At 41.5% G+C, this 453,223-nt stretch overlaps 10 protein-coding genes across 14 annotated transcripts; 7 read left to right on the top strand and 3 right to left on the bottom strand.

Annotated features, from left to right (window-relative positions):
- Positions 1-642: 642 nt before the first annotated feature.
- LOC125887104 (E3 ubiquitin-protein ligase TRIM39-like) lies at positions 643-14,972 on the bottom strand. Of its 3 annotated transcripts, XM_049573639.1 has the most exons (3): positions 14,845-14,965; positions 6,948-7,606; positions 643-3,566 (listed from the first exon to the last, which is right to left on the bottom strand). In XM_049573639.1, the coding sequence occupies exons 2-3, from the start codon at positions 7,602-7,604 to the stop codon at positions 2,682-2,684; spliced, it is 1,542 nt and encodes a 513-aa protein (XP_049429596.1). In that variant the 5' UTR covers positions 7,605-7,606; positions 14,845-14,965; the 3' UTR covers positions 643-2,681. The 3 variants fall into 3 exon arrangements, with proteins under 3 accessions (XP_049429596.1, XP_049429595.1, XP_049429594.1); XM_049573638.1 differs by lacking the exon at positions 643-3,566 and having other exon boundaries at positions 5,330-7,606; XM_049573637.1 differs by lacking the exons at positions 643-3,566; positions 6,948-7,606 and adding an exon at positions 9,443-12,542 and having other exon boundaries at positions 14,845-14,972.
- A 1,279-nt stretch (positions 14,973-16,251) lies between these two features.
- On the top strand, positions 16,252-60,551 carry slc7a10b (solute carrier family 7 member 10b). The gene is made up of 11 exons (XM_049574146.1): positions 16,252-16,489; positions 28,100-28,304; positions 29,996-30,147; positions 36,003-36,128; positions 36,214-36,367; positions 38,968-39,091; positions 41,103-41,206; positions 41,295-41,391; positions 53,450-53,599; positions 54,084-54,261; positions 56,355-60,551. Exons 1-11 carry the CDS (start codon positions 16,336-16,338, stop codon positions 56,483-56,485), a joined length of 1,575 nt encoding a protein of 524 aa, XP_049430103.1. The 5' UTR covers positions 16,252-16,335; the 3' UTR covers positions 56,486-60,551.
- On the top strand, positions 44,499-52,171 carry LOC125887385 (zinc-binding protein A33-like). Of its 2 annotated transcripts, none has more exons than XM_049574149.1 (2): positions 44,499-44,686; positions 49,185-52,171. In XM_049574149.1, the coding sequence occupies exon 2, from the start codon at positions 49,262-49,264 to the stop codon at positions 50,651-50,653; it is 1,392 nt and encodes a 463-aa protein (XP_049430106.1). In that variant the 5' UTR covers positions 44,499-44,686; positions 49,185-49,261; the 3' UTR covers positions 50,654-52,171. The 2 variants fall into 2 exon arrangements, with proteins under 2 accessions (XP_049430106.1, XP_049430105.1); XM_049574148.1 differs by lacking the exon at positions 44,499-44,686 and adding an exon at positions 46,747-47,292 and having other exon boundaries at positions 48,964-52,171.
- LOC125887383 (nuclear factor 7, ovary-like) lies at positions 44,684-46,730 on the top strand. The gene has a single exon (XM_049574147.1). It carries the CDS (start codon positions 44,764-44,766, stop codon positions 46,156-46,158), a length of 1,395 nt encoding a protein of 464 aa, XP_049430104.1. The 5' UTR covers positions 44,684-44,763; the 3' UTR covers positions 46,159-46,730.
- A 5,783-nt stretch (positions 60,552-66,334) lies between the features above and the next one.
- dus2 (dihydrouridine synthase 2) lies at positions 66,335-83,935 on the top strand. Its single transcript, XM_049574917.1, has 16 exons — positions 66,335-66,422; positions 67,900-68,036; positions 68,128-68,173; positions 69,612-69,703; positions 69,792-69,835; positions 71,396-71,456; positions 71,531-71,578; positions 72,594-72,659; positions 73,054-73,124; positions 73,365-73,451; positions 74,063-74,231; positions 76,012-76,133; positions 76,258-76,398; positions 77,626-77,713; positions 79,859-79,932; positions 80,044-83,935. The coding sequence occupies exons 2-16, from the start codon at positions 67,914-67,916 to the stop codon at positions 80,309-80,311; spliced, it is 1,500 nt and encodes a 499-aa protein (XP_049430874.1). The 5' UTR covers positions 66,335-66,422; positions 67,900-67,913; the 3' UTR covers positions 80,312-83,935.
- Positions 83,936-84,474: 539 nt separating this feature from the next.
- Positions 84,475-113,636, top strand: LOC125887738 (nuclear factor of activated T-cells, cytoplasmic 3-like). Its single transcript, XM_049574777.1, has 10 exons — positions 84,475-84,853; positions 92,219-92,906; positions 93,530-93,928; positions 95,347-95,509; positions 98,746-98,945; positions 101,155-101,327; positions 101,638-101,778; positions 101,881-101,936; positions 109,159-109,924; positions 112,909-113,636. Exons 1-10 carry the CDS (start codon positions 84,781-84,783, stop codon positions 113,043-113,045), a joined length of 2,796 nt encoding a protein of 931 aa, XP_049430734.1. The 5' UTR covers positions 84,475-84,780; the 3' UTR covers positions 113,046-113,636.
- A 1,372-nt stretch (positions 113,637-115,008) lies between these two features.
- On the bottom strand, positions 115,009-117,885 carry pdcd2l (programmed cell death 2-like). 2 transcript variants are annotated; one of them, XM_049574183.1, is made up of 2 exons: positions 117,229-117,885; positions 115,009-116,324 (listed from the first exon to the last, which is right to left on the bottom strand). In XM_049574183.1, exons 1-2 carry the CDS (start codon positions 117,704-117,706, stop codon positions 115,720-115,722), a joined length of 1,083 nt encoding a protein of 360 aa, XP_049430140.1. In that variant the 5' UTR covers positions 117,707-117,885; the 3' UTR covers positions 115,009-115,719. The 2 variants fall into 2 exon arrangements, with proteins under 2 accessions (XP_049430140.1, XP_049430139.1); XM_049574182.1 differs by having other exon boundaries at positions 115,009-116,327; positions 117,229-117,884.
- Positions 117,886-118,183: 298 nt separating this feature from the next.
- Positions 118,184-131,432, top strand: amfra (autocrine motility factor receptor a). Its single transcript, XM_049575182.1, has 13 exons — positions 118,184-118,867; positions 119,630-119,722; positions 120,104-120,268; positions 121,482-121,634; positions 122,285-122,325; positions 122,417-122,549; positions 124,096-124,229; positions 124,526-124,636; positions 125,177-125,376; positions 126,203-126,306; positions 126,418-126,555; positions 127,083-127,324; positions 130,078-131,432. The coding sequence occupies exons 1-13, from the start codon at positions 118,610-118,612 to the stop codon at positions 130,226-130,228; spliced, it is 1,923 nt and encodes a 640-aa protein (XP_049431139.1). The 5' UTR covers positions 118,184-118,609; the 3' UTR covers positions 130,229-131,432.
- A 45,706-nt stretch (positions 131,433-177,138) lies between these two features.
- Positions 177,139-430,826, bottom strand: immp2l (inner mitochondrial membrane peptidase subunit 2). Its single transcript, XM_049575278.1, has 6 exons — positions 430,785-430,826; positions 403,635-403,772; positions 391,811-391,914; positions 206,699-206,764; positions 188,178-188,280; positions 177,139-178,440 (listed from the first exon to the last, which is right to left on the bottom strand). Exons 2-6 carry the CDS (start codon positions 403,767-403,769, stop codon positions 178,315-178,317), a joined length of 534 nt encoding a protein of 177 aa, XP_049431235.1. The 5' UTR covers positions 403,770-403,772; positions 430,785-430,826; the 3' UTR covers positions 177,139-178,314.
- On the top strand, positions 209,788-242,359 carry lrrn3a (leucine rich repeat neuronal 3a). The gene is made up of 2 exons (XM_049575273.1): positions 209,788-210,114; positions 239,447-242,359. Exon 2 carries the CDS (start codon positions 239,811-239,813, stop codon positions 241,911-241,913), a length of 2,103 nt encoding a protein of 700 aa, XP_049431230.1. The 5' UTR covers positions 209,788-210,114; positions 239,447-239,810; the 3' UTR covers positions 241,914-242,359.
- Positions 430,827-453,223: the final 22,397 nt, after the last annotated feature.

The following is a 453,223-nucleotide window of genomic DNA, read 5'->3' as shown; positions in this document are numbered from 1 at the left end:
AGCTGCCCCTTGTGTCCAGCTCAGCTACAATACAACAGAGCATCTCATTAGGTAGGCCTTTTTCTTTCTTTCTTTCTTTCTTTCTTTCTTTCTTTCTTTCTCAATAAATAAATAAATAGATAACTAAATAAAAGGAATATGTTAGATAAACACAATGACATTCTCTACAACTGTCATTTCAGATACCCACATCGTCATCTTAGATAGTCAGAATAAACATCGTAGATATCTGCAATTGCACTCTTACTGGGAATAATTCCACTTTTAGATATCTATAAACCAGTTGTTCTAGTCATGGTTTAATTTTAGATATTAAGAAAATCCAGATATCCATAATGCGATTATGAACATCCAAAATATTATTTTTAATTTTGAGTAGTATAAATGTCATTTTGGATATCCACAATTATCATTATGACAGGAAAATGCAAATGCACATATCTACAATTAAAATCATGACTAGTAACAATTGGATTATAAAATGTTCACTCCGACTATCTAAAATCACATTGTGGATATCTGAAATGACAATAAATAAATAAATAAAATAATAATAAGGACGATGATGGTGATGATCATAGAATAATAATGATAATGATAATAATAGTTATTATTATAATAAACTTTATTCATAGAGCACCTTTAATACAAGAAATGCAGCACAAAGTGTTTTACAATAAGGGCAGTATGAGCACTGAGTGCTTCACATGAAAACAGACATAATGGACATAAAACAGACAAACCAGGCATCTCAATATAAAAGGACATTTAAAACAGTTTAAAACATGGATGAACTGATTAATAAAATCATAGAGTTGTAAAACTATAGTTCATAAATGATTTTAAAAGAGTTGCAGCAGCGTGAAACATAAATTTAGTTCAGTTTGGTTTATTTGGTTTGTAAGAGGACTGCGTGCAATGACAATCATTTAAGAGAAATCAAAAACAGTTACAGCAGATTAAGCAACACGTTAATTTCTATCCGTAGTCCTAAACATAACAACTAGACACAACAAATAAAAATAAAATTCAAGATGCAGTGCAGACTGCAGTTAATCCATGTGCCTGACATAACAGAAGCAGCTGCATAGAACAAAATACATGCATGCATGATTAAAAAAATGTCAAAGTGTAGATATTTGAAAATGTAGTTTGTAGAAATTTAGTTTAAGTTTATGAATTCCTGTATTCTTGTCATTAGTTTCATTATCAGACTGTCGATCATGGGATTATGAGGCAGTGAGCCCCTGGGCAGAGATATGCAAAAGGCCCCACCATGTCTCCAACACAGGAGCACGGCACACAGACTTTACGGTTGTTTAGCCTCTTTCTTTGTTGTTTTTGTCTCTTTAGCCCCATTTCCATCAAACACTTTCACTATAGTACCTTTGGAACCAACAGTAACCCTAAAGACCTAGACCCTTGCATTTCCACTGCAAACAGTGCTCTTAATTGTGGGTGGGGTTGTTGTCGCTCACTGCTCCGTCCAGCACTCACTGTATTTCCTCATTACCAGTCTGACACAGTCTGCACCTCGTGCGCAGGAATGACTCTCCGCCATGCTTTTTTTTTTCTCTGAGTGAGGATTAGAATACAGTACGTGCAGTTCACATAATCTGGCAAAAAATAATTTATATAAATACTCATTACTAAAAGTGTGTGTCATATAGAAACTAAAGTGATGGTCAAAGTTGTCACAGTGAAATTTAAGGTGTGCTGATGGATTCACGTCATCAACTCATGCATTGAGCAACATTACAAGTAAACATTCCACCTTAAAAGTTGCCTGCAGTCGGCCCAGTGAATGAAGTTATTTTTTCTCAGACTCCAGCTGCTGTGAGAGGCAGCAAAACATCCTTTCATTTTATAGTTACAGTTTACTAATAAAACTCTCCACAGTATGAACAGTGGTTACATGAGCCTCAAAACCAGACACAACTCAGCCCTGAGCAGAGTGACCGTCCTCTACTGACCAATCAGACTGCAGTGTTCACAGCTCCACCTTTTAGTACCAGATCTGTGTGCTAGGTACCCCAACAGAGGGGGGACCAAACATGGGGACGGTACAGAACGGTTCTATTGGTACCATCCACAACTTTTCACTGTGGAAAGAGAAAAAAAGCATACTGAACTGAACTGAACCGTACTGCTTAGTGGAAACGAGGCTTTTATAGTCATTATGATTCTTTACGTCTCTTTGTAGTCATTTTTGTGGGTGGACATTTTGTTTTACCTTTTGGGGCTGTCTTGCCCTTTTTTATTTGTGTCTTTTTGCAGTTCCTTTGCATCTCTTTGTGGTCTTTTTGTGTCTCCTGGTAGGCCTGTTCAGTGACCTGTCTGTGCTGGTGATAGTTATTTATGAAGAGCATGTGTCAGGCTGCAGTTTGTTATGAACTAGACCAGAGGGCTGGTGTAAATTTATGAAGCGGTAACCTGCACAGCTGAAAAATGAAGCTGATGCAGAAGTGGCAAAAACTGCAGTTCCTCTAATGGCCACTTGAGGCTGACTCCAGAAGTGAGTCGATCCCCATAGACCCCCATGTTAAAATGCCCAACTTTACAGCAGAAATAAACATGTTTACAGCCTGGTACAAAAAACAGTTTTGGTCTCTGTAGCTAATTTCAACATTCCATTTACATTTTATTAAGGTTTAAAATGGATGTTAAAATGGTTGTTCTATTCAGTGATTGACAGCAGAGATGATCAGAGGGGCAGAGTTTTTACCACCATAATTAAGACTGGGGCGGAGGAATGGGTAGAGTTTCTCACTGAAGCAGCAGCCAGTAAAGGAGTAGATAAGAGCTGCAGAATCAACATCATAAAAGGAGACCAGACCCTCCTCATAATCCACAAATACTCCCACCTTCTTAGGCCGAGATTTCAGAGAGAGGCTGACATCAGGGCCAGCGCAAGCACAGTACTCATTTTCATTCCTCAAAGATATCGTCCAGTAACCTTTCTGAGGGCTCACTGTGATATATCCTTTCCTCTTGATTGACCCTCTGGCCACTCCTAAAGTCCACTCAGCCTTCCCTTCAACCTGAACCTCGAAGTAAAATCTCCCTGAAGTGAAACTCTGCTTTGCTAGGACATTAACACAAGAATCAAATCTCTCTGGGTTGTCTGGGAGAGTCACCTGTACGCCACCATCATGTACTTGTTTTTTATCATCAGACAGGATGAGGTTGGGATGTGCTGTGTCAGGGTCAAGTGTCACATTCACGGCATACTGCTGGACCCTCTTCAGCTCGGATCCAACAAGCAACTGATTCAGAGCTCTCCTCACAGTCCCCTCGTGTGACAGTGGACAGACATTGACTTCTGTCCAGTCTTTCACTGGTAGAGCAGTGCCCAGGGACAGAGGGTTTTGGAGGAGAAAGTGGTTCTCAGACTTTAAGAGCTGCTGCTGCACCTTAGCGCTTCTCTTCCGCAGCTCAAAGACTTCCTGTTCCAGCTCTTCGATGAAGCCTTCAGCCTGTTCCTCTGTCTTTCTCTGCTTCTCTTTGATCGTGTTGATGAGCTCGGCCTGGCTTCTCTCAACAGACTCCTTCAGAGCAGTGAAGACCTGAACACCATCTGCTATCTCTCTGTCTGCACCTTCCTCACTGAGCTCCACTGAGTGTTTGATCTCCTCAATCTTCAGTTGTCTCGTCTGGATCATCTGCTGAATTTCCACCTCTTGTTCTTTCAGACGACTAACTATCTTGTAGTCTACAACCAGCATGAGTATTAAACACATCAGAAACACCAGGCAGAAGATCAGAAGCTTCAGTGCGGGTCCTAAATTGATGTGAAGAGGAGCTTCTCCTTCTTGTTTTGACCGGGCAGCCATCTCAGAGATGAAACTTTTGACTTGAAGTGTGGACAAAAAAAATGGCAATTACAACATTCCTGATTAGTCATAAAGACATCATGTGATGTTAACTGGAACATCAGGAAGCCACTTTGAATCATTTATTTTGCCATTCCATTTAAAAGCATGACATAAAAACAATAAAACATCCTGTCTGAGTCGAGCTTAAGTTTTTCGTTGATGTTGGTTAAAACACAATAAATATTATCAACTATACTCACCGGTGTTTGCAGAGATTCAGCTGTGTTCTTATGAAAAGCCTTATTGAGTCAACTTGTCTCAGTGTTGCTCCGCCTCCCTCTGCTCTGTGAGGTTTTGTTGCTTTACAGGTTCAACCTGATGAGTGACGTTCTTTTGCACAAGGTGAATCTAGTCTGGAGCAACACATTGAGTACTTTTAATGGCACAGTGTGGTTACTTGAATCTTTTTTTAAAACTTATTTCTATTGTCATTATACTGGAGATAGTAGGCTTTAACAGTCAAACCCACAACAATCTCAAAATCAATTCACTGTTAAACTTTATTTACCTTTTCACATCACATGTAACCCATTACTCTTTGGAGCATTGTAGCTTTCATGTTTTTGTTATTGACTTAAAAACTGACCCAGATTTCATACAGAAGACTGAAATTAATAAACTTGTTTAAATGCAGCCGTCTGCTGTCAGGCACACTTAAAATGTACAAAAACTGAAATGGCTTTAAAGAAAATTGAAATATATACAGCAGAGGGCTTCAGTTTCTGCCGCAAAAAACAAAATTTAACCAAGGAAAACTTTCCTGTAAACCTTAAACTGCAGAATGTAAGACATATGATTTTTCCGAACATGCTCCATTGATTTTAAGATCCTTTTATTGGTTTGAAAAGCTCTTAATGGTCTTAGTCCTACCTATTTGTCAGATTTGCTTTTATTGTATGAACCCTCTAGAACTCTCAGGTCTTCTGTTAGAGGCCTTTTAAGCATCCCCAATGTTAGAACAAAAACCCATGGTGAGACTGCTGTCTACATTAAAACAGAGTGAACATGAAATAAACAATGAACCACCTCATTATTCATTCATTCATTTTCTGTAACTGCTTATCCTGTGAGGGGTCGTGAGGTGGCTGGAGCCTATCCCAGCTGACATTGAGTGAGAGGCAGGGTACACCCTGGACAGGTCACCAGACTATCACAGGGCTGACACATAGAGACAGACAACCATTCACACTCACATTCACACCTATGGACAATTTAGAGTCACCAATTAACCTCCATGTGTTTGGACTGTGGGAGGAAGCTGGAGCACCTGGAGGAAACCCACACTGACACAAGGAGAACATGCTAACTCTGCACAGAAGGGCTCCCCCATCCTAGGTTCGAACCAGGAACCCTCAAAATACTAACACATGAACATCAGTAGAGTCCAAATTGACACACCCAGAGAAAAAATGGTTAAATAATTTTATTAAATCAGAGTCTTTAAATGTGCACATATTTGCCAGATGTCTCCAAAATTAACGACTGCAGCGCTGTCTATCATGCAGTCTCCAGGTTATCCACAGGAATTCACAAGACACTAAAGGTAGACCCAAAGTGCACCTGCTGCAGTAACAGTAGTCTCGCTTAACACTGCCATCTTGTGGCCAAAATTAGAAACAGCAGTTGTAACTCTTGCAGCCTCCATCAGACCTACTGAACATATCTCTTACCTAACAAAAACAATTTTTACACTTAAAGGTTCAGTGTGTAAAATTAAGTGGGGATTTGGTGACCTATTGTGGTAAGAAGTGCAGATTGCAACCAGCTGAAAGTGCTTTTTGTTCAGCAGGTTTTAATTGGGAGCTAAATTTTCCACAGAGGTCTCTTCCTCTCCTGAATAAACAGACCAGGTGATTTAATCTGGTAAAAACACTGAATGAAGTGATTATAATATGATTTAATAGTCTTGAAGGCAGGTAATGCAGTTATACTTCAGTTAGACCACACTGGATAATACAGATCAACATGGTAAAATTGGTGTGTTATAAGTACTAAATAACATTGTGATGCATCAAAGAAATATTGACAAAAAAATAGAAAACATCTGGAAAAAAAACCAATGTATCCACCTTACACCCCCAGTATATATACATTTATCACATTAAATGTTAATGAATCTGTCAAAGGGTTGTTCTACTCAGTGTGACTGACAGGAGAGATGATCATCGGGGCATAGTTTTTATTCATAAATGGGAACGATTTGAAGACAAAATTACAAGGACTAAAGAATGGGTAGAGTTTCTCAGTGAAGCAGCAGCCAGTAAAGGAGTAGATGAGAGCTGCAGAATTAACGTCATAAAAGGAGACCACACCCTCCTCATAATCCACAAACACCCCCACCTTCTCAGGCTGAGACTTCAGAGAGAGACTGACATTATGGCCAGCATGAGCGTAGTACTGAATCTCATTCAACAAAGATATCGTCCAGTAGCCTTTCTGAGGACTCAGCATGATTTCTCCCTTCCTCTTGATTGACTCTCTGGCCACTCCTAAATCCCAGTCAGTCTTTCTTTTAACCTGAACCTCAAAGTAAAATCTTCCTGAGGAGAAACTCTGCTTTGCTAGGACATTAAAACAAGTATCAAATCTCTTAGGATTTTTTGGGGGACTCTTCAACACATCACCATGTTTAACTTGTTTCCCATCATCAGAAATGATGAGCCAGCCATGTGCTGTATCAGGATCAAGTGTCACATCCACTGCATACTGCTGGACCCTCTTCAGCTCAGCCTTAAACAGGTCTGTTATCACTTCATGAAGTGTCTCCTCCAGCTGATTCACAGCTCTCCTCACTGTCCCCTTAAATGTAGTTGGTCGAACATTGACATCTGTCCAGTTCTTGGTGGGTGGAGCAGTGTTATGGAGCGTGTAGCTTTGGATGAGGTGGAGGTGGTCTTCAGAGTTTGAGAGCTGCTCCAACTCAGTGCTCCTCTTCTTCAGCTCAGAGATTTCCTGTTCCAGCTCTTTAATAAAGCCTTCAGCCTGTTCCTCTGTCTTTCTCTGCTTCTCTTTGATCGTGTTGATGAGTTCGGCCTGGATTCTCTCAACAGACTCCTTCAGAGCAGTGAAGACCTGAACACCATCTGCTATCTCTCTGTCTGCATCTTCCTTACTGAGCTTCACTGAGCGTTTGATCTCCTCAATCTTCAGTTGTGTCTTCTGGATCATCTGCTGAGTTTCAGCCTCTGTCTTCTCCAGCTCAGCCTTCTTTCGTTCATATTCTTCCTTCAGAGGAACAACATCATGTTTCTTGTGGGCTGAAACAGTGCAGAGCATGCAGACACACAACTGGTCGGTCTTACAGAACAGCTCCAGCTGTTTATCGTGCTCTCTACACATCCTGTCTTCCAGGTTCTCCACAGGGTCGATCAGCTGATGTGTTTTCAGGCCTGACATCGTCAGATGAGGCTCCAGGTGAGTCTCACAGGGAACTTCTGGTTTGGAAACTTGTTGCTCTGAGCTGCTGCTGCTGCTGGCTTTCTGTTGAGCTGACTGTCTGAACTGAGCAGCCATCTCAGAGATGAAAGTGTTGACCTGCAGCTCAGGTTTTGTGTGGAAAAGCTTTTTACAGTTGGGACACTGATAGGGGACATTAACGTTCCAGTGTTCAGTGATGCAGGTTTTACAGAAGTTGTGTCCACATGGTATGGTGACTGGATCAGTGAACACTTCCAGACAGACGGAGCACAGGAACTGATCTTCAGTCAGCAGACAGCTGGCAGCAGACATATCTGAGGACAAAAAGTGTGAGAAAACAAAAATGTGATTACATATCTTTTGATCAATGGTTTCATAAAATTAACCTAAGATCAGTGGAGTGTATTCATTCTGTTGTTAAATTGCACCTGAGGGCCAAACTTACTGAGAAAATGGTGCAACACAAATATGAGCTGTGGCTGTCTATGAGTTTGCGGCTGCAATCTGCGTAAGTTCAGCCTGTGATTGACTAAGACAGCTCATTATGCGGTCAGGGACTATGCTGTCTGTGAAAGAGAGCTCAGAAATGGAGTTCAGCAGTGGTATTTCTACGAGATCACCAGGCTCAGATTAATCATGTTAACCTGAGGATTTTCATTCCAAAACATGTACTTTGGCAGTCAAGGCAAAATTTACTATTTCTCAAAATATTACACAAAGTAGGACTAACACCTTGTAGATGTCTGCGTTTGCAAAACAGTCAAGTTGCACTCGCAGTTTACATCCATATCTGTGAAAACGAGGATGCTTCACTCACACCTTCAGCGCGGCAGCACAGAAGATCTACACAATCAGCACAGTTTCAAGATTAGAGTCAACAGTTCGGTGTCTGACCAAATGTCTCCCCTTCTGTTCCTGATATAAGGTGTTGCGTAATGGCCAGAAAAGAGTTATGATGTCACAGAGAAGTTGACCTTTGACCTTTTGGATATAAAATGTCATCACTTCATTGTTTTATCCATTTAGACATTTGTGTGAAATATTGTCATATTTAGCGCATGAATTCTTGAGTTATGGCCAATGATGGTTTGTGAGGTCATAGTGACCTTGACCTTTGACCTTCAACCACCACATTCTAATCAGTTAATTTGACTTTGTGCCAGATTTGAGGAAATTCTCTCAAGGCCTTCTTGAGATACTGTATTGCGTTCAAGACAATGTGACAGATGCAAGGTCACAATGACCTTTGACTTTTGACCATAAAAATGTAATCAGTTAATCACTGCAGTTAAAGGATTACAGAACAACAGCAATATGAGTTTTTTTGTCCTGTTGAATTTAAAATGTGAATCTACAAAGTAATCAGCATCTCAAACTGTTAGATAGATGTAGTGGAGTAAAAAGTATGATATTTCCCTATTAAAAAGTAAAACGCCTCCAAAAACATAAATCTTAAAGTCTGGCAATCTGATTTTTTGTACTTTTGTATTTCAATAAATGTACTTTGTTCATTCCTGTCCCTGCCAATCTGTTCTGACTGACCATTTCAGTTTCTATCTGTTTCACACACTACAGTCTGTGATCCATCATAGTAAGTAACCCCTCTGCACTTCCCTTCTGCTCTTCAAAGTGTTGAGCACCTTTTCTTTGTCTCACACGTTTCTCATGGATTATATCAGAAGGAGGAAATTAACGTGTCTCTGTGATTCTCCTTTTTAAGGGTAGCTAAAGTTCAATACTTTACAACAAAAGTCTTCTTAAGTTAAAATTAAATTTCTGATTTTAGAATAACCTCAAAAACTATAAAACACACACTAAAAAACTTGTCAGTCACATTAGACAGAGCACCAGTCAGATTTAGATTTCGTAGTTCTCCTGTATTTGTGTAATCTGCTTCACCATCAGACTGATTTATTCAGAGCATGTCCTCATGTAGCCACAGGCTGCAGTTTGTTATGAACTCCACTAGAGGGCGACCTCAGATCTCACTTATTCTTGACACACTGGGAGCACTGGTTTTGTGCTCATATCAGCTGAACACAACAACACAACAACAACAACTCAAACCTGATCTGGTCATTAGAAACACCATCAAATATTTTTCAGCTTTGATATACAAAAGAAAAAACTTCATCAGACACAATTAACACTTAATTTTGCATTTGTTTATTTACAATGAGAGAAAAGAAAATGATTTTCGTTTGATTCATAAACTGCTCTTCAGTCATTTGAGCAACACTTCTTATACAGTCTATGATTATACGTCTATTGAACATGATTATGTCTTTTATTCATGATTACATTATTTTCTGATCATTTAATATTGTTGAAGGCAGATAATGCAGTTATTAGTATAAATTAGACTTCATTGGATAATATGTATTAATGTGGTAAAATTGGTGTGTTATAGTATCAAGTTACAACGTAGTACATCAAAGAAATATTAACAGATATGTAGGTAACATCTGAGAAAAAAAAAGCATCCACCCTACATCCCGAGTATATATATACACTCACTGGCCGCTTTATTAGGTACACCTTCTAGTACCAGGTTGGACCCCCTTTGCCTTCAGAACTGCCTTAATTCTAGGTGTCATAGACTCAACAAGGTGCTGGAAACATTCCTCAGAGATTTCTGTCCATATTGACATGATGACATCACACAGTTGATGCAGATTTGTCGGCTGCACATCCATGATGAGAATCTCCCGTTCCACCACATCTCAAAGGTGCTCTATTGGACTGAGATCTGGTGACTGTGGAGGCCATTGGAGTACAGTGAACTCATTGTCATGTTTGAGATGATGTGAGCTTTGTGACATGGTGCGTTATCCTGCTGGAAGTAGCCATCAGAAGATGGGTACACTGTGGTCATAAAGGGATGGACACGGTCAACAACAATACTCAGGTAGGCTGTGGTGTTTAAACCATGCTCAGTTGGTACTAAGAAAATCTCCCCCACACCATTACACCACCAGCAGCAGCCTGAACCGTTGATACAAGGCAGGATGGATCCATGCTTTCATGTTGTTTACACCAAATTCTGACCCTACCATCTGAATGTGGCAGCAGAAATCCAGACTCATCAGACCAGGCAACGTTTTTCCAGTCTTCTCTTGTCCAGTTTTGGTGAGCCTGTGTGAACTGTAGCCTCAGTTTCCTGTTGTTAGCTGACAGGAGTGGCACCTGGTGTGGTCTTCTGCTGGCATCAACAAGGCACTTTCACCCAGAGAACTGCTGCTCACTGGATATTTTCTCTTTTTGGGACCATCCTCTGTAAACCCTAGAGATGGTTGCGTGTGAAAATCCCAGTAAATACTCAGACCAGCCCGTCTGGCACCAACAACGACGGCACATTCAAAGTCACTTAAATCACCTTTCTTCCTCATTCTGATGCTCGTTTGAACTTCAACAGGTTGTCTTGACCATGTTTACATGCCTAAATGCATTGAGTTGGTGCCACGTGATTGGCTGATTAGCTATTTGCGTTAAGAGGTGTACCTAATAAAGTGGAGGAAGAATTTACATTTGTGACATTAAATGTTAGTGAATCTGTCTGTTGAAAATCAAATGGTTGTTCTACTCAGTGTGACTGACAGGAGAGATGATCATTGGGGCAGTGTTTTTATCCATATACTGGAAGAATGATCGGTAGATGACATAAGAAGGACAGAAAAGTGGGTAGAGTTTCTCAGTGAAGGAACAGCCAGTAAAAGCATGAATGAGAGCTGCAGAATCAACATCATAAAAGGAGGCCAGACCCTCCTCATAATCCACAAACACTCCCACCTTTTCAGGCTGAGACTTCAGAGAGAGACTGACTTTAAAATCATCATCCTCAGCACAGTACACATTTTCAGTCCTCTTAGAAATCGTCCAGTAACCATTCTGTGATAACAGTGTGATCTCTCCCTTTCTGTTGACTGACTCTCTGGCCACTCCTAAAGTCCAGTGAGTCTTCCCTTTAACCTGAACCTCAAAGTAAAATCTTCCTGAGGAGAAACTCTGCTCTGCTAACACAGCAAAAAAAGAATCAAATCTCTCTGGATTGTCTGGGAGATCCTTCTTTATATAACCATGTTTAACTTGTTTCCCATCATCAGAAATGATGAGCCAGCCATGTGCTGTATCAGGATCAAGTGTCACATCCACTGCATACTGCTGGATCCTCTTCAGCTCAGCCTTAAACAGGTTCGTTATCTCTTCATTAAGTGTCTCCTCCAGCTGATTCACAGCTCTCCTCACTGTCCCCTTAAATGTAGTTGGTCGAACATTGACTTCTGTCCAGTCCTTGGTGGGTGGAGCGGTGCTCAAGGACAAGAAGCTTCGGAGGAAGTGAAGGTGGTCTTCAGAGTGTGAGAGCTGCTCCACCTCAGCGCTTCTCTTCTTCAGCTCAGAGATTTCCTGTTCCAGTTCTTTGATGAAGCCTTCAGCCTGTTCCTCTGTCTTTCTCTGCTTCTCTTTGATCGTGTTGATGAGCTCGGCCTGGATTCTCTCAACAGACTCCTTCAGAGCAGTGAAGACCTGAACGCCATCTGCTATCTCTCTGTCTGCACCTCTCTGACTGAGATTCACTGAGCGTTTGATCTCCTCAATCTTCAGTTGTCTCTTCTGGATCATCTGCTGAATTTCGGATTCCAGCTCGAGTTTCTTTCCTTCATATCCTTCCTTCAGAGGAACAACATCATGTGTCTTGTGATCCAAAACAGTGCAGAGCATGCAGACGCACATGTGGTCATCCTTACAGAACATTTCCAGAAGTTTATCATGCTCTCTACACATCCTGTCTTCCAGGTTCTCCACAGGGTCGATCAGCTTATGTTTTTTCAGCCGTGGCATCGTCAGATGAGGCTCCAGGTGACTCTCACAGTAGGAGACCAGACACACCAGGCAGGACTTCAGTGCCTTCAGTTTGGTTCCAGTGCAGACGTCACAGAGACCTTCTGCTGGTTTGGAAACTTGTTGCTCTGAGCTGCTGCTGCTGCTGGCTTTCTGTTGAGCTGACTGTCTGAACTGAGCAGCCATCTCAGAGATGAAAGTGTTGACATGAAGCTCTGGTCTTGTGTTGAAAAGCTTGTTACAGTTGGGACACTGACACGGGGCATTAACGTTCCAGTGTTCAGTGATGCAGGTTTTACAGAAGTTGTGTCCACATGGTATGGTGACTGGATCAGTGAACACATCCAGACAGATGGAGCACAGGAACTGATGTTCAGTCAGCAGACAGCTGGCAGCAGCCATGTCTACACTCTGAGGACAAAAAGTGTGAGAAAACAAAACTAAAATCACATATCTTTTGATTATTTACCTTTTTAAAAAGGCATAACATACTTAACTTCAACAAGTGAAGTTAAGGCATTTATTACTACTTAATGTGATGTATTTAGCCAGTATTTGTCTTAACATCTTATCAGTGTAACGGCAGCAACAGAAAGGGATCAGACCCCCGCTACAACCGTGTTGTCTTCTTCTGAAAACTGTGGAAAACATCCACACTGGGGACAACATGTTTGGCTCTCTAGTTAGCATGCTGCTCTTGCTCTTAATTCTCTTCGCTGTGGTTATTGGCAGTGTAGGTGTTATGCCAATTAAAGCAATGAAAGCAAGTTGGCTCTGTGTTATCGGCTCTATTTATCATCTTTAATCTTATTATTAATAATAAATAATACCGTAAAAATTAAATTAAAAAATGCCCAGTCTCTTTTACTAGCCTGGTGTGGCTACACATTTTGACAAATGAAGGCCTGTCTAAATTAGAGGCCTGGTCCGGTTGCCAAGCAGTTCATTTTTATAGAAGCTCTTTGGATGTAACCAGATTGTTGACACTTAGCTGTTTAGATCGCACATACAAATATAAACGTTGAAACTTTGTCAATATGGAGATGCTACACATAGTTCATTCGGTTGATTTAATCTTATTAAAACCATGAGCACCAGAGAAGACCCTAATTCATTCAGATTTACAGGCACAAAAAACTCCCTTCCTCTGAAGCTGTCATAAAGTCAGAATATGTGTCCATTCCTTGATAACCCATTAATTTATTTCTATTTCTTTAGTCCACAAGGGTCCATCAATTAAAGGAATCATGTTTTTCACAAAATAATCCAAGTTATGAATATTATTTTATCAGGAGAAAGTGGTGTTGTATCGGGTATGTACACCAGGTACGTATGCCAGGTGCCGTAAAACAAGTGTCATAACATAACATATACTTCTGTGAAAGCCTAATCTTTATACAAGTAATATTCATACTGATTCAGATAAACAAATTATTTTGTAGTATTTCCCATCTTTGCTGAGTAACACTTTTGTGTAAAAGGAATTAGAGGCCTGTCCCATATAGACACCTGTCCCAAATAAAGGCCTGTTGAGTTCAGTGCAAATAATAGCCCAGGCTGCTAATATAAGTTTTACGGTAATATTAATTTCCATATTCCCACACATCTATCAGCCCAATATATATCGTGCATCCCATTATGAAAGAATAATAAACTCATGGGATGTCTTCAGGATTGTGGTGATAACATCCCAGGCTGCTTGTTGTTAATATCAGAATTTAAATCTGCAAATTCATCACTGAATTCAATTTCAAACCCCCCAAAACAAAATGTGATCCCTCCATTACTGTTGCATCACACATTAAATAATAATACTCTGAGCTTGCTGCTTATAGTATTGTGATTATTGTGAACATATAGAGTCAGATTATCAGCTGGACAAAGAGGAGGAAGAGGAGGTACAGAGAGCTTCAGAGAGCAGACAGTCAGACACATATGCAGAAGAAAAGATGGAGGCTGCTGCTCTGGACTGCAGGAAATTATATATAAAATGATTTCCCTCCACAACCGCCACGGCCACCGATGGACCTCAGTTATCTCAGGATCTCAGGTTTTGACTTCATACCAGTTGTTGAAAGTAAATATGATCAGCTGTATTGATCCACAAAGACAAACAAAACTAGGCACAACCTCTCCCCCTCCCTCTGTGTCTCCCTCTTTTCCCTCTGGATTTCTGTCCATCTCATCATATCTTTTATCATTTCAACTCAGCTCCTCACAACTGACACACAAATGGGCCTTAATGTTCAATAACGAGCCATTGAGTACAATAACATGAACATTTAACTGTGTAAACTGTGATATAGCTGTACATAGATGTGCAACCCCACCCTGACTGATCCAAACTGTTAAACTGATTATATTTTAAGGATTCATACTGTAAACCTGACTTTGGCACTGTTTATATAACCTTTTATATTTAAGGCACTCTTCCCACTTAAGTTCACGCTATTGCCACAGCTGCACAGTAATTACCCTCGGTATAAGCAACGTTTTGTCTGATCTTATCTTAAAACACCAGTTTTATGCCTTCATGAGCTGTACAGGATGAAATCTGTTACACTGTGTATACTGGGCAATCTAACGGGAATCTCAGCTGGGCCGTTAGCTTTTAGCACGACACGTTTATCTGGTATTGTTGTTTTTAATTCTGTGTTTATATGAGCGAGGATTCACTTGATCGCATCTTGTGTCTGTAGGTCAGTGAACTCACCAGTGTGCGTTGTTGAGAAAACCCTCTGGGTTCAGTTGAATGTTTCTTTGGAGAGATATAAAGAGACTTGTTTCGGCTGCAGCTCTGCTTTAGCTCAGAGGAACTTTAAGTTTCATTTCAGGAAATATGACGATGCAGCCCACTGCTGCTCCGCCTCTCAGTGCAGCTCAATTTTTTGTTTCTTCTTCCTGTTTCTACAGTGAAAGTATATGAATTGTATTTCAACTCACTGTTATTATTCATATGTATATATATATATATATATATATTATTTTGCACCTTACTTTTCTGTTGTTTTTTAATATTTTAATATTTAGAACCTTACTGTTTTCTAGTTTTTGGTTGTTGTTGTTGTTGTTGTTGTTGTTGTTGTTTTCTTTTTTCATATTTTGCACCTCTCTGTCTGTTTTCCATTTTTTTTTAATATTTTAGTCTTAGTCTATATCTAAAACTATCTTAGTTTTCTAGGTTTTTAAAAATAAATAAATAAATAAATAAATAAATATTTTGCACCTTACTGTTATCTAGGGTTTTCTTAAAAAAAAAAAAAAAAAAAATTTAGCACCTTACTTTTCTCGAGTTGTTTTTTAATATCTTCATATTTAGAACCTTACTGTTTTCTAGTTGTTGTTTTTTTTTAGTTTTTTTTATACATATTTTGCACCTCTCTGTCTGTTATCCATTTTTTTATATCTTGTGCCTTAGTGTTATCTATTTTTTATTTTAAATGTTATGCACTTTACTGTTATTTAGGTGTTTTTTTTTTTTTTAAATATTTTGCATTTACTGTTATCTAGTTTTTAAAAAATATTTTGCACCTTAGTGTTATCTATTTTTTATATTTTGCACCTCGCTGTCATCTAGTTTTTAAATATATTTTTCACCTTACTGATACCTTGTTTTGCACCTTACTGTTATCTAGTTCTTTTAAATATTTTTTTTTATTATTTTACACTTTACTATTGTCTTTTTTTTCATATTTTGCACCTTTTACCTTTTTTTCAAAAAATGTTTTTGTTATTTATATTTCAATATTTTTGCACCGTACTATTCTCTAGTTTTTGCAAATACAAATACAATTATTGTAGTATTATTTATAGTTTGTATTATTTATGTTTCTCATAAATTTGTGGTATCATTCGGACTTTGTTTGTTTGTTTATTTGTTTGTTTGTTTTTCCACCACTGCTTTTGAGTTCCGCAGAAGAGTTTTCTCTGACTTCATCTAAAGGACTGAAGCTGAAACAGAAACACTCCACCTGGAGGAGGTAGCCTGACAGCAGCATCACGGTTCCTCCCGGTGTCCCTGAACGCCTCATGGTGAGTCCAGGGTATTTAACATTCTACCCTGGACAGCGGCAGGTTGTTGCGCAAGCGCAGCCCATTCAGTCTGCATGAATACGGAGCGAGGAGAGGACAGGAGCACTGGGAGTACTGGGACTGGGAGGACACAGTGGACTGGACGGACCGGACCGGACCCGGGCAGGCGGACATGGATGGACAGAACGGCAGCAGCAGCATCTGCTCCCGGCCGCACGGCACCGTGACGGACGGCAAGAAGAAGAAGGAGAAGAAGAAGAAAATCCCCGACAGAGTGACTCTGAAGAAGGAGATCGGGCTGCTGAGCGCCTGCACCATCATCATAGGTGAGGCAGGAAAACAAGAGAGCTGCTGCCACTTGGGATCAGCTCTGCTCTTTACTTTATCACTGCACAACTTTACAAAAACTACTCAGAGCCGTCTGACTGTGTTTCTGCAGGGCTGATACTTTACAAACAACTGTTAGAATAAAGCTGAAATCCTCTGTGGCCCCTAAACTGATCATAGTTTGGTAGCACTGGTCATAAGAAAATGAGGGACTCCATGTTTGTTTGCATGTGTGTTCACATCAAACTGAGTTGTAAGTGCTTACGTGGCTGAAATATATGAAGTGCAGGAGCAGGCTGCTGGTCAGGCAGAAGGACATTGTGTGATGGAGCAGAAGGGACAGCAGGGAGCTTTAAACACACCTAAGCACAGTAAATACAGGAGCATCATCCAGGCTGGATGGAGGTGGAGGTGGAGGGCCTGCAGGGAGTCAGGCTGCATGCAGAGGGCCGGCTGCACCACCACCACTCTGATGATCACTGCTAGTATGAATATTACCAGCTGGCCCTGCAGGAGGGTGATGGAGATATGTCAGCAGTGAGTCGGCTGTCTGGCGCTCAGCCACAAAACTCACTGTTTTACTCCAGATTTTTATAAATATGACTTAAAATACACAAACCAGGACTTCCATGTGTTCATGATGAAGATGATAAAATCCTTCACAACAAAGGTCAGATGCTGGTTGAAAGCAAACTGGAGCTCAGACACTCTGAATGTGCTCAAACCTTTAAGGGGTGTGAGTGTAAGCGTTTTGGTGTACTGTGGTGTGTGTATCGTAGTGTGTGGATTGTGGTTTATGTATTTTAATTCAATGGTTATAGTGCACTGTGGTTGTTAATGTATGATGTTTTAAAGTGTGCACTTTTAACAACATTTTAGGTCTCCGTGTAAAAGCCCAGTGAAGGACAAGAGTTGAAAAAGTAGCAACAGCTGTAAACTCTCTGTGCAACACATCAGTCCCGTACTCTGTACTGGATATTGGAACTATGTTAAATTGCATCATCCCTACAAAAAACAACAACAACAAAAAAAACATTTAAGGTGAAAATTATGAAGATTAAAAATTCAGATTTTGCTCAGGGCACCCAGAGGCTCCAGGTTCACTGGCCTTGTTGTAATAAAAACATGAAATGAAATGGAATAGAATAAAATAAACTTAAATAAAATAAAATAAAATAAAATTAAATTAAATTAAATTAAATTAAATTAAATTAATAAAATAAAATGAAATTAAAAATATAATAATAATAAAATATATTTTGAATGATTTTTATTTGTCATGCACACTTACATCTACAGTGACATAGTAACAAAATAAAGTACATGTTATTTAACTACTCAGTCCAGAAACAGAATTCTCTGCCTGGCAAAAAAAAAACAGCCACTAAAAAAGGTTCCCTTTCTGCAACAAAACTCAAATTTTTCATGATCATCCAAGCAAAAGAAATCAACATAGACAGAAGTCATCAATTTTCACCTAAATTACACACCAAACACGTTCTGTCCTCCTCTGTGGTGGTGTTAAACCCTCCAGTCCCTGATACTAATGGTAACGTTCCTGAGTGCAACTGTGCACACAGGCATCTTATGCTTCACGTAAGGTTCCACACTGTAGTTATTCTTTATGAGACAATAAGTTCTATGATCTGCATGATAAATTGTTCAAATTAAACAATGATTTTAACTGACTAACGACAGGGGGAAGTGTCCCAGTGAAATATCTTTTTAGTGAGTCTCTGATCCAACATCTTCACCAGTCTTTGGAGGTTCCCATCCCGTATCTCAACTAATGGCCATACTGAAGTAAATGTATGGACACCCAGGAAGGATCGAATTACTTTTTAATGCATCGTGTTACAACTTGTATGTTCTCAAAACCCCAAACACCAGAAGCATAGCAAACACCCAGTGCACACAGTGTGGAAGATCCACTCATTTTTGCCTTACAGAGCCCCCCTTAGTGTCTCACAAGGCCCTGGACTCCCAGTGGCCACTAAGAGGCTGTCCACACCAACGCAGGTATTTATAAAACTGTGACTCTTTGCTCACAGTTTGGCCTTTCATCCACACGTAACCGCAGTTTTGGGCCCCTGTAACCAGAGTTATTTGTAACCGGAGTCCAGGGTGAACTTTTTTGAAAAGTCTGGTGTCAGCAGTCATGTGTGGACAGGATCCATTGTATGACATCACCGTGTGCGACATAAACAGAAAACAGCTGTGTTATTACCCGATCCAGTGTGTGCGAGAGACGATTTGAGGATGGACCTAAACAAAATACTGCTGCTATTTAGCAGCATATCAGCACTTTGTGGCTGTATCATACAACCAAAGACGGTGGTAGTAATCTAGTATCTTTGATACAACTAACGTTGCTCTTTTTCCGGTAATGACGTTTTACTGCCTTCTGACTGGCTACAATGGCCTTACAGTTAGGAGTCATATCGCCATCTACTGCTTTGGCATGTATATTACATTGCTTGATAGTGGAATTTGCGGCGTCATGTGGACGGAGGTATTTTTATTACACCGCTCATATGGAAGCAGATTTTTTAAAAACTGGAGGCCAAAAAAGTTCAGTTTTAAAAATACCTGTGCTCGTGTGGACTAGGCCTAAAGCCAAAGATACACGGTGTGTTAGTTAGTCAAATAGCCGATCAGCCAATAACATGGCAGCAATGCATTGAGTCATGTAGACATGGTCAAGATGACCATGCTGAGGTTCAAACGGAGCATCAGAATGGGGAAGAAAGGTGATTTAAGTGACTTTGAACGTGCCGTCGTTGTTGGTGCCAGACGGGCTGGTCTGAGTATTTACTGGGATTTTCACACGCAGCCATCTCTAGGGTTTACAGAGGATGGTCCCAAAAAGAGGAAATATCCAGTGAGCAGCAGTTCTCTGGGTGGAAATGCCTTGTTGATGCCAGCAGAAGACCACACCAGGTGCCACTCCTGTCAGCTAACAACAGGAAACTGAGGCTACAGTTCACACAGGCTCACCAAAACTGGACAATAGAAGATTGGAAAAACGTTGCCTGGTCTGATGAGTCTGGATTTCTGCTGCCACATTCAGATGGTAGGGTCAGAATTTGGTGTAAACAACATGAAAGCATGGATCCATCCTGCCTTGTATCAGCGCTTCAGGCTGCTGCTGGTGGTGTAATGGTGTGGGGGAGATTTTCTTAGTACCAACTGAGCATGGTTTAAACACCACAGCCTACCTGAGTATTGTTGCTGAGCGTGTCCATCCCTTTATGACCACAGTGTACCCATCTTCTGATGGCTACTTCCAGCAGGATAACGCACCATGTCACAAAGCTCACATCATCTCAAACATGACAATAAGTTCACTGTACTCCAATGGCCTCCACAGTCACCAGATCTCAGTCCAATAGAGCACCTTTGGGATGTGGTGGAACGGGAGATTCTCATCATGGATGTGCAGCCGACAAATCTGCATCAACTGTGTGATGCAGCAGTGTTGTAAGTGGAGTTATTTGATTATGACATACAATTATGTCATAATCAAATAACTCCACTTACAACACTGCTCTCACTTTGCACAGAAAGTTTTTTCATTCGATCTGATGGAGAGGGTTGTGATGGAGCTGCTGTACAGACTGTGAATTTACTATTTACTGTCATCTTTCAGTTGTTTATAGACACAAAATTATTATTATTTTTTTGATACCATGAGAGGACGCGAGGATTCAGGGTGGAGCTGATGTGATGTATGGAAACAGCAACCGTAACTGTGAAGGCATTTAGCAGCGAGGACTGCAGATTGCAACCAGCTGAAACTTCCCCTGGTGAGGACTCCGTCAGTTGTCATTGATCAGGAGGTTTTTAACAGGAGCTGAATTATCCACAGAGGTCTCTTCCTCTCCAAAACAAACAGACCTGGTGATTTAAACCAGTAAAAACACTGAATAAAGCAGTTTCAGGTTACAAATCTGTGTTTTTCCAGTGGTGTTTGGCATGTCGCAGACAGGCTGCCAGCCAATCATCTGCTAATATGTGCTCGCCTTTTTTCCTTAATTGCTTAAGATCCAGAGGTTCAGAAGATTTAACTAGGAGCCAGATTATCTGCAGAGGTCTCTTCCTCTCCAAAACAATTGGACTGTGTGATTAAAACCAGCGACATGGCGATCTCCATAGTCAAGGACCTATGTAGATATAAACGACTCATTCTAAGGTAACAAAAGCACAACAATTCTTATTTTTATGTGATTATACACTAAAGAAAACAAACTTGTTAGATTGTATTTCATTCCTGCAAAGATATCCCCCTAAATTCAACACACTGGGCCTTTAAGTTTGATTGGCCCGGACATCTGTGTCGTTGACAGGTGCTGATGTATTTACCTGTTGGTAAATGACAGATGGTCTTTTATGTAACCGTCCAACACTTCAGTTCATATGAAGATTCCTCCAAAACAGTCTCAGCTGTGCATTGAGCTTAAAGGATAAGTATGACTTCCTGTCTATGTCTGTGACGGTTACATTATCATATCTGATCTCAGACAATAGTAAAAATAGTAGTAAGAAGAGGTAAAATAATTGGTGTAAAACAGAAATAGATACAAATATAAAGATATTATTAATATAATATTGTTGTTTACATGGATAAATATGGATGTGACTGCCAGGTAGCATCAGGCATGATCTTTAGTTTACCTGAGTAGCCTACGCCACAACCGGATTACAGGTGGAAAAGAGTCTTGTCTAAATTTGTATTTTATCTTCTCTATCTGTATAAATTGCATTAAATGTTTTAATATTAAAAATGACTACAGCCCTTAAAATCACATTAATTGTCTCTCAATCAACAAATTGATTAATGAAGTAATTGTTTCAGCTGTTTAATCTATAACTGAGCATCGTATTTTATAAACTCTTAACATGTTTTGTAGAGAGGAATCTTAGTTTGTACAGTAACTAGTAACTTAGACGGATAAATGTAGTGAAGTCAGTACAATTTGTACTGAAGCACATTACTTGGATGAACACACATAGTTACTTTCAACCTTTGTAACTAAAGATGTAATATCTGTAAAAACACAAACACATAGTTTGTTTTTAACAAACAAACAGGAAGAAATGCTGCATCGGCTGGGGACTATTTTCAGTGGTGGATTCAGCCACATTTGGTGCTTTAGTGTAGTGGTGCCCAACTGGTGGGTCGCGGTCCAAAAGTGGGACGCTAGTCCATTCTGAATGGACCGCAAGTGACGTGTGTCAAGATTGTAAAAATACACTTGATTTTTGAAGTACAGTGAATTTACAGCACAGAGCTTTTATTGTGAAGTGCAGTTTCCTGCTGTAGATTGTGTGAATATCAGACAGCTGCTTAACAGAGACAGTAAACTAGTTCTACGACATGGTGAAACGCATGTATGACGCTGAATATATTAAACTGTGTGGACCTTGAGCTAATGACTAAGGAGAAATCTGGACCCTGAGGCTGGACCAGTTGGGAACCACTGGCCCACTGAGTATTTGTGGCTGCAGGACGGTGTATGTGGGACTGAGTCAAGATAGCGTGTGTGTTCAATGTAATGAACGATGTCACCCAACGACACAGTGTGGCTCACTGAGGCTCAAAGTTCAGACTGATGGAAGTTGATCCAAATCTGGGATCTGTGAGTTTAGCCTCATAAACTGAATGTTGGATGAACAGAGGATAAACCGATACTGACTTCCTAGATGGTGGTGAGGATGTAGGAAGTGAAAGCTGTCTCTAATCCATTTAACAATTTTGTTTTCAGGGCCGAGTTGTTCAGAAGTAATCTGATTGGATTTCAGCTGCAGAGGTGGGAAAAAAGCGTTCTAAAACCAGATTAGATCATGTAATGCAGTCCTAATTTTGATCTACATTAATCCTTCAGTTTGTGTTGTTCAAAACTTTTTTTGTAGGATTGGGATACACTTGATCCAGAAAATCTGATCTCAATGGAAGGCTGGATTCAGGGTGGATTCCAGGAACAAAATGTAATAAAACTTTCAAATTGTTAAAATATATATACATTTATTTATATCGTGCAAAAAAAAAAAAAAAAAAAAGGATGTTGTCCCCCTAAAAAAAAAAAAAATCCTGAAAATAGCTGTCAAAATAAAACAAGAATGAGTAATTAGTTATAATCTCGAAGATCTTACTTGTTCTCTTTGGTGGCACCTATGGCGATGAGTGGTAAGTGCAGTGTATTTGTTGGCAAACTGTCTGTATAGTGATCTGATATGTAGATTTAGAGCGCTGGTTATCTGGATTTGGTAATGTTGAAAAGTTTGTATGTGGATCAATTTGAGTCGATGCAATTTTGCTTAAAAAAAAAAAAAAAAAACTCACTGATCCTGGACAGCAAAACATGGGACTTCCAAATCCAGATGATTTTGATCCAGATTCAATTTTTGACATCTGGGCCCTGATGTGTGGGGAGCATAAGAGACTGACAGGGCTGCTGGTGTGACTGTTGGGGTGGGTTATCCTCCAAATGCAGAGCTGGCTGATCGATCAAGAGCAAAGTGTTTGATGAGACACTGAACCTCAAAATTAGTCCCGATGGTCAGATGAGCACCTTCCATGGTAGTAGTAGTAGAGATTGGTGTGTCACTGAGTGTGTGAATGAGAGGAAAAATGTAAAGCAGCAGGGGGACAGATGACTGCAGGATCCTACTTAAGGGACAGTTCACCCCATAATCAAAAACACATAATTTTCCTCTTACCTACAGTGCTTTTTATCCGTCTAGATAGTGTTGAGATATCAGCCGATGAGATGTCTTTCCAGTGTAATGGAACTAGATGGCACTCAACTTGTTGTGCTCAAAGCACCAAAAATTACATTTGAAAATCTCAACAGTAATGTCTCTTTCCAGAAATATTAACCCAATTACTCTAGATAAGGCACAGACCTTGTTGTGAGCAAGCAACAACCTCCAAGGCTGACAATGAAGGTAACACCAAAGTGCCACTGCAGTTCCTCTAATGGCCACATGAGGCTGACTCCAGTAGCGAGTCAATCCCCAGAGACCCTCATGTAAACATGTTTAAAGCTTGATACAAATAACAGTTTTGGTCTCTATAGCTAATTTCAACATTCATGACAACTGTACAGAGGATGTGTTTATATACTCACCTGTTTACATTTTATTAAGGCTTAAAGTTACACATAATTACTGAAACGGGTGTGGTATGGACCCAAATACAGTACACAGGCGCTCAGGAACAGTTGGTAGTGACCTTTATTTATTTTCACCAAACAAGGAACGGAGCAGATAGAACAAACACAGAATAAAGTTCGTTCTTCGGGCTGAAAGCCCACACGGTCTCTGGGGCTCAGACGAGGGGAAGAGACGCGGCCAGAGTCGGCCGTGGAACCGAGGGGAAGCTCCTTAGCCCCCGGCTCCAAACAGTTCAGTTCTCTTTTGGTGTGAGGGGAAGAGAAGTAGCTTACTTCAGCCGATGACGACGAGGAGGAAGCTCCGTGGCCCGAAGAGCCGGCTGCACGTGCAGAGGTGCCGATGGGGAGAGAGCAGAGGAGTGGTCGGAGGCAGGCGGGAGGGGTTGTAGCCAGATGAGCAGTCCGCGAAGGCAGAGGCACCGATGGGGAACAGGCAGGGGGATAGACGAGGCCAGGCGGAGGAGTCGTTACCAGCCGAGCAGTCAGATATCAGAAACGCTGAGGCAGAGCACGAGGTCAGGGACAGAAGGCAGGTGAGTTTACCGGGAGGCAGACGAGGAGAGCAGGTCGGGAACAGGCGGAGTCGGCACCGGGAGATCAGACAGGAGATGAATGCTGGAAAGTCTCACATGACACTGAAGAACAATCTGGCAACGAGTGAGAGTGCTGGAGAGGCTTATATGCAGGGCTGATTATGATGAGCTGCAGCTGTGTAGGCAGGTGAGCAGAGTTGGGCTGATAAGGTGGGCGTGGCTGGCAGGTAGAGTGGAGCCAGGAGAGTGGAAAATCACTGCAGCAGAGTGACAGGAGGGGAATGAGAGACAGGGACTGTGACAGTTACGGGCAGGTCCGTTTTAACCCACTGTCTGTGAGGCATCACTACAGCTCCACCCTCTCCTCCAAATACAGTCATTTCTGGCTCCAAAAACAACAAGATGGCAACAGCCAAAATGCCAACTTGTAGCTTCACATCAAAATTCCACAAAACAGTGGGTGATGTCACCGTAGCTAGCTAATATACTTTTTCTTCTTTTGCACTATGAATGAATTGTATTTCATGTCTTCATCTGCTGTTGGGCCATCACAATTAGAGTATGCATGTATAATGTGATGTTAATTCCACTACAGAAGAGACCTGATGATTACTAAACTTAGAAATGTTGGTTTCAGTTATCGGTCGAATGAGTTGTTATGTACGCATGTTGTAAATCCAATATCGTGCATCCCTTCAGTCTATGGTTGTGAGCAGTTTGTCTTCTTTCTGCTCAACTACAGCCGCCAACCGTACCACCTTGCAGATGGAAGTGTGCATCTCAGGCCCCCAGGAAGTGTGCGGGGCTTTGAGGCCAATTTTCGTAGTGGCCAAACAGTGTAATTACAACGTCATGTAATGCCCTTCAGCCAAGAAAGACTTTTTCCCATAGACTTACATGAGGAACAAAAAGATGTCTGCAAATGAGTGGATACATTTTTTTAGCTTCAGAATCCCTGCAAAATGACAATCGAGATTTAATCCATTCAGTTCCAATGACAATTTAGGCATTTTATCCTCCATTCAAGTTAACCGATCCCTAAACTGCAAGTAGCTAGCTCAGTTGGTGGAAGTCTCGCATGCGCCTCCTCTATGGGTCACACAATGCGGAAGCAGTGCTGATCTTTTGGGTAATTTTATATGGGGCAGTTGAACCATTTTGGCTTCATGTGCCACTGAGCAAGTTTTATAGAAATGTACAAGGCCCTGCCTCCAATGCTGTATCCAGGTCTCTTTATCCATCCATGGTGCATCTACTAGTAGCTCCCTTAGGGCCCGTCCCAATACCCCCCCTTGGCCCTACCCCTACATTTGTGCGTTCCCGTGAGGGGTAGTGGTGTCCTAATTCCTTTTTGTGTGTAGGGGTAGGGGGCGTACCAAGGAGTAGTGGGTATGAAACTAGCCCTTCGGAGCGAGCGATATCTGATGCTGATTTGCCAGTGAGGGGTAGACGTCGCCATGGCTACCACCGAGCAAGAGATGTGGGAAAAAGTTCATACATAGCCAACGTTACCGTCGTCAGGTTGCTTGTTAGCTAGCTAGCTAGCTCGCACTATCTGGCGTCTGTCATCTGTCCTGTTCTGCAAAATTGTTGGATTTTTCACATTACGATAGCACGCCAGCTAGTATAACTATGCTGCCTCATAATGTTAGCTGGTAGCTAGCAGAAGTCCCCTGTCGTCTGTCGTTCATCAAATGAAGCATGATGAATAATGCAAACGCGATCAGTAGGATGAACTCAAATGGAGACTCCATTGTAGATGCCGGTTGGAAATGTAGATGACTCGCAGCTTCCTGTTTAAAATAGTTATGTATGCATGAACATAACCAACGTGGTGACGTAGCGAGTGGTGTCCCAATTCCTAGGGAAAGATTTCAACCCCAACCCCTAGTTGCTTCATTTCGAAGGCCAAGCGGTAGTGGGCAATGGCTAGGGGTAGGGCCAAGGGCTAAGGGGTAGTGGACAAGGGGGGTATTGGGATTGGGCCTTAGTACCACTGAGCTAGCTAATGTTATAGCTCAGCCGAGGAGGACGCCAGTAATGTTCACATCTCTCATTGTCAGGAGCATGAACCTCTCTTCCATGAGTAGATGCCCGCTTCCTTCTGTGCAGTGATACAGTTGGTGGGCGTAGCTTGGTAAAATGAAAATAGCTCCTACTGAAAGGTCTGTGGATTATCTTGAGTAACCAGGTCATGATTTCTGGAAAGAGACATTGCTGTTGGGTTTTTCAGACATATTTTTTTGGTGTTTTGAGCACCAAAGGCTGAGTGCCATCTCGTTCCATTATCCTGGAGAGAAGGCAGACATCTCTACAGCTGATGTTGACAACTCGCTCTAAAACAATCTAGATTTATAAATAGCACTACAGGTAAGAGGAGATACATGTATTTTTGATTTGGGGTGAACTGTCCCTTTAAAGGCTTTTTAGCACTTGCACGTCACAGTGACCCTCATGAGGTCTGACCCTGGTTTTTAGCTCAGGTTTTGGCTAACTGGACCAGAGCTCCCTCTCAGCCAAGGCGTTGTTTCTTGCTCAAGGCGGACATTTTTGTCAAAATCCTTCTCCAGGACAAGAGAAAGGTCCTGTGTGCAGAATGCTGAAGCACCTTTCCATTCAGAGTGAGTGAGCAAGCTGGCTGCTCGACACACTGAACCAGGCTCAGCATCAAGAGTCATTTTGTGCCTCTAGATTAAACTGAGCTGCAGTTTTTGTCGACATTCATCTCCACAGCATCAGTCTGTGTTTTTCCTTCCTGTGTGTCACTTTAAGGAAGCTGCAGGATTGGAGGGATGCAGAAGGTGAGTCGGTCACTTCCCACCTCTGCAGCCTGGAGTGGATAATTTATGTCTGGTTATGTAATGGATGTCTGTGCCACTTGGCTGCCTTCTGCCGTGCTACTGGTAGCGCTGTAGTCTGAATGTGTCGGATCTGCTGGTACTCTACACTGCATACTGAGGCTCTGGGCAGGAGGGATTGTCCCAGCCTGAGTGATGGCCTTTACCTCCTTCTCTAACTCACTCTGTTATAGAGCTCTTTGTGTTTTAATGCCCTCTGTATAAACTCAGAGGGGGACAGTTTGGATCGTGTGACTGAGGTTGCTCAAGAGTCTCAACGGGGTCACTGGTGTTTTTAAGGTGCAGCAGCGGAAATGTTGGAGATGTGCTGTGCGGACATGCATATGTAAACGATATGTTCCCCATATGTGTGAAAATATTTGCAGTGGATGTGCAAATTTAAGTTCATGGGCTAGATTGATGTTTATTTATCTACTTAAGCATTTTCTACATTTTCATCCCCATCTCTGTCATGTTGCATATTTATGCCAGAAAATTACACACAGAGGTGAGGCAAAGTCTGTGTTTAGCAAGTCAGAGGTAGTCGTCAAGTTTTGAAGTAGTTTTGCACCCTTTAGGCTCATTTATACTCCCTTTATGTATGAAAATTGTAGCATCTGTTTCAAATGTAAACGATATCGTGAAAATCTCATACCGTTGCACCTTACTACAGACAAAAGGGACATTCCTAGCTACGTTTTATGATTTGCAATTTTGTTTTTGCACAACAACTTTCAGGCATTGAAATGAGCAATTTTATACTTTGTTACACACTTGTGACTACTAAGAATAAATCCACTGTCTTTGTGTAAGGACAGAATTTTTTTTCCCAAAACTACTTAGTGTTCAAAGACAATGCTTAGTTTCTTTAATACTTGTCAGGTCCTACTGATCCCAAATAGCTGGGAGAAATTAAAAATGCATACCAAACAAAAGCTCTGGTTTCAGGTGGTCTTTTTCTTTGTATGTACAGTACATCGAAAGCAACAAAAAAATGAGTTAAATTCCTCGTATGTGCACACACCAGGCTCACAAAGCTGATTGATTCTTCCTCCTCTCCTCAGGGAACATCATCGGCTCCGGGATCTTCATCTCTCCAAAGGGAGTCCTGGAGCACTCGGGCTCAGTGGGTCTGGCGTTGGTGGTTTGGGTACTGGGAGGCTGCATCGCTGCCTTGGGCTCCCTCTGCTACGCTGAACTGGGCGTCACCATCCCCAAATCTGGAGGAGACTACTCCTATGTCACGGAGATATTCGGTGGTCTGATGGGGTGAGTGAAGATACTCTGCTGCAGTGTAAAGTGGGGCGGTGTAGAGGACATAGAGTGTGTCAGTTTGGACTCTACTCAGGTCATTCACCCTGTTTTCTGTCTGCTCGATGAATGACGTTAACTCTCAGTTAGTAACTGTGCATTGTGGGAATGTTTGAGTGTACTACAGAAGATAAAGTGTGACACTTTTCACCAGACATGTGTTGAACACTTTGTTATACCGAACACACTATGTAGTGAAATGTAAAGTAGATGGTAAACGCTATCAGAGACGGTTCATGTGAACTGCCCACTGGTGTGCTTTTCATGACTTTGAAAATTGTTACATATACTGAAATTTTGTTTAACTTCAAAGTCCAGGAAGAACTGCTTTTTATGCCTCCACACCAGCGATAGCTGAGGCTGGAGGCTATTGCTGTTTTTGGGTTGTCGGTGCGTCTGTGGGTCCGTACTTCTGTCCCATCCTTGTGAACACGACATCTCAAGAACACCTCGAGGGAATTTCTTCAAATTTGGCACAAATGTCCATGTGAACGATGAACTGATTAGTTTTTGGTGGTCATAGTTCAAAGGGTTAAGGTCACTGTGACCTTGCCTGTCTTGTTGTCATTAACGAGATATCTCAAGAAAACCCCAATGGATATTCTTCAAATTTATCAAACATTCACTTTGACTCGAGGATGAACTGATTGAATTTTGGTGGTCAAAGGTCAAGGTCACTATCACCTTGCTTCTGTCTCACTCTCATGAAGGCAATACCTCAAGAACAGCTTGAGGGAATTTCTAAAATTTAGCACAAAAGTCCATTTGGAATAAACTGATTAGAATTTTGTGTGTCAGAGGTCAAAGGTCAAGGTCAGTGTGACCTCACAAATTATGTTTTTGGCCATAACTCAAGTATTCACATGCTAATTATAACAAAACTTCACACAAATGTCTAACAGGATAAAAATAATGAAGTGATGACATTCTATATCCAAAAGGTCAAAGGTCAGCTTCACTGTGACATCACAATGTTCAGCATAAAACACTTATCTGGCTGTTATTCAAGGTGATATCCCAGGAACAGAAGGGGAAGTATTTGGTCAGATACTGAATTGGTGACTCTAATCGTGGGTGTCCACCTTGAAACTGTGCTGATTGTATAGATCTTCTGTGCTGCTGGGTGGAAGATGTTTTCACAGACATGAATATAAACTGTAACTGCAACTTCACTGGTCCGTGAAGGCATAAAACCTACTGGGGTAGCTTTTTGCCCATGGACCAATAACGTTTTTCTTATGCTGTATTAAGGCATCATAATTTATTTGGTGATTATATCTCACAATATGAATCTGAATCTTTCAAGTTATTAAATAAATGTAGTGCAGTAAAATAGAAATACTCAAGTAAAGTATAAGTACCTCAAAACTGTACTAGAACAAATGTACTTAGTTACTTTCTACCACTGCTTTTATACTACCCTCGGACAAAGCAATTCTAGCTACCTGGGTAAAAGTGGAAAACCCTTTAAAAGTATTTAAGAGAAGCAAATAACATCATAACGCTCCACTGAAAACAGGACACTACTATAAATATTATCACTTAGAATCGTCGTAAATGTAACGTGTATTCATGTTTAATGCTGAATTATACAGCGTGCCGTTACCGTACTTGGACACACCAGTCACTGAAGTCTTTCTCTTATTCAGGTTTCTGCTGTTGTGGAGCGCCGTCCTCATCATGTATCCGACCACGCTGGCCGTCATCGCCCTCACGTTCTCCAGCTACGTCCTGCAGCCCGTCTTCCCAAATTGTGTTCCTCCATACATGGCAACACGGATGCTGTCCGCCACCTGTCTCTGTAAGTGACACCTGTACCATCTGCACTGTATTGCCTATTTCTCATTTTAATGTTTTTCAGAAACATATTTCAGTGCAGGGCGGCACAGTGGTGCAGTGGTTAGCACTGTTGCCCCACAGCAATGGGGTTCCTGGATGGGGGGGCCCCTCTGTGCTGAGTTTGCATGTTCTCCCCATGTCAGCGTGGGTTTTCTCTGGGTACTCCGGCTTCCTCCCACAGTCCAAAGACATGCAGGTTAATAGGTGACTCTAAATTGTCTGTAGGTGTGAATGTGAGTGTGAATGGTTGTCTGTCTCTAGAGCCCCTTTTACACCGCCAGATTTTCCGTGAATGTTGGGCCGTTTTGCTGGCAAGCTGCGAGCATTTAGATACACAGAGCCGGATTGGCGAGTTGATCCGAGGCGCCCAATTTTCTGCCTCGTAGGGTACACATATTGCCAGAACCTTTTTAGTTTAAAAAGACAGAGGCGGCCCTCTGCAACAGGAAACAGCTGATAGCAGGAATTAGTGAGCAGCTAGTAGCAAGAGGGAAACACAGACCTGACAGACACTGTAAAGATGAGCAACTGGGGAGACAAGGAATTGCGCGCCCTCCTTGTCCTCGCAAACGAAGAGGCCATTAACCGTCCGATGACGGGGACGGTGAAGGACGGGCCGACTTATGAGAGAATCGCTGAAGGACTGACCAGCCGCGGCTTCCCTCCCACGTCACTGTTTACGTCACACGCTGAGCTACACGTTTTGTTACTTTACAACAGTAGGTAGGCGGCATTTTGCTGCATTCTCTGATTTTGTTTTTATACTGCCAATGCTGAAAAAAGACTGATTGGGCTTTCCTGCAAATTTGCACAATTCCTACTACAAGCCACAGCCTTCTTCTGTTTTCTCTGGTCATGTAGCGCCAATGTCCGACTATCTTTCCAGCAGTGAAATACTTATTTTAACATAAATGCAATAATAGTATAAATAAGAAATAAAACAGGGCCGTTAATGAGGAGACACTCATTCAGGGGGAGGCTGCATGAGCAAAATGCAGATGTTAGGAGGACACAACAGCTGCTGCTCTATTTGTGATTCAGCTTGGTGCATGTTGCTGCTGACTGGCTCACACTATACTTGCATCATTCATGAAGGATGACGTATTGTCCATGTTGTGGTTGCTGCGTTGCTGCTGGTGGATCCTGATCTTTCCTCTCTAATGCTGATCATAATCCAGCTCATCAATAAACTACAGGTCCATTCCTTTGTGTGTCAGAGGGGAAATGTCTCTTATGTAACTCCTGGCTGAAGGCTTTTAAAAACCTTTTTTAATGGCTGCAGTAAAAAAATGCACAGCATCCCCCGAGGAGCGAGGAGGGGAGGGCTAGAAGACGGGATGAGGGAGAATGTTTGGTTTCTGTAGTTTGGAAAATAAAAGCTGTTTTTAGCTCATGAAGAAATCCAGAAACTGACAGGCCTGCTGTGTCTGCTTAGAGTTGGATGATAGCTGTTTGGGTTTAATGATCAATTAATGACCTTAGTAGGGCTGACCATGACGAAGAATTTTCTTATAGGCGTATAGACCAGTAGTCATCATTTAGGGTCATTAGTCAACTAGTCACCCGCATGTTTACGATATTAATTCAATTATTAAATGATATATTTTGGTGGTTTGAGTTGAAGGTGTGAGAAAGAACAGTATCAGTAACGTTGTTAACACTGTGCTACATTACAGAGAAATACAAAACCGTACTAATGAACCTTCATTAATATAGGCCTATATTTTATCTCCAAGTGCACGTCACACACTGAGCGAGCCGCCTGTTAATGACGCTGTGGGCTAATGGGCATGTAGCTACTTCCATGTTTCAGATGATACGTCATGTTTGTAGTCGACCAATGAAGATGAGTTTACATATCACCTTGGGTTCGTCCTTCACCTTCTCAAAATGATCCCACACTTTGGATTTCCTGCCCGACATGTTATTAACTAGCCTGTGGAATAACCGCAGGTACCAGCCCTGGAAATTAGGGGCCGTACACATGCTGCGTCTTGAATACATGAGGTCGGGCTCTCGGTGCTACTCTTGTGCCTTTATTGTGCCAGCTTTCAGGAGCACGTTGGCAGTGGCAGGTTGCATATGAGGTTGGTAGGCAAAATGAACAAGCATCGTATAGCCTATTTACCTGAAATCCTGAGTGCAGAGCTGATCTTCTTCCAGGAGCTGTTTTTAAGTGTGTAGGCCTATCGTCTGTGGGACAGATGTAAAGCTCTGGGTAGCCCTGCACTAACATGATCAACTTTTACGTATTTATCAGACTGAATATTTACAGAAGAAGGGAAAGATATCTGTCGGCTGTGATTGGTTTGACTCCTGTCTAAGTGTCGACCGTGGCCACTTCCTGTGTCTGACCTTTCAAAGGTTTATTTTAACAAGTTGCAGCTCCCTTTTTTTTGCGACTAAGCGACCAGAGAAATCTATCCAACTAATGACCTTTCTGGTCGACTATCGTTTGGTCAACCATTAGGGGGCAGCCCTAGACCTCAGAAAGGTGTGACAGTCAGTGTTTCAGACTGCGGCTGCAACTAATGATAATTTCCATTTTAAATGAATCTGCTCTTTACTTGTCGATAGAATGTGTGGAAATAGTAAAACATGCCTTGTGTAGTTTCTCAGAGCCCAGGATGATGTCTTCAGTGGTATGTTTTATTGGACCAACAGGCCAAAAATCCCAAACTACTCTTCTCATTATCATGCATGACAATGAAAAGCACCAGTCTCTTACATTTAAAGACACACTATGCAGGATTTCCCTTAAAAAACAATATATAGACTAAGTAATCCCTGTCAATCATTATCGGCTCTGTATCTGCAGAAAACCTGCCCTCTGACTGTATTTTCCTTTTTTATTTCTTATTTGGGTTTGTTCAGGATGCTTTTGGCTGTCAGCCTTTAGGTAGAGGTGTGTAGCCCCCAGCCAATAGCAGCGCGAGGTCGTGACTCTACTGTATAAAAACATAGTGACCAGGGGTCCATTTATAAAACAATACGTAGGATCGATATTAAAAATGGATGGATGGATGAAAGCCAAAATTGGGGTGCACCAAAAAGTCTTAGACAATTTCTACAATCAGGTTCCACCTCACCATCTGCGTCACTAATTTCCTGTCTCCAACTGTTTGTAAGCATAGGTCGAAGTGTCCCCATCAAGTCTGTTTTTGTAGATCACAGCTTCTGCGTGGAAAGTGACGTACGCCTCTTTGAGGCCTCGTTATATGCTGACACAGTGTCTGTAAATGAGACCCCAGGATACAGCGCTGTCTTCGCCAGTCTCTGTTCTGTGGATTTGAGCTGCAGGTCTGTGTGTCTGTTTGATAGAGGGCCACACATGCACACACACACACACACACACACACACACGCGCACACAGAGCAGATAAGCAGGGTACAGGGTACAAAGTCTAGCAATGCAGCAGCTTCCTGCAGGTTGTGCAGAGGTGTTTATTTGTGCTTTAGAACTTAACCGCTGTGAAACAATCAATTTTTTTTTTTTTTTTACATTTCTCATTCTCTCTTTTGTTCTGGTTAATGCTGCTCCATCTCACCATTCACTCTCTAGTTCACTTTACCATCGCTGCTTTCTCACGTTGCATGCCCACGGTGTGCGACTGCATGCAACCAGGAATTTGCTCCCATTCATTGCGTATTGGAAGCGCCTGATTTTCTGCACAAAGCACGCTGGGATACCTGCAATGCAGACCAAGGTAGTAGCGTGACGAGAGGGTGGGGCAATTTGAAAAATTCAGATGGTGCTCACATCAAGACAGCCAATTCAGTTGCAGCCAGAAGCGACCAGCAGTGCAGGGCAGACGCGATTTTAGGCGAATAGGTTGCGGGGCTTCACCGTAAGTTTCATTGGGCCGAGGAGGAGTGGCTAAGTCTGATATTGTGTTTACAAACAGTAAGCAATAAATCCTGCATAGTGTGCCTTTAAGAAGCATGACACCAGCAAATGTTTTTGCTTAAGAAAAAAGAGCCCAGTCTTCAGAAGAACCCGAAGAAAGTGTTCATCGCTGCTTTTCCTGTCGGGATAGTGACACAAAAAACAATTGTTTCTTACCGAGACATCGCTGTTTTTCCAGCCAAGATTCTGCCCCCAAAACTGGATATTTAAAGCCCAAACGTGATCTTTAACCCACCATAACTTAACCACAGTGTTGGCAAAACATAAAGTTTCAATGCATCCACTACATAACGTGCAATCTGTAGTCTGCAGAAACGTACAATAACATCATTTTTCTCTGGCAACTGAGTTTACTAAAACCATTATTTGATGATCAGAATTGTTACCAACTAATTTTCAGTTCATTGACTCATCAATTAATTGACAAATTGTTGCAGCTCCATTTCAGATTCAATGATCCAACAAGCGCCTGAGATATGCTGGTGCTTTGTACAAGATGTACAGTAGGATTTGAACAGACAGCAAAGGGCTCAAAGGTGACAGACTCTTCGTTGCATGTTAATATTTAGTGGAAGCTTTTAATATAAAAAGGAAAAAGTAGATGATTGCATTACCATCAGCAAAACCTGAAGTAACTGCAGATGTCGAGAGCATCCCGCTGAGTTTTAGGGGACGTGAAAGCAGCAGAGAGCTTCTTCACTCCTCAAAAATTTAAATGTTCCCATCAAAAATTGATTGTGTAAAGAAAAAGAAATGCTGCATGAGGACTTTAAGGACTGCCAGTGCGAGAAGTGGCAGGACAGGCCAAGCAGACTTCATTCAGGACCACAGCCCTGAGCTGACTTCACATTTGTGGACCTGTCAGTGCTGCCTAATTGCTTGGTGTCTTGCCTGAGAGTACCTGCACTGAACACCATTAATCCACACGGCCTCTTTGTCTTATCAATGAGTAAATAACGTCTGGCCTGAAATCCCGTCTGCGGGGTGAAACGGCGGGGCTTCAGCGTGTGATTCCTCGCCTCTGACGCCATCATTCACACTTGTTTTTGGAGCTGGATGCTGAAACGTGAGCTCTGCCCGGCCTCCTCGGAGTGGTGGGGGGCCACGTTTTGTTTGCTCTTCGCAACGGAAGTGGTTTGTTTTGTGGGGCTGACAGCTCGTCTTTGTGCCGGGGAGCGAGGCCACCATGAGAGGGAGCGGGGCAAAGCCGGTGACAGTGATGGACGAGGTGAAACAATCATGCCCTCCCTCGCTCGCCCGTTTCCCACATTCCTGCCTCCCATGGCAACTGGCTGCTGCCGCCCACCGCCGGCAAGAGCACCAGCACCGCTTCGCCAGTGTGGTGACTGTACTGCTGCTGATGTATTTAAAGGAGCACTTCACCAACTGTAGCGTGTCAAAGTCAGTTTTCTTGTCCAGGCCAAGTTTTGGGCTGGTCTGCATGAACTTTGCAAGTATGATGACATAACCTTCATGATGTCATACTATTGTGATGTCATCAGAGTTACCTCAGCTTGGGCTTGGAGACAAAAATAGTAATAAATAAACACAAATTTATAACAGAAAGTTCCAAACTGGAGGCATGGCGGTTGGAAGATGTTGGCGTTTACCAGAGTCTAATGAGAAGATGATGCTGAGTGGCATGATGGGAAATGTAGGATCTATGTAAAAGTAAATATCTTGAGCTTGAGGAATAGATACAGTCAGTATTTATGGGAACGCCGCAAAATTTCCCATCCTTTTACACAGAGGGAGAAAACCATGCTGAAGGGTTGCTGTGTGGCTTTCTGAATGTCAAATATACTTAAAAATCCAGAATTAAACAATATGTTTTGAACCTGGGCCCAATCCAGACTGAAATAACTCAACGACTTTTTGATGGACTGTTTGATGTTCCTGTTCTCTGCTCAGTGCTGCTGACCTGGGTGAACTGCTCCAGTGTTCGTATGGCCACCAGGATCCAGGACGTCTTCACGGTGGGGAAGCTGATGGCTCTGGGCCTCATTATCGTGGTCGGCCTGGTCCAGATCTGCAATGGTAACGTCCTCAGTGTTCAGGCTCAAGCTTCACTGTTCCTTGAAGTGAATAAAGAAATCACTCATATGTGTGATTTATGTTGCAGGGAACTACGAGGCGCTGACTCCTCAGGTGGCCTTCTCCCTCGACAGGACGCCATCGGTGGGTCAGATCGCTCTGGCCTTCCTGCAGGCCTCCTTCGCCTTCAGCGGATGGAACTTCCTCAACTACGTCACGGAGGAAGTGGTTGAACCCAGACGGTGAATATTTAAGCTTCTCATCATCATCCAGTGCTGCAAATGTTCAGCTTTCATCTCAGCTTGTTTCTTTGTTTGCTTGTTCAGATTGTTGGCGACATTTTGGGCTTTTTCAGTGCCAGTTAAATCTTTTTTAAAGGAATAGTTTGACATGGTGGAAAATCTGTTCAGTTGCTTTTACTACTCTGATATCTGTTCATTAATTAAATATTCATTTGGCACCAGCAGCTGGTTAGCTTTGCTTTGCAAAAAGACTGGAAACAGAGCGACAGAGCTAGTCTGGCTCCTCCCACCAGCCCCTCTGAAGCGCTCAGATTAACATGTTATATGGTGTTTTTTTGATTGGTACAAAAACAAAAGTATATAATCATAATCTGACATTTTACGAGGCATTGTGTACAGGACTGTTTCCTGGCTTGTTTTAAAATGAATAGTCTTTTTTTACACCACATTCTTTGAGCAGATTAAACAAACTAATCACTGTCAAACTATTTCTTTATATCTGTCTTTAGTCGTTACATCTACGCTTTTCTGTTGAGTGATGTTCCATGTTGTTAGAGCTCATAATTCTCAGTTTGGTACCAGATTTAAACTCAAATTATTTTGTTACAATTAAGGTGAAAATCAGACTGTAAGGCTAAATCCAGTACACCCATTGTTCCTACCAGTTAGTCCTTACCCCTCTGTTTTGCGTGTTCACATCTAGGATAAGGGCGTCCTGATTATTGTGACAGAGGGATAGGCTGAAATGTTCGGGCTGCATGGCCACCAAAAATGATGGGTTTTTTTTTAGAGACACTCTCCATATCAAATATTTTGAGAATTTTTGGGCTTGATTGCTGCACAAACAACTAAAGAAACCCACAAATCTCTGTTCCTTGTTCATAAAGATTTAAAAATTGTGATGACCACCTTATTATCTTAGTTTAATCTCATTTCAGTGTAATATCAGTCCCTCCAGGATATTGCAATGTTGCAATGGCAACATCACGAAATTCAGCCAGTCTCTATGTATTCTGCAGAACCTTGCAATTTTGTCCAGTCCCCGCAACTTAACCTCAAATTTGACTTTTTAAAACAGGTAAAATCTAATTTAACTGTAGAGCTGCATATAGCCTATTGATTCCCTCAGCCCCTCTCTGTCTCTGTTTATCATGAGACTGCTGCTGCAGGACCACAGCTCTGTGCCTGAGTCAGAGTGATACACACAAGCCCCTTTTACACTGCCAGATTTTCGGCGAATGTTGGGCCATTTTGCCGGCAAGTTGCGAGCGTTTAGACACACAGAGCCGGATTGGCGAGTTGATCCGACGTGCCCAATTTTTCCGCCTCGTAGGGTAGTCATATTGGCGGAACCTTTTTAGTTTAAACAGAACGTGGCGGCCTTCTGCAACGGGAGGGGTTGTTGATGACTTGTGGGAGGAGCTGTTGATGATGCTGCATGTGTGAGCCACTGGTGGTGGATAAACAAGAAACAGCTGATAGCAGGAATGAGCAGCTAGTAGCAAGAGGGAAACACAAACCTGACAGACACTTTAAACATGAGCAACTGGGGAGACAAGGAATTGCGCGCCCTCCTTGTCCTCGCAAACGAAGAGGCCATTAACTGTGAGATGACGGGGACGGTGAAGGACGGGCCGACTTATGAGAGAATCACCGAAGGACTGACCAGCCATGGCTTCCCTCCCACGTCACTGTTTACATCACACGCTGAGCTACACGTTTTGTTACTTGCTCACTCCCCCCATTGCCCCGAAAAAGGCACATTCTGTATAAACAAAAGTAGGTAGGCGGCATTTTGCTGCACTCCCCGATTTTGTTTTTATACTGCCAATGCTGAAAGAAGACTGATTGGGCTTTCCTGCAAATTTGCACAATTCCTATCTAAAAAGGGCTATAGTGGCAGGGCTAACTGTTAGCATCACACAGCTAACAATACCAAACAGTTATAAACAGGTTTAATGACAGAGTCGGGCCGTTTTGGTGTCGGTGTGATATTAAGGGCTCAGTGTTGGATGTTGACCGCTGCTGCGGGGCCCAAGCGTCAGTAGTAATGAGATCATGTGGTGCTGTGTTAGCACAACATAATCACTGAATGCCCATAACACTAAGCTTCGAATCTGAGACACCATCACTCTATTTTAGCAAATTCCCCTTGCCCCCTCAATTTTATTGAAAAAAAAAACCATTAAAACATTAAAACATTATTAAAAAACATTATTAAACATTATTAAATGCATCTCAATTTTTCAGAGAATGAAACCCTGGAGTATTAACAATTCTTGTGTATTAACTTTAGTAAAGGGAATCTGGTGCATAATCATTGGCTCATTTGCATTTTCGCCCCGGTGTACTTTTCACATTTATAACCAAGAGTTACAAAAGAGAACCAGGTGTACTGCTCATGACTTCCTGCAGCAGGAAAAGTAATTAGTAATCAGAGAGATTTGTGTCAGCTGGTATTTTCCGCTCACACCGGCTGTGTGCTGCTGACACTTTCTCCTTTTTATGATTGTGTTAATCCAACTTTCATGCATGTTTGATTGCTTTATGTTTTTTGGTTTTGACTGTATCATCTGTGCATGGTGTGTGACCTCGGTCAGGAATCTACCTCGTGCCATCTACATCTCCATACCATTGGTGACCTTTGTGTACACGCTCACCAACATCGCCTACTTCTCCTCCATGTCGCCCGAGGAGCTGCTGTCATCCAATGCCGTGGCTGTAGTGAGTAACGTGGCTGAATGACGATCAGTGGCAACATGGTCACAATCATGATTTATCTTTGATGAATTTAGGTCAAAATGCAAAGTGAGCGAACACAAGATAATCTAAATCAAATCAATGTTAGGAGTGACCACCCTTTGCCTTCAAAGCAGCATCAGTTCTTCTAGGTACACTTGCACAAAGTCAGGGATTTTGTAGGATCACATTCAGGTGTATGATTAACCAATTATACCAAACAGGTGCTAATGATCATCAGTTTCATATGTAGGTTGAAACACAGTCATTAACTGAAACAGAAACAGCTGTGTAGGAGGCTTGAAACTGGGTGGGGAACAGCCAGACTCTGCTATCAAGGTGAGGCTGTGTCACAGGTCATACACCATGACAAGACTGAGCACAGCAACAAGACACAAGGTGGCTACACAGCATCAGCAGGGTCTCTCCCAGGCAAAGATTTCAAAGCAGGGGGTTTCAACATATGCTGTTAAAGCTCTTTTGAAGAAGCACAAAGAAACAGGTCCCACGCAGTGGACGGTTAAAGAAACTTAGTGCAGCAGATTCTAAATCGGAAGATGTCCAGCAGTGCCATCAGCTCAGAACTAGCAGAAACCAAAACTCATCTACTGTCTGGAGAAGTCTGGCCAGAAGTGGTCTTCATGGAACAGCAATGTGCACATCTTGGCCAGGGAGGAAAGATGGTTTGAAAGAGGAGTAAGAGAAGCAATCTATGTCAAGCTGGAACGACCATCGTTAAACAGAGGGGGTGGCTTATGACACTACTTATCCCCCACCTACAATGCAGTCTTGGGATCCCTCCCCAGATGACTTCACACCCATTCACCCCTGGTCCCACCTGACCCGGATGACTCACATGGTGGCCAGGTGGGTCAACGACTAACCTTAACGACTCATGTGACCCCTAAGACTCTGCAAAGGTTCCCACCCACACAGGGTTTATAGCCTGCAATGTCGTACCAGTCATTTAGAACTTCTTGGATGAGAGGTGAAACGTCTTCAAGAAACGCAAGCAAGTCCAGTTGCCTACGATATAGCACTTACGGTCTTCATGGAAGAATTGCTGCCAAAAAGCCATACCTCTGATGTGGAAACTCAACTATACACGAAAACACAGGAACTGGGGTGCAGAAAAATGGCAGCAGGCACTCTGGACTGATGAGTCAAAATTTGAAATATTTTTAGCAGAGGGCAATTTGTTTGCCAAAGGCTGGAGAGCAGTACAATAATGAGTGTCTGCAGGCAACAGTGAAACATAGTGGAGGTTTGTTGCAATTTTGGGGCTGCATTTCTGCAAATGGAGGATTGCTTTGGTCAGGAGTAACGGTGTCCTTAATGCTGAGAAATAGAGGCAGATACTTATCCATCATGCAGTACCATCAGGGAGGTGTCTGATTTGCCCCACATTTATTCTACAGCAGGACATCAACCCCAAATATACAGCCAATGTCATTAGGAGCTATCTTCAGCGTAAAGAAGAACAAGGAGTCCTGTAAGTGATGGTCAACTCCCCCAGAGCCTGGATCTCAACATCATCCAGTCTGTCTGGGATGACATGAAGAGACAGAAGGATTTGAGGCAGCCTACAGCCACAGAAGGTCTGTGGTTAGGTCTCCAAGATGTTTTGAACAACCTACCTGCCGAGTTCCTTCAGAAACTGAGTGCAAGTATGCAGAGAAGAACTGATGCTGTTTCAAAGGCAAAGGGTGGTCACACCAAATATTGATTTGATGTAGATTTTTTCTCTGTTCGCTCACTTTGCATTTTCTAAATTGATAAAAATAAACAATTACATTTTATATTTTTGAAAGTTTTCTTACTTTGCAGCATTTTCAGTGTCTTGACACTTCATAGCCGTCCCTCAACACCAGTGTGGCTAAAAGCATGCAGTTTTAAAACTAGACACTAAACAGGAGAGAAAAACACGACCCGTCATGTTGAAGTGTTAATCAGTCCTGTACACATCAGTGATTCTGTCTGTCGTTCTGCCATTCAGACATTCGGAGAGAAGCTGCTGGGAATGTTCTCCGTCATCATGCCGATCTCCGTGGCTCTGTCCACCTTCGGAGGAATCAACGGCTACCTGTTCACCTCCTCCAGGTGAGGCCTGCTGGTCCGCCTGCTCCTTTATGCTCCTACACTGCTTTGACATGGCTGCTGATCGGCCACCTGATGTTTGTCCCTGCAGGTTGTGTTTCTCCGGAGCCAGAGAGGGTCACCTGCCCAGCCTGCTGGCCATGATCCATTATAAGAACTGCACACCCATCCCTGCCCTGCTGGTCTGCGTACGTACAACCTCACATCAATGATACACTGATCTCAGCTGTTTTGCTTCTGCTAGATGATGCATCTGTCTGTGAACACTTTTTTTTTATCTTGTCTCTGTTGTTCATGTACGTAAGGGTTGATTTGACTGTCACAAAGATATTTAAAAAAACGTACTAATAGAAATTTGGAGGACAGACTTGCTATTGGTGAAGAAAAAGTTGGTTTCATTTCCTCCTGACACCCTGCATCCTCATATGAGGACATCACATTTTGGGTTTACTTGACCTTATACTTCATACTCAGGGGTGGAAGTAACGAATTACAAATACTCACGTTACTGTAATTAAGTAGATTTTTTGGGTACTTGTACTTTTATGAGTATTTTTTTCAAGTGTGTAATTTTACTCATACTTGAGTACAATTTACACCATGTAATCTATTTTGCTACTTTTAAAATCATAAGTTGCTACCGGGTATGCCCACAATTTGAATTAATATTCAAACCTTTCATCTGCATCTTTGTAGCCAATAAGGCTGTCCGATCGCCACCGCGCCAATTAATCTATGACAGTCATTTAATACTCACAGGCCTACATTCAGCAGGCCTATATTTTGTGCTGGAGTGACGCTATGTTATATAAAACATTAACCATGAAAATTAACCATGTCATGTTAGCTTGTCGGTAAGGGGCGGTAAATAGTGTGCTAAATTCAGGCTAACGTTTAGCATGGACAACAGGGCACAAGCAAGGGGTCCCTTGTTCTCTTACTTCAAGATACCTGAAGGAAAATGTTTTCGTATGATAAGCGTTACCCCTTTACAGACACATCCACTTCACTCTAATCCCCTGCAGTTTTTTGCAAAACCGTGGGGGGGGGGGGATGACATGCAGCAAAGGGCCACAGGCTGGAGTCGAAGCCGGGCCGCTGCGGCGACAGCCTTGTACATGGTACGCCTGCTCTACCACTAAGCCACCGACGCCCCAATTTCGCTTATTCTATTTTATTATTCCTGCATATTGGGGTCCTTAAACAGTATTACAGTTGGATAAATTGGGGCTGACTGGAAAGCTGTGACTCTTGTGGAGTCAGTGAGCCCCTTGTATTCATGTGTGTGCCATGTGTTTACACTCTTGTCTCATATTAGTCATATTATTGCAGTAATTTCACTGTATAAGGTGAGCTGTTTTTGATATTTTATACAGGTGAATTGAATCGAATGCCTGCTATTGACGACACAATAAAACATCAATCGGTTAAAAGTAATTAATACTCTGAGTAGTTTTTGAGAAGAGTACTTTGTACTTTTACTTAAAGGGGCAATAAGCGAAATTGTTTCACCGCTAGGTTCGCTGTTGTGCACTGTAGAGCAAAACAAAGTGTGTCATGAGCCACCCCTCCCTCTACCTCTGCTCTCCACCCCCCCCCCCCCACTCGCCTCGTCTGTGCCGGCGAGTACCGCAGCACCTCCACGGACTATCACATCCAGACGATCCCGGTGGCTCCGCTTCACTCGGCTTCACTCAGCTGCCCGATATACCTGCTGCTTCTTCCCACATTAACCTGAATAACAAACCAGGGCTTGGTGCTCCGGTTGGATCCAAACAGAGAGCCGCTAGCTGGGAAGCTAGCGGAGGCTAACTGGCTGTGTTAGCAGCTGAGTGAAGTGGAGCCTGAGGAGGAAGCACTGGTTAGCCCCCACTTTCACTGCAGGCAGATTCACTCACCACAGGGGCGAGGAAATAAAACCTAAACAGCCAGCTTATTTTAGCAGTTAGCAATGTCTTTCACTCACTCTCGGTCTCTGCTGTGTTTAGCTTTATTTTAGCTAGAATATTTAGATTCACATGAACGCGCAGCCGGACCGGCTTGTAAACAATGGGCTGGAGATAAACACAGAGAGAGGGTGTGTGAGGTCATGCTATACTCCAGATGAAATTACACCTCTAGTTCTTCACATAGCAATTTTTTAATTCCTTCAGTCTAGAAATGATGAATTTCGCTTATTGCGCCTTTAAGTATTTTTTAAACACCAATACTTTTACTTGTAATTGAGTACAATTTAAGCAGTGTAACAGTACTTGTACTTGAGTACAAATTTTCAGTACTCTTTCTGTTAATACTACTGAGACCTGTTGTCCTCGTCCGTGGACACTTGTTTCTGCCATCTCGTGGCAGTAAGACCACAATACACTAATCCATGTAAAAGATGGCAGCCATCTCTGCCAAGTCAGTCTGCAGCCGATCCCGACACAAAAGTGGACAAGGTCCAAAACCTGATCAGATGTCATGGATGAAACTTGTTTATTTATGATTAATAATGTTTGTAGTTTAATATGACAACAAATGTGAACAATTTTAGCAACAGTAACAAGCTAAGACACTGTTAATTTGGAAGTACTCGTTTGAAGACATTGGGACTTAATAATTGTTGACAGTGTTTTATTTTTTATAGTTATATTGTCCTTCTGATCGTAAATAGGTAGGAGACATTAAAAATGCATTTTTCTTTGGTACTTTTGTGATATACACACATGCAGTGATGATTTCTGGGTAATATGTTTGTTGGTCTTATACAATGTCAAGTCTGTGATTATTTGACGAGATGATAAGATTATACGGTTGCAAATTCAGGCACATAACCAGTAACTAGTGTTCACTAGGGCCCGTTGTAACGACCTCACTCCACTGCGAAGCCTCCTCTGTGTGTTTGAATGGTCTGTGATGCTTTTAGGTCATAGAGAGTCCTCTTTACAAATAAATTTTATTTAGTGTGAAGGGTTTGTTTTGTACATGGAGAACAAAACACTGTACAGTGGTTATTGTTGTCATGGTCACAGTGCTTGTCTCTGTTGTACCGGGTGTATATGAGGCCTGAGGTTCAGATTCATGATGTTCTTGGAGATGAAAAACTCAGGATTTCTTAGTTTGAAGAAAAAAGTGATTTTAGTTTGCAGGCTGAGATTATTTGGTAGAATTTAATTTTGAATAATTTATTGTGTGAATGCAGTACGTACATACATACAAAGACAGAAGTAGTGTACAGTACCTAATGAAGCTCCGCCCATCAGATGACTCACCCGAGACAAACCAGGAAACAGGAAGGTATTCTGCCTCACTGAAACAGACACACACACACACACACACACTGAGAGACGGACGATAGGATTAACCTTCAAACCAAAACAACCACTTCCTCTGAGAGAGTTCAGCTACAGGAGGTAATACTGGGAATACTGGAATATGACCACTTCAACCAGCTGCTGACTGCACACACTGAACCAGAGTTTTACAAGAAAACAAAGACTCAAAGTGAAAGTAACTTTGAGGGAACGGGGAGAGGCTGAGCTGTCTGTGCCTGCTGTGTGTCAGCTTCACTCAGAGACTAAATGGCTTCAAGATTAGAGGAAGATTTCTGCTGTTCTGTCTGTCAGGACATCTTTAAAGATCCTGTCATCCTGTCATGTAGCCACAGCTTCTGTAAAGACTGTCTGCAGAGCTGGTGGAGAGAGAAACAAACACGGGAGTGTCCAGTTTGTAAGAGAAGACATTCACAGGAAATACTACCTCCTAACTTTGCTTTAAAGAACCTTTGTGAGAGTTTCTTACAGGAGAGAGATCAGAGAGCTTCAGAGGCTCTCTGCACTCTGCACTCTGAGAAACTCAAACTCTTCTGTCTGGACCATCAGCAGCCAGTGTGTGTCATCTGCAGAGATTCAGATAAACACACCAACCACAGATTCAAACCCATCGATGAAGCTGCACCACAACACAGGAAGAAACTTGAGGAAACTCTGGAGCCCTTAAAGAAGAAGTTAAAGGATTTTGAACAGGTTAAAGTGAAGTGTGATCAAACAGCAGAACACATTCAGGTCCAGGCCCGACGCACAGAGAGGCAGATTAAGGAGCAGTTTAAGGAGCTTCACCAGTTTCTAGAGGAGGAAGAGGAGGCCAGGGTGGCTGCACTGAGGGAGGAAGAGGAGCAGAAGAGTCAGATGATGAAGGAGAAGATGGAGGCTCTGAGCAGAGAGATAGCAGCTCTTTCAGACACAGTCAGAGCCACAGAGGACGAGCTGAGAGCTGCAGACGTCTCATTCCTGCTCAACTACAAGGCTGCAGTGGACAGAGTCCAGCAGCGCCCCCTGCTGGATGATCCACAGCTGCCCTCAGGAGCTCTGATAGACGAGGCCAAACACCTGGGCAACCTGACCTTCAACATCTGGAACAAGATGAAGGACGTGGTCTCCTACACTCCTGTGATTCTGGACCCAAACACTGCTCATCCAGAACTCATCCTGTCTGAAGATCTGACCAGTGTGAGACAAGGAGAGGAGAGACAGCAGCTTCCTGATAATCCAGAGAGGATTGATGACTTTCCCTGTGTCCTGGGCTCTGAGGGCTTTAACTCAGGGACTCACAGCTGGGATGTCAAGGTTGGAGACAGTAAATGTTGGTCACTGGGTGTGTTAGCAGAGTCTGTCCAGAGGAAGGAATACATACAGTCTGGATTATGGACAATATGGTTCCGTCACGGTGAATACAGAGCGTCCTCCCCGCCAGATCGACTAGCTCTCCCATTGAAGAAGAAGCTCCAGAGGATCAGAGTGAATCTGGACTTTACGAGACAAAAGCTGTCGTTCTCTGATCCTGATACTAACACACACATACACACCTTCACACACACTTTCACTGAGAGGCTGTTTCCATTCATTGTCAGTGTGAGTAAAGTCCCTCTGAAGATTTTACCAGTGAAGGTCTCTGTGACTGTAGAACAACAGAAATAGATGGTGGTCATGATGGCGGTGATGATGATGATGATGGACATCAATCAGTTCATGTTTATTTCAAGACAAACTGAATTTCCTTCACTGACACTTGGAGGAACATGTGACTGTGTTGTCCTGATGATGTTGGTTGTCATGGTGATGAGGATGACAGCTACTGTATAAAATGGTGCTCTGGCCTAAACAAAAGGAGAATATAGATGAAGCTGGAAACCTGGTCTCGCTGTAGAGCTTTAGTTCTGACTGTAAAACTAACAAAGACACTTTCGTCTAAATTTGAATGTGATGTTTGCGTGATGATATAATTTATGTTCCACACTACTGTTGACAAGTTTGTAATCACCTGCCACTAAAGCTTGATGTGGTCCAGTCAGATGAGTGTGAGGACTCAGGGGCGTAAATATGGACAGTGCAGGCAGGGTGGTTGCACTGGGGCCCATGGGCTGAGGGGGCCCATGGGCTGAGGGGGCCCATGGAGAGTGTGGGACCTCCAAGAATATGTGGAGGCAGAAAATGAGCCCTTGCAAGTAATTCAGATTGCCACCTTAGAAATAAGCCTGTAATCAAGAACTCACATTCAATAAAGAATTAAAAAAACTTTTCTTTGGTACTTTTGTATTATACACATATGCAGTGATGATATCTGGGTAATAAGATTATACAGTATACGGCGAATTCAGGCACATAACCAGTAACTAGTGTTCACTAGGGCCCGTTGTAACGACCTCACTCCGCTGCGAGGACTCCTCTGTATGTTTGAATGGTCTGTGATGCTTTTAGGTCGTAGAGAGTCCTCTTTACAGATAGATTTTATTTAGTGTGAAGGGTTTGTTTTGTACATGGAGAACAAAACGCTGTACAGTGGTTATTGTCGTCATGGTCACAGTGCTTGTCTCTGTTGTACCGGGTGTATATGAGGCCTGAGGTTCAGATTCATGATGTTCTTGGAGATGAAAAACTTTGGTCTTGAAGAAAAAGTGATTTAAAATTACATGCTGAGATTAATTGATAGAATTTAATTTAGGATCATTCCTTGTGTGAATGCAGTACACACAGACAAAAACAGAAGTAGTGTACAGTACCTGATGAAGCTCCGCCCATCAGCTGACTCACCTGAGACAAACCAGGAAACAGGTTGTGCCTCACTGAGGCCGGGGTGGAGGCGGGTGCGAAGGTTCTGCCTGAAATGATGGCTGACAGCAGAGAAGAGAGAGCATATTCAGAATTTTTCAGTGGCATCCTGATTAGTGTTGTGTCGTTCGTGAACGAATCGTTCAAAAGAACGAATCTGTTGAGTGAATGTACTGAACTGAATCACTTCCAGAACTGATTTGTTCATTTCTCAGTTCAGTTGAGCTCAGCAGCCAGTGTGCAGGCTGGGAGTGGAACTGCCAATTCGGTCCGTGCGAACGATGAATCACTCGTGAGTCGCAAGGCAGCCGGGGTACAGGGAGGGACTGCCTACTGCGTGACGAATCACTCGGTGAACGAATCACTCGGTGAACGACGTAACCCGATCCTTGAGTGACTCAAATCATTTCTTCTCAGCGATACACTTTCACAGGGACCATTTTCTCCAAGCTAACAACTAATGTAGCCAGGAGTCAAGCCACATGAACACAATCACACACCTCCCCATTGTTTTAACAGACTTAGTTTCCAGATAAACAAACTTAAAACGTTAGGCTGGCCAGTAATGAGACTCACAAGTGCAGGGCAGACGCAGCAGCAGCAACGGAGAGAGACGGACTACGCAGTACACAGTCAGGGCTCCTCCCACCAAGCACTGAATGATTTGGTGAACAAATCTTTTGAACGAATCTTTTTAATGAACTGATTCTAGTGATTTTGTAACATCTAAAGAACTGCTTTGCCCATCACTTATCCTGATTGGCTGAGAGAGATCGTGGCAAAGTGTGATTGGATAACTAGAAGAGTGAACACCCATAGTCAGGTGATTAGAGGAAGCAGTGGGAGTGGGATGGAGAGAGTTATAAATGAATGAGCATAAGAAAGGTCTTCCTGATCGAACTTACGCTGAGCTTAATTTCTATAGCACATTCCAGCAACAAAGCGATTCACAGTGCTCTACATAAAACATCAAAATCACCAAAACAAAGTGCAAAAGAAACACATTATAAAAGGACATTGATTAGAGAACTGGAGAATAGAAAATACAAAGTTAAAATCTACTAAGACAGGTATAAAATACAAGAATAGAAGTTACAGTTAAGTTAAAATCAATAAAAGTGTGAATAATAAACCATTACAGTGCAATGCAAGAAATGAGTCCTACATTTTCTCTGCTGATATTCACATGCCACATTTTGTGTCCTGTGTCCATCTGTAGTGCTATGACTCCCCCACAGGGGTCACTAAAGGTCAGCTGGTCCTAAAACTGCACTTTTATTGGTGAAAGTCAACATGCATGTAATGTCATATTTCAATATTACTTTTAATTTATTTAAAGTGGCACTCAGTGATGACTTTGGAGGTTTTTGTTTTGCTCATGGAGAACAAAACGCTGTACAGTGCTTATTGTTGTCATGGTCACAGTTCTTGTCTCTGTTGTACCGGGTGCATATGGGGCCTGAGGTTCAGATTCATGATGTTCTTGGAGAGGAAAAACTTTGTTCTTGAAGAAAAAAGTGATTTCAAATTACATGCTGAGATTATTTGATAGAATTTAATTTTGGATCATTCCTTGTGTGAATGCAGTACATACAGACAAAAACAGAAGTAGTGTACAGTACCTGATGAAGCTCCGCCCATCAGCTGACTCACCTGAGACAAACCAGGAAACAGGTTGTGCCTCACTGACACAGAGACACACACACACACACACACACACACACACACACACTGAGAGACGGACGATAGGATTAAACTTCAGACCAAAACAACCACTTCCACTGAGAGAGGTCAGCTACAGGAGGTAATACTGGGAATACTGGAATATGACCACTTCAACCAGCTGCTGACTGCACACACTGAACCAGAGTTTTACAAGAAAACAAAGACTCAAGGTGAAAGTAACTTTGAGGGAACGGGGAGTGGCTGAGCTGTCTGTGCCTGCTGTGTGTCAGCTTCACTCAGAGACTAAATGGCTTCAAGATTAGAGGAAGATTTCTGCTGTTCTGTCTGTCAGGACATCTTTAAAGACCCTGTCATCCTGTCATGTAGCCACAGCTTCTGTAAAGACTGTCTGCAGAGCTGGTGGAGAGAGAGACCAACACGGGAGTGTCCAGTTTGTAAGAGAAGACATTCAAAGGAAATACTACCTCCTAACTTTGCTTTAAAGAACCTGTGTGAGAGTTTCTTACAGGAGAGAGATCAGAGAGCTTCAGAGGCTCTCTGCAGTCTGCACTCTGAGAAACTCAAACTCTTCTGTCTGGACCATCAGCAGCCGGTGTATGTCATCTGCAGAGATTCAGATAAACACACCAACCACAGATTCAAACCCATCGATGAAGCTGCACGACAACACAGGAAGAAACTTGAGGAAACTCTAGAGTCTTTAAAGAAGAAGTTAAAGGATTTTGAACAGGTTAAAGTGAAGTGTGATCAAACAGCAGAACACATTCAGGTCCAGGCCCGACGCACAGAGAGGCAGATTAAGGAGCAGTTTAAGAAGCTTCACCAGTTTCTAGAGGAGGAAGAGGAGGCCAGGGTGACTGCACTGAGGGAGGAAGAGGAGCAGAAGAGTCAGATGATGAAGGAGAAGATGGAGGCTCTGAGCAGAGAGATAGCAGCTCTTTCAGACACAGTCAGAGCCACAGAGGACGAGCTGAGAGCTGAAGACGTCTCATTCCTGCTCAACTACAAGGCTGCAGTGGACAGAGTCCAGCAGCGCCCCCTGCTGGATGATCCACAGCTGCCCTCAGGAGCTCTGATAGATGAGACCAAACACCTGGGCAACCTGACCTTCAACATCTGGAACAAGATGAAGGACGTGGTCTCCTACACTCCTGTGATTCTGGACCCAAACACTGCTGGTACAAGACTCATCCTGTCTGAAGATCTGACCAGTGTGAGACAAGGAGAGAAACAGCAGCTTCCTGATAATCCAGAGAGGTTTGATGGTCACTACTGGTCTGTCCTGGGCTCTGAGGGCTTTAACTCAGGGACTCACAGCTGGGATGTCGAAGTTGGAGACAGTACATACTGGTCACTGGGTGTGTCAGCAGAGTCTGCCCAGAGGAAGGGACCCATACAGTCTGGATTATGGAGAATATGGTTCTCTGTAGGTGAATACTCAGCGTTCTTCCCATCAGACCCACCCACTGATCTTCAAGTGCAGAAGAAGCTAAAGAGGATCAGAGTGATTTTGGACCAGGAGAGAGGAAAGCTGTCGTTCTCTGATCCTGATAGGAACACACGCATACACACCTTCACACACCCTTTCACTGAGAGGATGTTTCCATACTTCAACATTATGGATAAACTGAAGATTTTACCAGTGAAGGTCTCTGTGACTGTAGAACAAAAGAAATAGAGGATGATGATGAACATTAATCAATTTGCATGTATTTCAAGATGTACTGGGTTTTTTTTAATCTCATGCTCGTGTATCATGTGAGTATGTTGCTCTTATGATGTTAGTTGTCATGGTGATGTGGATGACATGTTGGTAGAGAATAACAACAAATAAGAAACAACCATCCGTGATTAGAAGAGAAACCTTTGTTCTTTGGGGCCACATACGATTAGATTATTGATCACACCTGTAAAGTTAATGTGTATTTGAACACTAGCTAAACTTGATCCTAATTGATCTGAAGTGTTAAAGAGACTTCATTGTACATTATCTGTCTGTTGTATTCCATCCTGTGTTTCTGTGTGGCTGCACTCAGCAGCTAGAAGTTTTTGTGACTGTTGCTTTGCACATCAGGTCTCAGTCACACAGTCGAGGAAACCTGCTGTTTGTTATCTCCTGTTGATGTGGTCCAATCAGACGCGTGAGACGACTCCTCTGTATGTCTGAATGGTCTCCGAAGCTTTTAGGTTGTAGAAAGTTCTGTCTACAAATAGATGTTATTAAGTCATTAAATCCACACTGATGCGTAGCCATGGCAACATCAAGAGAGGACAATAAAATGTGTTTATTTTTTTTAGTTGTATATTGTCCACTGGACTCGCTGTAGTTTTTACTCCTCATTGGTTCCAGCGCACTGGTTGACATAACTTGACAACTGCCTGACAACAGAGTTAGTCCCACCTGACGTAATGATTGGCTTATCGTAGTCCTCTCATGAAGCTCATTGGTTATTTGTAGATTTAACCAAGAAACCAGACTGTGTATTTAAAAGGAAACTCCCTGTTGTGTTCCACAGGTGCACTGCCTTTTAATATGGTGGGGTGTAATTCATTTCCATTCAAAGGGGCTCAACTGGTATGGGAAACATACGTTTACATTGCTAAAGCTAGTGTAAAAAATGTCCGGGCAGCAAGTTAAGATCTACCAGAATTTGGTTTAAATACATGTCACTGCTGATTGGGTAACACCTCACCAAACGAGGGAAAACCTACCTCAAAGCTTGTTACACACTGTTTCAAGGAAACATTCAATCTGGAAACTGTTGCAAAACTGTGCACACTATTTTCAGATTGAACACCCCCCCACTGTTTGATGTCACGATGCCGGACGAATCAGTCAACTTGTAGGTGTACGAACAAAATTAATCATATAGACATGTAGTATTCTGCTTCCTCGTGTGTATTAGACCTCATTGTACCTGAAGTAAACCTTGGTGTCCTTGGAGAGTTTTCATTTGTGTGTGAGAAGCTTGCTTTGTAGCTGTTCTCATGACAGTTATCTGTTAACTGGAGTCCTTCCATTTGCCTCCCTTTTCCTGTGCACGTCTAAGTTTTAATTATATTATGTGACGGAACCTGTGATTCTTTGTCAGACCTGCAGAGGACACTCCCGGTGTCAGAGCTCTGACCTCTCAGCTGAAATAGATTGACTCTGTTATAACCCTTATTATTCTGTTTTATCACTTTATTAAATAACACAAAAGACACCTTGATTGTTTCACTCCTTATTTGTCCACTTCTGCCACAACAGGAGGATAGTTATTGTTGTGAAAAGAAAGAAAAACATAAATATAACAGCTGGTTACAAAGTTTTGGTAACACTTTACTTGACGGTATCTACATAAGGGTGACATGACACAGTCATGATCCTGTCATAAACATTATGTACATGTCATAAACATTTATGACTGCTGTCATTAAGTGTCATTCGGTTTTTGTAATGACAAGTTGACATTATTTGGGTTGTCTTGATTATGACAACTTGACATTGATCAAAGTGACATTACCAGAAGATGTCTTTGTCATAACAACTTGACATTAACAAGAAATTCACCTCTTTTTGTGTTTATGACAAGTTGACATAATGATTATTATTGTTATGACAAAGACAACTTCTGGTGATGTCATCCTGGTTAATGTCAAGTTGTCATAATCAAGACAACCCAAATAATGTCAACTTGTCATTACAAAAACCAAATGACACTTAATGACAGCAGTCATAAACGTTTATGACATGTACATAATGTTCATGACAAGTTCATGACAGTGTCATGTCATAGTTATGACAATGTCATGTCACCCTTATGTAGATACCTTCAAGTAAAGCGTTACAAGTTTTCAGCAGCAGTGTATGTTGTTATTACCTCCGCCAAGGAGGTTATGTTTTTGCCAGCTTTTGTCTGTTTGTTTGCACAATAACTCAAAAAGTTATGAACGGATTTTGATGAAATTTTCAGGAAAGGTTGATAATGGGACAAGGAACAGATGATAATTTTGGTGGTGATCGGTTGAAGTGAAGTGGATAAAATAATAAAATGTCGGGAAATCCGAGCTGCTTGGTGGAGGTCTGCGCTCTCCGAGTGCTTTTCTAGTTTAAAAATGTTCCTTTTCCCCAAATATGCTTTAGTGTTTAACCTGTCATATATTAAATATCCCACATTTCCTCTGCTGATATTCACACACCACATTTTGTGAGTGCGTCCTGTGTCCATCTGTAGTGCTATGATTCCCCTACAGGGGTCACTAAAGGTCATCTGGTCCTGAAACTGCACTTGTATTGTTGAAATTCAACATGCACGTAATCCCATATTTCAGTTATTTTCAACTTATTTTAAGTGGCACTCAGTGGTGACTTTGGAGGTTTTCCTGGTACATCAAACTGGTAAGAGACCACAGGGTACACCTAGAACAGATTGGTGCAGGTCGGTTCCCCTTTAGTATTCATTACATCATCCGGCCTTGCTGTGTTTTTCAGTGTGCCGCCACCATCGTCATCCTCTGCATCGGAGAGACACACAACCTGATCAACTACGTGTCCTTCATCAACTATCTGTCGTACGGCGTCACCATCGCAGGCCTGCTGTACTACCGCTGGAAGAAACCCAACCTGTACCGACCCATCAAGGTACCAGCACTTCTTTGTACCACGTAACTAAGTACATTTACTCTAGTACTGTGCGAAAGCACAAATCTGAGGTACTCATGTCACTTTCTACTTCTACTCGACTCCATCTCAGAGGGTAATATTGTACTTTTACTGCACTACATTTATCTGCTTCAGTTACTAGTTATTTTACAAGTTGAAATTATGCACAAAGCATATGAAGAGTTGATAATACAAATAAAATATATACAAATAATCACCAGTTATCCATAATTTCGTGATTATATTTACATACTTTTACTCAAATAATATTTTCTGTCCAGGACTCTGACTTGAGTATTTTTACAGTGTGGTATTAATACTTTTACTTAAGTAACAGACGTCACTACTACTACCACCCCTGCTTTTATCTCACCATGTCACCACCACGTGCACCTCATTACCATTATAGATTATTATAAATCCATGAATGATTGTAAACTTAAATCTCGTGTGTTTCCTTCAGGTGAACCTGCTGGTTCCTGTGTGCTACCTGATGTTCTGGGCGCTGCTGCTGGGTTTCAGTCTTTACTCAGAGCCGGTGGTTTGCGGCGTGGGTTTAGTCATCATGCTCACCGGGGTACCTGTCTACTTCCTGGGCGTCCACTGGAAAGAAAAACCAAAGTGCATCTACAACTTCATCGGTGAGTTCCTTAAAGGAGGTCTGATTGGAGGTTTGGACTCTGTCTGTTGTAGCCAGTGGTGGAAAGTAACTGAGTACATTTAGTCAAAGTACTGTACTTAAAGGGGAACACCACCTAAATTAAGAATTCTAATGTTATTTCCATGGCCTGGGAAAGCTAAATCAATATATGTGAACATGAGATCCTCTCTCTCAAAGCCAGAAACCAGAGAAGGAGATCTCTAACTTGTGATGTCATCAAGTGTAAAGTCTGGAGCTGCTCCATCAACATTTAATGGGTGCCTGATTTTGTGGACTCACAGAATGTTGAGGGTTTTTTTTTTTATACCCAAATGAGCTTTATTCTATTGTAGTGTTCTCAGTTCTGAAACAGAAAATGTACCCATATACGCAGAACACTCTCCTGCATGCTCTCAGTGTCATCTAGACCAGTGGTTCCCAACTGGTCCACCCCTGGGGTCCAGATCTCTCCTTAGGCATTAGTTCAAGGTCCACACAGTTTTATACATTCTGCATCATACTTGCTTTTTGTTATGTTGTTGAGCTAGTTTGCTTTCACTGTTAAGTGGCTGTCCAGCAGTCAGTCACTCAACAGCAGGAAACAGCACTTCAAAATAAAAGCTCAGTGCTGGAAATTCACTGTACTCTAATATAAAGTGTGTTTCTTACAAATTTGAGAATGGGCCTGTGACCCACTTTTGGACCAGGACCCACCAGTTGGGAACCACTGCACTAGAATATAGCAATAGATAGAATATAGCAACTGCAGACTTTATACCCTATGACATCACAAATTGAAGTTTTACCGCTCTGGTTTTTGGATTTGGGAGAGAGTGGCTCACTTTCACTGATACTTCTGCACTGTTTTAGACCAGAGGATAACATGTATACATTTTTAAAATCACCGTAGTTCCCCTTTAGGTGTAATTTACTTGTATGTTACTCGAGTATTTCAATTTGATGGTACTTTATATGTCTACTCTTCTACATTATGGAGGCAAATATTGGCCAATAAATATATGTAAATATAGACCTATGTAAATGCAGGTTCATTCGTATGGGTTTGTATTTCTCTGTAATGTAGCACAGTGTTAACAATGTTACTGATACTATTCTTTCTCACACCTTCAACTCAAACCATTGTGTTGCCCCGCCCAAAACATGTAATTTAATAATTAAATTTATATCATAAAAATGTGGGCAACTAGTCGACTAATGGCCCTAAATGATGACTATTGGTCGACTAGTACAAGGTATCTACATAAAGATGACATGACACTGTCATAACTATGACATGACACGGTCATGAACCTGTCATAAACATTATGTACATGTCATAAATGTTTATGACTGCTGTCATTGTCATTCGGTTTGTAATGACAAGTTGACATTGTTTGGGTTGTCTTGATTATGACAACTTGACATTAACCAGGATGACATTACCAGAAGATGTCTTTGTCATAACAACTTGACATTAACATGATATGCACCTCTTTTTGTGTTTATGACAACTTGACATAATGATTGATACAAAGACATCTTCTGGTAATGTCATCCTGGTTAATGTCAAGTTGTCATAATAAGGACATCCCAAACAAATTTAATGTCAACTTGTCATGACAAAGACAACTTCTGGTAATGTCACTCTTATTAATGTCAAGTTGTCATAATCAAGACAACCCAAACAATGTCAACTTGTTACAAAAACCAAATGACACTTAATGACAGCAGTCATAAATGTTTATGACATGTACATAATGTTTATGACAAGTTCATGACTGTGTCATGTCATAGTTATGACAGTGTCATGTCACCCTTATGTAGATACCTTAAAGTAAATTGTTACTGAAAATCCTTAGTCGGGGGCAGCCCTAATTTTAAGATACCTTAAGGACCACAAGCTGAGTGCCATCTAGTTCTAGATATTGGAGAAAAGGCAGACATCTCTACAGCTGATATCTCCAACACTCAAAAAAAATGTGTTTTTTATTTTGGGATGAACTGTCCCTTTAAATAAAAGATATGAGTACTTCCTCCACCACTGGTTGTAGCTAATACATAATAATAATATATCTAACTCTTGTTTTCCTGCAGAGAGGGCGACGTACGTGGGCCAGAGGTTGTGTTTCGTGGTCTTTCCTCAGATCGACCCCATTGAGACCGCCAACCCTTCAGAATGGACTGACCGCTCATCAGGCAGGAGCAGTTTGTCTGCCAATTCTTAAAACTTTTTTGTCCCTGAATATATGAAGTTCTTTTGTTTTTGCCTCCTTGTTTTTATTCCGTCACTGTGTAAGTCCGGACACTTCTTCCAGGTTTGGGAGCTTCCCGTCTGACCTTTGACCCTCTGAGACTCTGGTTTCCCTGCAGTCGAGTGGAAACACCCGCTCTTCTGCGCGGGCTTCTTGCACTTTTTATTTTCCTCTCTTTTCTACTAAGTCGTCAAGTTACAACAACCTAATGCCAACAGTGTCACGCTGTTGAAAATGACTTTTATTCCCGTATTGGACCCATTTGTTCCCTTTTTTTCTGTAACATGACAGAACTCTGAGCGACTGGCGGCTCTTTCTTCTGAATGTTGCTGCTGTTATATCGTGCCTTAAGGCCTTTTCACACCAAGTCCCAAACAAATCATCAGTATTCTGAAAACAGTAAAACAAAATTATCTCAGAGAAGATCTGAAATTGAGTGAAGCCTCAAACTAAAACACAACAGTCTTCATGTATTGTTATTCTTTTCATCTGCTGCGTAACTGTGTTTTCGTAATTGCCCCCTGATATACATATATCTGCGATTTCACTGGTCTCATATCCTGTTCTATTGGAAGAAGAGGTTGAGAGAATATTTTAGGCATTTAATCAGTAGAGATGATTCATCATAACATCGTCCTTAAAGGTAACCGAAGAGAAAACCAGAACTTTGGGTTGCAGAGCGTCGTTCCTGTGGGCTACAGTAACACTAAACCCCTGCGCTTGCCTGAGAAGGACTAAATGCACAAACCCACTATTTTTTAAATATTCCACAGAGAGAGGGACTCTCACTGCAGCCTGTTCTATCTTGTTCTAAAAATGTGGTTCCCGGTTCCTTTGTTTCAAAGCCACTAGGTTTTTTGAATCAGTTTTTGGTTAGATGCCTGAATTAAGGTCTGTGTTTAACACAAGCTGGAGAGACTTTCAAGTTTTGTTCCACGACATAAAATACATCAGTAAATACCCCACAATGTTGAAGCTTCTATGTAAGTTAAAAAAGGAGGTTGCTAACAAGTGGTTAAATGAGACTACAGATCATCGTCATGTCGACCAAGGCTTTACAGGCTTATTGTGGTGGGGCCGTTAAGTCATGTGACTGTGGCGTAGTTTGTTTATAGCCTAATGCTAGCTTTTCACCTCCTGCAATTGCATTTAAGCTTTGAAAATCCTAAAAGTGGCCTCAATTTGTCTTGCTGGACAAAATGTGCCAGTATCATAAACTTCTGTTTACCACAGAGCTTATTTGCTGTCTGTGTGTCCCATTCTTGTGAATGAGATATTTTAAGAACACCTGAGGGAATTTCTACAACTTTGGCACAAACATCCACTTGGATTCAACGATGAACAGATGACATTTTAGTGTCACAGGTTAAAGATCAAGGTCACTGTGACCTAGTTTGTGTCACTCTTGTGAAATCAAACCTGTAGGGATTTTTTTTTTAATTTGGCACAAATGTCCACTTGAACTCAAGGATGAAGTAGTTACATTTTCATGGTCAAAAGTCAAAGGTCACTGTGACCTTGCATTTGTCTCATTCTCATGAACGAGATATCTCAAGAAGGCCTCGCAAGAATTTTCTCAAATTTAACACAAACGTCCACTTGGACTCAAGAATTAACTGAGTTTGGTGGTCGAAGGTCAAAGATCAAGGTCACTGTTACCCAGTTTGCGTCATTCTTTTGAATGCAGTATCTCAAAAACACATTAAGGGAGTTTTTTTTCTTTCTTTTTTTTACTTTGGCACAAACGTCCCATTGAACTCAAGGATGATCTGGTTAAAATTTGGTGGTCACTGGTCAAGGTCTGTGTGACCCCATTTGTCACATTCTCGTGAATGAACAATCACAAGAACACCTTCAGGGAATTTCTTTGAATTTGGCACAAACGTCCACTTGAACTCAAGGACAAACTGATTAGGACTTGGTGGCTGATAGAATACAATAATAAAGTGATGACATTTTATATCCAATAGGTCAAAGGTCAGCTACACTGTGATGTCATAATGTTCCTCAAAGCACTTTCATGACCATTAGTCAACGTCATATCTCAGGAACAGAAGGGGAGACATTTGGTCATATACTGAATTGGTGACACTAATCTCGGGTGTCCACCTTGAAATTGTGCGTCTGTGCCGCCAGGATGAAGATGTGTGTGAAGCATCCATGTGTCTTTGTGGAAACATCCATGTTTGAAACACTGCCAACTGTCCTGGCTTCATTTGAGTCAGATGTAAACTGAACTTAGCTGGAGTCATTCAACCACGAGGCAGTAACTGTAGTGTTTAAAAAATGTATTTTCATGGAAATGTCAGACTTGGTGTGAAAAGACCTTTAATGGAAAAAATGTATATTCGGATGTTTATTAACTGATTCACTATATTAGATTTTAATATATTTTGTGAGTGCCTTTTGCTTTGTGTATTGAATTTGTTTATTTGAGAAGCACTTTGGTCTTCCACCGTCTGTCTCTTTGTCGTTCAGTCTGAACTCCTCTCATTTGTAAAACCGGATGGCGCTGGATTCATTTTGCACAAAGCACCATCACATCCCTGAGACCAAGGGCAAGCTCGAGTTTATTAATCTATCATTAACATAGTAGTTGTGTTCACTTTACCCGCTGCTGCGCTCACATCAGTCCACATGATTTACTGTAGCAATGCTCACAAATCTCTGCAGCAAAGTCAGATTTTAAAATGTTGTGGCAGCTTCCGTTATGTTTATTGAGTCATGATAATGAAACATGTGACTGAAACAGTATTGGCCCTTTTTACAAATATAATTCATCCTGTTCCACCTCTTCTTGTAGGGAATTAATCACTGTGCTCAGGTTGGCTCTGTAAACAGCACAAAGCCAACTTTCAGTAACTCCTGACTCTGTGTGCTCACTTATTATGTGATGATTTAATACGACACATAACAATGTGAAGTGATATATCTTTCTGTTTTTTGTTGTCAGACAAAAAAAAACTGTGATTTATCCTAAATTTAGCCAGTTAGCATCTTTAGACTCTCGATTAAATCATAATTTTCTGACTGAGCAGTTTTTTTTACACATAAAAACAGAGAGCTGTTTGTTGTTTCAAACACCATAATGCAAAATATTATAATCAAAAGCAGAGTTTATTTTTGCACAAATATTCAAGCAGATAAAGCGGAAGTATTTTGGCGATACGTATGTGTAAAAAGTGAAACAAGCTGTGTCCCAGTGCCACAAACAGTACTGTGTGCCACATGCACCATATACTAATCTCCATACACTGTTTTGCAGTCAGTATTCAAGAAACCATGCATGTTATATGAATAGGAATTCAGAGGTAGAAGAAGTACTCAGACATATTACTTAAAGGAATAGTTCGGATATTTTTTTTTTTAGCCATCTAAAAATATCAATATCAGTTTACCTGTGCACTATCTTGAGAGTATTTTCACTTCATAATCTTTCAGTCAGCCAGCCCTTTCTTCCCAACACATTCTCACTCTGACCTCATCACATATTGACGTTCGGTCGTAGACTTTCCACGTCCACATACGATGTGCAAGGTACCCTGGGTTTGTTGGTTGTTGACGTTCTGGGACACTGTGTCAAGTTCAGCCTGTTACATGTCTTCTTTCAAGATACACTTCCGTTTGTCGGTACAACATTACGAATTGACGATTTTTTCCTTCAACAGTTATTTTACATATGGTTACGTTTAACCAACACACATAGTTGGGTTAAGGCAACAAAAGCACGTGGTTAGGTTTAGGAAAAAAGAACAGGATTTGGCTTCAGAATCTTGTGGGACACGAACACCGCCTCTCTCAGGTGAAAGTCAGTGTTTGTTGGACCCATCCACCTCCCCTCCCGCCCACCCCACTTGCACTTTGGTCCACCTTAACTTTTGTCCTTGTCCTACTGCACTTCCCCCTGACACTGGCGGGTGCTGTGAAACTACAACGGCAACTGGCCGCATATCATGCCGACGTTAAAGGATGGCTTTTTCCATTGGTTTCTTATGCAGCAAGCCACTGCCCAAGCGCCAGATTTCAACGACTTCGGAGTGAGACCGGACAGGGAAGCCGTTAACAGCCTCAGTTCCTGTCAAAGCCGCCAGGCTCCATTGACAAAAACAGTAATTTTAGCTTGCTAAATATGTGAGCTGCTGTTCTACCACTGCCTCAGTCAGTTAGTTTGCTTGTGTTATTATGTGACTTTGGTGAATCTGAACTAAATGCCAAAGTTATACAATAACACAAACTAACAAACTAATGGAGGCAGCAGTAGAACAGCAGCTTCCATGTTTAGTGAGCTAAAATCACTGTCTGGCAGCTTTGACAGGAACTGAAGCCATCAACAGCTCCTCTGTCGGAAAGGGTTGTCTGACGTGAAGGTGAAGCAGTCAAGATAGTCTCAATGTAGCATACACTTAATCTGATGCTGATTGTTTTAGGTGGGACGTTTTTTAAGATGGCTAAAATATGTTTCACTGCTGACCCCATTGACAGCAGTGGATTGTTTAGCTTCCGTGTCAGACTCCCATCTGCTTCTCCAAACTGAGGACGTGCCGACTGACATCTACTGTATGTAGTACACTGTGGATAAGCACCTCATACAACACTACTTCAAAAAATCTGAACTATCCCTTTAAGTAAAGCTACATAAATATCAGCATCAATATATACTCAAAGCACCAAAACTAAAAGTACTTATTATGCGTACTATCCCATTTCACAATGATATGTATTATATATATATAATTATTAATGGTCATGACTTTAATGTTGCAGCTGGTAAGAGGGGAGCTCATTTTAATGACTTTACACTGTATGTAAATTAATTTGCAGCTGTGGTTAGTACCTTCACTTCCTTTGTGCATTGCATTTTGAGACAGTAGCAAACATCAACAGCACACTAAAAACAAACATTTCTCAGTGTGCACTCTGATCATTCTAAGTACTCCTAATCTCTGCGGTACAGAACTGGGACACAGCTTTATTAATTCAATCCCGTGTGTATAACTGTTTATATTTTACTGTGCATTCCTTCTGTATGTTTCACCTGCTTCTGTTTGAATGTAGAGACCAGCTGACTCTGATAATATTTCTGTATTGTAATATTTAGTTTCAGTATTGAAGTTACAGTAGACGTCCCTTTCCAACAGCTGCCATTTACTTACAGAGGAATTCCACTAATCTTTACAGATGATTTTAAGTATTGGGTTTTAACAAAGAAATATGTTTGATGCATTCATGGGGCTCAAAAAATGTGTTTAAAACTATACAGAACAACTGTATGTTGTCAGGGGTCAGTTGCACAAAACACCTTAAGTTACGATTTTCCTTAAAATCCATGTCAGGGCTTTCTTAAAATAAAATCAGTAGCACAAAACACATCTTTTCCTTCAGGTTTCCTTAAACTGTTCACTTAAGTATGTACGGTTTTCTTCTTATCTTGGTCTTATACTTAAGGAATCCCTTAAAGTTAGTGAAACCATTGCACAAAAGACTATAGGTGTCACAAGTTTAAGCACAAGCAAACAAATGGTTACCATGGAAACTGCAGTATTTTTTTCCAATGCAGCAAATGCCTTAACATTTTTACTTAACTAAGGAAACCTTCTAAGGGAATCTGTGCAATACCCTTAAGTAAGTTCCCCAGTTTAGGAAAAATTAAGTCTTAAGTGTCATACTTGAGGAGAAATCTTAAGGTGTTTTGTGCAACTGGCCCCAGAGACCTCTGCCAAACTCCATTCAGAAAAGTTGCAGTTTAAAAGTTGCTTGCTTGTCGATTAGAAAACAGAACTGATGGAATTAATGTTTTTAAAAATCTTTATGGCTCTGTTGTTATTTCGGCACCCTTTTGATTTGTTAATTGCGATTCAATGTTAATCAGATCTTTGATGAGAAATGAAATCTGCAGCCTTTGACCAAGCATGCACTGTCCTATAGTTATCAGCAAAGCCCAGAGAGTGGCTTCCCCAGTGGCTCATATTCTCACTCAGTCCAGTATTTGCTGTTTTAGGATGTCTGCTCTCTCAGATAGCAGCAACAGACATCTTAAATGGCCTTATGCAAACTCATCTAACTTCACAGACTACAAAGGGGGATTCATTCTGTTGGTAAATAACATGTAAAAAGGTGAAATCCAGGAGAACCACAGCACAGGATGTGAGGCAGCTGTTGTCTTCACATACAGACACTTTTACACTGTAAATTATTTGTAAAGCATCAAGTGTTTACAATGGGGTCATTACACGGAGTGTTAACTTGGATGTACTTTAGAGCACTTTTTGTAAAAATGAGTAAAATAACTATAGCGGCACAATAAATGGAGAATGAACATGTGTACTGTTTTACTACGTATAAATTTGACTGACTTGTACTTGCACTTGATTTTTTTCTTCCCGTGCTACTTTATATTTGTACTCCATTACATTTGTCTTACGCACAAAGAGCTTATAACAGTTGATGTCTTATTTTAAATAAAACTCCCCAGTAGAGCTGTGAGACGATCGAACTTGACTATCAAAAGCGGGGGTGTCAAACATACGGCCCAGGGGCCAGAACCGGCCCGCCAAAGGGTCCAATCTGGCCCACTGGATGACTTTGTGTGCCTCATAGTGATGTACTGGTGAAGGCTGAGAGGTGTCAACAGTGAGGAGGGACTTCATGTAAAATGCTGCCTCAGAAGCTTTTCACCAGAACACAGCTCTCTGAAACAACACTGAATACTTCCTGTGGTCAGATTTAAACATACTGAACATTGTGGAAAATATCATCAACCAGCAGCTTCAGTACAAAAGAATCTGTGTCAGACTATCACACGCAAGTGAATTACATTTAAAGTCAATGTGATTCATTTTTGTGTCATATGCTTATTCTCAAGAGTTGAAAAATCTGAACTTCGCTGACCTATTTGTGCTGTGATAGCCAATCAGCAATGAGATCCTCCAGGGACGTATGACATCGAGGACGTACCGGCAGAAGTTCAGTCATTGATTCAGCACTTTCCACACAAATGATGCGAGTTATTCGCACATATAAAGTGAGTCAGCACAAAATATTCTAGCGCATCATGTTGGCAAAGGGAAACCTTTGAGGGGGTTGTAATTTAAAGGTCATTATGTAATGGTTTTACTGGTCTGGCCCACTTGAGATCAGTGTGTGCTGATCTGAAATGAGTCTGACACCCCTGATCTACAGGATGTAAAAGTCATTTTACTATATAATGACTCTGTGTGTGTGTGTGTGTGTGTGTGTGTGTGTGTGTGTGTCTGCTCCATGTTTTTCTCCTCACTGACTTGGTCAATCCATGTGAAATTTGGCACAGTGGTAGAGGGTCATGGGAGGATGCCAATGAAACAATATTACATCAATTGGCCAAAGGGGGGCGCTATAGCAACCCATTGAAATGTCAAACTTTGAATGGGCATATCTCATGCCCCGTATGTCGTAGAGACATGAAACTTTGCACAGAGATGCCTCTCCTCACGAGGAACACATTTGCCTCAAGAACCCATAACTTCCGGTTATATAGATTTTCCACCATTTTGAATTTTTTGAAAAACACTTCAAATGGATCTCTTCCTAGGAAGTTTGAGCGATCTGCATGAAACTGGGTGAACATAATCTAGGGAGCAATATCTAAAGTTCCCTCTTGGCAAAAGTTGGAAAACTTACTAAAACTGAGCTTCTATAAGGCAATGAATATTGCGGAGGGCGTGGCTCATCACATAAAGGTGTAGAACATCTCAAGGGTTTCACCCATCACCACGCAACTTTGTAGGCATATGACCACACATAATCTGAGGGGACCCCTCCATTATTGACCCCATCAAACAAAATGGGGGCGCTAGAGAGCTCATTTCTTATCTAGGCCTAACCGCCATATCGATTTTTACTGAAAGGTGACTGGAGAATTTTTTTTAAAAGATTTTTTTGGGGCATTTTTGCTTTTAATCGATAGGACAGCTTAAGTGTGAAGGGGGAGAGAGAGGAGGAATGACATGCAGCAAAGGGCCACAGGCTGGAGTTGAACCCGGGCCGCTGTGGCAACAGCCCTGTACATGGGGCGTCCTCTCTATCTACTAAGCCACCGACGCCCCAGTGACTGGAGAAATTTAACTCTAAAATATGCCGAGGGAAGCTCAGGTGAAGTTTTAGAGTCCTCACATCACTTGCGGAGATCCAAGGGGAGAGGAGGTAGCAACACAACTCCATCTAATGGAGGCTTACGGCGCCCCAGATTCAAATGTCCAAAAACACATAATTGAAACCACAAAATATCTCCATGCAACTGCACATACGTGAATGCGGTGCGCAGAGAGGCAGTCAGAGCTACAGGCTACAATGAGGCTAAAAACAGAGTTCAAATTACGTTTTTCCAAACAACTTTTTATGTCGGGGCTTCAGGACACTTGGATCACTACGGACGAGCAGTATGGAGATATTTTGTTTGAATCTCGGGCACTGTCAGCCTCCATTAGGTGGAGTTGTGCTGCTACCTCCTCTCCCCTTGGATCTCCGCAAGTGTTGTGAGGACTCTGAAACTTCACCTGAGCCTCTCTCGGCATATGGGTGAGTAGATAATGGCTGAATTTTCATATTTGGGTGCACTATCCCTTTAACTTATTACAACTACCCTTTTAACATTCATTGTTTTAGCCAACTCATACACACAAATTTTACAGAGCAAAAAGAAACTGACTGAAGCTAAGTATATTTACAGTATATAGGCCTATTGTCTGACCAAATATCCCAAACACACATTTCATGTACACTCTGGTGTTCATACTTCAGTTTTATATTTGTTAATCATCTTATGTTTTAATATTTTTTTAATCTATGATGTGTATTACACACTTTCATTTCTGTTTCTAACCCATTCCGTAAATTTACGTACTGAATCTTTGTTTTACATTACACAATTTAAGATAAGATAAGATAAGATAAGATAAGATAAGATACACCTTTATTTATCCCACAATTGAGAAATTCCATTAAATTTACATTTAATGTCACATATTTGTGAGTTCCAAAATGATTTCCCTCTTGGTGAATTTTTTTTTCTTTTTTTTTTTTTTTTTAGAAGAAAAACATTGTCTTATATGTTAATTAGTACATTTTGAATATATAATATATATCCCATTTATGAGTAACACAGGTTCTATTGTAAGTGTATCTATATGGTTCTTTATTAAGTGGCATAAACCTGTGGGCATCAGCCACGGATCTAAATTATCTCTAAGTCACAGAAAAAACTTTCACAGCTTAATAAATGTCCTCTACTATTAAATACATCAGTTACAAGTTTGTATGTAGTATTTTTTTTTTTAATTTAAATATAACAAAACAATAACATATTACACAATACATGAGAGCTGTTTCACACGTACAAAAAACAAAAAGTCAAAGAATAAATAAATTTACAATATACATTTCCAAGATCTCAGATAAACCTTTAGATTAAATAAAAATTAAATAATAAATAACAAAATAAATAAATAATAATAACGCATCACTCATTCAGTATCGTTATGTCAACACATAAATGTATTTGACAATCTCTATAATCATTAATTTCATTAAATGTCAGGGAGTTCATAGTTATCTAAAAATTGTGTATTCTTTCTATTCTTAACCAGTGCTAGGGATTTATGAAGTGAATTAAATTCAACAAAAAATGAGAAAAGGTTGGTTTAGAGGCTGAAAATGTTAGCTTATATAAGTAAAATTATAATTTATATATATTTTATAATTTTATATAATAAATGAAAAATAGTTTGTATGTAGTGCCGATCTACAGAAGCAGGATCTACTACGTCACGATGACGTACAAGTCCAAACAGGAAGTTTAAACAGCACGCTTCATGTTTAAGCCCACATGATCACACGTTACAGCTGCTGTCGTCAGTATTGCACATCGTAAATGCCGGTGAGTTTGTTTAATGTAAAGTATAACAGTATACAGGGAACCATTTGTATTAACACAAGCGCAGAAACCACATTAAAGCCTATTTTATGTGACGTTGTGTTGAAACCGTGTGCTAATGCAGCAGCTAGAATGTTAGCACTAGCATAGCTCTCATCGATGCTTTCCACCAAACTCCATTCAGGAAAGTCACACTTTAAAGGTTACTCGCTTTCCGGTTAGTTCACAGACCTGATAGAGATAAGGTTATATCTTTTTACAAATCATTATCACTCTATTGTTATTTTGGCATACTTTTGATTCAGCAATTGCAATTGAATTAAAATAAACTCTTAATTGATTTGGCTCTTCCCGCTGGAGAAAGTCAGATTTCGACTATTGCGAAAATTAGGCCCATCTTGACCCGAAAAGATGCAGAAAAATTGGTCCACGCTTGTGTTACCTTTCGGCTGGATGACTGTAACGTTAACTCCCTATTATCAGGTAGCTCTAATAAGTCTTTAAAAACTCTCCAGCTAATTCTCTGCACTGGCTCCCTGTAAAATCCAGAATTTAAAATCCTACTGTTAACTTATAAAGCTCTAAATGGTCAAGCTCCGTCATATCTTAGAGAGCTCATAGTGCCATATTATCCCACCAGAACACTGCGCTCTGAGAACGCAGGGTTACTCGTGGTCCCTAAAGTCTCCAAAAGTAGATCAGGAGCCAGAGCCTTCAGCTATCAGGCTCCTCTCCTGTGGAATCATCTTCCTGTTACGGTCCTTGAGGCAGACACCGTCTCCACATTTAAGACTAGACTTAAGACTTTCCTCTTTGATAAAGCTTATAGTTAGGGCTGGCTCAGGCTTGCCCTGTACCAGCCCCTAGTTAGGCTGACTTAGGCCTAGTCTGTTGATCTGTTCTGTACGACATCTATTGCACGTCTGTCCGTCCTGGAAGAGGGATCCCTCCTCAGTTGCTCTTCCTGAGGTTTCTACCATTTTTATTCCCCATTAAAGGTTTATTTTGGGGAGTTTTTCCTTATCCGCTGCGAGGGTCCAAAGGACAGAGGGGTGTTGTATGCTGTAAAGCCCTGTGAGGCAAATTGTGATTTCCGATATTGGGCTTTAGAAATAAAATTGAAAATCGAATTGAATAAATTTGCCGACCTGTAGGAGTAGCTAGCACCTATTAAAAGTTAATATTATGTAATAACGTGTGGCATTGTGTGCTAATTATTTGCTGAATTAAAGATTAAATGACACACATCTAGGTTTTACTGTTAGAGTCTCCCGTTGTCGTGTGTTTAATGTGCAGTTTGCCTCGAACCGAAACTGCATTAAATCAACTGGTTTCTAACAGGAGTTTGGCGTCATGTGTCTGGCGTGAGGAAACAAGGCTTATCGCGGCTAAATGAACCAAAGCAGTTGATACTTTGTAACTCAGTGATCATAGATTGAAGTGTCTGAGTGACTGTTGTCTCCTCTGTGTTGTTTGCAAGACGACTGAGCTGCCATGATGGCAGGAGGCCGGCTGAGCTTCAGTAAAATCACCGCCCTGGCTCCGATGGTCCGGGTGGGGACTCTGCCCATGAGGCTGCTGGCTCTGGACTACGGAGCTGATGTGGTTTACTGCGAGGTGAGGATGGAGGCTTTGGCAGGGAAATAAATCAGAAATCAGTGTTTATATGTGTGTTAATGTTTTGGTAACTCTGTTCTGTCTGTTTCAGGAGTTGATCGACATCAAAATGGCCCAGTGTCAGAGAGTGGTGAACGGTGAGAGTCTCCTTTATACCACAGTCTGGTACCTGATTATCCACACTGACTGACACAAGACAGCTTTAGAAAAGTATTAGCATCAAGACATATTTAAAGTACCAAAAGTAAACGCAAAAAGCAAATCAGTCAATCACACGGCAGCAACTCAATGTATTCAGGCACGTAGACATGGTCAAGACGACTTGCTGAAGTTCAAACGGAGCATCAGAATGGGGAAGAAAGGTGATTTTAAGTGACTCTGAACGTGGCATGGCTGTTGGTGCCAGACGCGCAACACATCTCTAAGGTTTACAGAGGATGGTCCCAAAAACAGCCAAAATGCCTTGTTGATGCCAGAGGTCAGAGGAGAATGGCCAGACTGGTTCAAGATGATAGAAAGGCAACAGGAAGTCAAATAACCACTGGTTCCAACCAAGGTCTGCAGCAGACCATCTCTGAACCAACAACACCTTGTCCAACCTTGAAGCAGATGGGCTACAGCAGCAGAAGACCACACCAGGTGCCACTCCTGTCAGCTAACAACAGGAAACTGAGGCTACAGTTCACACAGGCTCACCAAAACTGGACAATAGAAGATTGGAAAAACCACATTCAGATGGAAAGCATGGATCCATCCTGCTTTGTATCAGCGCTTCAGGCTGCTGCTGGTGGTGTAATGGTGTGGGGGATATTTTCTTAGTACCAACTGAGCATGTTTTAAACACCACAGCCTACCTGAGTATTGTTGCTGAGCGTGTCCATCCCTTTATGACCACAGTGTACCCATCTTCTGATGGCTACTTCCAGCAGGATAACGCACCATGTCACAAAGCTCACATCATCTCAAACATGACGATGAGTTCACTGTACTCCAATGGCCTCCACAGTCACCAGATCTCAGTCCAATAGAGCACCTTTGGGATGTGGTGGAACGGGAGATTCTCATCATGGATGTGCAGCCGACAAATCTGCAGCAACTGTGTGATGTCATCATGTCAGTATGGACCAAAATCTCTGAGGAATGTTTCCAGCACCTTGCTGAATCTATGACACCAAGAATTAAAAAAAGGGTCCGACCCGGTACTGGAAAGGTGTACCTAATAAAGTGGCCAATGGATGTATATCAGTATACAAACATACACAAGACAAATTAACGTTAAAATAAACAAATTAAATTCATGTAAAAATGTAGAGACAAATAAAAAAGTTACTTCTGCAGCTAGTAATCAGCAATGTCCAACTTCATCCCACCACATAGTCAACATAAAGTGAAGCAGCAGAGGACCAAAGCAATCATCTCCAAATTCAACTGTATTTTAACCCCCCTTGCTTTTTTCTTTTTTTTTGCATTTTATAGTAGCATTATTGGAGGTAACCTGGGAACAACCACTGCTTCACTATAACTGTTGTGCATGTGACAAATAAACACTCAAACATATCTTTTTGTGTTCGTCAGAGGTGCTGGAGACGGTGGATTTTGTCGCCCCAGATGATCGAGTGATGTTCAGGACCTGTGAGAGGGAGAAGGACAGAGTCGTCTTCCAGATGGTGAGACAGAAAGCAGAAATATTAACTGTCAGTTTGCAGCAGATTCACAGTCAGAGTTGTGACTTTTGTCTTCTTCTTTTGTTTGTAGGGGACTGCTGACCCGGACAGAGCGCTGACAGTGGCCCGGCTCGTGTGAGTCCACAGCTCCTTCTCTGAACCTCAAACTGTTTTAATTCACAAGTTAAAGCTTCAAACACAACTTCAACATAGTGGCAGCTGTTGCTCCATCTCAGTTTAAAACATGCACAGAACAAAATGTGGAGTAATTTGCAATCAGGGAAATTCCCTGGAGGGTGATCCACACATTCATTTATTTGTGGCAGCTTCCATTGATAAAACATCTGCTGCCATGTTTTTATTTTCCCTTGTGGCAGCTGGACTGTTTCAGTAGGAGCGCTGCTGTAATAAATATACCGTTTGGTTATCTATTGCTCCTCATCCTCTAAGCTCAGAGCGTACACTGGGCACAGACGGAGCAGCTGAATATCAGTTTGCAGCCTTCTTCCTCCTTTTTTGTCTACAAATACATCAGATTGTTGGGAGTCTGTGTCCCACCTCCATGCTACATGCTACATGCTAATATGTCTAATATATTGTATGCTCTTTATCGTGAACTGTTTTTGCAGTTGGTATTTAAGAAATCGGTGCACTTAAGTGTTGTGTACAAAATAAAGTAGCTACAGTTGAATTCAACTTAAAGGTCCAGTGTGTAAGATTTAGGGGGCTTTAGTGGCACCTAGTGGTGAGGATCCCAGATTGCAACCAGCTGAAACTTCTTCTGCTTAGAATTCCTTCAGTGTTCATTGTTCAGGAGGTTTTTACTGGAAGCCAAATTATCCGCTGGAGTCTCTTCCTCACCAGAACAAACAGACCAGGCGATTTAGGTCCCGTTTATACGACAACGATTTCAACTGAAAACGGTGAACTTTAGTTGCGTTTTGGCTGATCGTTTACAGGACAGCGGCGTTTTGGGTGCCTGAAAACACAACGTTTTGAAAACGGGTTCCAGAGTGCAATTTTTTGGAAACGGCACCGTCAATATGCAGTTCCTCTGAAAACGGAGACTTTTCGCACATGCACGTTACGGTTCCAGTCACTAGGCATGTGCGAGAAAGTCAGCCATCACAACAACAATGGCGGACGCCTGAGCTCTGCTTGTGCTGCTCACCCTGTTGAATTTATCAACGCTTCATCCCCATCATAGTGTAGATTTAATGTAGCAACTCCACCTCGTCGTCCGTCCAGACAAACATTCGTGCGGTTGCCATTTTGTTTGTTTATACATCGCTGCGCTGTAGAAGGAAGCGTAAGTGTCACACCGTCAATTACTAGCCTGGCATGTATACTACAGCGTTTTTGTGCACGGCGATTGTTACCAAAACGTTGTCGTCTAAACGCGAAACTTTTTTCAAAGCGAAAATGAGAAACGATTCTGTTTTCGGTGGATCGTTTTCGTGTAAACATGGCCTTAATCTGGTAAAAACACTGAATAAAGTAGTTTCACATTACGATATGAATATGAATATGTACTCACTTAGAAAAAAAAACACTAGAGTCTAGAGTCAAATACAATAAAACCCCAGAGATACAAATTTTAAAAGAGGAGAAATATGACAAAAATGCACTCTTTAAAATACACTGAATAACCTGAAGTAGTGGATTTTGTTGACCCTGGCCTATTTTGTCCTGTAGGGAGAAGGATGTGGCCGCTATCGATGTGAATATGGGCTGTCCAAAAGAATACTCCACTAAGGTGAGTGGCCTCTCAGTAACCAACCTGCTGCTGCTTTGACCTCTGACCTCTTGCTGACCTCTGACCTCTTGCAGGGCGGGATGGGAGCTGCTCTTCTGTCAGATCCCGACAAGATCGAGGCGGTGAGTTCTTCAGCCGGACAACATGTCTCTGACAAACTGTATGTCTCATAGCTTTAACGTCATTCAGCTGAGTGGACGGATGAACCTGCTCTGACACTGTCTGAGGGAGTGCAAATAAAACAATATACAAACAGTAAAGATCCCCAATATGTGCAAAAAACAGCTGTACACAGTGCCAGAAATGTAAACAGATTTTTAATTATGTGAAGAAAACTTTAAAGGGACGGTGCACCCAAAAATGAAAATTCAGCCATTATCTACTCACCCATATGCCGAGGGAGGCTCAGGTGAAGTTTTAGAGTCCTCACAACACTTGCGGAGATCCAAGGGGAGAGGAGGTAGCAACACAACTCCACCTAATGGAGGCTGACGGCGCCCCAGATTCAAACGTCCAAAAACACATAATTGAAACCACAAAATATCTCCATACTGCTCGTCCGTAGTGATCCAAGTGTCCTGAAGCCCTGACATAAAAAGTTGTTTGGAAAAACGTCATTTGAACTCTGTTTTTAGCCCCATTGTAGCCTGTAGCTCTAACTGCCTCTCTGTGGACTGCGCTCACGTGTGCGCACTTGCGCGCGAAACCAGCGAAAGCCAGTGAACCCACATGAACGCGGTGCCCATGTCTCACGGTCTCGCGCAAGCGCACACGTGAGCACGGTGCCCAGAGAGGCAGTCAGAGCTACAGGCTACAATGAGGCTAAAAACAGAGTTCAAATGACGTTTTTCCAAACAACTTTTTATGTCAGGGCTTCAGGACACTTGGATCACTACGGACGAGCAGTATGGAGATATTTTGTGGTTTCAATTATGTGTTTCTGGACGTTTGAATCTGGGGCGCCGTCAGCCTCCATTAGGTGGAGTTGTGTTACTACCCCCTCTCCCCTTGGATCTCCGCAAGGGATGTGAGGACTCTGAAACTTCACCTGAGCCTCCATCGGCATATGGGTGAGTAGATAATGGCTGAATATTCATTTTTGGGTGCACTATCCCTTTAATTATCTTTTGTCTGTAGATCCTCAAGAAGCTCGTTGCAGGAGTTTCCATACCGGTCACGTGTAAAATCCGAATCCTTCCATCGGTAAGATGTGAAAATTTTATTATTATCAATTTATGATTATTTTCTGTTTCTGTTTTTTTCCCTTTGGTTTCCTAAATCAGATACTTTGAATATTTCTGTTCTGTTATATTGATGCTTTTCTTCTTTTCTTCAATTATATTTCTGTTAACAGAGATAAAAACAGTTTCATTCAGATAGCACACGTATTATTAATGTTTCAAACAAAGCAGAATGAAACAATTCACATTTCTGTTTAAGCCCCATCTACACGTATACAGATGTTTTTGTAAACGAATATTTTCCCATAACTGTTGGTTATGTTTCTTGTTTTTTTACTATAACCTATCAGCTGTTTAAATTGTGGAAGTCTTGAAGTGCCCCCTGTAACATGTTTTGTGTAATTCACTGGTTCCAGTTGGAGGAGACGGTCAGTCTCGTCGAGAGGATCGAGAAGACGGGCGTCGCTGCTATTGCTGTTCACGGCAGGTAAACTGGTTGGAGATGATGTGATAACCACATTTGATGTATTTTAAATATTAGCTTCATATCGTTATGTGACTTTTGGAATGAATGTACATACGTAGTTTTATGTATTTTTGTAATTGATATGGCTCTTCATGCGCTCATGCAGTTCTTGTTCCTAGTTGGCCTGAGTGTTGCCTGCTTCTTTCATGTCGTATGATGTGTTCACTTGCAACACGTCCCTGTTTCTCTGCTGTTGTCCAGGTTCAAGGAGGAGCGTCCCCGTCACCCCATCCACTGTGATTACATTCAGGCTGTCGCTCAGGCTGTTTCCATCCCTGTTATTGCCAAGTAAGCCTCAACACCTACTGATCCTTTTGTTATAAGAGATAAACTCAACATGCAGAGACTTGAAAATAGTTTGGGACGGATGATCCAACACAGTAAAGAATTTATCACGGGTCGTTTCTCTTGTCTTCATCTGGTTTTATACCTCAGTTTGCAGGGACTGTTGTGAAGAGCCAACTAGATGACTAAATTTAACAGACATGTCTATCAGGCCTGGAGGAGAGATCCCTCCTGTGTTGTTCTGGATGTTTTTCTTTAATGCAAACTGAAAAATCAAAGAGTAGAGTGTTTGCTTTGCGCAGGTTGCAAAGTCTTCTGAGGCAGATTAGTGATTTTGGGGGATGAAAACTGGAATCTGTAAAGTAAATAAAGCTGTCAGACAAATGTAGGGCAGTAAAAAGTACAACATTTACCTCTGAGATGGAGTGGAGTGAAAAGTACCTTGACTTTATACTTAAGTACAGTATTTGGGGAAATGCCCTTAGTTACATTCCACAGCTGTTTTATGATTTCAGGTCTCAGCAGCTTTGTTTCCTTGACACACTGAAATACAGATAGAAAATCTTGTTTGTTATAAGTCATTAAATCCAGTGTGTGTCCCGTCTCTCCTGCAGCGGAGGTTCTCTGGATCTGGTGAAGACTCACTCTGACATCGAGGAGTTCAGGAAGGCGACGGGCGCCTCGTCGGTCATGTTGGCTCGTGCCGCCATGTGGAACGCTTCAGTGTTCAGGAGTAAGGGACTACTTCCTGTGGAGACGGTCATGGAGGAGTACCTCAAATATGTGAGTTTCTGTATAGACAGAGATATTTTAGGATATACTCAGATATATTCCTCTGTGTCGACGACATCCATGGCCGGAGGCATTATTTTTTTCAGTTGTCGATCTGTCCATTCGTCCCATTCTTGTGAACACAATATCTCAAGAATGCTTTGAGGGAATTTTTCCAAATTTGGCACAAACGTCCACTTGGACTCAGTAGCCTCTTTTACACTGCCAGATTTTCGGCGAATGTAGGGCCGTTTTGCCGGCAAGCTGCGAGTGTTTAGGTAAACAGAGCCGGATTGGCGAGTTGATCCGACGTGCCCAATTTTCCGCCTCGTAGGGTAGACATATTGGCGGAACCTTTTTGGTTTAAAAAGAACGAGGCACCCTTCCGCCACATGAGGGGCTGTTGAAGACTTGTGGGAGGAGCTGTTGATGACGCCACACGTGTGAGCCACTGGCAGTGGACTAACAGGAAACAGCTGATAGCAGGAATGAGCAGCTAGTAGCAAGAGAGAAACACAAACCTGACAGACACTGTAAAGATGAGCAACTGGGGAGACAAGGAATCGCGCGCCCTCCTTGTCCTCGCAAACGAAGAGGCCATTAACCGTCAGATGACGGGGACGGTGAAGAACGGGCCGACTTACGAGAGAATAGCCGAAGGACTGACCAGCCGCTGCTTCCCTCCCACGTCACTGTTTACGTCACACACTGAGCTACACGTTTTGTTACTTGCTCACGCCCCCCATTGCCCCGAAAAAGGTGCATTCTGTATAACAAAAGTAGGTAGGCGGCATTTTGCTGCACTCCCCGATTTTGTTTTTATACTGCCAATGCTGAAAGAAGACTGATTGGGCTTTCCTGTTAATTTGCACAATTCCTGTTTAAAAAGGTCTAGTGATGAACTGATTAGAATTTGGTGGTTGAAGGTCAAAGGTCAAGGTCACATGTTTTTTGCCAATAACATGAAATAGAACAGAGAACATAATAGAACATCTATGGTTGGTTAGATGGCGGTGCACATAGATGCAGTGGTTCAGTGCTTTCCCTTTTGGTGCCTCACATGGCTGTTTATGTGCTTAACATGTTGTTACTCGTTCCGACGACATGCTACTGGGCAAACAACTTCTACAACCAACACAATCTCGTAAAGACAGGATTACAGAGTGAGCAGTGTGTTACAGCTGCGTTCCTCCACTCTCACAAGATACTGACAGACATAGCCAGGACCTGAGGCTCAGGAATTCTTACACTAATTATGAATTTCACACAAATGTCTGATAGGATAAAATGATGAAATGATGAAGTGATGAAATTCTGTATCCAAAGGTCAACTTCAGTGTGACATCTTAACGTTTTCTAGCCATTATTCACAGTTTTATCTCAGGAAGAGAAAAGGGGGGAGACATTTGGTCAGATACTGAACTGGTGACACTAATCTTGGGTGTCCACCTTCAAACATGCTGATTGTATAGATCCTCTGTGCTGCTGGGGGAAGATGAGTGTGAAGCATCAATGATTTCACAGACATGGATGTAAACTGTAACGGTATCTTGACTGATCCGTGGAGGAGTATAACCACGAGGCAGTAATTCCAGTTTGTTGCTGTGCAGATGTTTTAGCTGAAGTACCAGGACGATAACAGAAAATATTTCTGTAGTTATTTTTTGGTTGGAAGTTCCCAGTTGAAACCTCTGACTTCCCTTCTACATTGTCAACTTCTCTGAAAAACCAGTGGAGGAACTGGGACACAGACCAACTAAACATACTTGTTACTGGTTGTCTTGTGTTTCAGGCGATCCGGTACGACAATCATGTCTTCAACACAAAATACTGTCTGTGCCAGATGCTGAGAGATAAGGTGGAGTCTCCTCAGGGGAAGCAGTTGCATGCGTCTCAGACCAACGCAGAAATCAGGTACAGGACTTTTTCTTCTTTAATTTTAATCTCCTGCCTGTTATAAACCAGAGGTGACATGGCTGCCTGCTGGTGTCTGATGTCAGGTATCACTGATGTGACGTGACGTGGTGTTGTGTTGCAGCGAGGTGTACGGGCTGCAGGAGTTTTACCAGCAGACCGAGGAGCAGCTGCAGGCCAGGAGGGATGCCTCGCAGAGCAGCAGCCAGCCGGACCGACTCGTGATGGACGGAGACGTCGCCACCATGGCCATCAAGTTTGAGAGGTCAGTTATTGCAGTCTTTAAAATAAAAGCAGTTTAAAAAATAGGCCTCCGTTGAACATCTTGATATATGTAAGGTCTATGAAACTAAATGTATAAAACTAAAAGTGCTCTACGATAAAACGACACAAAACACAAGGAGAGTGAAATAATCAAAACTTCTAAAAATGTCACCATAGTAAGAGATAAAATAAGGAAGACCAAAGCTAAAATCAAGATAATTAATCAAAAATCAAAAAGATAGCAATAAAATATACAGCTCAGATGAACTCAGGATATGTTTCCAACAGAAGGATGTTTTTAGGAGAGACTTAACCAAAGTCAGTGACTCAGAGAGACTTATATCCTCGGGCAGGTCGTGCCAGAGCCTCGGGGCCCCGATGGCAAAAGCTCTGTCCCCTTTAGTCTTCAGTCTGGACTCTGAGACAAGCAGAAGACCTCTGCCTGAGGATGTCAAGCTAGGCAGAGGTTCATAAGGAACTAACAGGTCTGAAATGTAATCTGGAGTCATGAAGAGCCTTTAAAATAAGCAATAAGATTTTAAAGTCAATCCCAAAACAAACAGGGAGCTAATGCTAAGAGGCTAAAACTTCTGTATCTGTAAAAGTTAAAACAGATCTTATTTTAGTTTGTTTCTGAGGTGATAAAAACATGATTGAACAAGCTCAGTGACATGTTGTTCAAAACATAATTACTATGGAACATGATGCCAAGATTTCTTGCATCAGGCTTTATGTGCTGTGACAGGTGACCAGTAGATGGCAGTATTTGTTTGGTGATGTGCTGTGTGACCCAGTTACAAGGATTTCTGTTTTATTATAACTGAGCTGAAGAAAATCAAACAACATTTTTACATCACATAGACAGTCCTGTAGAGAACACAGCATGCTGAGGTCAGCTGTGGAGACTGTCTCATGTATGAATTCTGCTAATTAAACATATTTGTCATTCTCCTTTACACATGCAGCTCACGTAATATCAAGTCTTTCTTTGTTATATAGGCAACAATAACAGTGGAGCAGTCGTTCTCAGGCTCCTTGGAATAAAATATAATGCCGTGATAGTGTGATAAAATGCACATTTACATTTAGTATGTATATATCATGCTATGTTCACATTCATCTGAAAGTACAACTGAAGCTAGCAGGACTTCACAATATGTGATATTCCAGTGAATATTTGTGGAGGGTATTTTTCATATTCTGATCTGACTTGTATTTGTGCTTTCAGGAGAGAGTATCCTCCTCAGATCACTCCCAAGATGTTCCTGCTGGAGTGGAGCCGCAAGGAGAAGCTGGAGCAGCCGCAGTATGAGACGGTGAGAAACTCAGAGTCATGAAAATCTGCTCTGAAACTGACACCGGTGTTTTACTAGAGCTGATACTGGGCTCTGCAGTCTGATAGAAGTTACTTTGGTTTGTAGATCTGATTGATAACTGCTCCGGTTGTCTGAAGCAAGAATTTAAAGGTGTACTCTGCAGGATTGTCAGACACTGTTTGTAAATATGTTGCCAGCAAAAGTGAAAGTAAAAGCCGGCCACAGATTCACTCTTGTTTTGCATTCCACCTCGCTATATTTGCATTTCATCAGTGCTGTGTTTCTTGGATGCCTGCCGGTTACGGCCTGGCACCAGGTCGCTACATTAATATAAAGCTCGATCTCACCTGAGCACTGTGGGGGTACACGCCCATAAACGTCCCAAAAACAGAAAATAAGAAGAAACTAATAAAATCCAGGCAGAGGGCGGAGTCTCTGCAGATAAATACACCTCCACACACTGAGAGTGATTGTGAAGGATTACTGCTGTTTGAGTTATAACATTGTTTGTCAGGAAAATCTTGCGTATTATATGGTGTCGTGTTGCTCCAGTGTGTGATTTTAGACAGTATGCCGACATCATGGAACCAACAGAGGCATGACGGATGTGATATTTAAAGGGATGGTGCACCCAAAAATGAAAATTCAGCCATTATCTACTCACCCATATGCCGATGGAGGCTCTGGTGAAGTTTTAGAGTCCTCTCAACACTTGCGGAGATCCGAGGGGGGAGTGGGTAGCAGCACAACTCCACCTAATGGAGGCTGACGGCGCCCCAGATGAAAACATCCAAAAACACATAATTGAAACCACAAAATATCTCCATACTGCTCGTCCATAGTGATCCAAGTGTCCTGAAGCCCCGACATAAAAAGTTGTTTGGAAAAACGTCATTTGAACTCTGTTTTTAGCCTCATTGTAGCCTGTAGCTCTGACTGCCTCTCTGGGCAGTGAGCTCACTTGTGTGCAGTTGCATGGAGAAGTTTTAGACTCTAAAACTTCACCAGAGCCTCCCTCGGCATGAGGGTGAGTAGATAATGGCTGAATTTTCATTTTTGGGTGCACTATCCCTTTAACACAACAGCATCGGCCTCTAGTGTGACATATAACATACATGTTGGCAGTGCTTTATAAACAACAACAATGGCATAACAATGATTTATGGTCCCTGTTATATGGCGGCTGGTCTTGTCCTCTGCGTGGAGAGTAAGGAGCTCCGTGAGTTAGCTGCTAACTGCTTCTTGCTGCTTTTTAAATCTCCTGGTGCTGGGTCGCACACATAACACATCGTCAAAATGTCACACCCATCCCATCCATGGTCCCTTTCTTGCTGACTGTCCCTTTTAGATAGACATTGATTCGGTGCTGTTACTACCTCTGCTATCAGCTTAAAGGCAAGACAACGCTGCCCCCCCCATTCCACGATTGTACCATTTATACAGAACATTGAGACGGAATAACGGCCCAAAATTCCTGCCTTGACCAGGCAGTGTAAAAGGTGCTAAAGTCTGCCGCGATATGATTTTGATTCAGTTCAATTCAGGGGCCTGCAGTCAACATGAGACGATATCAGTAAATAATTGTCTTTTTCTTGGCTGCTTGACATTGTCTGCCTGGCGCTAAGTCGCTAGCATTGTTTGAATGTTTAGGAAATAGGTGTGCTTGGACAGGAATGATGACACAGATGTGCCGGGGGAATTTCAAAATAAGGGCGTATCTTAAAGATGACTATGAATTGTTTTTTTTTTTTTTTTTTCACTTTGTGTAGATAATATTAAATTGTTGAATCGCAGTGTGGATTTAGATTGATCTAACGTTCGTTACTCCCCTGGTACTATGAGACATGTTTGATATTTATGATTAATAATAAGAGAGACTCCGATCAAGTTGGTAACATTAGGATTATGTCTGTAAACTCACATGACAGGATCATTTGGACATGTTTTCTGTTCAGACCAGCCTCCAATCAAAAACATGTTTGTCTGGAGAAGTGAGTCAGACAAAGACTTTACCTGACTGCATATTACAGTGGGACCACACGAGTTACATCTGGAAAGAAAAATGTCCCTTCAGGCTCTGCAGAGATCTGCAGTTTGACACACTGCTGTCAGAGCTGCTGTGAACAGTGTGTGCTGTGTTTTCAGGTGCAGCGCTCTCGGGATCGAGCCTTTCAGTCGACTGTGACTGTAGCAGAGAAGAAATACAGATCTTCACTGTGGTCAGTACACAAACACACACTCACAGAAACAACATGATATTACAGCAGAGTAACAGTGTTGTTAACCCAGGGTCAGAGGCCTCTCATGTTAAATTCTCTTACCGTTTTTAGGGAGAAGTCGAAGAAATTTGCCGAACAAGCGGCCGCCATCGTGTGCCTGCGAGCTCTTGGAATACCAGAGGGTCGCATTAGTGAAGAAGACTCCGGCCTGGTCTGCAAGAGGAAGAGGGAGAGGAAGATGAACGGCACCACAGAGGAGGAAGGGAGCAAGAAGCGACATCTGGTGGATGATATCCAACAAGAAACAGACAACTCAAAGACTGCTGCAGTGGCCAACGGTGACCATCACAAACCGGACACGCCTCCAGAACAACCGTAGAGTTCATGAACAGTTAAAAACAGATGAGAAGCTTCTGTGACCACTGACGGACGTTTGAGTGAACTGGAAAAAAAAATCAAGGGATTTTAAAAAGCAACTTTATTTGTTTATTTCTCTGCACCAAAAAGCTCCTCAGTTCATTTTTGACCTGCGTCGTCTTCGGTCCATACGTTTATGATAATCCTAAAAAATGAACTTTAGGTTTTTTTTGCTCTCAAACTCAAACAGCAGCTGCTCGACTGAATTTTCCATCCTTTAAGTGATTATGCTGAGAAACTTTATCAAAATAAGAAACACACCAAGCAGGGGATAGTTTAACTTTTAGCAGTGAATTGCGACCAGAGAATACCAGCAGCTAATCAGTAAACAGAGGCCCTTGTAACAACGGCGGCATCATGCTGTTACAGCGTGTGATTTTAGACAACATGATGACGTCGTACAAGCATAAGAGGCGTGACGGGCTTAACATTCAACACAACAGCATCAGCCTCTAGTGCGACAAATAACATACGTGTTGGCAGTGTTTTATAAATAATAACATTTATAACAACAATTATTTACTGTCCCTGTTATATGGTGGCTGATCTTGTCCTCTGCCCACAGAGTAAGGAGCTCCTGGACATCATCGTTCTCCTAAATTGTGGACATATTCAGCCACTGTAATCGTTTGAGTTAGCTGCTAACTGCTATCACCTACTTTTAAGGGGCTGTACACATGCCACGTCTTTCACCGCCTGGAAAATGCGGAATCAGGCACTGAGGGCTACTCTTGTGCCTACTCTGCGCGCTCTTTCAGGGCTCAGAGGCAAGGTGTGTCTGCGGTTGCTAAGCGACCATGACAAGCACCATATCATAGGCTACTTACCTGAAATCCGGAGTGCAGGAACACGCCTGGTCTCAGAAAAAAATGTAATTATTATCACGATGTGTTTTCAGCGTGAATGTCTCAAAATAATGAGAAGCTTTTGAGACAGTTTCACATGAATGACTCACAGGATCTAATTTTTTTTCATCGCATTGGCAGAAATGTTCAAACTGGGATCTGCCCAGTGCATATTACAGTCTTCCACTTGGTCTGATGGGAGAGACTCGGCATTCTTCACACTTCCTGATTTTTTTTATTTTAAGAATAAAAGCGTTGTTTTTTATTGCTGGTAACTGAGATGTGGATTTGCAGCCAGCAGGAGGCAGAGTTGAACCTTCACCCTTTCAGATATTTCAGAAATTAATTTTAGCCTTGGTGCCTTAACAGAAGAACTTTTATTTTTAAATCCTGATTTTGGATGGACCTTCAACTCATCATGTGTTTCTTGATTTCATCCTTTAGTCTCTGCTGTACACGACTGAATATCGTCTTAAGTTTAACTGGATTTGTCGTCAGTACGGTTCACTGAAGTAGAAAATATGGTGCCATAAATTTCAGTTTGTACCCACCTCTGGGTCTTATCTGTAAAAGCGTTCACTTGAAAAACCCTCCACCTCCTGCAGACACTGTTGGTTTCATGCTGTGTTATAATATCTGATAGTGTAGCTGCAGTCTGATGGAGTTAACGTCTTAACTCAGTATATTAAAACCACACGTAAGAGACAAACTGTTGCATTCAGGTGACGTGTTCCTTCATTCTGATGAACAAAACCAGCCTGAGCACAGCAATAAAATGATTAAATGACAGGTATTTTAATAATAATTATTAATTAATTTTAATTTAATGCAGCCTTTGATCTGATGCAGTGGTGGAATATAACTAAGTCCATTTTAAGTGCTGTACTTAAGTATACATTTGAGGTACTTGTACTTTATTTATTTTCTTTGCATGCCATATTATACTTGCCCACTAGAGGGAAATATTGTGCTTCATTACATTTATGTGACAGCTTTAATTTCTTTATAAATTATGACGTTACATACAAAACATCCAAAGAGTGTCTAAAATATTAATTAAAATACAAGTACAGCTGAAACAGTTAGTGCATTAATCAATTAGTCGACAGAAAAATGCTTTTCTTCTTCTTCTTCTTCTTCTTAGTAGTAGTAGTAGTAGTAGTAGTAGTAGTAGTAGTAGTAGTAGTAGTAGTAGTAATAGTAATAGTAATAATCTAATAAAGCCATATACAATAGTGTCACAGTCACAGTGGACATTTTATACTTTAAATACTTTAACTACATTTTATTAATTATAGTTACATACCTGTATGGAAGTAACATTTTAATGCAGTACTTTTACTTGTAACGGAGTATTTCTACAGTGTAGTATGAGTACTTTTACCCCAGTAAAGGATCCCGACCTTTCCTCCACCATCAGTCTTCAATTAAAGTCTTCAAGTCCTGAACTGAACCTGAGAGACGGAGACACCCAGCTACTGACGTCATCACCGAGCTGGCTAATGGTACTTTCAAGGACACTGGGAGATTTGATAATGATTATGTATTTGAGCGCGCAGAAAAACAACACAGGCTGTTAACGGGTATCAGATGCTTATATTCAATGCGTTTTTAAAGACCTTTTAAAAATGTTTCTTTTAACCAAATTGAAAGCAGATTTTTGAATAAATCTTGTTTTTTTTATTGAAGCTTTGGAGGGAAGTATAGAGGTAAATAGACCAAGTGTGTATATATGTGGTGCTGTGCAGAGGTATGTTTTCTAATAATAATAATAATAATAATAATAATAATATGGCTATTTGAGTGGCATAGGTTAATCTACATTTTACCAACAGGAAAATGCAAATATACAGTACAAAGATGGTATTCACTGGGAGGTTTAAAGAAATGCTGAACTACAATATTCCAGTCATTGGTAGCTGTGTTGTAATTCTGTCTGTGTGGACATTTGTCATTTGTCCATCAGTTTACTCAAAACTAAAAGGAAAAAAAGTTAAATGCCTGAGGAAAGTAATGTTTTTGTCACTATTATAAACCAAAAAGGGGGAAAAAGCAGAAAGTTTGCAGAAATGTGGACTTTGTTGCAGAAGAGCTGGCCTCATTATGAAAAAGCTACATAAATGAAATTACATAAAATATTTGTGGCATTTCAGATGGCACAAATTTAAATTTGGGATTATTAAATGACTTTTAAGGCCTAATATTTATAAAATTGGATTGAAGACACCTGTAACAAAGCTGTACTGCAACGCTGTGACCCTGAAACACAATTCATCAAGAAAACAATAAATGAATAAGTACAAAAACAGAAATAAATCTACCAGTTTCACTACCCATATCATGAAAACGTGAATTATTAAGAATTTAAAAATACAACATTTGGGAGAGGAATTGAGAAATTGAAAATATTCGAAGAAAGCTTGGTTATAACATATATTAGGAATTTAAGTTTGACACTTCAAGTTCTTCATTCTTATCATACACACAAGAATAACAGAAACAGTTGATGGTGATGAAAATCTTAGGGACTGTTCTTTACTTATCAGAGGAGGAGGTGGCTGGGGTGTGACTTCTGACAACTTGCCATAAATCAGTTATTACATTTTTAGAACGTATCCTTTGATGTTTGAAAGTTAAAAGTTGAAGATGAAATTGTGGAGTTGAAACCCCCCTCCCTGCGGATTTTCACTCTCATCATTCACGCTGGTTAGTTTGTGCAAATGGTTTATTTTTGGCCAAATATTAAATGTGACAAAGAATAAAGTGGTTTTGATGGAATATCACTATTTTAAGCTCTGACCTGGTATGTGTTTTTTGTCTGACGGATGCATTTGAAAATTAGAAAATCTAACAATAATTTGTGTTTTTACAGTTTTCTGATGATAAAATTGTAATTTTGGTGATTTTTAAAGTAAACACTGGTGGTAAAATACATAAAAATATAACCATTTGAATTAGTATGCCCCTCCCCTGTGCCAAAACAAATAATAAATAAATAACTTACATATATATTTTTACCATACCTCCCTCTTTTTTGCACCACCCCCTTCCCCCCTAATAAGTAACGAACAGTCCCTTAAGTCTCCTCCAACACTGCTCATTACACATGTACAAGAATGTTAAGATAAAGTGACAGTACATGCGCCGTGTCTGTTTTAAGGCCCAAATACACAGATTGCTGATTTATAATTCATAAACAACAGCAGTTTTTCTAAACTGTGCTCCTGGGTGGTTTCTGTAGTTTCCAAACTCCGCTGTGAGTGTGTAGTTTACGGGGAGCCCATGAACGCAGCGCAGGGATCAACCTGGAGGAGAGTAAAACTCGCTGCAGCCGAACAGAAACACGAACACAACAAGTTTCCGCCATAATGGGACTTTTCTGTCTTTACTACAGAGTGCAGAGGCGTTTCTACTGATCGTGTCGATGTCGGTTAACAACTTTTAGTCGACGTGTTTGTTGGCGCCGCAGTTTGAAACGGAGTTCTGCTTTCGGTCGGATGGAAGTGAGTGAGACAGGTCAGTTTTAAAAGACAGACAGGTCGGTTTAACGGCGGTTTAAGAGGACATTCAGCGTGTCTCCGGTTCAATGTCCACGGTAAACTGCGCCGAGGAGCTGGACTTCAGACTGATCTTTGAGGAGGACGGCAGACAAACGGCAGGTAACGTGTCATTTTGGCGACGTTAGTTAGCAATTTGTCAACTGGATGAAGCTAACGAGCACTAGCGGCAGTTACACCGGAAGTTAAGCGCTGCGGCCTTCAAAATAAAACACTCGACATGTGAACAGCAGGAAACAGATTAGATCTACCAGTGGTGGAGGAACTATTCAAATCATTTACGTCATTGAAATATTAATGCCACACTAAAAAACCTCTGTTACAAATAAACGTCCAGCATCGTAAATAATTCAGTAATGTTAAGTTAAAGTATTAAAGTAATAAAGTAAAGTTATAGGGCTGCAACTGATGATTGTGTTCGATACTGATCAATCTGTAGATTATTATCTTGATTAGTCTTGGTTTTACTAACATAAAAAAAATAGTGACAAAGGTCTGTTACAACATCCTTGAGCCTAAAATGACTCCACCAAATGGTTTCTTTTGTTTTGATAATTGATGAATTGGTTTTGGTAATTTTTTAAGAAAAAAAAAAGTAAAAATTCTCTGAATCCAGCTTCTTGTATTTTCTTGTCTCTTTACTCCTATGTGACCGTAAACTAAACATTTGTGGGTCGTGCATAAAACAAGACACTTGAGGCCGTCGTCTTGGGCTTTGGGAAATGCTGATCAACATTTTTCACCGTTGTCTGACATTTCATAAACCAACCAAACAACCAACTGATTAATTGAGAAAAGAATCCACATAGTCAACAATGAAAATAAACGTTATTTGCAGTGCTTTGATCGATTGTTTGGTCTTGAGAAAGGACGTCACAATGACCCAGAGTCCAAAATGACACCTTTATTCACAGCGTTTCTTTTGTCCAACCAACAGGCCAAAATTAAAACTGTGAAGTGTTTCTTTTTCTTTTACATGAAAAATGACTTAAATCCTCAAAGTGGCTGTCAATTAATTATCTGTCAATCAACCAATTGATTAATGGTAAGTCGTTGGGGCTGTACTTGTATGAACTGCTGGGGAGTAACATTTCATGACTTCTATGTGTTATGTGTTTGGAAAAATCTTAATTTATAAAGTAACTAGAGCTGTCCAATAAATGTAGTGCAGTAAAAAGCTCAGTATTTCTGTCTGAAAGTTAGTGGAATTAGTGTATGAAGTAGGAGGAAATGGAAATACTCAAGTAAAGTACAAGTACCTCCATTCAACTTATAACCTAATTTTACAGAGCACAAGTACTGAGACAACAAAATGCACTTTAGCGTCTAATCAGAGGGGCAGAAAACAGAAAACGTGACGATTAATACACAGAATAAATAGTAATGTATAGAATAAATAGTAAGGGTATATAAATATTGAAAATATAAACAGTAAATAGGCAAAATGTATTGTGCAGACCAGTTATGACAATAGTGAGTGAGAATGTGTGCAGAATAAACAGCTGTAAGCATGTTATTAATAAGTGTTTACAGATCAGATGCATACAGTATAGACAGTGGTATAAATATAAATACACTACAGGTTAGATATACACAGTGTGGACAGTGGTATAAATATATATATGGCTATGTGAGTGCATTTATAGTGCAGCTAACTGTACAGTAGTGTAGCAGTGATGATCCAGCAGCCAGAGGCAGAGACAGTGCATCATCACATTTACACTTAAATAGAGGCATAGAGTAGGAATTAAAGAAGCAATTATAATGGCAGCAAGTTGTGTCGATCTACAAATGTAAGTATGTAGAAAATATTTAAAAGTTTACATTTTGTGAGTCACTAAGATGATATTGTTTGCCTTCTTCTATAGTTAGAAATTACCAGTTATATTTAAAATTCCTAATTAATGGCATCAAACTGTTGTAGTTTTATAAACTATCTATATGGGGTGTATTTTTTTTTTAATCTGTGTCTGTGTGCCGGATTAGGACTGTAATTAATGTGATTAATTTTCTTCTGACTGACAATTTGATGAATCAGCTTATAGTTTCAGCTCCGTGCTGCATTATTTCCATAAAATCTGTTAAATAACACACTCACTTTTTGCTCCACATTGATCCCTGTAGAATGTTATTGTTGGACACGCAGGATTTTACTTTGAAAGTTGTAACAGGAAGTTGTGTTGTCAGACTTTAGTGGATGTGACACATCCAGCTGTCTGCTGTTAAATTTAGGCGACTTTTTAAATGTAGACCAGAAGGTGCAGAAATCTTCCTCGTTTGAACCTGCTGAAAGCTACAGAGACTCTTTGCAGTGTATTGATCAGTATTATTGATCAGTCTGCTGTAGTTTAATGTATTGATCAGAAGGCTGGTGGACAATTTGCTGTTATTATGTGGGATCAGCTAATCATATGCTGTCTGAACTCACAAACGCAGTCACATTTAGGATTTAAGCTTTTATGTTTTAGGCAATTATATATTGTGATACAATGATATGAAGAATAACTTATTAATAATACTCACTATGAGTAGTTTTAAGTCTTTTAAAGGCACGCTCTTGAGTAATTTGTATTTTACACATACAAGAGAAATAGAGGAATATCACTTACAGAATAGGGACAGGGCTGCTGCTAATGATAATTTATTTTTTGCAGATTATGTTTCCAGTTGATTGACAAATAATTTCATATACAAATGTCAGAGAATAGTGATAAATTCACAGTCTCCCATCGCCCAGGGTGACATCTCTAAATGTGCTATTTTTCTCCAGCTGTCAGACCCAAACTTACAAATTCCCATCTGAGAAGTTGGAAATGATTTGTCGATAAATCAATTTGTTGGTCAATAATCGATAAATCATTTAGGTTATTTATCAGCAACAAACAATAAGAGTAAGTATTGGATACATTAAAATATTGACCTGACGATGAGGCTAGATGAAAAGTCAGCAGATCACAAACGTTATTACAGTTCATCCTGAGGGGAACATGAATGTCTGAACTAAATTTGATTTCGATCAGTAGCCTAATAGTTGTTGAGATGTTGAGATCGACCACCAATGGCTAAAAATGGCAAAAAATCCTGACTTTCAGCTTCTTTATTCAGGAGAAAATAGCTGCTTTTCTTTGCTTCTGTAGTTGAAATCAGCATCTTTTCAGCATTTAAAAAGCCTTACGTGATGAATATGAATAAATACGATAACAAAACAGGAGTTATTGTTTTGGTCCCCCCAACACCACAGACAGCATGGTCAACCACTGAGGACCCCTCACGTCATACGTTCATACCCATGCCAGGAATCTTGGTCTCATTTTTGACTCTGCTCTCAAGTTTGACAAACAAATCAACTCTGTGCTGAAAGGCTGTTATTTCCAACTACAAAACATTGCAAAACACAATCCATCATCTCTTACAATGACATGAAAACTGACATCTCCTCAAGGCTGGACTATTGCAACTCTCTGTACCGGGGTGTCGGCCAGTCATCATGGTACCAGACAAAGAGACAGCATTACACCAGTGCTAGCATCCCTGCACTGGCTACCTATGAAATACAGGATTGATTTTAAGATTCTTTTATTTGTTTTTAAAGCCATACATGGGCTGGGACGCCAGTATATTGCTGAACTTGATCTGTCTGTAAACATGTTGCTTTGAGGGGCTGAATGACATGAAATCTGTTGGTCGTGCTCCAAAGCACCTACAACCCTACAACCCAGACATGAGTTAGCATTTTAGCACCCCAGTTCCCTTTTCACCTTTTTTTCTACGGCATAAAATACATCAGTAAATACCCCTCTTGTGAATTTTGAAGGCTTTACGTGTCTTAAAAAAGATGGTTGCCAACAAGTGGCTAAATGAGACTACTGAACGTGGCTTTACAGGCTGGTTGTGGTGTGTTTGTGAAGTGTGTTTGAAGCATCGTGCAACTGTCTTTTTAGTTTGTGGTGGTTAAATGTCTCATAACAGTATTTTACCCTGTTTGATAAACTGCTGAGTTTAGTGTCAGTGTGGTGATGAAGTACCTCTCTTCATGTCTGAACTTGACGGCCATTTATCAACATTTTCTGACATTTTATAGCCAAAAAATAATGAATAATTAATGCTGATAGTAATCATCAGATTAAACAGTAATGAAAATAAGGTTTGTTTTAGCCATGGATGAAGAACACAGACAGAAAACACTGATTTTAGGCTTTCTTTGTGCTGGTTTTGTCCACATGAAGCAGAGGTAAGATGAATATTTTGGCTGTTTAATGGAGGTGTCAAATTGGGGTGCAACCAATGATTACTTTCATTATCCCTTTACCTGCCCATTAATGTTCTGATTTATGGGTTTGCTGATAAATTGCAATTAAACAGTGAAGCAATTTCCCAGAGCCCAAAGGTGACGTTTTTAAATAGTTTGTTTTATCTGACCAACAGTCCAAAAATCCAAAGCTGTGCAGTTTATTATCATTTATTATAAACTGAACACACTAAGAAGCATCAAACCAGCAAATGTTTGGCTTTTTTGCTAAAAAAAAATACTTTTATTTGATGGTCTAATCAATGGACTAATCATTGCAGCTCTGCCTAAAATCCCTCCCAAATCCTGTGACATCAACCAGAAAATGAAAAAGATGGACTGCTGGAGCTGAAGAAATACTGAGGGAATCTGTAGGTGATGAAATAAAGACCCTTGTTATGAAGTTATGAAGAAAAAAAACAACTGGTAGATTGATTGATGGATGGATTAATTGGAGGATTGATGGATGGTAGATACAGCATAGTATCACGATATTTTTGTGTGGCAATATCGTATTGTCATACAGTGCCAAATATCTTTTTTTTTATTATGTTAATTATTAAAATTACAACACGAATTCATTAATCGATTGGTTTTTTTCAGTCCACAACCTACATTTTACTGCTGCTGCAAAAAATGGCTGAAGTGAGATGAACAGACTGAAAACTTTTTCTTATTAAATTCAACAGATTTTGACAACTTTTTCCTTTGGGGACAGAATTTACAATTTGAAAAGAAAAGGTAATTAAATTGCAATATATCACAATATATTTTATCGCAATACTCAGCACATCGCAACATATTTAAAATCTCAATTATATTGTATAGTGACTCAAGTATCGTGATAATATCGTATCGTGGATCCCCTGATGATTCCCACCCTTGATGAATGGATGGATGGCTGGATGGATGATGGGTGGATGATGGATGGTTGGATCAGTTGGTGGTTGTGTTTCAGGCTCTGTACAGACAGACATTGTGCTGCCCCGCCTGTCTGTCAGCAGGTTTTACTTCCTGGTTTTCTAACTGCTCCGTGGCACCCACCTGGCTGCGGGCATCGTACCCCCCCCCTCTCTCTTTCTGCCCCTGTTGTTGCATCACGTCACAGTTATCTCTCCCCGGGACCCTGAGGGTTATTTGCAGAGAAGTGGAGCTGTCTGTTGAAGCAGATCACAGTTGCCACTTTGACGCCTTCTTTGCATGTAGCCTGAGATGTGTTTGTTAGTGCGAGAAAGAGTGGTATTAATAGTAGGGTTGTGGTGAGGAGTGTGTGCAGCTGTGTGAATGAATTTACTGAAGTGTTGAACATAGTAAGTCCAGCGCCTGAACTATTGGCTGCAGCCGTGGTGTCACCCTACAGCTCACAGTATAAGTGCAGACCACTACAGTTTTAAATTACGTCGATAACAGGTGGAGTTAAGAGAATAAACATGGGAAGGAGTCTGCAGCTAACATTATCATTATCAGTCAAGCTACAACTAAAGATTTTTGCCATTATTAACAGTCCAAGTTTAAAGAGATTTAATGCACAGTGATATAAAACAAATAAAAGCAGTGAATTCACACATTTAAGAACCCAATCATATTAAGCATTTTGCTGATAATATCAAGTTATATTCTGTCAGTATACTAATGATCAAATCAACACGTAATTTCTGTGCAAAATGTATTAACTTGATAATAAAAGTGCACAAACAAACGCTGCAGTTTTCACAGTCATCACACAATATAACTGCAGTATAAGAAGAAGAAGGTATAGTTTATCGATCCCCGAGGGAAGATTCACACATGCACATATATATGCATTAAATGAAAAAGATGTCAGTGCGAGGGCGCTGCCTTGGACAGGTCCCCTGAACAGTTGGGGGTTTGGTGCCTTGCTCAAGGGCACTTTGGCAGTGCCCAGGAGACTGACTGGCACCTCTCCACCTACTAGTCCATGTTCCTTATTTGAGTTGAGTCTGAGTTGGTAAAGTGGGTTGGCCATTAATCACAAGGTTGGTGGTTGGATCCCTGAGCTCTTCCCATCCGCCAAATGTTTGGCATCACAAGTTACCAGAGCCCGATGTGGTGCCTTAAAATGGCTTATATTCATTTAAAAACCCGAATTAATTCAACAGTGAGAAATTATAGAGAGACAGATCAGAAGGCAGAAACTGATGCAGCAGATGTTGGCCATATTTAACTTGTCTGTGAAAGACTATGAAGTCATTGGGTATCTTAAGTAGAGTTTGTTCATTGGTCCATTGTTCCTGTATTCTGACTTTTTACCATAGCTTAATTACCTTCATATTATGTATTGTAATACTGCTTGGGCCACCACATGTCCCACTTATTTCAGTAAAATGTTCCTAATTCAAGAGAAGTTATTGAGATTTCATCTTTTTCTCTCTCTAAAAAATATCAGCTTATATCAGTTTTTAATGTGAACATAAACCAGACTTGTGTATTCATGTATGAATATGTACATCTCACTCATGATTTGCTGAGCGTTTTCCAGAACTTTTTTAAGTCTTCCTCAAACATTCACTCATACTCCACAAGACACTCTGAGGATCTTTATTTTCCACATTGTCTGACTTCTCTTAATCAATATTCACTGAAATACAGAGGACCATCTCTTTGGAACAACCTTCTTCCATCTCTACAATCATCATCTACATTATCATTATTCAAAAAGCATCTGAGAAGGACTCTAACTTGCAAAGATTCTCAACAGTTTATTGATTGATTTGTAATTTGTTCATGTTTGTTGTTGTAAATTGCACATCAAAAAAAATCATAAGCCATTTTTGTCTTCTATCCTCTCCTGCACAGTGTTTTAACTTTTAATTTCTTTTTCCTGTATTTTCTATACATGTGTATGCAGATAGTCTAAACTAAACAATAGCCACACATTAGATATCTTGAATTTGCTGTGTGAATTAGTGCCTGAAGTTTTCAGATGTCAGCAGAGGATGTGGTTATTTCAAGCACCTTGGCTATGAAACACTGTGGGAAACCCTGCAATGTTGATTCAACAGTTTATGACCCTGCTGGTTGTATCCACATGATGGATAAGTATTTAATGTCAGATGCAGAACTGAGGCCGCTGTGACATGGCAGTAAAAAACAGCCGTGTTTGCAATGCAAACGATAACGTCTGATTTACATGTTGGGTCATCTCTTCCATCTCTCAGGTCCAGATCTCAATGTGAGGACGCCTCCCACCTCCACTCAGGCTCTGGCTGAGCAGCTCATCAACCAGGAGCTGCAAAGTCATCCTGCATGTTTCCCCTATCAGCATGTTGACTACCAACCCCAGGGGCACCAGTACCAGGCCCAGGGGAACCCCAGAACCTTTGACTGCCCGAGTATCCAGATCACCTCCATTGCTCCGAACAATCATGTGGAGCTGGGCAGTAGCCAGGAAGCTTTGGCGGTGGGCGGGGCAGAGGGGGGTTACCCTGAGCCGTCCTGGTCCAGAGGCCAACTCTACCTGCCTCTGGACCCCTGCTACCGGGACCCAGCGCTCTGCCCAAGCCCCTGCAGCAGCCTGTCCTCCAGGAGCTGGATATCTGACCTCTCCTCCTGCGAGTCCTTCTCCCACATCTACGACGATGTAGACGGGGAGCTTCGCGATGCTGCCCGCCTCGCCCTGGGGTCCCCTCAGGGGTCACCTCTGGGGTCCCCAGGCTGTGGGGGAGGGGCCTTTGGCGTGGAGCTATGGCAACAACAATACCAACATCCCTCAGCCTTTAGTCCAGCGCTGTCTCCCCATCAGTCACCTCGCCAGTCACCTCGCCAGTCACCCCGCCAGTCACCCTGCCCCTCCCCTCGCACCAGTGTCACAGAGGACAACTGGCTGAACCGCCGGCCCACCTCCAGGTACATGTCATCAGGGTTCACAGATGTCTCATTAGTAACATTATTTATTTATTTATTTAGGGAGTCTCATTGGGATCAAGATTTGTTTTTCAAGACCCTGTGGACCTTTTTCTCCCTGGGTTTTGCCTCTCAGGCTACCCACTGACATCATTGTGTTTGAACCTACGCCCATATGCACCCAGCATACAAAAACAACACACACAAAGCCAGACAGCCAACAAAAAGCTTTAAAATCTGATTAAATGAATCTAGTTTGAGGGCAGTGCAGCCTGAAAACCACTTCTACCATGCTTGGTGTGTACATACGAAACATGTGAATAGTTATTGGGCGATGTTTTTGTTGTTATATTTTTGAAATGTGATAAAGATACGACAGCAGAGCTTTAAAGAGTAATATCATGAGACAGTTATTCCCTCTTGTCAGTAAGGAAGTCTATCCAGCAGAGAGAGTTTTTTTTTAAATTTGTCATTAGTTTAGACAAACAAACAGCTTTTTTAAATTTAAGACAAGAAACCTAGTTTCCTTTGTGTGTGTGTGGGGGGGGGGGGGTCAAATGTATGAATCTTGATTCAACCCTGACACTTGTAAAATCCCTCAAATTCCGACCACACTTCTTTCTCAGGCCATCATCCAGACCGACGTCCCCGTGCGGGAAGAGACGCCACTCCAGCAATGACCCCCGCGCCCGCTCACCCTCCCCTCACCACTCCCCCAGCCCCACGCCAGGCGCCTCTCCACGGGGCAGCGTGACAGATGAAACCTGGGTGGGAAGCCCCGCCACTGCCCTGGGGCCCCTCCTGATGTCTGGATACCAGGAGCTGGACGTCCCCTCCAAGACCAGGAGGACGTCGGGGACCCAGCTTGGCCTCCTGGCCGGTCAAGGAGACCCCGGGTTGGAGCAATTTTTGGATTCTCCTGGGGAGGAGGGACGTGAACAGGACGGCCTGGCTGATCTCTTCCTTCAGGTGCCCTCCCACTTCAGCTGGAACAAACCCAAACCTGGGAACCCTCCTCTGTTCAGGTGGGCACTATGATAATACAGGTGTTGCTACTTTTAAACGTGCTAGTTCTCTGAACATTAGGCAGCATTCCTTTGTGTACTTTTATCTTGTTTTTAATGCTTAAATGTAAATGTAAAATGCTTAAATGAGTCAGATAAGGAGGTTGACACCACTCTCATATCCACTCTCATATACATTGGTTAACTTAGCTTAGCACAAAGACCGGAAACGGGGAAACAGCTAGCCTGGCCCTGTCCGAAGTGGGCTTGTGCTGATTGGTGATAGGATTGTATATCTGTGATTGAAGGGATGATTGGCAAATACTTTTTCTTACGTCAATATTTAGATGATTTTTTAACTAATTTACTATCACTAAGACGTTTTCAAAACAGTCTGCACCCTACTGTGCATTTAGAGATGTTTCTGGTGGAGCAGCATGTCGTCCTGCTGAGATCCATTAAAAAAACATGAGTGACGGGTAAATTTTAATCACTCAATTACAAACCATTTTTTCATCTTGTTTCCACAGATCTGACACTCTTTTTTCTGATTGCCTGTGCACCAAATTTTGTTCTGCGTCCATAAGAGTATTTAACGCTATGGATTGTGATATTAAAATTAAGTTAATAATGTTAAAGAGAACATAATGCTGTGATATTGTTGCGCCAAGCACAGAAACACAGGCATTTAAAAGGGAGCCACTGTTTTAATATAGTAGATATTGCTAGTGAATAGATTGCTTTAATATTTAGATATTTTCAATCAAATGTTCACACTCTTTTTTAAACGTTACACACATAATTTTAACTTCAATGTAACTCCCTCCACCCCTTCCTGTTCCTGCCACGCCTTGGCGAGTCAACTGCCTATCAGTAATAGTGAGTAACCACGATTATAGGACATGAAAATAGAAACACTTGCCCAACCCATAGTCCAAAGTCACAGGTAACAAAATCCCCCTACCAGCACTTCTAAACCTCACTGAATAACAGATTTTATCTCGTTTGCTTAATTCGTATAAAAACAGAAGTGAAACGACAATTTACAGTTTTACTTCCGTTATGTGATGACTATTTCTTAGCTGCACTTGTTGCCTGGCAAATGATCTGCCGTGTTATTTAGTGAGTTTTACAGGTATTGGTAGCTGCATGTTTGATCTTTGGACAAAGTCGGGCTCTTTATGCTAAGCTAACAGGCTTTTACTGTACAGACATTAGATTGATATCGACCTTCTCATCAAAGTCAAGCATATTTCCCATGGTGTCTTGCTTTCAACTTCCTCTGACTTGGACAATGTTTCATTTCCTATTTCAATCCTCAAGAAGCTTTTTTTGGGATCCCTTAAACTCCCTTCAGAGAGCCACCACTTTGAGGGATAGTGTAAGCTCTGGTGTCATGCAATGATTGATCAGTGTGTGTCTGTTGTCTCTGCCTTCAGGACCTCGTCGCCCCCTCCTCTGGACTGGCCTCTGCCTAACCAGTTTGACCAGTGTGAGCTAAAAGTGGAGGTCCAGCCTAGGTCCTACCACAGGGCGCATTACGAGACGGAGGGCAGCAGAGGGTCCATTAAGGCAGCTACCACAGGACATCCTGTCATCAAGGTAAGTCCTTATTTCTTCTTCACACTTAATTTGTGCATGATTTAAAAGGATGTTTTGATCCTGCAAAAAGTTGCTTATGTAACTTACAAATAAATTCCATTTAATTCTGACTTCTGTGGTCAGGTCTCTGAGGGAGAGGTTTAAATATCAACGGAGCTTCCTGGGAAAATGATGGTAAACTCACAGGTCATTTATTTGGGAAACACATGACTTGTGACGTTAACACAAACATTAAAGTGCAAGACATGATGTCAAGAAATGTTCTGATGGAGGCATTCATGGCAGCAGGACCATTAAAGGTCACATTTCAAGATATTGAATGCTTACACAAAGAATAAGCAATCCCTTAACCAAACCTTAAAGGGACAGTTCACCCCAAAATAATAAAAAAAAACAACAATTTTTTTTTGTCTTACTGTGTAGGGCTGTTTATCAGTCTAGATAGCTTTGTTTGTATTGAGATATCGGCTGTAGAGATATCTGCCTTCTCTCCAGTATAACAGAACTAGATGACACTCAGCTTGTGGTGCTCAAAGAGCCAGAAAATACATTTGAAAAACTCAACAGCAATGTCTCTTTGCAGAAATCATGACCCAGTGACTCCAGATAATCCACAGACCTTGTTGTGAGCAGTTTGATATAGAAACAATTTTCTTTCTACCGAACTACACCGGCCAACTGTATCAAGACGTAGAAGGAAGCGTACATCTCCTGCTAGCTCACGTAGCACCACTAAGCTAGCTAACGTTACAGCTTAGCCAAGAAGGACGTCATTTATGTTTGCAAGACGCATCCATGAGTAGATGCACACTTCCTTCTGTGCGGTGATACGGTTTGTGGGTGTAGTTTGGTGCAAAGAAAATAGCTCCTACATGAAACAGCTCCCAATAACCACTGTGGATTATGTTGAGTAATTGGGTCATGCTTTCTGGAAAGAGACATTGCTGCTGAGTTTTTTAAATGCCCAGTGCCATGAAGTTTCGTTATACTGGAGAGAAGGCAGACATCTCTACGGCCGGTATCAATTGCTCGTTTTAAGTTAATCATCAAGAAAATCTGCCAAACAGTCTCTGGTCCCAGCTCCTGCAATAGGAGGGTTTTCTACTTTCCTCTGTTTTATATTACTGTGAACTGATTGTGTTTTTGGGTTTAGACAACCATTTACTGATCCACCAGTGGTGTATCAGAGAGCAGCTGAGGTTGTGTTTTGCTGGTGGATCCTGGCAGGCAGGCCGAGGCAAGTAAATCTCCATCAAGGCCTCGTATGTAACGGACACCAGCAGGGCTATTCTGGGTGTCACATTCTCAGGCTGCTGCCGAAGCCAGATGAGCTTCCTGCTGCAACATGTGTAAAAACTCACAGTAAGAGCTGCTGGGTCACACAGGAAACAGAAAATCATGCTGGTGCCTGCAGGGTGAGGATCAAACCTTATTTTACACAGTGATTAAAAAAAAAAAATCCTACCATAAGAATCAATTTTTCACACATTTTTATATTTATTTCTTTGTGTTGTGTCTTTTATTATTTATTTTTGTATGTTTAATTTATTTACTTTTCAATTTTAAAAACTTTCAAAAGCTACTTTAGTTTATTTTTTAATTTTTCTTTAATTTATTTACTTTTATTTGGTTATTATTATTTATTATACAACAATATTTCTTGGTCTCAGCCATTTGCACTTCCAAGTCTGAGGCCATAGTTCTCTGCAGAAAATCGTTGGATTGTCCCCTCTGGGTTGGGAGAGAGTTACTGCCTCAAGTGAAGGAGTTGAAGTATCTCAGGGTCTTGTTCACGAGTGAGGGTAAAATGGAGTGTGAGATGGATCTGTGGTTTGGTGCTGTGTCTGCATCTATATGCTGCGCTGGACCGTCTAGGTGAAGAGGGAGCTGAGCTGGAAGGTGAATCTTTCGATTTACTTGTCCATCTACGTCCCAACTCTCACCTGTGGTCATGAGCTCTGGGTAGTGACCTACAGAATGAGATTGCGGATACAAGCAGCTGAAATGAGTTTCCTCCGTGCGGTGGCTGGGCTCAGCCTGATAGGGTGATAGGGTGAGGAGCACAGACATCCAGAGGGAGCTCAGAGTAGAGCTGCTGCTTCTTTGCATCCAAATGGGTCAGTTGAGGTGGTTTGGGCATCTAATAAGGATCCTCCTGGGTGCCTCCCAGGTGTTCTGGACACGTCCCACTGGTAGGAGGCCCTGGGGCAGACTCAGAACAAGCTGGAGAGATAACACATCTCATCTGGCCTAGGAACGCCTCAGGGTCCCCCAGGAGGAGCTGGAAAGCGTTGCTGAGGAGAGGGGTGCTTTGCTTGGCCTGCTGCCCCCATGGCCCCAGATAAGCAGATGAAAATAAATGGATGGATTTATTGGTCTTATAAATTAGCTGGGGAGCTTTTTAAATAGCAAACGCAAATACATATTCTTTACATTTCTTGATGTAAATAAATCTTTGCCTATTAAGGATGCAGGCAGCCCCGAGACAATAAGTCGTCTTTTTTATTTGTAGTTATTGCGTCATCATGAAACTAGTCAGGGGCAAAAGCACAAATCAACAGTGGTGTCAAAAATAAAAGTTCTACCTTGTAATTATAGCATCACATGAGGCTAACCAGCATGGACTATTTAAAAGTACAGTGAGACATATTAGGAAATAGCTTAATTTCTTTCTCGCTTGTAAAGATTAATTACATGTGTGTGGTCAGTATGAAGCTGTCGTCAGGATGTGGTTAGCTTAGCCTTGCATAAAGATTGGAAACGGGACACAGCTAGTTTGTAAAAATAAAAACACCTAACACCTGTCAAGCTCATGAATTAACACTTTAAATCTCGTGTTGAATTCATACAAAAACAGTTAAATAGATCCAGCAAATCACTCCCTGTGAAACAACTAACATTTGTTTTTACATTTCTGTGTTCTGCTTCCAGTTTTAACGTTCAGACATGCTACCCACATTCTAGCTCTAGCTCCATACTTAGCACAGACATGACAATGATATTGATTCACGAATCAGGCCAGAATATACTGCCAAACTTGCATCCACTTCACTCTGAGTTCAGTCAGAATTGGGCATCTGACATTTGAATTGTGTCACTCTTTCTGTAACTTTTTACACATGTGGACAGAATATGAACATACTCCATCCTTAGGTCTTAACAAGTCTAAGTGACATGACCGTTAAGTAGTTTAGGAGCTGTTCATCAAATGTGTATCGTTGAATTTTTGTCTTCAGTTGATTGGATACAGCGATCAGCCGCTCAGCCTGCAGCTGTTCATTGGCACCGCGGACGACCGCTACCTTCGCCCTCATTCCTTCTACCAGGTCCATCGAGTGACGGGGAAGACGGTTACCACCACCTGCCAGGAGAAAATTATTGGTGGCACAAAAGTCCTGGAGATCCCTCTTCTTCCAGAAAACAGCATGTCTGCCAGGTAACGGGGAAAAGCATAAGAACTAGATTTAGTGTCAGAGTTGACTTTTAAGACATTTAAATCTCTGACGTCTATTTCTGTCAGTGTTCTCTAACTCAAATAATGGTTTTAGTAACAGTAGCAGTATTAACAGAAGTAGCAGTAGTTGAGGTAGTGGCACGAACAGAACTGAGCTTTTCTGACCGAAGCAGCTTTGAGCACATTTCAAAATTGCTCTTTATTGCCAAATCCTTGGAAAAAAAAAAGTTGTTTTAACACTGTTGTTAGAGGAGATTAAACACAGTAACACTTTTTGAAAAGTTTTTAAGAATTACTAATTCTTAAAAGAAAGGGTCCACATAATGTTGAACTTTACATTTAAATGCTACTGCTGTCTTTGCTCATGTTTGTTGCCTTGAGCCTTCAGAGCTGCTTCACACGCTTTAACTTGCCTGATAGGGACTTTGATAATGGGCAGGAAATTGTTGATGTTATTGATAATATTCAGTTGTGGGGTACCACAGGGCTTGATTCTTGGCCCAATCTGGTTTTCATCATAAATACTACCACAGACATCTTTTTTCATCTTTTTTTGTATCTCAACAATATGTACAGGCTGACTGAATAGTTTTCAGATTAAATTTATTTATATTTTAGATTGTTGTCATTCCACTTTGCTAAGGAATTAAAATTAACCCTGAGAAGCAGCTGTGAAGGTTAAAGGGCTAATGGTAAATGACGTAAGTTGTAATTGTAGGGTAGTAGTGTCAGCAGCAGCAGCAGCAGCAGCAGCAGCTATAGTTGTAATCTCAATAAGGTTTTTGTGGTAGAAGTACCAGCAGTAGTAGCAGTAGTACTAATAGAATCAGAATGTGATAGTAGTCCATTAGTGGTAGCATTAGTAATGTTGGTATTAGAACTAAAAATACATAGTGGTGGTAGTATTTTTATGTTTAGTTTCTGCAGAGTTCACGCTTATCCTTAAAAAGACTCAAAAATTCATTGAGCTCCCAAAAAGCTTTAATCGGTATTACAATGTCTTAAATCAATCTTCTAAAAGTTTCAAAAATGCTAAGTTATGGGGTTTCTTATTAATCTTTTCTTCTGATGTTACTTTGTAAAATGTCAAAGTAATTTGTAACGTCTTTCGTAACATTGTTTTTTAAAAATAATTTACTACTCTACTCACTAAGCTAATGACTACCCCAAAGATGGGATTTTCCAAGCAGTGGATAAACTGTCTGGATGTAGAAATTTAGTGAAAATCCATTTTAAGACGTCACCTTAGGTTCTGGGAGATTTTACAGCATTTTTCACTATTTCCTGACATTTGAATGACGAAATGATTAATTGAGAAAATATCGGGGAGACTAATTGACAATGAAAATAAACCTTAGTTGCAGCAAAGTGGCAAACCCCTTGGGCTGAAAAGTGATGCCAACACAGGCGTTCCAAAAATTGCAGTTCTTTGAGCAGCCGCTTGAGGCTGGCTCCAGAATCCAGTCAGCCCGCATAGACCCCCATATTTAAATGCCCAACGTTACAGCAAAAATTAATAAGTTTACATGCTGGTACAAAAACAGTTTCTACAGCTAATTTCCCTCTTCGTGACAAATGTATGGGGGAACTCACCAGTTTACATTTTATGAAGAATTAAAGTCACGTATAATTAAGGGCGGGCCACTTTGAATGACAGGCTGTCTCTCTCCTCCACAACTCCAGCCTCTCACCCAAATATGGTCACTTCTGGCTCCAAAAAACCAACATGGCTATGATCAAAATGCCAGATTTAAGTCTTCAGAATGGGATTTAACAAACCGATAGTTGTTGTCCATGCCAGCTATGTCCATTATTTTTTACAGTCTACGGTTGAAGCCATCTACCAAAAAACTGGACGTTTTAGCATGCAGGCCAAGCTGGCAACTGATGAGATTATTCCAGCCACAGTGAGACTGCTTATCTCCGCCGGTTCTGCGGTTCTTCCGTGCAGCTTGTTTTTCCTGTTTGTTTTGTTTCATCGCTTGCACCATACATTTGCATTATCGCCCTTCACAGTCAGCAGGAATGTGAGTCACCTCTGTATCCTTGTACACGTCAGTGCAGTACGAGATACAAACAAAAGATGGGCTCACTCATATAAACCTTCTTCTGCAACCCTGCTGGTGGTTAACACTCTATATGACACGTTGATAGTAGTAGATAAAGCATGATGTCTTTTTTTTCCCCACAGCATTGACTGTGCCGGCATTCTGAAGCTGCGAAACGCTGACATTGAGCTGAAGAAAGGAGAGATGGATATCGGGAGGAAGAACACGAGGGTGCGAGTTGTGTTCAGGGTCGCCGTCCCTCAGCCGGACGGTCGGATGCTGTGGCTGCAGACGACTTCTAATCCTGTAGAGTGTTGTGAGTTACCTGTAATAATAATATTACATTTAACAAAGAGCAAGAGACAGAAAGGTTTTCTTTTTTAATTCGAAACCAGATTCTAATCGAATAAGCAGAGGAGGAAATTCAGGGGATGTGAGGTTTTGCTTCATGCTTGTGCAAACTTTTGGCAAGCACAGATCATAATCAGTGAGGGTTTTTTTTTTTTTTTTTTTACACAGCTGAGTTAACGTTTCTTCTGTCTCAGAGAATATGCTTCTGCTGTCATGTAACGAAGAAACCACAGATGCATTTAGATACCAAAACAAAAACTGTGGGTTTTTTTTAGCCCAGCGCTCGGGCCAGGAGCTTCCTCAGGTGGAGAGCTTCAGTCCAGCCAGCTGTTCTGTGGACGGAGGAGAGGAGCTGCTCATCACTGGATCCAACATCAACTCACAGTCCAGGGTCGTTTTCATGGAGAAAGGGCCTGGTGAGATCAGTTCACTTCCATTCACTGCACATTAAATATGTTTACATGTGATTTTATTAAAAGTCCTGCTGCCTGAATGACACAAGTGTTGTATCTCTTCAGATGGAAGATCACTGTGGGAAATTGACGCCAGAGTTGTGCCTGATAAAAGCAGTGGAGTAAGTGGAAAAATTATTTTTAAAATAGATTAAACATTAAAATGTGTTTAACACTTGAAGATACCAGTGTTTATTATGGAAGAATATAAAGGCTTAACGTGAGAGGGAAAAACAAGAGGAGGAAAATTTGTTTTATTTTTTTGCATTTGACAATATCAACCAATTATCATTTAGTCATCACATGGAAATTATACAAAGTACAACTTCTGTGAAATGTGATCGCATCAGCTGCTTTAACTTATGCACTGTGATTTTTTGCGTCTTCTGACGATGTTGGCTGCTGCTTCATAATTGGCCTTGTTTCCGGATGGTTCAGATAACCCATGGTTTGTGGTTATGGAATGATTATATGTCCACACATCCCCACCTCAACATGACGATCTGAAAAACCAAAATAAAATACTTCAAAAAAAACAAAACAAAACCAAAAAACAAGACGATCCGCATGGTCAATGTTCCTGAACACAACAGTGCAGATTTCCACAGCAGGACCAGCCGACACACCAGTCCATATTCACCGTAAAACACACACCTCCTCTCCTGCTCTCACCACAGTCCTCTGCTCTGTCTGATCACAGCATAGCAAAAGAATCACTGGGTTGAGTGGCGCTGTCCGGGCTTTTAGCCAAGTTCCGGTGAATTAAACGATATTCAGTTCCTGTTGGAAACTGATGCAACATGAAGGAAGCCCAGTTTATTTCCAACGCCTGTTCAGTGGCTAGCAGGAAGCTAGTTCAGCTTGTGTCCATTCCTCTCCATCTTTTTCTAGATGTTTACTGATGTTAATAATTGAAAACATCAACCTGGCTAGCTAACTGGAAGTCAGCCAAAGGAAAGTTTACAGACTGTAGAGTCTTCCTGATGTTGACCTGCAGACACACGCCACCACCGTCCAAATCCAACCACAAAAAGCACCACCAGCACCTGCAAAAACAGACATAAGAGCCTAAATTTAGCATCAGTTTGGCAGAGCTGACAGAGAGACATGTGTGAGTGTCTGACTGAGAGTCGAAATGTCAAGAATAAAGTCAAACTTTTAGTGTCAGTGCCAGGCGTAAGAAAAAATAAATCAGTGGAAGATTTATGCTTTTGCATTTCAAGAATAAAGTCCAAATGTTAAGAGTAAAGTTGAAACACTGACTCAAGAATAAAGATGAAATGTCAAGAATAAAGTCAGCTCCTTTGGTCAGATCTGGTCTGATCAGATTGTGTCTTGTGGTACAACATTTCCTCTCTATATTGCACACGTGTAGTTTGCACAAATGTAGCCATCTCTCCAAGGTTTGTGCGGTTTCTCTTTCTGAACGAACACATCTGAAGTGCAATTTCGAAAAGGAGGCAGCCATCTGCACTCAGCTGGCAGTTTAATTGTTCTCCTCCTGATTCATTTTTACTTTTGGCTGGCACTGACACTGAAGTTCGATTTTATTCTCAACATTTCAGCTTTATAAATTTATTCTTGTAATGCAAAATTAGGAAAAAAAATTCTTCCTCTTCTTATTTTTTTCCTTATCTATGGTGCTGATAATCTTCTGTAGTTCACATATAACATTAATATGATAATTAAAAAAAGAAAAAAGTTTTTTTGTGATTCCTGTGACAAAATTGTGATGTGGGGGATACACGACATATGAGGATAATAAAGTATCACATTTGTCAGACATGAAATATATAACTCTAAAATGTAAAAGATAAATTTAAAAACATCATCATACATTTCTGTGGTTTAACAGGGAAGACAGGTTATGAGCAACACTTGTTCCCAGTCCTCTGGCTGCAGCATTTGTTACCAGACTGGGAGTAAATATAATTTGGCAAAAAAAAAATCTGAAATAATTACAGAACTGAAAAGGATTTTTTCCCCATAAATACTTTGACTTTAGTGCACTCTGTCTGTGCTTGTTTCGTCATCCCTCCCGATCTGTCCCACAGCAACAGGATACTGATGTTACAGTTACGTGTTCAACCAGCCAGCTAACATGTGAAAAACAAAAACCCAGAGTCTTTCTCCAGAGGAGGCAGGGGAAATAACAGTTACCCATCATGTGTGTTTGTTCACAACATCCAAGTGTATGATCTAATTAAAGCCGTACCGTTATTTTGGTCGTAATACCACAGAGAGAAATATTTCCCTCAGGAGATGGTGGAGACCAAACAGCTTAAAGTGGAGATAGAGAGGTAAACTTATAACTGTTACACCTGGAGTGACATCAGGGAGAGTCACATAGTGTTTCCTAAGCCAGCTACATCACAGACACAAAACAGCTGTCAAGACTGGACACCTGTCAGTGGGTACGTTTACATGCACACTAATATATAAACGTTTGGATTTTCTGAATTACTCTGACTGTAGTCCGTGCCACCTCTCCAATTTTTCCTTAAATTCTTAGATGTACTTGTGAGACCTCCACCTCCTCCTGTCCTCCTGCATTTGTCACCATGGAGGGCTTGGCTTGAGCAATGTGTTTTTTGGTTCCATTTTTGTGCCAGACATTTCCTTTTAATTTTAGTTACTGCATGTTCCACTGCTGACACGGCATTTATAGCATCACAAATATTTTTCCGTTGCTGGGTTTTTGATTTTCCTATAACGCCAGCTCTGACTCTGGAAAAAAAAAAATCACATGTTTACTTTTAAGTTGATTTAACAGGATGGTGATGTCACTTCTGCAGAAGTTCTGCTTCCTCTTACAGCCTTTTTTGGTGGCATCTTTAAAATTGTTGGGCATGTGTGAGAGTGTTTGCACAGCACCTGCCCTTTTAGATGTTCAGCGGGTGTTACTTATGCTTAAAAACAATCAGCCACATGCCTCTAATTTAGAATCCAGTTGGTTTCATCATCCACCACATCTGGGTAAGAGCAGATTTAGATGGTTAAGAACAGTCAACATCATCAGCTCAACCAAAACAGGCAAAGGATATTTAAGTTTTCCATGGTAGCTATCGGCAGCTATCCCCAGTTTCCAAAGAGTATCAGTGTAAGTTCTTTGCAGTTACTATTTCCAGTAGTGGCAATGGCGGACAGTGGAACAACTGAAGTGGGAAACAAAAAGCAGTACATCCTGTGTCCGGCTCTGAGAAAAAGAAAAGTGATCGGGTCGTCTTTGTGGTGGCAGCACTAACAATAATACCACTTGGAAATGCTGACGGGCAGGGAAAGTTGTCTGTTTCCACTTTAAATTAGAGTGGACACAAACAGTGGGAAATTTACTCAAGTACTGTACTAGAGTATAATTTCAAGGTACTTGTACTTTACTTGAGTATTGTCAGTGTGCTTCTTTATACTTCACTACATTTATTTAACAGATGTGGTTACTTTTCTGATAGTCTGAGTGGGCGGAAGTTCGCTGCATAGATCAGCCTCTCATTGGGCGGAACGAGCCACCTGCTGAAGTCCCGCCCTACCACCTCCGGTTGCAGTTTTCAACACGTCCTTTACTAACTTTTGCAGTGTTTGATCTTTTGGGGATGTAGCCATTTTTCTGCCATGGTTTGCGTCCTGTAGGCGATATTTTTGTGGGAGTGTTACACCAAAACCTGTTTCCCCGCGGCAATATTTTTGCAAGCGCACCGTTGCTGTGGCACCGCCCAGAACGATTGTGATTGGTTGAAAGAAATACAAGCAGCCGGGGCGTTTTTTTCTCCAATCTTAAAGTGAGAGTCGGCCCAGCCGGACCTTTCTTTTCTTGAGAAAGGTCTGGTGAGCGAGACTACTTTTCCTCATACCCTCATACCCTCATACAACATTTAATAACTGGTATGTAACACACTATAATGTGGTTGTAAGGAGCTTTAAACACATTTGAATTGTTTATTAATGTGCAGTATTGGTCAGAAATGACTAACGTAAAACTTCATTTAATAGTCCGGGCTATTATTTGCTTAAATCATTGTGTTTCGGTGGCTTAGTGGTAGAGCAGGCGCCCCGTGTACAAGGCTGTTGCCGCGGCGGCCCGAGTTCGACTCCAGCCCGTGGCCCTTTGCTGCATGTCTCTCCCTCTCTCTCTCCCCCTTTCACACTTATCTGTCCTATCCATTAAAGGCTGAAAATGCCCCAAAAAATATCTTAAAAAACCCCAAACAAAAACAAAAAAAAACCACTGAATCAACAGGTCTATATTTTTGACAGGCCTTTAAATCCTTTCACACAAAACTGTTGCTCAGCAAAGATGGGAAATAAAATCAAAAGTATGTATTTGAACCAGTATTAATATTACTTGTTTAAAATTTCATTCAGTTATTCATTCATTTCATTTGATCTAGCGCTGACAGATGGCACTCAGCATACTGACACAGCACCACTTTCTCCTGTTAAAACAATACTCACAACTTGAATTAATTTTATTGAAAAGCCCTTTTGATTATTTTGATCTGAGGATAACTATGGACCAAAGGAATATGAATAACTAACTGGGTAATTGAGGAATGGACACATGATTTTTTTTTTTTTTTTTTCCATCGAAAGAGCTTCTGAAATGAACTGCTTGGCAACGAGACCAGGCGTCTAGTTGAGACAGGCGTTAATTTGTCAAAATGTGTGGCCAAACCAGGCCAGTAAAAGGGACTTGGCTTTTGATTGAAGTTTCACAGTAGTTGTATTGGTACTTTTATAAGTAAAGGATGTGGATAGTTTTTTCGCTGCTGCCACCAGGATGAAAAATGTTGCTCCAGGTCTACTCGATGTTTAATTAGGCAACTGTTTGCTCACATGTTTGCCCCAACAACAAGGGAACGACAGGTGTTGTGTCTTTATCAAATTATTGTGGAGTTCTTTTGGCCTCAAGTGGCCAAAAATTAATTATTGCAGCTTTAATGCAGCTTTGTTTACTTACACTTGTACTGTGTGTTATGTGTTATGTAATGAGCCGAGGGAGTCGAGGAGGCTCACTGTGCACTCTGGATCAAACTTCCCCATTTTAAAGGGTCGACCTTGCAGAAATTCACTCTAGTTTTTGGAGCATTTAAACATCACTTAAGATGGTGACGAGGATTCCATTGAGAGGAAGTCAATGAGAGCTTTTTGAAACCACAAAGTGTCTGGGTGTTTAGAGAGTAGGATGATTCAGGAGTCACCATGACATCATTGATTATAGTTCGTTGGTGAAGGGTTTCCTTGGAAGAGAGTGAGACTCTTTGATTCTTTTTGTTTCATTTCCTTCAAAGTAATGGAAAATGCTTTAATGTTACATTTTGTCCATGAATGTCTTGTTCTCCTTTTGTAATCGAGCAGATGTTGCAATGCCACAAATTACGCTTTTGTTTGTTTGTATGTTGAAATCAACACTTCTGGCTTCCTCAGAAACATTTTGATGATGCATCTTCATTGTTGCATAGAATTGCAGTGGGGTGAGGGGTGTAGCCTGCTTTGGGTATCCAGTATAAATTTGTCATCAGCTTAAAAAGAGTACTGGTATTTAAATGAAGTGTGTAAAGTGTGTAGGATTTAGGGGGAAATATTGGCGAAAATGCAATATAATATACTACAATGTTTTCTTTAGTGTTTAATCACCTGGAAAATAAGAATTGTCGTGTTTTTGGTAACCTTAGCATGAGCTGCTTATATTGACATAGGGAGCGGGTCCTCGTCTACAGAGATCGGCACGTTAATTTTTTGTTTATTTAACCCATATTTAACCAGGTATGTCTCTTTTCAGGGAAGACCTGGCCAAGACAGCAGCATACAAAAAAGTTACAGCCAAACAACACAGTTCACGTAGTTGTAACTCTTTCTGAAGGTTATTCCAAGTGAGAGGAGCAGAGCACATAAAAGCTTTCTTTCCCAGCTCAGTCCGTGCACGAGGAACAGACAACAAAACTAAGTCTTGAGATCTCAGACAGCAGCTACAGTCAGATCTCTGTTCAGTCAAAGTACAAATGTACGAAGGAAGTTTACCAAGTATGGCTCTATAAATGAACAAATACCAAGACTGAGCCTACGATAGGTCAAAGATGGCCCACCAGCCCTGGAATAAAGCGTACAGTGGTGAGTGAGAGGTTTACAATTTGTAACAAATCTCAGTGCACTATGATATGAAATATCTAATGTGCAAACAATGTGCAGATGCTTTCATGTTCAACACATCACCATAATCCAGAACCAGTAAAAACGTAGCAGCAACCAGTCTTTTTCTGGCCTCAAACAAGAAACGTGACTTGTTTCTGAAGTAAAACCCAAACTTCAGCCTCAGCTTTTTAAAAAGATTACCAAACTGAGGTTGATAACTGCCATGTTTCTATAGTAGCCCAGAATAGACTAACCAAACACGGGCTCTAGATATGGCTATTCACTCAGTGAGCAGCATTTTATTCAGTGCTTTTACCGGTTTAGTCACCTCGTTTGTTTGTTTTGGAGAGGAAGAGACCTCTGCAGATAATTTGGCTCCCGGTAAAAAACTCATACCTTACCAAAACAGTATGCACATTATGCAGTACACTGATGTATGTATTGTCTAGTTTATTTATTTTGAGATTTATTTAATAGTCACATTTATTTCATAGGCATATTTATTTATTTACTTAATACTGACTTAAATGGCATTCAATATTCCAGAAGTGCTGCAGTGTGTCTGTAACATGGTCTGCTAGGTTCTGCTTTTTTGCTTTGTTTTCTGTAGTATTTAATCTAGTGCAGTCAGGACCACTTTAGTCAAAGAAAACTTAATTTCAATTTGCAGTATTATACTTGGCGATATGGCTCTGTTCTGGGGCCTCTCTGCCTTTCTGAGGCCTACGCAGAAACCTGAGGCGGAGGGAGCACACTTCCCTGCCCTTCCATGTGCCTACATGGAAAGCCTAAGGCAGAGAGAGCAGTACAAAGACCCCGGGAACAGAGCAGCATCAATGACAAACAGAAATGCCATTGATAAGTCAGACACAGCTTGAAAAGGAGGAGCTGGGGTGGAGGTGGGTTGCAAAGCAGCTTGCAGAGGAAGCAGCAACAGTAGGCAGGCCAGAGCCGTTTAAATAGGGCGCCCTGAATGAGATTCAACAATTGGTTGCATAGAAAGGAATCATGAGATCTACCAGCTGACTCCCTTCCATCAGTTGATTGGGCTGTCTGAGATCAGCTGATGTAGCCAGGATGTAAGCTGAACTTGACATCGTGCCCTGCCTGAACTAATGCTGTGCTCATTAAGAAAAATCCTCTGAGGCATGTTGTGATTTGTGATATTTGGCTTTATAAATGAAATTGAATTGACTTCTGCATGCTCCTGTGTTTCAGTTCAGCATCGTGGTGGAGGTTCCTCCCTACGATAAGAAGACGACAGATCCAGTCCAAGTCCAGTTCTACGTCTCAAACGGGAAGAGAAAAAGAAGTCTAACACAGACCTTCACCTACCTGCCTGGAGTCAGACGTCACCTCCTTGCGGCTATAGTCAAACAGGAGCCCTGGGAGACAGGACACATCTCCCACAATCCACCTGGCTTCCATCAGCTGCCCTCCCGTGACCGAGTGCTCGGCCCGGACGTGGTTTACTACGATTCCTGCGACATCCCAGTGCATTGTGGTCCTCCTTCCCAGAGCGTGCCTCATCTTCATCACCCCCCTCCCTCGTCTGTCCCCCTTCAGACCTCCTTAATGTTTCCTCACTCCTCCTCCTTCCCTCCTCCGGCCTCCTCCTCCTCCTCCTCCTCCTCCTCAGTCCCCCTTCAGACCTTGATTCCTCTTCAGACCTTCACCCTCCCTCCTCAGATCTCCTCCCTCCCTCCCCAGTCTTCCTCAATCCCTCCTCAAATCTCCGCGCTGCCTCCCCAGGCCTCCTCGCTGCCCCTTCAGACCTACTCCATCCCCCCTCCCACCTCCTCCGGTGGACCTCAGAGGGAACACTCCCCATCTCTGACCACCAGAAGAGCCTTTGTGACCCCTGCTGACCCCCAGAAGGACTCTCTGCTCTCAAGGCCAGGAGAGGCGCTGAGCATCAAGCAGGAGCCAGAGGACCAGCAGAATCTGGGATCCTTGGGCCTCCAGGAGATCACGTTGGATGACGGTATGAAGTATTCATTAACTAACAATCACTGTATGCTTGAGAAGTGGCTCTGAAAAGTTTGTAGCCTGCTAGCAACCACCACCGATGATAACAGAAAGATGACACGCGGCCAGACGCTGATATCTGTAGCAAGCTTATGTAACATAAAGCTAATTTAAAACTGGTATTCATGGCAGAGTCTCTCGTTGTCTAAGTTAATCAAACAAACACACTGTAGGACAGTTTACAGGAGGCTACTGTGTGTGATAATTTTCCAATCAGACTTAAATGCACCATCTGCAAATGTAATACCCACAGCACATTTATGGTAAATTAAAACAATGTATGACCATAATTTGCTTGATTTTATTTCAGGACCTTTTAAGTGACATTTAAAGAGCAGGACTTTTACCTCAACATCTAAAAAAATAAAAGTTTTCCACTAAATTTTACTTAGTTTTGATGCGGACACCTTTACATCACAAGCTGTACCTGTAAACCTAACACACCCTGAACGCCACGTGAGATGGTTTTGTTCATCCATCTGTGGCAAACTTTTACTAACACATATTAAGAGAAATCAGACTTGTGACCTCTGTTCCTGAGCTTCAGATTCAGATCTCATATAATCCAAATGTTCGCTGTGTATTCGCTGTTAATTTCTGCTGTGCAGCTGTGTGAGGTGTGTGTATGTGTCCGTCTGTCCACACTGGCTCTGTGATGTTGGTTATTTATATGTCGGGGCCCCTGTGTGTGTGTGTGTGTGTGTGAATACTGTGCTTCTCTCTGATCTGGGTTAATAATAGCTGTGTCTGCCTGTTGCTGCTCTGAATGATGCAGATGGGGGTTAAATTTGTTGCTGCGCCGCAGTTGGCGGATAGCAGCTGTCGTCAGCCCCCCCACCCACCCACCCTTCCCGCCTTTCAGCTTGACTTTGACCCCGGCAGCCTGATCTGATGCTGCTGGACAAACGGCTTCACACACTGAGGCTGCTCAGATTGAAACACCTGTAAAACCACAGTAATGATTATCACTGCTTGTGCTGGACAGTAGGTCCAGGTGCTTGATGCTGGAGGGGAGGGGAGGCAGGACGGTGGCAGCTTCTGTAGAGGTTTATGTGGTGAGGGAGTTTGAATTGAATCTAAATGTATTTTCACAGTCTGGATCCGTGCATGCAGATGAAGTTTTATGTAACGTGCAGCATGTTGTTGTGTTGGTTTTGCTTCATGAGCGTCAGGTTTCACAGCAGTGCTATGTATAGACTGAACGGAGCAGAGATGGAGCCATTTGCTGCCGTACAAACACACTCAGCAGAGCAGCTTTATTGCTGCTACAAGTAATAATAAACTCACTCATTTCTCACCTGCACTGAGAGCCCGGCCTGCACAGCATGGCTCACAAACCAAAGTGCTGCTTTATGGTGTTGAATCAATTTGTAGTAATTAGTGGATGAGTTAGTAATTACAAGAACGTGTTGCTAAAGTTAGTTTATCTCTTTTACACACAAACCTCTCGAGGTAAATTTAAAGCGTCATCACGGCTCGTCTGTAGTGAAGGACTACAGTAAATGAATGTTTAAAGCTACAGCTGCTCCCTCCTGTGGCTGAGCTGCAGAACAAACCCCAGTTTTCTTTTCCTGCATCAGCTCACAGCATGTTGTTTAATATAATTTCTGATGGTGATCTGAGCAAAAAACATCTTTCATATTATTTTCTGTGGAATATGTGTGTCTATGACACGAAGGATGAAACATGAACATCTAAATGATTTGTGGATTAAAACACTCAAGTGAGCAGTTGCTTATCAGTTACTTTGTTTTTTCCTAATTAAACATTCATTTTGTAAAATGTCAAGTGCTTCGCAAAGTTCCAGAATCCAAAATGATGGCTTTTAAAGTGTTTGTTTAGTTTGACCAACATTTGTAAAACAATTTTTGCAGTATTGTCTCAACCATAAATTCTCATTTAAAAGGTTTTTTAAACGCCTCTACACCAGTGAGAGTCGTGTCCGTCCGTCTGTCCCATTCCCATGAACGCAATATCTCAAGAACACCTGGAGGGAATTTGGCACAAACGTCCACATGGACTCAAGAATTAATTGATTAGATGTTGGTGGTCGAAGGTCAAAGGTCACTGTGACCTCACAAAACATGAAGGAACATCTGGATGTTTTTGGCCATAACTTCATTTAATTAATTTTAATTTATTTTTTTTTAACTTTCTGAAACTTAAAGAATTCCTACACTAATTATGGCAAAATTTCGCACAGATGTGTAATAGGATGAAATGATGACATCAGAGGTCAAAGGTCAACTTCACTGTGACATCATAATGTTTTTTCTTGCCATGATTCAGTGTTACATCTAGGAAGAGGAGACATTTGGTCAGATACTGAATTGGTGATAATAATCTTTGGTGTCCATCTTGAAACTGTGCTGATTGTATAGATCTTCTGTGTTTTCGGGTTTAAGATGTGTGTGAAGCATCAGTGTTTTCACAGACATGGATGTAAACTGTAACTGCAACATGAACGGTTCACGGAGGCATACAACTGCAAGTCAAGATATGCCACGGTGGTGCAGTGGTTAGCATCATTGTCTCACAACAAGAGGGGGGAGCCCCTCTGTGCGGTTTGCATGTTCTCCCTGTGTCAGCGCGGGTTTCCTCCAGGTGCTCCAGCTTCCTCTCACAGTCCAAACACATGCAGGGTAATTGGTGACTCTAAATTGTCCGTAGGTGTGAATGGTTGTCTGTCTCTGTGTGTCATGTCCATATCTGGTCTGTTTGTTTTGGAGAGCTGAAGACCTCTGTGGAAAACTCAGCTCCTGATAAAAACCTCCTGAAAAACAAACACTGAGAGAATACTAACCAGAAGAAGTTTTAGCTCCCTAAACCTGACACACTGTTCCTTTTAAAAATTGTTAACAGATGTTGTACAAACTTAAAAAAAATCTTTACTGCTAAAGGTTATAAATAATTGTGTCTCTGTCTTTTCTGTTTTTGTAGTGAATGAGATCATCGACAGGGACATCGGCAGTCTGAGCAGCAGTGCCCAGCCCGACCAGTTTGACCAGTACCACCAGTATGACTGGGAGCACAAGTCCAGTGATGCTGCCTTACCGTTCTGCGGAGGCCCTCAGTAGTTGCACTGCTCCCTCAGGAGGTGACTGCAGCGCTTCTTTCTTTTGGGACAAAAACAAACCGACGGTCATGTTAGCACAAAGTGCACCAAGCTGACCTTCAAGTGCCTGAAAACCACTCAGCAGCCTCCGACGAGTCGGCATGCTCGTCTCATCAGGGTACCACATCAGATTACTGTTTCCTCGTCTGTCTCAGGAATTTTAGTGCCGGCTCGTACCTCGCTGACACACCAAAGATGTTTTTAGCTTTCCACAACCGAACGGTAGAATACGACAACAAAAGGGCTGTAATTCAACTTTTACATAATCAGAACAGTCAGTGATGTCATCGCAGAAGCTGAAGAAAATCCTGTCATTATTTATTGGCTCATTAATTAAGAAATCTATTTTTGATACTCTGGATCTGATCCAGTAAAAATACGTCCTTCAGCTGATCATTTACATTTTTATAGCTTGGTTTTGCTCTCTGTACGGTTTACATTTCCTTCTCTGAATAACGTTAATGCTGTTCAACCTGAACTGTTTTGGTGTGAAGCTTAAGACACTGAATTATAGAGATGTATCATAAGGTTGAAGTAAAAAGAAAAGAAAATACTGGCTGCTCTGTGTTTTGATAAATGTGATGAGTGTGGGTTTTAAAACACTTTATTCTGGGTCTCGATGCAGGATTTTAGAACCACAGTCTCCTCGTGTTCAGTACAGAAGCCGAGGACGGCGTGCTTACAATTATGTTTTTATATCTTCTTCTATCTCAAGATCACAGGGTAATTATTTTGTTAGAGAAAACAAAGGCGTGTCCTCTTATTAGGATACTTTAAATGTTTATCAGAGATCAGAAGTGTCCAGCCAGCATGCATAGATGCCGTCTAGACGACTGACAATGTCAGATCAAAGAGCACACATTATTATAATCAGTTATGAATCCTCCCTGAGCAAACTGGTGCAGTTTCTTTCAAAAACATGGGAGAAAAAGGGGAATGAGCAGCTTGGTAAGAAATGTCCCACAAATTGAAAAAAAAAAAGAAAAAAATTAGATTTAGAAAATTATTTTTTAAAAGCTGGGTGAAAAAAAATATTTTTATAGTTATCATTATTATATATTTTTTAATTATGTTACAGAATTATTATAATTTAAGCTCTTTTCCGGGTTATATCCTTGTTTTTTAATTTTTACGTTTTTCTTAAACAAAATTTCATGTTTTCATTTTTCTCTTTCTCTCTCTTTTTTTTTTAAATTATTTCCTGTTTTTTTGTGTTTTTTTTAAAAACAAATTTTCTTGTTTTTGTTTATCTTTTCACTAATTTCTTTTTTTTAAGATTTTTTGGGGCGGCATTTTGCTTTTAATGGACAGGACAGCCAAGTGTGAAAGGGGGGAGAGAGAGAGGGGATGACATGCAGCAAAGGGCCACAGGCTGGACTCGAATTCGGGCCACCAACACCCCATCTTTTCACTAATTTCTTGCTCATTTTTGGGGTAATTTCTTCTTTTATTGCTTATTGCTCTCTTCCCATGTTTTTGAAAGAAACCTAGACAGTTTGCGCTCGGTTTCAAAGGGTTAATCATGATCACAATTTTTGCTTTCCACAGTTAAATGAACATTAACGACTGAGATACTGACGCCTCCTGAATTGCCAGCCTCCACTTTTGAAGAGCTGTGTATTTCAGATTTATGAGAACAAATCATATGTGCATGAGACTTGTGTGTGTGCTGCACAGCAACACAACTAACTTGTTCATCCACCTGAATCTGCAGTACAACGAATACATGAAGGCCAAGAGGAATAACGACACTAACGTTACCTCACTGAATCCCTGTCTTTACCCAGCGTCAACTCAGACATCAGTGACAGCGACTTAATAATCAATATGATCATTATAAAGGTGGTGTTCGATTTTGGCCACAATCCTGCAGCGCTGTAGTAATTTTTAAGGCTGAAATCAAGTTTGATCCAATGACAAATGACACTTATTTTCAAGTCCTCCATATTTATTTTGTCATCTTCAGAGAATACAAGTCATTTTCTCATGAAAAGTGATCGCTGTCTCGAGAAATAGACGTAATTTAACCAGGTATCTTCTGTAAACCAGCTTTGTTATCACAACAGAACAGCAGTGATGACCGCACATTTCCAACATATCATGCAGCAGCACAATTAAGGCACTAGTGACTCTTGGTTCTCAGAGCAATAACATTTCATTACAGCGAGGTCAGAGGTCACAGCAGGTGATATCAGCTAGCTGCAGTAACAATATTAAAGGGTAAATCCACACTAAATCAGACAGGGAGAATGCAGCTGCTGCACAGCTCTACGCAAGTTTTAAAGCCATGCTATAAACACTCAGTATGTGTTCACCTTATAACTGCACCTCACCTCTGTGTGGTGGCAAGAAGATGCCAATGTTCTATTTTACGTTAACTGTTGGGGCCTGTGACACACCATCAGCAGCTCTTTTTGATTTTATGCCTTATTTGGATTCGTTCTCTTAGAGGTGAAGTATTTTCTGAGCTGCGTTCACTGTGGAAAGACCTACTGTAAACTGCAGCAGGAAACAGCAGCATCTGGCTGTAGGCCACACAATCCAGTTGAAATCCTGTGTAAACTCATCTGTTCATTTTTTAAATACTTTTCTGATTTGATGAATGAATCACAGCAACTCATCTTGAACCTGTCCCGTTATTTAAAGAGCAGCTGGTCTGGGTCTGCCTGAACGAAGCAGAACTCCTCCACAGCTGATCCTGATCCTGCCGTCCAGCAGCTGTTTGTGCACGTATAAACCAGCACCGTCCCAAACTCCAGCTCTGCCTCAGCGCTGCCGCCCTCCCTCCGCAGCAGGCTGACCAGAGCCGGCATCAGCTGCAGCTCAAACGTCCTGGATCCCCCACAGGAGCCGCACGCCGACACCACCTGAGCCATGTTGGCCGGCGGCTCAGTGATGAAGAGTGGTTTCCCGCTGCGGCAGTACCGCAGGATCTGCTGAGGACAGAGCGAGATCTTCTTCATGAACCTGGAGAAGACAGCATCTCCGTGTCTGGCACGTGTCTTCTCGTACTTCTCCTCCCCGCCGCCGCCCTCACTGTCCTCCAGCTCTCCTACAGCCACGCCCTCTCTCCTCTCATACTCCCTCAGCAGCTGCTGAGCGTGCCGCAGGTCGTCTTCCTCTCCACCAAGATCTGATTCCTCCTCCACACTGATGAAGAATGAGCGGAGGACAGGAACATCCTCCTGTGTCTCCCCAAGATTTAGATACTGAAGCCGACTGCTGACGTCCATCTCAGCGGCTGCTGCGCAAAAAGATAAAGTAAAGATTAAATTAAGAAAAGTTTCTCTGAAAGCTCTTAAAAATCACAGTTTCTCTTTGGTCTTAGAAAAAAGCAAACTCAGCTGGGGTCCATGGGAGCAGCTGCACTTTCAGATATTTTAGAAACAGTGACATCTTGTGTTAATTAACAATGTGCTTTCCAATTGGGCTGCACCAAATGCAAAAGATCATATCGCTATTATTTCTGACAGATATCATGATTTCAATTTGAGTAGCAGTTTTATTAGGATACTTTTTGCATTTTATTTTCACTGAAAAAACAAAAATGATGATGCTGTGATATTTGCTGGGAGCTGTGATAGAGTTGTCTCAGTATTTGTGTGAGCAGATCGACAATATATTTAATTAGTTTACAAATAAATGAAAAACACTTCTAACACTTCCTAACATTTAAAACATTTGATCAGATATTTGTGAATCCGCTTTTTATTTGTGAATCTCGCAGTTTTTACAATTTCATTTCTGAAATTTGTTTGTGTATTTGCAGGTTTGATTTAAACAGACTGAACGCTGATTTACACAGATTGTATTTCTCCTCACAAAAAATAAAATTGAGACAAATCTATCTCTGCAGCAGGTTAATGGAAGTAATCGTTAGTTGCAGCCCTTAAATGTGGTGAAGTAAAAAGTACCGTATTTTCCTCTGAATAGTGGAATAGAATAACGTGGCAGAGAATGGAAATACTCGAGAGTACAAGTATATCAAACGTGTACTTAAGTGCAATACTTGCTCATATGTGTTTACTAAAAATAATTATAATAACATTTATTGTGTTTTCCAGATGTAGGAAAACAATAATTGTTTGCAACTGCTTGCTGACATTGTAAGTTAATTTAAGTATATTTATATTGTTCAGCCCTACCCTGTGCTTCAGGAGCTGCTGCCTCCTCTTGAACCTGGCTGATCTTCTTCACACCTCCTCCCCATCCATCCTCCTCCTCCTCCTCCATCCCCCAGTCATCAGCGGTGTCACACCAGTCAGTGGCCGACGGAGGAGCCTCCTGAGCCGGGACAGGCCGGCTGGCTGCCGCCGCCTCCTCCAGACACTGAGAGCGGAGCACCTTCCAACTGTCTGACCTGCCGCTGCACTCGGCACCTGGGCACGCGAACAGGTGGAGGTTTCTGTGGTAGGGTGAAGCCTCCAGAGGGCAGTACACCTGAACCACGTGTAATAACGGGGCTCCGCAGCGACTGCAGCGGGGAGACTGCCGGGAGATGACCGGGGACCAGTCCGGGTGACCCCCAACTTTGTTGGTCAGATAAGAGGACCGGTGTCTCTTAGAGTCGAGCTCCCCATCACACAGACCGATCAGAGTTACCTCCTGAGTGGCTGAAGACATCGCTCACATGTTGAAAACACCGACCGGAAGTGAATGTTGGGGTCTGGGGTCCGTCATCAAAATATTGCCGCCGGCCGGGTGGCAGTTTGAGTCATTAAATACATCGGTGTGAATAAAATTGAAGCAAGCAGTAAAATGGCCACTTCACATTTAATTATACACGCAATAAGACTGTAAAATGTGGATTTTATTCGTTAAATTCGTGACATCTAGACTGAGAAGAGTTCCCACCGGAACTTGAAATTCCGGTTAGTTAAAGTAACGGACAAAACAGCGATGTGATATCCGTTTATTAAGATTGTATTCACGAAATATAACAATTAAAATGTAATGCATCGATATTCATTGCACTATTCAGCATTATATAAGAATAAACCTGCGTATAAGTGCTCAAATATAATTAAACTATCTATTTTAAAAGCTTTCATTTTGTTTTCAGATTTATTTCGAAAAACAACGGAAACGGAAGTGTTCTGTTTTGTTGCTTCCGGTATTTAAATCTGAGTTTGTCGACCTGCTCCTGTTTGACTGAGAGGCGCAATGCTAGCTGGACTAGCACTGTTTAACGTTTTTTAAAGCCACTCCAAAAGCCAAAAAATCACACGAAATGTTAAGATAGTGCCAACCGCGTTAAAAAAAAAAACGAATAAAACTGCTCGTTAAATTCAAAATATATCATCTTGTTTACAAACTAGCTAAAATGAGCTAACGTCTATGGATGCTAGGCTAGCTGGCTAACAAGCTAGCTAACGTTACTACTCAAAGTAACGTTAGCTTTGAATGTCCACAGCTGAGTGAATGGAAACGAGGTCACAGCAGAATGTGAGAGCTGTGAATGAAGCGTGTTTGTCGTGTTATGTAACAGTATAAATCTCCGTGATCAGTGTTAGCTCGGCCACCATCATGCCTTTCTTGTTCCTGGAGCGGTTCCCCTGGCCCAGTTTGCAGACGTACACGGCGCTGAGTGCTGCCCTGCTGGCCGGGACCGTCCTGACCGTCTGCTCCCTCGAGTCCAGCCCGGAGAAGACCCACAGCCAGCCGGTCCACAGCTCCAGGGTCAGCCGCTACATCAGGGATGGTGTGCAGTACCTGAGTGCAGGGTATGGAGATGTGGCTGCAGATGTTCTGGTGCACCTGCTGACTGACAGTGTCTCTGTTTGGGTGAGTGCATTCACTAACAAGCAGAGTTTAGTCAATTACATTCACTCATGTAGGTTTTTTACTTGATTATTCAGATTTTATGCAACTTAATACTCACTAATAAGATATTTAAATGGGACATCCTCCGTGGTCATCACTGAGCTAATGAGTTGGAATCCTTATTTTATTTGAAAAACTTGTCATTTATTTTCCAGAACAGGCTACTCTGTGATGCCAAGGAAATGAGGAGCAAAACTTTTCTCATGTATAGACAAAAAAATGTCTGTTGATATATTGTGTAAACTAAAATTACAAACTTATTGTGTCATAAAGATCAGCCACAATGTGGAACCATATGTGAAGTTAAATTTAAATGAATGACAAAGATCTCTATGTTCCCAGTTACGCTCAGGAGCATTACCTTTAGCCTTAGTGACCAGTAGGTTTATTGCTGTTTCAGAGCAGGACAGACTACGAAGACATAAGGGATGTACTTGTCAGTAAAATGACCTCTTTAAATGTTGATTTCTTTTGGTTGGATGAGCATGAAATACTTGAATTATGTTATAGGAGGGGAACTTTGTTGTTATTTGTTTGCTGAGCCAGGAATAGAAGGCACAGTATGCATCATCATAAAGCTGAAAACAGGTCTGCAGCTCATTTCTTTTCCCTGATGGTATGCCCTCTTGCTTCTGATTATTTTAACCTGTTTCAGGTTTGATCATGTCATCACTCTGAGCTCTCTTCAAGAGGTGACTTATTATTCTGTCTTTATGTGTGCAGGTGATGGTCAACACAGCCTGCTGTGTCCTGCTGCTGATCGCTAAACTCATCCAGTGTGTTGTGTTCGGGCCGCTCCGCGTCAGTGAAAAACAGGTCAGTGCTTCTGTTTGTGCTGTTTGCTGTTAACTGCACATTAATATTACATTCAGCTCCAGATTTTTGTTGGATGACCTGGTCTGTGATTTGGCTTTGAAAGGGAGAAGCTGCTCAGTTTTGAGCTTGTAAATTAACCCAGATAGAAACTCTAAAGTCTGGTGAAATAGTAATGTGTAAGCAAAGAAATTAAAATGGAAATAAAAAGAAAATATCAACTAAATCTGTAAACAGTGCTTCCCAATTCATCTGAATTAAGTAAATATATGGTCAAATCCAAATAAAGGTTGCTGTAAAAAAAAAAAAAAGAGAGAGAGAGAGAAGTATTCAGAATGGGTCTTTTTTTAAAATCACAAACCTGCGTTTTGTTTTCTCCTGCAGCACTTGAAGGACAAGTTCTGGAACTTCGTCTTCTACAAGTTCATCTTTGTATTTGGCGTCCTGAACGTCCAGACGGTGGAGGAGGTGGTGATGTGGTGGCTCTGGTTTGCCGTCCTGGTCTTCCTCCATCTCCTGGTTCAGCTCTGCAAGGACCGCTTTGAATATGTAATGCTCACTAAATCATACGTGTCTCTTTCTCATGATCACAGTGTTTGTAATTTTAAATGATTGTCATGTAAAACATATTGGAAAAAAAAATCAAAATGTGCAGTTTTGTCAAGATTGTGATGTTAAGAAATAGAAGTCTCCATCAGAAACATGTCACCTTATTGATTTATGTACTTTACAAAGAAGAAGAACTACTTTATTAATTCCCTTGGATAAATTTAGTTGTTTCAATTTGTTGTAGTTTTACAAGTTTTTATATACCATATATATTTTATTGGTGGAGATAGCAGCTGTTTTCAAACTCTATTTGACCATAAAGGTTGTAGTTCAAAAATATTACAAGCAGCGAGCCCCTGTAGCATCTCCTAAAATCTTCAGTGGTCAGTGATTAACCTGTTAATTAGAGTTGATTATGAGTCGCTACAGAGAAAACAAGGTACAGATGATATAGTTGTTCTTGGAGCCTTATCAGTTCTGGAGCTAAAACTGTAAAGTTTGTCCTCAGGGTGGCGCCAGAGGAAAGGTCATGACAAAATGAATTTTCGAACGGAGGATAAATTTAAAGCTCAGCAGTCAGTAAATCAAAAGTGCTCCTTCTGTTGGTGTGCAAATGGAAAATCTGCACCATGAATTAGTGAACCAAACTACAGTTATGATTTAAGCAGTGTTTAAGAGTGTTTGGTTGGTTTGCTGTAAGCATAGAAGCAGAGAAGTCTTGTCACTGAGCCCAGTTGGTGTTGAGAGAACTAAATCAGTCGCTGTCCTGAAGAGTAAAGACAGCAGAATAGCATATAGCAGAGAAACAGAAATGCTAACACATCATATACAACTCAAACATAAGGTAAATTATGAATAAAAATTTAAAATCATAAAAATATTTAGGACTTAGCTCCTGAATTAATCTGCGCTCATGTCACCTTTTCCTCACAGAGTTTAGTCGTGTTTACACTGCTGAACTTTGTGCTTTTAACTTATGATTAATGTATATAAAATGTAGTTTGATTAACAAATTCATTAATGAAGTAGAACTGAATTAAAAAAAGAAAATATATTTTTCCAAATTAATGTAAACTGATTGTTAATATAGTCAGCAATAAATTGTGACAGTTACTCCACAATTAAGTTGTATAACACCAAAACAAACTGACTAACATGGTCGTCCATTAGTTAATCTTTCTGTGTGTGTGTGTGTGTGTGTGTGTGTGTCCAGCTGTCCTTCTCTCCAACCACTCACCTGTCCAGCCATGCGCGGGTGCTGCTGCTGTTGGTGGTGCTGCTGTTGTGCTGCGGTGGTCTGGCGACTCTCTGTAGCCGCCTGGCTCGTAGTCAAGGACGCCACAACGCCGCGTTCATGGCTGCTGAGGTGAGAAACTCCCTGACACACCATCGTCACAGGATATCTGCAGGTCTCCCCAAAACAAGCTGAGAATGTTTCACAGCAAATGAACCTGAATTTAAGACATTTGATGGAGGATGTTTCTTAAACCAGTCTGCAGATTTCTTAAATGAATTCAGGACATTCTGTATCCAGTTTTCTTTAACTTTTAATTTCCTGTCGGGCCTGATGGTTTTCATTTTTGGATATTGGTGATAACTAGCATTAGGAGCAATATTTTTATTTTTTTTAAATATATTTTTATTGTTATTTTAATTTTTTAAATTTCTGCTATTTTATTTTTTATTTCTCATTGTGTGTGTTTGTATATTGTCATTTATGTCTTTTTAAAATGTACTAAAGAAAGTGTAAAAATAAATGAATAAACTGATAAACTTTTATCAGATGCGTTCAATGAGAAGGCTTTATTTATTTATTTATTTATTTATTTAACTCTTACATCTATAACATTCCAGGCTGCATTAGAGGATCTTAATTTAATTTCATTTAATTTGGACATTTGGTTTTCATATATCTCATAGATTTACTTTTCATTTGTATACATAGTCTGATAGTTTTCAGTTGTTGCATTAATTTTGATGAATAAAGTTTAAGCTGACCTTCTGTCTGTGTTCCAGTGTATGTTGGTGACTGTCAGGACGACACACGTCATGTTTCGGTAAGTGAAATAAAGATTTTCACACTTCCTGTTTGCTCATCAGACTGTTTGTTTCATCTGATGTACCTGATGTTGTTTTCCGTACCTGCAGGTACTCCCTCCACCCGTGGAACGTGAACCAGGACAGCAGCAGGGAGAATAAGTCCTCCTACGTTTACTACACAGACCTGCTGATGGAGCTGCTGCTGCTGGGCCTTGACCTGCTGCATCACATCCACATGCTGGTCAGTGCGAGGGAACTAAATTTTATTTTCTCATTATTCAGCTGGATGAGTTTTATCGTCAGGTCAGGTTCAGTTTTCTGTTCTGATTTTCTTTAGTGTGTTGTTACTTTAGGGGTGTATCTCATCTTTTATGTCAGACAGACGAAGTTAACGGTTTTAATTTTTGGTCAGTCACACTCCCATGTTTTTAAAGGTTAACATTACACATTAGTCTGGTAGACAATCCCCCAATTACCAATAATGTCATCATTGATTATTCGGTTTTCTTTTTTTTAGTCTATTTCAGTTGTTTCTGACATAGATCTAAATCACTGATGTACTGTTGTAGTTTATTATTTTAAGTAAGATGAAGTACTGAGGACAAAGTCCCTAAATACATGAAGAGAAGTGGTTCAGTCACAAGTTCTGTGTTTATCTGACAGTATTGTAAAGTGTGTGAGCAGCAAAGTCACAGTGACTGCAGCAGAGAGCAGATATTTCTAAAGGTGTCATTGTTATTCGCCAATAATGCTGCATATTTTTTAACATTTTTTCCACATTAGTGAAGCTGCTTCTGCCTCTCTTTTTTTAAAGTGCCAAATTATTTGGTAGTTTAAAAAAAAAAACATTTTTACCTTATTTATATTATTTATTGCTGCTGTTATTTTGTATATATGAATATAATATAAGAAAAAATAAATCACCTTTCAATCAAATTTATACATTTATGTATTTTTTATCTAAAATTTCTTATATTTTTGTAATTTAGTTAGATATAGACAGAATAAGTAGTTATTTTTAATGTATATTTTTTTGATTATTTAATAAAATAAATTGACCCAGTTGATCACCTTCTCAATCAAGTCTCTATCCACACTATGTCTCACTGCATAGAGACCCCGTCTCATGCAACAACACTTCAAACCAATGAGAAAAACTCCGAACTCAAACCGTTAAATGAGACTTAAACTACCTGTGAAATTAAAACATGAAGTCTTCTGGAAGGTCTCAGAGAGTTTCCAGCAGCAAGGCAGAGACTCAAACTAAGTCCTCAGATTTAAATGTACAAATATGGCAGAACTGAAAATAGTTCCAGACAGAAAACTGTTGAAATAAAAGTGAATTTATGTTGCCACAGAGCAGGTTTGGTTTTGGGTCTTATGGTAAAAGTGAAGCATCGTTACCCGCGCACTGCTGACACTGTTACTAAGTTAATTAAGTTTTTTAATTAACCAACCAATTACAAAACTGAATTTAAGGGTCCGGTGCAGGAAATAGGGGCATCTGTTGGCAGAAATGGTATGCAATATTCATGACTGTGTTTTCATTAGTGAATACTCACCTAAAAATAAGAATCGTTATTAGAATGAACTGTTTATATCTACATATGGAGCAGGTCATGGTCTGGGCTGTGCAACATTTTGGAAAAGATTAGGTTGGTTGCAAATCTGCAAACCTCACAGCTGAAAATCACTGAACCCTGCACACTGGACCTTGAACATTTTGTTAACCAGAGTAATCTCTATCTGTCTCTGTCATGTGAATTCCTTCTCTGTGTCTCTCCCAGCTCTTCAGTAACATCTGGCTGTCCATGGCGAGTCTGGTGATCTTCATGCAGCTTCGTTTCCTCGTTCAGGAGGTTCAGAAGAGAATCCGCCGCCACCAGAACTACCTGCGAGTCCTGCGCAACATGGAGACCCGGTCAGTACTGCAGCGGTGTCACAGCATCAGACTATCAATGTGTCAGACAATCACAGTCAGATTATTAGTGCTGGAGATGCATCGATCCAGCTGCTCACTCTGTACAGATTCTCATACTTCAGTTCAATACCAGTGCTCTCTTTTTCCCAAAATTTAAAATCCGTATATGTCAATGTGCTGTTGGAAAGAGGCCAGAGAATGCTACATACATCGACAAAAAAAGAACCTGTATGTATGTGATTTTAAATCTGTCTATCATGTAAAAGAAGCACACTGTATGTTTCATTGTTTTCCAGGTTTCCTGTGGCGTCTGCAGATGAACTGGCAGCCAATAACGATGACTGTGCGATCTGCTGGGATGTGATGAGTTCAGCTCGGAAACTTCCCTGCGGTCACCTCTTCCACAGGTCAGTACGAGCAGCAGTGGAGGAAGTACTCAGATCTTTTACTTTAGTTAATTTAACAATAACACCATGTAGGTGTGTCTAGGTTGCACTCGAAAGTGTGTGTAAAATCACAAGTAGAAGTTCTGCATTCAAAACCTAACTGAAGTAAAAGTACAAAAGTGTTTGCTTGAAAATATATACTTAAGTATATCATTAATATATAAATACTGCAGGGTAGCTTGTGATTTCCCCGTGGGATTAATGTTTTCAAAAATATTGATTTATCGATTCATATCAATTCTGAATAAGGGATGCGTACATCTAAATGTGCTACAGGGAAACATTATGATGACAAGTTTAAATAATGGAAAAAATAAATGTGCCTTAGGAGTCATTACAATAATGAGATACAGTAAATAACTGTTGAACATAATGATGAGATATAATGAAGGAAAATTGAATTTACTTTCATGCGTGAATCACTGAGATGTGACTTTTACTGACAGGCGAACGTTTTAATAAACACTGATTGTTTAACGCTGAGTGTTTGTGTGTCCTCAGCTTGTGTCTGCGCTCCTGGCTTGAACAGGACACGTCATGTCCAACATGCCGGATGTCTCTGAACATCGGTGAAGAGGGAGGAGGAGGACGTGTGGAGAGGGAAACCAGGGAGGCTGCCGCTGCTGACAACGTGGCTGCTGTTCCTGGAGCCGACGCTCGGCCGCACCTCAACCAGCTCAACCACTTCTTCCACTTCGATGGTGAGACAGTGAACGACACATCTGGTGACTTTTATCAGTTCCTCTTCTCGTCCATTGTCTTTTATATTGTCTGTAGTCAGACTAACAGCTCTGTGATGTTCTTAGAAAACAAAATTGTTAGATTGGTGAAAAGAAATGCTCAACTTCCAGTGTGACAGCATGTTAAAGGCATAGTTCAGTGCTCCACTAATTGAATCTATGACAGTAAAGGGAAATATTTGTACGGTAAATATGAAACTGAAGCCAGCAGATGATTAGCTTAGCATAAAGACTGATGGCAGCGGGAACAGCTAGGGCAGCATGGCTCTGTCCCAAGTTAAAAAATAAACATACAACACCTGCAAAGCTCAGTAATGTATCCATATCTCGTGTTTATTTTTCTGCGCACAAACAGAAATGTAAAAAATAACGAGAGTTTTGTGTACAATGACATCTCTGACTTAGATATGTGTGGCATTGATCTTCTCATCTAACTCTGAGCCAGAAAATGTTTTTGATGTCACTCAAAAGATAGCGAGTATCTGACTATCACTATCCTCATTCATATTTTAAGAGGCTACAAATTATATTTAGCCAGAAAATAAACCTTAAAAGCTGCAAATCAGAACAGAAGTACAGAGAGTTGTTGCATAGAGATGACACACCGTCTCATCTAGTTGCATTGCTGTGAAGTGGACATCCATATTTGAATCATTGTGGACTGTGATGACACATATGAGTCTGGACAGACATAGATGGAAACTGTAGCTGCAGCTTGGAGGAGGAACACAACCACGAGGCAGTAAGTTTAGTTTTTCTCTGACCTTTGACCTTGCTGTGTTCCCAGGTTCTCGCATTGCCAGCTGGTTGCCCAGTTTCTCAGTGGAAGTTATGGCCACCACCAACTTTCTGGGCATTGCACCGGCCAACCCGTCGCAGATCAACACCATGGTGAGTTCACAGAGGACAAGCTGGCGTCCTGCAGCATTACCAGAGAATCTAATCTCTCCTGCTGAGAGTGGAACAGGTCACTGAGGTCAGGAGTGTCTGTCTGTGTCTCAGGCTCAGCAGATCCAGGAGATGTTTCCTCAGGTTCCTCTCCAGCTGATCCTGCAGGACCTGGAGATCACTCGATCCCTCGAGGTCACCACCGACAACATCCTGGAGGGACGAGTCCAGACCGCCGCCGCCCCGCCACTGGTCAGTCTCAGTCAAAGTCTCATTGAGTTCTTTATTCATCATATACATAACGGTTACACAGAATCAGTTCATAGCAATGAAAATCGTAAGTCTTAGGTTCCCTCCAATAATTCTCATTAATATATATGAAAAAGAAAAAGATCATGCACATAAAAACAATATTAAAATCTAAACATAAAAAAATGCCAGTGAAAATAAAGGATAACACATAACCTAATTAAAATATGAAATAAAGTAAATTTGATTGTAATTGCAAAAATATTAAACTGTATCGTACGATGGCCCTGAGAGCTCAGTGCAAATTAAGAAACCACAAATCTATACAGAAACGTGCTGCAAGTAACATGTATTTGTTTATTTCTAAACGCTTTGCAGGTTTCCTTACATCAATGTTTTCTTAATTTGCCATAGCATTTACCTTGAAAAATCTTGAATAGTACAGAAGGTTGTTTAATTTTTAATATCGGACGTAAACCAGCCGCGTTTCCGCAAACAACCATGTTTGAAACAGTTTCCTCTCTCGTCAGGTCTTTGAGCAGCAGGTCATACAGGTGACTCCTCCACCTGAGGACGAGGCCGCAGCCAGCAGCGAGTCAGAGCAGGGCGGCGGTGATGAGACGGAGGAGGAAGATGAGGAGGAGAAGCAGATTTCTGTGGAGGAGAAGATGGATGATGATGATGACGTGGAGGTTCGGTTTTCTTCATCGGCGGAGCAGCGACAGAAGCTTCTGCTGCAGAGGAGGGAGCAGCTGCTGCAGCGAGCACGCAGGTACCGAAGAGTCACCTTTACTGCTCCCTGAACATGAGAGGGGAGTGACTTCAGCTTTCATAGTACTTCTGCACAGTATCTTGAATACAGATTTAAGTATTGGGACTTAAAAAACATTTCATCTTTTTTGATGAACATAATTTGCCTCGGACACAAAAAGAAATTCTAGCAAGGACTGATGATTTGTTAACGTAGTTTTAAACCTCTGAGGTGAATATGCTTCTGTCGCTCAGTCGGCTTTGAGGGTTAACATAGTGCTCCTCTCTGCACCAACAGCTCCTCTCGTTTGCCATTTAGGAGTTTTCCAAGTTTTGTAACTTCGCCTCAGCTGCTAATTATCTCCAACATTGATGAATCTCTGAGCTGTGGCTTCATTAGTGAAACCACAGCGGTGACATTTTGTGTTTTAGCCCATTTACTACAAATCACCTGCAATTTGCATGCTGGGAGGGTTTTTTTTATATCAGGAGCAGTTGTTAGGTTTCTCTTCTTCCTAGCAGGCAGCTGTTGGCTTCAGTTCACATCAGTTCGTTGTTAAAATCAACTCACAGAGACTCTGCAGATAGATAATCCATCACAGTGAACGTCCTGCTCAGTTCGATCTGACCATAGTTTTATGTTTGCAGGCAGTGTCATTAAATCTCACCTCAAAATCCATTTTTATAGATCTGCCTTCCTGCTTTTACCTTTTATTTCTTCTTATTTTATTCACTCTGTCGTCCCCTTTTTACGGTCTTACGTCTCTATTTGTCATAATATTATGTCAGTATATATTACATGTATATTAGTTTTATTTTCTTATGGATATTTTTATGGTTATCCATAAACCAACAATGTGTTTTATTTTCTTTCCCCTCACCTGCCAAATTAAATTGTTATATTTTTATTAATATTACATGGTAAGAGTAAAATGGAGTGGATTGTTTTGCCTCGACACACAAAACTTTAATTCAGATGCCAAACATTGTCGTTAAAATCAAACCCAGAAGACAGAGTGATGGTGGACGTAGGGCAAATTAAATCTGGATTTTTATGTCACTGAAAAGCAAACTGCCTGACTGCTAAATCTTAAGTGATGGATTTTAAAGTTGCTCCATCTTTAAATATTTTTTAAAAACAATCTGTGTTTACAGGTAATTCAGCAGAAGATAGTGATCTCTGACAAAAAATAAAACTGAGATGATGGTCACTGTGTCTGGTAACGAATCAAGGAAGTTTCTAAATAAAGTTCATTTTCAGCTCAATATTTGAGCTTCGAGAGTCATGAAACTTTATTCTATCAATCTGTTATAGTTATTACGTAGATTTATAGATTAATTAAATTGACAAATATCAGTAAGAACCAAAATGTGAAACCAGCTGCTGCCTGTGCATTAGGAAACTGTCAAATCTAAATTTCTGTTTAATGATTGGTCAGAGCGTACTGTAAAATCTGAAACAGCTTTATATTAGAAAATACTTTTAAATCATATTTTAGTAAGAAGCCTTTTCCTACATGCTGCTTTTTTAATTTGCTGTTGATACAAAATCCAGTGGTTCCCAACTGATGGGTCACGGTCCAAAAGTGGGTCAAGTTTGTAAAAAAACACACTTTATATTATAGTGAATTTCTGGTACAGAGCTTTTATTTATTATATTTTATTTTATTTTTATTTTATTATAAGTGCTGTTTCCTGCTGTAGAGTGAGTGATTAACAAGTGACAGCCACTTAACAGAGACAGCAAACTAGCTCAACGACATGGTCAAACCCAAATGTGATGCTTAGTGTATCAAACTGAGTGGACCTTTAACCAGTGACTGGACCCCGTGGCTGGACCAGTTGGAAACCACTGCATTAATCCATCAGTACAACAGAGTCACGTTACACTCGCCACTCCTCTCAAATCAGTTTCTCTTCAGCAGTTAATCTAACTCCAGTCTGTTCAACGTTGCTGTTATTTTGAACAGTGTCAACACTTCCTGCACAGATGTTTCACATTAAAAGCCTTTCAGTGCCTCAAAGGCAACGACTGCATCCAAATGTTCGGACTTCACCACATTTGCGCCTTAGTACGTACGAGTGAAGTCCACAAGGGCTCAGTCCGCAAGTCCAGAGGGTGGACATTTGGATTCAGTCAGTAAAAGCTACCTTTTCTGGTCAGCTTTTAATTTGAAATGTCAGCCCTTACAGGACGTTGCGATAATAACAAATTCGACCAATCCCCCATGAAATCTGGGTGACTTTGAAATTTTGTCCAATCACTGCAACTCGTCAGCAAATTTGACCAATAATGGTCGTTTCCCACATGTTTCACCATCATTTCCCCCGCATAACGTCCTCAGACTCACTGTCTTGTTTCTGGTTGCGACGATGCAGACGTGCGACACGAACCTCTCGCATTTACCAACAAAAATGACTGCTAAAGACTGTTCAAGGCAATTCACTTATGTTCTGCACGAGGAGCAGCAGCTGTAAATCAGGCTGCAACAATCTCAATGTGAAACCCTGGAGGCACTGAAATCTGTGCAGAACGTGTTGAGCTGTGTTGATGGTAGCTTCACAATGATCAGCAAAAAAGACAAAGTAGAACAGATTAAAACTAATCAGTGAATGAAAAGTATCTGATCGAAAGAGGGAGTGGTGAATATAAAATGACAAGCCACTTATTATTTAATTATCTAAATTATGTGCAATTTTAAGTCAAAAGGTAAATACATGTAAATATAAAGCAGCTGATGGTCCTTTACCTGTAAACTTTACTTTCGTCTGCAGGGACTATCTGACCAGGAACACCAGCTCCAACAACCCTGACTCCTCCCTGGACAGCAACACTTTGACCTCTGACCCCGTCAACCTGCGACGAGAAACATTAGCATCAGCAGCAGAACGGCGTCTGCAGAGACAGTCTGACTCCGCCCTCTGAGACCAGACAGGAAATGGGGTAGTTTAACTGGTGAGGAAGTTTTTAATCGTCTGTGACTGCGTTTTTATACCTGAACTACAAGGAACTTTCATCAACTGGTGCGAGGACCCTACTGAAATGCAAGGAATTATTGTTATTTATGCAAATGAATCACATTTTTGAGGGACTGAAGATGCTTGAAAACTCACAGAACTTTGCACACGCATCAGAACTGGTGAGGAACTTGATATTTTATGGGTCTCATGCTCAGGTGAGACAAAATGGCTTGATAGCGCCCCCCTACAATAAGTTTTTTTCAGTGAAGAAGAAATTTGGCACTTGTAACATCCTAAGACTGAAAAAAAGTCAGCTACTTCAAATTTAATGTATAATTTTAGTGTATTTCTGGCCACTTTCAGGCGCTGCACTTTAACAAACTCCTCCTAATCAGATCAACTTCAGATTTGGTCGATACAATCTTAAGACCTTTGTGATGTAAAGTTGTAAAGAAGTTTGACTTTTCATGGAATGATGCTGGCATGGCGTGGCGGCCATTTTGCTTGTTTTGCCATGAAACAAGAAATTGATGTAACTTGAGTTACATTGTCCATCTGCCCCAAATTTCACGGCCTGAGCACATCTGTAAATCACCAATGAAATACCAAAACTAAAATAGTAAAAACCAACTTTGGGTCAAATTAACTGCGCCACCTTCTGGTAACCGTAAGTCAGCCTTGTGTGACAAACATTCTATTTACATTCAATTTACATTGTGCGCTCCACACTTGATAAACAGCAACTGGTGTGTTTGTTGCATGATCTCTAGCTCAGCCTAGTGGACACAGAAAGTGATGCAGAATTTGCAATCCAGTATTTCCAGTGCCATGCACTGAAAAGACGTCTAAACAGTGTTTGACAGTTGTGTAAATTCACAGCTGTGTGAACCAGCGTCTTGCCAACACCTGCAACATGCAGGAAGGTGCAAGGTACCGTTCAGCGCTGTTTGCAGCTTTAATTTTGTGTTGATTTTTGGCGGCCCCTGCTGGCAGAAGTCATAGTGTTTCCATGGGCACCACCGCATCATGTTGTAAAGGTCTTGATGTGGGGAAGCGCGTGAATTTGTTTTTGAAGCAAGTGAAAGAAAGATGCAACTGACTTTGAATGCTGTTTTTCTTTTTTAAAGGTCGACGCCACCTGCGTTTTTTTTTTTTCAGTTTTTTTTTTTCAAATGGAAACACTGAGTTAGCCATTAGCAGAAAGCGATGACGAGAGAGCTGCTGATAATAATAATAACTGAAAGGGTTTGCTCTGATTGTTTTACGTGGTCTTGCCAGGCACTTATCCATTTTCAGTGTATGACACAGAGTAATTGGTGGTCAGCACACACCCAGTTTGGAGAAGTGGTCAGAGAACCCAATCTGTTATCGATGCCTTCTTCAAAGCCAGCAGACTCCTTTGAATAAAACAGTAATTTTACCTCACCGAACACAGCAGTCGCTGGTCGACCGCTGCCTCCATCAGCTAGTTTGATAATATGTGAGTTTTGAATCTGAACTAATGTGGCGTCCACACACAGCAGTAGCGTCCATGCTGGTCAGGGGTTAAGCACAAGAGCTAATTTTTGACATCCATAACACACAATACTGTGGGAGTAGGGGATTTATATGTAGCAACGTCATCGTGCAGAAACCTGTCAGGTCACATGGGGAATCATTTTCAGAAGGGCTGAGGAAAATAGCGTTTTACTGCTAAAACATACGTAGTTTAAATAACTATTGTTGAAAGAGCGACTAATGTTGACTTGTGTTTTCGCCCATCACTGTTCATATTAGCTTTTTTTGTTCTTCAGTCAATTCTTTTCTTTTTCTTTGATGATCCTGCCTCAGTATCATCGGCCATTACCACAAAAAAATAACATCAAGAATAAATTCTACAAAGAAAAATCTAACGTACGACTTACTGCCAATCTTCACCTGAGAAAATGCAAACATAGGCTCTTTAGTGTGATTTGGTGTGGAACCTGACCGGCACAGGTATTAGGAACAACTATACAGAAACAGCTGTTGGTCTTTTTTGCTTATGTAACTCGTGTACAAGCATCAGTATTAAACTGAGACTGTTTCATAACCAGTTAAAAACCTCTTGTGTCTGATTCCCCCTCTGCTGATGCCAAGAGGTGATTACACTTTTATTAAATGACAACTTAGAATCCTCCAGGTTCTGTTTCCACAGCAAAAGCTGCACGTTTAATGAGCGAGGCTGCTGTTCAGACCGTCCTCCAGTAAAGAAATTGATCTCTGAAGACAGGAAGCTGCACAGATCGGATCAGATCAGCATTAACTTCAAATCTGAGATTTTGAGATAAACTCCAAGTTCAATAACAACATCCTGCTTTATTTTCCTCTAAATTAATCTCTCTGCGTCCTCTAAGGTGGATCCATCCTAATATCCTAATGTTTCAAATATCTGGACAGACTGATAACAGTGTTATTGATCAGCTGATGTTCAACTTTCAACAAGGTTTTTTCAAAATTCCCTACAGGTGTTTGTGCTGATGTAAATGATGTTTAAAAGAAAAGTGCTGGGACTGATAGAAAATGTGTTTTTGTGTTCTAAAATGTTACACTGTTTAACTGTGTTTTGTTTTGTCACAGCAAAAATGTTCATGTTTTTTTGTCATTTTCTTTAAAACAAAAAAAAACATGTTAAATTGTAAAAATATACAAGAGTCTTTTACACAGTTTCACATCACATACTGGAAATTAATATTCTCAATTAACAACAATGACATTATTTGTTTATTTAAGAGGTTGACTTTTCCTTTAATCTTATTATTTAATTGTTAATTATATTTAATGCCTGGTTTTAAAACGACAAGTAGTATTTGATCATTTCAGATGACTCACGATGAATTAAGTGTAGAATTTGTCTTTCAGTGGGGTATGTTAGTTTTAACATTTGAAATTGTATTATTTATTTTGTTAGAATAACTCTGCATGAAGATTTTGTGTCTTCTCAAATGTTCACACTGGTTGTAATGATCTGCACTTTGTTCCTGTTTACAGATTGTATATGTACTTTTGCATTTTGTACAAGTGTTTAAAATGAAAAAAAAAAAAGTTGCACTGTTTTACAGCTTGACTGTATGAGCTCATACCAATAAATTTGTATTCAAAGACAATAAAAAAAACTGTCTCCTCTTCTTTTAGGTGATTTTTAACATCTGTCATACAGTGACTATTATGTTATATTAAATGGGTTAGAGGGTTTGGGGACAGTTTCACGACATACTATACTATGACTTTTTGCATTTTTTCAACATACTATACTATGACTTTTTTTGCATTTTTTTCGACATACTATACTATGACTTTTTTTGCATTTTTGCGACATACTATACTATGATGTTTTTTTGCATTTTTTCAATAAAGTGTACTATGACTTTTTTTCATTTTTACGACATACTATACTATGACTTTTTTTTCATTTTTGCGACGTACTATACTATGACCTTTTTTGCAATTTGTCGACCTACTATACTAAGACCTTTTTTTGCATTTTTTCAACAAAATGTACCATGACTTTTTTTTTTTTTTTTTTACAATTTTACAACATACTATACTATGACTTTTTTTTTTGCATTTTTGCGACATACTATACTATGACCTTTTTTTGCATTGTTTTCGACATACTATACTATGACTTTTTTTTCATTTTTGCGACGTACTATACTATGACCTTTTTTGCAATTTGTCGACATACTATACTAAGACCTTTTTTTGCATTTTTTCAACAAATTGTACCATGACTTTTTTTTTTTTTTTTTTACAATTTTACAACATACTATACTATGACTTTTTTCATTTTTGCGACATACTATACTATGACTTTTTTTTGCATTTTTGCGACATACTATACTATGACTTTTTTTTCATTTTTGCGACATACTATACTATGACTTTTTTTTGCATTTTTGCGACATACTATACTATGACTTTTTTTTCATTTTTGCGACATACTATACTATGACTTTTTTTTCATTTTTGCGACATACTATACTATGACGTTTTTTGCATTTTTGCGACATACTATACTATGACCTTTTTTTGCATTGTTTTCGACATACTATACTATGACTTTTTTTTCATTTTTGTGACATACTATACTATGACGTTTTTTGCATTTTTGCGACATACTATACTATGACGTTTTTTGCATTTTTTCAACAAACTGTACTATGACTTTTTTTCATTTTTGCGACATACTATACTATGACCTTTTTTGCAATTTGTCGACATGCTATACTAAGACCTTTTTTTGCATTTTTTCAACAAATTGTACCATGACTTTTTTTTTTTTTTTTTACAATTTTACAACATACTATACTATGACTTTTTTTTCATTTTTGCAACATACTATACTGACTTTTTTTGCAATTTTTCGGCATACTATACTATGACTTTTTTTTTGCAATTTTACAACATACTATACTATGACTTTTTTTGCATTTTTGCGACATACTATACTATGACTTTTTTTGCAATTTTATGACATACTATACTATGACTTTTATTTGCATTGTTTTTTGACATACTATACTATGACTTTTTTTGCATTTTTTCGACATACTATACTATGACTTTTTTTGCAATTTTATGACATACTATACTATGACTTTTATTTTTGCATTTTTTCGACGTACTATACTATGACTTTTTTTTGCATTTTTTCGACATACTATACTATGACTTTTTTTTGCAATTTTATGACATACTATACTATGACTTTTATTTTTGCATTTTTTCGACGTACTATACTATGACTTTTTTTGCATTTTTTCGACATACTATACTATGACTTTTTTTGCATTTTTTCGACATACTATACTATGACTTTTTTTGCAATTTTATGACGTACTATACTATGACTTTTATTTTTTCATTTTTTCGACGTACTATACTATGACTTTTTTTGCAATTTTATGACATACTATACTATGACTTTTTTTTTGCATTTTTTCGACGTACTATACTATGACTTTTTTTTGGAATTTTACAACATACTATACTATGACTTTTTTTTTGACATACTATACTATGACCTTTTTTGCAATTTTTCGACATACTATACTGACCTTTTTTTCATTTTTACGACATACTATACTATGACTTTTTTTGCATTTTTTTGGACATACTATACTATGACCTTTTTTGCAATTTTTCGACATACTATACTGACCTTTTTTTCATTTTTACGACATACTATGCTATGACCTTTTTTTTGCATTTTTTTGGACATACTATACTATGACATTTTTTGCAATTTTTCGACATACTATACTGACCTTTTTTCATTTTTACGACATACTATACTATGACTTTTTTGCATTTTTTTGGACATACTATACTATGACCTTTTTTGCAATTTGTCGACATACTATACTATGACTTTTTTTCATTTTTTCGACATACTATACTATGACTTTTTTGCATTTTTTCAACAAATTGTACTATGACTTTTTTTTTGCAATTTTACGACATACTATACTATGACTTTGTTTTGCATTTTTTTGACATACTATATTATGACTTTTTTTTTGCAATTTATAACATACTATACCGACTTTTCTTGTGCAATTTTACGACACTATACTATGACTTTATTTTTCCAATGTTATACTATAGTATAGTATGACCTTCTTTACAATTTTACAACATACTATATTAAATTTAATCGTCTGGTTATAGTCATTAGAGAATAATCGGCAATCAGCCAAAAGTTGGCCGATTGACGCCGATGTTAACACTTATATTTTCATATTTTCATCACTAATAAAATGCAGGGAATATGGTGTTTTACTTAGAAATGATGTCCTTGTGTTACTTTTTGCACTATAACCTACCTCTGTTAAATTGGCAATAATAAGAAGAACTCTGAACATACATGTGAATGTCTTAATTCATAGAGACTTTGCATGATTATTTTATTTCCCAGCGGTTTACTGCCTTTTTGCACATCATATTTTTGATTTATTTTGTGTTCAAATTGTTCATATTCTGCTTGTTCCACACAATTTCTGATAATAAAAGTATTTGAAAATAGTAAAATGTTCTTCCTTCAATTTTTATCTTTGTAACGAGTGTTTGATCTACACTGAACAAAAATATAAACGCACCACTTTTGTTTTTGCTCCCATTTTTCATGAGCTAAACTCAAAGATCTAAAACATTTTCTATCCACACTAAAGACCATTTCCTCACAAATATTGTTCACAAATCTGTCTAAATCTGTGTTAGTGAGCACTTCTCCTTTGCTGAGATAATCCATCCCACCTCACAGGTGTGGCATATCAAGATGCTGATTAGACAGCATGATTATTGCACAGGTGTGCCTTAGGCTGGCCACAATAAAAGGCCACTCTGAAATGTTCAGTTTTATCACACAGCACAATGCAACAGATGTCGCAAGTTTTGAGGGAGCGTGCAATTGGCATGCTGATTGCAGGAATGTCCACCAGAGCTGTTGCCTGTGAATTGAATGTTCATTTCGCTACCATAAGCTGTCTCCAAAGGCGTTTCAGACAGTTTGGCAGTACATCCAACCGGCCTCACAACCACAGACCACGTGTAACCACACCAGCCCAGGACCTCCAAATCCAGCATGTTCATCTCCAAGATCGTCTGAGACCAGCCACCCGGACGGCTGCTGCAACAATCGGTTTGCATAACCAAAGAATTTCTGCACAAACTGTCAGAAACCGTCTCAGGGAAGCTCATCTGCATGCTCATTTTATCGGGTCTCGACCTGACTGCAGTTCGTTGTCGTAACCAACTTGAGTGGGCAAATGCTCACATTCGATGGCGTCTGGCATGTTGGAGAGGTGTTCTCTTCACGGATGAATCCCAGTTTTCACTGTTCAGGGCAGATGGCAGACAGCGTGTGTGGCGTTGTGTGGGTAAGCGGTTTGCTGATGTCAACGCTGTGGATCGAGTGGCCCATGGTGGCGGTGGGGTTATGACTATGACGTATGTTATGGACAACGAACACAGGTGCATTTTATTGATGGCATTTTGAATGTACAGAGATATCGTGACGATCCTGAGGCCCATTGTTGCGCCATTCATCCACGACCATCACCTCATGTTGCAGCATGATAATGCACGGCCCCATGTTGTAAGGATCTGCACACAGTTCCTGGAAGCTGAAAACATCCCAGTTCTTGCATGGCCAGCATACTCACTGGACATGTCACCCATTGAGCAAGTTTGGGATGCTCTGGATTAAATTTAAGCGACAGCATGTTCCAGTTCCTGCCAATATCCAGCAACTTCGGCAATCAGCCATTGAAGAGGAGTGGACCAACATTCCACAGGCCACAATCAACAACCTGATCAACTCTATGTGAAGGAGATGCGTTGCACTGTGTGAGGCAAATGGTGGTCACACCAGATACTGACTGGTTTTCTGAACCCCCCCCCCGAATAAATCAAAACTGAACATTTCAGAGTGGCCTTTTATTGTGGCCAGCCTAAGGCACACCTGTGCAATATTCATGCTGTCTAATCAGCATCTTGATATGCCACACCTGTGAGGTGGGATGGATTATCTCGGCAAAGGAGAAGTGCTCACTAACACAGATTTAGACAGATTTGTGAACAATATTTGTGAGGAAATGGTCTTTAGTGTGGATAGAAAATGTTTTAGATCTTTGAGTTCAGCTCATGAAAAATGGGAGCAAAAACAAAAGTGGTGCGTTTATATTTTTGTTCAGTGTATATTTAAGTAATCAAAAGCAGGTATTTTGGGGTTTTTTAAATTGAAAAATGTAAAAATTTAATTGGCCGTTATATCGGTTATCAGATTTTTTTATTCCATAATATTGGAATCGGCATCGGCCCCAAAAAATCCATATCAATCAGGCCCTATACTATAGTATGACTTGTTTTTTACGACATACTACACTATGACTCTTCTTTGCATCTTATGACATGCTATACTATGACTTTTCTTTGCATTTTTTCGACAGACTATACTATGACTTTTTTAAAATTATTTCAACATATTATACTATAACTTCTTTTTTAAAAATTCAGAGTATAGTATATTGTAATAAAATGTTTAGTATAGTATGTCATTAAGTGGAAAAAAAAGTCATAGTTTGTAGTAAAAAGTCACAGTATAGCATGTCAAAAACATGTCTTAAACAAACGTCATACAAAAACATGTCGTAAAAACAAGTCATGGTATACTAAGTCGTAAAAATGTAAAAAGAAAAGTCATGAGACGAGACTTTTTATGGTATTTTCTGACACACTCAAGCATGACCATTTCAGTGACAGTTTTAAGAAAATTTTAAGACACACTAAATAATGATTTCTCTTTAACGGCATTCAGTACTTAGTATTTTCTTTATTTCAAATTTCATGGCATACTATACTTTAACTTTTTTTACATGCTACACTATGATTTTGTATGGCACTGTCATGAAAACTTTACTATGACTTTTTAAATTCTTTTTGACAAACTATATCTTTTTTATGATATTTTTTAACTACCTACGTCATCATGGCGTAAAATCTTTTAAGACATATTATAGTATGACTTTTTTATGGCTTTTTCATTGCATATTATACAATAACTTTTGTTATACCTTTTCTTTGGCATTCACTGTGACTTTTTGTTTTACGAACATTTTTTATATATACTATACTATGATTTATTTTTACTTTTTTGATTATTACATATTATACCGTGATTTTTTAATGAAAATTTTATGGCGTACTATACTATGACTTTTAAATACTTTTTTTGTGATGTACTTAATTAGGGTTTTTAATGACATTTTTATGATACCCTGAGTAATTTTCCAGAATAAACTCCTGCTGTGTGAACCAGCAGCTAATTAGCTGCAGCACTGATGACACTCTGAGTGGTGACCCCATTACTGGACCCACAGTAGAGGTGTGAAACTCTCCTCTACTGTCTGACCTGGAGCTCATGCGCCAACACCCCACCCCTGGACACATCCTGCTCTGTCAGTTTATAACATGAAGATTTATATCAGGCTAAAGGAGGGCTTACCTTAACTGTGTCCCTGGAAATATGTCCCATATTCAGCACGTCTCCCTGTGAGGCTGAGGAGGAAGAAAAACTCATTAAGACACAAACTATTAAACACACTGCATATATGGACTTCAGGTAGATCTTTGTGAAGTTTTGTAGGTCATAACTTAACATCCCCAACATGACAGTTAGATGTCATAATATAAAAAAATCATCTTTAGATTTTGTCCTTTTAATACTGTACTTCCAGTGGTGGGAGATAAGTACGTACATTTACTAAAGTATAGGTATTTGTACCTTACTAAGGTATTTCCTGTTTCTTCTACTTTATATTTCTACTTCACTACAACTTAGGAGATGTTTACTTTTACTCCACTAGGTTTCTTTTACCTACTTGTAACTTTACAGATTCAAATTAATTACTACAAAATATAACCAACATATATATTATGATCTATTATCACAGATAAAAACATTATGGATCCCGTGAAGGCCACGCTTACAGCCATACAATAAAAGGTTCAACAATAAATTCAGCTGAACCAGAAGTCACCCTGACTGAGATCATTCTTTTTCTTTCTTTACTTTTCTAAAGGGTTTGTTAACCAGCAGAGTAAAAAGTACCAATAGCACTGTGTAAAATGACTCCATTACTTAACATATATTTTTTAATTGTCACAGGTTTTTTTTCCAGATGTTTTACTCAAAGTGATCATATTGTTGATGATGAAGATAATGAGGGTGTTTGTTGTGATGCCCTGTAACTCCTGCAGCTCTACTCTCTTCACATAAAAACAATAAAAATAAATTTCAGCCTTTAATGAGTCATCTTTGACATTTTTGTAGTTGAGTGATTTCCCCTTCTCCTTTTCATAAAGTCAACTAAAGTTTCATGTCACTTTCTTTCCCCCGTCATTATGAAGTTGAATGCATGTCCTCCAGCCAGCAGGGGGCAGTCACACTTCACTGTTGTCCTCAACTCATGTTTTCTGTTGAAACTTGCTGCTGAAATCATGATATTCATCTGCACGCAGATTTTTCAGTGTCTGTCACACAGAGGCCTCTTTCAGATTACCATCGCTACAGGCAACTCAACATTATAATTTCTAATTACTGTCATTATTACAGACGCTTCAGGCGGAAAAAAAGTCTTATCTTGTTCATGTGTGGTTCTCACATGGTCATAAACCACAGAGAAAGTCGAGGCTTTTATTCTGACTAACAGCATGATTAATGGAACAGTGAATTAAGTCTTCAGAGGCTCCTGATGATGAAATGTTTGGTACAATAATGTTCCTTATATCAAAGATTTATCATCATGCAACATATTTAACAGGCAGAAGCCATAGCTTTGTATATGCAACAGTGTAATCCTGGTTTCACATTAATGCATGAGTATTAATATTCTAATAACAGTATCACAGTCAAAGGGGACATTTTCATACTTTTAAAACATTTTCCTGATTATATTTGCATACTTTTACTGGAGTAACATTTTCACTGCAGGACTTCTACCTGGAGCGGAGCGTCTACAGAGTGGTTTGAGTGCTTTTTCTTAAATAAAGGAGCCGAATACTTCCACTGCTGCTTATTTGGTACTAACAATTACATACATATACATTGGTTATTTTTGTATAACAAAGTAAAAAGGTAACAACATTGGTATTTTTTAGAAAAGTCTTTGGTAGAGGTTTGTCTATATGAGGAAGCTGACTGTCTGTTTTCTCAATTGCAGTTGCACTGACACCAGTGTTTCCAGTTTTATTCCTGTCTATGTTCTAAAGGTTTTAATGAAGGGGGTTTATTTGTATATCATTCATACCCCGATAGAACAATTTATGCCTAAAACATGCTGAATTTTTTTTTTCTTTATTGGCTACTGACTGTATTTTCTGATTTATGGAGTGATAAAATGACATATCCAAACTTGGCTTTAGTCAATGTTCAGATTGTTATTCTGGAAAGTTTTACAAAAAGTGCAAATTTAAATAAATAATGCCTCGTTTGCATATTTAAACATTAAGTGTCAGAAAACCTGTAATACACACAAAAATAAAAAATAATTGTCTCATGTAATCAACTGGCAAAGTTTCATAAGCCCCTTTTACACCGCCAGATTTTCCGTGAATGTTGGGCCGATTTGCCGGCAAGCTGCGAGTGTTTAGACACACAGAGCCGGATTGACGAGTTGATCCGAGGTGCCCAATTTTCCGCCTCGTAGGGTAGTCATATTGGTGTAACCCTTTTAGTTTAAACAGACCACGGGAGGGGCTGTTGAAGACTTGTGGGAGGAGCTGTTGATGACACCGCACACGTGACCCACTGGCGGTGAATAAACAGGAAACAGCTGATAGCAGGAATTAGCGAGCAGCTAGTAGCAAGAGGGAAACACAAACCTGACAGACACTGTAAAGATGAGCAACTGGGGAGACAAGGAATTGCGCGCCCTCCTTGTCCTCGCAAATGAAGAGGCCATTAACCGTCAGATGACGGGGACGGTGAAGGACAGGCCAACTTACAAGAGAATTGCCGACGTCACACGCTGAGTTACACGTTTTGTTACTTGCTCACGCCCCCCATTGCCCCGAAAAAGGTGCATCAACAGTAGGTAAGCGGCATTTTGCCGCACTCCCCGATTTTGTTTTTATACTGCCAATGCTGAAAAAAGACTGATTGGGCTTTCCTGCAAATTTGCACAATTCCTGTTTAAAAAGGGCTGTAGTGATATCTCTTAGTTAGAATTTAGAATTTTACCCTAGTAAGGTTTTTTTCTCTAATTTTTTTTTTCTAAAACATTTACAGTTTTATTCCTGTCTATATTCTGAAGGTTTTTAAATAGGGGTTTAATCATACATTATTCATAGCTGAAATTACAGCACATTTTATTCCTAAAAACATGCCAAAATTTTTAGTTGTTTTTTTAAATAGCTACTGGCTGTATTTTCTAATTTATGGAGTGTAAAAACTTTTGGCTCTAATTTGACAACAAAGTGAAACAAGAATTTTGAACCTGATTTTATTCTAGTTCAGATTTTTGTTCTGGAAATGTATGAAAATTAGTGCATATTTAATTATAAAATGTCTCACTGCACATTTAAAACATAATTTCAGAAAACTCGTGATACAAAAAAAATGTCTTTCATGGTGATATCTGTTAGTTAAAATGTTTACCTGTAGTTAACATCACTGTATGATGGTGTCACTGTTTCAGGTCGTGGAAGACTTCAGGTTTGAGTTTTCCCATGCTCACCTACTTATGATGCTGAGTGGAACTTTACTGACCAGCAAGTCCAGATCTCTGCAGAGTTTATCAGACTCCAGGTAGTCAGCTTCAGAGGTAGAAAGGCCCAGATAAAGTGGAGACTCCTTGATCTGTGTTACTCAGAGAGATTAGAGGTTCAGTCATGTTGTCTTTGCCCTGGACTCAGTTGTTTCAGATGTGAAACGGTCCATATAAAACTCAGTTTGCTCTGTCTCCTCTCAGTCTGGGATTCTTAACTCACGCAGCAGCTTTTTAGGATTCAGCCTGACGCTGGGCAGCGAGGTTCAAAGTAAAGGCCTGCGAGTGTTTGAAGGGAATTAAATAAACTGAAGACATTTAGACAGAAAGTATTCTCTAAAGCAGTGCAGATGCACATTTGTGGAAGGATTTACTTTGAATAAATTTGCAATGTATTTCACACAGACTGTTTGTTTGCAGCAGTGAAAAACAGCCCAGTTCTTGGCATACTGTGTCTGAAAGTGGTTTCATAAAGTAAACTTTATCTTTAAGCTTAAATAAAATGTCTCAAAAGCTAAAAAAAAATATGCAGAAACCTGCAGTTTAACTTCTGTGTTTCAGAGTTTGTGCTGCATTGAAAACTGTTTTAAAAGCAGCTTTTACGTTTTAATACACAGAATTCATTGCTACAGTGTCAAATGGTCAAAAGTCAAACTTTTAATGTTCTGCAGTCTTGCTGTGGTGTACTCCTCTACAGCTGACCTGTTGTTGTGTCTAGATATTGTCACTTATATTAACAACACTTACAGTTTACAGGGGAATATCTAGCAGGACAGAGAGATGATGGACTTATATACAGGAGTACTGTGTAAGATTTAGGGGGATTTGGTGGGATCCTGCAGTGAGGATTGCACACAGGTGAAACTTCTCTTGGTGTGAATTCCCTCAGTGTTTATTGTTCAGGAGGTTTTTAGTGGGAGCTGAATTTTCTACAGAGGTCTCTTCCTCCCTTAAACACACGGACAAAGCAATTAAAACCACTAAAACACTAAATAAACCAGTGTCACTTTAGAAATCTGTGTTTCTCCAATGCTGTTTGGTATGTCAAAGGCAGGCCTCTAGCTTAGCGCCTGCTGATAATGTAAGATTCAGACGTTCAGGAAGTTTTCAGCGGGAGACGAATAATCCGCAGAGGCCTCTTCCTCTCCAGAACAAACACACCCAGTGATTTGAACAGTTAAAAACATCCATAAAGAAATTTCACATTACAAATCAGTGTTTTTCCGACGCTGCTTATGACAGATGGGCTTCTAACTACGGTGGCCAACACGAAAATGCGGATGTTCTGTCTGTCCTGACGAGCTCCATAAGCAAGGATATATACATATATTCATTGATTATCACTAAAGAAACACACTTATTGTACTCAACCAATAAAAGTCCCCACATCCTACTCTACTGAGTGCAGATGGCTGTATGCTTGATGTGATGCACCTGTTGGGGTGGGTGTGGCTTAAGCAGCTGAGGGGGAAGTGGGTGATGCAGAAGGGGGGAGGCATGTCAGATAATATTTTTTTTTATCTTATTTATTTTACAGCAGATTTTAAAAGAAATATGCCTTGTAAACCTGGTCATGGGTGGGTTTGGAAGGCATGTTTTTTTTTTTTTAATTGCCAAAATTACAGGATTTATCACAGCCAGAAACTGTAAAAACAGAAATTATTGTTGGATTTTTACATTTCTGACGGTCCTTGGACACATCATGTTCGATGAACTCTTCCATCAGAAAAAAAAACAACAACATCTGAGCTTAGAATAGTGATATTTTATCAAAATCACTTTATTCTCCACCTCATTTAAAATTTGGCCAAAAATAAACCATTTGCACAAACTAACCAACATACACAACAAGAGTGAAAATCTAAGGGGCTTTTTTTCAGGATTTCATCTTCAACTTTTAACTTTCAAACATCAAAGGGTACGTTTGAAAAATCTAATTACTAATTCATGGTAGAGCGAGGGTCACGCATTTTCTGCTAGTCCCTCCCAAGGAAAAATCTTCTAGGGAGGTGTAAATAAATAAATAAATAAGTGAGGTCACAAACCAGCCAGATAATTATGATTAAAGAACAGTCCCCTACTGGAGCTGGATATCAACAGTGACGAAAAAGTACTTAAATATATTTCTATAAAAAGTATAAGTTGTAATACTACAGTGTAGAAATACTCTGTTACAGGTAAAAGTACAGAAGTATCAGCATCAAAATAAAGTAAAGTAAAAGTACTGATTACGCATTAAGGCCCATTTTAGAAGAATAGATATATATCATATCAGCAGCTGGTAAAGGTGGAGCTAATTTGAATTACTTTAAACTCTATTGGGTATTGTATCTCAATCTGCAGTGATACATTATGATCTCTTAGTTGATTTGAATTTTGTGTTAAAAATCAGAATCTGCAAAGTAACTAAAGCTGTAAATTACACGTAGTGAAGTAAAAAGTACAATATTTGTGGTAGAGTAGAAGTATTAAGTTGTATGAAATGGAAATACTCAAGTAAAGTACCTCAGAACTGTATTTGTAAGAACAGAACTTGAGTAAATATACTCAGCTACTCTCCATCACTGGTAGCAGGTTAGCTGTGCAGCATAGGTTTCCATGGTGATCTACCTGGTTACCATGGTAATCTGCCGTGATTACCATACCACAGCTGGATAACCCACTAATTTCTCTCTCATGGTTCAGACTGTAGAAGTGAAGGAGAAGCAGCCATGTTGGAAAAGTGACAACAAACAAAAGACATGTTTTCTTTACCGACGTTATAATTCAGGGTTTTATTGCACAAACACTTCAGCACGACTTTCTGAGAGAAACTTTTTTTTCTTCTACAGAGTCTAGACTTCCTGTCTAACGTGTCTGGTACACATTACATCAGCTTATGAAATTAAAACGTCTCTGCAGTCCATGAAGGGCAGGATGATGCAGATCCTTCACCTTCCTTTAAAAAGATTGTATGATGAAACCATTGATCATCTCTTTACTGTAGAGAGTCAGATCAAAACACCGAGATCAAAACATTTTGGAGAAGAAGCTGGAGAGAGTGGAGCTACAAGATGAGACCAAAGACGAACAGAATGAAAGATTAAAGAAAAGAAATAATAATAATCAATAATTTAATATCAGCTGACTCATATAGAGGAACGCTGTACCACTGATAGGTACTACTGAGAGGAGTGAAAATAGTAATATTTTCAGTAGTAATACTGCCATGCCTCAGTAGTTATAGCAGCAGTACTGAGAGTAGTGGTAGTATTTTAGTGGTAACACAACTGTAGGCCTGAGAGTGAGGATAGAAGTATTTCAGTAGTAGTTCCACTAATAAGACTAGTGTAGGCCTCAGTAGTAGTAGTAGTAGTAGTAGTATTTCCAGTGGTAATATTAGTGCAGGCCTCAGTAGTGACACCACAAGGTAGTAGTATCTTTATTAGTAATACTACCGTGCCTCAGTAGTTACAACCGTAGGTCTCAGTGTGAGGGTAGAAGCATTTTCAGTGGTTATGCTAATGTAGGCCTCAGTAGTAAAAGTAGTATTAGTATATTCAGTAGTAATACTACCATAGGCCTCATCAGTAATAAAAGTAGTATTTCAGCAGTAATACCAGTGTAGGCCTCAGTAGTAGTGGTAGTCATATTTCCAGAAGTATTACTGATGTAGGCCTCAGTAGTAGTAGTAGTAGTAGTATTTCCAGGAGTATTACTAGTGTAGGACTCAGTAGTAGAAGTAGTATTTTCAGTGTTAATGATAGTGTACGCCTTAGTAATAGTAGTTGTAGTATTTCCAGTAGTAATACTAATGTAGGCCTTATTAGTAGTATTTCTAGCAACATTACTAGTGTAGGCCTCAGCAGTAGAAATAGTAGTTGTAGTATTTGCAGTAGTAATACTAATGTAGGCCTGAGTAGTTGTAGTATTTCCAGCAGTAAAACTAAGGTAGGCCTCAGTAGTTGTAGTATTTCCAGCAACATTACTAGTGTAGGCCTCAGCAGTAGAAGCAGTAGTTGTAGTATTTCCAGTAGTAATACTAATGTAGGCCTCAGTAGTTGTAGTATTTCCAGTAGTAATACTAATGTAGGCCTCAGTAGTTGTAGTATTTCCAGTAGTAATACTAAGGTAGGCCTCGGTAGTTGTAGTATTTCCAGTAGTAATACTAAGGTAGGCCTCAGTAATAGTAGTATTTCCAGCAGTATTATTAGTGTAGGCCTCAGCAGTAGAAGTAGTAGCAGTTGTAGTACTTCCAGTAGTAATATTAGGGTAGGCCTCAGTAACAGTAGTATTTCCAGTTGTAATACTAGTATACACCTTGTAATAGAAGCAGTCTTGTCAGTAGTAATACTACAGTAGGTCTGAGTAGTTACAGTAATGAGGGTATACGAATTTTAAGTAGTAATACTACTGAGTAGTCCTCAGTAGTAGTAGTAGTAGTAGTAGTAGTAGTATATTCGGTGGGGCCTTGATAGTGATAATAGCAGTAGTGAAAGTAGTTTTAGTCATAGTCTACCATATACGTCAGTACTAGAAATAGCTCTACAATATACTTACGTAGTAGCAGTTGTAGTAGTATATTTCATAGTAATACTACTATAGGCTTTAGTAGTGATAATGGTAGTAGAAGTAGTAGTAGTAGTGAAATTAGTAGTCTACCACATACAGTACCTCAGTAATAAATGTAATAGTCCTACCATAGACCTCAGTTGTAGCACTGTTAGTAGTGGTATTCTGTTTCAGCTGTGATAGTAGTAGTAGTGGTAGTATTTTCAGTAGTACATCCTACTGTAGGCATCCGTAGTAATTGTAGTGAAAAAAGTACTAGTATCGGTAGTAGTCGTAGTACTTTAAGTCGTGATAATTTCAATACTGCACTCCTCTTCAGCTGTGACTCAGCGTTACAGCAACTAACTGACAATGTGACACTTTTTTTCCCAGAGTATTCCTGTAAGCTTCAGTCCTGTGGTTTACAGTCCATAAAGTTTATACAGTAAAAATACTGAGACATCAGGAGGTCTCTGTGGTGAAACTGTCTGATGAAGTCTTCAGCTCATACTTTCTTACCGTTTAAATCTGTGACCTCGGCAGAGTGTGAGCCTGTTCTCAACCTTCTGAGCTGCAGACTTTCTCCCATCTTAGTGGAAGCTCATCGCTCTGAGTGCCTTCTGTTCCATCAGAGTCTGTTTTGTCTTTTTCAAGGGTTGGAGGGCATCTCCTCCGTCAGATCAGCACCGTCAGTGTCTGCCTGAAGCTTAAAAATCCTTAAGAAATACCTCACATCTCTCCCTCCCTCTTCACTTCCTCTAATTAACCGTGGAGCACAGAGCATCAGCATCCAATCTACCCCTACCTTAAACCTGCAATAACTGGAAACACGCTGTGAACACAACATTAACATATCATCACCTTTTAAGCTGATATGTTGAACTTGTTATCAAACAGTTTTTATTTCCACATCCAGCAGCTGCAGAGCAACATGATGGTTCATTAGAAGTCCTCCATATGAATGTCAGTCCAATAGTCTCTCTCTTTTAGCTCCGTTTTTGGTCTTCACCATCTCCTGAGGGAAATATCTGTCTCTTTAGCTGCTAAAACGAGTGAACCAGAACAGTGAAGTTGTGGCCGAACAGATGAACAATGATTTGAAACTCATTATAAAGCTTTGTAAAGCCCAGAACTTGAGATTCAACTGTTCACTTTCTGAAGGTTCATCTCTACCAGGGACACCACTGTTATGATACAAAATATTGATTAAAGTCACTTTCAAGGAACAAGAGTAAAAGTGGTGCTGGCAGCCTGTAGAGACTGTAGTGTTTACTGCAAGTTTCCCACACAGCACACCTGCTAGAATGTGATTGGACGTCACTATTCAGCTGGTAGCCAAGCAAATGAACAAATGCCACTTCCTGGGATTCAACCTTACGCTACGTGGGATATAACAAGTCCTCATGACAGCGACCATCATGTTTGTTCTAAAGGCCTCATTATAATTATAACAATTTTCTTGACAAGAGTATAAAGTGCTTCAAAAACAAAACAGCATATTAAAAAGACGAACAACACACAGATTATAAAACACTAGGGGAATGAATAAAGTAAAGAAACATAAAATGGCAAGAGTGGGATGATACTCTTTTCTATAAAAGAAGGTTTTAACAATGTCTGTCAGGTCTCTTCTTTATTGAACTGATGACATGTAGTCCAGGCATCTTCAAACAGCGGCCCACAGTCCAGACCCTAACCAAGTGACAGTTCTACCTGGACTTGAGACCAATTTGTGATATATTAAATAAAGCTCAGCGGAAGTTCAATCAGGAAGACTTTCTTTGTGCTCAATCATTCACAGTTCTCTCCCTCCCACTGCTTCCTCTAATCAGCTGACCATGGGTGTTCACTCTGCTAGTTATCCAATCACACTTTGCCACAAATTTAAAATCTGCTCTCTTCTCTGCTGCTGTCAGTTGTCATTTTTGCCAGAATTGTCACACCTCCTCCACCCCCTTCACCTGCAACCGTCATATCCAGAGTCCAGGACGAGCTCACCAAAGGCTCATTCCTCTACTCATCCGCACCTCTCCATTTTCCTCTCATCTCATCTTCACCACCTCTACCACCACCAGTGTCAAGATCCCGGGGAGGTCCCTTATTCAACTATGGCTTCATCACCCTCCTTGTAAATACACCATCTCTCTGGGGTCTAATCGCCAAAGACATTTCACATTTTTCATTCTTATGAGCACATGTTAAGAAATATTCTTTTACTATAAAAAATGAGCCTCTTCTGATTGATATGCTGCAATTGTATGTTTCCACAAACAATGGTCATGTTATATTTGTACATTATTATGTAGCAGATGTTGAAACTCTTGACGTTTCATCAACACTGTGGTTAACATGTGGTTTGGTTTAAGCACCACTTGGTTATGGTTTGGAAAAACATGTTTTGGCTAAAAATACCCAGTTTTGCTAACCTAGAAATCCAGATGCCCCGCCCCCAGCAAATTTGAATTTGCTCTGCACTGGCCCCAACGAGCAGAGCCTGTTGAATCGCCATCGGACCAATCAGATCAGTCTATCTAACAGAGGCAGGCTCTGGGCGGGCATAACATGATGAGGACAGCGTTACGCTGTAGGAGTCGAAAAGTAAACAGCCAAGATGGCAGCTGCCGAAGGACCGCGTCCATTTAATTGACCTATGGCTAAGTCCCGCCCTCAAACACGATGAGCCAATCACAGTGCGTATAGCCATTCCCATACACTCGGACATTCTCTGCCTGGACGTCCATTGAAATGCATTACAGAAAGTCAGTTTTGTTCGGTTTTATGAGCTTTTTCGGAGATTTGAAGTTTAAAAATGGTCAAACGGTGTGCATGGGGTACATGCAACTCTGACACAAGGTATCCTGAGAGGCTGGGCGACCAGGTGTATTTTTTACACTTTAAACCACATCTCGACCGAGAAAAGTGTCTCCTTTGGATAAAGTTGTGTGGTAACGTTAGACCACAACATCAACTCAACGTGAATAAGATTAACAATGATGTCTACATCTGTTCTAAGGTAAGTCAACATTGTAGCCTGGTTCCAGACCATAGACCCCGCCCACTCAACTGAGTAGGCTTGCATCTCTGGTCTGGCATACTGCAATGAATTTGCGATTTATCTCGTCCAAACAATGGACGGACCAATGAACGCCGGGGGTGGGGGCGGGTCTAGCGATTAGCCAATCAGCGCCACACTGATGTCAAGCTGTACGCTGCTGGGTAATTGGTGAGGATAGCATCAATGGCGACTGCTACAGATCCTACAGACCACATTAACGATGCTATCGAGGTATGTCGCCACTACTTGCATTAATGGAGGACCAAATTAAGGAAGCTGCTAAACTGGATTTAAGGCGATACAGCTGGGCGTGCACGACGACGGAGACATTTTAAACGGGCAATGCTCGCTTGTTTTCGGCACCCCCGAGGCATGGATACTAATGACGTCAGATTCTGGGTGAGTCGCTGATCTCTACTGATTGGTTAGGGAAAAGTCAAATTCCCTCCCCCTTGTAAATCGCCTTCAATGGAAGCCATGTCAGACTGAAGGTTCTGGGAGCTTCAGTCTGACACTCAGGCTATCAACATTGTGTTTGAGGCAACATATTGTCACTTTGCTGGAAAGAAATATAAAGTTATCTTTAACATCTCTAGCTAACGTTAGCTAAAGTTAGCCTAACGTTAGCTCCTAGCTGCATTGTTCATCATGTCACCTTGTTTGCTGGGAGTTCATTAGCCTATTTTGTTCTAGTTTTGTACTTTGGTGATGGTACATCATTGTTAGCTGTTGTCCAAAGGGCTCTAGTTAAGCTAACGTTAACTTCTGGAGCTTAGCTTCATTAACTTATCTGTAATGGCAGAGATAACAAAGGTTGGCAAACGTTATGCTGAATGATTCAGTGTAAATACTGTAGCACCAAACTAACGGAGAGACACTCTTGGTAAAGATGGTAAAAAGGCCGTTATCCTTTTCTCATATTCTGAGCCAAAAACCTTAACTTCAGTGGCACTTTAACTTGTTGTCTTTGATGGCGACGGCAACGAGATGCGGTTCACAAGCGTACACTGTGACCTGTAAATTTTGGCTTGTAATTTAAGCTTTTCATCGACCTCAACAATAAAATGATGAATATATCCCTCCAATGCATAGTTTAGGCCCTTTTGGTTACTTCTCAATGACATCTGATCGTTATGTCTCCAAAAATCATCAACTGCCTCCTGTGAAATGTCGTGTACTGTGACACCTGCCATAGCGCCGGGCACTGAATGTTGATAGTTTGTCCGAGTGAGTGGAGGGGGGCTTAGCCATAGATCAGTTTTGCGTTGGAAGAAACGTTAAGCCAACTACACTTATCTTTTTACTTGAGAAAGGAATAGAAGACTGCCCTAGAAGCCTTCATTTCCAGGAAGGACGTTTTTGCTGTTTTGCCGACAGGATACGGCAAAAGCATAATATATCAGTTGGCCCCAATGGGACTTAGTGCAATGAATGCGTCACCTTGTTTTTTGCTCTGATTGGCTATTGTGCTATCCAATTGCGGCATTTAATATGCCTCACTTAGTGCTGTCCCGTGGGTAGGAAGGGTGTATCAGTGAGGGCCAGACTCAAAATCTTTCTAGATTTGAGTCTGGATTTCCAGGCTACAGTTTTGCCACAATTTCCACTGATAATGTCACCAGAAAACACCCTCTTTTATTGTTTGTTGGTCTTGAATAACAATTTGCAGTTTGGCAGATGTTTTGCCTATCCCACACCACGAACCATCATATCCACCACCTGTTGACAAAGATATACTACCTCACTTTAGAGACATTGATATGATACGTATGAAACCCACAAATGTAAGTGTCCGTGATTTGCAGAAATGTACAATGTCAACATTTTCTTCTGGCAACTGGGTTGAGAAGCTTGACTCAACTGAGCCCATCAGAATGATTGTTATCCGTGTGTAGCCATCTGCTACAGAGAACAACAGAGAGTCATGAGAGAGAGAGAGAGATGACAGCTTGAAGCAACTGACCTGCTAATTTCTGGCTACAGATTGTACTACACCATGACCATGCTTAGATTGACTTACAGCTATGAGTCATCTCACTCCCCTGTGAACATGATTAAAACCAAGTACCGGTTCAGACTCATCAATGAGCCACTACACATGTGCTTGAGAACAGCACTAACTCCTTTCAAGCCATGACTCAAACTACTGGCAGGGCAGTCACATTTTTCACTCTGGGAGAGTAAAAATAAAAAATAAAAAAGGAAAGGGGTTGCTCAAAGCCCTGCCTGCACTCTTTCCTAAAAAAAGGCATTTGATAGCAAGAGAGTTCCAGTATCTCGGAGTCTTGTTCATGAATGAGGGTAGAATGGAGTGTGAGATGGATCGGCAGTTTGGTGTGGCGTCTGCAGTGATACAGGTGCTACGCCAGACCACTGTGGTGAAGAGAGAGCTGAGCCAGAGGGCAAAGCTTTCGATTTACTGGTCCATCTACGTACAGACCCCCTGTGGTCATAAACTCTGGGTAGTGATCAAAAGGATGAGATCATGGACACAAATGGCCAAAATGAGTTTCCTCCGTGGGGTGGCTGGGCTCAGCCTTAGAGATAGGGTGAGGAGCTCGGACATCTGGAGAAAGCTCGGAGCAGAGCTGCTGCTCCTTCACATCGAAAGGGGTCAATTGAGGTGGTTCGGGCATCTGATCAGGATCCTCCTGAGTTCCTCCTGTTAGAGGTGTTCCGGGCACGTCCCACTGGTAGGAGGCCCGGGGCAGACCCAGAACACGCTGGAGGGATTACATATCTCATCTGGCCTAGGAACGCCTCGGAGTTCCTCAGGAGGAGCTGAAAAGCGTTGCTGGGGAGAGGGACGTCTGGGGTGCTTCGCTTGGCCTGCTGCCCCCACGACCCAGCCCCGGGTAAACGGGTGAAAATGGATGGATTGATGGAAGGCACTTGTTATTCATTTTACTTGAATCGTAGGCCTTAGGTTTGTTGTGCTGGGATGATTTTTTTAAATGGTGAAGATAACTTTTGTTTTCCATACAAGTACATCACAAGTTAAATGTGTCTTTATGTTAAGGTACTTTGAAAATATACCATAAATACAGCTTAAATTACATGGTAATGCACCTTGCTGATTTTATTTGATAGACGTAGATGTTATTTAGACATCATGAGTTTCAGATATTTGCTGGGAGGACATTTCAGTAACTAGATGTCTTTAAATTTTTACTGAATACCCCTCATGTAGTCTGTTTATAGTCATGTTAATAAAGGCTTTTCACTTATTTACAGCTTCAGATGGTTCTCAGTAGAATAAACATGAAGTTTTGGTGTTAAGAGGATAAGAGAATAAAGTGAAACAGCAGATGCAAAGTGAATGTTTGAGTGATTCTACACTCTGTCTTCATTTCCACCTGCAGCTTGTCTCTACATGCCGGCATCTCGGTGGCAGACGCCCTGAGGGAAACACAAACATGATATGAAACGTGTCAGCCAACACCACACAGCGCATTTGTTAATTACCCTATATAACCCTCCACAAATTGCCTGTTGTTGCCACTGGTGCTGAAGATAGCCCAGGTCGGAGTGATGTTCCCTCAGCAGGACAGGGAGAGGGGGGCGGCGTGTTGTATTACTGAACGTCTGAACGCTGAGCCGCTTATCAGCTCGACCACGCCATCAGTCTCTCAGCAGGACTTTGAGCTGCTGAATTGAGTTTTTTAATTGGTTCTGCTGCGTACCAGGAGCCTCTGCAGGAGCAGCCATGTTGGCTTCATTTTGAAAAACAGCCTGCTGGGGACTCGCCATGTTGATACTGTTGACACCCAGCTGAGAGGTTCGGTCTGTCAATAGTGGGGTCTGTTCAGCTGCCACAGGTTTGGTTTGGGGGCAGAGTAATAAAGGAGAGTGCTGTTGTGCAGTGACAGTCTGGCTGGGATTTATTATTAACTGGGGATTAATATTAATATTTCATTATAATATTTCAAATATTTCAATTATTATGCAGTGTTGAGCAAAAGATGCAGAGGTTTGGAGCAGCTCTATAGCTTAACACCCTCAGTGAATATTGTGTGTGCAGCCAAATCAATCTAAAACTTACTCCTTTTACTTTATACTTTGTAATGATAATATTACTGCTGCCATGACTACAACTTGTAGTACTTCGATTGATAACATTTCTTACAGGTTTGCACAAGTATCTGCCCAGTCACCTGAAAAAAGTTTGCATTATACATTTCTGCAAACCACGAATACTTTATATTTTAACCTTTTATACATATCATATCATGCTTCCAAAGTGACGTATATGAGATGACTTTGACTTCAAAAAGTGGAGTGTATGGTGGATGGTGTGCCACCTATGCCAAATGCCTGCCAGGCTGCAGACCACTGTTCAAAACCAACAAACAACAAAACCAGTTGTAATTACGCGAGTCGTTGCTGTGGTTCCAGTGGCTCTTTAGGCTCCAAGCATGTTTTGTAGAGACCCGTCATTGTGTTTCCTGCAAGAATAGAGCCATGAAAAGGGGAGGTGTTTTTTTTATTCACCAAGACATCGCTGAGTTTCCAGCCAGGACTGTACCCTTCAAATCAGATATTTTCACACAAGTATTTTCCTAATCATAACCAAGCGTTTTTTGTTCATGTGCCTAGCCACAGGTTAACCGCAGCATTGTTGGTGGCAACCTTCCGGGCCGAAAATTAAGCCAACATCAAAGTGCCAAAACTGCAGTTCCTCTAATGGCCACTTGAGGCTGGCTCCGGAGGCGAGTCAATCCCCAACTTTACAGCAGAAATAAACATGTTTACAGCCTGGTACAAAAAACAGTTTTGGTCTAATTGCTAATCCCTTTACATTTTAAAGTATGTAGGCTTAAAGTTACACACATTTAAAGGCAGGACTACTTTGAGTGACAGGCTGTCTGCTGATAGTGTCCTTGGCTTTTCAATCAGATCCACCAGGCTTCAAAACACGAGTCCACAAACCAATGGTTGACGCCATGGTAGCGATGTCCACTATTTTTACAGTGTATAGTTTCAAAGTGTCCGCGACATAATAACGTGCAAATGTCACATATCCGGAGTTTGCAGGAATGTACAATGCAAACTTTTTTTCTGGTGGCTGGGTTGAAAGTTCAGCCCATTAACAACCAGTAACACTTTACAATTGTTTGTCAACCAGGGCTGCCCCTTCAAAGTCAGAGATTCAAATTGTCAGCCGGAGACCCCTCAGTCAACTGAGCAGTTTTCTTTTTGCTAGTCATTGCGCTGTGCAGTGTACTTACAGTACAAGGACGTTTTGGTTCCCAGGTTTCGCTGTGGAGTGAGCGCTCTTGACTTTCACACTACTCTTTGGTACAGTCAGCTGTGGATGTGATGCTTGGAGTGCTGAATTTACAGCTCACAGGTACTTAATATGAAACATTGTTTGGCCTTTGAGGAAAAATAGTGAGTGCTGCACTGGGTAAAGACTGGGCAAAGAGTCACTTGGAGATAAAAAAACACTGACAGGCCAGCTCACTCAGTGTAAAGTCCATGGTACAGGCAGTCCAAAAATGCATCGGAGACTCTCTGACTGTAGTTAAAAATCCTTTATTAATTTTACTTTTTACTCCACTACATTTATTTGACTACTTTAGTTACTAGTTACCACCCATATTCTGATTAACTATACAAAATATAATTAACAGATTAATTATATCATTATATTATGACTTTATTGGTTATTTACAACATATATATAAATAAATTACAACACGCTTCACCTTTACCAGCTGCAAAATTAAAGTTATGTAAACATTAAAACATCAGTAAACCAATAACATATTATTTATTACTCTGTAACTGGCCATTTTGCAAAATGAGTACTTTTAATTTTGGTACTTTAAGTACAATTTAATGCAAATACTTTTGTACTTTTGCTTCAGTAAAATTTTAATTGCAGGACTTTTACTTATAACAGTATTTCTGCAATGTGCTGATGCTACTTTTACTTAAGCTTTTACTTAATCTGAGGACTTCCTCCACTACTGGAGTGTAAAAATTTCAGAGCTAATCCTGTGTAAATGCTCCGGCCCTGAGCCCTGTCTATCGAGCTGCTCCTTCCTTTACAGCCAATAAAATCCAACATCAAACTCATAAAATGAATTAAAACCAGTAAAACATGAGAGCAGAAGGAGCCACATCAAGGCGGATCTCACCAGTAAAATCAGCAGGATAAATACATCTCATTGTGTAACAGTAAGTCAATAGAAATGAATTTTCAGATGAGGAGGATTCTGCTGGTCTCAGCTCCTCATGCAGGTCATGTCCCGGGGTCGTGACAGTAAAAGCTCGTTTTCAGCTTCTAACAAATCTTACAAAGTGCTGCCTATTATCGAACTCCTCTTTCATCTGCGCTGCTGCCTCTGCGACCTCCAGCTCTGCTCCCCTTCCTCATCCCTCTTCATCCTCTGAAGGGCTCAGCTGAGGGGCCCCGGGCTAAACTCTCCGACTTCCTGTGTGTGTGTGTGTGTCCCACTTGTCAGATGATGGTAGATATCAGAATCCATAATGAAGACGGAGAATGCCTCCCAGAGGACGAGCTGGTTCAAGAGCCGCTGACCTGCATCTCTAAGCAGCAGCTCGGCTGCTGTCACCACACCTTCGAGTAATGATACTTCATGAATTGGTAATCTCTGAGGAGGCCGGGAACCCGAGGAAACTCTGAGGCCTCGGAACAAACAACACAGAGTCTCCTTCTGGCAGACGGACACCATGAGGTCCATCACTCCTTCTAAATTACATGTATTGATATTGATGTTTTTGCAAATAAATTTTTACTCATTTCAAGTGAATGGACTCTTGTTTCTGCTTCAGAGGCTTTTTCTAACGGCAAGAAATATCTTAACAACACTATTATTATGATGTTTCATTTTATGTATTCTTATGTTATCAAGATACTTAATAAATTAAGTATTCTTGTATATTCAGCAATTTCCTTTGGGTTAAATTGACAGGACCCCAGGTGCAGGCTGTGCAAAGATGCTCCATAATTGCAGGGTGTAAGATGCAGGCAGGAAGAGTGTACATGGAACGCTGTAACCAAGTGGCTGGCATAGTGTACAGGAACATCTGCACTGAGTATGGGCTGAAAGTTCCAAGGTCACAATGGAGGACACCTCCTGAGGTGGTTGAGAATGACCAAGCTAAGATCCTGTGGGACTTCCAGATCCAGACTGACAAACAGGGGTTGGCTAACCAACTGGACATCGTGTTCATGGACAAACAACAGAAGGCAGTGGTGATAGATGTAGCAATCCTGAGCGACAGTGACATCAGGAAGAGGGAACTCGATAAGCTCGAAAAATACCAAGGGCTCCTCCTCTAGCCCTTGATATTTTTGGAACCTATTTTGTATATGATAGGTCAGACTGTCTTTATCAGCCACGCTGTGCTCCATGGATGGTAAACAGGAAAAAGTGACTCTTTTCTCTCCATTTACTGTCATTATGTAAAAACAAAGCTGGGCCCAAAATTACAGTAAAAGCTCCTAAACAACATGGAGCCTTTTAACGGTTTAAAATATGCAACAAAACTCTTTTTTTTTCAGACAGAACAGCACAGTGCTCTTTGTCTCCATTGGTTTAGGCTATATGCTATGACTTTGTGAACTGCTTTTGCCATGCAGTGAGACTGAATGGAAACTGAAAAATACCCTGATTGTTGAGCACAGGACAGGAACAATGGATAGACAATATAAAATGACTGGATGCAGAAGGGTTAAATTGACTCATGGCTAGTTTTGGAGGAGTCTTTGGCGTCCTCATTCACTAATTCACGACTGTCTGTTGGGATTTCTGACATTTATGAATCAGCATCATATCGTCACACAACTGTAATTTTCATTTCGGTAGAATACAATGCATTGCATCGTGGGATTGTTAGCAGAAAGTACTGCACAATAATGTCATAGAGCGGTTAAGTGGCAGGTGCTATTTTGGTCGCCCCCGCTTCCGGAAGTCCCACTCATTTCTCCTATAGACAAAGTTATGTGACTCACAGCTGGAGCACGCCTACGGCTTGAATCGGCATGACACTCGTGGTTGAATCATCTGTTTAAAATCTGAATAACTGTTGGAAAAAATCTGGCTGTCAAATAAAGGTTGAAAGTAACGGCTGTTCATAAAAACAGTGTTGAGAAAACTGACAATACATTATCTTAAGCCCATTCAGACCAAAGATTTGCAACGAGATGAGCTGAAACAGGAAACTACAGAAATGAGCCATTCTGCAATGTCTTAAAAGACGGTGTATCATCTCCATGCAACAACTTTCTGTGCCTCTGCTCTGTTTGCAGCTTTTCAGGCTTATTTTGTGGCTGAATATAATTTGTAGCTTCTTAAAACATGAATGAGGATAGTGATAGTGAGATACTGGCTACAGGTGCATTTGTAGTAGTGATTAAAATCTATGCTTGTAGCCCTGCTAGTTCCCCCTCGCTATTTCTTGCCATTGGCCACCAAATTGACCCTTCTACTAAATGGCCAATTTTGATTAGTTGGTTGATTAGCTACCTGTTGTTGACCTGACGCTACATTATCTTAGCTAATGAATGAACACCAAAGTCATATTGGAGTGTAAGTAAAGCATGATTTCATTAGCATTAATTCCCTTTAAAAAAACCCCAATGAATTTAGTCAAAGTCAGTTTTATGAAAGTGTATGCTCTTTTATAAGTTAACACCAAAGGTAATGTTGAACAGGATTGAACCCAATTGATCCAATTAGCTTGCACGTTGACATGCTGGTGACATGACACCGGTTCAATGCCCTAGTGGTAGAGTGTCCACCCTGAGACTGGGAGGTTGTGGGTTCGAGCCCCAGCTTCCCTCAAGGGATGGGTCAAATGCGTAGAACAAATTTCAAACACTCAGGTGTGTGATAATCAGTGGAACTTAAACGTAACTTTTTTTAACTACTTGGAGTTGTGGTTAGCTTAGCATGGCTAATTTTTATGTTAGCTTTGTGTCCTGTTAGCTGAGTTGGGAGAACCAGTTGATCCAGTCGACTCATAGAGCGTGGATACCCGACCTGAGCCTGACAAGACCAGATGGGACCTGTCAAGACCCAGCAGGACAAGGTTTGAACAAATATTTGCAGATGATGTTCAGGTTCAGGTCCAGTTCGGCCTACTTGACATGGTGCTCCGAGCTTGTTTTAGTTAACATTTAGCCTAGTGTTACAATGAATAAAACTAATTGCCCTACTGTCTGTGTAGCCTTCTTATTAATCAGCACTGGGGTTCGTTACAGCAACTCACAAATGCAACACAAAGGCTACTTAAAGGTTTACTTTGCAGGATTGTTGGTTCTTGTTTGGCACACTTGCCAGAGAAAGTGAATATAAAAGCCAACCCCAGATTTGCTCTTGTTTAGTGTTTTGCCACGCTTTATTTGCATTAATTTGGGGCTGTGTCTTATGGGTGCCTGCTGCTTATGGTCTGCCGTCTGGTTCTTACCAAGCAGTAATCTCCAGAGCTGAAAAATGAAGCCAACACAGATGTACCAACAACTGTTGTTCCTTAAATGGCTACTTGAGGCTGGCTCTGGGAGCCAGTCAATCCTCATAGACCCCCATGTTAAAATGCCCAACTTTACAGCAGAAATAAACATGTTTACAGCCTGGTACAAAAAAACAGTTTTGGTCTCTATAGCTAATGTAACCCTTCTTGACAACTGTACGGGGGGTGAATTTTTATATAACTCACTTGTTTACATTTTGGGGCTTAAAACTGAAGCCGACACAATAGTGCCAAAAACTGCAGTTCCTCTAATGGCCACTTGAGGTTCGCTTCGGAAACCAGTCGATCCCCATAGACCCCCATGTTAAAATTCCCAACATTACAGCAGAAATAAACATGTTCAGAGCCTGGTGCAAAAATGGTTTAGGTCTTTATACCTAATTTCAACATAATGACAACTGTACAGGGGAGTGAATTTTTATATTACTCGTGTTTACATTTTTCTAAGGCTTAAAGTTATATGTAAGGGTGAGTCACTTTGAGTGACAGGCCGTTTGCTGACAGTGTCCTTGACTTCTCAGTCAGATCTAGCCTTGCGTCACCAGGCTCTTCACGTACGGGGAAGAGCCTGGTTTCCATTCACTCTGAATTTTGTCTGGATTCTGGTTCTGGTCTAGAGAGCGGATCCGGAATTCACCAAATTCACCAAAGTAAAAGTGTTCACCAAAGTAAAACTTTAAATTCAGGCACACCATCGATTTACAATAAAAGAAAAAGGTTAACTTAATGGCTTGGGCTTTTCTTGGAAATGATATTCTTTAAATTAAAAAGTTTCACCGCATTTTTATTAGCTTGGTGCTTTTATTTTGACAGACAGGCGCATCCATCAAATTCCATCCTATCTCTCTCGCCCTGGTTCCTGTTCCTTACCAAAACGTCCACTAAACGGCCCCAGACTAGTCAGATCCACCCCTTGCTCTTCCACAGCTCCACCCTCTCACCCAAATTTGGTCACTACTGGCTCCAAAAAACCAAACCAATGGCGATGGCTGAAATACTGAACTCGAGGCTTTAAAATGGGAGCCCACAAACCAATGGGAGACATCACGGTAGCTAGGCCCATTATTTTTACAGTCTATGGTTGCTACCTTTTTATGAATCCTTGACTTCACCTGAGCACTGTGCACACGCCCATGAACAAACAAAAAAAATCTGCAGAGTCTCTGCAGAAAAACAGACTGCTGCACACTTCTAGTGGGTCATGAGTGATGGTTGAGAGAGATTACATTCGTATGAGGCTATACTTTGTGTTTTAGGAAAACCTTATATCTTCAAGCTTTTCTTTTCTTTCAGCTTACAGTAACTGCGCTGGGTTTGGGTCGTTTCAGGCATAAAAAAACAGAATGCTTGTCGTGTTCGGTTACAACTCTCTGGACACAGGTTCGGACAGAAATATGCTGCACTCTAGTTCCTAGTGTCCTGTTGGCCATTTTACTGCATGTACTTCAGCTAGACCTTACATAACTCTTAACAGTATACTTTAGAAACTGCTACTTGTTCCACTGGGCGAGCTGAGGTAGGCTAATCTCACTGATCGCAGACATGGAGACATCAGCATGAAAGAGTTTGTCAGATTACAGATATGCGTGAAAAATTGTAAGACTGCACATATACTGAAACGTCTCTTTCTATCAGCAATTTTGAGACATTTTATCCTCTAATTTTGCACTGAAATAGCCTGTCATTATTTCATCAAGACTGAAACCATGTTTAACAGAACAATATCTGATTAAATTAGTACTGGAAATAATGAAGATTAGGATTTTAAGTTTGGAAAGTCTAGAGCAACCTCAAAAAAATGTTTACAAGCATTAATGCTCTGGAGCCAGTGTATCATTAAAGTGCTTGGGTCCGTCTCTTATGCCATTAATCAACAACAGACGGGAGAGGTCAGTCACATTTTCCTGACTGTGTTGAGCAGAGGTCAAAATGACATCTCATTTAAGACGAGCACCCGAGGCACTCGTGTTTGAACCTCCCCACTGTGAGGGGAGATAAATGAGAGTAACCAGGCCTGGAAGAGGCTTTCTATTCCCCAGACAGTTTGCTCAAGGGCAACAGCCGCTCACCGACACCTTGAATGCGATCAGGACTGTTTCATGGTGAGAAGTAAGGAGGTGGAGAGGGCTGAATCATCGCAGGGAGATAAAGCTGGAAACATCGCTGCCACCTGCAAATGTCAGGTGTCACATTCTGGGGACAAATATGGGAGATGCACACATTTATGTGCCAGTTATGATATATTTAATTACGAAGCTAAGATATGTATTTCATTATCTCCCTGCAATATTATATTATGGCTTACATCTTATGAAGGATGTGTAAGAAGACTTTATGTAATTAGAGGGGATTTATTCAAGGCGAGCGTTGTGCAGATATGGATCTCTGGCCCCTAATTCAACATGGATGGTAATACTGGCACTTTAATGTTATTACTAGAGGCTTTAAAGTCCAATAAGGGGCAATTTTTCCTCTCTTTCATTTGCTTTATCTAACCAGACGGTGACATCTGGAGATAATGAACTTTAATTTCTGTCACAGCCGGAGGGGGAAAAAAAAGAAGAAAAAAAAAACTTTATCACAGAACTTGTTTTAAATATTTTATTTTTCAACACCATTTTCAAATTATTCGAGAAGAGCTCATCAGTTGTTATCTCTCTAAACCAATATTTTTTTCATTGTTGAAGCATAATGTGCTGATCCGCTGGAGAGAAAAGAATTGGCCATGGTGCTGTCTGAGGAGCTCACAGGGATGAAACGTATCAAAGCAGCACGTATAGCAGCTTAGAAACTGCCGGAAGCTCATGGAGAGACAACGCAGCGCTCTAATCACTCTAATACACTCGGTTACATCATGCCTGACTGCTGCTGCTGGGTGTGGGAACCTTTCAACCTCCCCTTTAACTCAGCTGTGGCAAACAGCGCCCGTTTGGCTGTCCTCATCTATCATGACCCATGACCCCAAACTTAACAATCATCTGGAGTTTGGCTCAAAGCTTTTTCACTCCTCTGCTACCAAGAAAAACATATGCAAAGTAGCCAATTATAAGTTGCTGCAGCTGAAGCCCATAGTGACATAAACCAGCGTTTTGTTTTTGAAATTCGAGTGTAATTCCATGTAAACTGAGGAGTTTAAAACTTGCTTTCTGCAGTGTGTTTCATTAACAAATTCCTGCACATGGGGTAACCCCTAATGTCCACTGGACGTGCTGCAATCAGGATGAGCTACAGCTCTGTCACATGGAGTTTGTCAAAGTTTGTTTTCAAGTGTGAGTCGGACTTACTGTAGCATCTTGTGGCCAATAGTACAACTGCAGGTGTTTTCTGCTCTCTGCAGCGCTGGAATGTTGGCACAACCTTAAACATCTACAGTAGTAAAATGCAAAATACACATATTCACGCAGCATTGATATTAATCCAAAAACATAATATATAATAGACTGACAACACAGACTGGTAACATTCTACTGCACAATGACTTCTTTCTCTTTTGCTACTCTAAGTACATTTTATAGAAAATACTTAAACACTCATACTTGTTGTGAGGTATTTTCACAGTGTTGTTTTAGTACTTTTACTGAACTAAATCTGAATTCTTCTTTCTTTACTGCTCTCTGCAGTAATGATCCATTATTGTTGCACAATGAGGCGAAGAAGTTGCTGCAGTCAAAGCCTTACTCAGACAAGCACCACAAAGGTAAGATTTATAATTTATATGACCTGTTTTCAGTATTTATTTATTTTTTGGTTTTGCAAGAGACTCAACTCGCTCTTCTATGGTTGTCCATCATAGTACATGGTACTTTTTTCTTGGTACCACCTCAGTCTAGGTTCTAAGCAAGCTGAGCCAATACTAGCAGGTGGAATTAAAAACACTGCAGACCACTGACTGGTCAGACCAATTCGTCATTTGTGCAACACAGGACCAAGTGGCAACCTCCAGGGCTAAAAACTAAAGCCATCAAAAAGCCAAAAACTGTAGTTCCACTAATGGCCACTTGAGGCTGACTCTGTGATCCCCCTGACTTTTGATCCCCATAGATCTCCATGTTAAAACTCCCAACTTTACAGCACAAATAAACATATAGCCTGGTACAAAACGGTTTTGATCTCTATAGATCTTTAATTTCAACATTCAAGACAACTGCACAGGGGTGAATTTTTATACAACTCAACCCTTTACATTTTATTAAGGCTTAAGTTATGCATAATTAAGGCTGACGTTGACGCTGATGCTGGGTGACGTTGCAGTAACTACATCCATAATTTTTTTCAGTCTATGCACAGAACATCCTGCACAAACCCACTGTTTTGAAATAGCCATCAATGTCATCAATTGTTCCAATCAGTCACCTCAGATTTTTAAAAATGTCAGCCTGTAAGAATACAGTGCACATTACATATACTGCACTGCACAACTGACAAAGGGCAGACTTACCAAAAAAGTCCATCCATGATAGAAAACCATAAAATAGACTGCCCTTGTATAGTGCCTTTCTGGTCTTCAGGCCACTCAAGATGGTTTTACACTACGTCACATTCACCCATTCACACACATTCACACACTGGTGGCCGAGGCTACCATACAAGGTGCCTCCTGCTTATCAATAACCATTCACATGCTCTCACACACCAATGGAACAGCCAGTGGAAGCAATTTGGGGTTCAGTATCTTGCCCTAGGATGCTTCAACATGTAGAGTGGAGGAGCTGAAGACTGAACCACCAATCCTCTGAGTGGTGGACAACCTGCTCAACAGCAGCCCCAGAACCACAATCAAATCTGTCTCAGCTAAAATGAAAAGGCTGCGCCCCTTATGATGCCTTGTTGTGCTTCTGTTTGCGCGTTTAATAAAGACTGACTTATTTGTCATTTAAAAAGCAAAACATACCTAATAATTAGTTACAAAGCACTAAAATCAGGGTAAATTTGCAAAAACAATGAAGCATATTGTGTTGTTGGGCCACCCTGTAATCACTGCAGGGGAAATTCCTTCACCATCACAGCCCTCTTACTATCTACAGTGGGAAACACAATAGAAAACAGCTGGTGCCAATGGTGAGTTGAGTCCAGTAGAGCCTTACCATGCAGTGGAAATGTGGTATAAGTGGTTGGTTTTACAAATTTACATATGGTTAACTGCCCCACCTTGGCGAGAGAGTGGTGCATAGCTGCTGCTCAGAGCTGTCCTGTAGTACCTAAAAGGATTGTCTCCCATGCAGTAGATGAGACACGAACTGGGCTAGTATCCAGGAGAAAGCGTATATTTCAGTGATCTAAAGCATCAGTGGTAAACGTCAGGTTTTGGTATCTGTCTCAGAGAATCAAAGAATGAGGGCTTCTTTACAGAGCCGCCAATAAATCATACAGGGAGAAATGCATCAGGGATGAGAAAACACAGACTCCAGTTTCAACAACCACAGAGACCAGAATGACATAAAGCTCAGTCAGGTTGGAGCAGCTCTCACTTTTAACTACACCACTAAAACTTTCTGTTTGTTTTACTGTCTCACAAACTCACAGCTGAATCCTCCGTGTTTGCTCTCCTTCTCTGGGCATTGTTCGAAAGCACTCTTGGAAAAATGAGAACTCTTAAACTGAAGAGGAGAAAGACGAGGCAGGCTGAGGTAAAGAAGGTTTCATGAGGAAGTAAATTAAACTTTTTAAATAATTTCCAGTCAGGTTCTACTAAACCTCCTGGAGGAAAAACAATTACAGAACTTGAATTGTTAAGAACTAAACAAAAACTTTGTCATAAGTTATTGTTCTAATCTTGTTGTGGAGGTTTTGGTAATTTAAGAGTCTACCGAAATCTGCTGCGTCAGCCTGAATAATAGGCTTTAATTAGTAAACAGTGGAAATCTTCTCTTTATTGTCGCTGATGGTTTGTTAAGTTGCTTTTGTTTTAAAGCATTTCGTAAGTGCTAAGCAATTATTGTAATCATTAAGAAGGTAATGACATAGCACTGCAATTAAAAAAAAAAGTGGTGTAACCCGTCAGAACATGGAAAGGTCATCAGCAGCTCCCTCGCTGAGTTAATCTAATCCAGGCGTTTAAGCACATGCAGTGTGTTTGGCCTCACCCTGACACTGAACTAATGAGTCATTGCAAAGAGCTTCTCACCCGATAACAGACTCAGAGATGTGAACAGTAAAGCCCTCTTTGACTGAAGTGTACACCAGAACCAGATGAATAATTAATTATACATTTATTTGCAAAGAAGAAACAACGTCAAAACACTGTTATGAAGTAAAAACAGCAGACCGTGTTGCTGCCTGTCACTGTAGCGCCTCTTGAACAGAGCTACACTTTGACAGTTGTTCATCTTTTCTACTGTGCTGGTAATCAGTACTGCATTACTTAGTGTTTCAGTAATGTCATTACCCTTTTTCAATAACAAGGAATTACAATTTTAAATTTGGTAATTACATTACAACCCAGTCTCTTCTGATGCCTGGTCAGTGGCCCTCAGCATCAGATACCGATGCACTGATTCACCCATTAGCTTCCGTATAAAGCCTTTTAGGGCCATCGTCACAATGACTTCACTTTATTAGCCGGCAGCAAGACACGACTCTCCACCACAGGGCTGTAGGCTACATAGAAGTCTTAAAATGTGGTCTTGTTGTGTTATTGGGAGCCAGAATAGAAGGAGTCATGGCTCGAAACCAGCCGCCACTGCCCGTCAACAAAAACAAAGACAACTGTAGTTAAATGTGATAAGACCAAAGAACTGGACGGAGACCATCATCATCATCATGCTCACATGTGCAGCGCACACTTCGTATCAGGTTAGGGAAAAAGTATTTCCTGTTGTAGGGATGTATAACGTTATGTGTGTTAAGGGTTATCATGTCCACCTCATCAGAAATTGGGGAGGGATTAAGAGGACAAAATACGTGTTGTTTACCCGAGCCAAAAACATTGATTTCAGTAGTATGCATTAGGGATGGGCAAACGATCAAAATTCATTTTTCGATCATCAAAAAAATTAACGATCAATTATCGATTACTTGATAAGCGAGTATTTCAAAAGAGAGAACACAAAAGAGTGCAGTGCAGACTGTCGCCGCAATAGAGTGCAGCTGCCCCAGTTTTGAGCTTCAACCCCCCAGGCCAAAGAGGAAGAATGGCGCGCGTGCGCAGTTCACCCGTGGGTGTTTACAACTGTTGCCAGCCAGAGTTACAGGCTTCAGTTTTCACCAAAACCTCCGACTTTCTATGGCGTAGTGTTTTCAGAGGCCTCAAGGGACGCCGCCGAGGCTTTGGAGAGCGATGAGAGCCTCCGTCTGTTTCTGATTTTTTGCCTGGCATAGGTCTGGCGAGGGTCTCGTAGGCCTGTCGAGCCGCCATGCTCGCCGGGCGGAAGGGTCTCGATGGCATGGCAACTCGCCGGGCGGGGGGGTCTCGTTGGCACGGCGGCTCGCCGGACCTATGCCAGGCATTGTAGGGGAAACACTGCGACTATCAATCAAAATTATTTGTGATCGCTCAAAAGCCTTAACAATCAATCATCGATAATCGAAAATTGATGCCCATCCCTAGTGTACATTTATACACCAAAACTGGCTCAGAAATTGAGAGAGTCACAGAGTACAAATATCCTGGCATCTGGCTAGATGAGGATTTCTCATTCAAATATCATACTAATGAACTTATTTTAAAGTTGCGAAAAAAATTGGCTTTCTGTCCAGAAACAAATCTTGTTTCCCAGTGTTCTCAAGAAGAGTAATAATTGAAGCAGTGTTTATGTCTGTTATGGATTATGGTGATATTATCTATAGGCATGCTGCTGCCTCAACTTTGAAGCGTCTGGAATTGGTCTATCATTCAGCCCTTAGATTTGTTACTGGTTTTAAATATGATACTCACCACTGTGTTCTTTATGAAAAAGTTGGTTGGCCCTCTCTTGAGGAAAGGCGCAAGAGGCACTGGCTTTTATATATTTTCAAGGCCTTTCTAGGCAAATTACCACCGTATATTGCAAATTTGTTGGAGTGGAACTCAGGCACTTACATGACCCGTTCAGCTGAATTGCTGCTACTCAAAGTTCCTCGAGTCTGTACAAGTACGGGTAAGACTGCCTTTTGTTATGATGCCCCTAGCTCTTGGAACGCACTACAACACATCCTGAAATTAGACACACTCCCTTCACTCACAGAGTTTAGGACCTTAATCATAGATAATTGTGGTTCTATTTGTAATTGTTTCAGATGACTGTCTTTCTTGTTAAATGTATATTGTGTGTAATCACTGTCAATATTTTAATGGCTTGTCAACTCGACGGCATTGAAAATGAGGGTGACCTCAGTGTCTCTCGAGAATAAATAAAGGTTATACATACAGGAATATTGGATTTCTCTGGAATGCTAACTTTTTAGCACATTAGCTAACATTAGCTTCAACAGCAAAACAAACTGAAGGAAACCGTTCAAGTGTCGTCCTCCTTTGTAAGATTGGCTTCCTGTGACATCATCCATCTACTGAGTGAGAGCATACGGGTTGGCCAGTCTGGTCCCGTTGGTCAGTGTTTACTTATTCAAGTAACACTCACAGTCCTAGAGAGTAAGTGACCTGACATGGTGTGTTCATAAACTCAGTCTGATGCTCTACACTAAAATGAGTTAGCATCGATCTAGTTCCCTCGTCAAAAACACCAATGGGATTTTTCCACCAGATCTTGGATTATAGCAGAAAATAAGCTCCGTGGCAAATGAACATTTATGATACTTACACGTTTTGTTCAGCAAGATAACCTTCACAAGTGGACAAAAGTCCACTCAAACCCCCCCCAAAAAGTCAGTATTTGGAAGTGAAGGCAAGGCAAGGCAAGTTTATTTGTAGAGCACAATTCATACACAAAGTAATTCAGAGTGCTTTACAGAACAAGAAAATGCATTAAAATCACAATACAAAATAAAAACATAAATAATCATTATAAAATGAACTTTAAAAGAGAAGAGTGCAGATAAGATCCTTTCAGTCATATGCACAGTGAAATAGAGCTGTTTTGAGCCTAGATTTGAACATTGTCAGAGTAGAGGCCTGTCTCACATCTTCAGAAAGACTGTTCCAGATTTTAGCTGCATAAAACTGGAATCCTGATTCCCCATGTTTAGTCCTGACTCTGGGCACCAGCAGGAGGCCGGTCCCTGAGGTCCTCAGAGTCCGAGATGGTTCATATGGCACTGACATGTCAGAGATGTACTTTGGTGCTAGGCCGTGGAGAGACTTGTACACAAGCAGAGCTGCTTTAAAGTCTATTCTCTGAGCCACAGGAAGCCAGTGTAGAGACCTGAGCACAGGACTAATGTGCTCGTACTTCCTGGTTCTGGTCAGGACCTGAGCAGCAGCATTCTGGATGTACTGCAGCTGTTTTACGGCCCGTTTGGAGAGGCCAGTGAGCAGGCCGTTACAGTAGTCTAACCTACTAGAGACAAATGCATGGATCAGTCTCTCCAAGTCAGGTTTAGACACTATACCTTTGATTTTGGCAATGTTTTTTAGATGGTACAAAGCTGCTGATGTTATTGATTTGATGTGGCTGTTAAAGTTCAAGTCTGAGTCCATTATTACCCTGAGATTTCTAACCTGATTTGTAGGTTTTAGAGAGAGAGACTGGAGGTGACTGCTGACACTTCCTCTTTGTTTCAGTGGACCAAATACGATGACTTCAGTCTTGTCTGAATTTAGCTGGAGAAAGTTGTTTTGCATCCACACACTGACCTGTTGGATGCAGTGACAGAGTGAATCCACTGGTCCATATTGACCTGCTGTCAGTGTGACATAGATCTGAGTGTCGTCTGCATAATTGTGGTAGGACACATTATTACTTTGTATTAACTGGCCTAAAGGCAGCATGTAGAGATTGAACAGAAGGGGTCCCAGGACTGACCCTTGGGGCACCCCACAGGTCAAGGCCATGTGGTCTGAGACACAGTTACCAATTTCAACAAAGTACTTCCTGTCTTCTAGATAGGACTTCAACCAATTTAGGGCAGTGCCAGAGATGCCCACCCAGTCCTCTAGTCTCTGTGAAAGGATCTCATGATCGACAGTGTCAAACGCAGCACTCAGATCTAGCAGGACTAAAACTGAGACTTTGCCTGCGTCGGTGTTCAGGCGGATGTCATTTGTCACCTTAATAAGAGCGGTCTCAGTGCAGTGAAAATGTGTTGCAAATAAGCCTATAATTACTAATGCCAGAAACACTTCGTTACTCCACCTATAGTGCAGGGTGGGAGATGTGCAGAGGTGGGGAGATGAAACTCCTGGTAACTCCAATGTTGTCGTGTTCACATGTTGCGTCCTCTTATAGCTGGTTTGCTAACTTTGGTCAATGGTTACCAGACATTGAGGTCACAACTTGTGATGTACTGCTGCGTTAGGCCATTGACCTTGGCTAAGGATAAAGTTGCAGAACATCTGGTTTATTTTCTTGGAAAGATACAGTAGTTCTTTCTTTGTTGTTGTTTGTTATGTGATTTAGTGTGTTTTCTTTATTGACCTTTGTGTCTTTTGTTTTTAACTGGTGCTCGGAGAAACGCACAAGAATTCCAATGTACCTGTACTGTGATGCACTTGTGCAAATGGCAATAAACTCTACTGTATTCTATTCTAGTTGTTAATATTGATAAAACACTGACATTTCAGAGAATATGATAGGTTGTGTGTTAAATGTCCCTGTTATGTGTCATGTGTCAGGTTTGGGGCACAGGTGAAGCTGAGTTTGTTTCAGATGTGATTTATTATGAAATATTCATCTGCCTCAGACTGTGCATTGATATTTGTTGTGTTGCAGGATGTTATGGGAACTGTGAAGGAAGCAGTATCAGGAGGGTTGAGTCAGGTATGTCTGAAAGGTGCAGATACTGGCCATGCCTGATTCTCGTTTTAGTCCTGCCCTGAACCAAAGTAGAATGTATCCAATGAAAATTTGACACTGAGGTGTGTGGACAGAATAACAGCAATACTGTTTCTGGAGACATGCTGCTGTTGAATTTTTTATATTTCATTTTCAGTGCTGTGAGCTGCACAAACAAAAGCCAGTTCATTAGAATTGGTGGAAATGTCAAAGACAGATATCTCACAATCTGGAGAAATAAAACCCCAAACTACCTGCATGACCACAGGGTGATACAGGTGATCTGAAGCTTTAAAAGGATTTGAACCAGGTAACAACTGTAAACACTGTGAGGGGGTAAGTTTAACAAAAGGAGAGCTTCTTTCTGATTTCAAAGCACCAGCAGCACCAGCAGTACACAGTAAGTGGAGTAAACTTACATAGCGTCTTTGTACCTCAACGGACAAAGCACTTTACAATTGGCCTCCCATTAATACACTAATGACGGCGGAGCTGCCATACAAGGTGTTGGCCTGCCCACTGGGATCACCTTGGGGTTCGGTGTACAAGGACACTTCGACCTACGGACACTTCGACCTATGGACAGGAGGAGCAAGGGACTGAAACTTTGAAATCAAAATTAGAGATGCACCTTTTTCTCATTAACTGTAAGCACCACTTATCAGAAACAAGTTAATTTTATTGTTGGATGGTGTGACTTGCTGCAATATTGAGAGAAATACATTTTAGTGTAATGTCAAAGAAGCTGATAAATACAGATACAAATTCGGCATTAAACCTCATTTAAAACTCTAAAATGTTCAGTTTTATCACACCGCACAATGCCACAGATGTCACAAGTTTTGAGGGAGCGTGCAATTGGCATGCTGACTGCAGGAATGTCCACCAGAGCTGTTGCCCGTGAATTGAATGTTCATTTCTCTACCATAAGCCGTCTCCAAAGGCGTTTCAGACAATTTGGCAGTACATCCAACCGGCCTCACAACCGCAGACCACGTGTAACCACACCAGCCCAGGACCTCCACATCCAGCATGTTCACCTCCAAGATCGTCTGAGACCAGCCACCCGGACGACTGCTGCAACAATCGGTTTGCATAACCAAAGAATTTCTGCACAAACTGTCAGAAACCGTCTCAGGGAAGCTCATCTGCATGCTCGTCGTCCTCATCGGGGTCTCGACCTGACTGCAGTTCGTCGTCGTAACCGACTCAAATGCTCACATTCGATGGCGTCTGGCATGTTGGAGAGGTGTTCTCTTCACGGATGAATCCCGGTTTTCACTGTTCAGGGCAGATGGCAGACAGCATGTGTGGCGTCGTGTGGGTGAGCGGTTTGCTGATGTCAACGTTGTTGATCAAGTGGCCCATGGTGGCGGTGGGGTTATGGTACGGGCAGGCGTATGTTATGGACAACGAACACAGGTGCATTTTATTGATGGCATTTTGAATGCGCAGAGATACAGTGACGAGATCCTGAGGCCCATTGTTGTGCCATTCATCCACGACCATCACTTCATGTTGCAGCATGATAATGCACGGCCCCATGTTGCAAGGATCTGCACACAGTTCCTGGAAGCTGAAAACATCCCAGTTCTTGCATGGCCAGCATACTCACCGGACATGTCACCCATTGAGCATGTTTGGGATGCTCTGGATCGGCGTATACGACAGCGTGTTCCAGTTCCTGCCAATATCCAGCAACTTCGCGCAGCCATTGAAGAGGAGTGGACCAACATTCCACAGGCCACAATCAACAGCCTGATCAACTCTATGCGAAGGAGATGTGTTGCACTGTGTGAGGCAAATGGTGGTCACACCAGATACTGACTGGTTTTCTAACCCCCCCAGACCCCCCCAATAAATCAAAACTGAACATTTCAGAGTGGCCTTTTATTGTAGCCAGCCTAAGGCACACCTGTGCAATATTCATGCTGTCTAATCAGCATCTTGATATGCCACACCTGTGAGGTGGGATGGATTATCTCGGCAAAGGAGAAGTGCTCACTAACACAGATTTAGACAGATTTGTGAACAGTGTTTGAGGGAAAATGGTCTTTTGTGTATATAGAAAATGTTTTAGATCTTTGACTTCAGCTCATGAAAAATGGGAGCAAAAACAAAAGTGTTGCATTTATATTTTTGTTCAGTGTACTAGCATTTAGCACTGTTGTGCTAATATGTGTGTCATTTCATGCTGCATTTCCATTGGTTGGTTAGTAGACGTAGGTCGTAACAGCAGTCACACAGTGTCAGAATTTTATCCCATGCTGTCTTTGATTGCAAGACTGAGACATAGGCCATCCTTGAACCTCTCACTGTGCAACATAGGACCACAGTTTTAGAGCAATGAAAAAAGATATTGCCATGTTTCTTTCACATTGGTCATCTTTGGTCCGAGCCAGTCCAAAATCTCACAGTGTAGTCCAGGCTTCAGGGTTACTTTTTAATATTCTCCTACCATGTTTTTAAAAAAGTTTTCATCTTAACTTTGCTCTTACTTTTATCATGTCATTTTGTTTTAGTTTTGCCTTCTTACAACTAGTGTTTTTATTGTATTACATCATGTTTTATTGTTTTACGCATCTTTTACTTCTTTAATCTTGTAAACCTGTGTTGAGGCTGATTATAACCCATCTGCTGCAACTGGAAAGCACTTTGGTTCAACTCCTGTTGTTTTTTAATGTGCTATATATAAATAAAAGTGATTTGACTTGAAACACAAACCCTGTGGATGACCTGCGGTACCACAGAGCCACAGCTGCCCAGTAAAATATCTCTGTCAAACAGCTTTATACCAGTCTTTATCTCAGGTAAATATTTTTGTCTGTCTTTAAACTTGAGCCACTGCTCCTGGACAGATTATGTAGGATGTTGTGCTTTGACATCAGCAGGTTGATTCGTAGTCAGACAAGCATCAGGTTGATGCTATTTCCCCCCAGAGCTTAGCAAAGGACCTTCGACCAGTGGAGGTTAATTTCTATAGCTCTCCTACACGCATCAGCCAAGTACTGTTTAATATCTATTACAGGGCTGGATGAAACACCTTCATCCATGGGGCTCCGGGGCTCAGCTACTCACAGGCAAGGTAAAGGCCCAAAGTGCAGTACTGACCCTGCACAGAGCTCCGATTAGCATAATTGCATTTCAAACTGGTCAAGATTGCGGTGCGAGAGGAGCAATCAAACAGTCAAATGAGCCATGGAGCAGTTAGAGACGGCTCCAAGATTTCATTAGGGATCCAGGAAAACCTGGTGCAGGGCAGTAATGGGGCAAACTGTTGTAATATGCATGACCACATGACATTGGTATGAGGATAAATTTCTCCCCCCGATGATTGGTTTGATTCATTCTCCCAAAGACACACAAGCAGCGATCATCTCGTGTTGCTTTAGAGGTGTCTTCGGACTAATGGGGGGCAGGGAGGGCTGTCACTTTAATACTGACTTACGGGAGATGAAGCATCAGTAAAATGGCCGCATCAGCAATAAGACAATCAGAATGAGGTGGTTTGTCCTTGAGAATGAATGTCATATTGACATGTGGTTGAATATATGATCCCATTATCTCTGGATTTATCGCTCTGACAGAAATAAAAAATCTCCTTTCTAAAGATTTAACGCACAGAGCGACACGGAGAGACAACAAATATCAGTCAGGTGATAAATTCGGCATTAAACCTCATTTAAAACCTCATTTCCGCAGCAACTATACCATGAAATGTTATGATCTTCCTAACTGAGGAAACCATTGGTGACTCAACCCTTTCACCTGATGACCAATCGCAAAGCTCTGATCAGCTGTTCACACACGGTAGACTACATACAGAATTTGACCTTTAACATTCTCACAATTCATAGCAAGCTTTGAAAAAATCTGTCATTGACTTCACATATTGGTAGGCAAAAGCTGCTTCAGATTTCTAGCAGGCAACTTATTTTGTTGGCTTAAATAAGTGTTGCTGCTGGCAAATTTTATCAGCTCTTGATAGCGAGTAAGTTAAGTTACCTTTAGTTCCATGAGCTGGTTGCCGAAAATTTTCATGGCTAGTAATACAAAGCAGACAAAGACTACTTACCCATTTGTGGTGCTAAATATTAATGAGGCCTTAGCCCCTGACTGGTGAGACGCAATGTCACGCTGTCACAAAATGTCCGTCTTCGCCCAAGCAGTGCTCAAACATGGATCCAAATTATTCTGTACTGAGTTTGAAAAAGAGACTGAGTAAGTAAGAGATACAAAGAAGTAACCAGCTTAAGTTTTCTTTTCTCCATGCTGCTGTCTCATAGTGCTGTCTACTGTTTGCGTGTCCTCCAGCCTGTCCGTGGCGTCAATGTGATACACCAAAAAAACAAACAAACAAAAAAAAACCAACAACATCCATTCATCACGCTTTAGCTTGCAACGTTGGTTTTAGACAAACAGCTTGAGAGGCCATGCCTAGTTATGGTTGCTATGCTCTGATTGTACAATTGCTGTTTTGGAGATCTTTAGGGAATAAAATTAACCAGATGCATAAACCCAGAGAACGCTGCTTCTTCCGGAAAAATTTACAGTGCCATTGCCTCAACCTTCTTGTTAAAGCTATAGTGTGTAACTTCTACATGTCCGTAAATGTCCGTTTCACCCAAGCCACTACTAGAGGAGATGACACAATGCAGATTAAGACGATCGGCTCCTCTAACATCTCGTGGTATTTTTCAATATATATCATTTTTAGTTTGCGTGTTGACTGGCGACATTCCCGCGCTGGCGCACAGGAAATGCTTCCTCACAACAACAGGGGGGGAGCGGAGAGTGTCATAGCAAGAGGTAGAGCGCAGGTAGAAAGAGAAAGCAACATGGCGGAGAAGCGGCTGAGACACGGTTCAGAAGTGGATCCTACGACAAAGAAAAAGCCTGGACGTTCGGCTGAAGGTCTATTAGCAAAGAAAGAAAGTGAACGACGGAGAAGGCAAACAAGGATTTGTATTGGCGTTGCTTTTCCTCGGTGCAGAGCCCTGAAGGAAGAAATTGGGCTGAGGGCAGACACGGATGTTGCCTTGCTGCTGTTGGATAAGTAAGTGACTTGGTTTATAATTATATTACGAGTAGTATGTGTTGCTGATATATGTACTGGACCTAGTACTTTATTATTTACTTGGAAATGGTGCTATGAACGTAATGTAATGTAGAGAAGCCGTCTCTAAATAGGGGAGGTGGCCTGAGACACCACCTATCCTCCATTTACAATGCGGCCCTTGCTGCTGTACCTAAGAGACTGAACAACAAAGACTGCCCGAAACTAACCTCAAGTGGCTCAAAGAAACACAACGACAGTCGTTCACTGGTAACCACACATTATGCCTAACGACTGTCACTCACCAGTGGCCCCACTCACTCCTAACGACTGTCGTTCACTAGTGTGACTCACCTGACCCAAACAATGGTCCGGTGAAACTCCACTAACGAAGTATTGTCTTATGAGGGTGGTGGGTGTACACCTCCACAGAGGTTAAAAACCTGAGTCTTACTCCACTGTTTGTCAGACTAGTGAGGACTAGTCAGACCGATGCGTTGAGAACTGATGAAGCCGCTTGGATAAGAGGCGAAACGTCTTCTAGACAAAATCAAAGTCCAGTTGCCTACGATTTAATTGTTGCCAAAATGTAATGTAATGTTAGTAGCCTGGTGTTCGCCACGTTGTGTAGCATTGTGTACACGGTGTGAAGTGAGTGTTACTCTGTGTACACGGTGTGTGGCGAGTGTTACTCTGTGTACATGGTGTGAAGTGAGTGTTACTCTGTGTACGGTGTGTGGCAAGTGTTACTCTGTGTACATGGAAGTGCCGCCGGCTTATTAGTTGTAATAACGCATTATCCACTGGGAGGCGACAGAAGTTACGCACTATAGCTTTAACCTTATCGTTTCTATCCCAGTTAAATTGAAAAAAAAAAAAAAAAAGCCTTTCTAATGCCAGGTAGTTAAAAGACGTCATGTTTCATTCAGAACTAGGAAAATCTCATTTAAAAAAGCAGAGTGACTAATTTTACCCCCATTAAGATGGGTATGAGTAATTACTTTCCTTTAATATTGAAATTCCCCTGGCAGTCCTTCATTTTATTATTTCATAATTTAAACGTATTGTAGCCTGTTCGGTCAGCGAGTTGGTTTCAGGCAGAAATAATTTTTGCTCTACAATAGGGTCTTCTTCCTGTATGCTGGGAACCTTTGGGAAATTCAATAAAGAGAATTAGATAAAAAAAACAACAACAAAAAAACGAATTTGCAGCCGGACTCTGTGTCTGTTAACTGATGGAGGAAGCATGGGTCGGCATGCGGCTTTCTTCCTGTTGGTGTGCAGATCCTGCGCGTCTAAACAAGGCCATATCTCACCACGGCAACGCCGGTATCCTAGCAGCGGCAGCCGGCAGCGTTTGTTGGCACGGAAACAGAGCAGAAGCTTAGAGACACACACACAGAGTCAGAGTGATGAGTCTTTCCAGCTCTCTGTAAATAAGGTAAATGCAGGATGTAAAGAACCATGAGATGTGCAAACACAAGCTTTATAACCCAGGGTGGCTATTTGTCAGTCAGAGCTGACTAGTATAACAGGTCAGGTTTTAATTCACAACGCATAGACAACCATTTTGCTCTGCAGGGTGCAGTTTATTAACCTCAGACATAAACCATAAACCTTAAATGTCAGATTCAATTGGCACAGACATACACATCACATTTGAGTGAATTAATTATGCAGATGTGAGCCCGCTGTTGTGCGCTGCCTCTGAGGGAGGGTTGAGTACACCTGCATTTAGCCCCACTTGTGCTTTCCAGGGTCCCATTACGCCGTGACACAGCTGTTAGCATCGCAGAATCAACAGCTACAATTGAGAGCTCCATTTGGCTGAATTTACCACAAGTGCTCCCTCGATTTGATTTATGCAAATCAGCAATGCGCCTCTTTAAAGACGGAGCTTTTCAGCTGTTTGAGAAGCGGGCAGGAGTCAGCTGGCTGTTTTGTCTTGTGTGGTTTCCCTCTAATTAAGACTTCAGATAACCTGGTTGATGTGGGTGACTAAATGCTCATTTCTCCTCTCAGAGCATTTTAATAAAGGAGGGAATATTCATGGGATCTGTGTGAACTCTCAGCAGCTCTCCGCTCAGAGGTGACAACACCAGCAACACAAACAAAAGCACAGTGAAAATAGATTTTTAGATAATGACACAGACACTGTCGTCTCCCATCCTACTGGAAAGTAATTGAATTCTGTTATCCTCAAGTGCACTCCAGAGGTCATGAGCATGAAGGCTGTGCTGACAGAAAACACATGAAAGAAGCTTTGCTATGGCAACGTCTGTAAAGGGAAATACCGCTTAATTTTTCAGTCTATATGTAGTTATAAAAAATGTTTTCACTGGACGGTGTATCAGAATCTATTAGCATGCACCCAAAGGTGCAACATCAGCTAACTTGAGCTGCAGAAAACAAAGTTGTGAAGCTAAAGATGTGCGTTTGTGGGGTGACAGCCTTTCTTTAAGGAAGAATTGTTTATGTCTCTGGAAACGACTGGACTGTGGCAAAATTAACAAAACACAAAATCAATATACAGTCTAACAGTTTACATAACGACTCATGACTCACTCAGTGACTCAACAGGAGCATCTGTTTTCTCCTGTGTTTAACATTCTAGGAAAAATAGCAGTGATACAGTGTGAGGTTTGAATGCATTCGTACAGCTGTGAACAACTCTGTCTTTCCAAACATTAACGGACGCCTCGTTTCAGTTTAGATGATATTACCAGAGCTATAAAAATCTGTGTTTGTGTGTCTTCACCCCTCCTCTTCCTCAGTGTCCAGCGGTCCTCGGTTTGGGGGCAGAGACGGCTTGATTCGCTGCCAACGATTTGGTGGCCAGATGATGTGGGAGGCGCGACCGTGAAGCAGCCCCACAGACACCTGGGAAAAAACAACAACAACTAAAAACATAACTCAAGGCAGAATTTCAGAGACGATGTACAATGAGGCATCTTGATATAAGAACATAACACAACATGGAGATGACTAACAGTGTGTCAACCATTATTTTCAGCCCAGTATCCCTCAGGCCCCGTGTCCACCAAAGCGTTATTTCCCAGCTGAAAACGCCAACCGCTCCTCAGGAAACGCCAGGCTGGGAGCGCTTCACTGCGCTTTGGAGGCGCAGTGTTTTTTCAGCTGAGACGCCTTGGTTGCATCTGGTTGCTATGATACAGAATGTCTACAAAAGTAAAAATGTCAGCGCAAGGTAGAGGACTTGCTCTGGATGAAGGGGAGGCTGAAGCACGTAGGGAGAGAAGACGGAGCCACTCATCTATGAGGGTTCATGAGAGCAAAGACATATTAATATTTATACAGTACATGAGCATATTTCTCTTCCATTGTTGTTATTGTTGCTCCAGGGTATCTGCAGGTTTCAGTAAGTTAAATTTAAGACTTTTTAAGACATTTTTAATGCCACCTTGAATGGAATTTAAGACCGAAAAAACTATAAATATAAGAGATGGTTGGGGGATCCCGCTGTATTATATATAACCAGTGCTTAATTTGTAAAATTAGAAGTAGGGGAACACTTTTGGCCTCTGAGAGAGCAGTGTACCCCCACTCCCAAAAGTGGAGGAACACTTTTTTTAAGCGGCACCCGAGCCGCCTCACTGCGCAACTCCGAATGGAATGGTTGTGACATCTAGTATTGTCATGGTACCAAAATTGGGACCCACGGTACGATACCAGTGAAAGTATCACGGTTCTGAGTAGTATCAGGATACCACAGCAGAAATGAGGCAGATGTGCCTTTTGTCATTTATAAAAAGATAAATCACTTTTCTATAATACATCAATGATATTTCAATGGAATAAATTACTTACTGACTTATTTATACTTCAAAAACAGCATCAATAAGTGATTAACATAGGGGGGATCAAAATAAAATAAATAAATGAAATAAAAATCAACCAGCCACCCTCCTCCCCTTCACAAGTAAAGAACAGTCCCTAAAGTGCGGTGAGGTTTGTGGGCCGTGAACGGCCACAAACAGAGAAATGTGAACGGCTCGTTTCTCCTCTGACACACCACATACCTGTGTGCCGCCACGGCTCAGCTGTCCAGGTACTACTGGGCAGTCATGACACCAACAAAAGAGGAAATTAGGCTGCTGGATCTGGAGTCGACTTCTCTGTCGCCGGTTATCCGTTATTTTGTGCCACGGAGCCGCCGTAGGCTATTTGGCTGCCGTATTCCTGTCTGTGACCCCCGTTCAATCCACAACCAGCAGGATTCGCCTTTCGTTTCTGCTGCTGGTTGAAATCTGGACTCGCACAGCGTGCTGAATGATTTATTTTGCTGGCACAAAACTATTTTTAGTCACAAATGCGAGTAAAATGCTCGCACGTAGAGCTTTGTGGAAAACAACTCACTGCCGACAAGTAAAAAGACATAAATATGTCACTGCTCAAAGATACTCACATGTCTGGAAAACAAACCACTACAGAAGGATAGTATTAGTATAATTATCTGACAAATACTAACATATACATATACTTAAATTGCAACAGGCAGAGGAACATGTCTGAATCCAGCTAAAGGTAAACACAGACCTTCATTTCTCCTTTCCGTTACGTTGTCGGATAATTATACTAACAATCTGAGCCTATCTGTGTGAAAAAAAAGCACTTTTAGTGGATGTATGTTGACGTTGTTTGACGCTGTCTGAGTGCCCTATTATTTAATATAGCGCACACTCACGAGCTGCAGGCAGGTCAGCCCTAGCTTCGTACTGGAGAAATGTCAAATACTGAACATCCTATCACTCATTTAGACAAAAGTAGATCGGAAAATAGGGCCCAGGTTGAAAAAAACATTAGTTCCCCTTTAAAGTTCTTTTAAAATTTTCATTATGGATGTTTACAAAAAGGACACTTTCACTATTGTTCTACAACAAACTGTCATACCAGTGAGTTTGTCACTAAAGTGTATTAAAGCAAATAAAAAATATGTCAGAGGAGAAAAATGTTTGTGCCAGACATCTTTTCTAGTATTAGTTAAAAAGAGTCACACTGAGTATTGGGTCCTCAGAGTGGTTTTTAGTACATGTACTAACTTGTAACCTTATTAAATGAGTATTGTGTTTTAAAATGATTAGCCCATCTGCTCTTAATAATTTTATTGGAGCTACAAAAAAAAAAACAGAACTGAATATGAGGAAGAGCTTCGCTGTCTGTGGAGAAAAGCTTATTTTGGGAGGATTTTAGACCGTTTGATTTACATTCATGCTCAGGTCCACAGTCTTGCAGACATCAACAGCAGAGATAATTAAAACTGGCAAGCTGACAGCTGAAGATCTGGTTGTCTGACATCTTCCTCGCTGCATCAATTAGAGCTGCTTTGCATAAGGTCGAACACACACACACGCCAGCAAATGTCAAATGCTTTTTAATGACGTCTGTTATCTCTTAAAAGCTGCCGTCTATATTAAAAATAACACCGTGCTGCGTTCATCTCCGTCTTCAGAGTAACCTTTAGACAGCCAGTGCGCTCCGGCTCATGAGCCGACACAAAGCCGGACGCAGACAGACCAGGACGCGTTTGATTTGACTTCTCGGGTGTCCGGAAGGCTGAGGAGGGGCTGAAGACTGAACGAGCCTCCACATCAACAACAACTGCAGGTCGAGATCTAGTTTAATAACATGAAGTAATGAAGCAGCTGATTAATATTCATCTGCTGCAGCTGAGGAGCAGGTCAGTGGGCTGTTATCTGCTCAGGCAGGCAGCGAGATATTAAAAAAAATTAGTGAATCAAACTTAATTTATTATGCACATTTCAAACAACTGCTAACCTAGAAATGTGAAACCAGCTCAAGAACCAGATCTTAAAGCTGTGAGTGCTGACAGAGGATGTCTGGGTCAGCAGCAGTGGTGTAGTGGAGGGTATACGCAGGTATACCCAACTCTTTTTCTGACCGTTTACAGTATACCCACCTATCTGCCCAAAATTCATTGGAATATATACAAGAGTAATTCCGCCTCCTCCTTGGTAGCCAAACCATCTACCTTGTAGTATGCCCACCTTATCAACTACCACTACACCACGCCAGGTGTTGCCAAAGAGCCCTCTAGAGGTGTGATGTGCCTATCACGGAAACACCAGTAAAGGAGGGTACCCATCTGATGACCCCAATGAAGAGTACGACAGGGAGGACATGACTGGTTCCATTTGGTTTTGTTTGTATTATAAGTTCTTTTGTTTTGGCCACATTCACTCCCAGTTCACTTGCCTGACTGGAGGCCTGAAAAACAGTGACCTTGCTAAAGTTAGCCTCTTCAAACATGGCTTTATCCTTCAGTAGAAGACCAACCAGATCATCCAACCAGCCAGAGCCACATCACCCACATATTTAAACAGCTTGATGTTATTGCAGTGGGTCATTCCACATGAAGAATAATGGTGCATTTGTTTTGTACTTGGAGGTCAGAAGTCGGAAGTGGGAATGACGTCACCTCCGAGTTGACGACAGTTTTTGCATTCTAGTTGACATCGGTGGACAAGTCGGAAAAAAACATGGACGCCCGCAAGAAAGCCTTTGTTGCCCTACAGCTTCAAAACCATCATGCACTCCAACTGATGAACGCCGCAGATGAGGCTGACCTGATGTAAAACAAATAAGATAAAATTGCAAAAAACAGTACTTTAGCAGAGTGTTTTCTCACTATGTATGTGACCGGCAGCCATCTTGAATTCGTACGTCGGGGTTGATGCGGTTGTTCCGAGTTTCCGAGTTGGAAATCCGATCTCAGGGTGCGTTCAAGTTTAAACTTCCATAACTGGGAACTGGGAATTTCCGACCTCTGAATACAAAACGAACGCACCATATGACACGCTCACTGATGTCGTCACGGTTCGCACCTCAGATCAAAGAAAACCTGCTGTTTTTTGGTTTCAGCTGAGGACTAACTTTTCAGGTTCTGAATTTTTGGTGGAAATGTTCTAAAATGTTCAATGTTAATTGCAGGAACCTGAACGTAACCTGATCCAAGCTGATGAAAAAGGGAATATCAGTGGTTCCTGCTGTGGTTCAGCTATCCTTCAACTGCTTCGTCATCTTCTTTGGTTTGTTACTGTTAATCCCTCTGTAGCTTAACTTTTCCCTCTTCAGCTTTCTCTTACTGGTTCCTTGGTTAGTTTGTTTTTGGTGCATTGGTTATTTGGTTGCGTTTCTGACCTTTTTTTTTTTTTTTTAACTTGTTGAGTTCCTTAGTTGATTCCTGAGTTCATAGTTCTTCTCTCTTCTTTCTCTCTTTGGTCCATTGGTTCCTTCCTTCCTGTGTTCATGTCCATATCAGGATGAGTGCAGAGCTCTTAGAGGCAGAAGTCTCAGCAGCTGGCTGACTTACTGGTATCGATCAACCCCCTCCATCAACCCCCTGCAGATGTATTGTGGTCATTTCATGCTTTGGGCTCAGTAAAAATCTTATTTATTGCACCTTTAAACATTTTAATAGGCCATACTTCCCACAGCATGAGATCGACTGACATGAAACCTTGTCTGCGTATTGCTTTCAGAGTTTTCCGCCATTTCACATATTTTTCAAAGTTTTGAATTTTTTGTCTCAACTACAAAAACTTAAGGAAAAGTAAAAAAGGCAAAACTCCACATAGAGTCACGCTACATACTGTATGTAGAGATTGTGGGTGTTTGTTTTGAGCTATCTCTGATCGACCCATAGGCTGAGAGCATCATTTGTGGGAGCTGATGTGTCTCTGAGTGAAAAGACTGTGTGGTGGGTGGCAGTGAACACTGCAGGCTACATTCAAAAAGAATATATTATTCAAATGAGACCTCCTCGCTGGATGGGGGATATGTCCTGAATATACCCCATTGATTTAGCAGTTTTATTCATGTTCCTCCTGGTATGAATATTTGGCAGTGACGTTAAACTGTCGGATGTGAGTGCGTAGTGTGACATGAGGTTTTTCTCCCATTAAAAGAAACACAGTGCTGTGGAGGCCCGGCGAGATGCTGCCACAGTTTCAGCCATTCAGTGAGAAAAAGAGATTATGTGATTTTGTGAAGTGCGTGATGGTGATGTCTGTTAGGAGGGATGGAAGCTGACAGCCGCTCTTCAGCCCCACTGGGAAGTAAAGTCCAAAATACCGGGAGAGTGATAGAGACAGAGAGACATTTACACCACCTGTAAAAAGTGTCATATGATTCTCTGCCAACATGTAGCACAATTAACATGTAGGCGTAAAATGGGGAAAATGTGGTCTCAGACACTTTAAAGGGGAACTAATGTTTTTTTCAACCTGGGCCCTATTTTCCGATCTACTTTTGTCTAAATGAGTGATAGGATGTTCAGTATTTGACATTTCTCCAGTACGAAGCTAGGGCTGACCTGCCTGCAGCCCGTGAGCGTGCGCTATATTAAATAATGGGGCACTTGTCAACATACGTCCATTAAAAGTGCATTTTTTTCACACAGATAGGCTCGGATTGTTAGTATAATTATCTGACAACATAATGGAAAGGAGAAATGAACGTCTGTGTTTACCTTTAGCTGGATTCAGACATGTTCCTCTGCCTGTTGCTGCTCCCTCTCTCTCCTTGTCCGCTCTTTAGTTTCAATGAGCTCTGCGTCCGTGTACGTCCGTGTACTCCGTGTTCAGATAAATACGGGCTGTCATCAAATTCAAATGGCTCATCCAGATCCAGTTGGTCAAAATCGGGTAAAAATTCAGCCATGACTACTCCAAACAGAGTAACTCCTCGCATTTGTAAGTTTGTAAGACAGTTCAGCGTTAACTTCCTGCAACAAGTCAAATCTCACGTGACGTGAGATTTCAGAGCCAGACTTTCACTCTCTGAGTGAGTGTTTTGACTTGCCACAACGAACATGTCTGAATTTTTACCATATTTTGACCAACTGGATCTGGATGAGCCATTTGAATTTGATGACCGCCCGTATTTATTTGAACACAGAGTACACGGACGTACACAGACGTACACGGACGCAGAGCTCATTGAAACTGAAGAGCGGACGAGGAGAGAGAGGGAGCAGCAACAGGCAGAGGAACATGTCTGAATCCAGCTAAAGGTAAACACAGACGTTCATTTCTCCTTTCTGTTATGTTGTCGGATAATTATACTAACAATCCGAGCCTATCTGTGTGAAAAAAAGCCACCAAATGTCCGTGTTTCAAAGTGACCCTTTTTTATGTATGGAAAGTGGAGGTTTATTACTGAGACATTGCTGATTTTCCAGCGAGGATTGTGCCCTCAAGACCGTGCATTTTAAGCACAAAAGGTTCTCTTCCTGACAGTGATGGAGTGCTTTTTGTGCTTAAACCTAACTACATATACCAACATTTTACTGGTGACTACGTTGGGATGCCTGCACAGATGTGCTGGAGGCAGAAAGTAAAGCAGTTTATGCTTCATCCTTTAAAACTACTTGGTTATCAGTTACATTAAGCTGATTATTTGTGAGTTCAACTAGTGCTTTACCTACACACTGTGATAACTGAAATGTGTGTGTTATTTTTCCAGTACATAAACAAAAATCTATTAACGCTGTTTATGTGTTGGTAATTTCAGCCTTTTTATTGTGAAAATTAATTAAATGTTATATTAGCTCAAGCTTTATTGACCTTCACTGAAGCTGAATGTTATTAAATAAATGTTACATGAGAACACAAAAGATAATTGTCTTCCTGTCTGGTGTAACTACAGGCTGCTGTTGCTGCCTTCACAGAGAAACGTCTCAGGAGGAAACTATAAATCCAGAGGAGCTCTGCTGAGCTGTTGGTCCGTGTGTTCTGGGTTTCAGATCTGAGGGGATTTCCTCTGAGCTCCTCAGCTAGATTCCTTTCAGCTGGAGATCGGGGCCTTCTGTCTGGCCTGTAATGTGCCGTCCATAACAAACAACACTTTTGCTGCTGGAAATTTCATACCGCTCAGCCTGAGAGGGTCGAACTACAAACAGCAAGCAGAGAGGAGGAGTCAGTGTGAGGATGTTAATACTCTGTCTGCATCAGAGAAACCTGAAGTGCAGCGTTAATGAAATCTTAATGTTTGGAGGTAAAACTGTAGCATCTGTCAGGATGGACCAACAGAAACATCCATATCTGTAAACACACTTGTCCTCTACACAGACTTCAACTGAAATACTTGAGTATTACTGAAGAATTTTTACTCTGGTACAGGTGCATTCACTGAAGAATCAGAATACTTCTTCCACTGCTGCATACAGTGAATAATCTGTCATTTCAGTTTCCTTCCTTCCTTGCTCTAGTCTGAAGGAGATGCAGGTAAACCCAGCTCAACATCAGATTGGACAGATAAAACCCTGACCTATGACATAAAATGCACACACACACACACCATTTATCCATGGATTTTCACTAAGCTCCATGTTCTTTTTCCGCCTAAAAACATGGTTTTCCATCAGAGTTGAATGGAGCGGTTTAAGGGTGTACCGCCTGACAGTAGTTATTATTGACATCTTGGTGTTAAAGCAACTGTTCGTCTGCTAACTGTATCACAGCGCAGCAGGAAGCGTGTATCTACTCATGGACAAAAAGCCTGTGCTCGTGACAGTGCAAGGTGCAAACATTAATGGTGTTCTCCCCCTCTGAGCTGTTAGCTAGCTCAGTAGGTGAGCTAGCAGTACAGTAGATGCATGTTTCCTTCTGATATGGTTGGTGGGTGTAGTTCAGTAGAAAGACAATAGTTCCTACATGAAACTGCTCACAACAAAGTCCGTGGATTATCTTGAGTAACTGGGTTATGATTTCTGGAATGAGACATTGAAGTTGAGCTTTTCAAATGTATTTTTTGGCACTTTGAGCACCACAAGCTGAGTGCCATTATATCGGAGAGAAAGCAGACATCTCTGCGGCTGATATCTCCAACACTCTGCAACTCACACCAAAACTATCTAGTTTGATAAACAGCAGCACAGGTAGCTTAAAGTCCCTTTCCTGCTGCACAAAATATACACTAACACCCACAAACATCTGGCTTTTTCATGTAATGGAAAGGGTTACAATCAGCATTCATTCCTGGGTCAAATAACTCCGTTAGTTACGGTTATTTATCAGCTCCAGCTACAATTGGCTTCCATCGGCAGCGTTGGATACACGACACTTGTGGATGCGCTAATTTTAGCCCTTTTGCTGGGGTGATGCAATGACACGCCACCACAAAATCCAATCTGTCTCCATTTAAACAGCACTAGAACATTGTTCCAAATTAGTTTGCAATGAGTTTGGCAAAGAGACTGAATAAGTAACATTTTCACTGGCCTCCATGCTGCTTTCTGCTGTTTACTAACTAATGTTTCCTGGTGCGTCCGTGACATCAAACAGGACACACCAGAAAGAAAAACAAAAAACTCTCAGGCAATGGGAGCTTATCGCACATTTTTAGCAGGTTTTCCAGTGTTTTAAAAACACACACCAGGGTTCCCATGGTCATGGAAAACCTGGAAAAGTCTCATTTTCTAGGCCTGGAAAAGACATAGATATAGGAAAAGTAATGGTATTGTTGTTGTGTGTGATGAAATTAATTGTTGCAGTAATCTTCTGGAGCGTTCCATGTCCACTTTCACAGCTTTTGCCTACCTTATTATTTTGCAGTTGTCTTTTACACTTGCACCTGGGAATGGGTTTCTAATTAAATGCATTAAGAATAGTTCCATTTTCCCTCATGCATGAAAGTCAATGCCAGATTGATGTACAGTGAGTGTTTGTATACCTGTGCTCGTAGTTTGCAGTATTTGAAGTGAATATGAACATAACTGGGCGGCACGGCGACGCTGTGGTTAGCATTGTTGCCTCACAGCAAGAGTGTTCATGGTTCGTACCCAGGGTGGGGGGCTCGAATCCCAGGGTGTATGGAGTTTGCATGTTCTCCCCGTGTCAGTGTGGGTTTTCTCCGGGTACTCCAGCTTCCCCCCACAGTCCAAAGACATGCAGGTTAATTGGTGACTCTAAATTGTCCGTAGGTGTGAATGTGAATGAGATCAGCCCTGTGATAGTCTGGCGACCTGTCCAGGGTTGCTGATTAATTTTTATACAATAATAAACATTTGATGTAAAGTATAATGTACAGTTCTGTTTGTTTTATACGATGTGAATGGTTTGGGAATTATTTTTTTTTATGGGTCCTTTAAAAGTCATGGAAAAGTTTTGAAATTTTGTCCATGAAAATGTGTGGGAACCCTGATGTGCTCATTTTGTTGGGTATAGGGGGAAATATGTATTTTTGATTTGGGGTGACTGTCTCTTTAAATATTTGCGAGACTTTGCTTATGCTGTCTTTGAAAACATGGCATTTTGGGACAAAATTACAAACTTTAAATCCCCCCAAAAATAAACACAGTCTCATATAGTGAGATGTTTTTGAGACCATTACTTTGAGTCTCCACAAGGTCAGTCACTATGGTAACACTGTTGGATGCGGGGATGTGCTCACAGTTTAGTTGCAATGTCAAGTCACGATTATTTTATTATTTATTTTGTTGTGTAACTATGCAGCGGTTCTGTATCTGTGCTTCAGCCTCATGAGAGAAAAAAGTAATCAAACTGTTATATTTATGAAAACTTTGGGGATGTGCTGTGTGGATAGTCTGAGAGGTGATCTGTGTGTTGAGTTCATACCGGTCCGAAGCTGTTGCTGTCCAGACTGTGGCCGTGATGATCCCCCTCGATCCAGAAGTGACCGTCAGGGACTCGAACATACCGGTTCTTGTAGCCCAGAGTCCTGATGAGAGGAGAAATAAAAAATAAGATTAGGTTTTTAATCAGGCCTCTGCAAGAAAAACCCCTGGAGGCAGTGAAATCTAATGATATTAAAGCAGCTGAGAGTTTTTGTTTAAAGATGCCTGATTTTGTTTTAGTGCCATTAGCGCACCCAAACACCAACATGTCCTCTCAGCTCACTGAGTGTTGACTTTCACAATATCAATAATGAGCTGGAAGACAATTTGGAGGAATCCTCGAGTCGTGTTGTCTTTAAAAACACATACAGACACTTTTATTGTGTTTTAACGAGCAGCTCTGTGAGGCAGTAAGTGCTTACATCGGCGCAATGCTCACACAATCTTAACATGTTTAGCAGGTCTTATGCTTACCATCTGCGTCACAAACAAAGCGAGCTGATGCATTGATGTGGGCGTGTTTTATTGTTGAGAAAGCAGCTTTTAATATTAACAGTTTCTGCAAAACAAACAGAAACATAACAGTTAAAGGAAATGGTGAAACTGAGCTGAAGTGAGAAACAGATTCTGACTTGAATAATTGCTTCATTACGTCTGATAATATCAAGATTTGGGGGGAAAATTGCGGTTAAGGTCCTGGCTGATGGCGGATCAGATCTCTGGGACAATTATCTCTTTCATTTCATTATCGTTAATCGTCAGCCTCTAAATCATCCCTGAGGCGTCACTTCCCGCCGCCGCCTTATCGCTCAAACAACAGATCTGATCCGAGGACACATTCAGACTAATAAGGGTGGAGGTGGAGGGGGCGATAGCGGTGGTGTTCGTCTCATGCTGTAGCTGCTTCAATCAGGTCGTCATGTTTATGAGGAGAAGGTCCAACGCCCTTCATCATCCCTCCGGACTGTTATGGGCCTGTTCCAGCCCTGATTTATCATTTAGAGGGGGAACATTGTGAGTTATAGCCTCAGTGACTTTTTAAATGGAAATTTGTCTGTGATTCTTAATGCGTGTGTGAGTGTGTGAGTGTGTGAGTGTGTGTGTGTGCGCAGGTCGGTCCAGGAGGCCGGCTGACCGAAGAGGCCTTGGATACATAAATATTGATTCAGCCACAGCAGCTGAATTTACTGACTCACAAAAAAACAAGCTGGGACCTTTTTGCAGGAATAAAAAAAGGTTACAGCCTATATGACACCAATTCTCTGCTACGTTTGAGAAAGAACAACTGTGAAATCTTTACAGAACCAAGGACGATTGACTTCACTGTATTTAGCCTTTTATTTAACCAGGTTTGGTCTGTAGAGATGGAGAGTCTGAGCAGAACAGCCGCAGGGAGAGAACCCTCTCTCGTACGGTCACATCATCAATCTGTGCTTTTTAAATTCATCTCAGCATCTCATTTTTTTAGATGAACCTTTTCTCCATTAACTGCCTGGCATACTTGTACCTTAATTATGTGCCAGGACTCCTTTCAGTAAACTCCAGTGAGGTGACGATACCTCAACACTGAAATTAAGAGGAGGAACTGTGGATCGACCCCGGTCACTTCCTTCATCATTCTTTACTCGAATATCTGTGATGCCTCTGAGCAGAATTGAAGCGTTTCAATAAAACCTATTTGGTGCTTGGAGAAATCGCACGTCAGTGCTGCATTACAGAATTTAAAACCGCAGTCAGTGGGCAAAGAAACGAAGAGTTATGCCAGTCATTTCCTTGAATAATTGTCTTTTACCCCGATGATTTCTAAACAGATTTATGGGCATTAAATCTGGATGGACATCAGAGATAATGATATCATCAGGAAGTGGAAGTCACACTGAATGGTATCACTATGTGTTTGAAGATCTGACTGACTCTTAGAAGGAGTGTGACTTTTGACTCAGATGCAGCTCACACATCTGCCTGAACAAAGACAGGCAGACAATCCATTCAACTGGTTTTACTTCACATTCAGTGTGGTTGAACTTTGACCTTTAACAGTGCTGGATGAAGGATTCAGATCTTTTACCTCAGTAAAAGCAGTAATACCACATTTTAAGAACACTGTTTCAAGTAAATGTCCTGCATTCAAAATCTAAGTAGAAACGTATTAGCATCAAAATATAAAGTAATAAAAGTAAAAGTACTCATCATGCAGGATGGCCATTTTCAGAGTCGTCACTTTTCCAACAGCATTTGTACAGCTCAACAAGGCTATTTTTTTAGTGACCTGTAGCTCTTTCAACAGCTTTTGTGCCATTGAACATGAGCATTTTTTGGCGACTCGTTGCCGCATTTCCAGTAGCTTTGTGCTGTTGAACATGGGTGCTTTTTAGTGATGTGTGATCACTTTTCCAGCAGCTTCTGTGCAGTTGAACAAGGTTTTCTTTAAGCAACAAGTTGCTGCTTCTCCAGCAGCTTCTGTGCAGTTGAACAAGGTTGTCTTTAAGCAACAAGTTGCTGCTTCTCCACCAGCTTTTGTGCAGTTGAACTTAGTCACCTGTTGCTGCTTTTACTGCAGTTTATGTGTTGTTGGACATGGCCGTTAATTAGCTATTTGTTGCTGCTTTTCCAGCAGCTTTTGTGCCACTGAACATGAGTATTTTTTGGAGACTCGTTGCCGCATTTCCAGCAGCTTTTGTGCAGTTAAACATGGGTGATTTTTAGTAATGCATGATCACTTTTTCAGCAGCTTTTGTGCTGTTGAATGTTGTGTTTTTTTAGCCACCTGTTGTCCATTTTGCAGCAGATTATGTGCAGGTGAACGTGGACGTCCTTTAGCAACAAGTCACCGATTTTCCAGCAGCTTTTGTGCAGTTAAACATGGGTGCTTTTTAGTAATGCATGATCACTTACCCAGCAGTTTTTGTGCAGTTGAACATGGGTGTCTTTTAGCAACAAGTCACCACCTTTCCATCAGCTTCTCTGCTGTTGAATGTGGGTGTCTTTTAGCAACAAGTTGTTGCTGCTTTTCCAGCAGCTTTTATACCGATCAACATGGGTGCTTTTTAGTAATGCATGATCCCTTTTCCAGTAGCTTTTGTGCCATTGAACATGGGTGTCTCTAAGCAACAAGTTGCTGCTTTTCCAGCAGCTTTTGTGCAGTTGAACGTGTGTTTTTCATTCACGTGTTGTTGCTTTTACTGCAGCTTATGTGTTGTTGAATGTGGTCATTTATTATCTATGTGTTGCTGCTTTTCCAGCAGCTTTTGTGCAGTTGCACGTGGATATCTTATAGCAACAAGTCACCGCTTTTCCAGCAGCTTTTGTGCAGTTGCACGTGGATAGCTTATAGCAACAAGTCACCACTTTTCCAGCAGCTTTTGTGCCTTTGAACGTGAGCATTATTTTAGCCACCTGTTGTAGTTTTTCCAGCAGTTTTTGTGCAGTTGAACATGGGTGCCTTTTAGCAAAAAGTCACCACCTTTCCATCAGCTTCTCTGCTGTTGAATGTGGGTGTCTTTTAGCAACACGTTGTTGCTGCTTTTCCAGCAGCTTTTATACCGATGAACATGGGTGCTTTTTAGTAATGTGCGATCACTTTTCCAGCAGCTTTTGTGCTGTTAAATGTTGTTTTTTTTAGCCACCTGCTGTCCCTTTTGCAGCAGCTTATGTGCAGTTAAACGTGAGTGCCCTTTAGCAACAAGTCACTGCTTTTCGAGCAGCTTTTATACTGTTGAACATGGGTGCTTTTTAGTAATGTGTGATCACTTTTAAGTAGCTTTTGTGCCATTGAACATGGCTGTCTTTAAGCAACAAGTTGCTGTTTTTCCAGCAGCTTTTGTGCAGTTGAACGTGAGTGTTTATCAGTCACCTGTTGCTGTTTTTCCAGCAGCTTTTGTGCAGTTGAACGTGAGTGTTCATCAGTCACCTGTTGCTGTTTTTCCAGCAGCTTTTGTGCAGTTGAACGTGAGTGTTTATCAGTCACCTGTTGCTGCTTTTCCAGCAGCTTATGTGTTGTTGAACGTGGCTGTTTATTATCTATGTGTTACTGCTTTTCCAGCAGCTTTTGTGTCTTTGAATGTGGCTGTGTTTTAGCAACAAGTTGTTGCTGCTTTTCCAGCAGCTTATCTGTAGTCGAAAGTGGGAATTTTTCAGCCACCTTTTGCCAATTTTCCAGCAGCTTTTGTGCCGCCGAACATGGGTATTTAAGGTAACACATTATATTTTCCTGTGGTTTTTGTTACATGTTAACCACAGTGTTATTAAAAATGTACATTTTCAACACATCCACTACATAACAACGTACAAATGTAACATATCATCGGTTTGCAGAAACGACTGGGTTGGTTTTGAAATGTAGAGTACATTGTTTTGTGGGGAAGGGACTGAATTTGGGAGAGGAAACTTTTATCAACCTATGGGATGCCACAAGACTCAGTTTTCAAAAGTGGTGACAGATTTTGTTTGTAAGGAAAGAGTACAAACTGTCGTATAGATTTAATAGTGAAGAGTTACTGATTATTTTTTACTTTTAAAAACAACTGGGTTGATTCATCTGGAGTCCAGTCACTATTCTGTCTTGGATTTTGTTTTTATCAACGCGTGTTTGAAAGTCTTCCAGTGAGTCCTCAAACTGACCTGAGCCGGACAGACAGCGTTATTGTTACTGAGGGTTTAACCCAGAAATAGCAGACACACTCATCCATTCCTGGACACAGCAGACACACTCATACACACCGAAATAACAAGAGAACACATGGTGACACTGCTGATGCTTCAAAGAGCTTCCAGATGCTACAAATGGCTCATCACTGTCTGAACAGTGTGTTTTAACTGAATCTGGAGACACACCCCACCCCGACCCCCGAGAACACACACCTGATTTAATCAGTGTTAACGGCAGCTGATGAATGTTGCAGAGGAGGTTGATAGGAGTTTAATGAGGCAGGCTCTACACACACTGGATTAAGACGGTTAAACCTGCTCTGACCTGTATGTGTGTGTGTGTGTGTGTTGACTGATTTATGCTCATAAAGTCTGCAGCTGGTCATCATGTATTTGGACTGAAGCTGTCAATTGCCAAACTTTTCCGTTTGTTTTCGGCTTGATTTTCCTGCTGACAGAGAGACGATGTGTCTTCAGTATCGCCTCTTACATCACCTGACAGTCATAGCTCAGTTTAATTGGATGGAAATATGTGGAATGAGACATTTACAGTTGACTGGATTTCATCATGCATAAAGTCCAGCGTAGCTCAGAGAGTTGATGTAAAGTATCAACACTACCAGGGTCAGAGGTTCACTTCTGTCTGGATTCACTTTTTCTAAAAATACAGAATGTACTATTATTATTTAATAAGTATTTAAATAATTAACTGATCATTTAAGTAATTTAATACGCAAAAAGACACTTGCTGGCTACAGGTTTTTTTTTTTTGGTTTGTTTTCTATCATGGTAAACAGAGTATCTTTGGGTCAAACACAACAAGATGATGCCATTGCCTTGGATTCTTAGATCATGTTTCACTTCATTTTGGTGTTTTATTGGATTGAAAGATCAAAAGAATAATCAATCATAAAAAAATGACATTTCTTTAGCACTGGGAAGTCAAAATTTTGCAAGTTCCCAGTTAAAATTTTTAACTAGAAGTCAGATTTCTGACTTGGAAAGTTGGAATACCCTCACCAACGCCCACCTCAAAATCCAAGATGGCTGCTCTGCACATCAACAGTAGTGAAAGCCGCAGTAATGTACTGTTTATTAGCACTTGTGTCTCATTAAAACAGTCGTATACACAGTCCTGTCCAACTTCTATCTGGGGACATATTGCTACAACGTTTGTATGCACAAAATACAGCAATAAGTGTTGTTATTACCTGATATCACTAGAACTGCTAGAACTGACATTATTCTGATTTTCATTTTTTTTCTTTTTGAGTACCCAGGGTAAATCTGTTGTGCAGACGGGAAATTCAGCATTCCAAAACAAGACATCACAGTAATACAGAATTAAAGGACATTAAGGGCTCGTCCCAATGCCCCCCCTTAGCCCTACCCCTTGGCCCTACCCCTACATTTGCGCGTTCCCACAAGGGGTAATGGTGTCCCAATTCGTTTTTGCGTGTAGGGGTAGGGGGCATAACGAGGGGTCGTGGGTATGAAACTAGCCCTTCGGAGCGAGGGATTTCAGATGCTGACTTGCCAGCATGGGGTAGACGTCGCCATGGCTACCACCGAGCAAGAGACGGGGAAAAAAGTTCATACATAGCTAACGTTACCGTCGTCAGGTTGCTTGTTAGCTAGCTAGCTAGCTAGCTCGCACTATCTGGCGTCTGTCATCTGTCCTGTTCTGCAAAATTGTCAGATTTTTCACATTACGATAGCACGCCAGCTAGTATAACTATGCTGCCTCCTAATGTTAGCTGGTAGCTAGCTAGCAGAAGTCCCCTGTCGTCTGTCGTTCAGTAAACGAAGCATGATGAATGCGGCAAACACGATCAGTAGGATGAACTCAACTGGAGACTCCATTGTAGATGCCGGTTGGAAATGTAGATGACTCGCAGCTTCCTGTTTAAAATAGTTACGTATGTGTGAACGTAACCAACGCAGTGACGTAGTGAGTGGTGTCCCAATTCCTAGGGAAAGATTTCAACCCCTACCCCTCGTTGCTTCATTTTGAGGGCTAAGGGGTAGTGGACAAGGGGGGGTATTGGGATTGGGCCTAAAACTGTCAACCACCTAAATTTGCACCACCCTCACAAGCATATCTACTGTGGTAACAGTTCTCTTAGTTCTCCTGGGACTAGACTAAACAAAAGACATTAGGCTGCGCATGCGAGCATTTATGATGATTGCCTCTGTCAAGTCCTTTTCATCTTATTGCATTAACCATAGTTGTCTTGGTTCTGGTGTTGATGGGAAGTGGTGGCTGGTATGCAAAATATCTAAGTTTTGAGAGAGTCATGTTTTGCCTCCAGCTAACAAAATGGCGTCATTGTGACATCAGCCCTAAAAGGGTCTATTGGCTGTTTGTACAAATGACCTATGTGGCTGTTTTTGGGGGAGGACAATGTTGAGTAAAAACAATTACAGCCACAGTAATCTGTTTCTCACTGGTCCTCCTGTGATTGAAATCCCTCCTGGTGCAACGTCCTTATATTTGAAAGCGAATCTTTGTTTTGTTTTTTGTTTTTTCATCAGCTCATTTTGAAATTTGACATCTACAAGATGGAAACATGTTCACACTAAGATATAAAGGGCTATCTGGGAACCAATATGAGGCCAGAGAAAATTAAAGCCACCAGGAAGCCAAGAGCTCATCAAATGTGCTGCTGTAATGTGAGCTACATCTGCTTGATGCTGAGATTTTTGGCCTCTATCTGTTTACATTCCTACAAACCAAGCCATTAAAAGCATGCCGAATTATCTGTTAGCGGCTCCTGTTTGCAGTGTACCCACGGATGTACAGACAGTCATCACTGGAAACTTTGATACTGAAAGAAACTTAAAAACATGATGATACTGATGAAGGTCTGCAGCGTCTTTATTCTGTGATTTCTGAGCAGTTTTACAGACATTTACTGTGGCTGGACATCAGAGATAATGATATCCTCAGGAAGTGGAAGTTACACTAAATGATAACAATGTGTGTTTGACATCTCTGTGTTAAAATATGAGTTATGAATCCTTGAGGGAGTATGATTTTTGACTGAGATTCATCTCACACATATCATCGCCTCTTCAACTCTCCACACCCCTCTAGGGAGGCTTTTGTTTTTCTCTCCTGGTTTGCTGAATGTCCATTCTGTGCCAATCCATCAAGCAGATGTTGAGATATTTTTAAGGATAAGTGAAAACTTGCTGGTGGCGCTAGATTAAAACGTCTGAGGATCACCACATTCATTAGGATTCATCCTGTGGGGAGAGAATATCTGCACCAGTCCAATAGATTCCCATCAGACATTTCAGTCTGGAGCAAAGTGGTGGACTAAAACACCGAAACAGACGTCAGGAAAAGTTGTGAAACTTTCTGGAGATAAATCCAAAATCAGCTGACCATTTGCAGATGACATTGTACTGGGAGGATCACTAAATTAGGCAGTGTTATTAAAGCTGGCAGCAAATTCGCCATTCTGGCTGAGAGAAGACGCCAAATTCAATTTTAGTTGCCAGGTTTTGGCAATTTTGATAAAAGCCTCCACAAAATGGGAGGCCATGTCTAATATGTGTTTACTGGCTGAATTCAGATTAAGTTAATTTCCAAAATACCGATGAAGTCTTCTTTTCGCTTCTCTTTGTGTGAATGTGAGGATTTTAAACTTTCCTCCATTAGTTTGTGTTTGTGTCTGTGTTTAGAGTCGGAGTGACTTTTCGTGTCAGTGGTGGTTGCCTCCTGCTGGAAGGGGACCTGTATAATGGTTTAACAGACAAATAAACTTTATTTATGAGTCACCATTAGTTCATTGCAGCTTCTTCCGCACCGCGCCACAGTTAACACTCCCACTTAGTTTCCTCCGGCCTGACAGCGACGACGGGAGATTTATGTGTGGTATGAGCCTCTCTGTTTGGAGATGAATCTGTAAAAGAATCCTCCCTCTGCGGCTGACGGTTATGTGGCAGGCAGACGGTCTGGCCTGCGCGGCCGAATTAAAACCTGAGCTGTGATTTATGTCGGCCTGGCCTGTGTAAGACAACACAGGCTGACTGCCAGCGTCGTCAGCGCCGCCTCCGCCAGGGAGCCCATCACAGGCCTGTTAATTATTCATCCCCTCCCCAGCCGGTGACCTGTAATTTGCACGGTGGCGCCCGACACAAACAGCTGCCGGGATGAATCACATGATGATGGCGTGTTATGATACTGTGAACACGCCTGTGCGGGTCTGGTGCCCTGCCACTTCCTCTCAGCCTCCCCCGCGCTGCTGCAGGGTCCCACTGTGGAGATCTGATGTGTTTGCTGGTTCACTGGGTGGTGTGTGCTGTCTGTCACAACCACTGTGTTCCCTCTGTGTGTCACTTAGCGGGAAGATCTGTTTTGATGCATCATGTCGAGCTGCATGCATGATTATTAACATCTGCATGACTTGTCGCAAAGGACATCAGTATATTACCCTGAGAGACCTGAAGTGTACTTCATTATTCAAGGCTCCAGACATGTTTTAAAACAAATACGACATACTCTTCTCTGAATAACAGTTTGTGTCTGAGATGCTTTCTCCACACATCAAGAAAAACGTATAAAAGTACATCTTCTTTGAAAAATTCAGAATCTATACGTGGACAAATATTGTCCATTTCAAAGGTTTAGCTGCTCGAATCAAGGTGTCTTGTTCTTCCCTGAAAAGTCTATTCTCAGTGTTTTGTTGACCTGGAGGCTTTAAGTTTCCATTTCACGCTGTTTAAGCTGCTCACTGAACCATGATTGGCTCCCAGAGAAGTTATGATGTCACAAGATCCTGCAGGTATGTCCAGGTGTCAAACTGAGACTCAAGATCAACTCAGAAAAACTGTCCTCCTTCAGCAGACAAAGTGACAATAACCAAAACACAGTTCTGAGTGGAGAGAATCTTTGAAAACCATTATGTTTAACTTTGAATGGCAGAGACCATATTTTTGGACATTAAAGCTGTGAGTGTGGGACTTCTACATGAGTTCACAAAATGCTGGCCAAGCCTATCATGACCAAGGAAAGCTCTCTGTATGTCTTAGGGCTCATTTATGCTCCCTTTACGTACGAAAATGTATACGTCCGTTTCAAGCGATGTTACCGTCACTGCCCACATACTTCCATGCGTCCTTTACGTTGGCATGGATGTTAACCAATATATCCACCAGGAGGCAGCCCAGTGTCAAAAGTTTATGACAACAACAAACTCAAAAACAAACATGGCGACTGTGGAGGAGATATTGATAATGTACCTCTTGCATAAAAGACAAAAACAGAGGCAGCGTTGTAGGAGGCGGTGGTCGGTGAGGCCGTTAAATACATCGCGACTGGAGGACGGAGAATTCTTTTTGCTAGTACTGCCGATGAAAGAAATTGAATTGTTATTTCTTCTTCGTGTCTCACTAGAGCTATGCATCAGGTAGTGACAGCAACACTGCCCCCATGGTTCACGGTGGTACTGCTCCATTTGGCCCGTATCCGTAAGCTTTATGGAAACATGCAGAAATATGGACGAAATGAACGCAGAGCACGGACAGAAGGCTCCGTCTGTATCCGGATCCGTATTTAACGTTGAGCATAAATGAGCCCTTAGAGTTTTGGTGTCGGGTGTCTGTGGAGAATTTACTGTTTTCGCAAACTGGACTTACGTGTTTTTACATCAACCAAACAGGGCTAAAGGGCGTTGAAAGGGGTCGCAGACCATAGTGATGGAGCAGCACCCTGTTCTGAGTCTAACAAACAAAACTGGTTGTTTTTTACCGAGACATTACTGCATTTTCGGCAGCTTTTCGGCAACCAAATGTGGCTGTTTTGTAGCGACCCATCCCTGTCTTTCCAGGGGGATAGTGCCACAAAAAGTGGATATTATTTTTACTGAGAAATCGCTGCGTTTTTAGTGGGAATGTGCCCCCAAAACTGTGTTTTTTTGAGACACAACACGATCTTTTCCTAATCATAGCCAAATGATTTTGATGCCTACGTCTAACCGCATTTTAACCACAACATTCTGGCGTTCAATAACACAACAAGACGACATTTTAAAGGGATAGTGCACCCAAAAATGAAAATTCAGCCATTATCTACTTACCCATATGCCGATGGAGACTCACATGCCTTGTGGAGATCCAAGGGGAGAGGAGGTAGCAACTCAACTCCACCTAATGCGCACACATTAGCGCAGTGTGCAGAGAGGCAGTTAGAGCTACAGGCTACAATGAGGCTAAAAACAGAGTTCAAATGACGTTTTTCCAAACACCTTTTTACGTCGGGGCTTCAGGACAATTGGATCACTACGGACGAGCAGTATGGAGATATTTTGTGGTTTCCATTATGTGTTTTTGGACGTTTGAATCTGGGTTGCCGTCAGCCTCCATTAGGTGGAGTTGTGTTGCTACCTCCTCTCCCCTTGGATCTCCGCAAGTGATGTGAGGACTCTGAAACTTCACCTGAGCCTCCCTCGGCATATGGGTGAGTAGATAATGGCTGAATTTTCATTTTTGGGTGCACTGTCCCTTTAAGACTCCTATGTTGCCTACAGCCCTGCAGTGCCAAGTCCTGTTTTGCCTCCAGCTAATAAAATGACGTCATCATGACGCTGACCCTAAAAGGATCTTTACCTACTCCCAAATTTGAGGAAACTCCCTCAAAAACCTTTTTGAAATATTGCATTTACGAGAATGAGATGGATGCAAGATCACAGTGACCTTTGACCATCAAAGTCTAATCTGTTTATCAGATGTACAGTCAGACTTATGGATGTTTGGACAGACAACCTGACATACAGACAGACGTGTGCACAGATGTATGAACAGACGGAGCGACGGACGGATGGATAACTCGAAAATACAATGCCTCTGGCCACAGCTATCGCCTGTGCGGAAGAATAAAAATGTGTAAAATGATAAAGGGATTTTCAGCCTGAATAGATTTTCCCAACAGTAGGAGAAAGAATAGCTCGCTCTTCACACGGTGTCAGGAGTTAAACAACCTTCAAAAGGGTCAGAGAGGACCCTTGTGGCAGGTTCTGGGTGATGAGTCACTCTTTAAAAATAAATGAGAATAAGGTGTTAATGAAATCCAAGACTTCAGAGGGAATTTGACCTTGTCTTCTTTACAAGTACAACACAGAGCAAAGTCTGATGTGAAACGTACAGAAATGTGTTCAGAAACTTGTGACTGAACCTGTGACTAATAATCACATGACCTAGATTATATATGTAGTCAGCGCCTTCATCTGATTATATAATACCATGATGAGACAGAAACAATTCAGTCATCAGTCACAAGTTTAATTTTGCAGAGTTTGTGCCAAACTTTTGTGTTCAGATTAAAAGGTAAAAATGAGAGAGTCTGCTAGAATGCTAATTGGACAGAGAGACAGACCAGGGACACGATGGTCTGTGTAATGAATAAAACCTGTCCAACAATCAGACGGTGAGTCTGGAGAAGTTGCTGTATCAGAGCCAGCAGCCCGGCCCGCTCTGTTCTCCTGCTGCGTCTCATTATCTGAACTGTGGAGCTCATTTCCTCACGAGAACGCAGTGTAACAGGGCTGAGAGCAACTCCTGCCTCTTTCTGAAGGAAACACACACACACACGGTCCCTGCTAAATCCAGTGCACTCACACTAAGAATAAAAATAGCTTTCTGCAACCTAACCTTAATGTGTTCTTAATGCTTGTTCAAATGCAATTCAAGACCAATTTCAAGCCGACATTAAGCTTGAAAAGTTAAAATACTCCAGTGAAGTTGGCTTCAGAGCACTCACACTGATCTCACACAGGGGAAATAACAAAAAGGTTCATTTTAAGGAACACACTCAGCACTGAAGTACTACGTTGCATGGTGTAAGACCACTTATTATGAGAGTGCATTGCATTTACAAAAGAAAAATTATAGACAGGGTACCTTATCTCATAATTATGAGAAAAGCTTAATAATCAGGTGTCGCTACAGGTTAAGACAGCGGGCAATGATGGCGCTATTACATTTAATTTGCTTTCAGTTCCTTCTCAGTATGAGACGCTGGAAAGTTTTATGTTACTAAATGTGGATCTAATATTCGTATGTCACAACACAATCGACAGGAAAAATCTCGGCATTGTACATTTCTGCAAACCACAGATACATTTGAACATTATTATGTAGTGAATATGTTGAAGGCTGTCAACATCACTGTGGTTAAACAAGTGGCAACCTCCGGAGCTGAAAAATGAAGCTAACGTAGACATGCCAAAAACTGCAGTTCCTCTAATGGCCTCTTGAGGCTGACTCGAACAGTGAGTCAATCCCTATAGACCCCCATGTTAAACTGCCCAACTTTACAGCAGAAATAAACATGTTTACAGCCTGGTACAAAAAACAGTTTTGGTCTCTATGGCATTCATGACAACTGCACAGGGGGTGTATTTTTATATAACTCACCTGTTTCTTTATTAATCAAATAAAGTAGATTACAACTGATGATTGACATATGACTGTTTTTGTAGTATTTTCTTTTGCAGGACCATTTTATTGACAAAGGGTGTAACTCACCAGTTTCCTCACGATAACTAGGACTGTCATGAAAACCGATAATTCAGTACCAAGTCGATGGCAACACGAAAAAAGTACATCGGTACCTGTTTTTTTTTCGGTATCGTAAGTACTGGATACAACTTTGCCCTCAGCGGGCTGTGTTGATTCCTGTCGGAACTAACGGAGGCAGTATACGCAAGTCAGTCTGTGCTGAGGACAAGCGCCGAAAAACATTGTCTTTGCTAGAAACAATGGCTTCTACAAGTGCTAGAGCTTAGATCGGGTCCAAAAAATCCGGTATCGAGAGTCGTATCGAGAATCGTGGAAATTCACTGGTATTGTTATCGACTACTGAAATACTGGTGTTGTGACAAGCCTACACAATACAATACTATATCGATTCTATAACAACCATACAATATTTGCCGATATCACAAAGTCTGCCACTGTACAAGTTTGATTCAATGTGATTCAGGGGCCTGCGATTGATATGACACGGTACTATCTGCCCATTTAAAGGAGCTATATGTAAGAAATCTAAAGCAAATAGTCATAAAATCATCCTAATATGTCACAGAGACTAAGGAATAATGTTCATATAACATACTGATCTCACCGACAACAATAGTACAGCCAGAATATTTGCATTTAAAAAACACAGTCTGCAAATCATGTTTATGTTTTGAATTTGTGTTTTGGCCTGTTGCGCCACCCACCGCCGTCTACCAGTCACGCAGTCAGCAGAGTCTCAGCATCAGTTACAGTTACGACTGAGCTACAGCAGCACGGCAAGCAGCATTAGCAGCGTCCCGGTACATTGCATTAGCAGCTGTATCCCGGCAGCAGCGTTAGCAGCAGAGAAGCCGGACTTGCTCGAACGGTCCGCTGGAAAACCAAAGATCAAGGACGCGGCGACACGGCCCTGCCACGGCAGCCGCCCATGGGCAAACAAACCAGTCTCCAGTGTGCCGCTGTCCAGCAACCTCGAATCTGTAGGGGAGGGGGGGTGGACACGACTCGCGGCAGTATTTTGAGTGCAGTAACCGTTTTGGCCACATTCTTACATACAGCGCCTTTAACACAGTCTGTTACAGAAGATGCTGCCACCCTCTCTCTTTTCTGCTTTTGGCCATAAAAGATAAAAACAACACATGAATATAAGTGTGGTAAAAATTTACTTTAAACTCACTCCACTATCACAGATACAACAGCACATGGGATAAGTTAACCTTCTGGAAGATATCTTCATTTTAACTCAAGCGATCATCTTCAGGTCTATCTGGCTTAAAGCCCTGAAAGCAAACTTCTCCCAACAGCCATAAAACAACAACATTATTTAACAAAAGTATCAAATTCAGCTCAGTAATAACTGTCAAGATTCATAGAAAAAACAATTGTTTTTTGCTAGTCATCAATTATTAGCTTTAGCATGTTTACATGACATAAATTAGCCTAGCAGCTAGCAAACTTGTTTTCTCTACTCATAGCCTAAAAGATGACATGCACTGTTGTTATTTTTCTGACGCACCGTTGGTTAAAGTCACTGCATCTCCCAACAGCACAGAACTGTTGAATTTCAGCCTACATGCACGTTTTTCAGTCCAACATCGTTGAAACAGCAGCTGATGTTGCTGTAGTGAGAAGTTAGCGGAGTGAGACGCCCGTCCAGGCAGGTAACGTGACGTTGTGTTTTATCTCGTAATGCCGTTGTTTACATACAGCATGTGTGCTGTCTGTTGACCTGTATTTTCTCCAAAATCCAAAATATTTCCACACTGAGGATTTTTTCCCCGAATAAATAACGTTACCCTCATCTTCTTTCTCTTAGCCGCTTGCCATCTCACTGCGTCTGTTTGACTGTGACATAGACTTTCAAAATAAAAGCATGTCCTAAAGGTGATGATATGGATCGATGTTTTCACTTCACATCGATGACACTGCATCGTTGATCATTTAATCAATACATTGATCAGATGGATGGATTGTTACACCCCTCGTAGTGACAGTGCTCACTTCCCCATGAGCAAATGTTCCACCAAAATAAGTTCTATCTGACACTGTTTAGCACGAGCATCGTCACTGCATCCTGGGCTTAGTGCTCAAGAAGATTGGGATTGGTTTAAAGAAACACAAACAAGCCAGTCCTCTAGATGATGGTTTCACTTTCTTATTAAAGTCATATAGAGGCATCTGTATTAAAATGAGATTGTTTTAAAAGGAGTTATGAGTCTTTGTACCTTCTTTAACAGTGTGTCAGATTTTTAGAGCAGCTTGATAGTATTAGGCCTCACAGTGTGACATCACCTCTCATTAGTGTCCCGTAAGAAGTGTTTGTTGTAATTCTGTCTGTGTTTCAGAGTCTGACTGCAGCCCAGTTGTTTCCAGTTTGAAGCTAATAAAAAAAACTAAATAAAAAAAAGGACATCAGCTCGACTTTGAGTTGAAACAACTGCCACAGTGCTTGCAGCAGTTTGACATGTTGGTTTCATTGTGCGCTGCACCAAAAATCCTTTTTGTAATTTGTTCACCCACCTGGCAAACACAACACACGGTGGCGGCAGTGGTTAGTCACTTCAAATCTGCTTTTGTCATCAGTGGGAGCCTGTTTGTTCAGCCATGCAGAGGAACCGCAGTTATTAATGGGACAGAGTCATGCTTATTGTACACGACAACTGCTGAAAGTCACCTCAAAAACAAGAGAAACAACAGCTGAAGACAGTGAGCTGTGTGCAAAGATCTGCTCGGACCAGAATAGGCAGCAGCCGTGACTCCCACTGAGGTGTCCTGGAGGTTGGACGAGCTTACTGGATCACATAATTACTGAAGTCGTTATTTAAAAGAGTGCAGCACTGATCTTTGCTCTCCTATGACACAGTCAGACTCACAATGGACATTAAAAAGGATCAAAGTATAAAAGTGAATGCAACAGAACCTGAGAAAAGGGGTTCATATCACATACTACTCACTAGGTATGATGTAAAATTGAATCGTAGTTCATTCTGACCATGTAGTATGGGGATTTGTGTAAGAAATTTAAGTAAGAAATGCCCGGATGTAAAGTACATGAGTAAAAAGCCTCGAGCCATGAGCTTCCTGGGAATAAACAACCGCCTTAAAAGTGATTAAAGGTTTTGTTTGTGACATTCAGAACATTAAAAAAGCAGCAAACCACTATTTGCTAAATTAATCAAACCGAAAAATGGCCAAACCCAGGAGACATTGCAATAGTAATGTTTCATAGTTTTTAATGGCCCTAATAACCTTCTGAATCATATTTTAGTAGTATATATTTAGAAGTATACCTTCGTGGATTTAGTGGAACATGCTCTTTTTCAAGGTCAAAAGCAAAGTTTCTACATTTTACAGTGACATGGTCAGGGTGAAATAGTGTGAATATTGGAAGGTCTGCTGTATGTACACCTGTCCAACACATTTGTTGGACAAAAAAAGATAAACATGACTTATAGGGGTTTGCCTTATTCAAGGGCAAATATAGCAAATTTTTAATTTAATGAGAGTTCTTCTTTGAACACAGGCATATTTTCAAGATGGCTATCACTCATAAGGACCCATTCTCCATCCAACACATTGTTGGAGGGCCCACTCTCTTTATGGGCCCCAGTGCAACTACACTGTCTGCACTATCTATATTTACACCCCTGACTCTCAGTGTGCGGCAGTATCTGCAGAGAATCTGCCCTTGCCTGGATTTTCTTATTTTCTTCAGAATCAGAACGCCTTTATTGTCACTGTATTATTAAAAAGCACAATGAAATTACAGAGTCAGCACCTCCAAATCTGAGGCCATGACCCTCTGCTGGAAATCAGTGGATTGAAGAAAGTTACTGCCTCAAGCGAGACAGTTCAAGTATTTCTGGGTCTTGCTCAGGAGTGAGGGTAGAATGAAGCGTGAGATGGATCGGTGGTTTGGTGCAGCCTCTGCAGTGATGCAGGCTTTGCACTGGACCGTCGTGGTGAAGAGGGAGCTGAGCCGGAAGGCGTAGCTTTCGATTTACTGGTCCATCTACGTCCCAACCCTCACCTATGGTCATGAACTCTGGGTAGTGACCGAAAGAATGAGATCATGGATACAAGTGGTCGAAATGAGTTTCCTCTATGGGGTGGCTGGGCTCAGCCTTAGAGATAGGGGGAGGAGCTCAGACATCTGGAGGGAGCACGGAGTAGAGCCGCTGCTCCTTTGCATAGAAAGGGTTTCAGCCTCCTGGGCGCCTCCTGTTAGAGGTGTTCCAGGCACATCCAACTGGTAGGAGGCAACGAGGTACAACAGGCAGAACATGCTGGAGGGATTATATATCTCATCTGGCCTGGGAACACCTTGGGGTCCCCCAGGAGGAGCTGGAAAGCATCACTGGGGAGAGGGACGTCTAGAGTACTAGCCCAGCCCGCTGCCCCCGTGACCCAGCCCCGGATAAGTGGATGAAAATGGATGGACAATGAAACCAGGAGTGCTTCTCCTGTAAGGTGCTGACAGCTAAAAACCACATCCTCCATACATTTAACCATGTAGTAATTATATCCATAAAAAAGATTCATCCAGTGTATTTGAAGTCGTTCAAAGACTATTGCTGTGGTGAAAAAGCTGTGTTGGAGTCTGTTTGTCTGGGTTTTGAATGACTAGCAGTTTCCAGAGGGCAGCAAGTCAAATAGATGCTATCTTGGGTAAGTACAGTCTACTTATGTTTGCTTGAGATGTTCCTGGGCACACTGTGCAGGAAAGGTCAAGACTTTATAAAAAGGTAGCGACCATGTGAGACCATAAACAGCACGCATTCAAGAAGAAGCTATGAAAATCCCCCAAAGAGAGGCGAAATATGGCGAGCCGAAACGCCAGGTGGACAAAGCTTGCTCTAAAACAAGAGTGAATCTGGGGTTGCCATTCACTTTCACTGGTGATAACATCAATCAATCAATACACTGTTTACCTTTAAAATTGTAGAGATCCCACCTGATATTGTGTAGGATGCGTCATTGTGTTTGTACAGTATTGTGTAAATATATAGTATAGTAAAGCTCCTCCATGTCCCTACCTTCAGTGAGTGTTCTGTGTCTGTGCAGGAACTAAGCAGTGATTTACTTTTGCCACCAGGTGATGCCAGTTAATCTGATTAGAAAGCAGCGTGATGGAGTGAACCTCTTGACTGCAAACTGATACGATTAGATGAGAGACAGCTGTGTTTTTTCTGACTAACAGGCTGCTGTTTCACATCAACCTCAGGATGCCTTTAGTTTATTACAATATAAAAGTGATATTAAAGACATCCATTCCTTTATCAGTGTTAGTCAGAGAGGCTCCGTCAGTCATTTGTTGCTACAGGGGGAGGAGGAGGCGCTGCTTCCTACCTGATGAAGTCTCCCTCCAGGCCAATGACCCGCTTGATGATCTTCTGCTGGGGGTTCTTGGGGGACCTGAGGGAACAATAAAATATATAAGACAATAAGCATAAAAGCCAAACAGGAAAACACTGCCAAATAAAAATCATACAAGCGTGATGCAGTAAGCTGTGGGAATAGCTCTGTTCGGGGAGACAGTGTCTGTACATTCAGATCTAGTTTAAGATGTCTGTGCCAGATGAAAGATTGAAGGTTCAGATACTCGTCTATTGTCTGAGTTCATTTTTCACACTCTCGTGTTGATGAAAGCTTCAGACTTGTGTTGGACAAGCAGAAATGAAGGTTGTTTTTCTCAGGTTTGATTCTGAGCAGCATCAATTATCTCTGGATGACAATACAGTTGATAATATGCAAATTATCCATATGCTGTTACAGTACTTTGATCATGTTCTTATCCCAACTTATTAAATACCGCCGATTAAGTCCCCTTTCCACCAAACACTTTCGGTATGGTATCTTTGAAACCAAAAGTAACCCTTCTGACATGGTACCTAGACCCTAGGCTTGTTTAATGTTTTCAGCGCAACATTCTCACTGCTCTGCTCAGCATTTACATTATTTCCTCATTATCAGTGACACAGATGGAAGTCTGCACCTCGTTTATCGTCCACAGAACGAGGCTGCACGCCCACATTTTCAGAACAAATTAAAACAGGCTGCAGTGAGAGTCTCTCTCCATGGGATAATTAAAAATAACAGCTTTGTGCATTTAGTCTTTCTCAGGCAAGCTCAGGGGTTTAGTGTTGCTGTAGCCCACAGAAACGATGCTCAGCAATGCATTTTTTTTCTCAGAGTGAGGATTAGAATATATGCAGTTCCCATAATCTGGTTGAAATTAATATATATCATTAGACTAAAAGTCTGCGTCATCAATGAGAGACAACAAAAACTGAAGTAATGGTCAAAGTTGTCATATTGAAATTTAAGGTATGCCGGCAGTGGGCCCAGTGAATTAAATTATCTATTGTCAGACTACAGCTGCTGCAAGAGGCAGCAAAACATCCTTTCATTTTATAGTTACAGTTTACTAATGTGTGCAAAACTCGGCTCAGTATGAATGTGGTTACATAAGCCTCAAAACCGACTAAATCATTTTATCCAAAATCAAGTTAGCAGCTACTTCTAAACCAGTAGTAGCCAGCTCGGCCTCCATAAGTTCCTACTGTGCCTGCTCTGTGGTCAGTAGAAGATTTAGGTAATTTTCTACTTGGAAGTCCACCTTTTTTGGCTTCACGCACCACTCAGCGATGCTTTATCCAGTTCTCTGTGGTACGGAGGAGGTGGATGGAGGATGGATCAAACAAACACAGGACTTTGACCCAGGAGACCGCTGTTCTCGTCCCGTGTGAAATCAGAGGTCAGCGTTGACTTATTTGAACCGAAACAGGTAAGTGTTGACTTATAATTATCTAACTTACATCATGTACATAATGTAAGTTAACTTACGTACGTTACTTACAATTACTAACTTGCAAATTTCCACTATGTGGGACAAATAAGGATTATCTTAAGTTACGTAATAAACATACTTATTTTAACCCAAACAAATATCTTTTCCTAAACCTAACCAAGAAGCTTTGGTGTCTAAACTGAACTTGACTGTGACTGTTTAACAATATGGAACACATCTTTAAAACTGCCATCAGTCATAGGCTGTAGGGGTGCTAACTTAGGGAACGCTCCTGTGGTATTAGGGCTAATTCATTGAATAGATACATCCATTTCAGATGTTGTAAACCTTATTGCCCTCATACTTCCACGTATCCTTCATTCAGGCAAAGACACAGCCAATAGATGGCACTAGAGGGCAGAGTCAAAAGTCTCACACAATGTTCCTTTTAACGGAGGCAATGTTGTAGACGGAGGTGGTCTGTGAGGTCATTAAATATGATGTTACAACATGTGGATGGAGAATTCTTTTCACTATATTACCAATTTGTTTTGTTTAGCCATTTTCTAAATATCCTCGTGGCCTCCTAGGGTTGTATCTTGCTTGATCAACTTTACACTGCCCCCATGACCTCTGATGGTACTGCTTAGTTTCATCAGTATCTGTGAGCTTTCAGAAAACATGCACAAACACAGACAAAATGAACACAGTGCATGGAGAAAAGACTCCATGCGTGTCTGTAAACGTATCTAACGTTGAGCATAAATAAGCCCTTAGAACAGTGGTTCCCAACTGGTGGGTTGTGGTCCAAAGATACTTGGTGGTGGATGATGATACTTGAGGTAAGTGGTGGATCTGGTTGAATTATTCATTTTGGGTCTATTTCAGATCTGGTCTTTTGGTTTTTAAAACTAATTCATGCATGTCAGGTTTGATCCGATCTGGACCATGAAGACCTGAACCTTCAGCATCTCAGAGTAAATCTCCTCCTCCACTCCCTGGTGTCCTGCTAATTCCTGACTTCCTCAGTGACCCGCTGCCAGGAAGATGGACAAGACTTTATCTCTCTCCTGCTTCCTGTTTGTGCTCGTCTTCCTCCTCTTTGACCTGTTTCTCTGTGACTTCTGACTTTTTCTTCCTCATTTTCATCCTCTTCCTTCATCTCTTCCTCCTCTTTCATTCCTCCTTCTTTTCATCATCTTCTCATTTCTCCTTCTTTCCCTCTTATTTCTTCTGTCCCCCCCCTCCACTCCACCACTCCTCCACTCTCTCCTCGCCGTTGCCGTGGGGATACAGAGGATCATGACAGACTGACTGACAGCTTGCTAAGCCAATTGGCTTCACCTACAGCTGCAGAGCTGAACACTCATTGGCCGGTCTCTGGGGAACTGGAATATATCAATGTGTGTTCTAGTGTGTGTGTGTGTGTGTGTGTGTGCATTCATACTGTGCTTCTGTGTATGTGTGTGTGTGTGTGTGTGTGTGTGTGTGTGTAATAGAGTGATGGATGATCTCCTCTCCAACAGCAGAGGAGAGGAAGGATGGAGGAACGACAAACACAACCTATCATTCTCTTTCAGTGTCTCTCTCCCCCCTCTCCTTTTAATTCTGGATGTCTCTCTCTCTCTCTCTCTCTCACACACACACACACACACACACACTGAGCCTCACTCTCTCTCCTCAGTCTCTCTCAGTGTCTCTCCCCCCCTCCTCTCTTTCTACATCTCTCTGTCGCTGTGGAGAGGAAAAGAGAGGAGACGTTGGTTCTTGGAGATACTCGAGGAAAACAGGAAAATAGCTGCTGCTGCTGGATGTTAACATGCAGCGCTGCATGCCTTAAACAAAACACACACACACACACACACGCCGACACACACAGACACACACACACACGCTCTTTGCTGCTGCAGCCATGCCAGGAATACCTGCTGAATATCTGCTGCTGCACGGGACGTGATGGATACCGCTTCTGCTGGTGAGTGTTTCATGGCTGTATGACTTGTGTGTGTTGGTGTCTGTGTGTGTGTGTGTGTGTGTGTGTGTGTTGGGAGGACTGCGGTAGTCCTTGAGCGCTGTGGCGGCTCAGCCTGCGGTTCTGACAGCTGAGGGGAATAAGAAAACAGGGCTGGGGGATTTTTTTGTCGCAGGTTTATAGATGCGTGCGAGGACGCCGCAGCTCCTCGCAGACAATCCTCATGTTGTTCTGAAAGCTGGAGTCTGCTTTTTTTCAATGTTCTGTCAGTTCAGCTGAGAGCAGATTGTGTTGGAGTCTCGTCGGTGTCAGTGTCACTCCACAGGTTCATCCCCTGAAGTCAGAGAAAGGCAGCAACAAGACTGGATGAAACACGGGGTGGGTTTTTTTTTTTATTTGGAAAGGAGTGGGAGGTGTTTTTGTCTTTATCAGGCAAAGTCAAAGTGACGAGAGGCAGGAAAGATTTAGGGACATGCGACAAAAGGTCCTGAGCCCGTCCGGGGAATCACATTAACAAGCTACATGTCCCTCAGGAAATGGAGCCACCGGGATGCTTCCGGAGCGCTAACGAGGTGAAAGTGTCCGAGCTTTGTGAGAGCCAGCGAGGACAGACGGCGTATGCTGCTGTGTGACGAGCCGACATGAGTCAGGCGAGAGCTTATGTGTGGACGGGTGCAGTCAGAGTTTAGATGTGCAGGTCACAGGATGGGCTGCAGGGCGATCTGCTCTAACAGGAGGAAAGACACCACTGCCTGCCTAATTTACCAGAACCTCCGTCTCTCTCCTCCCTCCCTTCCTCCCTCCCTCTCTCCCTCCCGCCATCCATCCTCACCCCTGTTGTATTTAAGCTGCTCATAATTAACAGCAGTGCACTAAAGGCGTCTTTCAGAGCACATATTGAAATTTCCACCCCGGCTAAACGGGGGTCAAGTAAGAGGGGTCGAAGCCTCCTGGAACAAACGCGGAGTTTTCTCACGTCAACATGCAGCAGCGTCACTCTTTAAAGACGCAGCCCTCTGCACGGCTCCACGAGTCATACGTCAGCATTCATCCTTCATTTCCATCACATGATTTCTCAGAGGGCTTCGCAGCACATTTGCTCTGATTAGGCCGCACGAGCAAAAAACACCGTTATTTCTCTTTAATTGACAATAACAGGAGGATTACTCCCAACGTGACTTATGGTGCTAATTAAATAATGACAGCAGGCCATTTCCTCTGGATGTTCACTCACACTGAATGAGAGGAGAACTGACAAACATGATGTCTCTCCTTCAACAGTCAGGTGATGTTATAAGAACGTAGCACAGATAAGACAAACTGTTTTCATTACAAAAAGACATGAGGTGCCATATAGGTGGAATAATTAGATAAAAGTGAGGTTAAGCTTTTAAAAACTCTGGATGTAACAAGTTTTCTCTCAGCCTCTGCAGCTTCAGTCTTTACCACAAACATTGTTTCTAACATATCTTTTGTCTTTTCCTGATGGAATAAGTTTCTTTCTTTTTATGCACATGGAATTTATTCACACTGTGAAACGTTAGCAGGAATTGAAAGCCTTTTCTTTCCAAGTCCAACCAGCAGTGGCAGAAAGTAACAAAGTACATTTACTCAAGAACTACACTTGATTGTGTATAATATAATTTATGCTACTCTCTACTTCAACCCAGCCTGGTCTGACAGAAATATGTGAAAGAAACACAAAGACTTAACATCGCATTTTGTGGTGGTCGGCACGAAATGTGTTAAAAATGGCATGCTAGCAAGAAAACAAAGCCGATGCAAAGTCAACGAGGATCTCTTGTGGTGGTGGACGCACAAATTAAAGGTCTGGTGTGCAGAAATTAGAGGGATCTTTTCATAGAAATAGAATATGTTTTCTTTCATGTATAATCACCTAAAAAAGAAAGATTGTTGTGTTTATGTTACCGCCATGTTTCTACAGTAGCTCGGAGCAGACAAACCAATCACTGGCTCTCGATAGGGACATCAGCCACTGTAGTTAGAAGCCCCTCTGTGACAAGCAGTGCTGGAAAAATCCTGATTTTGTCACGTGAAACTGTTTTGATGAGTGTTTTTATCAGTTTAAATTCTAGAGTTTGGTTTGGAGAGGAAAAGATCTCTGCGGATAACTCAGCTCCTGGTAAAAAAAACCCCTGAACATCTGGATCAGAAAAAAAGTGAGCACATGGGCCAGTGCCTGCTACATCTAAGCCAAAGAGCGTAGATGTAGCAGGCACTGGGCCAGTGACCCGTCTGTGACGTGCCAAAGAGCATAGAAGAAAAACTCGTTGGAACTGGAACCTGCTTTGTTCACGCAATTTTATTCATCTGGTCTGTTTGTTCTGGAGAGGGAGACACCTCTGTGGATAATTCGGCTTCCAGTAAAAGCCTCCTGAACAATCAACACCAAAAGAAATTTTAACCAGGAGACGTTTCAGTAAATTGCAACCTACAAACCTCACCAAGAGACGTCAAACAAACACGGACTTTCAACCAGGAGACTGCTGTTTGTGTCCTGTATGAAACCAAAAGTCAACAAAGTTCTTAAGTAGGTGTTTTAAGTAACTAAGCAAAATCTGCAAGTTATTGTCCCTTACTAACTTAAACCACAAGCTTTTCTTAAACCTAACCTAAACTGCAACAGTCTGTAGCAGACTTTGCATAAATTTGTTTTGTTTTCGTGTTGCCGGCAAGTAATTTTTTTATTTTTTCCAAGATATTTTTTGGGGCATTTTTCTTTAGCCTTTAATCGATAGGACAGACAAGCATGAAAGGAGAGAGAGAGACGGAGTGACATGCAGCAAAGGGCCACCAGCTGGAGTCGAACCCGGGCCGCTGCGGCAACAGCCTTGTATATGGGGCGCTCGCTCTATCCACTCATCCACCGACGCCCCCACCGGCACGTAATTTTAACACGTCTCGCCCACCACCACATAATGGGTTGTTAAAAGTTTGTGTCAATTTGCCATATTTCTGTGAGACTGCGTTGCCATCACATTTTCACATGTACCAACACAACAGTACATGAAGCAGTGAAAAGTCCTGCAACACTGAAGCACAGCTCACATGTGAATGCATCAAAAATATAATAACACTGACAGGAGCCATTCTCATACTGAAACCAAGAAAAGAGAGTATTTTTTCTGATAATCTCAAAAAACCTTGTTGTTCTTTTACTGAAGAAAAGTTTGAATGCAGAACTTTTGCTTGTAATGGAGCATTGCTACCAGTGGTGTAGTGGAGGGTATACACAGGTATATGGGGTGTACCTGCCGCCTTTTCTCGCCATTTACATTAAAAACTATTAAAAACTATCAGCCAAAAAGCCATTGGCATATACAAGACAGTATACACACACTTCCTCCTCAGTAACCTACCCATCTACCGAGTACTACACCCACCTCATCAACTACTGCTGCACCACTGACAACCAGCCCGTCCACCCTCAGATAACTCGGAATAAACCTGAAAATTATGTCAAGTTTTGCATTAATTTGAATATCTTCCATAATGCATTCATTCACCTCTCCTACAATAATTACATATATTCCATTTCAAACCCGTTGCATGTTCTAAATATATGCATGTTTTGTAGTTTCTCTACATGATGTTCTAAAGGCTGATTTCGAGAGTTTTCTCTCCTCTGCCAGTAACAAAGTCTGCTGGGAAAACAGTCAAACTCTTTTTTCATGTATGCATATATCGTTTTTCCTGGCCTAAAAACGTCACATTTAAGAACACAGAGTCTAAGATATATACCAGTATCCACCCTCTAAAAAGCGCTATATGTAAATGTGTATAATAAAATGTAGACTGCAGATCAGGCCTCTGTATTCTCTTATATTAAAGTACATGACCTTTGTGTCCTGAAGCTTTGACTTCTAGACCAAACCTCTACTAACTCCCAAAGTCCAGATCATGTCACAGGTGCAAACTTGGCTTGTAATCTTTCCAGACTTTACTATAAAATGAAATATTTGCTGGAGGTTTATCCAAACATTTGTATGAGATTCATGATTTTTTTTTTTTTCCCGAAACAGCAATATTTCCTCAGTTTCCTCGACGGATGCTTGAGGGAGAGCTTCTTGGAAAACAAATACAGTCTGTAATAAATGGTGATAGAAACTCATTTGTCACATAAATTATGATCTATGTGTGGGCACCCATCTCATTGTGGGAGTGCTCACAAATGGATTTCGACCTCCTAAACTATCTATCCTAAACTGTTTCTGCAGTCTGCAGCAACACCTCCACAAAAATCAACAAGTCTGCATCATGTGAGGATCCGAATATCAGCGAGTGCTTCAGGTCCTCAGACGTCAATATGACTAATGTTACATAATGCTCAATAACAGCTTGCAGTATTAAGCCACACTTATCAACTCAAGAGCTCCTCTCAGCATTTGTTGGGGTCATTTAAAAGGCCAGTGGCAGAAACAAAAACTCTGCGGTGCTGCAAGAAACAAGTAACACTAAAACAAGGTGAATACGTCAAAAATAAGACAACTATGGTTCCCTTTTGAGTTAGCTTCAGGAGAACTTGAAAATATCAACTGGATTTGATTCCAGCCTCTTATTTAACAAACTTTTTGAGTTTTGTAGATTCATTGAATATCAGCGTCCTTTTTCTGGCAGTAAGGTCAGCGGCGTAAGGGGGCCCTGGTGCACGCTATCATGCACGTATCATCTTGTCACATGATTAAATAAAGACTTGACATTGGACAAGATTTAGTTATGTATTACTCATCAATCATCACTGCACATTTGACAGTTTATCAAAGAAAGTAAGAAATGATTTATTTGACTGAAAAGTTTTTCTAGTTTATGTAGAATAAACATAAAATTTTGTTTGAGATTGCTACTGACTATTTTACAAAAAGACCATAGCGGAGATAAGTTTTGCTTTTTTTGAGGACATATATAGCATATATACAATATTTAATTTAACTCAAGCTCTTTTTTGAACACTTTTTCAAGGTGGCAATCTGAATCACTTGCAAGAGCCAACTCTCTCTGCAGGCGCCCACACCACAGGCCCCAGTTCCACCACATTGCCTGCTCGTTATATATTCACACCCTGACGAAAGCTGAAAATAGAGACTGAGCGGCACACGTCACAATCAGCGCCAAAATATGCCACCAACAGCTGAAATGCTAAAAATGCCCTTGGCTAGCTACAAACATTAGATATCAGCACGTCAAAGGATTATTTCGGCACCTGATGTCCACTAGAGAGGAGAAGGTACACTGACACACTCAGTATTGTCGGCCTATGTCAGTGTCCTCTTCTCCTTACCTTAATGACCAGAAGAAGTATTTGATTGAATCACCAGATCATCATTTCAATTAACAAAGATCAAAACCAGGCATTACATAGCTCAGTTACCTTGCCTGTATCCACTTTTTTGTCTTTTTAAGAACTCTGGTTTTTGGTTCTGCAGCTTATAAAATCTTAGTTCTGGGTTTGTTACCCTGTTGGTAATGCATCCTATCACAGCACGTCAGCTTTTATGTATAATGCTAGCAGATATAAGTGATAAGAAGGCACCTTCCTGCAAAGCAAAGCCAATGTGGAGCGATTAATTATTTTCCCGTCCAGTGTGGGCAGGACTTGATTGTGCTCTGTCTCTACAGCACCCCAACAATTGCACTATTTTATCCTCTTTTCTTGGCCAAAACTACAGAGACCAGCTGTTTTAGGAGTTATCGATCCATCTTAAAAATTAAACTATATCTTTGAAAGTTGTTTTTAAAGATTTAAATCTTCTGAAAGAGCCAGTTGGCCTGGAGCTGAGAGCTTCAGAGAATTATCTATTATTTTATGTATTTAACAGGGAAAGTGCACAGCTACTTAGCTGCACCAGAGTTAGGTGTAAACTAATTTTCATCTGTTGTCCCTGGGCTGGAAACAGAGAATACTTTCCCTGCTAAAAGACACTATTATACACAATTATGAAATTGAACATATTCATGACACAACAGTTTCAGCACTAACAATAGCAAGACAACATCAAGTTATTGTATATATTGTATATAGTTATTGTACTATATACTAGTCCATACCCATTGGTAGCTTTGTCACCTTCTACCTATGCCAGTCCTCAATGCCTATGTGCAGTTTCACATAGATTGACCACGTCAGTGAGTAGAAAAACACAGCGATCGATTGTATTTTAACCATTTTGAAGCATTTTTCTGTTGTTATAGCGCCACCCAGTTGCCAATTAGAGTTAATTTCTCCAGTCACCTTGAGGCGTCCTGTTCTACATATCTACCAAGTTTAGTAAAAATCCATTTGGCGGTTAGGCTCAGATAAGAAATGAGCTCTCTAGCGCCCCCATTTTGTTTGATGGGGTCAATAATGGAGGGGTCCCCTCAGATTATGTGTGGTCATATGCCTACAAAGTTGCGTGGTGATGGGTGAAACCCTTGAGATGTTATACACCTTTATGTGATGAGCCACGCCCTCCGCAATATTCATTGCCTTATAGAAGCTCAGTTTTAGTAAGTTTTCCAACTTTTGCCAAGAGGGAACTTTAGATATTGGTCCCTAGATTATGTTCACCCAGTTTCATGCAGATCGCTCAAACTTCCTAGGAAGAGATCCATTTGAAGTGTTTTTCAAAAAATTCAAAATGGCGGAAAATCTATATAAGCGGAAGTTATGGGTTCTTGAGGCAAATGTGTTCCTGATGAGGAGAGGCATCTCTGTGCAAAGTTTCATGTCTCTACGACATACGGGGCATGAGATATGCCCATTCAAAGTTTGACATTTCAATCGGTTGCTATAGCGCCCCCCTTTGGCCAATTGATGTAATAGTGCTTCATTGGCATCCTCCCATGACCCTCTACCACTGTGCCAAATTTCACATGGATTGACCAAGTCAGTGAGGAGAAAAACGTGGAACAGACACACAGACAGAGTTTTCGTCATTATATAGTAAGATCAGACTAAGTAAAAAGTACTGAAAGGTGAACACATTGTTTGTTTGGTCTTTTCATGACAATGAGAAAAATACAGAATAACACCAGCCCTGTCCTTTAAGGCGGGGCCTCTCAAAGTGCAACCCACTAGCCAATTGTGGCCCTCAGGAACATTCTGTGCGCCACCTGAACGTGACGTGAAATGCATGCATTAAATAATCTGCAGTCCATTTTAATACAGCTCACATTAATACATCACTCAGCGACTGCGTCAAACTGCTAAACTGCAAACCCTCACACCTGTCTGTCAGCTTGGAAATGACAACTTCACTCGTGGTGCCTCACAAGTGTCGCAGGAATTACGTTCCCCCATCAACGCCAGTGCCGTTAGCTAATGTGAGCGATTTTGGTGGAGAATATGGCAGTTTAATGTTGACATGAGATGGAAAAGATATTTGGTTTTATGTGTGCACTCTTCCTGTGCGGCCCTCAATCATATGCCGGCTGATTAAATTGGTACTCAGCCATCAAAGCCCTGCTTTAAGGTCTTTTCATTGGATTTCCAGGTACTGATGCGGTTATCTAAATTCTTTACTTGATCTTGCTGCTAAGATTAGTTGTTTTTTAAGTGCATCCTCTGGTCTTGACAAGCAGCAGCCAAAATAGAGCGACACATCAACACAGTCTGAAAATGAAAGGCAGCACCATCAGCTTTGTATCCAGCGACCTGTCAGAGTCGATATAAAAACCCATCTGCTGCTGCCTCCTACACACCCAACACACAGGTGACTGCAGCTCTACACATGTACCGCCATAAACCAACAAACAGAGGTCACACTGTTAAATTGTGTGTGTTTACAGCATGTGCACTGTACAAGTGTGTGTGTGTGTGTGTGTGTGTGTGTGTGTGTGTGAGAGGGTAATTAACAGTAGACGGGCTGCTGATTAAAGAGAGAAGTGTGGCTCGTGGGAGTGGAGGCTAAGTGCGAATCCTAATGCTGGCGATGCTAACAAGGAGCGTGTGTGGTGGGAGAAGGAGGGGAGCAGGAGGAGGAGGAGGGGAGGAAGAGGAGGAGGGGAGGGAACAAACCCGTGCACTGGGGTCACATGGGACTGGTTTAATGGTAAATCAATGGCGGATGGAGGGAGGAGAGGAGGAGGGATTTAGTGCAGAAATGTTGATCTTATCTTGATGTTTTGGCGATATCGTCCTTTCAGTTTCATGCCAATAACACCCAGTGAAATCAATTAAAGAGGAGAGGGAGACAGAGCGGGTACACACTGTTCTGTCTCGACTCTCTGCTGCAAACTTGAGCTGATGATAATGATTCCAACCCATGGACCGATTCTAAATGAAATCATGTGGTTGTATTGATCCAAAGTGTGAAAATCTAATCCACATCCTCACTTTCATTTAACCTGCTGAAACATTTCTTGCTTGGTTTTCACTCCCTTTATCTAAAGACTCACTACGTGTCATGTATTCAGTGACGGAAAGTAACAAACCACTTTTACTCAAGTGCAGATTTCAGCCATTTTACTTAAGTATTCCCATTTTCTGCTACTTTCTACTTCTACTCCACATCTCAGAGGGAAATATTGTACTTTTTAATGCACTATATTTATTTGACAGCTTTAGCTACTTTGGAGATTCAGATTAACAACACAAAATATAATCAACAAATACATTATGTTGTAATATAGATTAAGGTAAGACTTTATTGATCACGGGACACATTCATAAACTATCCAGCAGTATATAAAGTAATTAAAATGAGCTCCACCTTTACCAGCAGCAGCATGCATTAAAAAATTTTAATCAAATAATATTTTGAAAATGAGTACTTTTATTTTTGCTACTTCAGGAATTTTTTTATGGTGTTGTACTTTTACTTCAGTAACATTTTTGATGCAGGACTTTCACGTGTAACAGAGTATTTCTACAGTGTTGTATTGTTATTGTTATTTCGTAAAAGCAGGGGCGTTGTAGTGGGACGAAAGTGGGACTGATTAACGAGGGCCCTCCAACAGTCTGGAATAAAAAGTTTGGTTTTGTTTGCAGTTTTTTTTTTATACCTAAGTACTTAGTGCCATAACTAAATGAAAATTGGCTGAATAAATCTGATGAGACATGGAACCTTGTTAAATCATAATAAAATGACTATAACTTCCACTGTATGGGAATGCCATATGCCAATTTTGCTTTTTTCTCACATCATGTAGCACAAATTTCAAAAGTACTTGCATCTTTCTGCTGCATAGACACCCCAGTTCTGTGAGAAAACCATCTGTCCAGCAGTGAAATACATCTTTAAGACCATATTTTTATAGTTTAAATGTGATTTGAACAGTTCAGTAGTAACTATCCACAGAAACTGCTCATGCATAGGGCCCAGAATCTGGTGCAACACCCCTGTGTAACAGATTTGGGTACCTCTTTCCCCACTGCATATATTATTACACTTCTTTTCACCAAAATTAGCATGTGAGTGCTTTAAAATGTTTTTTTTAATACAGGAAAACATGCTAAAATTAGGCTAGATTTTCACAGCTATGCAGCAGACGAGTATGCCCTTGTCTTTTTTGTGTCATGTTTGATGTCACAGACAAGCCGGCGAGGTTAATAAACATTAGAAAGCAGCATGGCGGCCAGTGAAAGTGTTACAGTACTTATTTGTTTTTAATTATCTCTTACTTATTCAGTCTCTCTCTCAAACTCAGTGCAGATTCATTTGGAACAATGTTTGAGCGCTGCTTGGGCAAAGATGGACAGTGTTTTCTGGCAGCACTTCATCTCACCAGTGAAGGGGCTAAAATTAGCACCTTCACCTGAGCGTTGTATATCCATGGCAGCCGATCGAAGCCAGAGCTGATGAATACCAGTGACCACTGTGGAGCCATTTGACCTTGGTGTAAATGCTGATAACCTTTCCCACTGAATACAAAAGCCAGATGTTAACTGGTGTCAGTGGGGTCTCTGTGCGGCCAGAAAGGGGCTTTATTTTCAGGATGAGTTGAACTACTGAAAAATGCCCGAATGGGTGGCTCTACACATGTTCTGTGAGAGTTCTTTCAATTTTATGCAAATACTTTCTTGCCTGGAGGACAGAGTGAGTGTGTCAGGGACGTAAGATCCATACTGATGAGACATTGTAGGTTTTAGTTTTCATATTGTCGAAAAGGGGTCTGTGACATTTTGCAGTCCGAGGACCCATTAGCTGAAGGAGAGTTGGAGCAGGGACCCCTTACTAAATATATCATATAAAACTGAGCTGCACTTTAGATAATTTTTTAAAATATTTTTGAGTCTTTTCTCATTTGCCTGTAGCTGCTAAGTCAGCAGCAGTTGTTGCATTGCTAGGTGCGTTAGCCTCACCCTCTGCACTTCTATTGGTGGTTTCTGAGGTGGACGGTGTGTCAGAGTCTCTTCCTCGAAAAGCAACAACACGATCAACTGTGGCTCACAAAAATGTCTGTACTCTTGAGCTAAGTGGCCAATATGTTTCAATAAAACGTAACTGTTCGCTAACTTCACTTCGCTGTTATGGACAAGTGATGCACGGTGATTAGCGTTAGCGAGCACACATGGTTGCACAAGGATTTATGGGTAACAGTAAGCCCATCGTCATCACTGTGCACTGTAAAGAATTTTTTTTTGTTTGTTTTTTTGAAAATGCCAATTTATCTTAGCTCTTCAGGATACTGTGTATTTTCAGACACATTTTAATTTTTTAAAAAAAGAAAAAAAACTGTATTTAAAATGTATATTATCAACTATATAGTAATAGAATAATATCATTATTCTCACTGAGTTAATAGCTGAGATCTGGAAACATGGTAACAAAACCCACAAACTTATTTGGGCGAATAAACGAAGGCGGACAATAAAACCATGACTCAGACTGCTGGATTCCTGTGAAGGGGACATTATCAGTGCCCTCCCTCTCAGTTTGACCTTCACAGAAAATGGTTCTGATTATCCGGATAAACTGGTCTGCCTGATCTAAGTGCTTATGATTGCTGCATTGTCAAACTTCTTGTAAGTCGTGTTCTACAACTATTAATTTGGTGAGCACAATGTAACCATGGTGATGGCCAAAACAACAAAGGTACAGCCTTAAATTGTAATAAACCAGAATTATCCTTTGAACATCTCCTCAATCTTGTATTAGGACTGTGTGCAGACCTGCTGCAGGTGCTTCATACTGAAGGGTCTCCAGATGAATAACAGAATAACAGTACTGGTTGTTAAGAACAGTTTCTGCCTCTGCTCAGTGCCAAAGAAGGAAAGTGTTTTTACAAAGTGAAGATATGAGGTGAGGATGGATGGTTGTATAAACTGCCAGAATTTAAAGGAGAAGTCCGGTATTTTGCACTTTGAGCCCCATCTCTGGGTTGCTTATGATGAAATAGAGTGGCTAAGACCAAAATAGTGACGATGGCTCCTTTTCGGAGAATTTGTCTTTCCCCTGCCTGGCTTAACACTGCTGCCCATGGCCATGTGTGAACTGTCCTAAACCACCCTAAACGTTCGTTTTCAAAGCCATGAAACTCACCGAGTGGTCAGTGGTGTTCGCTGATATTCTGACATAAAAATCGTAGCAAACTGTGGTCTCCATGATGATTTATTTGACATTTTGTCTAATCCATTGGTTTTCTATAGAAGCCTCATTGTCCGTTGGTAGTAATCCGTCACCAGAAATGGAAAGAGGGTTGTTTACGACAAGGTTGTAGTCATTGTAGTCTTTTAGCTCAGCGAAAGTGCCAGCTCGACAGTGCTGTGTGCGCTCCTGGAGGAAGAATGAGAACGAACGAAGACGTTTCTTCTTCTTCTGCTTCTTTTCTGTGTCCCATTACATTGCAATGGTTTCCTGCAGCAGTGCTAAGCCAGGCAGGGGAAAGCCAAATTCTCCGAAAATGGGCAGTCGTTACTATTTTGGTCTTAGCCACTCTATTTCATCATAAACAACCCAAAAATGGGGCTCAAAGTGCAAAATACCAGACTTCTCCTTTAAGGTTTATGTCCCACCTCCCACTGACAGTAAACATTAGTTTCTTTTACACATGAGGACGATAATATGCTTATGTAGTTTAAGTTATGTGAACTTCAAACCAGACGTTACTCACAGAGGTGGTAGGTCAGAAATTATTTTGCTGTGTCACTTTGCTGCCAGACATTGTGACATTTCTGTTGAAAGAAGCTTCAAAACAAAGATGAATTTAATTAACAACACCATTTCTTTTTAGATGAACATATTCACTATTTTGTCGATGTCTTAAGAAATAAAAACGACTTTTGAAACTTAAAATGACTCAAAGACTTTTTCTATTTTTAAGTCTTGGTCCTGGCTGTAAAGAATCCTAACTGGACAGAACAGCTCCCAGTTAAACCAGTCAACATTCCACTGAGCAGATGGACTGGAGACACAACAGATAACTTCCTGTCAGTAACATCTAATGTCTTTAACTTCTGAACCAGAAGAGACAAACAACGATCTTCACAGAGAAGATCAAGAAAACAAAGACATCTGAGAACAAACAGCACAGATGGAAGCTAGAGCTCCCCAACCTGCTCACACTGCATCCAGTCCCGCGATGACATGAGGACCTAATTATCAGTTTATTAAATGATGATCGTGTTATTATCACCTCTGGGTTTATTACAATCACAGCTGTCTTTGTGTCCTCAGTGGAGAACACAGTAATGTGACCACACTACTGAAGGACTTTTACTTCTCAAACTAAAATAGAAAACATAACAACACTTTGTTTTATATTTGGTGCATAATCACAAGTAATTTATTCACTTCACATTCTGTTCCTGGAAACATATTCTGAGCTGCTCTTATCGTCTCTCAGGTGTGTGTGTGCAGACCATCCCTGTCTCCCAGATATTACATTCATGTAGCATTAATTTGTTTTGGCAATTACGCTGTGGTAAGGAATGTAATCACCTCCTGGATTATGTCACAGTGTCTTTGAGTGAATGCAGCGCTGCATGTTTGTGCCACACAGGAGCTGAATTGAAAGTGATTGTGATGGCTGGTGGGTGAACAAAGCACACGAGTTTGACACTACAGTCTGAGGTTCACCTCCTGCGCTTTGGATAACGTCAGGGAAAGGTCGTACTGTGTCAGTTAAATGTAATAAACGCATGGTGTGTGATGCTTTTACCACTTTCTATTTTAAACCGAAACCCTGATCTTTCCCAAACCTTAACCATGTCCTGTGAGCTCCTGTACATGAACATTAAAAACTGAATCATGCTTCAGTTGCTGAAAGTTCGGATATTTTTGGCAATAAAACAAATTAAATATGTTGTCGGTGAAGATTTTATCGAAAAATTCAGTATCAACATCAAGAGAATTAGTTGTATATAAACATGATTTTTAGGTCACTCAGTCCATTTACATGCACGCAGTAGTCGAGCTAAGCTCATAGCTTGGCTAATCAGTCAAGTCGGACTTCTCGTCTTTTCTGAGTATTCATGCAGAAGAGAAAATTGTATTTCTGACCAAGTACGTCTGACTGGCACTGTGTCCTTTTGAACATAGTGCATATTGAACTAGTTCTGGTTGACCTGAAGAGGAAGCTAACGTTGAACGAAGATGGCGGAGCATGAATGTAGTTTCCTCGTCTATCCAGAGGTGCATCTTCTGCTTCAGTCGCCATGGTGTTTGTTTGTTAGTTTTTCCGGGAGTTACTGCACTGCTGTATACTGAACTGCTGCTACGTCATCTCCTTTTCTTCAGGTGAAAGCCCACGAAAGAAAAAGTGGTGCATGTGCAGAACGCTGAGTCACACTCCAGTCGGACTAAGTGGATACATGCAGCAATAGTTTGATTTTCAATCGAATTATCTAGGTGTGTTAGTTGAGCTACGGATAGTCCAATTTCAGTCGAATTAAGTTGTTCACATGCATTTAAAAATCCGGTTTCAGTTGGACTAAGCCAGTAATAGATTTTCTGAAGCTGCATGTAAACGCACTGACTGTAGACTTTGTCTGCAACGATCTTGCCCACACCTTATCTAAGAGCAGTGACACTAAATATTAACCACAAAGAAAAAGTTGAATACTACTACTACTTACCTTGTAATGAGCAGGTGTTGTGTTGCAAGTGCAGACATTTGGAGGAAAACAACTAAAATACAGTGTAGCAGCATTCAAATAAAAGAGACCTGGAAAAACTCTGAAGCAACAAAATTTTGAGTTCCTATTTCAAATAAACTGTTAAATAACTGTCAGCATCTTTAATGCTGCAACAAATGATACATCAAATCTAATTAAAGATATGCCACAGAGGCCACTGTGATACAAACACTGGTTGTCATGGACATTTTACTCATACTCTCCACGTGAAAATGTTTCTTTAATTACCAAAATTATTTCATTATATTGGGTAAAAATTGGTTTAAAATTTTACGTTCTTTTGAAAATCTACATTTGAGTTTTACTTTGTGAGTCATCTGTAGGTTAACACAAAATCAACAGTACACTGAAATGTGTTAGGCGAGAGAACGGGTTCACTCAACAATTCAAATACTAGTCACGATAACGATAACGTAAGACAAAGTGACAATAAGATGTAAGTTAAGACGGGATGACATCAATACAATGGAATATAAAATATAGCACTATATACATATATAAAAATGAGGATTGCGTGTAATCTTTAAATTTGTACAAACATTTGGTGGTGAAATTTGTTGATTTGATTAAAGGCAACTGATCTGTGATAAATGCTCAATGGCACCCTGAAATCCCCAAATTTCAGCACACAGCTTAATTTCAAACCAGTGTCATATTTTGGACATTAAATAAACTAAATTGTAATATTTAATAAAAAATATCAAGGTGAGTTGCAGCTCAGATATTTATCAGTGTCAATTAAAAACTTGTTGCAGTGCCTAAAGTTTGTTTTTCCATCTCTAAATGTGTCTGTTGTGTTATTCACATTATTTCTCTGATTCTCTGCTTCCTTGGTTCAGAAAATTCACCAAAAAATAGGGTCTTTAAACACATTTTGCTGTTAATCTCACAGCGTTTATACAAAGCTATTCTGCTCATTTTCAGGTTCATACATGTTCATATTATTGTTCAAAAACACTGTATTTTCCACACGCTGTCTGTACTGGAACACCCGTATGTACTCTGCTTTAACACCTGTGTCTTTAAGAGTCTGTTCTGATTGGTCAGCATTTGCAGGTCTTTCATATCTGGGCATCTGTGCACTGTCACTGCAGCTGGGGAATGACTGTAACAGGGAATAACGTCACTTTTTATCATGAAAAATCGCCAATAAAAGCTTCTCAACTTAACCAGACATGGTCCAACAGGAGCATAACCTGAAATCAACATCAGCAACAAGACAACATCTTCCCTGTTGTTAGCATGTAGCTACATGTAGCATTGTATGTAATGCAATGTAAACACTTGCAGTAGCGTGCCTGGGGCAGATGACCGTGTAAAGACATCTGTCACCAGCTTACGTCAGCCTGTCTCGTTGGAAACAGAGTATTCAGAGTGGTCTGAAGCCTGAGGGTTTTACTCATAGGGGTTAATTTTACATACGTTTCCCTTTTCATTTGAAACTCTGGCCACATTTAATATGAATATCTGACACTGTAACATTATATATAATGACAGAAAATGAGGAGAAGCATCAGAAGTCTCCTTCAACTCTAAAGAGTGACTCATGCATTAGATATGAGAGAACAGAAACACATCTCCACTGGTGCATGTTCATAATGAGTTCATACATAAGTACTTAGTTATGTGTATGCAGAGATGAAAACCATCTGCCTCCTGATAACTGAGCTTTGACGTCATCCGCCATCCAATTCAGTCTCATACTGAGACTCTTATGAAGTGCAGGTTTACTGTAGCTCTCAGCGGTGGCAGGCAGAGGAAATAATCCCCCTCTGCCGATGACTTTGTTCCCTCTTTATTTATTCTTTTAAATCAGCACTTCCTCTTTCTGCACAGCAGAGTTGGATGTTTGTCAGATTGGCAGCTACAAATGTTGGCAGCCTCAGAAGGCCCTGAGAGACAAGTGTTGGAATTTTGTGGAGCTAATTTCCTGGAAATAAGTTAATGTATGGAGGACCAAAGATGACTTATGTAGAAGTAAATTAATATAACAAACAAGCGCAGAGATTATAGATGTGTTTAAAACATCAATGCTGAGCTGCGTCCTCACACATGTATTTTATAAATATGAGGCTATTCTTTTATCTTTCAATCTTGTATGTTATACTTAAACCTTTATTTGCTCAATTTTTTACGTTGTAGATTCTCCTTTTTACTTGCGTTTTTTAAAAAAAAAATCTTTTTGTACATAGTAGTCGCATTGTTGGAGGGAGCCTGAGATCTAAGAGTTTCACTGTCAACAACTGCTTCTGTGTAGCCCCTTTTACACTGACAGATTTTCGGTGAATGTTGGGCCGTTTTGCCGGCAAGCTGTGAGCGTTTAGACACACAGAGCCGGACTGGCAAGTTGATCCGAGGTGCCCAATTTTTCGCCTCGTAGGGTAGACATATTGGCAGAACCTTTTTAGTTTAAACAGACCGAGGCGGCCTTCCGCAACAGGAGGGGCTGTTGAAGACTTGTGGGAGGAGCTGTTGATGACGCCGCACGTGCGACCCACTGGTGGTGGATAAACAGGAAACAGCTGAGAGCAGGAATTAGCGAGCAGCTAGTAGCAAGAGGGAAACACAAACCTGACAGACACTGTAAAGATGAGCAACTGGGGAGACAAGGAATTGCGCGCCCTCCTTGTCCTCGCAAATGAAGAGGCCATTAACCGTCAGATGACGGGGACGGTGAAGGACAGGCCAACTTACAAGAGAATTGCCGACGTCACACGCTGAGCTACACGTTTTGTTACTTGCTCACGCCCCCCATTGCCCCGAAAAAGGCGCATTCTGTATTTTGCCGCACTCGCCGATTTTGTTTTTATACTGCCAATGCTGAAAGAAGACTGATTGGGCTTTCCTGAAAATTTGCACAATTCCTATCTAAAAAGGGCTTGTAACTGTTGTGTGTATGACAATAAATAAATAAGTAAAACTTAAGTTGTGAATGAACTGTTAGCGTCCTAACAACCACAAAATGCTGCCTGTAGCCCGCACAAAAGAAATCACAGCAGAAGACGACACACTTGCAATGTTCTGCAACACTCGTCAGGTCAAAACACCAGCACACTGATGATGTATCAGGGTCTTGACAGGTTGTCCTATTTCACAGGCCCCCTTCAACTCTAAAGAGTGCACTGACTCATGCATCAGATATCAGGGAACAAAAACACATCTCCACTGGTGCATGTTCAAAATGAGTTCATACATAAGTACTTAGCTATGTGTATGCAGAGATGAAAACCATCTGCCTCCTGATAACTGAGCTTTGACATCATCAAGGCTCTTAATTCAGTCTGATACTGAGACTCTTATGAACTAGGAGCATGGGATGACGTTAGCCTACAGTACAGAGCACCACTAGCAGCCTGGTAATGAAGCAGTTTTCTTTTGTAGTTGATGACTTGTTTGATTGATAGATAGCATAGATAGATAGATTGATAGATAGCCTGACTCACTGCATCAAAACACCAGCATGCAGATGACGTATCAGGGTCTTGGAGGGGTGTCTCATTTCATAGAGGAAGTTTTGACTACTACCCGTTGTAACTTGGCTCAGAGGGCCAGGGTGGCAATCGAAAATGAGGGGTAGGAGTAAAAATAAGAAATAGGATTGGGCCTAAGTCTTGATAACATGCTTTACGTTTTACAAATTGGAAGGGTTTTTTATTCGATAAAAGTGAGCTGTGATGCGTGAAAATGAACTAAATGGGGTTTCTATTTCAAAAACAAAACAGTGGGGGTGGTGGGCACGTGATGTTGGCCTAATTGATGTCTAATATGTGTGTGCCGAAATGCTGTGTAACACCGGTAACAACAACTACTGCAAGAAGTCGCATCTGTAGCTATAAATGTTTAAATACATTAATTACATGTTTGTTTTTTATCCTTTATTATCAGCTGCTGCCCTTCAAGATTAATAGAATTTAAACGCGTCACAGGCAGATGCTTTGTTTCCACGCTATGTCCACCATTGTTCGTGACGGACATGACTCATAACTCACACGACCACACGAGGAGTTCGTCAGGTAAACGCAGGTGGCTTTGCGAGGACAGTCTCACACCGACAGCAGAAACTAATTTGGACAAAGTGAGTCTCAGTTGGTGCAGACGCTCTTCTCTGTGATTCAGGCTGATAAAACGGATGGATTTTTACATCAAAATCTCGTCTAGAGCAGCTTTGATAGCGCTTTAGAAATAAATTGGATTGAAGTTGAGATCTGCTGCGTGAGATGTCCTTGAGAGGTAGAAGAATATGAGCTCATTTCATGATTCTTTTTTCCTCCTCTGTTGCTGCTCTAAGGGAAAAAAACTCAGTTTGCTCCTGCCTGCAGGGAGGTCAGAGGTCAGATGGTGGGTGTTCGCTACGTTGCTGGTCTTTAAGGAGGTCAAAGGGTTGAAGGACAGCTGGCTGACTCAGCAGCTAATAAACATTAAAGAGTATCTATTGGTCATTACGCCGCCTGTCTGCAGGGAGGAGAGTTATTAACAGGAAATCTACACAGAATGGAAGGTCAGATACATCAGAGCCACAAACACAAGTGGTAATTATAGTCAAACTTTAAAGCCTGCAGCACAGACGGTTTAGATCCAAGCGTCTGAAAACACAGACAGTTATTTATCTGATTTATTGACTAATGTTTGGGATGTTTTCACAGCCGGTTTTAGTCAATAAATATGTCAGATCTTGTTTATTTGGTCCATTTACTTATTATTTATTCCTGTTTGACTGCACAAACAGACACTTACTTACTACATCCCTGATTCCACAAAAGTCGAGAGGCTGTGTAAAACGTATATAACAACAGAATGCAATTATTTGCAAATCCTTTAAGTATATGTAGTATTATTTAGTATTCAACACGTCGACATATGTTTCATTAAATATATTCCCATTGCAGCTATTCAGATGAAATTTTGACCAGACATTGGTATTAAATCAATAAAACTACACCTGACCCAAGTGTAAAAACTACTTTCTGATTTAAAGGGTGTTTATCTGCCAGACAGAGCCAAGAAAGAGTCTGACACATGGCCTCCTGTAAAACTGTGAAATTTAAGTTTTTACACTGTGAATTTTGTAAAGATTACCCACCACGGCAAGACATAAAAAATAAAGAAAAATACTCTGTTATGATGCACGACAGGTGTTCTCAAAGTTTTCCCGCTCAGTCAAAAGACAGATGCAACACTTTAGAAAGACGGCGCTGTCTTAAGTGTTTAATCAGGAACAAAAGCTTGTTTTCATCCTGTTAAGTCCAGTTTATCCAGTAAATGACTAAAACACACTGGTGTTTTATAATAAAAAAATTTCAGAGGATGATCGGCAACAAGAGCAACATGAGCCTCGAATGATAAATTGTGGTCATTTTGTTGCAACAGACAATATCGCTCAAGATCAATGATGCATTCTGGTAGTCTGTACGGGCAGGAATCACTAAAGGCCCCACGATACGATATTATCACAATACTTCAGTGACGATACAATACTGCTGCAATATTAAAAACTCTTTTTTCAATTGTAAATTGTGTCCCAAAAGAAAATCTTTATCAACAAATATTTTATCTAATAAGATAAAAAGTTTTTAGTCTATTGAACTGGAAAAAGTAACTGATTTATTATTCTAGTTCGTACTTGTAATATTAATCATTTCTATGAAAAAAAAAATCGACATGCACCCTGTATCTGTATGGTATTGCCACACAAAAATATTGCAATACTATGCTCATCGATTTTTTTCCCCACCTGCACTGAAAATGTTTCTCTAGTTAAAGTATGAATCAGTAAAACAAATATAAAACTGTCCACTGCGACTGCTGTACTATTATATCTGATCTCATTAGATGATTGTGACTCATGCATTACTGTAAAAGCAGGATGTTACTGTTGTAGTTTGTTGGGGTGGAGCTCATTTGGAACTATTAACTAGTGATTATTTTCATTATAGATTAATCTGCTGATTATTTTATCCAATTATCGATTGTTTGATTTGTAAAAATAGCAAAAATAGTGAGAAATGTTTGTCACAATGAGCCAGAGCCCAAAGTCAGACATCAGATTTTATAAACTTGTCATGTATTTTGTGTGAATAAATCTTGTCCAGCTGTCAGATAAACATGGTGAGCATGTAATAAAAAGTACAATATTTAACCCTAAAGTGTTGTGGAGTAAAAGTATACAGTGGCATAAGAAGAAAAGACTAGTACACAAGAAGACAAGTACTTCAAATTTGTCATCAGGAAGGCAATCCAGGCACTAAATATAGAAAAAAACGAGAAAGGAAATAAAAAAGCCTTTATTGTAGTGGCTAGATCATTAAAAGAGCCAACATGTTGCAACCACTGCAGGTCTTTGTCAGGGCTTTCAAAATGGTTTTGAAATGATTTAGCCTCTACAATAAAGGCTTTTTAATATTTCCTTCCTGATTTTTTCAGTATTTTTTTGGGACTATCTTCTGTCAATTCTGTTGTTCTCCACGAGTACCTGACACAAGATTTTGATCCATGTTGGTATATACAGAGCAGCCAGTCGTCGCTCTCTTTTTCTACCTCAAATTTGTATTTAATTACAGTACTTGAGTTAATATACTTTCCAGCACTGATTTGATCCCGTAGAGGGACTATAGACTGAATCTCTGTGACGTTGCGCAAGCAACAACAATCACTTCCGGGTAGACAACTGGCACTTGATTACAAATGTGGAGATTTGCAAAATTGTCATTTTCAGCTATAACTATAAGGCTTAAATATATATAGTTAAATACAGTGGTGGTGACGTTTCTACTGTGCTAATTTTAAGTACTGTGTTGCTTTGCTGTCATCTTTGACAAACAAATCTACGAGCATGGGAGCTAAAACCACCTAAAAAAAATCAGTACCAGTATAAGTGTACACTACTGGAATATTTGCTTTGCTTCACCTTACGCACTAACCAATCAAGGCCGCAGTAGACCTGCAACTCAGCGTTCTGCAAAGTTAAATTATTGTTTTTGTCAATGGAGTCTGGTGACTATGATATGACAGCTTCAACTGACTGTCACAAGAAGGCTCTCTGAGGGCAAGGTAAAGTGGTGAAAATGCTCTAAAAATAGTGTACACTTAAGCTAATAGAGGATGCTTTGGTGGGTCTTTTTTAGGTGGCTAAAAACTTACCGTGTTTGATCTGCACCGTTTGATTTTATGCATGTGACGCAGGGATTTTCCACCCGGAACTTAAGTAAATAAACATTGCGATTTGGCCTATTGCACATCATCCCTCCTGTGGTCATTTTTCTGTCAACACTATCTGCACTTAATAAAGGTTTAGATGAAGCCATGAAGTTGACTATTGAAAGTTCTGGAAACTTTTACTTTACTTGTTTTACTTTACGTAAAACAGAGCATCTGTCACTACAGTGCAACCAATAGTTGCTACATGTCCTCACTAACTAGTTTGAACTATCCTGCCTTTATGCCCGTCCTGTCGAATCCCAAAGCCTCTTGAACTGACAGCCTGTTGGTTTCTTTTTAAAAACAACAGGGATGACATCACAATGAGGAAGCAATGACACCATTTCATGGCCCCTTTAACAATCTGTCCGATTCTGGCTTCAAGGTGAAAGCTTTGAATTTCTAAAATATAAAGTTTTCAGGACCTTAAGACTTTTATCATCTGCAGATGTTCGATGGCATTCTTCGTATGTGACCCATCGGTTAAGACATAAAAGCATGAAATGAGCCTAAAAGCTGAAGTCTCAACAGCTGTGTGGGGTGACAGCGGCAGGCTGTGTGGAGCTGTGTGTATCAGTGAGTGCTGAATAAAACATGGTAGAGTGGGACCACTTTATGAGACGTCTGCCACGTTAGGACGGCGGCGCCCTGAGAGCTGCGGCCCGCGGCCTCTCTCTCTCTGCTGTATAAGAAATACATAAATATTTTACATTTGGGCGGCTTTAATCCATTCACAGAATGTCAATACTCAGCACTTAAAAAAAGTGCTCAGGCTGGCAGTCCTGCCAGGTTAAACAGAGCTGCTCTCTGCTCTGTATAATGCATTACTAAATACTTTTATCAACAACGGGAGATTCTGTGTGTGTGTGTGTGTGTGTGTGTGTGTGTGTGTGTGTTGGAGCTTCTCTCTAATACCACGGCCGAGATGACTGTTCCCTCAGCACAAACCAGTTCTTCCTAAGGGAAAGGTACCTTAAGGGAGGTAGTCAGATCTTCAGTAAAAGTAGAAATACCACAGTGAGGAACACCGGGCTCATTCTAAAGTCGTCAAAATCTGGCGCTTGGGCCGTGACTTCTGGTGTCAGACACTGACGAAAAAAGACGTCCTTTCATGTCTGCATGAGTTTAACGGCGCCAAGCAGCATCAGGGGGAAAAAGGGCAGGACATGAATTAAAGCTGAGGTAGCGAAAGTCTGAGTAGGGTGGGCAGCAAGCAAGATGGGTCCAACAACCACTGACTTTCTCCAGGAGGCTGGTGTTTGCTTCCTATAAGATTGTAAAGCCAAACCCTGTTTTTTTTCCTAAACCCAACCAGGTAGTGCATTTATTTTGAAAGAGACTGTATGCAAGCTGATCATTTCCTGTGCAAACAGAAGTGTATTTTGAAAAAAGACAATGCATGTAATACGCTGAAGTTCACATGGCGTCCCAGAACCTCAACAACCAACACACCCAGGGTACCTTGCAGGTCATATCTGGACGTGGAAAGTCTGTGACCAAACGTGGACATGTGACGAGGTCGGAGTGAGAATGTGTTGATTAGAAAAACTCTGTTACAAGTAAAAGTTTGCATTCAAAAAGTCACCTAAGTAAGAGTACCAAAGTATTAGCAGCCAAAAGTACGTTAAGTATAAAAATAAAATAACTCATCATGCAGAATGGCTCCTGTCACAGTGCCATGTTATTATAAAACATTACATTATTCTTTTTATCACTACAAATATACATAAGAACGTTCAAACTACAGTTTTTCTGATACCTGTATTAGAAATGCTCCACATACTGTCTAAAATGCTAAATGAGGAGCTATACACTGATCTGATACCGCGTAATTTGTTAACAAACTTTAAAGTAGTTTCACACTGGGATAAAACGGCAGTTTTCCTGGAGATAAATTCTTCTTCTTCTTCTGTAACAAGCAGCCTACCCAGCATGTTGAACTGTGCCGCCACTGGAATCTACTGTTTTAGAGCAGTGAAGAAGAATCAAAATCCAGTAGATAGTGTAACGTTAACAATTTGGCAATTTCTACGGTGTTCATTCTCTGCATGTATTTGATCATATTTTACAGAGGGTTTAACCTGAGCCATGCTGTACAACAATGAGAGCAATCATTTCACATCCATACAGGGTTAGTAGTGTCCAGCTGTGCCAGCCAAGATGCTGTGCTTTGCTTATGGTGCTCTGCTGTTTGCTGGTGTAATACATGAATGGATAATATGCAAACTGTTATTCATAATCGTATCATATCGTATCCAATCTAATTCAATCGTATCATAATTTATTCATTTCTTTCTTTCTTTAATGTAACGGTACGGTAATGTACTGTCTATCAGCTGATATGCTCAAGTTCAGGTATCCAAATTTTTATGGGAAAGAAAAAATGATTTCGAAACATCTCTAATTTTAATGTTGTAGTTTGTACTCTCTGGGTAGACTCCACTGTATCAACATATCATGAATGTAAAAAAGTAACTGGTAACTACAGTTGTAACTGCAGAGTACAGAAACTTAAAATGGAAATACTAAAGTAAAGAACTGTACAGGAATGCAAAAACTGTACTTTACTACATGCACTTGAGTGAATGTACTTCAATTCCACCACTGATGGTGCCTAAAGCAAAGCAATAATCATGCTTCAGATTGCATCAGATAGTAGTACGTAAACGTACAACAACTAACGCCGGCCTACCACCAAACTACTTCAAGTGATTACATGGTCGCAGACAAATTTCCGATGTCGGTATAAAATCGCAAGAGTTTTACCTCAGTTGGTGCGCACTGTGATCTCGATCGTTCGGTGTAAGGTGGTCATAAAACTCAGTCCGAGCTGACTTAAGTTAGTCTTTTTCACATCTTGACATTCAGAGAAAATCAAACATGTTTGCTATTATCATAAGTTTTTAGTCCTGGCTCATGCAAATAGTAAAGTCTGATGTCCTTAACACTGTCAACAACCAATAGCTGTGCTCTCTTCAGCACCAAACAGGAAGCAGTAAACCGGGTAGACAGTAAACATGGAGGGCACTCAGGAGAGGCACAAGACAGTCTTGGTTCTCTCAGACTGTGAAAAAGGAGGAGAAACTAGTGGAGTTAGAAAGAGTTGGTGTTTAATTGGTGTGAGCCTGATCCAACAACCAGTGCTTATTTTAGTGAGATATCTTATTCCCACAGTCTCCTCCCACTAAAAACGTGCAGCTAATAAACAGAGGCTGGCAGCAAATTAAGGCAACAAAATCCAAAATGTAAAGTTGTTATCAAATGCAGTTTATCTTTATGGATTATACTGATCCCCATTGACAAGAAAGCTGTTGACATGTGACACCTGTTATAAAGGGTTGCTAGAGTTTTGTGTTTTTGTGGACATGTAAGGAATTGTTAATATGTCGTATTTCTAAAAGGGAGTTTGGTGTAATATTTTTCACCAGGAGCAGGATTGGAAATAGTCTCAAATGGAGTGTAAGTAGTTGGTGTGTGTATTTGCCATCTGCACGACAGGAGGGCAACAAGGTCCACAAGAGGAGGGAACGACATAAATGTGGATGTAATATTGATACAACTTGTTTAACTCTATAAAGGGTTAACTTTTAATTGTAGAGTTAAACCAACAACGACCCCAAAATGAAGGACAGGCCCTGAGTGTCAATGGTAGCTGCAGGAATGAAACAAGTTAAACTGAACACCAGACTGACGTCTTTCAACCGCTGCCTTCAGGACATATTGCTCCTCCTGCTGTTCTACCTCCGAATCACTGCTGCCAGTTACGTTACATTTGTCACTGCGGTCTGCAAGGAGATGCTGTTATCCTAAAATTTAGATCAGAATCTGGATCTCATTTACATGAAATTGCCTTTCGTGTTAAAAAACAACAACATTTAAAACCTGGAGAAGTGGGCCGAGAATCACCGCATTCGCCAACATGTACCCATAACTCCATATTCATGGCATCATGAAAGTCAGCCACCACTCTATCTCCATTTTATGCAACTGCATGTGTGTGTGTGCACGGAGGGGGGAACGAGGGAAGTCACAGCAGGCTCTTACTGTTAAGTAATAAGAGGGAAATGAGTGTGCGAGCATGGCGGAAATAAACAGGAGAAATTAAATTAGCGTACAGCAGCGTCTCCTGAGAGCACGCTTTCCAACCAAAAGAGAAAACATCCACTATTAAACACTCCATTTAACATTCAAGCCACGCTCGCTTCATTAGCATATAAGTTGTTTTTGTTGTTGCCTAAATACTGTACATAAACGTGTTGTTTCCATCTCTGTGGAGAAGCAATTACATAATAGTATAACGTTAGATCCAGACAGTGCGGCAGCTTCCTCCTCTCTGGGCGATGGACACGGATGCCTGCGAGGCTTTTAATGAGTTGCATAAGAGCAAAACAAAAACGACCAAGGAATGATTGCAGATGGAGCCATGTTAGGATGATAACACACAACCGTCAAGGGGAAGAAAAGAAAAACAACTATCCAATATCTCCTAATTATATATTGACTAAATGAAGAGTTGTGTGCTGTAACGGCAGATTACTTTGTTCTAACGTTCTTGTCACGGAGCAGCTTGGATGCAACTGTGTGTGGTGTTTCACACAGATGGTTGTGGAGAGAGAGATGGAGAGGGAGACGTGTTGGAAGTGTTCATGACAAAAGAAAAACTTGTAATTCCCACATGAAAAACGCTCCAACACAAATCTTGCATTCAGTGTCGTAGAAGTTAGAGTGAAAAGGTTTTGAGTGAAACCACAATTTAAAACTTATGTGAGCACAATTTCCTGATGACAAGTCCTCCGAACTGATTGAAATTGACTCAAATGAGTCTTTTCGGAGCTGACACCTCAATCAACAAGATGTCTGTCAGTTCCTTTCAAAGCCATTACACACTAATGACCCTCTGATCTGCCACGTTAAAGGGTAACTTCATTTTTTTTCAACCTGGACCTTATTTTCCCATGTTTCTGTGTTTAAGTGACAAATGGAGACGACAGTTATGAAAGTGGCCCAGTACTGAGCGAGTGCAAAACAGGCTGCACTTGGGGCATAATGTTAATCTTTAATGTACATATTAAGTGTTTGTTTTGCCACTGACAGGCTCAGATTGTTACTGTAAGTGTCTGACAACAACATTATGGAAAGGGTCCATACAGAGTAAGATCCTTTTTGTCTATCAGGAAACAGCCACAAATTCACCATCGCCAAACCCACCAAACTCCATTTAAATACACAGTAATTTTATCATCGTAAAACACACTTCATTCAAAGTCAACAGAAACAAAAAAAAAAACCCTCACAAAAACCACCGTGGTTTGCCTTTCCACTGTTCCAACAATCACTGGCTCTCATTTGACTGAAATAAACTCTTAATTCACCCAGTTAGATGTGAACATATGCTGGCTCTATACACACTAAAATGACCCTTTATTTAAATGGAGTTTGGCGATGGTGATTTTGAGGTTGCTTCTGGTGAAACAAAAAGGATCTCACTCTTGAACAAAAGGTCTGTCTCTGTAGGGATCCTTCCCATAATGTTGTCAGACACTGAGAATAACAATCTGAGCCTTTTAGTGGACGTACATTGATGGAGGGAACATGTCCGGAGTGGTTCCACTGCAGTCTGTTTCGCTGCAGTACCGGGCTGATTAAAAAAATATTCTCATTCGTCACTTAGAGTAAAAGAAATGGAAATAAGGTCCAGGTTGAAAAATACCTTTAAGGTTCTCTAGCTAAGCTACTCTTTAAGGTTTGGTTAGGTTCACAACAAACTTTAATTGGGTTTAGGGAATGACTGTTAACAGAAACCAACATTGATTGTCGACCTCTGAGGTTTTGCTGCACTTTAACAACCTCTACCTGTGCTCCTGACATACAGATGTCCCTGTCAGCAAAAACAAACAACCCATTTTGGTTGTTTTTGTTCAGAAGAGTTTCTCTGATCCTAAGATTTACTTTGGGGCTAACTACAGAATAATCACATAGAATTCAAATGTATTTAATATGTATTTAATTCGACTTAATGGGTTATATGGAGTATTTTTCCACTGTGGTCCTACTTCTTAAGAGAAATAAATAAAGGGCTTCATCAATTCAGCCACCATCGAGAGAAGGACCAGTACATCCAGTATTATTGGTGCATCTACAGCCTGATATATCCTCTTCTTCTGTGCCATAGAGCTCCACTGTTGTCCAAAATCTATTCAAACACATCACTGATGTGGCCCTGGTCCACTATTATTCTAAATACGACAATATTCTGAATTTGATGTGGGTCATATAAACAGCATCTGTTTGGATATTTCAAGTTAAACATTTTCCAATTGAAACATACGCTCGTAGTGTTCAGGTTTTAGGAGCCTTCTTTGGACATGTTTATAGCCCATTTGAAATATGCATCTTAATTTGGGTTTTTACAGCAGTTTGCGACACACGGCCTCAAATCTGTTCACAGTCGGCTCTGTGCGTTGTCATGGATATGGTGTCCACAAACCAACAGTTCGCAGGGCTGAGCAGAGAAAAGCTCACATTTCTGCTCAGAGAGACATACTGTACACACCTACTGTTAAACATCATGAAAGACTTGGCTGTCAGCAGGATTTTGGTTACACACAAATATCACAACACTGATCTTTTTAAGAAGATGGTTGAAGAAATGAAAGAGAGAGGCTGTACTGTCCAAAAGTTCACTGACTGGAAACTTTGAAAAAATACTATTTTGATGCAAAACTGCACAAGCGCCTCCAGCCGTACTTTTTTTTAAAAATATTTTTGACGTGATAAACCACATGTGAGGGCATGTAAATCGTAGAATGCACGGCTGCATGCAAACAGTAATATTAGTGGAATATTCATTGTCATCAGTCATGCAAACAGCTCACTAGAAACATTGTCTTTTTCATGTTAAGGGCAAAAACCAGAATATTTTGTGCATGTAACTGTAGTCACTGCTGCACAGGGTGACATGTTCCTTCCTTACCATGATCACACACACTGTAGTTTATTTTGACTCAATCCCACATACACCATCCTGCTGATGGAAATAGCAAAGTGTCAAATGTGTGGGATTTGTCAAGAAGACAAAATAAGAAAAATATATATTAGTAAAAGTACTGGTAGGAAAATGTTGGGAAAAACTGTCATGAAGTACACTGACTTTAGTAAAAGTACTGTATGTACTTTGAGCAGGGGAGAGAGAGGGGAATAAAGTGGGAGAGTAACTCTTTCAGTTTTGCAAACCCGTCCACACAGAGTGCCATAAACAAGCTAATATATGCATGAAGTGTCATAGCTCGTCCTCATCAGCAGCCGGCTGCTCCACACTTTACCGACAGCTTCATCTACTGTCGTACACTCGGCTGTGGCTTCTGCACTCAAGGTCACAAATTAATCAAAACATCAATATGTGCAGTCGACATAGGCAAAGCCCGCTGTAGACCTGTCACCTGTACCAACAACATTGATTCAGTGCCTCATGAATTATGCAAAAAGCAGCCGAGAAGTCGCAGCACAGGACCGGCGGCGAGCTCGTTCCGCAGATATTTTTGGTGGATCTACGACTCCTCGAGATTGTGTGTATCTACCGGCTGTAGCAAACTGTCGGCTTGTTGTTTTGCGTGGGTGATTTGATAAGTGTGCACAGGTGCATTGTTCACAACAGAGGAGAGATTCGGGGATGGTGGTGAAGCTCTGTTAATTACAGCGCGGGGGAAAGAATAGGGACATGCAGTGTTTTGCCTCTTGAATCAACAGACCTTTGAGCATCATCTCAGAGCTCCATCTTTTTTTACTGCTCTGACTGAAGCAAAGCAATCAAATACATCAGTACGTTATTTCGCCCTTCAGCTACACAAAGAGACTTGAAAGTACCATTTTTGGTTTCAAACCTGCCAGAGAATATACATAAGGTCAAGTTAATCATAACTTACAATTCCGATGGTGCGTGGAAAGCAATAAAACCAAATGAGGCTGAAAAGGCTTAATAAGTCTCAATATTCCTAAATGTCAATATGCCTTCATATTTCAACGACACAGTGTTATATTGGCCTTTTTTCTCTCCTGTCTCCCCAGATGGAAACTGACACCGGTGACAGCGACGGAGGATAATAATGATGGAAGGCAGAGTGATTCGTTTCCAGACGGAACCACAGCATTCTTCAACCGCCCCTCTGCTGCACAGCGCCGCTCCCTGAAGGATACATCGACCTTGACATATCACAGCGTGCATGACAACCTGGCACGGACCGAACTGAAAGGTTGCCTCTCTTTGCCAAGAGCTGGAAGACAACAGGGCCAAAGCTTCGGGGACCGGGCGTCAGCAGAAATCCACTCTGTCTTGCTGCAGTAACAAATGAGCTTTTATTTGTAAAGTTAACAGTGCTAACAGCTGACTCCATAAGGGCCAATTACAGGCTGAGGGGAATACGGGGCCAAGATGAAGGAGACAGCAGTTGTGGCTTGTTTGCTGGCTGAGCTGTCTCTGGCTGCCTTTGTTCTGGCCTCTGAGGGGGCCGCTCATTGCCCTGCATTGTGTCGATGTGAGATACGACCCTGGTTCTCACCCAGCTCTATTTACACAGAGGCTGCCACCGTGGACTGTAATGACTTGGGCCTCTCAGTGCTGCCGGAGAGACTCCCCTCAGAAACACAGGTACTGCTGCTGCAGACAAACAACATCGTTAATGTGGAGAAAACTTTGGATTACTTGGCCAACATCACTGAAATCGACTTGTCTCAGAATAACATTTCCTCTGTGAGCGATGTTTGTCTGGGGTCTCTGCCCCGGCTGCTGTCACTCCACATGGAGGAGAACTGGATTCAGGAGCTATCTGACAGCTGCCTCGCTTCTCTGCCCAACCTCCAGGAGTTCTACATCAACCACAACCTGATTTTCTCCATCAGCCCCGGAGCCTTTCAGGGCCTGAGCAGGCTGCTGAGGCTCCATCTCAATTCCAATCGACTGACAGGCGTAAACAGCCTGTGGTTCCAGCATCTGCCCAGCCTGGAGATATTGATGCTGGGAGAAAACCCCATCCTTGAGCTGTCAGACATGAACTTCAAACCCCTGGCAAACCTCCGCAGTCTCGTGCTTGCCAAGATGAATTTGACTGAAATGCCTGACAATGCTCTGGTTGGCCTTGAAAACTTGGAGAGCATCTCATTTTTTGACAACTTGTTCAGTCGAGTCCCCCGAGCAGCGCTGATGAGAGTCCAGAACTTGAAGTTTCTGGATTTGAATAAGAACCCCATTGAAAGGATCCAGAGAGGCGACTTCATGGACATGATGCATCTCAAGGAGCTTGGCATCAACAGCATGCCTGAGCTTGTGTCCATCGACAGTTTCGCCCTCAACAACCTGCCAGAGCTGACAAAAATCGAGGCCACCAACAACCCCAAGCTGTCCTACATCCACCCCAGGGCGTTCCACAAGCTCCCGCGGCTGGAGACTCTAATGCTGAACAGCAACGCTCTGAGCGCGCTCCACCGCAGCACTGTGGAGTCCCTGCCCAACCTGCGAGAAGTCAGTCTGCACAGCAACCCCATCCGCTGCGACTGCGTCATCCGCTGGGTCAACATGAACAGGACCACTGTTCGGTTCATGGAGCCCGACTCCCTGTTCTGCGTGGAGCCTCCAGAGTACCAAGGCCAGCATGTGCGACAGGTGCATTTCAGGGAGATGACGGAGATCTGCCTTCCTCTGATCTCACCTGGGAGCCTCCCGGATCGGGTCGAGGTTGGTAAAGGGAGCTCTGTGTCGCTGCACTGCCGGGCGTTCGGAGAACCAGAGCCTGAGATCTTCTGGGTGACGCCATCAGGTGACAGGGTCCTACCCGGGAGTGTGTCTGATAAGTACTACATGCACCCTGAGGGAACCTTTGACCTCTACGATGCCACAGAGGAGGAAGCAGGCTCGTACACCTGCATCGCCCACAACCTTGTTGGGGCAGACCTGAAGTCAGTGATGATTGTGGTGGACGGATACATTTCCCAGCATTTGAATCAACCTTTACATGTATATATCACGTCGGTCCAGTCTCATTCTGTAAGGGTTTCCTGGGAGAGCACTGGTGGTTTGGTATCACAACTAAATTGGTCCATTTTAGCCGATGGCAGCAGCGTCTTGATGCCATTCACAGCCAGGCTTCCTGCTGATGTCAAAGAGTACCACATCAAACAGCTGAAGCCTTCCACTTGCTACCAGGTTTGTGTTGAGGTCACTGCAGCACAGCCTGGAGACAGCAAGGACTGTGTCAACGTGACCACGAAGGAGGCACCCGTCCTGCGGGGGAAAACTGAGAACTGGGACAGTCTGGTGATGGCTACCTGTGCTGTGTCTTTTATCGTGGTTGCCGTGGCTTGCTCCGTCATCTATACGTCCCTGTACAGCCAAGTGTTTTACAGGAAACTGATAGCAGATCCTGCTGAAACGCTGCTGATTCCCGGCACTCATTCCTCCTCCCCTTCTTTCCTGGAGTTTGGTGTGTCTGGGGTCAAGGTGACGGCCACTGTAATAGACTTACCGGACGACTCAATGTAAGGAACGTCCTTGTGTGTAAAAGCACTTTGGGATTAAGCGAAGATGAAGAGTGATGGACACTGGAAAGTGTAATTTATGTGCCCTCTTTTCAAGACTTTTGATGGGACATTTTGCACTGGAACTCAGCTGGGCGGCATCGGAGGAAAATTCATACACATTTACATAAATGGCTAAAAGCAGAGACTATTTTGTATTTCAAACTTGTGTCATTATAACGAGCTTAATCAGGCAGATATCTTGACTATAATCTACATGGCTACTGGTCATTCATGCAGTGCAACCAGAGTAAAGCACAGCACAGGAACTATTCTGTCTTAAATACTTTGTTGAGACGGCTTTGATGTCTGCAAAAAGCATTTTCTTTGCTGTGTTACATTAAACGGTGCCAAGCGAAGATAGTTTATAACGGCAGAAGAAAAAAAATTGTTAGTCTAGTGTATAATTAAACCGACTATAATGTAAACAATTTTATGAACAAATACATTTTTCATTAAACCTGTGTGGTGTCTTATAACTACAATCTTTCCTCGTTAAATTTGGACACACGGCATGTTTTTTAAAATATGTCTGTTGCCACAAAGACAAACTGTGGTCTTTGAAATGCAGCAGCTGCCCTTCAAGGCAGGCGCTCTAACACTGTTAGGGAAATGCATTGCAATCTCAAACTGTTTGTTTTTGTGTGTGTGTAGGCGTGTGTGTATGTACCTTAATGGGTGTGTGTGTAAAGAGCGAGGACATTGGCAAACCCATTGACTTTGAATTGCATTATATTCTCTTTCATTAAAAATCCAATATGGATTCCCAACACAAACCTCAGTGAGGTGATGAATCGGCGTCACGCGCAAACTGATGGGAGGCATTTATCAGCGGGACTCAGTCATAGATCAACCGAGTTTCAGCACCTTGGACAGGGCTTTTAGAGCGCAGCCATTTGTCACCGCCACAGGAGCTAAAATATGACCCATTAGAGGCAGGTAGTGAATAGGTCAGCAAGAACGTGGCGCCCAAGTCATCCTCTTCCCCGTGTGACCCTGGAGAGACACCACCGCCGTCGCAGGAACAGCTCAGCAACTATTGGGCTCGTTTGTTAAGCGCCTCGCATCGAGCCGCGAGGGTAGGGGGAAGGAGACAAATGGACCACAAAACCAGGACAAAGTAGTTTCAGTCCCAAACAGGACAGAGGACGACAGCCTCCCAGTGCAGATGTTACTGATGTGCTGAGCTCTCCTGTACGAGATAACCCGGCCCTGGGTTCATTAGAGAGTCTGCTGCTTCAGTACTGTACGGCGAGGAGTAGTCTGGGTCTTTAGGAGAGCAGCTGCATGAGAAAGGAAGGATTATATAAAGGAGATGACAGGTCGTTTTAGAGGCTTTTCATTTTCCTTTCCTTCCTCACCTGTGCGGCTGGGTTCAACGCCAGTTCACCCCCCGCTGAGCGAATGATATGTCAACGTGTAATCCTCACAGCAAAACAAAATAAAAAGATCTCATTCCATTTTAAACTCTGTCAAAAAATAAAAATAAAAGCCAATACACAACTAAAAGGGAAAAAAAGAGGCTCCTCCAAGTGAGTAATTGCTCACTGCTGAGGGCGCACACACACAATATGTTGTGGCAGATCCAGAGGGAATGTCTTGAACAGGAATAGTTTTCCACGCAGCTTCCAAACCAACTGGCAGGTTAAATTAAATCCAAACAGCGAAATTGAAACCAGGACTCAGATCTGCCTTGTCAGGACTTCACACAAACCCATTACGCTAACAGCACAAATCTCACTCTAGCGCCCCCCTCAGGACTACAAAGGTCACTGTACACCAAAAGAACTACATGGGGAAATCAACAAAATGATAATTAATCTTCTCTTAGAGGTTTACTAGCGATGGGACTGATCCTGTAAAGTGTGTCCCAGGTAAAGGTCACAGGCTTATTAAAATCACAATGGTTAATTGTCTGAGAAACACGAATGAGCTCTGTAAATTCCGCTGCAATCTGGCAATTAGATTATCTTAAATTGTCTTGGGTGGAAAGTTTTGTGGTCTGAAGGTGATGATGTTCTAAGAAGTCAGCAGGTCATAGGAAATTTTATGATTAATCATCTGCGGATGGTGTTGGAGGGTGTACAGAAAAAAAGTAACAGTTCAGTTGGTGACTCTAAATTGTCCGTAGGTGTGAATGGTTGTCTGTCTCTATGTGTCAGCCCTGTGATAGTCTGGTGACCTGTCCAGGGTGAACCCTGCCTCTCACCCAGTGTCAGCTGGGATAGGCTCCAGCCCTGCTGTGACCCCCAACAGGATAAGTGGTTATGGAAAATGAATGAATGACTATGAGTGACTTTATTCCGTGACTATTACAATTAAATTGGTCATATTCTGAATAGTTACTGCTTTTAAAAATAGATTATTGAATTAGATTAACTGAACGTGACACAAAATGTTAAATACTGGTCTGAATGTGTTTCTCATCCAAAGCTCAACTTAATAACAATCTGCACAGTCGATCGTCATGTTTGTTGTGTAAAAGTGAAAGTTTTGAAGTTACAGTAGAAGCAGAAATCATCATGATGTGATCATGAACATCCTCAGCAAATCAAATGGTGATCCAACTTGCTAGAAGAGCTTGAAACAGACAGAACAAGACGGGCACTCAGAGAGTTGAACACTCTGCTAAGGCCAAGAGTCCAGCCTTCTGTGATATGCAAATCAGCAAGCGCAACCACAACATATGTCCAGACATATTCCTAAATCTATTGGAAAGAGTGCTCCATAACAACTGCTCTCTGTATGAAGTGTCGCAGAGGATTACTGGTACCAGTGAATGTGGATTGTGATATGGAGTAAACGTATTTGTACAACAGGCTACATTTTGTCACTGATGAACTTTACTACCCTCTAATGGATTTTAAGATGTATGGCATTTATTCCTCCACGGACAAATACCCTATCTCAAAATGTTAACTAAAGTGAAAAATAATTAGTGTGTCCGCGTTTCAAAAAAAATCAGGGCAGTTGTTTTTCTGTGATCCTGCTGACAAACAAACAAACTGGACTGAATATATCACCTCTTTGGAGAAGGTAATAACAGGCAGAGCAACATCACCACTATCAGAAACTTAACAGCCGTACCAGTGGTTCTGTTAGGAAACCAAATTACATGATAGTGAAGGTTTTTCAGTCTGAACCGAAGATGAGGACGAACCCACCAACAACCCTGTGACTTGAGTATAACTTGAGTTACCGCCTCGCAGTTGTACGCCTCCACAAACCAGTCAAGTTGATGTTTACATCCGTGTCTGTCCAGACTCACATGTGGCCATGACAGAAGACTATGCTTTAAATATGTACATAAAACATGGATGCGTCACACTCATCTTCAACCCGACAGCACAGAAGATCTATACAATCAGCACAGTTTCAAGATTAGAGTCACCAATTCAGTATCTGACCAAATGTCTCCCCTTCTGTTCCTGAGATATGACGTTGGATAAAGGCCAGAAAAGTGTTTGCAGAACATTATGATATGATTTCACATTGAGGCTGACCTTTGACCTTTTCGATATAAAATGTCACCACTTCATCATATTCAGTTAGACATTTGTGTCAAATTTTGTCATAGTTAGGATATGAATTCTTATGTTATGGCCAAAAACGTGTTTTGTGAGGTCACAGTGCCCTTTGACCACCAAACAATAATCAGTCCATCCTCATGTCCAAGTGGACGTTGGTGCCACATTTAGGGAATTCCTTCAAACTGTTCTTGAGATATTGCATTCATGGAAATGAAATGGATGCAAGGTCACAATCACCTTGACCTCTGACCAACAAAATCTAATCAGTTCATCACTGAGACTAAGTGGACATTTGTGCCGAACTTGAAGAGACTCCTCTTGGGCGTTCTTTAGATATCGCGGGATTGACTGACAGACAACCTGAAAACAACACCTCTGGACATGGCTATTAGGGACGCACCAATCCGATATCTGGATCGAATATCGGCCCTGATATCATCAAAATAGATGGATTGGGAAAATGCAACCTATACCTGTAGCGATCCTTGCCTTTTAAATCTATTGCGACGCGTGCACGTCATACGTCATGGAGCAAAGGAGAGAATCTGCTGTGTAGAGCTATTTCATACTGAACACTTCAACTAGCCTGACGGCAGTTTGTAATGTCTGCAAAGTGAATGTTGCTAGGGGTGGTGGTAGTACCGCCAAGTATAATGCTGCCAATTTCATAAAGCATCTACAAAATCATCACCAAACGGAGCACTAAGAGTTCCAGCAGTTGAGCAGGTCGAAAGGAGCAGGTGATAATACTACACAACAGTTAACGTTAGCAGATGTGCTGCAAGGAAGAGAGAATTTCCCCAGCAATAGATCAAAAGCTGTGTGTGTAGTGCTGGAGTACATTGTTTTCGATGGACAACCAATGACAGTTGTTGAAAACGTGGGCTTCCGATGTTTTCTGGATCACCTGGAGCCACGGTACAATTTGCTGTCGCGCAAATATTTTTTCTGGGACCGCACTGTCGGAAATGTACGAGAAAGTGAGCAAACACTTGTCTCAAGAGTTACAAGATGTAGATGTAGATTAATCTGTTTCATCTTGTTTCATTTTATCTTAGGAAAGAATTGTGTAATGCCTGATGCCTCTAGTCTTTTCTGTTCTACGTGTAAAGCTTTTTAGGTCAACCGTGGTATCAGATTGGTATTGGGTATTGGCTGATACTCAAAGCCACAGCATCGGGATCAGTATCAAAACTGAAAAAGCTGGATCGGTGCATCTCTAATGGCTATCACTGGTAATAAAGTTGCATCAACACCAGTGTTAAGAACAACACAACTTTTCAAAGACTGTAAATGATCAAAGTAACTTCCCAGCAGTTTCCACAGGGTCACATGTGGAACCACAAGGTGGTCCAGCACCTTTTTCTTGTCATCTTCTTTGCCAGTACTTCGCATCTCTCATCGCTGTGACCAACCCAACAGACACCAAAATTAAAAACTCATTAATTTTGCGGATATTCTCACTTTTTTTTCCTGCAGGAAGTCGGTAATATCCCCACCGCACACCGCCATTCATCACGGAGCGACATGCAGTAAATGAGATGCTGCTAAACAGAATAGATGATGTTAATAAAGATTGTGTGTGTCATATTGTGGGTGTTTGTGTTGAATCACGGCGTCCTTCAGCAACAGCCAATCAGAGGTGGGCGTCGCTCCGCTGCAGACATGATTAACTCACTGATGATTTTCCTCACAGAAACACGCCTGCTCGTTAACACCGAGAAGAGTTACGATCTACTCTGCGACTGAAAGATGATACATGTGGCGAGACTGAGAGAATTAAGCAGCCGTTTCTGACCATCACTCACAGGATGATTAGTCATTTCCCTCAACAGAGGAGGAACAGCACTGATTTATTTAAGGAAGGTAACTCAAGTGCAGTTTGAGGTTCTGATGCTTCATCTGGGATTATATCCTTTTCCTCTCGCTCATTTGAAAGGCAAGTAGTGTACTTGTACTCCACATCTGTCTTACTGCTGCAGTTACTGCTCACTGTGGGTACCACTGAAGAGACTGAGGTCATGTCGTCTGTATTTAGGGGACACGGTGGATATTTTTAGGTTGATTACCTGTTTATTTAGTCATTTAGGGCTGTTGGTGGGACACGAACTCATGACCTCAGTATTTTCTTGGCTGCAGCCCTTCATTCAGTATGAGATAATAACTAAAAATATTACTAAAATCTTTATTTTCCCTTCCCTGCTGTCCATCCAGTCTTGTGCCCTGCCTTCCTCCTTACTATACTCCTCTTCCCTTGACCTTCTCCCTTTGTTTTCTTTGCCTTGTTCCTTCTTTCCTTATTCAGTCCCTCTCTGATTTTTGCGATCTTTTTGGGGAGTATTTTGCACCCTAAAATGCTTCGTTCCTAAAAATCCTAATGCATGTCGCGATATTTGTAGGCATTTGTTTTTGCCATTAAATTGCAGAAGCAGGTGAAAATAGCAAAACTAGTTACATTTTGTGTGTACTTCATTAAAAATCAATGGCAACTTATTCCACACAGAATTAAGCAGCACTGCTCTGAGTTTGTGATTTATGCTACACTTACATTACCACTAACTATGCATGTTTGATGGTCCAGTGTGTAAGATTTGGTAGGATTTAGTGGCATTTTATGGTGATGACTGCAGATTGCAACCAGCTGAAACTCCTTGTTAGAAGTCCTTCAGTGTGTATTGTTCAGGAGGTTTTTACTGTGAGCTAATTATCCACAGAGGTCTCTTCCTCTCAAAAACAAACAGAGCAAGTGATTTAAACTGGTAATTACACTGAATAAATCAGTTTCACGATGAAATTGAGTGTTCCCTGACACTGTTTGGCATGTCAGAGGCGGGCTACGATCCTAGCACATGCTCATGAGTGCTCACATTTTTCTCTAATAACTTAAGATCAAGTCGTTCAAGAGGCTTTTACTGGGATCATGCGATTAGAACCAATAACAATACTAAATAAAGCAGTATCATAAAATAAAAAAATCAGTATTTTCCGATGCTCTCCTCACAGAGCAGCTTTTAACTGTGGTGGCTGATGCAAAAAAGCAGACGGTCCTATCTAGAGCCGTGTTTGGTTTGTCTGTTCTGTGCTAAATCCTACACACTGGGTCTTTTATACAAGGTCCTGCACAGGTCCATTTTTGAAAACCCGCATTCACCCATACCCGTAAAGGTTAGTATCAGAACTGACCCATTGTCATTGTCATTGTGTCTAAGTCAAAGTCAGTTTGGTGACGAAATGTGCGGGATTGCTATGATCAGTGAATCCAGACTAAATCTTTAAAACACCAAAGTTGAACTTCTGGTTTTGTCAATTAAGAGAACATAGATAACAGCTCCAGTTCCCTGTCTACAAAGGCTGTCTGGCCGCAAGGTAAAGTGGTGAAAAGATCCTCAATAAAGCGTACACTTAAAGTGATATTTATCTTTTTAGGTGGCTACATTGCGTTTTGTTGCTGCCCCCAATCACAGCAGTCCAGCTCCTCAAACTGGGGGCATGCTGACTGACATCAACTGCAAGTAATACACTGACTATGGGTAAGCACCTCATACAAACCCCACTTCAAAAGATCCAAACTATCCCTTTAAGTAACAGATTTGAGTTCTTAAACCAATGAGAGTAATCCATTATCTAAATCCAGGCTGCAGACAGATATGGTTTGCAACTGAATGATGATATCTGTGCTTCATCCACCCATTCCTAAGCTTCACATATAACTTCATGTTTCACAAGTCACTCAGTTTCCTATCATGTCTGGCAGGGGAGTGATTGGTTCAGTGAACACGTGCAATTAAAAACATCCTAATTCAAAGTGACAGCTTCCATGCAGAGTTATGAAACGGCCCACCAAGATATACTGCGAGGAAGCAGTTTCACACATGCTGGAATATTTTCTACTATCAGTCGCTGCCTTTAAGGTTGTGAATTAATGAGCTGACTCAATAGGCTCTTTGTGGCAGCAGGATTCAGGCCCTGAGGTACTGGATCAGCTTTACCCGTCTACCAGCAATGCGAGAGGAGGAAGAGCCTCGTCGGCTACTCGATAGCGAAAAACACCTCGCCTGCTGCAGAATCACTCTCTCGGAGATGCTGTGGTACGTTTGAGGGGTAAAACAAAGGCGGTGCGGGTGAGGCAGCGACTGACTGCCTTTTGATTTGAGTCGATGTTGCAAAAGAGGAATATCAGGGACTCATCAAAGGCTGAAGAACAAGCACAAGTACAACAAAACCAGCAAAAACAAGCCCAGCCGTCGAGCTTAACGAGCTCTGACTGCACGTTTAGTCCCAGCAGAATCATATCTGTAGTCGTTATATGTGATTGCATTACTAGTGTTTGCCCGCCACTCTTCCTCCATTTCATTTTCTGCTAATAATCCATGAAAACAGCCTAACGATCCAGACTGAAGTGAACTAATACCTCTCATTACAACACTTCCACTTTTAAAATGTCCCATTTCTCTGCTACACGTTAGCGGGTAAAATAAACTCGGCGAAAGAGCAGAACTATTTTTCTCATGAATTATTACCCCATTACAAACATTTGGAATTTAGGCCAGGCCTGCGGCTCGCTGCTCGGGGTAAATAAAACTAGAAACGGCCTCACATTTATCTAGCTTTCCTCATGCAGAACCTCCTGGGCTTTAAGTAATTATTCTCGCGCTCACCGGCCCATTAGGCTAAAACAACATGGCTGACTTTGGGTGATCTTGGAGTGCGGAGCTTTTTTGAGCTTTTATTATTGTTTGATGATGAAGAGTCGCAGAAGGCGAGTGTTCACTTAACCTCTGCTGATAAACTGAAGCAGATCACAGTCACTTACAAGACAAGGTTATTTCCAGGAGAGAGATGCAGGAACCATTCAGGCTGATTAATGACTTATTTTTTTGTTCTCTTCGGCTCTGTGGTGGCTGTTACTTTTTTAATCTTTTCCAGGAAACACTGACTCAGGACATTCTGTTTCACACTCGTACAGATACACAGAGTCACAGTGGAAGCTGCCAGATACAGTCAGTCCTCCACTGAGGGACACTGAGCAGCTGTAACACACTCCTGCAGATTCAGTGCTTTACTCAAGAGCACAACTCCCCATTTCTTTTACTGACCTCGATTTTTCTTAAAATTCAACTTGTGGTAGTTTCTTAAGGCTAGGTAGGCCTATGTTTTGAATTATTTCTCACGGTAGACTCAGACTGGCAATCTGGCAAATGCCAGAAAGGCCGTCCCATATTGGGACCCAAGGTCACTACCAAAAATGAGGGGAAAAACTGACCTTCCGCTGCAGCCCACTTGGTGTTCGATGATTAGGAGTCACACAGCTCCAAAAGTTTCAACAGGGTTCCTATCCTGCAGTGGTATGGACAGCTTTTGGGTTTAGTTTCTTGCCCAAGGATACTTTGACATGCGGACTGGAGGAGTTGGGGATCGAACTGCCAGCCTTCAGATTAGTAGACGACCCGCACTTTCTCCCAAGCCATTGCCACCCACAACAAGGAATAAACAAGTATCAGACTGTGACACCTGACAGGTAGTTTATTTCACAGCAAAAACATCAAGCAGATAACGTTTTCTTGGAAAAAAAAAAACAAAGTTCTTTGAAAAAAGATGAAGCAAAATCTGAAAAGCCAGACTAGGACTAGGCTGGTCTGGAGGTTTGAGTTTCCATGGTAACTTGAGTCAGAACTACGCTGAGAACAGGGTTATTGGCACTGATAGGCCACAGAGGACCTGAAGTGCACACCTCCCAAATCTACGTGTCAAACGAGTTCGTTCGCCAAGGGTCCATGTCATGGGTTCGACAGCCCATTCCCATTAGTTTGACAGTCCGCGGTGCTGAACGGCTCCCGGCGGGCGTATTTCTGCCTTGATGGCGCGCCGTGACCGGCTCTGGGTCAGCTGGGAAAGGCTTGAGGCGGAGCAGGCTCACAGCTTATGTGTTTGTCACTTTCTTTTTCATTTTAACCCACACCATGATCTTTTCCTGACCCTAACCAAGTGGTTTTTGTGCCTAAACCTAACCAGACCTTAACCACAGGGCATCATGATGATTTCAGAACGGACTTCGGAACAATGGGTTTAATATGGTCGGAACAATGGGCAGTTCCCGTTCGCCAAACCAATCGCCAGAAAGTTTGTTGGCATTTCTGCAAACCACGAATACATTACATTTGTATACTATTATGTAGTGGATACGTTAAAACTTTAGGTTTAGGTTAGATGAGGTTTAGGGACAAAAAAAACTTAGTTATGGTTAGAAAAAGGACATGGGCGGCAGTAGCTCAGTCCATAGGGACTTGGGTTGGGAACCGGAGGGTCGCCTGTTCAAGTCCCTGTCCGGACCAAAATATGGAGCGTGGACTGGTAGTTGGAGAGGTGCCAGTTCACCTCCTGGGCACTGCCGGGGTGCCCCTGAGCAAGGCACCGAACCCCCCAACCACTCGGAGCACCTGTCATGGGCAGCCCACTCTGACATCTCTCCACTTAGTGCATGTATAGGTCCAGTTTGTGCATATGTGTGTTCGGACGTGTGTGTAATTGACAACAGAGTGAAAAATTGAATTTCCCCTCGGGGATTAATAAAGTATATAAAATTTGAAAAAAAAAAATGTTTTGGCTGAAGATACTTGTTTTCGGGAACAATATCTTAGCTATGAACACAGCAAAACAACCGCTTTTTGTGTCACTTATCTCCAATCAAAAAACAGCATCAGGTCTCTACAAAATACCCATGTTTGGTGCCTAAAAAGCCGCTGGAAACACAACGATGACTCGCTGAAAAACAACCGGTTTTGTTGTTTGTTGATCTTTAAAAGTGGACTGCAACTTGGCAGCCATTTTGCCAAGATCTCACACAGAAGATGGTGTGACACAACAGTCTAAACTCAGCTCACATTCTCTATTAGTGAGCGAAAAATCCGACGCTTGGTGTATTTTGCTTCACAATGATAGGACCAAGGATCAAAAAACGGCATTACCATGAACACTTGGCCGCCACAAGCTAGTTATCCCTGTGGTAACTTTTGTGACACCTCCTGCTTAAAACCCAAAATGTCAGAAGGATGGTACGATTGTAATGTAGTCCTGGTTTGCAGAAAGGCACAATGCCATCGTTTCCCTCTGGTGACTGGGCTGGGTTCGCCCAACTTCCTGTCAGGATGCGAGTTCCAAACAAAAGGAAAAACGCCTCCTCATTATGCGTAAACTAAAACAGGCATAAAAGAAGCAACACAAATGTGTCCAAAGGACTCCTGCTAATGTGCAGCCTGAAGAAGGATGTTCCAGTTTTATCCAGTCAGCCTTTGGATCTCACACCTGGTTTAGACTCTGGGGGAATGAGAGCTCCACTGGATGCAAACACCAAACTGGAGTTCTGGGAGAATCAGAGACTTTTCTGGACCACACCTGACTCTGACAGCAGCTTTCACACTTCAGTGACCTCTCATGGAAAATAGCCACAGGTCAGAAAAATTCTTCTCCATAAAGAAATCGCCCTCAGAAACCTTCCGTGACCCTGCCTGCATATGAAGTGACCACCCGCAGAGGTTCTGACCACAACTTTAAAAAAGTGAACTGAAAACTCCCGGCAGCGAGCTGCTGGGATCAATCGAGTCTCTGAGAGTTTTCAGCCTGAAATACCACAGAGAAGTCTGAACATTTGAGTTCGTCTGGCCTTGCATCATTAACAGCGCAAGAGAAAATCCTGATGTGAGGAGGAAGAGTTCACAAACTGCAGCTAACGAGCTGCTTTCAGGCCTGTAGTTTACTACCTGTGGATTTGCCACGGCTCTCTAACCTCTCTGTGGCTCCTTTCATCTCTCAGGTTCCTCGTGGCTGCCGTCAATGGCGTAGGGAGGGGTGTGGTCTCGCTCTGGGAGAGCGGGCTCACAATTCCCTCACCCTCCACCAAAGGCTGCTCTATGATTGCACATTCTGTAATGAATAATTTACCTTTTCCTAATCACCCAGTAAGCTGCTTCATTTAAACGCTGGCTTCCTCCTAGTGCAGTGATTAGAGCTGGGAGCCAAGGTGAGGGAGGAAGATTAGAGGAAAATTAAGACCGGGCTGTTGTGAGCGCTGCCGTCCTGCCGCACGGCGCTGCTCCGTTAGCTCTGCTCATTACTGCTCGGCCAAATGTCATCGCCGTGCACAGCAGGCGTCTGCTGAACAATTGGAGCCATTATCGGGACAAATAACTCCACTTTAAAGTTTCAACCGCAACTCGTCTTTTAGATCTTTAAAAAAATAAAGTCAAATAAAAAATGTGACGGCTCTAAGTGAGTCAGAAAGCTCTTCCTTTGAGAATAATAGCTTCTTTTATAGATGTATTTAGGTCTGAAGTAGAGCTTTTACGAGTGCATTCAGCTGTGGATGTTTCAGCGATGCAGCACAGTGTAAACACGCGTCTGGACATGAAAGCTTTTTAAAAGCACAGATCTGACTCAGACAATTTTCAGCAGGCCGACTGGCAGCACTTTCCTCAGCTGGTCCGTCTCCACCGCAGCCTCCACACTGATGGCACTCAACCTGATGACATTCAGGCTCCAAGGAGAGTGCTTCACTCTAAATTATTCCTCAGTGGAGGGTTTATACTGGGAAGCTCCAGCCGACCAATGACAGGAGACGGTGGTTATAAATGAGTAACTGGCAGGTGGAAATGGCTGCAGCTGGCTGAGTGTGATGCAGGGCTGGAAGAGAGTCCTCAGGCGGACCAATAACTGTTTTTAAAGTGAGTCTGTGGGTTGTTTACATGAAAAGTGCCACAAATAGTGTTATAAAAGAAAAAAGAGGCAGAGAGACAAACTCAGCTTACTTTCTCACTTCTGCACAGCTCACCAGGGCTGCAGTAACATGTTAGGCTGCTTCCAGACCTAGAGTCGACTCCTTTGGTCTGAATCAGGGACTTATTTTGTTCCAAAGTTGTATAATTGCCTAGAGTTGGTTCGTGTTCTCACGGCGGCATTTACAAGAGGACCAGATCAAATGCCTTGTGTGAGAAAGCTGCTCCTGATTGGTCAGAATTTCCATGTGGGAAAAATCCAGGAAGTAAAGCAAACGTTGAAGAAGAGTACACTTGCAAGATAAATGTGACACTTTCTAATGTCACAATGGAGGGACAACTACGCAGGTTGATTTTAGCGCTGCTCATCGTGGACTATATTGCTGTCATTGTTCATTTTAGTCAAAGCATACAGTTTGAAAACGAGGCGCGGCTCCAACTAGAAAACAATGTTTTGATGCATTGGATGTGCTGAATGTGCATATTAAGGCAGTACAGGAGGAGGTGCACATTAATAATCCTCCAGGACTGGAACATGCTCATGTTTAACCCAAACAGTGTGTCATGTGACTGCGAACCGCACCAGAGTTCGTTCGTGCTTCCTAGCAAAGTGATCTCAGTAATTTAAACTGGTCTTTAATTGTTAGAGGAAAACACCAGAAGGAGTAAAGCGGTCCTGAGTTCAGAGCTCAGTGTTCACATCACCTGATTCCAGCTGTCGGCTATATTTTACTGCAAACCAGAGTCCTGCACTGGGTCGTGTACCCGACAGGTACCCGCAAGAACAGCTGATTTGCAGGTGTTTTAAAAAAATAAATAAATAAAAAAATTCCCGGGTTCGGATCTGGGTGGAAAAAATAACATGCGGGTCAGATTGCGGGTTTTAGATAAACACATCAAAATTAATATAAAATAATAATTGAGCTAAAAACTAGTCTTTTTAGTTAGTTCGGTAAACTACAGATAACTATCTTGGTCATTATTTACTCTCTGAGGATCGCTTCCACTATTTCGCAACGGTCATTGGTTCAGCTGTTTACACGCGTTTCACCATCTAATAACACAATTTGTGATTGGACGAGAGAATCAACATGGCTGCCACCGTCTAACAAGCGCCGCTTCCAAAACAGTAAATAATTATTTAGGTATTTGAGAAATAAGTGGATAAAACGTACAACTATCACTTTATAATGTTTCTGAAGTGTTTCCCTGATGGATTACTTCTCTTCTCGATGGATTTTAAAAACACGTGACGGCTCGTAACTGCTGAACGTCACTCTGGACAGAAAGTAAGTCTATTATTACACATGTAAAGTTCCTTTACATAGATTAAAAGTTTAAAAGCATTAAACGTAACAAACGAGTGCTTTTACACTCGTATGGGAGAAGAACACAGAGGGTTGATGATGGAGCTGAAGTCAGGTTTTTATTGTGAGAGCTGCTTCATTCAGGTCGTTGTTTACTCACTGGCGCCTGACCTGTGGCGATATGCTGTTCAATATTCAGCCAATCAGAGTGATTTCATGTACTGACAGGCTCAACTGCTGATTCAACACACTGAATCAGCAGACAAGCAGCTGACAAGAGCTGACTGGGGCCAATGGTTCAGGACACACCGCAGAAACTAGTACAGAGTAATAGAGTACAGACGCTCACCAGTACTCTTACCACCTCTACAGCCGACCAATCATTGCATGAAGTGGGTGTGAATGTTGGATTATCGGTTTGGGAAACTACCAAACATGTGCTCTACTGTGCCTTCAGAGTGCTGCTGGACCCAGGTAATAAATAAACCACACTGTCATTACAAACTATATTCATCTCTTCCAACGAAATGCCTCAAAAATATCCTCCAGTCATTTTCAAGCCCAGTTAAAAACTGTGCAGGCCACCACAGACACAAGATCCTCTGTAAGCCAGCAGGATTGAACTTCTGCTCACTGAGATGCTGTAAATCTGGAACAACAAAGCCCATTAGCCTGAAAAAAAAAGAAAATGACCTCCTAATTAATCAATCAGTGGCTGGAAGCTTGAGTCCTGAGATGAGCATCCAAACGATGACTCCACTGTCACACTCCAAAAGATCAAACATCCCAACTATCCATTTATAGCCTCTGAAATCCCCAATCTATTAGGTAAGAGTGCGGCTAAATATAGACACAAGTCAAAGCAGCCGTTTTCTTTGTGTGCACGCCATTCAAACAGAAGCGGCGTCTCTGAACATGAGTCGTCCCGCAGCCTCAGCAGGGGGAGAGCAATATGAGAGAGACCTCTACAGAGACGAAGCAGCCAGGGGAACGAGCTTCTCTGATAGTTGTATCAAACTGCAGGCGAAATCCATCCTTTATTGATTAAAAAAAAAAAAAAAAAAAAAACGTCCAGGAAGCAACGCTGAAAGCCCATTAATGCTGCTGTTTTGAATGCTTCTCTGTGAACTACCCAGAAGCCTCTGCTGCCTCGCCGCTTCACTACGAACACCAACAGGAACCTGGATGGGAAGCAGGTTTGGACTCATCGACACGCCTGAGGCTGATCTGAACAACTCAACAGAGTCAAAGTGACCAAACACACCAGAAAACAAATCCTTGGATGGATGAAAATCATCAGCAGTGGGGTGAAAGGACAAGAGGTTTGTCCTGAAGGTGGCGAGAGGAACACCCAGTTATTATTATTTACAAAGAGCTTCATTGAGTCAGCTTTAAAGGATAAATCAGGGTATTTCAGCTCTTATGGTTTTTACACACCAGGTTTTTTTAATTTTTAATTTTATATACTTTATCAAAACAAATTTTTTTTCACTCTGTTGTCATTAACACACAGATCTGAAATACACACACATGCACAAACAGGACCTATACACGCACAAAGTGGAGAGATGTCAGTGAACTGGCACCTCTCCAGCCTCCAGTCCATGCTCCATATTTGGTCCGGATGGAGACTTGAACGGGCAACCCTCCGGTTCCCAACCCAAGTCCCTATGGACTAAGCTACTGCCGCCTTTTTGCTGCAGCGAAAAAGTGATAACTGTTTTTAGAACGAGGTTAAATTTTCTGAGCTTTTGAACAGCGGATAAATGCAACAACCAATTACATTGCACCTTTACCATAAAGATGACAGAACAACATGGAAGCCAGGGATGCAAATATAGACAGTGCAGGCAGTGTGGTTGCACAGGGGCCCATGGGATGCGTGTTGGCCAGAGAGCAGGCTCTTGTAACCCATCTATATTGCCACCTCAAAAATACACCCATCTTAAAAGAGGAACTTATTTTTAATTAAAAAACTGCGGTCAGCTGCTGCATATGCCGCCGTAAAGGCAAACCCATCTCCATCATGTTTTTTTTTTTTTTTGGGAAAGAGTCAATAACAACCCTTTCTACAATAAAATTACATGTTTACTTTAAATAAACTATAAAACAACAAATAAAGCATAAAAAATATTTAATTGATTGAACACTTTCTTATTTTATTTGTTATTTTTTACAGATTTGTGTTGAAGATTGCTGGGTGATATGTTGTCCAATGTCAAGTCGTAGGTAATTTAGATGTAAAATCTTTCCCTTCTTACCTTTCACAATAAAAGCCCTACACATATACACTGTGTAACTGTTTACCAGAGGGAACTCAAATTTACTCAGAGCATTTTCACTTATTCATTTTCCATATCCGCTTATCCTGTTTGGGGTCACGGACGAGAGCCTATCCCAGCTGACACTGGGCGAGAGGTGGGGTATAGAATAACTCAGGGCAGACACAATTTAACTGCATGCCTTTGGACCTGGGAGGAAGCTGGAGTACTAGGGTTGGGTCGGTATGAGAAAAAAAAAACAAAACGGTCCGCTTTTTGTGAAAAAAAAAAAAAACGCATCAAGTCGGTAATACCGGATTTTCGCCACTTAGGGGCGCAATTGACTCATTTAAAATAAAAAATGACCTTAAGACAACAGAGTGACAGTAACACGTTGTTTCTTTTATTCCTTACAGACAAATTTGCAGGTTTAGCTTACTCAATCAGTGCAACAAGGGTTGCCTCCTTCATCTGGCTCAAAGCCAAAGTGTTGCCATATTGGCGCATTCTTTGATTTCTTCGAGACTAAACTGTCCGCCATTATCGACTGCCCGTCACTGTTAAACAAACTCCAGGCTACAGTAGAGGCCCCGGCGCATGCGCACTCGCACCCCCTAGCTCAGTCCGCACCCCCACCCCCCTCTCTCTCCTGCTCGCTGTGCGCTTGGCGAAGAGGCAGACACGTAGGTGCTCACAGACTCGAGCGTACTATAAGCGGAGTGGACTCCGCGAGGAATGTCCGCAGTCATTCAGGCTTCCATAGTCAAGCGCACTTCCACGTTGTAGTTTACTGTAAAAATGTCCGTGAAAAATCCCTGCGATGTGAAAAATACATGCCGAGCAGTCACTGGTGCACGGAGTGGAGTCTGTGCGGTCATAAAATCTGAGCTTTGCGCGCACAGGGCTTGCGGACGCCCACTTTTAGTCCGGGTGGACCTCCGGGGAGTCTGCTCCGCGTACGTTCTGCGCTGTAAAAGGATGTATGCGGTCCGGTCGGTCTCAAAAAAAACAAAAAAAAAAAACGGTCCAAGACAGAGTACCGAACCGAACTGGTATTACCAAGAACCGACCCAACCTTATGGAGTACCCTGAGAAAACCCTCGCTGACACGGGGAGAACATGCAAACTCCACACAGAAGTAACGTTCTGTGCCCTTCAGAGCATTGCAAATGTGCATCGCTGCCGATATGAATAGTTAAAGTGCAAAATATTCGCAGGTGAGTATTTCACATTTTCGTGTTGTTCATTTATCCAAAAAAAGGGTCCCATCTAAAGCCAGTGTTTGGTTTGTCAGTTCTGGGCTACTGTAGAAACAACATGGTGGACTCAATGGACCCGCTTCGTCTTTAATTCCTTCAAATTCCTTAGTTCCTTTAATTTAATGATTCTTAATAGCAAAAACATGATTATTTTGTCTGTGTTTTGACAGATTTACTGAACAAATTTTATACTTTTTGTTCTTTTGTTCTTGTTGTTGCTGTTTCATGTGTTAGTGGGATCAATTTAAAGTTTCCTGCAGTTAATTGGTTACAATTATTTATGTGTCGTTTTTTTCTTTTATAGCTGAAAGCAAAACAGAAAGGGGTGTCAGCTTTGTCTTTAAGACAATGTGTTAAATGGGCAGATGATGCCGTCTCATATCAACGCAGGATCAAATCGAGTCGACGTCATGTTTGTGCAGACTTTGTGATATCAGCAAATATCGTATCGTTGTCAAAAGACTATGATATCATATTGTGATCCAACTACTGATTTAGACCCCTACCAGTGAGTAACTAAATCCACCTCAATCTGATCTTTGTGGTCTCTGACACCCGCACATATGAAAGGCAACAGTCAGCCAAGAAGAGACACCCTGAATGTCTGTCTACTGGTCCAGACCAGAGGACGCCTCGGTCGCAGCGTGCACGCTGTTCGATCTATCACCTTATGTAACTGCAGGCGGGAGTGATCAATGGGAGAGTCTGGACTGTGGTGAGTTCTGCCTGCTGGTTAAATGCTCCAGGGATCGATGACATAATGACTTGCCCGAGTTCATCTGCTCCAAGGTGTACTTTTGGAGGCCGAACAGTCATTTCCTCCCCTCCTATTGAGTGGAGCATACTGTAGCAGGAGACGACAGATAGTCTTTACACTTCCCCGACAGGCGATGCAAAGACAAAATAGATCCATCAATCTCCCCTTAACGCAGAGAGCCTGATGAGAAAACATCGGGCGGACATCGAGCTGGAATGTAACAGTTGCCGTCCTGCGGTGAAAATGACCCGAATTCATCACCGGACGAATCTACTCACAGAAAAACCCTGCAGCAAGCCGAGTCAGGCTGGGTTCCTATTGTCAATAAATGTTTAAAGCTAAGGCTGTGAGGTTTTAGAAAAAGCTAATTTAAACCTATACAAAGTCCAGAAGAGGGTGATTTATCTTAGCACTGAGCTAGTGGAGCGTTCAGAGAGGGAAACAGCATCCAGAGAGCACACAGAGCTATAAACGGAGCCGTTTGGCAGCATCTCTTCTACTTGCTCATCAACGCAGGGATAAAACCTCCCACCTCACCAACTCCACCTCACTCAAATGCTTGTTTTGTTTTGTAATGAGATGAAAGATTAATCTTGTGGATTTAAATCTGACTCAGCAACTTCTCTGCATCTTTGATAAACAGTGTGAGTTGATTTCACAGGAACAGAAACTCATCTTGGATGTTTGATGTTGTTGTTTTTTAACAAACTGCAAATGTTTATCATTGTTTTATGGTTCATTTAAGGATCATAGCAGCCACTGACGATGACAATTTGTTGTGATATGAAAGTTTTGCTGGTTAAAGTGTGACGTTAATGACTGAATCATTGGCCATTACATGTTCTTCTATCGTTTCACTACTGTTTTAAATCTTTAGGAATTGAGAAAACAGTCAGTTTAATGCTGGTGATGTTCTTTATTTTTGTATCTCTGTGCCAGTATATTCCATAAATGAAGCCAATACTGAGGTGCCAAAAACTGCAGTTCCTCTAACGGCCACTTGAGGCTGACTCCAGAAGTGAGTCAATCCCCATAGACTACCATGTTAAAATGCTCAACTTTACAGCAGAAATAAACATGTTAACAGGCTGGTACAAAAACGATTTTGGTGTCTATTGGGGTGGGGCAATTCATCAACATAACTGACATCATCAATTATGAAAATACGTCAATTTGCAAATTGTGCGCCGACGCGTTGCATTAAGTCCAGTGAATTAGGTTATTTTTTTCTCAGTCTATAGCTGCTGCAAGAGGCAACAAAACATCCTTTCATTTTATAGTGGAATCAAACAGCATCCTTCAGCCACAACAGTCAGGTTTCAGACCGGGTCATAGCACTACCACAGCTACAGCACTTGTCATTAATAACATCATAAATGGCATGGACTCTCACCAGCACTGTGCAGCTCTCTTTATTGACTTGTCAAAAGTCTTTGACACTGTAAACCATAACATCCTGTTAAACAAACTCTCGTCCATCGGCCTTGATAGCCTCTCTCTCAACTGGTTATAACTACAACTATCTCACCGGAAGAACGCAAGCACTTTCTGCAGATGGAGCTAGATCCAACTCTCTCGTATTGCACAAGGGTGTTCCACAAGGGTCTCTTCTTAGCCCTCTTCTATTTTCTCTCTATGTCAATAATATTATTCCCCCCTCCCCAACCTGCAACGTCCATTATTATGCAGATGATACTATCTTATACAGCATTGCCCCCACTCTTAAATCAGCTGTTGATAACTTACAATCTGCCTTCAACCATTTCCAATTGTCTCTTACAGCACATAAACTTGTATTGAACTCTGGCAAAACCAAATGTACAGTATGTTGTTCACAAGGTCCAACGAAAATAACTCTTGTTTTAGCATCCACACATTACATGGTCAACTTATTGAAACTGTCAACACTTACAAATACTTGCGCATTCGGCTGGACTCCAAGCTTTCCTTTCGTAATCACGTGGATCTCCTTATCAAGAAACTCAGGTCTAGAAGTGTTTTTTTATATAGAAATAAGTCTTGTTTGTCATCACATAGTAAGAAGATTATTGCACATGCCTCTATAATGTCTGTTCCCTAGATGCTATCTTTCATAGTGTCCTACGCTTTATCACCGGGGACCCATATTCAACACATCACTGCACTTTATATAGCAAGGTGGGTTGGCCATCTCTCACCGCCCGCAGACAACAGCACTGTTTACTATTCATCTATAAAGCACTACTTGTACTACTACTACTACACCCTCCCTATTTAACTTCACTTTTAAATTTCCGCTCTACAGGTCTCCATACCCGCTCTCAGTCCCATATCAGACTCCACCTCCCTTACACAAATACAGAATTAGAAAAAACTGCCTTCTCCTTCTATGTCCCATACCGACGGAACAAATTACAGGACTCACTGAAAGTTGATAGATTCATCTCACTTGAGGCTTTCAAAACTGTACTTCACGCCACAGTACTGGGTGCTCAGACTTGTTCTTGCTTCATTTAGTCTGTTTACTATTATGCTTTAATTTTTTCTTACCTTGTCTTCATACCTGTGTATTTACTGTATTGTATTGCTGTTTTTTTTTTTTTTTTGTAATTTCTGTGTTTTGAGCTCTGTTTGCTACAGGGCGTCCTTGAAAAAGAGAGCCCGCTCTCAATGGACCTACCCTGTTAAAATAAAGGTTAAAAAAATAAATAAATATTCACAGTTTACTAATAAAACTCTCCACAGTATGAACAGTGGTTACATGAGTCTCCAAACCAGCCAAAACTCAGCCGTGAGCAGAGTGACCGTCCACTACTGACCAATCAGACTGCAGTGTTCACAGCTCCACCTTTAAGTACAAGATCTGTGTGCTAGGTACCCCAACAGAGGGGGGACCAAACATGGGGACGTTTCCATTGGTACCATTCAAAACTTTTCACAGCGGAAACTGAAAAAAGTGTACCGAACTGAACTGACCTGAACCGTTTTTTAAAAGGGGCAGAAGTGATTGGCTCAGATCAAAGACCAACAAGCCAATCATCAACACCAAGCCAAATGAAGCTGGCCGGGCTGCAGACCGTGATCGTTTTTTTTTTTTTAAAAATTCCAAGAGGGATGTATCAACCAGCCAATAATACTGTATAAAGCTGGATGTTTGCAGGTGTGCATGCGAGAGTGAGCATGATGAGAACCTGCAGCAGGTTCAACACAGTGTTGGTTTTGGTATCTTAAGGAGATTTGTTAACAATGAGAAAAATATAAATGAAAAATATAAAGAAAGCGTAAATGTAAATTTAAAGAGAGAAATCTAAAGCTGGAGAAGTTTCAGAGTTGAGCAGGTGAAAGTTAGACTCTCTTGCTATTGTAAACGACATGAGTGGGATCTGTGAGTGATTATTTTTAAAGTCTAACCCCCGCTGACTGCTGTCAGGATCGCTGTCAGATTTCAGTCTCGGTGAATGGCAGACGGCCTCACACTGGACGAGCTCGACCGAACCCAGCATGATGAAATCAAACATGTTTAAAACATGCTGGTTTAGAAGACAGTCTGCACTCTTAAACAGGAGAGCGGCTGCAGAAAGAGAGAAAAGCTACCTGTGAATTCAGGCCACCTCTGATTTTTGGACTTTCATTTAATGGATATGAATATTTTCAGTCTGCTCTGAAATGATTAAAGTTTAAAGCTGGGGTACGCAGTTTAATTTTGGCATCATTGGGCAAAAATCCCATAATTAGCTCTGAGCATATTACAATTCAAATGGACTGAGAGAGAGACTACACTTCTGCACCTCCACTTGGCTCTGTTTTCAGGCTTTAGAAAATCTGGCCTGTGACTGGAGACTTTGGCCAAACACAGGTCACTTCAGAGAGCGGGCGTTCCTACTGGCTGTTCTACAAATGCAGATGCACATGCACGTCCCTTCAGTGAAAGCCTGATTTCATAATGGAGAATCCTGCAAAGAAATTTGCTTTTCTGGCATTGATAACAACTGTCTACACTGCAAAGCAACCTAAAAAAGGAAGGCGGACTTTTCACAGTAAAAGTCTGAAACAAGGTCTGACAATAAGCAAAATATAACACGTCAATATCAGCAAAGTGTTTCAAAGGTGAAGAGAAAATGGTGCTTATACTTTAGCATTCTGCTAACTGAAGCTAAAGGCTAACCACTGCAGCTTCAAGATCACCTTTATGTAGCTAACGTTAGCTAGGGCCTCGAATCATTGTGCTTCCTCCGCCTCACTCTCTGTCGCTACAGGCCACCTTGCCGGGAGGAGAGCGGGCAAACAGACCCCCAGTCAGCAGCTGCAGCAACCCAAGTCCGCCCAGATCAAACCCAAACTCCAGGGGATCAGACAGCTCCGACTCTCTGCCAGATCAGAAAACTTTCTGTTGCTGCTGTTACACAGCTTAGACCCCGCACTGCTGCTGGCCACCAGCCTGCTGTGACATCCTGCACTGAGTGGTTTCAGCTAGCTGAATTTGAGCCACTACAGCTGCTGACTAAGGTCTGTATCCTGCCCATGGAGCTGTCCACAATGACGAGGAGGGAGGAGGAAGGACCGTGGGGTGGCTAGTAGCTAATTCTTGTCTCATTTCTCTGCTGATAAACAGCACTCGGGAGAGAGGCAAAGAGTGAATGAGCTGTGTGCAACTGATGTCAAAGATGTCCTGGCCTACACATCATGTTCTACAGACTTCAGAAAACATCTCTGTTTGGCAACATAGTGGACTCCACAGGCAAGGACCCATTCCCAATGTAGATTTAAATGGCACATTGTAAAGTAACAAAAACATTAAAAAAATATATCTTCAGGTGATTATACACTGAAGAAAATACCTATTATATTATATTTAATTTCTGCCAATATATCCACCTCAGTCCTGCACACCGGGCCTTTAAGTTAGTTCATTATATTATACTGAATTTAATCTATAAATCAGTGAATTCATTACTTAGTAATACGTTCACATCTGAGGCAAAATCTGCTCTGTGATGACCACGTGTGCTTTGAACTCCAGTGGTTTAGTTGTTGCTATAGTAAAGGTCCAGCGCTCAGCCTGCCCTGGAGGACGTTGAGAGATGGACTGAAATATTAAGCGGGTCATATTAAAAGATGGAGCTAGTGTCGGGAGAGCAGGAGGGAGGAGATGAACCAATAAAGAGCGTGAAGGTAATAGAGAGGCAAGGGGGTCAAAGGGCACCCCATCCCTCACAGGAGAGTAAAAACGAGGTGGAGATAAATCACCGCTGGCTGGAGGTCTGACACCAGCAGTCCCCTCCAGATGGCCACGTCCAACAGACCCCTCATCTTCAGAGACAGAGAGAAGATGCACACAACGTTCATGACACAACCTTCAAGATCCGAAACAGCTCCGAAACTTGTGTGTTTCAAGCGAAAAAGGATTTTTAATCTGCACAACTTCCAGAAAGCAGCCCCCCGGGCGACCAGTAAGTAGGCTGCTGGGAGCACAGCCAATTCTGCCAACAGCACACTTAAGTTTTGACATGCTAATGAAAGATTTATCCACATGACTTTACCATGTGTGCCGTTAATAATGCAGCAAATAATGCACCTTATTAATAATGAACATGCTGTGCTTTCATTTTTCAGAGAATATAGATTTAAAGGTTACATAAGAAAAACGTGAAACTTTCTTTTGCTGATCAAAGATGTTTAAACGCTTAACCAGTAGTTTCTGTTTATGGCTATACCATTTACACTGTATGTTATAAATATATAAACTAATATGGGTTAAATATGAATGAGCAGGGATGTAAAATACTTCTCTCAGTTTCACTCGCTCTGCATATGTTGCATAAATGATCTTAATGGGGGTGACGTGCACCAGCTGGATCGGAAACTGGAGACTTCACACATCACACTCTTTAATTACTTCTTAATCCAAATACTAAAGGCTTTGGTTAAAAGTTATAAAGCTTATGTGCTTGATATGATCTGCAAGGCGACTTGCTTGGTCAGTTCTCTCCCACTGTGTTAACATGCAGCAAAGAGCGGTGATCATCATCTGCGGGCCACATCGGCATGGATCAAGGGGAGCAGCCAGACTACTGAAATATGGACGAGAAGAAAAAAAAATGATGTGTGGAAACACATCAGCCCTTAGCTCGTAATACATGTTTTAATATTAAAAAATATATTTCTATTACAGTAGGAATTCAGGTTGTGAATCAGACTTGGGTAAAAACTGCTGCTGTGAGTCGGGTTTGTGTTGGGCTTGGACAGAAACTGTGTGGATTCATGTAGTGTTGGGCCTATTTTTTTGGGCCCAATCAGAGCTCTAGGTCCAGTGCATGAAGGTATGTAGATTGATGCACACAGTGCAGAACCAAATATCATCAGAAAACTTTTAGCCGTATGCAGAGGTTAGCATGAAAAGCTGATTGGCTGAGAGTCAGTCACTCTATGACAAGCATCAATGAAATGGAGCCGGAGGACCCGCCTGCTGGTTGCTGGTCAGCTACAAGAGCAACAGAGACAGAGTTCTGTATGAAATGTGGATGGTGTGTCTGCGTCGCTCAACTCTTGTAGAAACACATTCGACATGCCATCTCGCAGTCGACAGCATCACACAGACATGCCGATCACCGAGCAAAGGAAAACCAACCACTAGGCACCAGACTGTTGTGGTGAGCCAGAAGGCAAAGCTTTCGATTTAACCCTCATGAGCTCTGGGTAGTGGCCGAAAAAATGAGATCGAGGATACAAGCAGCCGAATTGAGTTTCTTCCATGGGGTGTCTGGGCTCAGCCTTAGAGATAGGGTAAGGAGCACGGAAATAGTTCACCAGAGGTGCATCATCTCTTTGAAGACTATGAATCTTTGCACCAAACTTCATGTACATCCGGTCATTAGTCGTTAAAATATTTCAGTCTCGGCTATAACGACAGAGTGACCAACCCACTGACAGCCAGCAGACACTGGTGGAGCTACAAAAGCCTCGGATTCATAAATATGGCTGCAGACAGAGTGATTTGCTGGTTTCCACCTCTGCATGATTAATATTCTGTTCATCCCCATCAGCTCTATCTGCGTACAGTCGACTGCACGAGGAAATGAAAGAAAAGAGCGATCAATTATTGCCTGAGAGAGTGATTGGCAGGTGTGAGAGAAATGAAATCGATGTTATTAATACTATCGCGCAGAGAATAATGAACCCCAGCACCTCCACCTCCACCTCCACCTCCACCCTCGCCCCTGGTACGTTGATATGTGCTGTCTGTCACGGAGCGCTGTGGGTGGTGTAACCTTCCGGTGGAGCAGGTATATGTGTGTATGCGGAGCGGAGAGATGTGAGCGTTGATTCTGATCACTGTCATTATCTCCAAGGCCATTAAAGTGCCCTTCAGAACATCAGATAACTGTAACAATTAACTCCTCTAATCGATAGTTCTGTGTGGAGACGGGCGGCCGAGTGAGCCGCTCCTCTCTGCAGGTCACTGAGGTGAAATCACAACAACACCAGCCTCCTGTCTGCAGGTCAGGATGTTTACAGTAGACAGAGACATTTCTGCCTGACGTCAGAGGAGCAGAAAGAAATCAGGCCGCTTGTCGACTCAATCAGAGCTGGGTTTTCAGTAGTTTTTGTATTTTAATCTGAGGACGTCTCCGCTGATTTTCATCATATCTCTTGTTCTTCTGTAAACCTGATGGTCCTGAGACACATTTCTCCTCTTGCTAATTTAGGAAACACTGGGCCTCGTGCAGGAAGCGAGACACAAATTTTTTTCTTGTTTTTGTTTGTATCCACAATCCGTTCTTATGTTGGTGGTACCCACTGATCTCTGGGATTCACCAATGTTTTGTTATTTTTGCTCTTCTCTTAGGTTAGTGAACATTTTACGAGTAATTGAGAGCACTCTCCTCCGCAGTAAGAGAAAAACATCTTGTGCTCACTGTCCACAAATTATTCGTTCAACACGAGGAACACTTTGAAAAATACAAGAATTTCATATAATCAAATTTAGATTATTTTATGTACATACAATACAATACTACTATATTTCAGTTCCTGTGTGTCCCTCTGCTGACCATTGGTGGACTGTAACTAAGCACATTTATTCAAGTACTGTATATAAGTAGAAATTTGAGGTACTTTTATTTTACTTGATTAGTTTAATCTCATGCAACTTTCCTCTTTGACTTCACTACAGTTAGTTTACAAATTATGATTTGTAAAGTACAAACCATATGACAATATACACGAGCAGCTGAAACTATTAGTTGATTAACTGGCAAATTGATTGGGGATTATTTTAATAATTGTTTGTTATTCTATATGCAAAACTATTTCATGGTTCCAGCCTCTCAAATATGCGGACTTACTGCATTTGCTTTTCATTATTTTGATTTTATTAAGTTTATTAAAAACAAAAAAAATCTGAGTACTTTTACTTATGATCAAGTGGGATTCATCACTTAGCACATCTAAGTAAGAGCGAATTGTGAAGGTTAAGAACATTACTGGAAAATATAAAAGATATTTAAGGATGAGGTTCAATGTGTGGAAAATAGTATGAATAGTTCTTGGTAAAAATATAAACCTACAGTGATTGAGGCTGCTTCCAGACCTAGAGTCGTCTCCTTTGGTCTGAATCAGGGACTCATGTTGTTCCAAAGTTGTATAATTGCCTAGAGTTGGTTGGTGTTCTCACGGCAGCATTTACAAGAAGACCAGATCAAATGCCTTGTGTGAGAAAGCTGCTCTTGATTGGTCAGAATTTCCATGTGGGAAAAATCCAGGAAGTAAAGCAAACGTTGAAGAAGAGTACACTTGCAAGATAAATGTGACACTTTCTAATGTCACAATGGAGGGACAACTACGCAGGTTGATTTTAGCGCTGCTCATCGTGGACTATATTGCTGTCATTGTTCATTTTAGTCAAAGCATACAGTTTGAAAACGAGGCGCGGCTCCAACTAGAAAACAATGTTTTGATGCATTGGATGTGCTGAATGTGCATATTAAGGCAGTACAGGAGGAGGTGCACATTAATAATCCTCCAGGACTGGAACATGCTCATGTTTAACCCATAGACTGTATAAAAATATGGACGTAGTCATCGTGACGTCACCCGTTTCTGAGGAGCGGGTTTGAAGCTCAAAGTAGGCGGCTCTGGCCGTCGCCATCTTGGCAGTGCCTGACTCCGCTCAACTCCCGGCCAATAAAAAATAGGCAAAGAGGTGGGCCAAATGAAGCCTGGTTGCTTAAACACGCCCACCTTGCTCGAAGCTGCTTAGTTAGCTAAGTGGCTGCTCCCACTCATGCTCCCGCTTGGTGTCAGTTCCCTCACGAAACAAAATATCCAACAGGCACAAACATGGCTGAGAGGTCAGGTTCAATGATGTGCGAATTAGCTGAGATGACGACTAGCAGACAGCTAGCCAGCAGCTAGTTAGCCACCCATGACTGCGCCACCTGTCACTCAAAGTGACCACGCCCTTAATTATGCGCAACTTTAAGCCTTAATAAAATTTAAACAGATGATGATAAAAAAAATTCAGCCCCCGTACAGTTGTCATGAAATGGGAAATCAGCTATAGAGACCAAAACCGTTTTTTGTTCCAGACTGTAAATATGTTTATTTCTGCTGTAAAGTTGAGCATTTTAACATGGGGGTCTATGGGGATTGACTCACTTCTGGAGTCAGCCTCAAGTGGCCATTAGAGGAACTGCAGTTTTTGGCACTTCCGCATTGGCTCCACTCGTCATCCCTGGAAGTTGCCGCTTGGTTTAACCCAAAGAATGTGTCATGTGACGGCAGTTGGTTCAGATTTAGGTTGGAACACGTTCTCACCACAAACGAACCGCACCAGAGTTTGTTTGTAACTGGACCGAGACCACCTCTTCAAGAAAGTCTCAGTCTGGTTGTTTTGGTGCACACCTGAGTGTGATTGCTGTGTTCACAAATGACCTTGACAGGGCAGGTGTGAAAGCACCCTTAGATGATCTTTTTTGGAGAAATTAGGTAACAAGAAAAAACTTCACTGTTTGCACTGTTTATGGCGCTGTGTTTTTTGTTGTTGTTGTTTTGTTTTTGTTTTAAATGTGTTAATTTTACAGTCATCTTCCCCTTACACTCACAGACCTGAGAGAAAAATCCTCAAAACTTTGTCACTCTGTTAAAATCAGGTAACAGCGATTCCCTCCAGAGAGGAGCTGAATGTCTTTTTAAAGGTCTAATTGTAGAAACCCTCCTCTTCAGACCATCTGTCTCTGTCAGATGTCTGCCTCCAACTACTGCTCTGATGTTGCCATCAAACAGAACTTACTCATTTAAGGAGAAATTTCCCCTAAAACCAGTTAAACTGTTGGAGTCGACTACTAAGGACCAACTTTCTCTTCCTGGCTCTATTTAGCAGTCTGGGGTGTGTTTGTTGTTCCTGTGGAGAGCTGGTGAACGTGAACAATATATTTGTTACTTCCAGGTATTTTCTGCAGCACCAGTGGAGTTTGAAAACCTTTCAGTGATCTCAAACATTAACGGTAAATGTCAGTTTTTCCGTCAGATTCCGAGAATCAAAGAGGAAGGACTTCTTTCTAGAGCCGCCATTTTGTACTGACGTGCACAGCGGGGAGAAATCCACCAGAGAAGAAGAACACAGAGAGCTGTTTCTACACCCACAGGGGCAGGAAATAGACCAGAATGCAATGCAGCTACAAGACAGGTTGTGTTTTGAATAAAGCAGGTCTCACACTATTTTGTCAACTGGGAAATCTCCGTGCTGTGGTTACGGCTCTCTCCAGCTGCACAGAAAATCAGAGCTGGAACAAGTTCACACCTCTGCACTTTGGGCTGTAGGAAGGCATTCTGGGAAACGCAGGACATCACACGGGAAAGTCAAAGCAGAAGGATCAATCGGAGGGATGTGAATCCACGAAGAAGTAAAGCCTCGTGGAAAGTGTTGAACATCGCAGGCTAATGAGATCCAACATGAGAGGACATCAGAGGCTGGATTTTTCCTCCCGCATGTAGAGGGAGATTTATTTTGCACTCAGTGAGACCTCGCCTCTTTCCCTCAAAAGAGCAAACAGACATGAAGCACGTTTCCTTTCATGTCCTGTCACAAGTTAGAAAACAGTTTTCATCAGACGGCGTACGGCTGCACTCGCTCCTCTTCCTCCCAGGGGTGACAGCTTATTTATTCAGAGAGGCTCTTTACAGGCCGGCCTCTGCGCGCGACATGGCAGAGCTGTGAATTCATAAATGGAAAACAGGCTCTAACTGTCAACCCCGGCGCCCAAAGGGGAGTCGGGCAGTTAGCCCGCTGCTCAGTTGGCCTACACTTTTCAGAAAACAGGAGGAGAGTGTGTAGATGGTAAAGATGGAGTCAGTGTGCTGTGAATCAGAGGACGTCTCCCGGGAGCTTCATTAGGAGATCTGCAGCCTACTTTAAGACCTTGTTTGAAGCAATCATAGAGAGCAGACGCAGATTCTGATCCCAGCGGGAAACAAGCTGCGCTTTTAGCTGTACGACCACATTCATCTTCAGTCCAATGAAAATGTCCCGCACTCAGCATCAGGAAATAGATGTGATGACACGAATACAACAAAGGTAATAAAAAATATTGAGCAGAGTGATAATAAACTGGACCCAGTCAATGAGAGCAATGCTGCAGTTTGTGGTCTGTAACCTTGTACACAGTGAGTCATTCTGGTGTGCCACAAGATGCATCAAGCAACCTGTCTGCTGGAAACTTTATTTATATTCTATTGATATGTTCTGTAAGAAATGTAACTGATGCCTTGATTATATTCACCAGCAACATTTTTTCTCGTGAAGTGTTACACATTTGTACCATACAGACATCACAGCGAGATGAGCAGGGTGAAAGGTGAACGAACAATGTGCAGGACTTTGAAAATAAAGGATTTCTAGACAGCCCAGTCGCCAGAAGAAAATGTTGGCATTGCACATTTCTGCAAACCATAAATACATTACATTTGTAGGTTTCATATGTATCATATCAACGTTTCTAAAGCCCAGTTCGGACCAAAGATTTGTGACGAGATTGAAACAGGCAGCTACTTGCAATGCAATCTAAAAACCTGCTGGTTCACACCAATGCAACTAGATCAGATGAGATGGTGTATCATCTCTATGCAACAACTCTCTGTACTTCTGTTCTGATTTGCAGCTTTTCAGGTTTATTTTGTGGCTGAATATAATTTGTAGTTTCTTAAACTATGAGTAAGGATAGTGACAGTGAGATACTGGCTACAGCTGCATTTGTAGTAGTGACAAAACGGCAAAAAACAAACAAAATGAGCATTAGATGGACTGAATTCATAATAAATATGCCACAGTAACATATATAACCAGTGCCAATTAAACAGTCAATGAGAATGTGTGTGTCGGCGGGGCATAAGCACATACAGCGAGCAGCAGCAGTGACCCACCGTCTGACACCGGCGCACCGTGAGGATGGAAACAGAGGGCTCGGCGGGGACAGAGCACCTGCTGCAGCAAGTGAACACAGCGTCTGCAGCCATTTTGACTTGACCAGCCGACTTCACTAAGCTCATTGGCTGTAGAAACATGTGACATGCTTTACGTTCTAAAACCAGCCGCTGGCAATTTGACCACCTGAGTTGCAGATGACACCATCAGCCGGCTTGAGTCGAGCTCAGACTGGCCAGTTCACACCTCTGCAACGTTCTAAAACGGTTCCGTCTGTTTCGCAAATCTTTGGTCTGAACTGGGCTTAAGCTGATGTAGCATATGGGCTGAGTTTATTATCAGGAGGTGGAAGGGACAGTGGAAGGTATTACGCCTAGGCGACATGCCTGCCAAGCTGGAAACCACTTTTTGAGTCCAACAGGCAACGATACTGGTTGTTTTTTAGTGAGTCATTGCTGTGTTTCCATCAAGGACACTGCCACGAATAGAGGTTCCCATTTGCACTTTTGGCTGTGCTGACTCAAACCATGCCGGGCTGATTTGCGTTTCCTTTGTCAGCTTTAACGGGCTGCGCCAAGCCACGCCCAAGACCAGGCATCTCTGGAGGCGGGCCAATATCCTGCCAGACTGCTGCCAAGCAAGTAGCGGTGACGTCTTACCAATTGCAGCCAAACCCTGACAACCCGAGACTCAGCTCACATCTGTCTGTGCAGGGGACCAGAGAGGAAGGCATCTGAAAAGTCCTTGTGTGTTTAACTCTCAGTATTTTTGTAGCTTTGAACTGAATCTCTGTGGTTTGGAGTTTATTTTCTTTCCTGCATCCTGTTTGTGTTTTAGATATCTGCTTTATTTTATTGTTTCAAGTTCGCTTTCAGGACTCCTTGTTCTAATCTGGGGTAAAGGAGCCCCTCTGTACATGTACAGTGTTTGCATGTTCTCCCCGTGTTAGCGTGGGTTTCCTCCAGGTGCTCCAGCTTCCTCCCACAGTCCAAAGACATGCAGGTTAATTGCTGACTCTAAATTGTCCGTAGGTGTATGTGAGTGTGAATGGTTGTCTGTCTCTATGTGTCAGCCCTGTGATAGTCTGGTGGCCTGTCCAGGGTGAACCCTGCCTCTCACCTAGTGTCAGCTGGGATAGGCTCCACTTCCCTGCGAAGCCTAACAGGATAAATGGTTACAGAAAATGAATGAATAAATGTTTGCTTTCAGCTGTATGAGTTGTAAGTTACAGCTGGGGAAAACTCAACATTGCCCTATTTTACTGCTTCTCAATAAAAGCTTTTACGTAACAACATAATGAGGGACTTTTATTGTGACAAATTTTTAGGGAATAAAAGGTGTTAATCACCAAAATTAGCCGAACGTAGTTAGCAGCTTTACTTCAACACAAACAAGCCTAATAATACTGCAGCAGGAAGAGTAATAGCCACATTGACATATTTGATGAAGAGCTGCAGACAACAGGCTCTTACTTCACCTCTGCAGACAACTCATCTCCAACAGGTAAACCTCTTTTACCTGTCGTGCTGTGTGAATGAAAAACACTTGTAGCAAAATGACGGGGGACTTTTAGTCAGGGATCAGCCCGCTGGTTTTAAACGTCCGACACAAGACAAGCCGTCATCAGTTAAAGAAACACCTTTAATGGCTTCTCCAGCTGTGACTGTTCCATTACAACTGAGTTTTTTTAAACCAAAATGGGATCTTTTCCAAAAGACAACCAAGTGATTTTTGTGCCTAAACCTCACATTAACCACAGCATAGTTTTCCACTACATACAGAAACATACAATGCCAACACTTCAGTGTTTTAAAAGGTTAGTTTGGATTCACCAAATTCACACAATGACGTAAACAACTAACAGATCGGGGCTGCGGTAGACCAGCAACTCCTCTGTGCAGTGAGGTAAAATTTCTGCTTTTATCAATGGGATGTGGCTTTAAAGAGAGAAGTTGTCAGTGTGTCACCTCTGTTTGCACCACATGGAGTGAATTTGTGCCCACTTGCGTCTTTCAGTTGACTTTGTATGCAGTCACGCAGACTAGGATTCACTTTGCATTTAGTCTGAGCACACTTTAACACGTCAGTGTATAAAAGACCAGCTAAATCTTACAGTTTCAACATCACACGTTTGGTGGGATGAAGAAAAACAGAGTGAGATCTGGCGTGCTGAGCTGCAATGAATAAAAAGCAGCTGATGCCTACAGCCAGGATCAGTTTGGGTCAAACTGCAACGCTTAGTGATCAAACTTTGAATCTGCTTTGTCTGAAACACAACATGTGTTGCTGGACCTTCTGACAGAAAACCGAATCTTCCAGAAAAATCTCTCAGGAATTCGTCTTTTCATTCTACCCTGGATTTCACAGAAAGTCTTCAGCGGGAATCCGTCAGCGGAGAGCTGATGGCGTCTGATGTCCTGATCAAAGAGTTCGGTGCTGATTCTGACCTCATGAGGGATGAAAGCATGGCAGGATTTGTCACTGCAGAGCCCACGCCTCCTGTTTGAACACCACAGTCTAATCTCCTCTGGAGCTGCTGGACCCTGATGAACACTCACACAACTTGTTTTCCATTTTAATGAAATTATCCAGGATTTTAATATGCACATTTGTTTTTGTTTTTTTTTATAAAGCATTTGCATCTTGTTTTGGCTCATGGTGAGCTGCAGGTGGTGACGATTTGGTGTGAAAACTGCCAGCTGGGTTGAAAAGAATATCACAAATTAAAAGTGTGAAACAACAATAATCTGAAATTAAAAATAACTGCAGTGGTTTTTTGGAAACACAGAGTCCAGCTGCTGAAACGTGACTGATAGACCAACAGGAGCAAACATTGGCAGGGTGTTATCATAAAGTCAGGTTTAAACTAAAAGAGGGTGTAAACGACTGACAGAAAACAGCTCAGACCTCCTGACCCCTGATGACCTCCAACACAGAGGTCACATGATCAGAGGAGCCTGAATCAATATCATTACACGGTCGTGACGGCTTATTGATCTGCAGCTGAGGCATTAAAGGACATTCATGCAGACAGAGGAAAGACACACAGGCTTCTTTAGGGAACTAACTAACTAAAAACCACCTCAATGTTCTAATTGGTGTTAATGGTTTACAATTTTGAATTCTGAACCAAGTGGGCAGACTAGTCATACTAGTCATGTCATTTACGCCGACATCAACCCAGTGTGTCAGTCAGTGGATATGGACAAAAATTAATATGTCAGCATTTTCAGGCTGAATGGCGATACACGATATATATCACTACAAAATGAGCTACATGTTCAGCTCCACGTCAAAGCCACTTCACAGAGAGGTCATGAGCACTTTTATAAAACCAGACTGTTGTACAAAATAGTGCAAAGACAAAGACTTTTTCCCTGCTTGAAAATATACAGCTGCACAACATGCAAATTTAAGGTTTAAAGGTTTACAGCACAGGACACAACACTATAGCATGAGTATAAAGGTATCAAGTAGGTCTAAATCCATTGTGGTTTGAAACAATTACCTTTGTGGGCGGAGTTAAAAAGGCGTTTCCATCTACTGGAAATGAATCTAGTGCTGGAAAATGATTGAAATGGTTATTAATCTTATTCATTCACAGAGCATCGGACACTTTGTCGGTGTTATACGTCTTGAATATGAAACGTCTGTGCTGTCGCAGCATCTTTTCAACACATCAGTCACCTGCATCCAGGCGCTGTCTCCATGTCACACATTAGACTCCCACTACCAAGGAGCACAGCGATGATGGTCCACCTCACACACAAACAGCTCTGTCTCTCACACATGCAGCACAGCGCGGGACTGCACATGTGCTACTGCTCTAATTTCATTCATCTCACAGATGTGCAACATATACACTGATGTCTCACTGTAGACTAATGAACAGACAGATTTAACAGAGGAGCAGCTCTGTGTCTCTCTGAGTGTTGATGGAGAACTCGTGAGTGTATGAGCGGAGCGGGGCGGAGCTGTGCGTAGGGTGTGAGAGAGGAGAGATGCACACTGGTATGCGTCATGTAACGCAACTTGACCCTATACTGATATAAACAGTGTTGTCTAAATTTGTATTTTGCTTGAAAATATATATACTAGTCCATACCCATTGGTAGCTTTGTCACCTTCTACCTATGCCAATCTTCAATGTCTATGTGCAGTTTCACATAGATTGACCACGTCAGTGAGTAGAAAAACACAGCGATCGGTCGCATTTTAGCCATTTTTAAGCATTTTTCTGTTGTTATAGCGCCACCCAGTTGCCAATTAGAGTTAAATTTCTCCAGTCACCTTGAGGCGTCCTGTTCTACATATCTACCAAGTTTAGTAAAAATCCATATGGCGGTTAGGCCCAGATAAGAAATGAGCTCTCTAGCGCCCCCATTTTGTTTGATGGGCTCAATAATGGAGGGGTCCCCTCAGATTATGTGTGGTCATATGCCTACAAAGTTGCGTGGTGATGGGTGAAACCCTTGAGATGTTCTACACCTTTATGTGATGAGCCACGCCCTCCGCAATATTCATTGCCTTATAGAAGCTCAGTTTTAGTAAGTTTTCCAACTTTTGCCAAGAGGGAACTTTAGATATTGGTCCCTAGATTATGTTCACCCAGTTTCATGCAGATCGCTCAAACTTCCTAGGAAGAGATCCATTTGAAGTGTTTTTCAAAAAATTCAAAAATGGCGGAAAATCTATATAAACGGAAGTTATGGGTTCTTGAGGCAAATGTGTTCCTCATGAGGAGAGGCATCTCTGTGCAAAGTTTCATGTCTCTACGACATACGGGGCATGAGATATGCCCATTCAAAGTTTGACATTTCAATGGGTTGCTATAGCGCCCCCCTTTGGCCAATTGATGTAATATTGTTTCATTGGCATCCTCCCATGACCCTCTACCACTGTGCCAAATTTCACATGGATTGACCAAGTCAGTGAGGAGAAAAACATGGAACAGACACACACACACACACACACACACACACACACACACACACACACACAGAGTTTTCGTCATTATATAGTAAGATAAGATATATATATATATATATATGACCCAGCCCTAGGTGGAACTACACAAAAACAAGGAGCATCACACACGCTACAAGCTACAAGCAGGAACAGAATTGTTTCTATTGTTCGTATTTGTTTCTGACTATGATTTCATTTTTATATGGAGCTGATTTTGTTTTACATGCTGCTAAGAAGACACCCCAGAGGACGGGTCACTCAGGTATAGCACCATCGCTGTTCACAGTCAAAAAACATCACACTTTCTGATGTTAGTATACATAAATTAAAAATGTCTACTTGTTTGCTATATTGAAAACGTACTGAACCTTGACACCAGAGTGTTGCATCGAAACCCAACCATGAATTTCATGCTACACTGCTACAACCCAAAAATGTATTTACATGTTTGAGATGTCTTAATTATTATCTATAACAGTGGTTGCCAAATGGTCCAGCCACTTGGTCCAGATTGCTTACTGCCTATTGTGTCATACTTGTGTTTCACCATGATGTTAAGCTAGGTTGTTGTCTGTGTCAAGTTGCTTTCCGTTAGTCGCTCACTCTACAGCAGGAAACAGCACTTCAAAATAAAAGCTGTGTGCCAGAAATTCACTTCTCAGTTTCTTTTACAAACTGACACATTTGCGTGTCACTTGTGGTCCATTCAGTATGGACCTGTGACCCACTTTTGGACCACATGCCAACAGTTGGAAATCCCTGATCTGTCACAATGCATCATATTTACAAGATCATCATGTTTTATGTGTAAAATCTTAATCTTTAGAATAACTAAAGCTGTCAAATAAAGGTGGTGGAGTAAAGGCATGACACTTGTACAGTTTTGGAGTAAATCTCCTTGGTTTGATTTACTGTACCACTGTGAGACACTCTTATGAGACTGAAAACTGTAAAAAATGAATGTGTCCCTTCTTGCCGAAGTTTTTTCCCCTAAAAAAGAGGACACAGGACTTCAAAGATCCATACTGCTGCAGCAAAATGATATGAATTTTAATTTGAGCTGGACTGAAAGAGGAAGCCTTCAGCGAGGAACTCTCAATGCCATTTAGGACAACTGTTGAGATAAAATACTTGATGAACACGACTTCAGGAGGAGACCAAGAAAAGGAGGAGGAGGATGAAACGAAGAAGAGAAGCACGAGGAAGAAGGAAGAGGAGGCTTGGGGGAGGAGGAGGATGGAGAACAAGAGGAGGAAGAGGCGGCCCTGGCAGGATCAGAACCGCTCTGCTTCGTCTTCACCGATGATTTCTCTCTGGGTTTAATTACTGCTGAGTAAGCCCAGTTTTTCTATTGGATTTGTCCAAAACAAGGAGCTGTCTGAAAAACTCTTTCTGGAAATTAAAGGGTTGTTTTCAGGGGAGAGCATGATGGAGGGGAAGTTACTGAAGATGAGGAGGCAAAAATAAAAACTCACTGAAGGGAGTTCGGGTCAGAACCAAACAGTAAAGAGCTTCCCCCCGCAGCCTCCACCCTCCAAATGCTTGACAATATTTCATTCAACTTTAATTTAATCCAAAGAAACAGAGCAGGAAGGCAGAGGGATTGATGGTGACAGGGACAGAAGACATTTAGCTGAGCACAACAACAATACCAACGACAAAACAAAACTGTGACCTCAGAAAATACCACAGAATTGAAGCAGAAATCCATCAGCGTTCAGAGAACAGATGAAACTTTATTGATCCCTGTGGGGAAATTGGGTCTCTGCTGCAGAAAACAGCAACAGGGAAAAGTGATAAGAAAAATAGACGATAAAGAAGACTGGCGGAGTCAAACACTGACAATTACAACACTTCAACACGGAGGAGACATAAAAAAGAGGCAAAACAAGAGCGTAGAACAGACTGACAGGGAATAAAACATCACTGTCAAGTGAACAAACTGCAACTTGACTTCAAGTTTGTATTTCTGATCTCACTACATAATGTCAACAGCAAATTATCACATAACTTAAATGTTATTGATACAAGCTTTTAAACTGAAATTTGAATTATATGAATAAAATATAACGATGCTGCAGCTTTTCTGCATATTTTCCCATTTTCTCACAGGAGGATAAAACTGTTTTTGGACATGTTTGTGGAAACAGTGTTTTAGGCTTCAGGCTCTGTGAGTGGGTGTTTCTCATGACATCGTTTGACTAACAACTGTGAGACGGGTTGATAGAAGACACGCTGTCAACTTCCTTCATACTGTAAGTACTGCTAACAGTCATACAAAGTGTTTTTGTCCCTTTTTCACAAGGCTGTGTAACACGCTGTTCACTGTCAATACAGCATTCAGTGTTCAGGAGCATCTATGTGCTGTTAAAGGAGAAGTCCGGTATTTTGCACTTTGAGCCCCATCTCTGGGTTGTTTATGATGAAATAGAGTGGCTAAGACCAAAATTTTGATGATTGCTCATTTTTGGAGAATTTGCCTGGCTTATCACTGCTGCCTATGGCCATGTGTGAATCTGTCCTAAACCACCCTAAACGTTTGTTTTCAAAGCCATGAAACTCACCGAGTGGTCAGTGGTGTTCGTTGATGTTCTGACATAAAAATCGTAGTCTGCGGCAAAGACTAGTGTTGCACGGTACACTGGTACCAACGGTAGACCATGGTACTAAAACACCACGGTACATATGATACCATAATGTTGGAGCACCGTAGTACTACGGTACCTCACGGTACCACTACTGTGGGATAAGTTCAAAGTCCAATCACAAGAGGGTGAGCGTCCATGCGCTGGCCACCTGGCACTCAATATGCTGCTGCAGTGGTTTGTGTCCAATGACATTTCAGGTATTTGTTGAGCTATTGAGTATCTTTAAGCAGTGAAAGCTATTATTAATTTATTTTTACTTGTAGGCTAGATTTGTTTATATATGCTACAGTGAGTTGTTTTCCACAGAGCTTTACGGTGCGAGCATTTTACTCGCATTTGCGACTAAAAATAGTTTTGTGTGAGCAAAAGAAATCATTCAGGAGCACGCTGTGTGAGTACAGATTTTAACCAGCAGCAGAAACGAAAGGCGAATCCTGCCAGTTGTGGGTTGAACAGGGGTCACAGACAGGAATATGGCGGAGTACTATCGCCACCGCCGCAAGGTAACAGCTTACCGGAGATGGAGACGCGCGGCTCCAGGTCCAATAATTTCCTCTTCTTGGTGTCATGACTGCCCAGAAGTACCTGGACAGCCAAGCCATGGCGGCACACAGGTATGTGGCGTGTCAGAGGAGAAACGAGCCGTTCACATTACTCTTTCTGGCAGGTAACGGTCCACAAACCTCACTGCACTTTAGGGACTGTCCTTTACTTGTCAGGGGAGGAGGGTGGCTGGTTGATTTTTATTTCATTTATTTATTTTATTTTGGTCCCCCCTATGTTCATCACTTAGTGATGCTGTTTTTGAAGTATGAATAAGTCAGTAAGTAATTTATTCCATTGAAATATCATTGATGTATTATAGAAAAGTGACTTATCTTTTTATAAATGACAAAAGGCACATCTGCCTCATTTCTGCTGTGGTATCCTGACACTACTCAGAACCGTGATACTTTCACTGGTATCGTACCGTGGGTCCCAATTTTGGTACCGTGACAACACTAGCAAAGACACAGCCTTTATACATCAGATGTCTGCCCTACCAGGTGAGGTAGTCAGAGTGCCAGACCTGAAGTTTTATAAAAAAAGATCATGGTTTGGGATAAAATGAAAAGATTTCTTCCAGAAAGAACTTTCTGGTTGAAAGCCCTGAAGGTCAGCTTGTGCTGTGCATGTGTTAAGTGTGTTAGTGGAGTCAGTTTAAAGTCAACTTTACAGCACTTAAGCGGTTACAGTTATTTACACTATTTGCCTTTTATGGCCAAAAGCAGAAATGAAAGGGATGGCAGCTTCCTCTGTAATGAATTGTGTTAAATGGGCAGATGACATCATCTCATATTAATCCCAGGCCCCTAAATCGCATCAAATCGAAATCGTATCGTGGCAGACTGTGTAATATCAGCAAATATTGTATCTTTGTCCAAAGAATGGATATAATATTGTATCATAATGAAACCAGTGATTTACACCCCTACAAACAAACAGGGCAGACTGTCAATGGATAACTCTACAGTCCACCTTTATAAAAAACAAATGACCAGAACATCAAAACTCGCAGCAACAAGTTGTCCCGTAACCTCTCAGCTCGCTGTCACATGAACTAAGTAATGAATGATGTTCAAATCACAGCGTGTCCAGCTGGTTAAATGTCTGTGTCTGCTGGCATTAAAGTGATATTATGAACTATTTTTAGTGCCTCTCCACACGGACAAAGCTCCGATCAGTCCCCACCAAACATTAAGAACACTAATCACTATCACTGCAGAAAAAACAAAAACACTTTTCTTCTTTTTGGTGGGGAAATGTTGACCAAATATGTACAGTCAAAGCAAACACCAAGGAGATTTACCTATACTGATGTCTTGACAAAATTAATCTTAATAAACGTGTATTTTTCTTTCAGTTTTTACATTTTTGTTGGGGGAAAACCTTTTATTTCCAAACTGCTTATCTCAAATTGTAGTAAAATTCACAGTTAAATTCAAAATCTCATAGAAACATATGCTTGGATACATTAAAAAAATCTGTTAGGAGTGAGGAATAAAACAGAAAAATCTAACAATTAGCTAGATGAAAACAGTGTAAAAAAAAAACCCAGCCTGCAGCAAACAACAGAAACATGCAACACACACACACACACACACACACACACACACACACACACACAGTACAGAGATGTGGGCAGCACAATAGAAGGAGCCTTGGACATCACCGTTGCCGTGGCAACTGCTCCCAACGAGAGAGTCCACACACCAAAACACATACACACTTCAAAAACACTCTCACCTACACACACACACACACACACACACACACACACACACACACACACGCACTCACTGATAATCACACTCACACAGGTTGTTGACCCATAATGCCTTGCTGCATCAGCGGCTAAGGGGAATCGGACGATCAGCATATTCAGTGTGTTTTCAGTGTCAGACTGTGGACGGATGTACTTCAGTGTTTCTGCTGCAGCTGATCAATAAAAATGACTCACTTCACGTCACTTTCACTCTCAGATAAACATGGACGTGATTGTTGAAGCTGACGGTGAATTTAGGGGAGAGATGATGCATCGACCCTCCAACTGACTGTCCGGCTGTTTGTCCTGAGCAGATCTTTGGTTTCTGCCTGTTTTAAAATGACTAAATAAATTCATAGATCAGCTTCAGGTTCAGCTGTTGACCTTGAAGTGCTCCGACCTGCCTGAACTAGAAGTGTTAACGCGTCACATTGCTTCCTCTTCCAGCCGCTCCGACAGGGAAATCAATTGGCAAAAGAAAGAATATTGCAGAAAAAGCTAACACTAAGAGAGAACTTGATGCTGCAAGAGCCAAAACTCGGGTCAACACCGTCAACATCGGCTCTGCTTTTGAGCGACAGCGAAGACTGATGCAGCTTCATCCTGAGGTAAAAAGGGACGAGATGGTCGCAGAGTTTCTGCTGGACAGGTATTTTTAGCTGGCCTCTAACGTAACATAGGCTATAACGTTATATATGACAACACAGCATCCAGTTGCTAATGGCTAACGTTAGCCTACTGTAGCGTAGCCTGTGAAAAATTAACATTATCTTCCTTGTGCGTTTCCACTTACTAGTAACGTTAACGCTACTATCTAACATTAGCACTGTAACCTTATTCTAAAACGCATCAGTCATCACTGACTCCGGTTGAGTTTTTCTTTATCGACCTTAGTTTGCTTCTAATATAACATATATGTTACATACGTTATATGACAACACAGCATCCAGTTGCTAATGGCTAACGTTAGCAATCAGCAGCAGGTTTTCCTCCTCTGCTCTTCTACACTTGTCTTGGCGTGTTACACTCACTCTCCTCTTCCGTGTTTCTAATGTTACCTTGCCAACGCCAACGTCTATCATGGACATAATGGAGGAGGAGGGAGTACGCCTTTAGAGGAGGTGGAGTTGTCGATGTTCAAATTTTTTCTAAGTGGTGTGTGATACTCGTTACCTGGAGAGGTTGGAAAAAGATATACATTTCTTCCCTGTTCCAAAACCAAAATCAGACCCTGAAAAGTGTAGGGTTAGCTAGCTAGCTACTGAAGATATAGCCTACTGAATGTATACACATGCTGCTTTTGCTTTTCAATGATTATAACAGTGAAACAAAGAGCGACCCTGCTGTACAGGAACCAGTGAAGGGAAGCAGGGAAACTTTGCTCATATTCAACCAGCTCTGTGACATCACAGATGTACGTTGTTTGACGTCTCCCGGAGATCCCTGCCCGTCCACAGGTGTCCAGAGGCGCATGGGGCGAAGCCAAACACCGTTCATCTGCACACACTGCGATGCCACACAGCTGGTTCAATATCAGCAAAGTTTCCCTTTATATTCACTCCCCCAGTCCCAAATGGATCCCTTACAGACTCCTTGACTCAAGCCCTAAGCCCTTACAGACCTAGGACCAATTCCATTGGAAGTGGTGTCCCAATTCTCCATCAGGTTAGCTCTTAACCTGATGGAGAATTGGAACACCACTTTTCCTCACGTGAACGCACAAAACCAAGGGGAAGGGCCAAGTCAAGGGCTAAGAGGAAAAAATGGAATTGGTCCTAGGTCTGTGAGGGCTTAAGGCTTGAGTCAACGAGTCTGTAAGGGATCCAGTTGGGGTTGGGGGACTGTCTTGTGTGGCGATCAGCAGTGATGTGGTGGTTCACTTTTACACTGTGATCTGTAGCCTATAGTTCGGCTTTAGCTTCTAACTATCTTTGTCTTTTTAACCTGTTGCTGCTGCTGAGTCAGTTTGACATCCTGGATATATCCTTCAAACACAGACTGTGGACCCCTCTGTCTGCTTCTCTCTGGAATCACTGTTTCAGTTTTCCAAAAATATGATAATATTTCTTCAGGGATTGCAGTTAGTTACAGTGTGGGCTCCACGCGTACTCCGACAGTTTGTCGGACCATCACAAAGGGGCGGGGCTTAGGGAAGTGTCAATTAGGAATAGATCATCTTTTGGCTTAAAATATCAGTTTTTTTGTGGCATTACCTTGGCTGGATAAACACAGAGACTGGTCACTAAAAATACACATTTGGTGCTTAACAAGCTGCTGGAAACACATCGAAGACTTGTTTGTTTATTGTATTTATTTCTCAGAGACAGTGCATATTAATAAACATTACTATAAATATGCTAGAATTACCCAGGAGGCTGTAGTCCCTGGCCAGGCGTGAGTTTGTCGGACTAAAATTAAGAAACATATTTAAGAATAATAATTGTGACATAAAGCATATCAGTCACAAAGACAGACATAAGCTGGACACAAACACGAGCAGCAGTAAAAGCAGAAAATAATACAGTTCATCAAAGCACAAACAAACAGCACAGAACATTTTAAATTACATTTCATTTCAGCTCTGTGGAAACAGACATAACCAAAGGCAGAAATGAGCAACGAGACAACAGTAGCACTAAGGTTAGTTGAGCAACAGGGTAATTCAGCAGCATATGAGTTGTGTTATGACAAGACATTTACCAAATAATTAGTCATCATGGTAAAGTGTCTCACCTCGGCATCACACCATCATCCAGCTCCAGATAACAAAGACAGCTCACACAACAGAAATGTGTATATGATACACATGAAAAATTAAAAAGTTATATATTTATTTTGACGACTGGACTGGTTTACCTTTATCGTTAGGTAGCGACCTCTGGTGGCCACAATTATTATGACTGAGCAACAGAGGAAGCCAGTTGACGTAGTGTAAAGAGCAAAACAGTTCGCAAAGGGATGAAATCAGGGTGGATGGGTCAAACATACACAGGACTATGACCTGGGGGAGACTGCTGTTCATGTTCAGTGGATAACCTAAAGTCAAGGTTGACGTATTTTAACTATGCAATGTAGTATGTCACGAACTTTACGTTACGTTTTGTAAGTAACACACGTGTATTTTAAGCCAAACTATGATCTTTTTCTAAACTTAAAGGAGCTATATGTAAGAAATCTAAAGCAAATAGTCGTAAAATCCTCCTAATATGTCACAGAGACTAAGGAATAATGTTCATACAACATACTGATCTCACCGACAACAATAGTACAGCCAGAATATTCGCATTTAAAAAAAGATTTTGCGGTCCGCAAATCATGTTTATGTTTTGAATTTGTGTTTTGGCCTGTTGCTCCACCCACCGCCGTCTACCAGTCACGCAGTCAGTAGAGTCTCAGCATCAGTTACAGTTACGACGTAACCGTTTTGGACACATACTTACATACAGCGCCTTTAAAAAAAACTGAGAAAAGCACGCACATCCCAAAAAAACTAAGTACTGGGTGCCAGACAAAAAGAGTGAAATTAATAAAAGGAATAAAGTCTGCACACCAGAGATAGCTCCAAAAGCCAGTTTTTAATCAAGTATCACCACATGTGACGTTTTGGGTCACTGCCCTTCTTCAGACAAACAGGTGAACAAATCACACCTCCATGTACATATACACACATCACATATCACCTGCGCAGTCATGTGATGAAAAGTAAATGTACAGAATTTGTTTAAAAAAAGGTCAGTATAGAAAGGAACTAACCTTATACATTATATACATAGAAGAGTAAATATATATTTTGGTTTCATGTACACATTTTAAGAGTACAAAAATGTATAGAATTTTTTGGGTTATTATGTACACATTTAAAAAACAGAGTATATATATTTGTAGACATATGTACAGATAGATGACTAAAAATGACAAACATCGGGACGCACCTTCATACGGTCATGTCAAGTCAGAAAATAAGGTAATTGGAGGTACCTCAAGTACACTGAAAATGGCGATACTAGACTGTGAATAAAAGTTTGAAAAAAATGAAAAAACAGTGTCATCGAAGACACGACTAAGCAAACAGAAATCTCACAGACATGGCACACGTCAATCAAGCAGACCATAACCCAGGAGAAGAATGTCTGCATGGACAGTTAACAATAACATGGCAAGTACAACAGAAGACACAGCACACATCAATGCCACAAACGTGTGGAAACCAGCTAGAAAGCTTTACAGAAAAGGCCTAATATCAAAGTGTGTGGACTGGTGGCTGGAGAGGTGCCAGTTCACCTCCTGGGAACTGCCGGGGTGCCCTCGAGCAAGGCACTGAACCCCCCAACTGCTCGGGATGCCTGACCAAGGCAGCCCCCTCACTCTGACATCTCTCCACTTTGTGCATGTATAGGTCCTGTTTGTGTTAATGACAACACAGTGAAAAAATTGAATTTCCCCTCAGGGGGATGAATAAAGTATATAAAATTTTTAAAAAATTAAAAAGAACTAACAGGGATACAATGGCAAAGGGAGTTTGTGCCTTAAAACTGTAGGGTTGGGACACCATTACTAGTGGTAAACACAGAATAAGCAGCACTGTTCCACTAGTCCCCGGCAAGAAAACTATAAAGAAGGAATGGTCATAATGACAGTGACAGCATTTCAGGAGCCAGACTTTGGTGCCAGCTCTATTAGAGTCAATGGGGTACACACTGCAAATCACATTTTTTTTTTTTTTTAAAGAAATTTTTAGGGCATTTTTTGCCTTTAATTGATAGGATAGTGAAGTGTGAAAGGGGTAGAGCGAGAGAGGGAGAGACATGCAGCAAAGGGCCACAGGCTGGAGTCGAACCCGGGCCGCTGCGGCAACAGCCTTGTACATGGGGTGCCTGCTCTACCACTAAGCCACCGACACCCCGTGCAAATCACATCCTAACCCATCATATGGGTTTGCTTTCTTATCTTACTGATGAGAGAGTAAAACACGGCTACAGACGTGCCTACAACAACAGGCATGATGTCAGACCCCTACCATAGCTCCAGCCTGGACTCAGTGTGGCTGTGAAGCTGGACAGCGAGAGAGGATGGACAAAGTCAGTGACTGTACACAAACAGTGTGACTCACCGAGGTCATACTTGGTCCAGACAGACGGAGGAGTGCTATGAAGGAACCGTCTTACTAGTGCCGTTACTACCAGTAAACAGAATGAGCAGCTGAAAAAAAATTCCAACAGATAAAAGAAAAATTCATTACATGATGCTTGCTGAATTTTTTTTTATCTAAATATGCATGTTTGTTTTCGTTTCTGATTTTTTAGTCAAAATTGACACAACAAAGGTATGATGGGTTAAAGTGTGATTTGCAGTGCCTACTGTAACACAGATGAGCTAGCTGAACTAGTTGTGAGCTAGTTAACACCGTAGTCAGGCCCTGTGTTGCCAACTTTAAGTAATGTCCAACAGATTTTGATTTGACCTGTCTCTGTTTGCTTTTTACTGGTGAAACACTGGATACTTTTACCTCTTTGTTGCCTCCACATATCCCTAAAATGAAAGAATTGGGAAATAGAAATGATGCTTGAACTTACTGACGGTTTACAAGGAAACTTGTCCTCATTTTAAGGGGTAACAAGCCCAAAAGGTCAGGCACCACTGCTCTGGACCAAAGTGTTGGATTGCCAGGCTGACAGATGGCTGAATATAACATTTGCACACATTTTAAAATGTCTGCTAAGAATCTACATCATCTTGAATTATGTCAGTGGGAGAAGGTGCTACAGAGAGTTCAGGTGGGTCTGTGGTCGGTGCTGTTGCAGCTCCCTGCTCAGTAATGGATGAGGAGTGTCCAGTTCAGAGCAGCATGAACCTGCACAACGTCTCCCTGCATTCAAATGAGCTGCAGGTTAATGGAGAGGGAGCTCTGCCCCGGAGAGATGACGGCGCTACAGTAATGCTGCGGTGGATTTCTGTCCAATTAGAGCTGACTAATTGCCTCCTTAGACACGGAGCATCACTAACTGTTTCCAGTACTTGCAAACACTAATAAGAGCGAATGTGACAGGGCCATTACAGCTCAGATTTATATCCAACTATTACGATATGTGTGATGTGGGCTGGGAGGAAATAAAAACAGTCCTGCACAACTGGGCTGCATGCTGAGCCGTTGCCATGACAGCAGAAGATAAATGGTAGGTATTATTAATGCACTATAAAGCCTAAAACCACAATAAATATGATGATGAATAACGGCTCTTAAACAAGCTAGGAGTCTTAATGAGCGTTATTATAGCAGAGAAAACAGCCCTCACACACACAGTCCCGACAAAGCTGCAGCGCTCTGTTAATCCTGGAATTATAATGAAGATATAAATGTCAAGTCGGATCTCTGTTGACTTTCAGCCGTTTGATGGGGATTCACAAGTCTGCGGTCAATAAACATCACGAGGGTTCAGTCAGGTCATCATCCTCATCATCCTCACAAACTTTATCGATCACAGCTTCTGTTTGTCAGCTCGAGGTTTAACTGTCCCTGTTAAAGCTGCCATATGGACTCACAGTTTGACTCCAAATCTGATGTTCAAGGTTGGTGCAAAAAAGGGACTAAAACACATTTCACTTTGTATTTATTATTCTGACTTCTATTCCATGTAAGACAGGACGGTGATCAGGAAGATGTGAAGGCCGTTTAGACTAGCAGTAAACTAAAACACGTCATTTGATGGCTTCCATGCAAGACTGAGATCATTTGTATATACTGCATTTACACAGCGCTTTTATCCAAGGTGTTTCATATAAACACTGATGTCAGAGAGCTATGATGTAAGGTGTCTGTCTGAACGTCACGAGCAATCTGGGTGTTCAGCATTTTGCCGGAGGACCAGCAGACAATTTGAGGGGGGAAGAGGGGGACTGTCATCCCTCTTCCAAGACAAGATGTGTCTTGTCTTGTGAGTTGCGTTGCGTTGCGATGCGTTGCGTTGCATTGCGTTGTGTCCACAAGCAACACCACTAGAAGCTGTTAACCTGCCATCCTTCTTCATCACCCGAGTCCGGATGAAAATGCTGTCTCATCCAGACTCAGGCCTACAACTAGTTATGAGAATAATAACATTTTGACAGGGCTTTTCTATTTTACCTGGGGCAGAATTTGTAACAATGGATGTATGAAGAGAAATGGATACGGCCTTGGAGGCGGGGTCCCTGTTCATTCCTATGAATGTTGCTCAGTGCCACATGAAGCCAAAAAAGTCCAACTGACACGTAGAAAATCACCCAGATGATCAGCACTGCTTCTGCATCATTGGGCCCATAGCACAGGCGCACTAGAGACTACCACCGGTTGAGCCAGCTATTTCCAGTTTAACACTTTGTTAACTTGTATGGTGATAAAATGATTTAATCGGGTGGTTTTACTAGACTTTCTGAATGTTATCGGACGCCATGGATCAAATCCCGATCACGAAACAAGTCATTTTGTCATCACTTGACAGGCTAGGAAGCTGTAGTCACACTGTTTGGCCATGGCAAAAATTCATTTCAAGGCTGCACCTCCTGGGGGCTGGTTGTCACACACGTTTTATTGACCATGGAACTCAGTGCATTTCAATAAGCATTCCGACTCAAGTGAGTGAGATGCACACAAAAGAGATGAGACAAGAAACAACAGAGGGAAGAATTATGGAGTCAGTAAAAAGTTATTTTACATGGCATGGTGGACAGTGAAAACAGAGGTTTTAATCCAGAATGGACAGACTCACACACGTTCATTCTTCCTAAAGGACAGTTCAAAGCCAGCATGTCTCACCATATCTTCTGAGACTGTGGAGATTATGAAAAGCATAAGCATAAGTTAACATACCTAGTGATATCTGAACTAAGGGCACAGAAAAGAGAATATTTTATATCAATCAATCAATTTATTTGTCCCATGAGATTTTACTAGGCAGAACCAGGCCCCCAGAAACTGCCGGCTTTGAAGCCAAATTTCATAGTGGCCCAACAGAGACACACGATTAAATCATTATATCCCCATTCAAGTTAGCAGAGTGCCATACCAGAAGTAGCAAGCTCAGACTGTGGAAGTCCCTAGTGTGATTGCTCTGTAGGCCACACAGTGCAGAAGCAATGCCATCCCGGTAATTTTACACATTGCAGTGCAGCCGCACTGTAACTAGGGTCATAGTGTTTTATGTGCAGGAAAACAAAGGAAAACATTTTGCTGATACAGTCAGCTTTAAAATATGCTCATTAAAAACAATTCCTCATTATAGTGACTAAAACTGATCTGAGCAGTTTTACATTTCCTTCAAAACATATCCACTGCTGCAAATTTGTGTATGTATATAATTTTTAGGGTCCGGTACACAATTAGAAATTGCTTAGTTTGACTAGATGTAAAAATGGAAGGGCTTTTGTACTGAACAGGGACGAGAACAAGGCTGTGCAGAGACAAGTTGAACTTATAAACACTGAGGCAACGGAAAGTAGAAAAGTATCTAGTATGATGTCACAGTGAAGTTGACTTTTGACCTTTTGGATATAAATGATCATTATTTCATTATTTTATCCTATTAGACATTTGTGTAAAGTTTTGTCATAACTAGCATATACATACTTGAGTTATGGCCAAAACCATATATTGTGAGGTCACACTAATCTTGACCTTTGACCTTCTACTACATGATTCTAAACAGTTTATTCTTTAGTCCAAGTGGACATTTGTTTCAAATTACAGCAATTCCCTCAAGGTGTTCTTGAGATATCATGTTCAAGAGAATAAAACAAATTCAAGGTCACTCTGACCTTGACCTTTGACCACTGAAATCCAATCAGTTTATTGTTACAGTAAGTCCAGGTGAACATTTGTGTCAGATTTAAAGAAATTCCCTCAAAGTATCCTTGAGATATTGCATTCACACAAATGAAACACACAGTGACCTTTGACCACCAAAATTAGTTAACTGCTGACCCCATGTGAACATCTGTGCCAATTTGACTAAAATCTTCAAGCTGTTCTTGAGATATCGCGTTCACGAGAATAAGATGGATGCAAGGTCACAGCGACCTTGACCTTTGGCCCCTGACCACCAAACTCTGAAGAGTTTATCCTCAGGTCCAAGTCAACATTTAACCCAAATTTTGTGAATTCCCCTGAAGGCATTCTTGAGATATCTTGTTAACAAGAATGAGACAGACAAGGTCATAGTGACATTGACCGTTGGCCTATGACAACCAAAAGCTAATCAGTTCATCGTTGAGTCCAGATGGACATTTGTGCCAAATTTGAAGAAATTCCCTTCAGGATTTCTTGAGATATTGTGTTCACGTACAGGCAGACGGACAACGTGAAAACATAATACCTCTGGCCACGGCTATCCCAGCTAATGTTAGCTTAGAACGTTAGAGCATTAGTTGCTGCTAGCATAAATCAGGTGAGCTATTGGCTGTTGAGTTACATAGGGGGTAATGTAGGCACCAAGTTTTGACGAGGAAGCACAATGCATGGAATAAAACAATCACTGAGCAGTTTAACCTCAAACTAAGTGGCTCTATCACAAACTGTGACGTTCTTGACTTACAAAATTATCATATGTGTTATTCATGGCAGAATTTAAACGGGATCAGAACATTATTTGTCTCTGGCTGTTAACTAGCATATACATTTCTCCTGAAATAAGGTCCCATATGGGTCCACTGGAAGGACTCCGCCTCTCTGTATGAGGAGGACAACGTGCATAAGAATGTCATCTCTCTGCATATCCCTACATAATTACAAATACACCTGAATAATAGTGAGTGGGACGAAAAAGACTGAAGACATCACACCCAACAAGATCAGCAAGATACTGCCTGATTTAGAAAATGAGTAAAGATGCCAAGTCATGGCAAGAACTGGCCTGATATTCATGCAGTGTGTGTGTGCAGCTCGATGGCACCGGAGAGCCTTCAGTTAGAGAGCTTCATGTGTGCTAAAGCTGTTCCTGTTTCTGCACCACTATTCTTAGCAAACTCTCTCAGAGCCTCTTTCACTTCTACATCAGAGATTTCAGGACAGATGCACTTACAAAAGCAGCATCAATGTGACAAGCAGCTGATCATCGGACTATTTTTAGAAGACCTCTGACTTGTATCCTGCTTCAGCACCAAACACAAGTTGATTAATTAACAGACGACGTGACGCATCCAGCAGCCATATGATGTGACAGGAAAACTCGGCTGTATCTCATTCCCAGATCCATAAATTCGTGGACACTTTATTTATTGGAATACTTCCACTGAAACCACTCCAAGTTACATGTGAGACCATCCGCACTCAGGTCTGCACATCGTGTTTCTTTCATTCTGACTTCTGAGGCAACACCATGCTCATTAACACATATGTGATGGCATGTTAATTTATGGGAAAAGGCATCCATGGAAGTCCTCTCCCGGTCACTGATCATCCTCGGGGGGAAGAGCCGCTCGGCAGTGAGGAGAGCTTCACACCAACAACAAAGTCACATCTGATGTTTAATGCAAAAGGCCACGATTTCAATGGCGACGTCCGACGCTTTCATTCCCTTCCCATCAGTCTGCAGTGTCAGCCACCAGCAGGCCGGACGGCTTCTGAGCAGCCTAATAAGAGTTCTGGAGAGTTTTAAAAGGGAATAGACTTTGACTATCACACATGGCCAATCCCAGGCCTCATTAGCACCGAAACAACTTCCAAGAAGAAAGGAAAAAAAAACCCACAAACAAAAATGTTTAATGTAAGAAAAACTGGCCTCATCTCCTGCAGGATCACATTTACAGTGAGCACACCTGACTTCAGGGAGAAGGTAAACAGGAAAGAAAGATGAGGATTAAGGTAGTTTTAGAGATAAAAGTCCACCGTACAGCAAAGTCAACATTTACTGCTGCAACATCAAACTTTCAGCTGCTCTGCTCTGTTAAGACAGGAAGCTCAACAGGCCTGAGAGTCACAGTGGAAGTAAAGAGGAAGGAGCAGAGGAAGGCTGAGCTGAACGATGGACAGACATTCAGTGTTTGGAGGAGAATGGTGATAAACAGGTCAGAGGAGCAGTGTCAATCTAACTAAAATGGAAGGAGTCTGTCTGTCCTTTGATTTTGTCAACAACTGTTCATCAGTTTGACTCTACACTTGGCCGATGTGTTGTTGAGGTCCCAAGGAAGTGCAGTGTGAGCTGTGAGCTCTTGAGATCTATGGACATACCTACATACCTATTAAATCAGGGTCTTCCCTGGGGGTTTTTCAAGACCAGGCCTGTGGCAGGGGGCATCTTACTTTTAGATACGGTCCCCCCTCTATTAAATATGAATGGAGGCCCCCACATGCTTGAACTTTACACTGCTGACTTGTATAATCAGAACAGACATGTCCTGTGATTTTCAGTCTTGATTATATTTACCTTTTACAGCAGGCACATCCTGACAGCTGAGAACATTACTGTCAGGTATTGTCCCCCCTCTATTAAATATGAAAGGAGGCTGAAAATCACAGGACATGTCTGTTCTGATGATACAAGTCAGCAGTCCTGAAATGTGTGTTTCTCTTCTATAATACACATTCTACATCCGTCTTTCCACATATGGGCTTCCTTTGCCTTTCAAAAGGGGCAGAGCTCCGTGGGAAACAGTAGGAGAGACACAGCCCGAGGGGGAACCGGGATCTGACACAACACTGGAAGGAGAAGCAGGTCTGCGGAGCTGTGTGCTGGACGAAATGGCACCAAATGTGCGCCGTTACGGCGTCCTTTTGGGTTGTGAGCACGCATTATGCGTCTACATTGAAAGCAATGGGTTTGTGCGCACGAAAGACGCTACATCTGAATGCCCCCCCCATGCACACACACACACGCTTTAACCAAAGCGGTGGCCAAAATCACCCAGACGGCCCGCCTTTGTCTTAGATAGGCAGGGAAAACCCAGAGGGGACCCCTATTTACTGTTACACCACCAAATGGCATGCTGGGTACAGATTGCTCTCCATAAGTCACTACAGTACATTCAAGAACAGATGAAGAAATAGACACCAGAGATATCAGAGATATTACAAACTCAATAGGCGGACTTTGACTTCATCAAGGCCATAAAATGTTTGTACCTACATGACATAATCTAGCATTGCTAGGGGATGCAACTATATAGTGGTGGCTGTGCTGCTCAGGACCCAAGGAACAACAGTGCTGAGTGAGAAGTCATTTGGATGAACAGTTCCTGAGAAAGCTGCAAGCAGCAACACCAGAGCCCAAGCAAACAGCCTGTCCAGAGTAGCCATGTTTTGCTTTGGCTAGCTCGCTAATTCCACCATGCTTTTATGCTAACGTCACAGTGGTTACAGAAAATGAGCTGAACAAATACTCATCTGATGATAGCAATGTGCTTTCCTATGTTGTGTTGTGTCGATGAAGAATTACAATGTCAAATTTTACCCATGTAGCAGCTGGCTAGTTAGCTTGCTAGCTAGCTTGCTAATCCCACCATGCTATCATGCGACACCAGTGTTAAATTTTGACAGCAATTTTAGATTTAGTCTTAGTCTTGAGTCAGAAATGCTGATTAGTTTTAGTTACATTTTAGTCATTCTTATCCTTCATAGTTTGAGTCTAGTTTTAGTCCACAAAATTCAAAATGGTTTAGTCACCAAAACTTCATGACATATTAGTCAACTTGTAGTCATGATGTATTATATGTTTTTTAAACTTTAAAATAATCCAGTGAGGCTAATCCATGTATCAGAAATTAGAATCAAGGTGACAGGCTGTATAAAAATTTCATTTAGACAAATAATTTCTACACACTTCCAAACTGTCATTTTTCCAGTAGTAATTGACAGGTTTAAGGGCTGATTTACGAGCACACACTTAGTGATCATCATCTGAAAAGCTCAACATCTCTGTATATATGCTCTCAAAAACTGCCACCACAAATAATGTCCCCAGGTTCAATGTAAACTCTGACTCATCCATCTCAAAGAGCAACGGCCAACAGGGACACACCAACGCTTAAGTCATCAGTCACTCCAAACCAATGTTGAAACTTCAACAATCACTCACAACTGACACACTTTCGCTTCTTTGGATAGGGCTGGCCTCACATCGCCTCTGCGGTCCAGCCAAGAAGAAGAAAAGGCCTTTATGAGTCTCTCTGGAGGACTCATTATGCTTGAACTATTTCTATTAACACTGTAACTACTACCTCTGCTTCTGTTTCCACGATGTAGCGTGCTCTCTCCTGCTGCTGTCTCTACTGCTGCTATTGGTCGGTACAACAGAAAATAATGCTTGTTGTTTTTAAAGTGCCTATAAAGTAGCCAGTAGAGAATATTATCAAATGCGTTTCCTTGTTAAGTTCTTGTGGTGACATAACCACAACTATGGAAAAAAAACCATCTTGCTCAGTGATTACTTTTGTAAATACTTTAAATATGTGTGGTGCATCCTCTGTTTTGACTTTCTTTTTGCAGTTGATTGAAAGCAGTTGAGTGACTGATAAGCAAAGGATGATACAACCAATGCATGAATGTGTGTGTGTGTGTGTGTGTTTACGTTGGGAGCTGCTGATATTTAGTTGCAGTGCGGTCAAAGTGGATGGGCGGTCCGGTTAACTTCCCCATGGGGGGAGATTAGACTGAAGTGTTGCCCTGTGGATGTGAAGGAGAGGAGGCAAATACTTCATCTGCCCCTGCAGGAAACAACTCAGTCCAGATGCCTGAACAGCAGGGTCGGCTTCATCACCACTCTTTAATACAGAGTGTGTGTTTGTATTTCTGTGTGGGCGAGAATTACCCATCTAGTCATATTCGAGGAGCTGCAGAGTGCCGCTGACTCATAACGCACACAAAAGCAAAGAAAGAGACATATATACTGTACACACGTACGCAAAGACATGTTATGTCTCCATCTGAATGCTGCACAAATTTAGAGCGTAGTTCCTAAAAAGTTGGCAGAAGAAAATAAAACTCAGTGTGTGTTTATCCATCAGATGGAGCCGTGTGAATATTACATAACGTGACAGTAAGTCTGGTCCACGAGGACGTTTCATCACTGCTTCACACCTCAGATGGCAGTTATGGCATTTAAATGAATGAATCTGTTCTCCACAGTCCACAGACAAATTCACAAACAATGGTTTATGGTTGCTGATGGCACCAAGAACTGGGCATCACCTGCAGTCGATATCTGCCCCGTCTCAAGGTCCAATTGACATGAGATATTGCTCTAATGATAGTTACAGCACAAACATGCTCATGATGTTTTGCAGCTGAGTTTTTATTTGTCATTTTTTTGTTTGCTTTTTAGTGTCTGTACTTCTGTGTCAGCTCTATGCAGACCCTACACCGTAGCCTACACACATTACCTACGCAGTTGCAAGCATTTACTTGTGCAGTGGCGTGTCTGTGTCACTCTGCAGTTACACCTCCATAGCACTAGTCGGCGGTGGGATTTCTGTGAAGTGCTGTAAAGTTTAGTTGATTCAAAACACACATTAAACACACATTAAACATGTCTTAATAGCAACAGTTTCAAACACAAATCAGCTTCACTATAACTCGCAGCGTTCACAGACAAACACTTGTCTTTATCTGGACACATTTTTCCCACAAATACAACATGCTAACATTATTAGCACAAGCCTATGGCATTTTACATTGTATAACTTAGCTTAGCGGCTAGCAAACTTTTCCTCTACTTATATGAAGCCAGCGACAACAGCAACATTTAACAAAGGTAAGGTTACAAATTTGGCTCCATTGCAGCTCACAAGGTTCACTGACAAAACAACTGTGTTTTACTTAAAACGTTTCCCAAACAAATACAACATGCTAACGTTATTAATTCATATATCATATAAATTAGCCTAGCGACAAGTGGTGAATTTCTCTGCTCATATGAAGCCAAGAAAAATCAATCAGATAGAGGCCGGATGACGTCAGACGCCGATGACCATGCTTGCCTGAGCGTCGAGCAGAATCAAACAAAACTCTTCAAAAACACTCAAAAATACTGCAGGAAAAAGACAAGTGGTAAAAGAAAACGTGTATGTGTGAAGAAGATTTGTGGTTAAGTACGTTTCAGAAAAGTTTGTGCTGGTTGTAGCCTATCCAACAAATCTGAGATCATGTCGGCACCTCGGACAAGGTCTGATAAAGTTTCTGACATTAATCTACAAGAGGAGTTTAAAGCTATTCGTGAGGGGATGGCTTCAATGCAAGCTGCTCTTGAATTGCAGCTGAATAAAAAAGTGGACACGTTACGTGACACAATGATGAAGCTGGCGCACGACAACATGGAATCAGTGAAAGAACAGATGGAGAAAATTACCAAGGAAATCAGGGAAAGTCTGGATGTGGAGGTGGGAGTCTTGAGTGCAAGAATGGATGCGATTGAACTGAAGATTGAGAAGAATAAAACGTCTAAGAAACCCAGATTTGATCCTGACGTTTCCATTATTGTGTCGGGCCTGTCATCTGATAACAACGAGGATGCGACGGAGAAAGTAAGAGAGCTGCTTGCCGCCGGCCTGCGGTGTGAACCGATGCCAGAGCTGGTTGCCGTGGAGTGTCTGAGGCCGCGCGGTCCGGGACCTGGTATCATCAAAGTGAAGTTTCGTACGGTGGAGGAGAAGGTGGCAGCCCTGCGGTTAAAACATCTACTGCGGGAGAACCAGAGCTTTGAAAGGGTCTACATAAGATCAGCAAAATCCCACGTGGATCGTCTCATTGAGCTGAATTTTCGCACCCTGCTGCGTGAATTACCGACAGTGGGGAAGGTTTTCTACATTACCGGTAACGGCAGAATGATGAAACGTTCACCTGTTGATGCTGATGCTTACTCCAAGAATAAGTGAGGAGCTCCGGACCAGTCTGTAAGTAGATCGACTTTTTCTCTTGTCCACTGGAATATTAACGGATGGACACCTGCTAACTGTGAATTAAGATCGCGGATACTGAAATCTAAAGACCCTGACTTTATTTCACTTAATGAAACTCATTTATCATGCCCCGTAATCTGCTTGGAGGGCTACACCTGGTTTGGCCACAACAGGAACACTCATGTTAGAGCTCCCAGAGCTTCTGGGGGAGTTGGGATTTTCGTTAAAAATATTGTGTTTGAAGACTATAAAGTGGATATTGTGGACAAAACCATTGATGGCGTGATTGGATTGCGTTTTGAGCTTCGCTTTTCAGAATATGTTTTTGTTATCTTCTCTTGTTATTTGCCTCCTGAGGGGTCGTCACGGGGGAGGGACTCTGTGGTATTCTTCAGTCACTTGTTGGCGCAGTTATGTTCTATAAATTATGATGCTGTTTATTTGTGTGGTGACCTGAACGGTCGCATTTCTGATAGGGAGGACTGTATCCCAGATATAGATGGCATTGTGCCAAGAAATGCTTTAGATACTGGGTTTAATAATCATGGGGAAAGTTTGCTAGAATATTTGAAAGACTCTAAATGCTGTGTTTTAAATGGCAGACTTTCCCCTTCAAAGGATAACTTTACCTCTATTTCAACGAAGGGGATGGCAGTTGTGGACTATATTATAACAGCTCATGATTGTTTTAACACGTGTGCTGATTTTGAGGTGTTAACTTCCAGCGAACTGGCTGAAAATATAGGGCCTGATTGTACAGGTTTGATTGGTGATAAATGTAGTTTGCCAGATCACTCTTTGCTTTCGTTAAAATTTTCAGCTAACGCCAGTTATTCTTTTGACAAGCCCACCCCTCCTTTAGAGGCGGCCCAATGTAAAAGACCTAGGAATTTTCCTCCAACTTTTCTGTCCTCTGATTTGTGTTGTTTGGCTTTGAAACGGCTGATAGATGATCTCTTATCCTGTCAAGAATCCCAGGATAATATTGACAGATTATATAGACGGTTCTGTGATTTGCTATATAAAGAGATGGATATGGTTCTCATACAAAATTCTTCCAGGGTTAACACCTGTAAGAAGAAGAATCTCTGTAAGAAAAATAAACCTTTTTGGAATGCTGAATTGGACAATTTATGGAAAAATCTAAAAGCCGCTGTGAGGAGATTTCTTAAAAACAAAATTCCTTCACAGAAAGCAGCTCTTAAAATGGAATGTAAACATTGTCAGTTGCTTTTTAATAAAGAGCTACGATTTTATAAAAGAAGATTTGATCGTGGCTTATCTCTTAGTTTAGAGCATTTGCAAATTAAAAATCCTCAGCTCCTCTGGAGAGAAATTAATAAACTGGGTCCTAAGAAAGACTCAAAAATTCCAATGGATATTGTGCTAGAAAATGGTGATCTTGAGCATAAGCTTGACTTGGTGCTCAACAAATGGGAGAATGATTTTACTGTTTTTTTTTCTGGCAATAATGGTATAGATGGTTTTGATGAGACTTTCTTAGAATATATTTGTGCAGAAAAAAAGTCCCAGGAAGAAAAGTTTGCACACGAAAATTATGAGCCTAATCAGCTATTAAATTCAGTTATTACACTTGAAGAGGTTAGTAAAGCTGTTGAGTGTGCTAAATTGAGAAAAGCTTCTGGCATTGAGTACTCTAACGAAGTACTGAAAACACCTAAATTGTTACAGTTTCTGACCCATTTCATGCAAGTATGTTTCAAATCTAGTATTGTTCCCTCTGATTGGTACAAATCACTCATTAAACCAATTCCAAAGTCAGCCAAAAATGACCCAAGGGTCCCTCTCAACTATAGAGGTGTCAGCCTTTTAAGCACAGTTTATAAATTATTCTCTAATATTCTAAACTCCAGGCTGTCTCAATATCTAGAGGCTGAAAACATTCTAGTGGAGGAGCAGAATGGATTTAGAAAACATAGATCCTGTCTAGATCATATTTACACCCTAAGTACTGTAATTAGAGCTAGAATTTCTGAGGGGAAGTCTACCTTTGTTTGTTTTATTGATTTCAGAAAAGCTTTTGATTGTGTTCACAGAGATTTGTTGGAGGTTAAACTCATTTCAGCTGGTGTAGATGGTATATTTTACAAAGCTGTTAAAGCTTTATACAAAAACCCAGTGGCATGTGTTCAGGTGAATGATATGAGGACAGGGTGGTTTCCCACTCCACTAGGAGTCAAACAGGGAGATGTTCTCTCTCCTACCCTCTTTTCTCTGTTTATAAATGATTCAGCCCAGCAAATTAAAAATGAAGATATTGGAGTGCAAATAGGTGATATGAATTTAATCATACTTTTGTATGCGGATGATATCGTTATCCTGGCAGGGAGGGAGGAGGAGTTGCAGTCCCTGTTAGATATTGTTAACCATTGGTGCTAAAAGTGGAGAATGTCAGTTAATCAAGAAAAAACTCAAGTCATACATTTCAGAAAACGTGGAGTAAGTAGAAGCACCTTTAATTTTTATGTTGGAGTTAAGGTTAAGCCATTTATCTTACACAGGGCATACAAATACCTTGCAGCACCCTGGATGAATACCCTGGAAGATACCTACTTGTTGATAGCAGAGCTATATAATCTACCTTTTCAAAGCTCTATGATGTCTGTGTTTCTCTGATTCTTTTGTATGCAGCTGGAATATGGGGAGGGAAGGAGTTTTCCAAGGTGAATGCTATTCAAAACCGGGCTATTCGTTGTTTTTTATGTGTGCACAAATTTACACCTGTGTCGGCACTCCAAGGCGATATGGGTTGGGAACCCTGTTTAATTAAGCAGAAGGGGGAAATGCTGAGGCTCTGGAATCGTCTGTCTTCTGTGCCAGAGGGTAGAATAGCTAAAAGAGTTTTTAACTGGGATAAAGCATATAACTATCCTTGGTGTAGTTAAATGAACACTATCTTTAATGAAGCTGATCAACAACACATCTTCACAAATGGTCTGTGATGTAGTGTCAATTTTGTGAAGCTATTCCTTGAGTATAAAGAAAAATGGGCCAATGACATCTGGTTTAAACCAAAACTCAGAACTTACTGTCAGTTGAAAAATGTTTATTGTCCAGAACCATATGTGACTTTACCCCTGGATAGATCCAGAAGATCTCTATGTGCCCAGTTGAGATTTGGGATTCTCCCTCTGGCTATAGACATAGAAAGGTTTAACTCTGTACCTGAGGAAAGGAGACTCTGTACCGTGTGTAATTTGAATGTAATTGAGGATGAACTTCATTTTCTGTTTCATTGTACACTATATGATGAAGCCAGGCAGCTTTTATTTCAGAAAATGCAGAATGTGAAGCCTGAGTTGTTTTGGACTGAGGATGAGGTTAAGTTGGAATGGTTTTTCAGAGAAGAGGTTTTTACTATAGCTACCTTCATAAAAAGTGCCTGGAAATTAAGAAAGAATGAATTATTTGTGTGAATTCTATTTGAAATGTATAATCTGCGTTGTTTGTTTTCTTTGTACTCTGCTGATTATGTTTGCTGGCTCTGATTAGGAAATTTGTGTCTTGTAAGACCTTATAGGCTGGGCACCTTCACTGGTGTATGACACATAAATAAATAAATAATAATAATAATAATAATAATAATCACACACAAGACTTAAAATTCTATTTTTGTGGAGGATTTACTTTCTTCACAATTTATTGTGTCTTATCTGTGGAATAAAAATTAATTAAAGTTTTGTTTCCACTGAGGGAAATGGGTTCAGCTTACGAAAATATGCAGGAGGTCTGTATCACCGTGACGGTGCACGTCAGGCTATGGCGTAGGTTATGGCATAGGCTTCGCATCAGCATAGTGCCTGCGCAATAGTTACGGCGTTGCTTCGAATCACAAGTATAAATACCGCTAAAGGGCTCATTGATGCTCAACATTAGATACTTATATGAACATGGACGGAGCCTTCACTCCATACTTTGCATTCATTATGTCTGTATTTGTGCACGTTTTCGTACAGCTTCCAATTACAGATAGTGCAGTACCACTGGAGATCAAGGGGGCAGTGTAGCGTAATTGAAGCAACATACTTACAACCACAGGAGACGATGAAGACATTTAAAAAATGGCGGAACAAATCTGTGATATACTGAAAATGATTCTCCATCCACATGTCACTGTTGTCTAATAGCCTCACAGACCACCTCTGTGTACAACACTCTGTCTTGTTGTATGACACTATTGACTTTGCCCTCTGGAGACTGTATCAATGCCATCGTAAAGGATACATGGAAGAATGAGGGCAGTGACAAACATTTGAAAGGGACGTATGCATTTTCATACATAAAGGGAGTATAACTGAGCCCTAACTGTCGATAAAGACCGGCCCTGCTGTACAGGAACCAGTGAAGGGAAACAGGGAAACACTGCCAATATTCAACCAGCTGTGTGACATTGCAGTGTGTGCAGATGAACAGTGTTTGGCTTCCCCCGGAGATCTCCACCTGTCAGCCTGCGGATTCCAGGTGCTGGCGGCGCTGGAGGAAGCCAGACACCGTTCATCTGCACACACTGCGATGTCACACAGCTGGTTCAATATCGGCAATGTTTCCCTTCAGTTTCACTGTCTTCTGACACAATCAGCAGGTGATGTTATGGCTCATCCTTACACTGATCTGTGAGGCTTTAGCTTTAATCTTTATGTTTGAAACCTGATTTTGCTGCTGAGTCAGTTTGACATTCAGGAGATATCCTTCAAACACAGACTGTAGACCCCTCTGTCTGCTTCTCTCTAAGATTACTTTTTGTTTTTCCAAAAGTATGATAATATTTCTTCAGGGAGTGCAGTTAGTTACAGTGTGGGCTCCATGCTCACTCTGACAGCTTGACAGACCATCCCAAAAGGGTGGGGCTTAGCGAAGGATCTTATTTGTGAAGGTTTATCTGGCGCCAAAGCTGCAGTCCTTTTGTAAATTCACCTGTGAGTGTGGTTGTTTTGTCTGCTGCCCCTTTTGATGATTCATATTTTTGTCTTCACTGTGGAGTAACAGGAAGGAAACACCAAGGTGCAAAGCTAAAGAAGAAGCAGCCATAACATCACACTCCATTTGAAAAAAAATCTACTTTTATCACATCTACTTTTCCGACTCAGCCAAGAGGATTTTCTCTCCTTTCTTTAATCACTACTTTAATCAAAGCTTTAATCACCCCTATTAGACTTTCCAAAATAGAGGACAATTACCCCAACCTGCTGTATGTTGGCATGGTTATTCTTTATTACATCTAATCTGAGAGTTCTCAGAGGTGAGAGTTTTTTGGTCAAAGTTAATTTTTCTCCTGCCAGGTCAGAAGATTCAAAGCAATGTGCTCATTATCTATTAACTGTCTTTTTATGAGCGGCTGACTGTCAGCCAAAAGGAGCGAAAAACATCTTTTTTTTGGAGTGAGTAGACGGTAGGAAGACGTATTAAGATACTATACTGCAGTAAAAGGACCAATCAAACTACATAGTGTGATCTAATCTGAGTTAAAATCCTGCATTCAAACTTTAACTGCAGTAAAAGTACATACGTATCATCAGCAATATGTATTTAAAATATCTACAGTAGAAAACGGCCTCTTTCAGTGTTATATTATTCTGCTGTTTTGTTTTTTTTTTGTTTTTTTTTTTTTACATCATTTTAATGTTGGACCTCACCACTTTGTGTTATATTAGTTAGTATAATTTATACTATTAGATTATATTTTATAAACTGATCATATGTTTTGGATTAAGAATATTTCATATGCAAAGTAACAAAGTAAAACCATGAAATAAATGTAGTGGAGTAAGAAGTACAGCTGAAACACAGAGTAGAGAAGTTCATAATAGCATAAAATGAAAATACAAGTACCAGTGTCCTGTTGTATGTAAATTATTGTGTTATTCTGAGATTTAATTAAATAAATACAAAAGTAAAGAAAAAAAGAAACCAAGTGTACATACAGAATTTATGAGATTAAAGTTGTAATTTTCTGTTGTTGATTTTTTTTGTTTGTTTGTTTTTTCATCTGCAATGGCCCTAATACTCCCTCTCCTGGTTAAATAATATATAATATATATTTATTTAATTATATAAAAACATGTCAAACCCACTTTTTATTTAAAATACTGCATATGAAAAATCTGTCTTGGCCTAAAATACCAAGTGACCCCAGGAGAAACCCTTGTTTATAGTAAATAACACAAAGAATAACTAGTTATGAGATATTTAAGGATATTATACGAAAAATTCATCAATCTTGGTTGCCCATCGACAACCAGTGATCAACACAACTGATTAATTTTGCGTAGAATATCTCAATCAAACTCACATCATATCACATGAAAAATACTAACTACATTTACAGAACATTAAAGAAACATGATATTTCAACCCAGTTGCCACAATAACTGTTGGCATTGTGCGTTTCTGCAAACCACAGATATGTAACATTTGTAGCCTGCGTTAATACATAGTGCAGTGGTTTTCAAACTTTTTGTGTCCAAGGCACACCAAAGGACAAGCCAAAATCTCAAGGCACACCCGTATATATATCTGTGCACGACAGCTTCTATAACGTGTGTTTTCACTCTTAACACGACTTAAGACAATAAAAATAAGAAAAAACAAGACAGGTAGCTTTCATGATACTGTCTACTGACCAGTGGTAGGTCATCTTCACTGGTGCTTTGTTGTAATTTGCTCCGTACAATTAAACGATCCACTGTCCCGCTCACAGCTTTCTCCTTTTAAATGTTATCATCCCTCACACTAGCTCCCAATCAAGGCTTTGATATGCCACACACTTGACGAGCAAATGGCAACCAATACATTCCTCAATTTTTTTTTTTTTAATGAAATGAAATTAAATTAGATTTCTACCTAGAGTTTGTTTCTTTGTTAGGAAATGGGCTCACACAACATACTGATACAGTCAATTAAGAATTCATTCATAACTTTTTGTGTAGGCCCAGTTAAATATTGCAGTAATAATCAGTCCCTCCGTGCGATAATTAACACAAATTCAACGAAAATCCGCAATATTTGCAGGAGCTTGCAATTTTTCGAAAGTCCCGTGATTTTTCGGTGTTTTTCCACATTTTCCGGCAGACCGGAAGTCATCACACATGCGACGTCATTTGAAACGTCATCAGACACGTCATCAGATACGCTAATAGCATTGCAGTATGGAGAAATGCTCTGTATTGACATAAGAATTTGCACTGTTTAAATGCATACAATATGTGCTGAATGTAAAATGTTACGTTTACAGAAGATGTAGCTTACATGTTGTTTAATAGTCACACTGTCTGGTTTGAGAGCTACAATATTTACTCAGGATTTTTTGCAACATTACTGGAGTCCATGTTTTGAAACTAATTAAATAAAACTAAAGAAGAGAACTATAAAAAAAACATTTGCAGCTATTTTTTGTAATATTCAGTATGATTATTATAGTAAGTGACTACATGACTTATTATTTTAGAGGTAGTAAATTAAAAAAAATCACTTTTTTTTCTCTTTTTGTTATTATCCGCAATTTTTGTCATTTGCCACAATTTCCCACAAAAAAAAAATCATAATTTTTTTTTGACAAAATTGGTCGCAAATTCAAGTTCTTCTTTTGCTGCAAGATCCTGGAGGGTCTGAATAATTTGTGGTTATCACAAAATCCAACGGCACACCTGGACTGGCATCATGGCACACCATTTGAGAACCACTGATGTGGCGGATCCACTGAAATTTTTGCTTTTCTGTTTGAACACTGTGGTTAACATGGTTGTGTTTAGGCACAAAAAACACTTGGTTATGGTTTGGAGAAGGAAATGTGCTTTAAAACACCCGCTTTTTGTGCCACAATTGCTGCTGAAAATGCCCAAATGTGGCACAAAAAGCGGGTGTTTGTGCCACAATTGCTGCTGAAAATGCCCAAATGTGGCACAAAAAGCAGGTGTTTGTGCCACAATTGCTGCTGAAAATGCCCAAATGTCTCTCTTAAAAACAACCGGTTTTGTTGTTTGTTGGTCTCAACCAGTGACCTGCAGTGTCATCAGGAGGTGGGGACAAAGTCAGCTCATACACATGTAATCAGAACTACATTACTTTAGAAACACTGATATGATAGTTATGAGGTGTACAAATACCAACATTTTCTCCTGGTGACTGGGCTGGATTTTTTCCTTTACTTCAGAGACGAACAAGAATTTAATCTTCATTCCTCCAACATGGCGGCCCATTTCTTGTGACCTCAGGCGACCTCTCTCCAGGGCGTCATCACAGCACAGAGGGGCAAAAAAACTCTGCATTGTTCCTGCCGCCCTCGTGTGTTAATATCCCAACATGGCTAATGGGATGTTTTATCAGCACACAAGCTCTGATTCATGCCTTATAATGAGGGAGAGATCCTGGCAATAAATCGAGGGATAATTAAGTAATGGGACATGATTAGCAAGTAATGCACTGTCACTGTCATCCTGCTGCCCTCCTTTCACAGCTGGGACGTCATGAAGCAGATTAAGATGATCTCTAAACTAAGAATGAAAGAAAAAGAAAACAGCCTCTCTCCAGGCTTACAGTAAGCAGATTTAAAGGGGCCGGGGCCCCGACAGACGAGGGGCCGAGGGCAAACCACAGCCACCAAGGAGTCGGATTTATATTCAATATCAAGACAAATATGGGAGTTATTATCCACAAATTACAACATTTAAGATTTTCAGTTTACTCTGACAACAAGCCTCTGGAGGAATGTGGTTGGAGCAGACAGTTAGTGATAATGCAGCGTCCACAAACCATTTATCTTCTATCCTCTGTCAGTGGCTTCTGATTTTTATTAAAATGGATAAATATGTAGGTCGTTTTGGAAATTTCTCCCAAAACTTTTGCTCATGATATGTCTTGCCAACACATTCTCAATCCAACCTCGTCAAATATAGACGTTTGGTCATGGACTTTCCACGTCCACATAAGACATGCAAGGTACCCTGGGTGCGTTGGTAGTTCTACCTGTTACATGCATCGTCTTCTTTCAAGATACACAGGAAATTTACATTGGTACAACTCTGCGAAGTGACTTTTTTTCCTTCAACAACAAACACACATGTTTGGATTTAGGAAAAAAGAACAAGGTTTGGCTTTAGATTCTTATGGGACGCAAACACCGGACCCATCCACTTGCCCCACTCGGACTTTTGCCGCCTTAACTTTCATTCTTGTCCCGCCGTCTTTCCTGATGCTGCCGGTCGCGACTTAACTATAATGGCAACCAGCCGTGCATCTGGCCAACGTTAAAGGGCGCCTTTTTTCATTGGTTTCTGACGCCGCAAGTCACTGCCCAAGCGCCGTATTTCGATGCTTTACACCTGAATGCTCTACCTTGTGTTGAGTTTAATAGCTGCATGTGTATATTTATAACCACCTTTTTAAGAAAAGGGTAAGTGAAACAAACAAATCTATATTATGGCTTGAGTTTTCAGAGTGTGCTTCGGATCATTTATAGGATGACCTTGATGCTTAAGTGTTGCATTCCTACAGTAATTCATTTTTAACTCAAGAATGGCCCCTACACACGCTGCATTTTTTTTTGTGCCCTAAAATCAATTGTTGTCAATGTGGATGTGCAAAAGGCACGCAGGATATGACCTATAGTGGAGCTACACTGTGAAACTTTTCACTGTAAATTTACAGTAATTTACTGCCAGCAGCTTTGACAGTAAAGTACTATACGTTTTATAGTTTCTTACTGTATTTTAGAATTAAACTATATTACTAGAAATACTTTTGCAGTTCTTTACTGTGTTTGTGTAAATTTACAAAACATTACTGGCCAGAGTTTGATCAGTAAATCACTGTATATTTACATGTTTATCTGATGTAAAATCTACAGTGTGTATCCTGAGAGCTTGGCTCCTCCTCTTTCAGTTTCCCTGAAAACACGATTTGTGAAATATTGGGTCTCTAAAATACTGACAATATTTTTGCCATGTATTTCTGTATTTTTATCATCATGGATCCTGCGTAACATCAGGCTATTATTAATGTATGATTCATGCATGAAGGTGACTCATCACTCAATCACTTTAATGAAGATACCGGCTTGCATGCTCTTCCTGCCATCACTATTAAAGCATGGCAGCACAACATCAAAAGCTTCACTCACTGTAACTCAAAGATCAGATTAAAACCAGCTTTCTTAGTCTCACTCATGTTTGCGCACCAAATTGCCATCACTCATTTCTCCATTTTGTAGTGAGAATACAGATACGTCATAAAGAAAACAAAGATATTAACCCTATATTTTAATACACATTTAAAAAGATATTGGTGCAGATTCTCTTACAGTAAGTGCTATATCATAGAGACAAACGGTTTGAAAGAGGCATGAAAGAAGCCATCTACCTCAAACTGGAACGGCCATCGTTAAACAGAGGAGGTGGCCTACGACAGGGGCTAAACAAGTCCCTGCCTCGGAGTAGGTACTCAGAACAGCCCTGAAAAACTCCTGGGTGGGGCTTGGGGTTTACTTGGTGCTGATTGGATATACTCAAGGCGGGATGTGACGTCAACAGAAAGCGACAAAATAGCCAGCACTTTTAAAACTCAGCAGACGAGGAGTCGCAGCTCAGCTCCTTCCATGTTGATAATCATCTTTCTTATGTCTGCTTTCTTCTTCTCACTTCTGCTTCGTACTTCTGCTTCTTCTTCTTTGTTGTTCTTCTTTGTTTGTTTCTTTGCTGCGTTGCCCCGGTCAAAATGGTCGTGCAACGATTACGTCACATCCAGAGCCCGGTAACTTTACAGGAACCTTCCTCCTACTCCGCCCTCTCAGTGGAGACACGGTGGTTGAGAGGGCCGAGCGAGAGGACGTTCCTGTGAAGTTCCTGCCCCCCAAATAGTACCAGGAACTTCTTTAGTGGAAACGGGCCTTTTATCACCCACCTACAATGCAGTCTTGAGATCCCTCCCCAGACAGCTTAACACCCATTCACATCTTGACCCATCCAACCCTAACGACACTCATGATAGCCAGGTGGAACCGTCCACACTTTCGTCACCCCTCTGTTAGGATACCTAGTTCTCTGATCCAGTACTAAAAGCTGGAGCTAGAAACACTGCAGTCTGTTGATTGGTCAATAGAGAACTATCATTCCTGCTCAGGGCTGAGTTGTACGTGTTTTGAAGGTTGTGTAACCACTGTTCATACCGTAGCAAGTTTTTCATACTTTAGTAAACTATAACTATAAAATGAAAGGATATCTTGCTGCCTCTTCACCATAACTGGTTAATAGTTGATAGCTGCAGATTGAGAGTAAATTCGAGCAGTAGGTCCCAACTGGTCCAGCCACAGTGTCCAGATTTCTCCTTTTCAAGGATCACAGAGTTGAATATATTTAGCATCATACTTGCATTTGGCCATGTCATCAGTTCGCTGTGTCTTGGTGCAACCTGCCTCCGCGGCCTTCAAGTTGGCACAAGAGTAGCACCCAGCGCCTGACCTTGTGTCCCACCTCAAATACAGTCTGGTCTGAGTCAGCATTGTTCAAAGGCCTAAATCTGAGACCTGAACGCAGCCTGCACTGATGTCTTCAGGACCAGATATGGCCAAACCTGACTAGTACTTCCTGTCCTATCTTCTTTTCCAAGCTCCTGCATCCTAAATTTGTGACTGCATGAACCACCTCATCATGAAAACATGCTGGTCTGCCCTTTAAGCAGATGAAACACGGAGCGCTGCGCTGGTTTGAACCCAGGTCTTGTGAAGGATGGGTGATCTCTTTGAACGGTAATTAAGTTCTCTGACATTTACTGACAGACAGGTATCAGGAAAAAAGACACCAACTTTTTTGTTTCTTTCTCTCCGCCGTCCTCCTCACCTGCCCTCCTGCAGCCCTCCTGAGGAGAAACCTTTCCCACATCCTCCCCGTCCGCTCACATCAAAACAGTGTTTATCCGCCTCATCTGCCCGGACCGCTGCAAATAATGACTTCAAATTGCAAGAGCCAAGCATCAAATGTGGCGCATGCCTGACATGGCTGCGTAGTAATACTCCTCTATCTACTCATTAGCCTGCCAATTACAGTGGGAGGCCTAATTTCACACACATTTAATGATGTTCCCCCGCAGCTGGAAGGTTCCCTGAGCTTTTAACACTGAGGAGTGGAATTTTAGGAAGAAGGTTGCATCAGATACAGATGGTATTTAAATCTGTGTTACATCACTTGCATCAGGTTGAAAGGAAGAAATAAAAATGAGCCGGCTACTTCCTGCTGTCCAGGCCACTGAGACGAGATGCGGGCTGATCAAACACACCCAGGTTTTAAACACCTTCAACAACTGAACTCATGTACATGACCAAACACTGAGGCTTTCTAGTAACAATCACTGCTGCTGCTTCGTCAATAAACAGAGGAATTAGAGCCGAGACAAACAACAGCTCAATACAGTGAGTGCATCCACACCTGTCACTTTACATCAGATCATCACACTAAATATCCAAGTCATTGTAAATACAGTAAATAGACTTCCAAGACAAGTCTCCTGGCAACGTCGTCCATCATGGAGGTACATAAGTGTGCATACCCTTAAACTAATACTTGGTTGAAGCACCTTTTGATTGTATTACAGCATTCAGTCTTTTTTGGTAGGAGTCTATCAGCATGCCACATATTGACTTCGCAATATTTGCCCACCCTTCCTGGCAAAAGTTCTCCAACTCTGTCAGACTGCGAGGGCATCTCCTGTGCACACCCCTCAGGTCACCCCACAGGTTCTCAATTGGATTTAGGTCTGGGCTCTGGCTGGGCCATTCCAAAACTTTCATTTTCCTCTGATGAAGCTGTTCTTTTGTTGATTTGGATGTATGCTTAAGGTCATTGTTGTGCATGGAGGTGACATTTCTCTTCATCTTCAGCTTTCTGGCAGACACCTGAACCTGAGTTTTTGGCCACAATTAGTCTCTATATACAGACCCTACATTCAGTGAATGTAGAGTCTGTAGGCAAACCCCGGAGATCTTGCCTCCGGAAGAAGAGCGGAAGAGGAACTTTCAGTTCTTGGTAACGTCACTGTTGTTCCATATTTTCTCCACTTGTTGATGACTGTCTTCACTGTGTCACCATGGAAATTTTTTGTACCCTGATTGATAACCTTTCAACAATTAGATCCTTTTTGATGTTTTATAAGCTCTTTATGGACATCTGTGGCTTCTGATGTAACATGTGACTAAGTAAATGTTGGGAAAATCCTAATAGGACAGGTGAACTTTATTTGGGGTTAATCAGAGTCACTGTAATTGTTGGCAGGTGTGTACTGACTATTTAACATGAGTTTGAATGTATTAGTTTAAGGGTGTGCACACTTATGTAACCAGGTTATTGTAAGTTTTTCCCCCCTTAAAGATTTGTTTGTTTTCAACTGAATTATACAGGTTATAAGTCACATTAAAGGTGAAAAAAAATTGAAATGATTTATCTTGGTCTCATTTATTACATCACAAAAACCTGGCATTTTAACATGGATGTGCAGACTTTTTATATCCACTGTACTTCTATTTATAAAATCAAAACAGACAAAATCAAATACATCCTCAACTCTAAAAAATGAAAAACAACTCCTGACTGATTTCAACTGTTCCATTGCCAAGAAGCAATGACCTCCAACATGGTGGCCAGTTCTGGTAAGTGAAAATAAGACGTTTATCTTGGAACTCTGCCTCACACACAAACCTCCAATGTGACTGCTGGAGGATGCATTGAATAAATAATCCCACACAAACCTTTTCAAGATGTAATACTGGGTTTGGTGAGCTCACATAAAATAAAAAAAAAGAAACCACAGTACATACCATGACCACACTGGAGGAATAAAACAAGCACTGAAAGAAGAAGATGATCAGTCAAACACTAAAGCTGTATGTGTAAATGGAGCCCCCCCAAAAAACAGTGTTCCACTGGGATGATATCAGGTCCATAAAACAGCTATGATGTGGAACATCACAGTGTCCTGTGGACAATAATAATAACTGATGTTTAGAAGTCAGAGGGGAACTCTTAGACATCAGCATGTTTCCAGGTGTTTCCAGGTGTTGAGGAGTAATACTGCATGTGATTAAAGTAGTATAAAGTCTGAAGTGTCTCCAGAGGGAGCTGTGGGATGTCTGACGAATGTCCTGAAGTGATGTCACTTGTTGGTTGAAGTTTTCAAAGAACTCATGGCAACGAAGGCCGACTGTTTCATTACCTCACGCCACATGTGTCTCGGCCAAACAACTGCACCTGAACACACCACAAAGAGTACAGCTACACGTACATTCTGCATCTGTGGTCTGTATTCATCATTCACAAAGGGAAACCTGACAACACTTGAGCCCACTGTGACTGTCACCTGCCGTGAACGTCACCTGCCAAAAAGATCTGCTGGCTTGTTTGCTTATTCACCGAAGCAACCGCCACCACTGCAGCTCCGTCGGCTGCCATTTTCACAAGTTTGGTAGTCCCCTCCCCTTCAGCTACTTAGCCAAGATGGCGACCACTGAGGGTGAGAAGTGTCCAGCATTCCACACTCAACTTTTTGACCATTGTGAGCGCACCATCCATGCACTCACGGTGCACTGCATTTTGCCATAATCATTAGTGTAAACGTACTTATGCAGTAAAAATAACAAGGAAACACGGAGGAACATGAATTGAGATACAACAGATCTCTCTGGTTCTGTTACACTGATTTCTATGCTGTGTTCTGCAGTGCTGAATCTGTGGAGAGCTCTTCTGGGAGGTGAACAGCCTCTGGATTAGTACGTTACACAACCTGGCTGCTGAAACGACTCATCCCTCCATGAACTCAGTCAGATGCAGTTGTAAGCTCTTAAAAGAACTGCTAGGTTGACTGAAGCTTGATTCAATATTTCTTTTTTATTTTCAAGGTCAGAAATAAACCACCATGCTTATTTTGTTGTTAAGTTGTAAAGACTTTCAGCAAGCGATGATAATATACTAAACCTCTAAAACCTATTGAGTTCTGATACATTATAAAAATTATAAAATATGATGTCAGTTTCCTGACGCTCCATGGTTACATGCACGTTCGACAGCTTTTACTAGCTTGTCCACAAAGCCTCTCTCTGGTCATGTATAAGTTAACATCAATAAGGCTAATATTATTTATATTTAAAAGGAGCACTGCAGGCATATTAACAACCTCCACAGCCTTGTGCTGCACATGAAAAGAGCACATGAAAACACAGTTGGCCTTGGCTGGTGGAGGTCTCGACCTGAGTCCGATTTAAACAGTCCTCGTTCGTTTACAAACGCCCTACTGTGCAGATTTTTGAAGAAAGAGAAGACAACACTTCTGCCCAGGATTGTATCAGTGTCTGCAGCTTGCAGAAAAAGGTTTGTTCATTTTTGACCATCACTATTCTCCGCCTGTTGACTTTTGATTTTCCAGCCTGGTCTCGATCCCAGGGCGTCAAAAAACACATCTTGGTTGGTGGCCCTCTAACGTCAGATACAGATGCACAATGCCCCATTTAGCGCCTGAATGAGACGAACCGGGCTTTTAATCAACTACAATGTAAACCAATCCACGTATTTATTAGACGGTCAGAGCAACAGTGGATAAAGAGTGAGAAAGTCCACTTAGGGTGGGTGGACCAACATCAACCAAGATATTTTCCCAACCCTAACTAAGTAGTCAAAACCGTACCCTGCCCAAGCAACAAAGTATGACAGGACGTGACGAGCAGGTGTCAGCCCGTCTGCAGACAGGACTCGAGCTGCTGACTGGACTCTGGGATGAGGACACGTTGCGATTTCTGCAGTGACTCCTGCAGAAGTCCACCTCTACTTCTTTAGTTTTAGACACATTCATCTCTTACCTCATTGCAGGCTCCACACCGGCCCCACCGGGGAAGAAACCTCACTACTGTACGCTGTTAGAAATCAGACACACTGTTCTATTAAATCTCTGTATTCAGCAAATGTGTTTTTAAGTGCACATAGTGTTTTGGGTTGTTAGTTTTCGAGTGAGAAACACCCTTGTTTAGAATGTTTTCAGAGTGTATTCCTGTTAGAGAAACACAGCAAACAGGATCTAATGAGCTTCTCCAGAGACACACATACACACATTCTTACACACAAACATTCATACACACACCTCCCACACAGAGCCAACACAAGGCCACAACATAAAACCACCGATATATAGTGCTATTCACTGGAGAGATGGGAGATGGAAAGAGTGGGGAAGATGGAGGGAGAGTGTGTGTGCATATGTGTGTGTGCATGTGTGTGTGTGTATGGGGGATGAATTAAAGCCTCTGGCTGCTCTGTTTGTCCTCTACGTGGCCCCATCCTTCATCAGCGGAGCAAAGCACGGACACTGAGGACTGAAGATATTTTAGAAGATAAATCGCTCCGATACGGAAAACTGACCCGCTTCTCGGTCTGTAAGAGTAGGCACTTACAGTGGCTTGTTACTATGACAACCAGGTCTGTTACCAACCTGCACCCACCTCTACAAGTGCAACTAACAGATTTATTTTACATACACTTTGGTCTCACTGCTGTAACGCTCAAATGTAAATCTGGTGATATTTTATATTTTTTCTTCTTGTCAACAAATCTCATGTTCAGAAAGCAGCAGTGAATGCATCCTCTAACAAGTACAGTGTGTGTCTACAGCCTGATTTATCCTCCTGCTGTGTGCCACAAAGCTGCAGTGTTGTAAAAAACACATCAGTGAGCCACACTGTGTCACAGGGTGACACGTTCCTTCATAACCATGAACACACACACTAGTTTATTTCGACTCAGTCCCACATACACCATCATGCTGACAGAGATACTCACGAGGACCAAATGTGGATTAATCCGCTGCTGAAAATAGTCCCCAATAAATGAAAGATTTCCTCCTGCTTGTTTAATAATAAGACTCAAAATCTAGTATATTGCTGGACTATGTATGAAAGGCTACAGGGCTTTTGAAATGAGGACTTTTAATTTGAAACAGGAGGCAGTGGCATAAGTCACGTTGTCTCCTTTGGTCTGAATCAGGGACTGATTTTATTACAAAGTTGTATAATTGCCTAGAGTTGGTTGGTGTTCTCACGGCAGCATTTACAAGAGGACCAGATCAAATGTCTTGTGTGAGAAAGCTGCTCTTGATTGGTCAGAATTTCCATGTGGGAAAAATCCAGGAAGTAAAGCAAACGTTGAAGAAGAGTACACTTGCAAGATAAATGTGACACTTTCTAATGTCACAATGGAGGGACAACTACGCAGGTTGATTTTAGCGCTGCTCATCGTGGACTATATTGCTGTCATTGTTCATTTTAGTCAAAGCATACAGTTTGAAAACGAGGCGCGGCTCCAACTAGAAAACAATGTTTTGATGCATTGGATGTGCTGAATGTGCATATTAAGGCAGTACAGGAGGAGGTGCACATTAATAATCCTCCAGGACTGGAACATGCTCATGTTTAACCCAAACAATGTGTCATGTGACTGCAGTTGCTTCACATCCAGGTCGGAACACGTTCTCACCACAAACGAACCGCACCAGAGTTCGTTTGTAACCGGACCGAGACCACCTCTTCAAGAAGGTCTCTGTCTGGTTGTTGTGGTGCGCACCTGAGTGCGATTGTTTTGTTCACACCTGGGAGCTGCTTTCTTTAAAGCTGTACCCACTGATCATTTAACGCAACCCACCCCTCTTTAGCTCCAAAGTCCCCGGTCCTACTGGCATCAATAGAGTGCCCCAGGAATGAGTCCTAAAATCTGGAAATGATACCCTACTTGTGAGCTTTTAGGGATTGTGTTTTGTTTTGTTTTTAGCAGAAAAGTGGTGTCAGGACGTTGGGGAGCGCGTCATCCTAGCACTTCATTAAAAAAACTTTTTTTTAGCTCACCATTTAGTTCTAATACAAGATCATTTGTTACCAGTTGGTGCCGTTGTTTCAAATGGCCAAGCTCACAGTATGTCTTCCACCAGCAGGAGTGTTTATTGGTCCAGTGAGGCGCAGTGCATTCTGGTAATTGGAGGTTTTTCTGCCTCTTGAGCAACAGCGAATGCCACAACCGTTTTTCTTTCTATCCGTCTTTCTACTGCATAAACAGCCCAGTTTTGTGAAAAGACCCTCCTTCCAGCAGTGAAATACGTCTTTAAGATCCAAATGTTAAGGAGGTTTTTAGCAGGAGCTGAATTATCCACAGAGATCTCTTCCTCTTCAAAACACACAAAACTGGTGATTTAAACGGGTAGAAACACTGAATAAAGCAGATTCATGTAAAAAAAAACAAATCAATGTTTTTCCAAAGCTCTCATTGCAGAGGGGCTGCTAACTGCGGTGGCCGACGCAAAAACACACATGGCCCTATCTATCGAATCTGTTCTCTCCTCCAGTATTGTTGGTTGGTTTGGTAATCTGAGCCTTAAAAGATCGTCCGTTGTCCCATCTGCTATTGCTTTTCTTAAAAAGCGTTTATCATTAATGTCCATTATTTACCCCTGATAGTGTGTGATACTGGATACTGTGTGTTATGTATTTGTACTGTCTGTATCTCAAATTGCCCCTCGGGGACATTGAAGTTTTACCTCACCATACCTATCTATAGCCAGTGCTTGGATTGCCCATTTTGGGCTACTGTAGAAACATGTTAAACTAAAGGTGTGGACACATCAAACTGACATCAAAGAACTAGAGGTGACGAAAGCCAACTGTTGCATCGTCTACGTCGCCTCACGTCGCCCTGTATCAGTTGCTTTTGAATACACTACACGGGCTACATCCGACGGCCAAGTAGCACATACATAAGAGTGGTACATCCTGTCAGCCGAGGGGTTTCCTATCTGTGCAGCCGAGCACCGCAGCACCTCCACGGACTATTACAGCCAGACGGTCTTGGCGTTTCCTCCCCAGGCTCCACTTCACTCAGCTGCCCGACAGACCCGCTGCTTCTTCCCACTTTAACCTGAATAACAAACCAGGGCTCGGTGCTCCAGTTGGATCCAAACGGAGAGCCGGGGCTAGCTCAGAGACTAGCGGAGGCTAACTGGCTGTGTTACCCTCCGGTCATGCTGCGGCTAATGCTCTGCTAGCTGCTCACAGCTAGCTCCGGTTTGCTATTCAGGTTAAAGTGGGAAAAAGCAGATTCACTCGCTACAGGGGCGAGGAAATAAAACCTGAATAGCCAATCAGAGTGATCTCTCTCACCGACCGCTCCACCGCCGATTCAAGTGCCAACGGTGCAGAACACACCGCAAAAACTAGGCTGATAGACGCTCAGCGACGGCCCGATTTTGGTCAACGGCCGACCGTCGGCTTGGTGTGTCAGGGCCTTAAACATGCAAACTGGGACCTGCTTCTTATGTTAATATACTGTAAATGGCTCGCACTAAAGTAACAAAAACACATTATACACTAAAGAAAATATACTTATTATATAATATTCCATTTCTGCTAATATATTCTTTTAAATCCTACACATGGGACCTTTAATTTTAACTTTTTTTATTTATTCGTTCTTTCTTTTCTGCAGCCATTACGTTACTGCTATAGGGCATATGTCGTAGGCAGGTACTGGCACTGCTTTTTGTATTTGTGTTCATAGTTTGCTGCATATTAACATTTTAGATTTCCATATTGTAAAGATGTGAGACTGCGATATTGGCACATTTTGTCCTCAGTTTTGATGAGACTGTGTGTACGTTCGTTTAAATCTCCTCTATGTATTGCCTCTGTGCTCCCACACAGGCAATACGATATGAGATGGGAAAATCAAATAAAAATGTGGTACCAAAAGCAAACAGGCAAAAAAAAAAAAAAAAAAAAGGTTTTCGTCTTCTCAACAGTAGGAGCCAGTGGACTGAGTGGGATGAGAGCTGCAGACGGGGTAGAGGACTCGGAAAGTGTTGAGAGACAAACTAACACATTGTTGGTTTTGGTCTTTTCATCTGGTTTGTTGGCAATAAGAAATGTCTAGAATAAGCAGCCTTGTTTTAAGTACCACGGCACCAGAGTCGGTCCAGCAGGCAGCAGCACGCCACACAGCCTGCTGCCTGCTGGCTCAGCATGCAGCACAGGGACTAATAACATCTGGTTCTTGCTCCACTAAGCCCTGCCAGGGCCCTTTATCCACACCACCACCTCCTCCTCCTCCTCTGCCACCTCCTCCTCCTGCTCTCTGCTGGTTATTATCAGAAACCTACAAACCATCTTTCTCCTTGATCGCCGGCCGCTCCCATCTCCTGGTCTTTGTCTTGTTTAATTAAAACTGTGACAGGACACAGTGACAAAAAAGTGGAGCTGCAATTTATAACCGTGACATATCTTCCTGACTGAGCCCTTGTTTCTAGCAGACCGAGCACTCAACATAATCAAAACTCTCTATGGGAGGGCGGCGGCAGTCTCAAAGATGGATGAGCCCATGTGACTGCAGCCTTCAGCCGGCTGTCAGAGGAAAACTATCTTCACCTGCCTCCTCCCCTCTGTTTCCTCTCACACAACCCAGACTGTGCAGGTGAGCGTCCATGCTTTGTACTATCACAAACTTCTTCTTCCAGTTGACAAAAACCTGAAACTGGTCGGCGGGAAAACTTTCACATCATTATGAGTTCTTCCCAGAAAAGATGGTGACTCGGCCTGCTGCGACAAACCGAGTGAGATGTCACCGCTCGCCTCCAGACACCGGGGCTTGGACATATTTTTGGACACAACAGTGTTCAGGGGAGACTTTCCTGAGAACATATTTTCTCCCGGCAGCCTGTATGGTCAGTCAAATGTGTGGAAATCCAAACAAACATGATTTAGGGCGACCTGTTAACCCTGCCTGCGCTCTATAGCTCCACATCACTCAGTATCTGCTAAGCCGTGCCCACGACTGTGTGATCCAATCAATTCTGAAGGATTTCTTTTCAATCCCTTGTCCCATATCCCATATCACAATCACATGTTCACCTTCACTGTGAAGCAGCACAATACAGGATAGCAAAGCTCTGACTGCTTTGTTATACACTGAGGCGAATTTTGGTCGATTCACCCGTTATTTCAAGTTTTTCAGTTTAAAAACGAGATGCTCATATTTAACAAGAGCCAGTCTGATAGCAGCTGTGTGTATTACAACAAGTCTAGTCCACTGTTTAAAGGTCCAGTGTGTAGGATTTAGGGGAATATATTAGCAGAAGTTTAATATAATAATAACTATGTTTTCATTAGTTTACAATGAACTGAAACTATGGATTGTTGTGTTTTTGTTACCTTAAAATCAGCCGTTTATATCTACATATGTAGCGAGTCCTCTTCCGAGAGCCCCTTTCACACTGCCAGATTTTCGGCAAATGTTGGGCGTTTTGTTTAGACACGCAGAGCCGGATTGGCGAGTTGATCTGAGGTGCCCAATTTTCCGCCGCATAAGGGTAGACATATTGGCAGAACCTTTTTGGTTTAAAAAGAACGAGGCGCCCTTCCGCCACAGGAGGGGCTGTTGATGACGCCGCACGTGTGACCCACTGGCAGTGGACTAACAGCTGATAGCAGGAATTAGCGAGCAGCTAGTAGCAAGAGGGGAACGCAAACCTGACAGACACTGTAGAGATGAGCAACTGGGGAGACAAGGAATCGCGTGCTCTCCTTGTCCTCGCAAACAAAGAGGCCATTAACCGTGAGATGACGGGGACGGTGAAGGACGGGCCAACTTATGAGAGAATCGCCGAAGGACTGACCAGCCGCGGCTTCCCTCCCACGTCACTGTTTACGTCACACGCTGAGCTACACGTTTTGTTGCTTGCTCACGCCCCCCATTGCTCCGAAAAAGGTGCATTCTGCATAACAAAAGTAGGCAGGTGGCATTTTGCTGCACTCCCCGATTTTGTTTTATACTGCCAATGTTGAAAAAAGACTGATTGGGCTTTCCTGCAAATTTGCACAATTCCTATTTAAAAAGGACTGAGGAGTCCACTAGGGCTGGGTGGTGTGACAAAATTTTCATATCACGGTTTTAAAAAAAAATCATATCAGTTTCACGGTATTTTGCTCAGGTTCAGCCAACTCGACATGCTGCTGTGTTGTGCTATGGCCTATTCAAGTGCCGGAATTTGTTATTTACCTGACAACGCCTGAACACAACACACGCTCCGCTCCATTCATTAAGGCTCCACTGACTGCGTACGGAAGCGACACGTAGAGAAGCCAGCGGGGATGTTTACCGTTTGCCAAGCCGAGAGGCTGCATGTAGGCTGCATGAAATGTTAAAGCATTTTCCACCTAAGTTATTACATATATTTGAGTTATCTACAAGTTTACTGTACTGATTGTCATCTACTCGCTTTCAAATGTCCGCCACAGACATTTACACAATGTCACGGATAAACATGGGTAAATGCATGAAAAAAAATCATCACATATCACCTCTGATAATGGTTATTCATTTAAAAACACATTGTTTAGCACACTATTTCATGTAGTTTTTATCTGCTGGAGGGTCGCGTAGAATAGAGAGTTGTTGTGCGACAGACGGGGGTTGTCGCGCCGCTCCAGTTGCCGGTGGAGCTGCTGTAATTGATTAACAGGGAGGCGAGCTGCTACGGGAGTCGCGCTGCAGACGTGTCACGCCACTGACGTGCCCGGTGGAACCCGGCCGTAACTGTCTCAGACTCGAGACGGGTCGTCTATGGTCAGGAAAATGCAGTCCGAGCCGTGCTCTAGTGTGCTCACCTGTGTGTGTGCGCTTTGTCTGTGGGTGTGGGTGTGTGCGCATCGGGGCGAAACTCCGCCGTGCGCGATACAGAGGGCAGAGGAGAATTGTAAACGGTGGTGCGCTGCTGCTAGTTGCATATAGAGGAAACACTGCTCTTTTTGGTATGAGTTCTTCTGGGTCATCGTGTACAGTTGCTTTGCTTTCAGGACTCTCTCCAGCACCCATTCTCGCCTCTAAACTTTTCTATGCTCTCACTGTCACCCTCTCAAGCGTGCCTGTGGTGTGCAGCGGTGAAATGGGTCCCCGCTGAAACACTTTCCCGCTGCGCACGTTCCGGACGTTGTTTGGGCTATTCACCGGTATTGCGGTATATGAAAAATTCATATCATAACGAAAATAAATACCGGTTTTCGGTACAAACCGGTATACCGCCCAGCCCTAGCGTCCACCGCGTTGTTCTACAGTAGCCCATAATGGACAAATCATACACTGTATCTAGGTAGGGCCATTTGTGTTTTCACATCAGCCACTATTCTTCTCCTACAAGTTTGGGACACAGGAGTACTTGGCTCGACTTGGTTGCAATGTTGCAACATCACCGCAAGACAGCACGAAATCCTGCACACTGGACCAGACAGAGGCTGTGGCAAACAGCTGTTTCAGTCGTGTAAAACAGCCGCAAACCGGCAGGACTGTTTATCGTGTGCATCCTTGTGCACTTGTGCGACACAGTTAAACTGGGGATCCACTCGTAAAAACAGCTCCATGGTGCTACAAGCTGACGTCAGCTCATGATTGATTTGTTTATGTGGTCATCTGCTCCAGGCATTACATACACAGCTCCATGTAGCTACATGCTAACATCAGGGAAACATGTAACTTGTTGATGTTGTTATTTTCTCCCAGATTTTGGATCATATCCTTACTGGAACATGTCCAGTTGTGTTTAGGAGCTTTTATTGGTGATTTTTCAAGGAAGAACATTTCACTATATTGGGCTTTTTCAGGAGGGGGTCTTCATGAGACAGGTACTAAAACAGATGGTCTCAGACAGAGGGTGAATGCAGCACAGACAGTGTGAGGAAAAGAAAGTGTTTTTGAAATATAAAGCAGATAAACATGTTGTCGTAGAGACCGAAATACAAATATGAACCTGAAAATGAGCAGATTAGGTTCTCCTTAAACTACTTCCTGCTACAGGCTGTAGAATACACAGGCACTATGACAACACCAAGCATCTTGTTCTCACTTCACTGCTAGCTCGGTCACAAGTGGCAATAAAACCATTCAGTGAGAAAAACAATAAGGTGATACACCATCCTAAGAACAAATAAAATAAATGCTACATTGCCGCCTCACAGCAAGAGGGTTAGGGCTCATTTATGCTCCCTTTACATACGAAAATGTATACGTCCGTTTCAAACGATGTTACCGTCACTACCCACATACTTCCATGCGCCCTTTATGTTGACGTGGATGTTAACCAATATATCCACCAGGGGGCAGCCCAGCGTCAAAAGTTTATGACAACAACAAACTCAAAAACAAACATGGCGACTGTGGAGGAGATATTGATAATGTACCTCTTGCATAAAAGACAAAAACAGAGGCAGCGTTGTAGGAGGCGGTGGACGGTGAGGCCGTTAAATACATCGCGACTGGAGGACGGAGAATTCTTTCCTCTAGTACTGCCGCTGAGAGAAATTGAATTGTTATTTCTTCTTCGTGTCTCACTAGAGCTACGTATTGGGTAGTGACAGCAACACTGCCCCCACGGTTCCCGGTGGTACTGCTCCGTTTGGCCCGTATCCGTAAGTTTTATGGAAACTTGCAGAAATACGGACGAAATGAACGCAGAGCACGGACAGAAGGCTCAGTCTGTATCCGGATCCGTATTTAACGTTGAGCATAAATGAGCCCTTACTGATTCGAACCCAGGGTGGACAACAGGGAGCCCTTGTGTGTTAAGTTTGTATGTTCTCCCCGTGTCAGCGTGGGTTTTCTCCGGGTACTCCAGCTTCCTCCCACAGTCCAAAGACATGCAGCTTAATTGGCGATTTTAAAACTGGCCGTAGGTGTGAATGTGAGCATGAATGGATGTCTGTTTCTATGTGTCAGACCTGTGATAGGGTGTACCAGCTGGCATAGGCTCCAGCCCCCCTGCGCCCCCCAACAGGATAAGTGGTTATGGAAAATGACTTAATGAATGAACATTTGATACACAATCAAGACCACATTATGTGTTGACAAGCTGTAACTAATTCTACTTGCCCAACAAAGCCATTAATCTTTTAGTCTATAGTATAATAATAAAAACTGCCCGCTGCAACGTACCAGAGCTCTGTCTTACTAATGTCTTGTTTTGTGTGACCAAAAGTCAGAAACTCAAATATTCAGGTATTATTCATTCAGATATTCAGTCTACCATCATAATACACTGATAGATTCAGAAAATATTTGCATTTTAGGAGCTGGAACATATTGTTTTCTTGGTATATTTGCTTGACTGTGAAGGGTAATGCACACCTTCAATTTCTTTCAGACAGGTGGTTCAAAAAAAATGTCCATAGGCAAGAGAGGAGAGAATTCCTGCACATTGTCCTATACCTACAAAAAACTTTATCTTAAAAATACAATGTCTTGGTCCTTCATCAGGTAAAGTGCATAAAAATTATCTGCAGCCCAGTTGTCTGAAGAAAATGTTGGCATTGTGTGTTTCTGCAAACTACAAATACATGGCATTTGTATGTTTCATACATATCATATCAACGTGTCTAAAGAAACTTACTACATGAACTGACTATGTCAACTGGAGGCAAAGGGGATGGTGGATGGTGTGACACCTAAGCAAGATGCCTGCTCAGCTGCAGGACTGTTCAAGACCTGTTCAACAAAACTGGTTGCGATTTAGCAAGTCATCACTGTGTTTCCAGCGGCTTTTTAGGCACAACAAAAAGTGTTTGCTTTTCTCTGAGACACCGCTGCATTTTCCAGCTGGGATTGTGCTACGAAAAGTTGGTATTTTAAACCAAAAAAAAAAAAAAAAAAGTTTCCAAACCATAACCAAAGTAGTTTTTGTGCCTAAACATAACCACATGTTAACCGCACCATTGTTGAAAAGTTCCACAATGTAATAAAGTACAAATGTAACATACCCGTGGTTTGCAGAAAAGTACAACACCAGCATTTATTCTGGTGATTAAGACTGGTAACTGAAAAAAAATAAATCAATGATAAAAATAGTTGGTCATAAATTTTCTGTCAGTCGATTAAGAAATGAAACAAATAACTGCACGACTGAGCTGAACACTCGGATAGAAACGAATGTCTGCTATAGATAATGTACTTTTTACAAGTACGAGTGTCATACAAGTAAAATGTGTCATTATCTGTACCAGTGGCGACTGCTGGTCTGTCAAACAGGGGAACTCACTTTCAGTTTACATCATAAAATTTGTCATATTGTAGCGAGGCAGTAACTTATAAGAGGAACATTTAATTGAAGCCGTTTTTCAACCACACTCATGCCATAGAACCACAGCAACACACACCTCAAAGATTTTCAGATGGGTTTAATGGTGAAAATGAGCTATATGGCTTATGGAAATAAGGAACTCCGGACGGCACTCTGTCAGAAGACTCCACTCGCCAATGCCGGTGTGTATTTCCAAAGCGCTGTCAATCACAAAGGGGTTCAGCCTTTCAGACAATTCCTCCAATCGTCATGCATACATGAGCGTCTCGCTTTGCTGCATGAAAAAAACCTGCTCAGCGCTGTCTCACAGGAATGCTTGGAGGCTCCGCGTCCACCGTGCTGACACGAGCATGTATGACACGGCGGTCGCGTTTGAAAACTGGTGATAAACAGCTGACGTTTGAACATCATAGTCATGATGTTAAACGCATCCTAGCGCACATTTAATGCAATGTAAATTCTTATTTTGATGTAAATCCAATAGTGCATATCTGACCATCTCTTCTATGAAATTTTAGGGGAGGTTCAGCCTCCCTTGTCGTCTCAGAGCAATCGCCCCTGATCTGTACTCATGACAAGGGAAAATCTTTATTTTGGTAGCTGTATGTAATCTATTACTCTTGTTCTGTAAATACTTTTCTCACAAGTAATAAACGTTGCAACTTCTGATCAATTCATATAACTTTCACGCTTAAAATAAGAACTTCCCATTAGACCCAACCCACTTTCTATTTAAACCACACCCCCTCCGGGCATAAACCCCACCCAGCCCGAGTACAGATACAGATAATGGTGTACACTCTCATCCCTAAATAATTGTTTTGGCTTTAGTGTATTGTTTAATTCAGTAATATGTTTATAAGGATGTAACTTAGCCTAAAAATCGTGCTTCATGGGGGAGCTGTTAGAGCATACGTCCGTTGTGTACTGTCTGATTGTTGTAGAAGCTCCATGTATTGTTGTCGGTTCATTCAAAATAACAATAATACCACCTGGAGTCTCTTTCTCATTAACTTCATTAGTTAGTTGCTCTGAAATTTTCCTCTAATGTTAGAAATCATTATAAATATTATTTCTCCTCACTAACAAATATATCTAATGATCCTGAGAACACAAACCTGCTTCAGGCAGGATGTTGTCTTTGTGAAACCATTCATCAATATTATGGGTGAAGTTAACTGTGCTGGAGCACATCGTGTGCTCCTCAGCTGAAATTAAAGCCACTCTTCCTGGTATGATTCAGGTTTTAAGAGGCTTTGGGGAAACATCGATCCTTCCGTCACAGAGTTTACTACTTCAATAAAATTACAAGGAAAATGGACATTTACAACACAATATAAGTACGAGGACACACATGTATTCCTGCAGCTCCAATAAAGAGGAAGCAGCCTTGGCACAAATATACTGAGCAAATGTCTTGAAAATACAAAATCTAATATAATTCTGCAATAAAAATGGAGTGAAGAAGTTTCTTTAAATGTTTTTACAACTGTAAGCTGGAATGTCTGAATGTGATGTCACGTTTTTTTAAAAAGTACACATACATGCACACGGCGGCTTTTACACGATTTCCTGTCGAAGTGAGAAATGGTTTGATGGAAGGATCAGAGGCGTGGACAGAGGCAAACATCTGACAGAGACAGATGGTCTTCAGAGGAAAGTTCCTACAACCAGACATTTAAAAAGGCATTACACTACCAACAGCGGTCTCACTTTCATACTGACTCCATCTCTGGAGAGGCCTCCTCTCCCTGCTTATCGGTTTGTGACCGCTACAACAGCTGTGACAGATGATCTTGTGCCGGGCTGTTGGCGTTTCATCTCCACCGATACAACAGAGACCCTCACCACTTCTAACTCCTCCTGACCGCCGTCTGAAGCTTTCGGAAGAACACAGAAGATTTCCAAAAATCCCAGCAGAACGCCGAGGAGCAGAATCTGTCCTGACACAAAGCTTCCTGCTTCGGTTTATAACTGCTGAACTAAACACGTGTGGTTCCCAAACTGTTTCCTAAACCTAAAAATACAACAACTAAAGTGATTAAGGCAAAAACTGAGGACGGCTGTGTGTAACAGCATCCATCATGCCAGGAACTTATTCATGTTGTACAGGCAGTGTGGGTTTTGGGACTGACCTTGTATTCGTAATCAAATTATCCAACACATTCTCACTCCCAACTCTTCAAACACCGACATTTGGCCAGTGCCCCTGCTCGTCAGACTTTGACACTTTATGCCAGGGTTAACACCACATGATCTTTTTGTCTCATTAGGCGATTGTGGAGTCATAAAATCGTGCCGTGACATGGCTGACACACATGACAGACTACACGTTGGTCCATGACCAATCATCGCTGGTCGTCTTTCACAATGTACATGATGTCATCTGGTTACTTTTGTCCTATCTTATCTTACTATAAAATCATGAAAACTCTGTGTGTGTGTGTGTGCGTCTGTGTGTCTGTTCCACGTTTTTCTCCTCACTGACTTTATCAATCCATGTGAAATTTGGCACAGTGGTAGAGGGTCATGGGAGGATGCAGATGAAGCAATATTACATCAATTGGCCAAAGGGGGGCGCTATAGCAACTGATTGAAATTGCAAACTTTGAATGGGCATATCTCATGCCCCGTATGTCGTAGAGACATGAAACTTAAACCCATAACTTCTGCTTATATAGATCTTCCGCCATTTTGAATTTTTTGAAAAACACTTCAAATGGATCTCTTCCTAGGAAGTTTGAGCGATCTGCATGAAACTGGGTGAACATAATCTAGGGACCAATATCTAAAGTTCCCTCTTGGCAAAAGTTGGAAAACTTACTAAAACTGAGCTTCTATAAGGCAATGAATATTGCGGAGGGCGTGGCTCATCACATAAAGGTGTATAACATCTCAAGGGTTTCACCCATCACCACGCAACTTTGTAGGCATATGACCACACATAATCTGAGGGGACCCCTCCATTATTGACCCCATCAAACAAAATGGGGGCGCTAGAGAACTCATTTCTTATCTAGGCCTAACCACCATATGGATTTTTACTAAACTTGGTAGATATGTAGAACAGGACGCCTCAAGGTGACTGGAGAAATTTAACTCTAATTGGCAACTGGGTGGCGCTATAACAACAGAAAAATGCTTAAAAATGGCTAAAATGCGACTGATCGCTGTGGACCAATGTTTTTTCTAATTTTTTGTATGACTAAGTCATGGTATAGTATGCTGTACTCAATGGGTATGGACTAGTTATTATTATTACAGTCACTATGTCTGTTCATGTCCCAGCTGAAATGTTGCTGTAGTAACGTAAAAAGTGCCACCAGGAGGCAGGAGCTTCATATAAAGTACTGTACACAAACATGCAAGTCACTGAATCTTCCACAACAAGTTCCTGCAAATGTTTCACAATAAACACCTGCTAAGAAAATGAAGGGATACTCTCAACCAAATCTAAAATGGGCTTTTAATTTGAAACAGATAAAAGGAAGTGTTGAGTTTGAAAAGATGGTGTGATGCATTAACTTTTTTTTATTTTACTACTTTATTTCCTTCATTATGAAGATAAAACATTCTTTGCTAGCTTGATGCTAATGGACTCACCAGGTTGATAAAGTGTCTCGGCTGTTCCACACCGGCATTTTTTCTTTTTTACTCTGTGTGGTAACGTCCCTACAGGAAATATCTAAAAGGCTGGGCTGTTGTTGTCGTACAGTTTCCACAGCAGCAGATCACTCTGTGTTTCTTTTGGTCAAAGTGACAGCTGTTAAGGGAGATTCATATGATGCACTTATCCTACCTTCTGTTAACAAATTATAATAAGATTAAAATGACATGACCTGATTTCTGACAGAAGACTAATAACAGCTCTGGATTGTCTCATTTAAACCAAACTTGCTCTCACTGGTGCACCCAGCATCAAAATACTTCACAGACGGGAAGAGCAAATTTCAAGGTCAGAAAAAGCAAACTGTTGGAGTGCTGCTTATTTCACCAACACACAAATAAAGCTCCCAGTCTATTTGGAAAAGTGGGTTCAAATTAGCCTCATCATTTTAACAAAGAAAGAACAATAATAACAAGAGTTTCCAGATAATTACAACTATTTACAACTGCAGGACCCCTGTGAGGACGCCCCTGCTCACATGCTTTTGTGTACTTTTGTTTTGGGGCCTGAAAAACACAGAACACTTCCAAAAAACCCAGCAGAGGGGCTGAGGAGGCCTGACCTGAAACCAGGAGGAAAACAGAGCATAAACAAAGCTTCCTGCTCCAGTTTTTAACTGCTAAACTAAAGCTCTGTGGGTGCCGATTGGTTGCCTAGCCCCGGTCAAAAACTGCAAAAAAAATAAAATAATAAAGGAACAGAGAGTCCCAAATCAAAAGACTGCTCACCAAAAAGGAGTGTTGTTCAGTCAGTCAGGGAGTGGGGGGCAAGCAGCTAAATTATAGAGTAGAATTCTATCGCAAGAAGCCGAAAAATATAAAGTCAGGCATTCAGCTTCCTGCAGAGAAGCCTTGACAGCAATCTGCGGCTGCAGTTTCCACTATCAAGATTCAGAGACGCCCTGCTGTCCGGCTCAGATGAGCTCCCCGTCGGAGCAGAAATAAGAACGGCATAAATCAGTCGCCTGGGAACTCCAACATGCTTAAACATGAGCCCTGGCTGAATGCAACGCTCAGGAGGAGCAGCGCATGGCCGCTCAGCCGCAGCTCTATGAATAGCAATCCACGGACCATCTATCATAGCACGCAGGAAAAAAAGAAAGAGGATCCTGACATAGTGCATCTTTTAATGACTTCCTATCTCTCCAGTGGTTTCTGATTATGAGGGGGACGAGGTGATTACTAATGAGTTAGACAGATCTGTGTGAGTGTTAGCGAGGGCTGGTAAACAGGCAGCCCACCTCCGCACACGCTGACAGTAGTGACAGTGATATAAAGCTCACGCAACACTCCAGTTAATGAGGCTAACATGGACACCGGGACTTAGTCTCCGTCTAAAGCCGGGGCCTGTCACTGCAACGCTCAGACCAGGAGCAGGAACACACGTCGCGGTGTCCCGACACCAACGACTGTAGCTAGCAGGCAGCCACATAATGACCTGTCAGTGAGCCGCCCGCACAGGAAGCAGATAAACAATAAAACAACACACTCCAATTCAAATGACCCGTTCACAGAGGGAGAAATGGGACCTTTTCCTCCACAACTGCTCCACTTTTCTGTCTGCATTTACATAACACCTGTTGATCCAAAATTGTTTTTTCTTCCTATTTTGGGGGCAATTTTCCTTCTCCAGGTAAATGATGTGACAGAAAGTTCTCCCAGCAGGGCTGAGGTGCACCTGACTTTTCCTCACCCAGAGTCATTGGTTGTAGGTTGTGACAGCAGATAGCAGCTAACAGCCTCCTTTAGTGGCTAATTGCCGTCATTACCTTCCCTGAGCCGAGGCCGGATCGACAGCCTGCAGGAGAGGAGGAGGCCGCGGTGCGTTACTGATAAAACAACACGCATAATTGCCATCATAATGACAGCGGCTCAAATGCATCTGAATCGAAAAGGCCAAGGTCGTGACTCTGATGTCAGATAGCCTGGAGCAACGCCACCAATCACAACTTGCCCTCCGCCATCGATCCCCGCCCCCGCACTCTGCCCAGCCTTCACTGAGATGCCATCCAGCTCAAAGCCTGTGTTTTATGCTGGTGCTTTCCATTGATTTGGGGAAAGTATCCAAAGATTTAATTACACGAGTAACACATAAACTGTCCTGTGCCAATAGTAGTTACAGGCTGGGAAAAATACAGCCGTGGCCTGTTAAAGTAATGGCTGGGGCTGGATTTGTGAGACAGGTGTGGAGTTTATGGGAGAAAAGATTTCGAGGCTTTTTTTTTGTGCTGGTGCATTAGCTCCATTAGCACAGAGGAAAACAAGAACACCAGACTGCTGACTTACAGCTGCAATTTGTCTGTTTAGGGAGTTGTCTTAATGCTGTGGTGTCTGTCTCTGTGTTTTCTGAGAGCGTTTTAAGAGATATGAGCTTTAGAGAAGAAAACTGGTGTTATTTACACTTCATTTCAGCAGTTGTATGTCAGCTTCCAGGCTACTATTCTTCCCAGTTTGCCACATTTCGCCCACCTGGTTCTTCTACCCACATCTCAGGTTGTTTTCAGCAGTTTAAAAAGGGTCTGGTGTTTTTCTCACTGATGGTTGTTTTTAGGCTGATTATCAATAAAAGAGATAAGAAATACAATAAAAACAAAAACATTTACAGAGAATTTAAAGGCGAATAACCAACCTTCTGTAGCATTTAAGTAGGATTTATACTTGTGTGTCAGCTCTATGCAGAGCCTAAAGCGGCCTTCACATGATAAGAACAACGCGCTTCGCTCACCGCCAGATGCGGCACAGAGGTCAGAGGTAAACTTGGTCAAAGTTCAAATAATTTCAACTCTGAGCGCAGCGCTCGAGCGGAAAATCCGAGCGGTGCGCGACACCAAGGGTAGCGGTGCCGCTTTGTCAGGCGTTGCCGCCCTCTCCATAGACAAACAATGGGACAGCCAGCGCAAAGCGGTTTTACAGCTGATCATGTGTAGAGGCCTTAAGCCATAGCCTACACACGTGGCCTACGCCGTTGTGTACATTTATACTTGTGCGGTGGTGTGTCTGTGTCACTCTGCAGTTACACCTCCAAAACACTAGTGTGAAGCGCTGTAAATCTGAGTTGATTCAAAACACAAATTAAACACACATTAAACATGGCTTAATAGAGACAATATCAAACACAAGTACACAAATCAGCTTCACTATAACTCGCAGCGTTCACAGACAAACACTTGTCTTTATCTGGACACATTTTCCCCACAAATACAACATGCTAATGTTATTAGCACCAACCTATGGCATTTTACATTGTATAAATTAGCCTAGCAGCTAGCAAACTTTTCCTCTTCTCATATAAAGCCAGGGACAACAGCAACATTCAACAAAGGTAACGTTACAAAATTCGGCTCATAATTCGGACATAAAATGCTATTTTATGGAGGCTTTATTGTCTTCACAATTTATTGTTTTTTATCTGTGAAATTAAAGTGAATAAAAGCTCCGTTTCCACTGAGGGAAATGGGATCAGCTTACAAAGTTAGACAGGATGTCTGTGGATATCACCAGACACGAGACAACATAATAAAAAGCAGACAAAATATTAGAAAACAACGACTAACTCTGCCATGTCTCGTCTCATTGCCACTCAAAAAAACCCACATAAACGTTCAAGAAAACAAACACAGTGTGGCCACTCGCCCCGCCCACATCTACTGAAATTTGATCTCCTTTACTGCTCTTGACTCAGCCTGTCAGACACTAGCTAACTACTACTGTTAGTCAGTTAAGCCTCAAAATGACCAAAGAAACAAGATGTTCTCATAAATCCAGAGTCATCTAGAATTAAGTTGTTGTGACAACCGACTGATTTCCATAGGTCACGCCACATATGTTTTAATGAGGATGGTAGTTTGAATAAAAGAAAATGGATCTAATATTATAGTTTATGCGATGTGGCTGTTTTTCGCAGCCTTTAACGAATGCCTTTTTTCCCTTAACACTTGAACACCAAAAGTTAAATGTCTCAGCTTGACAGAAGATGAGTCCATGAGCAAGTGATACTACTGTGGTTAGTTCACGTGTCTGTAATAACAGCAGGAGATTAAAGCTATAAAGTTGAAAGAATTAGTTTAGAAGAAAACGGTGAATTCTATGAAATCAAGTTAGAATGACGTTAGTATGCTCAAGTGTGTGCTTAGAGACTAAATGTTGTTTAGATTATGCTCTTCCTTATTTTCTGTCATATATATGATGTCACAGTATCAGATGCTCTTTTTTTTGGCCAAAGTCTCAATAATGAGGTAAAGTATGTAAAAGTAATCTCTGTAAGCAAAACCTTCAAACCCTTCTGAAAACTTCCAACGAGACGAGACGAGCTCACAACAGTTAATGAAAGATTTCTTGCTATCATGGTTCCCACACCTTCTTACACGTCAAATTCAAGGAATTTTCAGGCCCAATTCCTTAAACTTCAAGGACCGAACACAGCATAGTTTGAGACATCGCTGAAGGTTTATCACTGTTTTCATAATGAGTGAAACCAGCAGGCTTTACAGACACTCACAGACAACAATTAACAAAACAGAGAGGCTTGAATGCGTCAGCACTTGTCAGTTGTGCTGTGTAGGTGGTGGCAGGTGGCGAGTGAAACAACGACACAGCTGTGGGAGACACACATGCTGACAATGTAATGTAGCCTGTTAACTAATGTTAGGAAAGAAAAAAAATCAAAAGAACTTAAACTTCCATTCTGGCTTTAAATATGTTTGTAGTAGGTTTGCTCGGGTTCGGTTTGGGTTCGGCCCACTTGACATGCTGCTGTGTTGTGCTATGGCCTATTCAAGTGCTGGAATTTGTTATTTACGTGAAAACGCCTGAACACAACACAAGCTCCGCTCCATTGAGTGTGTGTACGGTGCCCCCCTAATATAATGGTAGAATGGTAGAATCTGTGGGCGACAGGACAAGATTCTGGTATTGGAAGTGTTGGAAGTATTGCATCTGTTTGTATTCTGAGTAGTATTAACCAATTGCGTTTGAACGCCAGGTAAACAGGTGAAACACATTACACAACTCAAATCCCATCTGCTATCACTTGACGACAAGTTAGCTTTATATTAGTTGGGTTAAAATTTATCTGCATTCAAATGCATAGAGATAAGCCAATGGGTTCCAAAATTTTATAGTCATCTGCTCCAGGCATACTCCTGCAAGTGTTAACATTATGCAGCCTACACTGCTACATGTAGCTACATGCTTATGTTGGAAAACATAACGGTGGTTCCAGATGTTGTAACCCTCTCCCCAATTTCGGATCCTATTCCTGCTGGAACACAGTGGTTAATGAAGGTTTTGGTTCAGAAGCTTTTATTGGTGATTTTTCACAGTGTAGTGTTGCTATGATCTTGCAAGTACACTGCTACATGTAGCCACATGCTAACAACAGGGAAACATGTAATATTAGTTGCTGATGTTGTTTTTGGATCATATTCCTGCTGGAACATGTTTGGTTGTGTTTAGAAGCTTCTATTGGTCATATTTTACAGAAGTACAGTCATTCCCTGGATGCAATGACAGTGCAGAGACGCAGAGATACAGAGGACATGGAGACACAGACCACTAGACTTTTCTGTGAGAGGGGCTATATTGGATCGGCTGGAAATATTGACCTGCACTCCCAGAGGCTTTATCGTCATCAGATGATAGCCAGTGGGTTCTGAGATATTATACTCATCTGCTCCAGGCACACAACCTCCAGTGTTAACAGTAAGTAGCCTGCACTGCTACATGTAGCTACATGCTAACGTTGGGAAACAACATAAGCACAAACACAGACTTCCATGCAGGAGAGTGGTGTTTGCGTCCCGTATAATTATAAAGCCAAACCCGGTTCTTTTTTTCCTAAACCCAAACATGTGCGTTAGTTGTTGAAGGAAAAAATGTCAATTCACGGTGTTGTATCGACGTAGCGTGTTTATTTTGAAAGAGACTGTATGTAAACTGTACATTAGTGAAAACAGAAGTGTATTTTGAAGGACAATGCAAGTAACAGGCAGAACTTGACACGGCATCCCAGAACATCAACAACCTTGTACGTTGTATCTAGACATGGAAAGTCCATGACTAAACATCAATATGTGGCGAGGTTGTAGTGAGAATGTGTTGCCTGAGCAGCAGTACACTACTACTACTAGAAAGTAGTAGACATTGTTTCGCTCTATTCAGCACTTACTGAATAGAGCGAAACAAGGTCTAAACAAAGGATGATGATTTTAACTATCAGCTAGAATCACACTCTAAAAATGATTAATGGGGTTAGTTAATAACGCTTAAAATGCAGACGTTTTTCAGCATAAAAAAAATCTGTTTGTTTCTTTGTTTCTGTTACGTGTTTTAGTCAGTTGAAACTTATTTTAAAAAATTGACCACTAAATATTACCACAACCTCTGGCTACAGTATGTTGGTTCAACTTAATTAAGATTTTTTTGGGCAAAGCTAATCACGCTGGTTGTACCAAAATAACTGGGTTTGTAAGATTGTAAAATACTGATAGGATTTACTCAATGAGGGTAGAGCATGAACTACTGTACTTAAAAAGATATTCACACAGTGGATTAATTTTTAGAGTGCAGTGTCAGGTGACAAAAAAGAGCTTTGGGAAACTTGAACAGACAATCTTGTGAAAAATAGAGAAAAGGCTCCAGCCGAGAGGATCCCTCCACTCCTCCCCCTTTCTCATTCAAATGATGGCTTTCAAGGTGCATCCACTTAACTGTATTACAAAACTGTTGTAAATTCTGCAACCTGCGCCTCTCATCTTGTTTTACATCCGTTTGAGTCAATTCTGCAGCACAGACTCAACGAGCAGCTGAAACAGAATCTCTCCAGAACTGAGTCTGACCTCCATAACTGGAAATTCACACCCACACCTACAGGTGAGCGGGGAAGCCGACTTGCCAGTCATTTTTCACCCAGGAGAAATCACACCAATTGCCATTTGGAGAATTAATTCAGTGACCTATGGTAATTTTAAGATTCATTTGCTCTGTGCTGGCTGTGCTTGAACTAGGAATGAGAGCAGCTCTCTTGTTCCTTCACTCATGCAAAATTCATTTTGGATAATTATCTCCGAGTCCCCCACCCAAAAAAGCAGCATCTAATGACTAAATCTTTCCATTTGGAACGTGATAATTAAGATCAAACATTTGATCAAGAGCCAAATTGAGTTTCTTTGGCTGAGCGGCACGGAGATAAATCTATCTACAGTAGCTGCACCGGAGAGGCGAGCTCACTCTGGCCTTTTTCTAAAACGCCTGCAGCGATTTTCTAATCTGGCTGCACTGACTTCTCTGTTCAAGGTCAACACTGCAATGGACTGAACTCAGGAAAAAAATAATAAAAGTGTCAGCTGAATGAAGTACTTCCCATGTCTATTCTGAGCTCTTATTGATGATGGAATAGGGAGGCCGAGGAGCTGAGGGAGATGTGTGACCGCGGGAATTAGCTTGTGTCCGTCCATCTGTCTGTAAAATGTTATTTTAGACATGTCTAACGACGCCCTTTAAAAATTTTCATGTTAAAATTACCCTAATTGGCCCGATGGGGGTGTTACAATCAAAGGTCAACATTTTCTAACACTGAAAGGCCATTACTGCTACGTCACTGCATCAACAGAAGATTCCCGGATGATGCCTTCAGGCGCTTTGTTCTGCCATTTAAACACTTACTAAAGATGACATTTTTAAAGGATATGTCCAGTGATATTGTACATTTGTTTATACTGAAACAAATCTGATGAAAAGACCAATATCGGCACCAATGAGGAGCTTAAAGATGAACAGAAATGATCCACAACACAAGTCTGTGGTTGTGTATCACCCTCTGAAACCTCTGAGTAGTTCTATGAATATCTGGAAAAGGTACAGTTATTGAGAAATCGTGATGTGTGAATAAAATTATTGTAATTACTGTAGTCACATAAAGACTCTACATGTATTGGCAGATTGTTGAACTGCAACTTCAGTCACTTCAACATTTATTTCTTTTTTAAATTAAAGGATTTATTTGTGACCACCATTTGTCGTCAGTAGAAACTGACGGACAGTTTTTCCCATAAAGTTCATCTTTGGTGAACTCTGACACTCTGACAGCAAACAGTCCTGACAGAGCTGACCTTTGAGAGCCAGAGAGTCCCAACTCTTATTAGCTGTGTGTCACCATGTAGTTTCATATAATGCTTCCCTAACCAGAGCATAAACTGCTCCACAGCAAAGACATAGTTCACACACAGGAGTCCATGCTTCCAATACATCTTCAAACATATCACGTATTTTGAATGTTATCACTCAGTTAAAGCTACTCTTACCTTTTCTGCATTTCACACAGCACTTAGAAAAAGTTTGACCACCCACAACTCCCGCCTCCCTCCAAAGTCCTATCCCTCTCCTTCTGCAACTCCACCTCCCTCCAAAGGCCTACTCCCCCCTCCTCCATTACGTCCTCATTATGTCTATAATAGATGTAGGCATTGGCATTCAGTGAAACTGAATCCTACAAAAACACAATGTGTAATCTTCACCAGACACCCACGCAAAAACCACCAAATAAACCTCAAGCTGTATGGAAGAACTCTTCAGGTCACACCAACAGCAAAATTTCTAGGAGTTACCTTCCAACAAAACATGCAGTGGACAGCACATATTGCTGACATGGAAAATGAGGCCAGACGAAGGTTGAACCATCTGAAAGTGCTCTGCAGAAAAGAAGGAGGAGCAAATCCAGAAACGGCTTCAAGGGTGTACCAGTCTTATATTCGACCTCTGTTCGAATATGCAGCGCCTGCCTGGTGTAATGTAGGGGCAGCACAACTAAACAAACTCCAGACCATACAAAACACTGCAATAAAAATGTGCTACAGAATCCCCAAATACACAAGCAACAAATACACCCACCTTCTCTCTGGCTTCATGACACTGCAAGAACGAATGGTCTATTTGGGAAAAAGTATTTTCACAGGGCTGAAACAAATCCATCACTCCAACCAATCATTGAGGAAGAAAGAACAAACAAACCCACCCAGATTCATTTGCACCACTCCCCTGTCTGTTCTACTGAAACACAATATAGAAACCCAACACAACCACAACACATTTTAGATATTTAAAGGATTTTGCTCTGACTTTTCTTTATTGTTTTATTTCTTTATTGTTCTATTTGATTATTTTAATTATTGAAGTTGCTAGACTTTGTTTTATAGGTTTTTTTTGTTTTTTTGTTTTTTTTTTTACAAATGTGTCCTATTGTTATCGATATTCTGCAGTCTTAATATATATATATTTTTTTTTAACTAGTCAGGGTTAAAGGAAAATAGAGCGGAAAAATGGGGGAAAAGAAAAAAAAAAAGAAAATTATTTTTATATTGCTTGGTGAGCAGAGTGAACAGATTGTGATGGTGTCATGGTGACTAATTAACCCTTTAATCTCCTTTCCCTCCTTTCCCCCCCTCCCCACTCCCATGGAGCAACCGGGACTGAGGACGGTTGTCCTGAACGGTCCCTACAAGTGCCAAGATCTTCTGTCTGTCTGTCTATGGTAACGTTAGATACACGGAAGAGGAGGGCGAGTGTAACGTTACAAATGCAACCCCGGAGTTTTAAAACTCAACCGGAGTCAGTGATGACTGATGAGTTTTAGAATAAGGTTACAGTGCTAACGTTAGATAGTAGCGTTAACGTTACTAGTAAGTGGAAACGCACAAGGAAGATAATGTTAATGTTTCAGAGGCTACGCAACAGTAGGCTAACGTTAGCCATTAGCAACTGGATGCTGCGTTGTCATATATAACGTTATATGTTATATTAGTGGCAAACTAAAAATACCTGTCCAGCAGCAGAGATGTTACGTGAGCAGTTACGTCAGTCGGAGGCCTCCGTGTGTGGAAGACAGACAGGACACTCGGCCAATCATTGCATTTGGAGTTTTCTTAAAACCATATGAGATATATAACTATGAGTTTGTATCTCTGGTGGAATTCACTTACATTTTAGTTTGCCATCAGCTTACTAATAGCATTTTAACCTAAACAAAGAAAAGCGTAAAAATTTCCAGAAAGGTGAGTGTCACTTTAAACGGGCATTATTAGTGGTTATCGGGGGCGGGGGGTTGGTGAGTTTCCTTTTTGTTTCAGTTTTCTTACCTGTGTGTATTCAGTAATGCAGAGAAGGCACGTAAAGTGTCCATGAATGCAGCCAACAGGTGCAAGTTAAGCAAAATGAAGTATAAAGTGCAGCAAACCCAGAGTTTATTGACCTCGTATGAGTCAATTTGTGGTGTCGTACTCACGCAGATCATGTATTTCAAAAGAGACTGTATGCACACTGTTCTTTTATTGTGAAAAAATTAAGTGTATTTTGAAAACAGACAATGCATGTAACAGGCAGAACTTGACAAGGTGTCCCAGAACGTCAGCAACCAACTTCCTTGCACATCGTATCTAGACGTGGAAAGTCCATGACCAAGGCTCAATCCCATTTCTACCCCTTAAATCTTCCACTTGGTACTGAGTGCCCTCATTTGTAAGATAACTCTTGATGAAGGAAGTGAGAAATATTAGGGTAGAGAGTCACGCGTAGTAGCAACGCAAGATACCGGTAGTCATTCAGGTTTAAAAAATGCCGGCTCCAGCACTTGTGTTGTGGCGTGTGCTATGTTTATTCTTCTCCATCTGATGAAATAAAGGAGAAGAAATGCTGAAAACAGGAGGCGCCTACGACGTCTTCTAGTTCTGATCGATTTGGTTTGAGTAAGTCGATTTTTTAAAATATTTTGACGCTGTGTTCAACCGAGTTGCTGATGAGTTTACACTAGTCCAACCATCTGTTGTTTGTATAGCCTACATACTGATCATCCAAAACTTGCCAAAGTTGCTGACTTCGCAAGGTGTTATGGGAAATTTCATTTTCCACTTCGTTGACAGTGTGGGTCACGGCTCCCTTGGAATCTAGGGCGGGTTTTAAGTGATAGAAACCACTTCCACTACCTCAATTCTGTTTTGGGACACCACTAGCCTAAACATGAACGTGCAGAACCAAGTGCTAGCAGCTGTGGATATTCTCATTTATCCAGGTCATAGTTATCTCAAGGCAACTGAATCAAACACAACTGGACTTAGTTTTGTCTTAGAAGATGTTTCACCTCTTATCCAAGAGGCTTCATCAGTTCATGCTTGTCTGACTAGGCTGGAACTAGTCTGACAAACTGGTGTGGAAGCACCCAGGTATTTAACCTCTGGGGAGGTCTTCACAAGGCCAATGATGTCATTGGTTCGTTAGTGCTCCAATGGTGTGTCAACGATGGTCGTTGAAACTCCTGCTGCAACGATGGTCGTTGGAGTCGTTAGAGTCACATGAGGCCATTAGTGAACGACCATTGTTTTTAGAGGTTAAGCTGTTAAATCTCCTGGGCAAGGATGAAAGTGGGTATTTCTAGGGGAAGTGTGGGTATTGGGACAGGCCCCAAATGTCACCAAATTGCCTGAGCAGCAGTGGATATACAGCAGTTACGGAATATGACAAGATCTTAACAAAGGAAGATGATTTTAAGCTCTTTTGTGGCATTTTTCAAAAAAAAAAAGGGCTTTGCGCCTCAGTGAGTCGAGAGGAGCAGCACCTTAAATCGACCAACTAGCAGCCAGACAACAATATGAATGAGCTGTTATTGTGAGTACTACTTCCACAGTCTAAACAACAGCCTCTATAAAAAGCTTTCATAATTAAAGGTAGATCAGATGCATATTGATGAGATAACAGCAACATATAATAATAGATAATAATAAAGCCAGCTGAAGTCTGTTAAATCCAGCTTGACTTCATATTTTATACTTTAATTTCTTTCTAAATCTTGTGAATATTTAGTTACATTAACATGTCACAGATGTGAAACATTAGCATTGACGTAACCTAGCACAATCTGGGGTTGCATTTACACTGACAGCAGCTGGCAGTAACACTGAGCCTTCCTCACAAAGGCAGGTTGATTCATTTCAATGTGTTTTTTTTATAGCTGCTGACCGGCTGAACCCACAGACATGATCTGATTTTCTGGGCTGTTCACGGGAGCTCGATAACTTCTGGTCGGCTCCAGGCGGCTTTCTGCCTCTCTTTGTTTCACTTGCTCAGCTGTGAAACTCACAATCCACATGAGTCTGTAAACCTGTTCCAAAATGTGCAATACATTACATTTTCTTTGTTCTACCTTTAAAGATTTCCACAAACCAAACACAGGAGGCTACAGCATCTAACTCAATTTCTGTTTCCATATAGCCAAGAGGCAAATATTATGGCTGGTGCAGCTGCTGAAGGTCAAGGCTGGATTAAGCCACTAGGGGGCCCTGGAGCAAAACTGAGCTGTGGATGGAGAATACAGCTTCTTATAAAAAGGCTTTTTTTTCTCTTCTTATACTTTTTATTACTCATGGCTGTAGTCGTACAGGTACAAAAGCTGTTTAATGATGGTAAACTATGACCTGAAAGACATTTTCCTGCCTGCCCTGTCCTTGGCTGGATGCCAGAGATGGCCGAATATTTCAAAAACAGACTGAATAAACCAGATGTAATCAACCCTGACAGAGAGAAGGGCAACGATCATCATTCCTCACACATCGGCTGCTATCACACATCCCCTGTACCGCCAGATATCTTAAATCCACTTGCCAATATGTTAGTTCCACAACAGCAATCGAGTCTCAAAGAGATGTGACGCAGGTAAACAGCCGGTGTATTGACAGTGGCGCCGTGACGAGAACACACACGGGGGGTTTTATCAAGGAGAAGCATCTCTGAGTGAAAAAATAAAGCTCAACAGTCTGAGAGAGCGAGGCTTTCTGTCAAAACAACAGCTTCCTGATGACAGCAATAACTTTTTATTACTGTCAGTTTGCTTCTGAATTTCAGAAAAGGAGAAAAAATGTTTTTTTTTAGTAAACAGGAAAACATCCCACGGCTAATGATGGCGGCTGCACCGTTTGATGTCATCTGGGAGTCTGAGGAGAAAACTGGTTTCCATGGCGGTGGACGGTTACTCATTACCTCTGAGATTTACACACATGCACAAAGAAAGACACAAACAAGCAAACAAATATCTTTTTATAAAGTACAGTATATGAACTCACACATGTGCCAGAAATAGGGACAGCAGAGAGAGGAAGAGCTGCACGGTGATGCCTTGTTTATGTTTGATGTGGTGTCTGAGGCGTGACAGTGTTTCTTTCAGGCTGCAGGACAAAGAAAGATTTCACTTTGCTGCAGCACCTCGGCTAAAACTACTCAAAAACTAGAATTACCGCCTCGCGATTGTATCCTCCACAGACCCGCGAAGTTGCAGTTACAGTTTACATCCACGTCTTTCCAGGCTCGTATGTAGCCATGACAGTTCACAATGCTTGAAATGACGCTGGAAAGAAGCTGCATATTCTAAAACATGGATGCTTCACACACATCTTACCCTCAGCTGCACAGTTTCAAGATTAGCGTCACCAATTCAGTGACAAAATGTCTCCCCTCTTGTGAGAATGGTCTCACTCCAAAGTCGTCAAAATCCGCCGCTTGGGCAGTGACTTGCAGCATCAGAAACCAATGAAAAAAAGCGTCCTTTAACGTCAGCATGATACACGGCTGGTTGCCGTTGTAGTTTAATGGCGCCTGGGGGCGTCAGGGGGAAACGCGGTGGGGCACGGACAAAAGTTAAGGCAGCCAAAGTCCGAGTAGGGCGGGTGGGAGAGGTGGTGGATGGGTACACCAACTTTCACCTCAGAGAACCGTGTTCCCATCCCGTGAGATACTAAAGCCAAACCCTGTTATTTTTTTCTAAACCTAACCATGTGTGTTTGTTGTTGAAGGAAAAAAAAGGTCAATTCACAATGTTGTACCGACGTAGTGCTTTTATTTTGAAAGAGACTGATGTACACGTTAAATTTCCTGTGAAAACAGAAGTGTATTTTGAAAACAGACAATGCATGTAACAGGCTGAACTTGACACGGTGTCCCAGAATGTCACCAACCAACATACGGGTCCATGTCATTGGTTCGACAGCCCATTGGTTTGACATCCCATTAGTCCGACTGTCTGTGGCGCTGAACGGCTCGCGGCGGGCGTATGGTGCGCCGCGACCGGCTTGAGGCGGAGCAGGCTCACGGCTTATGTGTTTGTGACTTTCTTTTTCATTTTAACCCACACCATGATCTTTTCCTGACCCTAACCAAGTGGTTTTTGTGCCTAAACCTAACCAGACCTTAACCACAGGGCATCATGATGATTTCAGAACGGACGTCGGAACAATGAGTTTAATATGGTCGGAACAATGGGCTGTTGAACTAATGGGCAGTTCCCCCAACATACCCAGGGTACCTTGGACGTCCTATATCAATTAGTATTGGCCAGGAAAGTGCAGAACATTGAGGTGTCGAGCTGACCTTTGACCTTTTGAATATAAAATGTCATCACTTCATTATTTTATCGTATTAGACATTTGTGCGAAATTTATCATAATCAGCATATGAATTTTTTAGTTCTGGCCGAAACACGTTTTGTGGATGTTCGTGCCAAACTTGAGGAAACTAGACAGCTACACTCGTCACTGTAAGTTCAATTAAACCTTACAGAGAAGGAAGCCAATAATAAATTAACGTGTTCAGCAAGCATGAACATGTAAACACACAGAGAGCGATATTCAGTATGCTCCGTCCACAGTCTCTCATCCACCGACACTAACTTTATGTCTGTCACAAGGACAGCACGCTAGTTTGGCTGATATTGAATTGCTACAAATATGTTAAATGTTTTTAGATTAGTTTGCTACTTATCTTAAAATTGGGCAGATTCTTTTACACTTAGCTGCTGGCTGAGACAAACCAGCACGCAGTGAATCACATCAGCAGAGAGGGAGCAGGACAGAAGACAGGAGGACAGGAGCACAGGAGGAATAATGAATAAAAACTAAACTTCACTCATTACTTTTTTATTATTGTGATGTCAGGAATATTATATAGTGATGTTGATGTTGTAAAAATTACTGCTGCTGCTCTACAAACAAAAATTAGTTACATTTAAAATATTCAATAATCCTGTTCTGAATTTATTCTTTTTAAATTAATATATTTTCTAAAAAGCAATTATTTAGAAATGAAAAAGAACCAATAAGAATATTGATAAAGTACCGAATCGATAAGGAGTATCAATAAAAGTAGTAGTAACGATAAAATCTTAATGATACCCATCCCTACTGAAGGCCTTCTTGGGATATTACATTCATGAGAATGAGATGTAGGCAAGGCCACGGTGACCTTGCCCTTTGACTACCAAAATCTAATCAGTTTGTCCCTGCATCCAAGTTGCGTTTGTGCCAAATTTGAGGATACTCCCTTGAGTATATTGCCTCCATGAGAATGAGACAGAGGTGACCACACCGACCTTGACATTCAACCACCAAAATCGAATCAGTGTTGAGTCCACGAGGACGTTTTTGCCAAATTTCAGAAAGCTCCCTTAAGGCGTTTTTGAGAATGAGACAGACAACCTGAAAATATAACACCTCCGGCGAGGGCTGCCACCAGCACTGAGGTATAATAAAGCTTTAACTTAGAGTAGCAGTAACGAGGAAACACAACATGAACATCTCATCACCTTCAAGTTGATGCAAGCAACTGCTTATTTCCACATCCAGCAGCTCCAGATCAACATGATGATTCATTAGGACTCTTTGTGTTTGTGTCACCTGATGAATGTCAGTCCAACATTGTCTCACTGTCAGCTCTGTTTTTGGTCTCCACCATCTCCCGAGGGAAACATCTGTCCCTTTAGCTGCTAAATGCTCCACTTTGTTCACCAGCTAGTCTCTAACTGTGTGTGTCTGCTGTCTGCTGCTGAGCAGGTAGTGTCGCCTACAGTAGGCTGTCACAGCTTGTTTCCTGAAAACATCTGGTGCTGCTGGAAAAACAACCATGATGTTTGATGCTCTGAATTCGTTGTGCAATGTGTTACCTTTGTTCTGTGGGCCATGTGAGCTTCTGAGGCCAAAATTAGGAATAAAGATTTTTGTTTTAAAAGTCCAGTGTGCAGGATTTAGGAGGATATACTGACAGATATGTAATATAATAAAAAAAAGTATGTTTTCTTGAGTGTATAATCACTAGAAAATAAGAACTGTTGTGTTTTCTTCACCTTAGAATGAGATGTTTAAATCTACATAGGGAGCGGGTCCTTGTCTGCAGAGATTGTCATGTTGCACTGCCATGTAGGCCAGAAAGGACAAACCAAACACTGCTTTAGAAAGGGAAATTTGTGTTTTCGCAACAGCCCCCATACGTAGTTAGCAGCCCCTACGCAAAGAGCCGAACAGCATTAAAGAAAACTCATTTTTAATATGAAACTGGTTTATTCTGTGTTTTTACCGGTTCTAATCTCCTGGTCCACTTGTTTTGGAGAGGAAGAGATTCAGCTCCCAGTAAAAACCTCCTGATCAATGAACACTGAAGGAATTCTAACCAGGAGAAGTTTCAGCTGGCGGCAATCTACAACCCTTACTGCTAGATGCCACTAAATCTCACACATTGCACCTTCAAGAGTTCTGAAAGTTAAGACTCTTGAAATGTTTCCAAAGCAAATGTATGATACAGTGATATAATAAAAGGGACATTATTAGTTTAAACAGGAAGGAAGTGACGTAGAGCGCAGTGCATTTTAGGTATAAAAACAAAACAAAGCCAGCAGGGCGAACCCGGAGAAGCAGAGGTAAAAAAATAAAAATAAAAAATTGGAAAATGTCTCCTGGGCACACGTGGAGAGGTGAGGAGGGGCAGGCACTTATTGATATATGGTCAGAGGACTACTGGATATGAGGTAGGGGGTGGATTTCTGTTTTTGGTCCGGGCCAAACAAGCAGCTGTTGTAACTGCGTGACGCTGTCCAGGCGGTTTGGTCTGCTTTAAAAAGTGCAGTGTGAAAGTGAACCAAACCAAAAGGTGTGAAGTTTTTCGGCATTCCCTGCCAAATCGAACAAAGTCCCCCGGACTATCCTGGCGTGAATGCACCCTAAGGGTGTTTTCACACCTGCCATGTTTGGTTCAATCAAACCCAAGTTCATTTGCACCCTCAGTGTGGTTTGTCTGGGCAGGTGTGAAGACAGCAATCACACAACCAGACCTAGACCACCTCTTCAAGAAGGTCTCGGTCTAGTTGTGTTACAAACGAACTCTGGTGCAGTTGGTTTGTGGTGAGAACGTGTTCTGACCTGGATGTGAAGCAACTGCAGTCACATGACACATTGTTTGGGTTAAACATGAGCATGTTACAGTCCTGGAGGATTATTAATGTGCACCTCCTCCTGTACTGCCTTAATATGCACATTCAGCACATCCAATGCATCAAAACATTGTTTTCTAGTTGGAGCCGCGCCTCGTTTTCAAACTGTATGGTTTGACTAAAATGAACAATGACAGCAACATAGTCCACGATGAGCAGCGCTAAAATCAACCTGCATAGTTGTCCCTCCATTGTGACATTAGAAAGTGTCACATTTATCTTGCAAGTGTACTCTTCTTCAACGTTTGCTTTACTTCCTGGATTTTTCCCACATGGAAATTCTGACCAATCAAGAGCAGCTTTCTCACACAAGGTATTTGATCTGGTCCTCTTGTAAATGCTGCCGTGAGAACACGAACCAACTCTAGGCAATTATACAACTTTGGAACAACATGAGTCCCTGATTCAGACCAAAGGAGACCACTCTAGGTCTGAAAGCACCATAATATTTGCTTAACATCACAAACTACAGCCTCAAAATGACCAGCTGGTTAAATCAACACTCTGAGCTCTGCCTGGCCTGTACATCACATCTCTCCTCTGAAGCTGCACCTCATCAAACTACATCACAGCTTTAAAAGTCATCTGTATAATTACATTTCTTTACTGAGCAGCACCAGGTCCACAGCAGTTTAATTTCACACCTTCCTACCTCAGCGTACCTTCACATCTTCTCTTATTACCCCGCTCTACCCACAGTGCGTATGGAAACCAGCATATTTTGTGCTCTTTTAAATGTTGCCATCTTTTCTATAATAAATAATATATTCCACTTGCCTTCTACGTTTCTCCAGCTTTTATTCTTTTTTTTTCTTTGGCCGTCCTTTGAGTTGGCGTTTGTTCTAACAGTTTCCAGCTTCTGTTTTTCTGCCAGATATTTTATAACTTCTGCCAAGAATGTTTTTTGTTGTCGTCTGTTTGCGGTCCTGTTTGTTTGCTTGTTGTAACTCAGCAGGAGATCTGAAAACTTGTTAACAGACTTAAATGAAATAAGATGAAAAGTGAGAACAGGGGCCAAAGATCAAGTCAATACGTTTTGGTGCAGATCCCAGATTTGGGTTTGTTAGAATATTCTTTGCTTTACATTTTTATTTTTTTCTCATGAACCACTGCAGATGGAATAAAGACGTAAACATCAATATTTTCTTATATTAAAATAACTCATGCCTACCATACACTGGAAGACTTTCAAAAAACTAAAGGCTCATATCTTCTCACATCTAAAGACTTTGCAAAGACCATGTATCTTGCAGGGTCACAATTTGCAAGACTGTAGCTGGTTTCCTTTTGAAATCATCCCCCATCCTTCTCCTTCTGGAAACATACAAGAACAAAAACTTTGAACAAAGGAGCAGAATCAGACACAGCTTTTGGCCACAGCTGACCTTGTGCAGGTGTGCGCGCAGTTGTTTTCTTCTGAAAAAACATCTAAAAAAGAAAAAGAGAAGACACTGCAGATGTGGTTTTCACTCCACAACACCACCAGTATCCTTTTCCACAGTCCAGGAGGGCCGAGACTCGTTCATGTTCTTGTGCCTCCCGAGAGTTCCCTCCATGGTTACTGTCAACTACAGCCTCGTCCACCTATAGTCATCATTTAGGGCCATTAGTCTCCTGCATGTTTACAATGTTAATTCAATTATTAAATGATATATTTCGGTAGTTTGAGTTGAAGGTGTGAGAAAGAATAGTATCAGTAACATTGTTAACACTGTGCTACATTACAGAGAAATACAAACCGTACTAATGAACCTTCATTAATATAGGCCTATATTTTATCTCCAAGTGCACGTCACACACTGAGCGAGCCGCCTGTTAATGACGCTGTGGGCTAATGGGCATGTAGCTACTTCCATGTTTCAGATGATACGTCATGTTTGTAGTCGACCAATGAAGATGAGTTTACATATCACCTTGGGTTCGTCCTTCACCTTCTCAAAATGATCCCACACTTTGGATTTCCTGCCCGACATGTTATTAACTAGCCTGTGGAATAACTGCAGGTACCAGCCCTGGAAATTAACCTGACTCCTGTCTGACTGCTGAGCGTGGACACTTCCTGTGTCTGTCCTTTCAAATTAAAGTCACACATGGTCCAGTCATATAGGTTTGGATTTATTTTGACAAGATGCAGCTCCTGATAGAGTTTCACTTTTTTTTTGTTTTTCTTTTCTGCAACTAAGCGACCAATGAAATTTTTTTTTTCTTTCACAGTTGACTAACAACAACTATGGGGGCAACCCTACTGTCATCTCAGTTTGCTGCTTCCTGTTTGGTGCTGGAGAGAGCATGTCATTGAGATTCAGTATTTGAATGAACCAAGACTAAAAGCATTCTATAATACTGAACATATCTGACTTTATATAAACATGAACATAAGAAAAAGACTGGATTAAAAGAACACTTCACCTGCAAAATGACCAGTGATATATTGATTCCTCACCCCGTGTTGACTTTGTGAAGAAAACGTTTTCTGTCATGCCTCCACGGTGAACGGAGAATCCAAAAAAAGGCAAACATTCTTCATGAATTGACATAAACAGGGGTTGCATTTAATGACAGTAAAACTAAATCAAAACATCTGTTCACAAACTCTCAAATAACTTGTGCAGTATAATCCAAGCCTCATTTATCCAGTCTTATGCTTCCCAAACACATGCACTGTCACGAAAATATTACAATATAAAACACGTACGCCTACGTGTAGTGCACCCTGAGCGTCCCTGAGCACATGCATGTGTATGAGCTCCTCTTGAGCAGAGTTCAAACATACTGTATGCTTCCCGTCTGTGGGTGAGACCGTTTGTATCGATATGTTTTAAAATGTACTGTTTTATTTAAAATACATGTTTGTGAAGCACTGAGCAAACAACTGGGCAAAGGTGACTTGGATTATACTGCACAAGTTGTGTGAGAGTTTGTCAACAGATGTTTTGATGTAGTTTTGCTGCTGTCAAATGTGAACCCTGCTTACTTGAGTTCGTGAAGAATGTTCGCCCTATTGGATTCCCATGAATTCATCACAACATGAGGCGAGTGACTGATATGCAAACGGTCAATTACTGGCGACTTATTCCTTTAACACAGCTTGATCTGAGTTTTATAACCACGTTACATGAGATGACGGGAGAGCGCCGCAACTCCAGCAACAATCTGACAATTTTATTCCAACACTGGACAATAGTCCATGAGGGTGAAATCACTTGAAAAGTTGTTTGGTGCTGAATGTTTTCTAGAATGGAAGCAAAGACAAGCTGAAATAATTTGAATTTAAAGTGACATTGCTCATTTATGGATCTTAAAGGTCCAGTGTGTAGGATTTAGGGGGATAAATTGGAGATGTAATAATATAATCAGTATGTTTTATTTAGTGTTAAATCACTTGAAAATAAGAAACGTGTTTCTGTGACCTTAGAATGAGCTGTTTATATCCATATAGGGAGGAGCGGGTTGGAGCAAGTCTTGCTTATGGAGATCACCATGTTTCTACAGTTGCCCAGAACAGACAAATCAAACACAGGCTTTAGAAAGGGCCATTTGTGCCAACGTAGTTAGAGCCCATTGAGCAGCATCAAACAGCCACTGATTTCTAATGTGAAACTGCTTTATTCAGTGTTTTTTACTGATTTAAATAACCAGATCTGTTGTCTAGAAGAGGATGAGACCTCTGAGGATAATTTTGCGCTCAGTAAAAACTTCCTTAATGTCTGGATCTGAAGTTATTAGAGGAAAAAGTTGAGCATGCAGTATGCTGCCGTGCCAGCATTGGAGAAACACTGATTTTTAACATGAAACCGCTTTATTAAGTGTTTTTACTGGTTTAAATCACCAGGTCTGTTTGTTAAGGAGAGGAAGAGACCTCTGTGGATAAATCGGCTCCCAGTAAAAACCTCCTGGACAATGAACACTGAAGGAATTCTAACTGGGAAAATTTTCAGCTATTTGAGATCCGCAATCCTCGTCACTAGACGCCACTAAATCCCCCCAAAATCATTCAATCAAAATTCTAATTGGATTTTTAAAAAAGTGGAGACATCAAAATTAAATGAAAAACTAAAAATTTAAAGTCGGAACTTTTCTTTCTTGGATCACATCACTCACAGAACTGAACCTTCAGACCACTGAACAAACCACCAGGCTCTACTGATTTTCGTTGGCATATCTTTGGTCCCACAGTTGCCTCCATTTTGCTTCCCTGACTCTAAAAATTACTTTGCAACTTTATTTCAAAAATTCCATATAAATAAAGTTGTTTGACTTATATTTTATGTCAAAATGCCAAGCAGTCGGAGCGACTCAGCATCCATCTGTGTTTGTCCTAGACCGTGCTGCTGCTCCCGCAGATACTCGCTGTCAATAAAGATAAATGTTTCTGAGACCTCGCAGCTTCTGGCGGTGACATTACAAATCCTCCCTCCCCCCTCACTGCTGGGCTCTGTTAGCTGGGGTGTGGTCCTCACTAAGGTCCTCAGAGAGCTCGGCTCACTGGTGTGATGAACAGGCCTCAAAGCTGTCGGCGTGGAGCCTCCTTCTGTTATCTCTCATCTGAGCCGGACAGCGGGGAGTTTGGAGGCGATGCTCCGCTTAAACGATGAAATATGACCCGTAGCCTGCGGCTGGTCAACCCCCCCACAGCACAGCCCACCACTCCCTCGACAGCCCTGCTTTAAACATGACAAATGACAAAAGGCATACCAAGGGCAGCCCTGTGGTAACACGAGGACCCCGAGCACCAGCCGAGGAATTATCCCGCTAATCTCCAAGCGAAAGTGGTGTGCAGGCTTCAGCCAGCTGCACATTTATATTCCACCTACGCTGTGAAACTTTAATGCAGCATCTGACTGGGATAACCCGCAGTTTGAAAACTTCTAGCATCAAACATTCTCCTCAGCCTGCATGCAGAGAGGGCATGTAAACAGGAATAATCCATGTGAAGCAGATCAGGGCTTGTCATGTCGAATCTCACAGCCGTCGCCTGTAAGCTTCTTTCTTCTCGCTACACTCTTGGCGCAAACTGCCACTTCCACTCGCTCTCTCTCTGTGTTCTGTACCAGTTCTGTCAATCATGTCATCCTCGTTGCATCCAGACAACCTGGCTTCCTATCACCCACCTCCTCCTCCTCCTCCTGTCTGTAGTTTCACTAAGTTGCCGAGGCAACAAGCGGATGCTGCGCTATCCGTCATCTCTGCCTCTCCTCTGCTGGTGGCATCCAGATGTTTCCTGTGGCTGAAGTACAGGCGCACAGTCCTCACTGAATACAACTTGTAATTTAGATGATTCAGAACCTGACATTTCCATAGCAGATGGATGAGAGGAGGAAGAGCATTTGCCTTAAACAGGGAAAACACATTGTTTAACGCTGCAGAACATCACTGTCACAGTCGCAGCTACTCTGTGAGTCTCTCCCTCCGAGGATGACGAGGCGTCCCAGCAGGATGATGATAACAGAACATTCATTCACTTTTGAGCTCGTGTTATCCGTCAAATCAAACGATAGTTTAATCTCTAAAAGCAGACAGCCTGTAATCTTTGTCTATTAAATCAAACTGTTGTGCTGGTGGATCTTCTACAGCTGCTCCAACTGTGCTGTTTGTTTTGCCAGCGAATCCCTGGAGGCGTCGGCGTCCTGGAGCCCTCTTGTTTGTCATCCATCAGCCTCCTGGAGGTGTGACTGGCATTACTACCTTCTCTGATTTGGAAGCCAATGATTTCCTGTTCCTGAGCCATTGATTTTCATTTGCATTGTTGATGGATGCCGTGTGCTGAGAAACACCAGATGCCCACGATGCAGCATCAGTTTCATGCCTAAACATCTCGGACGACTCTGACCAGTTTATGTTTGAAAGTCTGAGATTGTTTGTTCCAACCTAGCCACCAGAAAATAAATGTTGCCATTGATTCTGCAAACCACAAATACGTTACATTTCATATTAACATTTCTAAAGTGTAAAGTGGTGTAGTATATGTGCTGAATTTGTCATCTGGAGCTGGAGGGGATGGTGGATGGTGTTACACCATGGCAAGACGCCTGCCAAGCTGTAACCACTGTTTGAGACCAACAAACAACAAAACCTGTTGCTATTTCGTGAGTCATTGCTGAGTTTCCTGCTGCTTTGCAGGCTTCAATTGTGGGTGTTTTATAGGTACCCATCACTTTTTTCAGCAGCCCTCAAATGTCGGTATTTTTTAGCGACCTATGGTTGTCTTTCTAGGAGCCTTTTAGCCCTCAAGTATGGGTATTTTTTAGGGTTGGGAACGATTAACCGATACGACTGGATATCCGGTTTGACAAGCGAGAGATACAGCTACGTCGGTAGCAGCCTCCTCAATCGATACGAATCAGCCATGAATCGATTGTAGAGTCATGGATCGGGTATCGCGAGACTAGCAATCGGTTGACTGGCTTTACAGTTTGCATCTCTAAAACAATGTGAGATGCTCTGTAGCAGGCATTACTGACAACGATAATGGATGTAAACATCAGCGCCAGCTTGACCGGTGGAGCTGAGGAACAGAAGCTAACGCTGGTTGGATAAACCAGGAGCAGCCAAGCCGCAGCAGAAACTAAAGGCGAATCCTGCCGGTTGTGGGTTGAACACGGGGTCACAGACACAGGCAGAAATACGTATTCCTGTCAAATACGGCGGCGCATGATAATGGCTTACCAGCCGGTGACCGAGAAGCCCGGCTCAAGGTCCAAGAAGTCTTCGTTGGTGTCATGACTGCCCAGAAATACCAGCCGAGCCGTGGCAGCACACAGGTATGTGACGTGTCAGAGGAGAAACGAGCCGTTTACATTGCCACAAACCTCAGCGCAGTTTAGAGACTGTTCTTTACTTGTCAGAGGAGGGTGGCTGGTTGATTTTTATTTTATTTATTTATTTAATTTTGCTGTTTTTGAAGTATGAATAAGTCAATAAGTAATTTATTCCATTGAAATATCATTGATTTATAGAAAAGTGATTTATCTTTTTATAAATGACAGAGTGTAGCAAACACAGAGGAATAGTCTGACATGCTGTCAGTGATAAGTTGCTAGTCATCACAGTCCATGATATCAACTAATAACAGGAGATGTCAGATTCTGCTCTTACATTGCATGTTATTATTTTATTCTGCTTTATGTTTATATTGTACAGCGTTATAATAAACTTTATTCCAGACTCAAGTCCATATAAGATACATACAAAAACACAGACAATACCATAAAAACAACACAACAAGTAGGTTTAAAACACTTAAATTTTACTTAAAGTTCACTTCACTTAAAGTTTAAAACTTCTTCTCATTTTTATATTGATCCCATCCAACAAAATGATGTTCATTCAGCAAGACTTTTTTTGGTCCATGTCTAAAAATAAATACATTTGACATGTGATTTTGTTGTTGTTTGGCTTTTTATTTTATTTTTGCCAGTGCCATACAACAACAATGCTTGGGGATGTGGTCTTTTACAAATTTGAAAATACTGTAAGAATGTCACTTTTATAGAACTGGCTTCTTTATTTTATAATGTATGATTAATGTCAACATCAACAAATGTTAACCATAGAATCGTATCGTATCGTATCGTATCGTTCTGTATTAAAAATATATCATTTTTGAATCGTATTGTAACCCGTGTATCTAGATACGTATCGAATCATCTATCACAGAGAGATTCCCAACCCTAGTATTTTTAGGGACCTGTCATTGTTTTTTCAGCAGCTTTTTAGCCCTTAAATGTGGGTTCCTTTTAGGGACCCATTGCTGTTTTTCCTGTAACTTTCTACTCACCAAACATGAGTATTTTTAATGATCTATCTGTTTCTACCGACCTTAATGCTACCAAACTTGGGTGTTTTTTGTGGAACTGTTGCTATTTTTCCCATGGCTTTTTGGCCCCCAAAACTGGGGCATTCTTTAGTAATCCATGGCTGTTTCTCCAGCAGCTTTTTGGCTCTCAAGTGTCATTGTTTTTTCAACAGCTTTTTAGCCCTTGAATGTGGGTTCCTTTTAGGGACCTATTGCTGTTTTTCCAGTAACTTTCTCATAGACCAAACTTGGGTGGTTTTAAGCGACCCACAGCTCTTTTCCAGCAAAGATAGTGCCATGAAGAGCAGCTGTTTTTTTTAACCATGGCATGGCTGGGGTTCCAGCTGAGACTGTGCCTTCAAAACCAGGCATTTTAAGCCAAAACATGAACTTCTCCCAACTATAACCAAGTGTTTTTATGCCTAAACCTAACCACACTATAACCACAGCTCTGTTAAAATTACTGCACATTTGGTGCTCTAGTGAGTATTTGTGTCAGCAGGACGGTGTGTGTGGGACTGAGTCATAATAGACTACAGTGTGTGTGTTCATGGTAATGAAGGAACATGTCACTCACTGACACAGTGTGGCTCACTGATGTGCCAGTACGTAGAGTACTCAATACTTGTAAGTTAGTGGGACACACTCACTGTTGTTTTTGGTCTTTTTACAACAAGAAAACTGTAGAAAATAAAAACCTTTGTTATGTAAATTGTTGGCAGAAAAGCAGAATGCTGACTGAAGACAGAAGATGGGAACGTAGACATTGTCTTTTCCAAACTAGACAAATCACCAACACAGAAATAAACATGTCTCAAGCTTTTGGTACAGAAAAACAGAGACCGACGGTAACATGCATCATGGCTGTCTGTAAAAAAGCCCCAAGTCCTGAAGAATTAATCATCAATCTCAGTCAGTTTTTCCTCCTTAAACCTTTGTCAGGACGGACCACCAACACCACCTCCAGAATCACACAGCCCTGACAGTACGACGGCAAACTGCAGGTCCATTCATCACTCGCTTCACTGCAGACAAGCAGGTTAACATGAAGACTAAACTAGCCTTCCTGTTGGTCTGATGTCCTCCACCCGTCTACAACATGACCTGTTGGTGTCACCATACTGGAATTTCTAACTTTGATACAATAGCTTGAAAAATATGATTTTGATTCCATTTTCAGGGAAAAACTGACGATGAGGGCATAAAAGTTTTATTTTTTATTTGATAACCTATCAAGGCTATAACATGACAACAATGACCTTTCTCGTCTTGGTTAGTAGCAGAGAGCAGCAGCAGGAAGAGGACCTCCTGCATCACAAAAGACCCCATTCACCCGGCACACAAACTCTTTGTCCCCCTCCCCTCATATCAGGCAGGAGGCTGCAGAGCATTAAAGGGATAGTGCACCCAAAAATGAAAATTCAGCCATTATCTACTCACCCATATGCCGATGGAGGCTCAGGTGAAGTTTTAGAGTCCTCACAACACTTGCGGAGATCCAAGGGGAGAGGAGGTAGCAACACAACTCCACCTAATGGAGGCTGACGGCGCCCCAGATTCAAACGTCCAAAAACACATAATTGAAACCACAAATTATCTCTATACTGCTCGTCCGTAGTGATCCAAGTGTCCTGAAGCCCCGACATAAAAAGTTGTTTGGAAAAATGTGTACAGAGAGGCAGTCAGAGCTACAGGCTACAATGAGGCTAAAAACAGAGTTCAAATGACGTTTTTCTAAACAAATTTTTATGTCGGGGCTTCAGGACACTTGGATCACTACGGACAAGCATTATGGAGATATTTTGTGGTTTCAATTATGTGTTTTTGGACGTTTGAATCTGGGGCGCCGTCAGCCTCCATTAGGTGGAGTTGTGTAACTACCCCCTCTCCCCTTGGATCTCTGCAAGTGATGTGAGGACTCTAAAACTTCACCTGAGCCTCCCTCAGCATATGGGTGAGTAGATAATGGCTGAATTTTCATTTTTGGGTGCACTATCCCTTTAAGAGCAGGGCCACCAGACTGAGGAACAGCTTCTTCCCTGAAGCTGTTAGACTGGTGAACTCTGGTTACCTTTTATATTTGCCTTTTTTATATTTCTTACTTATCTTTCTATCTGGATAAAGAGTTTCAAATATTTAGAATTAATACTTACACATAAATCGATATTTTACAACACTAGTGTGCACACCAAACATGACGTTCCAATGAATTAATTACTCTGCAAAGTTTTCACTAAAGTGTAAGTCAACATGTGTGTTGGAGACAGTACACTGTGTGATTTTGGGCTATCCCAGACGAAAGATGACCAACGTGAAATAAACGTAGCGATATCTTTGGTCGTGGCTCTAAAACGATGGACCTACGTTGCACAGTGAGTGATTCTAGGATGGCCGTTGTCACAGTCTTGTGATCAAAAACAGCCTCGGATACAATTCTGACTGTATCAGAAATTTGGGATGACCACGATCTCACTTAGTGACTGCTGTTACCACCTACATCTACCAACCAACCAATAGAAATGCAGCATGAAATGATTCACTGTCCCTAAACCCAGACAAACAGACAGACAGCAGCTCGCCCTGGAGGGAAAACACGCTAAAAGAAATGTTTGGGATTCCAGCGAAGAGGAAAACCTTGTGAAGCCTTGCCTGTATGACGTGTCCTCCAGCTCTTATCATGGTCACCAAGAAGGACGAAGCATGGAAGGAAACAGAGGCGGAGTTGCAGCTGCCAGGTGAGACACACCACAGACACAGCTAGCAAACTCACACACAAACACACCACAGTACATAGTGCCTACAAAACTCTTGGTTATTTAATAATGTGACCCTCTATGTTGTGCTTCACAGTTGGGAAGTAATAAGCCATGCAGCATCATGCACACTCAGTATGGGAATTTACTGCGTCGTACATTGTAGTCTGTGATTCAGTAGGCGCTATTATCATACAGTCTAAGGGCCCTATTTAGATGGTCTAAAACGCAAAGCACCAGGCGTGCAGTGCATGGGCGTGTCCCAGTCACTTGCTAGTTAGACAGCGCGTTTTCAGATGCCATGGCGGAGAGTCTAAAAGGGTTGGACTTACTCTGTGAATTAGTCATGGGTGTGTTTTGGGCGTATCATTCCATAAGCCAATCAGAGTGTCACCTCTCATTCCCTTTAAAACAGGCGCGATTGGAGCGCACGGCGGAGAGCTAGTTAGATGGCGGACCTACCAACTGCAAAGAGTGAGTGTTTTACAGCTGAGGAGACGACTGTCCCGTCACATCTGATGTCAGATCAAAGGGGATTGGCACCGTTTGGCACGTGTAATGGAAACCCAACCTGATTTGATTAACACAGCTGCAAACTAATGAGTTCACATCCCTCTCAGCCAACCACAAACAGCCACAGCATCAGATAGGGAGTATATATTCAGCATCCGTCATCTTAGAAAAGTCAAAAGAAAAGAAACCAAGTGAGAGTGCGAGAGAGAAAGAGAGAGCGTGCGCACGAGAGAAACGCTGTCAACAAATTGTAACCCCCCCCATATTACATATACATTTGTACTTGTAGGGCTATAAGTTTATGTTTTTAGTTCACAGAAGCTGGTTATTGTCGTGTTTATGTCAAAATAAAGTTTATCAAACGTTTTCACATCTTTGATTTTGTGATTTACATGCCAAAATGATCACAATTCAATTGGGAAAGACAAGTTCATTTTACAGCATCATCAGCCCGTGGAGGTCTGCTTGCAGTTCCGTTTATTCGGACACTGCGAGCTTGGACCTCCTGGGTTATGATGATCATTATTACTGCGATAAGATCATTCTGATTAATGACTGACCATTAAGACGTGTTTCTGATAAATATTTTAATGTGCACAATAATAACCTTTCACATTGTAATCATATTTTTATTTGTTATCTTTTGCATATGTGTGGCTGCTCCATGTGTGTCTGAGCAGAGTGCATGCGCGTTGTGCACCCACCTAGAGATGCATATTATTTAACAGCAAAATACTGCGCCGTTGACTTTAGACCAGGTTTTTGTTGGCCACTGGCGCATTTGCTTTTTACGTATATAACTAGCAACGCGCCATGACTGCGCCTGACCACTCCTCATTTTTAGACCAACACACCCAGAGAAGCGCAAGTTCATTTGCTAGTTAGACGACGAGGGTGCAGGGCGTGAAAATGACAATTGCGCCTGCATCTAAATAGCAATGACACTTGCGACATGGATTATGCGCCCTCCGCCGTCCGCTTTAGACCATCTAAATAGGGCCCTAAGTCCATCAAACTTGATGTTGTACCCATGTTTATTAGATCCATGTCGCACAGTGTAGCTACACTGAACTTATAAAGTTGCTGAAATCTAATCTAAAATCATCTAAAGTCTGTAGAGGGCTAGTTCAGGCAGCTCATGAAGAATTGTAAATCAATTAAAACATGACTCTGCAAATAATCCCCTCAGGACCTTCCATTCCTACCGCGTCCTCCCCGGGGCAGCAGTGACGTGAGTCAGTACTGCGACGTGCTCCAGATAATTACAATACAAGTAGATGTTACGAAGGTGTCTGGGTTTAACATTCATAGTTTAGTATTCATGTTCTCAGAAATAAAAAGGATGTTGTTTCAAAAATTCAAATGAATTTGTTGGCATCATTATGTTTATGCTGCAATATGAAAATCAAACTGGAAAGTATTTAATTCCCAGCCTGTCAGCAATTATATTTGCATGAAAAACATTCAAATCTAACTGAATATGCAAAAAACTTTAGTACATTTCTTTATTTCATTTTAAGTGTAGTTATGGCAGTATGTTGATATCTTACTGCAGATGGTTATTGTCTGACATACAGAAAACATGGCGACAATATGATCTTCAACATGTCCAGAAATGTGAATCCAACTTAAAAAGAGTCATGTATGTTTATATTTGAAACTCTGCAGGGATCACCCATGATTGTCCCAACATGCCCACCTATAACTTATGGTAATGTATTCCTTCTTACCAACGTCAGACCCAAGAAATGTGTCCCAGCTGCAGCAGGCCAGCCTGGCCACAAAAACACCAAAAGTGTGCTTGGCACCGCCCAACACACTGGGCAGGATGAACTTGATTGCCATCTGTGCCGCACTGCAGGGTTCATTAAAATACAGATCATCTGGCTTTGTAATATTTTGTCCAAAAAGTTTGTGTAAAAAAGAGCAGACTCAGCATTTCTCAGGGTAAGGTAATTTGGGCACCACAAACTTCAGCCATAAAAGTGCCATGAAGTTGAGTCAACACTTCCATAAAACATCCAACCATCCATTAGCTGCTTATCCTTGAGGGTCGCCAGGGGGATTGGAACTCAGCTGAATTTGGGCGAGAGGCGGGGGACGCCCTAGACAGGTCAGTCAATCACAGGGCCGACACATAGACACAGACAACCATTCACACTCACAGTCATACCTACAGGCTGTTTAGAGTCGCTGACTGGGGCAATTAACACAACCTGACTGTCTTTGGTCTGTTAGAGGAAACTGACATGATTGTTTACAACGTGGCAAAGTTTGATTTCAAATAGTCACTTTCCTGCACAGGGGCAAAAATCCCATTTCATAGTTGGGGGGGGCAATAAACAGTAAAATTTTAGAGAATAATTCCAGGGGGGGAACAAGGAAAAAAAGTTGTAGCCTGTCTTTTATACAGCATCTTTTACCGCAATTTGACGCTTTAGTCTTCTCTCTATCTCTCCAACAGGCAGAGTGAATATCTACACTTATGAGAAATGGCTTAACAACTAAACAATTCCTGCAATTAAACTGGTAAACTGGTTTATAAACAGTGTGCTGTGAGATCTGCCGCTGCACACCTCACAACCGTGTGTAATAGTCGCACGTAATGACCGCTCCTCGTCAGTTAGACTGCACGTCATTCATGTTTGTCCCACTGACAGGTGGAGAGCCTACAGACAGGTACCCATTGCTCCGCCACTGACTGCTCTTGTCCTGTTCTCTCCCTCTTCGTTCTCTCCTGTCCTCTCTATCACTAAACTCTGAGCTTAATCATTAGCTTTTAGCTTAGCAGCACTCGTAATTGAGTAGGCTTTTGAACAATGCAGGAGAAATGTTGCAGACAGTTTATATTATCAGCCTGGGCCTGGGGCTTGTTGTAACAGTAAATGGGATGTGTTGTAACTTGTGTAAGTTAAACTGTGTCTGTGTGAGTGAACATCTTACCCTGTGATGCACGATGTGGGCAGCCGGGTCCAGCCACATGCTGCTGCTGCTGCCAAGCAGCCCCGCCTGTTGGAAAGAGTGTGGGATATACCACTACTAGGAATGGGAGGGGGGGGAATAAATCTTTTAAGATTTAAATAGCACATTATTGCGCGATTATAATGAGCACCACTTACATTGTGCTTTCAGTAAATACTACTGCATTGTTCAAAAATTATTAATTGTGTCTCAAATGATTCTAGGGGGGGACAGCTTTACTGAAGGGGGAGTCATGTCCCCCCTGTCCCCCCCGGGATTTCCGCCCATGTTCCTGCACAAACCATGGATCTCCAGAAACATCAAGTTCTCATGAGCAAGACGTTCACAGCAGCCTTGTGACGATGTACTTTACACAACAACCTGGTCTCACAGAAACACGTGAAATAACCACAAGCTCTTTACACCACATTACATGGTGGTGGCATGTAATGACACGAAATAGCATGCCAGCACCATATGCCAATGGAAGTCAATTTGGATCCTTTTTCGTGGTGGACACATGAATTCCTTGTTTTAACAAATTCCTGCAATGGGCAGTAGTAGGAAGGAGGTCGAGGTGGTGGATGGGTCAAACAAACACCTAACTTTGACCCAGTAAACCACTGTTAGTGTCCCATGTGAAACTTAAGCCTCATTTCGGTTCAGTTCAGTTCGGTACGCTTTTTTTCTCTTTCCACAGTGAAAAGTTGTGGATGGTACCAACAGAACCGTTCTGTACCGTCCCCATGTTTGGTCCCCCCTTTGTTGGGGTACCTAGCACACAGATCTGGTACTAAAAGGTGGAGCTGTGAACACTGCAGTCTGATTGGTCAGTAGAGGACGGTCACTCTGCTCAGGGCTGAGTTGTGTCTGGTTTTGAGGCTCATGTAACCACTGTTCATACTGTGGAGAGTTTTATTAGTAAACTGTAACTATAAAATGAAAGGATGTTTTGCTGCCTCTCACAGCAGCTGGAGTCTAAGAAAAAATAACTTCATTCACTCATTCAGAGGTCTGATATTACTGTGTAATGACCATTGCTATGTAGCCCAGCATTGCTAGGGACGCTACCCTGACAACAGTTACTTTTTTATCGGGCTAACGTAGCCATTACCGCTTCAAAATAATAAGACACAAAGATAGAGTATTTTCATGATATTTCATGATTTTCATTTTCTCTTGATTCCCTGTAGCTATTGTAGCGCAGATTCAGCCGTTGCCGGCAGTTTTTTTTTCTCTCCTCCCGATTTAATTTATAAATCAATAACAATCGTATAATTAATAAATATTCTGTCTCAAATTATTTATTCAACTGATAATTAGCCACGTAATAAGCAGGGTCGGGGTTCTATTCCGCTGTCGGGAGTTATTTTCCCAGTATTCACCGGCTCATTATACATTATCCCTTACATGTTACTCAATGCAGAGGTGAGGACATGAATCCATCAGCACACCTTAAATTTCACTGTGACAACTTTGACTATCACTTTAGTTTTTACATGACATACGCTTTTAGTAATGAGTGGATCTTCAAGCATTCATATACATTAATTTCAAGCAGGTTATGTGAACGTCATATATTCTAATCCTCACTTGGAGAAAAAAAAGCATTAGAGTGTCATTCCTGTGGGCTCCAGCAACACTAAACCCCTGAGCTTACCTGAGAAGGACTAAATGCACAAATCTGCTTTTTTAAATATCCCATGGAGAGAGACTCTCACTGCAGCCTGTTCTATTTTGTTCTGAAAATGTGGGCGTGCAGCCTCGTTCTGTGGACGATAAACCAGGTGCAGCCACATTTAAGGGTACTGTTTGAGGCAGACATGCTAAATAGACCTAGGGTTTAGGTACCATTAGGTACCATAGTTACATCTCGTTACATGATGAACTTACTTCACTTTACTACGTAACAAACACAGTTATTTTATATGAAAACATGTTTTTTTTCTGAACCTAACCAAATAATTTTGGTGGCTAATGCAGTGTTCAGAGGTTGCCGTCATTTCAGAAAATCCAACAGCTTTTTAATTGCGTATTTAGTTTAGAAGAATAATTTTCTGAGCCCGTGAAAGAACAATTGATTTTTCAGTTTTTCTGGAAAAATAAATCACCAAATTTAGAGACTCATTGTTTTCCTGAATAATGGAGATATGTCACTTCATGATAAGGTTTGTCGCTATAATCAGGTGAATGATCAACAGCAGGCATGCTTCATTATTCTTCTTGCTACTGTTCACTTTCAATCCAAAATAACAGAAATACATCCTAGTTCCTGTTACTCTTTCATCAGTCCCTGGAGGAATATGTCATCTTTGTTCAATCAAAAGATTTAATGCAAATTCAACCAACAACATTTGGAGGATCTTTCAATTTTGCACAGTCAACGAGAGAAGTACCAAGTTGATCCTGAGCATCCATTTTATGATTCAGCCAAAAAACACATTAGGCACATTAGATTCAAACTGTCCAGTGTGTAGGATTTAGGGGGATATATTGACAGAAATTGAAAATTATATAATTAGTATGTTTTCTGCTGTGTGTCTGAAAATAAGAATCTTGTCTTCTCGTTTTGTTGTGGTTGAATTACATGTAAAGTTGATGTAAAGACATGATTAGACACAAATTGATGAACGGGAGGCGTGATTGGCACAATGCACGTGACACAAATTATGGGAAATACACGAATGAAGCAAATGAGGCGATTAGCATGCTTATGCGTCGTATGCTTTTTTCGTGAGAGTTAAAAAAACTGAAATTCAGCTAACAATTCACACTGCGACAGCCAATCAGCACTGAGATCCTCCAGGGACATATGACGGCAAGGACGTACCAGCAGAAGTTCATTCATCGATGCAGTGATTTCACGCGCATATGACATGAGTTATTCACGTGTATGAAGCAAGTCAACACAAAATATTTTAGCGTTCAAACTCACGCAAGTAACGCAACAGCTGGTAGCAGCGCATTTGGTGTGAACACAACATTATAATGAGTCATTTATATCTACATAGGGAGCGGATCATTTGCTTATGGAGGTCGCAGTATTGCACCACCATGTATCTACAGAAGCCCAGAATGGACAAACCAAACACTGACCATAGACAGGGCCAGTAGTCAGAAGTCCCTCTGTGTCAAAATAACAGATTATTTTCAACATGAAACTGCTTTCTTGTTTGTTTTGGAGAGGAAGTGACCTCTGTGGATAATTTGCCTGAACGTCTGGATCTTAAGTTTCAGAGAAAAAAAGTGAGCACACATCAGTAGGCGGTGGGCTAGCAGCTCCTGGTACAAACCTCCTGAACAATAAACACTGAAGAAATTCTATTTGAGCAAAGTTTCAGCCAGTTGCAATCTGCAATCCTGACTGCTGGATGGCACTAAATCCCCCTAAATCTTACACACTGGACCTTTAATGAAAATTCAACCAACAACATTTGGAACGACCCATTTTTCACACCACTGCCTGGGTATGTCCCGAATTGAACTTGAGGATTTATTTCATGATTCAGCCACAAAAAAATGGCACATTAGGTTTAAATATATCAAACAATAAAAGTGTCATAAAGCTTAAGTTTGAGTAAGCAAATAAACATACAGTCGTAACACAGTGCAGGAAAATGTTTTTTATGACTTTTTTCTTAAGGACATTTAAAGGGTGATATTGCGAACATCGGTGGCCATAAGCTGATTACAAAAAGTAATCACAGTCTTATGCTTGGAAACTCTTTCAACAGTCTGGATGGAAGAGCTGAGAGCCAACGTAGGAATATTAAGTTAAATTTACTCAAAGTTTATGTCATCTTAATTTGTCATCATTACCTTGAAAATGAAGCATTAAGAGTTGTGATTTAATGGGGCGGTGTTACGCAGTGTATTGTATTGCAGTAAATTTGCTGCCTCTATAAAAACCATATATTGATTTAGCTGTAAAACGACACTCAAAATCCCAATTCTGGGTTATAGAACTCAAGGACATAAAAAGAAACTCCTCAGCTAATTCTTCCTGATAGATCGCTGCTGGTCAGAGAGCATGATGACAAAATGAAAAGAAATATCAATCTGAGGGAAACTCTAAGACATTATTAAAAGTTTAAGAGCTGGGACTCTCAAGTCTTCAGTGCGTTGGCACTTTCTGTTTAATTCCCGACTCTGGTTTTAATGCCGCACCGCCACACCAGCGATTAACATAACCGTGTTAAAACACTGGTGACACAAAGCCTGCTGGGAGCTCGGGGTCCAGAGGAAAGCCTCCCAGCAGCAGCAGAATTAGCCTGGATCAAAGCTCATTTCCAGCGCTGGGTTAAAGGATGTGGAGCAGCTGTGACTTCCAGCTCAGCTCCACACGTCGCATTTAAACCTGTTTACACATTCAGATTCTCTGATGCTGTCTGGTTTAATGTTTCCTTTTCACATGAGGAGAGCAAGCTGAGCGGTGACGGTCTGAAACTGCAGAATCAGGCTCAAAGGCATCTCAGTAGTGGCAGTGTTACACCTTTTAAACAAGGAGAAACAAGGACACATTCATATACAACTAATCTGGAAGGAAACGTTTGTAGTGAATGTATTTACAAACTGCCAAAGCAAAATGAACAGTATGCCGTATACCTGCATGTTCATTTTTAACATATTGAAACTTGATCCCTGAACTCTGGCCTCGTCTTTCACCATCAATGTGATCACTTCATTCTTCCGTAACAGATTAACAGCCTAACCTGCCTGTCCTGCTCTCTCTTTCCCTGATTTGATTGGTTAAAAAATGTCACCATCACCTCTATGCTGCCTGACAGAGTCCATGTGGTCCAATACTTGTATGCAGGTGAACCATCCAGCCTGTTGTCAAATACCGACACTTTGTCATGCCCCTCAACTTGTGATTTCAATGCCAAAGGCACCATTATGCATGTCTATGAGACACGCCAGACTTTCAACTAACTCCAATGTCAATCCAGCTGTGGCAATAATGGACAGTGACATCAACTGGTACAGCATAAAGACTGAGAAAGTCCACATAGGGCAGGAGGGGAGGTGGATGAGTCAAACAAAACTGGACATTCATCCAGGAGACAACAGTTCGTGTCCAGTGTGAAACCAAAAGTCATAATGTTATACAATTCATGGTTAGTGTGCACTGACCCTACGTACTTGGTGTATTTCCATAACATTACGTTGTTGTTATTTCATCATTTTATACTATTAGACATTTGTGAATTCTTGACTTATGACCAAAAACATAGTTCTAAGAGGTCACAGTGACCTTTGACATTTGAATTCTAATCAGGTCACAGCTAAGTCCAAGTGGACATTTGTGCTGAATTTGAAGTAATTCTTTAAAATCGCTTTTATGAGAAGGAGACAAATGGAAGGTCACAATGAACTTTGACTACCAAATTCTATCAGTTAATTGTTGAGTCCAGGTGGACGTTTGTGCCAAATTTGAAGAAATTTCCTCAAGGTGTTCCTGTGTTATCATTTTATGAGAATGAGATGGACACAAGGTCACAGTGACCTTGACCTTCAACCACCAAATTCTAATCAGTTTATTCTAAGTGGATGCTTTTGCCAAATTTGAGGAAATTCTCTGATGGCCTTTTTGAGATATTGCGTTGACGAGAATTTCATGAACCAGGTCACAATGGCCTTGACCTTTGACATATGACCACCAAGTTCCAATCAGTTCATTCCTGAGTCGAAGTGAACATTTTTGCCAAAATTGAAGGAATTCCCTGAGGTGTTCTTGAGATATCATGTTCATGTGACTGAGACAAACGCAAGGTCACAGTGACCTTGACCTTTGACATCAGACCACCAAAGTCTAATCAGTTCATACTTGAGTCCAAGTGGACATTTGTGCCAAATTTGAAGAAATCTCCTCAAGGTGTTCTTGAGATATCGCTTTCATGAGAAAGGGACCGATAGACGCATGGACAGATGGACAATCCAAAAACATAATGCCTCCAGCCACGGTTACCGCAAGTGCAGAGGCATAAAAATGTGTGTATTTCCAAGACAACTCAAATAAATCAATTATTTTTTGGAGGGTTTTTTTGCAACCAAAGCCAAATGCTCTGTGGTGACGATGATCTCATTTAGTCTGGTTATGTCTAAACACATTATTAAAAACATCTTAAATTACGTTTATTTGTTCAACATGCATTTTTCTCTTTACCTGTGGAAACTTACATTAAATTTTTTACCAGGAATACATAATACATTTTAAAAAGCCATATTGAAGTTTTTCCTCTATTCCCTTTTATATTAACAAAAGTACTTTAAAACTCTGAGATGTTTACACTGCACACAGATTATTGATCACATACAAGGAACATCTTACTACATGATACAAAAGTACCACTGACTACACTCTCTAAAGTGATGAAATCAGTGCCTTTCTGTCACAGTGTCCAAAACATTACAACACCAAAAAAGGTGATATTTACTGCAGGGCTGACTGTAGAAGTATTTTTTCTTATTGCGTCCAAAATAATTCATAAAACAAATCCAACTTTTTAATTCTTCACCAGAATGAAAGATGCCTGACAATGAAAGATGTGTGTATTCATGTCTGAACATATAAAACTGCCTTCTGATGGAGTGCAAAGAGTTTCTCTTCCCTTTTTTTCTCCACCTGCTGCCTTTAAGTGTGTCACTCCCTCTGGCGTTAGTTAACGTACAGCCTTCATCGTGCCCTCAATATGTCAACTGACTGACGGCGTTGGGAGGCAGGGATCCGCCGCCGCTAAACGGACGGACGTGGTAATATTACGTGTGGAGGTAATTCCCAGCTCGCTCGTGGGAGGAGATCTGTGTGAGAGGCAGACTGTCTGCTTTGATGTCGCGACGACGGAGAGGAAGGAGACGAATCCCCGAAAGAGGAGCGACAACCGCCGTGGTTGGACAACAACGCCAACACATCCTGTCACCCAGAATGCATCACAGCACAGAGGAGGAGAGGCAGAGAGACAGAAAGTAGACTAATGAGTTTACCTCCTGTTTTAAACTGTGAATTTTATAATTACTTCAATATTATGAATGTATAAATGTGAAACATTAAATCTGTTTAATGTGGTTAGACGACACACACAGAACATAAAGAGTGATGAGTAGTAGACTGTTGAGTTTATTGTGCAGTTTTTTTAAGATGATTGTCATCTAGTAACAACTGATGCTGATGATTAGCAGGTATAATGTTTCCTATGTTTACAATCTTAGTTAAGCATGTTAGCATGTTAGTATTAGCTGCTTAGCCAAGGCTGATGTAAATGACATCAGTCCTGCGGGTATTTGGTTTGGCACATTGACCTGATGATGACAATAGATTAAAAGTCAAAGGATCCCCAAAGTTACAACAATTCATCCTGTGGGGAATGTGAATGCTGAGCCATATTCCATCACACTCCACCCAATAGTTGTTGAGAAATTTCACTTCAAACCAAAAATGTGAACCTCAAGATGGCGCTCAAGAAAAAGTCAGAGGATCATGAAAGTCTGTAGGTTTTTTCCTGATATCGTGTTTAATCGCGAAGTCATCAAATACTGACATAATGTGATATTGACACTGGAGGCACCCGTAATCGTCTTTATGAGACGCTCCGGGCTTTAGCTAACCCTAATGTAAACCTGTCCGTGGCAATGCATGATGCCAAGAGCAACTGACTTAGTATAAAGAGCGAGAAAGTCCGCGCAAGGTGGAAGGATGGGGTGGTTGATGGATCAAACCAAACAAGACTTTCACTCAGGAGACCACTGTTTGTGTCCCAAAAGTCAACAGTGTTTTAACACAGCCATACACAATATAAATACGATCACTGCACATTGAAATCCCTCTCAACATAGTTACATCATGCCCCGTCTAGTGCCTAAACCTAACCATAACTGTTTCACAACAATAACACGTGTCACAATGTGTTTCAGCCCGTGTTACACAGACATCATGCTATAGAGCCGCTACTAAGTCCCTTCCCTCATACCTCCTTTGCATATTTACACAGAACCAAACGACGACCATATCATGCTGCTTCAGTGTGTGCTTTTAAACAGCATCCTGGAAGCAAAAGAGGCATGATGGGCTTAACGTTTAACACGACAGCATCTGCATCTAATGTGACATATATGTGTCAGCAGTGCTTTATAAACAATAACGATGGCATGACATGGCAATAACAATCATTTACAGTCCCTATTATGCGGCGGCTAATCTCGTTCTCTCCTTGGAGCTCCCGGACCTCATTGTTTCCACAGTTTGTGGACATTTTCGGCAGCTGTTCTTCTTCTCTAAGTTAGCTGCTAACTGCTACAAGCTACTTTTTAAATCTCCTGCAGTGGGTCGCACATGTAACACATCTTCAAAATGTCATACCTATCCTGCTGATAATCCCATCATGCTGCCTTTCCTAATACAGATATTGTTTCAGCGCTGTTACTACCATATGTGGCAGCTTAAAGGTGAGACAACTCCGTCCCCCCATTCTGCGACCTTTATACAAAGTCTGCATTTTAATGTAATGTCTTAAAAACTGGATTGTTCTGATAATTAGTTCAGACATTCATGTTCCCCTCTGGATCAAAGTTTTACAAGTCTCAAGCAAAAAGCAACCAAACTGAAATCAGTCAACTCTACATGGTGAAAAAGTACAGTATGTGTGTGTAAAACTGATATCATACTCAGGTGCCATGCTACCAGCCTAACCAGTAAACACACCAGCATGTCTCCCTCCCAGTGGTGTATGGACTGGGCGAGCTGCTGGAGGGCTGAGGAGTGTTTTTCCTTCTTTAAGACTGAAGCCTCTGTGGGCCCATTTAATTAGCGAGTCTTTAATACCAATTTAATGGAAATTAGTTTCAGACCCCCGCATGAATTCCATGTGTAGTCTTATAGATTAGGGACTCCCAGCTATTCTCTACCATCTGTGCCATAATTAGAGACCAAACTGAAAGACATAATAAACTCTAACTTGTTAATGTAAATATGACTTACAGCTGCTCGTCTACATTTAGTGTAAATTTATGTATCTCTGCATTCCACTTTATATTCCCATATATGATTGTTACATGCTGCGACTGATTTCATTTTCAGATGATAAATATTCTCCAGTTAATAACTGTCTCAATAAATCTGTCTGGTGTTATTATGCGCTCCCTAATAATCCTCTGATCCATACTTTCTTTTCCATAATTCCATTTCAACACGTTGATAATTTCAGCTCTTACGTTTATTCCTGTTCTTGTTTAAATCTTTTTACTGCTCATTTCAAACCCGACCAGTGGAGCAGCAATTCTGACCTTTCAAAGTCTGAAATGTATTTGTTATTATAGAGCCTCCATCAGGTCAATTACTTTAGGAAGTGAAGTGTAAAAGCTCAAAGAAATAACTGCCAATTCATGTGTTAGTTAAGCTATAAAGACTGTCAGAAATGAGTTTTAGTTAAAGTGTTTATTGAAGTGTAAACACTATAAGAATTTAATTTCAGTTGGGGCTGTAACAGCTCATGAATTAGTGCTGAACGGTCACGGCACAGGGGTCAAAGTTTGGTGCACACAGCCACATGCAGAACACTTTGTACATTGATGCACATAATGTGGAACCAACGTTTACAAGCGCAAGTTTTGCATGAAAATTTTTAGCCATACGCCATTAGCAACAGGCGCTGAGGTTAGCACAGTGAGCTGATTGGCTGTGAGTCAGTCACACTATGGAGAGCACAAATAAAAAGGTAGAGCTGGAGGACCTACCCGCTGGTTTCAAGGTCAGCTACAACAGCACTGGAGAAAGAGTTGTTTAAAAAGGCCCAGACACACTAAACTGACTTCAGAGAACTAGTGACATTGGGAGCCCCCCTCTGCGTTACCTCACGTCGCCTATGCCTTGGCCAAAAAGTTGCACATGATCACATCGCAGAGACTACAGCCGACTGCCAACAGACACATATGTATGCACCTGCATGAGAGGAAATAACTCTCCACACCAGCAGACGGCGGTAGTCTGCATTCAAAAGGGAAACTGGAAAACTGCCTTGACGCTAGTTAGCCGGTTAGCACATTAACAACACAATCAAATGTTCAAAGAACAGGGCACATTTACTGTACACCTCTGAATGATAACACAAACCATCAGGAACATTTCTGCTCGAGCTCAATGGCTAAAGAAAAATAATCTTATTTTATGTAACAAGCTTATTTTAATCTCACTCCTTCTTAACTTCAGCTCTTTGTTTACTTTCCTCACTTCGTTACTCTTCTGTGCTGCCATGTTACTCAACGTCAGGTGTGTTTATTTCGACAAACAAGATGGATTTTTTTTTTTCCTCATTTTATATGGAAAATAGTTTAACTTAAGTTGTCAGTGGGAAAATTGCAACCTCAGTCCTCAACAGGAGGACTGTGTCTGTGTTTAACTCATAAATGAAAAGAAACGTGCAATGATGCCATATCATTTTTTTATGCCAAAACATGACTCCTAAACCGAGATATGAAACAAACCGTATTTTCAGTGTACCGTTACACCTCTGGCGTCGGTTGAGGTGTAAGTGCAGAAAGGAGTTTGACATTTAGTAAAATATGAATATTTGCTTTCCAGCCCAAGAGTGAAATGTGAAGGTCAAAACCACAGAGAGGGGCTTTTTGAACTTTGAACAGAGCCATGCTAGCCGTTTTCCTCTGCTTCTGTTCTTTATGCTAAGTTATACTAATCAATTCAAGGTTCTAGCTCCATATGTAGCATACAGACAAAGGGAGTTGTATCGATCGTCTCATCTTACTGTCAGCAAGAAAGCGAATAAGTGTATTCCCCAAAAATGCCAGCCTTTCCTTTAAAGGAGTTAAAGTTTAAATGACTAAAAACTGTTCAGAAGTCAGTACCGAACTAAAGAGAAACTTAAAAAAAAAAGACTAGTAAACAAAAAAATCAGTCATTTCAGCAAATGTCTCAGAACATTTCTTTACCTACATGGGACAAAAAGCCCTTTAGTGGCCATGGCTAAGTCAACAAAATATGGACTTTAACTTGGAAGGCCACTGTTTGTTCCAGTCAAAGAAGTTTGTTTTATTTAAACCATAATGACAAAGGTCTCCTAACATTACAGGAGCAGTTGTTGCTACCCAAACCACAAAGTTTCTCTGACCTTATCAAACACTTTTTGTGCCTAAACCTGACCAAATCTTAACCTTTGCTTTGTCAAATCATAAAAGGTATTTACTTTTAAAACAGAGATTCTGGAGAGCTTTTTTGGAGAGCTCAAACAAATGATGCTGTCCTGTGGATGGAGGACCCCGATCAGCAATCGCGGGCAATTACAAATTACGTATTTTGGTGATAAAATTAGAGGACTTGTTGTGAAACAAGTGACTGTGAATGATGCTGATATTCAGAACTGAGACCTGCACGATTAAAACTATTAACCCCTTTATTACATATCATATCAACATTTCTAAAGTGATGTAGTATATCACCTGACTTTGTCATCTGGAGGTGGAAGGGATGGTGGCTAGCGTGACACCTAGATGGGATGCCTGCCAAGCTGCAGACCACTGTAGATGTTTAAGACCAATAATAAACTAAGTATGGGTGTTTCTTGGCAAGTCATTGCTGTGTTTCGTGCGGCTTTTAGGCACCAAACGAGGATGTTTTTAATGACCAGCCACTGTTTGTGCCACAAAAAGCAGTTGTTTTTGGACATTGTTTCGTTTCCTGCCAGGATAGTAGGGATGTAAATTACATGGCGGAAATGGTAACACAGACATCCAATGGTAATCTCCAAAAAAGGCGTACCTTAAAGATGGTAATATGTATCGATGTTTTCACTTTGCATCGATAGAGACATCGCTGTTTCCTGGCAAGATTGTGACACTGAAAACGGATATTTTTAGCAAAAAGATGATATTTTCCTAATTATAACCAGCTTGTTTGTTTTTTTTTTAAACCTAACCACATGTTAACCATGGTGTTGCTGAAACATAAGGAAACCTAAAGTTTAACATATCCGCTACATTATCAAGTACAAATGTAAAATATCTGTGCTTTGCATAAAAATACAACATTTATTCCAGGGATTGGGTTGCTTAATTCCTACCTGAACAGTAAAACCAAGTCTTAACCTTCAAACAATTCTTTGAAGTAGTGAAGACCAGACAAAATGTCCTCACAATGCAGAAATGTCCTCAATAGGATGGTCTGAAACTTTGTCCTCACAAAGATAGTAATACAGACACACGCACACATAGACACACACACACTGTTAGAGTCCCTTGTAGCGAGGAAGTCATTCAATCTGAATGTTCAGCTGGTAAACAACAGTGATAAGGTCCTTCTCCTCCCTCTGCTTTACTGTACTACACCTGATTATTTACTTGCTAATTAGCAATCAGGGAGGCCATAAATCTTAACTGCAAGAAGACGTGAATACTTCATTTCCTGCTCTGCTGAACAGGAATCTCACCAGATATAAATATATTAAACCGGCTGCCGAGCAGCTCGTTCCAGTCATTTCCTCGTTCGCCGTCTCTTTATGAAACATGTTGAAGGAGGCGGCCACCATCTGACGCATGACAGCAGATTAAACCATGTGAGAAAATATGACAAAATGTGTGAAGCTGTGTGATCATACTGTATGAAGGTGTGGTGAGCGTGACTGCTGGAGGAAAGTCCTCTTAATTTGGTTCTTTTCACTTGATTTAAAGGCTCAAAGTAATGAAAACATAACATTATTTTTGCATTTAATCAATTATCTTCTGAATAAAAGACAATTTAAAAAACAAGGAACAAAAACAATTTCCCCCTGGGGATTAATAAAGTATTCTGAATCTGAATCTGAATCTGAATATAGTCTCAATTTGAACCTATTTTTAATGACATTGCATTGCTATTTTACTGTCTTGGTCTGCTGTAAAGCATATGAAGAATTTCAACCTACCCAAGTAATATTGGAATTCATTTCTGCAAACCAAGAATTTGTCACATTTGTACGTTGTTACGTAGCAGATACATTAAAACTTTGTGTTTATTTATGTTTCAACAGCAGTGTGGTTAATGTGTGGTTACGTTTGGAAACAGATACACTTGATTAATGTCAGGAAAAGACAACAAGATGTCGTCTTAACTACGTCACTTTAGACACACTGCTATGATAAGTGTGAAATATACAAATGTAAGGTATCTCTGGTTTCCATAAAAGTACAATGCCAACATTTTCTTCAGGCAACTAGGCTGGCAGACCATTGCCCATCGCAAGAATCCTCTTTGGCGAACACCTACACCTTAGATGTTGACTTTAGTGCTTAGGTCAAGGACTTGTCTTTTTAGTAACACTCAAGACCCCCAGGAAAGGCTAGAAATACAGAACCAAACGCAACTTTGTCAAGAAACAGTTATCTCATTGGAGACACTGTCAGATGATGAACCGTCGACAGAATGAGACTCCGCAATATGTTTGCCTTTCAAGATCACTGTGTCAGATTAGGCTTCAATAGAGTCAGACTTTTCCATCCTCCATGACTTCTCTAATGTAAAATTATACCATCTTCCCTCACAGAACTGCCATCATCACTACGCTTTTGCTTCAGCGTGTTTATGGTTGGTCAATGTCCCCAAACACGTAGTCGAGGGAGAATCTGACATGTTTTTCTCTGCTCATTTTGAGGCTTCACAAATGCTGTTGGTTGTCTCTCGCTGTGTTATTACACAGGATGAAACTAGAAACAGCGAGGCGTAAGAGACTTGAACTGTGACTCTTTTCAGTCTGATGGTAGTTCGCTTTCAATTCAATTCAATTTCATTCATTTCTGTATCAACAGAGAACAGTGGTTACGTAAGGAGCAGATTTATTCTTGGAAAAACTTGGAATAAATGTTGGCATTGTACATTTCTGCAAACCACAGATATGTTACATTCGTACATTATTATGCAGGGAATACATGTGGTCAACGTGGTTAGCTTTAGGCACAAAAAACACTTAGAAATGGTTAGGAAAAGACTATGTTTTGACTTTAAATACCTGTTTTTTGTGGCACAATCCTGCCTTCAAACGCAGCAAGGTCTTGGTAAAAAACAACCCCTTCTTGTGGCACTATCCTGGCTGATAAGCAGCCAAGGGTTGCTAAAAATACCCATGTTTGGGGCTAAAAAGCAGCAGTAAACACAACGATGACTCTCTGGTTTTGTTGGTTATTGGTCTCTAACAGTGGTCTGCTGCTTAGCAGGCATCTCGTCTACTTCTCATATCATCCACCATGCCCTCCAGCTCTAGATGACAAAGTCAGCTCATATAGTTTACCCTCCCTATACCCTTTAGAAACCTTGATATGACACACATAAAACATATAAATGTAACATAATTTTGTTTTGCAGAAACGTACAATGCCAACATTTTCTTCTGGCGACTGGGCTAAAGAGTTCACCACCTCCTTTAACAGAATGCAACTAAAACATTATTTGTTATTTCAGCTCCATACACTCAAAGAAACAGAACAAATAATAACTCCATTACATGCACTCTCTAAACCTACCATCTCAAACACAGACACAGAGCTCATTTATTGCATTCCTTTCACGTCGTCTCTTGTTATTCCTGCATTGTTCTTTCTTCACTCCCGTCATTTGCATCTCTGTTTGTCGTCTCGTTCAGGTTGAGATGTTTTTAGAAACCCCACGGGCTTTTTATGTTTCCTCACCTGAACAGTTTGTACTTCATTTCCTCGTCCTTTTGTTTTTTTGTTTCTCCCTCCAGTGTGTTTTAGTGTTTGTGAAAAATCAACTTAAACAAAAAAAATAAATAAATAAATAAATAAACATAAGGTTTTGGCATCTGTTTTGTTCTCTGGAGACTTTGGAAAAGGAGGCGTGTAGTTAAATGAGAGCGGAATAACAAGACGACAGTGTCTGTAATGCACTGGAATGACACTTCTTATTAAAATTAATGTCACAGGGATGAAAACATGCTGACTGAACTCTGTCAGGGTGTCTCATATGGGAAGATTCTTAGCTCCTGAACCTTAAAGCTGTCTGATCTGTGGCTGCTGAAGATTACAGAGGTGAGAGTGAAACCTACAGCAGTCAAGCTTATACCTCCTCTAATAGCCATGTAATCACATTACATTCAAGTTTAAATGTTCCTCATGTTGCCGGTGAACACATGAATCTCTCATGAAGCCAAAGACAGAAGTTTGGTTCCGCTGTGTGAACAGCAACAAATCCACACAGCGGGTCGTCAGACATGAGGATGCTCAGCCTGAAATTTCATGACAAGATGAAGAAGCAAATCTTTTAGCACCACAAAGCTGATTAAAATTGGGAATGTTGAAGACAGTATTCATTCATTCTCTGTAACCAATGATAAAGGGTTATGAGGGGGAGCCTTAAGCCTATCCCAGCTGACATTGGGTGAGAGGCAGGGTTCACCCTGGACAGGTCACCAGGCTATCACAGGGCTGACACATAGAGACAGACAGCCATTCACACTCACATTCACACCTATGGACAATTTAGAGTCACCAGTTAACCTGCATGTCTTTGGACTGTGGGAGGAAGCTGGAGTACCTGGAGGAAACCCACACTGACACGGGGAAAACATGCCAACTCCACACAGAAGGGTTCCCCCACCCTGGGTTCAAACCAGGAACCCTCTTGCTGTGAGGCGACAGTACTAACCACTGCCCCGCCGTGCCGCCCCCAGAAAAGATATTGCTTAGTGTGTGATATTACCCATTCAGAATAGCAAAAACTGTTTTTACATATCAAGTTCAGGCAAAATTGAAAAAATAAAATTATTATTTGTAATACAAAGTCACAGCTGTGAGATTATCTTCATGATTGAAAGCATGATTTGTTCCCTCTGAACTATAAAAATCGAAATTCTACCAGAATATTGTTTTTTTGGCTCATTCTAGACAGGCAATTATCTCACACTCATTACTTTGAATAAAACAGTATTGGTTTATTGGTAGAAAAATAAATGGATTATAAAGCCAACATAAGCCTCTCTCACCAGAGATTCAGCAAGTTTAAAACTGGACTCAGGTAAGATGGCTGCCATACGGTTTCATCACAGAATGGCACTGAGTGTTTTATATCTATAATATCACATTTATGTCCTCTGATACTGCAGGAACTCAAACTTACAAATTGAACTAATGCTTGAGACAGAAAAGAATATTTTCAAAAAGAAAGAAAAGGAAACACTATCAAGAAGAGTTAAGAGTCAAGAAGTGATGTTCATATGAGTAATTCCTATACAATGTTTACATTTGATTAATTAGATAGTCTTGAGGAAGATGGAAGTTGTATGAAATTATCCAAACTCAATTACCTGAACAGTGTTGTCAGGATCATCTCTGCAATATAAGATTAAAGTTGCCTGCAGTGAGGATTAAACACACAACCTTCAGGCTATAGGAAAAGTTAATTACAAAAGGTCTAAGGCTTGCAGTGCTGAGATTTTACAATATTAGACACAGCAGCAGTAGCTGACTGTGATAATATATAATACTAGTCCATACCACTGAGTGCACATAGATTGACCACGTCAATGAGTAGAAAAACGTGAGACAGACAGAATGACTGACTGACAGAATGACACACTGACAGTTTACGTGATTATGTACAGCATACCATACCATGACTTAGTCATACCAAACATTAGAAAAAAACAAACAAACATTGGTCCACAGGGGGAGTCACAGCGATCGGTCGCATTTTAGCCATTTTTAAGCATTTTTCTGTTGTTATAGCACCACCCAGTTGCCAATTAGAGTTTAGTAAAAATCCATTTGGCGGTTAGGCCTAGATAAGAAATGAGCTCTCCAGCGCCCCCATTTTGTTTGATGGGGTCAATAATGGAGGGGTCCCCTCAGATTATGTGTGGTCATATGCCTACAAAGTTGCGTGGTGATGGGTGAAACCCTTGAGATGTTATACACCTTTATGTGATGAGCCACGCCCTCCGCAATATTCATTGGCTTACAGAAGCTCAGTTTTAGTAAGTTTTCCAACTTTTGCCAAGAGGGAACTTTAGATATTGGTCCCTAGATTATGTTCACCCAGTTTCATGCAGATCGCTCAAACTTCCTAGGAAGAGATCCATTTGAAGTGTTTTTCAAAAAATTCAAAATGGTGGAAATAAATCTATAAAAGCGGAAGTTATGGGTTCTTGAGGCAAATGTGTTCCTCATGAGGAGAGGCATCTCTGTGCAAAGTTTCATGTCTCTGCAACATACGGGGCATGAGATATGCCCATTCAAAGTTTGACATTTCAATCGGTTGCTATAGCGCCCCCCTTTGGCCAATTGATGTAATATTGCTTCATTGGCATCCTCCCATGACCCTCTACCACTGTGCCAAATTTCACATGGATTGACCAAGTCAGTGAGGAGAAAAACGTGGAACAGACACACACACACACACACACACACACGCACAGACAGAGTTTTCGTCATTATATAGTAAGATGTATACACACAGTTTAAAAACGACCTGCTCATTTTCAGGTTTGTACTTGTATTTGGAGTTCTACTAGAACATGTTTAGATGCCTTAATTGTCAAAATACGTTCCTTTCCTCATCCTGTCTGTGCTTAAACATGCCCGTCTTTTTAAGCCCACCTCCTTAAAAAGCCCAGTCTGCTCTGATTGGTCCGTGTTTTGGTCAGGTCTTCCATATCTTGGCATCTCTACACCGTTGTTGCAGCTGGGGAGTTAGTGTAACAAGGAACAGCGGCACTTCCTACCATTAAAAATCACTGATAAAAGCTTTGAAACTCAACCGGACATGTTCCAGCAGGAACATGAACTCAACTCAACATATTTCCTGACCTTAGCATGTAGCTACGTGTAGCAGTGTATGTGATGTTAAAGGCCAATTTCCACCAGATGCGTGTTGGCTGCGTCTGCGCTCCGGCACGGCAGCGGAGCCGATAGGATTCCATTCTAGTCAATGTGTGTGTTTCCACCGGCTGCGGTTGTGCTGCGTTCCGGCTCCGTCTCAGCTCCAGCAGTCCGGAGCCCTCCGCAACAGATACGCAGGACTTCTATTTTTGCCGGACGCCGGAGCACAACGCAGCAATTCAGCACAGAGCAGATCGTGCGGGGCAGGAAGTCGTGCACAGAAACAAAATAAAACATCCGGTTAATTTTCAAAATAAAATACACAGTGTTCACGGCGGATCATATTTCCCTGCACTACACCTTGAAAACTACATAATGGGCAGGGGCAGGCCCGAAGTCAACAGGTCAGAGGTTTTCAGACGTCATTTCACCAAGCTTGTCTTTCTTGTCTCTTTGGTTTAAAGGGTCAAACAGCAATTTATCTGACCGTTGGACCGATTATAGTTTAGATTATAGTTACTGAGTGGATTTGCCATCAACACAGTTTATGTCACCAGGTGGTCCCTTCCTCTGTGTCTCCTCAGGAGGATTCAAACCTGTAACCTTGGCAGCATTAGTGCGTTGCTTTACTCGCTGTGCACAGTATCGGCATCCGTCCAACAAACAGCAAACAGCAGCTCCCAGCTACAGATGCTCGTCTGCTGTCAGAGAGATCCTCGACTCAAAGCAAACAGCGGCAGGATGCTGCCGCAGAGGAATGAAGTTCGGCGCTTTTGAAGGTTTCCATGGCTGCTGGGTTTTGCAATGAATATTCAACAACTGTGGAACTTCACCACCCCCCACCACAACCATCCCCTGCTGATCCAAGATGGCTCTCATCAAACCCTTCGACATGAACAAAAACCAAGTGAGCCAGGAGCGGGGACTCTATTCATCTCTCCTGCAGCCGATTTATAAGCGACAAGGGACATTCTCTCCCCATCCCCAAGAAAATGATGTTTTGCAGAAATCAGTTCTGAGGCCGCTCAGAGGCAAATGGTTCTGTTCACAGCCGAACATAAAATCAATCAGGTTTGTAATGGTCTGCATTGAGAGCATGACAAACACCCACAGCAGTGCGGAGCTCTGGGTACAGTGTACCCGCTCAGAAATACAGGGACACAATCATTTTCCTTAGCCAGCACGCTGAAAATGAGAGGCGTTCTGTAAATAAGATATTACTCTGCGGACTGCCGTATTCCCTTGAACAATTTTCCTTTAAAATGAGTGCCAATTATAAGCAGGAGTCAGTCTCCCCTGCAGTGTAGCCGTATCACATTTGAAATTTAAATCCGAGACGATATTCTTGGCAGATGATAGATGCGGCTTTATGAGGGATTTTAACAAAATCCCCGGCGAGGAGGAGAGTCGATACAGATCTGTTTCACGTGTGGAGGACTCGGCTATCTGTTGCTTTGAGGAAAAATCCCCTCCTTCAAAGGGCTGCCAGGTAAACAGGTGGCGTTAAGATCGGAAGACAAACAGACGGGGGGGTGGGGAAGTGCACGGAGCTGATAATGCCATGAGGACGGCGAGTTGAATCTAAATGTCACAGTGTTTCTGCGCTCACATGAACTTTACAGAACCAGTGTCTCCATTTCCCTTCTTCAGCTCTATATGCTTAGTGCCTGTTCATCTGTGTGATCCTCTCTGCTGGATCATTACCCTTCGCCAGAGAACAGGGGGCTCTACTAAATGTGAGCGTCTCAGTTTAGGTTAAATTACCGTTCAGAGCTGGTCCCCTCGTCTCTGCGCTTCCAGGAATAGTCGAACAGAAACATCTCTTTTCCCACCGAAACAAAACAGGATGTCACTAACAGAGAGCGGCTGCCATCGAGGGGTAATTATGGAAGTGGGTTTGTCCTGCTGTCACCAGCCTGTGTACTCCACAGGCTGCGCAGCCAACACCTCAAATGGAAAAAAACTGACAGCACTGTCCTCACGCTATCAAACAGCTCGGAACGGCAGTCAAATCTGTCAATTTCCTCATGTGAAATCTCACTTTTGCTGGTCTCCGAGCAGCCGGCGGGGCTGCGGCGTCGCTAGTTTGAACAGGTTGAATCAGTGTGTCTGACTTTCACAGAAACTGAGCGCTAATGGAACAGCAGACGTCTGAGAGCGAGGACGGACATCTGAGAGGCTTCAGGGCCACATTCAGACAGAAAAACTTGCAGTAAATCTCAGGCGAGGTTTGTCTAATGAGCGGTGACGGAGAGTCCGTGATGATGTTCTGCACCGTTTGACTGGACCACACTGACTCTACCTGCCTGTATCGCACTGTTTTCCCATTATGTTCAGTTCCCAGCTGGTGCTGGTTCAGGTGCACTCGTGTTAGTGACATAAAGTCTGCGGTATTAGCTCACTTCCAAAGGTCCCTGCTGCACAGGAATGTAATGTCATCTGTGCTGTGTCACAGTCGGAGCAATGCAGGTGCTTTTGTAATGACAAAACACAAGAGCAACAAAACTGTTGAGTCCCAGAGAGCACCTGTGCTTTAGCCTGAAGGCTCAGATGTGCTTATAGCCACATGGGCAGGTGTGTAGCAGCTGTTTCAGATAAAACCCGCAAGAGTAAATCGTTAGAAAAAGGTAAATAGATAGTTTTAAAAAGAGTGCAAAATGAAGAGCAGCGTATAATCTGACAGAGCAGCTAATCAGGATGCTAAAGACGACATCAGGTGATATACACTCAGAAAGTTTACTTTTTAACCTGGTGTCCTCTCACACTTGATTTTTTAGTCTTTTACTTTAAGTCCTGCTACAATCAGAGAAATAATTGACCTCTTGCTAAGCCCCGCCCCTTTGTGAGGGTTCAACAAGCTATCCGAGTAAGCATGGAGCCCACACTGTAACTAACTGCACTCACTGAAGAAATATTATCATATTTTTGGAAGAAATGAAAGAGTGATTCCAGAGAGAAGCAGACAGAGGGGTCTACAGTGTGTGTTTGAAGGATATATCCAGGATGTCAAACTGACTCAGCAGCAACAACAGGTTAAAAAGACAAAGATAGTTAGAAGCTAAAGCCGAACTATAGGCTTCAGATCACAGTGTAAAAGTGAACCACCACATCACTGCTGTGCTTTATTGTTTTTAACATACGTTAAAAACAATAGATCATTTAAAACAAGAGCTAAAAGCAAGACAAGAAATAGTTAAAAACAGTGCAGAAAATGCATTTAAAAAGCAAACATAAAGCAAAAGCAACAGCAGACAAATATGAAAACAATAGCTACAGATTATCCTAACAATAAGTTAGATATCTAGTTCACTGGTAAGCTGCAGTAAATAGTAATGTTTTAAGCCCTGATTTAAATGAGTTGACAGTTTCAGCCAACCTCAGATATTCTGGAAGTTTGTTCCACAGGCGGGGAGCATAGAAACTAAAGGCTGCTTCACCTTGTTTGGTTCTGATCCTGAGAACACTGAGTAAACCTGTTCCAGATGATCTGAGGGGTCTGGATGCTTCATAACGTACAAGTATATCAGAGATGTATTTAGGCCCGAGACCATTTAGTGCTTTATAGACAAGTAACAAGATTTTAAAGTCTATCCTTTGACACACACGAAGCCAGTGCAGTGACTTAAGCACTGGTGTAATGTGCTCCACTCTCTTGGTGTTGGTGAGGACTCTGGCAGCAGCGTTCTGGACGAGCTGCAGTTGTCTGATTGATTTTTTACTCAGGCCTGTGAAGACACCATTACAATAGTCCAGCCTGCTGAAAATGAAAGCATGAACAAGTTTTTCTGTATCTTGTTTAGACAGAAATTCTTTTATTCTTGTTATGTTTTTAAGGTGGTAGTAGGCTGATTTAGTAATTGTCTTAATGTGACTATTGAAATTTAGGTCTGAGTCCAGAACTACACCAAGATTTCTGGCTTGATTTGTTGGTTTTAGTGTCATGGCGTCAAGGTGAGCACTGACTATTGATCTTTGTTCTTTGGGGCCAAAAACAACTATCTCAGTTTTGTCTGTGTTTAGTTGTAGAAAATTCTGGCACATCCACGTATTGATTTCATCAATGCACTTATTTAGCAGATGTAGGGGACTGTAGTCATCTGGTGACACTGTTATGTAAAGTTGTGTGTCATCTGCATAAGTATGGTAGGAGACGTTATGATATTCCATAATCTGAGCAAGAGGAAGCATATAGATGTTGAACAGAAGAGGCCCAAGAATGGACCCTTGAGGAACTCCACATGTAATTTTTGTTCGCACAGATTCATAATTGCCAAGTGACACAAAGAAATCCCTGTCTTGTAAATAAGATTTAAACCAATTTATCACAGTGCCAGAAAGTCCCACAAACTTTTCTAGTCTGTCGAGCAGTATCTTATGGTCAACTGTGTCGAATGCAGCACTGAGGTCCAGTAATATCAGAACCGAAATCTTTGATGCATCACTGCTCAGATGAATGTCATTTAAAACTTTTACAAGTGCAGTCTCAGTGCTGTGATGTGCTCGAAATCCAGACTGAAAGGCATCAAAGGAATTGTTTTGCTCCAAGAAGGTGTTAAGTTGCTGAAAAACAACCTTTTCAATGATCTTTCCTAAAAATGGTAGGTTTGATATGGGCCTGTAGTTATTTATTACTGAGGCATCCAGATTAGGCTTTTTTAAAAGAGGTTTAATGACTGCAGTCTTCAGGGCCGTCAGAAAAAGGCCTGACTGAAGAGAACAGTTGACTATCTGTAGTATATCTGATGCTATGCAGTCAAAAACATCTTTAAAAAAGCTTGTAGGCAGAGTGTCAAGGCAGCAGGTAGTGGACCTAAGGTTTCTAACTATGTCTGTCGAAGCAGCATAATTTAATGGGTGAAAAAGTGCCAAATTAACTGGAGTAGTCTTACGAGGCACAGGTGAAATAGCCTCTGTGTTGGAGCTACAGACTGTCTGTCTTATCTTTAAAATCTTGTCTGTGAAAAAAGAAGCAAAGTCATTGCATGCCTTGGTGGATAGCAGTTCAGGAGGGACTGACGCTGATGGGTTTGTCAGTCTGTCAACAACAGTAAATAAAGTCTGTGCATTGTTGTTATTGTTGTTGATAATCTCAGAGAAAAAGGACTGCCACGCCCTTTTTAGCTCCAAGTTATAGATGTGCAGACTTTCCTTATAAATGTCATAATGAACCTGGAGTTTGGTTTTTCGCCACCTGCATTCTGCTTTTCTACATTCTCTTTTTTGAGCTTTTACCTGTGTGGCGTTCCTCCATGGTGGTTTTTTCTTACCAGAGACAACTTTGACCTTCATGGGGGCAATATTGTCCATAATATTCATAGCTTTAGAGCTGAAACTATGAACCAGATCATTGACAGAGACTGAGGGCAGAGCTGGTGTGGGTATAAAATCCTGGGTGAATAGTGTACAGGTGTTTTCGCTGATACAGCGTTTTCTGATTACCCCTGTTGTAATTTTACTGGTGTCAGCAGAGATGGCCATTTTAAAGAAAACACAGTAATGATCAGAAAAGGCAACATCAGTCACCACAACCTCAGAAATGTTGAGCCCTTTGGAGATAATTAGATCTAAAATATGTCCCTTATTGTGTGTTGGCTCTGTTACATGCTGGGAAAGTTCAAAGTTGTCCAGGATGTAGAAAAGTTCTTTCACACTGCCATCTTTGGGATTATCAATATGAATATTAAAATCACCCACTATAACAACACAGTCAAAATCAATACAGACAACAGACAATAGTTTAGAAAAGTCATCAACAAAGTGTGCACTATATTTTGGGGGCCTGTAAATGGTTACTAATACTGCTTGACAGGAGGATCTCAACTGCAGTGCAACATATTCAGAAGACTCAAACTTCCCATATGACAACTGTTTGCACTGGTAAACATCCTTAAATAAAGTGGCTACTCCACCTCCTTTCCTGAGTTCTCTAACTGAGCTGATAAAATGGAAGTTTGGGGGGGCTGATTCAATAAGTACTGCTGCACTGTTGTTTTCATTTAACCAAGTTTCAGTTAAAAACAAAATCAAGGTTTCTCTTGATAATAAAATCATTAATTAACAGTGACTTGCCAGCCAGAAATCTGATATTTAATAAAGCTAAGTTTAGTGTACTAACATTGTCTGACACAGTCTGTGGCTGACGCATAACTGGAGTCAGATTTGATAGAGTAGCTGTGCGCTTCAAGTACACATTGTTTTTCCTGATGCTAGTCAAAACAGCAATGACAGACCTTGGAGATGACTCTGGCTGATGCTTTTCAATTACAAGATGTGTTTGACCATGCCACCGGCTATTTAAGATCGCTGGTATGTTTAAGGAAGCGACGTTGGTTCCTTGGTGGTTGTGGTGAAGGGCAGGAGGGGGGTTGTTGAATCCCTGACTAGGACAGGGACATCCTCTGAATGCCTTGGGTGATGTGGAGCAAAGGGTCAGGTGAAGGGGGAGAGATGCAGGCTGTCCGTCTCTGTGCCCCGTACTTGTCCTTGGCTCTTATCTGTCCATTCTTGTTTTGGTGTGGCATTCCAAGAGCATGATGTAGGTTGGCCCCGAGTAGTCTGCATCCAATGATGTTCGGATGAATCCCATCACGCTGAAAGCGATCCTTACAGTTCCAAAAGATGTTAAAATTGTCAATAAACTTTATCCCATGAGTGAAGCATGCCGATGTCAGCCATGTATTCAGGGCAAGGAGTCTGGTAAAAGACTCGATTCCTTTCCCCAGGGTTGGAATGGGGCCAGAAATGAACACATTTTGTGACTGACAGTCACTCAGTTTCTCCAGGAGCAGGGAAAAGTCTTTTTTCAGGATCTCAGAGCCAGTTTTTCTTCGTAGAATGTCAAAAGACCCAGCATGGATGATGATCCTCATGTTACTGGGGTGTGTAGAGAGGATCACTGGCAACAGCTCGGTTAGCTCCCTGACAGACGTGTCAGACACTGTTAGATTTTCAGTCTTTGCCATTCTTACATGCTTGGTTATTGAGTCCCCGATCAGGATGGTGTCTGGCTGATCAGGTGTGGTGTTAGCGATACTTCTACTGGCCCTTGGCTTCTCAGGTGTGGAGTTAGCATAGTTTTTTCTTTTTTTTCTGGCCCTGGGTCTAGCAGTGGTTTTGGGGCTATTGCTTGCATTTTGGATAGCCTTGGCCTGCCTGGGTTCAGTGTAGTTGGTATTGTCACACATTTCATTTGGAGCCAGTGCATCAAACCTGTTCTGTAGAGAGAGTTCAAGTGGAGGGGTGAGAGCTGGGGCTCTCTTGACTGATTTCCTGCTGGATTTGCCTTTGCGTCTAGTGACATCAGCCCAAGTCCTGGCTGGAGTTGATGCTTTTGGTCGAGCACCAGTCCTGTGCCAGTAGGAAGGGTTGTTAGGGAAGGCCAGTTTGGGAGCCTCTGCAGCTGATCCAGTGGTGTTAGGACATATCCATGGGATTGTGTCAGCCAAGTCAGCAATGGTATGCTCCACATTTGTTGTATTTCCATATATAAAAGTCTGTCCATCAGCACCTTGTATGTTAGCTGCCACAGAGTCAATGAATTGCTCACTCTCACAAATTTGTTGTAGCGTTTCATTCTTCTTTTGAAGCTGCCTTATCGTCTCAGTTAGTCGCTCACACTCTGTGCAGCTCACAGATTTTGCCATCTTGTCCTTGTCCTAATCACAGGTTTCCAGTCACAGACACAGCAAAAGGCTTGCACTGTGCCTCAGCCCTGCTCACACAGTACTTAAGTGGTGAAAAAGTGGTGAAAATATGGCAGTAGTCCTCAGTATCTTTCACAAATTAAAGTCCCAATGCTTTATAAGTATCCAGGATCTACTTTCTGTAGCTTTTAGCAGGAAAAAACAAGTATATCCACAAAAGAATGTAAGCAAAGTGGAGCACAAGCAGCAGAGCGTCTGCACTGTAAGAAAGCCGGAAGCAGCATCGATGCTACCTTATGATTGGCCAGTCTGCATCCGTGGCAGGATCTAGCAAAGGGTCAATTGTGTGAATTCAGAGTACTAAATTTCCTCCGCTCTAATCTACAGTAAAGTTGTTGCTGTTAGAACTTCTGCTTCCCGTTAATGACAGAATCCCATTGGATGTGTGTTGGTGAGGTCAGTGTATCAGGCTTTAAGTTCAGTTTAGCTGGGTTTGCACAGCCACTATCCCCTTTGGGAATGACGGCCCTGCTCTGCATTAGTGGGTATTTTTGAAAATGGGCAGAGCATAAAAAACCAACATTTAACCCTAAAGCCGTGCAAAGAAGAGGAGAAAGATTTGGCCTGAAAAAAAGGCCGCTATCAAAAATCTAACTGTACATATGTGTAAACATGTTAAAAGTCCTGTCAGCATGATTAAAGCCAGCACTATTTTGGTCACAGGAGTCATCACATGAAATATCACCTCTTTTGTCACGCCTTCCAAAGGTGATAACATCGCACACGCTGACATCTCAAGTCAAAAACTCAGGTCTCACTGTCTACACGTCAACACTAGCTGGGTTTACATCCAAATGTAATGCGTATTTTCACATAATTTTCAAAAAAATGCATTTTTTGTGCTTTCCCATTCACTATTCTTATGCAAATATTGGGAGTTTGTTAACTGAGTTAAGCAGTAGGATGCATTAATTTTCCAGTCTGGTGCCATTATACCACTGTGGAGGAAGAGCGCCAGAAAAAAATTAAAAGAAAGGAAAACAATGAATGGATAATAACGGAGAAACACTAGACAACTGAAATAGAGTGTTTTGAACAACTAATATTACAGCCCTGTGCTCTTTGAAGAGTTCTGCTATCAGCTGTATGCAGACAGAAGCTGTTAAAAGCTTCCAAAGACGACAAAGGAAGTTTGCATTGGCCGATGCAATGACTACACAACATGGCTCTATGTCATTATTTATGACTGGTATCAGTAGATCCATAAATATACGGATGATGCCCCTAGTGTCCAATGCAAGGAAGTGCATTTCTTTACGGATTGCTAAAAACCTGATAGAAACTACCTGTAGCCATGGGGGAGAGGCAATTTTTTTTTCCGTTTCTTGCCATCCAATTGTTTGGAATATGCGCTTGGAACATTACTGGGACAAAAACAGGACCTGCCAGGTATGTGGAATGATTTATGAAATATTCAGCTAAATAGACGTATGAACAGATGAACGAGTCATAATGACAATCTGACTGTATATAATGTATGACCATATTTTAGCAGATTAACATTACTCACATTCACAATGTGTTAAAACTAGATAAGCAAGTTATTTTTAATCACACAAACTCACTTGACAATCAACACAGGCAACTGAATTGAAGGGAATAGCCTGTTAGCCAGTTAGCTGCCTGTTAGCTAGCACACTGTCATATGGTCTCTCCAAAATCCACTGCAAAAGCTCAGTTTTTTTAACGTACACGAGGCAAATTCTGGACCAAAATATTACAGAGGGAAGGAGTTTCGCAAGCACATTGGATATCGCAGAGATTCCCATAGGAATGAATGGACTTATGGTTGCATCATCTCCGTACACATATGTTAATGGAAACAAGACGTCATTCTCTGTTTCCATTGCACTTAGTCACATTTACATTTTATTGATACACCAACTCTTCCACCTCCCCCAAACAAAATAACATTTTTGGGTTATTTTAAGATTTATTCAGTCGCTTCCACTCAGGTTTTTAATGCACAAACTGAAAATGTGCATAAATAGAGGTAGATGGCAATGCACCTACTGAAAACATTGTTTCTGAACAGCTTCACGTGGACAGAGTTTTACAAAAGATCTGTTCTCAGTGTGGACGAAAAGACAAAACACATTTTCAAATGTACCAATGTACATCCCTATTGAGTTCAACTGTTACTTAACTTGGCTGTAGTGGGGGAGATGCATCATGATTTATTATAAAGTTAGTGCTAAGGTTAATAAACGTTAATATACAAAATGGGAGAGACCAGCGAGACTAAAACCACTGGGAGCTAGTTCCCTGTCACCGATGATGTGTTTTTACATTTATGGTGACACTGACATACTCGGCAGGTACTGTGCTCATCAGCTCACCTTTATTTAGATCAGACGAGAGCCCATGTGTGATGTTCTGCTGTGTTCACTCGAGATGGAAATTAAAGTTGGCATTGTATCTTTTTCAGCAGTTGCATGAGCTTGTTAACAGGAATTGACACTGACATGGTTTTCTGTGCTTCATTATTTTCCTAAATTTCCTCTAGTTCTAGTTATTAGTGTTGTCTATAAACCTCACAAAAAACAATGAGTTTTTAAAGCTCAATAGTACAGTCCTTTTTGATCCTGTAATGTGTCAACGTATCCTGATACAATAGTTTAATAATAATAATACATTTTATTTGGAGGTGCCTTTCAAGTCACCCAAGGTCACCTTACAGAGCATAGAAGATAAAAGATTAATAAGACATCATTAAAACAAAACATCAACATAAGAACAAGTGTAGTGCACAGTGTCCAGTTAGAGTGAATATGCCAGTTTGAACAGGTGGGTTTTGAATTGGGATTTGAATGATGTGATGGAGTCAGACTGTCTTATGTGTGAGGGGAGGGAGTTCCAGAGTCTGGGTGCCGAGCAGCTGAGGGCTCGGGCACCCATGATACTGATGCTGGAATTCCACTGGATGCGTGTCCGTTGCGGAACAGCAGCGCTGGTTATCCGCTGTGTGCTTCGCCATCCATCAACACCCACTGGCTGTGTTTGCTGTGCGGAGCGGTGCAACTCCACCCGAAGACATCTCGGTGCACCTCAGTGATTAATATCTCCTCATCCATGGTGTCAACGGGGTGAAATGACGTCTGAAAACCTCTGACTTGTTGACTTCAGGCCTGCCTCCGCCCATTATGTAGTTTTCAAGGTGTAGTGCAGGGAAATATGATCCGCCGTGAAAACTGTGTATTTCATTTTGAAAATGAACCGGATGTTTTATTTTGTTTCTGTGCACGACTTCCTGCCCCGCACGATCTGCTCTGTGCTTAATTGCTGCGTTGTGCTCCGGCGTCCGGCAAAAATAGAAGTCCTGCGTATCTGTTGCGGAGGGCTCCAGACCACCGCAGCTGTGATGGAGCCGGAACGCAGCACAGCTGTTGGAAGCTCACACATTGACTAGAATTAAATCTTATCGGCTCCGCTACCGTTCCGGGGCACAGATGCAACCAACACGCATCTGGTGGAATTTGGGAGTGAGGCGTGAGGTGGGGATGGTGAGGAGTTCAGCAGAGGTTGGGGGAGGGTGCGGGAGGGGGTGTATTACTGAAGGAGGTCACAGAGGTAAGTGGGGGCTAGACTGTGGAGAACTTTGTAGGTGAGGAAAAGGTTTTTGTAGTGGATGCAGTATATCGCAGTTTGTATGATATCCTGATATCCTACAAATCAGCACCATATGAATGATAATACACCCTTAACGTTAAGTTAAGGGAAGGACTTGGGAAAGTTCTGGGTTTTGTGACCCATCCACCACCCCAGCCTAAATCCTAATTGTACAGCTTGGGACGGCTTCCTTCTTCATGCCAGTCAACGCATTGGGCACATGCCACAATCCAAAGTGTGGGATCATTTTGAGAAGGTGAAGGACGAACCCAAGGTGATATGTAAACTCATCTTCATTGGTCAACTACAAACATGACGTATCATCTGAAACATGGAAGTAGCTACATGCCCATTAGCCCACAGCGTCATTAACAGGCGGCTCGCTCAGTGTGTGACGTGCACTTGTAGATAAAATATAGGCCTATATTAATGAAGGTTCATTAGTACGGTTTTGTATTTCTCTGTAATGTAGCACAGTGTTAACAATGTTACTGATACTATTCTTTCTCACACCTTCAACTCAAACCATTGTGTTGCCCCGCCCAAAATATATCATTTAATAATCATATTGTGAACATGCTGGCGACTAGTCGACTAACGGCGCTAAATGACGATTGGTCGGGGGCAGCCCTACTGCTTTCACACTTATTTTTAGTGTTGACCTCTGCACAATCTTTTCACTACGCTGGAAGTGGTGAAACAATTAGTACAAAACCAGTAGAACCAGTAGAATTCTTTTACTTAGGTCACATAGCATGACGTTATTTCTTTCTCTTCTCTATTGAGGTCATTTACCACGAGAAGTGTCAAACTGTGCAACAATGTTCTGATTTTGGTCATTTTTTTCTTGAGTAAAATGTTGGGTTGAGATGCTGCAACTGAACAAAGTGTGAAACTAACCAGTTAAAGTGTCGCAGTTAGTGCTGATTTTACATTCAAACTTTAGCTGGTGCAAGACGCTGCTGTAGTTGAATCCCACTGAAATCAATTATATTTAGAGTTGTCACCATCCCTGCAGCACACTCATCTCTGCTGACAGATGTCAAACATAACTTCACATATTTCTTAATATTCCACAATCTGATCAGCTGAAAGCTGAAACAAATCAACCAGCTCACGTGCAGTGGTGCCACTTGTCGTTAAGCATCCACACGTTTGATTAACAAAAGCAAGATGCCGTCAGAAGGTATAGAATACCAAAGCGTATGAGAACTTACCTTCCCTTTAATATCTGTATCTGGCCATGAGCTTGTGTCATCACGTTGAATGTATTGAAATATCGCTGTCAGACCAACTGCTTAGTTTTGACAGTTTGACAGCAGAATTATATCATTTCTGTGAATTACTCATCTCTCTGCAGCTGTGAAAGGGCAGATAAAGACCGCTCCTGTTGTTTACAGAGAAGTGAGCTTACAAAGCAGTTGTCATTTCAAAAGAGCGAAATAAAGATATAAAAATGTTAGACATTATTGCTGTTAAACTTTTCAAAATAATACCTCAGTGGGTTTTAATCAGACTGTCATCGTCTGATGTTCAGTATATTTTGTGCTCTCGCTTTTCAGGGAGTTGGGGACTCATTGTTTGTAGTGTGTTCTCCATGTTACGCTGTTTTTGCACTTTGGCTTCCAAAAGCATCAATATTTGCTTCAACTCTGGATCTTCATGAATAATGACAATAAGTTTTAAACCCATCTACAGTAGATAACTGGGCTGAGACTCATGAGATGGAAAAAATGACTTCACTAAGACTACAAGATGGACAAAATGGGATGTATATTTGTTTAAATAGTAAACATGGCTGCTGTTTTTTTCCATCACTGCTTAAAATGTCATTCACCTCACCTTTCAATGCTTTAACACTCACGAATAAACATACACAAATCATGTCAAGCTGTATAAGAACTTCCCGTCCATGTTGGTGATACAGATCTCATGGTGCTGGAAATTACTGCAGCTTTGAAATAATAAAGTTTTCCAAAAGAAATCCAAGTGTCAAAAAAGAACAACAAGTTTTAAAACTATTTCCGTTGTATTATGCAGGTTTAATGTGTTCTGTACATCCCAGACCCTCCAGGATGTGGCGATGCTGCAATCACAACAATTAACACAAATCCATCCAATCCCCAGATATTCGGAGCAACCCTGTGATTTTCATCATAGTCTCCTTCACGGTTCACTAAAGCCCTTTTCCCACTGTACAAAAATATCCATAAAAACACCCATTAACATCAAGCTTTTGTATTCAATGGGAAAAGTTACTATTGGCACAATTGTCAAATGACTCTGCAGTAGTCACCCGTATTTATCAGCTTCAAATGGCAGTTCAAATAAAAACAATCAATTTGTGCTCTAGAGAAGTGAATAATCTCCTAAGACCTATGATAAGCTACTATTGCAAGGCTTAACTATTCACACCAGTGAGCAGTGATAACTAACATGTCTTTGGGGTCATCAGGTGGGAACCTCCTTTCACCAGTGTTTTGTCTAGTTGGTCCCACGACACCTCCAGGAGGCTAGACAGTGATCTCTGGCGTCCCAGAGACACTCCCCTAATGCCAGGTCTCACTGCTCCCTGCACCAACCCAACAATCTCCTTTACCTTACTTACACATGGCTTTCCCAGCCCAAATGGCACTGCCACCTTCAACAACCCCAGGCTCCGTTTATGCGAGCTCCAGGTAGTGACCGTGCCGATACTACCTTTCCTAGCACATTCACCATACTCTGTTTCACACGCTACATAGCATAACTCCAATATAAGCTAAAGTTAAAGGAGATAGGATAAACTCGCATGGCTTTCTCAGCACAAACAGCACTGCCACCTTCAACAAACCCAGGCTCCGTTTATGTGAGCTTCAGGTAGAGACAGTGCCGATACTACCTTTACTAGCACATTCACCACACCCTATTTCACATGGTACATATCATAATTCCAATATAAGATAAAGTTAAAGGAGATAGAGAAGATAAACTCACAGAATCAGCAAACACACTCACCTTGCAGCACGGTCTCAAAGTGATAGAAATATGACATCTGGGCGGATGCACCCATTTTATCACTTTTACTGGCGAAATGCGACGACACGCAAGCACAAAATATTGTCTGTTTCCGCCCAAGCAGCGCTCGAATACTGATCGAAATTTAGTCGGCACAGAGTTTAAGAGAGAGACTGAATAAGTGACAGACATGAAAAGAGTTAACCACCATAACATCTTCATTAGCCTCCATGCTGCCTTACTGTTTACTAACCGGTTTTCCAGCTTGTCCATGACATCAAACGTTACACAAAAGTAAAAACAACAAAGGCATACTCAGCAACTACAGGGCAGTGTACGAGGCTCTCTTCTAATTCTAGCACCTAGTTTTAGCAGGTACCAGAAAATGAACACTTGCGACCGTTTCCCCCAGTAAACATAGCTTTGGACTTAAAAGGATTTCTGAAGCAAACCATTGTGTGAGTTTTCCCCCCTGTGAGTCCTGTTTTAAAGTCATCAATAACTTCAGTTCATGTTGTGCTGTGTGTTTTATAAAGACACTGTTTTTCTAAACAAAGTACTCACATGACGGAGACGATGTCACCTCGTTGGACCTCGTAGTTCCTCACACTCCAACGGTTCAGCAGGACAACGTCACAATTCAACGCCCCATCTGGGTTCAGGGAAGGCTGCACACAAACACACACACAGAGAATAGAAATACAGTTTATATTTAAAGCACAGTCATAAACAAACATAAAACAGCCTCCTTCACTGTGTACAGGAGACATCCCACTCTCACCCACTATATAAACACACACAGTACAAAGACACATGAGCTGGTGAGCAGTGGTGAGTCAGTGGAACGTGTAATAGAGCAGAACGAAACATTCTATATATAGTGTGGTCAAAAGGTCAACAACACACTCACACATACACGTTTAAGTAGGTCTGTTTGTCCGGACACATACAGATAAAAATCACCATGACAAAAGAGAAACCTGAAGTCTGTAGCCACAGTGGCGCCCCCGTGAGGCTGTGATAATCATTACACACCAAGAAACAAAAAGATAAACTGGATGATGACAGATGAGAGCAATTTCTCTTAGATCCTCATCACCTGTTAATGGAACATTTATCATCTGCATCGTGGTCAGTGTCAGGCACACATCTAGGACTGGATATCGGTCTTCAAAGCCTTTAACGTATTGTTTATTGTTCATTTGGTCCCCGTCAGTTGTTACTAAGGCAAAAGCTACTCTTCCTGGGGTCCATTTTTAGGTATCAACCAAAATAACCCAGTACAAAGTAGTACTAAAATGTCTGCAATCAAGCGATATATGCAGTCGATCCTTTTTGCACCAGGGTCTGATCCCAGACCATCCAAACCAGCAAACTTTCTGTTGCTGCCCATCTGGAGCTTCTCTTCTCTCGGCAATTGGTCAGTTCACAATCTGCCTGGTTAGCACGAGCTGCATCTAATATCCAATGACAAGCCGTGAACCAGCCCTATAAAAACTCACACCTCACTCAAACTACTTGACTGAGATAATCTGAGGTTATCTATGTGATCCTGACAGTTAGTCCTGACACCGTGTGTGTGCAGGCAGGTACTTCACTTAACTCTACGCCTCCAGTCATTTCAATGAGGTGTGGCAGCAGAGGTTGAGCTTCAGGCGAGTGCCACCTGGCTTTGGCCGATCAAACACTGATGGAAAAGCCATCGGGAGCAATTTGGGGTTCTTGCCCACGTATACTTTGACAGGGAGGAGCTGGGGATTGGACCACTGATGATCCGACTGGTGGACGACCCACTTTTCCTTTGAGCCACAGCCGCCCCTACCACAAATTTACATACAAACACTATACAGATATTCATAGTCCCCATTTTTAATCTTGACTCTTTTCCTGGATTTTAACGGGCATGTTGGAGCTCTGTGCACCATGATTTATTAAATTAATGCCCTCAGTCTTTCAGTCATTTTGGTGAATTTATTTAGTGAAACTTTTCACTAAAATGCATTCATAGTCCAAACATTATTAAATAAGAAAAAAAAAACACTAACCAACCACAAATTAATGGGGGTACAAATTAAAGTTTTTCCCTTTCAGCCAAATGATGGTAGTTTTAAAGAGCGCTTGGCTGAATAAATGTTAATGTTTGTTAAATGGATTTTAGAGAAAATGAAATTCTGTTAATGGAACATTTCTCTTTAAAAAAATGTTTTTAATTCTGTAATGTAAGACACTATGTTATAATTACGCCACATGTAATTCTAATAACATTTCTCCTGCTCATCAGTTCATCTCAGCCCCTGAACATCAGTTACTGTCAGTCTCCTGTTTCCTTGTGAAGCCTCGGCTCCAACCTGGTGACTCATTTTTTACCATGAATTATCACACTGCCTTAACGAGGTCCCTCGTGGTTATTGTAGCAAAATTTATGTGCTGATTTATGGATGGTAAAATGCTGCACATGGCGCCTTTAGGGACATTTTCTTCCAAAGCAGACACAGAGTTTTAGAGTTAAACTACACGCAACCATGCGAAATAACAGCAAAAATAGAGCTTAAACCAACACCTCTGTATGGGTTAATATGGTCGTATATCAGCTCTTTATTGGACCCTGCTCTAGCTGGCCAGATTTTAATATTATGGTGAATTTAACTTTTATATTTTGCGTATATATGAACATTGTACCATGTATCCAGTTCTTTCCAAGCAGCTTGTGGTTTCAGTTCATTATAACATGGTATAAAAATCAGCTGGCGGAGCCTTGAAACAACCCTGTAATAGGAGATTCATGAGTGGTATATTTTCATTAAGGTTTTTGTCTCTGTAATCATCTTGTGCGCACTGAGTTCTCTCTTTGTTGGTGCTTTCAAGGGCTCTTCATCATTTCAGATTTGAGAGTCAGCTGCTTTTGTATTATCAGTGTAACTGTTCATCACAGCTCCTCAGTATTACTTAATTTTGGTCACCAAACTCTCAAATATCAGAGTTCCCCTGAACATTGATGTAGTTAAATCAAACTATTGGCTTGAAGGATAAGAAATGAAGCTAATATATGTGCAGCTAATGTACATGTTGGACAATAAGATACTGGTACAAGAAAATGTCAGAACACAATTGCCACAGACTTATTTAAAGTAATTTAGAAACAGTGAGTTTATTTAAATGTACAACTTGTAAATTTTTGCTGCTCGAGGTCTCTCAATCAAAACAATGACAAAAGACAGAGCAATGCCATCACTGCAGTCAGTTTCTCCTGGTTAGAATTTCTTCAGTGTTCATTGCTCAGGAGGTTTTACCAGGTAGGAGGTCTCTCCCTCTCCAAAACAAACACACCAGGTGATTTAAACCGATATAAAGACCGAACAAACAGTTTCATGTTAAAAATCAGTGTTTCGCTGATGCTGTTTGGCATGTTTCCAAGGGGCTAGCCCAGCTCCTGCTAATGTGAGCTCACCTTTTTTTCTCCGATAACTTAACGTCCAGATATTCAAGAGGTTCATCCCGTGAGCCGAATCATCCACAGAGGATTCTTCCTCTCCAAAACAAACGGACCCCGCGATTTAAGAAGGTAAAAACACTGAGCAAAGCAATTTCACATTACAAATCTGTGTTTCTCCAACACTATTTGGCATGCTGAAGACAGGTTGTTCGCCTCACATCTGCTGATGTGTGCTTACCTATTTTCTCTGATTACTTAAGATTCAGATGTTCACAACGTTTTAACAGGAGCCAAATAATCTGCAGAAGTCTCTTACTCTCCAGAACAAATGGACCAGGTGATTTAAACCGGTAAAACACTGAATAAAGCAGTTACATGTTAAAAATCTGGGTTATACCGACACTCTCGTCACGGAGAGCTTTTTAACTACTGTGGTCAACATGAAAACACGAATGTTCCTATCTAGAGCCAATGTTTCGCTAATGACCCGCTCCCTATGTAGATATATACACGACTGTGCTCCTTGGTACCAATCAAACATCATCGTCAAATTTGCAGACGATACTACAGTGGTGGGTCTCATCTCCGGAAAAACTTTCTTCTGTACTTTTATTGGTTTAACTCACCTGGTCTGTTTGTTTTAGAGAGGAAGAGACCTCTGTGGATAATTCAGCTCCCAGTAAAATCCTTCTGAACAATGAACACTGAAGGAATTCAAGCCAGAAGAAGTTTCAGCTGGTTGCAATCTGCAAGATGCTATTAATTCCCCATTAATCTTACACCCTGGACCTTTATTTGAACTTTTCCAAAAATTATTGTTTATGTTATGCGTGTGGATATTATGCTATCATCATGCTATCATTTGATTTTTTAATAAGCTTCGAAAATAAATGTCGGTACTGGAAAGTGTATCCATCGGTCTGGCTCTACTGTCTAGGATTTAAATTATTTCTTCAATACACTAAATCTGTAATAACCAGGCAAAAATGTGCAGAAACTTCAAAGTGAGAGCAGAAGTCTATTTTTACTTTTCCCCTCAGTTTTAGCACAGTGTTTGGTCCTCTCCCTCCTTTAGTGATAAAACACGAAATACAAATATTCACTGTTGCTGTGTTAAACAAAACTCCGAACGCCTTGTCCTCCATGACAGCTCAATCACACGCTTGTCGATGCTGCCCCCACTTCCTTCCCTCCTCAACTACAACAAAATCATTATTCCTACAACTCGGCTTGTGTCACTTCATGACGGAGGATCCACGCGTGACGAAGCCCACTCACATCGGCGAGCGACACGACGGCCATTTCATTAAACAGGATGTGCGCAGGCCATTTCACGCCTGCTGGGATAATTGACAGAATATCTCTTATCTGTCAGCCCCAAAATAAATATCCATGTGAGTGCCGTCAGTCTGTGAGTTTATCAGTTAGAGCTGGATACTTCATCAGCCTCCCCTCGCAGTCATATTTCTTCATATTACATGCTGGATTGTTTGTAAAACTGCTGCTGCGGTGAGTCTGGATTTATAGGGAAATGTAAAAGTGTGACAGTTCGGCAGCAGCAGATTGTCTGATCATTAATTTAGTTTTTACAGCGATGATGCAGGAGTTGGAAAAAACTTTGAGTGTTATTAGAGAAAAGTTTATGCAGAGAGTTTTCACAGAAACAATGACAGTATAAACCACTTATTCCAGCGCGCTGACCTCTGTAATGGTGAAATTAACCTCGTGGACCCCGCGTGACCCCGCTGCGGGTTCATCATTAAAAATGCAGACTGCAGAGGCAAGCATTGTTTAAATCCAAGATACAAAATACAAAATAGGTTAAACTTTGGAAAATTATTCACAAGTGCATCATCTGTTTTTAATGTGATGATGCAGACACAAACAGAGACACTGCATTTTTAATTCTGAGTGTTTTATCAGTGAAAGCATCAAGTCTGCAGCTTCTGTTAAGTCTTTAAAAAAGGCAGATATGCAGCGATGAATTATTGATTTTATCAATATATATTTTTCAACAACACAAAAAAGGAGAATGATTAATTAAAGACTATTAAATAAATACACTCAGAGATTATACAGCTCTTGAGTCAGATCAGGAGTTCATAAGCAACAAAAAAGAAAAGCCTTTTTGGTGAATTTAAGAAACTCAGCTGAGATCATCAGACACTTGATCATGTATGCTTGTCTGTTTTTCTGTCATAAATTAAGAAGTCAAACTGTACATATTCATAACCATCCGTTATTCGCGGAGCTCAGAAAACACTGTTTCCATGACAACAACCCAAGCACTGCAAAAAGGATGAGCGAAAGCACACACACGCTAACACACACACACACACACACACACACACACACACACACACACAGAGTCCTCTGTCTTGCTGTGTATGTTTCTGTATTTCCAGTCTCTTGCCATTCGGTGATGAAGCTGCTGTTAAAATGTCTAGAAACAATCAACTGTTCTGATTTCAGCTGCAGAATTATGTCACTGTGTTGTTTTACGTAGAAAGAGCAAGTCAGGCTTAAAGGGAATACAATCCACCTTCCAGCACCTCTAAAGTTCACTAATTAACATGATATATCTTGTTTGTTTATTTTGTGCGAAAACCAAAGTGTGAGAACGACAACTATCTGTTTTGCAGCGTTTATGCACCAGAGTATTTCTTGGCCAGGACCAGACGCTTCCTGGAGTCTCAGCTGGTTGCCGGGAAACTGGTCCCGACTATGGTATGCATATTCACTTCTCTCATCAGCACCAAAGCTCAGTATCTCGACCTTTCTTCCTCTCCTGGCCACACGCTGTACTTCTGAGGCTGTTCATGTTGCAACACCATCAGAGTCTAAAGCCATGCTGGAGGCTCAGTGAGGCTGTACTTCAGCTAAATGCTAACATCAGCAGGCTAACATTCTCACTATAACAATGCTTGTCTCCCATAGATTTGCACTGAATTGGTTCGCAAAACTAAAGAACAAAGTGCCTTCTGTATCAGTTCAATACGGAAAACGTCTTTTAGTTTCCAGGATTATACCCTATTTTACAGAACAGTTGGTACCCCTAATCATGAAGCACATTTCATCACAATCCATCTAATAGCTGTTGAGATATTTCAATAACTAGATTTCAAGGTCGACACCAAAGATTAGTGTCACAAATTCAGTATCTGACCGATTGTCTGAGATATGGCATTGAATAATGACTAGAAAAGTCTTTTTGCAATCATTATGATGTCATAGTGAAATTGACTTTTGACCTTCAACATTTGTGCAAAATTTTGTCAATATTTGCAAATGAATTCTTGAGTTATGGCAAAAAAAGAAAAGATTTTGTGAGGTCACAGTAACCTTTGATCACCAAATCCTAATCAGTTCCTTCTTGAGTCTAAGTGGACATTTGTGCCAAATTTGAAGGATTGAGACATCCCCTTCATGAGAATGAGATGGATACAAGGTCACAGTGACCTTGACCTTTGACCACCAAAATCTAATCAGTTCATTGTTGCATCCAAGTGAACATTTCAGACAAAATTAAAGGAATTATCTCAAGGTGTTCCTGAGTTATCATTTAATGAGAATGAGATGAACACAAGGTCACACTGACCTTGACCTTCGACCACCAAATTCTAATCAATTTATTCTAAGTGGATGTTCATGCCAAATTTGGGTAAATTACCTGATGGCCTTTTTGAGATACTGCGTTGACAAGAATTACATGAACCAGGTCACAATGGCCTTGGCCTTTGACATATGACCACCAAATTCTAAATCAGTTCATTCCTGAGTCGAAGTGAACATTTTTGCCAAAATTGAAGGAATTCCCTAAGGTTGAGATATCATGTTTATGTGAATGAGATGAACGCAAGGTCACAGTGACCTTGACATTCAACCACCAAATTCTAATCAGTTCATTGGGATAGATTCCTTGAAGGCCTTTTTGAGATACCACACTGAATGAACGCAAGAAACCAGGTCACAGTGATCTTGATCTTTGACCTATGACGACCAAATTCTAATCAGCTCATTTTTGAGTGCACACACTGTGCCAAATTTGAGGCCTTTTTGAGATAACACATTCATGAGAATAAGACAAACCAGGTCAAAGTGACCTTGACTTATGACCACCAAAATCTAAGGAGTTTATCATCAAGTCCAAGGGAACATTTGTGCCAAATTTAAGGGAATTCCCTCAAGACGTTCTTTAGATAGTATGTTCATGAGTATGGTATAGACAGATGAAGGAACAACTCGAAAACAAAATGCCTCCAGCCACTGCTATCCACGGTAAAATTAAAAATGTCAACCCCACCATAGTGCCAAAGAAAAAAAAAAAAATTCAGGGGATCACTTAAGTAGGATTCATCATTGGTTGGACAACATGGAGATTTGAACAAAATGTCGTACCCATCCATCCTATATTTGTCCAGATACTTCTCAACCTAAGTGACAGTCCAACTACATGGCTAATCTTTTTTTTTCTTTTAAAAAGCAGCACCAACACACAGGGCAGTTTCCTCCACCTCTTAGGACACCATCACTTTATCAGGAGCATCCACCAAAACACACCGATGATATAGTCAGACAACATGATGAACAACAAGTAATCAGGGTCATACAATCTTTCACCCAGTGTACCATCAGACAGCAATATGGGAATATTTTGATGTCAAGCAAACAAGATAGCGACTCCCTGCTACCTCTGGGGTCATGGTGTCTTTAGCTTTTAATAACAGCAACATGTTGTTCAGTCAAACAGAGATAAAAGAGCTCAGATGCAACTTTTACAGCCTTTCTTCCAGAGATTTTTTTTTTTCACTGTGGACGTGAATATCGTGTTTACTCATTTGTTTATGCATCAGAAAGACTAAATCACGGGGGATCAAAGCCATGAAAGTCATGGAAGAGTCTGCGTCTCTAACATGTTAGGAGTCTAAACATCTCATTTAGTCAACCAGTTTCTAAAAACACAGTTTAATCATTTCAGTCATCACTTTTGGAAGACTTGATCTCAAACTCTTCTGAAGCTCTCACAAAGGTCGGCTTCATGACCCGACATACGCAGCTACATGAATATACAACACAAACCAAAGAGCAACATGCAGTTTTAATATTCATGCTCATTAAAAATAGAGAGCAGATTGTTTTATGCATAATGCAACACACGTCGGGGATAATAAGCTGCACGACAGGAAACCAACTCGGTCAAAACCCAACAGGCACTTGTTGTGTTGTTTTTTCTTGTTGCATCTCTGCCTCTCAATGAGATGAGTGCAGGTTGTTTACTGTGTGGATGAGAATAAAAGAGGCCATGCATGGAGTGTTTGAAGAGTCGATTCGTCTCCAACATGGCCACCTGTAACTACTCGTTATCACTTTTACAGGAGGATGATGACTTTGTGTGCCACAGTAAAGCAGAGAGGACATGGCTCGTTCACCACATCTGGTACTAAAACTTTCTGTTGCTCTTGTTTCTGTATTTCTATAAGTGCTTTTTCACACCACCTCAAGTGGTCCGAAATTTGTGATTTTTCAGTTTGGCCTAAACCAAACTAACAGGTGTGAAACCTCTCAAAAAGCCAAATCTCACTCTATTGAAAAGAAGTGGTCTTTATCCAGATCAAACTGAACCATGGTTGGTTTGTTTTTTCTAGTGTGAAAAACACTTTTTGGGATGGTTCAAACTTTCAGACCAATTACAGGAAATTCTGACAGGCTGTCGAACCAGAAAAATGACACACAATCAAAATGGGTGATGATAACAGGATGTAGGTGATGACAATAAGACATAGGCGATAAGGACAGGACATAGGTGATGGCAAAAGGACATGGGCGATGACGACCGAATGTAGGTGATGACAATAAGACATAGGTGATAAGGACAGGACATAGGTGATGGCAAAAGGACATGGGCGATGACGACCAAATGTAGGTGATTATGACAGTACGTAGGCAATGATGACAAGACATGAGTGATGATAACAGGACATGGGTGATGATAACAGGATATCGGCGATGATGACAGGACGTGGCTGATGATGACAGGACGTAGACTATGACGACAAGATGTAGGCGATGATGACAACATGGGTGATGATAACAGGACGTAGACGATGATGACAGAACACAGGTGATGATGACAGGACATGGGTGATGATAACAGGATATCGGCAATGATGACAGGACATGGCTGATGATGACAGGACGTATAGACTATGACGACAGGATGTAGGTGATGATGACAGGACATGGGTGATGATGACAGGACGTATAGACTATGACGACAGGATGTAGGCGATGATGACAGGACATGGGTGGTGATAACAGGATGTAGACAATGATGACAGGACATGGCCGATGATGACAGGACGCAGACTATGAAGACAGGATGTAGGCGATGATGACAACATGGGTGATGATGACAGGATGTAGACGATAATGACAGAACGCGGGTGATGATGACAGGACATAGCTGTTGACAATAAGACGGAGTCAATAAGGACAGAACATTGGCGATGACAAAAGGATGTAGGCGACAATGACTGGACATACAGTAGGTGATGACAACAGGATATAGGTGATGATGACAGAACATGGGTGATGACGACAGGACATGGCTATGACAATAAGATGTAGGTGATAAGGACAGGACTTAGAGTACTCTGATTAGTTTTTGCAGTAACGAGTAACCTAACCCGTTAGTTTGCTGTTTGAGTAATCAAATACTTAAGTACATTTTCAAATAAGACATCAGTTACTTCTGTTACTTTTAGAACGCTGGTCCTTCAGCTCCGAAACAGCAACGGCTGTCGTTTGGTTCTAATAACGGAGATAACGTTAAACCTATCAGTCTGAAAGAAGCCACGGAGCTTGTGCCTCGCTACGTGGTCGGAGAAATGCTGCCGTTGTCTACGGTGGAGTCTAAATAGGTGAAGTAGGACTCGCTGACAGACATATTTCAGACTCAGGACCTGCATTATGCCTGGTACACGCTACACGCTGGTACTCACCAATTATCCCCGGTCGTCTTTCACGGCGTGTGTGATGTCATCAGGTTATTCTTGTCCTATTTTTATTACTTTCACTATTATTTGAGTCACTGTGTCTGTTCACGTGCCAGCCGACATGTTGTTGTAGTCACCTAAAAGCGTCAGCAGATGGCAGGAGCTACATTTGAAGCGCCATACGGAAACTATCAAGCTACTGTATCGTCCACAGGAGGTTCTGACAAATGTTTCAGAATAAAAGCCTATTTAGAAAATGGAGGGATTCTCTCAGCCGAGGTTATAAGGGGCTTTTAATTTGAAACAAGTGTTGAGTTTGAAATGACGGTGCGATATGTTAACTTTACAAAGACAACGGAGCGGATAAAAAGTAAATCAATAAACACACAGAGGGATTAATAAATAATGTAGTTTGTTTCAAATGAAGCTGGGAGCCTCTGCAGTTGTGGTGAGTAAAAGCCCCGCCGCTATTTGTTAATGTTATTACTTTATGTCCGACCGTGAGGATGTACCATTGTTTGCTAGCTTGATGCTAATGACAGTAACGTTAACTCAGCGGGTTGACAAAGTGCCTCTGCTGTTTCACACCATCATTTCCCCCTTTTACTCTGTGTGGTAACTTCCCTAGAGGAAATATTAAAAATGCTGGGGTGTTGTTGTCATACAGTTGTCTATGGCAGCAGATTGTTCTGTGTTTCTACTGGTCAAAGTGACGGCTGTGATGGGAGAATTGGATCTCAGTGAAGGGCAAGTGGTCCATAACTTTAATTTTGGAGACAAAAAAATGTAGGCTTAGCGCCCTGTGGTCCATTGCCCAATAGGAAATGTAGAATTTACTTTAAAAACTTTAAACTTTAAAAGTGCTTGAGTTACTTTTCTCAGGGAGTAACATTGGAAGTACTTCTAAAGTAATTGAGTTACTTTATTCAGGGAGTAACGCAGTAAAGTAACTGGTTACTTTTTGAAAAGTAACGCAGTGACGTACTTTGATTACTTTTAAAGTAACCCTTACCCAACACTGGACAGGTCATAGGCGATGAGGACAGAACATGGGTGATGACAACAGGATGTAGGCAATGATGACAAGATATCAAAACCCAAACTGTTCCCGATGGCTGTTTCATCAGTGTGTGAGTAGCAGTTGGCACCATGTGTGGTAGCCTCGCACCCCAATGTGTGAATGTGTGAATATGACTCTGCAGTGTTAAAAGTGCTTTGAGTGGTTGGAAGACAAAAAAGGTGCTAAACAAGTGAAAAGTCCATTTACTACATAGCAGCCATTTGTTTTGAACATGTCAGCTGTTGTCCTCTCAACCTCTGCAAGTCCTCTAAACTAAATGGCAAAACAGGGCAGTCTTAAAAATATCAATAAGAGACTTTCTGACATTATTATATAATACAAGACTACACTAACCACACCAGGGTTCAACCAAGTGTTTCTGAAGGTCATATGGTATTTTTGTGATGGGTATTTTGTTAGTTGAGTGAGTTTTGAAGGTACATTTAAGATATTTCTGAAAGACTTTCCTGACAGTACAATCACAGAAACCTTTAAAGTGTTTCCTGTAGAATTTTGTCTTGTCAGGGTTACAAAGTCTGAGGCATCTTTTTTCTTATTGGTTACATGTATAACCCTAGATCAAAAATCTTTAGCTGCACACCCAGACAAGCCAGAGTAAGTGGTTTGCAGCACTGTGATGGAAAAAGATGAGCCACAAGCTCAAAAGCTGCCAGATTTCAGCTTTGAGATACAAAAGCAGCTTTTCAGCCTCCTCTCGCTGCCTCTTATTTCCCACAACTCGACATGTTGTCAGGATGCTGTAACCTCTGACCTCCTTGTTATCAGGAGTTTGTAAAGTTAGAGATCTAGAAATTGCAGCCTGCTCTGCTGTTGACCTCGGGGGCGTCTCTAAAGACAGGCAATCTGAGGCTCTCTGTCGGATGTGTTTTAACGTCTCACCTGCATCGACGCTCCCTCCACTCGCGCCACGTAGGCAAACCGATCGAGGACAGTGACAGTGACTGGAACGGCGACAAAGAACCCGCTAACGAACGCCCGCAGGTAGCGCTGCCCCGCTGACGCCTGCTGAGCCATTACCTGGATAGGAAAGAACAAAAAGAAGGAAAACATCATCATCAGAGAACCGGGACGACACACAGGAAACTAAACAGCATTCAGGTTAGATTAGACTACGTTAGATAAAACTTTATTGATCTCTGTGGGGGGGAGCAGGTCGATGCAACAGCAGGAGAGTAATTGAAAAATACACAAAGAAACAGATCAGAACAAAGAGGACAATTAGAGCAAGAGATGGAACACCACATGTTAAGTGAAAGTGTATGTGTGGAATAAGTGAGGTACAGTGACATGAATAATCACACAGCAGAAACACAAAATAAGAAAAACATGCGTAAAGCGCTTTCATGAAAATATGAGACCACACTAGGACTGAATGAACACTTGATTCTGAAGGTGACTTTGTATTGATATTATTTTTAGTTTTGGGTTGGAGGTGCCAAATGAAATGACTGCCATCTGCTCCACAAAGCAATTCATGTTGGCGTCAAGGTTTTTCAGGCAATGCATTTGAGCATTTTCAACAATGCTTTGAAATACATTTCACTTGTCGTCATTCACTGCAGCAAGCAACAGAAGTTATGTTAAAGACCGAGTACTAGTAGACAACACGGTTGAGTTTCAGTTTTATCCAGCTTGAAAACACAGTGGAATGATGAACATTTGCTCCATTATCAACTGCCATACCTCTTCTAATGACTGCTGTGAGAAACAGATTGCTAATGAGGTGCGATATTCCAGCCTTCAAGCTTGCTTTGGACACTGTGCACACTCCACATGACCACTGGACCTGAGGATCACCCATGGCTTAAGTGGATGTTCATTAAGCGTTAAGAGTGCAAAACCTAAGACATAATTAACAGTGACATGAGTATAAAATAAATGATTTAAAAAAAAAAATCAAATAGCCTCCAAGTTTACTGCCAACATTAATCACCATGTCAGAAATTGGCCCAAAGGTGCAGCAACAACAACGCCATCGCACCAATAGCTGCAAAGCACACTTAGTAACGAACTTAACATTTTAATATCATTTCTTAATTCGTCAATCCACACAAAGCAGCTGGCTGTTGAAATGTGACTTCTGCATATCTTTCTTATTACACACAACACACATGCACTTATCATGGAGGGATAGCACAGGATTGGCCATATTATGGCACCCCAGGAGCAGTTTAGGGGCTCAGCGCTTTACTTAGGGGCACATCAGCAGTGCCCAGGGGGCAAACTGGCACTTCTCCATCTGCCACCCGATGATCCATACTTGGTCCGTACAGAGAACTTGAACCAGCAACCCTTCAGTTCCCAAGGCAAGTCCCTATGACTGAGCTACTGGCACCGCAGTAGCCTCAAATATGGCCTATGCGAAAGACAAACTGTAATGACTGAATGTGAAGTATGCCTTGGGAAAGATGCTGTTTTCTTGAGTTTAAAGTGGTGACACAGAGATGACGGTGTGGTGACTGGTGACGAGGTTACCTACTTCTGTGTAAACAACAATTTTTTGGTCACTGACTTGCACAAATTCCATTTCTGAACTGAGGGTGGGCCTCGAGAGATTTATAATTTAAGAACTGCTCGAATGTGCAACTGCTGACACCCCAAACAAGGTAAGTAAACATATCTGGAAAAATTCTGTAGCTTTTATAATCAATCTACTTGTGCTTGCACAGATCAAGGCCCTTTATCTCCTTTAATTTTGCAAAGTAGCGCTCCTATGCTTCCTCGATCAGCTTCTCTCAGTAGGGAATGTTTTTGTTTTCTGTCTCTGTTGAAGAAGCATGTCCTAAAGTATGGCTGTTACTACCGAGAATGTAATGTGCCATGTGGTCATTGTCTGTTCCCTGTAAGATCATCATGCATGGCTGTCCTATGAGAAGGACAAATCTCTAAAAAGTCAACTCATGGTGTCAGATCCAGCTGATCCAGGAGGGTTTCTCTATACATCAAGGAGCACTTCACCCTTTAGTACATCACAAACACCCAACATAAACACATCTGGAGGTACATACATGGTTTTCACTGGACAGGAAGTGGATGAAAAACTGCAAACTGAAGTCACTAAAGCTGTCAGACAAATGTAGTGCAGTAAAAAGTACAATATTTACTTCTGAGAAAGCAGCATGGGAAATACTCAAGTAAAGTACAAGTACCTTGAATATGTACTACAAGTACAGTATTACATACATGAGTCTAACACATGTAAAGTCAGAGCTTAATCACAACATGAGCCTGATTGACTACGACATGCAGGAACTGAGGTGTCACAAAAAGGAGTCCTCTTCCTGTCAGCTCCCACCGCAGGTTCGGTGATTGGACACTGGGAACACATCACACTGAGCCTGTTCTCCCCAGACAGAGTTTTTCATCCACTTTGCTTTTCACGGCGCGCTCCAGGAAGCCCAGACAGGCGTGAAATGACTGACCAGCCGGCAGCAGCAGCGGCAGCAGCCATGCACCGCTGCCTTCAGCAAACAGCTAACAGCCTCGTCTGGACGTCCAGTGTCCTCACTCTGGAGATCTGCTACAGCTATTACCTCCACATCACAAGACTTCAAATGAAACATCATCAAAAGCACGATGTACTCCCTCAACGCTTCCCCCGTCTGCAGTCGGAAAGGCGTCCATCACTGCAGCCGTGAAGCGTTTGAAGAGGGGAAAAATAGAAGCTAATCTGTATTTCACTTCCATGTAATGTGATGTCTCTACACAACGTGACTGACAATTACTGAACAGATCTAACGGAGTACAACAAAACATGCCAATATCAATATGAAAGACAAAGTTCAATCTCAACTGTTTTGCACTAGGGCATTTCTTTGGGGGCCAATGCAAAGAAGCACACATTTATTGTATTTACGTGAAGTTTGTGGTTTCCTTACCTGATTTCTTAAACTAAACAAACCCAGTAACCCGGGTTACACAATCAGAAAGAGACAGCAAATAGATCTCTTAGACCAGTAAAGACAAATCTGGTTTTGAGGCCGAAGAAAACAAGCAAATGGTATCACCTCACTTTTAAGGCTGCATTTAATGTTGTACAGTGTGACACTTTTCAGGTACTTTCACCAACAAGTCTGTAAAGACAGTCTTGTACAACCTATTAAAGGTGCTGCATTACATCTGAAGATAGGTGACTGTTGGTCAGTTGGTAGCGTAGTGGATAGTGCTGGCGCCCCATGTACAGTAGACTCACAAGTCAGTCTTTAGACGCTTTGCTTAACTAAAGACTGATGACTTTCTCCCTGATATTGTGTTTAGATGGGCAGATACAATTTCAGAGTTTAAAAAAACTCCCTACGTTGCAGAACCAATAGTAAATCTGCAGGGCGGTCCTTCGGTGGCTCGCTGAACTCTTGTGCTTGTAAACATAGTCCCACTAGAAACACGTGTAGTGGTACAAAATGGCTCAGCCGCGCTCGCAGAAAACGGCGTCAAAGTTAGTGGATATTTTTGTCGCGTTTGCGGCGACACATTCTCACCAACTAAAAGAAACAAACATAATCTTTTACAAGGCCATGACTCATCCGTCCGGCCGGACTATAACGTTAGAGGGAATCGCGTTGTTGTTTACAAATACTTCGGGTAGAAAACCAGCAGAGCTTTTAGCTATATATATATATATATATATATATATATATATATATATCACATTTTTCACATCACTGTATCACCGTTTAGACTAATCCGATGTTTGTAAAGTCTATAAACACAATGTTTGAACAAACATTACTATTTCTGTGGGCACTTTTAGCTGGGCTAACCGTTAGCTGTTAGCCCTGTTAGCCGTTAGCGGTGTCTGTAATAGGTAATAACTCATTAAACAGTCCGTGAAAAAAATATCTTTTCCAGCGGATATCTTAGTTACAACATGATTGAGCTAGCAAAGCAGTTTTGTGTTGCTATGTGTGGTATTTAAATCACGATGTCTAGAAAGCATCAGCTGACAAGGACAGCTAACAGCAGCAGCAAAGCTAACATCAGGACGTCATCTGTTAAAAGCCTCCCGTTGTCGGATACGACATGAAACTACTCCAGTTAGCTCAATAATGTTGTAACTAAGACATCCGCTGGAAAAAATATTTTCTTCACGGATGAGCACACGTTTGATAAAACGGAGTTAAATCTCTCGGCATCCATTTTCAAGCTCTCTGTGTGTTTGTTTCCTTGCAGACGAGAAAAGGGGAGCGCACATTTCCGAGAAGGCGTGTCCTTTTCAAAAATGCAAGAGGCGCTGCTTTGTTGCCGGCCGTTTTCGCCAGTGTGTTAAACACACTTTAGAAAGGAGTGTCCCCAGACTATCAGAAGGCAGAGATCTCTGATTGTCTGGTGGCGAGACTACATGTACAGAGGCGATGCCATGCTGCAGCGGTGGCAGGTTCGACTCTGGCTTGCATGTAAATTGCTGCATGTAAACCCCCACTATCTCTCTCACCCCATTTCAGTCTGTCCTGTCCATTACAGGCAAAAATAGGCAAAAATCCCAAAAAAATAATCTTTGAAAAAGTATGTTGATCTACAGGTTAGTTCTGGTGCTCTTCAGTTTACTGCACTGAGTGTCCGCCCTGAGACTGGGAGGTTATGGGTTTGATCCCCGGCCGGGTCATACCAAAGACTACAAAAATGTCCCATTGCCTCAGCATCAAGGGTTGGAATTGGGGGGTTAGATCACCACATGATTCCTGAGCGCGGCACCGCTGCTGCTCACCGCTGCTGATCACCGCTCCCTCAGAGGATGGGTCAAATGCAGAGAACAAATTTCAATCAGTGGGACTTTAACTTTTAACTTTAGGGAGCACTTCATCCCGGCACATTATGAAAAATTGCGCACTTTTTAATTACATGCAGCGCAGTGGCTTTGTTTCTATGACAACAGTATCTTGACACTAACGTTAAAATGACCACCACCCTCATAAAAATATCAGCACATCACTGTTATCTGCTGGTAAAATGAACTATCACAATCGTCCAACATGCTTTTTGCACAATGAATGAATATCACATACATTGAACAGTATTGTATTTCATGTCTCTATCTGCTGGTGGGCCGTCACGATAAGAGTATGCCTGCGTAATATGATGTCAATTCCACTACAGAAGAGACTTGATGATCACTGACATTGGTAGGAAAAAAAACAGATATCGATATCAGTATCAGTTATCAGTCAAATTAGTTGTTACATATCTGCATATCGGATATCGTAAAACAGTATCGTGCATCCATAATTGTCATTGCCAATGAATGATCCCACGCTAACATTTCCTCTCGACATCATCCAAGTCTGTCTTTAGTTATTGTTTTGATTGAGACATGGCATAAATTACAAACTAATCACAGTAGAAATTTTTGTTTTGTCTTTTTATTCACTTTATATTGTCAGTTTAAACACTTACAAAATGTTTTAAACTGCCTGTGTAAAGAGTTAGACATACCACTGGCCACTAATAATATTTCTTTGTCTATTTATTGTTTAATTTATTGACATCATGTTGATTATAACTGTTTGAATCTACCGCAGATTTGTGAAATGTTCTGCTGTTTGGCAAATGTTTCTTATTCTGACAATCAATAATAGTTTGTTTTATTCAACTTACACTCAGGAGTAAAAATCAGTCTTTGTACTTGAAAGAAATATTGATTTGCCTTTTTTAATGTAATTATCATCAGTATCAACTAATATGAGAATTGTTATCGCGATAACATTTTTAGCTCTATCGCTCAGCCCCATTGACCATGGTGTAAGCGGGATAATACCTGACGCGGTGTCCATTGTCAGGAACGCTTCACGCCTCCACGTCAGCCATGAACTTCTGATAATAGACACCTCATCGGGCATTATCTCTTACTTATTCCAGTAAGGTTAGCCCCTGTGCCCTTGAGCAAGGCACAAAACCTGCAGCTGTTCAAGGGGAACCTGTCGATGGCTGTGCCACCAAGCACATACCAATGTCTAAAATGTAAACACTGGTTGTAGACATAACAGATAAACATGCACATGTGCAGTGAACACACACACACATACATTGACACACACACAGTGTTCCAGCCTCCTCAGACAAAGGAGTGTGTCTCTGGCCTCACTATACGTTACGTCCTATTAAACACAGTGATCTGGCTCCGCCGGGCTTTGTAAAACATCAGTTACCCACCATGTGCTGGAGGGAGGAAACTCCAGCGCCGGAGCAGAAAATCTATTCTAGCATAACAATCCATCCTGACATGAACATATTGCCATTACACTTCCATACAGCCCGCCGCATAATTCCCCCTCACAGAGAACAAGTGTATCATCAGAGGAAGCTCGATGTGGAGCTTCAAGGTTTCCGCTCAGTTTTACAGTCGAGTCGTTTCTGCGCCGACACCTCGGAGCCCCGCAGCGCTCACACACTAAAAACGACCTTGTTTCCTGTCGGCACATTCAAACGATGTGGCTGACACAGCAGGTCCCACATCAAAGTCACTGTGAAATGAAAAATGACTTTCTCACCCTGTTAGCTTAAATGTCCACACCATAACACGCTGCTTTTAACAGGAAGACGCCCCCAAACTACATCCTGCTTCTTGGGTTTTAATTAAAAATCCATCTTATCAATAATACAGGGCCATCACAGAGTTTTACTGCTGTCAGGTGGAAACTTGTATCTCCACAGCGTCAACTTTTGGGAGCCACAGTGAGACAGTTTACAGCAGCTTGAGGACAGAGTCACAACTAACAATTATTTCCATTCTCATTAGTAGAAATTGTGTCTTAAAGCCAGAAAAAAGATATCCAAATTAGGATTATGTGACAAAAGCAGGTAAGTCCGAATAATTCTACAAGTTGGATCCAACAGATGTTTGCCATTTGTGCTTTTTCTAATCAGCCAATCGAGTTATTGACACATCAGTTTGGTAGAATTTTCTCATCGTACACGAAACAGACTGGTGTAATGCACACCTGGCAGACAGGTACGCAGGAAAATGAAATGATGCAACAGAAAGTAGTCACTTCCTGCACACTGTCTGCTCTGAGTTTAATATAAGGTGTGACCCTCTTTGTCTGAAATGCTGTAGTTTCGATAAACAAAAGCTTTTCTGGTGGGATCACCCAACACTTGCATGTTTTAACTTCTCTTCATCTATTGAATATAAACTGTATTAAAGCAGCTGTTCTGTTTTTTGAATGAGCTTCTAGGCCTCGAGCCTCTTTCTGGGTCTTTCCCGTGGCAGCGGTTGACTGACTGAGAGGCAACACTGTAAAGAGGCGAGCTGTCAGCTACTGTGGTGTGATACTGACTGACAATGTCAGACTGTACATCCCACCAACTCTGACACAGGGCATACAAGGCCCATCCAACATGTTCTCATCCCAACTCATCAAATACCACTGCTTTCTCAGCAGTGGACCCACACGTCAAAATATGACACACTAGGTGCCCTCCTGTGTCAGCTGTGGACGTTCAGGGACATCAGTTTACGCTTGTTGCATGTGCTGTGTGTGTGTCTTTTCAAAATGCACTTCTGTTTTAATGGGAAATGTGCAGATTCTGCATGCATTAAGTCTTTTTCAAAATAAACTTACGATGAAGGTAACACACTTCGTTTATGGGTTTATTTCCCAAGTCTGTGGTTATGTTTAGAAAAAAATAATCATGTTTTGGCTTAAAATAAATTTGGTTGTTACTGACTTAATGTAACTTCACATGTGGTATGTCACTTGCATAGCATGCTACACATACTGGAACACGACACTGTTACAAAATAACTCCACTGATTTTTTCTTTAGCACGGCAACCGAACATTGCCTTTATTAAATGGGTTAGTTAGTTTTAGGAAAGAGGAGTAGGACTGATTAGAGTTAGGCCTCATTTACACCGCAAGCAATGCATTCGCAAAGCGGTCCACAAGTGTAGCGGCAGCACACGTGTATTCACACCAAAACCGAACAGACGCATCGCACAGCAGCCGCTGCTGTCCCGTCAAAATACAAATCACACCTGAACAGTTGGTGGCGGTAGTGCACCATGTTTGCAAATCTCCAATAAACCCCAAAGAAGAAGAAGTAAGTTTGGACCCAAAGCCTTGGGTGGACAGGTTCACGTGCCAGTGATTATTCCAAGGCTTGGAGAATTAATATTTAGCACTACAAACGAGTAAGTAGTCTTTGTCTGCTTTGTATTACTACTAAACACAAGTTTGCGTGTGTTGTGACATCTTTCGGCCACCGTAGATGTCGATTTCTTGTTGAATACAGCAACCATTTGCTTGTGACTCACGCAATTGGTGTGTCTTCTATTTTCGAGCTTGCTCGCGAAAGCAACACGACTCGAGCAGCACGTAGAACGGATGCGGTGTGAATGCTCTAACCTGTTAACATACTTGCCGAAATGAAAACGCGAGTAAACAGCGACCGGTCGCGAGCGCTACACGAACGCATCACTTGCGGTGTAAATGAGGCCTTTGGGTAAGGATGTCAGGGTACACCAGAGTAAGGCGGGCCATTCCTTCGCTTTTCTTGGAAAGACTTTCTCGACCTTTATACTGCTAGCAGTGTTACAAACAGCTGCCACCCGACACCCAGTGCCTCTGTGCCCTCCTGTCTCATGCAGAAGTCCACTGACAAAGCAGCAGTATTTGATAAGTTGGGTTGCTGCCGTCTTCATCAAAAATTGCCGGGGCTTGGTGCGTATCATACTGCTGCGAAGGGTGCCTCAATGCATCAGTGTCTGACGCCAAGATCACTGATAAAACAGCGTTGTTTGACAAGTTGGGAGTGAGAACAGGCTGGCCCATCACACTGCTCAGTTTGTATTCCACTCAAAATGTTGGCATTACTAATGCTGCAGTGCTAAAGCACTGATTCCCACAACACGTTACTTCTTTTTCATGTTATTTCAACACCTGCTGAGCCATCAGAAGCTTGTGCACTCTCCATGCTATGTTTGTCCAGCTATATATAAAGGGGGTGGGGGCCAGCGGTGGCCATGGGAATGGCCTGTTGCAAAAAGTGCACAACTTCCGATCACAGACTTCCTCAAAATTTTGAGGAAATATTGGTTATAAGCCAAAAGACAGCTGATTAACTATGCTAACTTGTAAAACGTGGAAAAACGTCAATGCATGTGCAGCAATTGCAAATTCATACTTGTTGCTCTTCTTGCTCTGGTATGTCTTTTTTCGCTCTACGCTGCTATAATCTGCTGGAACAAATCAATCAATCATCCATCTATCAGCGTGAGTATTAGGACAACATCATACCCGGTTCAGGTCCATCCACGTTCCTTTGTTCCCTGCCATTTCCCTCATCATTCTGTCATCTCTCTCCCCACTTTTCCCGTCATCTCTCAAAAGAAGGCATGACGATGCTAAAAAAGAGAAACATCCTGCACAGCTGCATCATCATCAGTCTCGACTATGCTTGTTGCCCTTTTTGTTTGAAACATTCTGTTGCCATTTTTCATGGATCTTGCAGTTTTTTTCAAACTCTGGCACAGAAAAATAATGCCTCCAATTTTAACTTCACTCTCTCTCTGATTGGTTCTGCTGTTTTCTACAACCGTCAATGAGATTAGTGAGCATCAAAAAATGAAGTAAGAGGGTACTGAGCACGTCATAATTTGCCATGTAGGGCCATTGACCAAGCTTCGATATTTAACGAGTTGGGATGAGAAGGTGTTGCGCAAACATAATGTCTCAAGAAGTGGCAAAAAAATGATGAGGTCTAGACGGCAAACCTGAAGGAAAGAATGAAAAGAATGAGAGTTAATAGAGGGCCTGTGTGTTCAGTGGTCTGCCCGTGCATCTTCATGCAGGTTGTGGTACTACAGTCTCTGAATCAGCTGCCTGGCCCTCTGTGGCTTTGTTTATGACGTGGTGACAACTGCACTCCAGCACATTAAAGTGAGCTCCGCTGGGGGAACAGTCTTTATCAAGTCTGCAGAAAAGGCATTAATATTGTCGACATAGTGACAAACGAGTTAATGCAGCACATCTCTCTCTCTGCATTGGTATTCTCATGCCGGCGCTCAATATGCAGAAGCAGCTCTGTAACAAGCTGTGGCAATAGACTAGACAGGTTATCATAAACAAACACTTATTGGGGGTTATTAGACTGCGACAGCCGCAGAAATAAGAGCTCCTGCTTTTATATCAGCATCATAAAAGAGGAGAGTGAAGTGAAAGAGCAGCGCTCCGTGTCGGCTCGGATGAGGAGGCCTCTTTATGTCTAAAAGCAGCTCCTCAAGAGATCTGTCAGGAGTTCAACAAACCCAATTCCACTAACCATTTCCAATTTATTCAGATGAGCCAGATACAGAAGGTATAAATATCAAATTCAGTGAGCAGAGAGCCCCGGAGCAGACCTCAGGTCAGCAAATCAGCCACTATCAAGCGGAGACATTGTGGTGTGCTTTTGCTCCGATTGCTAGAATTGAATTTCTGGGTCTCTGGGCTGGAGTCCATCTCAGCCGGTGACTAATGTTGGCGTTCCAAAGCTTTTCCAGACCGATAAATCCACAGGGGAGGATGCAGCAAGGCAGCGGGGACGCTGATTACAGCCGGCCGCTGCGAGATTTCCCCCAAACCAGCTCCACTTCTGCCTCGGCAGCAGTTCTGGACTTTGCAGGGGAAGCAGACGGGGAGCCGAATAAAAGCCCTGACCCACAAAGAAGTTTGATGGAGAGTTAAGAGAGTGAGAGCTGTGGCACAGGGGAAGAGGAGGGTGAGGAAGAAGGCAACTGACACTGCTCTGGTCAAGTTACTGTTTGACTAATTAGTTATGATTATGGTATATTTCATTTGAATGCAGCTGAGAGTGGTTTAAGGAGGTCAGTGTGAGAGGGGGGCTGTTTTATAACGGTGGAAAAACCTCGCTGTCTGGGTACGTCTGTTTGTCTGTTTCATGTATTTCCTGTCAGATTTGTATGCTCTGCGTATATTAACAATAATGTCAGCTTGTTGATTTGACAACAAAGAAGTAATCTGATGTTCCTGAGGCGAGGACAGTAGCTCTGCTGATTACATCTGTAATATCTGACATATAACGAACCCCTCCCTCTGGTTCCAGGTTAATCTACATCTGCATCATTTCCCTGAAGCTGCAGAGACTCTTATGATGCGTTCAGGTGATGCAGGATAGTTGGTTGAGGAGATTGCCACGTTTACGAGTAGCATGCATTGCAGAGTTGATAGTGTGAGAGTTTAGTAGTGTAAAGCAATGAGGATTAGAGATTGCAACCAGCTGAAACTTCTCCCGGTTAGAATTCCTTCAGTGTTCATTCACCGGGAGCCAAATTATCCACAGAGGTCTCTTCCTCTCCAAAACAAACAGGTCAGATGATTTAAACCGGTAAATAAAGCAGTTTCACTTTACAAATAAGTGTTTTCCTGAAAAAGCGAAAATGCAAAAATGCCAATAACCCTATCTAGAGCCAGGGTTTGGTTCATCCATTCCGGGCTACTGTAGAAACACAGTGGTGCAACAACGCAATCTCCGTGGACCACTCCCTATGTAGATATCAATGCCTCATTTTAAGGTAACAAAAAACATACAAAACCCAAAACCAGTGAAGTTGGCACGTTGTGTAAATCGTAAATAAAAACAGAATACAATGATTTGCAAATCCTTTTCAACCTATATTCAATTGAATACACTGCAAAGACAAGTTACTTAACGTTCGAACAGGTAAACTTTGTAATTTTTTGCAAATATTAGCTCATTTGGAATTTGATGCCTGCAACATGTTTCAAAAAAGCTGGCACAAGTGGCAAAAAAGACTGAGAAAGTTGAGGAATGCTCATCAAACACTTATTTGGAACATCCCACAGGTGAACGGGCTAATTGGGAACAGGTGGGTGCCATGATTGGGTATAAAAGCAGCTTCCCTGAAATGCTCAGTCATTCACAAACAAGGATGGGGCGAGGGTCACCCCTTAGTGAACAAATGCGTGAGCTGATTGTCGAACAGTTTAAGAACAACATTCCTCAACGAGCTATTGCAAGAAATTTAGGGATTTCATCATCTACGGTCCGTAATATCGTCAAAAGGTTCAGAGAATCTGGAGAAATCACTGCACGTAAGCGACAAGGCCGAAAACCAACATTGAATGCCCGTGACCTTCGATCCCTCAGGCGGTACTGCATCAAAGACATCAGTGTGTAAAGGACATCACGACATGTGCTAATTAACTATTCAGAAATACAGTGTCAGTATCTACTTTTCGTCTCTACATCTGAAAGTGCAAGTTAAAAATATACAATGCAAAGCGAAAGCCATTTATCAACAGCACCCAGAAAGCGCCAGCTCATCTAAGATGGACTGATGCAAAGTGGAAAAGTGTTCTGTGGTCTGACGAGTCCACATTTCAAATTGTTTTTGGAAACTGTGGACGTCCTGTCCTCAGATCAAAGAGGAAAAGAACCATCCGGACTGTTATAGGCGCAAAGTTCAAAAGCCAGCATCTGTGATGGTATGGGGGTGTATTAGTGCCCAAGGCATGGGCAACTTACACATATGTGAAGGCACCATTAATGCTGAAAGGTACATAGAGGTTTTGGAGCAACATATGTTGCCATCCAAGCAACGTCTTTTTCATGGACGCCCCTGCTTATTTCAGCAAGACAATGCCAAGCCACATTCTGCACGTGTTACAACAGCATGGCTCCATAGTAAAGAGTGCGGGTACTAGACTGGCCTGCCTGTAGTCCAGACCTGTCTCCCATTGAAAATGTGTGGCGCATTATGAAGCGTAAAATACGACAACGGAGACCCCGGACTGTTGAACAACTTAAGCTGTACATCAAGCAAGAATGGGAAAGAGTTCCACCTGAAAAGCTTCAAAAATTGGTCTCCTCAGTTCCCAAACGTTTACTGAGTGTCGTTAAAAGGAAAGGCGATGTAACACAGTGGTAAAAAGGCCCCTGTGCCAACTTTTTTGCAATGTGTTGCTGCCTTTAAATTCTAAGTTAATGATTATTTGCAAAAAAAAAATAAAGTTTCTCAGTTTGAACATTAAACATCTTGTCTTTGCAGTGTATTCAATTGAATATGAGTTGAAAAGGATTTGCAAATCATTGTATTCTGTTTTTATCTACGATTTACATAACGTGCCAACTTCACTGGTTTTGGGTTTTGTATTTTCAGGTGATTATACACTAAAGAAAAACACACGGTAATATTCTCTATGGTTGGGGTGACCTCTAACTTAATTGCTGGAGTATGCGCCCCATACAGGCTGAGTCCTCTGCAGTGGCTCGAGTTCAAATCTGGCCTATGGCCCTTTGCTGTGTGTCATCTCTCTCCATTTTCCTGTCTCTCTCCAGCTGCACTACATACAAGGCAAAAAGTCCTAAAAACAATCTTTAAAATAAAAATGAAACATTCTCCATATATGCAGTATGCCCTGCTCCCTGCCAATAACAAGTCATCAGACAGCCGACAGACTTCTCTCATCTATAAGAAGTTGTTTCTGAAATATATGGAAACCGTGCTTTACCAGGAAAACTCAATACAACTCAAGGCAAGATTGTATTGATCATGTGTCAAAATTCTGACTTAAAAATTCAAAACTGTACATAAAATAATCACGATTGACAATCAAAAATTCAAAATCATGATAATTGCTTTTTAATAATCTAAAAGTAATGAATTAAACATAAATTTCATCTCAGTATTTATTTTTATTTTTCCTGACTTTTTCCATCTTGTTTCTTCTCTGTTCCCAGTGATAATGGGCTTACGTAGAAAGAACACAATGAAAGGACAAATGCCAAATATCTCCCCACATGTCAGAAGCTGGAAACCAGCGAAAGAAATGAGCAGAGAGTCATCTCACGGTGGAAGTGTCCTTTAAAGTCGGGGACAGACGAGAAGCTGCGTTCGTGCTGTGGAGGATGTAAAAGGCCACAGCTCCAGGATGTTCGGTAAATGTCACAGTCTGACCGGCACCCAAAGTTCACCTCCACCTTCTTCAATAAGTACGAGGTGGCCACTGAGGTGGACCTTCCCTCTTCATATCACTAAGACTTTTCCCGCAGATTACCCATAATTACCAGTAGGACAGTCCTCTGCAGAGCTTTCATCCAGATAAAAGTCGGCAGATCTTATTTGTCTCTCAGCTTTCAGATGGAAAGGCTCACCAGCATCACACAGACCAGAACTGACTTCCAAGATAAACAAGTCAACTCTGTGCTCTTTGTGTTTCTCTGCCCGCCAAACAACTGAGGCTCTAATTACAGAATCCCATTATCAATATGAAAGAGACGGGGTTTTTCCATTAGAGGGCCCAGAGGCGGCAGCAGATTGATTTTTCCTGATGAGCGCTTCATTAAGGACGAGAGGCGTCTGCAGATGGAGATCTGACGGCTCAGTTGCCGGGCTCGAACGCAGAGCACTGAATTAGAAATGGTACCGAGGAACACCCTCACACAGAGTCCCATGGAGACTGCAGTGTTCTTTGTATCACATTGTTGTGCCGTACAAGGATTTATAACAAAGGCCTACACTTTATCCATAAACTTTTGGGCCTACATGTAACAATCAAAGCCTGAGACCACATGTTGGCGCCCAAAAGAACAAAGGAATCAGTCAACCCCCTTTCTCTGTGTGAATCAGCTGATTCAACCCCAACACAGCACCCCGGCTGACCAGCAGAGGTCCCTTGAAATACACAGCTCCCATTGGGTGAAATCCGCCACGGCCAACCCCGCACCGGTGATGTCACGCCGGGGTATATCATCACAGAGCGTACCTGAGGGAAACGCTTCTGGCTGTGATCCTCATAGCTAATAGAAGTACCCGCAACTGTTCCTAAAGCTTAGCAACTCATCCCACGTGGCGAATGCTTTAGAAAGAGTTATTACTGTGTACAGTTAGACGCGTTTTAGGCCTACGGCTTTCCCTCGCTGGTCGAGCTGATCTCCTCTCCTCTCCCTCACTCTGTGCGCCGAGGAACACAGAATAGCCTGGTACGAGACCACGGATTGACCCTCTCACCCGGATGCCCGCGGATGCGAAGTTTGGTAGATAACAAGGACTGCCTGCTTCAAGAAGAAGGACAAGGACCCCCTTCTCTGGACCCCCAGAGACTTGCCCCCTCGCCAAGGACCCGTTAGCCGCTGTGAGCCGCTAACCACTTCACCTCTGCCGTAACAAAGGACGCGCGAGGAACGACCGACACATCACTCCACCTTCTGCAACAGTAAGAGGCTTTAGCTCTGGGCAGATAGTAGTTAGTGTGTGTTTTCTTTTTAAGTTTGTAAGGGCTTGTTGATACGGACCGCCGCGTCCGATTTTGGCTGCATTGATATTGTAAAAATATTGCCTGTGTTGCTGCTGTCTGTTATTCTCCTCTCACCTCTGAGTGCTTCCCTTTTTCTCTTCCTCTCTTCCACTAACCTACACTTGGAGCCGAGCAATTCGAACTTCCCTCTCTACCGGCTCCCCTCCTTTTTCTGAGTCGTGTGCTTTCTTGGCGAGCCGCCATTGCGTGACGTAGCTTGCAGCGTCACAGCCGCCATCTTGCTACGCTCACACGCCTTTCTCTCTCACACACCCACTCGCTCAGACAGACATACACATACACACACACACACACGCACACATCCTCGCTCACTCACCCACTTTCTCCCACACACACACACACACACACACACCCTTCTTGATGCTTGCTGGTTGATTCGGTAATGTTTTATAGTTGATAGGGTTTATAGAGCAATGTTGATGTTGGTTGTAAATTAATGTCATCAGTGTGAATAAACCCTGTTATACTGCAAAGAGAGGTTGCTTTGGTTTTTCATTGTATACTGTGATGAAGCTGGTTGACAAAGTCAGTGCCTGAGCTCCACTCCTTCCTGTTCATCTTATAGTTGCTGATATCTCCCTAGAATTAGCTTCCTAAGTGAACACTCTTGAGACTGAATTTACGTCTGATCATTGGTCCGGTTTTCCCGGTGGTGCCCCGCTGTAAGCTAATTTGATTATTATGCTTATGTAACAATTAATTAATTATTAATTAATTAATCAAATATTTTAATAATCCATAATTAATATTAATAATTATGAATTATTGCCAATGATCATATTTAGCTCCTCCTCTTCCCAACAACATGATACAATGGTTTAGGAACAAACAACATACTGATGATTAAGCTATTCTTAGACCCTTACAAGTGTTGCTAAAAATGTAAAATTTGACCTCAGGATGGTGTCAACCTAAAGAAATTTAAAGGGTTCATCCTCTGGAGAGCATGACTGTGCTCTGTAAATGTGACGGCAACATGCTGGTTTAATTATAAGATATCTTGTGTACAGATACTTTGTCCTGAAGATGGTGCTAGAGGTCAGGGAGTATGCAAAAACTGTAAAGGGTTCACCCTATGGGGAGCATGAATGCGCTCATTCAATGTCATGTTAACACTAACTTCTGTCTTTGTCTTACTTTGAAGAGGTGGAGTGCTAAACTAAACTAAAATCTGTGAGCAGATCACTGTCTCTGCTTGGCGTTCCTACTTAGAAACTCAGTTTGGAAAAATCTCATTCACATACAGCCCCAGACAACTCTGGTGTTAATCAGGTTTTGGGAGTAAGGCTGAGCGATATGGACAAAAAAATCATATCTCTGTATTTTCAGGCTGAATCACGATACAAAATATACATCTCGTTATTTTCTACGAAATGGGCTACATGTACAGTTGCAAGTCAAAGACACATTTGAGATGTCACAAGCACTTTTAGAAAAACAGAAACAAAAGCCACCTTTCGTGGTGGTATGATATGCTGTCAGACAGCGTCAGTTTATAATATGGACAAACTTTTAGCAGTGTTATGATATACAGCGGGTAGATCAGGCGGCACCTGTCGTGGCAGTATGGCACACCCCAGGCAGTGGTCGAATTGTTAATTTTTAACAAGGGGGATGCAATGTAGCTTTGATTTTTTTGCGTGCACACATAATCAAATATGACACCACAGATGTGCAAAATTAATCAAGATAAAGAAAAATGGCATGACCTATACCTGCTGCCTTTAAAAAACACAAATAATGCAGTAGGGCTGTACCCAAATATTCGGATATTCGTTTCTATGGGTAGGTATTCGTTATGAAAATTTGGTATTTCATATTCGCTTATTTTTTACATATTTTTTTGGTGCTAAATGTAGTCTTTTTGTTGTTCGTGAATGTAGGCTATCAATACAAATCAAAACTTTGAAATTGCATTGTTAAAAATGTGAAAATATAGTATAGCCTACCTGGCTGTGGATCAATGCCAAGTTTTACCACTTTATCTCTACTCCCTCTAACTTGTAGATGTTTTTTCGTTATCTTTTGAATTTAATATGAATTATGGAACCGTTTTTGTCAACGTTTGTTTCCCCCGTTTTGTACAATAAATTATTGTTTAAAGTTTCAACAAGTTTCTTTTGGAGTGCGTGACACAAGTGTGTTTTGAAAACGACCGCGGACTGTCACCTGCTCAACGCATCAGTACCTTCGGATGCCATGACAGTAATAGCCAATAATGTCAAAATATCATTTACAGACCGATTTAACAGACGATCACTGCTGCCCGACCCGCAGGTCCATTTGCGGGTCCGGCGGGTTACGGGTCGACCCACACATCACTACTCAGCTCAGTCTATAAGGCTGTACACACAACAGTAAGGCTATAGACATTATATTCTATTCAGGCCGGCAGAACCAGCAGCTCATCGGCTCCACAGTGCACGGCACTGCTGATTAACCATTTTATTGCAGCACAGAGTGTCTGCCAGCAACCAATTACTTGCAGAGGCTTCCTACACCTTGTTTCAACGGTTCCAATTTAATCAGAAGACAAATTAAACAGGATGACTAGCCAATGTGAAAATCAAAAGAAAGCATAGAATACTGAAGGAGACTGTTGTGCCATTGCATTTTTTTGTGGTTTGAGAGCAAAGATCCGGTCGCCGCTGTGCAAAACTCCGCAATACAATTAGGTCCGAAAAACCCTCTCCTGTGAAGACCCTGCATGATCACCCATGCTGACCTCTGGTCCACTGTCTCCTCCCTGACCCTGCTCTTTCTATTGTTGCAATAAAGATTAAACAAATGTGTGCAAAGCAATAGTGAGCACAAGTTCTTATTAAGGAGGAGTGGATTTTTTTCTAGCATGAAAATAGCTAGCAAGCGATTTAACATAGGTAACAATAACATAGTGTTCTTATTAACTAGCTTAACTTGATATATTGGCATCTATTAATTAGTCATCAATTAGCTAACCTTATCTAGATGCAACAGCATTACTCAACTAACCCGGGTTGTTTGGAAGAAACTGTGCAAGGTTTTTTGCTTCTTGCTGGCTGGTTTGCTGAACATAGTTAACACAGAGTGCGGGGGACGGAGGGCACAGATACGGGAAGTGTGGGGGACATGTCCCCTGTGTCCCCCCTTCAAATTACGTCCGTGGTAATGAGCTCTGATGCGGTTCGGCAAAACCAGTTGGAATGCTGACGTGCTTCAATGAAGCAGTCCCAGAAAACAAGCCATGTAACTTTGGTTCCTACAGCTCACTTGTTCCAACAATGGATATCGTTTATTACTTGTGCTTGTGCCCACTCAGTCCTTTAAAATGTGTCGCTCTTTGGTTCCAGAGACCAAAATAAAAAGAATGAGGCTTGGGACGGCGTTGTGGAGATAGCTGGTTGGTCTGGTGAGTTTTAAAGTGTGTAATGCTACTAATAGAGGAGAGAATTGCAGGCTAATGTTGTTTAATTATGACCTTTTTAGGTGTTATATTTCTGTTTTCTGTTTTCATTGAACAAACATAACTTTCTTTTCTTTTTTTTTTTAAAGATATTTTTTGGGCCATTTTTAGCCTTTAATTGATAGGACAGACAAGTGTGAAAGGGGGAGCGAGAGAGGGAGTGACATGCAGTAAGGGGCCACAGGCTTGTAAGTCACCGATGCCCCCAAACAGAACTGTCTGTAGGCCAACTATGAGCTTTTTGACTGGACAACAGCAAGCAGCAACTACGCTGCTTTCAAGCCAGTAGTCCGCTTTGTGGCTCCTTTAAATCGACAAGCACGATCAAACGTTCGAATGATTCACGTGATGAGCAACTAGAGCGACCAAAGCTGCCACAGATATTTTTGACAGTCGTGCTGCTTGGGCGTCTGCGAGAGACTTTGCCTCTTCGGAAGCTTCTGGTTTGAATGCACAGTTAGGCTTATAGGGTGGGTGGGAGCAGTTGTAACATTTTTTTCTAAACATGACCATATGCTTTTGTTGACATCCCAGTATTCACAGCATTTTTGTCCCAGACCATCAGCAACCTAGCAGCTAACATGCAGACATAAATGTCCACAGACAAAGCAGTGATATGTGTGACAACTTGAGGACGTGTTGTCAGTTGGTCCGTAGGAGGTTTTTGGGAATGTCCATGCCCAGGGTGGCGTCTTACTTGGTTTGGCTGTAATCTTTTGATGCCTTTTTACAACTACATACCACTATTTTTTCACTATTTTAACTTGTACTCACACGTATTAGGTATGCAGGCGCAGGGACTGTGATGTGCCATGTAGATGTTTGTGCTCATTTTCATTCTCCAGAACACTGCAAAATGTACTGTCCTATGTTTAGGAATATACTTTGCACCTTTGTTGAAAAGTAAGCTGTATTAGCCATGTGACCACTTTACAACAATATCAAACATGTCAAGCGTGACTGTGGAACCTGCCATCTTTTAAACTTCTTTCAGTTGCTTTCCACCGGTATAAAAGGCAAAGACACAAACACCTACAGATTTTTTGTTTGTAATTTACAACAGGAAACTTGTCCTGATGGTGGAGCTAAAAGAAAAGGTCACTGAATACATCTGGATTAATCTTCTAGGGACCACGAACACCCACAACAGGTTTCATGCTAATAAAGTTGGTAATCTTCCAGAGTTTGAGCTCTGAACCAAGGTGTTGGACGGACGAACCACCTGATCCTTCTCCCCGCCACTAATGGGGCCACAAACAGGCCTCTCAATGAGTGACATTTAGTCTGACTTTGCACAAGGTGCTTATATGAAATAAGTCATTCGCTGGATAATCTCTTTAACCTTATCAGCGAATATTTATTCATTCTCCAGACCGCCGAGCCTCGCCGTGCAATGCCGGCCATGACCGTGCTCGCTCAGCCAGAACTAAGGTGATTATTGGACGGGTGTCAGTGTTGACTGTAAGCCGGGAGGATCCAGGCCCACTGCCGGGGACACAAATGGGATTTGTCTCTCATGCAGAACATCAGACGTGGCTTTTTAGGCCACGGCAGCAGGGGAAGCATTACAGAAATCCCTGCTTCTGCTCACCTTGGAGACCTAATGGGCAGTTTGGGCCACCAGTGATGCAGTCATTAGCTCAGGCAGCCACTCAGGGACACAAATAGAGGCTGAAAGACACTTGACAGCACAAAAATCAAAGAGAAATAACCAGGCTGAGCCACCACTGGGCATCGCTCTCCCATGACTGGTTCAGGATGTTGTTACACAGCAGGCACCAGATGTCAAAATGTAATTGTCACCAGACGTGACGGCAAAATCACAGCTGATTGCACAAAAAAAAATTACTCTGAAGGAAGCAACAAACGACACGTCCCTCTGAGTATCTGTGATAAAACTGGGGCTTGTTGTTCTTCTCACAAGAGGTTCAGATCTAAACTTTTTCTTCCAGATCACTGCCTCTTCCTCCCTGCTGGGACTATTTAGCAGCCAAACATAGCAGAGCAGCATGATGCTTCACCACCATAACACACAGCAGCTCAGTTTAACACCAGATAACACATAACAGCACAGGGCTACTCGCTGGCTCGAGTCCAGGTTTTATCTTTGACTCAGATATTGTGGATATTTGCAAACAAAAATGGCAGCAAGCTAGAAAATAGTCCCAACTTGGGAAACAGGTTAAAAGTCTTTTATCATGAAGCCAGAACATTTTTCACACAGGACAGGTGGTAAAACAAGTCTTTGAAGATTTTGGAAATACGCTCAGAACAGCAGTGAATGTTGTTAAATGACCCTGTGGACAAAATCTGCTCAGTTTATATACAAATAATTATAAGTTATTCACAGACAAGGACATTTAAAGTTAGTGATAGTTTTGTGACTCTGACTCCCTCTCATCAGTCACCAGCAGGCCAGCACTACTGGACCAGACGTCACAGGTTTACAGAAACACTAGCAACATGTCGAAAAAGTCAAGCATCTGGAGTAGTTTAAGAATTTGCGAAAATGCACCAAAAAGTGCCAAATATGCCAAAGAAAACCAGCATATAAATGTTACAAATGTTAGAAAATACTAAAGAGGCCCCTTCAAATTTTCATTTCCATCTTATTTTGTCTGACCAATAGTTCAAAACCCAAAGTTATTCAGTTATAAATCAAAGAAAAGCACCAAACCTTCACATTTGAGAACCTGCAACCATCAAATGCGTCTTTACCTAAAAAATGATTTATCTGTTTTCAAAATGCAAATTTTCTGTTGATTGACTCATCGATGAATCGTTTCTTCTCCACTGTTAAGTGCTAATAATAGCTGTCAGACAGGCGAAATAAAAGGCTAAATAAAGTAAAGTAAAATGTGCTGTGTTTCCCTCCCTAATGTGGCAGAGTGGAAATTTACAAAAGCTTAAATAGAGATACTTGAGTTAAGCACCAGGGTCCCAAAACTCCACAGAAGCACTCTAGACTGAAATACTTTCAGTTGGAAGAAAATTTGCAGAAATGACTCCCAAAAAGTCGAGTGCCAGATGCAGCAAATAAAACTGGTATATCACAAATCTACAAAGAGCTTAGCAAATCAATTGAAAACTGTCAGTAACAGCTCAGCTGCCTTAAAAAAGTGATTTTTTTTCTAGCTATTATGGCTAATATGCATGTGATCAGCACGCTAATTTAGTGGCTAATTGTCACATTATTTGAGGTTGTGATTAATGTCCTCATCTGTCACCGACTAGGGGAGAGCAATATGGCTCTAAAATGATATCCCGATGTTTCAGGGAATTTTTGCGATAACGATATTCTTGACCATATGACAAATTAGTAAAATTTATTATAAATTTAAGAAAATAGAATCGCAACAAAATAAGTGATATAGTTTTACAGTTGGTCTTTAAATATTCAGTAAAAACAAAAAACAAATCTCTTATTTCTTAGTTTGTGAACAACAGATTCAGATTCTGTAATTCTGCCTCTCCTCGTGAGGAACACATTTGCCTCAAGAACCCATAACTTCCGCTTATATAGATTTTCCACCATTTTGAATTTTTTGAAAAACACTTCAAATGGATCTCTTCCTAGGAAGTTTGAGCGATCTGCATGAAACTGGGTGAACATAATCTAGGGACCAATATCTAAAGTTCCCTCTTGGCAAAAGTTGGAAAACTTACTAAAACTGAGCTTCTATAAGGCAATGAATATTGCGGAGGGCGTGGCTCATCACATAAAGGTGTATAACATCTCAAGGGTTTCACCCATCACCACGCAACTTTGTAGGCATATGACCACACATAATCTGAGGGGACCCTCCATTATTGACCCCATCAAACAAAATGGGGGCGCTAGAGAGCTCATTTCTTATCTAGGCCTAACCGCCATATGGATTTTTACTAAACTTGGTAGATATGTAGAACAGGACGCCTCAAGGTGACTGGAGAAATTTAACTCTAATTGGCAACTGGGTGGCGCTATAACAACAGAAAAATGCTTAAAATGGCTAAAATGCGACCGATCGCTGTGGCTCCCCCTGTGGACCAATGTTTTTTGTTTTTTTTCTAATGTTTGGTATGACTAAGTCATGGTATGGTATGCTGTACATAATCACGGAAACTGTCAGTGTGTCATTCTGTCAGTCAGTCATTCTGTCTGTCCCACGTTTTTCTACTCACTGACGTGGTCAATCTATGTGAAACTGCACATAGGCATTGAGGATTGGCATAGGTAGAAGGTGACAAAGCTACCAATGGGTATGGACTAGTATTAATAGTTCAACAAAATAAAATCTACCACAAATTACACATTTAATAAGTTTCCAAATACAAAAAAATGTCCCCTGGGATCTCAATATATAAATCAGCAGCTGATTCCCTTCTCTGGACCACCTGGACCTTTATGCAACTGAAAATGAGCGTAGTTATCTGCAGTTATTTTTATTTATTTAACCTTTATTTAACAAGCAAAACCTCTTGAAATGAAATCTCTTTTTCAAGAGTGTCCTGGCCGAAACACGCAGCAACATAAGTTATAGACAGACAACACAGAACAAAATATAGAATAAACATGTACAGCTTTAAAACAGGCAATATAAAACACAAAATACTACAAAAAGTATGTTAATATATACTAGAAATGAACCATCAAAATGCAAAAACGGCAACTACACATGACCACAAAGACCACCGTGACATTGGCATATAGAATATTGTGTACACACATCCTGCGAGAGTGCTTTGAAACTTCAAAAGCGAACCAAACAGTTCGACTTTCAGTCCTTCTGCAGAATATTACACATAAGAAGCTGCACACATAAATGCTTACTTGCCAAACTCTGTACATATCCGTGGTACAGCCAATAGAAACATGTTTTGTGAATGAAGAGCAGCCATTATTAATTATTTGCTTAATGCACACACATAAATATGCTGGAGGTAGGCCAAGAATAGCTTCGTAAAGAACAACATGCCAATGAAAGAGTCTAAGAAATTGTAAAGAGAGCCAGCCAGCCCGATGCACACAGGATACAGTGATGAGTTAGGGGCTTTAAGTTGGTGATAAATCTCAATGCACCATGGTACACAGAGTCCAGAGCATGCAAACACTGGGTAGGTGCAATCATATATCACACATCCCTGTAATCAAGCACAGTTAAGACTGTGGCAGAGACCAGTATTTTTTTTGGCTATATATTTAAAGGACATCACGTCTCTCTATGTACAAACCCATCATTTTGATGGGAGGAAACAGAAGAACCTGGAGGAAACATATACAATAAGAACTCAGCTGACCCACAGGTTCAAACCCAGAACCTTTCTGCAGTGAGGCAGAAGTGATGACCACTGCACCACCATGCCGCCCTCTATAGTGATAAACAGCCATTTTCAAACATGGAATACATCACACTGCTGAAGTCACCTAACTGTTAAAATGACGTTTGCGACTTTTACATTGTTTCTTACAGCTGTATTAATACATGACAGGACATCTACTGAACGAGACAGTATCTCGCACCTGATGTGTGAGAGTTAAAATGTAAAATACATACTGCTCTCTCACGGGCTGCATTAGTGATCTGAGAGGGAAACTGTGAAAGCCTAATTCATGACCATCATGAGCCTGAGTAACACACATACTCATATTTTATTCTCTGTAACCTTGGGTGTTTTGAAAGGCGCCTTTTAAATAAAATGTTTTATTATTATTTTTATAACTTCAACCTTGCCAATCTCCTCATCCCGTACATTTTCTCATCAGTTTCTTAATTTATAAGACCTTTACAGGCAGCTTTACAAATTCAGACAAGATGGAAATTTTGTCTCTTGTTTAATTCCTTTTCACACACCTGCTGCATTTAAAGTGTTTTGCTGATTATTTATTTATTCATACATCAATCAAAGATGAACAATGAAGCAGGGACTTTCTTTTGTCCCACAGGTCCTCATTAACTTAAGACTTATGTTGAATGTGTTACAGAAATATCACTGAGTCCGACCTAAGAGGACTGATTATGTAAAAGTGACCGAGACGAAATATATATAGTCTCATATCTCGATAACAATATATCTTCATATTGCCTGGACCTGCTCTGGTGTCATCATATAAACATAAAGAGGTGCATGTCTGAAAGAGGCGTAGTTTAAACAGGACAATACCCAGGCTCTTAGCATGGGTTTTAAAAATTAAAATAAATAAACAACAGCAGGTTTAAGACTATCTACTGACTGTTTTAGTGCACTTCTTTTGCACTTTTCTTTTTGTCACGTATCCTTGTTTGTTTTCATGTTTGTATGATAAAAGCAATAACGTCAGTCAGTTTCAGGAGTCCACGAGAAAGACATTATCTGATGCTCCCAAGAAGGAGGACGGCAGCTCTGCTGATTACATCTGTAATATCTGACACTTAATCAAGTCTGCTGCTCAAACTGTCCCTCAGCTACATGACAGCATATTAACATTATCCACTATGGTGGGAATCATGTTCCATGTATTATATGATAATATGAAAAGCAATATGAAATTACAGATAAAATTATTAATATTGTAACTTAATAAAAGTTCCAAATTATCTTTATGATTAATCGATTAATTGTGTCGTCTGTGTAAAAGGTCAGAAAATAGTAAAAATGACCCTTAAAATTTCCAAGGTTCAAAAAATAAAGTTATTCAGTTTATGATAAAATAAAACAGAGAAAAGCAACAAATCTTCACATTTAAGAACCTGGAACCATCAAATACATTTTTGCTTCAAATTGATTGATCTATTATCAAAATGTGAATTTCTTTTTGACTGACTGACAGATTGAGCAATCGTTTTAGCTCCACTGTGAAGTGGTAATAATGGCTGTCAGATAGGCTTGATAAAGTAAATTAAAATTAACTATGTTTCCCTCCCTAATGTGGCAGAGTGGAAGTTTAAAGAAGTATAAAATGGAGATTCTTGAGTAAAGACTGAATTACTTTAAGTCAGGAAGAAGTACGCAGATCCTGTGCTTTAATAAAAGCAGTATTACCATATTGCAGAAGTACAGTAGTAAAGTAAAAGTCCTGCATTCAAAAACTCACTTAAGTAGAAATGCGAAAGTATTTAAAGTACACGTAAAGTATTAAGAATAAAAGTATTCATTTTGCAGAATGGTCTGTGTCAGAAAAAAATATTGTATTAAGATAAAAAACGACTGGTCAGCTCTTTTTTTTTTACAACTAACTACAGTGTTTAATCTCATTTAGTTTAATTTTTTTAAATTTTATACACTTTATTATTCCCCAAGGGGGAAATTCAATCTCTAACTCAGTGCAGCACTCCCAGAGTCCTTCAATATATTACATTATTGCATTAAGATTATTGATGCATCGTGTTCATCACTTTAATGCTGGAGCTGGTAAAGGTTAAGTTAATTTACTATAAGCACTGTTAGGTGGCTTAATCCTGTAATTATACACCTTCATTTATTGGTTTATTTATTTTCCTGATTAATATAAGTCTGTCTGAGTCACTGGCATCATTTAAGTCTCTCCTAGAAACATACTGATATTGGAAAGCATATCCTGACTTTATCTGAGCTGTCTATTTTATTGCTTATCTTACTGATTTTCTTTCACATTTATTAAATCAATTTTAGTTTTAAACTTTCTTATTTTATCTTTTACTTTCATTTCAACCGTGTTTTGAAAGGTGCTATAAAGTGTATTATTATTATTATTATTACTTTTATCTGCAAAGAAACTAATGTTGTCAAATAAATGCGGTGCAGTAGAAAGTACAATATTTCCCTCTGAGATGTGGTGGAGGAGAAGAAAAAGTAGCATAACTATAAATACTCTATAGTCTATAAATGTAAAATACAAGAATCTCAAAAATGTACTGAAGTACTTGAGTAAACGTACTCAGTTACTTTTCATCACTGCTGTCAGTCATTCATTCATCGATTCACAGCAGCAGCAACAAACTTTCCTCACAGACAGAACAGACTCCAACCAGTCACAGAAACACTCTGACATCTCCTCACTTCCACCTTAACAACATTTATCATCAGACGATCTGTTTTCCACCTTTAACCTGCGTGAACCCGCAGCTGTCAGTCACTGTGCTCCTGCACGCTGACCTGTCAGTGCTAGCAGCTAGCAGCAGCAGCAGCAGCAGCAGCAGCGGCTAACAACGGGTTAACTTTTAAAACAAATGTCGGTGACGGAACAAGATGTCGGTGACAGCGGAGCAGTGAAACATGCAGGACAGAGGCTGGAAGAGTCTTTAATGCCTTTAAAATCACGTCTTTACCTGAGAAACTAAAGCTAAAGCTACAGATGCTAACAGACACCTACCAGAAACGTGATGTTCCACTTCCTGTTGTTATCATACGTCACGTGTCGCCCCCGGGTCCTAAACTCTGCCCGGTTGTGTCTGAATACCGTTTGCCTGTCTCACTTATTCTGAACAATGACTATTATAATAAATAAATTAAAATAAAAAAAATTAAAACAAAATAATTTTTAACTGAACACTGTTTCTTAAAAAAAATATAACGTGACACAACGTAAAATTAAAGTAATGAAAAATAATGACATAAAATAAAATATTAGGAGTAAAAATAAAATAAATAAAATAATGTTAAAAAGTACATTTAATTATAAACTAAAATAAATTTAAATTAAAACAAAATAATTTTCTGAACAGTGACTTTTTAAAAAATAAAAATAAAAAACATAACATAACAAAACAAAATAAAAAATAGAATAAAATATAAAAATGATTAATAAGGATTAAAATAATAAACTGAAATAAATTAAAGCAATATTTTTTTTTTAAAGAATGTACACCAAATACAGTAATACCATTTTTGAGAAGCAATTTTCAATATTTTTTTGTAATTTTAGTATTGCACATTGCCTGGTCAATATTTTGCATATTCTTGCACAAAACGTTGCGGTTCTTTAATTTAAATTTTACTTTAAGACTAGTCTGACTATTTCATTACTTTTTTATATTATTTTTTAAAGATTATTTTTTGGGCATTTTTGCAGGCTGGAGTAGAGCCTGGGCTGCTGCAGCAAGGAAGAAGACTTTGTACATGGTGCACCTGCTCAATCCACTAAGCCACTGACACCCCTTTTTTACAATATTTTTATTGTTATGCACCAAAACACTGATGCAGATTCCTCATGTGAGTAAATCTACTTGGCAATAAATCTGATTCTGATACAGAAAAAGTCTTTCAAAATGAATTGCAATCAAAATATCCAAGGTAAAGGTTGTTAAATTTGAATATATGTTGAGTGTAAATATACTGGAATCAATACTTACTATGAATAAGTTTAATATTGGAGAATGCAAACTTGCCCAAACACATAAAAACAAGTCTTACACTTAAGGAATCATTCTTAGAAGCTTGAGGACTCTTCAGATTTCTGTGATCTTCTCTTCACAGCCTTTACATTTACATTTCAGCCATTTACACAGACAGTCAGGGATGCAGAGCTGTTAATGAATACATGCAGTAGAGCACAGGCTGCTGTGGGGAATGAACATGTGATCTCTCAGTTCCAGAGCAGATCAGCATCTCCAGGCCTCCCTGCTGCTGGTCACACAGCGGGGACACTGCGGAAACAAGCTGTGGTTGAAGGAAACCAATAACACTTTTACTGAAAATACTACATCAGTAGAGTCTGAGTACATAGATGAATGAATGAATGTGTATTTCTTTCATTTTATTCATTTCATTCCCAGTATGTAAGTGGGTATGTTCACAAGTAATGTAATGTTTCTCATTGGGCACATTAGTACGTAAGAATAAAACTGCCTACACTTCAGAAAATGACACTTTAAATCTGTTCTGCCCCTAAACTGTAAAACACGGTAAAATACAACCAGTTTTCATCTGAACTGTGTCTGTGAACTTGTGTTGATGACACTGTTGACTCTACATAGGATAGGATACGTTTCTTTACCTGTGAACATAAGAGAGAACATGAAGCGGCTGTGACTCAAAGGGTACAGCAGGTTGTGTCCACTAATCAGAAGACTGATGGTTCAATCCCCACCTCCTCTAGTCCACATGTTGAATTATCCTTGAGCAACATACTGATCCCTGAATTGCTCCTGATGGCTGCTCCATCTGTGTGAGTGTGTTAAATACTGAGAAGCAGGTGGCACCCTGTATGGTATCTTCAGCCACAAGTATATGAATGTGTGTCTCATTGGTAAATGTGTCTCATGAACAATACTTTGTTATTTCCTTCATTAAATGTGCAGATTAATTGTTCAAAGTCTGTTGATACTTTTCAGAAGAAAGGATAAAATAAGTATTTGTAGCAAAAAAAGTTTTAATTTAAGCATTTAATTATTACTTAAACACGTACAGCAACAGTCTGTGAAATAAAGTATTAAAGTTTAAGTTGGCGAGGGTTGGCGCCAGGATCTCCCGGCAGGACACCAACTACAGCCGCTCCATTTCAGCTGCGGAGCGCCTGTCCATCTGGACAGAAAAGAAATAAAGTATTAGAGCTGTTGGAACACAGCTGAGCATAATAGGCTGAGGGACCTGTCAAACCAAGTGAACACACAACCAAAGGTACACTAAAGTCTGTCTTAACTCAGGTCATTGATGTTGTATATGACATCAAAGTACTGAGTTTGCTATTCTTAGGCTGTGTTCAAACAATTCACATGAGTGAATTACACGTAAAATCAATGTGAAGACACCATTAGACATGACTTCCTGCCGGGCAGCGTAATGGACGCAATGCAAATGACGCGGCACGGTGGCGTGGTGGTTAGCACTGTCGCCTCACAGCAAGAGGGTTCGATCCTGGGTGTGGGAGCCCCTCTGTGTGGAGTTTGCATGTTCTCCCCGTGTCAGCGTGGGTTTCCTCCAGGTGCTCCAGCTTCCTCCCACAGTCCAAAGACATGCAGGTTAATTGGTGACTCTAAATTGTCCGTAGGTGTGAATGTGAGTGTGAATGGTTGTCTGTCTCTATGTGTCAGCCCTGTGATAGTCTGGTGACCTGTCCAGGGTGAACCCTGCCTCTCACCCAGTGTCAGCTGGGATAGGCTCCAGCCCCCTCCAGCCCCCCTGCGACCCTCAAGAGAATGAAGCGGTTAGAAGATGGATGGATTTTTTCCCATTCACTTCAATACAGAAATGGATAAATTCACAAAAGGATTGCGTGTCTTTTGCGGCCACTTAACCTGCACAAGTAATACAACAAGAAGCTGTGTTATTCTCAAAGCACCCGCAAAGGATGAAATGCCCCAACATGGGCTTAAATAGAGGCAGTGCAGGCAGTGTGGTTGCACTGGGGCCAATGGGGTGGAGGGCTCACTCTTTCTAGGCCCTTGTGAGTGATTCAACTTGCCGCCTTAGAAATACACCTAAATACAATACATGCCCTCAAGAATGCAAACTCCTCTCCATCGACGTTTCTTTATTTTCGTTTGTGAAATACTCAGTAGCAATCTGTAACAAAATTATATTTTTACAGAAACTAGAAAAACTATAAATAAAATACAAGAAACTAAATTTAATGAATAATGTCTTATTTCATTTGATATTTTTGTCATATATAGATTTGCAGTGATAATTGGTAATATGTATATTGATGTTGTCTAATATCAAATCTGTATTTGTTCATGAAACAATACTATAAAATATACTGTGGGTGTTTTGATGCAGCATCACAGTCATGTTCACATGGATCAGCGCTAACAGTCAGACACAGTTAGACTGAAATTATTAGCTTCTTCAGAGAGTTGGTGGGAACTGAAGCACATCCGAAATTTCGAAATGTTTAAAGTCCTCGCCTGAAATTCTAAGGAATGCCTCTGCACCTCATCGTTCAGGACCTGCAGCTCGCTGTGTTCCTTTGCGCTACATCAGTGCTCTGCCCTGATGTTCCTGGCACAAAGACACCGTTGGATCACTTGGATCATTGCAACCCCCCCAAAAAAAGGATAGATTGCACTTGATGGGCATGTTTGCGCTGTGGTATCATTAGAGCAATATCTTTCGTGAATCTGCCCTTAAGACTGCAGATAGCTGTTGCAAGTGATGCAACGGTGCTATCAGCAGCCGCAATACATTCTTTGTGGCCGTTAGGAGAAACTGCAGCTTCATACACTTTGACATTTACTCAATCAGTCATGGTGGTTTCTACTTGGTTTAAGAACCTGCAGAAGAAGAAACAGGAGGCTTTTCAAACCTTGTCAAGATACATAACGATAGGAAAAAAAACAACATCACATAGGTGTGAACGAACCCAGAGTGACTCAGTTCCTGTCCTTTCTGCTCCAAGGTCTCTCTGAAGCTTGTGTTTTATTAAACTGAGGAGTCTTCTATTCAGCAGCAGCGTCTCTGGGAGAGAACTGATTACACTTCAGAAAAACAGGAAAAGAGGTTTAAAAGACATCAACAGCTTTCACAAATGGATGCTGATGGACAACTGAACCGTCACCACTGCGGCTCACATCAAATACAGTAACAGTACAAACGGCTCCTGCCTGATAAAAGAGGAGCAGCAGTGGAACCAGAGATGAAGGAAAAGTACAGTTTTAAATGGGAACTCGTAGCAATCCGAGTGTTAGAGGAAGCGTAGCTCTTTTATGATAAGGAGCCTGGATTCTCCTTCAGGGCTTAATTAAAAGTGGAATGTAGACGCCATTATCAGACCGGCAGCCCGCGGTCCTCACACCACCGTTTTCACTCCACTGTATTTGCTGAGAAACCATAAATGGGAGGTTATATAATATTACTGATGAGGAGCGGTTACAGGGCACATTTTGGTCGAACGCTGAATGAAGGTACAATATGTAACAATAATAAAATTAATTTGTCTGGTGCCTTTTAGAGTGGACGTACAAAGAGATTACATGGAAAACAATTATGGGGTAAAAGCAAAATACCAAGAAAAAAGAAATACATAGAAATAGAATATTAATATACAATAGAGCAGTGATACTCAACTTGTGGCCCTTGGGCCAAATCTGGCCCCTAATAGGCTGCCGGTAGCCCCGGACCATTTTCTAATCCACAATACAAATACATTGATTCACACTGGGAATTGCTTTTGTACTTTTAATATATATGAGTCGCCAGAATGTATAAAAAAGCATCACAATAGAACTTGTTATCACAAAAAGTGCCACTGACAAATCCTCCTCACTCCACAGCAGAGGTCCAGACTGAGCCCTTAATGTCCTCAAAATCCTGCGTACATTTGTAGGGCTGCTGCGCACCGGCCTCTGGCTCCCTGTCAATTGGCAAAGCAAGTTGAGTATCCCTGCAATAGAGTGTACAGAATGTAGAAATATTATCAGTTTTGTAGCAACAAATTCAAATTCAAAGAACTTTAATTTTCCATTTAGAGCCACATTTGTACAGGTGGCACATAACAGCTAAAACCAGAGGTGGAGGAAGTATTTAGGTACTTTAATTAAGTAAAATTACTAATAGTACACAGTGAAACTACTCTGTTACAAGTTCCTGCGTCAAAAAAAAATTAAATAAAAGTAGGCTGAAGTAAGTAGCTGATAGTAGTTAGCGGCTAACTCAAAGAAAAAGATCAGCGGCCAATAATGTCCACAAATTGGAAAATAATGACGTTCAGGAGCTCCTTCACTCCGAGCAGAGGATGAGATCAGCTGCTACTGTATAGAACAGAGACAATAAATGATTTCCATCTTATACCATTGCTATACTATTGTTTATGAAGTGCTGCCAAACCTGTATGTTGTGTGTCACACAAGAGGCCGATGCTGCTGAGTTAACATGTCATGCCTGTCACGCTTCTTTTGCTTCAGATGCCGGCATGCTGTCTAAAATCACACACTGGAGCGGAATGATGCAGCCATTGTTTCATTCTGTGTTAGAGGCGGCTTAGAGAAGGGACTTTGTAGTGGCCCTACAGCGCCATCTCTGTGTCAAAAGAGATTATGTGACACATAGCTGTAACACATTGTAACATGGGATAAATGTTGTGAAGCGGTGACGATTATGTTTAGGCAACAAAAGGTTTAGATAAAAGATGTTTCACCGTCTTTTGGTTTCATACAGGAAATGAAGTGATCTCCTGGGTGAAAGTTGTTTTACTGGACTCATCCAGCTCCCCTCACACCTGCCCTATGCAGACTTTCTCACTCTTTATACTACATCAGTCGCTCTCACTGTCAAATATTTCAGTGGATGGGTTTGCACTGGAGGTAAAAGAAAGCCTGGTGCATCTCATAAAGATGCTATAGGCAACCTGGTCTCACTCCGAAGTCATCCAAAACCAGCGCTTCAGCACTGACGTCCGGGATTGGACACCAACGAAAAAGCTGTCCTTTCATGTCGGTGTGATACGCAGCCGGTTGCAGTTATTGTTGAACAGCGCCTAGTGGCATCAGGGGGAAACGCAGTGAGACAATAACGAAACTTAAAGTGGTGGAAGTCCAACTTGGGCGGGCAGAAGGGGTGATGGATGGGTCCAACCAATCCCATTTCATAGTTTGGGGGGACAATAAACAGTAAAATTTTAGAGAATAATTCCAGGGGGGGACAAGGAAAAAAAGCTGTAGCCTGTCTTTTATACAGCATCTTTAATCGCAATTTGACGCTTTAATCTTCTCTCTATCTCTCCAACAGGCAGGCATAGGACCTTTCGTAGCACTGGCTGAGTCCACCTGCACATGTCCAGATTTAAAACAAAATGATTGAAATCAAATTAACATGTACACATGCAATGAATAAAGTAATTATCAGGCAAAAATCACAGTTTGTTAATCAGATTTCTCATAATCAGATAACTGCCTTTTTCCAGATGAAAGATATCAGATTATGCTATTTACATACCCATTTGATGTCTCTCTCTCTCTCTCTCCCTTATTCTCCTTTGAAACCTGTCTTGCGGTGTTGAGCTGTCAGCATGTTCGTTTTTTTACCGGCAGTGAGATCATAAATTTAAAAAATGTTTGAAAGAAAAGTAACCAAAGAAAATGTGTAATACTGAATATTTCGTTTGTTTACAAGGTATTTTGAATTTTGAAACCTGTTTTATTGACCTGTTTGTAATAAATTACTTTTTTAGACTTTAAACATTTATGTCAGCAAGTTATTGATAACAAGAGAGTCAAGACTCAAGCCAGCAGCAGCCACATGTAGAAAAGTGGATATACAGTGATTTTCTATACTTATGAGAAATGGCTTAACAACTAAACATTTCCTGCAATTAAACTGGTAAACTGGTTTATAAACAGTGTGCTGTGAGATCTGCCGCTGCGCACCTCAAAACCGTGCGTAATAGTCGCATGTAATGACCGCTCCTCATCGGTTAAACTGCACGTCATTCATGTTTGTCCCACTGACAGGTGGAGAGCCTACAGACAGGTACCCATTGCTCCGCCACTGACTGCTCTTGTCCTGTCCTCTCCCTCTTCGTTCTCTCCTGTCCTCTCTATCACTAAACTCTGAGCTTAATCATTAGCTTTTAGCTCAGCAGCACTCGTAATTGAGTAGGCTTTTGAACAATGCAGGAGAAATGTCGCAGACAGTTTATATTATCAGCCTGGGCCTGGGGCTTGTTGTAACAGTAAATGGGATGTGTTGTAACTTGTGTAAGTTAAACTGTGTCTGTGTGAGTGAACATCTTACACCGCGATGCACGATGTGGACAGCCGGGTCCAGCCACACGCTGCTGCTGTTGCCAAGCAGCCCCGCCTGTTGGAAAGAGTGTGGGATACACCACTACTAGGAATGGGAGGGGGGCACTAAATCTTTTAAGATTTAAATAGCACATTATTGCGCGATTATTATGAGCACCACTTACATTGTGCTTTCAATAAATACTACTGCATTGTTCAAAAATCATTAATTGTGTCTCAAATTATTCTAGGGGGGGACAGCTTTACTGGAGGGGGAGTCATGTCCCCCCGTGTCCCCCCTGGGATTTCCGCCCCTGGGTCCAACAACCACTGACTTCCACCCATGAGGCTAGTGTGTGTTTCAAGTTTGATTATAAAGCCAAACCCTCTTCTTTTTTCCTAAAAGACTGCATGCAACTGTACATTTCCTGTAAAAACAGAAGTGTATTTTTAAAACACACAGTGCATGTAACAGGCAGAACTTGACACGGCGTCCCAGAACGTCAACAACCAAAGCACCCAGGGTACCTTCCACGTAGTATCTTGCCGTGGAAAGTCCATGACCAAACGTCAATATGTGACGAGGTCAGCGTGAGAATGTGTTGCTGTAAGGTTGCCTCTGGCATCGATATCACACGCCAAGGGGCACAACAAAGCTTCAGGAACTGATGACCTGGGAATGAGAACAGGCTGAATGTTTTTACATGAAAAATGACTCCAACTATCAAAAAAATTTCCAGTTAATTTTCTGTCAGTCAATTCTTCCAGATGATTAATAGACGGATTGTTTCAGCTGTACTTGCGTAAGCTGTCAGGGAATTAAATTTAGAACAAGACATCATCTTTGTATGTGTTATGTGAAAAAATAATAATTATAAATTCACCTGTCAGATAAATGTAGAGAAGCGAAAATATAAAGGACATACTCAAGTCAAGAAAAAGTACCTCAGATTTATACTTGAGTACAGAACTTGAGTAAACATACTCACAGCTGATGCTTTCCACCACTGGCTGAACCCAAACACACCACAGACAAATAAAGAAAAATACAGCAATTACAGAAAATGAAAGATGATGAAAATGAAAGATGATGAAAAATACAGCAGACAACATCAAATTAAATAAGGCTAAATAAAAGTAACAGAGGGGAATACAAAACCAAAATAAACAGTGTAATAATAACCTGAATATGATCACCTGACTGATGTGTACAATCTGTTTGTAATCACACTAATCCCACAGAGCTCGTCTTTAATGGTTTCAGCTGTTGGAGTTAATCAGCCACCACGGAGGACTGAAGGAACAAAAACTTTGACTGCTGAACACATTTTAGCTTCAGCAGCTGGAACCAATTAGACGCCTTTAAAAAGCCAATCAAAAACTGTCCTGTGGTATTACTTTACATATAAACGGCAGAGTGTACACGATCTGCCGACATATATACAGTCAGGTTATGGCTGCTGGCACTGAACCAGTGACTCAGTTTTATATTCTCATCATGTCAGGTTTGTTTGATCGAGTTTCCTGATTCACCAAACTCTTGTAACTGGACATACTTAAATGACTGGTTTCAGCCTGATGAATGCCACCTGTTCATGAGTGCCTGTTCATGTGTGAGATTTGATCATTAGCATAATCAGTGCCCCTGAAATGACCACATGAGGCTGCCTGTTTCGCTCCATGTGAAGCCAAGGTTCATTCACAAAAATGTCACCAAAAGCCTCAAGACCAGCAGATTCAGCGTTCATCTTAGGAGACCTGAAACAATCAGAAAATATCTGCAATAATAGAGCTGACACATATGTGATCAGAGTGGTGCTGTGCTGTGCCAGAAATGAAGAGTGAATGCTGACATGGAGCCAGATGCCAAAAATGAGCTCTCAAAGCAAAGCAGTCCATGACTAAAATGAGAGGCGGTCAGAGAGACCTGACAGTCATGGAGATATTTTAGACAAGATAATATTAGCCCACAGTAGGTGCTGTTACACTGTCAGGTGTTATAAACTGCGGATGATACTGGACTGAGAGTACCACTAAAAAAAAATCACAAAATCTAAAAACCTAAAGTGACAGCTGTGGTGATGTTAATGTGGTGAACGCACCATTATTTTTACATTCAGTTTGTTGTAGTGGTATTTTTTATTTAATTTAATTTAAGTAGCATATTTAAACTCCAAATTCATTCAGATTAAGGAATTAGGTCAAGAGAGTCCATCCACAGCAGGTCTAGATCACGCTTGATTTTAGTTTGTACTTCAGAGAAAATTGAGAGTGCTCATGCTACAAATTCTCTTGAATCACTCTTACGTTGTTTCTTAAGAGTGAATCTGTTCATACAAGTGCTCTTTACATGAGGCCTCTTGTTAGCAAGGGCCTTTCAAAATGGCTTTAATTGATGGTCATGACTCATGACTGTTTTCTGATTTGCCAACTGCATGGTTGAAGTCTGTTTAAGTTTGGTTAAAGAAGCAACAGATAGCATCTTTTCCTAAATATATCATTATGAAAATAATGTGGGTTGCACAGGGTAGTGGCCACAGTAAAATCAGACTATCAGTGTTTACATAGGTTACTTAGTGGCTTTGCAATCTTTGCAATAAGCCTCTGCCACCGGTGCCGAAATTTCGTGGAAAAAAAATCTGCTTTACGGCAGGAAACACGTCATGTATTGCGAAACTGGTCGGTCAGCCAATCAGGGACTGGAGCTGGTCCTCATGAGGAGTTGGGTATAGCCTCGCGTCACCAGGCTCTTCAAGTGAAGAGCCTGGTGTCTATTCACTCTGAATTTTGTCTGGATTCTGGTTCCGGTCTAGGGAGCGGATGCGGTATTCACCAAATTCACCAAACTAAAAGTGTTCCCCATAGTAAAACTTTAAATTCTGGCGCACCATCGATTTGGGGTGATGAGGGGTGTAAGAAAATCGATTAACTTAATGGCTTGGGGCTTTTCTTGTAAATTATATTCTTTAAATTAAAAGTTTCACCGCATTTTTATTAGCTTGGTGCTTTTATTTTTACGGAAAGGCACATCCATCGAATTCCGCATCCTGTCTCACTCGCTCTGGTTCCGTTTCCTTACCAAAACGGCCACTAACGGCCCCAGACTAGTTGGGTATGAGATAGTTGAGTCACGAGCACAATGGCAGACGCACAAAGTCTGGAGACAAGTGAAAAACGGCCTAGCAAAAGAAAAGGAGCTCCTCTGTGTGAGGAGGCAAAAAAGAGCAAAAAGGAGAGTGATAAAAGAAGAGGAAAAACAAGAGTAAACCTCAGTCAGGTGTTCAAGAGATGGAGGGAGCTCCGTGACCAAAGAGGCTTCAAAACCCATGTCCAGCTAGCTTTCTTTCTAATGGATCAGTAAGTAACACGGCTAAATGTTAGCTAGACCAGAGAGGACTGGACTGTACTGGCTGCTAGTTCATTCCTAGCTGGCCAGCATCGCAAATCAACGCAACCAGGGAGCGGGTAGCGAGTGTTGGTCGGCTGACATCCTGGTTGCCATTCTACGGCAGCCCTCGGACAGTGATACCCCCCTCCCTTCCTTCTGTTCTCTTCTCACGGAGGCAGCTATCGACGGACATCGCCCAGCTAAGTTACGCCCAGCTAAGTGAACACTGGACTTTGTTTCCCATTCAATTTGAGCTCCAACCGGCCGCATCGTTTCCATACGGTAGCGTTTATTCTAGAATGGGGACTGTTTACATGTGCATATTGGTATAATTCCACTGTGTCTACTGTTGTTTGTACTGATACTGTACATATTGGTATCATTTACTGTGAGCTGTTTGTACTGGTACTGTGCATTCTGCTATAATTATTTGCATTACTATTTGTTTTTTCTTCAGATAAACCTGATAATTGTTGCTCGGTCTCTTTACTCATTTATTTAGTAGAGTGTCCACACACCTTCTCATTCTACATATACAGTACAGGCCAAAAGTTTGGACACACCTTCTCATTCAATGCGTTTTCTTTATTTTCATGACTATTTACATTGTAGATTCTCACTGAAGGCATCAAAACTATGAATGAACACATGTGGAGTTATGTACTTAACAAAAAAGGTGAAATAACTGAAAACATGTTTTATATTCTAGTTTCTTCAAAATAGCCACCCTTTGCTCTGATTACTGCTTTGCACACTCTTGGCATTCTCTCCATGAGCTTCAAGAGGTAGTCACCTGAAATGGTTTCCACTTCACAGGTGTGCCTTATCAGGGTTAATTAGTGGAATTTCTTGCTTTATCAATGGGGTTGGGACCATCAGTTGTGTTGTGCAGAAGTCAGGTTAATACACAGCCGACAGCCCTATTGGACAACTGTTAAAATTCATATTATGGCAAGAACCAATCAGCTAACTAAAGAAAAACGAGTGGCCATCATTACTTTAAGAAATGAAGGTCAGTCAGTCCGGAAAATTGCAAAAACTTTAAATGTGTCCCCAAGTGGAGTCGCAAAAACCATCACGCGCTACAACGAAACTGGCACACATGAGGACCGACCCAGGAAAGGAAGACCAAGAGTCACCTCTGCTTCTGAGGATAAGTCTATCCGAAATACCAGCCTCAGAAATCGTAAGTTAACAGCTCAGATCAGAGACCAGATGAATGCCACATAGAGTTCTAGCAGCAGACCCATCTCTAGAACAACTGTTAAGAGGAGACTGCGCGAATCAGGCCTTCATGGTCAAATAGCTGCTAGGAAACCACTGCTAAGGAGAGGCAACAAGCAGAAGAGATTTGTTTGGGCCAAGAAACACAAGGAATGGACATTAGACCAGTGGAAATCTGTGCTTTGGTCTGATGAGTCCAAATTTGAGATCTTTGGTTCCAACCGCTGTGTCTTTGTGAGACGCAGAAAAGGTGAACGGATGGATTCCACATGCCTGGTTCCCACTGTGAAGCATGGAGGAGGAGGTGTGATGGTGTGGGGGTGTTTTGCTGGTGACACTGTTGGGGATTTATTCAAAATTGAAGGCACACTGAACCAGCATGGCTACCACAGCATCCTGCAGCGACATGCCATCCCATCCAGTTTGCGTTTAGTTGGACGATCATTTATTTTTCAACAGGACAATGACCCCAAACACACCTCCAGGCTGTGTAAGGGCTATTTGACCAAGAAGGAGAGTGATGGAGTGCTGCGGCAGATGACCTGGCCTCCACAGTCACCGGACCTGAACCCAATGGAGATGGTTTGGGGTGAGCTGGACCGCAGAGTGAAGGCAAAGGGGCCAACAAGTGCTAAACACCTCTGGGAACTCCTTCAAGACTGTTGGAAAACCATTTCAGGTGACTACCTCTTGAAGCTCATGGAGAGAATGCCAAGAGTGTGCAAAGCAGTAATCAGAGCAAAGGGTGGCTATTTTGAAGAAACTAGAATATAAAACATGTTTTCAGTTATTTCACCTTTTTTTGTTAAGTACATAACTCCACATGTGTTCATTCATAGTTTTGATGCCTTCAGTGAGAATCTACAATGTAAATAGTCATGAAAATAAAGAAAAAGCATTGAATGAGAAGGTGTGTCCAAACTTTTGGCCTGTACTGTACATAGAGGTATACTGGTGGCTTTACAGCCTACATTTTATTGATTATCTCTGATCCCCACGCTCAATTTGGTCGTTGCGACAGTGTGACGCCAAGCTACAAAAACCCTAATCCTATCTGTTTCCTCTTTAAAATGCTCAAGTAAAGTACAAGCACCTCAACTATGTATCAAAGTCCAGTACTTGTGAAAATGTGCTTAGCTCCGCTCCAGCAAGTCATATGAGACCTGCAGCCCAGTCCCAAGAATAAAATGTTGTACGTTTATGCAACCACAGATATGTTACATTTGTACCTTCCATACCTATGACATACTTTCAATTACATGTATATGAGCTGAGTTTTCTAATTAGAAGTAGGAGGGGATGGTTGTTGGTGTGACACCTTGCAGATGGTTGCCAAGCAGCAATGAGCAGCAGACCATCGTTTGACACCAACAAAAGTGGGTACTTTTTTAGGTCAGAGAGGTCAGGACATTTGCAACCGTGTTTCTAGGGACAAAGGTGAGCATTTGTTTTCACAGAGGTCTGAGCATTTCTAGCTAAGTTTGTAGTGACAAAAGTGTATTTTTTAACAAGAGGTCAGGACATTTGCAGCTGTATTTTTAGCAACAAAAGCAGGTATTCTTTAAAGAGAGGCTGGGACAATTCTAGCTGTGTTTGTAGTGACAAAACGGGTGTTATTTTTACAACAGGCCGGGCATTTCTAGCGCATTTTTAGCGATAAAAGAGAGTATTTTTTACAAGAGTTCAGGACATTTGCAGCCTTGTTTCTAGGGATTAAAGCGAGTATTTTTTCTACAGAGTTCAGAGCATTGCTAGCCATGTTTGTAGCAACCAAAGTGAGCATTTTTTACAGGGAGGTTGGAATATTTCTAGCTGTGTTTGTAGCATCAACAGTGAGTACTTTTTACCAAGAGGTCAGGAAATTTCCAGCTGTGTTTCTAGCAACAAAGATGGGTATTTTTTGCAGAGAGGTTGGAATATGTGCAGCCTTGTTTCTAGGGATAAAAGCAAGATTTTTTTTTACAGAGTTCAGAACATTTCTAGCCATGTTTGTAGCAACCAAAGTGAGCAAAAATATGAATGGCAGTGAATGGGGAGAGCAATATTATCTTTTGTTCCTGTTTGAGTTGTGACATGAAATCCAAATATGTTGTTAATGAATTTAAAACATACATTTTAAGGTCAAGAAAGTCATACTAAAAAGCAAGGGATAAAAGCAAGTACTTTTACAGAGAGGCTGGGACATTTCCAACTGTGTTTGTCGTCATAAAACAGGTGTTATTGTTACAACAGACCGTGGCATTTCCAGCACATTTTTAGCAAAAAAGTGAGTATTCTTAACAAAAGGTCAGGACATTTCCAGCTGTGTTTGTAGCAACAAAACCAGGAACCTTAAGCAAGAGATTAAGACATTTCCAGCCATATTTCTGGTGACAAAAGGAGGTATTTTTTTAATAGAGAGGCCAGGACATTTCCAACGTTTTTTTTTTTAACAAAAAAGGCAGATATTTTTTACCATTTGGTCAGAACATTTCTATCTGATTTTGCTGCGACAAAAACAGGTACTTTTGAAACAAAAAGTTTCCAGTCTTGTTTGTAGTAGATTCACAAGTCAGTCTTTAGACTCTTTGCTTAACTAAAGACTGATGACTTTCTCCCTGATTTTGTGTTTAGATGGGCGGATACAATTTCAGAGTTTAAAAAAACTCCCTACGTTGCAGAACCAATAGCAAATCTGCAGGGCGGTCCTTCGGTGGCTCGCTGAACTCTTGTGCTTGTAAACATAGTCCCACTAGAAACACGTGTAGCGGTACAAAATGGCTCAGCTGCGCTCGCAGAAAACGCCGTCAAAGTGAGTGGATGTTTGTCATGTTTGCAGCGACACATTCTCGCCAACTAAAAGAAACAAACATAATCTTTTACAAGGCCATGACTCATCCGTCCGGGTAGAAAACCAGCAGAGCTTTTAGCTATATATATATATATATATATATGTGTGTGTGTGTGTGTGTGTGTGTGTATATCACATTTTTCACATCACTGTATCACCGTTTAGACTAATCCGATGTTTGTAAAGTCTATAAACACAATGATTGAACAAACATTACTATTTCTGTGTGCACGTTTAGCTGGGCTAACCGTTAGCTGTTAGCCCTGTTAGCCATTAGCGGTGTCTGTAATAGGTAATAACTCATTAAACGGTCCATGAAAAAAATATCTTTTCCAGTGGATATCTTAGTTACAACATGATTGAGCTAGCAAAGCAGTTTCGTGTTGCTATGTGTGGTATTTATTCAGTTTTGGGCAATCACGATGTCTAGAAAGCATCAGTGGCTGCAGCTGACAGGGACAGCTAACTCTAGCAGCAAAGCTAACATCAGGACGTCATCTGTTAAAAGCTTCCCATTGTCGGATACAACGTGACACTACTCCAGTTAGCTCAATCATGTTGTAACTCAGACATCCGCTGGAAAAAATATTTTCTTCACGGATGAGCACACGTTTGATAAAACGTAGTTAAATCTCTCGGCATCCATTTTCAAGCTCTCTGTGTGTTTGTTTCCTTGCGGACGAGAAAAGGGGAGCGCACATTTCCGAGAAGGCGTGTCCTTTTCAAAAATGCAAGAGGCGTTGCTTTGTTGCCGGCCGTTTTCGCCGGTGTGTTAAATACACTTTAGAAAGGAGTGTCCCCAGACTATCAGAAGGCGGAGATCTCTGATTGTCTGGTGGCGAGACTATGTTTGTAGAGACAAAAGCAGGTATTTCCAGCCATGTTTCTAATGACCAAACAGTGTATATAAAGCCCTTCATGATGATTTCCGTGTTCCTAAACCCAACCACATGGTAACCACAGTGTTGTCACAATATGGCACTGAAAATTGAAACCTATGAAATGTAAAGTTTCAACAAACTAAACATAGAAAACATACAAATGTAGCATATCAGTGTTTTGGAGAAACGTTCATGCAACATTTTCTTCTGGCGACTGGGTTGGAGGACTGTCACACAGCTGCAGTGCAGTTTAGTGTAGTGTTTTTGTTATTTAGTATTATTTCAGTTTATTATAGTTAACTCTATTGTCAGTGTTGTACAGCTGCAGTGTGTGTGTGTGTGTGTGTGTCAGTGTGAGACTGACAGTGAGATAGAGAGCAGAAGAATAAGAGCCCTCTTGCCTGTTAGCTGACATTGACCCATGTGGGCGACTCTGCCCACATAATGACATCTTTTGAGGTTCCCCAGCTCTAAACAGGAGGAACACTATAGGTGCTGAGCCGGCAGTTGCTATGCAACAATTCATCGCCGGCAGCATCCAGGTTGGACCTGAGTGGAGAGCAGCAGTCAGGCGGAGGAGGTGGTTTGAAAAAAGCCGGAGGTTCAGCTGCGTTTGTGCGGCTTCCTGGTAGGCGAGCTGTCAGTAGATTTGATTATTTGAAAGCTTAATGGGGGGAAGTGGGCCACTGCAGCAGCACAGTCAAGTACAGTACAGACATATCAAAGCAGAACAGGATGTACATACAGTGAAAACAGACAAAACTGGGTTAGATAAACAAATCAAACTGACACTAATTTGAAGCGTGTGGCTGAACAGGCTTGATGTGAGACAGCAGACGGTGGTTTCAGAGAGAAACACCGAGGGAAATCTGGAAACGTGAAGTTTAGAGTCTGTATACATACAATACTGACATGCTTCATAAGAGTTATTGTGTATGTGATCATTCCTCCTGTTCATACAGTCAAGTTAATCTATTAGTTGTCCCGAGTGGGCTGTTTGTGCTGCAGCAAGCATGAAAACACACAGTAAACCAAAGACAGACAAAACAACATAGACACATAAAGCAGTTGACATACAGACGTGGTCAGGATGGATTACACGTATGTATGTTGAGAACTTTTGACCGCTTGGTGCTGCTCTGTAAGAAATTACAGAGCACAAAATCTGCAGTCCTTGTTCTGGAGAGAAATGACCTCTAAAGTTCAAATGACACATACATGATGCTTCAGCAGTCTGAGTTTGACAAATCAAGTGGATATCTTTTTTAATGGAGTAAAATTCCCTGTATGTGTTTCTTAGCTGAGCCATGGTGAGGTGATACATCCATATGTGTGAATGAACACACACATGACTTTCCCAAAGAAGCCTCCGGGGGCGAGATGCTGTTTAAATATGGAGATAGTGGAGCACATGCTCATGCAGTTTCTCCTCCTCAGTTATTTGCATGATTAGCGACAGAAATATTGTGTCAAGAAGCAGAGAGGGAAGTTCAAACTCTGCCTCCTTTCTCACCTCCGCACAGCTGGCCAATCACAACGTGAAGTGGGTGTGAATGTCAGCTTATGTCAGAAGTTGGAGGAATGATCGAACACAGGCCCCAAATCCAACATCTGAAAGGTGTGGGGGTTTCTGAAGCTATCCAACCACCCGACATGCGGCTCTGACGGAGTCTACTGGCAGCTTATCTCTTTAAATGCAGAAATGGGCGTGAGAAAATGTAGGTGCTGTACATTTCTGCAAACCACAGACATTGGGTTGGCATGAGAGGACTGCATCAAGACAGACAGAAGAAAAGTCAGAATCTGTCCTTTAATGAAACAGAGTGACAGAAGTCGGTGTCTGCTGCTCTGAACTCATCAGACAGTAAATGTTCCTCATCAGCCTGTCTGATCACTGCCCCATTGGACCTTTCTTCACTGGTGCTGCTCCCAAATCTCAGCCAATAACTTAGTGATAACAGTGCTAAGCCAGTGTGGTCTCCCACTGAAGTTGTCTAAAGCTGGCACTTGGTCAGTGACTTGCAGCGTCAGACACCAACAACAAAATGATGACCTTTAAAGTCAGCATGATACGCTGCCAGTCACTGTTATAGTTTAACGGTGCCTGGTGGCATCAGGGGGAAACACGGCCGAACAAGACTGAATGGTAGAGCGTCAAATGTTCTAAAGAGAGCGGTGTTCATGTCCTGTAACTTTATAAAGCCAAACCCTGTTCTTTTTTCCTGACTCTATCCACATGCTTCTGTTGTTGAAGGAAAAAAACATCAATTTGCGGTGTTGTACCGACGTAATGCGTTTATTTTGAAAGATGGTAAGAAAAATTTGAAAGAAGACAATGCATGTAAAGGCCCTGACACACTAAGTCGTGAGCTCGATGAGCGTCTGCCGGCATAGCTTTTGTGGTGTGTCCCGCACCGTCAGCACTTCGGCGTCGGCGGCTTTTCAGCCGATTGAGCATGTTGAATTGGCGACGGAGCTTGTCGGTGAGAGAGATCACTCTGATTGGCTGTTCAGGTTTTATTTCCTCGCCCCTGTAGCGAATGAATCTGCCTGTAGTGAAACCGGCGCTAACCGTGCTTCCTCCTCAGGCTCCACTTCACTCAGCTGCCCACAGACCCGCTGCTTCTTCCCATTTTAACCTGAATAACAAACCGGGGCTAGCTGGGAGCAGCATTAGCCGCAGCATGACCGGAGGGACGCACAGCCAGTTAGCCTCCGCTAGCTTCCCAGCTTGCCCCGGCTCTCCGTTTGGATCCAACCGGAGCACCGAGCCCTGGTTTGTTATTCAGGTTAAAGGGGGAAGAAGCAGCGGGTTTATCGGGCAGCTGAGTGAAGTGGAGCCTGCGGAGGAAACACCGGGACCGTCTGGATGTAATAGTCCGTGGAGGTGCTGCGGTGCTCGGCTGCACAGAGAGGAAACCCCTCGGCTGTCAGGATGTACCACTCTCTCACTCTGTTCCACTCACACAGGCGCAGAACGTACGTGCTACTTGGCCGTCGGATGTAGTCCGTGTAGCGTGTTCAAATGCAACTGACACAGGGCGACGTGAGGCGATGTGGACAACGCAACAGTTGGCTTTTGTCGCCGCTAGTTCTTTGATGTCGGTTTGGTGTGTCCGCACTTTAACAGGCAGAACTTGACACGGTGTCCAAGAATGTCAACAACCAAAACAGTCAGGGTACCTTGCATGTTGTATTTGGACGTGGAAAATCCATGACCAAATGTTGATATGTGACGAGGTCGGAGTAAGAATGGCTTGGTTAATCACCGTTCAGACTCGCTTGTCTGAATGATGCAGTTTTGCTACATGACAGAGTTGTGAAGAGGCAAAGAGTATGAGGTTGTCAACTCTCAGTTTTCTGGGCATTGTGCCTTTTTTCCTTGCCACAATTTGCGTAACTTTGGAGAATTATTCTGACAAGATGTCGTAACATTGTTAGTACCAATGGATGCCTTAAGCCTTAAGATTTTTTAAAAATATTTTCCCAGATATTTGTCTGTTTCCTCTCTGCTCCTTTCGTTGTTTTGTCATCGTTTTGTTCTCTCCATACTCTGGCTTCACCTTTAGTGGTCCCTAATTTTTGGTGAGGCATTCTTACTTTGTTAATCAGGCTGCAGTTTGCCTCACATGTTTACTTTAACAGTGTGTGTGACTTCTGCAGAGGGATAGGAGCATCAGATGGCACGCTGGAATATGATTTCATGACAAAAACTACATTTATTTATCATGTATCAACTTGTATTGTCTGTGGTTTAAGTCAGTAAGTAAACTGTTGTACTTGATCCAATTTAAAGGTCAACCTTAGACCTTTTCATGAGCCCCCCCACTATGGTCTTGGGCATCATCCGTAACCTTTGACCCCTGGGCCTGTGAAGAGGACCAGCTTCATGCTCGGAGATTACAAACTGTAAAAGGGGAAGTCCACAAGTTTTACAAATCAGCGTCTGTCTCTAGGTGTTGGGAAGCTTTACTTCATATTCTTTAAATCCTTTAGTGTCTCCAGACGGAGCTGTATGAAGTCTGATTGATGTCCTCAAGTGATGTCACTTGAGTCAGCGTCGTCGGTCGAAGACTACAAGGTTGAAAAGTAAAAGAAATCTGGAGGTGTGGAGGGAGAAAATGTGAGCTCACCAGAACCCTGCAGTTCGCTGCTCATCTCTGCTGCGGGACACAGGCTTCAGCAATGGTTGGTGGTCCAGTTGCATTATGGGTTATTCTGTGAAATAAAAGATGACATCTGAGTCTGCTGCCTTGAATTTAATCTTTAGTCCAGTCCAAAATACAATCTTAAGTCAGTGTTGTACTCCTTTAGCAGAAAGGTTAAGTTAGATTGAAGATGATCTTCACTAGGCACTAACTCAAGTTGCATTATGGGAAACATAGGAGTGTTTTTGGAGCTAAAATCAGGATATCTCAGCAGTAAGAGACAGAGTCCATCTGTTTCGATTTCCAGAACTTGATGTTAGAGCAGCGCGACATTGCTGAAGTGCTCCTTTAAAGATGTTTTGATGTGCATGGTAGTCATTATGGTTGAGTTTTCCCATATGTTTTCATCTTGGCCCCATTTTTTGCAATGTTTTCTGGCATAATGTGAACAACCCTGGCACTAGAGTTTAAAACTCCATATTAGGAAAGTCTCAGTGTGTCTCAGTGACTCTGAGATGCAGTAATAATATTCATAAAAACCTCATTTGGTTTCCTGTTTGGCAGAAAACCACCAAAGACACACACTGAGTCAGTTTCAGGTATTTTAACAACCTGAGTTTCAATGTGGACGTCACAACTCGAGCCAGACTCCCAAATGTGCTCCTGTTTCATATGAAAAATATGTACTCGCTGTAACACACAACTCTGTTTATGTGAGATGCTGTTGGAGCGACAGTGTGGAAAAAAAATAATCTCTCCGCCTGTTTGAAGCTGAAAATTGATGTGGCTCATCTAGCTGTGGTCTAAATCAGAAATCCACATCATATCCTGGCTGCGTCTGTCTGCGGCTGCCTTCCCTCGCTTCTCTCCAGGGTTTAATTAGAGCCGCTGAGCTCTGTGTGAATAATGCAGCACCTGAACTCACCTGAGCGGACTGCTGGAGCAGAACGAACAACCGCAGGGAGGCCGAGAGAGCTGCGCCTCCAGGGAGACAGAGAGAAGGAATGGCTTCAGTGGATTTAAAGGTTTTCATGTCATTTTAATCTGCACACTAATGGAACAAAACACTGTATGTATTTCCTCTCTGATTTCTGGGGGATTAGATAAACATATGAAACTGTGTTTGCTGCCAGAAAAACAGATCTACTTTTCTTATTACAGTTTTAGCAAGAACACAAACCAAAGGCCTCATTTATACCTGTTATTATCATGCAGCTTGTTCCTGCATATCTTAGCTGGATTAGGACGTTAAAGGGATAGTTCAGATTTTTGGAAGTGGGGTTGTATAAGGTACTTTTCCATAGACAATATATCACAGACAGTAGATGTCAGTCAACATGACTCTAGTTTGGAGAAGCAGGCATAGTTGGTTGGTGTTCTCACGGCAGCATTTACAAGCGGACCAGATCAAATGCCTTGTGTGAGAAAGCTGCTCTTGATTGGTCAGAATTTCCATGTGGGAAAAATCCAGGAAGTAAAGCAAACGTTGAAGAAGAGTACACTTGCAAGATAAATGTGACACTTTCTAATGTCACAATGGAGGGACAACTACGCAGGTTGATTTTAGCGCTGCTCATCGTGGACTATATTGCTGTCATTGTTCATTTTAGTCAAAGCATACAGTTTGAAAACGAGGCGCGGCTCCAACTAGAAAACAATGTTTTGATGCATTGGATGTGCTGAATGTGCATATTAAGGCAGTACAGGAGGAGGTGCACATTAATAATCCTCCAGGACTGTAACATGCTCATGTTTAACCCAAACAATGTGTCATGTGACTGCAGTTGGTTCACATCCAGGTCGGAACACCTTCTCACCACAAACGAACCGCACCAGAGTTTGTTTGTAACCAGACCTCTTCAAGAAGGTCTCAGTCTGGTTGTTTTGGTGCACACCTGAGTGTGATTGCTGTGTTTACACCTGCCCAAACAAACTGCACTGAGGGGGCAAATAAACTTGAGTTCGATTGAACCGAACCAAACAGGGCAGGTGTGAAAGCATCCTATATGTACTGCTGTAGATGGGGCAGCAACAAAACACACCTAAAAATAAATATCAGTCCAAGTGCATGCTATATTTAGAATATTGTCACTGCATTACCGTATCCGTAAAGCCAGACTCCACTGAGAAAAGCAGTGTTTTAACATTGCTAACCACAGGACCTGCTGCCGTGATCAGTCAGTTTTGTTTGTGTCATTGTGTGAGTTAAGGGTTTCTGAGTGTTAGTTTGGATTCAACAAAGTTACACAATAACTTTAATTAACTAACTGATTGAAGCAGTGGTAGACCAGCAGCTCCTGTGTTCAGCGAGCTAAAAATACTATTTTTGTAAGTGGAGTCTGGCTTTGATGAGCGCATAGATGGGAACTGAAGCTGTTGATGGCTCCTCCTTCAGAACGGGCTGTTTGATGGAAAAGTAAAGCGGTGAAAATGCTCTCGAGAGAGTGTACACTCGAACTGATAGTGATTTTTTAAGGTAGTTAAAATGCTCTTTGATGTTAACTCTATCTACAGATTGCTTAACTCCTGTGTTGGACTCCAACCTGCTTCTCCATTGACTATAGATACATACCTCATACAACTATTCCTTTTAAGCTAAAATCTGGCGATGTATCTTATGATTTTTTATTAGTTAACAGTCACATTTTGTATGTTCATTTTACAAATAATTAAATATTGT

This window comes from Epinephelus fuscoguttatus, linkage group LG4, assembly GCF_011397635.1.
Source record: "Epinephelus fuscoguttatus linkage group LG4, E.fuscoguttatus.final_Chr_v1".
Taxonomy (NCBI): domain Eukaryota; kingdom Metazoa; phylum Chordata; class Actinopteri; order Perciformes; family Serranidae; genus Epinephelus; species Epinephelus fuscoguttatus.
The sequence above is the reverse complement of the archived record's forward strand: the minus strand, read 5'-3'. Positions and strand labels throughout refer to the sequence as shown.

Bases quoted from the DNA above. Each gene is read 5' to 3' on its own strand.
- LOC125887385 (XM_049574149.1), top strand. From the start codon at position 49,262: ATGGCTTCAAGATTAGAGGAAGATTTCTGCTGTTCTGTCTGTCAGGAC.
- LOC125887383 (XM_049574147.1), top strand. From the start codon at position 44,764: ATGGCTTCAAGATTAGAGGAAGATTTCTGCTGTTCTGTCTGTCAGGAC.
- dus2 (XM_049574917.1), top strand. From the start codon at position 67,914: ATGATGGCAGGAGGCCGGCTGAGCTTCAGTAAAATCACCGCCCTGGCT. The intron at 71,579-72,593 runs GTGAGTTCTTCA...TTTTGTCTGTAG, and splicing joins ATCCCGACAAGATCGAGGCG to ATCCTCAAGAAGCTCGTTGC. The intron at 76,134-76,257 runs GTACAGGACTTT...GTTGTGTTGCAG, and splicing joins CAGACCAACGCAGAAATCAG to CGAGGTGTACGGGCTGCAGG.
- lrrn3a (XM_049575273.1), top strand. From the start codon at position 239,811: ATGAAGGAGACAGCAGTTGTGGCTTGTTTGCTGGCTGAGCTGTCTCTG.
- LOC125887104 (XM_049573637.1), bottom strand. From the start codon at position 12,533: ATGGCTGCTGCCAGCTGTCTGCTGACTGAACATCAGTTCCTGTGCTCC.
- pdcd2l (XM_049574182.1), bottom strand. From the start codon at position 117,706: ATGTCTTCAGCCACTCAGGAGGTAACTCTGATCGGTCTGTGTGATGGG. The intron at 116,328-117,228 runs GTAGGGCTGAAC...CTTTTTGCGCAG, and splicing joins AGCAGCTCCTGAAGCACAGG to CAGCCGCTGAGATGGACGTC.
- slc7a10b (XM_049574146.1), top strand. From the start codon at position 16,336: ATGGATGGACAGAACGGCAGCAGCAGCATCTGCTCCCGGCCGCACGGC. The intron at 30,148-36,002 runs GTAAGTGACACC...TTCTCTGCTCAG, and splicing joins GCTGTCCGCCACCTGTCTCT to TGCTGCTGACCTGGGTGAAC. The intron at 53,600-54,083 runs GTACCAGCACTT...TGTTTCCTTCAG, and splicing joins ACCTGTACCGACCCATCAAG to GTGAACCTGCTGGTTCCTGT.
- LOC125887738 (XM_049574777.1), top strand. From the start codon at position 84,781: ATGTCCACGGTAAACTGCGCCGAGGAGCTGGACTTCAGACTGATCTTT. The intron at 92,907-93,529 runs GTACATGTCATC...CTTCTTTCTCAG, and splicing joins AACCGCCGGCCCACCTCCAG to GCCATCATCCAGACCGACGT. The intron at 93,929-95,346 runs GTGGGCACTATG...CTCTGCCTTCAG, and splicing joins GGGAACCCTCCTCTGTTCAG to GACCTCGTCGCCCCCTCCTC.
- immp2l (XM_049575278.1), bottom strand. From the start codon at position 403,769: ATGGCTCAGCAGGCGTCAGCGGGGCAGCGCTACCTGCGGGCGTTCGTT. The intron at 391,915-403,634 runs GTGAGACGTTAA...GTTTGTGTGCAG, and splicing joins TGGAGGGAGCGTCGATGCAG to CCTTCCCTGAACCCAGATGG. The intron at 178,441-188,177 runs GTATGAACTCAA...GTTTTTTCCCAG, and splicing joins ACAGCAACAGCTTCGGACCG to GTGTCTGTGGGGCTGCTTCA.
- amfra (XM_049575182.1), top strand. From the start codon at position 118,610: ATGCCTTTCTTGTTCCTGGAGCGGTTCCCCTGGCCCAGTTTGCAGACG. The intron at 120,269-121,481 runs GTAATGCTCACT...GTGTGTGTCCAG, and splicing joins GCAAGGACCGCTTTGAATAT to CTGTCCTTCTCTCCAACCAC. The intron at 124,230-124,525 runs GTCAGTACTGCA...ATTGTTTTCCAG, and splicing joins CTGCGCAACATGGAGACCCG to GTTTCCTGTGGCGTCTGCAG.